General features: G+C 45.1%; 5 protein-coding genes and 1 long non-coding RNA gene across 12 annotated transcripts; 4 read left to right on the forward strand and 2 right to left on the reverse strand.

Moving 5' to 3' along the window:
* Positions 1 to 15050: 15050 nt before the first annotated feature.
* Positions 15051 to 164221, reverse strand: RHOBTB2 (Rho related BTB domain containing 2). 6 transcript variants are annotated; one of them, XM_068272299.1, is made up of 13 exons: positions 164189 to 164221; positions 159638 to 159703; positions 146087 to 146180; positions 139190 to 139253; positions 50987 to 51188; positions 49077 to 49180; positions 44257 to 44442; positions 38183 to 39087; positions 35045 to 35163; positions 26553 to 26703; positions 23575 to 23663; positions 23386 to 23491; positions 15051 to 15707 (listed from the first exon to the last, which is right to left on the reverse strand). In XM_068272299.1, the coding sequence occupies exons 4-13, from the start codon at positions 139240 to 139242 to the stop codon at positions 15502 to 15504; spliced, it is 2121 nt and encodes a 706-aa protein (XP_068128400.1). In that variant the 5' UTR covers positions 139243 to 139253; positions 146087 to 146180; positions 159638 to 159703; positions 164189 to 164221; the 3' UTR covers positions 15051 to 15501. The 6 variants fall into 6 exon arrangements, with proteins under 6 accessions (XP_068128400.1, XP_068128401.1, XP_068128403.1 ...); XM_068272300.1 differs by lacking the exons at positions 159638 to 159703; positions 164189 to 164221 and adding an exon at positions 157586 to 157647; XM_068272302.1 differs by lacking the exons at positions 146087 to 146180; positions 159638 to 159703; positions 164189 to 164221 and adding an exon at positions 140030 to 140091.
* Positions 164222 to 164685: 464 nt separating this feature from the next.
* On the forward strand, positions 164686 to 266611 carry PEBP4 (phosphatidylethanolamine binding protein 4). Its single transcript, XM_068274669.1, has 7 exons — positions 164686 to 164792; positions 171112 to 171221; positions 176624 to 176750; positions 232449 to 232547; positions 254614 to 254659; positions 260277 to 260393; positions 266294 to 266611. Exons 2-7 carry the CDS (start codon positions 171115 to 171117, stop codon positions 266380 to 266382), a joined length of 585 nt encoding a protein of 194 aa, XP_068130770.1. The 5' UTR covers positions 164686 to 164792; positions 171112 to 171114; the 3' UTR covers positions 266383 to 266611.
* Positions 186169 to 193202, forward strand: LOC137562878 (uncharacterized). The gene is made up of 3 exons (XR_011030206.1): positions 186169 to 186249; positions 188061 to 188150; positions 192940 to 193202. It is a non-coding gene; the product is annotated as an uncharacterized lncRNA (long non-coding RNA).
* A 31778-nt stretch (positions 266612 to 298389) lies between the features above and the next one.
* On the forward strand, positions 298390 to 314663 carry EGR3 (early growth response 3). The gene is made up of 2 exons (XM_068274666.1): positions 298390 to 298540; positions 313669 to 314663. The coding sequence occupies exons 1-2, from the start codon at positions 298390 to 298392 to the stop codon at positions 314661 to 314663; spliced, it is 1146 nt and encodes a 381-aa protein (XP_068130767.1).
* Positions 314664 to 378263: 63600 nt separating this feature from the next.
* Positions 378264 to 475942, forward strand: BIN3 (bridging integrator 3). Its single transcript, XM_068274667.1, has 9 exons — positions 378264 to 378368; positions 417390 to 417435; positions 445080 to 445120; positions 445533 to 445594; positions 446605 to 446741; positions 450635 to 450675; positions 453377 to 453518; positions 468141 to 468275; positions 475037 to 475942. Exons 1-9 carry the CDS (start codon positions 378361 to 378363, stop codon positions 475181 to 475183), a joined length of 759 nt encoding a protein of 252 aa, XP_068130768.1. The 5' UTR covers positions 378264 to 378360; the 3' UTR covers positions 475184 to 475942.
* Positions 475943 to 516966: 41024 nt separating this feature from the next.
* On the reverse strand, positions 516967 to 548856 carry C3H8orf58 (chromosome 3 C8orf58 homolog). 2 transcript variants are annotated; one of them, XM_068274672.1, is made up of 7 exons: positions 548775 to 548856; positions 529616 to 530286; positions 526656 to 526802; positions 526157 to 526325; positions 521498 to 521595; positions 518853 to 518953; positions 516967 to 518767 (listed from the first exon to the last, which is right to left on the reverse strand). In XM_068274672.1, exons 1-7 carry the CDS (start codon positions 548821 to 548823, stop codon positions 518668 to 518670), a joined length of 1335 nt encoding a protein of 444 aa, XP_068130773.1. In that variant the 5' UTR covers positions 548824 to 548856; the 3' UTR covers positions 516967 to 518667. The 2 variants fall into 2 exon arrangements, with proteins under 2 accessions (XP_068130773.1, XP_068130772.1); XM_068274671.1 differs by lacking the exon at positions 548775 to 548856 and adding an exon at positions 535796 to 535914.
* Positions 548857 to 576716: the final 27860 nt, after the last annotated feature.

Consider the following 576716-nt stretch of genomic DNA (forward strand, 5'->3'; position numbering starts at 1 on the left):
CGTTCTGCTGTTTTGGTGCAATTTTCTTTTTTTAAATTTTGAATTTGAGATTTGAAGCCTAGCGCACAGCTGGGAGGGGTGATCAGGACACAGGATAGTTGGAACTGTGTCTCATGCTCCCTGTCACCTCCTTTTAACCAAAAAGATGGCTGCCCCCCATGAAAAAGATGGCTGCCCCCATGAAAACACAAACATTTGCCTGTTAAAACCGGGTGGGTAAGAGATCATATTATCTATCTATTTTAATTAACATAACCAATGTAACTTAATTACAGTATGTTGGTTTAGGCTGAAGTTCCCCTTTAACCGCTATTCAAAATGGTGCCTCAGGCTGTGCACATACATTATTGTAATTGCAGTAGATTGGCATCAGGGGTCAGTTAAGGTTAGGTGTGGAGGGGGATGTTTTTAAGAGTTAGGCATGGGGTGGTGGTTTAAGGGTTAGGTGTGGAGGATGGTTAAAGAGAACCTGAGGTGGCATATTGTAATCCTAATAGGACCCAGAGGCATGTCATGTGCACAATGACATGCCTCTGGGTCATTCTATCGCCTCTGCCAATGTTAGGTTGTAGTAAAATATTAGTATTATTTACAGATATTTTACTACAGTAATTTATACTTTTAAAAACTTAGAATACCGGTAAATTTTACCATTGTTCTACCAGACGGAATCGGGCACCAACATTTTCTTGTGCCCCTTTTTCATGCACGCAAAGTAAGAATATATGAGTTTCTGGTCAGGGGAATGTTTTTGAGCGACATATCAATACATTTGTATTTCTGTTTATTTGGTTACCTTCAGTAAGCCTTTTTGCACTACTGTCTCTACTGCTGGTATCCGCTCTTGTCTTAGCTGTGTGGCCTGTGTGGATGGGCTGTAATGCTGGGCATACACGGCTCAATTCTGAGCTATTAAGATGGCTCGATAGATAATTTCCGACATGTCTTATCACTGTTCGATCGTTTTGCCGCTCATTTTCTCATTAAAATGAATTGAAAAAAGATAAGAAAAACGAGTGGAAGATAAGAGAATCAAGCAGGCAAAACGATTGGGCTTTGAATTGAGCGGGTCAAGTTTCTGCCTGCACGCTCCTTTTTGTTGTTCTTTACATTAATTAGTATATCAATGTGTGGTACAGAATGAAAGAAATTGTCAGAATCAAGCACCACTCACAAGAGTACATTAACACATTCCAGTGGGCCAGTCATTTCCAACAATGACTATTATTGGGCAGCACGGTGGCGTAGTAGTTAGCGCTCTTGCCCTCAGGGGTGCCGCGAGGCACTAAGCAGACCACGCGGCCGCTTGGGGCCTCAAGGTCTTAGGGGCCTCGGCGGCTCCGTGACGTCGGCGTGACGTCACTGTTTTCCCGCAGCCCCGCAGGGCTGGCAGAGCAGAGCAGGGCTACGGGAAGATGGCCGCCGCCGAAGCCCTGCTCTGGAGACTATTTATGTCTCCAGTACATAGCTTCTGGTGGCCATCTTCCCATAGCCCTGCATTCAATCAGCGCGGGAGATTGGAGGAGGGAGGTAGCTCCGTGGGAACTGCGCGCCTGAGGAGACGGCCAGGAGAGGAGACGGGAGAGAAGACTTCTGCCAGTGCCAGGTGAGTAAATACTTTTCTTTTTGCAGCCCTAATTGCGTTTATCTGCTGAAAATGTGCCCTAATTGCGTTTATCTGCTGAAAATGTGCCCTAATTGCATTTGATATCTGCTGAAAATGTGCCCTAATTGCATTTGATTTCTGCTGAACTGTGCCCTAATTGCATTTGATTTCTGCTGAAAATGTGCCCTAATTGCATTTGATTTCTGCTGAAAATGTGCCCTAATTGTGCTTGATTTCTGCTGAAAATGTGCCCTAATTGCATTTGATTGTTGCTGAAAATGTGCCCTAATTGAGTTTGATTTCTGCTGAAAATGTGCCCAAATTGCGTTTGAATTCTGCTGAAAATGTGCCCAAATTGGGTTTGATCTCTGTTGAAATGTGGCCCAAATTGCGTTTGATTTCTGCTGAAAATGTGCCCAAATTGCGTTTGATTTCTGCTGAAAATGTGCCCACATTGCGTTTGATTTCTGCTGAAATGTGGCCCAAATTGCGTTTGATTTCTGCTGAAATGTGGCCCAAATTGCGTTTGATTTCTGCTAAAATGTGGCCCAAATTCTGTTTGTTTTCTGTTGAAATGTTGCACAAATTGCGTTTGATTTCTGCTGAAAATGTGCCCAAATAGCGTTTGATTTCTGCTGAAAATGTGCCCAAATTGCGTTTGATTTCTGCTGAAATGTGGCCCAAATTCTGTTTGTTTTCTGTTGAAATGTTGCACAAATTGCGTTTGATTTCTGCTGAAAATGTGCCCAAATTGTGTTTGATTTCTGCTGAAATGTGGCCCAAATTGCGTTTGATTTCTGCTGAAATGTGGCCCAAATTGCGTTTGATTTCTGCTGAAATGTGGCCCAAATTCTGTTTGTTTTCTGTTGAAATGTTGCACAAATTGCGTTTGATTTCTGCTGAAAATGTGCCCAAATAGCGTTTGATTTCTGCTGAAAATGTGCCCAAATTGCGTTTGATTTCTGCTGAAATGTGGCCAAATTGCGTTTGATTTCTGCTGAAATGTGGCCCAAATTGCGTTTGATTTCTGCTGAAATGTGGCCCAAATTCTGTTTGTTTTCTGTTGAAATGTTGCACAAATTGCGTTTGTTTTCTGCTGAAATGTTGCACAAATTGCGTTTTTTTTTCTGGTGTCTGGGGTAACTGTTGCTGCATTTATTATTTAATGGTCATAGTTGGCTATATTTGCTGTGCTTCGGTTAAGCTCCGTCCATACAATGTCATGGCCTCGCCCATCTTTTGGCGCGGCGCGCGCCTCAATCTCCCCCGCATCCATTTTTCCCCGCAAACAGCCCCACCCCAATCCGCCCTCCCGCTCCACCCACATGTCATGGCCACGTCCACTTATGCGGGATAGCCACACCCATTTTTCACCGCGGCGCACTTCGCACGCCGCAGGATAGGGCCACTTACTACAGGCCACAAAAACCTTAGCTGCACCCCTGCTTGCCCTGCAAGCGCTGGGTCCCCGGTTCGTATACCAGCCAGGTCAACATCTGCCAGGAGTTTGTATGTTCTCCCTGTGTCTGCATGGGTTTCCTCTGGGTAATCAGGTTTCCTCCCACATCCCCAAAAACATACAGATATGTAAATGGGCCCTACACTAAGATACATATACTACACTAGACATATGACTGTGGTAGGGACTATATTGTGAGCCCCTCTGAGGGACAGGGTTTCTTCAGGTTTTCAAAGGCCGTGGGGGAAGAGTAAGGTGATTGTCTGTCTAAAAGGGGAGGAAGGTTAGGGTGAATTTGTGGCATACACGGGTAGCTAAGATAAAAAAAAAAAAAAGCCATGTTTTTCATGCATTTTCGTACTATTATTTTTTGTGTTTTGTTTTTCTGATTATTTCAGCTCGCCAGGCTTGTATCTGCTGGCTACTGGAACACTCCTTTATGTACTGGGCAAAGGAGAGGGCCTCGATTCGACGTAGCGGCACATAACTAGGATTCGCAAGGGAGAATGTATCGTTGAGATGGGAAGGGGTGAGAGGTTTGCAGAGGTAAGAGATGCTTGCTTTGTTCTATAGGAAGTTGCAAAGGGAGGTGGCCCCGAACATGATGGTGATACACGCGGGAGGCAATGACCTCGGGCTTGTCCCGATGAGGTTGCTGATAAAGGACATGATGTCTGATATCAACGCCATGAGGGAGGCCATTCCAGGCCTTCAAGCGGTATGGTCAGAGATCCTGCCAAGATTTAAGCGGCGATTGACAAAGTGAGAATTAAAGTGAATCGGATGGTGGGCAAATTTGTGTTAAAAAACGGGGGGTTGGTAGCGCAACACGTGACCCTTGAAAGGAATGTAATGTATTTTCATCGGGACGAGGTGCATTTGAACAGTGTTGGAACCGACATGTTCTCATTGCTGTTGCAGGAAAAAATGTAGCTGGCGGTGGAGTTGTGGCGGTCAGGCCCAAAGTAAGGTGTCACTTTGGGCCTGTTGTGCCGGTCCCTTTGCTAGGAGTGGTGGAGTCAGTTGGATAGAGGGGATACGCTGGCTTGGACAAGACATGGTTGGCTGGCTGCTTATCAATTGTGGCGTATCTAAGCTCAGAAAATCCCCGAGTCCAGGTTTGCGGCTGGGTGTTGTTGGCTGCATACTAATGGTGATGGCGAGCCCCTCTTTTCCTTTACTAGCAAAGGGATGAAGAGGTTTTGCACTTTATTGTTATTGATATGTTGTTCATTGGAGGTTTTTTACTATGTTTGTAATAATTAATATGTACTTGTTATTGATTAATATATTTTGGTTGCTAAATAAAATGTTATTGCAGCTGTGGCCGGTTACAATAAAAGTTCCAACGTCAGTAGTAGTAGCGTCGTTATTAGTTAGAATATGTTAGGGGTGGTTGGAACGATCTGGGTACGGCCCACAGCTGGGTCAGGGGTGGGTTAGGATAGTGTGAGTGTGAGTTTGAACGCTGCAATGTCATGTATAATACTATATAGTTGTAACTATATTACCGGTATATTTAAATTATTATATGGTAATGCATGTATATACTATGTATTATATAGTAGATATATTTATACGCTATATTATTATATAGTGTATTTGTATTTTTATATAGTAATCCATATACAGACAGCCCCCTACTTACAAACGACTTGAGTTACAACATTTCAAAAGATACAAACAATGCAGTCTTCATGTACAAATAACACAGTGCTGTTTTTGAATGACATATTTTTGTTGTTAAATGTTACCACATTGTATAAATTGTTATAGTTTTAGGCCACGTTCACAGTATTGCGGTGTAGCATAACGCCCACTTTGTAACACAGCTTACCGCACTGCAATACACCACCTATGTGACGTTCACAGTGTGGCCAGTGTGTTGCAGTATAGCGGGTTGCGGCACTGTAACTCACTGCATGCAGTGCGTTGCTGCCAAACGCGCGTGTTAACAATAAAAGTGAAGCATACTTTTCATTGACTGTATGCTTCACTGTACCCAGTGTGACTCCAGCATTATGCGTGGTGCCACTGTCCCAATCTGTTGCAGTCCTGCTATCACAGGGAATGCAACGGCCAATGTCAAAATCACATTGAAAACAACCAAAAAACTATTATACTATATGTCCAAATCCAGAGTTGTCTAAAAGTAAATGATTGAACCACTTTTCACTATGCATAACACAGGACTCAACTTACAAACAAATTCAACTTACAAACGAACTCTCGGAACAAAACCTATTTGTAAGAAGGACTGTCTGTAGATTAGAACTGTATTATGGAAATACGGCAAAGTATTTTTGCATGATATATCTCCCTCTCCTCAGACAGACACAAGGTTGCCTGATGTGGCCACAGACATGAGATCGTGTCTAGCTGAGAATCATCCATGCTAGCTTTATTGGATGGCAATTGCAACATGTTTGTTATCAGATGTCTCAGATGTGTTTATAAGCTTACTAGACTACGCAAGCTACCCCGGGAACACAAAATGTGCACCGCAAATTTCCCTCTGCTTTGTTCACCAGACCAGGGGCATTACAATAGACCTTGCAAAGGGATGCAGCCGCAGGGGGGCCCTGAATCTATAGGGGGCCCTGTGGGGGGAGAAGTTTATTTTCCCTGTCCCGAGAGAATGACAACTAAGGCACAGAGAGAAAAAAACGTTCTGCTCTCTGCACAGTTGTTCTTATGACTGCGTTTGCTCAGCCACTGATAAGGAATCGTACAAAGTTTTGCAGACAGTCCCTATTCAGTGTGCAGCAGGGTCTTGTGTTCAGCACTGCTCTACCCCCAGCCTCTCTAACTCTCCCCAAGTGCAGTGTACTGTAGTGATGCTTGAGGAGTCTGAGTATAGAGAGAAAAAGCTTTCTGCTCTGTGCACAATTGTTCTATTGACTGCATCTGCTCAGCCACTGATAAGGAATCATTCAAAGGGGGCACCATCCAAAGTTTTGCAGGGGGGCCCAGTGATTTCTAGTTATGCCCCTGCATCAGACCCATGGTTACACTAACATGGCCCACACACTGAACAACAGCTCTTGCAGTGGTGTCACTTGGGTTCTTCAGTCAGCAGGAAAGGTTGTTTTATTATGACTATCTTCAGAAGGGCCGAACAGATAATGCAAGAGATCATTGTAGTTGTTGTGGCAGTTTAAAGCCGAAATCTAGAGTAATTAAAGAGGAACTCCAGTGAACATTTTACTGTTGGCAGGTGATGTAGCTGCTGCGTGGTTTTTGGCAGTTGGAAACAGCTGTAAACAGCTATTTTCCACAATGCAACAAGGTTCACACAGACAGGAAACTGCCACAAGTTTGAATTTTTCTTGTGGGAGGAGTTTATTGTGGCAGGGGTTTCACCACAATATCAGTCATACAGCATCCCCTGATGGTCTGTTTGTGAAAAGGAATAGATTTCTCATGTAAAGGGGGTATCAGCTACTGATTAAGTTCAATTTTTAGTCGGAGTTTCTCTTTAAAGCCAGGGACACTGACTCTATGTTATAATGAATTACCATAGCCACAAATTCCATTTACTCACCCACTCCGCCCACGCTACGCTATATAAGGTAAAGGCCTCGCCCCCATTATGTAATAATGCCATGGTGTTTTTTTCTAGAGGCTGCCTTACCTCCTCCACAGCCCAGCCTCTGTAGCTAGCCCCCCAAAATATATCTGCACCCCTCATACATCACAACCCCTGCATGTGTCATCACCTCCTCATATATCAAGACCCCCAGCATTCCCCTCATATATCAGCAGCCCCTCATAGATCAGTGCCCCCTCATATATTAGGACTCCCTCATATCAGCACCCCCTCACATATCAGCACCCTCTCACATATCACCACCCCCTCACATATCACCACCCCTCATATATCACCACCCCCTCATATATCAGCATCCCCTCACATCTGCACTCGATCACATAACAGCATTGTTTCATATATCAGCACTTCCTCATATGCTCCTCCCACCCGACTGACTCCACACAGAGATGTAGATGTTAAGTAGACACACACAGTATTTATTTGTAGATTTTTATTATAAAAAAGGAAACATTTCTTTTCTGTAAACAGAAATATTAATCTGAATAACCCAAAATATACAGTAAGCTTTATATGTATATAGAAGCAGACTCTTCCCCCCCCTCCCCCCCCAAAAAAAATAAAATATATGTAGCAGCCAGAGACTGGGAGAGGCACAAAATCTTTAGCAAGCGCACATATAGAGCTGAACTGATACAGATAAATATACTTTGTATAATTCATACAGACCTGCACATGTGGACAGAATATAAGGTATGAGACAACATTGTAAAACCAAAGCTTGCAGCAGAAGAGAAGTTACCTAGAGCCTACAGATGTGGTGATATGGCTGAAACTGGCCTCGAGGAGGAGGTAACCATAGCAGCTATCAAAAAGACAACCTCAAGTAAATCAGTGTCCTCGATTTATTAATAAGAAAAATAAAATAGAAGTGGATGAATTCAACTAATGAGCTAAGAGGGTTGCACAGAAATGGTTTAGTTGGGACCCTGTTAGACCCCCTTATTGGCAGGGCTGTAAAGCCTGGTTGCTCAGGAAATATGGATTTTGTGAAGATAGCGAGTGTGGCATCTGGGGGGAATATGCGGATCAAGCCAAGCCAAATAGTATCACTAGTCAGGTCCGGATGCCATAAGGCATTGTAGGCACGTGCCTAGAGGCATCGGGGGGGGGGGGGGGGGGGGGGGGGGGCACCACTAGCTACTTAATGCTGAGGGTACCTCTGATTACCTAATGCTAAGGGACACTGGTAGCTACCTATGACCAACAGGGAAAGTAAGGGAGAAGTGTCAGCTCTCAACTTTCCACTGATGAGATCTACCTTCAGTTGGGGGCACCACTAGCTACTTAATACATAGGGTATCTCTGGTTACCTAAGGGACACCTGTAGTTATGATGGGAATGGGAAGTAGGGGAGAGGTGACAGCTGGGACAGCCAGCACACTTGCGGATCGGCAGGGGTTTGTAGGTTCATGGAGGGCAGTCTAGGATGCCAGGACATCTGTGTCTATAGGCTCCTGTGATATAAATCTGGGCCTGTCATCAGTACTTTGCTCATTAATGGCCACAACATTCAGTTAAGCCTAAATCATTACTGTACAACTCTCGTATCTCAAGGTTACCAAGCTACCAATAGGCTTGATATAGCAATGATTATCCCATGTATAAGGGTGGCCTAAGGATACACAGATAAGCACTGTGTTGTCTGCAATTACAAACGTATTTAGAAAGCTGCACAAAAGACTGAAATATTTCAAGTCTTTGTACACAGTGATTATTTTCTATTAAAATTATATATCAACAAATCTTGCAGCACTTTATGGAGTACACAGAAACACTTTTATGAGTCCCTGTCCTTAGAGGAGATCTAAGTCTCATACTCTAGGCACATTCATACACTCACACATACAGTACTCTATCCATAGGGCCTGTGTTTTGGCATAAAACTAGCAAACCTACGTGTATGTTTCTGGTGAAAACAAACATGCAAAAAGCGTTCAAAATCTCACAAAACATCTAATTGCTATTGGAGACACGTTCCATGCAACTAATGTCAAGTATGTAAGCCACACCCACTTCATTGATAAAGAAGCTGCATGATGATGCGCAAATGTAAGGAAGCTGCGTGACATGCAAATATTCCTGTGATTGGGCATTTATAAGGATGCTGCTTGATGTGCAAATATTCCAGTGATTGGCCTATTTTTATAGAAGTAGCAGTATGTGCAAATATTCCTGTGATTGGCCTATTTTTACAGAAGTAGCATGATGTGCAAATATCCCGGGGATTGGCCTATTTTTATAAAGCTGCATGTTATGCAAACATTCCTGTGATTGACCATTTATAAAGAAGCTGCATAATGTGCAAATATTCCTGTGATTGGCCTTTTTATGGAAGCTGCATGATGCGCAAATATTCCTGTGATTGGCCTTTTTTATGGAAGCTGCATAATGTGCAAATATTCCTGTGATTGGCTTTTTTATGGAAGCTGCATAATGTGCAAATATTCCTGTGATTGGCTTTTTTATGGAAGCTGCATAATGTGCAAATATTCCTGTGATTGGCTTTTTTATGGAAGCTGCATGATGTGCAAATATTCCAGTGATTGGCCTTTTTATGGAAGCTGCACGATGTGCAAATATTCCAGTGATTGGCCTTTTTATGGAAGCTGCATGATGTGCAAATATTCCTGTGATTGGCCTTTTTATGGAAGCTGCATGATGTGCAAATATTCCTGTGATTGGCCTTTTTTTATGGAAGCTGCATGATGTGCAAATATTCCAGTGATTGGCCTTTTTATGGAAGCTGCATGATGTGCAAATATTCCAGTGATTGGACTTTTTATGGAAGCTGCATGATGTGCAAATATTCCTGTGATTGGCCTTTTTTATGGAACCTGCATGATGTGCAAATATTCCTGTGATTGGCCTTTTTATGGAAGCTGCATGATGTGCAAATATTGCTGTGATTGGCCCTTTTTAATGGAAGCTGCATGATGTGCAAATATTCCAGTGATTGGCCTTTTTTATGGAAGCTGCATGATGTGCAAATATTGCGGTGATTGGCCTTTTTTAATGGAAGCTGCATGATGTGCAAATCTTCCTGTCATTGGCCTTTTTTATGGAAGCTGCATGACGTGCAAATATTCTAGTGATTGGTCTTTTTTATGGAAGCTGCATGATGTGCAAATATTCCTGTGATTGGCCTTTTTTATGGAAGCTGCATGATGTGCAAATATTCCAGTGATTGGCCTTTTTTATGGAAGCTGCATGATGTGCAAATATTCCTGTGATTGGCCTTTGTATGGAAGCTGCATGATGTGCAAATATTCCAGTGATTGGCCTTTTTTATGGAAGCTGCATGATGTGCAAATATTCCTGTGATTGGCCTTTTTATGGAAGCTGCATGATGTGCAAATATTCCAGTGATTGGCCTTTTTTATGGAAGCTGCATGATGTGCAAATATTCCTGTGATTGGCCATTTTTTATGTAAGCGGCATGATGTGCAAATATTCCTGTGATTGGCCTTTTTTATGGAAGCTGCATGATGTGCAAATATTCCTGTGATTGGCCTTTTTATGGAAGCTGCATGATGTGCAAATATTCCAGTGATTGGCCTTTTTTTATGGAAGCTGCATGATGTGCAAATATTCCAGTGATTGGCCTTTTTTATGGAAGCTGCATGATGTGCAAATATTCCTGTGATTGGCCTTTTTTATGGAAGCTGCATGATGTGCAAATATTCCAGTGATTGGCCTTTTTTTATGGAAGCTGCATGATGTGCAAATATTCCAGTGATTGGCCTTTTTATGGAAGCTGCATGATGTGCAAATATTCCAGTGATTGGCCTTTTTATGGAAGCTGCATGATGTGCAAATATTCCAGTGATTGGCCTTTTTATGGAAGCTGCATGATGTGCAAATATTCCAGTGATTGGCCTTTTTATGGAAGCTGCATGATGTGCAAATATTCCAGTGATTGGCCTTTTTATGGAAGCTGCATGATGTGCAAATATTCCAGTGATTGGCCTTTTTTTATGTAAGCGGCATGATGTGCAAATATTCCTGTGATTGGCCATTTATACTATACACTGTACTTTGGAATCTCTGCCTCTGGTGCTGGGAAACCTTGTCACGGCTTTGTCAACAAGTTAAGCTGGAGTTGGACCATTCATAGCACAGTGACTCCCCCGCTGTGATTGTTCATGAATGGACAGACTGCAAGAAAGTCTCATGAAAACAGGCTTACACGGTCACCCTAGCGGCTAAGTGGTTTGCAATCATATCTTGCCAACACCGAGGTCTTTGATTCAGTTCCAGCAGGGCTGCTATCTGCATGTTCTCCTGGGTTTACATATGTTTTACTAGGTGCTTTGTCATTCTCTAATGTTCTGCAAAACATAGTGATATATTAAAGCTCAAATAAACTCAAATCTGAACAAGACATATCTTACCAGCAATCAGAATGAAAAGCAACTGTAAGCACTGCAAAGAAGCAAAGTTTCAAATGTGTTTGCCAAAGTGCTACAGCTCCCTTCCTCTCCGTATGAAAGTGGGATGGAACTCGCTCTTGTACCTATTTTTAGGTACAATAGTTGTTTAACATAAATCTCCCCCCTTTTTATGCATATACATCCATATAAATGAGTAATTACCCTGTTGATCCCCTTGATTATAGCAGAGAGTGCCGAGCAGAAGGTAGTTATGACGCCACACTCCCCCGCTCCTCCCCATCTCCTCTTTAAAAAACAAAACAAAACATATAGGGACTTATTTGAGGAATAAAGGGTTTTGCAGTGCATACCTTTTTGGGGAAAACTATTTTTGGATGCTAAAACCCTATTTAAGCCGTATAGACATATGCACAGCTGCAAGCAAGCTGCTACTGTGGGTTTTCAAAGTGTAATTTTAATTTCCAAAGGAAGTTCTTATAATTTAAATGAATCAACATGATTGAACTGAGAATTTGTCAGGTTCACTTTTGGGTTTGGTTAAAGGAAACATCAGAACCCCCCAGCCCCAAAAAAACAGATCTACTTACCTGGGGCTTCCTCCTGCCCCAGCAGCCTATGTGTTTCTTGCCACAGCTCCATTCCCAGCTGTTGTCCCGGGGTCCCCTACATAGCAGCTGGCGGCGTCGGCCGCTTCTGCGCCTGCATGAAGTCGCACCGCTTGCAGTTGTGCTCCCGTAGTCGGGAGTGTTCTATGCAGGGCCAGTACTCACTAAGTCACCGGCTGCTATGGAGGGGACCCCGGGACAATGGCTGGGAGAAGAGCTGCAGTAAGGGACACATAGGCTGCCAGGGGCAGGAGGAAGCCCAGGTAAGTAGATCTGTTTTTTTTTTTTTAAAGCCTAATGTTTCCTATAAGGTTTAACTAGTCCTCACACTAAACACCACCGGTGTACATGTAGGCAAATATGTTATTGTGTGACTGTGGCCTGACTTACACTAGAAAATAGCCAAACATAAAGGTGATGCAGTCATTATCAGGGCAATCTGCTGACAGGTTGCCTTGTAAACATGAATACTTGGCTTAGATAAGCATTCATGTTTAAAGCGGACCTGAACTCAGAACGTCCTCTCTGCTCTAAAAGATACACAACAGCATAATAACCTTTAAACAAAACATCTCTTTGTTAGAGCTGATACAATAAATATCCAGTGTTTCTACTTCCTGATTCATGGAAGCAGACATATTGTTAACAGCCTGTGCTTTCAAATGAGCTTATCTGCCGCGGCGGTCATGTGACACGGGGAGAGATCAACAAACAAATTGTAATTAGTCAAAATTAAGGGGGCATTAGACAGGTTAAACTCTCTAAATACATACAGGGTGCATTTCCCTATGTCTTCATTCTGTACTGTGCAAGAGAATAGGGGGTGGGGGGAATAAACATTGAATGGGCAGTGGAGGTTACCATAGGTTTTATAATCGTCCTATTCAATTCCTCTTTTGACAGGAGTCAGTCAAGCATATACAGTACAAGTGATTGCCGCAATCCAGTTATCATCTGTCTATGTTAAGTGTTCTGTAGTTACGGTAGCTTAGTGCAGCAGAAATAAACAGCTGGTAATGTTTGCCTATGAACAGAAGCGTTGTATATGAAGATTGGGAGTGGGCACACCATCTCACCAAAACTCGGGTGCTTGTCACGAAGCAATATCACCACACACCTTGATAAACGGGGGCCCTGCGAGGCCCCACGAAACAATTGTCGGCTACTTCTGTGGATATAATGGCTCAATAAAAGAGCGTGATTCCTGCAAATACGGTGTGCTGATATACTTGATTGCTATGAACGGAAGCAGTCTAGGTATTCTTTACAGATCACGAATGTCTGCCAGTATATACAGATTACTTCCACACTCATCATACAGTATATTGAGTTACACAGGTTGTTCTGTACATGTATATACATTTACACAGATATGCAGCTACAGCAATAGCAGTGCAGAAAACCCTGTAGTGTTAGGTTAGGAACCCAGTGTCTGGCCGATATGAAAACCCCAGGATGTCCTGTGAGGCTACAACAGGGTTACCATGGTAACACAAGCCACAGGCCCGGATCCTAGTACAACTGTACAAGTTACTATGGACCTCCATCCAGAATCCAGGTAACATATTCCCATTACAGCTTCTTATTGGTTCCCTGTCTTGACATATCATACATGACACCTCTTTTGGATTTGTTATGTAGCTGTAACATTTACACAGCAGTGATGGAGGCGAATATCAGCTTTATATTTGGATTAAATACACTATTTAAACATGCATTATTTTAAGAAGGACACAATCAAGAAAAGCTATATCTGTACATATATGGATGACAGTGAACCTGGATGACATCGCTGAGTATTGGAAGGCAGTCTGTGAGACTGTCTGGTTTTCTGTCATTTTCCTGTGTTGACAGTTATAGCACCAACCCATCTGGAGGATAATGTCAGCATGTTGCTATGGAAACAGCTCACGTAATTAAGGGAAGGCATGCTCCTTACATGGCAGCGAGCGCTGCTTAGTAAGACATGCATAGCATGTGCTACTGCACATTAAGCTGTACTGCCTTAGCAGCGCGGCTTAATGATTCAAGCCCATCGTGAGGGAAAGAAGTTTAATTTTACTTATCTGGGATTTCTTCCATCCCCTGCAGACTACCAGGTCCCTCAGTGTCACACCATGTGCTGTTCCAGCCCCGCCTGCCTCCTCCCATAGTCAGCAGCTTTCTGCGCATGCATAGTCTGTAAAACTAGCAGCTGCACAGAATGTTCCCAGCCGTGGGAGCACGATTGAGGAGATGGGCAGCCAAGCATGCGCAGTAATTGACTTTAGTTTGGGGAACAGCGGCACAACTGAGTGGACTGGGAGGACACAGTGGGACCTGATAGACTGCGGGGGGCTGGAAGAAGCCCAGGTAAGTAAACGTATACTCCTCCCACTTAAAGGATACCTTAGTCTTCAGGAAAATTTAAAAACGGGGCTCTCCTGATGCCCACTGCTTCCCCCTTTCTCCTCCATCTCCCTCTGTTATGATGCACCGACCCTCCAAAGCAACATCCAAGTTGGCGAGGACTGCGCAGGCGCTGCACGGCAATATTCGTCCTTTGATTGCGCGCCCGTGGCCAAGAGCCCTCTGCACAGGCACACTGTCAGTAATTCGTAGTGAGCATTCGCAGAGCACTCCTGGATGCGGGTACGCGATCAAAGGATGTGAGTTGCCAGGCAGCACCTGCGCAGTCCTCACCCACCCTCCGGACCAGGAAGTAGCTTTGGAGGGTCAGTGCATCATGACGGAGGAGAACAGAGGGAGCGGTGGGCCTCAGGAGAGCCAACTACATATGCCTACACCGTTTTAAATTTTCCTGAAGACTAAGGTATCCTTTAACAGTCACTGTAAAACCCAATCAACCCCCACCCCCTGAAAAAAAAATGATGGGCTTCAGAGGGTCCCAGCACTGGAGGAGGAGGGGGACAAGGGAAGCCTCAGGTACACTTAAAACTTACCAGCTATAGTATAAATATATAAATGTCCTCATATTTTTAATTCATGTCTAGAATTAATACAGATTTAATTTAATGATGGTGAACCTTTCCTATCGTCCGTTTATGCACAGTCAACGTTGGAGCTGCAGTGGAACCCCCATAGCTGACTTGCAACAAAGGCTGCCTGATATTTGATTGAAATGTATATTTAATCTATATTTTGCACACTGCACTGGCACCCTAGCACTTTCCCCTGACGAAGCCCCCCTTTGAGGGGGTGAAACATGTTGAGTTTGGTGTGGGGTTTAAGTATCTTTAGTAGTATATTTAGCAAGTGAGAGAGGGCGGATATCCCAGACAGTTAGTCTGACTGAGGATTGATCAGAATGTATTCCTCTCTTTCCCTCCCCCCTCCCCCCCCCCCCCCCCACACACACACTCCTTGATTGAGCCTTCAATATAGGTCAAGCTATCAGCAACTTACAGATCTTAAATAATTTAATAAAAGTTATGTTTTAGTGATTATTAATCTCCCCCTAATAGGGTTACAATTGGGAATTGATATTAAGAAAGTAGTAAGATTCTGTTGAAGAGGGTGAAGAGAACATAGAACGCTGTATGGTGAGGAGGACCATGCCTGGTAGACTTGCTGATGCGGTGGCCCCACAATAGGTATGCGGCTGGGGTTGCATTGCTCAGGCATTCTATTTACAGATACGGATACGGCCTTATAATCCAGAGCTAGATTGTATTTTGTATTGTTACAATGCCCTCATGTAATCAGTAGGAGAAACAGCTGAACAATCACTCAGCATTGCACAGACAAAAGGCAGAACATACACACACACACTATCATCCGAGCACGTACTCATAGCTGCCAGAGGGATATGATTGAGCTGCAATGGCTTAACCCACTGCGGAGGAGGAAGTGTTGGAGGATGCTGGGGATCCGGTACTGGAGCTGTTCCAGAACAGCCAGCGTCTCTTGGGCTGCCTCTTCTGGTGGAGGGCCGTCTCTTTCTCTCGCTCTCTCTGAGCTCTCTGGAAGTGGTCTTCTTCCTTCAGGTACCAGACGGGGGGCCATCGCTGAGCCTCCAGGGTCTGCTGATTCTCTGAGAATGAAATACGGAGTGTGAGGACTACAGTATCAAGAAAAACATCAAATATGTAACTGTGAATACAGATTTTCACTCTTAGTTATTCAGAAATTGTGCCCACTAATGGTACGATTTCCCAAACCATCGACCGTCCGATTTGATCTTTGCAATTGGAAAACGATCGTTTGGGACCACTAGCGGAGAGAAAATGATAAGCAATCCGATCAGACCAAAAAGATTTGTTCAGAAATCTGTGAAGTCGATCAGCACCGTTAACAGTACCTGATTCGATTGCTTGTCGACCATTTGGGGGATTGTACCGATAATGGGCACCTTAACAACATTAATATCACTGGCTGTAGTAGAAATAGAAGTATAACGCCACTTATTTTTCATATTTATTAATTTTGACATTTTAAGGCACAATACAGAATAAGGTAACTTGACAGTAGCTCAATAAATGTTCAAGACACCACATCACAACATACTTAAATTTACAATGTGTCAACATGTTAGAATGGAGCAATAGGAAACCTCAACATATCTTGCAACAACCTTGCATATCTGCTATATTCCTTAATGAGGTCATTTCATCATATACCTTTTATCTTAACAGGTCTGTAATTTATCCGGCTGTGTGCCAAAGAACAAAAAACATTAGGGTAAATGTGAAGCAACCAAAAAAGGTCCGATACTCACCTATGTAGGGGGGGGGGGGGAGGTTCTGGATCCCACAGAGCCTTCCCTCTGGTCTCCTTTGTACCCCTTGTTCCAGCGCCGTCACCCCCATTTAAATTTGCCACCTCGGGAGGAAGCATTGGTGCCTTCGAACACTTCTGAAGATGGGCGGCTCCATACTGCCTATGGGCGAGTGCTTGCTCAGGCATGCACAGTACGGAGCAGACCGTCGTTGAAGCACTCAGGAACACGAAAGCTTCCAAAGCCTCCCAAGGGCTTACGGACATGTATTGGACCAGTTGGTCAAATACACACAATGGGGGTGATGGTGCTGGTACAAGGGGAGCAAGAGAGAACAGGGCAGGCTCTATGATATCCAGAGCCTTCACCATCCATCTGACTTTTATTTTTTATAACTCACTTCACATTTACTTGATCAAAAACAACAGAAAACCTTGGGTCCAGGGAGATTGCAGGTCTTACATTCCATCAGTTAAATGTTGATCAGGATAGTAGAAAAGCATGCAGCCGGCACCATCTATATGTACTTGATGCTCCATGAGCTATCAATAAAAGAGCATTAAGTATGGATGGTGCCGGCTGCATGCTTTTCTCCTAAAGATCCGCCTGGTGACCGGATAGCCTTGGCACATCCCACTTACATTGTTGGACGGTGTGCTGCCTCCTCTCTTGCTACTTGATCAGGATAGTATTAATGTCATTGCAAATTCCAATATCATTGATCAGGAAAACTCTTAAAATAATCTGACTCTCTATACCTGACCCAAATTGTCCATATTTTCATAAACTTTTCTGAGCATGTATCTCATGCACCATACCTTCTAACACTTCTATGTGGTCTAATCCACACATCAGCTCTCTCAAAGTTGGAAAATGGTGCGTTACCCAATTTCGCATCACTACTGTCTTGGCTACATTGAGGACATGTCTCATTACCAACCCCTTATACGTAACAACACTTCTAAATCAAATCATAAACGCTGAGGCCTAGTTCATATGGAAGACCGTGCAGGTTGAGATTCTCAACTCTCGCAGCCAGCCACATAGCATTTGTGCAAAGTGGTTGTGCAACACACGTGTTTTGTTAGACGTTCATCAAGTTTTGGAGAAGCCCTATTAGATATGGTACAGTGATCGCCAGATAGCTATACAGTAAGGGGCGCTGCCAGGATACAGGCGAGGCACGTCCCCTCTTGGGGCCTCACTGTAATGGGGGCCTCACTCTGCTGCTGGCGGGTCCCCCCTCTCCGCAGTGGCGCTTTACTAACGTCCGATTAGTGGCATAGCAGCAGAAACAGACGCACGCGCTACACACGCTCGACGTATGTAATCCAAATGTGGAAGTGACCAATGACGTCACTTCCGCATTTGTATTACAGAAGGCGGGAGCGGGTAGCATGTGTGTCCTGTTTCTGCTGCTATGCCACTGATCGGAGGTCTGTTATGGAGAGAGGATCAGCTCAGGCAGGACAGGAGGAGACAGAAAATTTTCAGGACCAGTCGCCGCTGATCTGAGGTCTGTAAACGTATCCTGCCTCTGCCTGCACTACACCCATCACCCTGCTTCACCCCACCCGGCAACCTGCCCCTGCCTGCACACAGGACCCTGCACTAGCCTGCACCCATCACCCTGCCCCTGCCTGCACCCAGCTATTGGCTGCACCCATCACCCTGCCTGCACCCAGGACCCTGCACCAGCCTGCACCCAGGACCCTGCACCAGCCTGCACCCAGGACCCTGCACCAGCCTGCACCCAGGACCCTGTGTCAGCCTACACCCATCACCCTGCCACTGCCTGCACCCAGGACCCTGCGCCAGCCTGCACTCATCACCCTGCCTCAGCCTGCACCCAGGACCCTGCACCAGCCTGCACCCAGGACCCTGCACTAGCCTGCACTCATCACCCTGCCTCAGCCTGCACCCAGGACCCTGCACTAGCCTGCACCCATCACCCTGGCCCTGCCTCAGCCTGCACCCAGCTCTTGGCTGCAACCATCACCCTTCCCGCAACCATCACCCTGCCCGCACCCATCACCCTGCCCGTACCCAGGACCCTGCGCCAGCCTGCACCCAGGACCCTGCACCAGCCTGCACCCAGGACTCTGCACCAGCCTACACCCATCACCCTGCCGCTGCCTGCACCTAGCCCCTGGCTGCACCCAGGACCCTGCGCCAGCCTGCACCCATCACCCTGCCTCAGCCTGCACCCAGGACCCTGAGCCAGCCTGCACCCAGGACCCTGAGCCAGCCTGCACCCATCACCCTGCTCCTGCCTCAGCCTGCCCCGGCTGCACCCATCACCCTGCTCCTGCCTGCACCCAGGACCCTATGCCAGCCTGCACCCAGGACCCTACCCCTGCCTACACCCAGGACCCTTCGCCAGCCTGCACCCATCACCCTGTACCCAGGACCATGCATCAGCCTGCACCCAGGACACTATACTAGCCTGCACCCATCACCCTGCCCCAGCCTGCACCCAGCCCCTGGCTACACCCATCACCCTGTGCCAGTCTGCACCCAGGACCCTGCACCAGCCTGCACCCATCACCCTGCCTCAGCATGCAATCAGCCCCTGCCTGCACCCAGGATACTGCGCCAGCCTGCACCAAGGACCCTGCGCCGGCCTGCACCCTGTCCCTGGCTGTACTCATCACCCTGCCCCTGCCTGCACCCAGGACCCTGCACCAGCCTGCACCCATCACCCTGCCTCAGCCTGCACCTAGCCTCTGGCTGCACCCATCAGCTTTGCGCACCGCTTTCTTTGGTGTTGGGGCCTCACCAATTTTTGTGCCACTCCATTCGTGGAAGGGGGAAAGGGCCTCAAGTTATAGGCTGCTTGGGGCCACCAAAACCCTAGCTGCACCCCTGTATACAGTAAATACATTTCATCACTTCCTGTTTAACCATTCTCTGTAAACATCTGTCCACCCAAATATGCATCATCAGCTCCACAACTACAGTCGCTGACCCTCACAAAGTGCTCCTATTTGTGTCTATAGTGGCAGCTGAGCTGCAAAACTAGCTACTAGCTACTAGTCAGATGCTGCATGTGATGGTTTTTAACTGCTTGATTACCATCTCACAGCTAATGAACGCACCTGCCTGTTTGTATGCTATAATTCAATTCCATTTATAGGATGGGGAGTGGCAGATAATTAGAGGTTGTTTTGCACTCAGTGAATTGGTAACTGCACAGTTTATCTGCTTTAAAACTATCCATGTGAACTAAGCCTTAAGAGCGTGGTAAGAGCGCGGTTGGACCTAGATATACAGTCCAATTATGGTTCTAATGAAGGATCCTTCTATAGTCATGAACGTTGGATTAGTTACTGGGGTATGTCATATGGTGTCATTACTGGGGGGATATCATGGGGTGCTGCCTGCTACTGGGGGCTGTCATAAGGTGCTTTTAATTATTTATTTATTTATTTATTTATTTTTTCTTATTTCTGACTCCGCTCCTATTTTCTACCCAACTTAGATCAAGCTGGCTTCATAGATGCCCTCGTGTTGGGAAATATTTGCATCATAGTCAGAAGAAGAAAAAGTATATAAGAAAGCTCTTTAATACCTTACAAAATTAGCCTTAACAAGATATAATAATAACTATCCTACCCTTACTCATTCAGACTCTCATTCTCTCGTCCATCCATCCATATTCCCATAGCAGCCTTTCTAAAGTTCCTCCACCTTTCGTGTAGCTATAAATGGCTCTTTATCTAAACCCGTCGTTCTTTAGTAGTAACAAAATCCTTAGCGTCTATTCCTTTACTCCGAAGCCCGTTAACGCAACTAACGCCGCATTTAACATAATTGCAGCAAAAACAATTTATTGATTTCTACCTTATATTTATTATCAACGAGCTCCGCTCCCGCGTCTAAGCGCCATAAGTCTGCCACATTGTGAAGGAACCTCAGGTATCATCCTTCCTCCTCCCTTCTTTTATCAATAATAGTAGCCCATCTTTCCTTAATTTGCTGTATCTCCTGCTCTCGATTATGCATGCTCTCTTCAATTTCCAAACAATTATACACCTCCCATATCCATTCTGAAATTGATGGTAGGTTAGGTTTTTTCCAGTTTTTTACTATCATCATTTTTGCTGCCAATATGCCATATTTAATTAACTTATAATCACTTTTTTAATACCGTTAGAAGTCCCAAGCAATGCAGCGAAAGGATCTATCCTGTAATTGCTATCAACTTCTTTTATATAGAAAAATTCAATCTTTTTCCAAAAGGTCTCCACCACTTTACACTTCCACCACATGTGGATGTAAGTGCCTTCCTCCTTCTGGCATTTCCAACAAGTTCTGGAGCGCTCACTGAGGGCTCCTCTTGATTTTAGCAGGATAAAAGTACCATCTTAAAACTACTTTATATTGCATAACTTGGTACTGCCTACTTTGAATGCTCCATATATTGTCAAAAACCTGTTGCCATGGATTTAGACCCGGTAAAGAACCTAGGTCAGTTTCCCATTTCCTGCAGCAACTTAAATTACTTGTAGGTAACATCTCGTCCATAAAACAATACATTTTTGAAAGCAGCTTTGGCACCCAGCTACATTGTACAATAAACTTTTCCAGTAAATTCGGTTTCCACCTGATTTTCCCTTTTTTAGACTTTAATGTTGTAGTTGAATCCTGCCCCAATCTGTAAAGCCAGTTTATCTGCTTTAAAACTATCCATGTGAACTAAGCCTTAAGAGCGCGGTAAGAGCGCGGTTGGACCTAGATATACAGTCCAATTATGGTTCTAATGAAGGATCCTTCTATAGTCATGAACGTTGGATTAGTTACTGGGGTATGTCATATGGTGCCATTACTGGGGGGATATCATGGGGTGCTGCCTGCTACTGGGGGCTGTCATAAGGTGCTTTTAATTATTTTTTTTTATTTTATGTTTAAATCTACTTTTTAAGTTTTAACTGTTTTACTGTTTTTGCTCAAAGACACATTAATTGAAGTATGACAGAGCTAAAATCTAAGAACCATTGACCCTTTTTATCTCTTTCCTGCTCTCAGATGCCTTTTTCTGCTAGGAAAGTGTTTTATAGTTGTAATTTCTTATCAGAGAGGGTCACACTGTAGTCACTTCCTGTATGAGTCAGGACTGAGTCAGCCACTTACATACCTGATATTTAACTCTTTCAGGCAGAGAAAGAAAAAAGGAACACAGCATAGTTATTAGTGTACTTGGCACTGTACATACCCATGTCTATCTCATCATGTCACACGTCACTTCGGGTATCCTTTAATTGAATTATTTGTGATTGTGCTGCCGAGTTATTTGTGGGATGTGTTTTTGCTTAAAGAGGAGCCGTAACAACATCTAGTAGAATACAGTAACTTATTTAGGATACTTTTACATTAAATGAATATCCTGGCTTTAGAATCAGAAACACTTCCTATAGCTTTATATTCCTGTATATTGGTATGTAGCCCCACCCCATTGATATTTATCCTAGGCTGCTGTTTATTATGTGGATTTCTCTCTCCGTGTCCTCCAGGGCTCTCGATCTTTCGGGTGAAATCTCCGTCTGACACATGGCAGCAGATGGTAATCTGACCATAGATACAGAGGAAGAAATACAGCGCTGATCTGGATCCTGGGGAGGTGAGTTCTGTGGGGGGCTGTCTGAACTACTTCTAAATGTCAGGGTCTAAAAGCTGAAAAAATGGCACCGCTTTTAGACCCTTAAATCCAAAACTAATCAGAACACCAAAGAAGTTATCCAATTGAACATTTTGGTTTAAGCATGACTCACTGCAATCAAACTAAACTGACAATAACTCATTACTCTTTCAGCCTGGGCTATCTTGGAGTTGGAAGCACATACATTGGATAGCTTCAAATATAAACTATTCATGTATAAATTAACCTATTTTTTTCCCTAACAGAATGTTTTCTTAAAGAGACTAACAAAAAAACAAACCACTCCGGGGGATACCAGTACTTACAGTACCTTGAGGGGGGAAGCCTCAGGGTCCCAATGAGCCTTCCCCAACATTTGTAGCTTGGGAGAATCCAGCACTGGCTCCCCCGAAAACTCCTCGACAAGCGGCGCAATATTTACCTGCCGCAATCCTGCGCAGGCACAGTAGCGGCTCTTCGTTCGGGCTAAGGTGGAAATAGCCGAGCCTGATCGTATCCGCTGTACTGCGCAATCGCGAGTCCTTTGTGCCTGCGCAGCAGAGGGGATAGGATCATGCTCGGCTATTTTCACCTTAAACCCGAACGAAGAGCCGCTACTACGCCTGCGCTGGATCACAGCAGGTAAATATTTAACTCGCCGCTGTTCGGGGGTCGCAGCGCTGGATTGCTGGGACAGCGGAGGACTCTCAATCCTAATGAGGCTTCCCCCTCTCGAGGTAAGTTTCCCCCCAAAGGGGTTTTTTTTGTTACAGGTTTACTTTAAAACATTTTGTCTACTCTTTAGGGCCTGAACACACTTTCATGTTGCAAAGCCAATTGCGTGCGATTTGCAGAGACATCAGAGAGTGCAAGGACAGCACTTCCTCATGTACCAGGTGGGCAGACATGTGCGCTGGCAAGCAGTCCGTTCTGACAAGACACTGCTGCAGGGATTTCTGTTCACAGTGCAGTGCTGTTCCAGTCAGTGTAGTTGAATTGGATCATCATTGCAGCGGAGAGTCACACAGCAATGCGAGAACCTGCCTGGGCCCTGGAAGTGTGAGGTAACTGAATGTTTGTAGTCTGTAATAAATAAAAGGCTACAATGACAACTACAGCCCTGACAGCCAAACTTTAACAGGTTATGGTTCTAAAATGTAACCTGGCGATTCACATGACATTCCCTGTATGTTATGTGACACTAACATTATATAATTAGTATTATTTATAGCATATTTACCTAATTAATATACAATTAAAGAGTTGGATGTACCATAAATGCTTCTGAATAGAGTACAGTCTACAGGTTGCATACACGTGACATGTTTGCCAATGTAGATATTCCAAAACACTCACCTGTGGAGACCAGCTTAATTTCCCGGGGGAATTTCCTGCAGACGCGGTTGTAATTTGTAGAGATGTGATGTAAACACCAGGCTGCCAGCTGCTGAGCACCGTGGAACTGAAAGTGACCAGAGGCAGTGTCATGGCATGAGGGCAGTGCAGAATGCTTACAGATAAAAGGATAAATATGCAATGCTTTACCTGGGCAGCCTCTAATAACATGAGAGCTTCGCCGTCTATATCCTTGTTATTCAGAGAGGCGTCTGTCATTACCGACACTGTATGCTTCTCTGCAACAGAACAATAGTATGAAGTCACAGGAGAGTAACATGGACAGGATGAAATCCCTTATTGACAATGCTGAATTTCTCACAGCAATTATTTCACAGCATTTGTAGGTGTCCTATTCAAATTTCATGGTGTACGAAGTTCCCTATATGTGAGTTTATTGTTGCAGACCAAGCCAACGTTTCAGGACACACAGGTCCCTTCATCAGGGTTCACCAAGTCTGTCAATCAGAGTGATACGGACCAATGTGCAGGTAGTCAGTCTCTGAACACTCGCTAGCAAGCGATGTGTGTTTGGCGGAGGCTGCTGCTGCATTGGTCACACAGCACTTGCTAGAGAGTGTTTAGAGACTGACTACCTGGAAATTGGTTCCAGTGATTCCCCTGTGTGCCCCGAAACGTTGGCTTGGTCTGCAACAATAAACTCATTTATTTGGGAAGTGCCAACTTATGTTTTGATGGTCTTGAAGATAGAATAGGGTGTTGAGAAGCACCCCCACTGATTGGCTTGAGCACCCATACATAATATTGGCCTATATCAAGGGTGTGCGGGAATACCTTACCACAAACTGTCCCATATATGTGAGAATATTGATTGACGATTATTATTATTTATTGTATTTATAAAGCGCCAACATATTACGCAGCGCTGGACAATAAATATATACAATGATACAAGGATGACATACATAGGGTTATACACATAGAACAAAGTTATACATACAAATTGTACAAAATACATGATCATGCAATATGGGCTGGTTAGGTAGGCCCAGTAATACAAGTACAGGCTGTCATAGGACAGGAGCACATGATCCTGTAGATTACACTAGGGAGTGGAGGACCCTGCCAGAGGCTTACAATCTAAAGGGTGGGGTGGAAACACTAGGGGGGGCTGTTAAATATTCCTTAGAGAGTTACTGTGTGGTAGGAGGTGGGTAGGCCATCATAAAGAGGTGGGTTTTGAGGGCTTGCTTGAATGTGTTGAAAGAGGGAGCAAGTCTGATGGGTGGTGGAAGGGCATTCCAGAGGGTGGGGGCAGCTCTTGAGAAATCCTGCAGGCGGGCATGGGAGTGTGAAATGCGCGGGGTGGTGAGGCGAAGGTCGTTGGAGGATTGGAGGGGGCGACCTGGTGTATACCTGTGAACAAGCTCCGAGATGTAGGTAGGGCATGTTTTGTGCACAGATTTATACGCCAGGCATAGAATCTTGAAACTTATCCTGAGACGGATAGGGAGCCAGTGCAGGGATTCACAAAGGGGAGATGTGGATGCAGAGCGGTGCGAAGAATGGATGAGTCTTGCAGCCGCGTTCATCACTGATTGAAGGGGGGCAGTGCGTTTCAGGGGGAGGCCAGAAAGGAGTGAGTTACAGTAATCAAGGCGGGAGATGATGAGGGCATGGATGAGCAGTTTGGTCGTGTCCGGGGTTAAGAATGGGCGGATCTTGGAGATATTACGGAGGTGGAAATTGCAGGCTCTTGTGATGTTTTGGATGTGTGGGATGAAGGAGAGGTCAGAGTCCAAGGTGACACCCAGGCAGCGGGCCTGGGAGGTAGGGAGAATGGTTGTGTTGTCGATTGTGAGGTGTGTTGTCGATTGTGAGGTGGAAACCTGGGATGGGTGCAGCAGCATGGGGTGGAAAGATCAGGAGACGATTATAGCTTCTGATTGTCAGTACACTAAAGCCTGGTACACACCAAGCAATTTTCATTTCAGATCCTGCTTCCAATTGAAAAAATGATTGTATGGGGCAAAAAAAAATAGAAATAAGTAAATCAAAACAACTTGCTATTGTTCCGTGTGTATGTCATTTCGATGCATTTTTGATCGATATTCAATCAGAAAAATTATTGGAAATGGAAAAAGAAGATGAAAAAAAAAATATGTGCGCATTCGAACTCTCGTCTGTATCTGATGGATGTCAGATCTAAATATCAATTTGTTCACGAGCTCAGATCTGAAGTGAAAACTGTATGGTGGGTACCATGCTTAGCCACTTCCAGACCTTGCTAAATGAAATCTACGCCCTGTTTGGGTGCTGCTATCCCATCCAGGGCATAGATCAGCCACTCTGTGTGGTCTCATCACTCTAGCACTGTTCCGTTGCTGCACCTGCTTGCTCGGCTGTCACAGTGACAGCAGAGCTTCCGTATCTTAGTCAGATTACTGATACTCAAATGACTGTGAGCCAATCACAGCTACCACAATGCAAAATAGGGAAAGGGCGGCTCTGGTCCTTAATGCTGGGTACACATGATGCAGTTTCCTGTCCGATCGATGGGTAATCTAATAGGAAGTTGCATCCTATGTACATGTCCAATCTGCTACTGAATGTTAACAGGAGTGATTTTCTCGTGACAACTTTGAAAAATCGATCCCGTATATACATAACCATATATACATATATTGTTTATGTATATGGTTATGTATATGTCTATGTGTTGAAGCGATGTGTATGTCTCTATGTATATGCCCTGTATTCATGTGCCAAGCCCAATTCCTGGGCACGACCCAGTCGTGCATGGCGAAATAAAAGCGATTCTGATTCTGAAACAGAAGCAGATCAAACATGATGGAGATAATGGTCCGATTCCCGTAGATTGAACGGCAAATGGCATTGTGCATCCTAGTGGCTGCAGCTCTGGCACTTTCAGTCCGCCAGGAGAAAAGAGCAATATAAATGTCCTGTGTCTTGTCTTGTCTTTCAGGTCTCAGAATATATACTCCACAAATAAGAATGTGCTAGGAATGTTCTTATTAGCAACCAAGCAAACTGTTAATCTGGTGGCGATCTCCACCTGGATCGATTCCTCTCACAAGCAGTGGAGGAAATGTGGTTAGCTCAGCCATATTTGTTCCCTATGTGTATCCTAGCAATGCAATATATACCTGTTAGAGCCACTAAGTGAGGAAGGCAAAGTCTGTTTGCCAGTATAATGAGATCCAGCGGGTCAAGGTCAGGTCCTGCAGAGAACTGCCCGGTATAGAGGTACTCCAGCACCGCACGCATGCTGGCCTTCGAGGTGTACGGGAGAACCACCTGTGTATACAGAGCAGAGAGGTCAATGAAAAACCTGTTGTTGGAATGTGAATTTGACAACAGTTGATTATGTGTATATCTATGCATTACCAGCTATAACCACAGGGTGGCAGTGTGTTCTAGGGACAAATGTCTTATTACATCCAATGTCTACAATGTGAGCCATGAATAAACTTGTTTGTTATTCCTGGTGTGTTAGAGTCGATTCACACTTGAGCGGATACCGAACGGAAATGGTAAGCATCCGCAAGGCATTGTCCGTTCTGAGTCCGCATGCAACAACTACACCTGACCATTCCACCTCCACACCTGCACGTCAGCCTGTCCACTCCTGCATAGATCACGTCTGCATCGGCGCTCACCTGTCCCGCCGCCGGTTGCCGACACTCAGTCCCGCTCTTAAAGAGACTGTAACAAAAATTGCATCCTGTTTTTTATCATCCTACAAGTTCAAAAAGCTATTCTAATGTGTTCTGGCTTACTGCAGCACTTTATACTATCACTGTCTCTGTAATAAATCAATGTATCTTTCCCCTGTCAGACTTGTCGGCCTGTGTCTGGAAGGCTGCCAAGTTCTTCAGTGTTGTGGTTCTGCTATGAACTCCCCCTTCCAGGCCCCTCTATGCACACTGCCTGTGTGTTATTTAGGATTAGAGCAGCTTCTCTCTTCTCTCTTATCTTTTACAAGCTGGATAAATCGTCCTGTGAGCTGGCTGGGCTTTCACATACTGAAGAATTACAGACAAGGGCAAAGCTGTTTGCAGGAAGAAACAAGCAGCCTGAAACTTCAGTGCATGAGAACTGCAGGGGGAAAGAAACACACAAATGATCTCTTGAGATTCAAAAGGAAGGCTGTATACAGCCTGATTGTGTATGGATGTATTTTCTATGTGTGGACATACTGTACATCAACCTACTTCCTGTTTTGGTGGCCATTTTGTTTGTTTATAAACAAACTTTTTAAAACTGTTTTTAACCACTTTTAATGCGGCGAGGAGCGGCGAAATTGTGTCAGAGGGTAATAGGAGATGTCCCCTAACGCACTGGTATGTTTACTTTTGTGCGATTTTAACAATACAGATTCTCTTTAATACAGCCAGGAGGCCAGCAGAAGCTTGGGGCTCTCCATAGGCTACAGCAGGCCTATTCTCCCTAGCAACAGGGAGAATTTTCTTTGGTCCAACATGAACCAATGAGAATTTTTACTGTTGCCGAGGATTCCCATTGGTCTTTTGCAGCCCAATGGAGATTCCCCAGCCACTGGGCTGTTTAGAAGTAACCGTTCGGCGGCGACAGGCAGTGGGACACACGAGTATGATGTCGTGGCAGCGACGTGGATGGAGGTGAAACGGGCAACGCAGATGCGGTGATTAGCCTAGTGAGAATGGACAGTATACCTTCTAGGCTATCATTGGACACATTTTACCATCCGGTTCGGGAAGATGTGCCACGTGTCAAATGTGTTTCGTCTCACGTTCCGCGGCACACGGATTGGTGTAGGTCATGAGGCTAATTAATTTCTGTTTCTCCTGCATTCTACATTGGTGCGCACTAAGAAGCTAGATTATGATAGTATTTCCAGCACCTGTAACTTAAGCACCACTATAATTGTACACTGGATATACTGTGTAATATAACACTGGCCTTTCCATACACCTTGGCAAATTGTTGCTTATCTACATGTCCAAAAGTCATCAAAAAACTACTAAGAAATGAACTTCACAGAAGTCATGATGCCAATCAGCTAAAACCAAACCCTGAACCATGCATGGCCTGAAGGGTAGTGCATTTGCTTTGCAGTCCTACAGTCCATGCCAGGACACTACCTGCATGGAGTTTTCCAGTATTCTGTGAATGTGCATGGGTGTCCTATGAGTGCTCCAGGTTTCCTCCCACAAACATAATGGCATGCCCACTGGCTTTGTCAACACCCACCCATTAGATGGTGAGCCCTACTGAGGGACAGTACCAGTAAAGCAAATTCTCTGAGCAAATGTGTAGAGCACTGTGGAATATGCACCAATGTATAGCTTTGATCTGGCTAAACAAACACAGAAACACAGAGCAGTGGATTTCTTCAGCAACTATCTGTGAAATAAAGACTTTTTATTGTGTACGAGTGCCGTTCTGCTTTTTTTTAACCAGAAGGCAAAAAGGTCAGTTGGCATTACACATTTCCCTCACATTCTGAGATCTTTAAAAAAAAAGAAACTTCTTCAGTGAGGGCTTGTTCACACTGCAGGCATTTTTGTTATTTTTTTAAAAGCGGGCAATTTTTCAAAATCGCCCTGAAAGCACTTACATAATGATTTTCTATGAAGATAGTTCATATTTAAGCGGTTCGTTTCCGATCCATTTAAATAAGCGGTGCTTGAGCCATTTTTTAGGCAATTCCACCTTAATAGAAGGTATAGGAAAAAGGTTTTTAAGAATAAATACATTTTATTTATTATTTTCCGGATCAAAGAGTCCACTTCCTGACTTGCGTCAGGGAGTGAATTACCAAAACGCCCTGGAAAAACGCGTCGGACACCGCTAACAACAACAACAAAAAAAATCGCCCACCTGAGCGCCGAGAATCGGAAAAAAACGCCTTAAAATAAGCCCACCGCGGACGGACACGCAAGCCGAACGCAATGTGAACAAGGCCTAATTGTCAAACAGCAAAAGCTAAATTACATGGGGTGATTTACTAAAGAGAGGTTAACTTTCAGCTCTTCAGATTTCTGGTTTGTTTTACACTCTATGTAACAGTTCTGGTTATTGCGCATGCGGGCTTATTTAATAACCATGCAGGCACAAAGTACATAAACCATGGTGATCATGGATCATCCTACACTCACTTCACTTTAGCAAATGAATCAGTTACTTTATGTGAAGACAGTTTTCACATTACTTTGTTGTCTGTGGTGCTTAACTAAACAGGCCCACAAGTGGCATACCCATTTTCCTCCTGTGTTAAAGAGAAACCGTAAAAAAGGATTGAACTTCATCCCAATCAGTAGCTGATACTCCCTCTCCCATGAGGAATCTTTACCTTTTCTCAAACAGATCATCTGGGGGCTCTGTATGGCTGATATTGTGGTGAAACCCCTCCCAGTGTGTGATGTCAGGACCATGGTACTGACATCACACTGTGGGAGCCTTGTTGCATTGTGGGAAATAACAGCTGTTTCCAACTGCCAAAAAAGCAAGCAGCATCTCCTTCCACTGACATCACTTGCCATCAGTAAAAATGTCGCCATGTGATAAATGTCAGAATGTAAATCCGGGAGTTTTTAGATTGGGCAAACACTGACTAAATCATTTATACATAATTATTGTACAGATTAAGCACTTTTGTTCATTACGTTATTTTCACTGGAGTTCCTCTTTAAGGTGCCCATTCACTCGAATCTGCTGAAGACTGGTGACCCAACATGGCAATTTAGATCAATTTCCAGTCGAAATCGAAATTTACAGATTGGACTGGAAAGTAAGTATGTGGGCAAAAGTGGGCGGGTGGGTGTGCGACGTATCTATGCCCAGACCTACCCACTGAGAGGATCCCCGAACAACAAGACCTCCACACCATGCACAATCTAGATTTTTGTTGTTTGGGGATCCTCTCAGGGCCGGCCTTTGACCTGAGCGACCAGAGCGATCGCTCAGGGCGCCGGCTTCCAGGGGGCGCTCCTGCCGCCCTGACCGCATATCTGCCCGGCTCCTGGCTGCGGGCTCCGGCTGGGTCCGTCTCGCTCTCGCTGCGTTACGCCCCGCCCCATGGTGCTGCGGGGGGGTGATGGGGGCGAAGACCAACAAACTGTTGTGAGCTGCGGCTGCCTCTAGAAGACCCATCATGCCGGCTGCTAGCTCCACCTCCTAAGCCCCGCCCTGCCGCGTGATTGGGTAACACGGCAGGCTTGGAGGGGGGCTAAGGAATAACAGGCTCTGCCTCCCTCATGTCTGCCTGCATTCGGGGAGCTGTCACTCTAACAGTAAAGCCCCCCCAGCTTCCAGCCTGGGGAAAGAGGGTCAGCCCCCTGCACATGGAGAAGAGCTGGACTGCGAGGCTGGAGGGGAGAAGAGGTTCTGACTGTGTAACTGCTGCCTGGCACACTGGCAGTCCGAATGCTGCTTACCACCAGAGAGAGGTAGGACCAGGTCACCTATGCTCTGATGTTTCCCACTCTGCCAGCCACTTCCTAGCACTGTCACCAAGTGTCCCCCCACTGCCACCCATACTGCCTGCACTGTCAGTCACCCAGCCTCCCCTCACTACCTGCGCTATTTGTCACCCAGCCACCCCCACTTCCTGCACTGTCATCCAGGCACCCCCACTGCCTGCACTTTCACCCAGCCACCCTTACTTCCTGCACTGTCACCCAGCCACCCCCACTGCCTGCACTGTCACCCAGCCACCCCCACTGCCTGTCGCTACCCGCACTGTCACCCCCAGAACCTGTCGCAACCCCACTATCACACAGCCCCCTGCACGCACTACCTGTCGCTTCCTGCACTGTCATCCAGCCACCCCCCAGTACCTGTCACTACCTGCACTACCACGCAGCCCCCCCCCCCACACTACCTGTCGCTTCCTGCAATGTCATCCATTCACCCCTCAGGTACCCGTCACTACCTGCACTGTCATAAGTCACCCCCACTCCCTGTCGCCACCTGCACCGTCACCCAGTCACCACCCACTATCTGCACTACCCGCACTGTCACCCAGCCACCCCTAATATCTGGTACCTGGCAGCCACCCTCCACTACTCTTCGCTTCCCGCACTGTCACCCAGCCACCACCCACTACCTGCACTTATCTGTCACCCAGCTACCACCCACTACCTGCGCTGTCACCTAGCCACCACCCACTACCTGCACTTATCTGTCACCTAGCCACCACCCACTACCTGCACTTATCTGTCACCAAGCTACCACCCACTACCTGCGCTGTCACCCAGACACCATCCACTACCTGCACTTATCTGTCACCAAGCCACCAGCCACTATCAGTCACTATTCACGCTGTCACCCAGCCACCATCCACTACCTGCACTGTCACCCAGCCACCATCCACTACCTGCACTTATCTGTCACCAAGCCACCAGCCACTATCAGTCACTATTCACGCCGTCACCCAGCCACCATCCACTACCTGCGCTGTCACCTAGCCACCACCCACTACCTGCACTTATCTGTCACCAAGCTACCACCCACTACCTGCGCTGTCACCCAGACACCATCCACTACCTGCACTTATCTGTCACCAAGCCACCAGCCACTATCAGTCACTATTCACGCCGTCACCCAGCCACCATCCACTACCTGCGCTGTCACCTAGCCACCACCCACTACCTGCACTTATCTGTCACCGAGCCACCAGCCACTACCCACACATCTGTCACCCAGCCACCACCCATTACCCGTCTCTACTTGCACTGTCTGCCACCGTCGCTACCTGCACTGTTACTCAGCCACCATCCACTTACTATCACTATTATAGGCAGATCCCCCCCCCTAAGAGTATATAGGCTGCTAGTCTTGTATATGTAGGCAGATCCCCCCTTTAGTATATATAGGCTGCCTATATATACTAAAGAGGGGATCTGCCTACATATACAAGACTAGTAGCCTATATACACTAAGGGGGGGGGGGGATCTGCCTATATATACTAAAGGGGGGATCTGCCTACATACACAAAAGTGGGGAGAGGGAATCTGTTTTGGCTGTCTGCCTGTCTATATATTACTAAAGGGCGTATCTGCTGCCTATATACAGTTAGGCCTCGTTCACATTGCATTCCAGTTGCATTTGCATTGGGCGTTTTTTGATGATTTCTTTCCCCTGCTGTGAATTGTGCGATTTCTCAGGATAAAACGAGACTTGCATATGGGCCTGTGTGCGTGTGTGTGTGCTTGTGAGTGTGCACGCACATGTGAGGAGGATGAATGGGGGGCACCAAAATCTGGTTACGCTCAGGGCGCTGTGAAACCTAAGGCCGGCCCTCTCAGTGGGTAAGTGCATGGCCGACTATACATGTGTATTACATATTAAATTACAGGTGTGGGCAGCATGGTTATTGTGTATATGTGTTATCAACTGTCACACAGTGCGGCTAGGTGATTGATTGCATTTCTGCTACCCACATTGTTGCAGTTCGGCCGCTTACCTTATGATGTACTATTGTGATACAGTTTTGTATTTATTTATTGTGAATACCCCTTACGTATAGACCTACCACTGATCTATTTTAATTGATTTTATAGATTTTTTTGTTACCCTTAATAAAGTATTTTAAATGATTACTATGGAGTTGGTTATCTAATGAATTGTAGTGTCATGGACGCTTTCTCTTGTTGTTGATTATGTGCGTTTTTGTCCAGAGACATGGATATAGATATGTTTAGTATTTTATTTGTACTCTGTATTGCTTTGGTTAATCTATGTAATACAGCACACATGGGGTAATGCAGCAAAATGGACGGATCTTTGCAAAAGAGACCATACTCACCTTCCAGTTTGATCATATCCTGCAGCCTCCCCTGCCTGCTGCAGCAATCCTCTCACGTGCTGCGCCTGAACTAGAATGACTGTGTTGTATAGCGGCACCCATCTAATACACCTCTACCTCACGCAGAGAGTTATTTTAGACCAGGCTTACAGAGGATTGCTGCTGCCTCCTGAACTGCACCCACACAGGCTTTCTTGGCACAGGCCCCAAATAAAATAGTGTAACAAAACCTCTGCCTCAGTCTTTCCGGTACTTCATACACTTATTTCATACCTCAAAACTTTTTGAGATAAGAAAGAGGGACACTTTAAGACACACCCCTAACCACACACCCTTCACAACTCTAATAATGCCCCTGACACACCCCTAATCACTGATAGCAGAAAGAATTCAGAAGCGGAAGACGCAGTTTTATCATTTAGACCGCACTAGTCTTCTCTATGGTCATTAGTTCTCCTTCATTTTAACATTTGAAAAAAAAGAAATGTATCAACTTATTAAATGACAGAAATAATGTTAAGAGTCTATTAAACACATTTTTCACAAAAAAAAACAAAAAACACATATATTTACACAGATCTGTACATGAGTCCTGAAAGAGGGACAAATGAGGAAGAAAGAGGGATTTGGCTCCCAAAGAGGGACTGAAAAAGGGACATTGGGGTGCTATGCTTATTTCCTCATCTGACTAAGCATGTCTTCCCTCACTTGTCTGTGCCCCCTGTGCCCACTTGTACTGTCCCCTCTGTGCCTACTTGTACTGTGCCCACTTGTACTGTGCCCTTCTGTGCCCACTTGTACTGTGCCCACTTGTACTGTGCCCTTCTGTGCCCACTTGTACTGTGCCCTTCTGTGCTCACTTGTACTGTGCCCACTTGTACTGTGCCCTTCTGTGCCCACTTTTGTACTGTGCCCTTCTGTGCCCACCTGTTCTGTGCCCACTTGTACTGTGCCCTTCTGTGCCCACTTGTACTGTCTCCCTCTGTGCCCACTTGTACTGTCGCCCTTCTGTGCCCACTTGTACTGTCCCCCTCTGTGCCTACTTGTACTGTCGCCCTTTTGTACCCACTTGTACTTTCCCCCTCTGTGCCCACTTGTACTGTCTCCCTCTGTGCCCACTTGTACTGTGCCCCTCTGTGCCCACTTGTACTGTGCCCCTCTGTGCCCACTTGTACTGTGCTCCTCTGTGCCCACTTGAACTGTGTCCTGCTGTGTCCACTTGTACTGTGTCCCTCTGTGCCCACTTGTACTGTGCCCCTCTGTCCTCACTTGTACTTTGCCCTCCCACGGTGATGTATAACGTGACATACAAACATGGGCACATAACAGAGATAATGAAAACATAAATGTAACAATAATTGATATAGCTAATGAAAGCGTGCAGAAATAATAACAAGAAACAATAGAGGACATAAGCTGCTTGGCTGTGGAGGTGTCACATTTTGTTCCGGGCAGCCTGTGGAAAATACCGCATAGCTGATCTAACACAACAAATACAAGTAAATCAGCCTCATCACTTTAATACGAGTCTACACAGTACATTACTGCGAGTACCGTATCTGAAGCTACATCTATAAAATGCGAAAGGTGTTCTGCAAGGTTTTCTCCATGCCCGGGGCCTGTTACTGTACATGACAATGTTTGTAGACAGGATGTAACACATAAGTCACATGCCTAACCTGTGTTAACCCCTAGCTCCACCCTCATCCCTTTCTCCAGCTCTGACTCACCCTGTTCTCCACCCTCTACCAGGAATAGATTTCACACTTACGTTAATCAATCAACTTCATAAAACTGCTCTATTATCATTACTCCATATTATCATCCACAACTCTCCAGCTCGTCACCTCAGTGGTGCTGCTCTCCAGGAAAGGGCCTCCAAACATGGCTGCCATCCAGTCACAGCCAGAGATCAGCAGAGGCTTATGGGCCTTTATACTGCCGTCATCCAGAACAAAAGTCACATCTGTGAGGAAATTAAACAAAAGATCAAAAGGAAGGTAGATGTACAAGAAAAACTATTTTACTTTCTTAAAGGGAAACCAAGAACTTGCATTTGTAGTCACCACTCACACATCTTACTTTGCATTTTGTAAGAACAGCATTTATTACCATGCTTCATTGAAGGCGTTTTGATGTGTGTGTCTTCATGTGCTGACACAGCTCAAAACCTCCTTCTGCCCTTAGGCTATTCTGAGCACTGAAAATATCAGGAGTAGTAGAGACCAGTAACATGCTGCTGTTAGGGCAATGTGACTATGCAGCAGAGTTCTGGTAGGGTAAAACAAGACAGGTAACTGGTGCCGCCATAGGCCATAATTTGAATGAAGGCTATAGCGGCGCTCGCTTAAGGTGAATGCTCACCTAAGAACGCAAGAAGATGGATCACAACTACATCCTCCAACGAGAAGCATTCCCAGATCCATCTTCCTGCTGGCGGGTACACGCGACGGCACACGACGGGCGCAAACAACAGTTCAAAAGATCGTAGCACTTTGCGCCGGAGTTGTCGAGGAACAAAGATCCGATCCGCCATGGCAGTCGTTATCACTGCATGTCGCCAAATGTGGTTCATGTAATTGCATGGGCGTACTGACATCACTGAAATGATCACTCGTCGCTCCAAAAATTGCCAGTTATTGAAAAAATTGTTGTAAAAGTCGCATAATGGGCATAGGTGTTTAGGCCACTTGCACACGTCACGCCGCGGTAATCTCCCCCACCGCAGCGGCTATTAGTCTCTAGGAGACCACAGTACCTGAGCTGTGACGCAACGGCAGTTCTTCAATCGGCGCAGGCTCTGCAGTGAGTTGCCAAGCAGTACAAACTGCACTGCATGGCAAACGATTGCAGTGGAGTCAATGGCATTGCAAAAATCTTTATAGATTGTTGTGGCAGTGGTGTGGCTCACATGCGCATAGCAGTGGAGTCGTATGACGCACTTCCAGTCGTGAGGTGTGCACGTGACAGAGGTTAGTTGCAAGTTAAGTCCAACGTGCATATGTTCTGGGGGCGGGGGCATGCAACGCTGTGGTGTGATGCGCTATTTTAGGCTCTTCTGCCACTCACAAAGTAATTCTGTCAATAGCTGGAGCCCAAATTATGAAATAAACAGTGTGAAATAGTATTGAAAATAGCCAGGAATTTTGCAAGAGAAGGGTGAGTCGTCTTTCAGCTTCACCCTGCACCCAAATTTCCCAGCGCCTTAAAGAGAGCCCAAGGTGGGCTCATAGATTTAAAAAAAAAACATAGGCTACCCGATCCGGGGGGCTGAGCGGATCAGGTAGCCGCAAAAAATTCCTGTAGGCCGCACTGGCCCACTTTCCCTTTTGTGACCTCTGGGTCACGACGCTGGAAGGAGAGAATGATTCTCCTATCCAGTGTGCAGGGAGGTGGGAGAGCGGCAGGGGGTGTGGCCAGAGAGAGAGAGTTGCCAAATGTCTGCCAAACATCAGTCTACTCTAGAAATGCAAGAAGGGTATCTGGCATTAAAAGTGCTGTTTATTGCAATATTCTACGCTGGATAAGACACATGTGCAGCAGACTGTACATCTTATAAGTCCAAAATGAAACAATGTGCAAAGTTGCAATACTAAAGTTACAGTACTATGTTGTTTAAAATAAAAAGTTGCCTTACTGTAGTGCTGACTCTATCAGAGCTGTGTCTGATCATGCTGCCCTAAGGATTGCGCTGCTTGCATGTACCATCCTGTGCTGCCACATTTTCTATCAGCTTATGCTGCTGATATCTGAGGCCCAATATCTCTGAAGCCTCTTTCATGCACCAAATTTTGAGGATAGGGACCTATCTTGTGAACCAGCCGAGCTGGGGGAGCTGCAATTTGGCACAGAAGTAGCTAGTTTGCTTTAACCAAGTCATCATATCACATGTCAGCTCAGGTTTATTTTCAAAGCGGATTCGAGATGAAAAACTAACTATAAAAAGTAACTTGTCTATAAATCTTATCTAAAGTTTAGATAGTTTACACAGAAAATCTAGCTGCAAACACCTTCAACAGTATATGATTATTTCTTGTGATACAATGACAGCCATATTCTGTTTGTCACATTACACACAGGCAAGCTGATCTGTATCTCCAGCCATCAGCCTGTGAAAACCCCCCTCCCCTCTCCTCCTCCCCTCTGCCTCTGAAATCTCTGGCTAGTAACCTCCTCCTGCCCAGACTGAGCTCCCATAAGCCCTTGCTACTAAGGCTAAGAGTGCTAAGGCACTGGTGGAGCTGTGGGCGAGGCTTGTTTAGTTTATAGGGAATTAGAATATGAAAACAAAACAAAAAAAGTATTTGGCTTGAGGAATGCCCTATAAACTATATGAAAAGAACACAATTATGCAATGAGTAAAAGTTTATCTCGGATCCACTTTAAGTGAACCCTAGGTGAGAGTGATATGGAGGCTATCATATTTATTTCCTTTTAAGCAATACCAGTTGCCTGGCTATCCTACTGATCCTTTGCCAATACGTTTAGCCATAGCCCCTGAACAAGCATGCAGCAGATAAGATGTTTCTGACAGTATTGTCAAATCTGAAAAGATTAGCTGCATGCTTGTTTCTAGTGTAATTCAGACACTACTGTAGCCAATTAGATCAGCAAGGCTGCCAGGCAACTGGTATTGCTTAAAAGGAAATAAATATGACAGCCTCCATATCACTCTCACATGGAGTTTACTTTAAGAATGGCCCATACAAAGAAAATTTCAGCAGCTGACAGAAGTACATGTAACTGCTTGTCATTTGCTCCTGTTTATTTGCTAGGTGCTGGCAGCAGGCTGCAAGCGTCCAGAACTGGAAGTGGTCTAATGCATGCACATCTGAGTGATGGGCAGTCGCACTCAGAAATGACATACAACAAGCTTTTACCAATTACTATACCATACCGTACCTGCACCATTTTGACATTTTTGTGAGGGCTAAATGTTGTGCAGTAGTCACAGCTATAGAGCTAATCTACGTCCATTCACTCACCAGAGAAGATTCCCTTTGCCAGGCATTCCTTGATGCGATTGCTCCTCCTGACGTGGAAGGCCCTGGTGATCTCTTGGTTCATGAAGGCCTCTCTATTCAGGATGTTTGCAACCATCATACGCAAGTCAAACACCTCCAATAGTTCTGCAATGTGAGCAACTTCCATCAATTCAGGCTCTCGTTCATCCAGTCGCCCAGTGTACAAATATTTCAGCACAGCTCTGAATGGTCCAGATCTCACTGAGCTGTCCATCTTTACAACAGTTACCTTTCTCGCTCTGTAGCCTGGTGGCTCTTCAAGAACTCCACTGCGTATGCTCTCAAAGGCCCTGCTCCATCCTGATAAGTCTCGGTCACCCTCCCTGCCGAGTGTACCGTCACTGGCTGAGGTTCTCAGGCCACCTCCCTCAGTCTCCCCCGAACCCTCACAAGCATCAAAACTGGAGGCACGCAACAAGGGGTCCTTAACCTGAGCAGGGGGATCCCCATCTTCCATGAGGAAAAGGTCACAGAATTTGGAGGAAGCAGTGGAGAGGTAGATCCGGTGGGCATAAATTCGAATCCTTTCTTGGACCACCAGCACCACATCAGCGCAGGATGCTTCCTCCAGAAGGTGTCCAGGATGGTCCTCACTTTGTGCTGGAGGATCAGGCACAATAATTACAGGAGGAGGAGGCCGCGGGGGAAGAAAAGGGGCTTGTGGTAGGGGCTTGCGCACACTACGCAAATGTGACTTCCAGAACTGTAAGTGGCGGCGAGAAATGAGGGCTGAACGGATGGCATTGTCAAAGACCTCCTTGATGCCGCATTGTGCCACCACGCTAGTTTCGTAGTACGGAATTCCAAGCTCTTTAGCTACTTCACGACCTCTTTCAGGTGGCAGAATCTCCTGAGGGCGGATGGGCCTGTGATGTAGAAGAAAATGGCTGTTAGAACTGGTGGTATAGCAAAGGAATTTCATTGAGTTCTATCTAGGTTATGAAATCTGAGTTTACTATAGTATCACACAAAGGGGTAAAGCGGCGCTGAGGTATAAATAAAACTAGGTTAAAAACACTAAAAATATAAAGAGTGACGTGGCTTACCCCTGAGAGGCTCTCAATCCAGTTCTACCTTTGGCATGTTTATTGGCCTGAGGAAGCGGGCTGTGACTCACAAAATGTGTTGCCCGTGCTAAATAAACCTTTTTGTCTTATGAGAGGTAAGCCACCTCATTCTTTATGTTTTTGACCAAGTTTTATTTACACCTGGGTGCCTTTTTACCCCTTTGTGCTGTATATAACCCCCACCCCACAGAGTTTGGAGGGGTCCTCTCTGGCGTCACTTGGTTGACACCAGTGTGAGAGCCAGTCCTTGTTCACCAGAGAGAGCAACCACATCCAGTTTTGGCTGGACACTCCGGGTGGAGCTGGGATGATTGTCTGCACCTGCTTCCAGTGGTTGGTTGCCCCCTTTGTAACCCAACGCTTGTGAGTAGCCATTCTGTCATTCACAATTGTACTGTTTCAACTAATACATACTACGCTATCTGGGCTCCCATTGTCTGTGTCTTTTCTCCTACAGGGAAGTCCAGGCACCCCATCTCTTCCACTATAGGATAGTATCACTTTATTTGAAATAATGCCTTTAACATTAATTAAAAGCAAAATAAGAGAGGAGTGATAAACCTACCAAATAGCAGTTCTGATTACAGAGGGAATCATGGGTTGACATATGATCACTCCATGTGCCTTAGCTACACCCCTGCAGCACTAAATGACTACAAGAACAACAAGTTCCCTTGTTCAAGCTTAAAGAGACACTGAAGCGAAAAAAAAATATGATATAATGAATTGGTTGTGTACTATGAATAATTACTAGAAGATTAGCAGCAAAGAAATTATTCTCATACTTTTATTTTCAGGTATATAGTGTTTTTTCTAACATTGCATCATTCTATAATATGTGCACATTACACAACACTCAGCATTCAAAATGATTCTTTCAGAGCAGTCTGTGAACTAATGACCTCTCCTCTGCCAGAGGAAAAGTAAATAGTTAACTAACAGTTGAGATAATAAAAGTCAGAAAACAGCCCTCTCCACGACTTTGAAAGTCGTAGAGATAATGACTTTTTTGTATAGAGATAACAACTGGAGTTTCTTAACTCTTCCTGTACTGGAAACAATTAGACTGATGTATCTGATCTTAATGTTTTATTTCTTAGCTGTACTACACATACAAATCATAATATCATAGTTTTTTTTTCGCTTCAGTGTCTCTTTAACCAAGTCACCTGGGTGCATTCTACAGAGCAATGTGGCCAACTGACAGGCTCACTCACTGTGATGTGGGAGATCAGAGCACACACAACAAAGGAGAATTGCTGGGCACGGTACATCAAAACACTGACCTTTATTAAAACCATGCAGATGGCAGTGGTGGCATGAATAGAACTGGTGGGTGCCAGGGATAGAACTGCTTGTGATCCTCCTTTGTTGTATACACATTTGAGCTGAAAGCACGCCTACTGTCACTGCCTGCAATCTCTGTAAGCTATGTGCATCTGTTGGTTTCATAAGCACACCAAGAACCAGTATGAGAAGCAGTACCTGCACTGCTTTTTCTCCAATAGGAGGTGAGGCCATATCCCGTGACACAACTGACACACACTGTTAGAAGTAGAAGTGAACTCTTGCACAGGACAGAAGGAAAACAGAGAGGAATGCACCCTGCATGTATTTAGAGCATCTAGCCTGTCTAATTCCCACTCATCTGTTACTAATAGCAAGTGTAATTTGATCTCTCAGCTGTGTCCGCTCAGGAATCTTGGCAGCTAATTTGTAAACACAGGATGTTAAACCTATATCTGCTTCCATGAAAGCAGGAAGTAGACACACTGCAGATGTATTTGCAGGATTTGCATCAGCTGTAACAAAGAATTATTTTCTTCAAAGCTTATTATGCTGTTACTTATCTTTTACAGTAGAGAGGAAGTTCTGAGTTCAGGTCCGTGCAGGTGAAAATGGTATGGTATGACCTGGCATGGTATCTTGCATTATTGCCTGAGCTACAATGGGGCATATTCACTATATCACAGTAAAATGAGTGTTACCTAGGTAATGTGGATAACTAGTGTTACCTAGGTAATTTGGATAACTAGTGTTACCTAGGTAATGTGGATAACTAGTGTTACCTAGGTAATGTGGATAACTATCTGGATTTCGGCCTGCCCACTCAACCGAAACGGCTCTCACCAAAGTGGTCAATGACCTTGCCTTAGCTAAAGCTGAATGTAAATACACCATTCTCCTCCTCCTTGACCTTTCAGCAGCTTTTGATACAGTAGATCATCCCCTACTCCTCCAGTCCCTCCAATCCATGGGCATTCACGATCTCGCCCTGACCTGGCTTTCATCCTACCTCTCCAACCGCTCCTTCACGACCTCCTTTAATGAGTCCTCGTCCACCCCCAACCACCTCTCAGTGGGAGTCCCCCAAGGCTCGGTCCTTGGCCCCCTACTGTTCTCCCTATACACATCCTCCATTGGCAAGGTTATCTCCTCCATGGGTTTTAACGATCATCTGTATGCAGATGACACCCAAATCTATCTCCACACCCCTGACATATCCACCACTACTATGGACAAGGTCTCCTCCTGCCTATCTGCCATCTCCTCCTGGATGTCCGCTAGGTTCCTAAAACTAAATCTAGACAAAACGGAATTTATGATCTTCCCACCCCGGTCATCCCTGGACCTCCCAGATGTGCAGGTCACTGTTAACCACAATACTATTCACCCTACCTCTCAAGCCCGCTGTCTGGGTGTCACCCTGGACTCCGCACTCTCCACATCCAAAACCTCACAAAGTCCTGCAACTTCCACCTTCGTAACATCTGTAAGATTCGCCCTTTCCTGACCCCTGCCACCACCAAACTCCTCATCCATGCCCTCATAATTTCCTGCCTCGACTACTGCAATGCCCTTCTGTCTGGACTCCCTAAGACCCGAATAGCCCCACTGCAGTCCATCATGAATGCGGCTGCCAGAATTATCCACTCCTCCCATCGCTCCACCAGGGCGGCTACCCTCCGTGAATCCCTTCACTGGCTTCCTATCCAGTCCAGAATCAGATTCAAGATATTGTGTCTGACCTACAAATCCATCCACAAAACCTGTCCAACCTACATTTCTGATCTTACTCAGAGATACACACCAAGCCGCTCACTCCGCTCCTCCAATGAACTTCGCCTGACCGTCCCCTGCATCACCCAGTCCCATGCACGCCTCCAAGACTTCTCAAGAGCCGCTCCGACACTATGGAACTCCCTACCTCCACCCATTAGGGCAGCCCCCTCCTTCAACACCTTCAAGAAGGCCCTCAAAACTCACCTTTTCACTCTTGCCTACCACCCCTCACAATTGCTCTAAACCCACAGCCGAACTCTGGTCCCCTACATCTCGTGTCCCTACCTCTCCCTCTAGATTGTAAGCCTTTGGGCAGGGTCCTCACTCCTTTTGTGTCCTACCTGATCATGCACCTCTATTACTGTGCACCCATGCTATGCATTTAAGTGAACCTAACTTGCCTAACTCCATGCTCCATCCAGTGACTGACTAAGCATTACCTGGTACTCATACTGTGCTGTGTGATCTGGTTTTCTTGTATTCCTGTATTGTCATATTGCTGTTTGTCACCCCTAAATATTGTCTGTAACCTAAATTAATGTCCAGCGCTGCGTAATATGTTGGCGCTTTATAAATACAACAAATAAATAAATAAATAAACTAGTGTTATCTAGGTAATGTGGATTGCACAAAACTGATGTAAATAATGGTAAAACTACCATGTGCTGTCTGCGTGAATATGCCCCCAATCTAACCTGGGCCATTTTTTCCTTCTTCAACCCCTGACTACACTGTGAAACTTTTTGAATATAATCTAAAAAATACTTCTCTCCTAGATAAAAAACCTTGGCCCATATGCAATTCACTTTTTCTCCTGAGTTTTCTCCTAGGAGATAATTTTTCATCTTCGATTTATAACAACTTTTTAGCACTTTGCAATGGAAAAAGTACCAAAAAGTAGTTGAAAAAGTACTATAAAAAATATTTGGAGTATTTGTTTGCTTGTTGGTGGTTTAAAAGGCATTTTATTGACAAGTTTGAAAATTTCAAGTAGGAGAAAACTCAAGTGAAAAAGAGAATTGCATATGGGCCCTAATCTTTAAAATAACTTTTCAGCACTCAGCAATTGAATGTGTGGGGATGTATGGATGTCATGAGCGCTCCATGTTCTCAAGTCGGCAGAGGTTTTAATAGGGAGGGAGTTGTCAAGGGGAAACTAATGTAGATGTGTTTTAATACAAAATAAAATGGTTATGCATTATGAGAGCTTGGAATGCTGAATTATTGGCACTATAGTGGTTATACATTTTACAAGCACCTGGGTGTTCTCTTGCTTGCTGGTGGCAGCCCTCCCCCAATGCAGTACACTTTACCTGTCGGCACCCGCTGTCTCCATCCTCAGTCCACCTACACTCGCCACACATGTTGCATGTGGCGTCACACTGCGCCCACGTTACGCTGGCAATCACATGGGCGAGTGTATGTGGTTGGAGGACGGAGTCAATGGCGGACACAACAGGTAAAGTACACTGCACGGGGCACCCAGGGGTACATTTTACATTGGAGGGGACAGCGCAGGGGTGGCAGATGTGGCATGAAAAGGCGGATTCTCAAGAGATTTTATGCTGAAATCGATCGGGTCTCGGCCTGCGGTGTATGGGCAGGCAAAGGATCTCTCTCCAATCAGATTCGATCAGAGTGAATCTGATTGGTCGATCTGCCCATACATTCTATGATGCATGGGCACCTCTACTCTGAAGGATTCAATCGTATCAACTGCAATTATTAGTGACCAAAGAACAACAGTGGAAGCTGCTGGAGACTAGTGCATGTAAGCTTCTCAGCCAAGGGAACCGTTTTGTCATTAGTTCAGGGCTTAACCATAAGTCTGGACCAATCAGGAAATACAATTTCAGATATCCGTGAGATAAATGAACAATCCCATAGTTGGTTCATGTATACAACCTTGCTAAGGGGCGTCGAGCACGATTCACAGCCTCCAAATCAGCATAGCGCAGATCCAGCTGACATCCAACCAAAATGACAGGGGCACGAGGGCAGAAGTGTTTTATTTCCGGGTACCACATGGTTTGTACATGCTGGAGGGAGTTGGGGTTAGCGATTGAGAAACACAAAACAACCACATCGGATCTAAAACAAAAGACATTTGGAAGAGTATTAAAGGAATACTATCGATACCCAAGTGTTCTAAAATGACAATGTTCAAATAATGTCTAAGTAGTTGTGTAAACATTTTCCTACTTTTTATGATAAATATCAGAGGCAAAAGCTTTAATTAATTGTCTGTAGATTTTAGCTATATTTCAAATGTGTCATTTGCACAGGTGAATTTCTGCAGTCTGACATGCTAAGAACAGTGTGATATATTGAAGCAGAGTTATATACAATAACTCTGGTATCAGGTTTCACACACTACAGTATTACAAATGTTTATGTTGCACATAAGATACATTTCTCTGCTTTCTGCAGACAGCTCAGTCAGCTTTCTCACACACATCAGTCAGCTTTCTCACACACACAGTATTAATTGATGCAGTGTGAGGGAATACCCCCTCCCTTTATGATGTAGTCGATCAGATTTTGGCACTGAAGTGTGAAAGGAATTTGATAACAATAAACAAAGAGATAAGAAATGAAATGTATACACCCGTACTTAGCAGCACTTCTCAAACAATTCATATGTCAATTGAAAAAAACATGTTAATCGATAGTGTGTTCCTTTAATCGGGAACATATTACCTATATAGAAAGCATAGAAGTTCATCAAATTTTAAGTAACCGCTGACTTTCAGGTGACCACTGGTGGTGCTTAAAGTGGGATTAAACTCCCTAAACTAAAATTGAAGTACCTACTCTTAAAGGGCAACTTAAATCTTAAAATTTAAAATATATGTAAACCTATACAAATAAGAAGTACATTTCTTCCAGAGTAAAATGAGCCATAAATTACTATTCTTCTATGTTGTTGTCACTTACAGTAGATAGTAGAAATCTGACATTAGCGACAGGTTTTGGGCTAGTCCATCTCTCCATAGGAGATTCTTAGTATGGCTTTTATTCTTTATAAAGACACTCCCTAAAAAGGATTTATACAAAGATGCTGGCCAGCCTCCCTGCTCACCGTACACTTTTTTTGGCAGTTGGACATTGCAACTGCCATTCACTAACTGCTTTTGAAAATAAAGAACACCCTGAGAACACCCCATGAGGAGATGGGGTACTGTCAGATTTTTACTACTTACTGTAAGTGACATAGGAGAAAAGTAATTTATGGCTCATTTTACTCTGGAAGAAACATACTTCTTATTTATATACGTTTACATATATTTAAAATTTTAAGATTTTCATGACAGTGGGTGCTTCAAGTACATAAAAGCACATTTGAAAGCATTCACTGTGTGTAAAAACATAACTGTACTTTCAATGCAGACAGAAAGGTTTACTGCTCTCCATATCTCTGCTAATCATCAAATGTAATCATTGCCGCCTAGAGGCTCTCTTTACTCTCCTCCTCCCTCACCTGCTAAAGTGACTCAGCCTTTTTCAGTAACTTCAATCTTAATTTAGGAAGCGAGACTCTGTAACAAAATTTTGAGCCTTATTTCTTCTGTCCTATAAGTTCCTATTACTGTTCTAATGTGGTCTGTCTTACTGCAGCCTTTCCTACTTGCACTGTCTCTTTAATAAATCTTATCTCCTTTCCTCTGTCGTGCTGAGGCTGGAATGTGTGGAATGTGCAGCACTGCTTGTCATTGGCAGAAGCTTTACACACCCCCTCCAAGCTCTGCATGAGTCACACAGTAAGCTAGTTCTCAGCCTATGATACTCTGGTTAGAAGCCAGTCTTTTGTTTGTAAACACTGCCTAAAACTGTTGATTACAAACCAGGATTGCAGCAGGAAGTGGCAGAAACAGCACAGAGGGGCCCAGGATAACATAAGGAATAGAATGGTATGCCTTTTATTGTAAGAATTTTAGAGTACAGATTCTCTAAAATCTGAACAAGGAAAACAGAGACATTCACTGTGTAAGTATTTAAATAGTTTAGTCTAATTCTCCCTCAAGTATGACTAATCACAACTGTAATTTGATCTGAGCTGTGTCAGAGGGCCGCCTCAGCAGAGCAGCTAATTTGTAAACACAGGATGTTAACTCTATGGCTGATTCCATGAAAGCAGGAAGTAGACACACTGCAGATTTATTGCAGGATTTGTATAAGCTGTAACAGACATGTTTTTCTTTAAATGTTTTTATGTTGTTGCTTATCTTTTAGAGCAGAGAGAAAGTTCTGAGTTCAGGTCACTTTAATCACACTTTAATTCCACGCTAGGTTCTTTTATCTCATGAAGACTTTGTGGAGTTGGCAGAAGGTTCCAATCTCCACCTGCAAATCCATAATGGAGAAGACCACATTCTGCAGCAAGATTCAGTCATGTATTTTTTTTTACGTACAAATGTAAATCCATCAGGAGAGCTTCAGATGGCTCTGCAATGGCTGCAGGCTTCCAATAAAAAAAAAAAACAGAGAAGTCTAGAGATCCCTGAGGCCGAGGGATACATTGAGCCCTGCATGTGATTTCCACTTGACAGTAAGCATGTAGTGTATAGTATAGCACAGAGTTAAAGGCTAACTGGAGTCCCAAAGAGATATCTTAACCCAGCATGTAATTCCACTTGCCAGTAACCACACAAAATTGATGAACTGAGTTAAAGGGATACTTACCGTAAGTGAAGGAGGAAAAATGAGTTTAACTCACCTGGGGCTTTCCTCAGCCCCCTGCAGGTGGCCGCAATAGCAGCATAGGGGGCGATATACAGGCTGGGAACGCTGAGAATCACTCGCGTTCCCATGCCTGTCCGCCGGTGATGGAGAAACCGGAAGTCGCCGCCGGCGGGTCCAGGAGCATCAGAGCGGGGCTGCGAGGGCACCGATCGGCTGCAGGGGGCTGAGGAAAGCCCCAGGTGAGTTAAACAAATTTTTCCTCTTTCACTTAAGTATCCCTTTAAAGGCTAACTGGACTGCTCAAAGGATAGATTAAACAAACATGGGATTTCACTTGCCAATTACAGTGGTGTGCAATACTAAAGTATTGGTTTTATGCTAGGTACACACCACACAATTTTCTGGCAGATTTACCTGCCAGATCGATTTTTTTCCAACATGTCTGATCTGAATTTTGATCACTTTCAATTTTCCGATCGTTTATTTATTCTTTTTTTCAGCAATTTTCATAGAACTGAACAAAAATCATCCAAAAAAAAAAAATCGAAAAAGCAAAGAAAACGATTGTAAAACGATCGAAATTCAGATCGGACATGTTGGAAATAATCGATCTGGCACGTAAATCTGCTAGAAAATTGTATGGGATCACTTCCCCTTATGTGACATCACTTCCGTCCCTTCGACACTCGGCTGTAGTACCCAGTGTCCCGATTGCGCTACACGACTGTCACAAAGGGTATCTTCAGTAGGCTGGCAGGAGGCAAGTGAGAGAGGGCACACCTATAGACCTAAGGAAGCGGCTGTGGCCATGAAACGCGTTGTCAAATTGTGCCTTAACCATTTCACAACTGAGGGGTTTTACCCCTGAAACACCAGCGCGATTTTTCCCTTTCAGCGCTGCTTCCATTACTGTACTGATGTACTATGATTGGTTATTGGGGACTGGAGAGTCCCCATAACCAATCATTGTACTGCAGAGCCGGGGTGTGTGCGCGCGCGCGGGTCGCGCGATCGCGGGCTGCAAGTTTGTTTACCTTGCATTGTTTTGAATGAAGACGGCATTTGTTTGAAGCCGTCTTCATTCTACTCGCAATCGGCGAGGCTAATTGGATTTAGGAACGCTTGTTCCTAACATCCAATTAGTAACCTGCTGTGCGGGCTGGCTGGAGTGTGCGCGAGAGTTCCCCGCCCACTCCCAGCCAGTAAACAAACAAGTGCGCCTTTCTCCGTCCCTGGGGGTGAAGCGGTGCGCAGAGGGACGGAGAAATTTAGCACTGGGGGGGTGAAGTGGTTAATAATACAAATTTGAGAAGTTTTTACCGCTACCTTACGTGTGAGTCTAACTCCTTCAAGGTAAGAATATCAGTATCTTATCTTAATCTAATCATATAACATAAGAAATATAGATATACATCTACGGGCGCTTCCTACCCTCTTCCGGTTATCTGGAGGATGGATTACTGCATTGAAGGAAGGGACAGCAAATAGTTCCCTCCTTCCCCCGGACATCACTAAACAGAAGTACGGTACGTCACTAGGATTCCCGTGGTTTTACGTCATATTTCCGTCATTCCGTGCATGCGCACCGCCAACATTTTTTAAATATACGTGTCAACCGACCATTGACTTCAATTTCTTCCGCCACCGCGGAAGTCTGATGGTAACGCTGTTCCGTGTGTCGGCCAAGCGGTGAATCAGGCACTTTCAGCACAACACAACAAACCGCATTAAGTATGGAATGTCCCACTGGCTTTCATTTCTTACCCGGCATCTTGCGTCAACAGAGAGGAACGCAACGCAAGAATCCTAGGTAAGTTTGAAAGGGGCCTCAAATTAAACACAATGGAATGTCAGATGCATGGTGTCTGAGTACCGAGAAACATGTGTTACTTACATGCTAAAACTGTGAAAAGGGTGATGAGAGAAACACAGAAATTCAAAGTAGCCAACCGTGATTGCTAAAAAACTAACCCTATTGGTTGTTATGATTTAATCCACAATTTCCACAATTATTTTTGAACGAACATCAACTGCAAGCCTACCTTCCATACGCAAACCTCCTGTCTTTGTGGTGGTCTCCAAATGTGTCCCAAAGCCTAAGTGACACACTGACATCGTCAACCACATCCCGGGACCGCTCTAATACCTGTGCAAAAAGAATTCATAGCATTATACTGTAAATGAGTACATATGTCCGCACACCAGCAGTAGTATAAGGCGTGCAAACCTCAGGATCGGGGGTATGATGGATTACTCACTGTGCCTCCAGATTAAAAGCACTTGAAACCCTTTAAAAAGGAAAGAGGAGATCCGGACACCAAAAGAATATGCAAATCCTCAACCGCTTTATTTCATCCCCGTCATAGACAAGATACACATATACAAGCAATGAGCTGACAGCTGTTTCGCAAGCTCCTGCTTGCTTTCTCAGATGAAGAAGCAAGCAGGAGCTTGCGAAACAGCTGTCAGATCGTTGCTTGTATATGTGTATCTTGTCTATGATAGGGATGAAATAAAGCGGTGGAGGATTTGCATATTCATTTGGTGCCCGGATCTCCTTTTCAAAGTCTCCCTAGCTGCTGCAGGAAGAGCCCCATAGAGTTCTGTTAACAAGGCAGGTCATTTCGGCACGCGCTCTTCTCCATGCGGTGTTTGATCTGGACGACGCCAAAGGCATAATCATGTTATTATGTCTATGGCCACACAGCAGCGTAATTCAGGTGTCAGCGATCGCCAGACCCCCAAATACTTCTCCCACCTAGCTGCTACAACTCAGAGGGGTAATAGTAATTAACAACGCCCTGAATTTCACCGTCAGCAGGGTAAGCCATCATTCGGCTTACTCTGCGCCAAAGTGACCGCTCGGCAAAATGTCATATACACTCTGTTGGAGTCCTAATGGGGTGCCAAGTGTAATGCCTGGTAAACACCATGCAATTTCCCGCCAAAATTTGCATTAAATCAACAATTTCTGACAGGTCTGATCTGATTTCTGCTAGTTTTTCTGATCGATTTTTCGATCACTTCTATTTTTCTATCACGTCTATAAAAAATTGATCAGAAAACGATCCGGAAATCAGATCGGACCTGTCGGAAATAATCGATTTGGACCTTCTGTTTGACAGAAAATAACATGGAGTGTACCAGGCATTAGACCCAGGTCTGTGATGCTATATAACAATGGACCAAAGTGCAAGGTGCAATGAAAAAATCCTCATATAAAGATGCATAAGTGATAAGTTTGAGGCCCCTTTTACACTTGCTCTGCAAGTGCGCGTTGCGTTACCCCGTTTTACCCCAGGGTAGTGCAACGACAACACAAGGCAATGGGGCCTAGCACACTTACCGAGTCACGTTGTGCCGAAAGTGCCTGACCGGCCGCCGACCTTCCACATAGTCCACAGCACGTTACTGCCGGACTTCCGTGGCAACGCAGCGACAGCAAAATGCGTGTAAGTCAACAGGTGATGCAAAAAATGTAAATACGTTGGTGGTGGTGCTGCGGCGTGCATGTGCGCTACGACATGATTATAACGGGGAAACCCAGGAATCCCAGCGACATACTTCCTGTCAATCAGGGAGTATGTCACTGGGCGAGAAAGCGCATACGGGGGGCATGCAAGTGCACGGCGCTATGCATATGACTCTGTCGACACATGCTGCTGCAGGGTCATATGAATGTAGTTTTTTGTGCTGCCATAAGAACGGAGCATCGGACCGCAACACTATGGCCAAGTGTAGAACCGGCCTAAAGTACAATTATATGCTTATGATTTTATCATGTAAACTTGATTTCTTGCTCAATAAAGGTATTGCATGGTTATCAATGGTGTTTCAGCCCTTTTTCCAGGATTTCTTGTTCTTTGTTTGGTAGCATTATACTGTAAATAATTATACACAAAATATAAAACATGAGCATGAAGTTGGCTATGTGTATGTAGAGATTGCTCACCTCTTGGCACACACGATATTGGTCTATGGCCCATACAGTTGGCACATGTGTAGCCAGAAGCTGGTATTGCGTCAGAGTGGCGTTACACGCTCTGGCACAGATCAGACGAGTCTTCCCAACTGCGTTGTCTCCAACCACAACACATTTTATAGTCTCAACATTGGGACGCTCATAATCCATATCAGTGTCCAGCAGCTGGGATCTGTGAGCAAGGAAATAAAATAAAAGTCTAAGTGGGATGGGTGGATACAAAAATAAAAGTATAAATGAAACAAATGATACACTCTCTCTCCATCTGGTATTACAACTCATCCAGTTCTGGCTCTTGTACCATGCATGTCCACTCTACTCTGTCCAGTGTAGTCCACTTCATCTAGTCTTTGGTCCTCCACTCTTCCTTCTGTCTCTAGTTATCCTTAAAGTGTATTCAAAGCTAAAATCCTGCAAAGTGCCCCAGCTCTCCCTGGAACAATCAGGTGTTGTCTGTGACAAAAACGTACCCTCCCTACACCTAATGCTGGGAATAAACGTTACGTTTTTTGCTAAGAATCGTTCCGATAGATGCCTTCGATGATAAAATTCTGACATGTCCGATGTTCCGCTCGATTCTTTTCCGCTCGATTTCTCATAGAAGTGAATGGAAAAAAGATAAGAAAAATGAGTGGAAGATAAGAGAATTGAGCAGAACATCGAATGGCTAATAGATTGCACGTTGAATCGAATGCGCAAAACGTAACGTGTATTCCCAGCATTAAAACCCATATTTCCCAAAGCATCCATCTAGTCAGAAGACACTATAGACTGACAACTCTATAGTGAATAGGTAGGACAAGGCTTTATAATCACTAGATCCACCCCCAAATCACTTCCCAAAACAGAGGACAGCAGACCAATGGACATGCAGAATGGGTTCATGCTTTACCAAGACAAATCTGTTCTCAGATGTCCATCTTAACCGTGTCTGGGCTTGTCTGTTGTGTTATTGCAACACACAAACCTAACCTGCATGATTTTGATTGGCACGCAGCCGCTCTTAAAGAGACTCTGTAACAAATTTTTCAGCCTTAGTTCTTCTATCCTATAAGTTCCTATGCCTGTTCTAATGTGCTCTTGCTTACTGCAGCCTTTCCTAATTGCACTGTCTCTGTAATAAATCTTATCTCCTTTCCTCTGTCGTGTCTGTCGGGCTAAGGCTTAAATGTGTGGAATGTGCAGGGCTGCTTGTGATTGGATAGAAGGGATACACACCCTCTGCAGGTCCCCTGCACACTCTGTATGACTCACACACTCTGTTTATGTGAGCCTATCACAAGCTGGTTAGTTTGTTTGTAAACATTGCCTAAAACTGTTAATTACAAGCCCGGATTGCAGCAGAGAGTGGCAGAAACAGCACAGAGGGGCACAGAAGAAAATAAGGAATAGAATGGTATGCTTTTTAGTGTAAGAATATTAGAGTACAGATTCTCTTTAAATGCAATTGACACTGCTATGGGCCTTGGGGGTGGTACAGATTATCAGTACTATTTCATTCTGGCTAGTGTGAAGCAAGCCTCAAGATTAAACAAGAACTTCACAAACAACAGGTTAGGTCGGTTCTATTTTGAAGAAGCTGCTTAAAATGGCAAACTCAGCTATATGGGGCAGAGGATCAACATAAGAGATCTGCACACTTCTGTTTTGCATAGCATTTTAGTAATGGAGGCTTTTTGGTCCTTTTTAGCCCCTTACACACTCCTAGGAGATCTGCTTCACCACGAGCTTGCTGGGTAATCTGTAAACTTGAGAAAGAGGATACCGGTATTCAGTCTGACAACATTGGCTCAGGTTTCCCGCTCACTTTGGGCCATCACCACAGTTATACCGCATCTCCTCTGTTTATTTTGGGGAAATATAATCTTCAACTTATGTAAAATATCTTAAACATGGATGTTTGTATTGTACATATTGTGACCTTGTAAATGTATGCAATACACCATTAGTGGCTTGCACATGCCACGCTCTTATGCACCCTGTACACCAGGCCATATTTATAATATTTCTTTCATGCTCAATACCCATGTGGACAACTAGGGCTTGATTCACTATGCGGTGCTAACCTACTTAGCACGTCTAAAGTTTTTAGGCGCGCGAACCAGGGTGCTAAGTAGGTTAGCACCGGTTTTCTCAATTAGATTGCGTGCTAAGTACCGCGCGCAAAGTTTTGCGCGCGCAAAGTCCTATGCGCGCGCTAAGTCCCATAGGCTTTAATGGGCACTTCGCGCGGAGCGCCCTGCGCTCTGTGCAGTGCGTAAGGTTTTACGCACATAAAGTTTTGCGCACGAAAAGCTCATTTAGACGTGCTAAGGGGGTTTTCACAGGCGTGCTAACAGTTAGCACCGCTTTGTGAATCAAGCCCCAGGTGTTTTTGTACCATTCTATTTTGCAGAATATAAAATTGACTTGTGTTTTATATAGGTGTGACTAAGTGGGTCTCCCTTGAGTATAAGCACGTCTGTAGATATCACCAGCACACCACAGTTTATAGCACACCTTTTATTGTGCCACGCAGGGTCCCCCTTTAACAATTGTTGGAATATTGTGGAGACTGGCAAAATAAAAGGTGTGCTATAAGCTGTGGTGTGCTGGTGATATCTACAGACGTACTTTGAGTGTGGTACTGCCTATACCACTTCACCAAGCACCCCTTGACTTAATGTCAGATGGTGTGCCTGCTTCATCCTGGAATACTCGAGTATATGTAGTCCTTTTATTTTGGACCATTTTAAAGGACAACTGCAGCGATAGTTATATGGAGTCTGCCATATTTATTTCCTTTTAAACAATACCCATTGCCTGGCTATCCTGCTGATCCTCTGCCTCTAATACTTTTTTGCAATAGGCCCTGAACAAACACACAGCTGATCAGGTGTTTCTGACATTATTGTCAGATCTGACAAGATTAGCTGCATGCTTGTTTCTGGTGTGAAACAGACACTACTGAAAGAGACTCTGTAACAAATTTTTCAGCCTTAGTTCTTCTATCCTATAAGTTCCTATGCCTGTTCTAATCTGCTCTGGCTTACTGCAGTCTTTCCTAACTGCACTGTCTCTGTAATAAATCAATGTATCTTTCCTCTGTCCTGTTTGTCAGGCTAAAGCTTGATTGTGTGGAATGTGCAGGGCTGCTTGTGATTGGTAGAAGCGATACACACCCTCTGCAGGCCCCCTGCATACTCTGAATGACTCACACACTATGCTTAGCTGAGCCTATTAGAAGCTGGTTAGTTTGTTTGTAAACACTGCCTAAAACTGTTAATTACAAGCCAGGATTGCAGCAGAGAGTGGCAGAAACAGCACAGAGGGGCACAGGAGAAAATAATGAATAGAATGGTATGCTTTTTATTGTAAGAATATTAGAGTACAGATTCTCTTGAAGCCAAATAGACCGGCAGGGCTGCCAGGCAACTGGTATTGTTTAAAAGGAAATAAATATGGCAGCCTCCACATTCTTCTCACTTCAGTTGTCTTTTAAGTTGGAAAATATGTATTGAATTAAATACAGTATATGTCAATACATGAACGGAGAATGCCTCCCCATGACTAATACCAGGTCCCTCAAAAATAAGAATTGCCATGTCTCCTAACAACAAGTGTTGCCATGTATAGCCATGCCCTTCTGACAAGCATAGTCATACGCCCTCAGTGGTACTGACAGGTTCATCCACCAAGCACTGCCATGTCTTTCCACAGGTATTGTTCCTTGCACGAGAACAACCTGGTGGAGAGTGAGGCAAATGGCAGAAGAGGAACCCACACTAGTTCACTTCCCTGCATAGTTCTGCATGGGGAAATAAGTACAGTGTTTTATACTCAAATGTATAAGTTGACTGTTACCAACTATTTTGTTGTTTAATATGTTGTATACAAGATATCACTTGATTTGGAGCACATACAGTAAATCCAATACAGCCTAAACTCACTAAAAAATATCATTCAGGGAAGGCACACATGTCATCAATCTGATACATACTAAAGTTGCAATGCAACTTTTCCCCACCCCATGGATTTTATGGCAATCCGTATAGTGTTATATGACTCTAAGGGCTCAGACACACTATAAGTGCTTTTCTGAGTGCTCTTTGGCCATCAGAGCTTTCTGAGAGCTTTTTAAAAAACGCTCTCATTGACTTACGTACATTAAAATCACCGTAAAATCACAATCACGATAAAACCATGCTCAGAAAAGCTCTTATAGTGTATCTGAGCCTTGGCAGTTTGTTTCATTCAGTCACATGGGCCCCAGAAGAGTTTTTGATCCAATTGTTTGGTCTGAACACCAGAATAAGGCCCAGTCAAGAAATCATAGTTTAGAATAGATTGTACAGACCCATTTCCAATAAGCAGAAGTGCTGTGTAAAATGCAAAACGATACTCATTTTAAATTTGGTGCCAGCTAAGAAAGTTGACACAAGAGTGTGTTAACTATTGTTTCATCTAGTTTTACAACACTACGTAAATGTTTGGGAATGGAAAAGATCAATTGCTGCAGCTTTGAAAGTAAACTAGTCGCATTCTATCCAGATATAATACTACAACAGACCCTGGTCTCCTTTGTCACATTTATCTTCTTATATTGTGTCAAATATTTTTAAAGTGGACCAGAACTCTAGCACATCACACAATGAAAAGTCTATTTCACATATGGCCTCTGAATACATTCTCTGGATGTGCTCTGTGCTTGTTTAGCTAGATTGCAGTTTCAATTAGCTGTTATCAGGTGTCAATCATAGCTGTGAGCTGTGTGTAAGTTGTGCGGCAGCATTTCTCTGCACACAAGTAAATACAGAGGCTTAACCCTTTCAGTTTTTCTACTTAAATGAATCCAAGTAAAACTTCTTTTTACCTTAAAGGTCATCATTCTGTGGCTAATCGTTTAGCGCAGAGAGAGAAAGCTCTGAGTTTAGTTCCACTTTAAAGAGTGACAGGTCTGTACTGCAGACATGCCAGTTTAGAACCCAGACTCTTGTACTACAGTGCTATGCTGTTGTCACCCAAACTCTTTGTATTACAGTGCTATGCTGTTGTAATACATGCAGTACACAATTTGGCATGTTCTTGCTGACATTAAATGGAACCAAGCACCACTTTTTCCTCCTGTTTCTAAAAGCTATAGGAGCTGCCATGTTGCCCCCTCCCCTTCTATCTGCCCATTATTTATCCAGGAGAAGGTGTAAAGAGAGCATCTGTGGCTTCAGCAAACTATTTGAAGCACAATGTCCAATCTACTCCCCTCCCCTTGCTGATGAAAGCTTTTGCTCCTTGCTAATGTGTGCAATAAAAGAATTACATCAGTCCTTATCTGCCTAAAACTTCTGGGGGCGGGCAGGACACAGAAGTAAGAGGAAATTAGATCATAAAGGCCTCTGACAAACTTTTAAATGTAAAAAGCATTGAAGTTTTTTTTTAATGAGCCATATTGTTGGCATGCATATTAAATGTGCTATTGAGATGCCCTGGGTGCAAAAAAATTGTGCTTGGTTCACTTTAAGGGAACCTGAAGTGAAAGCAATACAATGGCTACCATCTTCATTCCCTTACAAACATTGCCAGTTGCCTGTTTTTAATTACACACCTGCAAAAAGAATGCAATCAGTGGAATCAGACTAGAGTCAGAGGAACATAGTACGGTCCAATACTCTGTCAAGATGCAGCAGTAGCTGATTGGAACAGGAAGTGCATGAGAAAATCATTGGAGAGAACGCAGCAGCAGTGTACATTGGAGCCTCGTCTCTTACCTTGCCACCAAGAATGTGTCATGATGCATTTAGCAAGTGACATTTAATAATACTTAATGATAGAGTGTACTGTCAATAGCCAATTGAAAGCTTCCACTTTTATAATGGTAATCTCGTTTTTGGCTGTGGCAGCTAAAGACAACTTGACAAATGAGTTTAGTGAAAACAACAGCATTGGTAAATCTGCCAGTGGAACAAACAACTAAAAGGCAGCGCAATTAATGAAACAACATTTCTCCATGAAAAATGTACCATGATTTAAAAGTGAAAAAAGTCTTAATTGAGTCAGACCATACATTAACATATTTAACACAGAGCTATGACAAAGGACATTTTATTAAAGGGCCACTACAACAAAACAAAAAAAGTAAGTAGTTAAAATCTGGCAGAACCGACAGGTTTAAGACTAATGCATCTCCTCATGGGGATTCTAAGGGATTTCTTTGTTTTGAAAAGCCTTTCCTGAATGGCAGTTGCTTGGTCTAACTTCCAAAATAGTAAGATACCAGCCAGCCTCCCTACTCATTTGCACACTATTTTGACAGTTAGACTTAGCAACTGCTGATGAGATGGACTAGTCCAAAACCTGACATTTATGTCAGATTTTTAACTGCTTACTTTTTCCCTGTAGTGGTCCTTTAAAGGTTCTGCCTAAATTTCAGTGGCTATGTAGATAACTACATACGTTGGCAAGGTATTCCCTTTCTTATTGACTAAAGGCTCATACACACATCAGACTATAGTCTTTGGAAACTGAAAGATCACAGACCAATCTTACCACCCTTCATGTAGTATGAGAGCCACACCTGCACAGTCTTTTCTATGGAGTGGAACTCCCCATCAGACAAAAATCTTTGCAAGATGCTGCACACACAGATGCTGTACAGACACCAAAGATCAGTATCTGCAAAAGATCTGTTCCTGCAAAAAATCCATTCCTGCAAATTGCAATGATAGTCTATGAGATCTGCAGATCATCATACACACATGATTTAACTGACATTCATCTGCAGATTAGATCCACCAGGATGGAATTTCAGATCTGCGGATGATTGCTTGATCTGCAGATGAATGGCAGTTAAATCATGTGTGTATGATGATCTGCAGATCTCATAGACTATCATTGCAATTTGCAGGAACGGATTTTTGGCAGGAACAGATCTTTTGCAGATACTGATCTTTTGTGTCTGTACAGCATCTGTGTGTGCAGCATCTTGCAAAGTTTTTTTTCTGATGTTGAGTTCAGCTCCATAGAAAAGACTGCGTAGAGTATGGCTCTCATACTACATGAAGGGTGGTAAGATTGATCTGTGATCTTTCAGTTTCCAAAGACTATAGTCTGATGTGTGTATGCACCTTAACACAGAACAAAAGCTAGCATGAAAATTACTTTGAGGGAGAGGGTTTGTGATCAGATATACCCATATATACTTGCATATAAGCCGACACCTGTATCAGCTGAGGTATCCACTTTTCCCTCAGAAACCTGTAAAAAGTGATTGACTAGCACAGTGTTTCTCAAACCTGTCCTCGTGACACCCCAATGGTGCATGTTTTGCAGGCAACCTCACCTATGCACAGGTGGGGTAATTAGTGTCTCAGTTGCATGGAATCCACCTAGCTGAGACACTAATTACCCCACCTGTGCATAGGTGAGGCTGCCTGCAAAACATGCATCGTTGGGGAGTCACGAGGACAGGTTTGAGAAACACTGGACTAGCATATAAGCCCCCTCCCCGTATAGCTCACTCCACAATAGCTTGATTTGCCCCCAGTACAAGTCAGCACCCCCCTCCTTAGCCAGATGTGCCGCAAGGATGATAGTTGTGTCTCAAGATGCCACTAGATGGGGTCATAGATTTGAGACAGCGATTACCACACAGGAAGAATCCCTGATGACATGTTGCTTGCATGCTCTTCTCCACAAGCCAGGAGACACAGGTAGTGTTGAGCAGTGCACTCTGAACATCATGTTGCAGGGGATGGGGGGCACGGACGCAGCAGGAAGCCAGCTGGCAAGAGCAGGATCACTAGAGCACGATCCTTACACTCCTCTGACAGTAACAAAACCTGCTTCACCATCCATTCTGCTCAACTGACTTGCATATAAGCCGACGGGGTAACTTTTCAGCACAATTTTTGTGCTGAAAAATTAGGCTTATACGCGAGTATATACAGTATACAAATAATAATGCAATCAGTTAGCTCAGGTGATTGACTTGCAAAGCTCTGGTTTGCTCGTCATGATCATGTGACACGACTGTTTCCTGTGTCAGAGCAGGAAGTGATCATGGCAAATCAGAGCCTTAAAATTTTGTCCCTGGACCTGACAGAAGTGACCGCATGGTTCACCAGGAGTTTTGCTTCACACACGCTTTACTATCTCTAACATGGAACATGCAGTGGCTACAGCCAGGATATGCATGTGACATAGATATACAGAAGTTATACTCTCTGCTGGTTAGAACGGTGCTTCAGTGTATAACCACAGTACAAGTATAAATCGATTCAGGTTCCTACGAGACATTCAAGGCTGATTTATTTATAATATTTTGTGCGTCGTATTGCAGTACACTAAGTGGAACACTAATTAAAATACTGCAGCATCTGGAAAAATGAGGAGTAGTGCCAAAGCCCAATTATAAGAATTCAGGTCACAATACACTTTGGAATATCTTATCTCCAGGCTAAGAAATCGTGTTAAAAATTAATCGTTGGCTTTTCCTGATTAACATAGGAACATCTCTGGAAAAACAAACAAACGCTACAGTCATATGACTGGCGATCAAAGTTCAGATGCACATCAAGCAAATCGACAGTTCAGAGTAATGTAAAGTAACAAAAGCAGGTATACAGTCTGATCATAAAGACTTATATAGACAGGTAGGGGTATATCATTAAATCCCCCCCCCCTCTTTCCCCAGTCAAAATTAGGCCCCAACACACAAAAGATACATTTTCCCACCCCAACAAAATTATACAACCACCAACACAGCACTGAGCCCAATCACACACATAGTATACTACACCCAGGGCCAGTAAGGCCTTGTCCCGTACATCGCCGCCATGATGTCATCACTGAAGCATCCTCTTCGCAAATCTGAAATCGACAGGCTGAGGCTACGTGTCAATGTGCCTAGCTACACATAGAAATAGTAAGCCTGATCTATCTGGGTATTTTTCCTCCATCTATGCCGGTATTTGTGTGCATGTCCTCATCTGCGTGGGTTAGTCATGTCCTCAGGGTAGGTGCCTGCCTTGCTCTATGCACACAGATCTATGTGCATCCTAGTGTGTGTGTGATTGGACTAAAATAAGCTTCTAATCATCAATCCTGTAGATGGATGTGTATTAATGTGTGAATGTAAGAGTCTCTCTGCCTATGCAGTGTGTATGTGCATGGCTGTGCCAGTGTGTGTCTCTGTATCACATCTCCAGTGTGACCCTGTAGCAGAGAGACTGAGTCACGTTGCCTGTGTGTGTGTTGCCTGGATATAGATCAGTGTGCGTGTGTGGCTGTGTCTCCCTGCGCACCATAGCATGTAGCTGCCTGTGTCATTCTGAGAGTGAAGCTGTAGCAGTGATGGTTGCAGGTTGCGACTCCTGATTTCCAGCAAGAAGGTGTGAGTGTTGCTAGTGAAAGGGAGGAATTATTTTTAGCTGGGAGTGACAGACTTGAGCACCACCTGCAGGCCCCATCGTATAACACACAGAGAGGAGAATGCAGCTGCGGCAGCTGCTGCTGAATATAGGCTAATGGCAAGCAGGAGACCTTTGCTGAGAGTGAATAGGACATTCGGTATGCATGAAAAGACATGTCTTATTTGTAGTTATATTCTAATTCTGCATGCTGATGAAGAACCAACTGTAACCCTTTATGAACGGTGTCAGTTTACATTCATTTTGTTGTAAAATTGCCATAAAATAAATCAGTGCTTTACAATTGCTTTTTTACATGTAATATTATCAAGAATGATTTTACAATTTTCAAAAATTGTAAAGCTGGAGCTGCCACTGCTGATCTGTATACTTACTGGGTTAACGATTCTGAGAGACACTGAAGCGAAAAAAAAATACGATATAATGAATTGGTTGTGTACTATGAATAATTACTAGAAGATTAGCAGCAAAGAAAATATTCTCATATTTTTATTTTCAGGTTTATGGTGTTTTTTCTAACATTGCATTATTCTCTAATATGTGCAGATTACACAACACTCTGCATTCAAAATGATTCTTTCAGAGCAGTCTGTGAACTAATGACCTCTCCTCTGGCAGAGAAAAAGAAAATTGTTCACTAACAGTTGAGATAATAAAAGTCAGAAGACAGCCCTCTCCACAACTTTGAAAGTCGTAGAGCTTAATGGCTTTTTTGCATAGAGATACAGTAACAACTGGAGTTTCTTAACTCTTCCTGTACTAGAAACAATTAGACTGATGTATCTGATCTTAATGTTTTATTTCTTAGCTGTACTACACATACAAATCATAATATCATAATTTTTTTTTTCACTTCAGTGTCTCTTTAAAAACAGAAATTACCAATGCCTCCCAACAATTTCCCGCTTATATTGAGTAATGTTAGATTGAGTAATGTTAGAGAGTGATGGTAATGGTGCTTTTTACTCCACAAAATACTGTATAAAACATTATGTTGACAATATATAAATACAGGAAATAAATAATTAACAAATAAGAGATGCAGCCAGCCAGCAGAATGTTGTTGGTTTTAAAAATCCCAGCATTGATTTATCCATTTTTACTTCCACAGCTAAAACCACAATGACAATACAAAATAACTCTTAGCTGTACTGATGATTAAACTGTACTTTGTCTAAAATACTACTGAAGAGACTTTTTTTATTCCAACAGGACAGTAGCGTCCTTGGGATAAAAAGTCAGTTTATCAGAACCAAAATCAAATGTAATGCAATTAGGGCCAGCAGAAACGCCTGGAAAAGTCCTAAAAAAAAGTAAACCCCCCCCCCCCCCAAAACCTAAAAATTGAAAGAAAAAAAATGAATTTAAAAAAGGGGAAAAAAAGATCTACAGAAGAGAGCACAGCCACAGCAGTAATCATATCCATTCTTTTTATAGAAAAATAATCAAAGTGTAAAAGAGTGTTATGTTCAGGGACATAACTGGCCAGCAAAAAACTTTGATGGGATGCCCTCCACATTCACACCTGCTTCCCCTTCCCCATGGTGCCCTCCACAATCTGGAGGCCCGTCTTCTAGGATTAATGTAACAAGTGCAGCCACCACAACTTCAAAAGAGACATTGAAGTGAAAAAAAAATGATGATAATAATTTGTATGTGTAGTACAGCTAAGAAATAAAACATTAGGAGCAGAGACATAAGTCTAATATTGTTTCCAGCACAGGAAGAGTTAAGAAACCCCAGTTGTTATCTATGCAAAAGAGCCATTGAGCACCAGTCACAGAGAGCTCTGTCTTCTGAAGCTTGTTATCTCAACTGTCAATCACTGTATCTTCTTTTTCCTGCAGAGGACAGGTCAATAGTTCACTGTCCTGCTCTTTAAAATCATTTAGAATGCGGAGTAGTGTGTAAACTGCAAATACTAGAGAATGATGCAGTGTTATAAAAAAAACACTATATAACTGAAAATAAAAATATGAGAATATTTTAATTGCTACTAATGTTCTTGTAATTATCCGTACTACACAACCATTTCATTATATCAGATTTTTTTTTCGCTTTAGTGTGTCTTTAAACTCTTCACAAGTGTGGCCTCTACAACGCCTGCTCCGGAGGGGGGTCCTCTGTAGGAAGGAGGGAAGATATAAGAGGGGGGACCCCCACAGCCCCGGACCCCACTGCACCCCCACAGCCCCGGACCCCACTGCAGTTGCAGGGGATGTTCACATGTCACAGGCTGTATACAGTATTTAAAGGAAAGGCCCTGATGGGCCTCTCTGGTCCAGAGGTCTTAGTGCAGCAGCAGCTTCTGCATCCTGTATTACTACATCACTGGTAGCCAATAAAACAGAGACACAGTAGGAAGAGAACAAAAAAGCTGCAACACACTATTGGGATCACTGGACTTTGAAGCAGATGGTCGCTTCCATTTTGCCCCCCTTGTTATACCTGAGGCCAGATTGTTGTGTCTTCCCACCAAGACAAATATTGGTACACGATTCAGTAATGGGTTATTCTTGGCCAAACACCCAATCCAAGGGGATGGTTTCACTTGTGCAAGCATCAGATTAGCATCGTATATCTATGGTAACATCGGCTGACACTGAATGGACTCACTCTATTCACCATTGCATTGCTGAATGCTCAGCTCTAATTGGCCTGCTGATATAGACAACATGACCTGGGTTAGCCTTGAAATGTTTAGTTGCAAATATTGCAGCTCATGGTGGACACCCAAGTTGATGAAAGGACATTGTGCACATCATTTATTTTCCTCAATAAATAAATAAAAACACATTCTGTTGGGACATTTGAGTTTATTTGAGTTCTTGTTATCTAGTTTTAAGGCTTTGGTGGACAAAAGTTCATGAATAATCCAGAATAAAGCAGGATCATCAGCCGTAAAATCAAATTCCAGTTTCTCACTGCTCTGTGTTTATTATGCAGTGTACAACCAGACCCTGCATTGAAAGCATTCAAATGTAATAATCAAGGTTTCTGCTGTAATAAATCTTATCTCAGTCAGCCTGGCTCTATTCTGGTACATTGCCGGGGAGATGGAAGCTTGTTATCTCCCCTCCCACATTCATGCTCCTCACTGATTGGCTGAGGGCTGTTCAGTGTGACATGAGGCTGAGAAGGGAAATACACCTCACCCTTCTGTAGAAGCTGTTGAAATATGATCTATGCTTTGCTCACATGTGTTTACAAAGCAAGCTAGATAGGACAGTGCAGTTTCTAGGAGGAAAAAGGAATATGGCTTCAGTCAGAAGCAGAAAAAAAATGTAAAAAGCCCGAAACTGTTTTTCTCTTTATTTACTATATAAAATTGACTGAAATTAAAATGTGGACAGTACAATATACAGTATATGTTATGTAAGTAGAACAAATATTTATCTACTTTTATATGTGTTTTTTTCCTGGTATAGTATGGCAGACAGCTCCTGCTTTTAAAATGTACCCCCCACTCATACAAAACACCCTACAAATTGTTAAAGTGAACCTAAATTGGGGGGCAAAAAAGTGAAATACTTATGTAGAGGGAATGCTCTGGGTAGGATAGAGGCTACCCAATTCTTCCTCCTTCCTATCGTTCTCACACTGGCCCTGGTGAAGTTATTTGACTTGCTAGGTCAAATACCTCTTCGGTCATCCTAAGGCCACCTTCAGAAGTACTCGTGACCCCAAGTAACTCTGGAGACATCGTTATTGGAAGCACTTAGGGACGCAAGTACTTCCAAAGGCTGCCCGAGAAGGGCTGGAGAGGTACTCACTCTATCACAGAACTTCACATGGGTGGTGCTGGAATGATAAGATGGAGAAAGGACTCAGAAGTCTCTATGGTATCCAGAGCCCTCCCTCCACATAGGTAAGTATCTAACCTGAAGTGAGAGTTTCCTCGCTTCAGGCTTGCTTTCACTGTTGTTCTGTAATTCGTTTGATTGTGATACTGCTGGCTCTTGCGCAACTGCCAAGTCCAATTCCTCGTAAGTGTGAACTTATCTGAGCAATAAAACCAATTCTGATCCTTAAGAAAGTAGGTCAGCCAATGGTGTTTGCCTACCTGCCACCTGCAAGCCATAGCTTAGAGTCTATCGCCAACTTTTTCAGGGACAGACCAATTTTAAGAGAGAACAGTACAGTATGTCCTCACTTCCACACCCATCATTTCAGTTTTATTTGAAATCTGAGTTGTGTTATCAGCTTTCTGTCTTTGTATTGTATTTACTTACATGACATAATAAAGGAAAAACTGCAAAACTAACCTAGCAGCTAAAGAAAACACAGACACAAAAAGTTATAACATTTACGAGAGCCCAATTTACAAAAGGACAAACAGGGTGTTCTCTAAAAAATGTTCTGAAATAACAACAGATCTCAAATTGCCACATTTATAATAGTGGCCATAAGCTGTAAAGATCACATAAATTCTTAATCAATTACTAGTTGTACAACTCATAGGTTTGTGCGGTAGTTGTCACATTTATAGATTGGCAGTCAGAGCAGTTTGTCCCTTTGCAAAGGTCCTTGGCAAACACCAATGGAACAACAGTTTGTTTTATACACCCTCACTAAACTCTCAATAACACTCACTACACTCCCACCTACACCATCTACACTCCCAGCTACACCCTCTACACTCCCAGCTACACCCACTACACTCCCAGCTACACCCACTACACTCCCAGCTACACTCACTACACTCCCAGCTACACTCACTACACTCCCAGCTACACTCACTACACTCCCAGCTACACTCACTACACTCCCAGCTACACCCTCTACACTCCCAGCTACACCCACTACACTCCCAGCTACACCCACTACACTCCCAGCTACACCCACTACACTCCCAGCTACACCCACTACACTCCCAGCTACACCCACTACACTCCCAGCTACACTCACTACACTCCCAGCTACACTCACTACATTCCCAGCTACACTCACTACACTCCCAGCTACACCCTCTACACTCCCAGCTACACCCACTACACTCCCAGCTACACCCACTACAATCCCAGCTACACCCACTACACTCCCAGCTACACCCACTACACCCCCAGCTACACCCACTACACCCCAGCTACACCCACTACACTCCCAGCTACACCCACTACACTCCCAGCTACACCCACTGCACTCCCAGCTACACCCACTGCACTCCCAGCTACACCCACTACACTCCCAGCTACACTCACTATACTCCCAGCTACAAGCACTACACTCCCAGCTACACCCACTACACTCCCAGCTACACTCACTACACTCCCAGCTACACCCACTACACTCCCAGCTACACCCACTACACCCCCAGCTACACCCACTACACTCCCAGCTACACCCACTGCACTCCCAGCTACACCCACTACACTTCCAGCTACACCCACTACACTCCCAACTACACTCCCAGCTACACAAACTACAATCCCAACTACACAAACTACACTCCCAGCTACACAAACTACACTCCCAGCTACACAAACTACACTCCCAACAACACAAACTACACTCCCAGCTACACTCACTACACTCCCAGCTACACCCACTACACTCCCAGCTACACCCACTACACTCCCAGCTACACCCACTACACTCCCAGCTACACCCACTACACTCCCAGTTACACCCACTACACTTCCAGCTACACCCACTATACTCCCAGCTACAAGCACTACACTCCCAGCTACAAGCACTACACTCCCAGCTACACCGACTACACTCCCAGCTACACCGACTACACTCCCAGCTACACCGACTACACTCCCAGCTACACCGACTACACTCCCAGCTACACTGACTACACTCCCAGCTACACGAACTACGGACATTCATCTGCAAATCTGAAGATCCATCCTGGTGGATCTGATCTGCAGATGAATGTCCGTTAAACAAAGTGTGTATGAGATCTCCAAATATTATAGATTGTGAAAGCATTTTGCAGGAACTGATCTTTTGCACGTTTACAGCATCTTTAGAAAGATCAGTCTTTCAAACCTTCCTGACAAACCTATGTGACAGATAAATCCCTCAGTTTACAAAGTGGTTTATCTGATGGGTGTACTCTGCCCAAAAACCTCTTCTGAGCCCTTTCCATATTCAATTGAAGCATCAGTAAAGTATTCTAAATGTGTTGGCCCTTGTACTACATGGAGGTGGTAACATTGGCCAGTGATTGAACAATCGAAATTGGATGTGTGTACTTGGCTTTATACTATAGGCTATTTCAGCCTAACAAACATACAGTATATGGCTTGCACAGCTTTTTGGAACATACCATAAGAGAGTGCTCCATGGGTGTACCTAGGAAGCATAACATACCATTCAGTACATCTACCAGTATCACTAGGGGCCTCAAAACTAAAATCACCCTAAAAAAAAAAAAGATACATCAGTTTACATCTAATTATGTTAGATGCATAATTAGATCTATTTTAACTTTATCCAGATGGACAAAGAAATTCACAGGATTTTCCAACCTGATGTGCAAAGTATTCACAACACCAGCAAGATGGCAGCTTCCATTCTAATGAAAGAAAAAGGCAGCAGAAATCAGCTGTGGAAGAGAAGTAACCATGGTAACAGACCGGTAAACATGGTTACTTACTGAAGAGGACCAGTGAGTGATTATTATTACAGATTTATATGAAGTGAGCATACATTGCGGAGCTGCAATTATAGCAGCACAGATAAAGGTATATCGTAGAAAAGTCAAGGCAACACTCAGCCATGGGCGTAACTATTAGGGAGCAGCCCATGCGAATTGCACGGGAGGGGGGCTTAGAGAAGTGAGGGACCCCAAACTACCAGCCTTCACTCCCTCGGATACAGTTGCTCTATCCTCCAGGCCAGGTGTTTTTGTGGCTACACTTATTATGGGTGTGAAGATCATGATGGCTAAACTTGTTTTATGAGGCATGTAAGATAAGCTCCCAAGCTGTGAGGGTCACCAATAGTTGGCAAGGGAAGGAGTGTAAACATTAGAGGGCCCCATGATTTGTAGGTAGGACACTACCCTCAGCACTGCCAGGCAGGGGCATAACTAGACTTAATAGGGCCCCACGAGAGACACATTATCGGGAGCCAGCGAATGGCAGCAGAGAGTGTTCTGCTGTGAAGCAGCGCATGGAAGCAGGAAAAATGACAAATGCTCACTACTTTGCATGGCAGGAGGAGGTGGTGAAAGGGAAGGGGTTTTTGCTAATTGGCTGCTATTATGGTTGGGGGGAGGAAGGAGGAGAGCCCCCATAGTCCCTGGTCCCCCCTGCAATGGCAGGGGTCGCAAGGGTGATTGTTACGCCCATGTTGCCAAGACACATTCTAATGGGCGGCCCATAGAGCTTATATTCTAAATGGATACAGAGTAAAACACAAGGTGAAGGGAGTTGGTAAGATTTGGTGCTCTGACTAAGCAGAAGAGAATGAGACCAAGCTGGATTAGTAACAGATAATCTGTCAGACTGTAGAATGGCCTGAAGAGGTGAGCTGTACGGTTGTGTTTGAAGATCTCATGGGATAGTAAGTGCTAAGTGAGATGTGGGCGGAGGCTTCACAGGCGATGAGAAGCTTGTGCTTAGTTTTATGCCAGGTGTGGTTTAAAGAGGAATTACAGTGAAAATAATGTAATAAAAAGTGCTTCATTTTTACAATAATTATGTATAAAAGATTTAGTTAGTGTTCGCCCATTGTAAAATATTTTCCTCTTCCTGATTTACATTCTGACATTTATCACATGTTGACATTTTTATTGCTGGTAGCTGATGTCAGTGGAAGGAGACGCTGCTTTCTTTTTTGGCAGTTGGAAACAGCTGTAAATCGCTATTTCCCACAATGCAATGGTGTTCACAGACAGGAAACTGTCAGGACCATGGTCCTGACATCACACTGTGGGAGGGGTTTCACCACAATATTAGCCATACAGAGCCCTCTGATGGTCCGTTTGAGAAAAGGAAACAATTTCTCATGGGAAAGGGGGTATCAGCTACTGATTGGCATGAAGTTCAATTCTTGGTTCAGTTTCTCTTTAAGACAAACCTAAACTCTACATCATGCTTTTAAGTGGTCCAAGCAGGAATTATTTTTATTATTATTATTATTTAGTATTTATATAGCGCCGACATATTACGCAGCGCTGTACAATGTATATATATATATATATATCTTGTCACTAACTGTCCCTCAAAGGAGCTCACAATCTAATCCCTACCATTGCCATATGTCTATATTATGTAGTGTAAGTACTATAATCTAGGGCCAATTTTTTAGGGGGAGCCAATTAACTTATCCGTATGTTTTTTGAATGTGGGAGGAAACCGGAGTGCCCGGAGGAAACCCACGCAGACACGGACAGAACATACAAACTCTTTGCAGATAGTGCTGCAAGGCGAGAGAGCTAACCACTACGCCACCGTGCTGCCCGGTGTGTTCTGTCAATATCCACTCTATTCTGCCGGGAAACACCACAGTCAGCAATAGTGATGGTTATGTCTAGAAGAACTCACGGAAAAGCATGTAATCAGTGTGGTCAGGTGATAGATATGCAAGTCTCTGATTGGCTAGTCATGATCATGTGCTAAACCAGGATGTGATCGCAGCAACTCAAAGCTTTGCAAATCTATCAGCTGATCAAACAAATCACAAGCTTCTCCATGAGTTCTAGACATGACCATCACTAGTCTGCAATGGATGCAGTGGCGTAGCATTGGGGATAGCAGCCATAGCATTGCTACGGGGCCCCGCGGCAGCGCTACGTCACAGGGGGCTCGCAGCTGCCTGAGAGGACTTTTTTTTTTTTGTTTTCGCCGGCTGTCCGGTCGGGCGGGCCCCCCCCCCTCACCTTGGTGCCCCCCCGCCCGCATGCCTCACTTGGGGTCCCCCCTCCTTTAATCAGTGGCGAGAGTGCGGCATATACAGAAAGCTCCATCGGGGGTAATCAGCCGCTAGAGGTTCAGCTGCCACCGGGCTACGCTGTCTCCTCTGTATTGCTGCTCGCACCACTTCCTGGTTTATTGCGAGCAGCAATACAGAGAAGACACCGTAGCCCGGGAAGCAGCTGAACCTCTAGCGGCTGATTACCCCGCCGGCGCCGGAGCTTCCTGTATATACCGCTCTCTCGCCGCTAATGGAAGGAGGGGGGACCCCAGGTGAGGCAGGGGGGATAGAAGTTGGGCTCCTACCCCACTTACTACACGGCTACCTCCCCTCCCACCCGGCTACCTAACTGGCCACCCTCCCACCCGGCTACCTAACTGGCCACCCTCCCACCCGGCTACCTGACTGCCCACTACCTAACTGGCCACCCTCCCACCCGGCTACCTAACTGGCCACTACCTAACTGGCCACCCTCCCACCCGGCTACCTAACTGGCCACCCTCCCACCCGGCTACCTAACTGCCCACTCTCCCACCCGGCTACCTAACTGTCCACCCTCCCACCCGGCTACCTAACTGCCCACTACCTAACTGCCCACCCTCCCACCCGGCTACCTAACTGCCAACTACCTAACTGCCCACCCTCCCACCCGGCTACCTAACTGCCCACTACCTAACTGGCCACTCTCCCACCAGGCTACCTAACTGCCCACTACTTAATTGCCCACCCTCCCACCCGTTTACCTAACTGCCCACCCGGCTACCTAACTGCCCACCCTCCCACCCGTTTACCTAACTGCCCACCCGGCTACCTAACTGCCCACCCTCCCACCCGGCTACCTAACTGCCCACTACCTAACTGCCCACCCTCCCACCCGGCTACCTAACTGCCCATCCTCCCACCCGGCTACCTAACTGCCCACTACCTAACTGCCTACCCTCCCACCCGGCTATCTAACTGCCCACTACCTAACTGGCCAGCCTCCCACCCGGCTACCTAACTGGCCACCCTCCCACCCGGCTACCTAACTGCCCACTACCTAACTGGCCACCCTCCCACCCGGCTACCTAACTGGCCACCCTCCCACCCGGCTACCTAACTACCTACCCTCCCGCCCGGCTACCTAACTGCCCACTATCTAACTGCCCACCCGGCTACCTAACTGCCCACCCTCCCACCGGGCTACCTAACTGCTCTCTACCTAACTGGCCACCCTCCCACCTGGTTACCTAACTGGCCACCCTCCCACCCGGCTACCTAACTGCCCACTCTCCCACCCGGCTACCTAACTGCCCACTACCTAACTGGCCACCCTACCACCCGGCTACCTAATTGGCCACCCTCCCACCCGTTTACCTAATTGCCCACCTTTGCCCACCCTACCACCTGGCTACCTTACTGCCCACTCTCCCACCCGGCTACCTAGCTGCCCACTACCTAACTGCCCACCCTCCCACCTGGCTACCTAACTGCCCACCCAGCTACCTACCTGACCACCCTGCCACCCAGCTACCTAACTTCTCACCCTGCCACCCGGCTACCTAACTCCCCACCCGGCTACCTAACTGCCCACCCTTCTACCTAACTTCCCACCCGGCTACCTAACTGCCACCCGTCTACTTATCTGCCTACCCTCCCACCCAGCTACCTAACTGCCTACCCAGTGCAGTGCCGCCTGCACCGCAAATAGTGTACCAGCCTGCCCAACCACCCTCCCTCCAGGTAATTAATGTTAGCCCACTATAGACCTAACTACATATGTATTTTGTGGGGAAATTTGGCGACAATCTGATTGCATTTTGTGGGGAAATTTGGTGACAATCTGATTTCTATTTGTGGGGAAATCTGCCAACAATCTGGTTGCATTTTGTAGGGAAATCTGCCGCCAATCTGACTGCATTTTGTGGGGAAATCTGTCGACAATCTGGTTGCATATTGTGTGGAAATCTGCCGACAATCTGGTTGCATATTGTGTCGAAATCTGCCGACAATCTGGTTGCATATTGTAGGGAAATCTGCCGCCAATCTGGTTGCATTTTGTGGGGAAATCAGCCAAAAATCTGATTGCATATTGTGTGGAAATCTGCCGACAATCTGGTTGCATATTGTAGGGAAATCTGCCGACAATCTGGTTGCATTTTGTGGGGAAATCTGCCGACAATCTGGTTGCATATTGTGTGGAAATCTGCCGACAATCTGGTTGCATATTGTGTCGAAATCTGCCGACAATCTGGTTGCATTTTGTTGGGAAATCTGCCGACAATCTGGTTGCATTTTGTTGGGAAATCTGCCGACAATCTGGTTGCATATTGTAGGGAAATCTGCCGACAATCTGGTTGCATTTTGTGGGGAAATCAGATCCTACCCCACTTACTACACGGCTACCTCCCCTCCCACCCGGCTACCTAACTGGCCACCCTCCCACCCGGCTACCTGACTGCCCACTACCTAACTGGCCACCCTCCCACCCGGCTACCTAACTGGCCACTACCTAACTGGCCACCCTCCCACCCGGCTACCTAACTGGCCACCCTCCCACCCGGCTACCTAACTGCCCACTCTCCCACCCGGCTACCTAACTGCCCACTCTCCCACCCGGCTACCTAACTGCCCACCCTCCCACCCGGCTACCTAACTGGCCACCCTCCCACCCGGGTACCTGACTGCCCACTACCTAACTGGCCACCCTCCCACCCGGCTACCTAACTGGCCACTACCTAACTGGCCACCCTCCCACCCGGCTACCTAACTGGCCACCCTCCCACCCGGCTACCTAACTGCACACTACCTAACTGCCCACCCACCCACCCGGCTACCTAACTGCCCACTACCTAACTGCCCACCCTCCCACCCGGCTACCTAACTGCCCACTACCTAACTGGCCACCCTCCCACCAGGCTACCTAACTGCCCACTACTTAATTGCCCACCCTCCCACCCGTTTACCTAACTGCCCACCCGGCTACCTAACTGCCCACCCTCCCACCCGGCTACCTAACTGCCCACTACCTAACTGCCCACCCTCCCCCCCGGCTACCTAACTGCCCATCCTCCCACCCGGCTACCTAGCTGCCCACTACCTAACTGCCTACCCTCCCACCCGGCTATATCTAACTGCCCACTACCTAACTGGCCAGCCTCCCACCCGGCTACCTAACTGGCCACCCTCCCACCCGGCTACCTAACTGCCCACTACCTAACTGGCCACCCTCCCACCCGGCTACCTAACTACCTATCCTCCCACCCGGCTACCTAACTGCCCACTATCTAACTGCCCACCCGGCTACCTAACTGCCCACCCTCCCACCCGGCTACCTAACTGCTCTCTACCTAACTGGCCACCCTCCCACCCGGCTACCTAACTGGCCACCCTCCCACACGGCTACCTAACTGCCCACTCTCCCACCCGGCTACCTAACTGCCCACTACCTAACTGGCCACCCTACCACCCGGCTACCTAATTGGCCACCCTCCCACCCGTTTACCTAATTGCCCACCCTTGCCCACCCTCCCACCTGGCTACCTAACTGCCCACTCTCCCACCCGGCTACCTAGCTGCCCACTACCTAACTGCCCACCCTCCCACCTGGCTACCTAACTGCCCACCCAGCTACCTACCTGACCACCCTGCCACCCAGCTACCTAACTTCTCACCCTGCCACCCGGCTACCTAACTCCCCACCCGGCTACCTAACTGCCCACCCTTCTACCTAACTTCCCACCCGGCTACCTAACTGCCACCCGTCTACTTATCTGCCTACCCTCCCACCCAGCTACCTAACTGCCTACCCAGTGCAGTGCCGCCTGCACCGCAAATAGTGTACCAGCCTGCCCAACCACCCTCCCACCAGGTAATTAATGTTAGCCCACTATAGACCTAACTACATATGTATTTTGTGGGGAAATTTGGCGACAATCTGATTGCATTTTGTGGGGAAATTTGGTGACAATCTGATTCCTATTTGTGGGGAAATCTGCCAACAATCTGGTTGCATTTTGTAGGGAAATCTGCCGCCAATCTGATTGCATTTTGTGGGGAAATCTGTCGACAATCTGGTTGCATATTGTGTGGAAATCTGCCGACAATCTGGTTGCATTTTGTTGGGAAATCTGCCGACAATCTGGTTGCATTTTGTTGGGAAATCTGCCGACAATCTGGTTGCATTTTGTGTGGAAATCTGCCGACAATCTGGTTGCATATTGTAGGGAAATCTGCTGACAATCTGGTTGCATTTTGTGGGAAATCAGATTTCCCCACAAAATGTTTGGGTGGGAGGTCCGAGGTCCGTGGGGTTGGAAGGTCGTTGGGGGGGGGGGGGCATAATTTTTTTTTTTGCTATGGGGCCCAGTCATTTCTAGCTACGCCCCTGAATGGATGTCTTTCATCACTAGCCGAGTGTGGAAATATATGCGTTATTTATCACAGTGCCACTGATAGCTTATACCAAAACTGCAGTGCTATGATGCAAATCCACTAATAAGGTTGCTGAATGTAAAGGATGGACAGAAGGACAGGAAGTGCTGTTGACATCACTGTTCAGGGTCTTGACATTTGCATGACAGACTTCTAGCTAAATGCAGTTCTAAGGCCATTTTGATAGAATTCAGGCTACCACTATGTTCAAAAATGCAAAACCACATGCTAGGCCCTCCTTTCTGCATTGGTTTTGGGAATGCCAATATAGAATAAACTTTTGGTCAGCGACTTAGCAATTCAAGACTTTATTAAGACCTATTTAGACCCCCATCTCGAACTCAGTCCTTGCATAGCTCCTTTTGGCCTAGACAGTGCATATAGCTGTTACAAGGACAAATGCAGGGCCGGTTTTCTCATGAAGCAAGGTGAAACATTTGAGGTGCAGAGATTACAGGGGCAGCATTTGTGTACTTTGTGTAGACTAACAACATGCGGTCAGAGTAGGGGGGAAAGCGAGCTGAAGAGGTCATGATTGGGGAAAAGAAGCTTGTTGTACTGTGAGAGGAGTCTGACAGTGGGGGAGAAGGAGGGAGGCAGGAGAGCAGCAGTGTCTCATTTGCCTTGCACAGTAGAAGGGAGGAGGTGGTGCTGCTGTCCTGACTGAGGAGGGATGGAGTGGCTGAGGGTGAGCAGTTTGTTTGTCACAGACTCACAGCCAGCCAGTGTGCTATTGTGTAGAGCTGCATGGGGGGGGGGGGGAGAAGCCTCAGGAAGTTTGCCTCAGGCAGCAAACAGTCCAGAACCGGTCCTGGACAAATGTGTCTATATTCTCTCTCTGACAGCTAGGAAAGTGCCCATCTTTAAGAGAGTGGATCAGCTACACTACATCTTTCTTCAATATAGAAGTCGCTGATAATCGACAGTCAGGTTCAGGGTTATTTATAACTAAGGCTCAACACACACCATACAATCTTGGTTGTACAGATTTACCAAATCTATGTAGTATAAGGGCCAACAGATTGAAAATACCTTGAATGATTAATTGGATAATCTCTTATACTACATGAAAGTGGTAAGATTGAACAACCAAGATTGTATGGTGTGTGTTGAGCTTTAGGCAAAGGGAGATTGGGATTCCGTGAGACGGAGGACAGCAAAGAACCAGTAATTCTAATCTCCAGTGATCACCTACCTATGTGAACCCCTAATATGGCATGTCTTGAATAGTCTTACTTTTCCTCTTTTATCTCAACTTATGCTACTTTTACATTTTCTGAAGATGTCAAGTATATATGCAAAAAATATAAAAAGTGCAAACAACGATGCAAATTATTGCCATGGGAGGTAGGAGCATAACTGTAAAGTCTGTTTAATCATGTCCCGGCAACACAAAATGAGCTGATGTTTGCAAAAAATTCAAAGCGCAAATGCATGAAAAACGCAAACGTATGTGATATTTCTGCCATTATGTTTGCATCTGCGATCCCTGGAGCCTATGTAGTTGTCCCAGCATGCAACATGATCCCCAAGGCGTGGGGGGAGGGTGATAAGAGGCTTTGGTCTATAATTAAACAAATATTTATACTTTTATACTATACAAAAAAATCAGGATTTTATATTAAAATGTAATGTTAATTGTGTTGCAAGGCAACAATTTTGGGAATTTTTTGGTCTGCTTTGATGCAGCAATCCACATGGGTGGTTGGCAGGGGATGAGTCTGACCATTCATGGAGTTACTGGTTTCTAAATGGTTAAAAACGGTTGCGTGTCACATCTTATTCCAGCGATGACCAGCAAATGTTAGGCTGTCACACTGAAGTGGCTGACGGGCAGTGAATGAGTCCAGTGTTGTCAACGGTCTGTGTGAACTGTGACTGAAATGCTAAGAAAAGGTGCTGCTGAGTAATCATCAATGCAAGGAGTACTAGCTACAGCCGTCGTTAGCAAAACTGCATGAGTTCAGGTTAAACCATATTACCAGTGCACTCTTCCAGGATGCAAGCCAGATTCAGGACCACAGCCAGGGGTAAAAAAGCAAAAACAAAAAAGGACTATTGAATAGAGTGAAAATCAAGTAAGAAATCCATGTGAGATCAATACAGTCTTTGTTACTTCAGACCACCTTCCCCCAATGGGCTAACGCAACCAGCCAATCCTTTCCAACAATGTTGTTATCACGGTTTTCTGAAAGGACCACAAAAAAACAACAACAAAAATGATAAAAATAAACGTGAACACATGCAATTAAGACATACAGTGGTGTAGCAATAGGGGGTGCAGAGGTTGTGACCACACGGGGGCCCCTGGACCAAAGGGGCCCACTGGGGCCCCTCCATCCATCTTGGTGCTATGCTGGTAATGAACGCATCTATATGTGCATTGCATAGTGGTAACTCTTAACTGTTCCCTTACTCTAATTACACCTCTCTGATACTGCAGCTGTCCTTGATTGATTTTGGGGCTCCATATCAATGGAATGCTTGGGGCCCCATGTAAAACTCGCATAGAGTCTCCAAGCTCCTTAGTTAGGCCACTGAAGATGTACAATTGTCTCACAGTAGAATGCACTATAAGTTACTTTCATCACTGTGTAAATGTAACTTACAGTAGGTAGTATTAATCTGACAGCCCAGAGTCTGTTACCAACTAGTCTCATCTCCCTCATCGGGGATTATCAGGATTTCCTTTATTTTAAAAGCATGTATCAGAGTGGAACAGTCCAGCTGCCAAAATAAAGTATGAGGGAGCAGGCATGCTGGCGGGCAGGGCCGAATTTACCAAAAGGCATTGTAGGCACATACCTACAGGCGCCTGATGGTGGAAAGGTGGCTCACTCCTCTCCCCTAGTGCCTCCCTCCCTCCTTCCCTATGCAGAGTCCCAAGCAGAGCATAAATGAGAGGTTACGCACCCAGCTCTTGGAATTCCACTGATGAGATCTCCCTTCAGTCTTAATAGTGAGGGTACCTCTGGCTACCTTATGCTGAGGGACACCTAGAGCAACCTATGACAGGCAGGGGACATAAGGGAGAAGTGACAGCTGGGACAGCCAGCACACTTGTGGTGCGTTTCGGTGGGGGTATGTAGATTCATGGAGGACGAAGTCTAGGGTGCCAGGATATTTGTGCCTACAGGCTCCATTGATGTAAATCCGGGCCTGCTGGCCAGCATCTTTTTATAGGTCCTCTCTTGAAAGAGGTTCAAACATGCCTTCCAACCAATTTATGTGGGTAAATCAGTATGCCAGGCTTGTGGATTGGGGACTTGTATTAATTATCCATTCACTACATGTTGGTGTGATCAGCTAGTCCAGATCCTAGATTCAGTTCAGTTCCTAGTTCAGATGTACAAGGCATCATGAAATATACATACATGACAGTTACTTCCCTGGAGGCCATGCAATAAACCATAACTATCAAATGTACACTTCAGGGCTTCATATAAAGAATGCTGTATGCTGTACCCTTCCCCACTAGCATAAAGAGCTTTTTATTTTGCCTCCATGGTCACATTTAGCCTTGTGATGTTTCTACAACACAGAATGTGCTATAGTAGATCATGATATATCGCTGTGACAGGTTTGTCCCAGATGTGTCACAATATGCTAGCCAGATAAGGTTCTAGATTAGTTTACACGTGACCTTTGGCAATTTGAATTCTACCCCTAGCCCATTCAGAAGGGTAACATTGAATTAAATATTAATGCATCTTATTCATGTGTCAAATCCCATCAGACATGCCACATGCAGCAGGCAATGTCCGACAGAGCTGTGCTGCAATGTACATGGACAATGTGCCTGCATTTGTGTGCGTATGTAAATATTGCAATCATACTGCATTTTCTAAGCGATACCTAAATCCTATTCTAATTAAAACTGAGATAATCGTCTTCTTCACTTCACTCTGTAACATTTCTTAGTCTCTAAGGGCCCATTCACACTAGAGCGATTAGCGGGTGATTCCCTCTAATCGCCGAAGCGCTAGCGCGTTTTAAAGCGCCAGCGCAATAGTAAGTATATAGCAGTGATCTCACTACCGCGACTGCCACCGATCACGGGCGATTAGTGGCTATCACCACACGCATTACTTGCAACATATTTTGGCGATTCAGGAGTGATCGAGATTAGCATGCTATAGAAGTGCTAATCGTGATCACTCCAAGAACGCGTATTTATCCAATGATTTTTCCCTTTTAAATCACGGAAATATTACCCGTGCAAAACAGTAGAGCTAAGCTAATTTTACTGGCGTTCTACTTATCCTCTTCTTCATTGTTCATGACCACATCATCTCCATGCCCTTTCTAACTTGAGAAACCTACAAAGATTTGGTGCATGCCCCATTGCAAGGCTCCCCTACCCAATTCTGACAGGCAAACTGGTGTGTAATGATCCAGGAAGGGAGTACATATCTAATTGCACTGTTATCAGAGCAACAGATTGCAATACCAAACCTTGCTTCCTACCTTTAAGGCCTTGCCACCCACTACTGACAGACATTGTGCTTCTGGTAGTTGTGGGGACCCCCATGCTTACACAGTCTCTAGCTTTTCATTATCAGCAACTGTGGCCAGGGCATAGATTGTACTGCTCACTGGAGAAAAATCAAATTTTGTGTGTGTACAAGTTGTTCAAATTACATTGTTTCAGAGCATGCGCACATGTCCTGTGAAATGTCTCTTTCACTTGCACGTGCAGTGCTTGATCAACATAATCGTTTGGAATATCGGTGTGTGTGTGAACAATGCAGTTTAAACTACTTGTTTTTGCTGGGTAATGTTGTTTCAGTGACGTCACTAGGTTATGTTTTCTGACTTTTATCTAGCCTGTGTGCAGACCTTTAGGCTACTTTCACACCAGGACGTTGTGTTTTAGGGGACTTTATGGTCGCATAACGTGCCCCTAACGTGGTTGTTAAGTAGGTAAGCCTGGTGGTGTTAAAGCAGGACGCCAGAGTGAGCTGCGTTATGCAGCTCTTTGTGCGCTCCGTGTGTCTCTTTGTGTCTCTGTGGCGCTGATTGGCTGGCGGGACCACGTGATGCGGAGGGTGGTCCCGCCAGTCAATCAGCGCACAAAGCGGCCGCTCCAGGAAGAAAACGCTGCACGTCAGCAGTGCAGTGAATATTAGCCATGTGGCTAATTACTGCACATGGGCAACCTGTCTAACACGGCTAAAGCCACGTAGAACGCACAGTATGCTGCACTTTCTCATAACGTGCAGCATTACAATGTAACGCAACGTGGGCACTGTGAACAGCCCATTTAGTTTTCATTGCTGTGAGTTGGGCTGCGTTACAGGCTGCTCTAACATGCGCCTGTAACGTCTTACTGTGAAAGCAGCCTTAAGCTATGTACACACTTTCCACCAATATCGCCCAAAGAGATTGGGGCTCAATGCCTCTAGCTACAGTTCAGGGCTGACCTCTGTACAGATACGTTGCTAGACAGAGATGCATCTGTTACCATAGAGTGGGGAGGAGGGACAACATGTGCAGCATGACAGAGTGACATCCAGCAGGTGGGATGAGAGGGAATGCGCATGTGGGTTGCTCTGGCGTTGGACATCAATAAAGATCCAGCATGTCAGATCTTTAGGCATTGTTGAAGGGTCTCATACACACGCTAGACTCTCGCCCAAGTCGTTCTTTACTGCCCCCACCACCACCTTTAATCCAGCTTTTGCATGTAGCTTAAAGCAGGATTGTCAGCCATAAAATCACATTTTATTTACTCACTGCTCTGTGTTTATTAAGTAGTCTACATGCAAGCTGCATTACAAGCATTCCAATATAATCATAAATAATTCTGATGTAATGAATCTTATCTCGGGCAGCCTGGCTCTATTCTGGTAATGGGTTAAGGAGGAAACAGCCGAACCCGATCGTATCTGCGCCTGCGCAGTAGAGCTAATACGATCGGGTTCGGCCATTTCCACCTTAACCCGAACGGAGAGCCACTAGTGTGCCTGCGCAAGATCGTAATAGGCAAATGTTTACATCGCCGTTCTTCAAGCGTCCCAGGGAAGGATCCAGAGGTAAGTATCTACTAGAGGGTTTTTGTTTTCATTACAGATATTCTTTCAGATAAGGAGCCAGAGCATATGGACAGGACTGCAAACAGCTCTGCAATAAATGATTCCAATAAGGTAGCTTTAGGCAGCTTAAAACAAAAGCATAGCAAGGCCTGGTAACAGTAACACGAATGTTACTACAAACAATTCCCTTATGTGTCATTTATAATCATTTTCTATCTCTGGATAAACCGAACAATAGAAAGTCATAAATTAAGATATTAAAGTCATAAACTAATAAATATTACATCATTATATGTGAACTGCAGCACCTGCATGTGGCTAAGGCCCCGTTCACACTTCCGTTTTGGCAAGTAAACGGACCGGATCCTGATCGGATCCTGACCTGATCCTGATCAGAACCGTACGGTTTGTATCAGGCATGCATCAGGCTGCCATCCGGATCCGTGGGCAAAAAATAGCGAAATTAAAAAATAAAATGTTAGGGTCAGCAGAAGGTGCACCTGGTGCACCTGTAGAATCAGGTTCCTCCGCTGTAGGCCTCACCTCCACCTCCGACATTCTGCCAAACAGCTCCAGCACGTCTGTCACTGCTGCTCCACTCCAGACATGCTTGGCCCATGTGTCCCCATCCGAAATGGCGGCTTGGATACGCATAGGAAGTGGGGTAGAACGTCAGGTTTTTGTAGGCAGTGTGTTCTGTGCCTTCCGTTCCCCATTGGTTTCTGTGTTTCTGATGGTGCGGTCAGGCTCAGGTCCGACTCCGGTCCGGGTGCGTGGGCCGGAGATCCGGACCCAAAAAATAGCGCATGTTGGAAAAGAGTCCGGAGTCCGGATCCGATCCGGCTCCGTACTGTACGGAACGGACACGTGTGAACGTCCGCATAGCCTTTACATTGCTATGCGGAACGTACGTTCCGTTTGTACAGTATGCGGTCCGGATCAGATCCGGAAAATCCGGATAGCGAACGCTAATGTGAACCGGGCCTAAATTCATTTGTGTACATTGTGTAGTCAAAATACTGTAGATGCAAGTGTCATCCCAAAAACATACAAATAAGTTAATTCTGCCTGAATAATAAAAAACAAAACAAATTGACTACAATGGGCATATAGGACTATGAAAGGGATTAGATTGTGAGCTCCTCTGAGGGACATTTAGTGACAAGATAATTTACGGTACTCTGCAAAGCACTATGGAAGATGTCAGCGTTATATAAATACTAAATAACAGATGAATATACGCCAGTTATTTGCAGCTGTGCACAAATAACACCCACAATGTTGGTTCAGCAGCGTTGGATATCTATTACAATAATTCTGCATGGCCACTGTGTGTGACCGTGATCACACTAGAGATGACCCGAACCTCCGATTTTAGGTTGGCGAACTTTTGCAAAAGGTTCGGTTCGCATGAACTTTTGCGAACCGCAATAGACTTCAATGGAGATGCGAACTTTGAAAACTAGAAACATTTATGCTGGCCACAAAAGTGATGGAAAAGGGGTCTAACACCTGGAGGGGGACATGGCGGAGTGGGATAGACACCAAAAGTCCCGGGGAAAAAATCTGGATTTGATGCAAAGCAACGTTTTAAGGGCAGAAATCACATTGAATGCTAAATTGTAGGCCTAAAGTGCTTTAAAACATCTTGTATGTGTATACATCAATCAGGGAGTGTAATTAGAGTACTGCTTCACACTGACACACCAAACTCACTGTGTAACGCACCGCAAACAGCTGTTTGCGTAGTGATGGCCGTGCTGGACTGGTGCGCACTGTGGCAATAGCGTTTTTCAAGCCCATATGGTTGCCTGGCTGCGGTGGCTCAATGATAGAACAACAGTGTCTGTCCAGCTGATCAAATTTAGTCTGTCCACAATGAAGCAACAACTTCATTATCTTCTTGTATGTAGGTAGGCATAAGTAGGTGCCCCAGTTTAGGTAGGTAGGCATAGGTAGGTGCCCCAGCAGTTAGCTAGGCATAGGTAGGAGTCCCAGTATAGGTAGGTAGGCATAGGTAGGAGTCCCAGTATAGGTAGATAGGCGTAGGTAGGTGCCCCAGTAGTTAGCTAGGCATAGGTAGGAGACCCAGTATAGGTAGGTAGGCATAGGTAGGTGCCCTATTATAGGTAGGTAGGCATAGGTAGGTGTCCCCGTATAGGTAAGTAGGTGCCCCAGTAGTTAGGTAGGCATAGGTAGGTGTCCCAGTATAGATAGTTAGGCAGGGCCTGGCTTGCTCAGTAATAACAATTACCAAGGTACAGCTGCAACAGATAGGGCTGTATAATGCAGTGTCAGTGGGCAACACAAAAAAACACATCAGGAGAACATTAGCTCTGAAAAGAGCTGTTGAGGGGTGCTATTTTAGCAATAACAATCAGCCAGGAGCAAGCTAACTAATCTTTCCCTATGAGAGTCTGCCAGCAGCTGTCCCTTCACTAAGTAATGCAGGCACACGAGTGAGTGTAAAGCCCGGGGCTGCCTGCCCTTTATAAGGGGGGGGGGGGGGAGTGGCTCCAGGAGAGAGTGTAGCCTGATTGGCTACAATGTGCCTGCTGACTGATGTAGAGGGTCAAAGTTGACCCTAATGGCGCACTATGGGGGCGAATCGAACTTCCGCAAGTTTGCGATCGCTGGCGAACGTGAACCACCGAAAACCTGTTTGAATGCGAACCGTTCGGGCCATCTCTAGATCCCACCACTGCTGTTCACTAATGTGCTGTCAGTATGGTGTGATGACACTGGTGGTGTTTCTAATCTTCTGCTACAAAATATTGTTAGTCGCTTAATCAGGCTGATAACTATCATATGAGGAGCTCACAAGGCTGGGCAAATACACAGAGCAAAATTTAAAGGAACCTGGGCTCAAAACTCACAGATAGTCAGTGGCTAACACAACATCCCAAAATAAATGAGATTGCTGGTGCAGCATATCCAACACTATATTGATAGAAAGGACTTCAACATAAGTATAAAACACGGAATCTTACAAGTCTTAAGGTACAAAATTATCAAAAATCTTTATTGACACAAAAAATCCTTTAAAAAGGGAGGTCTCTGCAAGATGCTCCTCACTTGCATGAATAATCACAGGGATTTCAAAAAAGATCAATTGTAGCAAAGGCTTAATGCTTTCAGCATAACATTGATTGGCAACGACACGCTCGTTTCGGGCACATAATACCCTTCATCAGGCCACTGTATAAGCACTTTCTACAAGAAAGGATCAGACAGAAGAAAAATACAATTAAACACATTAATATAATGTAATAGAGAATGAAGAACCCACATCCTACAGAGTATTCCAAAAGGAAGTGAGAACGCAGTGTGCTCCACACAAGGCCTAAAATCCAGGGCCTTCACACTTCGTCCAGAAATGAATAGTGTTTAGTCACAGAAAAGATGTAACATAGAGAGAAATATGGCAAAACCAACATGAGTCAAAGGGTGTCAGCTCATTAGTTGTATTTACCAAAAAATCAAGAGCAGTAGAAGGCGCAAGAGGATCAAGAACCTAATACAACCTACACCGTATGGAATGGCAACAGCCAAATGGGGCCTATAAATATCGGTCCCAGTTGTTGTACAAAGAAAAGATAAACACCTATGAGTGCACAAGAAGCTTTCTAAATAATATATATATATACACACCCATGAATCCCGTTAGCAGTACATGGTAGGAGCAAGTAATAGATAGTAGAGATTACGTCTGACCGACCAGACGCATATTGCACCTAAAACATCAAAAAGAAAAGCATACAGGTAACATGCATTCCAAAACATGGCGTGACTCAACATAGCAAACTGAGGGTCCCAAAAGACCCAGACAGGCTAAATATATTGCAGGGACATGTTACAAAATTGCCGACAGTACAGGCCACAAACAGACCCACTTGCAGGCACAGAAAAAAATCGATAGAGCATGAAGGGCCAGTTCAAAACTGGACGTGGGGGCACCAAAGCATATAGCCAGCGGGAGCACTACAAGTACCTAATGTCAATATCAACCAAGGAGTAGGCGCCATTGCAAATTACACTCCTGCTTCTAGCTGCTGGGTGACTCGTTCATCTGCCGTCAGGATTGTAAGTAGCTTAATACTTGGTTAGTCGAGTTCAGCAATTGTTTTTAGGATATCTGTTCTTATATTGGTGGCCATAATAACAGTGTATGTTTACCAAGGTGATTTATTTATGCACTTATATGTCCCTAGGACTCCATATGGGGCTCTTGTATATATTATGATCAAACAATCTGGGGTTATGTCCATTAGCTATACTCCTTGGTTGATATTGACATTAGGTACTTGTAGTGCTCCCGCTGGCTATATGCTTTGGTGCCCCCACGTCCAGTTTTGAACTGGCCCTTCATGCTCTATCGATTTTTTTCTGTGCCTGCAAGTGGGTCTGTTTGTGGCCTGTACTGTCGGCAATTTTGTAACATGTCCCTGCAATATATTTAGCCTGTCTGGGTCTTTTGGGACCCTCAGTTTGCTATGTTGAGTCACGCCATGTTTTGGAATGCATGTTACCTGTATGCTTTTCTTTTTGATGTTTTAGGTGCAATATGCGTCTGGTCGGTCAGACGTAATCTCTACTATCTATTACTTGCTCCTACCATGTACTGCTAACGGGATTCATGGGTGTGTATATATATATATTATTTAGAAAGCTTCTTGTGCACTCATAGGTGTTTATCTTTTCTTTGTACAACAACTGGGACCGATATTTATAGGCCCCATTTGGCTGTTGCCATTCCATACGGTGTAGGTTGTATTAGGTTCTTGATCCTCTTGCGCCTTCTACTGCTCTTGATTTTTTGGTAAATACAACTAATGAGCTGACACCCTTTGACTCATGTTGGTTTTGCCATATTTCTCTCTATGTTACATCTTTTCTGTGACTAAACACTATTCATTTCTGGACGAAGTGTGAAGGCCCTGGATTTTAGGCCTTGTGTGGAGCACACTGCGTTCTCACTTCCTTTTGGAATACTCTGTAGGATGTGGGTTCTTCATTCTCTATTACATTATATTAATGTGTTTAATTGTATTTTTCTTCTGTCTGATCCTTTCTTGTAGAAAGTGCTTATACAGTGGCCTGATGAAGGGTATTATGTGCCCGAAACGAGCGTGTCGTTGCCAATCAATGTTATGCTGAAAGCATTAAGCCTTTGCTACAATTGATCTTTTTTGAAATCCCTGTGATTATTCATGCAAGTGAGGAGCATCTTGCAGAGACCTCCCTTTTTAAAGGATTTTTTGTGTCAATAAAGATTTTTGATAATTTTGTACCTTAAGACTTGTAAGATTCCGTGTTTTATACTTATGTTGAAGTCCTTTCTATCAATATAGTGAATGATTTGAGGTGAAGTGGATCACACTAAAAAGGACTGGAAGTTTTTTGGTCTTTCTTCCATGTATAGAAAAAGACATATTCCCAATTAAAACATCACTGGCTATTCCACTGGGGAAAATTATAGAAACCTCACAACCCTTTGTAGGTTGGCTATAACCTTTTTTTCTCATGTCATCTAATGATCTAACTCCTCTCACGGAGGAATCAGCACAGTCAGCTGGTACAGCCATTTTTTCCTACGTAGATGAGGACATTAAAAGAATTCTGAGTAATGTGGAAGGCTGTAGTAGGATCTTGGGCGACTATGATCACTCTACAGTAGATCTAAAGGAGCTGGAAAAGATTGAAAAATACATCATAGATCTTGAACTACATGGCCAAACTTTGGCAGAATACTATAAGAACTTGAAAATTCCGAGAGGCGTGAGATCACACATACGTCCCAATATCTTCACAGATGATGGTGAGTTCCTTTGTCGCTTTGAGGGCATTTTGAACAAGTCATCATTTGACATCTTGTTGCTTTATGTGGAGTGGATATATAAGAAATTGCCGGGCTTCAAGGCTGATGCAATAGAGTTACGTAAAAAATTGTCTGGACAAATTCCAAAAGATTCTCTTGACGCCCAGATAGCATCCTTGGAGGAAAATCTTCTGAAATATAGGAAAGAAGTGTTACAAACCAAGAGGGAAAAGTTTCAAAGGGACTGTCGAGACTACACGTCAGGCTACGTATATAAATGGCAACAAAAAAACCACCCCCATACACCAGGAGGTGGAAGACGTCATCCAAAGCCCAGAAAGAGACATCCAAAGCAAGCACCAAATGTTCCAAACTCACCTACGCCATCATCTGGATCATCTGCCTCGGACTCCTCTTTTTTAGGGGTACCAGGACAGGTGCCTCCCAAGGTGCCCAAGAAAAAGCCATTACCCAAACAAACCCCGAGGAGGGACTACTATTTCAGGGACCGTATGTAGCAAATGGAGCGTCGGGATCAGAGTTACAGTTATCCCCTGTGATTAATATTTCTGACTATACCCTCTCTGCTGACGAGATCTCTGTGTTGTCTAAGGGCCTCTCATTCAGTCCTACTGCTTCACCTAATTTTTTTAATTTAGATATTGAGCTAGAGAAATTTTTTGACCAGTTGAGATGGAAGGTGTTCTTTTCTAAACCTATTGTCTTCCCGAAGGTAGAGTCAAATCAGACGTTCTATAATGCTAAGAATCTAAATCTTTTTTTACCAACAGGTAATAAACCACCTCAAAATGACGAACGAGTGGAAGCTTACATTAAGTTAGTGAAGCAAGATATGGTACAAGTAGAGAAAGATTTTAAGAGAGGTCGCTTTCCATTTATGCAACACAATTTGAGTAAGGCTGAAAAAAATGCTCTATATGATCTGAAGGGAAATCAGTCTATTTTGATTAAGCCAGCAGATAAGGGGGGAGCTGTCGTCATTATGAACAGGTGTGACTACGTTGCGGGAAATCTTGAGGCAATTATCTGATGAGAGGATCTATAGGAAATTGGATGGTAATCCCACTTTTAAATTTCTCAATGAGATCAAGGTGGTTTTAGATGATGCCTTGGAGGGCAACATAATTGATCAAAAATTGTATAACTATCTTTATAATGACAAACCAATCACCCCGGTCATTTATTGCCTTCCAAAGATCCATAAAAGGCTAAATAAACCGCCGGGCCGCCCCATTGTAGCGGGTTGTGACTCGATTTTAAGTCATACAGCCATTTTCCTTGATAAAGTCTTGAGGAAGTATATGCTAAACCAAAAATCGTATCTTAGGGATACATCTGATTTTATTAGACAGCTCAGTGAGCTGGTTTTGCCTCATGATGCCTGCTTGTTGGTCACATTAGACATAGAGTCATTGTACACTTGTATCCCGCATGTGGAGGGGAAGGAAGCTGTTCGACAGTCTTTGTTGAGAGATGACACTATTGCTAATGTACAGATTACCTTTATCATGACTTTACTTGAACTAGTCCTTGAGAGGAATTTCTTCCTCTTCCAGGACACCTTCTATTTACAACTTAGAGGTTCCTCGATGGGGTCTAATGTCGCACCCGTCTACGCTAATCTTTTCGTTGAGAAATTCGAGGAGGACTGGGTCTACCAGAATGATTTATTTAAACTCCACGCCTGTATATGGCGTCGTTACATTGATGACATCTTTCTGATCTGGTCTGGACCCAGGTCCTCCTTTGAGCTTTTCTATAACGAATTGCAGGGGGCATCATCATCACTGAAGTTTACATGTAATGTCGAGACGGAAAAAATTGCATTCTTGGATGTTGACGTGTGCAAATCGGGACGTATGTTATCATTTGATCTCTTTAGTAAACCTACAGATCGAAACACACTATTGGACTTTAGGAGTTTCCATCCGAAAAGTCTACGCGAATCGCTACCCAAGTCTCAGTTTATGCGTGTCCGTCGCATTGTAAGCGACCAGACACAGAGCGCACGACGTATGTCAGGTATGGCATCTAAATTTATCGAAAGGAATTATCCGAAGAATCTGGTGGAGCGTACTAAGAGACAAATTCTGGACCGTGAACGGTCGGAGCTGTTGCGAGTACGTGAAACCAGATCTGACAAAGAGTTAGATCGGATGATCCTGGCCACATCCTTCAATATCCTATCTCCTCAAATAACTTCAGTGATTAAGCGACATTGGCCCATATTGAGATCCATGGCAATAGAGGTGCCACTATTCAAGACTCCACCTATGGTTGCCTATAAGAGGGCACAATCCATCAGAGATCATCTCATTAAAGCTGACATTGGCACAGGTCGAGTCAATCCTCAGACGGTTTTAGCTCCCACCCGGAAGGGTACATTCCCTTGCCTCAATTGCTCATGTTGTCAGCTAGTGATGAAGGGCAAAACCTTCAATCACCCAATGAAGGGTTATCAGATTAAGTTTTCACACTATGCTACATGTGGTACGCCATATGTTGTATATGGGATTAAATGTCCTTGTGGCAAGCTATACGTGGGTGAAACCACACGGCCAGTTAAAGAAAGAATAATAGAACATAGGTCCAACATCAATGTGGCCCTACGTCGTAATTTAACTGTCTCAGAAATTGACTCGCCTGTGGCAAAACACTTTGTGGACAGGGGGCATGCGGCAAATCAGCTGCGTTTCTTTGTCTTGGAAGTTATGGCCCCATTAAGACGAGGGGGCGACAGAGAAGCTTTCCTGTTACACAAAGAGGCCCAATGGATTAGGTCTCTACAGACCCTTACCCCTTTTGGTATGAATGTAGAATATAGGCCACAATAGATTTTCCATCTACATATTGTGAAATGTCATGTGATTAAAAGTCATCTCTGTGATAATTGATTTTTCTTCTCTGTTTGCCTACAGTCCTTGATCTACTTACAAGTAACAATTATTATATGTGCAACACTCAATCCTGTATTGGCTTACATGGTTTGGAGATAAGGTAACTTTAAGGCTGGTGACCTGCGTTCTGTGATATGGCTTGTTTTTATTGCTGGCTCCCATTTTGGATCTTGACAGGCTTTTGATCGGCTTTTGCCCTCCACTGCCTAAATGGGATGGCTTCCTTTAAGAGGCAGGCACCTTGTTTGCATTTTTTTGCTGAGTGTACAGACCTCAAAACTTGGCCTATATCTTCAATTTTCTCTGAATTTGAATTTTTTCTGTAGATTAAAAAATTCCTTTTGTTATACAGTGTGTATCTACATGGGGATACTGAAGCATGTTGCCAGCTATGGTTCTGAATTTGTATAAACTTTTTGGTCTTCCATTTCCCATTTTTATTTTTGTTTATTACAGATGCATGTTGTGAGTGGGGCTATTAATATTTGATAGGTACCTTTGCCCTATAATAGGTTCATATCAGGTGACAAGTTTATGCTACCTTTGTGCGCTCCGGGTTTGGCTATATACAAACCGAGCGCTTCTTCCCCCGTGGCTTCCTCTTTTTGATTAGTCCGCCTTGGGCGGAAGTTCGCATCCGTCACTTCCGGCTTGCGCTCCAGCGTGGTTACGAACACACGCTGGATGCTGTAGGCCGGGCCGGATGCGCTCTATGTACTGCCACACCATTGGTCGCATGACTCACTTCTGGTCATGCGCCCTGAGACACTCAAGACGCTGAGTATAGGTATTTAAATGGCGTAGGCGCCATTGCAAATTACACTCCTGCTTCTAGCTGCTGGGTGACTCGTTCATCTGCCGTCAGGATTGTAAGTAGCTTAATACTTGGTTAGTCGAGTTCAGCAATTGTTTTTAGGATATCTGTTCTTATATTGGTGGCCATAATAACAGTGTATGTTTACCAAGGTGATTTATTTATGCACTTATATGTCCCTAGGACTCCATATGGGGCTCTTGTATATATTATGATCAAACAATCTGGGGTTATGTCCATTAGCTATACTCCTTGGTTGATATTGACATTAGGTACTTGTAGTGCTCCCGCTGGCTATATGCTTTGGTGCCCCCACGTCCAGTTTTGAACTGGCCCTTCATGCTCTATCGATTTTTTTCTGTGCCTGCAAGTGGGTCTGTTTGTGGCCTGTACTGTCGGCAATTTTGTAACATGTCCCTGCAATATATTTAGCCTGTCTGGGTCTTTTGGGACCCTCAGTTTGCTATGTTGAGTCACGCCATGTTTTGGAATGCATGTTACCTGTATGCTTTTCTTTTTGATGTTTTAGGTGCAATATGCGTCTGGTCGGTCAGACGTAATCTCTACTATCTATTACTTGCTCCTACCATGTACTGCTAACGGGATTCATGGGTGTGTATATATATATATTATTTAGAAAGCTTCTTGTGCACTCATAGGTGTTTATCTTTTCTTTGTACAACAACTGGGACCGATATTTATAGGCCCCATTTGGCTGTTGCCATTCCATACGGTGTAGGTTGTATTAGGTTCTTGATCCTCTTGCGCCTTCTACTGCTCTTGATTTTTTGGTAAATACAACTAATGAGCTGACACCCTTTGACTCATGTTGGTTTTGCCATATTTCTCTCTATGTTACATCTTTTCTGTGACTAAACACTATTCATTTCTGGACGAAGTGTGAAGGCCCTGGATTTTAGGCCTTGTGTGGAGCACACTGCGTTCTCACTTCCTTTTGGAATACTCTGTAGGATGTGGGTTCTTCATTCTCTATTACATTATATTAATGTGTTTAATTGTATTTTTCTTCTGTCTGATCCTTTCTTGTAGAAAGTGCTTATACAGTGGCCTGATGAAGGGTATTATGTGCCCGAAACGAGCGTGTCGTTGCCAATCAATGTTATGCTGAAAGCATTAAGCCTTTGCTACAATTGATCTTTTTTGAAATCCCTGTGATTATTCATGCAAGTGAGGAGCATCTTGCAGAGACCTCCCTTTTTAAAGGATTTTTTGTGTCAATAAAGATTTTTGATAATTTTGTACCTTAAGACTTGTAAGATTCCGTGTTTTATACTTATGTTGAAGTCCTTTCTATCAATATAGTGAATGATTTGAGGTGAAGTGGATCACACTAAAAAGGACTGGAAGTTTTTTGGTCTTTCTTCCATGTATAGAAAAAGACATATTCCCAATTAAAACATCACGCAGCATATCCAACAGGCATGTGGGTTAAAGCGGACCCAAACCAAACATTTTTTTAATTCAAAATATTTAGTTGCACCACTCTGACACATACAAAGATAAATAAACACTCCTTCAAGCCTATGAGCATTTCAGTGCATGCTTTTTACCCTCCTCTTTGCATAACTAGGGTTATACAGGTGGCAGCCATTAGCAATTCCTCCATTGCTGGACACCATCTACTTCACCAGTTTGCCGGATTATTTGCCGGCAATATGAAAAGAAGGGAGGGGTTTCTCCAGGGCCGGCCTTAGGTTTCACAGCGCCCTGAGCATAACCAGATTTTGGCGCCCTCCCCCCCCCAATTCATCCTCTTTGCGTGTGAGCGCACCACACACATACACTAATGGGGGGGGGGGGAATCTGCTGCCTAAATACACTAAAAGGGGATCTGCGACTGCAAGACCAGTAGCCTACATACACTAAAGGGGTAATCTGCCTACATCTACAAGACTAGTAGCCTATATACACTAAGGGGGGGGGGGATCTACCATAGGTAGGTGCCCCCAGTATAGGTTAGATAGGTAGCTGCCCCCAGTATAGATTAGATAGGTAGCTGCCCCCAGTATAGGTTAGATAGGTAGCTGCCCCCAGTATAGATTAGATGGGTTGCTGCCCCCAGTATAGATTAGATGGGTTGCTGCCCCCAGTATAGATTAGATAAGTAGCTGCCCCCAGTATAGATTAGATAGGTAGCTGCCCCCAGTATAGGTTAGATAGGTTGCTGCCCCCAGTATAGATTAGATAGGTAGCTGCCCCCAGTATAGATTAGATAGGTAGCTGCCCCCCCAGTATAGGTTAGATAGGTAGCTGCCCCCAGTATAGATTAGATAGGTAGCTGCCCCCAGTATAGATTAGATAGGTAGCTGCCCCCAGTATAGGTTAGATAGGTAGCTGCCCCCAGTATAGATTAGATGGGTTGCTGCCCCCAGTATAGATTAGATAGGTAGCTGCCCCCAGTATAGATTAGATAGGTAGCTGCCCCCAGTATAGATTAGATAGGTGGCTGCCCCCAGTATAGATTAGATAGGTTGCTGCCCCCAGTATAGATTAGATAGGTTGCTGCCCCCAGTATAGATTAGATAAGTAGCTGCCCCCAGTATAGATTAGATAGGTTGCTGCCCCCAGTATAGATTAGATAGGTTGCTTCCCCCAGTATAGATTAGATAAGTAGCTGCCCCCAGTATAGATTAGATAGGTTGCTGCCCCCAGTATACATTAGATAGGGAGCTGCCACCAGTATAGATTAGATAGGTAGCTGCCCCCCCAGTATAGGTTAGATAGGTAGGTGCCCCCAGTATAGGTTAGATAGGTAGCTGCCCCCCAGTATAGGTTAGATAGGTAGGTGCCCCCAGTATTGGCTAGATAGGTAGCTGCCCCCAGTATAGATTAGATAGGTAGGTGCCCCCTGTATTGGCTAGATAGGTAGGTGCCCCCAGTATAGATTAGATAGGTAGGTGCCCCCCAGTATAGATTAGATAGGTAGGTGCCCCCCAGTATAGGTTAGATAGGTAGGTGCCCCCAGTATTGGCTAGATAGTTAGCTGCCCCACAGTATAGGTTAGATAGGTAGGTGCCCCCCAGTATAGGTTAGATAGGTAGGTCCCCCCAGTATTGGCAAGATAAGTAGCTGCCACCAGTATAGATTATATAGGTAGCTGCCCCCCCTCATAGTGGAGGGGGAGCCGCGGGGAGGGCAGCCCGACCTCTCCCTCCCTTCCTCTCCGGGCCACCCTCCGTGCTCCCCCCTCTGATGCTGCTGCAGACTGCAGAGAGAACAACTCACCTCCCTGGTTCCGATCGCCGGCGCCTCTCACGTCACTTGCCGCTGGTCTCCTCTTCTACATTGTCACTGATGCACACTAAACTTCCTGTTAAGCAGGAAGTTTAGTGTGCATCAGTGACAATGTAGAAGAGGAGACCAGCGGCAAGTGACGTGAGAGGATCAGGAAGTTTAGTGTGCATCAGTGACAATGTAGAAGAGGAGACCAGCGGCAAGTGACGTGAGAGGCGCCGGCGATCGGAACCAGGGAGGTGAGTTGTTCTCTCTGCAGTCTGCAGCAGCATTGGAGGGGGGAGCACGGAGGGTGGCCCGGAGAGGAAGGGAGGGAGAGGTCGGGCTGCCCTCCCCGAGGCTTCCCCTCTATTACGGGCATGTTTGCGGCACCAGGGGGCGGAGCGAGACGGACCCAGCCGGGGCCGCAGCTTCCGCATTAAATCACAGGCGGCAGGAGCGCCCCCTGGAGGCCGGCGCCCTGAGCGATCGCACCGGTCGCTCAGGTCAAAGGCCGGCCCTGGGTTTCTCCAATAAATGTAAAATATTTTATATTTGTCATCATGCAGCTGAAAAAGGCTGCTATTTATTATTATAATTTAGAAAATATATTTTATTTCTGAAATCTTGTATTTTTAGTTTGGGTCCACTTTAAACCCCTCCACCGGTGTCAAGGCCATTCTCCTAGAGGGGTCCCTACGCTATCCTATATCAGACGTGTGTCCAACTGTGGATATGCTCATTTTATGTGTAGGATGCAGATGCATCCACCATTAGCGTAGGGACCCCTCTAGTAGATTGGCCTTGAGGCCAGGAGAGGGGCTTAACCCACATGCCTGTTGGATATGTGGCACCAACAATCTCGTTTCTTTTGGGATATTAGCCGCTGGTGATCTTTGAGTTTTTAGCCCAGGTCCCGTTAAAGAGAACCCGAGGTGGCATATTATAATCCTAATAGGACCCAGAGGCATGTTGTGTGCACAATGACATGCTTCTGGGTCATTGTACTGCCGCTGCCAGCCCCCCCATGCGCCGTGCTGCACCCCCTTAATAGATCACTATGCTTTGTCGCTAGCTGGCTTTATTTATGTGAGGCTGACAGTCAGCCTCATAGCATCGCAGAGCAAGCAAGCAGATTGTCCCTAGCCTGGCGATCTCTTAGGGGGGGTGCAGCACGGCGCATGGGGGGGCTGGCAGCGGCGGTACAATGACCCAGAAGCATGTTATTGTGCACACAACATGCCTCTGGGTCCTATTAGCTCTGAAGACTCACCCTTTCATGCTCGCATACCCCCCTACACCAGCACCATAATATGTTCTGTTAGACATCCTCTCAACAGATGCACCTATTGTCTCCACCCCCACCCTTTAGATTGTAAGCCTCTGGCAGAGCCATCTCCCTTAGTGTTTCCAGCTTGATTATGCAATCTTACTGACAATCACCCCTCTTGTGGACTAGAACAGTCTCTATTTTGACCTATGACACTGTATTATCAAATCATTCGCATGATCTTGTTTTGTTGTGAGTTTCCTGTATGTCCTACCTTGTATGTTAACCCTTTTATCTATTGTGCAGCGCTGCGTAATATGTTGGCGCTATATAAATACAATAAATAATAATATTATAATAATATTAGGATTATAATATGCCACCCCGGGTTCTCTTTAAAAAATTTTTATAAACCAGTAGATTTGTTTAAATGTTATAGGCACCTTTCACACAAAACAGAATCAGTGTGCTTTTTCCGTTTTTGCAGATTCAAGTTCTCCGCACATCTAATGTAAGTCAATGGCTTTGTGTTTGACATATTTGACATGCGTTGTGTGAATTTTTGCATCTTAATTTTCTACAGGAAAGAAAAAAATATGCCTATGGGCCCGTCTCCACTTGTGTCCAGCCTGCATCTTGGCCTTTGTTTCAATACAAGTATGCATGCCATGGCACGGCTATGGGGAACTGCTTGTGTGATTTGAAATTATGCTGCCGACCATCCGTTTTTTCCCCTGCATGTAAATTTGGAGGTAACCGATTGGTTTCAATAGGCTACGAGTTCCCATCCGAATGGGTGCGCATGGAAGCGCGGAGAAATTGTTCAAGTGGAAAAGGGCTGTACATGTGTGCTTTTAACCGCACCGGGCAAACAAACCACATACAATGTAAGCCGATGGAAATGCTAATTGTTGCATTCCAAATGTGAAAATTAGCATGCAAATGTGAAGTTAAAGAGGAACTCCGGACTAAAAATCTACTCAGAAGAACTGAAAAGGCTTGGTGTTTCTTTAACAGTTTCACAGCATCAGAACTTTGTGTTTCTTACCAAAGCATCATTTTTAGCTGCATTTTTAGCTAAGCTCCACCCATCAAAGAGACCTGCCCGGGCGGTTTTTCCCTGATGCTGTGCAAAGCATGATGGGATTTCCTATGTTATTCACGTTGCCTAGCAACTGAGAGGGGTGATCAGCACAGAGGACAGTTGGAACTGTGTCTCATGCTCCCTGTCACCTCCTTTCAACCAAAAAGATGGCTGCCCTTATGAAATCAAACATTTGCCTGTTCTTTTAAAACAGGGTGGGTAAGAGATTATATTACCTATCTATTTTAATTAACATAACTAATGTAATTTAATAACAGAATGTTTGTTTAGGCTGGAGTTCCTCTTTAATAACATAAAATTTAATGTAAATTAACTTCATTGGTATGCTTGTAAAAATAGAATGAGAAAATTTGCATAAAATACAAAACACAGATAAAAGAAAATATGAAAAACAAGAAAAAATGCATTCGGACATGGCGGAGATTGCAATGTAAAGGGAGCCTACTTAGGAAGTCTGAAAAACGCACTTTTTCTAGACACTATTCACGTTATGCATTTTTCGCACATGTATTTTTTACCTAACTTATGAAAGTCAATAAGAATTCACATGTAATGCTGCAAGATGTATGTTTTTTTTCATGCATGCAAAAACGTGAACACAATTTTGCGATTTCTAAACACAAGTACAACTACTCTGTTGAAATTCACCTTATAAGCGGCAAACGTTTTTTAATAAGTGTGAACCCTGCCTAAGAGTATAATAGACACAAATCCCACTGCAAACACATAACAGTTTTTCAATAATAACTTTGTTTATACAGTATAAGGAGCAAAGTTATCCAACACCCATTTACCTACGTGCCAAAATATTTGTTTTGTTTCTAAATTATTGACTAACTTTAATGGATAATTACAGCTATTTCAACACAGCCAAACTTTATTGTAACAAGCTTTATTGAATATAAACCTCATTATGTATTGAACTTGACTACGAGAGTGAAGTAGTCATCACAAAGTTGCTACAAGAATGCTATGTCACACTGAAAGTACATTCCAGAAGAGATTAGGAACAAAGTTGTTAGAGTAGATCGGTTTAAAACAGGTTACAAAAGCCATTTCTAAAGCGCCGACGCTCCATTCAACCGAAACGAGAGTCATTTCTGACCAACGATATACACAGTCTCTGGAACAGTTGTGAATGTTCCCATGAATGATAGGCCTATCAAACACACTCCAAGTGGGTAACCGAAACCCATTGGAGAAGTCACAAACCATTTCACAAGGGCAATGAAAAACACAGTCTAGTCTCAGTGTTTACATTTCTGTATTTGAAGAGACTATGCAAAAATGGGAAGGGGCAAGGAGGAGACTACTGTTATTCAAGAACATCATCAATGCACATCTCACCTGTTGGGTGACCCCTGAACCTTTTAGGATTATGTTCTATGTACAGATACAAAAAAGGAAATTTGTAGATAATACAGACAAGGCTGGATTTATAGTTTTTATGCCCCTAGGCTAACTTTCTTGTTGTACCCAATACATAAGCAACAGTGCCCCTCCCATTCCATGCAAAACTCCCTCTGCTGTGAGTAGCATCCATGTACAGCAGCCACCATCTTTCATGTAAAGCTTCCTTGAGCTGCATCTCTCCTCTTCCATAAGTTGTACAGTGGCCCACCCAAGGCTCAAGCCTTTGTTGCCTTTTCCAGAATTATGCCCCAATGCATAGACCCTATTGTGTCTGGTGGAAACCTGCACCCCACAGTAAGAACCACATACCAAACAACAAATATGGTGGCAGTAATACGAGGATGCAGTATGATTTTCTGTCTTAGAACGTGGAAGACTTCCTATTATCACAAAATACCGGAATTTAGCCTTAAAAATTTAAAAAAATCCTAAAGTGAACCTTACATATTCTCTTGCATGATGAGCAGGGCTGGATTTAAGCCAAGGCCACATAGGCCATGGCCTAGGGCACTACAAGATCAAGGGCGTGTGGGCGGCAGGCTATACTGGGGAGGGTCACCTGGCTACCTGTATTGGAGGGTGGGGTCATCAGGCTAGCTATACTGAAGGGGGGTGGCTGCTGACAGTGGCCTTGGGCGGTAAAGAGTACAAATCCGGCCATGAATCATGTGTATTCAGATTTTTGCAACAATCTATTTCATATTTTCTGTCCATCTGTCTGATGCAGTAAATGAAAGGGTCTCTAATGCTGGGAATACACGGCTCGATTCTGAGCCATTTAGATGGCTCGATAGATAATTTCCGACATCTCCAATCTCTCGCCCGATCGTTTCGCTGCTCGATTCCGCACTGAACACAATGGAAAAAGATAAGAAAAACGAGCAGAAGATAAGAGAATCGCCTGCGGAATCGAGCGGGGGAATCGATCGAGCGTGAAAATCGAGCAGCAAAATCGATCCGTGTATGCCCAGCATTAGCCAAGGAGATTGTCTAGTCATTCGTCCAAAAGCAAAAGTTGAAGCATAATTAACTGGATCTGGACGCACACTAAAGAACGTTACGCCCTACAGTGTTCTCCCCAGAATTTTTTTCCAGCCTGGTGGCATGAAATAGTAGCCGGATGGGGCGCGACGGCGATATGCAGGGGCGGTGCAACTCTGCTTACAGCATAGGAGGAGGATAAGGAGGTGAGCCAATGATAGCCGGGCGGAGCCTGGAGAGAACACTGCCTTGTTTCCAGCCTCTTATCTCTACCAAGGCATTGATTTCAATATTTCAGCTCCATGTGCTCCCGCCATGATCACGCTTCTGCTTCTCCTACACTCAGCAAATTTCATTGGTTCCTGACCCTGTGATTAATCACAGTGATTACAAAGAAAAAAATAAGAAAACAATTGGATCTAGTGCTTAAAGGGAACCTTAACTAAGAGGGATATGGATGTTTCCTTTTAAACAATACCAGTTGCTTGTCAGTTCTGCTGATCTCTTTGGCTGCAGTAATGGCTGAATCGCACACCTGAAACAAGCGTGCAGCTAATCCAGTCTGACTTCAGTCAGAGCACCCGATCTGCATGCTAGTTGAGGGGCTAAAAGTATCAAAGACACAGGATCAGCAGGAGAGTCAGGCAACTGGTATTATTTTCAAAGGAAAAATCCATATCCTTCTCAGTTTAGGTTCCCTTTAAAGGGAACCTGAAGTGAGAGGCATATAGTGGCTGCCATATTTACTTACTTTTTTTTTTTTAAGAGTTTTTTATTGATTTTGTAAAAATGTTACACATTAACAAACATTAACAACACAAAACAACAAGAACAAAACGGTGTTCTCCAGCAACCAGATAACAGTACTTTTCTTATGTTAGGCAATCAGATAAAAAGCACATCGGTAAAGATATATATTATATCACAGATTAGAAGTTATGCATTATTCCATTCCAAAGGTAACCTGCTGAGATATACATTGGCCTCGATTCATAAAGCATTTCCGCATGAGGAAATGCAGAAAGCCGCTCGCTTTACCGACCACACAGCAAAATATGTATTCATAAAGGCTTTTTCCGCATGAAAAGTTGACATCCACGAGCAGAGTGATCAATCACCGCCTTGCGCGGTGATTATCACAGCAAAAGTAACAAATGTCAATTCATAAAGATTAGAGGTAGCGGTATGCGGACGGGTATTACCGCTACCTCTGATGTGGCGAGAAGCGTGCGGAATCCGTTGCAGTGAATGGGACAGACCTCCCAAGCAGCTGCAGAGAGAACACCGCACGGAGGGATTCCGCCTGCTTCTCCGGCTTCCGCATGTCTCCCGACAGCCTAACGCCTGCCTACAGCGGAGTATCTCCGCACGCCTGTCACAACAGGAAACATTTTTATGAATTACCACCCTGAAGGCGGAAATACCGACAGCGGTGTTTCCCCGCTCCACTTTCCCCGCTCGCAGGCTCTTTTATGAATCGAGGCCATTGTGTTCTACAGCATAAAATAATAAGTTCATCAATGAAGATCCTGCAGCATAACGGAAATGTCAAGATGAGGGATTACTGTGTCCAACGCATCAACCCAGGTGCCCCACACTTTATCAAATTTAGAAGATTGGAATCTGGACTAGTGAGTTTAAATAGCGGTAACGTGTTATTTACCATTTCTATCCAGAGTTGTACCGTGGGTAATATACTTTGCCTCCACTTAGAAGTGAGGGATTTCCTGGCGTAGTATAATAATATACGTATCAAGGTTTTCTTATGTGTACCACAAACCTATATGGCACAAGATTCCAAGCAGGGCCGGTTCAAGTAACAATTGGGCCCTAGGGCAAAATTAGCCTGGGGGCCCCTCAACAGACACCCCTGACCAAAAAGCGTCATTAGAGGCCCTTTGTTGCAGCCACATTTTCCTCCTTGGCCTAAGAGCTGGCTGCTGACCCTCCCCCAATCACCTCCCAACTTAACAGACTCTGCAGAGTTCCTGGGGAGCAACAGTTAAGATGGGGGAGGGACAACTTGGGGGCCCCTACAGGCTCTGGGGCCCTGGGGCAATTGCCCATTTTTTCCTATGGTAGCTCCGGCCCTGATTCCAAGCATGCAAGTCTGAAATGACACAGCAACAGGAAGCTTGAGTTTATTTGATAGAAAATGTATAACCGACTTCCAGACCTCTTGTACCTGGGGACAATACCACGCACAGTGCAGAAAATTGGCATTGGGTGCTTTAAATTTAAAATATAAATCAGTGGCATCCCTTCGCATTTTTGCCAACCTGGCTGGTGATAAATAAGACTGATGCAGCCATTTGAGCTGGATTACTTTATCCTTTGAGGCTATGACGGTTTTATGGTATCATGAAAGTCTAACCACTCTGAGTCAGTGATATCCACCTCCCCATCCTTCCACTTGGTCTTATAGCTATTGGCATTCTGGTTCAGGTTTGCAAATAGTAAGAATTCATAGTATTTGGATATTTGTTTAGTAGTATCTTTCAGTAGTAGTAAAGATTCTAGAGGCATTGGGGCCAAGATAACTCCATGTAAGCCAAGTTGGATTTTAAGGGCATGTCTGATTTGAAAGTATCTGAAAAGGGAATGTGGTGGAAGCCGATATTCCTGCCTCAGAGTGGCAAAGTATTTAAAGGAGCCTTCATAGTATAGTTGATTGACATATTTAATACCTGCTCTACACCAAAAATGAATATCTGGTAATTTTTGTAACTCCGGCAGGTGGTCATTATGCCAGAGAGGCATGCTAGGAGAGATGGTTTTGGGGGAAGGGTCACATAGCCTTTGGGCCGTCTTAAAGATCTTAATGGTATATTGGATCAATGAGGTGCCCTCCTCCCCTGTTGGAACTTTACCTCTGTAAATGGCCGAACAAAGTGCTTCATAAGAGGAGGCAATATCTGCCTCAGTGTTCACATCTGAGTTTGTTCTTGTTGAGCTCAGCCAACGCTGTATGGGTACCAGCTGGGACGCATATTTACTTACTTTTAAACAATACTAGTTGCCTGGCTTTCCTTCAGATTACCTGCCTCTAATACTTTTAGCCATAGACCCTGAATAAGCATGCAGATCAGATGTTTCTGACAAAAATCTGTCAAGATTAGCTGCATGCTAGTTTCACATGCTACTGAGGCCAGAATGGTGAGCAGGTCTGCCAGGCAACTGGTATTGCTTAAAAAGAAATAAATATGGCAGCCTCCATATACCTTTCACTTCAGGTTCCCTTAAAGAGGCCAGAGTGTTCAGATCCAGAATCAATAAAGTTAGACAGCATAACAAGGGTCTAGCACATAAAAAGCAAGTCTACATTTGAGTAGATAAGTGGAACCAAAATTTTAATCCTGCACTTCCCATATCAAACGCACTAAGTGGTTTAAAGAGGCGCCCTGGTGGTATATAAAAGTGTTTAAAAGCAGTTTAAAACCGAGAAAGGTTTGAGGTTGCTTACCTCAAGGACGACAAATCTTTGTAGGGACAAAAGATTTTATTGGTAGCACAGGCAACGCGTTTCACGGGTCTGAGCCTGCTTCTTCAGGCCAATAGCAGTGCCAGGCCAATTGAAATAGCAAGCTAAGGGAGCCTCGAGGCTTTATATACCACCAGGGCGCCTCTTTAAATCACTTGGTGCATCCCTAACCCCCATACGATACCCGTGTGAGGGGTGGAGGCAGAACATATGTGGTTTACACCACGGTGGACATCTGCCTCCCTTCTTTTTTCCAAGGAGAGCGACCGCATCCAGGTCCTTAGTGACCTCCCCGAGTGGAGTCGGGTTAATTGTCTCCACCTGCTTCCTGTGGTCGGTTGCCCCCTTGCAACCCACTCTTGTGAGTAGATTCTTATCTTCTACATTGACAATTTTGACTAAACATATTACACTATTGGGCTCCCGTGTTTTTTGTTTCCTGTGTCTTTTACCCAGAAGGTGTCCTGACACCAATCATCCACTACTTCCCATATCAAAGTTAAACCCCTGTCTTGAATGAAATAGTAGATGTTTGTTCATTGGACTCAGCAATAGACAGTCTATGAAATAAAACTCATTATTTGCTTCTGAGCTAAAGTAGTTCTGAAAAGTAGTTTGGGCTACAACAATGTTAAAGGACAACTGTAATGAGAGGGATATGGAGGCTTCCATAGTTATTTTCTTTTAAACAGTACCAGTTCCCTGGCAGCCCTGCTAGTCTATTTGGCTGCAGTACTGTCTGAATCACACCAGAAACAAGCATGCAGCCAATCTTGTCAGATCGGACAATAATGTCAGAAACAACTGATCTGCTGCATGCTTGTTCAGGGGCTATGGATAAATGTATTAGAGGCAGAGGATCAGCAGGATAGCCAGGCAACTGGTAAGTCCGATAAATCTGGCCTTGTGCACTGGATTAATGTATTGCCTAAATCAGCGCTGTCCAACTGGCGGCCCGCCAGGCCTCCTCTTGCGGCCTGCTCTTCTCTCTGAGGTGCAGGCATGGCTTGCGCTATGGACGCCATGCCTGCTCCCTCCTATAGTGGCCTTGTTCCCGCTGCCTGTGTCCCCGCTGCCTGTGTCCCCGCTGCTTCACACTCACAGCTCAGACCTCACAGATCGCGGCGACTCACTGAAGCAAGTAGAGTGCGCATGGTACCCGCATACATACGGAATACGTCACATGCGGAAGTGACTTCATTAGTCACTTCCGCATGTGAAGTTCAGCCGCGTGGGTGCTATGCGCACTCTCCTTGCTTCAGTCGCCGCGATCTGTGTGAGGTCTGAGCTGTGAGTGTGAAGCAGCGGGGACACAGGAGAAGGCAGCACACGGCAGAGGTAACGCGGCTAGGAGGCGCTGGACACCTCTCGCTATTTAACGGGGGGGGGGGGGCAGGGGTTCACACCTCTCACTATCTAACTAGGCTGGGGGGCACCTGTCACTATCTAACTAGGCTGGGGGGCACCTGTCACTATCTAACTAGGCTGGGGGGCACCTGTCACTATCTAACTAGGCTGGGGGGCACCTGTCACTATCTAACTATGCTGGGGGGCACCTGTCACTATCTAGGCTGGGGGGCACCTGTCACTATCTAACTAGGCTGGGGGGCACCTGTCACTATCTAACTAGGCTGGGGGGCACCTGTCACTATCTAGGTTGGGGGGCACCTGTCACTATCTAGGCTGGAGGGCACCTGTCACTATCTAACTAGGCTGGGGGGCACCTGTCACTATCTAACTAGGCTGGGGGGCACCTGTCACTATCTAACTAGGCTGGGGGTCACCTGTCACTAACTAGGCTGGGGGTCACCTGTCACTAACTAGGCTGGGGGTCACCTGTCACTAACTAGGCTGGGGGGCACCTGTCACTATCTAACTAGGCTGGGGGGCACCTGTCACTATCTAACTAGGCTGGGGGGCACCTGTCACTATCTAACTAGGCTGGGGGGCACCTGTCACTATCTAACTAGGCTGAGGGCACCTGTCACTATCTAACTGGGGGGGTACCTGTCACTATCTAACTGGGGGGGCACCTGTCACTATCTAACTGGGGGGGGGACCTGTCACTATCTAACTAGGGGGGCACCTGTCACTATCTAACTAGGGGGGCACCTGTCACTATCTAACTAGGGGGGCACCTGTCACTATCTAACTAGGGGGGCATCTGTCACTATCTAACTAGGCTGGGGGTCACCTGTCACTATCTAACTGGGGGGTCACCTGTCACTATCTAGCTAGGGGGGCACCTGTCACTATCTAACTAGGGGGGGCACCTGTCACTATCTAACTAGGGGGGGGGCACCTGTCACTATCTAACTGGGGGGCACCTGTCACTACCTCAGCTGAGGGGGCACCTGTCACTATCTAACTGGGGGGGGGGGGCACCTGTCACTACCTCATCTGGGGGGGCACCTGTCACTACCTCATCTGGGGGGACACCTGTCACTAGCTCATCTGGCCACACCACAGCATCAACGCCAGCCCGGCCACAGCATCACCGCAAGGCCTTTCAGCCCACACATCATCCCCAATCCGGCCAAAAACAGTATTGCCAGGCCAGCCAGGCACAGCAGCCCGTAGAGGAGAATTTAGAAGCCAGGTGAGAGGTGTCTACCATATTAAAGGTGCATTCTGCCTATTTATGTGAAATGCTGTCTATTTATGTGCCTCATGACTGCTGAATTTGTCGTGTTGGGGGGCCTCATGATTTGTTGGGGGCATCATGATGGCTGAATTTGGCTTGTAGGGGGCCTCAAGATTGCTGAATATGTCTTGTTGAGAGCCTCATGATTTGTTGGGGGCCTCATGATTGCTAAATTTGTCTTGTTGGGGGCATCATGATTGCTGAATGTGTCTTGTTGGGGGCCTCATGATTGCTGAATTTGTCTTGTTGGGGGTCACATGATTGCTAACTGCGAGACTATGGGAAAAGCTGAATCATCATCATCATATGAGACAACAGCATTAAACCTACTTTTTTAGCTTTTTAAAATGAAAATTAAACTGGGAGGTTCTAAAAAAAAAATACATTTTTCAGGAGTAGGATGGATGAAATTGTTTATCTTCACAGTTTATTTTCAACTTGGCTTTTCCATAATGTTCATGTATGAGTTAAAACGTTTGTATGTAGTTTAAATTGCTGTTGCCACCTTGCGATAAATATCGGATAGATAGATAAGGTGACTTTTGGGTTGCAGTTTGGGCACTCGGCCTCCAAAAGGTTCGCCACCATTGTCCTAATCTAATGTCCCACAGTGCTAAGTTCATGTAAATTTGTCTCCACCCGTGGCCACACCCACATTCTGGTCCATGGCCACACCCATTTTTCGGCGTGCACGCAACGGAACACTCATGTTTTTCGGCCACACAACTTCACCGAAATCTTGAATTGCATTTTGTGGAAAGTGCTGCCAATCTAATTGTTCTTTAATTGCATTTTTTTCCCGGGGGGGGGGGGGGGGGAGGGGGAGGGGGGAGAGGGGGTGTCTGCGGCTCTAGCAAGAACCTTCAGCCCTCCACCATGGGGTCTGAAAAAAAAATGTCCCTCCATGCCCATGAAGTTGGACAGCACTGGCCTAAATAATTGATTTACAAATTGTTACCATTTTATTCAGTTTGCCTAATGTACTACATCCTTCTGTTCTTGTGCTTATCCCACAGGCCAGAACCAACTCACTCTTGTGCAGACCCACTGTCTCTACTCCCCTCTGTTAACAAGTACACACTTTGTGGCTATGGCTGAGAAGCCGCTGAACAGTGCTTGTATGCTTCAGTGTTGCCTGGGTGATCAAGCAGTGGTCAGAGGGTACAACACACAGGACTTCTAGTAGAGCTGGTATCGCAAAGAAGTTCTAGGTAAGTAAATGCGAAAATGATCAAGAGCATTGCAGGCTCACCTGCAAAACAGCAGCAGGTGTGTGGCATCCGTACTCTGTGCATACGACGGCCGCGTATGTACAGAAGGGGGGATGTGGAGAGAGCTTGCAATAAGGTGAGAGCCTCCAAAGGTGAAGTCCGCGGGAGCATATTTTAAACAGGTAAGTACTTAGGATAGTACTTAGGTAGGGGAGAAAAGTTTAACTCCAATCTACCAAAAAGAGTAAACAGAGCTCATGAGAACCATAAAGCAACGAGATCAATTACGGTATATATATTGATCAATTTAAAGTGTACAGAGCACAAGCCGCAGGGCGAAACCCAAATCATTAATAAGAATTGATTTGTTTGTATTTCGATTTCAGGAGTTTGGCAATATGGAAGCAAGAGAGCTGAGGTGCTGGCAGCCGAGACAGAGATGTCAGTCGGATAAGCGAAAGGTTCCAGATGCCAATCCGAGTTTGGAGAACAGCGAGATTCCTGAGATCGGAAAGAGACTAAAAAAAACTGACTGAGCAAAGCATAATGCAAATTGCTAATGTTTTCTTTCCCATGCTTCAGTGTTGCCCGGGTGATCAAGCAGTGATCGTCAAGGGCAGCACTGCTCTAGTGTGAGTACACAGATTTACTTTTGTTTTGTGAGTCCTTCCAGGAGAATTAGCAACCTGGTACTTATCACTACCCTGGCTCTGCCAACACACTGCCCATGATATACAATCTCATATTGTGGTTGGCCTCTCTCCTTGCCATCCATTCTTCTCCCTTCTCATTCCTCAAATTGCCATGCAGCACAACTGCACCCAGTCCACGCCCATTAAGCACCCACATGACCTGAGCCTTGGCAATGAGTCATCAAAAATTGATGGAGGTGGACAAAACTTTTTAAAAATGTATTACTTGGTAAAAGCAAACAATAAACAAAATTAATGAAAAAAAAAAGAAAAATATGCTAAACAATTAAAAAATCTGAAACAAATAAGAGTTAAGAATAGGGAAATCAGAAAGAAGTAAGCAATTTTACACAATACTTACTCTATAAACTCTTCAAAGATTTCACCGCACTGAAACTGAAGCTTTGCATTGATCCAGAAAAAGTTATGGGTCAGATCAGTAACACAGCTTGCACAAGGTTTTAATCACGTTACGGATTAGGTGGTATATGGCTTTCATCCAACCACAAAGCTGTGCCAAAATCTTATACAAAGTAATACGAATCTCTGCTCTAAATAGAACGTCCACTAGTCTCTGCAGCACTAGTCCCCAGGGATTAAATCAGTAACATGAGTGTCTCAGGTCTCTATGTGGAGCATGTAATCGCTTCCTACAGAGGAGGAATGGACACACCAATCTACAGGGAGGAATGGTCCCACTAATCTACACAGGAGGAATGGCTACACTAATCTATAGGGAGGAATGGTCACACTAATCTACAGGGAGGAATGGCCACACTAATCTACACAGGAGGAATGGTCACACTAATCTACACAGGAGGAATGGCCACACTAATCTACAGGGAGGAATGGCCACACTAATCTACACAGGAGGAATGGCCACACTAATCTACACAGGAGGAATGGCCACACTAATCTACAAAGGAGGAATGGCCACACTAATCTACAAAGGAGGAATGGCCACACTAATCTACAGGGAGGAATGGCCACACTAATCTACAGGGAGGAATGGTCACACTAATCTACAGGGAGCAATGGCCATACAAATCTACTGGGAGGAATGGCTTCACTAATCTATAGGGAGGAATGGTCACACTAATCTACACAGGAGGATTGGCCACACTAATCTACTGGGAGGAATGGCTACACTAATCTATAGGGAGGAATGGTCACACTAAAGGTGCGTACACACATGCGACTATAGTCGTTTGAAACGATCGTTCCCCGATCCTTTCAAACAACGATCGTTTGAAAAAAGCAGCCAACGACCATGAAGTCTAACGACGGACGAGCTAGATCGTTCAAAACGAATGATCTAGCTTGGCGGACTTTTCCCAACGACGATCGTTTGCAAAAGTAGTACATCGTTGGAAACGATCGTTCGTACTAGGCTTGACATGCGCATTTCACTATTTCTCCATGGAACTTTTCATTTTTATGCGCAGGCGCAATAGTTACTTTTACGTGATGTAACGTTCGTTCTAGCAATCTGATCGTTACACACCTTTTAAAACTAACTTTACTTAGGTCGTTCTTTCATCAATTAAAAGTTTGTTCGTCGTTGACAACGAACGATCGTTGTCGCATGTGTGTACGTAGCTTAATCTACACAGGAGGAATGGTCACACTAATCTACAGGGAGGAATGGCCACACTAATCTACAGGGAGGAATGGTCACCCTAATCTACAGGGAGGAATGGTCACCCTAATCTACAGGGAGGAATGGCCACACTAATCTACAGGGAGGAATGGTCACACTAATCTACAGGGAGGAATGGTCACACTAATCTACAAAGGAGGAATGGCCACACTAATCTACAGGGAGGAATGGTCACACTAATCTACACAGGAGGAATGGCCACACTAATCTACACCGGAGGAATAGCCACACTAATCTACACAGGAGGAATGGTCACACTAATCTATAGGGAGGAATGACCACACTAATCTACAGGGAGGAATGGTCACACTAATCTACACAGGAGGAATGGCCACACTAATCTACACAGGAGGAATGGCCACATTAATCTACACAGGAGGAATGATCACACTAATCTACAGGGAGGAATGGTCACACTAATCTACACAGGAGGAATGGCCACACTAATCTATAGGGAGGAATGATCACACTAATCTACAGGGAGGAATGGTCACACTAATCTACAGGGAGGAATGGTCACACTAATCTACAGGGAGGAATGGCCACACTAATCTACAGGGAGGAATGGCCACACTAATCTACACAGGAGGAATGGCCACACTAATCTACACAGGAGGAATGGCCACATTAATCTACACAGGAGGAATGATCACACTAATCTACAGGGAGGAATGGCCACACTAATCTACAGGGAGGAATGGTCACACTAATCTACACAGGAGGAATGGCCACACTAATCTACAGGGAGGAATGGCCACACTAATCTACAGGGAGGAATGGTCACATTAATCTACAGGGAGGAATGGCCACACTAATCTACAGGGAGGGATGGCCACACTAATCTACAGGGAGGAATGGCCACACTAATCTACACAGGAGGAATGGCCACACTAATCTACACAGGAGGAATGGCCACACTAATCTACAGGGAGGAATGGTCACATTAATCTACAGGGAGGAATGGCCACACTAATATACAGGGAGGGATGGCCACACTAATCTACAGGGAGGAATGGCCACACTAATCTACACAGGAGGAATGGCCACACTAATCTACACAGGAGGAATGGCCACATTAATCTACACAGGAGGAATGATCACACTAATCTACAGGGAGGAATGGTCACACTAATCTACAGGGAGGAATGGCCACACTAATCTACAGGGAGGAATGGCCACACTAATCTACAGGGAGGAATGGTCACACTAATCTACACAGGAGGAATGGCCACACTAATCTACAGGGAGGAATGGCCACACTAATCTACAGGGAGGAATGGTCACACTAATCTACACAGGAAGAATAGCCACACTAATCTACACAGGAGGAATGGTCACACTAATCTACAGGGAGGAATGGCCACACTAATCTACACCAAATAATCATCAGTGAAGATTTTTGAGAAAACTAGAACAAAATTTCACTCCAAAATTATGTGGAATGTGAACAAAGCAAAGATGGCTTCAAAGGCTTAAGTTGCCCATATACTGTATCTAGCGATGTATGTGCAGATTGACCAAGAGAGAGATCTCTCTCTGATTGAATCTGACTGAAGAGTGATCTATTGGCTGCCCAAGTGCCCATACTCCACAGACCAATTCCCGATTCGGCTCGCCTGGCTGCCCCCGAAATGTTAAGGTCCCCCTGGTGCCCGTTAAGTGTAAATCTTACCTGTCTAGCTGCCAAAGGCACTGGGGGGGTAATTATACTTGGGGACGGCCAGGCAAGCGGCAACCATCACAATATTGAACCCCGTTACTGCCGGCCATGTGATCCATCATGTCGGCCGAGATCTTGCGATCTGCCCAATTATCAATCAGGCATGCATATTGTGGAAATTATTTTCATCTTATTCGATAAAGTTGTAAAATCGTATGGTCGATTGGGCCACAAAATTGGTAGATGTATGGCCACCTTTACTGGACATAAATATAATTAGGTTTATAATATACACAGTAACAGCCGAAAAAGTAAAAACACTGACAGGTGGAGACCAACATTGATTATCATGTGGCTACCTCCTCCACGGTCTACCATTGCCGGGCCTATTGACAACCCTGGCTTAACGAGGAGATCAAACTACTGAAACGCCACTACCGCATAGCTGAACCGCACTGTCAAAAAATGAGTTACAAAGAGGCTTTACGTACAGGCCCTCTCAGCAGCCAAACATTCATACCTCACTAATCTCCTCACAGTCCCACAACCCAAATCTCTTTGCTACATTTGACTCCCTTCCCCGGCCCCCACCTCCACCTTCCACTCCCACTATCTCAGCATCTCCTTCTTTAGTGAAAAACCATCACCAGCTTCAGAAAAACTTCACCCAGCAGCCTCCTCTCTCCATACAATCCCCAACCTTATATCCTCCCTAACAATATGCCTCCTGGACCCCATATCCTCTTACCTTATTACTCACATACTGTATCCTTTACCATCTCGCCTGCCTTAACCTCCCTCTTCATCCTTTCTCTCACCAAACGCCATCTTTCCATCCACATTCAAACAAGCCCTCAAAAAAACACTTATACTCAAAAAAACCTTCTCTTGAGCCCTCTTCCCTGCCAAACTACTGCCTATTTCTCTCCTACCCTTCTCTTCCAAACTACTTGAGCACCATGTCTACACTGACTTAGTCCGTCAATCACCACTAATTCACTATTCAATTCTTCAATCTGCATTCCGCCCAACCCACTTAACTAAAACTACCCTAATCAAAGTAACCAAGGACCTGGCAACTGCTAAATCTAAATAAAGGCTTCTACTCTATTCTCATACTAGATCACTTTTCCACTTTCGGCACAGTGGACCACCCTCTCTTTCTCAAATCCTCTCATCTGTGGGCATTCAGGGTCTTGCTCTATCCTCTTATCTCACATATCGGACCTTGAGAGTCGCTCACTCCAGCACCACCTCCTCTCCACGACCCCTCACTGCTTGAGTTCCCCAAGGCTCAGTCTGTGGACATCTCATTTTCTCTATCTACACTTATGGTCTTGGTCAGCTCATCAGTTCCTTTAGCTTCCAATATCACCTATACGCTGATGATACCCAAATCTACCTTTCAGCCCCTGACTTGGATACTTTAACAGCTCATTTCCCTGACAGTTTCAATGCAATGTCTTCCTTCATGTCCTCCTGTTTTCTAAAACTCAATGTGGACAAGACTGAAATGGCAGTCTTCCCACCTAACAATTTAACCACTTGAGGACCTAGGGCTTTCTACCCCTTAAGGACCGGCCACTTTTTTTCCATTCAGACCACTGCAGCTTTCACGGTTTATTGCTCGCTCATACAACCTACCACCTAAATGAATTTTGGCTCCTTTTCTTGTCACTAATAAAGCTTTCTTTTGGTGCTATTTGATTGCTCCTGCGATTTTTACTTTTTATTATATTCATCAAAAAAGACATGAATTTTGGCAAAAAAAATGATTTTTTTAACTTTCTGTGCTGACATTTTTCAAATAAAGTAAAATTTCTGTATACATGCAGCGAGAAAAATGTGGACAAACATGTTTTTGATTAAAAAAACCCCATTCAGTGTATATTTATTGGTTTGGGTAAAAGTTATAGCGTTTACAAACTATGGTGCAAAAAGTGAATTTTCCCATTTTCAAGCATCTCTGACTTTTCTGACCCCCTGTCATGTTTCATGAGGGGCTAGAATTCCAGGATAGTATAAATACCCCCCAAATGACCCCATTTTGGAAAGAAGACATTCCAAAGTATTCACTGAGAGGCATAGTGAGTTCATAGAAGATATTATTTTTTGTCACAAGTAAGCGGAAAATGACACTTTGTGAGGAAAAAAAAAAAAAAAAAGTTTCCATTTCTTCTAACTTGCGACAAAAAAAATGAAATCTGCCACGGACTCACCATGCCCCTCTCTGAATACCTTGAAGGGTCTACTTTCCAAAATGGGGTCATTTGTGGGGTGTGTTTACTGTCCTGACATTTTGGGGGGTGCTAAATTGTAAGCACCCCTGTAAAGCCTAAAGGTGCTCATTGGACTTTGGACCCCTTAGCGCAGTTAGGCTGCAAAAAAGTGCCACACATGTGGTATTGCCGTACTCAGGAGAAGTAGTATAATGTGTTTTGGGGTGTACTTTTACACATACCCATGCTGGGTGGGAGAAATATCTCTGTAAATGACAATTTGTTAATTTTTTTTACACACAATTGTCCATTTACAGAGATCTTTCTACCACTCAGCATGGGTATGTGTAAAAATACACCACAAAACACATTATACTACTTCTCCTGAGTACGGCGATACCATATGTGTGGCACTTTTTTGCACCCTAACTGCGCTAAAGGGCCCAAAGTCCAATGAGTACCTTTAGGATTTCACAGGTCATTTTGAGAAATTTCGTTTCAAGACTACTCCTCACGGTTTAGGGCCCCTAAAATGCCAGGGCAGTATAGGAACCCCACAAATGACCCCATTTTAGAAAGAAGACACCCCAAGGTATTCCGTTAGGAGTATGGTGAGTTCATAGAAGATTTTATTTTTTGTCAAAAGTTAGCGGAAAATGACACTTTGTGAAAAAACACAATTAAAATCAATTTCCGCTAACTTGTGACAAAAAATAAAATCTTCTATGAACTCGCCATACTACTAACGGAATACCTTGGGGTGTCTTCTTTCTAAAATGGGGTCATTTGTGGGGTTCCTATACTGCCCTGGCATTTAAGGGGCCCTAAACCGTGAGGAGTAGTCTTGAAACGAAATTTCTCAAAATGACCTGTGAAATCCTAAAGGTACTCATTGGACTTTGGGCCCTTTAGCGCAGTTAGGGTGCAAAAAAGTGCCACACATGTGGTATCGCCGTACTCGGGAGAAGTAGTACAATGTGTTTTGGGGTGTATTTTTACACATACCCATGCTGGGTGGGAGAAATAACTCTGTAAATGGACAATTGTGTGTAAAAAAATCAAAAGATTGTCATTTACAGAGGTATTTCTCCCACCCAGCATGGGTATGTGTAAAAATACACCCCAAAACACATTATACTACTTCTCCCGAGTACGGCAATACCACATGTGTGGCACTTTTTTGCACCCTAACTGCGCTAAAGGGCCCAAAGTCCAATGAGTACCTTTAGGATTTCACAGGTCATACTACTTCTCCTGAGTACGGCGATACCACATGTGTGACACTTTTTTTGCAGCCTAGGGGCTTGATTCACAAAGCGGTGCTAACCTACTTAGCACGTCTAAAGTCTTTAGACGCGCTAACCAGGGTGCTAAGTAGGTTAGCACCGGATTTCTCAATCAGATCGTGCGCTAACTTTGCACGCGTAAAGTTTTACGCGCGCAAAGTTTTACGCGCGCTAAGTCCCATAGGCTTTAATGGGCACTTCGCGCGGTGCGCCCTGTGCTCTGTGCAGTACGCGCATAAAGTTTTACGCGCATAAAGTTTTGCGCGCGTAAAGTTTTATGCGCGAAAAGCTTGTTTAGACGTGCTAAGGGGGTTTTCACAGGCGTGCTAACAGTTAGCACCGCTTTGTGAATCAAGCCCTAGGTGCGCTAAGGGGCCCAACGTCCTATTCACAGGTCATTTTGAGGCATTTGTTTTCTAGACTACTCCTCACGGTTTAGGGCCCCTAAAATGCCAGGGCAGTATAGGAACCCCACAAGTGACCCCATTTTAGAAAGAAGACACCCCAAGGTATTCCATTAGGTGTATGGCGAGGTCATCGAAGATTTTATTTTTAGTCACAAGTTAGTGAAAAATGACACTTTGTGAAAAAAAACCAATAAAAATCAATTTCCGCTAACTTTTGACAAAAAATAAAATCTTCTATGAACTCGTCATACACCTAACAGAATACCTTGGGGTGTCTTTTTTCTAAAATGGGGTCACTTGTGGGGTTCCTATACCGCCCTGGCATTTTACGGGCCCAAAACCGTGAGTAGTCTGGAAACCAAATGTCTCAAAATGACTGTTCAGGGGTATAAACATCTGCAAATTTTGATGACAGGTGGTCTATGAGGGGCCGAATTTTGCGGAACCGGTCATAAGCAGGGTGGCCTTTTAGATGACAGGTTGTATTGGGCCTGATCTGATGGATAGGAGTGCTAGGGGGGTGACAGGAGGTGATTGATGGGTGTCTCAGGGGGCGATTAGAGGGGAAAATAGATGCACTCAATGCACTGGGGAGGTGATCAGAAGGGGGTCTGAGGGGGATCTGAGGGTTTGGCCGAGTGATCAGGAGCCCACATGGGGCAAATTAGGGCCTGATCTGATGGGTAGGTGTGCTAGGGGGTGACAGGTAGTGACAGGAGGTGATTGATGGGTGTCTCAAGGTGTGATTAGTGGGGGGAATAGATGCAAGTAATGCAATGGCGAGGTGATCAGGGCTGGGGTCTGAGGGTGTGGGCGGGTGATTGGGTGCCCTAGGGGCAGATGGGGGTCTAATCTGATGGGTAGCAGTGACAGGGGGTGATTGATGGGTAATTAGTGGGTGTTTAGAGGAGAGAACAGATGCAATGCACTTGGGAGGTGATCTGACTGCGGGTCTGCAGGCGATCGGATGGTGTGGGTGGGTGATCAGATTGCCCGCAAGGGGCAGGTTAGGGGCTGATTGATGGGTGGCAGTGACAGGGGGTGACAGGGGGTGATTGATGGGTGATAGGTGATTGGCAGGTGATTGACAGGTGATCAGTGGGTTATTACAGGGAAGAACAGATGTAATTAATGCACTGGCGAATTGATAAGGGGGGGTCAGAGGGCAATCTGAGCGTGTTGGCGGGTGATTGGGTGCCCGCAAGGGGCAGATTAGGGTCTGATCTGATAGGTAAAAGTGACAGGTGGTGATAGGGGGTGATTGATGGGTAATTAGTGGGTGTTTAGAGGAGAGAATAGATGTAAACAATGGATTTGGGAGGTGATCTGATGTCGGATCTGCCGGCGATCTATTGGTGTGGGTGGGTGATCAAATTGCCCGCAAGGGGCAGGTTAGGGGCTGATTGATGGGTGGCAGTGACAGGGGGTGATTGATGGGTGATAGGTGATTGGCAGGTGATTGACAGGTGATCAGTGGGTTATTACAGGGAAGAACAGATGTAATTAATGCACTGACAAATTGATAAGGGGGGGTCAGAGGGCAATCTGAGCGTGTTGGCGGGTGATTGGGTGCCCGCAAGGGGCAGATTAGGGTCTGATCTGATAGGTAACAGTGACAGGTGGTGATAGGGGGTGATTGATGGATAATTAGTGGGTGTTTAGAGGAGAGAATAGATGTAAACAATGGATTTGGGAGGTGATCTGATGTCAGATCTGCGGGCGATCTATTGGTGTGGGTGGGTGATCAGATTGCCCGCAAGGGGCAGGTTAGGGGCTGATTGATGGGTGGCAGTGACAGGGGGTGACGGGGTGATTGATGGGTGATAAGTGATTAGCAGGTGATTGACAGGTGATCAGTGGGTTATTACAGGGAAGAACAGATGTAATTAATGCACTGGCGAATTGATAAGGGGGGGTCAGAGGGCAATCTGAGCGTGTTGGCGGGTGATTGGGTGCCCGCAAGGGGCAGATTAGGGTCTGATCTGATAGGTAAAAGTGACAGGTGGTGATAGGGGGTGATTGATGGGTGATTGATGGGTAATTAGTGGGTGTTTAGAGGAGAGAATAGATGTAAACAATGGATTTGGGAGGTGATCTGATGTCGGATCTGCGGGCGATCTATTGGTGTGGGTGGGTGATCAGATTGCCCGCAAGGGGCAGGTTAGGGGCTGATTGTTGGGTGGCAGTGACAGGGGGTAATTGATGGGTGATTGATGGGTGATTGACAGGTGATTGACAGGTTATCAGGGGGGATAGATGCATACAGTACACAGGGGGGGGGGGGGGTCCTGGGGAGAATCTGAGGGGTGGGGGGGTGATCAGGAGGGGGCAGGGGGCAGGGGGGGAGATAAAAAAAAAATAGCGTTGATAGATAGTGACAGGGAGTGATTGATGGGTTATTAGGGGGGTGATTGGGTGCAAACAGGGGTCTGAGGGGTGCTGTGGGCGATCAGTGGGCGGGGGGGGCAGATCAGTGTGTTTGGGTGCAGACTAGGGTGGCTGCAGCCTGCCCTGGTGGTCCCTCCGACACTGGGACCACCAGGGCAGGAGGCAGCCTGTATAATACACTTTGTATACATTACAAAGTGTATTATACACTTTGTAGCGGCGATCGCGGGGTTAACATCCCGCCGGCGCTTCCGTATGGCCGGCGGGATGTTACGGCGGGTGGGCGGAGCCAGTTGCCGGGGGAAGCGCGCGTCATCAATGACGCGATCGCTCCCCCGGCATAGGAAAAGGACGCAACGCCCTAAGGCGTATTGCGGTCCTTAAGGCATCCACTTTGCCGCCGCCCGTGGGCTGTGGGCGGTCGGCAAGTGGTTAATTCCCCTGCCTGACATCACTATTTCTGTTGATGGCACTTTAATAACGTCTGTTCCCCAGGCTTGCTGCCAAGGTGTAATTCTGGACTCAAGTTTCTCATTCAAACCACACATTGACAATCTATCCTCTTGTCGCTTCCAACAAAAAAACATCTCCCACATCCGCCCTTTTCTCACACAGGACACTACTAAATTTGGATTTTTTGCAATTTTGTGATAAGGGAATAACTGGTAATTTGCTTAATCAGACCACTAACACTTCATGAGCAAGTTTTACATTCAATATTACAATCAAAAATATAGTAGCAGTAGGGTATTGTACCGTGTCGGACACAGAATGGATGATCTTCGTGTCACTGCCCTGAAGGGTGGCTTCAAAACGTCAAATGATCGATTAATAGCAGAAACAAAATGTATAAATTGGATTGGTTCAAAGCTGTGCAGAACGGTTTGAATAAGGACAACAACTTCTTATATTGGTATGAGGCGGATGATATTTAAACTTTCTCAGCCATTCTAGCTGAACTTGTGAACTAAGAATTTACGATACCTCTGGGTCAATCCTAAACCAGGTCTGTGAGCAGGGAGTAAACAAGGATGCTTATCTTAGCTAACAACCTTTAATCCCATTTAGATGGTCTGTTTGAATTAAGGCATCTTAATGACATGTATTTATGCTTGAAAAGAATATCTGTTTTCCCTTTTGATGTTGCATGTATATAAGCTGTCTGTACCACCAGCCTGCAAACTAACAGGATATAAGCCCGACGAAGGCTGAAAGGCCGAAAGCTTGCTTATTTTTATTCATTTTTAGTTAGCCAATAAATGGTATCATCCTGATTTAAATCAAAAATATAAAACCTATCCACAAGTAATCATTAAAGAGTACCAGAGATGAATTAATCTAAAAGTTTTATACATACCTGGGGCCCTGTCCGCACGGATTGATCCCACCCCGTCTTCCGTCGCCCCCTCCTTCTCCTGGGAGAAGCCCCGTACGTTTGGCTAGTCGGCGCATGCGCAGAGTGCCCCGACTGGCCAAACTTACAGGGCTTCTACCGGGAGAAAGAGGAGGCAGAGGAAGACGGCGTGAGATCAATCCATGCGGAGGGGGCTGGAGGGTATGTATAAAACATTTAAGTTAATTTGTCTCAGGTTTCCTTTAAAGAGGTTCTTTCGCGAAAAAAGTAGGCAGTTAAAAAATGTGACAGATGACAGGTTTTGGGCCAGTCCATCTTTTTAAGGGGGATTCTCAGGGCTTTCTTTGTTTTCAACAACATTTCCTGAACAGCAGTTTAACTGCTAAAATAGCAAGATACCAGCCGGCCTCCCTAATCACTTGCACACTATTATGTCAGTTAGATTTTGCAACTGTTGTTCAGGAAATGCTGTTGAAAACAAAGAAAGCCATGAGAATCCCCCTTAAAAAGATGGACTGGCCCAAAACCTGTCATCTGTCACATTTTTTAACTGTCTACTTTTTTCGCGAAAGAACTCCTTTAAAGAGGAACTCCAGTGAAAATAATGTAATAAAAAAGTGCTTCATTTTTTTTAAATAATTATGTATAAATGATTTAGTCAGTGTTTGCCCATTGCAAAATCTTTTAAATCCCTGATTTACATTCTGACATTTATTACATGGTGACATTTTTACTGCTGGCAGGGTATGTAGCTGCAGCTTGCTGTTTTGGCACAATGCAATTGCCCACAATGCAACAAGGTTCACAGACAGGAAACTGCCAGAAGTACCACGGTCCTCAGCAGGGGCGTAGCAATAGGGGGTGCAGCGGTAGCGACCGCATCGGGGCCCTTGGGCCAGAGGGGCCCCGAAGAGCCCTCCCTCAACTACAGTATTCACTCTCTATTGGTCCTGTGCTCATAATAATCACTTCTATATATACATTGAGTAGTGGTAATTATTAACAAGCTCTTCCCCATCCCCTTCTTGCACCTCTGACACTGTAGTTGCCATTGTCAGGTTTTGGTGCGCCGTATCAATTGTTATGTATAGAGTGCCTGGGGGGCCCCATTGTAAAACTTGCATCGGGGCCCACAGCTCCTTAGCTACGCCACTGGTCCTCAGAGTTTCTTGTGGGAGGGTTTTCACCACAATATCAGACATTTAAAATCCAGGAACTGGAGACTGGGCAATTTATATGAGATCGTTTTTTGGATTTTAAATGTGTACTGGGTTACACTATATGCTTTTAACTACTAAGGGTCCCTGTCAAAAGGACCCTGGAAGTAAGTCATTGTATATGTGATGTAGATTCAGCTTCTAATAAATGTTTATGTGATTCTTGGATGGAGAAGTGACCTTTCTTGATTTATTTCTGGTGATGGTCACTGTGGAAATATGCTTTTGAGCACTGAGGGGTTACTGCAGATGCCGATTTGAGTACCAAGCGCTGTGAATTTGTATGCATTTTTCTTGGAACCGATTGTGGATGTGGTTTATCCTGAGCAGCTGGTGGAACATCCACGAGATAAAGTTTGGATCAGCGCCTGTATATACTACAAAATACGTAATAAATGGGAGTGACAGTTCCTAAGAATTTAGATGACATAAAATTGCCTGAGGCTGAGGCAACACGTCGTCTTGGTTATTGCTCTAGCAGTCTGTGGCATTGAATTAAACTGGATTCTGTTTACAGCCAGATTCTCACACCCTCGAGTTAGTACTATTTGTTTCTTCTCCTGTTACATGTCTAATTGTGCGAGAGAGTGTACCACACAACTCTCTCCAGTTCTGTCCAGTATGTACCAGTCTGCTCCTGTGTCTGAAAGAAGCATGCAGCAATGTACAGTAAGAACTGTGAGAACTCTTTATAACCATGACTGCATTGTGTGACCACTGTTAAACATTACTTGGGATCTATGTTAGAGTTGAGAAGTTTTCAAAACCAACTCTCTCCCATCTCTCCCATCACCCCATTTTTTACTGCTATAACAGAGGATTACTGCTTTAGTGTTTATTGTACACATCGGTGCACTGTTCCCTTATTCATAAAGACAAATTTATCTGATAAAAAGAAGAGTGAAGGTCCATACCCACAGCAAGATTTCAAAATGACAGATGAACGATGGGTCCAAACAACATACTTTAACTATCATCTAAAGCTAATGAGAAGTGCAAAAAATATATACAAAAAAAAAAAATCGAACAGATACTTACCTAAAGAGAGGGAAGGCTCTAGGTCCTATAGAAGCTTCCCTCTGCTCACGTTCCAGCGCTGCCTCCCCGGTAGCAGTATTCCACCGATCGGCTTCGGAAGTGTTTGGGAAGACAGGTGGCTCCGTACTGCGCACGCATGAGCGCCCTCTCTCCCACACTTGCACGTGCGCTGTACGGAGCCGCCTGTCTTCAGGAGCACTTGGGCTCCTGAAAACTTCCAAAGCGTCCCGGGGCAGGGGGTTCAGATGGGGATGACATCGCTGTAATGCGGGGACTGTGAGAGTAATGGGAAGGCTCTATACTCTACAGCCTAGGTGTTCAATGTGTGGTACGCTTACCCTGGGTGGTACTTCTGATGGTTCCAGGGGGTACTCAGGCTTGATATACTTAAGAATAACAAATTTAGAGTTTTAGAAAATGATAAATCTTATGTAAACAACACCAAATTAGTATTTTAGCTAATTAAAAGCAATAGTAAATTCTTGGAAATGGTTTAGAACAAATTATCATCTGCTACAATTAAATATATTTGTCAAGGTGTACTTGTGATAAGGTTTACTATGCTAGAGGGTACTTGGTGAGTACAGGGTTTAATAAGGGGTACATACCAATAAAATGTTGAGAAACACTGGTCTACAGGACCCAGAGCCTTCCCTGTCCTTAGGTAAGTATCAGTTTGTTTGGGGTTTTTTTTTCTGCCCATTCAGTGGTAAATGGTGGTTACAGACGGCCAATGTACAACGATGCTCATGCATATTAAAAGACGTCATGAAGGATCAATTTGAATACATTTGTGCAACGCTCCGGTCTGTATGGATCTTTAAATGATCTTTCCGCTAAAGTCTACGGAACTTTCCCCTGCATCCTTCTTCGTTTCACGATCCTATCGTCAATAATCATAAGAATAACTACAAATCATGGGGCCCCCAGCAAAACTTTGTTGGGGCCTGCCACCCTTTCCCTTGCCTAACCCTGGAGACCCTCACAGCCTGGGGGCCCCTCCTGCAAGTGTCATAAAACAAGTGTGGACAACATAATGTTCACACCCATAACAAGTGTAGCCACAAAAACAACTGATCTGAAGGATGGACCCCTTTATCGGAGAAAGCAGACCCTAGACTCCGCCCTCCATGAACCAACAAACTCCCTTCAAACTACACCGAAAGTGTGCTGGCTGTCCCAGCTGTCACTTCTCTCTTACTTCCCTTGCCCATCATAGGTAGCTGCAGGTGCCCCCAGTATTAGGTAGCCAGAGGTACCTCAATACTAAGTTGCCCCTGACTGAAGGGAGATCACATCAGTGGAATGCTGAGAGCTGGGTGAGTAACATCATTTACATACCACTCAGGATTCTACATAGGGAAGGAGGGAGGGAGGCGCTCTGGGAGAGGAGCCTTTCCATCACCAGGCGCCTGGAGGCACGAGCCTACAGTGCCTTATGGTAAATCCGGCCCTGGGAGGGAGTGACGTAGTAGTTGGGCCCACCTTACAGCTCTTGGCCCTCATGCGCTTGCAGGGACATCTCCCCTGTAGTTATGCCCCCCTGGTATTCTTTGTGCGGTCTATTGCTGTTGTCCACACCCTATCAGTAAAGATCTTGGAAACATTTGTTTATCTGCAGTTTCCAGCGATTCAGTCTTGCAGTGGATACTTGGCTTGAGACAGCAGGAGAGAGACAGGTAACCAGAACAGGAGACGGAGGCGGTTATCAAACACAGATAGATGGATAGAGGAAGCAGGACATGTTTTCCTCCTCCAGTGGTCTAATCTTATCAGGGATCAGAAGCAGCTTGGTGACATTCTGTAGCATGCCAAACTCACAACCTGTTTCAGCTGCCAGCTATTTTACAGAGTTTTCCCTGGGAGGCGCTGCAAGGTCACTGTGTGGTATGTGAACTCATACAAGAGCTAAATCCCCAACAGCACACAGCAGCACTGCTCACATAAGTCACACTCAACAAAAATAAAAAAAAATACTACAAACAAGCTTGTACTCTAATCACATGTGCTGCTGTCCACATACTGTACATGTAACACTCAGCTGTTCTATCAGCAGTAGTAAATATTACGTTTGACTGCTACATTTTGCCGCCAATTAAGGCTCATTCACAATGGGGCACTTTCCAGCAGCATTTCAGCGCTTTGCTGATCACCGGCAATCAGCACTCACTTCAGCGCTTGCCATTTGCGAAAATAGAAAACGCGCTGCATTTTTAGAGCAAACACAATGCGATTGTCATTCACTAGAATGAGAATGAAAAAAAAGCGAAGAAATATTGCACAAAATTGCAATACATAATCACAATTTGCAATATCTAGAGTGCTTTTAACTGCGATTTGGAATTCGAAAGCACTAGGCTAATTAAAGTCAATGGAGCGGAGCCCTCAGAGCGACTGCGATTTGCCAAAATCACAAAGGTGGAACCTGCAGCATTTTCAGAGCAATTCAATAGAGGAAAAATAGCTTTCCTCTAAATCACTCCGGAATCGTTCTGAGCGTGATTGAGAGTGAGATTTTCTATCCCAAGTGGGCGTCCAGCCTTAAGCGACATACCTGTCTAATGGTAGCAACCAATATCTGACTCCCAGACTGCAGGCCGGATCAGGCGGCTCATAGACGCCAATGTAAAGTATTGATAATCAGGCACCCAGGTTGCTTGTTGTGTCCTATAAAGATTGCAGCCAATTGGCTACTAGGTAGGAATTGTTACAACTGATTGTCTATTTGCAGACTATCAGCTACAAATAGCAGTTACTTGCACACCGGGCTTAGAGCAGAGCCCGTACTGGGGGCCGCAGGACCTGGGGAGGGCGGACATGATGGGGCTAAGCTAGGCTCCATCCAAGAAAGGGTTAAAATCCTGGTCGGCTGTGTCCTGTTTGGCTGGCCAATCAGGACCAGGAAGGGGCTGGACGGGCGGGAATAAGGAGTTTAAATAGGGTGGGCGGAGCAAGGCCCACAGGGATTTCCTCCAGGAAAAGCTTGAGCTGGCTGAGTGTTGTGCAGCGGAGATCCCTTACCTTGCGATGGACGTGGAGGCCTTAATTCAGCGCATCCGGCAGGAGGCTGCCACCCGGGGAGCGGACTGGGTCTCAGGCCAGTTCAGCGCGCTTGATGCGCCTTCACCTCCGGCCACAGCAGGGGCATCCACGAGGGCTCGGCGTCCGCCCGAGCGCCTCAGCCCTGATGCCTCCCCCAGAGCCCAGCGCCAAGTCGGGAGCCCCTCCGGGGACCCTCCAGCCCCACCGGCCAAGCGCTCCAAGTCTGGCAGCGGGCAGGCGGCTGGGAGGAATCCGCAACATAGGCGGGGTTCTTCCGGCGGTGCGCGCAAGAAAAGTTCCCCTAACGCACCGCCGGCGTCCTCCAGTTCCTCCACAGCGGCAGTTCCCCCTGCGGGGACCAGGCCTGCTCAGCGCAGGAAGAAGACCGGGGCGGGTGTCTCCACCCGTGGCAAGACGGCGGCCACATCCGGGGGGCCGGCCCAGCATTCTAGCGCAGCATCCCCAGGCCAGGCCGGGCCGTCCACGGCTGTCCCATCCGGACAGGCCTCAACTTCTGGGCAAGCCACGCAGCCTGCTGCGTCGGGCATGACGGCTGCTCCCTCCGGGCAGGCCTCCCCCCTTATCACCCCCTTCACTGGCAGGAAGGCAAGCCAAAAGTCGCAGAGGCCCCAGCCCGGGGAAGAAAGTTCTGGAACCCCTCCTCGAGGAGTCGCCGGGGTTTCCCCCAGGCAGAGCTCTAGCTCCTCCTCGGAGGGTGAAGCCTCTGATGGTGATCGTCCTGGTGGATCCGGAGCGTCGGCTGACCTGGGCTCATGCTCGGTGCAGCCAGGTGAGATGCCTCTGTTACAGCATAGTTATGGGGCGGGGGTGGGTGTTGCGGGGGGTTTAACTGTTAATAATGCTGTGCCTGTTACCGCTGTTTCCCCTGCTATCAGCACCCTCCCCCCTGCATCTGCCTTGTCTTTAGTTACTGTTTTGCTGTCTGGATTGCGAGAAGCCTTACAGGCCTCGCCACTCACTGCCGTCCCGACAAATAGCCCGTCGGCGGCATGGGTGGGCCCTCCGGGTCACACACCATCAATAGTTCAAGAGGGTCTGGGGGCTTTTTTGACGCAGTCCCCGCCCGCCTCTTCTCCCGGGCTACAGTCTGGTAACATGGGTGGGGGTAGGGGTACTGTTTTGTCGCAAGTGTTGCCCCCTCCTCCCACTTTGCAGCCGGCAAGCGCAGGGGCTCAAGTTGCCGACGCGGTTCCGGCTCTTGCACCCAGCTTAGGGGTGGGTCCAGCACTGGCAGTCGCCTCTCCCTCCCCGTCCTTAGCAGTGGATCAGGTTAGGTTAGCAGATTCTGCAAAAGGGGAAGTTTATGTTTGCTTTGAGGGTCCATTAGGTACCCATTTAAAACCAGAAGTGAAGGAACGCATTTGGAGGGGCGAGTATGTTGAGATCTTTTCTTTACTCCAGTTAGAGAAATTTAATCTCGATCGGGCGAAACCGGACGAGAGTAAGAAAGAGGAGGAGGAACGCAGGCGGTATCGGCTGATTCCGCGTACGTTCCAGAATTGGCAACAGGCCTTTAATATACTGGCGAGCGTGCTGGGCGAGCGTTATCCTGAACTTTGCTCGTCCTTATTTTGCTATTCGGACGGTATTGCTAAAGCTCATCGGGCTTACGGCGGCATTGCTTGGTTGCGCTACGACAAGCAATTCCGCCAGCGCAAGGCAGTTCGTCCTTCGGTCCAGTGGGACCATAAGGACATCATGCTTTGGATGGAGTTGACGATGCCGTCGGGTCGCAGCAGCCAGTCCTTTCAGGGCGGGGCCAGTGGCCCAGGAACAACTGGGCAGCTGGCCGCAAAAAAGAAAGGACTGTGTTGGCAGTTCAACGAGGGTTCGTGCCGTTTCGGGGGATCGTGCCGGTTCAAGCATGAGTGTTCCTCCTGCGGTGGCAGCCATGCCTTATCAAGATGTTACAAGGCAGGCAAGGGTCGTTCATCCGAGTCTTCAGGGAAGAGGGAAGACTCCGGTGAAAGTTCAAGAGATGGAACGGCACCTAAGTAGGTATCCCGATTTGGCCGCCGCAAAGTTGTTACTGCACGGCTTCAGGGATGGCTTCGTTATCCCTAGCGCGTGCACGCCGTCAACTTCCCCTCCTTATCGTAATTTAAAATCGGTTGCATTGCGCCCGGATGTTATTTCCCAGAAATTGTCAAAAGAGGTCGCACTGGGGCGCATGGCGGGTCCGTTCTGTTCACCTCCAATTGAGGATTTAGTGATTTCCCCGCTGGGTTTGGTTCCTAAGAAGGAACCAAACACTTTCCGACTCATTCAGCATCTATCATATCCCAGAGGTGCGTCTGTCAATGATGGCATAGACCCGGGGCAATCATCAGTGGTATACACATCCTTTGATGCGGCTATCAAATGGGTCAGGCGTTTGGGACAGGGGGCACTCATGGCAAAAACGGATGTGGAATCTGCGTTCCGTTTGTTGCCAGTTCATCCTGACAGCTTTCGCCTGCTAGGCTGTTTTTGGGATGACAGCTTCTATGTTGATTTATGCCTTCCCATGGGTTGTTCCATCTCCTGTCAGTACTTTGAGTCATTCAGCACTTTCATTGAATGGGTAGTGAAGGATGTGTCAGGTCTAGGGTCGGTCATCCATTATTTGGATGACTTCCTTTTCCTGGGTCCAAAAGACTCGCCGCATTGTAGTTACCTTCTGGCAACCATGCAACAGGTTTGCCATTCGTTTGGAATTCCGCTGGCCGAAGATAAGACTGAGGGCCCTCAGTCTGTCATCAAGTTTTTGGGCATCACTATCGACTCGGTCGCCATGGAGTGTCGCCTGCCGGGCGACAAGGTGGCGGACCTGTGTGCTACAATAACAGAGGCACTTAAGGGGCGGAAGATTACATTGCGGGCGCTGCAATCTCTCTTGGGCAAGTTAAATTTCGCATGCAGAATTATGCCCATGGGGCGCATTTTCTGCAGGCGTTTGGCATCAGCAACAGCCGGGGTTTCGGTCCCACACCATCGCATTAGGCTGCGCAAGGAGCTGCGGGACGACTTGGTTATGTGGCTGTCCTTTTTAGCCGAGTTTAACGGTCGCTCAGTATGGATGGACAAAGGGATTACCACTTACGACCTGGAACTGTTTACAGACGCTTCAGGGTCTTGTGGTTACGGGGCCTACTTCGCTGGACAGTGGAGTGCGGCCCCCTGGCCAGATGTGTGGGTACGGGCAGGTTTTACAAAAAATCTGCTTCTGTTAGAGCTTTTTCCAATTGTGGCGGCAGTTGAGTTATGGGGTAGCCAATTAAAAAACAAACGGATTAAATTCAACTGCGACAATTTGGGGGTGGTATTGGCTATCAATCAAGTGTCTGCTTCATCCCCACCGGCTGTATGTCTGCTTCGGCATTTGGTGCTGGCTTGTCTTCGTAACAACATGCATGTGTATGCTGTTCATTTGCCTGGAACGGCTAACGACGTGGCTGATGCCCTCTCTCGTTTCCAGTGGGATCGTTTCCGAAGAGAAGCTCCGGGAGCCGAGCAACAGGGCCTGCCCTGCCCGGAGGCCTTATGGACGATTCCTTTCGGACGATAGAGGAGTGGATGCAACGATCGGTGTCGCACTCCACTTGGAGCGGTTATTCGGCGGTTTGGTCCCAATGGAACGCCTTACTGCAATGCGACGGTGCGATGGTGTCCTCTGAAGATCGTCTCTGTCAATTATTCCATTTTATGGCGCGCTGCGGAGCCGAAGGTGTTTCACCCTCGGCACTGGCTAAAAAATTGGCGGCTCTTGCATTTTTGTTCAAAATGCAAGGAGTCCAGGATGTTACAAAAGACTCTCGGGTTCGTCTGGCTTTGAGAGGCTATCGCTACGGTATTGTAACCCGGGATACACGTCGACCAGTATCTTTTTCAATTCTGTCTGCCATGTGCTTGCGTATGTCTGATGTTTGTGTTTCGCCATATGAGTCTCGTTTGTTTGCTGCTGCCTTTTCCCTTGCCTTTTTTGGTGCCTTTCGGATTGGGGAATTGGTTAGCGCCAATAAAAAAAGCCCTGGGGGTTTATTACAAGGGGATGTTTCAGTTTCTGATGCTTCTGTGGTAATCTATTTGCGAAGATCAAAAACTGATCAGTTGGGTCAAGGTAGGATGGTCACTCTATTTCCTATTCAGGGGTCCCCTGCTTGTCCAGTTATGTCAGTAAAAGGTTTTTTGGAGGTTAGGTCGGTTAAGGGGATCTCTCTCTTGTGTCATGAAGATGGGACTTCTTTATCCCGTTTTCAGTTTGTGGCAGTTTTTCGGAAACTGCTTAGCCTCCTAGGCCATGATCCTTGTAGTTTTGCATCCCATTCTTTCCGGATCGGGGCGGCAACTGAAGCCGCTAGGTGGGGTTTAAGTAACTCCTTGATTAAGAAAATCGGCCGGTGGGAATCGGCCCGCTTTCTTTTTTATGTTAGGCCTCACCTGTTATGATGTGTTTTTTAATCAGGTTGTTGTTGCAGTTTTCTAAATAAGCGTTATGCTGGTTATGTGTTTCAGACGTCTCACCTTGCCTGGTGTGGATTCTTGGCCACTCCTACGTGGCCTGGGGAGCTCAACGCGCTGGAGCCAGGCCCGAGGGCCGTCAGCTGGGCATATCCCGAGCCCAGGCTCGCGTGCGCTGGATTGGTTTTCCGGGTATGATATGGGCACGAGTCGTGCCAGAGGTTCACCGCTTTGCCAGACTGGATCGCCCTCCGGATGTTTTGGTGATCCATGCAGGCGGTAACGACCTGGCTTCATGCCCTACCAGGCGCATCATGCGGGACATAAAATTTGACTTTTTAAGATTGCGCTCCAGCTTCCCGAACACGATAGTTGTCTGGTCAGAGATGGTGGGCCGGCTTAGGTGGAGACAGGCTAGGTCAGTTGACAGGGTAAACCGGGCAAGAAAGAAGTTAAATAGAGATATATCCAGGTTCGTGTTTCGTAACGGGGGGGTGGCAATACGTCACGTGGATTTAGAAGGGGATAACTCCAGGTTCTTGAGGATGGATGGGGTCCACCTGAATGCGGTGGGCACAGATCTATGGACCCTAGCGCTTAGCGAAGGGATTCAGAGAGCCCTTAGGTTATGGTGGGCCGCGCAGGCATGAGGGGTCCTGCCAGCTCGGGGTGGAGGGGGTATGGTATCCGGAGGTGGTCAAGAGCTGGGAGGTGAGGTGTTCGCCTTTGGTGCGTTCACCTCCAAAGAAGTTCAACGCCTTCAAAGACTGCTGTGATGGGCGGAATGCAGCCGTCCCCGAGCCGGTGCCTGCGGCGGGGGGCCGGTGTTAAGAGCTGCTTCCCTTTACGTTCTAAATGTTTTAATGTTGTACCTCCGGATCCCTCCCCTTAATGTTCTATTGATGTTTTATTAATGTTCTAAGTTTTACATTATTGTTAAATTATACAATAAAGATTAAGGGCTGCTCTGGCCTTTATTTTCCCCACGTCATATGGTAGTCATGTGTCTCTGTGTTATGGTTGGCTGGGGAGTAAAGGGGGTTGGTTAAGTGTACGAAGGTTGGAGGTAATTAGATTATGCCCTCATCAAGCAGAGCCCGTACTGGGGGCCGCAGGACCTGGGGAGGGCGGACATGATGGGGCTAAGCTAGGCTCCATCCAAGAAAGGGTTAAAATCCTGGTCGGCTGTGTCCTGTTTGGCTGGCCAATCAGGACCAGGAAGGGGCTGGACGGGCGGGAATAAGGAGTTTAAATAGGGTGGGCGGAGCAAGGCCCACAGGGATTTCCTCCAGGAAAAGCTCCCTCCCTCCCTCCCTTTGTATTCTACATGTTGTTTTCTCTGTGTTTGTGTGTTTTTTCTTTTCTTTGTCATTGCAGCTGGAGGGGGTATGGTATCCGGAGGTGGTCAAGAGCTGGGAGGTGAGGTGTTCGCCTTTGGTGCGTTCACCTCCAAAGAAGTTCAACGCCTTCAAAGACTGCTGTGATGGGCGGAATGCAGCCGTCCCCGAGCCGGTGCCTGCGGCGGGGGGCCGGTGTTAAGAGCTGCTTCCCTTTACGTTCTAAATGTTTTAATGTTGTACCTCCGGATCCCTCCCCTTAATGTTCTATTGATGTTTTATTAATGTTCTAAGTTTTACATTATTGTTAAATTATACAATAAAGATTAAGGGCTGCTCTGGCCTTTATTTTCCCCACGTCATATGGTAGTCATGTGTCTCTGTGTTATGGTTGGCTGGGGAGTAAAGGGGGTTGGTTAAGTGTACGAAGGTTGGAGGTAATTAGATTATGCCCTCATCATGTAAGGTATTATGAGGAGGAGGTTAGGATAAGGCAATAGGAGGAGGATTTAATGTTAGGCACTAGGAGATGGGTTATTGTTAGGCACTAGGAGGAGGGTTAGTGTTAGGCACTAGAAGGAGGATTTAATGTTAGGCACTAGGAGGAGGGTTAGTGTTAGGCACTTGGAGGAGGGTTAGTGTTAGGCACTAGGAGGAGGGTTGTTGTCAGGCACTTGGAGGGTTAGTGTTAGGCACTAGGAGGAGGGTTAGTGTTAGGCACTAGGAGGAGGGTTAGTGTTAGGCACTAGGAGGAGGGTTAGTGTTAGGCACTAGGAAGAGGGTTATTGTTAGGAACTAGGAGGAGGATTAATGTTAGGCACTAGGAGGAGGGTTAGTGTTAGGCACTAAGAGGAGGGTTATTTTTTAGGCACTTGGAGGAGGGTTAGTGTTAGGAACTAGGAGGAGGATTAGTGTTAGGCACTAGGAGGAGGATTAGTGTTAGGCACTAGGAAGAGGGTTATTGTTAGGAACTAGGAGGAGGATTAATGTTAGGCACTAGGAGGAGGGTTAGTGTTAGGCACTAAGAGGAGGGTTATTTTTTAGGCACTTGGAGGAGGGTTAGTGTTAGGAACTAGGAGGAGGATTAGTGTTAGGCACTAGGAGGAGGGTGTTAGGCACTAGGAAGAGGGTTATTGTTAGGAACTAGGAGGAGGATTAATGTTAGGCACTAGGAGGAGGGTTAGTGTTAGGCACTAAGAGGAGGGTTATTTTTTAGGCACTTGGAGGAGGGTTAGTGTTAGGAACTAGGAGGAGGATTAGTGTTAGGCACTAGGAGGAGGATTAGTGTTAGGCACTAGGAGGAGGGTTAGTGTTAGACACTAGGAGGAGGGTTAGTGTTAGGCACTAGAAGGAGGGTTAGTGTTAGGCACTAGAAGGAGGGTTAGTGTTAGGCACTAGGAGGAGGGAGGAGGGTTAGTGTTAGGCACTAGGAGGAGGGTTATTGTCAGGCACTTGGAGGAGGGTTAGTGTTAGGCACTAGGAGGAGGGTTAGTGTTAGGCACTAGGAGGGGGGTTATTCTTAGGCACTTGGAGGAGAGTTATTGTTAGGCGCTAGGAGGGGGGTTATTGTTAGGCACTAGGAGGAGGATTAGTGTTAGGCACTAGGAGGAGGATTAGTGTTTGGCACTAGGAAGAGGGTAATTGTTAGGAACTAGGAGGAGGATTAGTGTTAGGCACTAGGAGGAGGATTAGTGTTAGGCACTAGGAGGAGGATTAGTGTTAGGCACTAGGAGGAGGATTAGTGTTAGGCACTAGGAGGAGAGTTAGTGTTAGGCACTAGGAGGAGGGTTAGCGTTAGCCACTAGGAAGAGGGTTATTGTTAGGAACTAGGAGGGGGATTATTTTTAGGCATTTCGAGGAGGATTAGTGTTAGGCACTAGGAGGAGGGTTAGTGTTAGGAACTAGGAGGAGGATTAGTGTTAGGCACTAGGAGGGTTAGTGTTAGGCGCTAGGAGGGGGGTTATTGTTAGGCACTAGGAGGAGGATTAGTGTTAGGCACTAAGAGGAGGATAAGTGTTAGGCACTAGGAGGAGGATTAGTGTTAGGAACTAAGAGGAGGGTTAGTGTTAGGCACTAGGAGGGGGGTTATTTTTAGGCACTTGGAGGAGGGTTAGTGTTAGGCACTAGGAAGAGGGTTAGTGTTAGGCACTAGGAGGAGGATTAGTGTTAGGCATTAGGAGGGGGGCTAGTGTTAGGCACTAGGAGGGGTTAGTGATAGGCATTAGGAGGGGGGCTAGTGTTAGCCACTAGGAGGAGGGTTAGTGTTAGGCACTAGGAAGAGGGTTATGGTTAGGAACTAGGAGGAGGGTTAGTGTTAGGAACTAGGAGGAGGGTTAGTGTTAGGCACTAGGAAGAGGGTTATTGTTAGGAACTAGGAGGAGGGTTAGTGTTAGGAACTAGGAGGAGGGTTAGTGTTAGGCATTAGGAGGGGGGTTATTCTTAGGCACTTGGAGGAGGGTTAGTGTTAGGCACTAGGAAGAGGGTTAGTGTTAGGCGCTAGGAGGGGGGGATCGTGTTCAAGCGGAAATGCGCGCGCAACAGCGCATGCGATCTACTGCAAAACCCCGCCCCAGGACTTTGCGCCAACTGACGTTGAGCGGTCCTGGGGCTGCCGCTGCGTCCACGCCGAGTAGTCGTAAAGTAGGAATTTCATGAAAGAAAACAGCCATTATTTGCCTCTCCAACATTGGTGCTAGCTCTGGTGCAGAGCATCTGTCTGCCTTTAATACTAAGTGATACGGTTGCTTATAACCAGCACTTCCCCTTTAGCTGGGCAATGGTGGTCTGCATCACGCTGCAGACTGCAGAGTCTGATCTGTGACAGGTGACACCCATCCAGACTCATTGCCTTCAAGCAGGAAAGGTGTTGCATAATGTATCACCGTGCCTGTGACGCTGTGCTTTGAATAGGAAAATTCAATGCAAATCTCAAGGCAGTTTGACACAGATGAAAACTGTCCCTAATACCCAGACATGCCATAGTTCCGGGGCTAGAAGACAAAAAGTAAAGAGCACATTGTAATCTGCACAAACCTTTCACTGATATGCAGAATTGAACAAACTTACAATAGTTTCCTTTTTCCCCATGTTAGGTTAAAGAGGCACTGTAGATTGCAGTGAATTACTCAGGATATCAAGTTTTACAGTCATTTTCCTGGTTTCAGCATCAGAAACACTTCCTATAGCTATATATTGGTGTATATTGGTATGTAGTCCCCCCTTCCATCAATGCTTAGGCTAGGCTGTTCAGCTATGCAGAATTCTCGCCCCAGAGCAGTCTGGGAAACCAGGTATCATTTGTACTGGCTTTGGAACTATCAGTAAACAAACATTCTGTAGAGATCACCTGACAGAACTCAAGATCACACCACCAGTGATAAATATCAGAATGTAAATCAGGGAGAGGAAAGATTTTACAATGGGCAAACACTGACTAAATCATTTATAAAAGAATATTTAATAAAAAAAAAAAAAAAATTCCTCTTTAAGTTAGTAGCATGTCCTACACATCCTTCAGGGCCCTTTTCCACTATAGCATTTGCGATTGTTGAATCGCAAACCGCAAGTGATTTTCAAATCGCTACGGTTTGCTTTTTAACATAGGAATCGCGGTAGGTCATTTCCACTATCGCGATTAGTTTTTTACTTGATCGCGAACATGCGGCGGAGCGATTATTGCCGCGATTTTGCTATGCAGCGCATAGCATAGCAAAATCGCGATCACAAATGTCGGGAAATCGATGCGAAATGTTGTACTTTTGCTGAATCGCAATCGCTAGCGTTCAGCGCGAACGCTAGCGATTGCTAGTGGAAAAGGGGCCATAATGTTTGTAACCATGACATGTTTTCTCAAAACCTTTAAATGTGAAAAAAATAAATAAGTTAGTAGCATGTTCTCTACTATGTTATGTTTTATCGTAACTCCAGCCACAATGTTCAGTTTTAATTTTGTGTAGACTGAGGAACGGTTTGAACATCTGCCAGATGTCTGCTGCTGTGTGTGAGATTTCTCTCACGTCCTGGTCACAGGGTCACTTGGAAGAGGAAGTGCAGTCTTTACAGAGGTGACAAACAACAACAGGTTTACGACATCTACGTGGTTTCTTTTGTTGTCTGTGTTCCTCTCCACCACTGAGGACAGGAATTGGGAAATTGTTAAAGGGGAAATTCTCTTAAAGGGGACTTGGGAAAAATAATTTGACATTTTGTCAGAAATGTAAACAAGAAGCGTTGGCTGGCATGGAGCTGCGTACAGGTGATCGACTTTCATTGTTTGTGATTTTCTCAGGTGAAAATCTTGCATAGACGTTCTCCATCGTTACTCAGCAGTCTGGATGATTAGACAAATCTCAGGAACAGCAGCTATCGCTCAATGGACCATGTGCAATTCAGTTCTCTCTTAGGTGATATTTTCAAACTTGTCAACAAAGTGCCTTTTAAGCCATCAGCAAACAAAAAAAATAGTCAAAATAATTTTGATAGTACTTTTTCACCTACTTTTTGGCACTTTTTCCATTGCGAAGTCCTGAAAAGTTATTCTAAATCGAAGATGAAAAATGATCTCTCAGGAGTAAACTCTGGAGAAAAAGTGTATTGCATATGGCCCAATGTATTTCTTGTCCTCGGACTGTTGTCTTCCCTCCTTACCGTTTCCATAGAACAGGTTGTTTGACTGATCTTTAATAATACTCCCTATGTTTACTGTAGAAAATATAATTATATCCTCACTTTGTTATCTTGCTACGATATGTTAAAGCGGATCCGAGATGAAAAAGTAACTATAACAAATAACTTGTCTATATATCTTATCTAAAGTTTAGATAGTTTACACAGGAAATCTAGCTGCAAACAGCTTTAAACGTTTATGATTATTTATTGCTGTGATACAATGAGGGCAGCCATGTTCTGTTTGTCACATTGTCACAGGCCTGAGGGCTGGAGATGCTATCAGCTTGCCTATGTGTAAATTCAGTCCCCTCTCCTCCTCCCCTCTGCCTCTGAAATCAGTGGCTAGTAACCTCCTACTCCTCCTGCCCAGACTGAGCTCCCATAAGCCCCTGCTACCTGGGACCGAGTGCCAAGGCTCTCTGAAAAGCTGTGGGCGAGGATTGTTTAGTTTATAGGTAATTAGAGTATTAAAGACAAAACAAAAAAAGTATTTGGCTTGAGGAATGTCCTACAAACTATATGAAAGGAACACAATTATTCAATGAGTAAAAGTTTATCTCGGATCCACTTTAAAGAGTGAGGTATTTTATGGGCCTAACGAAGTAGCCATGAGAGCATAGATAGCACAGTAGACAGCAGAGTGTTGTGTACACACACACACACACACACACACACACACACACACACACACACACACACACACACACACACACACACACACACACACACACACACACACACACACCTGTCCTTGCTTGAATGCTAGGGTGACAGTTCCAGGCATAAGGGCCCATTCACACTTAACCTCTGCGCAACCGCTCCATGCCAATTGGCGTGAACGCGGTGGCAGCCCCAGGACTACTCCACGCCAATCGGCGTGAAGTGCTAGGTACAGGGACTGCATGATCGTGCCAATGTGCACGCATCATCGCTGGAATGACGGAGCTCTGCTCCACCATCAGTCACCCAGCGGCAATCGCTGCTTGGAGACTGTTAGACGGCGAAACCGCCATCGAACAAGACTGTACAGCGCTGAGATCTAAGGCAGCGCTGTACTAGGGACAGCCGTGTCACTCGGCTGTCCCCTCCATAGACACAAAGGCGATAAGCTGTCATAGGCTAATGCCTATGACAACCGATCGCTGTCATTGGCTAGCGGGGGGAGGGAGGGCGGGGGTATCATAAAATAAATTTAAAAAATAGAGTAATTTATTGAAAAAAAAAAAAGCACACATAAATAAAAAAAAAAAATAAACACGCTGGCAGGGATCAGGCCCCACCAACAGCCCCACCAACAGAAATCTCTGTTGGTGGGGAGAAAAGGGAGGGGGAATCACTTGTGTGCTGAGTTGTGCGGCCCTGCAGCGAGGCCTTAAAGCTGCAGTGGCCTATTTAGTAAAAAAAATGGGCTGGTCACTAGAGGGGGGTTTTAACACCGCGGTCCTTAAGTGGTTAAAAGCGCAAAATGGTAGTGCTTAACGCTACCGTTTCGCGCGGGTGATTTCACCGCGATTAACGGGTAAAATCACTGTACACTCGCAATTAGCGCTTTTATAAGCACTGTATCACGATCGCTCCAGAATCGTGGCAAAATGCTGCAGGGAACATGTTTTGTGATTGCCGCTAATTGCGAAACACCCACGATTGGTGGCAATCATGGCAGTAAGGTCACTGCCATAAGTTAATATTGCGCAAGCGCTTACAAAAACACTAGCACTTTGGCGATTAGTGGGAATCACCTGCTAATCGCGCAAATGAGAACGGGCCCTAAAAGTTAGGCACGGTTCCCATTTGTGATGGAACTAGACGGATCCGCAAAGGATCGCTAAAGCCAACTCATCCAGATATGAGACATAGCATAGCTCCCAACTGTCCCTCTTTCGGAGGGACAGTCCCTTTTTGGGAGCCCTGTCCCTTTGTCCCTCTTTCCCCCTCATTTGTCCCCCTTTCAGGACTTTGTCCCTCTTTCTATATAAATATATACATTTCTATACTAAAAATGTGTTTGATTGACTCTAAACTTTATTCACATCCTTTAAATTGATATATTACTAATTTTAAAATGTTAATATGAAGGAAAATTAACCAGGATAGAAAGGACCAGTGTGGTTTGAATTATAAAACAACATATTTTTCTTATGAAATCTTTATAGTATGCATGACTAGGGGGCATGGTGAAGGTGTGGTCATTAGTGTTGGGCCGAACAGTTCGCCTGGCGAACCTCTCTGGGCCTCTTACTACTTCCGGGTCGCAATGACCCGGAGTAGTACACCTGCGCTGCCCGGCGGAGCGCGTCCTAGATCGCGCTCCCGTTGCCGGGCACTCTATGCGCATGAGCGTGACGTCACTCATGACGTCACGCACATGCGCAGAGAGTGCCCGGCAACGGGAGCGCGATCTAGGACGCGCTCCGCCGGGCAGCGCAGGCGTACTACTCCGGGTCATTGCGACCCGGAAGTAGTAAGAGGCCCATGGATTTAGAGATGTTCGCCGGCGAACGGTTCGGGAACCGTTCGCCACATCTCTAGTGGTCATGGGGGTGTGGCAGGGGCATGGCTTAAATGTCCCTTTTTCTCATCTCAAAAAGTTGGGAGGTATGCTCATAGTCCGTTTCATCTTTTTTGTGTTCCATTGAGAATCCATCATCCACGCCACTAGGTTTTTGCCCCCACTGATTTGTTCGCCACTGCTTGGGCTGCTATTGCCAACAAGCACTGCAGGATGAACGGGCCCTGCTAAAAGCCTGTTAAACTGCTGGAGCTCCCTACTGGAAATGAAATAGACTGAGGACTCTAATTGGTCTGTTCATGTTCAGTAGCGAGCCCCAGCAGTTTAGTAGATTTTTGCCAGGGCTCCTATTCATACTGCTGGCGTGTTGGTGAAGTTGACCCAAAGCGGCGGCGCCGACCACAGATGAAGGCAGAAGGTGACAGATGAAGGCAGATGATGACAGAAAAGACAAGAACATGACAGAAAAATGGATGCAATGAAGTCTAGTGAGTACGGACACCACACGTTCTCATAGGCTTGAATTGTTTCTGTTGGCATCTGCAGGGAATGCCTTGTCCGGAAAAATGCAGCAGGTCGTGACTTTTCATTGTGTCAATGCAACGATCACAGTAGATCTCTTAAAAAAACAAGTGGAAGCACAAGCTATTTTAACACTGGATGTGTTGACATGGTGCAAGTGGTAACAGAGCTTTATACAGAGAGGTCATTTAACTACAGCCAATCGATGATCAGTACAGAGGGGAGAAGGAGTGACAGTGCTGTGCACGATAGCCCAGCTTCTGGCAGGCGGTGTAAGGTGGGGATGAGGAACTACATTATATAGTCAGGGGCCACTGCGGTGTAAAGATGTGGCATACCGGATCTTTAATGATGTGTCGAGGTAGCTGTACAGGCTAAGTAGGCAGTGTTAGGGAGTCTAGCCCAATGACTCCTTACTGAATAGGTGCTGGCTTACTGAACGGGAAGAGCAAAAATTCAAACCCAGAATTTGTGTCAGAGGAAGAGCCCTTAACAAGTACACTATCCCACCACTCAACACATCCTCAAACATTTAGTTTGTCTATGAGGCTTTACTCTAAAGCCTTGTCTGTTGTTTGCCCAATAAGAACTTGAATAAGACAACATCTAATCAATTGTAAATTGAAGTGGATTTAATGATGTGCAATTGATATCTAGGCTAAAATCCATCTAAAGGCTGATCAATTTAAAGATTGATTAGTTGATCATAAAATAATTGATCATTATATCGATTGAAAACAAAATGGGATGGTAACTGAACAGTGTTTGGCCAATTTACCATGGCTGTAAGTGATGTCTACTTTTGCAAAGGATTTCTGTTATCTGCTTGCCCCAAAGCTGTGCAGATCAGGCTGTATGGAAAGGGGGTGGGACAGACCGCAGGTTGCATTGTACAGTATATCACAATAGCAGCTTCCAGGAATTTACTACTTTGGAGAAGTTTTGCCAGTAACAGAATTAGTGACCATAAGGATAAGTTCTGCTACCCCATGTGATCCTGTGTACGACTCAGGACTTGGCAATACAACATACAGTTGCCCCATTATACCATTATTCTGTGGTCCTCTGATCACAAATCCATACTTCATACTAATGAATTATTGCTAGTTCATTGCATAAAAAATCCTGTTAAAATGCTCGACCAAGGAAATGGGTAACGTTATACAGTATATCATTTTATTACATTGTACCTCCCCCTAGCAGACAAAAAAAAAAAAAAAAAAAAAAGTACTGTAAATCACCATGGATAAGTCGGCTTTTTTGCATCCAAATTTTAGGGGGAGTAAAGTTGGGAGGATCGGCATATCTGTTGGTGATATATGATGTGCACGGCCCTCCTATGCAGAGTACACGTTTGAAGCATGCCAGGAAGTATAGCTGCCGCTACTCCTGTCTCCCCAGAAGTTGCTGAACTTGCGGCTAGAGATCCAGGCTCACTGCAGTCACATGACCAACACTTGTTCTCTTGTTCTCACCGCCACTTGTTCTCCATCCACCCTCCTACATAGAAACAGATGCATTGCTAACCTGGCGGCTAGTGGCGCATCTATACAGCCCAAGGGATCGTTGCCCAAGGGATCGTGTACCAATCTCTGCCAGGCAACAAAAATCCCCTGGTGTGTAGAAGGCTTAATAGTGTGTACACACATACAAGTACTGCCCCTGCAGGGATCTGTACTTTACCAGCGCAGGATCATCCACTAGGCAACCTACGCAGGTGCTTGGGGCCCAGTGGGTGTCCAGTGGCCCACCTGCCACCTTCTTCAACCTCTCTCCACTTCAGCTTACCAAAAGGACCACAAGGGAGCCCCAAATCTACTACCTTGCCAAGGGACCCATCACATCTTAATCCATATCTGGACTTGACTACATGCTAGCAACATGTTTTGTTGCTATGGGGAGGAGGGACGACACAGGGTGAATGATGGAGTGGGAGGGTAAGGTAGAGAACAATGGCCTCGGCCCACTCGCAGCCAAGATGTTCCAGCACTCCGAATATTTCAGTGAGTGATTGCGACTGATGTATACATGCTAGATCAGGCATGGGCAAACTTGGCCCTCCAGCTGTTAAGGAACCACAAGTCCCACAATGCATTGCAGGAGTCTTACAGCCACAGTCATGACTCATAAAGGCAAATGCATTGTGGGACTTGTAGTTCCTTAACAGCTGGAGGGCCAAGTTTGCCCATGCCTGTGCTAGATTCTTGGCAAAGACATCCTCGACTGGCCACCCCGGTCCAGAATAACCTAATTAGTGATCAGTTGGCAACATCAACAAAACATACCCTCATATGAATGGCTCCTCGATCTGTCTGCTGAAGAACAGGTTAGTCCCAAAAGTTGCAATATTATGTTACACTATGTTGCAATACTGTAAGCCAGAACTCTTTGTTTTGCATGGAGCATGGACATGGTATAATCTCTGCCATGCTTTACTGCTCTTCATTCCTATTGGAAATATTTTCCTTTGCTTCTAGTTTCTGTAATTGTCCACATCCTCTGTTGGCAAATTCCTTCCCACTTCCTCTTCTCTGCCATCCCGAGTAAACATAGACAGTAACAAAAGCCTAGTAGAGGAAAAGCCCCTTTCCAACTCTTCCCCAAAAAGTTTTGATTGTGGAAAATTCCAAGTACAGTATTATCCAAAAATGACGTGAGTACAAGGCAATAGAATAATTCTTCTCCCATAATAAAGATTACACAGAGTTACACACACAGAGCAGAGCTCCGTCACTCAAGCGGGGATGCGCGCACATCAGTGCTCACGAACCACGCTAATCTCCGCCCACCACTCTTGACGTCTTCTGGCGTTAGGCAGTCCTGGGGCTGCCACTTTTCCGACACCTATCGGCATTAGGCAGTTGGGAATGGGTTAAATACTGCGCGAGCAAGAGGAAGCAATCATGCATGCATTCTGTAGAACAAAGTCATCTAAACGACATTGCACAAACATGGCCGACTACACAATACCTATCCAACAGTTGCTGTTACTGGTATGCCTGATATTGGTCACTCATTGTTGTTTAGTTACATTTTTTCACACTATTCTTGTCCGATATGCCAAAATCTGTCGTTTGTCAGACATTTCAAATGACTTTTGTTGTGTATGATGCTTAAAGCGGATCCTAGATGAAAAACTAACTATAACAAGTAACTTGTTTATATATCTTATCTAAAGTTTAGATGGTTTTAATAGAATATAATCATTAATTCCTGTGATACAATGACAGCAGCCATGTTGTTTGTAAACATTACACAGAGGCAGGCTTATCTGTATCTTGGAGCCATCAGCCTAATCCCCTCTCCTCCTCCCTCCTCCTCCCCTCTGCCTCTGAAATCAATGGCTAGTAACACCTCACCCTCCTCCTGCCCAGACTGAGCTCCCATGAGCCCTTGCTACTGTCAAGGCTCTCTGAAAACCTGTGGGCGTGGCTTTTTTAGTTTATAGGGAATGAGAGTATTAAAACGAAAACAAAAAAGTATTTGGCTTGAGGAATGCCCTATAAACAATAGGAAAGGAACACAATTATGCAATGTGTTAAAGTTCACCTCGGATCCACTTTAAAGGATATGCGAGGAGAGCAATAAAATCTTTCTTTACTTACCTGGATCTTCTACCAGCCCCAAAAAGTCACGTGTCCCTCGCCACAGCTCCGGTCTCCTCCGGGTCCCACTGGCCGCCTCTGCAGGATCACCAACCGTCGATGTGTCGGCTTCTTATGCGCATGTGCGTTCACGTCATCTGGAACGTACTGTGCCTGCTCAGAACCACTGTGCAGTCACAGTACGCTCCTGGTGACGTGGGAACGTTCTCGCATAGGGTGGGAACATGCCTGAGCCTGCGCAGCAGACGCCTACCCATCAGGGGTTGGCGATCTTTAGAGGCTGCCAGCCTGACCCCGGAGAAGCCCGGAGCTGCGGCGAGGGACACAAATGACTTCTGGGGGCTGGAAGAAGCCCCAGGTAAGTAAAGATAGATTTTATGGCTCACCTCGGATATCCTTTAACAGGGCAGCACAATGCACCACCGCTACTCGGGGGAAGGGTGCTGGGTTGTCAGAGAGTTATTATTAATGTCATCATTTAGGTTGCAGTACTCACTCATCATACTGGAAGTCTGCCAGCTCCATCACTTGTCTTACCCCTTCCTCCATTTTCTAGGAGTCTATAGAGAAAAAAAGTTAATGTAAAAACATAATAAGCACACAAAATGATTAGCCATAAGCTTTTCCTAACAGGTAAAACTTTGCAGTGCAGCCAGACTGCCAGGCATCATCGCACACTGTACCTGGGGGTTCTGATCCGTCCAAGGTTACAGCTCAGGCTGCTCTGCCAGTCCCGTAGTAAAATCTGTGCAGACTGCTGCTGCGTTATCAGTGCTCTACAGATGCATACAGGTGAGTGGCAGCAGACAGATACAGGTGCATTAGGACTAGTGAACAGAAGACCTCCCCCCACCAGACGTCATTCAGGTAGAAATAACTTGCACTGACCAATAGATGCGGAGGGTGTGCACAGCCCATATTCCCAGTCACAGACACAGGCATGAGCATGCTACAGATCTGGTTTTGTCCCCAACTCCCTCATTGCTCTGCTGCTCGTGCTAAGCAAGAAATTACAACACAGTCAAATGCTGCTGGGGGAATCAGTGAATCATTAAGGACAAAGACTAATTAATGGGAAAGCCAGAGCAGACTTTCAGTGTCCTTGTCCTACAGAGTCACTTATGATCAATACCACAGCGTTTATATCTGTAACAATACACAGGTTATCCTGCTTGCATTGACATTGCCTGTATGTGTGACACACAGTGATTGTACACAGGGGTGTGGAGCAGCTCCTGCAATCATAGGGGGGCCCAGAGCTGTGATGCTGAAAATCTGCATCTGCACACCACAAACACACCAAAATGTCAAAATGTGCACGCTACCATTGACTTACATTGCTGCTGGTGCCGCGCGTGGTGCGCGATAATAACGCTCTGCAGCTTCCGCGTCAGCTAGAGAAATTCTGAAATACAAGTAGAAAAGATCTCACAATGCACCAATCATATGTAAATGTAGATATTCCACCTTTAGCAAACATAGTTCGGATAACACAAAAGACAAAAGGACTCACAACAGGGAAACTACAAAAAAAGGGGAAAGGGCAAAATACTTATTAAAACCCACTATTGGGGACCGGATGGCTGCACAGTGTATACGGTTGGAGCAAAATATCATGGGAATATGAAATCATATAAAAAATACAGTACAGGTGATAGGATGCAAAAATATAACACCTACATCACTGCAGTGTAACAATTACCAATACTATGGTGCCAACTTACACGGTGGCTGCGGCGTTTTTGAGTGGGGATCTGCCTCTGACACAGGCAACCTGGGTTCAAATCTCAGGTCTGCCTGTTCAGTAAGCCAGAACCTATTCAGTAGGAGACCTTGGGCAAGACTCCCTAACGCTGCTACTGCCTATAGAGCAGGGGTCAGGAACCTTTTTGGCTGAGAGAGCCATAAACGCCACACATTTTCAAATGTAATTCCGTGAGAGCCATACAATATGTTTCAAACTGGGACAGAGCGCATGCGCAGCAAAGTGCTTATGTTCCTGTTGCCATGGTGATGTGTATACAGTTGATCCGACGGGCAGCAGAAGTGTCAGACACGTCTTCAGCTTCTCTTGGGTTTCAGCAACATCAGCAATTTCCCCCTGAGAGCCAGAGAGGATAAATACCGACTAACAGCTTGTACAATTAGCTAGCTGACTTGGGGGTTGATTTACTTTGTATGACGAGATCCCCACACTTTGATTGGCCCAATAGGCTGCCTGTCAAGTGACAGGCAGCCTATTGGGCCAAAGTGCTGGGATCTCATCCTAAAAAGTCACTGGACCTGACAGCTGTTCGTTTTGGGGTAGTGCGAGTAAGTTAGTAGTGCCTGCAGTAGTGTAGTAGTACTTTGAAAATGTTACTTGCGCTGCCACACTAAGCTGCGCTGCTAGAGCAGTGTAGCTTAGTGAATCGACCCCTACTGATCTGTATGTGAGCCAGATGCACCCATCAAAGGAGCCACATCTGGCTCCCGAGACATAGGTTCCCTACCCCTGCTATAGAGCGTGCCCTCTGGCGCCTTGAGTCTGCCAGGAGAAAAGCATGATATAAATGTTCTGTGTCTTGTAATATGGCAGATTAATTTGTTATGCCTAACAGTGTTCGGATTCTTATAGGACTTTGACGGCACTAGATTACGGTTTCTTATGGCATGTTGGAGTGATCTATGCTGGATATATTCAGTTACCAGCAATACTAACCGGTTTGCACTGTATATATACTGCACTATGCAAATGCACTTTGTGGATTTTTTTTTATTTTTTTTGTATCAGCACCTAAGTTACACTGCAGTGATGTAGGTGTTATATTTTTGAATCTTATCACCTGTACTCTATTTATATACGATTGCGTATCTCCATGATATTTTGCTCCAACCACATATACCGTGCAGCCACTGGTCCCCATTAGTGGGTTTTAATGAGTATTTTGTCCTTCCCTCATTTTTTGTAGTTTCGCTATTGTGGGTCCTTTTGTGTAATCCGAAATATGATTGCTTACTAAAAGTGAAACATCTATATTTACATATGACTGGTGCGTTGTGAAATTCTTTTATTCTAGTATTTCATTTCATTCTTTCTCTCTAGATAAGCACATTTGTATTCATATTATATAAATCATATAATTTTGATTGTGTTCTCTGGATATCTTTACTGGTTGTTTGTAGCTATAGAAATTCTGGCGCATCGCAGGAAGTGTAACATATTCTATTGCCTTTAACGGCCATTGCCATGAAGTGCAACAGGTGGAGCGACGCGGTAAGTGTCAGGCCTGGGACCCACTAACAGCGCCTTTCTAAGCGCTAGTGATTTGTAAAGCACTTAGTAATGCAATGCTATGGGGGGATTATTAGAAAATCACATCCCTCAGGTGGTATCACACCTATAGAATTACATTAGCAAGAGCTTTTCAAATCACAAGCGCTCAGAAAAGTGCTGCTAGTGGGTTCCAGGTAGAGAGATTTCAGTGATCAGTACTATAGCAATTGTTTTTGTCATTTATTTACTGTATATACTCAAGTACAAGTCTAGAAATTTAGGTCTGATTTACTTCATAAAAGTCTAGGGGTCGACTTGTACACGAGTTACAGGTAACACTGAGCACACTGAGTAATGTGTGTACTAATAGTGACATTCCCATTTGCAGAAAGTGATACTTTGAGAAAAGGAAATGCCAAGATAACACAGATCTAAAAGTCCTGAGCCCAAAATCTAAAACCTTCCTGAGCCCCAAGTGCAGCCATTAACTTTGCTGGGTAGACTTAAACTTGAATCAATGAACATTTGAGTTGACTTATACACGAGGTCGACTTGTACTCGAGTATATACAGTAAACTAAAACACAAAAAAATGAAGGTACACCAATTTAGCTTCTATGAGGCCACGTCGCCACTGCAATTGATTCGATAAGCCTTACACATTGGTTGCGAATTGCAATGATCTGGCCCTTCTATGCTTTGTGCGCTTCAATCTGGTTTTCAATGGGCATGCATTTTCAAGATGGCAAGGGCACTGTAAATAACACAGAAGTCGCGGTGCCCTGTGCAGAGTGGTACGATCCGTTTTTGGCCCAATTGCTTTGACTCAGGGTTGAAGTTCATCCCAATCGGTAGCTGATAGTCCCTTTCTCATGAGAAATCTTTATCTTTTCTTGAATAGATCACCAGGGGGGTTTGCATGGCTGATATTGTGGTGAAACCCCTCCCACAGTGTGATGTCATGATTAAGGTACTGAAAGTTTGCTGTCTGTGAACCACATTACATTGTGGGAAATAACAGCTTTTTCCAAAAGCCAAGCAAGCAGCATCTCCCTATGTAACTCAGTAAGGAACATTCCGCACAGATCACCTGGCAGGACTAAAGATGTCACACATTTCAGAATGTGAATCAGGAGGAAAGATTTTACAATGGGCAAACACTGACTTAATCTATAAATTAATATTATAAACAATAAGCAATTTTATTTATGTCACTAGCTGATGGCCCGGTGTTACCCGGGTGTGTATTTGGCTGGTTTTGGCTCCGCCCACTTTTTCTAACCCTAACACACAATTACTCAATGACCTAGATTGTGAGCTTTGCAATCTTTGTCATCAATAATTTGCTTTAAAATGAAACAAATCTGATTGGCTGTTTGTGGCTCCACCCCCTTTCCTGAATTTGAACCCCAGTCACCCAATGACCAACTGTAACAGGTTTGAGGCTTGTGCCATTAACAGTGCAAGAATGGCAGCAATTAAATATTCCCCTTAAAAATCAATAGGTGAATTTTGATTAGCTTTTGTAGGCTCCACCCACTTTTCTTAATATTGATCCCAGTCACCCAGTGACCAACTGTGCAAAGTTTGAGAACTCTGCCATTAACAGCGTAAGAATGGCTGCAGTTTACATTTTCCCAGTGAAATTTGTATTTGTCTCTGCCCAGTTTTTGGTTATGGGGATAAAAAGTATCCTCTATGTTGTTCCAGGTAATGTACTATGTGTGTGCCAAATCGATTCAGCCATTGTTGTGTGATTGAGTAACAAACAGCCAAACTTTTGCATTTATAGTATAACATTATTGAGATTTTCACTACAGTTCCTCTTTAAGTTATGCAGAGAACCTTCTAGTAATGAACAGAGCAAGCGTATGCATGAATCCTTATTCTCCTAAATTCAGCCAATCACAGCTTCCGGTGTGCACAGAACCATGGTAGTCTGAGCCTTTGTACAGCACAGGATGCAGTCACCATTGTTTTTTCAGTCCTTCCGTTTAGTAAATTGGACCCTTTGCCTAGTGACTGAGTTTCTACTTTAAAAATATTAACAAAGCATCTCTGTAATGCAAAACACAGTTACGTAACACAGACAGTAATATAAATAAAGCATTCCTTTTGTGTCTTGTATGAGGGATTCCCTCCAAACCCGTACATGGTTTTGTATGGAGGCGACTGATACCGATCAGCAGATCTTAGAGCAGAACGTACTGTGACAGCAGATGGCTGAGATCCAGCGGTAGTACAGGGTTTACAGGACTTTTCATGAGGTTTTTATACGTACAAATGGAATTTCCTGTGCGCACGTGGAGTTGATCTATCACATGATTCTTGTGGATCACAGTTCACGTGAATCAGCTGCTATTTCAATCAAAATACTGCAAAAGTGATTTGCCGCTTGTGCAGTTTAGTGGGAATACAAAAATAAATGCCAGCTAAACTTCAGATTCATCCAGGGGTATAACTATGGTGTGGTACGCAGGTGCAACCGCTAGCGACAAGTACAAACTCCAAGAGCTATTAACGCTGTGGAGAGGATCATTGGGTCACCCCTGCCACCGTTAGACCTCCACTACAGTTCTAGAATGAAGACTAGGGCAACTAGGGTTTTGCATGACCCCTCCCTCCCTGGCAGCCGTTACCTTGAGCTTCTCCCATTGGCCCACTGTTACAGAACCATACCCTCCAAAACCACCAGGCGCAGCAGCACCTTCTTCCCCCAAACAGTCCTCCTGCGGAACTCTAGTCCCTTCCCCATCAAAATTCCCCAAACGCCCGCTCCAACCTTCCCGGCACCCCTGTGCAGTACAGCACCTACACCATAATGTTTTTAACTCTGGGTACGACAAAACTATCATACTTGGCAAATAAAGCTAAGGACTGGAACCCAGTACAAAACGCTATCGCTAATCGCAATCGCTAGAGTTTTGTATGAGCGGTTTGTAAGGGATTTCATAAGCGATTTTGGTAGCGTTTTTAAAAAGTGTCAGCTTTTTGCCAGCGATTTGTAGCGATTAGCGTTTTTAATTCTGATTGGTCTTTTCAATTAATTTAAATTTTTTTTACAGTGTGCAGTAATGTAAAAAAACGCTAGCAAAATCGCTCTGTGTAGGTTTTGACGAGCGATTATGCCAGTATTTATATACTTTACATTGCAGAAATGCAAACGCTAACGCTCATCGCTAAAAATGCTGCATGTCCTGCATTTGCGATTTTGGTAATCGCAATCGCTCCAGTGGAATTTGGCCCATCCATTAACATTAGCTGAGCGTTTAGGGAAATCGCTCCCTAAACGCTCATAAAATCGCTCTAGTAGGTTCCCGCCCTGATTCTGCTATTTCTGGAGCCCCACAGCAAAACTTCAATGCTATCCAACCCCTATCTCCTTCCCCACTTGGTGACCTCCACAGTCTGTGTACCCCTCTATCAGGGGTCATGTAAAAAGTGTGGCCATTATGATTTCCACAACACCCCATCTGAAGGATGGGCAACTGCATTGGAGGAACGGAGTGTAAGAAGTTGGGGCTCTTCATAATTCTTGGCTCCCCTGCTCCCCCCTATAATTCCGTCTCTGCAACATCACAGTCAATGAATGAACATTTCAGGTGATGGAGCCATCAGGAAATGTCTCCAGTTTCTTTTATGGCTGCAATGCTAACCTGATCCTGCAGAAGACATGCCAGCAATGTATGTATTGGCATAGCATACATAAGGGATAATGTCATATGAGGTGGGAGGGGGAGGGGAATGGTGTGCCACGAGCAGCTCCTGAACTGAGCTTCAGGCAGAATCCCCTTTATCTGCTTCTTTAGTCTGATCAACCAACCACAGGTATTGCCATGACCAGCACAAGGAACCCCTGCAGCACCAGAACCCAAGGACTGATTTCTAAAGGACCATCCCTGCCGTCTTCTGCCTGAAATCCTCTTCCAACGCAGCACCTAAGGAATCCAACGTGGTGGCAGCGGCACCAGTAGCAAGTAATCACAGAGTAGTTAACCCCCAGAATGCTCCAACTCTAGCCCCCATAGAGCTGTACATATGGGATCACCCTGAACACACAGATGACCTTACTGTGATCCCTACTGCAACATACACACTCATATCCTAATACCAGCAATGCTGGAAGCTTACAGCTTACCTCTGGTTCTGCTCTCTTGATAGTGTCACCACCAGAACAGAGATGGTAGATTAGCATTGTGAGGGGCTCCCGTGGTCTGCTGATCTTAAGGTACCTGGGAGACCAAAATACAATGTCAGCAGCAACCATGTAACTTCAGTTATACAAACATCCGATCTACTTGTGTGTTCAGGGTCTATGGCTAAAGGTATTAGAGGCAGAGGATCAGCAGGACAACAAGTCAACTGGTATTGTTTAAAATGAAATAAATATGAAAGCCTCCATACCCCTCTCACTTCTGGTGCCCTTTAAGAGCATTAACAAAGCATCTCTGTAAAGCAAAACATCGCCATGACCTGTACAACAGTAGATGAAACTAAAAGGGAGACCCAGGAACTTAAAAGCAGAAATTGCACATATTGGTGGCAGCCTGGCAGAGTTTATAAGAGAATCTTCTGTTGACAACTACATCAATAGATATCTAGAAGAAGCAACTGTTCAACAACTAACTTCAGGAATACACACTTTGACTCAATGATAAGAATCAGAACAGAGAAAATATCAAGTGTTCAAACCAGTGATGGGCAAAAATTTAGCATAATCGTAATTTCGCATAGTAATCCGCAATTACCATGCAACATTTCGGGAACATTTTTAATTCATTTCACATGTAAAGGAATCCATCTGTAATTTTGTATAATTACCAGTATGTGAAATTTCCTGCCGAATTTGGCGAATAAATACAAAGTCCCCATACATGCTATCATCACCAAACTTGCGAGGTATGTTAATGGGAATACTGGGAATAAGTAAAAAAAAAAAAAAAAGAATGTGATGCGAAGGAAAAATGGTTTTTAAACTGCAATTTCTCTGAGTTTAAAAAAACATTTTTCTTTGCATTTTTAAAATCTATTTTCTCAAAAACTAAAAGGTTTTTTTGAAAAATTATTTTTCTGACTTGTACCCACTATTCTCCTTAACATATGTACATTTTGGTGTCAATAGCATGTAGGGGGGGCTTTACTCTTCACTGCTAAAGTTGGCACAAAATTATGCAAAAATGTACGCGAAATTACCAATGATTATACGAAATCAATTGAATTTATAAATCGTAATTATGTATAGGCCATTAATTTCACATTGTCGTAATTAGCCAATTATGATCATCACTAGTTCAAACCCATGTTTAACCACTTGAGGACTGTAGTGTTAACCCCCCCTAAAGACCAGGCCATTTTTGGTTAAAGAGAACCCGAGGTGTGTTTAAAGAATGTTATCTGCATACAGAGGCTGGATCTGCCTATACAGCCCAGCCTCTGTTGCTATCCCAAACCCCACTAAGGTCCCCCTGCACTCTGCAATCCCTCATAAATCATAGCCGTGCTGTGAGGCTGTGTTTACATCTGTAGTGTCAGTCTCAGCTGCTCCCCCGCCTCCTGCATAGCTCCGGTCCCTGCCCCCGTCCCTTCCCTCCAATCAGCAGGGAGGGAAGGGATGCAGGCGGGGACTGGAGTTCTGCAGTAGGCGGGGAGAGCAGCAGACTGACACTATAGAGATAAACACAGCCAGCTCTGACAAGCTGTTTGTCAGCAGCGTGGCTGTGATTTATGAGGGAATGCAGAGTGCAGGGGGACCTTAGGGGGGTTTGGGATAGCAATAGAGGCTGGGCTGTATAGGGAGCATAATATTCTTCAAACCCACCTCGGGTTCTCTTTAAATAGGCCACTGCAGCTTTAAGGCCAAGCTGCAGGGCCGTAAAACTCAGCACACAGGTCATCCCCACCCCCTTTTCTCCCCACCAACAGAGCTCTCTGTTGGTGGGGTCTGATCGCTCCCCCAATGTTTGTGTTTTTTTTTATGAATATTTATTTGTATTACTTTTAAATAAAATGTGGCTTTTTTATTTTTGTTTTGTTTTACTAGCCGTGGTCCCTCCCTCCCCTGGCCAGCCTATCAGCTTGATCGGCTGTGATAAGCTTCTAACGGTCTCCCGAGCTGCGATCGCCGCTCGGAGACTGAAGGCGGAGCAGAGCTCCACCTTCCAAGCAGGAGATACATGCGCAGCCTGCGTGCGATCTCCTGCTAGCTCCATAAACAGCCGATCACGCCAATCGGCGTGGAGCGGTCCTGGGGCTGCCGCACTGCTCACGCCAATTGGCGTGGAGGAGTCTGCAAGTAGTTAAGCTGCTGCTCCAGAAAGACTCGAAGATCGACCTTACACCAAACAAATTCTGTTCCCTCAAAACCGAGAGACATTATCATGAGGATGCATTTTTACAAAATCAGTGAGGTGATACTAGCCACTACAAGGTCACAGGATGCGGTTACCTTCATATGTAGGTAGTTACTCCCACCTTTCCTAGTACAATGTGGAAATGAGCTCCTTGTCTTTAACTTTGGACAAGGGCAACCAGCAAATATGGCTCACAATCTTAACCTCCTTAGCGGTAACCCAGAGTCAGGCTTGGGCCAGAAATCAGCAGCTCAGAGTGGTAACCCCGACTTTATGTAGCCGCCAGGAGGCATATGCACTGCCTGTGTGCAGTAGGTATTTGTAACTCGCCTCCCCTGGGATCCAGATGCTGGCAGCCATTCTTCTTCCAGTCCTCGGCAGCTCTTGATCCCTTTGGTGAGATCACCGTCTGACGGCATGACGACAAGCACTATATGGATAGAGCGCCACCCGGTGGATGGAGGGAAAATTGCAGCGCTGGATCCAGGGGAGGTGAATATGTCTGCACATTACTCACCTAACCTGTATCCAAGCCTGCCGCAGATCTAGCTAGTGTTATGATTTTTTTCCCCTGGTTTTAGGGTCTAAAAGGTTCTTGCTTAAAAACTGCTATACCATCTATGGAAAAATATATTCTTGCTAACTCCTACTTGTCTTCAATAACCCTTCTTCACACTTGAAGGTAATTGAACACCTGAAACAACACATTCTTCTAATGAAGTCTGTTTACGTGGTGAACTTTACACCACATACCAAATACCTTTGCACATGAGCATCTAAATGAATTCTATATTTAAGTGACTTCTTTGCACTCTGCTCTGGATGACTGAAGTCCATTTAAACAATGGTGATGAGGGTACACTGAACAGAGGTCCCAGAGGCACTATGAATAAGGTCATGCCAGAGTCAAGCATGTCTTTAAAGGATACCCGAAGTGATATGTGACATGATGAGATAGACATGTGTATGTACAGTGCCTAGCACACAAATAACTATGCTGTGTTCCTTTTTTTCTTTCTCTGCCTGAAAGAGTTAAATATTAGGTGGGTATGTGGCTGACTCAGTCCTGACTTAGACAGGAAGTGACTAAAGTGTGACCCTTACTGATAAGAAATTCCAACTATAAAACACTTTCCTAGCAGAAAATGGCTTCTGAGAGCAAGAAAGACATACAAAGGGGGAATTTCTTATCAGTGAGGGACACACTGTAGTCACTTCCTGTCTGAGTCAGGACTGAGTCAGTCACTTACATACCTGATATTTAACTCTTTCAGGCAGAGAAAGAAAAAAAGGAACACAGCATAGTTATTTGTGTGCTAGGCACTGTACATACACATGTCTATCTCATCATGTCAAATGTCACTTTGGGTATCCTTTAATTGGCCATTTGTAGGATAAGCTAGTTATAAGATCTGCTCTTCTTAGCTGACTGTGACTGTTTCAACACAATTTCCAACCCTCGCCTTCAAAAGGACCTTCTGAAATTTCTCTAACTGTAAATGTCGTAGTCGCATTCCCCACTCCCTCGCTACTTTGGAGTCAAAAGACCTATGCCGCTCATTAAGGCAGGTTTCACACTGCAAACTGGCAGTGCGGCAGTGGCAATGCCAGAAAACAGGCCTTAAAGGAATTTTGAGGAACACCATGTTACTACGTGGTATTCCTCATCTGGCACTGGGCCAAGCAGGAAATGACGCGCTGTTAGGAATATTGTTACCTTTGCAGCGGGGAGCAGCGCGTCTGACGTCACGGCGGATCCCGCCGCGTCCTCTCACTCATCTCTTTCCGGCAGAACAGGTCTCTCCAGGGTGCATCAGGACAGAATAGCGCACGCGCGTACCCGGAGACAGGACCTTTATGCATTAAGGAGGCGGGTTAGCTGACCGGCCGGTCAGCTGACAGCAGTGGTCTGACTCTCGCCACTGATTGGCTGAGATCAGCTGGGCGGAACCATTGGTATGATCATCTGTATTTAAGTCCTGGGCTGTCAGTGGCTCGTTGTCTGCAGTTGCTGAAACTTTGCAGTGAAAGCTCTCAGACCTTAGTCAGATCCGTGTGTGCTTGATCCAGCAGGACCCCGGGGATTCACACTTAGACTAGGAAAAACATATCATTGTATATTTATTTATGTGTATGACTCTTTGCTTGAACCTCTGATTACTCTTTCTGCCTCTCGACTCTGTACCTTGCCAATCTGATCTGCTGCCGACCTCGGCCCGACCTCCACTCTGATTCTGTACCGTTACTCATCTGATCTGTTACCGACCTCGGCCTGTTTACTGACTACGTATTTGCCTGACAATATTGTACCTCTGCCTGACAGACCTGTTACCGACATTGCCTGTACGACCACTCTATCCAGTGATAGTCGCTACAGCCAAGGGCTATCAGATAGGAGTACTCCTGTGTTGTATGCTGTGCACAAAAGTCACGTGTGATCACACTCTGAATAACATACTGACTACTCAGCTGATAGAGCCTGTTCTGATCATCCTATACGTCACTGATCGTTACACACGTGCTTGCCGTCACTTCCTGCTTCGGGGTATGCGGAAGTGCACGGAAGCATATTGTAAAAATACACACACACTGTATGTTTGTTTGTGATTCTCTCTATAAAACATTTTATTAAAATAAAAAAGGGAACTGCAGCCTCCTCTTCGCCTGATGAGTGATCTTCTGGATCACTCACCGAGTTTAATGTACTTTAATCTACTTTAATGTTCAATTGCCAAACTAAAATTTATGTATGGGGAGAGCTGGGCATAGTAACTGTGCATCACACTTCAAATGCAGAAAATGTGCAATGATCTCGCTTCTGCATCTGAAGTGTACCTTGTGATCACTGCGCAGCTCTCCCCTCTGTTCACATTGTTGCAGCCCTTAGGTCTGTGTGTGACTGACGGGGAAGCAGGGATGGTTGTACAAGTCACAGACAGTGCAGCCTGGCTGTACGGGAGGCCCCTGCTGTGGGTGATGCCCAAAGCGGCCATTTGGTTCGCCTGGCCCAAGCTGCACCCCTGCTTTTTGCAAATAATGATGGAAATTAAATTACATCCGTACATTTATCGGAAGTTTTCTGACAGACACATTCACAGTAAATATAGATACTTTTGTGCTTTGTAATTTTATGTTTGTTATTGCCTTATTTATTCTTCCATTTTTGTAACCTTTATATAATCCTGATACTTTATCTTAATTTTGGAAAAGCTTACCTCACTACAACCACAAGAGGGCAGTTGTGTGCTAAAACATAAATACTGTATTCTGAACAGCACTAGCAATACAGTATTTTTATTTAATATTTTACATTAGCAATAATGGCGGGAGCTATGCTGCATGGGTCATAAGGGCAATTGTAAGCACTTCCTGTGTAAATACAGCTGTCAGTCAAACTGGAATGGTCGGTGAAGACTGCGCAGGCGCTGCACGTCCTTGCTCACACGCCCGCGGCCCAGGAGCGCCACCAAGGATGTGCGTCCCTGGGCTGCACCTGAGCAGTCTTCACCGACCCCAACCTCGATCAGGAAGCAACTTCAGAGGGTCGTTACACAGTAGTGGGTGGTGGGGAGCGGTGGGCATGAGGACAGCCCACTACACATGCCCCCATTTTAAAATTTCCGTTTGGGCTAAAGTATCCTTTAATCATGTAAGGGGCCTAAATCTAATACATAGCCGGCTGTCCGGGCCTCTACTTTTTAGGTCTACCAATGGGATTTATTTATTGTATACGTGCCCATTTCTGTTCTTTGTTAGATGTACCTTCTTGAACAATTTTCTTCTGTATAAATAATCTTAAAAACAAACTGATACATAGCCTAAGTCAAAGTGTTGGGGCCAAATTGTTGGTTAAGATTCAACATTTAACTAAGTAGCATAACTATAGTGACTGGGGGGCTGATCCCACCCCTTCTGCAGAGTAGCACAGTGGAGCAGTTTTATATATGCCTACTCCAGTGCTGCTTCTGGTCTCCTCTAATCTTCCTGACAGCCACAAGCTCTATGCTGGATATCTCTGGCTCCTACGGCATGTCATGTGATCAGAGAAGAAGAAGGTATGGAAGCACAGAGTGTGCAACTGGCAGGAAGAACAGAAGAGACACAGCACATCACATCCGTGGGAGCCGGTAAATATTGCACTCTTCTGTGCTACTCTGCTATGTTGAGAGATGGTTGGGGAGGGGGTGTATGTTTGTGTTACCAGGAGGGGTTGGATGCAAGGAGCGGCCCATGCTAATTGTATTGGGAGTGTCCCGTGGGTTATTGCTGCACCCCATCCTAACCTGACAATGTATCAATCTGAAACAAATAAAAATGTATGTAGATGTAGTTTTACTATTTGGCCACAAAATGGCCACAGTCAATTTTTTTTCCGGCTTTCTGTAAGCGTACTTACAGGAAGTGAAGAGGGGATGTGTAACAGAACAATCATGGCTTCTCCGGAGAAGCCAGAGATCGTTCTAAGGGACTTAGATCAATGAATGGGAACTGCTTTCCCATTCATTGATCTCCGGGCTAACGGGCAGCCCGCGCACCCTGGCGGTTCCGGTCCTGCGAACCCCCGGCGGTTCCATTTTGTCATGGACATAGCTCCTATGTCCAGCATGCATATATGGACGTAGGAGCTACGTCATGGAGGATAAAGTGGTTAAGTACGTTTTTTCCAGAGTAAAATGAGCCATACATTATGTTTCTCCTATGTTGCTGTCACGTACAGTAAGTAGTAGAAATTTAACAGATTTGGGACTAGCCCATCTACTCATGGGGGGCGCTCAGGGTTTTCTTTATTTTTAAAATCACTTAGTGAATGGCAATTGCTCTGCCCAACTGCCAAAAAAGTGTGCAGCGAGCAGTGAGGCTGGCCAGCATCACTGTATAAATCTTTTTCAGGGAATGTCTTTATAAAGAATAAAGGCCATGTTGATAATCCCCCATGAAGAGATGGACTAACCCAAAACCTGTCAGTAATGTCAGATTTCTACTACCTACTGTGACAGCAACATAGGAGAGAAGTAATTTATGGCTCATTTTACTCTGTAAGAATGTACTTCTTCTTTGTATGTGTTTTACATTTTAAGATTTTTGCGACAGTTCCTCCTTAAGTATTTACTTTTTAAGGTAGTATGGCGTCTCAGTTTCTCTTTAAAGGACCCCTGTCTGACCTTAACTTACTTAATTGATAGTCTAGTTAATTGTGTTAGTCTTGCTGATCTTTAATATTGACTACTTCTACTTACAATGCCTTTATACCAATCATTATTAATAGTTTATAAGCAACAATTGCAATGTCATATTGGCGTTTGTTAGGGTTGTCGTAGTATTTTTACGTTTTATATAAAATCCTTCTCCTATCAGGTTGGATGTAATTCCACATCATACACATTATCAGCTGTAGGCAGATGGCAATTAGCCCCTACAGTACAATTCACAGTAAGCAATCTTCAAATCCATTCTTACATCTTCTGGCAGTCTGGCCAGTTTCTAAACTCACTGCGAAATCCTCCCACCATACCCCCATCATTAACCACTTCACCACTGAGGGGTTTTACCCCCTGACCACCAGAGCAATTTTCACCTTTCAGCGCTCCTTCCATTCATTCGTCTATAACTTTATTATTACTTATCCCAATGAAATGAACTATATCTTGTTTTTTTGCCACTAATTAGGCTTTCTTTAGGTGGGACATTATGCCAAGAATTATTTTATTCTAAATGTGTTTTAATAGGGAAATACGAAAAAATGTGGGAAAAAATTATTATTTTTCAGTTTTCGGCCATTATAGTTTTTAAATAAAGCATGCTACTGTAATTAAAACCCATGAAATGTATTAACCCATTTGTCCCGGTTATAAAACCATTTAAATTATGTCCCTATCACAATGTTTGGCGACAATATTTTATTTGGAAATAAAGGTGCATTTTTTTCAGTTTTGCATCCATCCCTAATTACAAGCCCGCAGTTTATAAAGTAACAGTGTTATACCCTCTTGACATAAATATTTAAAAAGTTCAGTCCCTAAGGTAACTATTTATGTTTTTTTTTTATTGTATTTTTTTTTTTTTTTTAATTACAAAAAAAATAAAAAATTGGGGAGTGTGGGAGGTAATGAGTTAATTTATTGTGTAAATGTAATGTTTGTATATGTAAAATGCTTTTAGGGTGTAGTTTACTATTTGGCCACAAGATGGCCACAGAGTGTTTGTTTACATGCGACCTGTAAGCGTCCGGAAGGACGCTTACAGGAAGCAGTAGGAGGCTGGGAGACGCACAATGATCTCGCTGTTTCTGAAAGAAGCAGCAGATCATTGCGGGGGCTAGATCAACGAACGGGAATGGATTTTCCCGTTCATTGATCTCCGGGCGAGCGGGCTACGGCGTGCACGAGCGGCGGGTGCGCGCGCACGAGCGCGGACAGCGGCGGTAGCGCGGAAGGTACGGATTTCTCCGTCCCTGGTTTTTTAGGAGGGAAAAAAGGGGCGGAGAAATTCGTACCGCTGGGGGTAAAGTGGTATAGTCCCACTATTGCAATATTCTGCGACCACCCTGGATAAACAACTCCAAATTCCTCCCCTCATTTGTGTACTTGTTTCTAAAACTGCACAGTTTATAATCATTGCAAACTTCTTCCAAACTAAACAAGCTTTAGGCTGCTTTCACAGTGGGACTTTACAGGCGCACGTTAGAGCAGCCTGTAACGCACCCCAACGCACAGCAATAAAAAATCAATGGGCTGTTCACAGTTACGTTGTAACCCAGCATGTCTACATAACGTACTGCATGCAGTACTTTACACGCGGCTAAGCCGCGTTAGACGGTTTGCACATGCTCAGTAGGTTTTTTTTTTTCATTTTATGGGCGGAGAGGAGGTGGGGAGAGACCGCTACGTAGCCAGGCATATGGCTACTTATTATTCACTGCACTTGCAGTGTTTACATCCTGGAGCGGCCGCGGATTGGCTGGCGGGACCACGTGATGTGGAGAGCTCCGCTCACGTGGTCTCCGCAGCGCCTCCGACAGAGCAGGCGCACCAAGAGCTGCTTGTAATGCGGCTCCTGGTAGCGTCCTGCTCCAACACCACCAGGCGGTGCGTTAGGGGCACATTATGCGACCATAACGTCCCCTAAAACGCAACGTCCCACTGTGAAACCAGCCTTATTGTTACTTCATATTCAGTTTGTATCTGTTCTAACAAAATTAAATAAAAATTTCAAAAAAAAATAAAGGACCCCTGCCATATTTATTTCCTTTTAAACAATGCAAGTTGCCTGGCTGTCCTGTTGATCATTTGCCTCTAATACTTTAAGCCATAGACCCTGAACAAGCGTGCAGATCAGATGTTGACTGGATTTTCTGCATGCATGTTTTAGGTGGGTGATTCAGACACTAATGATGTATGAAAGATCAGCAGGATGGCAGGCAACTGGTATTGTTTAAAAGGAAATATACCTCTCACTTCTGGTTGCCTGGTTCTCACTGCCTAGGTTGCCTACGTATAAAAGCAGTACTGGGCATTTTTAGACAAGATGAAATGATCATCCATAATAACCTCACGGTTTAAAAAAAAAAAGTTCAATACTCGAGTTGAAAAATCTTCAGCTCATGTAGCCAACCCTGTAACTGACATATAGCCAGCTAAGTGACTTCACACCACTGCAGGCCAGTCACACTCCTAACTTGCTGATTAGACAGTGGAGCATTACCATATTACCTAGAACTCTGTTCTTTCCTTCAATTAGCAAGGTTGCTATGCTGAGAGCACAGAGCAAATAAATAAAGCCAAACTGGCTCACCAAGGTAGGTCTCCCTCTCCCACTGCGCCCTGCTGCACAAAGTATCACAGAAAGCTCAGGCAATCACACATTCAGGTCATTATACTGGAAGTATGTGAAATGCTGTTAATGATTATTCAAAGAGGGTATAGCAGTTTGTTTTTTCCCTGCTGTTCAGGAAAATGGTCCTACAGTGCTCTAGTTACTACTGTTCTCCCTCATTACCTTCATAACTGGAAGTAAAGATGAGGATTGGCGGCGTTAAAGAGTAACTCCACTACTGCTGAGCAAAAGACAATCACTTAACCTCCTTAGCGGTAACCTTGAGTCAGACTCGGGGCTGGAAATATGCAGCTCCCAGCGGTAACTCCAAGTCTGACTTGTGGTACTGCAGAGCATAGCGCGCGTTACAATTCACCTTCCCTGGGATCCAGACGCCAGCAGCTATTCTTCTTACTGTCCTCGGAGGCTCTGGATTCCTCTGGTCCTCTGTCATCATGATGACAGCTGGCGATCTCACTATAGGGGTAAAGCACCAGCCGGAGGACAGAGGGAGAACTGCAGCGCTGGATCCCAGGGAGGTAAGTGCAAGGGCTGCTGCAGGCTGTCGGCATGATTGTTTTTTTGGTTATAGGGTCTAAAAGCATGCAAAAAAATTGCAGCACTTTTAGACCCTAACATTTGGAAATCATACCGCCAGAGAGGTTAAAGGACAACTGAAATGCGAGGGATACAGAGGCTGCCACATTTATTTCCTTATAGGCAATACCATTTGCCTGGTTATCCTGCAGATCCTTTGCCTCTAATACTTTCAGCCATAGACCCCGAACAAGCATGCAGCAGATCAGATGTTTCTGACACTATTGTCAGATCTGACAAGATTAGCTGCACCCTTGTTTCTGGTGTGATTCAGACACTACTGCAGCCAAATAGATCAACAGGGCTGCCAGGCAACTGGTATAGTTTAAGGCTGCTTACACACCAAGACGTTACAGGCGCACGTTAGTGCGCCTGTAACGCTCCCCCAACGCACAGCCCACGTTGCGTTACATGTAACGCTGCACGTTCTGTGCAAAGTGCAGCATGCTACGGCGTTGGAGCGGCTATAGCCGCGTTAGACTGTTTGCACATGCGCAGTGGGGGGCGGAGAGGAGGCGGGGAGAGCCAGCTACAGTAGCCGCGCACATGGCTACTTAATATTCACTGCACTGGCGGGCGCTGATTGGCCGGCGGGACCACGTGATGCGGAGTGTCTCGCTCCGCATCACGTGGTCCCGCTGGCCAATCAGCGCCACTCTGGGAGACATTATAGGACTCGAGCCGCCTAACGCGGCTCACTCTACCGTCGGCTCTTGCAGCACCATACGTTGTGTTAGGTGCACGTTATGCGACCTTAACGTGCCACCTAATGCAACGTCTTGGTGTGCAAGAAGCCTAAAAGGAGATACATATGGCAGCCTCCATATTCTTCTTACTTCAGAAATCCTGAAGTAGGGAGGGAAATTAAAGATACTCACCTATGTAGAGGGAGGAAGCCCATATATAGCCTTCTCGGACCTCTGTCTGAGCAATCTTCCACCCGTCCACCAATTGAATTTATTCAACCAGGTTGAATATATTTTTACTCTTCTCAGGGAGCCTTCAGAAGTACTTTCAAAGACTAGCGGATACATACTCTGCAAGCACTCCGGCTCGTACATGAGCAGTGCAGATTTGCCCATCTTCATAAGCGCTCGGAGATGCAAGTACTTCCGTAGAGTCCCAAAGGCATGTCATTTGAATGGGGGACAGCGGTAGAACAAAGGGATGGAGACGGGACCAGAAATACTGCATATTGGAAGCAGAGAATTTCCTGTACATAGGTGAGTATATAACCTGGAGCAAGTTTTATCACTTCAGTTTTGCTTTAAAGAGGAACTCCAGTGAAGATTTTACTGTTGGCAGGTAATGTAGATGCTGCATGGTTTTTGGCAGTTGAAAACAGCTGTAAACTGCTATTTCCCACAAAAGTTCGAACTTTTCCTGTGGGAGAGGTTACTTGTGGCAGGGGTTTCACCACAATATCAGTCATACAGCGCCCCCTGATGGTCTGTTTGTGAAAAGGAATAGATTTCTCATGTAAAAGGGGGTATCAGCTACTGATTGGGATAAAGTTCAATTTTTGGTAGGAGTTTCTCTTTAAACTCAGCTCTATACATTCCATGGATTAATGACAAACCTTATTTCACCATGTGTGTATAAAACACATTTTACAGAATACGGAGTGTGCCAAGGCATGATCAATGAGATGCAAAAATCTCCTTGCATTCAAATTTCATGTAAATTATATGCAACTTCAAATTGAACCAATCAGAATAACTTCCTGTCAATTTTTATTGATCCAAGTTCATTGGTCATCCCTGAAGCCTGGAACATTCTTTCTATTATGATTGGCCAATTACTGACCAATGTTACCACCTCCTTGTAGTACGGTATGAGGGTTTACCTAAACAATTGGCTCATAGTTTTCAATATCGGTTGACTCTCATACTACATAGAGGTGGTAAAATTGGCCAATCATAATTGAAAGTGTGCACCCGGCTTAAAGGGTTATTTAAGCGAAAAATTAAAATCAGGACATGCTGGAAGGACGGTGCCGGTACAGGATGGCATCAGAGGACTGTAAGAAGCCCCAGGTGAGTTAAACTGATTTTTTTCCCCCTCTTTAGATTTCCTTTAACGTGAACCTAAACTGAGAAGGATACAGATTTTTCCTTTTAAAATAATACCAGTTGCCTGACTCTCTTGCTGATCCTGTGTCTCTAATACTTTCAGCCACAGCCCCTGAACAAGCATGCATGCAGATCAGGTGATCTGATTGAAGTCAGACTGGATTAGCTGCATGCTTGTTTCAGGTGTGTGATTCAGCCACTACTGCAGCCAAAGATCAGCAGGATGCAGGGCAACTGGTATTGCTTAAAAGGAAACATTCATATCCTTCTCAGTTTAGGTGCACTTTAAGAGTCGCTCCTTAATAAAAGTCCTGGTTAGTAAATATGAATATGTAAAACAAGCTATAAAACACTTGAGTGATTTCACTAGCGGTAATGGCCTTCCAAGCGATCATCCTAGCTCATCTGCCGCATAACAAGGAAACGGCCTCATTACATTAGCGTTATCGACGTTAGGTTTCCCAACTGATGTGTCCTTTGTATTCCCTGAGCAATCTTCCTTTACTGTATTTGTACAGTGCACCCTTACGCAAAAGCAACTCTGTACATCTAATGTAGAACATAATTCAGGACATGTTTATTTCTGGGGCCTGTTAAACTTTGCGTGTCGGGAAGCAGATGGTCAGAGAGGATTTGTAAGATGCACACATCGATACTCTACTACATCAGCTTTGCAACGCTAATTCATTAGCCATTTTGGCATTTTTCTGCGACTATGCAAACGACATTTACCGATACACAGCAACAACAACCATCACAGCGGATCAGATCTTTAAGACCCCCGATAACGCCCACACAAAGTACCACGATCAGTTTAACATTTGTTCGAGCCCTTCACGTGCTGCTGCGTATACCCACCGGCAGGAGGATGGATCGGGGAATGCTCGTTGTCGGGGGATGTCGCTGTTATCCTTCTTCCTGCGTCTTTAGGCAAAAAATAAATAAATTGTATTTATTTTAGAGGAAAATTCCGCCTAAAAAAATGAAATTCATAAGGAAAAAAAGAGTGCATTGTTTAATTGTTAATTACCAATTTTTTTAATCACCTGTAAGTACCTGGTGATAGTCTAAAGTCGTTTAAGCTGCGTTTGCTGGACTGGATTTTCCAAAGAAAATGACATATTCCACACTTATTCAGCATTTTTAAAGAACGTTTTACAGCTTTTTTCACTATTACCGACATGTTACAGCACTATTTTACCGACTTTTACTTGCACCCCAAAACATTTTTTGTGAATGTTGGAAAAAAAGAACGGTAATTACCGCTGTTGGTTATTTTTTGTTACAAAAAATTCTTTACTGCACATGTATTGTGAGTGGAGGCCAATAAGCTAGAAGAATAGATTCTTATATGCACGCAGCAATGACGCCGGGAAATTTGGGCACAGGGTGAAGCCGAAAAACAGCTCACCGTGCGCCTGCAAAAGTCCCGGGGGCAGGCATTAATTACTATTCCCCCTCCAGGCCTCCCTGGACTCACAGGGTAAGATGTAATTTGGGTGCCAGCTTTTGCTGGGGGCTGAATGAGACCAGAAACCCACTAGGAGCAATTTTCTGAGCGCTTTGCGATTAGAAATTTCTCCTAGTGGGTTTCTATCTTAATTAATCGTAATTCACATTATGACCTATGGCAGCGCATGGTGCACCCAAATCTCCTGCGCTGTTTTCCGCTGTCACATAGATTCTTGCTTAAGTTATCAGTTTGCTTTTAGATTCCATGTTTGGCAGAAAAAAATACAGCAACTCTGCCATTCTCTATCTTCAAATGGAGCTCGTGGCCCCAGAATATAAGAGTTCCAAACAGTACTAGCTTCAATTAGGGATGCTCGCTGGATTCCGCAGAATTGTTAATTCCGCGATTCCGGACGGAATTAAGTCACTTCCAATTTTGGCAGTCGGAACGGAATTGCTAAACCTCTGAAACGGAATTCCGCGGAAATCTTGTTATTTCTGCAAAATATCTCGCTCGCTCTCTCTCTCGCTCTCTCTCTCGCGCTAACGCTCGCTCTCTCTCACTCGCTCGCTCTCGTAGGGAATTGCAGTTTTTCAAAAGCCAGCTTACATACCTTGGCCAGGAATTGAACCCAGGTCTCAGTGTGTAGTAGGTATCTGACTTACCCCCTAGACCACCAACCACACTACATGCTAAAGCCAGCCTAGCATGTACCATTATGATCAATCCAATAAAAAAGGTAGCATGCTTAAGGATTTGTACTTTTTCAAAAGCCAGCTTACATACCTTGGCCAGGAATTGAACCCAGGTTTCAGTGTGTAGTAGGTATCTGACTTATCCCCTAGACCACCAACCACACTACATGCTAAAGTCAGCCTAGCATGTACCATTATGATCAATCCAATAGAAAAAGTAGCATGCTTAAGGATTTGTACTTTTTCAAAAGCCAGCTTACATACCTTGGCCAGGAATTGAACCCAGGTCTCAGTGTGTAGTAGGTATCTGACTTACCCCCTAGACCACCAACCACACTACATGCTAAAGCCAGCCTAGCATGTACCATTATGACCAATCCAATAGAAAAAGTAGCGTGCTTAAAGGGGAATTTTCATAGCGACGGAATTTAACACTGACGGAATCCGTGAATTCCGGCGGAACGGAATTTGCTGGTTCCGATCATCCCTAGCTTCAATGGACATGATTCACAAAGCTTTTTCACCTGATCTATGTTACTTATTTATAGAAGTATACCAGAGCTGACTTAATCTAAATGTTTTATACATACCTGGGGCTTCCTCCAGCCCCATTAACCACCCTGGCATTTGTTTTTTTGCGGCACTCGGCCGCGGGTGGGTTTTTTTCACCTATCAAATAAAACACGCAGCTAGCAAAGTGCTAGCTGCATGTTTTTAAATTTTTTTTTAAAAAAACGACCCACCTGGGGCTGAGATATCCAGCCTGGCGGTACTGGACGAGCTGAGCTCGTCCATAACGCTAGGATGGTTAAAAGAAGTTAATCGGGAACAACTTGCTTTGAGTGATTATTTTGCTTGTAAATGTGCTGAAAGGTTTTTTTTTATCAATCAGGTGATTAGTCATTTATGAGAAATTTTGTGAATAGAGCCCATTGTGTAATTCTGTCCAGTAGTGCCTAGTTCCCCCTTTCCTCAAGCACCACCAACAGTACATGTTTTGCAGAAAACAACACACAATCACAGGTGAGGTAATTAGTGTCTCAGCAGAGCTGAATAATTCCCTCTGTGGATCTCCACAAAACGTGCACCGTTGGTGCAGAGCAGTGCTTTTCAGAGCTGCTAGATTTGGGCGCAGCCGGCGCCACCATAGACTATAATGGGAATCACATCTACAGCGGCACTCAGTGAGTAACGTCGGCGCCGTTAGAAGATGGAGTCGAAGTTGCTTAAAAAAAAAACACAATCATTTGGCCTCCAGCAATCGCTGGAAGCCCAATTATATCATCCCCCCACTATCCATGGCGGCCTGGAGGGGGAATAGTAATTAACACGGCCCGGACTTGTGCAGAAGCAGGATCAGCCATATTCTGGCTGAATCCTGCGCCCAAGTCTACCGGCGCCGATTCCAAATGCATGCTGTTGGTGGGCCTTGAGGACAGGGTTGGGGAATACTGCAGTAGTGGACATATCCTGAAGCAACAAAGCAAGCCAATGCAAGTTAGGGATACAGGATCAGCCAAAACAAAGCAACACTAATTGCATAGAAAGTAATGTGAGAGGATGTCAGTTTGTTCATGTATTCACCTTCTCTGTTCGTGGAGATAGCCGAATGTTTGCTATTGGCTTGCGCATATTTGTTCTACATTGGTAAATATAGCAATTGTTGACAAGGGAATTTCTAGGGCACCATTCCACATCCTCGTATAATGTTCTGACTCACTAATCCAGTATACAGCACCGGCCACATATTTTCCAGGAACACGTTGCTCCTGAAATGATGCTGGCAAGTCTACTTACACACAAATGAGAGTTGTGTGGGCATTGCACAATCCAGCTATCTCTGAATCTGTACGAGAATGCCACAAAGACAAGCTCACTGCTGAGTATCTATGATCTTTCCTATGGAGATGGGAGGGACAGAAGGCATTTCACAACACTTGCTCCTATAATGGACTGTTCATTTAATTAATTTAATAATCAATTGTTTGGTTAGAGAAAATATAATCAGTTTTCAGACTGGGACCCACTAGTGCGTTTTTGGCTGCGTTTTCAGATCGACGATTCCCAAAAATGCTTTGCCTAAGAAAGTAAGTGGTGGGGAACTTACTAATGCCATTGCGATTAGGGGTAATGGCAATCGCAGAACATGCAGCATTTTGAGCTCAATGCTATGTATAGAAGCACTGCAAAATTGCTTTGGAAAGCATTTTGTAGTGATTTGAGGGGGGGGGGGGGGGGGGGGATTTATACTTAACAGGTATTTGGACACCTAGAAAGTATATTAAAGTTTATTCAAAAAATATATGTAAATCGTTAATTGGAAGCGATGTACAGTAAACTGTACAGTGCTTCCAATCGCCAGGAAATGCAAGCACAATCGCCCTAGGAATCACTGCACAAAGCGCTGCAGCAATTTTAAAGCACTGCAGCAATTCCTAGTTGGGGCCCACTAGTTATTAAAAGGCTTTCCAGATTCGCCGTAAGCTTGCTGCATACTGTTGGTTAGGGTCTATGGCTACTCCTCCTGTTTTTCACACAGGGGTGGGGTCTAGCCCCAGTATTCGGGACCCTTCGTCCTTAATACTGGGGCAAGCAGTGGCTTAGCTAAGGAGCTCTGGGCCCCAGTGCAAGTTTTACAATGCCCCCCCCTCCCAAGTACTCTATGCATAACAATTGGTTTGGCGCACCAAAAACTGCCAAGGACTACCACAGTATCAGGGGTGCAAGAAGGGGATGGGGAGCAGTTTGCTAATGATCACTTCTAGTCAAAGCATTTATAAAAGTGATTATTACAAGCACAGGACTAATAGAGAGATAATACTGCAGTTGACGAAGGGCCCAAGGACCCGGTGTGTTTGCAACCTCAGCACCCCCATTGCTATACCACTGGCCGCAAGGGTGGTTTGCAATTTGTGTGGTGTCATTGTGGTCCCTCATTTAACAGGGTATCATTTAACGTTAATATCCACATGACCTTGTATCGCCTGCATACAGTGAATTAGAATAACGCAATCTGTTACCGTGAACAGGCCCATAGAATTGTATGCGAGTTGACATGCAGAATTATTTTGCACAGCAACTGAGCCCTGTGAGGCCTGGCATTGTCCCCCTATTAACAAATAATGAAGCATTCAAGAGTGAACGACTATTTTCCCACAACAAAATGTATGTATGAAATTGTGCACACTACACGATCATAATGGGGGAAAAAAGCAAAACCAGAAGTAGCAACTGAGAAAAGTTGAAAGATGCCTGCTGTACCAGATTGCTGCACACTGGCAGCCAGAAGCAGGATCAGTCCCCCTAATCGGTGACTATGAAAGCCATTATCCATAAACAGCAACAAAAGTAGTAATGCTAAACCACGCTGAAGATGTGGAAGTTTTCAGCTCTGCTTCTTCATCTCGGATCCACCAGAACTCATGCTTCTCCAAGCCCCGCCCTCCTCCAGAGTGACAGCAGCGCAGACCATAGCTAGATCAGCTCTGGCACTCCCCATCCTACTCCCAGCCCCGCCCTCCTCCAGAGTGACAGCAGCACTGATCCCAGTTAGATCAGCTCTGGCACGCCCATGCTTCTCCCAGCCCCGCCCTCCTCCAGAGTGACAGCAGCGCAGACCACAGCTACGGTAGATCAGCTCTGGCACTCCCCATCCTTCTCCCAGCCCCGCCCTCCTCCAGAGTGACAGCCGCACTGACCACAGCTAGCGCAGTTCTGCACAACCAATCGCCTCTCGGCCACGTGGAGGGGTGTGGTCTACGGATGCCAAAATAACAGTCTTATGTCATGTCAGTGAGGTGAGCAGAGCGACTGCGGGCAGAGGCAGTGGATCCACATACTGGGCTCAGTGGGCTGCACACAGAAGGTGATATTAGGGGGAAAGGGGGCTGTATGCTGCTTGGCATAGCAGCAGGTGATGGGGGACTGCATACAAGGGGTTAATCAGGTCTGCAGATCAGCATTCACTGTAATGCTATTATATACACATGTACAGCTAAATGTTAACATTAGTGTGCTGTCATGTTTTTTTTAAACCAATGATTCTGTCTTTGATATATGTAGGTGGAAATAAGGATAATCATGCAGAATACATAAATGGTAGCTTTGATATTATCTTTAACTTAACAGTTTTTAGCATTTTATTTCACCATGACTTTTGTTTGCAGAGCTATATTTATGTATTGTATTTATAAAGCGCCAACATATTACGCAGCGCTGGACATTAGTTTAGGTTACAGACAATATTTAGGGTGACATACAGCAATATGACAATACAGGAATACAAGAAAGACCAGATCATGCAGCACAGTATGAGTACAAGGTAATGCTTAGTCAGTCACTGGAGGGGAGCATGGAGATTAGGCAAGTTAGGTTCACTCAGATGCATAGCATGGGTTCACAGTAATGGAGGTGCATGATCAGGTAGGACACAAAAGGAGGAGGACCCTGCCCAAAGGCTTACATTCTAGAGCTATAAAGGTCTTTTAGGCTAGGTTCACAGTGGCCATTGCTTTGTGTTCCCTGTAACAGCAGAAATGCAACGCTACAGAAAAGCAGTGCCTCTACGCTAAATCCGCGCATTGCGTTGGATACAGTGAAATACAGTGAAGCGTAGAGTAAATGAAAAGTATGCTTCATGTAACTTTAATGCATGCATTTTGTGCATTACAATGCTGCATGCCATCATATGCACCCGCCACACTGTGACCGCCATAGGTGGTGCACTGCAGTGCGCAAGTCGTGTTACAAAGTTACCGTTATACCGCAACACACCACAGAGAATGTAGCCTGAGGATCCCTTCACACAACGTCCGCTGCATTACGGCACAATGGACAATCTAAATGAATCACAATGCAATTATATTTCAATGGTGCTTTCACATTGTCACGGTGGTTCTGGCAGAATAATGCACAATATGCTGTGTGTTACCAGTCAATAAAATACAAGCATATAGACTATGGCAGTATTTCTCAACCAGGGTTCCTTGAGTACTCTGCAGGGGTTCCTTGGCATTTTCCCCCCCATCTTGGGGGAAGTATAATAAAGCACACTATAAGGGCCCATTCACACTAGAAGCGCTTTTCTGGGTGCCTTGTGATTGATTAGCACTTTTTAAAAATCGCTCCAATTCACTTTCATAAAAATCGCTGTGATTTTTTTTGCGTACGCCATCGCAAAATCGCGAATGGGAGCGATTTTTAAAAAGCGCCAATCACAAAGCGCTTCTAGTGTGAATGGGCCCTAATGGGGTACTGTAAAAAGAAACACTAAATTTGGGATCAGAATAATAATGAGCACATTCATAAAAAGCACTAGGATAAGGAGACAGTATAATGAGAGGCGCTATAATAGGGGATAGTGATATAAGCAGAATCACCTACTTTTAAAGACCACGCCTCCTGCAAAATAAATGCAGAAGTTCCTTGAGATCAAAACATTGTTTGCAGGGGTTCCTTAATATCCAAAAGCTATTTGCAGGATTCCCCCAGGGTAAAAAGGTTGAGAAAGGCCGGTTTATGGACCGTATGTGAAATCGCCCTTAGGCCACGTTCAGAGTTGTGCTTTGGTGAAACGGCTGTGCTGAAGCATACTTCACATTAACTATATGCTTCACTGTACCCGATGGCGCCACTTTCCCGATCTGTTGCGTTCTTGCTGTCACAGGGGACGCAGCAGCCACTGAGAACATGGCCTAACACTTTTAGTAGTGCACAGACTTGTACTTTGATAGCAGGGTCTAGAGTTGGCATATTTCAATATAACCACTGCTGTATATTGGAACCAGGTGTACTAATTGCTAAGGGCTCTTTCACACTAGAGACCTTTATTTGACCTTTCACACATAACGCTGTGATTTTGAAGCTCCCTGGCGCTTTATCAGGGCTGACCGCGGCGTTTCTCATTTCAATTGATAGTCATGTATTGGCATTAAAACGCCTTCAAAAAGCACCAAAACGCTGACAGCAAAAGGCAGCGTTTTAGCCTTTTCTACCACTGCCTCTAGTGTGAAAGAGCCCTAAGAGTATAAAAGGCATTGTACACACGCTGGATGGGTCATGGTCGGGGCTGCCTCTGCCAAGAATCTAGCAGGTGTATGCATTAGTGAGAGATCTGGACTGCTGGGTCTGTCATGCCCCAAGCTGTCATACCTCGGTCCTCCTGCTTAGCAACAGACCATATTGCTAGCCTGCAGGCTGTACAGCAGTCTGCCTCCAAGTGTCACCCGAGGGATCGAGGTGAAATGCTGGGTCCCGGTTCAAATGCCAACCAAGGAACTAACTGCATAGAGTTGCATACGTATTGGTACACCACCGGTGAGCTGGGTGATTGATGGCTCACCCTACTGTCGCTTATATTTCTGATGGCTTTAAATACTATTCCCCCTCCGAGTTGCCGGATCCCTGAATTACCCTTGCGCGGGGGGCGCATACTACAGAACTAGTGCTATAGTGCTGCCCAGTTTTGGCGCTCAGCTCTGTGTGCCAAAACGACCTTCAACAGAGTTTGTATGTTCTCTGCGTGGGTTTCCTCCAGGCATTCTGGTATTCTCCCACTTCCCAAAAACATACGGATTCATTAATTGGCTTCCCCCTAAATTGCCCCTAGACCAGGGGTGCCCAATAGGTCGATCGCGATCTACCGGTAGATCGCGACCGCCTAATCGGTAGATCGCGGCCTCTTGGCCGCGTCCCATTGAATTTAGCAGCCAGCAGCTGTATATCGCAGTTTCTGCTGCTGGCCGCTGGAGGAGAGAGCCTGGCCAATCAGGGGAGGGGAGGAGAGAGCCTGGCCAATCAGGGGAGGGGAGAAGAGAGCCTGGCCAATCAGGGGAGGAGAGGCGCGCAGCCATTCAGGAGAGGAGAGGCGCGCAGCCATTCAGGAGAGGAGAGGCGCGCAGCCATTCAGGAGAGGAGAGGCGCGCAGCCATTCAGGAGAGGAGAGGCGCGCAGCCATTCAGGAGAGGAGAGTCGCGCAGCCATTCAGGAGAGGAGAGTCGCGCAGCCATTCAGGAGAGGAGAGGCGCGCAGCCATTCAGGAGAGGAGAGGCGCGCAGCCATTCAGGAGAGGAGAGGCGCGCAGCCATTCAGGAGAGGAGAGGCGCGCAGCCATTCAGGAGAGGAGAGGCGCGCAGCCATTCAGGAGAGGAGAGGCGCGCAGCCATTCAGGAGAGGAGAGGCGCGCAGCCATCCAGGAGAGGAGAGGCGCGCAGCCAATCGGGTGGAGAGGCGGAAAACGTCCGAGTTCCGACTCCACTCACGCTGCCCACCGGAGCCAGGCCTGAAGACCTGGACGCCACCGGCCCTGTATCCAGGTAACCTATACTGAAGGGACCTGTACCCGGCTAACCTATACTGAAGGGACCTGTACCCGGCTAACCTATACTGAAGGGACCTGTACCCGGCTAACCTATACTGAAGGGACCTATACCCGGCTAACCTATACTGAAGGGACCTATACCCGGCTAACCTATACTGAAGGGACCTATACCCTGCTAACCTATACTGAAGGGACCTATACCCTGCTAACCTATACTGAAGGGACCTATACCCGGCTAGCCTATACTGAAGGGACCTATACCTAACTACATTCCCGGGGGGGGGGGGGGGGGTAGGTGCATTTGAAACACCGGTAGATCTCCTGGCCTCGGCGAATTTTAAAGTAGCTCGCGAGCCGAAAAAGTGTGGGCACCCCTGCCCTAGACTATGATGGACATACTGTATGTGAGCCCCTCTGAGTGACAGTTAGTGACAAGACTGTACATACTCTGTAAAATAGCAGCGGAAGATGTTGTCACTTTATAAATTCTAAATAATAATACATTCTGTCACCCACACATGGCCAGTTCGATTCATCGATTCGATTCAATCTGACATGTCCGATCGGACATGTCGGATTGTATCGAATCGATGAATCGAATTGCACAAAAAATTGTATAGTGTAGATGGGGCTTTAGACCCTAAAGCCTTGAAAAAATTACACCCGCAGAGAGATCTGCAGCAGCCCCAGCACTCACTCACCTCCCTGGGATCCAGTGCTGCAGCTCTCCCTCCATCCTCCAGGTGGTGCTGTAGCCCTATAATGAGATTGCCGGCTGTCGTTATGATGACAGACGGCGATCTCACCAGGTGGAAGCAGAGATTTGGAGGAGAGGAAGAAGAATGTCAGGATCCCTGAGAGGTGAGTGAAACCACCCGCTGCGCGCATTGCTCTGCATAGACCTCCCGGCGACTACCACAAGTTCAGCTCGGGGATACCACTCCTAGCTTGTTTTTTCCAAACCGAGATGGACTCGTGATAACTGCTAAGGAAGTTAAAAATGTCTGAACAAAGGCAAAAAAAAAGTATGCTTTTTTCCAGGGAGTTTATAAAAGTTTTGTGCAAGGTCTGGTACACACCACGCAATTTTCACTTCTGATCTTATTTCCAATCGAGTAAATGATCAGATTGGACACATTTTTTTCCTCAAAAGGCCCATACTCACGCTTGATTTGTAGGAACGACAGGTCCGTCAGACCCTCCCGCTGGGCGGGCGTTCCAGCGACAGTCCGGCGTGTGTACTGTCTGTCTGCAGACTGAAAAGGCTGTTTCTGAGCGATCTGCTGCGTGGATCGTTCAAAAACAGCCTTATCAGTCTGCAGACAGACTGTATACACGCCGGACTGTCGCTGGAACGCCCGCCCAGCGGGAGGGTCTGACGGACCTGTCGTTCCTACAAATCAAGTGTGAGTATGGGCCTTAAGAAATCCTAGCCAGGGCTGAAAAGGGCTGGACCCAGACAGCCACTGATCACAGCTGCACAAGTACTGGCACTAAATCATGAGATATCTAGAGAATACAGCATCCAAAGTAAACATTAAGTGTGTCACACCTGTTTACCTCACTTGTCTGCCTGCTGGGAAGATAAGGTTCACATACAGCAAGTACAGTATTTTTCTTCTTGGGATTACAGCAGGCAGCTGTATGACACTTCAACTCACAAAGCCTTACTGCATTCGGGAAAGCAGAAAACAGCTGATTTTGCCAAACAATTTGTGAAATGTCCATTCACTAAGGCTGTTACTGCAGGGAAAACTAAAATTACCATCCTTCTCCGCCTCCTGGATCGTCTGCCACGTCCCACTATCGTCGGGCCCAGTCGGCGTAAGCGCAGTGAAGCTGCATGCGATCCCCTATCTCACGGCCGGGAGCATTCTACTGTGCAGGCGCAGAATGCTCCCGGTGATGGGAGGGCGGCCAGGCCAAGCCTTGGCTCCCAAAGTTACTCCCAAGGTATGTATACAACTTTTGCATTCATTCATCTCTGGTTTACTTTAATAACCTTCGCTTTGATAATGACTGGTACAGGTAGTCCCCGGTTAACGAACAAGATGGGGACTGTAGGTTTGTTCTTAACCTGAATCTGTCCATAAGTCGAAACACTGTACCATCTCTGTCCCCTGTACCTCCTCTATGCCCCCCTGTGCCTCCAGTGTCACCTCTGCCCCCTGTGTGCCCTCAGTATACCACAGAAAAAACGTCATTTTACCAGTTTAAAATAGCAACTGCAAGGTTTGTTTGAGAACATTTTTATTGATTTGTTTCCCACAGAGTCAGACTACCTATCTATCTATCTATCTATCTATCTATCTATCTATCTATCTATCTATCTATCTATCTATCTATCTATCTATATCCCTAATATGTTCTAGTAATTTAAAAAATAAAAATGGAGTTGTACTTTAACCCTTTAAGGAGCCCATACACTGGTAGATTTCAGCTTTCGATCGATTCTATAGAATCGATCAATAGGAAATTGATTCTTTCAAATCGATCAAACGATTTGTGGCCGATTTCGATCGTTTTGATCTATCTGACAGGATGGAAAATCTAGGTCGATCTGCTGCTGGCATGATGGCCCATAGGGTTGCATTGGATCTAATGGTCCAATAATGCATTTAGATCGAGTTCCTTCATTCTGAAATCTATTGGAAATCTGTTCTTAGTGTGTGGCACACATCAGATAGATTCCTGACAGATTCGAGTTAACAGGCATCTGCCAGGAATCTATCTGATGGTCAAATCTGCTGCAAATCTATAAGTGTATGGCCACCTTTGAACTATTTATAAACCATACCACCCCTGTCCCTAGTGTAGAAGGAGTTCTCTGGTGTCACTGAGATGACTGTCTCCTCCTTTCCTCCAGGCGATGATGAGAGTGTGGTTCCTTCATGCCTGCCTGTTGGCACTGGCACCTCTGCTGTCCGGTTCTTCTGTCGCTGATCCTATCATTGGGGAAGATGCTGAATTCTGCAGGTGTGTACAAGGGGGTCACATGCTGTATTTTCTGCCATACTGTATTTGTTTTAGTCATCATTGGGTGGGTTTATGACATAGATACAGTTACATGTTCTGTCCATAACCATGCTCTTGGCTTGTGCTTAAGGCCTGGAAATAAAGTTTGATGGTACCCCATCAGTTCTTGTATTAATGTAAAAATAGAGTTCCTTTTTTTTTTTTTTAATCCTGTCATGCCTTTCCTTAATATGGAGAACAATTCCTAAAATATATGAAGAAGTGAATCCGCTGTCTTAGCTGGATGCTGATGAGTTGAATTGCCCTGAAGCCTCATCTGTTTCTTGTACAGTGTGACAGAGATCTCATTGCTGTACTCAGATGAACCCATCTCTCACTTTATCCAGAAGGGGAAGCCTTCTTTTTATATCTTCCTCTTATTTGGAGCTCAGTAGAGCTTCACGTGTTGTTAATCCTTCCTATAGGTGTGTGTATGAATATATAGGTGTATAGACAGTAAAAAGATGTTCCTTTCCTGTGGGTTAATCTACCGTATTCCAGACCATAAGACGCACCAAGGGTGAGAGTGAGTGAAGCTCGCACATGCGCAGTACGGATCCACCTGTGTTTGGGAGCACTCGGGCTCCCGAAGCCTCCCTTGGCGGCACAGAGTGGTGAATACTGGTAATAGGGGTGACTGTGTTGGAACGAGGGGACCATAAGAGGAACAGAAAGGCTCTATAGAACTCTGTGTTTCTATAGGTGAGTATCTGTTCTTTGTTTTTACACTTCAGACTTTCTGGCGGTATGATTATTTTGAGACTTTAGGGTATTTTCTGAACGTTTCAGATCCTAAAACTAGGAAAAAATCATGCTGCTAGAAAGCCAACAGCAGCCCCTGCACTTACTCATCTCCATGGAATCCAGCGCTGCAATTTTCCCTCAGTCCTCCAGGTGGCGCTCTAACTGTAGTGAGATCACTGACAGCCATATCACCAGAGTGATTCAGGGCCTCCATGGTGAGGAAGTAGAATAGCTGCCTACATGTGGATGCCTTGGAAGGTGAGTAAAAATTGCTTTGCATTGAGCTCTCGGCAGCTAGCCCGAGCGTAACTTTATGAAGTGAGTATCAGGCTTGTATTAGTAAAGACTAGCTGATCAGGTCTTTCCTGACTAGTTTATGTAGGTGATGATGGGATAGGGGTAGAGGTGTGTTCAAAGCAGACTGCAATTTATTCTAAAGTAGGGATGATCAATGACATGCAAATATTTCAGATGCAAATTTATGTACATTTTTATGCAAATATATGTAGCTTGAAATGGACCAATCAAGTCAAACCCAGGTTTAAATGGATTGGCCCATTTTCAAGCTGCATATATTTGCATAAAAATGTATGTACATTTGCATAAACTCAGAAATATTTGCATTTTATTGATCATTCCTAGTCTAAAGTTGGATACACGCCATGCAATCTTCCCTTCAGATCCTATTTCCATTTGAAAAAAATGATTGGATTGGGCTAAAAAAATAAATACATCATACTGATTGCTATCCCAAGCTCAAATTCGATCTTTCTCTTTCGGACATGCTGAAAAATCTCAATCAAAGCCGGGGATAGGTGTAGCCAGTAATAGGTGGCTGCAGCATAAGTAGCCAGGAATAGGTGTAGCCAGTAGTAGGTGGCCGCAGCATAAGTAGCCAGGAATAGGTGTAGCCAGTAGTAGGTGGCCGCAGCATAGGTAGCCAGGAATAGGTGTAGCCAGTAGTAGGTGGCCGCAGCATAGGTAGCCAGGAATAGGTGTAGCCAGTAGTAGGTGGCCGCAGCATAGGTAAACAAGGAATAGGTGTAGCCAGTAGTAGGTAGCCGCAGCATAGGTAGCCAGGGATAAGTGTAGAAGGTGGCCACAGCATAGGTAGTCAGGGATAGGTGTAGCAAGTAGTATGTGGCCGCAGCATAGGTAGCCAGGGATAGGTGTAGCCAGGATAGGTGCCTGCAGCATAGGTAGCCAGGGATAGGTGTAGTAAGTGGCCACAGTATAGGTAGCCAGGGATAGGTGTAGCCAGTAGTAGGTGGCTGCAGCATAGGTAGCCAGGGATAGATGTAGCCAGGATAGGTGCCTGCAGCATAGGTAGCCAGGGATAAGCGTAGTAGGTGGCCACAGCATAGGTAGCCAGGGATAGGTGTAGCCAGTAGTAGGTGGCCACAGCATAGGTAGCCAGGGATAGGTGTAGCCAGTAGTAGGTGGCCACAGCATAGGTAGCCAGGGATAGGTGTAGCAAGTAGTATGTGGCCGCAGCATAGGTAGCCAGGGATAGGTGTAGCCAGTAGTAGGTGGCCGCAGCATAGGTAGCCAGGGATAGGTGTAGTAAGTGGCCACAGTATAGGTAGCCAGGGATAGGTGTAGCCAGTAGTAGGTGGCTGCAGTATAGGTAGCCAGGGATAGGTGTAGCCAGTAGTAGGTGGCTGCAGCATAGGTAGCCAGGGATAGGTGTAGCCAGTAGTAGGTGGCTGCAGCATAGGTAACCAGGGATAGGTGTAGCCAGGATAGGTGCCTGCAGTATAGAGTGCCGGGGAAGGAGGGGGTAAGCAGCGGCGAGGGGTACAAATACTCACTTGCCGGCGGGTCCTGCACTTGTGTACTGGCTTCATTATTCTTCCTGTCCTTGCGTTCCATCTCCTTGTAACAGTGCCCAGGGTGCACTGCTTCAGGGAAATGCAAGAACAGGATGGAGCAAGAAGTAAGTAATTCACGCGTCCAGGAATTACTGCTGCTGATACGTCGGCCTGCCCCCCTCCGAAAACCAGTAAACCGTGATTGTGCATGGTATGATTACCATGCACAATCAAACCACCGTACACTGCGGCAACCCTACTTGCATTGCATAAAGTGTGCAAGTGTCCATAGTTTTGCATGGCTCTTGCGGCGGGGACGAGTAACGCGGTACGACGCAGCGTGCAAGGGGCCTTAACAAGGAATTATATGACTCAATCTGACAGTAGATTGCAGTGTTTGTGTAAGGCATGCCTTACTGTTATCCCTAGTGGTAAAAAAAATCAAACAGCGTTATCACCAATTTAACTCCCCCTTCCAGGGTATACCTGATATTTACCTGAAAGGCTTTTTAACATATTTATAACCTTTTTTCAGACACTGTGATTGCATTCATGTCATGGGAAAAAACAAAGTTGTGTTTTGGCTTGATGCGCAAACTCATGTTTATTGACACCATTTCTTCATATACTGTATGTATGTATTGTATGAAGGGAACGCTATTATAGAGTCCCCTTAGGGGCTGCCTAGTGCTTGAATGGAAGGAATGGGATGAGATTTTCTTTTTGATACAAAGTAGTATTAATTGAGCCCTCAGGAGTTTTAGTGATGGATCTGAAAAGTCAGGCATCCTGACTCAAAACTATCGGTAAATTGCAGTCATTAACATTGTGACTACAAATACAGTTAAGGAAATAGGGCTTATCCAAATACAAAATGTTATTGTGCGATCATGTTATGAGCATTTGATGCACCTGTAAGGGCCTGTTTCCACTACACGCAGATTGGATGCAGAAAAACTGACTCCTATGAATGCTTATGGGAAAATCTGCATCAGAAAAATTACATTTAGTGGAAACATGCCCATAGACATTCATTGGAGTCAGTGTTTCTGCATCCAATCTGCGTGTAGTGGAAACAGGCCCTAACACTTTTTTTTTGCCTTTTTGAGATTGGCACTTGTACATCGATGATCCTTTATTTGACCCTCATTTTATTAGCCTGTGCTGATGACCTCTATGACTTACAATGTCGCGCCATATGGGCCCGTTCACACCAACAGTGTTTTCATATATGTAAAAGAAAGGAAAAACACAATCGAGAGCCCCAATAGTGTATTATTGATGATAAAGGAATGCCAAGGTAGCAGCAATAAGAAATATACTCACAAGTATAGGTTGCCGGGTTCAGGCAACAACTTAAAGCACTTATGGGGATATTAGGCCTGTCCCCACTCAGGCTAAAAAGTCGCTCTCTGTAGAAGGAAAGAAGGGGTGTTCACCCCTCCACCAGGTGGATAACAATAATTGCAATGGAAACAGAGGAGCCAGCAGAGTAAAAATTGATCATAGGTAAAAACAGATAAAAGTTGGGGGGCAAGGGGGGACTTACGCCTCCCCAAAACCAAACACAACCACTATGTATGGTTTAAACAAGATTTAATTCGTACTCCAGAACAAATGCAACGTGTTTTGCGAGTCTCTAGCTAAGTACAACACCTCTTCTGAGTTACGCCTATCTCTATTATTGCCTGAGGGAGCGGGCTAGAGACCCGCAAAACACGTTGCATTTATTCTGGAATACAAATTGAGGGCTGGTGCACACCGAGCGGCTTTTTCAGCGTTTCTGCAGCCGCTTGAAAAACGCAAACCGCTCTGAAAAACGCCTGTTCAGAGCGGTTTTGCCGGCGTTTTTGTTACAGAAGCTGTTCAGTAACAGCTTTACTGTAACAATATATGAAATGTACTATACTGAAATCCGCTGCAGCAATCCGCAAAACGCTAGCAAAACGCCATAGAAAAATAAGAAAAAGCGTTTCAAAATCTGCTAGCATTTTGCGGATCTGCTAGCGGTTTTTGGTGTGCACCAGGCCTAAATCTTGTTAAAACCATACATAGTGGTTGTGTTTGGTTTTAGGGAGGTATGTCCATCCTTGCCCCCCAACTTTTATCTGCTTTTACCTATGATCAATTTTTTACTCTGCCGGCGCCTCTGTTTCCATTGCAATTAGTGTTTTCATATAGTTTTTGGAACGCTTGCATTTTGTCAATCACAAGGTCAGCAGCTTTATAATGGGAATTGTGGGGATGCGTTCACACTGAATGCATTTCGATGTTTTTTAAAAGTCAATTGCTGATCTTGCTGCATTGTTTTTTCCTTTGTTTGCAATTGTGGCCAATGTGGGCAAAAAAAAAAGTAAAAATGCTAACCCTGCAATCGCTTTTGCAGTGTGGTTGTGTTTTGAGTGAAAAGAGCCTTAATGTTCTCATTTTATTATATTATTTTGTTTTACATATAACTAAAAGTTTAATTTGCTTTTAAAGTGACCTGAGCACCATTTTTATTCTTAAATGAACCTTCCCATAAGGGAGGTTGGTCGGGGTTTGTGGTAACCGTGTGCCATTGGGGGTTGATGGGAGCATCATAACTTGCGTACTGTACAGGATGTTGCCCGTTTTGGTCCCTGGCCTGTACGGCATTCACCATCTCTGGAGGATTTTGAAGTTTCTGTCACTCTTGCCCGTGGCGCAATGCATGCTGAGAGATGTAGTCCGTGAATTCGAGTACAGCTGGAAGTTATTATGTTATTAGTTTCTGTATATTACACATATATTCCCTCTGCACTGTCTGCTGTCTTTCTATTATCACAGCGAGGATCTGAAGGTTGAATATCCAGACATTGGCGATGTCTCCTGCTGCCATATTCCTGCCCGCTACCACAAAGCCCTGGTGAGCGACTGGGGTTTACCAAGAATTACATATGCCAATGCTAAGAAGGTAGGACACTACATTTGCTGAATATAAGAAAGTGTATTCTTCTTTTCAAGCTTGAAAAAGTCCCATTAGAGTTCTTTTCTAAATAACATATGGTTTCCACACAAAAATGGCCTGGTGGTCCTGGATGCTGGCTAGCTTCGCTTGGAAGACTGGTGTACTGCAGATCTGTGATAGCATACATGTTATGTGAGTATTTTCTCATACGGAACACCATCTGTCATTTTCAACAAGAAATCTTTGAGCTTAAGGACTATTTTTACTTGTATGATTTTGAACTGGTTTGCCAAAATCATTGAGCAGCTGGAGGGTTTTGATGTTTTTTTTTTAGCATTGTTCCTGTTGCTGTATTAAAGGGCACTTGTAGTGAGAAGGATAAGGAGGCTGCTATATTTATTCCCTATTAAACAATGCACGTTTCCTGGCTGGGCTGCTGATCTTTTGCCTCTAATACTTTCAGCCATAGACCCTGAACAAGCATGCAGATCAGGTGTTTTTGACTGAAGTCTGACTAGATTTGCTGCATGCTTGTTTTAGGTGAGTGATTTAGACACTGCTGATGCATGAAAGATCAGCAGGATGCCAGGCAACTGGTATTGTATAAAAGGAAATAAATATGGCAGCCTCCATATGACTCTCATCTTGGATTGCTTTTAAAAGGGGCGCCCAGTGAGTCCCCTTCTTGGCACTCCCTGAGTGCCCCTCCCCTCATCTCTCCAGTTCAGCTGAATGGCCACACTGGAGCAGCTGACCAGCAGTGCTGTGTCACATGGCAGTCAGGGACCTCCCCCAAATGCTGCAGGTGACACTTAGTGGTGGGCAGACTGCAGCTACTATTTCCTCTGCAGTGTGCTGTTTTCGCACTCACACCCTTACTGACTTCCCACTGGGTACAGCAGTCCCAGATCAAATCAAGACTGGTGCACGATAAGCCTCCGAAGAAGCAAGGCTCATCCCATTGCGAAACGGCTGTAAGGCCGTGCACCTACTGGCGCCCACAGTTGCCTCCCCACCTTCAGCAGAGCACGATAAGTACCATCTGTTTATGAACTTGGTTCCTGTATTGTATGTCATTCACGTTTGTACACCTGCTGTGATGCATTAAAGGGAAGGTTCAGGGTAACGTGGAAAAAAATAAAAATCCATATCCACTTACCCGGGGCTTCCTCCAGCCCGTGGCAGGCAGGAGGTGCCCTCGCCGCCGCTCCAGAGGCTTCCAGTCGTCTTCGGTGGCCGACCCGACCTGGCCAGGCCGGCTGCCAGGTCGGGCTCTTCTGCGCTCCACGGACGGGCTCTTCTGCGTCCCATGCGGGCGCGCTGACGTCATCGGACGTCCTCCGGGCTGTACTGCTCAGTACAGCCTGGAGGACGTCCGATGACGTCAGCGCGCCCGCGTGGGACGCAGAAGAGCCCGTCCGTGGAGCGCAGAAGAGCCCGACCTGGCAGCCGGCCTGGCCAGGTCGGGTCGGCCACCGAAGACGACTGGAAGCCTCTGGAGCGGCGGCGAGGGCACCTCCTGCCTGCCACGGGCTGGAGGAAGCCCCGGGTAAGTGGATATGGATTTTTATTTTTTCCCACGTTACCCTGAACCTTTCCTTTAAAGCTACAGTGCCAGACATTCTTTGCTCTTTTGTGCATGGTTGCCACAAATGTTAAAAAACCTTTTTTGTCTTGAGCACGTAGCTCCTGCTGAAGTTGTTCCACCACCATACAGCTTTTACATTCATACATCTGCAGCTTACTGAGTGCCAGCCCTTTCTTCTTGAAGTTTGCCTACCAGATCAAATCAACATAGAATGATGAAGGAAATCAATATGGCAGCCTCCATATCCCTCTCACTTCAGGTGTTCTTTAAAGACCAACTTACTGACTTGAGCAAAGCTACCTAAGGTAGGTAAGGACAGAAGTATGTTCATGCTGAATCCCCATACATCTGTGCGTTGTCTGTTCCTCTCCTGCCCCCCCCCCCCCAGTCTTTGTAATAATTCCTCCCATTTCCTGTTCTATCCCACCTTACTTACTGCCCTAAGGTGGTGGGGAAGATGAGGGAATGAACGGGTGATAGGAGGAAACATCACTGCAGGCCTGCCTCTTCCTGTCTGACAATTTGACTTTAGCTAAAAGTCGCATTTTTAAAGGAGCAATGGCAGGGACCAGAGGAACGAGGAGAGGAACAGACTATGCACAGAGGTATGTGGATCCAGCATCGGACGTCCTCCAGGCTTTACTGCGCAGGCTCAGAACTACTGAGCCTGCGCAGTAAAGCCCGGAGGACGTCCGATGACGTCAGCGCGCCGCCGTGAGGCGCATTTTGGAACGCGAAAGGAGCCCGACCTGGCCGCCGGCCTGGCCAGGTCGGGTCGGCCACCGGCAGCCTGCGGAGCGGCGCCGGGGGCACCTCCTGCCTGCCACGGGCTGGAGGAAGCCCCAGGTAAGTGGATGCGGATTTTTATTTTTTGTTAACAGTCCCTGAACCTTCCCTTTAACGCAAAGTCAGTACTTTGCGTTAACCAAGGCAAAATGAAAGTCCATAGACTGATTTTACCTTTCACACCCGACGCTGCGTTTCGGTGCGTTGCGGTTCGTCGCACCTGGGAGCTTTTAATCGTCAGGAACCAGCGTTTTTCCTGTCGGGTGAACTAATAGCTACCGCTGCTGATTGCGTCACACCGCAACATCCCCCAACGACACGCCGCAGGCTGTATAACGCGTGCAGGAGAACGGCTGTTAGAGGTGACAGAGCCCTTATCTCTTTGCGGTTCCACTCTGGTATTAGGGGTCAGGTTGAGGGAATTCTTTGTGTTAATGGGATTGGGTTATAAGATTTAAGTTTCTACAATATTGATACTTGAACGGCTTTCATTCTAATATAAATAGTCCAGCAAATACAATTGCAGTCCCAGCACACCTGAAGTGAGAGGGATGTGGAGGCTGCCATATTTATTTCATTTTAAACAATGCAGATTGCCTGGTTAGCCTGCTGATCCTCTGCCTCTAATACCTTTAGCCATAGACCCTGAACAAGCATGTAAATCAGAGGTTTCTGACAAGATTAGCTGCATGCTTGTTACAGGAGTGTGATTCAGACACTACTGGCTACAAGGATCAGCAGGACTGCCAGGCAACTAGGTGGAAATAAGTATGGCAGCCTCCATAGTTCACTAGCTTCAGGTTCACTTTAAAGAACAATTGAAGTGAGAAGTCTATGGAGGCTGCCATATCCTTTTGAGCAATACCAGTTGCCTGGCAGCCCTGCTGATCCTCTGCCTCTAATACTTTCAACCATAGCCCCTGAACAAGCATGCAGCAGATGAGGTGTTTCTGACATTATTGTCACATCTGGCAAGATTAGCTGCATGCTTGTTTCTGGTGTTATTCAGACACTATTGCAGGCAAATCGATCAGCAGGGCTGCCAGGCAACTGGTATTGGTTAAAAGGAAATGCATATGGCAGGCTCCGTATAACTCTTACTTCAGTTGTCCTTTAAATAAACCTGCTCATGCTTCAAATAAATCAGAGATATGAAAACTTCTTACTTTTGGCCACTAGATGGCAGAAGTGTAGTGTGACAGTATGTGGTTTCGTATGCAGATAAGACTGCTTCATGTGCTCCAACATATTTGGTAGTGTTGCGCAGCAAATGGACATATCATAAACTCAGAAATGCTGCTATACGTAACACTGGCAATATGTGTTCATTTGCCGTGCTATAGGTATGCCCAGACTGGGTGCAGAGTTGCTAGCTCAGTATAAGTGCTCCCATATGTGTTGACAGATTGTTGCGCAGTACTAGTGTGCTGCAGCAATTAGGCACCAGTCTTGCAGTGTAGGGGGGGGTTTAAATGATCAGATGGTGTAGCCATTTTCCCCTTGTCCTCGCCTGAGAATGAAAGATAAGCTGTAGCTCATATTTCAACATGTTTTAACTAGGGCCTTGGCTTCTCCCTACTTGCCTAAAGCTTGCATCCAATTTTGGCCAATCTTACCACTTACTGTAGTATGAGAACCTACCAACCAAATCTGTTCATAGTGTTCAAAGTATCTTGGCCCTCATGCTACATGGAAGTGACAAAATTGTCCAAACCTCTTTGGCGGTATTCCCGAGAGTAGCTCGGGGTTACTTTTAACAGCAATTAGCGGTAACCCTGAGCTACACTCGTTGATACCACTGGGAGGGCAGTGTGCAGCAATCACAGCATAGATCTCAATCCCTCACCTCCCCGCTAATCAGCGGAAGCAGCCCACATTCTCCGCATCCGCCTGGGGGCCCCATCACTAAGCAGAAATCTCCATCTGTGGCCAAAATATTTGTGGGACTTCTTTGGGACACACAGAAGGGAAAGAGTATTCTTACCAGAACACAAGATAGAAAAATGAATTGAAAAGATTCATACTTGTGTAACAAGGTGTCCTTACGTGAGACAATGTCCCTGCTGGGTCAAATGTCCTCCACCTTTGCGGCAGTGGCGTGAGTACAGGCACACTCCAGGGAATTGGAAACTTGGTTTCTGTCAATATAGGACAGAAGACAGTCTTCCAGTCCAGGTCTTACATTCTCTCCACAGGTGGACAGATCTCCATCGACTATCCCTGGGATGTCCATGGACACAGACCTCTCCTGGAAAAGTTTATACAGACACCAGTGCTTGGGGTTGGGGGCTCATTATTTGACCTTTCAGGTTCAGGACAGATTGGGTCCAGAGATGATGCAGAAATCATTAAATTTCAGAGAAAGCTAGGACTCGTGGGTCTCCAGGACCACATTGTAGGAAAGGAAGTATCAGTCTATGTAGGACACCATGACCACATTGTCAGAGTCAGGGGGCACCAGGGTGCAGGACCTTGAGAATCTAACATCAGATATAATCCTTTGGGGACAAAAGAAATCGAACATCCCTGATGGCTGTCCACATAGAGGGGATCAGAAACAGGGGACCTATGGTAGAAGCAGAGAGGCAGCTCAACCAAAGAGTATTCCAACCCATGATAGACAGTTGGGGTTGTCCAATATTAGACCAACACCTGACAATGCGAAAGTGCAGGACTTCTACTCCCTTCATCTGACTTCTCCCATAGACGGGCTGATTGCCTTCACAGTAAATTGGCACCAGGGTCTACTTTATGCGTTCCCACCTTTCAACATGGTCCCAAAGGTCCTGAGGAAAAGAGTGCTCACAAGCAGAGGTCATTTTTATAGGGCCCTGGTGGCCAAGGAGGGCCTGGTTTCCTCACCACCAAGCTTTTGTACTGGAGGGGCCCTTACATCTAGACAACAGACCTAATTTGTTGATACAGGGATCTGCCATTCACCGAACGTTAAAATACTGAACTTAACTGCCTGGATCCTGAAGAGGAAATCCTAATAAAGCAGGGATTTTCACGTAAAGTACCGGTAGCTACTACCTTAATTAATTGTAGGAAAATTACTACTAGAAGGAAATATGCTAACATTTGGAGGGCTTTTTCTTCTTTGAAGGAAAAGAAGAATATCCGGTCAAATGACCTGAAACCTATTTTAGAATTTCTGCAAAGTGGAGTCGATATGGGGTTGGCTGTTAGCACCCTTAGGGTACATGTCTCCGCATTATCAGTTTATTTAGACAGACAATTGTCAAGAGAACTTTTTCTTTAAAGAGACTCCGTAACAAAAATTGCATCCTGTTTTTTATCATCCTACAAGTTCCAAAAGCTATTCTAATGTGTTCTGGCTCACTGCAGCACTTTGTACTATCACAGTCTCTGTAATAAATCAACTTATCTCTCTCTTGACAGACTTGTCAGCCTGTGTCTGGAAGGCTGCCAAGTTCTTCAGTGTTGTGGTTCTGCTATGAACACCCCCTTCCAGGCCCCTCTATGCACACTGCCTGTGTGTTATTTAGATTAGAGCAGCTTCTCTCTTCTCTCTTATCTTTTACAAGCTAGATAAATCGTCCTCTGAGCTGGCTGGGCTTTCACATACTGAGGAATTACAGACAAGGGCAAAGCTGTTTGCAGGAAGAAAAGAGCAGACTGAAACTTCAGTGCATGAGAATAGGGGGAAAGAAACACACAAATGATCTCTTGAGATTCAAAAGGAAGGCTGTATACAGCCTGCTTGTGTATGGATGTATTTTCTATGTGTGGACATACTGTACATCAATCTACTTCCTGTTTTGGTGGCCATTTTGTTTGTTTATAAACAAACTTTTTAAAACTGTTTTTAACCACTTTTAATGCGGCGGGGAGCGGCGAAATTGTGACAGAGGGTAATAGGAGATGTCCCCTAACGCACTGGTATGTTTACTTTTGTGTGATTTTAACAATACAGATTATCTTTAAAAATGTTCTTATTTTAGTTGCCAGGTCCCCAGTCAGTATATATGAAGTTGGTACCCCCCTGGGACCTGTCTCTTGTATTAGATTTTTTTTTTTTTTATCTAAGAATTTATAGGCCATAGCAGACACCCCAATAAGGAACTTGAGCCTAAAAGTAGCCTTCTTGATGGCTATAACTTTGGCCAGAAGGATAGGTGACATCCAGGATCCATAGATGGTCATTCATTCTGACAGGGTGGATTTTTTTATGAAAGTATATTTTTATTTGTTTTTCATAGGAACAATTGCCGCAAGAAGAACAGTTCTGGTAACCGTTTTACAGACATAATGCCATGACCCTAAGGGCCCTTTCACACCGAGGCGGTGCAGTATTTTTACCATACCCCACTGCAGGGCAATGAAAGTCTATGGAGATTTTCATACTTCTGAGGGAAGGCACAATGCAACGGAATTGACATTTTCGCTGCATCGCCGATGCAGGTCAAGAACTACACCTCCAAAGGGTTTTTAAAAATAATGAAAATGTATTTCATTTTTCTTTGGGAAGGTGTATAATAGGATATTTGGATGTGGTTTTACTTTTTGGCCACAAGATGGAGATACAGAGTTAGTGTGTTCTAAAAATAGAAACAGAACCAAGTGTTTGTATTTGTTTATATTTGTGTAAATACAGGGAGATACTTGTGCTGGGGGAGGTGAAAAGGTTAACACTGCGTTGAGTTGCGGCGATCTGCATCGGCCTGACAGTCATGTTAGTCTATGGCGATGTGTGGATTTGTAAAAAATCACAGATGCGACCTTCGCAGAGCGCATGTACGTAGGCTTATTTTAACAATACGCTTCCGTGCTTTTACACATACCCGAAGCAGGAAGTGATGGCAACCATGCGTCACTTCCTGCTTGACCGGTGGCCAGACAAGGAACACAGCGTAATAGCGGGGTGTTCCCTGAAGGCCTGTTTTTGACAATGCGATGTGTAGTGCGTTGGGCGCAACTAGTGTGAAACCAGCCTAAGGATTATGGAAGTCATGGTCTAGTTGCACTTACCTCCTTGAGACAGTAACATCATTAGTACACCAATATCTAAATACAGTTTTAATCGTCCAATTTCAACTCGTAGAAGGACAGCCATTTAGACCAAATACTCTTAAACTTTTTGTGACATTTGCGTTTGGTATATACTCGTATTATTAAGGCTAGTTCCCTGTGAATGTAAGCCACCCAGTTCTTTTTATGGGGCGTGGCCTCATGGTTCCATCACAATACTATCATTCTGTGTGCGTAAGCTATAAGGGCTCTAAATGCTTGCATTTTGTGTGTAGATAGGGCGTCATCAGCAATGTTACCAAATAGTGTTTCTGGGGAACATTAACGATGCACAAGGTCCTCCAATGGTGCAATAAAATAAAAGTATATTACTTTTTTTTTTTTTTTTTTAGTAAAAACCAATGCTGCAACATGAGTTTTTACTAATAAAGTGATATTTCTATTGTATTGCACTCTTTGAGGGCCTTGCCCTGTAGGACCGATTGCATTGTTCATTTTCCATGGTACGCTATCTAAGAACATTTTGCATTTCTGGGAAAATGGCCAGGCTAATATCAAATATTTGTTGTATTTCTGTGTGGCCTTGTTGCCAGTATTGGCCAATGTTTGGTTGCTGCCAGAATACATGGAAGAAGCCTGTTCCCACATGTCAGCTTCTATTACAGAGTCCAGTGGAGGAGGGATAGATTTTTTGTAATCTGGCTTTGGAGAAATGTAAGCGTGATCAGTCTATCATGGGATGCTACGTTCACTGTAAATGAGAGGACTATGGGAGCAAGTCCCAGCTACTTACCTGCAGCCATGATTCAGCGAGTCCTCCAGGATGGCTGCCTGAGTTCCCAACCCTATTTTATGTATTTATATGCAATGCTATTATTATGGGGTGAAAGTTAGGTATAGTCTCTCTTTAAAGTAAATAGGAATCTATAGAAAAAAAAACAACCAGCCTGATACTTACTTAAGGAGAGGGAAGGCTCTGGGTCCTATAGAGTCTTTGCGCTCCTCTCTCGCTCCCCTTGTTGCAGCCGCAGCTTTTCCACTTGAATCCCCTCCACAACTTCGGAAGTCTTCGGGAGCCAAGTCCTCTCAAAGACAGGCGGCTCCATACTGCTCACGTGCGCGCAGTATGGAGCGGCCCATGATCAGGAGCACTCGGGCTCCCGGAGACTTACCAAGCCTCCCTTTGATGGCAGAGAGAACAGTATTTGACCAAATTGGTCGAATACTGCTTCCGTGGAGCCAGGGTTGGAACGGGGACCGAGAGAAGAGCGGGAAGGCTCTATAAGACCCAGAGCCACCCCTCTCCTCCTTAAGTAAGTATTTAGTTGATTCCAATCCCCCCCCCCAATGACTTTAAAACTTAGGAAAGGAGGGAGTATTGATCTATTCTGTTATAGGTATGATGTCACTAAAATTATACTCTTACAAGTGTTTCCATTAAGGGAGGGACCAATCAATATCTCAGCAGGAGCGGCCCTACAGGTACGCAGCTGGGACTTTCTGAACCACGCATGCTCAGAACCCTACCAGCGACAGGTTACATAGTTATTTTGGTTGAAAAAAGACATACGTCCATTGAGTTCAACCAGTATAAAGTACAACACCAGCCTGCTCCCTCACATATCCCTGTTGATCCAGAGGAAGGCGAAAAAACCCTTACAAGGCATGGTCCAATTAGCCCCTAAAGGGAAAAATTCCTTCCCGACTCCAGATGGCAATCAGATAAAATCCCTGGATCAACATCATTAGGCATTACCTAGTAATTGTAGCCATGGATGTCTTTCAACGCAAGGAAAGCATCTAAGCCCCCTTTAAATGCAGGTATAGAGTTTGCCATAACGACTTCCTGTGGCAATGCATTCCACATCTTAATCACTCTAACTGTAAAGAACCCTTTCCTAAATAAATGGCTAAAACGTTTTTCCTCCATGCGCAGATCATGTCCTCTAGTCCTTTGAGAAGGCCTAGGGACAAAAAGCTCATCCGCCAAGCTAGGTGTGCGATCGAAATAAGCACATGGTAGGGAACACCGTATATGCAGTAGACACGGGTCTATTTCCATTCGCAGATCTTATGGAGTCACCAGCATGAGAACGGAGGGAACCCTGACGGACTACTGGGGACTATAAGAAGCCCCAGGTAAGTTAATATCCACAGTTTTGAATATAGTTCAGATGTACGTTAATTCTCCATTTCACTCCTGATAAGATTATAGACCACAAAGCGGAGGACAGATCAGACTTGGCATGTGTTCCAGTGACACAAGCCCTCACAGTCAAGCAGTCAGTTAGCATCTCCGTGGGACTGTCATTAGTAAGAACCATGATTCAGGGAGGTTATCTGCAGACAATTTTTCCCTTTTTTAAATGCGTTTTTCATGCATGTCAGCAAAGGGAATCGCGTGCACTGTGTGATATTACACAGTATGCAACAAGTTTGTGGGAACTGCACTTAAAGAGTCTCTGTAACATAAAAAAGTGCCCCTGGGGGGTACTTGCCTCAGGAGGGGGAAGCCTCAATAGGATCCAAAGGCTTCCCCTTACCAAGGTAAGTACCCCCACAGGAGCACTTGCTTATGTTACACCATCCCAGGTTGGCAGCGCTGGACACCCCCGAAACCACAGCTGACAATTTGTCAAGCTGTAGTGCAGGCGCAGTAGCTGCTGCAATATTTACCTTCCCGGCTCCAGTGCAGGCGCAGTAGCCTTACAGTAGCCTTACCGGCATCCCTCTACAAGGAGACTTGTGCCTGCGCAGTAGAGGGAACCCATTTGGGATCGGCTATTTCCACCCGACCTGAGAGCCGCTACTGCGCCTGCGCTGGAGCCGGGAAGGTAAATATTTACCTGCCCACCATTCGGGGACCTCTAGCGCTGCCACCGTGGGGATGAAGCCACCGACGAGTTAAGCCTCGATCGGATCAAGAGGCTTCCCTTCCCGAGGCAAGTACCCCGCAGGGGCATTTTTGAAGTTACAAGTTCTCTTTAAATGTGAACCAGTCAAGCTTATAAGTTGCTACAGGTAGCATAGGAAGTTCACTGCCTCATCCACTAACCCCTGTGTCTCCTTCCCTATTGTTTCCACCCCACTACCCTCTAGATTGTAAGCTGGCAAAGGCAGGGACCTCCCCCTAGTGTTTCTCATACTGCTGTAATTTACCATATGAACGTGTACCAACTTTAGTGTTATCTCAATACACACATTAAAGAGAGACTGAAGCGAGAATAAATCTTGCTTCAGACCTCGTGTGTGTGCCCCTGCTAAAACGTCGCTATAGCGCGGCTTAACGGGGGTCCCTTCACCCCCAAATCCCCCTCCGTAATGCGGGGGAGCGCTTCCTGGTTGGGGCAGGGCCAACCGCCGCAGCCCTGCCCCACGCGCGTCTGTCAGCGCGTATCTCCGCCTCTCCCCCGCCCCTCTCAGTCTTCCTTCACTGAGAGGGGCGGGGGAAAGGCGGCGATGCGCGGCTGACAGACGACTGGAGGCAGGGCTGCAGCCGTTAGCCCTGCTTCCAGGAGCGACCAAGTCTGCGACCAAGTGTCGCAGTGGGGGGTTTGGGGGTCAAGGGACCCCCGTTTAGCGGCGCTATTGCGGCGGTTTAGCAGGGGCACATGTGCCCCTGCTAACTATGAGCTCTGAAGCGAGATTTATTCTCGCTTCAGAGTCTCTTTAACTATGTATGTATTTGTACTTGTATTACTGGATGTCATGACTGTACAGTGCCTTGAACATCTCATGTATCCATGTTCCCCAATATTTGATTTGTACTATGTAGATGTGGCAGATGTTGGCGCTATGTAAACAAAAAATAACCAACCCATGGATTGGTTGTCACATCTGCTGCAATCCTGCATTTTCTTTTACAATATTCATTCAGAAATTATTTAGTCAGCGTTTGCCCATTATAAAGGCTTTCCTCACCACGATTTACGTTCTGTAACTTCTCACAGGTGGTGATGTCTCTAGGTGATCTCTGCGGAATGTTTGTTTAATGAAAGTTCTGAAGCCAGTACAAATACAAGGTCTCCCAGAATGCACTGGTAGGAGAATTATGCATATCTAAATAGCTTAGGCTAAGCATCAGTGGGAGTGTGGGGGCTACATAACCATTTACAGCAGTATATAGCTATAGGAAGCATTGCTGATGCTGAAACCAGGGAAATTACTATAAAAGTGGGTATCCTGAATAATTTACTGCATTCTACTACATGTCACTACAGTGCCTCTTTAAGGCAATCCGAGCATTTAGCTGGAAACAAGCTTCAGCATTACTCTGTCAGTAACCTGTAGCTATATTGCCACATAAAATGATGCAGGCGTAAAAAAACAAAAAACTGTTTGCATATGAAGAGGAAAAGGAATACAAGGGAGATCAGTCATTTGACTCTCTGCCCATAGCACCTCCCACGTAAAAAGTAGGAAGCCAGTGGGTTGATGGGCATTGTAGTCCAGATCATTGCACGGCCCCTGGAACCTTGGTTTGTGAATGCTGCGTGAAGCTTGTTCTTTGGCGGTGATCCACAATTGAGTGAATAAGATAATCTGTGGATTCATGAAAGTGAATGGCTGTGAGTGAGCGAGCAGGAGCGAGTTAGGCAAAAACGGTACTGAAAATTTGGACAACGCCGTTGCCGCCATAGGACACGTTGTGAAATACAGCTATAGTGGTGCTTGGTCTGTAATTTGGGCACCTTCAAATAGCCGAATTACATCTTACCCTCGAGTCAGTGGTGTCCTGGAGGGGGAATAGTAATTAACATCGCTGGGACTTTTGTAAGAGCAGGGGGAGACGGTTTTCAGCTTTACCCTACGCCTTCATGAGAATCTGTTACAAAAAAGAGCCCCTGGGGGGTATTTGCCTCGGGAGGGGGAAGGCTCTGGTACCTAATCAGGCTTCCCTTATCTTGCTCAGCCATATTTAGAATTGCTGCTGCATACATGCGCAGTAGCGGCTCTCTCCACTTGCGCTCAGGTGGAAACAGCCAAGCCCGATCGGGTCCGCTCTACTGCGCAGGCGCATACAGTTCGTGCCTAGTGGACCGATCAAGCTTGGCTATTTCCGGTGGAGCATGAGCGGAGAGCCTCTACCGCGCATGTTCGCAACCCTACATGCGGCTGACAAGGAGAACCTTGGGGGGGGGAACCCCTCTTTAGGATCCAGAGGCTTCCCCCCTCCCGAGGTTAGTACCCCAGGGGCTCGTTTTTTGGTTACAGATTTTCTTTAAGTAGATGAACAGGAGCAGGAGTCCCATACTAAATCCACAATGAGAATCCCGTCCCTCGGTCCATACTGGGACCCCAAAATCCCTTGAGGCTCATCAGAAACTGAGACATCTACTCAGCTCTGTATCCTGTCTGCCTGGAGTAGCAGTAATCTAGGAAAAAGCAGGTATTCTGAACAGCAGAGATGTTCTGCGTAAAGCTTGCCAATTACTGAATTAGATGTGCCAGCAGCGTGATTGCGAGGAATGTTTAGAACTAACACCATGTAACAAAGTTGCCTACTTAAAATTCCCCCACCTCTCATGTTCTGAATTTTCTCTGAAAAACATAAGACGTTTCCCTAAAACCAGCACAAGCTCACATGATTGGAAGCTTCTGGAGAAACAGACTTCTGGTTGCCGTCTGTCATGCATCAACAAGTAAAGGAAGGGGAAGGGAAGCGTTCCTGACAGGGCCAGGGGGTAGTGCTGCCTACAGTCTCCTAGCCGCAGTCATTCCTCGACTACCACCTGCCCACATCTGCAGCTTACCAGGAATCCTGGAAATCCCCATTGGTTTTATAAAGGCTCCAATGGCTGCACGGTGCAGAACCACTAGATCTCTGTCTCGAACCAGCTAAATTCTGAACACACAGGATTATTTGTGTAAATTATAAGCGTTACTTCAGGCACCGTACTTTGTCTACAAAAAATTAAAATTCCAGGGTGGTGGTGGAGAGATGTTAGTCACAGAGACTTAGAGAATCTGTAAGAAAAAGAACCCCCCTGAGGGATAAGGGATATGTACCTCAGGAGAGGGAAGCTTCTGGATCCTAATGAGGCTTCCCCCATCCTCCTAAACCTCAGGGATCCAGCGCTGGCTCCCCCGAAACGACAGCCAACAAGGCTGTCGGCTGTGACGCAGTAGCACCTGCAATGTTTACCTTCTCCGGCTCCAGCGCAGGTGCAGTAGTGGCTTTCCTATCAAGCTCAGGCGGAGATAGTTGAGCCTGATCGGGTCCGCTCTACTGATTGGCTCTGCTATTTCCCCCTGAGCTCGATAGGAAAGCCACCACTGCACCTGCGCAGGATCGCATTAGGTAAATATTTACCTTTCTGGTGTTCAGGGGCTTTCAGCGCTGGATCTCCGAGGCTTAACGCCCATACACATGGCATACATTTGTCTGTAGTTGTGAGGCAGCGACAAACAGACAAGAGACAACAGCATATTTATGGCAGCGGCAATTAGAGTTTGTGACAGTTGTACACACGTGACAACAGAAAGAGTGAAGACAAGATGGAAGCTGTCTGCCGCAGACTACGTATAGTAGTAGTAGTAGTACTATGGTAGCGACTCTGCTGCCTGTAGAAGACATACACACGACAGGACACCAACAGACTAAGAGGCAGTTCATAAGACAAAAGTCACAAGATATTCACCAGCTGAATCGCTCAAACATGGCTGTGTCTGCAGACAGTCTTTGCCTCTTGCCGTGTCCACGCGAACGAACCGTCGCACAAACCGTCACTCAACACGTGTCTGTACAGACATTTGTACGCTGTGTGTATGGCCCTTTAATGGGACGGGAAAGCCTCATTGGATCCAGAGGCTTCCCCCTCCCGAGATCAGTATCCCAGGGTGTGTGTGTGTGTGGGGTCTTACAGATTACTTTTTTTTTAATTAGGAGAAACCAAACCAAAATGGCGCTGCCAAATTTGGATGCAGAGTGAAGCTGAAAGACTGCTCACCCTGCTGCAGCCACTATTCCCACTCCGAGTTGTAACAACTTAGTGGGGACACGTAATTGGGGCCCCAACTATTGCCAGCAGCTGAATTACCTTGTATTTTTGCTAATTTAAGCTCCGGCAAATTGATCACTAAGCACCACTGTAGCGGTAATTATCATTATGGCCTGTGATGGCGCCCAAATCATCGGTTCAGCACTGCCGAAATTAGAAACCAGACAAAAGGGACGTAAGCTGTCAGCCCCTGAAATCATCCCCACTCTATCAAACAAAATAGGGAATCCTACGTGTTTGAAGATGCCAGTATATAACGTTTTCTTCTGAAGTCCTCTCCTGAGTGTCATGGGAGTCCTTGGAACTTGGGTGTCTGAGGCTTGTGTCATATAGTTAATTTCCTACTCGCCAATAAGGTCATCAGGTAGTAGGGTTATGGGTTGGTGGCAGAGATCAAACTATGATCTGAGAATCCACTAGAGCGCTTTTAGCGGTGTTTCTGGATGGCTGTCCATTGCCTGTGGTTCTGAAAAGTGCTATGCCAAGGGAAGTGTATGGAGTGGGACCCACAGAAGCGATTGCGATTAGGGCAAATTGCAATCAAAGGTCCTGCGGCATTTTGGGAACGATTGCACTCCAATACAAAGTATACCAGCCCTGCAAAATTGCTTTTGAATCGCTATTCAAAAGTGATTTTGCAGCAATTTGGGTGCCGATTTATGTTCTTTTTAACCTCTTGAGGACTGCAGTGCTAAACCCCCCTAGTGACCAGGCCATTTTTAGTGAAATGTGCCACTGCAGCTTTAAGACTAAGCTGCAGATCCGCACACCAGTGATTTCCCCCCCCCCCCCTTTTCTCCCCACCAACAGAGCTCTCTATTGGTGGGGTCTGATGGCTCCCCCCATGTTTATTTTTTTTAATCAATGTTATTGTTGTTTTTTTTGAAAAATCCCGTTACTTTAAATTCCCTCCCTCCCCACAGCCGGCCAATTATGGCGATCGGCTGTCATAGGCTTCTGCCTATGAGAGCCGATCGCTCTCTTGTCCCCCAGGGGGACAGCAGTGTCACACGGCTGTCCCCAGTGCAGCGCTGCTGCTAATCGCAGCGCTGCACTATGTAAGTCTCCCAAGCGGCAATAGCCACTCGGAGACTGAAGGCGGGGCGAAGCTCCGCCCCCCCCAAGCAGGAGATGTGCATCCTGCGCGCGATCTCCTGCAAAACAGAGCCCCGGGACTTTACGCCAATTGGCGTTAGGCGGTCCTGGGGCTGCCGCCGTGGCCACGCCCATCGGCGTGACGCGGTCGGCAAGAGGTTAAATGAGCTTTAATATACTTACCAGGTGTCTCGATGTCTGGCTTCCACCCGTAGCCCCCCACCTAGCAGAAGAGGTCACATGCGCTTCTCTGGTTGGAGCTAGCAGAAGACCTATGAGCTATGACCTCTTTTGCTAGACTACAGGCAGAAGCTGGACATCGCAAAACATGGTAAATATATTAACTTTATTCACACAGGAAACCCCCACCTTCCCCTGGCAAATTGTAAGCGTTGTGGAGTTGTGGTCGCAATCACTCTGGGAATGGCTGCACAATTGCTTGCGCGATTTCAAAATGCAGCAGCGAATCCTAGTGGGTCCCATCCCAGGCATACGAGACTGGCAGCCTCCTTTTGCATACTGACTGTACACTGAGATTACTGAGGACTAATGGAGGCATTAGACCTCTGAACAAAATCTGGGATATAACAATCCAGTTAGGACCTTTGTAATCATTTACATCCCAGTATTCAGGAATACTAAATCACTGCAGAGCTTTTACAGCTATGATTTCCGATGTTCATAATTCTTCTGTAATTGATATATTGCCGTCTCCCTGTTTTGCCCCATGCAGTAAATATCCAGTGAGATTGGTCTGGAATGAGGAGCTCACACTGCCGGCCTTGCCAAGCTCAGCATTCAGCAATCAGAGCTGATAAATGGTTGCGATTCCCAGCGTCCGCTGCCTGATGTATGGGACACATTAACACAGCTGCTGAGCTCACTTTATTCCTCTCCAGACGCTGACACCATCAATCTCCACCAGGGGAGCCATAGAGAAGTGCAGAAGGAGGGCTGCTCTAGGGTGATGCAGTCATTGTTAGCCAATAAATCCAGGTGTGCAGAGTATGTCATTGGTGGAACTTATTTCTCTATTTGGGATTATACCTGCTGTTTGATGGCCAGGTATAGATATCAAAAGATATATTGCTTGGTGACAGGCTTTCACTACAGAGTGTAACTGAGAGATGCAATACGTGTATGGACACAGCAGCATGTGGAATAATACAACTACATATAGACACACACACATATACTGACGTGTGTTGCCCTCTATGAGTAGCTACCAGTATTTAGCTACTTGTAATCAAAATGTAAGTAGTACTGCGCAGGCGCAGAATGCTCCCGGCCACAGGAGCGAGACAGGGGAGCTCGTGCAGCCCAACTGTGCCGACTGGCCCCAACTAGACAACTTACCGGAACCAGTTCCGGAGGATGCAGGCAGAGGAGCACGGCAGCGTGGGAATAATCAAACTGGAGGGGTGGCTGGAGGAAGTCCCGGGTATGTATGCCTTTGTTTTGTTTTATTATATCCGCCGTCTCAGGTACACTTTAACCACTTGAGGACCGTAAGGCTTACACCCCTTCCTAGTGGCCAGGCTATTTTTTTTTTTACAATTTAGGCCACTGCAGCTTTACGGCCTCGCTGCAGGGCCATACAACTCAGCACACAAGTGATTCTCTTCCCCCCCCCCCCTTTTCTGCCCACCAACAGAGATTTCTGTTGGTGGGCTCTGATCTCTGCAGGGATGTTTGTTTAATTGTCTTTATTTTTTTTAAATAAAATGTTACTATATTGTTTATATTTTTTTATCCGTCCCTCCCTCCTCCCCCCGCCAGCCAATCGCAGCAATTGGCTGTCAAAGGCATCAACCTATGACAGCCAATCGCTCTAGTGCCTCTCAGGGGAACAGCCATGTCACACGGCTGTCCCCAGTACACCGCTGCCTTAGATTGCAGCGCTGTACAGTGTAAATAGACGGTGGTTTCGCCTTCTAACAGTCTCCTATCAGGGAGACTGACGACGGCGTGAAGCTCTGTCATCAAGCGGAGCTGTGTGCCTATCGGAATGCGCAATCTCCTGCAAAACCCCGCACCCAGGACTTGACACTAATTGGCGTTAGGTGGTCTTGGGGCTGCCGCCACGGTCACGCCCATTGGCGTGACGTGGTCGTTAGGTAGTTAAGACACCTGAAGTGAGGGGATAGGAAGACTGACAATACCAGTTTCCTGGCAGTCCTGCTGATCATCTTCCTGTAATACTGTAGACCCTGAATAAGCATGCAGGCCTGGTGCACACCAGAGGAGTTTTTCTGAGCGTTTTGAGTTTTTAAATCTGCTGCTAATGTTATCCTATGTGTCTGTGCACACTGGAGCAATGAGGTTTTGTATAAAAAACCCCATAGCATTACATTGGGAAGAGCTTTTAGAGGTTTCAAAAGCTCTTCCCAATGTAATGCTATGGTTTTTTTTTACAAAACCTCATTGCTCCAGTGTGCACAGACACATAGGATAACATTAGCAGCAGATTTAAAAACTCAAAACGCTCAGAAAAACTCCTCTGGTGTGCACCAGGCCGCAGATCAGATGTTTCTGACAAGATTAGCTGCATGCATGTTTCAGGTCAGTGATTCTGACATTTCTGACCAGAAAAATCAGGACTGCCAGGCAACTGGTATTGTTTAATGGTATGGCAGCCTCCATATACCTCTAGCTTCAGGTTCCCTTGAAATTGTATCCCATATTCAATCTTGGGAGCTTGTCGCTAGCAGCGTTCGATTCAGCGATGACTGATGCAACGTACTCTCACCTGTCCTTTGACACATCATACACACCCGAGCTCTAGTGTTTGAACTTGTGTCACATGATATGGAAGAGAAGAGGGACACAGGAGGAGGAGGCCCACAGTATGAAGTTAAACCACCGGACCCAGGAGGACGTGCACCAATCTCCTAGAGGTGTCCCTAGGCTAATGGTGGATGCTTCTGCATTCTACACATACTAGGATTGCATCCATGATCGGACACGTGTCTGATATAGAATAAAGTCTAAAGCAGCCCATACACTCAGCCGATTTTCTGGCCGACCGATCGATCGATCGATTGCAAATCGGTTGGCCAATCGACCGATCGATGGCCGATTTCGATCGATTTCGATGGATTTCCATCGAACTTGCAGGGTGGAAAATTTAGGTCGATCTGAAGAGATTGCTTATCAGTTTGCATTGGCCTTAATGGAAATCTGATGGCAAAAAAATGCCATCAGATCGAATTTCAATAGATTTCAAACTGAAATCTGTTGGAATTCTATCCTGGTAAAAAATGTTCTAAAAACGCATCAGATAGACCATCAGATGCATTTCTTATCTATCTGCTGCCAATCTGACGAGTGTATGGGCACCTTAAGAGCAAACTTACCTGAGGTATTCTGCAGGTTCATTAGCCCCTAACCTCGTCTGGTGCAATCTGACATCGGGGGAGGGGGGTGTAAGCAATTGTAGAATCACCAGCAGATTACCCGTGCCGCTGCACACTCCAAACTCCTTGGCTCAAAACAGATGGCCAGCGACACAACATCCCAAAATTAAAAAAAGATTATTGCTGCCACATATCCAAAAGGCATGTGGGTTAAACCCCTTTGACATGAGAGACCAGGGTTCGAATCTTGGCTATTCCTGTTCAGTAAACCAGTACCTATTCAGTAAAGAGTCCTTGGGCAAGACTCCCTAAAGGGGCCCATACACTGGTCGATTTCAGCCATCGATCGATCGATTCTATGGAATCAATCAGAAATCAATTCTATCAAATCTATTGATCAATTTGCGGCTGATTTGATCTATCTGACAGGATGGAAAATCTAGATTGATCTGCTGCTGGCAGCAGATCGATGGCCCATAGAATTGCATTGGATCTAATGGTCGATTTCCAATAGATTTCATTCTGAAATCTACTGGAAATTTGTTCCTAGTATGTGGCACACATCCGATAGATTTCTGTCAGATTCAACCTGACAGGCATCTGACAGAAATCTGATGGTCGAATCTGCTGCAAATCTATAAGTGTATGGCCACCTTTACACTGCTGAAACCTACAGAGCGTGCCCCTAGTCTGACAGGAGAAAGGGGTTATACAAATCGTATTATGATAGATTGATTGATGCAGTGATGTTTAGCACAACCCTTGTAGTGCCTGTAGTTTTCCTGGAAAGACATTTGTTTTGTTTTTATTTTTCCTCCACCAAAGTTTAGATACTCCATGCTTAGTTTTGAGGAGAAATAACAGCATTTCTTTCTAACAAATAATTTATGCTTCAGTGCAAAGTTTAGAGTTTTACGCTGATAAATTGTCTGTTTTAGGAAAGGAACACGGTTTTGTTTTTTTCCTTCATGTCCAACGTTATGAAGCTACTTGTAGAATGTAGATGCAGATCCACAGATCTGTCCCAGGTTGTTGACTTCACCACCACTGTCTGTCGTGTTCCTGATTTTGTCTTTCTGCCATTTCTTCATTCATTTTCTCACTTCCTAAAACTTCATGCGAGCAAAACAGAACTCTCATTATTTTTCCACCATCTCAGTCTATTTCCGTTCCTGAAATAACAGTAAATGTTGACAACGTACTACATTAACTCCGCCCCTGTGAGCACATTGCTCAAGTGTAATATTTGATTCCACTGTGTCATTTAAACCACATACATTCACTTACTACCCACTTCCTGCTGTGTTCAGCTAAAAATAAATAAATAACTTCTTTCATTTCCTAATATGATGCAATCTCAGTGGGTGCCATTATATCCCACCTCTTGTAACATAGTCTCATGTGGCAGACCACTGAACAAGAAGCAGTCTACCCTGAACCCTGCTGTTTGACTTTTAGCATTAGCTGCAGGCTTTCTCCTCTAAGCCACAGGCACGTGTTCAATTCATCTTGCTGAAACATTACTCAGCACCCAGATCAGTGTGTTCTGCTTTGTGGTGGGGGGAGGATGAGCAACCTGTATCCCTAGTAAAGGACTACTGAAGTGAGAGGGATATGAAGGCTGCCATATGTATTTTGTTTTAAACAATACCAGTTGCCTGGCAGTTCTGCTGATCTTTCAAACATACCTGAAGCAAGTAAAATGATTTCTAATAAATACATGATGTAGCTGCAAATGAATATTACATACTTACCTCACTGTCAGTTCCTCTCAGAAGCTCACCATTTTCCTCTTACAGTGATCCCTTCCAGTTCTGACAATACAGTGTATTTTGTCAGAACTGAAATATACCAGTTGCTGTCAGTTATATATCAGCAGCTGTCAGTTACAACTGAATGTGCAAGGTAATGTCCATGTTTCCCTGTGGCTCAAGTGGGTGATATTACAGTTTAACAGTGTGCTGACCAGGAAGCTATTATGGGGTAATGGCCATTTTTAAAATGGAGGACAGAGAATTCCATTGATCACAGTGGACAAATGGGACGCAGGAGAGGAGAAAGAGATTGAGGAGTAGACTCCACAGGAGGTAAGTATGACCTGTGTATGGTTATTTTGACTTTTTATTTTCAGTTCAGGTTTTCTTTAAGCCAGGAATAAAAAAAAAAAAAATCAGTTTTACTCACCTGTGGCTTCTACCAGCCCCCTGCAGCCGTCCCGTGCCCTCGCAGTCACTCGTGGAGCCCCCGGTCCCCCACCTCCAGCTTGTTTCGTTTTCGCTGATAGGCCCTGACAGTGAGACCTGTGTATGGTTATTTTGATTTTTTTATTTTCAGTTCAGGTTCTCTTTAAAGAGGAACTTTAACCAAGGATTGAACTTCATCCCAATCAGTAGCTGATACCCCTTTCCCATGAGAAATCTTTTCCTTTTCTTAAAATAGATCATCAGTGGGGATCTGTATGGCTGATATTTAGGTGAAACCCCTTCCACAGTGTGATGTCACGACCATGATCCTGACAGTTAGCTTGTTGCATTGAGGATAAATAACGTTTTTTTTCCCAACTGCCAAGCAAGCAATATCTACCATTGTGCAAAGAATGCGTGGGGGGGGGGGGGGGGGGGCAGAGGGCCGTCGAGGGCCGTCGAGGGCCGTGTGATGTCACGGATCGCCGGCTGCCATACACACGCATGATTATCAACTGGGACAGCCGTTATCAGTCGCCTCAATTCATGTACATGGAACCTTAACTGAGAGAGATATGGATGTTTCCTTTCAAACTAGACCAGTTGCTTGTCAGTCCTGCTGATCTCTTTGGCTGCAGTAATGGCTGAATCGCACACCTGAAACAAGCATGCAGCTAATCCAGTCTGACTTCAGTCAGAGCACCTGATTTGCATGCTTGTTAAAAGTATTAGAGAACCAGGATCAGCAGAAGAGTATTATTTTTAAAAGGAAAAATCCATTTCCTTCTCAGTTTAGGTTCCCTTTAAGTCAAGCATGTGTATGGATGGGCCTTTTAGGGCTGGAACCCACAGGAGCGCTTTTGGCAGCGTTTTGGCAGCACTGCGATACGCTAGCAGTTTGCCAAAACGCTGGGCTAATGTTAATGGATGGGGCAACTTCCACAGGAGCGTTTGCGTTTCTCAGAAACGCAAACGCAGGACATGCAGCATTTTGGGAGCGTTAGCGCTTCAATGCAAAGTATTGAAACGCTAGCAGAAACGCTCAGCAAAACCTAAACTGAGCGGTTCTGCTAGCGTTTTGCGGTTCAGCACACTGTAACAAAATTAAAAATTATTCACAGGACCAATCAGGATAAAAACGCGAAACGCAAAACGCTACACAACCGCTGAGGAAAAAAATACACTGTTGCAAAACGCGACCGAAAACTCGCATGAATCAGCTTGCAAACCGCTCAGGCAAAACGCTAGCGGTTGCGTTTAGCGTTTGCGGTTTGCAGTGGGTTCCAGGCCTTAGTGTTTTTGGCGCATTTGGTTAGCTCAACTCTGGCTCCTGCTTATCTAATTTGCAAGTGTTTGCAGAGTGGCTCATTGTTGTCAGCTCCCATGGAAGAAACTTCAAGTCTCTCATCAGGCTCGGAGAGGGAAGGGGAGAGTAATAATGCAAATGGGAAGGTAGGAAACTTAGTGGTTTTATTGTTTTTTTGTAAAGTGCTGAAAGTAATAGAACACACAAGCTTCCAGATACGCTGCCCTGTTTTCTGTACCTACACAATTCGAACAGTGTAGGCTTTTAAGATGTTCTCCACGTAGCTGCGAGTCTTAGGCTGCATTTCCACTTGTGCGGTGCGAATCGCCGCGGTAAAAATTCGCATGCGGATGCTAATTTCGCATGCGGGTCTATGCGAATTTTCACGCAAATTTTCACGCAAATTCGCATGGATGGTGATGTATGCGAATTTAACTGGTGTGTTTTTTTTCCATTGTTTCTATGCGAATTCGCATGAAAATTAGCATGAAAATTCGCATACCCAAACCTCATGCGAATTTCCTATTAAATACATTGTATGCGATTCGCATAGCGGTATGGGAATTCTGATGGCTCTGCCATGCGAACTTTTTCTGCACAGAAAAACGCAAAGGAATCCTGACAAGTGGAAACAGTCCCATTCACTTGTATTGCTATGCGAATTTGCATGCGAAAAATGCATGCGAATTTGCGATAGTGGAAATGGGCCTTTAGGTCTCTTTTACACGGACTGTTGATAGGCAGTGAAATGCCTCTCAGACTCTCACAACTGCTCACTACTGCCTGGTAACTGCTTGTTGCTGCCTGGTAACTGCTTGCTGAGCACACAGCTCAACAGTCCGTGGAAAAGAAGCCTTATGTCTTTTTCCTCCTAGTGCTCTGCCTAAGATGTCACTAGGGATTAAACTACCACAGAATCCTGTGATATTTGAATGTAGAAACATTTGTCATTGTATTCATGTAATTGTATTGTCGTGGTTGGAGTACAGCTTTAAAGGGATACTGTAGGGGGGTCAGGGGAAAATGAGTTGAACTTACCCGGGGCTTCTAACGGTCCCCCACAGACATCCTGTGCCCGCGCAGCCACTCACCGATGCTCCGGCCCCACCTCCGGTTCACTTCTGGAATTTCAGAATTTAAAGTCGGAAAACCACTGCGCCTGCGTTGCCGTGTCCTCGATCCCGCTGATGTCATCAAGAGCGCACAGCGCAGGCCCAGTATGGTCTGTGTCTGCGCAGTACACTCCTGGTGACATCAGCGGGAGCGAGGACACGGGCATGCAGGCGCAGTGGTTTTCTGACTTTAAAGTCAGAAATTCCAGAAGTGAACTGGAGGCGGGGCCGGAGCATCGGTGAGTGGCTGCGCCAACACAGGATGTCTGTGGGGGACCATTAGAAGCCCCGGGTAAGTTCAGCTCATTTTCCCCCGACCCCCGTACAGTATCCCTTTAAGTTTACTTTTCAAAACCTAGGAGGTCATAGTGGCAGAGAGTACCCCGCCCTCATGGCTGTGGTAATACTGGCACACTGGAATTTGAATACAACATGGTAATAGCTGGGATTACCTTTTCATGCAAGCCTGAATATGTACAGGTGAGAGGGAGTCCCAGGCTGTCATGTGGAGGTGCATGCTGGGTGCCTAGCGGAGAAGAAACCTACCATGATGACTATTACAGCATTACTTCCTGTTTCACACCTGTGCTTTTTTTGAACAGACTATGAATATCTTTCTGTGCATAACGAAGCAATTGTTAACCAAGCTTCCCTTTTTCCCATCCACACTTGTTCTCTGGTATCTTCCTTACGGCCCCCGCAGGCAGGGGAAGCCTGAGTGGTTTTCTCCAGAGCGGAGGAGGATGCAGAGCAGGAGCTGACAGGGAGGGGGCAGTGGGAGAATTCCAAGCCCCTCCGCCTCCACTCGGACAGATACCTGAAAGAAATCAATAGAAGTCTAATGAGCTGTGTGTTTACCTCTGCTGCTTGCAGCATGACAGGGACACCGATACATCCGGCTGATGCTTCTAGTGCAGCTATAAGGTGGCATCTGTGGGCATTATTAATGAAAGCACTCCACAGAGCTATAACTCATAGCAACCAGTGACAACCTTTATCATTTTCATCATTTATAGAAACCTTAATCCTCATTCCTGCTGTGAGTCGCTGCACTTTGCTTTACCTCATCAAAGCATGTTTATATTTCAGTCATAGTAATCTGGCCTTCTTACAGCCACCTGTGTCAAGAGACCACAAAACCTAAATCTAGAAATGGCTGAGCCCGATTGAGTCCAGTCTACTGTGCAGGTGCTGACGGTTCGCACCAGCGCAGAATGGCAGACCTGATCAGGCTAGGCTATTTCCACCGGAGCCCGAGTGGAAAGCTGCTGGTTGTATTGTTATTGGAAAGCTGCTACTGCGCATGCACGGAGCGCCAACAAGGGGACTTTCAGTGTTGGGTCACCTCTGCTGAGAAGGATGGGGGAAGCCTTGTTAGGATCCAGAGGCTCCCCCCCCCCCCTCTGAGGTAAGTACCCCCCTGGGGGCACTTTTATCACAACCGGTAAACTTTAACATTCTTCAGGTAAATGTATGAATGTATCAGTGATGCTAGCATCTTTACTGCTGGCACAGTGCATTACTGTGCAATTTTTTTTTTCTTATTTTCCTTCCCCATATGTGTAGTGTGCAGTGTTCTTCCAGAGTGCTCTGGGGCAGAAGGCTGTGGGACATCAAGCCTAGGCAAAATATCATGGGGTGGGGGTGGTGGTTACATAGCAATAGACATGATCAGTTCTAATACATTTTATAGACATGATCAGTTCTAATACATTTTATAGTTCTAAGGGTAAATAATACAATTCTGAATAATCTTTCATGTTGTGCTATGACTCATTACAGGCACTTTAAGCAGGCAAATCTATTAAATGGGAATGCTACATGGAGTCCACAAAAAAAAAATAAAACTACGATAGAAATGAGCCCATTAACCACTTAAGGACTGCAGTCATAAAACCCCTTAAGGACCAGAGCCTTTTTTTCCATTCGGACCACTGCAGCTTTCACGGTTTATTGCTCAGTCATACAACCTACCACCTAAATGAATTCTACCTCCTTTTCTTGTCACTAATACAGCTTTCTTTCGGTGCTATTTGATTGCTGCTGCGAGTTTTAGTTTTTATTATATTCATCAAAAAAGACATGAATTTTGTCAAAAAAATGACTTTTTTAACTTTCTGTGCTGACAGTTTTCAAATAAAGTAAAATTTCCTATACATTTGAGCGCGAAAGTTATTCTGCTACATGTCTTTGATAAAAAAAAACCCATTCAGTGTATATTTATTGGATTGGGTAAAAGTTATAGCGTTTACAAACTATGGTGCAAAAAGTGAATTTTCCCATTTTCAAGCATCTCTGACTTTTCTGCGCACCTGTCAGGTTTCATGAGGGGCTAAAATTCCAGGATAGTACAAATACCCCCCAAATGACCCCATTTTGGAAAGAAGACATCCCAAAGTATTCAGTGAGAGGCATGGTGAGTTCATAGAAGATTTTATTTTTTGTCACAAGTTAGCGGAAAATGACACTTTGTAACAAAAAAAAAAAAAAAAAAAGTTTCCATTTCTTCTAACTTGCGACAAAAAAAAATGAAATCTGCCACGGACTCACTATGTTCCTCTCTGAATACCTTGAAGTGTCTACTTTCCAAAATGGGGTCATTTGTGGGGTGTGTTCACTGTCCTGGCATTTTGGGGGGTGCCTAATTGTAAGCACCCCTGTAAAGCCTAAAGATGCTCATTGGACTTTGGGCCCCTTAGCGCAGTTAGGCTGCAAAAAAGTGCCACACATGTGGTATTGCCGTACTCAGGAGAAGTAGTATAATGTGTTTTGGGGTGTATTTTTACACATACCCATGCTGGGTGGGAGAAATATCTCCGTAAATGACAATTGTTTTCTTTTTTTAACACACAATTGTCAATTTATAGAGATATTTCTCCCACTCAGCATGGGTATGTGGAAAAATACACCCCAAAACACATTATACTACTTCTCCTGAGTACGGCGATACCACATGTGTGGCACTTTTTTGCACCCTAACTGCGCTAAGGGGCCCAAAGTCCAATGAGTACCTTTAGGATTTCACAGGTCATTTTGAGAAATTTCGTTTCAAGACTGCTCCTCACGGTTTAGGGCCCCTAAAATGCCAGGACAGTATAGGAATCCCACAAATTACCCCATTTTAGAAGGAAGACACCCCAAGGTATTCCATTAGGAGGATGGTGAGTTCATAGAAGATTTTTTTTTTTTTGTCACAAGTTAGCGGAAATTGATTTTAATTGTTTTTTTTCACAAAGTGTCATTTTCTGCTAACTTGTGACAAAAATAAAATCTTCTATGAACTCACCATACTCCTAACGGAATACCTTGGGGTGTCTTCTTTCTAAAATGGGGTCATTTGTGGGGTTCCTATACTGCCCTGGCATTTTAGGGGCCCTAAACCGTGAGGAGTAGTCTTGAAACCAAATGTCGCAAAATGACCTGTGAAATCCTAAAGGTACTCATTGGACTTTGGGCCCCTTAGCGCACTTAGGGTGCAAGAAAGTGCCACACATGTGGTACCGCCGTACTCAGGAGAAGTAGTATAATGTGTTTTGGGGTGTATTTTTACACATACAGATGCTAGGTGGGAGAAATATCTCTGTAAATGACAATTATTTGATTTTTTTTTACACACAATTGTCCATTTACAGAGAGATTTCTCCCACCCAGCATGGGTATGTATAAAAATACACCTCAAAACACATTATACTACTTCTTCTGAGTACGGCGATACCACATGTGTGACACTTTTTTGCAACCTAGGTGCGCTAAGGGGCCTAACGTCCTATTCACAGGTCATTTTGAGGCATTTGGATTCTAGACTACTCCTCACGGTTTAGGGCCCCTAAAATGCCAGGGCAGTATAGGAACCCCACAAGTGACCCCATTTTAGAATGAAGACACCCCAAGGTATTCCGTTAGGGGTATGGTGAGTTCATAGAAGATTTTTTTTTTGTCACAAGTTAGCGGAAAATGACACTTTGTGAAAAAAAAAACAATACATATCAATTTCCGCTAACTTGTGACAAAAAATAAAATCTTCTATGAACTCACCATACTCCTAACGGAATACCTTGGGGTGTCTTCTTTCTAGAATGGGGTCATTTGTGGGGTTCCAATACTGCCCTGGCATTTTAGGGGCCCTAAACCGTGAGTAGTCGTCTTGAACCCAAATGTCTCAAAATGACCTGTGAAATCCTAAAGGTACTCATTGGACTTTGGGCCCCTTAGCACAGTTAGGCTGCAAAAAAGTGTCACACATGTGGTATCGCCGTACTCAGAAGAAGTAGTATAATGTGTTTTGTGGTGTATTTTTACATATAACCATGCTGGGTGGGAGAAATATCTCTGTAAATGACACATTTTTGATTTTTTTTACACACAATTGTCCATTTACAGAGAGATTTCTCCCACCCAGCATGGGTATGTGTAAAAATACACCACAAAACACATTATACTACTTCTCCTGAGTATGGCGATACTACATGTGTGACACTTTTTTGCAGCCTAGGTGCGCTAAGGGGCCCAACGTCCTATTCACAGGTCATTTTGAGGCATTTGTTTTCTAGACTACTCCCCACGGTTTAGGGCCCCTAAAATGCCAGGGCAGTATAGGAACCCCACAAGTGACCCCATTTTAGAAAGACGACACCCCAAGGTATTCCGTTAGGGGTATGGTGAGTTCATAGAAGATTTTATTTTTTGTCACAAGTTAGTGAAAAATGACACTTTGTGAAAAAAAACAATAAAAATCCAATTTCCGCTAACTTTTGACAAAAAATAAAATCTTCTATGAACTCATCATACACCTAACAGAATACCTTGGGGTGTCTTCTTTCTAAAATGGGGTCACTTGTGGGGTTCCTATACTGCCCTGGCATTTTACGGGCCCAAAACTGTGAGTAGTCTGGAAACCAAATTTCTCAAAATGACTGTTCAGGGGTATAAGCATCTGCAAATTTTGATGACAGGTGGTCTATGAGAGGGCAAATTTTGTGGAAACGGTCATAAGCAGGGTGGCCTCTTAGATGACAGGATGTATTGGGCCTGATCTGATGGATAGGAGTGCTAGGGGGGTGACAGGAGGTGATTGATGGGTGTCTCAGGGGGCGGTTAGAGGGGAAAATAGATGCAATCAATGCACTGGGGAGGTGATCGGAAGGGGGTCTGAGGGGGATCTGAGGGTTTGGCCGAGTGATCAGGAGCCCACACGGGGCAAATTAGGGCCTGATCTGATGGGTAGGTGTGCTAGGGGGTGACAGGAGGTGATTTATGGGTGTCTCAAGGTGTGATTAGAGGGGGGAAATAGATGCAAGCAATGCACTAGCGAGGTGATCAGGGCTGGGGTCTGAGGGCGTTCTGAGGTGTGGGCGGGTGATTGGGTGCCCGCAAGGGGCAGATTAGGGTCTAATCTGATGGGTAACAGTGACAGGTGGTGATAGGGGGTGATTGATGGGTAATTAGTGGATGTTTAGAGGAGAGAAGAGATGTAAACACTGCACTTGGGAGGTGATCTGATGTCGGATCTGCGGGCGATCTATTGGTGTGGGTGGGTGATCAGATTGCCCGCAAGGGGCAGGTTAGGGGCTGATTGATGGGTGGCAGTGACAGGGGGTGATTGATGGGTGGCAGTGACAGGGGGTGATTGATGGGTGATTGACAGGTGATCAGTGGGTTATTACAGGGAATAACAGATGTAAATATTGCACTGGCGAATTGATAAGGGGGGGGTCTGAGGGCAATCTGAGCGTGTGGGCGGGTGATTGGGTGCCCGCAAGGGGCAGATTAGGGTCTAATCTGATGGGTAACAGTGACAGGTGGTGATAGGGGGTGATTGATGGGTAATTAGTGGGTGTTTAGAGGAGAGAATAGATGTAAACGATGGATTTGGGAGGTGATCTGATGTCGGATCTGCGGGCGATCTATTGGTGTGGGTGGGTGATCAGATTGCCCGCAAGGGGCAGGTTAGGGGCTGATTGATGGGTGGCAGTGACAGGGGGTGATTGATGGGTGGCAGTGACAGGGGGTGATTGACAGGTGATCAGTGGGTTATTACAGGGAAGAACGGATGTAAATAATGCACTGGCGAATCGATAAGGGGGGGGGGGGGGTTGAGGGCAATCTGAGTGTGTGGGCGGGCGATTGGGTGCCCGCAAGGGTCTAATCTGATGGGTAACAGTGACAGGTGGTGATAGGGGGTGATTGATGGGTGATTGATGGGTAATTAGTGGGTGTTTAGAGGAGAGAATAGATGTAAACGATGGATTTGGGAGGTGATCTGATGTCGGATCTGCGGGCGATCTATTGGTGTGGGTGGGTGATCAGATTGCCCGCAAGGGGCAGGTTAGGGGCTGATTGATGGGTGGCAGTGACAGGGGGTGATTGACGGGTGATTGACAGGTGATTGACAGGTGATTGACAGGTGATTGACAGTTGATCAGGGGGGATAGATGCATACAGTACGCAGGGGGGGGAGGGTCTGGGGGGGTCTGGGGAGAATCTGAGGGGTGGGGGGTGATCAGGAGGGAGCAGGGGGCAGTTTAGGGACTAAAAAAAAAAATAGCGTTGACAGATAGTGACAGGGAGTGATTGATGGGTGATTAGGGGGGTGATTGTGTGCAAATGGTGGTCTGGGGGGTGGGCAGGGGGGGGTCTGAGGGGTACTGTGGGCGATCAGGGGGCAGGGGGGGGCAGATCAGTGTGTTTGGGTGCAGACTAGGGTGGCTGCAGCCTGCCCTGGTGGTCCCTCGGACACTGGGACCACCAGGGCAGGAGGCAGCCTGTATAATACACTTTGTATACATTACAAAGTGTATTATACACTTTGTAGCGGCGATCGCGGGGTTAACAACCCGCCGGCGCTTCCGATTGGCCGGCGGGTTGACGTCGCGGGTGGGCGGAGCCTATTGCCGGCGGATGCGCGCGCATCCCAGCGCGCGATCCCCGGCCAGAGAGTGCCCCAGGACCTGACGCCAATCTGCGTTACGTGGTCCTGGGGCTGCCACTTTGCCGCCGCCAATATGAAGTAGGCGGTCGGCAAGTGGTTAAGCACAACATGGACCCTGTGTTCCCATATGGACTGTGTATGCGCAAAGAAGGTGCAGTTTCTTATTTATACTATGTACTATGAACAAAGCATTTCTGTCACAGGAATAATTTTTCTTTATTCCTAGCAAGGAGCTGGTTAATAGATTTCTACTCTAGGCGAGTTAGTGGGTGAGACTGAGGATACCATGCTCCAGAGTTTCCCAGAATCCTTTGCAGTGTTGCCATGCACTGCCTGTGAGCTGCACACTCTGCATGTGTCAAGTTGAGTAGTTGTCACAGAAACAGAGCTTTAAATAATGCAATTACTGTGAAACACGGAATTAGAGGTAGAGACGGACTGCCTCGCCCTCCCAGCTCCAACCAGCTTTTGTTTTGCTCCCTAAACATTCTTTTCTCTTGATTTAGAGACCAGCTGAATATATTTCTGAATGATTCCTGCTTTCCTGTATGGCTGGTTAACCAGTTCTTGTCTGGTATCACGTTCACGTTATTTTCACTTCTTTATTCAAAGACACAATACAATCTAGATTTACCACATAGGCTAGCGAGAGTCCCCTGTGCAGACACCAGCGAGATTTTGAGATTTCCTGTAAATGACAGATCTGTCATGGAACATCGTCTTTGTCATATGCTATTCATATCTGTTAGGATAATCACACAGGTGGCAATCTGAGCAATCTTTGCTCTGTCTTACTGACAACTGTAGTGGGAACAGCAACTAGACTGAATCTAATCTGTATACTTTTGTATAGATGAGCTTGAAATCCGGCTTACATGCACATGGTTATGCGTTTTAACTACTTAAAGGGATACTGTAGGGGGGTCGGGGAAAAATGAGCTGAACTTACCCGGGGCTTCTAATGGTCCCCCGCAGACATCCTGTGTTGGCACAGCCACTCACCGATGCTCCGGCCCCGCCTCCAGTTTACTTCTGGAATTTCTGACTTTACAGTCAGAAAACCACTGCGCCTGCACGCCCGTGTCCTCGCTCCCGCTGATGTCACCAGGAGACACAGACCATACTGGGCCTGCGCTGTGCGCTCTTGATGACATCAGCGGGATCGAGGACACGGCAACGCAGGCGCAGTGGTTTTCAGACTTTAAAGTCTGAAATTTCAGAAGTGAACCGGAGGCGGGGCCGGAGCATCGGTGAGTGGCTGCGCCAACACAGGATGTCTGCGGGGGACCGTTAGAAGCCCCGGGTAAGTTCAACTCATTTTCCCCTGACCCCCCTACAGTATCCCTTTAAGGAGAAGCAGGCGTATTAAAACGTCCTGGTGGAGCCTCTTGACGGCTCCAGGTCGTTTATATAAGTTAAACAACGATGTTGCCACTGTGCGCGCTCCCGCGCACGTGAGATCAGTATAACAAAAAACACAAATGGGCAGATAAAATGTGTGGGTTTTATGTACAGTAGCAGTGTTTATATTAGAATTATAGGGGATGAAATTGGAGAAAGTTTTTTATTTTTTTTTTTTTTCATTTTTTTCCCTTGTTTTTCCCTTTTAAAATGCATAAAAAATAAAGTAATTACTGAAAATATCAACCCCAAAAAGCATAATTGGTGGTGAAAAAAACAAGATCTAGATGATTTCATTGTGATTAGTAGTGTACTTTTCCGTTAGCCGGGCGCATCCACTAGGTGGCGATAAAACTCCACCAGAATTACATCTTTCCCTACTATCCATGGCGGGCTGGAGGGGGAATGGTAATTATCGCCACCTAGTGGATGCGCCCGGCTAACGGAAAAGTACCATTAGTAGTGATTAAGCTATTGGCAAATGAAAGGGATGAGCACTGAAAGGTGAAAATCACTCTTGTCTGGGGTAAAAACACCTTTGGGGTGAAGTGGTTAAAGTAGGTTTATACACCCAAAACTAAAATTTCAATAACTACTAAAATAACATTTTGAAAGCATTCCCACACAATCCCTGTGTGTATGTAATATAATTTGTAATAATTTCCGGCTAAAGCTCTGAGGCATGTGTCTTCACTCTGCCCCCTCCCTTTCTGCTAAAGTGACTAAAGGTTCGTATACACGTCCGATAAAGATCGTTCGTTACGAACGATTCGTGACGTTTACACGATATTCAAATTAGACTGAAAAGATCGTTCGTAATGAACGATTGTGTACACACGTGAACGATATAAGTATAAAGTACTGAACGACGAACGATAAAAAAATGCGTGCGCAAACGGAAGTGACGTTATGACAGGCAATAAGAACATGTGTTATCGGACGATCTTTGTACACACTGCAACGATTGAACGATTATCTTTCGAAAAAATCCGCCGGGTTGGATCGGTCCGATTGAACGATAACGATCGTTATCGTTCACAAAAACGATCGTTCACACTTTTTGAACGCACGATTATCGTTCCGATTGTCGTTATCGTTCGTTTTTGAACGATCGTTATCGTACGTGTGTACTCAGCTTTAGTTGCTGCCAGGGCGATGAGTCTGTTTAGCAGAAGGAAGACTTCCTTGAGATGGCAATGATTACATTTGCCTTTGCCGATGACAAGAGATAAGCAAGCTTCTCCTGCACTCTGCAGTGAAAAAAGGCCTTATACATTTAGCCATAGACCCTGAACAAGCATGCAAGCTCAGGTGCTGATTAAAGTGTGACTGAATCACACACCTGAAACAATCATTCAGCTTTTCCAGACACTACTGCATCCAAACAGATATTAGCAGGACTGCCAGGTAACTTGCATTGTTTAAAGAGGAACTGTAACGTGAAAACGTCCCCTGGGGGGTACTCACCTCGGGTGGGGGAAGCCTCAGGATCCTAATGAGGCTTTCCACGCCGTCCTCCGTCCCTCGGGGGTCTCGCTGCAGCCCTCCGTACAGCGGTGACGTCATTATTTACCTTCCCGGCTCCAGCGCAGGCGCTCTGATGGCTGTCGGCTCCGAAGTAGGTGGAAATACCCGATCGCCGTCGGGTCCGCTCTACTGCGCAGGCGCAAGTCTCCGGCGCCTGCGCAGTAGAGCGGACCCGACTGAGATCGGGTATTTCCGTCTACTTCGGAGCCGACAGCAGCCACAGCGCCCCCGCTGGAGCCTGCAAAGGTAAATATTGAAGTCACAGTCGGGTCTGTTGCCGGCTGTTCAGGGGGCTGCAGCGAGACCCCCGTGGGACAGAGGACGGCGTGGGAAGCCTCATTAGGATCCCGAGGCTTCCCCCACCCGAGGTGAGTACCCCCCAGGGGCGTTTTTTAATGTTACAGAGTCTCTTTAAATATATCCCTCTTACTTCAGGTGTCCTTTCAGCATACTAGAACATATCACTGCATTAAAGTATATTCCCTCCATGAAGATTCTTAACCTGGGCCATTGGAATGTTTAATCCCCTCTTCTGGCCATACACACATTAATTGGTAACAATATCAAGCACACATTACAGATCCCCATGTTTTCCCTGTGTGTAAAAACCTTTATTTCAGACGGGCAGCTGACATCAAAATGAACTTCCGCACACTCATGCAAATCCTCATGTGAATCCATTTACAAAAATCATGCAGCAATCAATAATGTCCCTACAGCTAGGTTAAAAGCTGGGATCTTCGTTACAAGAATAAAGTCTCTTGCGTAGTCACATACACCGCGTATTTAATGGGGAGGTGCTGGAAGGGGTGTGGCAAGCAAAACGGCAAAACATCAAAATGAACTTCTGTACACTCATGCAAATACTATGCATGTTACAGGGCCAGAGTTAGGACACATACCACACTAGACTACCTCTACGCGGTGTATGTGACTACGCAAGAGATTTTATTCTTGTAACGAAGATCCCAGCTTTTAACTTAGCTGTAGGGACATTATTGATTGCTGCATGATTTTTGTAAATGGATTTGCATGAGGATTTGCATGAGTGTGCGGAAGTTCATTTTGATGTTTTGCTGTTTGCTTGCCACACCCCTTCCAGCACCTCCCCATTAAATCTAAAATTGTTTAAAGTGAACCTTAAGTCAGGAGAAAAAAATGAGTTTAACTCACCTGGGGCTTCCCTCAGCCCCCTGCAGCTGATCGGTGCCCTCGCAGCCCCGCTCCGATGCTCTTGGATCCGCCGGTGGCTACTTCCGGTTTCGCCGTCACGGGCCGACAGGCTTGGAACGCGAGTGATTCTTCGCGTTCCCAGCCACAATAGCACCCCCTATACTGCTATTGTGGCCTTCCTTGCCGCAATAGCAGCATAGGGGGTGCTATTGTGGCTGGGAACGCGAATAATCACTTGCGTTCCAAGCCTGTCGGCCGGTGACGGCGAAACCGGAAGTAGCCGCCGGCGGATCCAAGAGCATCGGAGCGGGGCTGCAAGGGCACCGATCAGCTGCAGGGGGCTGAGGGAAGCCCCAGGTGAGTTAAACTCATTTTTTCCCCCTGACTTAAGGTTCACTTTAAATGTCCTAGCTCAAGGTGAGGAGCCTGGATTTTGTGTTTTTTAAATTTGTATTTGATCCTTTGTGGCTGGGATTTTATCTAGTGCTCTCTCTCTTCCACTATTAGTGATCTTAACACACAGCTTGCTGGTGTGTTCACATGGTACATATGCAGGTAGTAGCAGCTCCCTTGCAGGATTAGTTAGATGCACTATCTGTCCCAGGGAGGACGTTAAAGGACTTACGAGGCCAAAATGTCTTAAAAAGCAAAGTACCTGTAAGCTGTTTAAATGCACGGAGGACGCCGTCCGCGCCCTCCGTGCAGTTCCGCCGGGTCCCCTTCCTGAGATCGCCCCCCGCGCCGACCCCCCAGGCCGGGTCGGGCTCTCGTGCCGCTCTCAATATGGCCGCTTCCATTGGCCGCGGCTGCGCAGTCCGCCTGGCCGCGAGTGCGGCTGCGCAGCTCTACGGCCAACCCCTCCGATCCACGCTACAGTGCGTGGTTCGGGGGGTTGGCCGTAGGGGGGGTTGGCCGTAGAGCTGCGCAGCCGCACTCGCGGCCAGGCGGACTGCGCAGCCGCGGCCAATGGAAGTGGCCATATTGAGAGCGGCACGAGAGCCCGACCCGGCCTGGGGGGTCGGGGTCGGCGCGGGGGGCGATCTCAGGAAGGGGACCCGGCGGAACTGCACGGAGGGCGCGGACGGCGTCCTCCGTGCATTTAAACAGCTTACAGGTACTTTGCTTTTTTTAGACATTTTGGCCTTGTAAGTCCTTTAAGGATATGTACTCCTATTCCTTAGATAGGTGTTGATGCGCTGAATGCGTGCATGTTTGTGCTATGCATGTTACAGGGCCAGATTTAGGACACATACGACACTGGGCTACCTCTACGCGGTGTATGTGACTACGCAAGAAACTTTATTCTTTTAACGAAGATATCAGCTTTTAATTTAGCTGTAGGGACAGCATTGATTGCTGCATGATTTTTATAAATGGATTTGCATGAGTGTGCGGAAGTTCATTTTGATGTTTTGCTTGCCACACCCCTTCCAGCACCTCCCCATTAAATCTACAAGTGTTCAATAGTCCTAGCTCAAGGTGAGAAGCCTGGATTTTGTGTTTTTGAAAAGGCAGCTGACATCACCTGTCAGTGTGTACATACAATTAAGCTGCCAGGAGATGTGGGCGTAGGGTAAAGCTGATAAACACCTCACCCTGCTCCTGCACAAGTCCCGGCAGCGCTTTTTACTATTCCCCCTCCTGGTCGCATTGGATAGTGGGGAAATATGTAATTTGGCTTCCAGCTATTGCTAGCAGCCGAATTACAGTGTTTTTATAGTAATTTGGGCTCAGTCTTTTGACGGCACCCAAATTACTCATTGAGCGCCACTATATTGGTAACTCCTATTACGGCCTATGGCAGCGCCGGCTGTGCTAAAATCTCCGGTGCTGTTTTTACAGCGCTCCCCTGTCAGCTGCACCGGCCAGGGGTTTGTTAGCGCTCAGTACTGGCGTTCGACAGGCAGGCACCCCATGGAGTCACATCTCAGCGTAGCTGCAGCCGGCAGCACCACTGTGGGTCAAACACTGACATGCGTGGTGTTACAACCAATGCCATTCGGCTGCATTTAAATTGCTCCCAAAGGGTGCTTGTGAGTGGCAGAAAGGATGCTAAACTGGCAGATGGCCCGGGAGCTGAAGCTGATCTTGGTTCTACATTGATCTGTGTTCTAAAATCCGGAACAACACCACATTTCAAGAACCCCTGCATTGCTAACAGTAAGATGGCCAGGCAACTTGCATTGTTTAAAAGGAAATACATATGGCAGGCTCCATACCCTCTTAGTTCAGGTGTGCTTTAAAGTACACACATGTGATAATTGTTGCCCTTCGGGGGACCAATTTACGATGCATCACACGACAATTCGGGGATAAATGATGTACAGACACATTGCTAGCCTTCAGGGTAGCGGTGCATTCTGTTGCTATAGAGGGGGGGGTGGGGGACAAAGATCAGCACACGATGGAGTGGATTCCTGCTGATGAGGGGAGCAGAAAATACATTGTGATCTGTCCTGCTCAGGGGTCATTAACTCCTTGCATACCAGCAGTCTCTGGCCCCCATAAAGAGACTCCGAAGTCAGAGCGCGTATCTCTGCCTCTCCCAGTGAAAGAAGACTGAGAGGGGCGGGCGGAGGCTGCAATCCGCGCTGATAGACGCATGTAGAGGCAGAGCTGCAGCCGAAAGCTCTGCCTCTCACGGAAGCGCTCCCCGCAGTGTGCCCCAGGGGAGTTTGGGGGGATTTAGTTAGTGTTCAGCCGCGGGGATGCAGTGTTTTAGGTAGGGCAATGATGTTAAAGTGATTTTTAAAATAAAAATGTGAATTTAATGAGACTTTAGTCTCTCTTTAAGGACCAGAGACTGCTCGTACCACAAAATGGCACAGATGAATCGCCGCATATATCCGCCGGTCATGACGATCTCCCATTGCTGCAGCCCCTCTCTCTGCTGTCACTATGACGGCAGAGCTCTGTGTCGCTATTCAGGAGATGATTCCATTGGCTCCTGACCCTGTCCATCAATGTAAGCCAATGGGATTGTGAGCAATCAGAAGCCAATGAAATCAATGGCAGAGCAAGTGAACTGCAGTGTGGAGAGAGCAACACAATGAGCGGTGGCGGCAAGGAAATTGAAATCTATGTCCTGTCAAAGCCGCGCAGATATCAACCAACGAGGTCCAGAAGCAGTTAAAGGATACCACAACCGAACGGTTGTGGTAAAATTGACTGCAGCGCTGTGTAGGGTAAAAGGAGTACATACCTTCCGTGCCTCCAGCCCCCCTCCGTCTGCCGCTGTTCTTAGTTTATAGATGCCGTTGTCCGGCGACTTTCGTGACCCTTACCCCGGGCGCAGTATGTCCTTCCCCCTTGCTTCTGGCCGGCGCATAGTGCGAGGCTCAGAAGCACGCTGTCCCCTTTCTGCTGCGTGTGCGCTCCATTACACAGAGCGTCACACGAGGCTCAGAAGCACGCTGTCCCCTTTCTGCTGCGTGTGCGCTCCATTACACCGAGCGTCACACGAGGCTCAGAAGCACGCTGTTCCCTTTCTGCTGCGCGTGCGCTCCATTACATCGAGCGTCACATGATTAGCATGTGACGCTCTGTATAATGGAGCGCACACGCAGCAGAAAGGGGACAGCGTGCTTCTGAGCCTCGCACTATGCGCCGGCCAGGAGCAAGGGGGAAGGACATACTGCGCACACAGGGCGCAGTATGTCTGGGGTAAGGGTCAGGAAAGTCGCCGGACACCGGCATCTATAAACTAAGAACAGCGGCAGACGGAGGGGGGCTGGAGGCACGGAAGGTATGTACTCCTTTTACCCTACACAGTGCTGCAGTCAATTTTACCACAACCGTTCGGTTGTGGTATCCTTTAAGGATTTGGCACAACCTTCTAGTACAACCATTAAATAAACTGTTTTTCTGTAAACCCCACATACCTATAGAGCTTTTAGCCAGCAACACTATAAAGCATTTCAGAAGTCTCTCAGCACAGCCTGTGTGGAAAGAAAATGCTTTTGATTATCAGCTGTTTGTAACAATTTTGTGTTGGGGTAGGGGGCAGTGATGCATTGTAACCTGGCTGTAAGCTGTTTACACTGTGAGGCAGAGAAAGAGACATGGGATCAGGCACACAGAGCTGCTGCAGCTGATGATTATTTACACACATTTGGAGCTATATTTCTGCTTTCTATCAGTCTGAACAGATTACAGTCACGGGATTAGAGCCAGTGAAGATTGTTTCTGTAAGTTGGATGTGCTGGACACAGTCCTCCATAGTAATTCCCACAGTGAAAACTGTTCTCTGTAAATGTTATTTTCTTCATATAAAACATGAAAAGATGAAAAAAAAAGCCTTTCTATTGCTATTTGCTAGTAATTACTGGAAATGTATATGGCATTTAGAATTTTTTTAGTTAATTTTGATATATTGTCCTTTAACGGCGCACAAGGAGGATCATTCAGGCGGCGTGTGTGTACACACACATGATCATCAGATCGTTATCGGCCCCTCAGCTGACAATTATTAAATGTGTGTATGTATCTTTAGCTGTGGATGCAGCACCGTCCCCTTGTACTGCAGATGGGTCAGAAGAAAGTGCATTCTGGTGATTACGTCACATTCAGGCAAGTGGTAATGTGACTTTTACCCCAATCAACACATGATACTTGTCACATCAGGGTCAATCAAAAAAAAGGCTATGCGGTAAAAAAAAATCTGGTTGGGAAAATTACCGCATTTGGTATTTTAGACTTTTGTGTGCTAACTCATACAAATTTTCACAGCTGCGATAGAAGTGCGGGGATATTCCGAAGTGAACTGGCGGTAACATGAGAAGAGTACCTGCCTGTGTTACATGTATTGTTACATTCCTGTTCTCTGTGCAGAGACAGCATTACATAAGAGGCATCCCCAACTTCCCTTTAGATGTACATGTTTTGTTATACTGTTTCTGCTTGCCATGAATCTGCTCTGAGGCCCAGTGCACACAAAAGATCTGCAAAACGCTAGAGGTTTTCGAAGCAGATTTCAGATCGATTCTAGGCATGTTTTCTAAACATACCTAGCGTTTTTTGGAGCGTTTTTGTGTAGCAGATTACAAATATTGTTACAGTAAGGCTGTTACTGAACAGCTTCTGTAACAAAAATGCCTGGAATACCGCTCTGATCTAGCGTTTTTCAGAGCTGGTTTCCACTTTCCTATACTTTAACATTGAAGCAGAAACGCCTCAGAAATCTAAAAAATGCTGCAGCCTGAGTTTGTGTTTGTGGAAAAAACGAACCGCTCTAGTGTGCACTATCCCATTCACTTTCATTAGCCAAGCGCTCCAGAACCGCTCTGGTGTGCACCAGCCCTGAATCTGTCTATTTTATTTCTCAACAATCTATTTAATTGCCACAGCGTAGAAGAACGTCAAGAAACTTTACACATGGCAAGCTTTTTGATGTGAAATACACATCTTAGAAGCAGGAAGGTTAAACTCACATCCTAAGGTATTCAGGGGAAGCCTTGTTTGTTCCGCTCTCGCTGCCTGGGGGGAGATCTCACTGCTTCTGCTTGTGAGTCTCCATTAACTTTGCTCTTATCGCTCTCTTATCACCTCTTCAAAGCAGGCGGTATTCTTCTGTGCCATTACCGCCTGCTCTAATCTTTATGAATTGACATTTACTGACATGTGTTGAGGTAATTACTGCACTAGTCGGTAATTTACCTCACTGCTCGGGAATTTCAGCTTTTCATGCGGTAACAGCTTTTATGAATTGACATTTTCCTAAGTGCTCAGTAAAGTCAGCTGTTTTCTGCATAACCGAATGCGGTAATGTTTTATGAATCTTCCCCACTGTATCAATATTATTGGCTGTTTCTACAAGAGGTTGATATCCTGTTCCTGTAACAACTGCCTTGGCTGGAGTTGTAATTCAAACTACAAAATGACCTGTGTAGCTGTTACATATATGTTGTATCTTTATTACATAAAGGTGCTGGTGTTATTTATCACTGTGAATGGGCAGGGACTGTTTGTTTCTCCACACAGACCACATCATATGTATGTCTGCTTCACATATGTTATGTGTCACAGAATAGTGCAATAAATATATATATTTTGAACTGAGTGTTCCTTTCTGTGGCTCTGGGTGTCTCATCGCTGCCTATGACTGTCTCTCCCTTTTTATATCTCTCAGCCGGTGACAGCTCAGTACGAGTAGCTGTGCTTCCCAGCTCTCAGCACACTCAGATAGGGGGGTGGAAACAGATGGGGCCCTTTAATAGCCATTTTCAAACAATATGGTGTTTAAAATGATTTATGCCAACTGTAAATTAAATTGGGCCGTGCATAAAAACTAGATGGAAACTGAGATGCGTTGCTTATAGCAACTGGCACTTTCACTGCTGCATTGGAAATGTCAGTTGGAATTTGATTGCTAATCTGTTGTGTATTTAAAGCAAACCTGTCATATGCTTAACTACTTAATAAGCTAGTGACAAGGCTGAATACAGTAAAAGGAGTGGCTACAGTGGCCACTGTAATTGGTGTACAGACAGAGGTGCTGTACTGTGAATTGGTAGTATATCAGTACCACGTGTCCACTGAGTGCAACCACTCCATTGACGATGGCAGCATGCACTGCATTTAGGCTGAAATGCGTTTAATCTACTGACACAGTACTTCAAAGGAGTCATCAGGCGAATTTAACAAAAAAAAAAAAACTTTACTCACCTGGGGCTTTCTCCAGCCCCTAGCAGCAGACTGTCCCACGCTGTCACCTCCGCTCCCCGCCGCTGTCCCAGTCTCCGTTCTCGGTCCGGAAGCCGACCCCGAGGTCATCCGCACTGCACATGTCAATCTGCTGTCAATCAAACCCACGTTGTACGGTGCTTACTTACAGTTCCATGCAGCCCACATGCCATAGCTGCAGTGCCGCATGCAGGGGCCAGCAGCAGTAACAGCCACTGATTAGCAGCTGCTACTGTGCCAGCAGCAGTAACAGCCACTGATTAGCATCCGCCACTATGACAGCAGCAGAAACAGCCACTGATTATCAGCGGCCACTGTGCTAGTAGCATGTCTGCATGCTGAAAGGGCTATACTAACTGCACACAGTATATGGGTTATTACCGTGGAAATGTTTTAGCCAAATGTCACAGGCATAGTGTACCTAACGGCAATCAGCAGAAATTGTGTTTAACTTCGCTAGTTCGGCCCCCAGCACTCTCAAGAACAATTATATGGACCTTGGCCTCAAGTTTGGCTACCCCGACCTAGAGCTTCACATCCAACATACAAAACACCTCTTTACTGATCCACTTGATTACAACATAGCAAACTTTGAAAAGTAGTTGACTTATCTGAAGCAGGTACTTGGGGGGAGGGGGCTAGAGGTAAGGCCGGACAATATTTCACCCAGCTAGGGCTTTCTCAAGACCATCACCTGTCTCACCAAACCTCAAACTATTTATTTATAGCCTACACACCGGCTAACCCACACTCCCCTGGCCATGCTCACATACTAGCAACCCCCGGCTAACCCACTTTCCCCTGGCCATGCTCACATACTAGCAACCCCCGGCTAACCCACACTCCCCTGGCCATGCTCACATACTAGCAACCCCCGGCTAACCCACACTCCCCTGGCCATGCTCACATACTAGCAACCCCCGGCTGACCCACACTCCCCTGGCTACGCCCACATACTATCAACACACCGGCTGACCCACACTCCCCTGGCCACACCCACATACTAACGTCTCCATGCTGGCGTGGCCTAATGTAACGGGCTGTAGTTGACTCACGCCAGGGTTAACTGCTATGGGGGATTTTACCAGGGCTGTGGAGCAATTTTGGGTACCTGGAGTCCAAGTCGGTGGTTTCATAAACTGAGGCGTTGGATGATTTTGTACCGACTCCACAGCTCTGGCGTTTACCATAAACGGGATTGTAGATAAACCATAATCTTGTATGAACGTGGATAATGGTAAATACGCAGGCATCAGTACAGTTCCTGCAAACTGTATTTGCCCATATATGAACACAATAATCCTCAGTGAAGGCAGTGATAGATAGCAGCGCCAGTGTGTCCTTGTAGTAAAATGTTCAGTATCTGATCAGCGGGAATAAAAAGACTAAAAAGCAAGTGACAATTCTGAGGTCAATAAACTGTAGTAAAATGATAGCTGCAAATGCATGGAATGTTCATAGTAGTGTAAGCAGCAAAGCACACAGGACATTGCATTTTGCAGGCTGCAAAGTATAGAAACTCCCAGCATCCCCAGTGCTGTTGTCATACCAGAATAAAACTAGACTGTATTTTTATATCTAATTAGAGAATTATCTAATAGCCTAATTGGACATGAAGTTTCAGATCTTACCATTTCTAAGGTTGGATACGCACATAACAACAAAATCGCTTGGGAATGAACAAGGAACAGATTGTTCCGTTATCGGCGGTGGTTAGTCACCGCACGACGACTGCTTAAGATCCATCATGTCGGATTTTTAGCTACGCCCGATACCATTGTTCTCGCCGCTCCCTGTCTGCCAAAAACCGCTCAGTTGCATGCGCTTCTCGCCCCCCCCCCCCCCCCCCTCCTTCCTGCATAGCAATATGTTGGTCAGCCTGGGGCTGATGATGTGTATGCACTGCGTCGTAGCTGCTCTGTTGCCCGGTAGTGATGTATACGATCTCTTGGGTGCCAGAGCTCAGCAAGAAGTTTTCGGGGGAATATGTATCTTAAAGTGAGATAAAACTCTGACATAAATTTCATTAAAAATGTGTTTTCCTACTTTTTATTACCCTACAGTTATATTTGCTTTTGTGCACAAGTAATATTGTCTGTTTACAAATCCCCAAAGTACAGTTTATCTGCTCTGAAAGCTGCCATTGCATTTTATTGCATAGCTGCTGTATTTATATATTAAAATCTATCTAGCGATCACTTCACAGCTCTTTCTGCTCCTCAGATCAGTACAAGTTCAGTTTCTGCAGTTTGCTAATGCTTACTAAATGTATCTGACAAAGGAATGGAAATAAAAGATGTTATCACCTCTGATGCGGCCAGAAGCTTTCAACTGAAGCAAGGAGCTTTCCACTGAAGAACAAAGTGCTGGGTTTAACTGTTTGAATGCTGTTCTGCTACATTTCTTTTTATGATAGTAGATTTTATGCTGCAAATAACCTTTTAGAACAAAGAGGAAATGCTGAATTTCATACCACTTACCGCCATATACGTCTCACTACAGTTCTCTTTTAAGCAAATTTTCTAAATGCTGTGAGTAGAAAAGTATGGAATCTTGCTTCTGAGAACACTAATGTACCATACTAGGTATGCAACTCTGAAACATCCCATTACAGAAGACAAGATTAGGTTTCATATTACTTAAAGAGAACCCGAGGTGGGATTTACTTATGCTAGTGGGGCACAGAGGCTGGTTGTGCACACTAACACCAGCCTCTGTTGCCCCATGGTGTGCCTCCAAGACCCCCTGCGCGCCGCTATACCCCCCGCAGTGCTGGCGACACGCAGCATGTCGCCAGCACAATGTTTACCTCTCACCTGTCTGTTAGCGCCGCTCCCCCGCCTCCTCCCTATTAGCGCTACCCGCCCGCGTCCCTCCCTCCCGCTGATTGGAGGGAAGTGACGTGGGCGGGTAGCGCCAATACGGAGGAGGCGGGGGAGCGGTGCTAACAGATAGGCGAAAGGTAAACGTGCTGGCGACACACTGCGTGTCGCCAGCACTGCGGGGGGTATAGCGGCACGCAGGGGGGTCTTGGAGGCACACCATGGGGCAACAGAGGCTGGTGTTAGTGTGCACAACCAGCCTCTGTGCCCCACTAGCATAAGTAAATCCCACCTCGGGTTCTCTTTAAGTAATATGAAACCTAATCTTGTCTTCTGTAATAGGATGTTTCAGAGTTGCATACCTAGTATGGTACATTAGTGTTCTCAGAAGCAAGATTCCATACTTTTCTACTCACAGCATTTAGAAAATTTGCTTAAAAGAGAACTGTAGTGAGAGGTATATGGCGGTTGCCATATTTATTGCCTTTTAAGCAATACCAGTTGCCTCGCTGTCCTGCTTGATTCTCTGTCTCTAATACTTTTAGCCATAGACCCTGAACAAGCATGCAGCATATTAGGTGTTTCTGACATTGGCCTCAATTCACTAAACTTATCTCCTGTCTTTAATAACTCTTCTAGAGTTGTTACCATGGTGATAAGGCATGTAGTATTCAGGAAACATTTTACCTCAGGCAAGCCTAAAGTTAACTCTTCTGTCTTTAAATTAACTCTCCAATCCTTAAAATAACTCCAGAGTTAAAGACAGGCTGTTAATTAGCTGCATGTGAAAATAACTACAGAGGAGGTAAATTAACTACAGAGGAGGTAAATTAACTACAGAGGAGGTAAATTAACTACAGGAGAGGTAATGAAGAGGTAAGATAACTCTCTCACGTGTGGAGGTAAGTTTTCTCTTGCCTTATTATCTCTAGCATGGTCTTAGTGAATTGAGGCCATTGTCAGATCTGACAAGATTAGCTGAATGCGTGTTTCTGGTGTTATTCAGACACTACTGCAGCCAAGTGGATCAGCAAAGCTGCCAGGCAACTGGTATTGCTTAAAAGGAAATAAATATGGCAGACTCAATATACGGTAACTCTCACTACAGTTGTCCTTTAACGCAAACCTGGCTGTGACGAGGAGTGAGAGAAAATCGTGATACTCACCTCAGTAATGGGAAGACTCTTCACAAAATGCAGCTGCGCGTCTCTTGTTGATCCTTGTTAGTCAAAATAGTTTTTTGTTAGAGCAAATTCAAGCAATTGTAACAGGAACTCTACTTGATGTGCATCTAACTGACCGTCTTCATCAAAGTAGTATTTGACCACATCAATCCCACCCTGATGCAGTATGTTTGTATAGAGGGAACTTACATCCGCTGTCCCCATTATCATTCCTTCTTCGACTACAACTGTGTTTAGAACCTGTATTGTATGTCCCGGATCCTTTTACACCTTTGGAAGTTTTTTTTTACAAGCGGTTGTAAAAAGTGATCGAGATATATTCCCAACCTATGGGTGACCGATCCGATGCCACTAATTATCGGTCGACCCGGTGGGTTAATGGGGTCCTTGTGTACTTTTGGGGTCTGGTAAATGACTGGCACCCGGGGTGCAGAGGGAACCAGGTAACTGTATTCCTGGTCCGTTATTAGGCCTTCATCCAACCCTCCCCTCAACAATTGTATAAGTTGTTTTTTATATTCTTTAGTTGGATCTCCTGATAATTTCTTATACGTGTTGGGAGAATGAGCAAGGAATTAAAGGGGGGAGTTGTCCCTGTCCCGCATGTGGTGGTAGTAACCTGAGCACAGTGTGTGGAGTTTGCACAAGGGTGTACTGTGCCTAGAAGTTAACGGACCAGGAATACAGTTACCTGGTTCCCTCTGCACCCCGGGTGCCAGTCATTTACCAGGCCCCAAAAGTACACAAGGACCCCATTAACCCACCGGGTCGACCGATAATTAGTGGCATCGGATCGGTCACCCATAGGTTGGGAATATATCTCAATCACTTTTTACAACCGCTTGTAAAAAAACTTCCAAAGGTGTTAAAGGATACGGGACATACAATACAGGTTCTAAATACAGTCGAAGAAGGAATGATAATGGGGACAGCGGATGTAAGTTCCCTCTATACAAACATACTGCATCAGGGTGGGATTGATGCGGTCAAATACTACTTTGATGAAGACGGTCAGTTAGATGCACATCAAGTAGAGTTCCTGTTACAATTGCTTGAATTTGCTCTAACAAAAAACTATTTTTGGTATAAAGGCGATTACTACGCACAGAGGTATGGCTGTGCTATGGGGGCGTCCTTCGCACCTTCCCTCGCAAACCTATATATGGGTAGATGGGAAGAGCTGGCCATCTCGAGGGGCGCCCCCAACATCATTATGTGGGGTTGTTACATAGACGACCTCCTGTTTATGTGGAGAGGAACCAGGGAGGAATTGCAAGTGTTTATTGAACAGGCCAATAACATCTGGCCAAACATTCAGTTAACTTTGGAATGTGATACTATGAATATTCACTTTTTGGATTTAAATATCTTTTTGGAGAATGGGGAGATCAAAACTAAATGTTTCTTTAAGCACACTGACAGAAATGGGTTTATACCAGTGGATAGCCGCCATCATCCGCAATGGATAAGGGGTGTCCCTAATGGCCCATACTCACGGGCTACAAATGTCGCCGCAACACGCGGCGCGCGCGTTGCGGCGACAGGTCGCCCGTGAGTATGAGCCGTTGCACGGGCGCGCACCCCGAACCGTCGCCAGGCGAGTGGCGCGGTCAATCGCCCGGCGACAGTTGCCACTGCATCTCCGCCGCAAATGTCGCTAGTCCGCGTGAGTATGCGGACTAGCGACAGCAACACCCAGGGAATACCATCAACTTCCGGCGGGGGGAGGAACAACAGCGACAGCTTCTGCCGCATTAGTTGCCAGGTCCCTCCGCCGTGTGTATGCAAAGGGACCTAACGATGAGCTGTCGCCGGCCTGTCGCGCACACGCTCACGTGTGCTGGCGACAGGCCACTTTTGCAGCCCGTGAGTATGGGCCATTAGGGTCAGATGATGAGAGTGTGGAGAAACTGTGCTAAGATACAGGACTATGAAGATCAGGCAGGAATACTCAGGGACCGCTTTTTAAAAAAGGGTTACTCTGAGGCTTCCTTGAATACAACTATGGCGCAAGTAAAAAATATGGATAGAACTAATCTGGTAAATGGCAACCGAAGAGAACAAATGACAGGTAGGGATGTATCCTTTATTAGTAATTACAGTCTGCAGTACAGAAAAGTTGAAAAAATATTTAGGAAACACTGGCCAATTCTTACAAGTGACCCAGTACTGGGTAGAGCATTACCAAAAAAAACCTCCTTCATTTACCGTAGGGCACCTAACCTGCGAGATAGTCTGGTCCCTAGTTGTGTAGATCCACCAGCCAGGAGGGTACCCCATGTTTGGCAACAACCGGGGTTCTACCCATGCGGGAACTGCCAGGGATGTAAGTTATCTCAGAGGAGGGATCTGTTACCTCTTTTTCAAACCATAAGAGTTTCGATATTAAAACTTTTTTGACCTATTCATCTAAATATGTGGTGTACATGTTATGGTGCACATGCGGCCACCAATATGTTGGCCGGACCACCAGGGATTTAAAAACCCGCATAGGGGAACATATTTATAAAATTAAAAAGGGTCATGAGGACCATAGTGTCTCGGCCCATTTTAAAAAGTTCCATGCATCTAATCCTAACCACTTGAAATTTTGTGTTTTAGAGAAACTTGTCCCAAAGTGGAGGGGTTGCAACTGGTTGCGGGAACTATCTAAACTGGAAACCTTATGGATTCATAAGTTGGGGAGCCTAACCCCCCATGGCTTGAATATTGAGATTGATGTCAATTGTTTTTTGGCCAATGATTAAGTACCGAGGGGGAGGGGGGGTCGGAGTTCTTTTCTAATGTTAGAAATTATTGACATATAATACTAAGGAGTGGACTGGGAATAATGTACCTGGATGGCGCAGAAAAAGTGGGATCAGCGCATCACCAGGCCGCCTCTGGATGGCCTCAGCTCAGAGATGCGCTGAGCCCCCCCAGGAACTACAAAACGCACCTTGAACCCAAACAGAGGCTCTGCATATACACCAAAGAAAAACTATCAAGTGGGAGCAGCTGACCAGAATTAAATCAAACATAGCAAAGAAATGAACAGCGCTACTTAAAAACAGATGAGTGCTTACCTGCAAAAAAGTGCACACCCCACTCATGGGATTCAAATACACAATGAGCACACACATGACCTGTCTACCACTTGGAGGATGTTAGTTTCACTAACAATTTGCAATTTGTTAGGTACTTGTCCCTCCCACTGTCGTAGAAGTCTTTCCTCCATGGGAGGGGACCTAACACTAACTAAAACCTACCTATGCATATGCATAGCCTGGGCGCGCTACCAGTAAATTTAAATTTAAGAATTGCGCAGAAAAAGTGGGATCAGCGCATCACCAGGCCGCCTCTGGATGGCCTCAGCTCAGAGATGCGCTGAGCCCCCCCAGGAACTACAAAACGCACCTTGAACCCAAACAGAGGCTCTGCATATACACCAAAGAAAAACTATCAAGTGGGAGCAGCTGACCAGAATTAAATCAAACATAGCAAAGAAATGAACAGCGCTACTTAAAAACAGATGAGTGCTTACCTGCAAAAAAGTGCACACCCCACTCATGGGATTCAAATACACAATGAGCACACACATGACCTGTCTACCACTTGGAGGATGTTAGTTTCACTAACAATTTGCAATTTGTTAGGTACTTGTCCCTCCCACTGTCGTAAAAGTCTTTCCTCCATGGGAGGGGACCTAACACTAACTAAAACCTACCTATGCATATGCATAGCCTGGGCGCGCTACCAGTAAATTTAAATTTAAGAATTGCGCAGAAAAAGTGGGATCAGCGCATCACCAGGCCGCCTCTGGATGGCCTCAGCTCAGAGATGCGCTGAGCCCCCCCAGGAACTACAAAACGCACCTTGAACCCAAACAGAGGCTCTGCATATACACCAAAGAAAAACTATCAAGTGGGAGCAGCTGACCAGAATTAAATCAAACATAGCAAAGAAATGAACAGCGCTACTTAAAAACAGATGAGTGCTTACCTGCAAAAAAGTGCACACCCCACTCATGGGATTCAAATACACAATGAGCACACACATGACCTGTCTACCACTTGGAGGATGTTAGTTTCACTAACAATTTGCAATTTGTTAGGTACTTGTCCCTCCCACTGTCGTAGAAGTCTTTCCTCCATGGGAGGGGACCTAACACTAACTAAAACCTACCTATGCATATGCATAGCCTGGGCGCGCTACCAGTAAATTTAAATTTAAGAATTGCGCAGAAAAAGTGGGATCAGCGCATCACCAGGCCGCCTCTGGATGGCCTCAGCTCAGAGATGCGCTGAGCCCCCCCAGGAACTACAAAACGCACCTTGAACCCAAACAGAGGCTCTGCATATACACCAAAGAAAAACTATCAAGTGGGAGCAGCTGACCAGAATTAAATCAAACATAGCAAAGAAATGAACAGCGCTACTTAAAAACAGATGAGTGCTTACCTGCAAAAAAGTGCACACCCCACTCATGGGATTCAAATACACAATGAGCACACACATGACCTGTCTACCACTTGGAGGATGTTAGTTTCACTAACAATTTGCAATTTGTTAGGTACTTGTCCCTCCCACTGTCGTAGAAGTCTTTCCTCCATGGGAGGGGACCTAACACTAACTAAAACCTACCTATGCATATGCATAGCCTGGGCGCGCTACCAGTAAATTTAAATTTAAGAATTGCGCAGAAAAAGTGGGATCAGCGCATCACCAGGCCGCCTCTGGATGGCCTCAGCTCAGAGATGCGCTGAGCCCCCCCAGGAACTACAAAACGCACCTTGAACCCAAACAGAGGCTCTGCATATACACCAAAGAAAAACTATCAAGTGGGAGCAGCTGACCAGAATTAAATCAAACATAGCAAAGAAATGAACAGCGCTACTTAAAAACAGATGAGTGCTTACCTGCAAAAAAGTGCACACCCCACTCATGGGATTCAAATACACAATGAGCATACACATGACCTGTCTACCACTTGGAGGATGTTAGTTTCACTAACAATTTGCAATTTGTTAGGTACTCGTCCCTCCCACTGTCGAAGAAGTCTTTCCTCCATGGGAGGGGACCTAACACTAACTAAATTCTACCTATGCATATGCATAGCCTGGGCGCGCTACCAGTAAAATTGAGAATTGCGCAAAAAAAGTGGGATCAGCGCATCACCAGAATTTAGGTAGAATTTAGTTAGTGTTAGGTCCCCTCCCATGGAGGAAAGACTTCTTCGACAGTGGGAGGGACGAGTACCTAACAAATTGCAAATTGTTAGTGGAAACTAACATCCTCCAAGTGGTAGACAGGTCATGTGTATGCTCATTGTGTATTTGAATCCCATGAGTGGGGTGTGCACTTTTTTGCAGGTAAGCACTCATCTGTTTTTAAGTAGCGCTGTTCATTTCTTTGCAATGTACCTGGATGGGAGGGGTTAATATGATAGTTCTGATCTTTAATGCAAAATGAGATGGGGTGTAGAAACTATATTATGGTCATGTATATATGTATGCATGAAGGGCATAATATTGATTATCTCTTGTTTTATAAGTATGTATTTAGAATGGCTTCATTGCCATCCTGTGTTGAGCCCTATGCAGTTATCATTATGTTTGGTGTTTTGCATGAGGACTAGATGGGCCATGACAAGGTTTCAGCCCGGAGGAATTAGAGGAGACAAGCATAGGGAGGAAGTCCGCTGTCAGGAAGGGAGTTCAATCTATTGTGCAGGTCTGGACTTTGCCCCCACCACTCTCTGTGATCCAGCGATAGACACCCTAGTCGGGAGGAGCAAAGAGGTGGGTGGCGACCAAGGCAGGCACTCGGATACTAAAGTTGGTAGCGAAGCGTGCGTGTCAAAGCCCCTGATGAGTCGCGCCCATTGTGACGAAACGCGTAGGGCGGAGCCGAGACACACGCTACCAGGCAGACTACACACACACAAACGGAACACAGGCGTGGAGGCGGAAAGGTCTGATCGCCGACTATGGATATGTGAGACATGCTGATTTTAACCTTTTATATGGTACGCTGATTTTATTTGGGGCCGTTGAGCCATATTAAAAAACAGTATTACGCTATGAGGAGTACCTCTGTGTTTTGTCTTTAGACTCTGGATGGTGATACGCTATCTGGTGAGCAGAGAATTAAAGGGGGGAGTTGTCCCCGTCCCGCATGTGGTGGTAGTAACCTGAGCACAGTGTGTGGAGTTTGCACAAGGGTGTACTGTGCCTAGAAGTTACCCGCTATGGTCTTTTGTACTACCTTTCCAGGGTCTATTACTAACAAGGATCAACAAGAGACGCCCAGCTGCATTTTGTGAATTTTTTTGGAGAAAGGACTTTTAAAGTGACTTTTTACCCATTAGCAGCACGCAGCGAATCTGAACTTGATAATCTTAAGGGTGGTGAGCGCTGTATCATTTTTTAATAATGGGAAGACTCTGCCTGGTACTCTGAAAGGTCCAGAGGCTTTCCAGATCCTCTTCAAGCATAATTCTCTCCTTTTTGTGGCAACACTGCAGTCTGTGTACGAGGCAATTGTACTGGGCATGTGCGAGTAAGGTCAATGGAATGAAGGGCTCATGCATGCAGAAAAAGAGCTGTGCATGAGAGGCTTTGATCTACTCGGCATGCCCAGTCTGGATGCGCTCGTACACCCAGAGAGAGGTCACAAGAAATATATTAAACAAGCTCAAGTACAATATTATCAGAGCTGGGGTGTCCACACTTTTTAGGCTAAGGGTTATACTGACGTTCTTGAGTATTAGGGGGCTGGATTAGCAAAATAAAACACAATTTTTGTTGACTGTTGTTAGGTCCACTATGCCTGTGACATTTTGTCAAATGAAACATTACCACAGTAAAATAACACATATATTGTGTGCAGTTATCACAGTGACAGCTGCTAATCGGTGGCTGTTACTGCTGCTGGCAGTGGCGGCTGCTAATCAGTGCATGTTACTGCTGCTGGCATAGTGTCGGCTGCTAATCAGTGGCAACTGCTAATCAGTGCATGTTACTGCTGGTGGCACAGTGGCAGCTGCTAATCGGTGGCTGTTACTGCTGCTGGCAGTGGCGGCTGCTAATCAGTGCATGTTACTGCTGCTGGCAGTGTCGGATGCTAATCAGTGCATGTTACTGCTGCTGGCAGTGTCGGATGCTAATTAGTGCATGTTACTGCTGCTGGCAGTGTCGGATGCTAATCAGTGCATGTTACTGCTGCTGGCATAGTGTCGGATGCTAATCAGTGCATGTTACTGCTGCTGGCATAGTGTCGGCTGCTAATCAGTGGCAACTGCTAATCAGTGTCTGTTACCGCTGCTAGCACAGTGGCGGCTGCTAATCAGTGGCTGTTACTGCTGCTAATCAGTGGCTGTTACTGCTGCTGGCATAGTGGCGGCTGCTAATCAGTGGCTGTTACTGCTGCTGGCATAGTGGCGGCTGCTAATCAGTGGCTGTTACTGCTGCTAATCAGTGGCTGTTACTGCTGCTGGCATAGTGGCGGCTGCTAATCAGTGGCTGTTACTGCTGCTGGCATAGTGGCGGCTGCTAATCAGTGGCTGTTACTGCTGCTAATCAGTGGCTGTTACTGCTGCTGGCATAGTGGCGGCTGCTAATCAGTGGCTATTACTGCTGCTAATCAGTGGCTGTTACTGCTGCTGGCATAGTGGCGGCTGCTAATCAGTGGCTATTACTGCTGCTAATCAGTGGCTGTTACTGCTACTGACATAGTGGCAGCTGCTAATCAGTGGCTGCTACTGCTGCTGGCCCCTGCATGTGGCATTACAGCTATGGCCTACGGGTCGCATGGAATTATCAACCATAGAAAGCTTTGGGGGCCACCAGAAATGGCTTGATGGGCCACCCAGTCATTAGGCCTGGGACATACATCCAATTTTGATTGTCCAATTTTACCACTTCCGTGTAGTGTGAGAGCATACCTACACTGACTGTTCATTGTATTCAAAATCTGTAGTCCCTCATACTAAATGCAGGTGGTAAAATCAAAATTGACTGCAACCTTAAGTATCTATTTTTTGTTCAATGTTCACTTTAAGCATACTATAATCTCTTTAAATATTTCTGTATTCTGGAGTTCTTTGCTCCATGGCTATCCGTAGCTGCTGGTGACAAGCTAACATGTGGCGAGCTGGAGATACAGACCATGTTTACCATCTTTGTAGGGTCTGTATAACAGACAAGACACAGACCACTTATATCTCGCTTTTCTCCTGGCGGACTCACAGCACCAGAGCTGCAGTCACTAGGACGCGCTCTGTAGGCAGTAGCAGTGTTAGGGAGTCTCGCCCGAGGTCTCCTCACTGAATAGGTGCTGGCTTACTGAACAGGAAGAGCTGAGATTCCAACCCTGGTCTCCAGGAAACCACTAAGGAGACCAGTTTGGCCATCCAGCTGGCACAAAGTGATGGTGAGCTGGCGTGTGAGCACGCATGTTCTAAGGCTCTATGCACACATTGCTTCTCCTAGTTTTATTAGATTCATTTTTCAGCAAAAAAGAAAATGGAAAGCCGAATATTATTATTTATCTTGAAATGACAAATCCACATACAAGGGCATATTCTGAGACTTGTGGGTCCAATGAATGGTCCAAAATACACATATTCTTTAAAGGACAAGTTACCTGATAGAGATATGGAGGCTGCCATATTTATTTCCTTTTAATTAATACCAGTTGCCTGGCTGCCCTGCTGATCTTTCGCGCATTGGTAGTGTCTGAATCACACACACCTGAAAAATGCATGCGGCAAATGCAATCACACTTCTTTCAAACATCTGATCTGCATGCTTGTTCAGGGTCCAGGGGAGCCTCTAGGCATAGGCAGTACAGGCCATTGCCTAGAGTGCCATTTGTTCTGGGGGCACCATGCTGCTGGATTAAGTCATGCCCACTGTATGAAGCCTCGCCCCCTGACTAAGCCCCACCCCCATGGGTGTTCTATTACTTGCTTATGCTGCATCTGCTTAGCGTAAGTTGCAGGGAGCTGTCACTGTGTCCTTCTGTGCCTTGTACATCTTCCCCCCCCCCCCCCTTTGTGCCTCCTTCTGTCCCTTTTGTGTCATGTCTGAGCCAGTTTGTCCTTCTGTCTCCCTTTTTGCCTCCTGTCTCCCTTTGTGTCTCCTTCTGTCTTCATGTGCCTCCTTTAGTCCCCTTGTGCCACCTCTGCCACTTCCCGTCCCTCCTTATGTCTCCTTGTACCTTTCTTTGTCCCCCTGTGCTACCTCTGCCCCCTGTTCCTCCTTCAGTCCCACTCTGCCTCCTTCTGTCCTTATGTGCCTCCTTCTGTCTCCATGTGCCTCTTCAGTCCCCATGTGCTACCGCTGCCCACTGCGCCTTCCTCTGTCCCCCTGTGCCTTCTTCTGCCCCCCCCCCCTGTGGCTTTGTCTGGCCCCCTCTGCCTCCCTGTGTCTCCTTACATCCCCCTCTGCCTTTTTCTGTCACACTTTTGTGCCTCATTCTGTTCCCCTTTGTGCCTCCTACTGTCTCCCTGTGCCTCCCTTTGTGCTTTTTTCTGTCCCCCATCTTGCCTCTTTCTGCCTCCTTATTTCCTCCTGTGCCTCCTTTTGTGCCTCAATCTGTCCCCCATTGTGCCTCCTTCTCCCCCCCCTTTGTGCCTCCTTCTGCCCCACTTTGTGCCTCCTTCAGTCCCCTGTGCCTCCTTCTGTCCTTTTTTGTGCCTCCTTCTGGCCCTCATGCCTTCTTCTGTCCCCCTGTACCACCCGCTGCCCCTCTGTGTACCCCCTTCTGTCCTCCAGTGCCTCCTTCTGTCCTCCTTTGTGTCTCATTCTGCCCCCATTGTGCCTCCTTTTATTGCCAATTGTGCCTCCTTGTGTTCCCCTGTGTGCCTCCTTCTGTTCTCTTGTGCCTCCTTCTGTCCTCCTTTGTGACTTCTTCTAACCCTTGGGCCTCCTTCTGTCCCCCTGTGCCTCCCTATGTTACCCTGTGTGCTTTATTCAGTGCCCCTGAGCCTCCTTCTGTCCCCCTTTGTGCCTCATGAAAGTGGAGCCCTGCCTATGTGTATTTTCTGGTGAAACACTGCCCGCATTGTGTATTTTCTGGTGAAACGCTGCAGCCTTTATGTGTATTTTCTGGTGAAACACTGCCCGCATTGTGTATTTTCTGGTAAAACGCTGCAACCTTTGTGTATTTTTCTGGTGAAACGCTGCCACAATAAGTATAATTGCTGGTGAAACACTGCCGCATTATGATGATTTTCTGGTGAAACATTGCCGCATTAGGTTTATTTTCTGGTGAAACGCCCCTGCAATACGAATATTTTCTGGTGAAACGTTGCCGCATTAGGATTATTTTCTGCTGAAACGCAGCATTACGATTATTTTCGGGGGGGGGGGGGGGGGCACAGATTTTCTCACCTGGAGTGACAAAATGGCTAGAGGCACCCCTGTCAGGGTCTATTTGTGAAAGTATCAGAGGCAAAGGATTAGTAGGGCAGCCAGGCAATTGGCATCATCCATATCCCTTCTACCTGAGTTGTCCTAAGAAACTGGCTGTCTTACTGCTCTGTTAAATGCATACCGCTGAAACGTGCTGTTTTCTTGCTTTACAGGACCAGCTCTATGTGGTGATGATAGTGGATCCGGATGCCCCACGCAGAAACAATCCTAAGAGCAGCTGCTGGAGACACTTTCTAGCTACTAACGTGTGGGTAAGCCAGAGCAGCAAATGTGGCTACTTTTAAACTGGGGAGTTGTTTTGTTGCCTGGAAAACCGCTACACAAAATTGTCACATCCCGGTGTGATGCATACTTTACATAAAAAGTATGCTTCACTGCCAGCTGTTAAAGAGAAACCATAACCAAGAATTGAACTTAATCTTAAACAGTAGCTGATATCACCGTTCCCACTAGAAATCTATTCCTTTTCTCAAACAGGGGCTCTGTATGGCCGATTTTGTGGTGAAACCCCTCCCACAGTGTGATGTCAGTGCCTCACAGCACTAGGGTCCAGACTTCTTGCTGTGGGAGCCTTGTTGCATTGTGGGAAATAACAGCGGTTTCCACCTGCCAAACATGTAAGCAGCATCTCCTTCCAGTGACATCACCTGCCAGCAGTAAAGATGTCACCATGTGATAAATGTCTGACTGTAAATCAGGGAGGGGAAAGATTTTACAATGAGCAAACACTGACTAAATCATTTATACATAATTGTAAAAATAAAGCACTTTTTTATTACATTATTTTCACTTGAGTACCTCTTTAACGTGTGCATTACATGGTACTGCACTTCCTGTGTTGCATTAATGCCAACTGATCCGTTGCACCACACTGTTGATGCTCCAAAGAGAACAGTACCCTGACAATAACGCAATGCAATTATGTAGTCCAAAGCAAGGCACTAGTGTGAAAGCAGCCTTGCGCATTCGTTATTTTTGTGGGTGTCCAGTTAGCCTGGTGGTGACTGGATATACAATTACTCTTCAAGCTGAGTCTTCAGCTACTGCATGTTGTTCAGTAAGTAAAGCTAAGCAGAGCCACAAGTCATGGTTAATTAGAAGTCTGCAGCATAGCGCATGTCCCCTCTGCTGCAGGGCCGGCGCTACCATTAAGGCAAAGGAGGCAGCTGCCCCAGGGCCCCAGGGCTTGTAGGGGCCCCCAGTGGTTACAAGAGGAAAAAAAAATTCAAATCGGCCTTATAGTTTTTGAGAAAATCGATTTTAAAGTTTCAAAGGAAAAAAAAAACACATTTAAAAACCTGCCGACTTTAATGGTTAATAACAAATCCACCTTAAATGCTAGAAACCCTAAATTTGCAGGATATGTTAAGGAGATCATTAGGAATAAGAGGAAAAAACTATTTTTCAAAAAGACCTTATAGTTTTTGAGAACATCGATTTTAAAGTTTAGAAGGAAAAAAGTATCGTTTTAAATGCGGTAAATGTCACTTTTAGTAGCAAACCTAACGGTAGTTTAATTTTACATGCATCAAACGAAAGCGCAATAAATTTCCTGACGGGGTTTCCAGGGGGTCTATACGCAGCCGCAGCGCTCTGGCCAGGGATCGCTATACAGCCGCAATATGGCTGTATGAAGATCCCTGGCATTTTTTCCTATTTTCCCAAATTTTTTTTATGTTTAGAGTGTGGGAATTTTTTTTTTTTTTTAAATTATGTGGGGTCCCCCCTCCTGAAACTTTTTAACCCCTTGTCACCCATGCAGGCTGGAATAGCCAGAATGTGGAGCTCTGACCGATTGGGACTTCACACCCTGACTATACCAGCTGCAAAAAAGGTCCCCTAATGCCGATTTCGGTTCCGGGGTATATGTTGGGGGGGGCCCCCCAGGTTTATTTTGCCCTGGGGCCCCATTGTTGCTTAAACCGGCCCTGCTCTGCTGGATATAGTCACTTCGCCATTTCTACTTGGTAAGTAAAGAGCACTTCAAGTGCTGCAGTGTAAATACTTTACAAACTTTTACTGGATGATTGCTGCTGTCGGCAATAGCAGCAATCCTTCATTCCAAAAGTGATCTGATTGGCTCTGTGACCTCATAAGTTCACATGCACCAAGCGGGTACTGGCGGCAGTGTGCAGGATCACCTCTGCGGTTGTTTTTAATAAAGGATGAGGATACTATGTCCAAGAACTTACAGGAGCACTTTTTAGAATGTAGCATTTACGGCTTAGAACCTCAACAGGTTAGGGTTCCCCTGCTCGGTGGATGTTGTAGTGTTCAATAATTCAGCCAAAGAGACTTCAAACGAATCAATCGACTGAACAGCACACCGCAGTCCATCAACAGAAATTGTGTGAGGAGTGATGTATCCAGAGGTCTGCGTGATCTCGTGCATGCGCCAGAAGTGTGCTTCACGATTTAATGCACGACTGAACATTTTACCATGAACCTAGTGGGAAAGCACAGTGTTGTGGTGGATAGCACTCTTACCTTGCAGTGCTGGGTTCCTATTTGGAATCCCAGCAAGGAGTTTGTATGTTTTCCCTGTGTCTGTGTGGGTTTCCTCCGGGTGCTTCCCACATTCCAAAAACATATAGAGAAGTTAATTGGCTTCCCCCTAAAAATTGGCTTTAGGCTACATTACACACACTGCACTATACATACACAGACATATGACTATGCTAGGGATTAGATTGTGAGCCCCTCTGAGGTAGAGTTAAAAGACAATACACTCTGCACAGCGCTGCGGAAGATGTCAGCGCTTAATCAATTCTAAATAATATTAAATACTGTAGTATCTGATCGGCGACTCCTCTGCTAGTAATGCATCAGGTGCCCAACTCACTGCCTGGGAGCCGGATTACCAATACTTTCTACAGTCATTTGTTAGACCCCAGCTGATCCCCGTGCCCTAATCACCTGCTTCGTGACTGGCCCATTCTGCCCCCACAGCCCCTTCTCCAGTAATTGCATCACTACAAGAAGGGTTAGCTATGCTTTACTAGCCAAGGGCAATTCTATACAACACAACACATATATATGAGGGTCTCTGGCCTGCATGATGCGTTGTGTATCACTTTAATAAAGGTGTAATGTGGTGCTGCGTAGCACAAGTGCTGCTGACAAGACCCTAGCCAAGGGCAATGCCATACAACACATATATGAGGGTCTCTGGCCTTTATGATGCGTTGTGTATCACTTAATAAAGGTGTAATATGACGCTGTGTAGCACAAGTGCAGCTGACAAGACCCGATACTTCCATACATACGCGGCTCTCTGCCAGATATAGCTGCTTTTATCACAGCATGTATGTCTAGGATAAAATAAAAGCTGAAATGCTCTGAAACGGTTTCCAGACACAAAGAGAGAGCGTAGCAATGTTATGGAAAATAACTGTATAATTTATTTTTGTAGAGTTCACATGTAGTATATGGAGGCTTAGAAGTGTGTGTGTGTGTGGGGGGGGGGGGGGGGGGAGGAGAGTGTCAATGCGAGGGAAACGAGATCTGCTCAGTTATTCATACATTGCTCTATTACAAGCTGCTAATTACAATGGCTCTTAATTGAGCAGACCTGGTAACGGCCTGTTGTTGCTTCCCAGAGTAATTAGCAGCACTGCAGCTCATCCTAGCCCAGGTTAACGAGCTATTATACAGGCTGGACTCAGAGGCCACACCGTGATACAATATCACAACAAGCGGCATTAAGGAGGAACTCTTCCTCAAATATACTACATAACATTTTGTATAGAGCTGGGAAAGTTGAATCATCTTTTTTTTTTTTTTTTTTTTGCCTACTGTTTAATTGTTCAGTCAGAAGGACTGGTTAGCACACCGGCTTCTCAAAGAGCAAAAAAGCGTATTTTAATTCTTCAGTTCAATACACCATAAGTTGACAATTTTTTCGGGGCCACGCATGGTTCCCTTCCTCACTCTGACACCAAAGCTGTTACAGGGTCATTGCCATTTTCAAAATGTCATCTCACTGAGAATTCCACTGATCACAGTGGACAAACGGGACACGGGAGACATGAAGGAGATGGAGTAGACTACATGGGAGGTAAGTATGACCTGTGTGTGAGTTTCCTGGACATGGACCAAAAATGTTGGTTTGTTCCCCAGGCCACCTAGTTATCTCTTTGGCCTAAAGGCACGGTGCTCCATCATGCTGGAAAGGGCATTGTTCTTCACCAAACTGTTGTTGGATGGATGGAAGATGGTTCTGTCAGAGGATGTTTTGGTACCATTCTTTATTCATGGCTATGAGTGAGCCCACTCCCTTGGATAAGCAGCCCCATACACGAATGATCTCAGTATGGAATATAACCCTGCATTTCAACTTTGCTCTAAAACATTATTTACAGCATATTATATGCAACCAGCATTTTATTTTTTTTACTAGAAAAGCATTGGAAGGGTTACACACAGAGCTTTAAAGTTCCGTGGATAGAAATGCAGACGCATCCGAAGTTTAGATAGATACATTTAAGTAAACACAATGTAACAAGTGTGGAATGTGACACATACACTCTGACTGTGCAGGAGCTGGAGGACAGCCAGAGAGTGAGTAACATTCACCACTTGTTACATTGTGTTTACTTAAATGTATCTATCTAAACTTCGGATGCGTCTGCATTTCTCTCCATGGAACTTTAAAGCTCTGTGTGTAACCCTTCCAATGCTGGTCTAGTAAAAAAAAAAAATGCTGGTTGCATATAATATGCTGTAAATAATGTTTTAGAGCAAAGTTGAAATGCAGGGTTATATTCCGCTTTATCTGTTGGCATGAGACAGGACTGATGGTAGTGCTCGCCTTTTCTTCTCTGGACAGTCATTTTGCTAGATGTCGCAGACATTCGGAAAGGAGCTTTTTGCATAATATTAGCCTGTTCCTGATGTTTCTTGGAGAGAAGTGGCTTTTTTGCTGCCCTTCTTGACACCAGGCCATCCTTCAAAAGTCTTTGCCTCACTGTGTGCAGATGCAATCACACCTGCCTGCTGCCATTCCTGAGCAAGCTCTGCACTGGTGGCACCTTGATTCCCCACCTGAATCCTCTCTAGGAGATGGTCCTGGTCCTTGCTTGGATGTTCTTCGGCACACTGAAGCCTTCTTCACAACAATTGAACCTCTGTCCTTGAAGTTCTTGATGATCCGATAAATGGTTGATTTAGGTGCAGTCTTAGGCCACATACAGACATCAGACCATAGTCTTTGGAAAATGAAAGATCACAGACCAATCTTACCACCCTTCCTGTAGTATAAGAGCCATACTCTACACAGTCTTTTCTATGGAGCTGAACTCCACATCAGGAAAAAATCTTGGCAAGATGCTGCACACACAGATGCTGTACAGACACAAAAGATCAGTATCTGCAAAAGATCTGTTCCTGCCAAAAATCCATTCCTGCAAATTGCAATGATAGTCTATGAGATCTGCAGATCATCATACACACATGATTTAACTGACATTCATCTGCAGATCAGATCCACCAGGATGGATTTGCAGATCTGCAGATCTGCAGATGAATGTCAGTTAAATCATGTGTGTATGATGATCTGCAGATCTCATAGACTATCATTGCAATTTGCAGGAATGGATTTTTGGCAGGAACAGATCTTTTGCAGATACTGATCTTTTGTGTCTGTACAGCATCTGTGTGTGCAGCATCTTGCAAAGATTTTTTTCTGATGTGGAGTTCAGCTCCATAGAAAAGACTGTGTAGAGTATGGCTCTTATACTACAGGAAGGGTGGTAAGATTGGTCTGTGATCTTTCAGTTTCCAAAGACTATGGTCTGATGTCTGTATGTGGCCTTAGTAGCAGCAATATCCTTGCCTGTTAAGCCCTTTACACAATGATGACTGCCCATTTTCCAGAAAAATGAATTAAATCATCCAGTTTGGAATTTTAAAGGTGGCCACTAACAATACAATTTACTGAACTATCGTTTACGAAATTTTTTTTGTATGAACGATCGTAAATTATTATTTGGGACCACAAATGGACAAAAATCTAACCAATCTGATTAAATTGATTCAATTTTCAGATTGATTTCATTAATTTGATCAGATTGGTTAGGAGTGTTTTGTCCATTAGTGGTCCCAAACAATTTCCGATCGTTCATACAAAGAATAAACGATCATTTAGTAAATTGTATTGTTAGTGGCCACCTTAACTCAACCAACATGACAGAATGATCTCCAGCCTTGTGCTCGTCAACATTCTCACCTGTGGTAACGAGAAGACAACCAAAATGATCTCAGCGGGTCTTTTTGTGGCAGGGCTGAAATGCAGTGGACATTTTTTAATTTAAAGTAAATTTTCATGGCAATTTTTTTTTCATGGCAAAGACGGATTTTGCAATTCATCCGATCACTTTTTATAACATTCTGGAGTATATGAAAAGAGGCATCATAAAAACTGAAGCAACAAACTGGAACCAGAGCCTGGACAGTATTTGTGCAATTCTCCAAACTCTTGGTCAGGACTGTACATAAATTACCATACAGCAGGTCACTAGCAGAACCCAACCTCATGTAGGAAATGCTGAGAGATATGCATATGCCAGATCAGATAAGATCCTACTGGAAATAAAGCCACAATACACATCTTTAGCATGTTGCCTAAAATGATTTTTTTTTTGTGTGGTTGTTTTGGGCAGCGGATAGTAGTATTTGTTGTACAGTATTTCTATAGCGCCGACATCTTACACATCTGTACAGAGTATATTGTCTTGTCACTTAACTGTCCCTCAGAGGGGCTCCCAATCTAATCCCTTTCATAGTCATATCTCTGAAGTGCAGGCCAATGATGTCAGGGGACACCACTATAGATCTTACATTTTTGCCCTATAAGAACAATTGCATTGACTAGAGCAGGGGTCAGGAACCTTTTTGGCAGAGACGGCCATAAACGCCACATATTTTAAAATGTAATTCTTTGAGAGCCATATGTTTTAAACTGGGACAGTGCACATGCGCAGCAGAGGGCTCACATCCCTGTTGCCATGGTGATGTGTATACAGTTGATCCGCCGGGCAGCGGAAGTGTCAGACACGTCTTCAGCTTCTCTTGGGTTTCAGCAACAACAGCAATTTCCCGAGAGCCAAACAGGAAAAATACCGACTAACAGCTTGTACAATTAGCTAGCTGACTTGCGGGTTGATTCAATTTGTAGGACGAGATCCCTGCACTGCCTGTCAAGTTGGGCCAATTGGGCCAATCAAAGTGCGGGGATCTTATCCTCCAAAGTCACTGGACTTGACAGGGCCCAGAGTGGGACAATAGGAGCAGCTGTTCATTTTGGGGGAGCACGAGTAAGTTAAAGAGACACTGAAGCGAAAAAAAAATATATGATATAGTGAATTGGTTGTGTACTATGAATAATTACTAGAAGATTAGCAGCAAAGAAAATATTCTCATACTTTTATTTTCAGGTATATAGTGTTTTTTCTAGCATTGCATCATTCTATAATATGTGCAGATTACACAACACTCAGCATTCAAAATGAGTCTTTCAGAGCAGTCTGTGAAGTAATGACCTCTCCTCTAGCAGAGGAAAAGTAAACAGTTTACTTACAGTTGAGATAATAAAAGTCAGATAACAGCCCTCTCCACGACTAACTTAAGGTGGCCATACACTGGCCCGATTCGCGGCCGTTTCGACAGCAGATTCGATCCTGGGATCGAATCTGCTGCCAATCGTTTCCGCTAAACACACCCGCCAATCCGATTTCCTCCCGAAATCTGATCGGTCCGTCGATCGCGCCGTGCGGGAAATTACCCTCAATCGCCCGCAGGTAGGGAGTACGTCGCTAGCGGTGGCCGATCCGATCAGGTATACATTACCTGACGATGGCTCCCGGGCGTCTTCTCCGCATCTTCTCCGCGCTGCACCCGCTCCATCCCGGCGCTTCCTGTCACTGGAGTGACCAGGAAGTTCAAATAGAGGGCGCTCTATTTGAACTTCCTGGTCACGGAGTGACACAGGAAGCGCCGGGATGGAGCGGGTGCAGCGTGGAGAAGATGCGGAGAAGACGCCCGGGAGCCATCGTCAGGTAATGTATGCGCGCGGGGGGGGGGGGGGACAGGCGGCAGCGGCGGCTCCACAGATTGTGATCGGTTTCAGGCTGAAATCGATTCACAATCTGTTTGCAGTAAAGGCAGCCATACGATCCCTCTCTGATCAGATTCGACCAGATAGGGATCTGTCAGCTGGTCGATCTAATGGCAAATCGACCAGTGTATGGCTACCTTTAGTTGGGGAGCTTAATGGCTTGTTTGCATAGAGATAACAACTGGAGTTTCTCAACTCTTCCTGTACTGGAAACAATTAGACTGATGTATCTGATCTTAATGTTTTATTTCTTAGCTGTGCTACACATACAAATCATAATATCATCATTTTTTTTTTCGCTTCAGTGTCTCTTTAATAGTGCATGCTACAGCAGTAGTGTGCCTAGCCTACTTTGAAAACTTTACTTTCGCTGCCACACTAAGCTGCGCTTCTTGAGCAGTGTAGCTTTGTGAATCAACCCCTAACTGTGAGCCAGATGTAGCCATAAAGAGTCACATCTGGCTCCTGAGCCATAGGTTCCCTACCCATGGACTAGGGGAATCTAAAGTGTGTACTCAGCTTTACTCCTGCAACCTTTTTGTTCCAGGAACAAACACATTCTGAACAGAGTAACAGATGCACAGATTGCTGCGATAGAACATACTTCAGGCTCGGCCATGTGCTGCTATCCTATACAAATGTGAACACAAATAAGTGATTTGTACGCGTAGTGACCCTGGTGTCACAGGCCAGCGTCTGGGCTCACGGCCCTCCGTGCTGCAGCAGAGCTGTGATGTTCTGATAGGAGAGCAGCTATCTCAGAATTATTTTGTCCCATATGCAGCAACAAATCTCTCATCATTAACCTGACTCATCCCAAAAGCCGAAGTCTTGCTGCAGTTACCAAGGGAACCATCAGGAAAAGCGATGTGGGGAGTGTGTGAGGGTAATGGAGGGCTGGGAAACAGTCTAAACAGTGCTACAGTGCGATTCTACAATCCATCAACACAGGCACAGTGACTCGCCATCACCCCCCCACTGCTGTCACACAAACCGCTAGAAATCTGACCCGCTGTACAGTAAACAGAGCCCTGCAGTGGTTACCGCTGGTAAGACAGCTGTGAAAGTGTCCCGGGTCCCTGCGACGTACACAGTAAAGCTTGCCATACACTTACAGATTTCCACCAATCCAATCTATAGCAAAGTCCCCAGTATTCAGGTAACTGGAAGTCTCAACTAACTGGCATGCCTGAGAGATAACCGAAACCTCTTTTGTAGGGCTGTGGCAAGCTTTTAAATACTTACCGAGCCTCCAGCGTGGGCTAGCAGTCTCCCTCTATCTCCACGCGGCTTCCTGCATCTGTGTATGGAAGCCGGAGTGTCATATGACCTGATGCGGGTCAGCTGACACTCCAGCTTCCATGCACAGGGGAAGCTGCTCCCAGCCCACGGGGAGATAGAGGGAGACTGCCAGACATCGCTTGAGCCTGGGTAAGTATTTCAGGGGGGAGGTCTGTGCTATTCCGGCCAATTGCTCAAGCAACCGGTGCCGGATACCTGCAGGGACTTTGCTGTATTCCCTTTCTAAAAAACAATCGATTCCTACCACACACTGCACATCAATTTCCAATAGATTTCAGAATCCAATGAAAAATCGAGCGATCAAACCACAGTATACTCAATTTACCAGTGCCTTAGTCCCGCCCCAGATAGAAATACATTTTTCATCCTGTCCAATCAATACTTTTAATCGATTTTTGGTCAAAAACGATTGATTTGATGTTTTGAGGAATCAATTCCCAGCAGATAAATCAAATGAGAAAATTGATGAGTGTATGGGCACCTTAAGTCAGATTTACTGCCAGGGGCAATTCTAGATCACATAATACAGTATGATCTCGTTATAGTAAACTCTGATATAGTCAGATTTCGGGTACAGTAAGCTAAATGTCCAGGTCTTGGCCAAGCCCCATTATAAGTGTATGGGAATAACGCCTGGTATAGTAAACCCAGACATAATAGTACTTCTGTTTATAGTAAACCTGTTTTTGGCCCCTGCAGCATTCTGTATCCGGCTATAGTGGAAAGTGGGTGGGAGCATGTGTCTTACATCACTTGGAGACCCATAATCCTGGGTGGGCTGGCAGCCACTTGTAGCCTGCTTGCTATCTGCACACTACTCTGGGCCTGCGTGGATTACCCTTAAAAGCACCAACCAAAGAGACTTAAGGTGGCCATACACTGGTCGATTTGCCATCAGATTCGACCAACAGATAAATCCCTCACTGATCAAATCTGATCAGAGAGGGATCGTATGGCCACCTTTACTGCAAACAGATTGTGAATCGATCTCAGCTTGAAACCAATCACAATCTGTGGAGCTGCAGCTGCTGTCGCCCCCCCCCCCCCCCCCCATACATTACCTGTTCCGGCCGGCGCAAGTCCCTGCTGTCTTCTTCTCCGCTCCGGCTACTGAACTTCCTGTCCAGGGGCGCTCTACTGTTTAAACTTCTTGCCGGGACAGGAAGTTCTGTGTAGCTCTGGAGCCCGAAGCGGAGAAGAAACTGTCTGGAGCCCGAAGTGGAGAAGAAGACCAGGGGACTGGCGCCGGCCGGAGCAGGTAATGTATACCGGCTGTATTGCGTCGGTCGTCGGGCATTTGAACACCGCTAACGACGCACTCCCGACCCGCCGGCGACAGAGAAAAATCTACCGCACGGATGGGTCGACGGGAATCGACAGGAACGATAGATTTCGGACGGAAATCGATCGTTCTGTCAGCGGTGTGTGCGTCGATTTCACAGCCGTTTTGATCACTGTGATCGAAACGGCTGTATATCGGCGGGAAAATCGTTAGGTGTATGGGCCCCTTTATGCTTCCTGTGTAAGCTGCTTCCTGATTACTGAGGGAACTGCCTGTCATCTGTGACTTGCTTGTGCATGGCTGCAACACTACAGTATAATCCAGGCTGCACAGAAATGTGGACAGAGGAGCACACTTTAATGTACCAGCATGAACTGGTGAGACCTATGCTTTCTGTGCAAGTTGCTGTATGATTATTGCATGCAAATCACTGCATATTGAGCACTCTGCATTGTGATCTATAGATTAGACTGGGCTCGCTTTCCGAAGCATTGAAAAGAGAAAGTGACTCCCAATTTCTGACTGAATTAAAATACAGTACTATGGTATATCATGTGCTTGAGTATGACCATTTCTGATACAGTATACTACTTTGCCCTATCCTCTGGAGTTTACTATTCAGGGATTGTACTGTAGCATGATCAGAGCGTGTCTAGCAGGAAGCTTCTGTTTTCCTTTGCTAAGTAGAATGGAATAATCCTACAGTCAGAAGTGATCTTCTGAATACGCTATACCCCATCACTATACAAGCATCATTGTGCAGTGTGAGGATGAAGTTGGGGAAAGGTTGGCCAGATGGCAAGCTTGTCAGACTAGCTCCAGGGCATCACCTGGCTGTAATGAGAGCGGGCATACTTAGCTTGGTATTCTTGGTCCTGCTATGGGCACAGGTTGGCGTGCTTTTCTAACTGCACTGTCACAACACCCAATAAAGGCTGGATGGCAGCATCTGCAGGGGAATACACACTTGTGTCACCTGATTTGCAGAACACTGGTTATATTTGGAACAGACAGCTGCCTTATTTAGATGCCACAAGCTCACAGCTCTGCCCTGTACAAACAACACCTCTTGTCTCCTGATCTCTCCCTTTGTGATAGGATTGTCGCTACTACCCTCCTGGCTGCCAGGCGAGACCATAAATAAGATACTGATGATTCTAGCTTTCATGCAAAATTGTATGCAGCTTGGTAACTGGCCTGATGGTTATGATTGGTCCATTTCTAAGCTGCATAGAATTTGCATGTAAGCCATAATTATTAACCTGTCACTGGCCAGGGGTATGTAGATGAGTCTGTGGCGGGTCTGCACTTCCTGCATGCTTGAAGGTTGCTGTGTGAAGCATGTATTAATTTACCAGTCAGGAGGAGGAGGATTGTTTATGCCAGGGATTTGACTTGTATCCCAGCAACCGCAGTGAAGGAAAGCTGCTGGCTCTTTCAGGATGTCTGTGGAGAGATCTGCCTGTGTGTGGCAGTCCCGGGGCTCAGCTCTTCCCTCTGTGCAGATCGTGTTCCCTCCTCACACATCTCACTTCTGTCCTTCCTCTGCCTCTCCTCTCCCTCCCTGTGTCTGCTTTCCCCTTTCTCTGTCTCCCACGCCTGGTCTTCCTCCTGTTTCTCTTACGTGTCTGAGTGGGAGATTCCTTGTCACACGTGGCCTAGGAGTGGGAGCTGCTGAGAGTTTCCCCAACATTCAGCTCATCATCATTATTACACTGCCCTGTACAGCTTACACTGTGCTAACCCTGCACTGATATTGTCACAGGACAGTCCAGCACTGTGATAACCCTGCACTGATATTGTCACAGGACAGTCCAGCACTGTGATATCCCTGCACTGATATTGTCACAGGACAGTCCAGCAATGTGCTAACCCTGCACTGATATTGTCACAGGACAGTCCAGCACTGTGATAACCCTGCACTGATCTTGTCACAGGACAGTCCAGCACTGCGATAACCCTGCAGTGATATTGTCACAGGACCGTCCTGCACTGCGATAACCCTGCACTGATATTGTCACAGGACCGTCCAGCACTGCGATAGCCCCGCACTGATATTGTCACAGGACCGTCCAGCACTGCGATAGCCCCGCACTGATATTGTCACAGGACAGTCCAGCACTGCGATAGCCCCGCACTGATATTGTCACAGGACAGTCCAGCACTGCGATAGCCCCGCACTGATATTGTCACAGGACAGTCCAGCACTGCGATAGCCCCGCACTGATATTGTCACAGGACAGTCCAGCACTGCGATAGCCCCGCACTGATATTGTCACAGGACAGTCCAGCACTGCGATAGCCCCGCACTGATATTGTCACAGGACAGTCCAGCACTGTGATAGCCCCGCACTGATATTGTCACAGGACAGTCCAGCACTGTGATAACCCTGCACTGATCTTGTGACAGGACAGTCCAGCACTGTGATAACCCTGCACTGATATTATCACAGGACAGTCCAGCACTGTGATAACCTTGCCAGGCAGGCCTCAGTTTTAGGATTTCATCAGACTGTCACAGCTGCTGTTTTGAATCCAAACTCTGCCTTGTTGAACTGAAAAAGAAGCAGAAGCTATGACCCTGTGAACTTTCTTGCACTAAAACCTTATCAGAAATTATTTCTCCCACAGATAATAGCCTTTGACTTCTATTTACTTTTCAGGAAACTAAATTTGACAACCTGTTGACAAGCTCATTTGCGTACATAGCTCAAGTTTTTAAACTCTTTCTGTTATGGAATACAGAAAGGGACTTCAGACCATTTCTTATTAGGACTAGTAGTACTATATGTACCTATGTTTACCTCATCATGTCACATGTCCCTTCAGGTATGCTTTAAAGCAATGTTCCCCAACCCTGTCCTCAAGGCCCACCAACAGTGCATGTTTTGTGGAAATCCACAGAGGGAGTTAATCAGCTCTGCTGAGACACTAATTACCTCACCTGTGCATGTTTGTGGTTTTCTGCAAAAAGTACTGTTGGTGGGCCTTGAGGACAGGGATGGGGAACTCTGCTTTAAAGGACATCCGAGGTGAAAAAAAAAAATCATAAATTTTTTTTTTTATTTTTTTTTTTAGATATCCTGCAGTTTTATTTTATAGTTAAATCAAGTTTTTACTGTTTCATTGTCTCTGCTCAATGACACATTCCTTGAAGTATGCCAGAGCTAAAATCTATGAACTATTGATTGTTTTTATCTCTTTACTGCTCTAAGAAGCCATTTACTGCCAGGAAAGTGTTTAATGGTTGTAATGCCTTTTCAGTTTAGGGTAACGCTAGTCCGATCCAGACAGAAACTGTCACTTGCATACCTGATGTTTAACTCTTTTAGGCAGAGAAAGAAAAAAAGGAACACAGCATAGTCCTTTATGTACATCCACGTGTCTATCTCATCATGTTGGTTGTACTTTAAGCAACCTCTGGGAACAAGCATGCGGCAAATCCAGTCAAACTTTAGAAAAACACATGATCTGCATATGCTTATTCAGGGACTATGGCTAAAAGTATTAGAGGCAGAGGATCAACAGGACAGCCAAGACGATTTGCATTGTTTTCAAAGGAAATGAATATAGCAGCCTCCATATCCCTCTCAGGTCAGTTTTCCTTTAACCATGGTCACTCAATTATTCTTTAGGGTTTATATAGCGCTGACATCTTCTGCAGCACTGTACAGAATATATTGTCTTGTCACTAACTGTCCCTCAGAGGGGCTCACAATCTAATCCCTACCAGTCACATGATCTGCAAACTTGGCTCTCCAGCTGGTAAGGAATTACAAGTCCCACGATGCATTTGCCTTTATGCAGACTCCTGCAATGCATTGTGGGACTTGTAGTTCCTTAACAGCTGGAGAGCCAAGTTTGCATATCACTGGTGTAGTGCATGTATCATAGTCTAGAGTAATTTTTAGGGGGAAGCCAAACAACTTTTTGGGATGTGTGAGGAAACTGGAGTACCCGAAGGAAACCCATGCAAACATGGGGAGAACATACCATCTCCTTGCAGATGTTGACCTGGCTGGGATTCGAACCGGTGACCAAGGCAGGAGCGCTAACCACTATGCCACCGTGCTGCCCACATACTCAATCACCTGTAGTAGTATTTTAATGTAGGAAGGTTTCAGTGCCGAGACTTGGGCATAGCGCGGGACGGTCAAAGTTTACCTATTTCTGTGTTGGAAATGTTGGAGGATATATATTTAGCGTCTTCTCTAAGCACTAATTACATTTAATTAGAGGAGACGCTGGACTCTTTTAGCCCTCACTGGTAAATCTACATGTCTTGCTGAATGCAGGTTACAAACTTCCTGAGAACGGTTTGTGTTGCCGGCCTCAGCCCCATCAGAATAAAATCTAATCGCTGTCAGTGCTTCAGATCTGAAATTCTAGACTGTAATTGGTGCCCGAGGGCTCCACTGGCTGCTTTTATTTGAGAAACTTTTTGGAGTAAGGCGTCTGTAACCCGTCTGTACAGTGCAGAGATGAGCAGAGTAGGTTGGGACAGCGTAGTAATGTGTTTCACCATCACGGGGCTTTCCTACATAGCCACCCACACAGCCAGTGTCAGGGATCCCCGTGTTCACTGCCCCCGTCATCACACTTTCTCCCACACTTCTGCTTTCCTGTGACTCTTCATGTGCTCGCCTCTGGAAAGATTGTCAGTATGCATTCCATAGGCTTGTCTCTTCTGCTTATGCTACACACACACACACACACACACACACACACACACACACACACACACACACACACACACACACACACACACACACACACACACACACTTATCAATATTGCCACTTCAGCATATGCTGCGTGCACACACACACACACACACACACACACACACACACACACACACACACACACACACACACACACACACACACACACACACACACACACACCAGTATGTAATTCATAGGCTTGTCACTGCTGCATATGCTATAAACACACACTATTATCAGTATTGCCACACACACACACACACACACACACACACACACACACACACACACACTTATCAGTATTGCCGCTTCAGCATATGCTGCACACACTTACCAGTATTGACACACACACACACACACACACACACACACACACACACACACACACACACACACACACACACACACACTTATCAGTATTGCCGCTTCAGCATATGCTGCACACACTTATCAGTATTGACACACACACACACACACACACACACACACACACACACACACACACACACACACACACACACACACGGCTCTTCTGTGGTGTTTCAGTGTAAAAGAGAGAATGCATCAGTATTAGGCTCAACACACACCATACAATCTTGGTTGTTCAATCTTACCACTTTCATGTAGTATAAGAGATTATCCAATCAATCATTCAAGGTATTTTTTAATCTGTTGGCCCTTATACTACATAGATTTGGTAAATGTGTACAACCAAGATTGTATGGTGTGTGTTGAGCTTTACACATTTCAATATCTAATGTAAACCTGCCATAGAAAGTGAGCATATGATGAGAAGAAATGCAGAATCAGTGGAAGCTGCATGTCCAAATGATCAGTTGCTCCAGAGATGCAGGTTACTGAAGTCAAAGCTTAAAGTAAATTGATATACAGATGGACTGCCTAGATATATAACATGCTTCTTGTAATGCACGTGTTCAGCCCCACGTATTACTGTATTTCATACATATCCAATAATGCAGTTAAAAATCAATCTACTTGTCACATCAATCACTAGAGAAGCATGACTAAAGGGCGGATCAAATTTGGACCTATCCCTATGTGGTTGCCATGTGGCTAAATGGAATCTGAGGGGGCAGGGGTGGAGAATTGAAGGAGGGGGTGGGAGGGCTGAGAAGGGAGGGTTAGGAAAGGCTTGGGGGGGGGGGGGGGGGTTATGATGAGGGTGGGAAAAGCTGGGGAGGGTGGGTTATGATGAGGGTGGGAGAAGCTGGGGAGGGGGGGCATGAGGCAAGCATGGGGTGCAAGGGGGCTGATGAGGGCATGAGTTGAGCAAGTGGTACAGGAGTGGAGTGAAGAGATCAGGGAAGCTGATGAGGACAGGGGGGCATAAAAAGAAGGAGAGGCATGAGGAGGGTTTGGGGTTGAGGAAGGCAGGAGGAACATGAGAGCAGGGGGCTAAGGAGGGCAGGAGGTGAGCAGGGGGAACAAGAGGGGCATGAGGAGAGAAGGGGGGGCTGAGAATAGTGAGGGGCCTGAGGAGGGCGGGGGGGGGGGTGAGAATGGTTGAGAGGCTGAGAATGGTGGGTGAGGCTGAGGTGAGCTGAGAATGGTGGGTAGGGCTGAGAATGGTGGGTGGGGCTGAGAATAGTGGAGGAACTGAGGAGGGCTGAGAATGGTGGGTGGGGCTGAGAATAAGGGAGGAACTGAGGAGGGCTGAAAATGGTGGGTGGGGCTGAGAATGGTTGGGGGCTGAAGAGGGCTGAGAATGGTGGGTGGGGCTGAGAATGGTGGGTGGGGCTGAGAATGGTTGGGGGGCTGAAGAGGGCTGAGAATGGTTGGGGGGCTGAGAATGGTTTGGGGGCTGAGAATAGTGCAGGAACTGAGGAGGGCTGAGAATGGTGGGTGGGGCTGAGAATAGTGAGGGGCCTGAAGAAGGCGGGGGCAGAGAATGGTTGGAGGGCTGAGGAGGAGGGTGGGGGGACTGAGGAGAGCAGAAGAAGCTCAGGAGGTCATGAGAGGTTGGAAGCTCAGGAGGTCGTGAGAGGTCGGAAGGCAGCTCAGAAGAGCAGAGAATATCATGCAACAAGCAAAACAGAATCCTGCAATCATGTCTGAAGACTGGCAGATGCCATGTACTCATGCACTTCTTGCTGCCAACACCCATTCATCAATTCACATGAAGAGATGGTGAATCATTTTGAGTTGATGCAATTGTTGCATTTGATTGGCCCAATTCCAAGCTGCGCACATTTGCATAAAATTAACATAAAGCTTACATCAATTCAAAACCATTTTACTCCCACTAACCATCTCTACACACAAAAACACCAACATGTTCATGTGCGTCTCAGCATGGTCATAAGGCCTGGTCATGTGCAGCTTTGTGCATGGGGGTACTTTCCGTCACCGGTAAAATGGTAACATTGCAGCCATTGGATGCCACTTGGAATGATTTTTCTTGCAATTGATGAGATGCACTTACCAGGGTGGGAGCGTGAGCATCAGTGGCAAGTCCTTGGAGTTCTCTTTTGGGCTGCAGCCCCTCCATTTGATGAGATTCCAGGACTGACCGGCACTTAGCATGGAGACCAGGAGGATTCAATTCTTCACTGCCATCAACCAAAACAGGAGGAGAATATTCTGGCCTGAAAAGAGAATCAACATGAAACGTAGTGTCAGGAAGTTGAGTTGACTCTCCTTTCAATAGGAAAAGGACTAATGAACCCTGGCCTCAACTTTTTGGATGGGCAGCTGCTTTTGTGATTAGCAGTAGATAACCGGACAATGGCTTCAATTCATCAAGCATTACCGCATTCGGTAATGCTAAAAACAGCTGACTTAAGGGAGCACTTTAGAAAATGTTAATTCATCAAAGCTGTTACCGAATGAGAAGCTGAAATGACACAGCAATGAGATAAATTACCGACATGTGCTCAACAAATGTTAATTCATCAAGGTTCCCACATTCGCTAACACATTCGGTGTTTATCTCAAGCTCTCCCCTGTCCTTACAGGCTTCGAAAGCCTTCTGTGTGAATGTTTTCATGATTAGCAGGAGCAGGCAGCCAATAGAAACAGCCCCTGTTCTCCTGCAAGTGCCGCTGATAGGTCACACAGGCTTCTCCACACAAGCTTTCAGACCCCAGGCAGTGAGCAGAGAGAACGGGTCAAAATATATCCCCAGATTCCCTTCGGTGGTGTAACCCTTTCAGGCCCTGTTTGATAATGCAAAGATGCTGGTGGTGAAATCACCAAGCATGGCATTTGTAATGTCTCCAGGAAGTTCATCTACGTTGTGGCAAATAAATAAAATGTTAAGAAAGACTGATGGACAGATTCAGAGCTGCAGAGGCAGTACAAGTAACAGTAACTATAACACCTTTACATGTAAAGGGATGTCTGGATGCCTTCTATTGTTATCAGCTTGTAACAACACAGGGACATTCCAAGCTGCTCTGCACCACTCTGCTGTTATCTAACAGCCTTTGATGAATTGAAGCCTAGTAGTTCGGTAACTTAACGAACCTCTACCGCACATGGGAAAATATTGATGAATTAGCACAGTGAAGTGTAAAATACCGAATGCGGTATTTTAAGGACTGGGGTTTTGTTATCGAACACCCTTTGATGAATTGAAGCCAATGGCTTCAATTCATCAAGCATTACCGCATTCGGTAATGCTGAAAACAGCTGAGTTAACGGAGCACTTAAGAAAATGTTAATTCATCAAAGCTGTTACCGAATGAGAAGCTGAAATGACAGAGCAATGAGATAAATTACCGACTTGTGCTCAACACGTCAGCAAATGTCAGTAAATGTTAATTCATCAAGGTTACCACATTCGCTAGCACGTTCGGTGTTTATCTCCAGCTCTCCCCTGTCGTTACAGGCTTCGAAAGCCTTCTGTGTGAATGTTTTCATGATTAACAGGAGCAGGCAGCCAATAGAAACAGCCCCTGTTCTCCTGCAAGTGCTGCTGATAGGTGCTGATAGGTCACAGGCTTCTTCACACAAGCTTCCAGACCTCCCAGGCAGTGAGCAGAGAGAACGGGACAAAAGATATCCCCAGATGTCCTTCGGTCGTTTAACCCTTTGAGTCCCTGTTTGAATATGCAAAGATGCAAGTGGTGAAATCACCAAGCATGGCATTTGTAATGTCTCCAGGAAGTTTATCTACGTTGTGGCAAATAAGTCAAATGTTAAAGAGGATCTGTAACATAAAAAGATCCCCTGGGGGGTACTCACCTCGGGTGGGGGAAGCCTCCGGATCCTAATGAGGCTTCCCACGCCGTCCTCCATCCGTCAGGGGTCTCGCTGCAGCCCTCCGTGGAGTCCGGGCAGCGGTGACGTCATTATTTACCTTCCTGGCTCCAGCGCAGGCGCTCTGACGGCTGTCGGCTCCGAACTACACGGAAATACCCGATCGCCGTCGGGTCTGCTCTACTGCGCAGGCGCAAGTTTCCGGCGCCTGCGCAGTAGAGCGGACCCGACTGAGATCGGGTATTTCCGTGTAGTTCGGAACGGAAAGCCTCCACAGCGCCCCCCGCTGGAGCCAGCAAAGGTAAATATTAAACTAACAGTCGGCACAGTCGCCGGCTGTTCGGAGGGCTGCGGAGAGACCCCCGTGGGACAGAGGACGGCGTGGGAAGCCTCATTAGGATCCGGAGGCTTCCCCCACCCGAGGTGAGTACCCCCCAGGGGATCTTTTTAATGTTACAGAGTCTCTTTAAGAAACACTGATGGACAGATTCAGAGCAGCAGAGGCAGTATAAGCAGGGCCGGTTTAAGCAACAATGGGGCCCCAGGGCAAAATAAACCTGGGGGCCCCCCCCAACATATACCCCGGAACAAAAATCGGCATTAAGAGACCTTTTTTGCAGCTGGTATAGTCAGGGTGTGAAGCCCCAATCGGTCAGAGCTCCACATTCTGGCTATTCCAGCCTGCATGGGGAACAAGGGGTTGAAAAGTTTCAGGAGGGGGGACCCCACAATTTTTTTTTTAAATTCCTGCACTCTAAACGTAAAAAAAAAAATAAAAATGGGAAAATAGGAAAAAATGCCAGGGATCTTCATACAGCCATATTGCGGCTGTATAGCGATCCCTGGCCAAAGCGCTGCGGCTGCGTATAGACCCCCTGGAAACCCCGTCAGGAAATTTATTGCGCTTTCGTTTGATGCATGTAAAATTACACTACCGTTAGGTTTGCTACTAAAAGTGACATTTACCGCATTTAAAAGTATACTTTTTTTCTTTCGAAACTTTAAAATCGATTTTCTCAAAAACTATAAGGTCTTTTTGAAAAATTGTTTTTTCCTCTTATTCCTAATGATCTCCTGAACATACCCTGCAAATTTAGGGTTTCTAGCATTTAAGGTGGATTTGCTATTAACCATTAAAGTCGGTAGGTTTTTAAATGTTTTTTTTTCCTTTGAAACTTTAAAATCGATTTTCTCAAAAACTATAAGGCCGATTTTGAAAATTTTTTTTTCCTCTTGTAGCCACTGGGGGCCCCTACAAGCTCTGGGGCCCTGGGGCAGCTGCCTCCTTTGCCTTAATGGTAGCGCCGGCCCTGAGTATAAGTAACAGTAAATTTAACACGTTTACATAAAGGGATGTCTGGATGCCTTCTATTGTTATCAGCTTGTAACAACACAGAGACATTCCAAGCTGCTCTGCACCACTCTGCTGTTATCTAACAGCCTTTGATGAACTGAAGCCGTAGTACTTCGGTAACTTAACGAACCTCTACCTCACATGTGAAAATATTGATGAATTAGCACAGTGAAGTGTAAAATACCGAATGCCGTATTTTAAGGACTGGGATTTTGTTATCGAACACCCTTTGATGAATTGAAGCCAATGTTCCCAGGCTTAAAGTGTACCTGAGATGAACTGGATAAAAGGATTTTGTATTTACTTGGGGCTTCTCTTAGCCCCCTGTACTCCATCAGCACCCTTGATGTTCTCCCAGTCCCATCTGCTATGCCGCTGTCAGCTGCGTCGGCTCAGTCGTGGACTACTATACATGCGTAATCCCGGCCATATGCACTCCCCAATTGCGCAGTTTAAGACTAAACCCAGAATAGCGCATACGCAGTGTTTGCAACCCAGCTGGACCGCGGACTGCACAGCAGATCATACCGGGAGGACATGGAGGGAGCTGACGGACTGCAGGGGGCTGGAGGAAGCCCCAATATGTTTATGGATGTGGGATTTGCACACAAGTGGATCAACGGACTACACAATATGGCTGCATTCAAAACAAGTCGTTCAAACGACTTGTATACACGTGTCCAACTGCACGATATCAGCCGTGTAAGTTGATCCACCAGTTGGATCGGGCAAACCGCCGTCATCAGTCGCTCATCTAGTAGTTTGTCACACATACACACACACCCAACTATCGTCCAACAGACTAAATTTGGACAACAGTTGGGTGGAAAAGTTGCACGTGTGTTTGAGCCTAAACTTGTATATCAAATTATCACACACTTTAAGAGAAATGTAATTCTGTATCCCTGGCAATAATAGGATTCCCCGTCTCTCAGCATTCCATTCAGCAGATCTCCCTTCAGTCGGGGCACCTCTAGCTACCTAATACTTGGGGGCACCTCTAGCTACTCAATACTGAGGATAGCTTTGGCTACCTAAAACTAAGGGGCACCTGTAGCTACCCATGATGGGCAAGGGAACTATAGAAAAAGCGACAGCTGGGCCAGCCAGCACACTTGCAGTGTGGTTTGGAAGGGGTTTGTAGGTTCATGGAGGGCAAAGTCTAGGGTGCCAGAACATCTGTGCCTATAAGCTCCTGTGAGGTAAATCCAGGCCAGGGTACATAAGTTCTGCTCTGGTGTGTGAGGGGCCCATACAATGGCTGCTCTGTGAAGATTGCATTTCTCTGTTCTTTTAAACAATATCCATTTTTATTTAGGGCGAAGATCTTCTGACTGGCAAAATTATAAAAACAATTTTATCAGGTAAGACTGTATGTTACTAATCTGCTAATCAAGCTCTAGTATATAGTCAATGATAATTTCATATATTTCACATGGAACGCAGAAAACTACAATATATACAATAATACAAAATATATTAAACAAGCTGACACATCATTGCATTCCAGCGGATCTGGGGGTGTGCTTAGCTTTCAGGGAAAACAAAGGGATGATTTGTATATTTCAGCAGTGTTGCACTGGGAGACATCTCGGAACTCACTCCAACCTGAATTATTGCAAATGCCTTCTGTTTTAAGAAGGCAAACATTTGTTTTCCATAACATTTTAGTAAGCGGGCTTTTTGGTCCATTGTAGCCCCTTACACACTCCTAGGAGTTCGGGTTCATCATGAGCTTGCTGGGTACTCTATAACCGAAAAATACAAAGAATGTTAGATGGCCCATATAAGGGGTAAAATGTATACATATACTAGGGGTTGCTGATAAGTTCCTGGCATTGCCCAGAAAGAAGAAAGCAAGAGTTATGAAATGACATTTTTTTCAACATATTCTCCTCAGACTGGTGCACTTGGTACTTCAATGTTGTAGCTTTCTAGAACATTCAAATAAGTCATTTTGGTCAAACCAACTCTCAGGAGCAGGTTGAACGTCAGAAATGTTTTCAAAACATTTCCTTTTCAGGTATTTCTCCACTACAGCTGCACGCTGTGCTGCAGCACACCTCTATACATTGTGTCCAGTCTCCCTTCCTGTAGTGGAGAGGAAATGAGGGGACCAACCCAGCTATGGACCAGATACATGCTGACTGGCCCACTGCGCTTCTCTGTGTTTGCAGAGGAGGTGTTATCATGGCCACACTTGCTAAGGGAATTGGGATGGGAGTTGAAGTGGGCACCCTTGTTGGGGACGGGGGTTACCCAGTCCACAATTTTTGGGGAGAGGGTGTCATACTGTTATGGGGAAAAGGGCATTGTGCTGCCCACAGGGACGACGGCACAGAATGAGAGAATGTTATCCTACAACACAGAGATGAAATAATACAAATAACTTGTACATAATTTAGTGGTCTGCTGCACACATGCTAGAGTCTCGACTGAGATGGCCTAAACAATCGGCTTAGCTGAGGATTATCAAGCATGTGTAAGAGGCTTTACTTATAGTAGGCAGCATAGATAGATTAGCAGATACCTACACCTATGCTTCATGGCATACCTAGAAAGTAGCTGATTAAGGCTGAATTTACCCAGATTTGTTTTGAATCGCTTGGAAAACCACATATAGGGGTTATCTAGATATTATAAGTTGGCTGTCAGCAGTTATGAGGTGGCTAAACCAGGCATTCTAAGCAGCCCATCATCAAGACAAGACAAATAACATGTAGATGGCGCTTTCTCCTGGCAGACTCAAAGTGCCAGAACTGCAGCCATTACGACACACTCTATAGGCGGTAGCCCAAGGTCTCTTTACTGAGATTTGAACCCTGGTCTACTGTGTCAGATGCAGAGCCCTTAACCAGTACACTATCCAGCCACTAGCCATATATCAGATGTGGCTCAGGGCAGCTTCTAAACACCGGTAATGCAGTTGGTTTTTGCCTCCCCATAACCATGCCACCGTCCAACCACTCTTATTATCAGCAATGGCAAACACTGGCATTTTCATACGAGTGGTTGGTAAACCATACAGTTTACAGCAGGGAAACAATCTGGGCCAACAAGGTCTGCCTAAGTTTGCCAAACATTTGTCAAATGTGGGGACATTAATTTCCTAACAAAATAACTGCCAAAGGTTAGTAAAAATCAGACTATATACACTATGTATACTGTGTCTGAATTGAGTACCCAGCAATTTTTGTTGTGTAGTTAAAATGTCTTACTTTTATTTTCCCTGGACTCATGATTATGCCTACATCTGTGGCCACATGATTATGCCTACATCTGTGGTCACATGATTATGCCTACATCTGGGGTCACATGATTATGCCTACATCTACACTCCAATACATGCTGGCCCTCTTCACGTGTAGGCATTAAAAATGGCATCATTAATCATTTCAGAGCTGTGGAATGGTCCATATGAGTAAATAGAAGCTTCAAAATAGCTTGCCAAAGCTGTGCTAGGCATTTCCTGGCATTGATAATACCCTTGTGTGACAAATAAACAACAGTGTATCTCAGCGCATAGAGGTAGCATACAATCCTATTGGACAGTTATGTGGTATATGGATAACACAGCATCCGCTAGTAAGTCACATAAGTTTCCTGCTTCAAAGTTTGAAAAGAGCAATACAGTACCTCCTTGCGCACTGGTTGATACTTAGCTTCTTTCAAGGGTACATATGATCTTGAAGTAATCCCGATATCCCGGGCGAGTAATGGCTCAGCCCAAACGAACAGGGAGACAAACCACCGCACTTTCCGATCAGCTGACGTCGCGCCAGGGATCAGCTGACACCTGACTTCCTGCTTCCGGTTTCTCCTTGCGTGCCACCGCAGTTCCTCACCCAACCGACCTGTAGAGGCGCAATCGATGCTTCCAGGCTTTCGATCGGGGAGTCCAAAAAGCAGGTGGTCAGGAGGGTCCAGTTCCTGTTGAGAACTCATCTCAGCTATCTACCTCCCACTGTGTCGGTGTAGTGGGCAGCTGTGCATGGTGTGATCCTGGGTCGCTCCACATCATCTGGACCTGCTTCACCTTCATGTTTCTGTTGAACGGAGTCCTCAACAGGAACTGGACCCTCCTGACCACCTGCTTTTTGGACTCCCCATTCGAAAGCCTGGAAGCATCGATTGCGCCTCTACAGGTCGGTTTGGTGAGGAACTGCGGTGGCACGCAAGGAGAAACCGGAAGCAGGAAGTCGGTGGTCAGCTGATACACAGCGTAACGTCAGCTGACCGGAAAGTGCGGTGGTTTGTCTCCCTGTTCGTTTGGGCTGAGCCATTACTCGCCCGGGATATCGGGATTACTTCAAGATCATATGTACCCTTGAAAGAAGCTAAGTATCAACCAGCGCGGAAGGAGGTACTGTATTGCTCTTTTCAAACTTTGAAGCAGGAAACTTATGTGACTTACTAGCGGTTGCTGTGTTATCCATATACCACATAACTGTCCAATAGGATTGTATGCTACCTGTATGCGCTGAGATACACTGTTTATTTCTTCATCCATTGAGGCTTGGAACCTGCCCCCATCTTCCAGCAGCAACCATATTCATACATTGCGCTGTTCTTATTGTATCAACTTGTGTGTCAAAGATGTGACCATACCCTTTAGGCCTCATACCTACAAGGTGGGTTTCTGTCTGCTTTTTGAAATGCATGCATTTTGTGATTAATAAATGCATGCGCTCCCCAGAGCAATCTCATTATAGCATTCCCCAATGCATTGCAAGAAAAAGAACTTTATAACTCAGACTGCTGCCCACATTTCTGTGTGCCAAACACGTACATTCAATGCTATCGTTACAGCATTCAGGCCGGTTCTACACTTAATTTTGGCATTGCGGTGTGATGCCCCCTTTGCATCGCACCGCTAAAAGGGCTGGTGCACACCAGAGCGTTTCTGAAGCATTTTTTAAAACGCTTGCAGGGGGAAAACCGCTTGGCTAATGAAAGTGAAAGGGATGGTGCACACCAGAGTGGTTCGTTTTTTCCACAGACGCAAACTCAGGGGCTGCAGCATTTTTTAGATTTCTGAGCCGTTTCTGCCTCAATGTTAAAGTATAGGAAAGTGGAAAACCGCTCTGAAAAATGCTAGATCAGAGCGGTTTTGTTACAGAAGCTGTTCAGTAACAGCTTTTACTGTAACAATATATGAAATCTGCTACACAAAAACGCTCCAGAAATCGCTAGGCATGTTTAGAAAACCTCTCTAAACATGCCTAGAATCGCTCTGAATATCTGCTTCATAAACCTTGAGCGTTTTGCAGATCTGCTAGAGATTTTTGGTGTGCACTTGGCAAAATTGACAAACGTAAGAATCTGCAGCGAAGTGCTTTTCCAGGGTCATATGCATAGCCCTCCCCCAATGCCAGCTGGACATGAGGTACATCACTGGATTTCCCGCCATCCACACCACACCGTGCCCGTCGACTAAATTCCTGCATCGCCCATCAACTCCAATGACTCCCATTGCTGCGGAAGTCATACGGTAACGCGCTGCAGACTTTGCGTTGGCTTGGCGGCGTTTCAAAAGCTTCTGGGGCAACGCAGTAAGTGTTAAGGACCCATACGCTTGCATTCCTGTTGCGTTACCCTGCGGTAAAACAGGGTAACGCAACGCACACTTGCAATGCAAATGGGGCTTAAAACACAAACCAATACGAAGAAAAATGTAACCGCAAATACAGCACGTTCTATTAGGGGTTTTTATTTTTAATTCACATACATTAAAAATATGCTTGGCATCTTAGACTTAAAGGACATCGGAGGTGAAAATAAACTGATGAGAAAAACAATTGTATCTATCCTCCTTCTCCTAAAAAATACTTTTTTTTTTTTTTAGATATCCCAGTTTTATTTTATATTTGAACCTAGTTTTTAAGTTTTTACTGTTTCGTTGTCTCTACTTAATGACACCTTCATTGAAGTATGCCAGAGCTAAAATCTATGAATCAGGCCTAGTGCACACCAAAAACCGCTAGCAGATCCGCAAAACGCTAGTGGTTTTTGAAGCGTTTTTCCTTATTATGAAGCGTTTTGCGTTTTTTACTTAAAGTGAAGCGTTTTTGGTAGCAGATTACAGATATTGTTACAGTAAATCTGTTACTGAACAGCTACTGTAACAAAAACGCCTGGAAAACCGCTCTGATCTGGCGTTTTTTCAAGCGTTTTGCGTTTTTCCTATACTTAACATTGGAGGCAGAAACGCCTCCGAAATCCAAAAAATGCTGCAGCCCGGGAGTTTGCGTTTCAGCTAAAACCGACCTGCTCTGGTGTGCACCAGCCCATCGAAATAGATTACCCAAGCGTTTCCTCAGCTGCAAGCGTTCCTAAAAACACAACTGAACCGCTCTGGTGTGCACTAGGCCTTATTGACCCTTTTTACCTCTTTCCTGCTCTCAGAAGCCATTTACTGACAGGAAAGTATTTTATGGCTGTAATTCCTTATCAGTGAGGTTTATGCTGTAATCTGACCAAGTTCGACCCGAACCTGACCTGGACAGAAACTGTCACTTGCATACCTGATGTTTAACTCTTTCAGGCAGAGAAAGAAAAAAAAGGAACACAGCATGGTTATTTGTGTGCTTGGCTCTGTACATACACGTCTGTTTCATCATGTCACGTCATGTCGGTTTTCCTTTAATCACATCTTGGCATATCAAATTGCTTCATGCATCTTTGGCAGTCTTTTTAAGGTATTTTGAAGCAATTTTTATTGCCTCCCCCTGTGCACTTTTCAACTGCTCTGAAATGATTTGCAACCTTATAATTCTTTAATATCTGTGTGAACAGACCCTACCCAATAACTTTCTCACCCAGCATCCACCAGCAACTTCTTGTAAGCATTATGAGTCCGGGGTAAAGGAGAGGAAGTGCCTCCCCTCCCCAGCGTCAAAACTACTTTTGCAAAGCTATATGTTTGCTGCAGGGAGTGGAAAACATTAATCGTAGATACTCATATTTGTCCTTTCTTGTCAGAGTACTCTCGTCCCTCTCCACCTGAAGGCACTGGAGATCACAGATACCAGATACTGGTTTATGAGCAGCTTTCTGGAACGCATCCGCAGCTATCCCCTGAAGCACAGAAATCTTTAGGTAAGTTAACGCAGCAGATGAGAGGTGTAATAAGCCACTGACCGTAATTCATAAAGCAAATATTATGAGTTAATGGGTATTACAAAAGAACTGAAGTGAGAGGTATATGGTGGTTACAGTTGTTAATTTTGAGTAGTAAAATATCAGTAAATAGTACCAATATTTTACTACAACTAAACTTAAAGGGAACCAGAAAGGATTAAAAAAAGCTTTTATACATACCTGGGGCTTCCTCCAGCCCCATACGCACAGATTGCTCCCACGCCGCCACCGGGTCCCGTCATTGCCGCGAGTCGGCCAATCGGCCGGCGGACGTGGCCGATTTTTCGCATCACACGGAGCTCCCTCTTTACAAGTACGCATGAGGCTGCCTACCGCGCAGCCGCATGCGTACGGGTATGGAGGGAGCCCCTGTGATGCGGCGTACGCCGGAAGTGACGGGCCCGGTAACGGCGGTTCCAGGAAGCGGAGGATGGCGGCGTGGGAGCGATCCAGGCTTATGGGGCTGGAAGAAGCCCCAGGTATGTATAAAAGCTTGTTTCATTTTCCAGGCTCCATTCCTCTCTGGTTCCCTTTAACCCTACTCTCACACAGAACCCTCAGAACCTTCCCCTCTCCAATACCTAACCCAAACCACCCCCCAACACTTATCCACCTCCCACAAGCCCCCATCCTGATGCCTAACCTTGACCATACCGAACGCGCCTCCCCCCCCCCCCCCCCCCTGAAAATGCAAAATACCATAGGCCTCCATACAAGTATTGTTCACGGGCAACATTTGGGGGCTTCCCACTATGTTAATTGCGGCATCTGATCTGCATGCTTGTTCAGGGTCTATGGCTGAAAGCATTAGGGGCAGAGGATCAGCAGGCTAGCCAGGCAACTGATATTGCTGAAAAGGAATGTCAATATGTCCATATCAGAAGGGTTTTCTATTACATACCAACACAGATTAACGTTGCAAAATGTATATAGGACAGGGAGAGATCTGCTGCTGACACGTCATTTTTACAGAGCAGCATTAGAGCCATCCTAAAAAAAATTCACGACACAATAAAGAAAACATAACACAAATCATTTTGTTGGACATTGTCTGCAAGCGCAATAACCGCTCCTCCAGTACCACAAGCTGGTCATGTACGAGAGGTTTCGTGCTGCTGCATAGGTGTTGCCTGTACTCGCTCATGCATAGTACATCAGCGCAGTGTTCTCCTCAGGCTCTTTTAGCCGGGTGCTCCACCCAGCTAGTTTTGGTGAGCACCCGGCTGTCATCGGCTCACCTCCTCCTATGCTGTAAGCAGAGTTGCTCACAGAAGCACAGGCCCTGCATTCTCATCTCGCCCCACCCGGCTACTATTTCATGCCACCCGGCTAGAAAATATTTCTGGGGAGAACACTGCCCGCTTGCACACTGAAAGGAGTACAGCCACAAAAACAAATATGACAAGCGTTTGCCGGATATTTTTAGAGGGCCCTTGTGCAGGAACGGTGGGCTCGAGAATTATCCTGGAAGCCTCAGGACTTTCCTGAGGCTTTCCTCTACTGAGGCAAGTAACTTTTACCTTTATTTATCCTTACAAGTTCACTTTTATGCATTGTAGCCCCCAAACCCAAAATATAATGACACAGAAGCTCTCCAATTTAGTTAAGCAGTGTGAGCCCACCATCATCGATGTAAGTATGCTGTCCCTAAACATTTAAGTGAGGTGCACAAAAGAAGAGACAGGAAGTCAGAGTGGCCCCTTAACCCCCCCAGGGAAATTTTTTTTTGTCTGGGACGAGGGACCCTAACTCTGGGACAAATCGTTGAAAGATTGCACACCACTGGGTTGAGGTGCAAGGACCCATCTAAGTAATATAGCAATCAAATCCAAGAGGTCCGCACACTCACAGGATAAACTTCCAAGTTTTTATTCAGACAATGTGACAATGTTCCATTCCAACGACCAACGATTCGTTTCGGGGCCCCGTGGGGTCCCCTTTGTCAAGGCAACACAAACAGAATGGTGACGTTTCTCCACCATTGGTCACCATTCTGTTTGTGTTGCCTTGACAAAGGGGACCCCACGGGGCCCCGAAACGAATCGTTGGTCGTTGGAATGGAACATTGTCACATTGTCTGAATAAAAACTTGGAAGTTTATCCTGTGAGTGTGCGGACCTCTTGGATTTGATTCCTAATTCTGGGACAAGTCCAAGGTAAACTGGGAAGTCTGGTAATTGTAATTTACACTACATGCCGAGTAGCAAGTCTACAGTCTCTGCATTTTGCCGTATGACTCTCTGTGAGCTTATTTGTAGTTCGTGGCGAGGTCTGAATAGTGCGCTCTGTGACACTATCTCACCCTGGCCTGAAATTTTCCAGCTTGATGGATAACCGTGTAAGTACCAGCAGGCTGAGGATGGCTGTCAGTGACACAGGTCAACTAAGCAGTAACGTATGCATGCGCTCTCTCATACACACACACTCATGTATACACACGCATACATCTCCACTGAATGTGGTGACATCTTTTGGCCTGAATTTAGTTCTAAATATTGCAGGGATCTGTCATTGGTGGATAGTCTGAAATGACATAGCAGTTTGCATACAGTGAAAAATTCAGGATCCCTTCAAATCTTGGATTCGGGCAATGGGGAGCGAGGCGCGATCTTCTCCCAGTGATCTGGACAATCGGATGATGTGAGGTGATGGAGCAATTATATTGGGGATGATTAGAGAGAGTATGAAGGACAGGAGAATTGTGGCCTTAATAGCTCCCACCTACTCCTGTGCGGCCCCATTAATCTCTGGTGGGCCTGCCATGAAATTAATTGAACTTGCTGAGAAGTGCAGGGATGGCAGAAAGTGTGAGGCCCCAGCACCCGCCTCATTCCCCAATCTGAGGTGGCATTAATGTTATTAACCCACACGGCAGCAACTGCAGCTCAGGGACCTCTCGCTGTGTTCTGCAGTCTTAAAGAGACACTGAAGCGAAAAAAAAAATGATGATTTGTATGTGTAGTACAGCTAAGAAATAAAACATTAGGAGCAGAGACATAAGTCTAATATTGTTTCCAGTACAGGAAGAGTTAAACTCCAGTTATCTATGCAAAAGAGCCATTGTGTTCCACAACTTTCAAAGTCGCAGAGAGCTCTGTCTTCTGAGGCTTGTTATCTTAACTGTCAGTCACTGTATTTTTTTTTTCTCTGCAGAGGACAGGTCAATAGTTCACTAGCCTGCTCTATAAAATCATTTAAAATGCTGAGTAGTGTGTAAACTGCAAATATTAAGAGAATGAGGCAATGTTATAAAAAACACTATATAACTGAAAATAAAAATGAGGATATTTTATTTGCCCCTAATGTTCTAGTAATTATCCGTACTATACAACCAATTATATCATAATTTTTTTTTTCGCTTCATTGTCTCTTTAAACCCTGTACTTCAGTTTTTATCAGTCATAGAAAATTCCAGAGCCCAAGTAATTCTGGAGATTTGCGGGTCTGGTGATAATAATAATAATCTGAACATCTGTATAGCGCTTTTCTCCTGTCGGACTCAAAGCGCTCAAGAGCTGCAGCCACTGGGACGCGCTCGAGAGGCCACCCTGCAGTGTTAGGGAGTCTTGCCTTGAACTCCTTACTGAATAAGTACTTGACCTAGCCAGGATTCGAACCCTGGTCTCCCATGTCAAAGGCAGAGCCCTTAACCAGTGCACTATCCAGCCACTCCAAATGGAATTTGAATGAAATTGTTCATACAAGTCTAGTGTATTAACCCTTAGGGGGCCCATACATAGTACAATTCTTTATTTTTTTTCAATTAAATAATTTCGTTCGATTATTCCACTAGGTCCAATATAAAGATTTTTCCAACATGTTAGATTGGATTTTTATCGAAAAAAACCCTAGATAATCGTTTTTCTTAATCGAAAAAAAAAAAAAATTATTTTCAACCTTTCATTCAATTTGATAGTTTTGGTCGAATAAATGAGAAAATAGAACATTCTATTGTACCGTGTATGGGCACTATTAGACTATTAAAACTTTTTCCACCGGCAGTTTTGTGTGCCTATATTCCTGTGCTTTGGACGTCTACAAGGCGTTTAGTACAAAGTTTTGGTTCAGAGCCAACTACTACTTTACTTGAAATATGCAAACTAAGTTGATGCAGAAATAGGCAAATGTTGCTGCAGATCTATGCAGCTTGAATATGGACCAGTTGCTTTCACTGCAAGATTTGATTGGTTGATTTTACAATAGATTTTCATAATAATTAGTATAATTCGGTGTCATCCTATTTAATAATTTCGTCCTCCTGTGTCTGTCGTGTCTGGTATGCTTGCGCAGCACGTGGAGGGACTGCAGCCAACACAGTAGGATGGGTGCAGGAGGTCGTGGTGTGCGAGCATGTCATAGGTGGCCATGTGCGAGTGCGACAGTGCGCGCGTTGCGGGGAGGAAAACCGAGGACTATCGTCTGTTTTTGAGGGGTCGGGCCTTTACACTAGTAATAGTATAATTCTGTATCATGATAATTTGTCATAACTCTCAATCATCTCAAGTTTATTTGTATCTAAATAACAATCCTGGCTAGTTTAGACTTTGGTACATGTAGATTTGGGCCAGACAACAAATAAACACATAACAGGCACTTGAATGTAACTTTTGTAACCCCCCCCCCCCTCAAAAAAAAAACAACTGGCAGTCTAAGAGTTAAATGTTTTGTTTTTTGTTTGCCTTTACAATCTGAAATACTGAGTTTATAGCTATTTCTTGCAGGGGCATAACAAAAAATTATATCCTCCCTTCCCCCAGCAGGGGGCAGGACACTGCAGTTCATGCCAAGACAGGTAGCTATAGCACCTGTGTCCCTCAGCATATAAGGCTAATTTTGGAACTCTGGTGGTGGAGGGTATTCTATATTGGAGGGGAGGGCTGAGCCCATGGAATCAGGAAATGTGGGCGGCGGAAGTTTGGCCGCTGCCATACGGACCCAGTGAATTATTGGTAAGCAGCAGAAATTTGGGGGCCCGCTGAGTACTTGGAGATGGGGCTGCTTACCAGTAATTCAGTGGGTACCTTTGGCGGTGCCTGAATGTTATCGTGTTTGCAGGTGTTTTCTTTTTGCGGCGGGGATGGTTAAGATTAGCAATGTGGGGGCCAGGTTAAGGTCAGCCTTGGGGGGAGGGGGGGAGGAAGATTAAAGGAATACTATCGATTCACATATTTTTTTTCAATTGACACAGGAATTGTTTGGGAAGTGCTGCTAAGTACTGGTGTATACATTTTAGTAGCAACCTCTTTGTTTACTGTTATCAAAATACTTTCAAACTTTACTGACCACCAAAACTGAGGCAGACTGAGCCATGAGAAGAGGGGAAATACTTGATCAGTTAACCCTATGTGTAACTCTGCGTGTGACAGAGAGAGAGCTCCCAACAGCTGAAGCTTCTGTGTCCTGTGTTTCTGACTGACCTGTCTGAAGAGAGCAGAGGAAATGTAACTAATTGCCACAGCTTTTTCATACTGTTTTTGCTTTCAGAGTTTGATATGTTTGATATTTGCTTTCTGTAGTCTGCTTCAATGCACAGCCAGAGTTGCATATCAGACACCCCTTCTGCAATTGATTTGTCCCAATATAGTTAAATCCTACCCTTAATAAATTACAGTTTTTACCTCTGATATTTAACATGAAAAGTAGGAAAATGTTTACACAGCTACTTAGACATTATTTGCACACTGTCATTTTAGAACACTTGGGTATCGATAGTATTCCTTTAAAGTTAGTTGCCGGGTGGTCAAGGTTACACTGCTGACCTGGTGTGTGGGTCAGGTTCTGCTGAAATAAAAATGTGGAGGCACGTATCTATGTGGTTAATGTCAGTTATTAACATTTAAAATATCTATTTGTTACAGGGAAATGGGATCCCAAGGCATTTGCAGCAGACAATGGATTAGTTGGTCCTGTCGCCACCACTCAGTTCATAGCTCAGAATCCAAAGTAGGGTGAAGAGGACCTCTATGCAACAGCTGGCTGGATCCTCACACTGGCTTTGTGCAACTTCCCCTCCCATGCTTACTGAACCCTGCTTATTTCTTGCTGGATGTACTGTGCAGGGATCTTTCACATGTTGATAAAATGGGGAGATTAAGAACCTCTCATCAGGTTGTTACTGCCACCTGTGCCACCATTGTTAAAGGACACCTGAGGCGAAAATAAACGAATGAAATAAACGATTGTATCCATCTTCCTTCTCCTAAAATAACTTAAGATATTCCACAGTTTTATTTTATATTTAAATCTACTTAAGTTTTATTGTTTTTGCTCAATGACACATTCATTGAAGTATGCCGGAGCTAAAATGTATGAACTATTGACCCTTTTTTATCTCTTTCCTGCTCTCAGAAGCCATTTTCTGCTAGGAAAATGTTTTATAGTTGGATTTTTTTTTTATCAGTGAGGGTCACTCTGTAGTCACTTCCTGTCTGAGTCAGGACTGAGTCAGCCATTTACATACCTGATATTTAACTCTTTCAGGCAGAGAAAGAAAAAAAGGAACAACAGCATAGTGATTTGTGTGCTTGGCGCTGTACATACCCATGTCTATCTCATCATGTCACTGCGTATGAGAAGAATCGGCGCCGGGAGACTTGGGCGCGGGATAAAGCCAGTATATGGCTGATCCTGCTGCCGCACAAGTCCCGGCCGTGGTAATTACTATTCCCCCTCCAGGCCACCATGGATAGTGGGGAATGATGTAATTTGGCTTCCAGCTATTGCTGGAAGCCGAATTACAGGTGTTTTAAATGTAACTTCAGGTCCGTATTCTGACGGCGCCGAAGTCACACTCTGTGCGCTGCTATAGCCGTAATACCTATTACGGTCAATGGTGGCGCCGGCTGCGCCCAAGTCTCCTGCACTGGCTTCTTAGTGTTCGCATGTCACATCGGGTATCCTTTACAAAATGGAAGAAAAGAAAACCCTGTATAATAGCACCACTCAGGACAATTATGGATAGTATCAAAACATATATATCTATTATTAAATAATTGTGTTTGTAAAACACGGCACTTCACATATTATCCATGATTTAAAAACAATTAAAATTGGGAAACAGACCCATCAAATACTCTGCCCAATTACAATATATCCGCAATGCATAGTATATACCTACTAAATGTAATGAAAAGTGAATCAACTCCTCAAAGGGCTCAGTGCATGAGCCCTAATCGGAATGAACCCGGGTTCAGTATTGAAAGACAGTGTTTAGATGAGAATACCTCACCTCAATATACCAATTGTGTTAATATATCAATAAATTATATCACATAATTTGCACAAAACCTACAGTTCCAAAAATATAAATAAGTCTCCCTCCCACCTTGAAAAAGCGGGGTAACTCCCGCGAAACTAGTGGGTCCGTTTGAGGGGATCCTTTACCGCACTCTGCCTACCTCCTTTATGATTGACCTGGCTAATAGCTTTGATCTTTATTTTTATGTATTTATATTTTTGGAACTGTATATTGGAATTGGTATATTGAGGTATTCTCATCTAAACACTGTCTTTCAATACTGAACCCGGGTTCATTCCGATTAGGGCTCATGCCCTTTTGTTTTTAAATCATTGATAATTTGTGAAGTGCCGTGTTTTACTAACACAATTATTTAATAATAAAGATATATATGTTTTGATACTATCCATAATTGTCCTGAGTGGTGCTATTATACAGGGTTTTCTTTTCTTCCATTGTGCATTGTTGTCTAAACCCTAGCACACTGCAGACTTATGTGGGAGTAGCGTACGCACTCTTTTGAATCTGGTATCCTTTAAGTAACAATCCCCTCTTGACCTTTAAGATTCAGGTAAACCCTGGTCTTGGTGTTACAATATTTCTCCTCCATTCAAAACTTTTCAAAAAGAAAAACATTGGCCTCAATTCACTAAGCAGTTTAGACTAGTCTACTAATGGTTTTTAGTCTACTGATGGTTTTGTGTAAATCAGTTGCATCAAGAGGGAATTCACTAATATTTACCAAATGTTTTAGACCTGGTCTAAAACATTCAGTAATTAAATCGGTAAAGCAAGGAAAATGATTAAAAGATGCAGTTCACAAACGAGTAGCTATGACTGACATCATTCTTCTCTGATGAGCTCTCCTCTGGATACAATTAAACTCCTGCACAATTAATTCATAACATTCCAGCCTCAAGTCTAAAATACCTCACAGAATTACTTTACTGACAGAAATCAGCTGGTCTAATCTCTTTCAGAAAAAGTGGTTACTGCTTGTTTGCCTATGTGAATTGTATCTTTTGATCATTTCCCCTGCTCTACCGACCTAATTACTGAATGTTTTAGACCAAGTCTAAAACATTACACCAAACCATCAGTAGACGAAAAACCATCAGTACACTAGTCTAAACTGCTTAGTGAATTGAGGCCATTGTCTAGAGTTCCACCTAAAAGCTGGGTGCAAGCTAATGTCTGCCTGCTGTAGGGCGAGGATGCCTGGCTGTACGTGATATACAGACAGCAACAAGGCATCTTCCAGTGGTTGATGGAAATAGACGAAGAAAACCAAAGCCTCCTCTCCCCCTTGAAAAGACTCAAATGATCTAACCATGTTGAAGAGTATTTTAAAGTGAACCCGAGGCAAATCTCGAGACAAGAAACATACACCTAAGAAGAGGGAAGCCTCAGGATCCCCCAGAGCCTCCCCACAACCTCCTCCTGACTACTGCAGCTGCTTGGGACCCTCCTAAAGAACGCGATTCGCACTGCTCTTCATGCAGGAGCATGGCCGTACTGTGTGTGTGCAAGTATGGCTGGGCATGGGCAGTAGCACAGAGCCATTTGTGTATGAGCACCTCCGGCATACCGCGCAGGCATGGACATACTTGCACAGGCGCAGTATGGCATCTCTTGTGCATGCAAAGGAGCACAGTCATGATCACAAATCCAACAAGCTCTTGTTGGTTTTTTTTTCGGGGGTCCATGAGCGGCAATGGCAACCTGGAGGATGGCATGGGAAGCCTCTACAGGATCCAAAGGCTTCCTTCTTCTTAGGGAAGTACCGGTATCCGGTTTTTGACCTGAGTATAGGCTTTACTGCGTTTTGTGGAATATTTGTGATGCACAAAACGGTAAGGACAACACCAGCAGAGTGCAGAAACTGCTGTGTTTTTTTGAGCATCTGTGCTTGTGTTAGTCAATGGGGTTGGAGGAGAAGAACCTGCCCATCCATCTGAAAGCAAACTTGTGGCAAAATAAGGGGTTAACTAGATACTTACCTCAGTAGTGGGTCCAGAGACTTCCTAGATCTCCTCCTAAGCCTCAGTTGCTGCCTTGTACCCTCTTCTCGTGGTTCCACTCCTATCCACTTACAAGCTTATCTGTACTGGGCATGTGCAAGTTAGGTCCACACATGCCCAGTAGAAGGAAGCGCTACTGCACATAGGAACAAAGGAGTAAAACTATTGCATGACCAGCATAGATAAGCTTGTAAACTGCGGGAGAACAGCCATAAGAAGCATATATAACAAGCTGTTGTTGAATATGTTAAGCGGGATCCAGTGCTGGAATGGTGGAGTGTAAGAAGTCCGGGACAGCATCTGGATTTTCCTGAGTCTTTCCACTACAATGGTAACGATTTGAATCAATATGGGGTGGTCATATTTGGGGCTTTTTTTTAGTGGCTTCACCAGCCTCCCCTCCAGGTTGGAACTATACCCTAATTCACGGCTTAATGATGGAGGTTCTGTCCAATCTGTGAGCCTTTTCAGGTGTGCTCCCCCATGGCCGTGTGCAGGAGCCTGAGCCGAGAGCATCCTGGGCATACGTGTTACAAATGCTTCTGTTGCTCTGACTGAACAGAGATTACAGCTTTAACATAGAGAGGAAGCCAGCAAAGCTATGGGGCCACTGAAGAAACTCCAGGAATGGCTCCCTCATAAATGTTTACTTTGTTCACATACTCCTTTAAAGACTTCCTAGAGGTACCATTGACAGAAAGTGAATTAAAATATCCCCAGTGAGGACGCAGTCCACTGTAGAAACTCTTAAGTGGTTAAAATATTTTACACTATCCAAAAAATGTATTTATTTTTCTATCCTGGAGCTGGGCCATACAGAATTGATGTGGGAAGTGATATAAAAATTGTGAAGCCAGTTTATTTCTCCTATTGAGTAATAAACTAAAGAAACTGTGCAGATCCATGTAAAAATTGTTGTGTTGTGTTAGCCTAGTTTAGGGGACTCAGCAGGAATCCTCATAGGGAACAGATCTCCAATCACAGCACCCTCTACAGCACGAAGCGTTGTGATTGGCCAAATAATGTGGGCGTAGTTTACTACAACCTATCTGAAACCTAAACGTTTGAAAGGGTGCTGCCCACGCAATCACGTTAGTGGAATTTCCCTATGAGGTTTCCTGCTAGGCTCCCTAAACTAGTCTAATGCCCAAACTGCCACCACAACCCAAACAAATGGCAACTTATGAAGGGCGTGTAGACCTGGACACAGAAAGGTCTAAAGATGGGTATGCACATTCATTCTTCACTGGCCAATTCTACCACTTTCATGTAGTACTGAGAGCTTACCTGCACAATCTGTGGATCATGCTATCTGGAAATGGTAAAACTGGCCAATCAAGATTGAATGTGTGTATACTAAGTTCACAGTGAGGTGTTACAGTGCGATATAATGACGGAATTTTAACACACAAAACTGCACTTCAATTGTAATCTATGTGACATTCAGAGTGCATCTGTTTCAATACGATTTACTGGCCTACAGTACCCCATCACCAATGCATTACAGATTAAAGCGTGCATTAACAGTGGCAGTGAAGCAGACTCTTCATTCACTGCATCCTTATCCTCCATCGCTATATGTGATGCAACGCGGATAACATGTGATGTGACCTTTCTGCTCAGTTGTGTTCCTGTTTTTGCAGGGAACGCAGCTTCTTACGGTGATCCTAGCCTTAGGGTGCTTAGTGGTGTCCTGACTAGAGGGACGGTAAATGGTACAGATGGTTAATGGTAAGCTAATAATTCTGGCTTACATGCAAGTTGGACCAAACAAATGCATGTCCTGCTGATTTTGTTAGGCCAAATTCCAAGATGCATATACTGTATAAATCAGGAAATAGCCAAGCCTGATCAGGTCCGCTCGACTGCGCAGGCAGGAGCCATCTGAATGTTCAGTAGAGCGGATCCAACTGGCTCAGCTATTCCCTCTGGAGCCCAAGCGGAGAGCCTCTAGAGCACATTCCTGCATCGGCTGATGATGATAGTATCGTTTACCTTTGGGGATCCCAGCCCTGAAATGGAGGAATCAAGAGGGTCAGGAAGCCTCATTAGGATCCAGAGGCTTCCCCCTCTCAAGGTATCTGTTTTTTAAATTAAATTAGACTTAGGTTTACGTTAAGCACTATTCAGCACCAAACCTGCGGACAATGTCAGGGGGAGTTTTCCTTCCTTGAGCTTAATGATGCTTTTTATGTGACTCTGATACTTCCTCCTTCAGCTTTGGAAGGAGGAAGTGCTGGAGTCACATGAAACATGCTCGAAAGTGTAAGTAAGTGAACTCCCCGAGCCTGTCCGCAGGTTCAGTGCTGGAGTGTCGTGCTCGGGTGAATTCCAAACCATGTTCTGAATTCAAACACTAGCACGACTCTGGAGTCCAGTGAGCCTTCCTGGCTCTCTCTCTATCACCTCATTCCAGAGCTGGCCCCGGTGAAGTTCTCCGCACCAGCTTGGCCAAATGCATCTTTGGGCAGTCTTCAGAAATACTAGCATCCCCGAGTACTTCTAAGATGCATGGATCCATACTCCGCACGCATGAGTTCAGACTCACGTATGCACAGTAAAGATGCGAGTGCTTCTGAACACTGCCGAGGAATCCCTAAAGGTGGCCACTAACAGTCCAATTTCTATGGAAAAATCGTTCGAGTGATCAGAAATTCTGATCGGACGAAAAATCGTTCACTACACCATCAACGAACCAATCTTTGCTTCCTATCAATCACAACTAACAAGAAAATTCAAATTTTGGTTTGACAAAAATCCAATCGGACGACTATTTTTATAATCGTTTGTAATCAATTGTGCCCATCAACTGAGATTATTTACAACCAATCCGATCAGAATTTCGTATCGCTCGAATGATTTTTCGCTAGAACTTCAAAGGAGGACAGCGGTGAATGAGGGGGCGGTGCAAAAACCAGAAAGTATCAATGGGATCAAACCTAAAGCGAGTTCCCTTGCCTAAAGGGGACCTGAACTCAGAACTTCCTCTCTGGTCTAAAAGATAAGCAACAACATAAAAACCTTTAAAGAAAAACATTTCTTTGTTACAGCTCATACAAACCCTGCAATAAATCTACAGTGTGCCTACTTCCTGCTTTCATGGAAGCAAACATTTTGTGTTTACCAATTAGCTGCTCTGTCATGGCAGTTGGCTCAGCTATGAGATCAAATTACAACTTGTGATTAGTCACAGAAAAGGGGGAATTATAGAGTCTAAACTCTAACTACATACAGGGTGCATTTCACGATGTTGTCCGTCTGTCCTGTGCAAGAGTTCAGGGCTACTTAAAAAAAACCAAAAAAAATGGAGTTTCACTTTAGGAAAGTTATTACAATCTGCGCTGCCAGCAGCACTGTTAGTAGTAAGTTGTGGTGTGTCGCTAAATCATTCTGGCTTCTCTTAACACTAGAAGGATTCGTATTTATTACGTGTAGACATATACACGTGTCACAAATGCAGTACTTCAGAAGTTTTGCGGCCAATAAGCTATATTCCAATAAACAAGCACTGTCTGGAAGTCGCCATGTTTACCGCCTGGCGCCTGTCATGCCCACGCCACGTGCAGCGGTTCGCCGGGACTCCGCCAGTTCTGGGCGGTCTCAGGCTTCTGTGTCAGTCACTAGTCCTTATCGGCCCTACAAACCAGCCCATATCCTCTCTCTGCCGCCCACGTTCCGGTGACGTCACGGGTAAAGCAAAGGTCGCGGAATTCTCCCTTTCCACGCGTGCCCCATGCAAATAAGCCGGATCCTGCTGCCTGAATAGGAGAGGGCGGGGCATGATGTCAACAATCGCCGCCCACCGCCACTCCCCCGTCAGGCAGCCCACGTGTTGGCTGTCACCCACACTGCTAGCCCGGGGCAGGAAGGAGAGAATTCAGCATTAAATTACTTTCCCACGCAGCAAAGCTAGACAGGAGAAAGTTTCAGCTGCTACAGCTATGGAGATATTTTACATCTACTAACCCAGCCTTACTCAGCAACCTGAAACCCTGCTATACAGCTGGAGAAACTACACTAACTACTACAGAAACCATGGCTTATATAAATATACACATTCTTTACTCATCCTACCATGACCACCCCACTGACACACATAAGTCATCTGATGCAAGTGGCTCTCATAGTTAAATGATGATGTAACTACTCAAAACGAAATGTGGACAGAAGTGCAAAAACTAAAGATGACAAACTTTAAAGTGTACCAGAGCTGAGATAAATTAAAAGTTTTATACATATCTGGCGCTTCCTCCAGCCCCATGTGCAGGGATCGCTCCCACGCCGCTGCCCTCAGCCTTCTCCAGCTCCAGTCCGTAACTTCCTCCAGTCGCGGTCAGTCTGCACAAAAGAAGTGCGCCCTCAGCCGCTGGAGACATACGTAGAGAGCGCACTTCTCTTGCGTCAGACTGGCTGCGACTGGCCGAAGTTACGGGACCCGGTACCGTAGAGGGAGAAGACTGAGGACAGCGGCGTGGGAGCAATCCGTGCGCATCGGGCTGGAGGAAGCTCCAGGTATGTATAAAACTTTAAATTTATCTCAGCCCTGGTTTCCTTTAACATAAACCTTTAATAAAAAAAAAAAAAGTGCTGGGGGGGGGGGGGGGAGGAAGGGGAACACTTACTTTGGATCCTAAACTGGCTTCCCCGTCTTGCTCACCCAACTGGATCCAAGGCTGGCTTCCCTGGACACAGAGCAACAATGATATTTACAATTGCCACTGCGCACAAGCACAGTAGCAGCTCTTCACTCGGGCTCCGACAAAAATAGCCGAGCACGATTGGGTCCGCTCTACTGCGCAGGCACATACGGCTTGCGCCTGTGCAGTAGAGCGGACCGAAAAGAGCTGTTTCTTCACATGAGCTCATGCTGACAAGTAGATCCTCGAGGGTCCCAGCACTAGATCCCCTCTACTGAGGAGGTCTCTTTAAGATCCTGTGGCTTCCCCCTCCTGAGGTAAGTACCCCGAGGGGCTCTTTTTTTGTTACAGATTCTCTATAGTCCGTGTTGAGGCAAGGTCAAATTTTTACAGAATACCCAAGCAGTTCGGGGTGACCCAAAACCACAAGGAGAGTATAGGGGACTAAAAGAGGCCGTAAAGCCCTCCTACTAAAAAGCAATGTTTGGTGTGATTTACCTTCTTAAAAAATAATTTAACATTTTTAGTGAACGATTGTATTTTCAATCAGATCAATCTAAAGTGTTAAAGAGAACCCCCTGTTCTTGCCCCCCACCATTGTTGTGTACGGACGCTCTGAACATATCTACACTGACCACAGAGGGGCACAAGAACAACCAGTCGGATATGTTCTCATGGCCGCAGTACAAGCATGGCCACACTGTGCAAGTATAGCTACAACTGCGCAGTAAGCTGAAGACACTCGTCCATGAGCAGCTATATGCTACTGTGCAGGTGCTGTATGGCTATACTAGTTCATGAAGGGAAGCGTGGTCGCGAACTTTCAGAGGTTCCTGAGCAGCTGCGGTGGACTTGAGTAAGATGTGGGAAACCTCTGAAGGATCCAGAGGCGTTCCTCCTCTTGGGTAATTTTTAAACGTTTTTATTTTTAGCCGGCTCAGGTTCACTTTAAAGGGCTCAAACTATCCCCCGATATTGAAACCAGACGATCACCCAGTTATTTAAATACATATTTATATTGTAAAATAGCTGTTTGAAAGTGAACAATTTTATAGGCTAGTGTTTGTTTCAAACCAGTTTGTGGAAGAACTCCACTTTATACAGTAGTGGCAAACAGCCACAATGAAAGAAATTGGGCCACAAACTGCTTTTCCTCAGCTACTGTCAGTCCAAGTCTTGCACCCACCAGGCAGATCTGGGAACATGGAAGCAAGTCTTTTCCACAAGGAGGCTGAGGTAGAGGTGTGTTCCTCTGACCTGCTAATTCTGGAGCAATACAAACTGTAGTTAGAGAAAGTACAGCATAGGGATAACAATTACTAATGATAGTGTAATTACGAGCAATGGGATTTCACCCTGACAACAAGGAAAACTGTAGTGTTCTGTTCCATTTATGTGACAAGTGTTACACTACAAAGCTTCTGCTCAGTTTCACACAGATAGGAAAGGGAGAGAACCACTGTCAGCCTGCTGTTACTATTTGGGTCCCAAGTGGATAGATTTTCTTTTATTTTCTGTCTTTTATACCACCTGTTTAGTGGTAAAGCGAGGGCCATTTTTTTAAAGTGAACCCAAGGTGAGAGTGATATGGAGGCTGCTATATTTATTTTCTTTTAAATAATATAAGTTACCTGGCAGCCCTGTTGATCCATTTGGCTGCAGTAGTGTCTGAATAACACTAGAAACAAGCATGCAGCTAATCCAGTCAGATCTGACAATATAGTCAGAAACATCTGATCTACAGACGCTTGCTCAGGGGCTATGGCTAAAAATATTAGAGACAGAGAATCAGCAGGACAGCCAGGCAACTGGTATAAATATGGCAGCCTCCATACCACTCTCACCTTGGGTTCACTTTAATCTTTTCATGCAACAATACTGAAGATATGACACTTTGATGCAATGTAAAGCAGTCAATGTACAGCTTGTATATGAGTGTAAATTTACTTTCCCGACAAAATAATGAAACGCACAGCTAATAATGTCTAAATTAGTCAAGCTATGACTAAGGAGCGATTGTAGCGTGTCTGTGACAGTTTTCTAATAAAGATTGAACCCTTTTAACTATCCGGTAGAGCGGATTTTTCCTTCAAGTATATGTTCCTAGCTTGGCTGAGCAGTTATCCTGCTCCTGGATTGTTGACGTGTGGTGAATGGTGTTATCTTTCTTACATATACAGTGGAGGAAATAATTATTTGACCCATCACTGATTTTGTAAGTTTGTCCAATGACAAAGAAATGAAAAGTCTCAGAACAGTATCATTTCAATGGTAGGTTTATTTTAACAGTGGCAGATAGCACATCAAAAGGAAAATCGAAAAAATAACCTTAAATAAAAGATAGCAACTGATTTGCATTTCATTGAGTGAAATAAGTTTTTGAACCCCTACCAACCATTAAGAGTTCTGGCTCCCACAGAGTGGTTAGACACTTCTACTCAATTAGTCACCCTCATTAAGGACACCTGTCTTAACTAGTCACCTGTATAAAAGACACCTGTCCACAGAATCAATCAATCAAGCAGACTCCAAACTCTCCAACGTGGGAAAGACCAAAGAGCTGTCCAAGGATGTCAGAGACAAAATTGTAGACCTACACAAGGCTGGAATGGGCTACAAAACCATTAGCAAGAAGCTGGGAGAGAAGGTGACAACTGTTGGTGCGATTGTTTGAAATGGAAGGAGCACAAAATGACCATCAATCGACCTCGCTCTGGGGCTCCACGCAAGATCTCACCTCGTGGCGTGTCAATGGTTCTGAGAAAGGTGAAAAAGCATCTTAGAACTACACGGGAGGAGTTAGTGAATGACCTCAAATTAGCAGGGACCACAGTCACCAAGAAAACCATTGGAAACACATTACACCGCAATGGATTAAAATCCTGCCGGGCTCGCAAGGTCCCCCTGCTCAAGAAGGCACATGTGCAGGCCCGTCTGAAGTTTGCCAATGAACACCTGAATGATTCTGCGAGTGACTGGGAGAAGGTGCTGTGGTCTGATGAGACCAAAATAGTGCTCTTTGGCATTAACTCAACTCGCTGTGTTTGGAGGAAGAAAAATGCTGCCTATGACCCCCAAAACACCGTCCCCACCGTCAAGCATGGGGGTGGAAACATTTTGCTTTGGGGGTGTTTTTCTGCTAAGGGCACAGGACAACTTAATCGCATTAACGGGAAAATGGACGGAGCCATGTATCGTGAAATCCTGAACGACAACCTCCTTCCCTCTGCCAGGAAACTGAAAATGGGTCGTGGATGGGTGTTCCAGCACGACAATGACCCAAAACATACAGCAAAGGCAACAAAGGAGCGGCTCAAGAAGAAGCACATTAAGGTCATGGAGTGGCCTAGTCAGTCTCCGGACCTTAATCCAATGGAAAACCTATGGAGGGAGCTCAAGCTCAGAGTTGCACAGAGACAGCTTTGAAACCTTAGGGATGTAGAGATGATCTGCAAAGAGGAGTGGACCAACATTCCTCCTAAAATGTGTGCAAACTTGGTCATCAATTACAAGAAACGTTTGACCTCTGTGCTTGCAAACAAGGGTTTTTCCACTAAGTATTAAGTCTTTTACTGTTAGAGGGTTCAAAAACTTATTTCACTCAATGAAATGCAAATCAGTTGCTATCTTTTATTTAAGGTTATTTTTTCGATTTTCCTTTTGATGTTCTGCCACTGTTAAAATAAACCTACCATTGAAATGATACTGTTCTGAGACTTTTCATTTCTTTGTCATTGGACAAACTTACAAAATCAGTGAGGGGTCAAATAATTATTTCCTCCACTGTATGTGCATAAAGGCCTCCAAGTAAAGTTCAGGATAGGTGGAGAGAATGCTGACCCTTATCATATGACGCTTAGTCATAATTTAGTTGGTCACCAAATGTCCTCAGGCACATAACATTTATATTGTATTTATATTTTTCATCTGCATACTCTGTTAATATGTGCCACATCACAATGCTTCCAATTGTTTTTCTAATATATCCATGCTTTACAAGCAGACGCACATATGTCGTATTTTATATTAACCACCTTATGACCGCCTAATGCCGATCGGCAGCCGCAAGGTGGCTCCCTCAGGACTGCGTAACGCCGATTGGTGTCAAGTCCTGGGGAGGAGATTGCAGGGGATAGTGCACACCGATGCGCGCTCATCCCCGCTTGAGTGACAGAGCTCTGCTCCATCAACAGTCTCCCAACAGACTGTTTGACGGCGAAACCGCCCTTTATTTACATTGTACAGTGCTGTGATCAACGGCAGCGCTGTACTGGGGATAGATGTGACAGCCTGGAGAGGCTCCAAACGCGATCCCCTCTCATAGGGATTCATTTAGCACTGAATCGTAAAAAATAGCCTGGTCACTAGGGGGGTGTAAGCCCGTGGTCCTTAAGAGGTTAATGATTGTATGATGCACTTCTCCATGTCAATGTCTGATATGCACTAATCTTTGTACAAATATGAGCATTGTGCATGATCGTTGTTTCAATAAAACTTTTATTGTTAAAAGAAGAAAGAAAGCAAGCCTGGATGGATCATAGCATTTTGGTAAGTGCACAAATGAAATGTAGTATAGCATATTAGAGCCCTCTAACCCTCTTGGATAATACAGTGCTGAGACATCCAGGAAAATGGAGTAAGAAATCAAAAATTATCAGAAGGAGTACAGAGTCCCCGTTATCCTGAATTCAGGCAACCGGAAGTCTCAACTAACTGGTATGCCTGAAGAATAATATGGACTATACTTCTGGGTCCTTTGGGGGGATTTTGGAGGCATTATAAATACTTACTAAACCTTCAGTGATGTCTGGCAGCCTCCCCGAATCTCCTTGCGGCTTTCCGGCATGGTGCACGGAGCCCGGTGTGTCACGTGACAGGATGCGGATCATGTGACACACTGACTTGTGTGCATGGAGGATGCCAGAAAGCCATTAGGAGCCAGCGAGGAGGTATCGGGAGGCTGCCAGACATCGCTGGAGGCTCGGTAAGTATTGCAGGGGGAAGGTCTGTGCTTTTTGCAAGCACATGTAACCGGCATCAGGTAATCCCTGCTTGATACCGGGGACTGTGCAGTCTGTTAAAACCAGTGGCGGCGTTACACTGGGGCTTACCCAGGCTTAAGCCCCAGCAAAAGCCCCCCCCCCCCCTCCACAGGGTTGCCAAGCAGCAGGAGGGGTGGAAGCGGAGAGAAGAGGAAGCCGTGTGGACAGCGGCGGAGAAGGGGGCCGTCTCCCCCCCTTCCCTCACCTTGGGGCTCCCACTCTCTGCCTCGCTCCCCCCTCAGATACCAGCGGCTGGCGTCAGAAGACTCACTCTCTTCCCAGCGCGGCTGATCTGTGCGCCGCTTTGGTTTTGTCTAGACCAGAGTAGCGGCGCACAGATCGATCTCTCCCGCGCTGGGAAGAGAGGAAGTCTTCTGACGCCAGCCGCTGATATCTGAGGCGGGAACGAGGCCGCTGTCCACACGGCTTCCTCTTCTCTCCGCTTCCACCCCTCCTGGGGACACCTATACAAATGGTAAGTCCTACCTATCTATACTGGGGACAACTATACACCTGGCTACATATACTGGGCATATTCAGCCCTGGCTACATATACTGGGCACATATACCCCTGGCTACATATACTGGGCACATATACCCCTGGCTACATATACTGGGCACATATACCCCTGGCTACATATAATGGGCACATATACCCCTGCCTATATATACTGGGCACATATCCCCCTGGCTACATATACTGGGCACATATCCCCCTGCCTACATATACTGGGACATATACCCCTGCCTACATATACTGGGCACATATACCCCTAACTACATATACTGGGCACATATACCCCTAACTACATATACTGGGCACATATACCCCTAACTACATATACTGGGCACATATACCCCTGGCTACATATACTGGGCACATATACCCCTGGCTACATATACTGGGCACATATACCCCTGGCTACGTATACTGGGCACATATACCCCTGGCTACATATACTGGGAACATATACCCCTGGCTACATATACTGGGCACATATACCCCTGGCTACATATACTGGGCACATATACCCCTGGCTACATATACTGGGCACATATACCCCTGGCTACATATACTGGGCACATATACTGGGCACATATACCCCTGGCTACATATACTGGGCACATATACCCCTGGCTACATACACTGGGCACATATACCCCTGGCTACATACACTGGGCACATATACCCCTGGCTACATACACTGGGCACATATACCCCTGGCTACATACACTGGGCACATATACCACTGGCTACATACACTGGGCACATATACCCCTGACTACATACACTGGGCACATATACCCCTGCCTACATACACTGGGACATATACCCCTAACTACATATACTGGGCACATATACCCCTAACTACATATACTGGGCACATATACCCCTAACTACATATACTGGGCACATATACCCCTAACTACATATACTGGGCACATATGCCCCTGGCTACATATACTGGGCACATATACCCCTGGCTACATATACTGGGCACATATACCCCTGGCTACATATACTGGGAACATATACCCCTGGCTACATATACTGGGCACATATACCCCTGGCTACATATACTGGGCACATATACCCCTGGCTACATATACTGGGCACATATACCCCTGGCTACATATACTGGGCACATATACTGGGCACATATACCCCTGGCTACATATACTGGGCACATATACCCCTGGCTACATACACTGGGCACATATACCCCTGGCTACATACACTGGGCACATATACCCCTGGCTACATACACTGGGCACATATACCACTGGCTACATACACTGGGCACATATACCCCTGCCTACATACACTGGGGACATATACCCCTGGCTACATATACTGGGGACATCTATATCATTACATGCATTTACTGGTGAAAGGCTGTCTGTCATTATGTGCATTAACTGGTGAAACACTGTCTCTCATTACATGCATTTTGTGGTGAAACGCGGTCTTTCATTACGTGCATTTACTGGTGAAAGGCTGTCTCTTATGTGCATTTAGTGGTGAAAGGCTGCCTCTCATTACGTGCATATACTGGTTAAAGGCTGTCTCTCATTACATGCATTTACTGGGGAAAGGCTGTCTCTCATTACATGCTTTTACTGGGGAAACGCTGTCTGTCATTATGTGCATTAACTGGTGAAACACTGTCTCTCATTACGTGCATTTACTGGTGAAAGGCTGTCTCTTATGTGCATTTAGTGGTGAAAGGCTGTCTCTCATTACGTGCATTTACTGGTTAAAGGCTGTCTCTCATTACATGTATTTACTACGGAAAGGCTGTCTCTCATTACATGCATTTACTAGGGAAAGGCTGTCTCTCATTACGTGCATTTACTGGTGAAAGGCTGTCTCTCATTACATGCATTTACTGGTGAAAGGCTGTCTCTTATGTGCATTTAGTGGGGAAACACTGTCTCTCATTATGTGCATTTACTGGTGAAACACTGTCTCTCATTACATGCATTTATTATTGAAAGGCTGTCTCTCATTACATGCATTTACTGGTGAAAGGCTGTCTGTCATTACGTGCATTTACTTCATTTTTATTAATGTAACTACATTAGCTAGTCCAACTACATTACAGTTAGCCCCGCCCACATCATGCCATGACCACGCCCACTCCTGTCACCGCAAGTTCCCCCCTTGAGCCCCGCCAGCCATTGTGCCCCTTTTGAGCCCCCCCAAAATTCTGAAGCTGGAGCCGCCGCTGGTTAAAACATTCCAGTTCTATATTAATGGTGCAGCCATTATACAGTGCACACAATGAGAACGTTCCCTGACTAAAAGTGGATACACAGAATACCATAAAATGATCCAATTTTACAGCAATTTGATAAAAACGATTTGTTGTACAGATCGAATATTCCATGTTTCCCATATACAGTTAGGTCTATAAATGTTTGTACAAAGACAACTTTTTTTCTAATTTTGTTTCTGTATATTACCACTATACATTTTAAATGAAACAACCCAAAAGCAGTAGAAGTGCAGACTTTCAGCTGTAATTCAGCGGGGTGAACAAGACGATTGCATAAAAGTGTGAGGCAACTAAAGCATTTTTTTAACAATCTCTTTCAAGGATTTAAAAGTAATTTGACAAGTTAAAGAACTGGAAATAAAATGTTCATTTCTAATACTTGGTTGAAAACCCTTTGCTGGCAATGACGGCCTGAAGTCTTGAACTCATCGACATCACCAGATGCTGGGTTTCCTCCTTTTTGATGCTCCGCCAGGCCTTTACTGCAACAGCTTTCAGTTGCTAATGGTCGTGGGTCTTTCTGTCCGAAGTTTAGTCTTCAATAACTGAAATACATGCTCAAGTGGGTTAAGATCAGGTGACTGACTTCGCCATTCAAGACTATTCCACTTACTTGCTTTAATAAACTCCTAGGTTGCTTTGGCTGTATGTTTTGGGTCATTGTCCATCTGTATTATGAAACACCGTCCAATCAATTTGACTGCATTTAGCAGGATTTGAGCAGACAGTATGTCTCTGATCATCTCAAAAAGAATTTGGCTGCTTCTGTTCTGTGTCATATCATCAATTAACACTAGTGTGCCAGTGCCACGGGCAGCCATGCATGCCCAAGCCATCACACTGCCTCCACCATGTTTTACAGACGATGTGGTATGCTTTGGATAATGAGCTGTTCCACACCTTCTCCATAGTTTTATCTTGCCATCTTAAAGGTTGGCTTCTTCTATCTGCATGGAGAGCCCCTTTGACTGCATGTTGTCTGTTCACAGCAAAATTTTCCACATACAAGTACCACAGCTCAAATCAATCAGGCCTTTGATCTGCTTAACCAGTTAATGACAATTTAACTTATTAAAACGTCCAGTTTGAGCCTATTAATGGCAACAGGACGTTTTAAAAAGTTGCTCGTTCCCGCCGCCGCTCCGCACATGTGCGCGCCACTCCTGACGCCGTTTCCGTCTGCACTCTTGAGTTCTGTGATTGGGAAAGCAATGCCTGGAATGAATGAACATGTCCGCGATCAGCGGCCTCGTCCATTCATAAAACAGGAAATGGTCACAGCTTAGTTAAGTGTAAAAAAGCTAAGTAAAAAATAAGTGAGCACTTCCTATAAAACGGGAGAGTGTTCACTAAAAAAAGTAAAATTACCCATGCGGGCACATACATACATACACACGCAATATTAAAAAAATTAATAACTTACACTTCCAAAGCCCCCCCCCCACCCCACCCGCCCAAAAAAACCCTAAAAAAAAATCAGTTTAAAAAAAACCAAATAGTTGCCTTAGGGACTCAGCTTTTATAATCTATATTTTATGAGGGAAAATTACTTTTACTTTACTACATAGGGGCTTGTAATTATGGACCGGAGAAAAAAAAAGAAAAATAACACCTATATTTCCAAATAATATATTGTCGCCATACATTGTGATAGGGACATCATTTAAATGGTTTAATAATCGGGACAACTGGGCAAATAAAATGTGTCAGTTTTAAGCACAGGAGAACGTTTAATTTTAAAACTATAATGGCCGAAAACTAAGAAATAATGAATTTTTTCCATTATTTCCTTATTTTTCCCGTTAAAACGCATTTAGAATAAAAAAATTCTTAGCAAAATGTACTACAGACAAAAAGCCTAATTGGTGGAGAAAAAAACAAGGTATAGAGCATTTTGTTGTGATAAGTAGTAATAAAGTTATTAGGGAATAAAAGGGAGCAGCACTGACAGGTGAAAATTTCTCTGGTCCATTAGGGTAAAAACCCTTGGGGGTGAACTGGTTAATTGATAATGACATAAAGACGGACTTCCCCACACCTGCTCATGAAGTAGCCTTTGAGTCAATTGTCCAACTACATTTGAGCCCCTAATATGAAGATTGTGTTTTATGCTCACCATGAGATTTTTTTGGCAGATAGATGGTTTGATAGATAATTTCCGACAGGTCTGATCTGATTTTCTATCGTTTTTCTGATCTCATAGAAATGATTGGAAATTTTAATCAGGTATTCCCAGAATTAGAAAAATGCTTTAGTTGCCTCACATGTTTATGCAATGTTTTGTTCACCCCACTGAATTAAAGCTAAAAGTTTGCATCATTTCATTTAAAATTCACTGTGGTAATGTACAGAACCAAAATTAGTGGTGGATTTTTCTGATCAATTTGTATAATATTGGTCACACCTGAAAAAAGCATGCGGCTAGCGTGGTGAGACTTTAGTCTGAGTACCTGATCTGCATGCTTTTTCTGAATCTGTTGCCAAATCATCCCTTTAATTACTGACAAGTATAAGGTATGGGGGTTCTGGTGCTACTTACATATAATCAGTGCCTAAACTGCATCAAACTAGCCACAAAACTTGTATTCTTACAAGGTGTCAGTATTTAACCTCCCTGCGACTGCCTAACGCCAATTGGCGGGCACAAGGTGGCTCCCCCAGGACCGCCTAATGCTGATTGGCGTCAAGTCCTGGGGTAGGAGATTAGTGGGAATCGTGCGAGTGGAGGCGTACGCATCCCCGCTTGAGTGATGGAGTGGAGCTCCTTCAACAGTCTGCCAGCGGCCGTTTCTTTCACTTGTACAGAGCTGCAATCTATTGCAGCGCTGTACTGGGGGCAGCCTTGTCAATTGACTGTACCCTGGAGCGGCTCCAAATGCGATTCCCTCTCATATGGCCCGTACTCACGGGCTGCAAAAGTGGCCTGTCGCCAGCACACGTGAGCGTGTGCGCGACAGGCCGGCGACAGCTCGTCGCCAGGTCCCTCCGCGTACACACGTGGAAGAGGGACCAGCTCTGCGACGGAAGTTGTCGCCGACGTTCCTCCCCCGCCGCCGGAAGCGCCGTATTGGAGTAAGAGATTGCTATCGCTAGTCCGCATACTCACGCGGACTAGCGACAGCTGCGGCGGAGTTGCAGCGGCAACTGTCGCCAGGCGATTGACCGCGCCAATCGCCCGGCGACAGCAGCGACGAGCGACGGTCCGGGGTGCGCGCGCGCGCGTGCAACGGCCCATACTCACGGGCGACAATTGTAGCCCGTGAGTATGGGCCATAAGTCTATGAGAGAGGATCACCCTGATTGGCCATCGGAGGGAGGGAGGGGAGAGAAAAAAAAAATAGACACATTTATTTAAAATTAAATAAGAAATAAATTAAAAATAATAATAATAATAATAAAACAGCCTGTAGCAGCAATCAGAGCCCACTAACAGAAATCTCTGTTGGTGGGCAGAAAAGGAGCCAAGATTTATTTGGTTGCTAAGTTGTATGGCTGTGCAATGAGCTGTTAATGCTGCAGAGCACTGAATTGTACAACTAGGTCACTAGGGGGGTGTAAGCATGTGGTCCATAAGTGGTTAAAGGGATGAGCTGGCAACACTGTCTGTGGCTAAAGTATTAGGCAGAAGGATCAGCAAGACAGCCAGGGAATATGTGTTATTTATTATAAAATACATATGGCAGCCTCCATTTTCTCACTACAAGGATTTGGAGAGCATGGAGGGAGGTGGCTGCTTACCGTATAGCCCACAGAACTAAGAATGAGGCCAAAACCCATGGAGGGCTAAAGTGCCAGAAGTGTGGGAGCAAAACGTAAGGGCTAGGCTGCACTGTGTATGTAGGATAACTTATTTCTCCATAGAGGTAAAGGGCAGCAGCTGCAATACACACACCAGTACATATGAATCCGCCAGATATTGAAGTGAACCTGAAGTGAATATAAACTGATGAGATAAACAACTGTTTTTATCCTCCTACTCCTAAAAATTACTTTTTTAGATATACCATGGTATTATTTTATATTTATACATTTACAAACTTTATAAAACGTATAAAGGTTTTGTTGCCTCTGCTTAGTGCCAGCCTAATAAGTGTCCCAGAGTTAGAAAAAGGTCAATAGTTCATGTAGTTTATCTGCCTCTGCTCTCGGAAGTTGCATTCTGCCAGGAAAACTTTTATGGCTGTAATCTGCTTATCAGTGATGTTTACTATATTCCCGACAAGACTGAAGCTGTCACTTCTGTGCCTAAAAATTACCACATTTTTTGGACTATAAGACGTTCCTGACCATAAGACATTTGTAAAAACAAAACAGAGGACACCAAGAGCCCAATAGTGCAATATTGTCTGGTAAGCTCAATATATAATGTAAAGTCAAAGGTTCTTATACTCACAAAGGTGGGTTACCATCAGGTAACCACTTAACAGGCAGGTGGGGAGTATTAGTACCTGACCCCACTCAGGTATAAAAGTCGCTCTCTGTAGATAGGAAAATGGGGAAAGAACCCCTCCACCAGGGGTGGACTTAATCGTGCTGTAATATGTACGAACAGAGGCGCCAAGCAGAGTAAACAATGTTCTAAAAATGATAAAAAGAGGGAAGTCGAGGTGGACTTACCTACCTCTGGTAGTGGACATATACTCAAATGCAGAGTAAAAAATATACAATTTATTCACAGCTCCATAAAATCGCAACGCGTTTCGCGGTCAACAATCCCGCTTCATCAGGCAGTACAGGAGCATATAAAACTGGTTCAGGTCCAGAGGCGCTCACACGCTTTATGGACCTGAACCAGTTTTATATGCTCCTGTACTGCCTGATGAAGCGGGATTGTTGACCGCGAAATGCGTTGCGATTTTATGGAGCTGTGAATAAATTGTATATTTTTTACTCTGCATTTGAGTATATGTCCACTACCAGAGGGAGGTAAGTCCACCTCGACTTCCCTCTTTTTATCATTTTTAGAACATTGTTTTACTCTGCTTGGCGCCTCTGTTCGTACATATTACAGCACTGACCATAAGACAGGTGCGTCTTATGGTCAGGAGCGTCTTATAGTCCAAAAAATGTGGTAATTTTTTGGGACAAAAATCAGGAGAAAAAAATGTATACACTAAACCTGGTGCATCCATGGTGAAGGGGCATCTTGTGGATTATGCCCCCTTTGTACCTCATGCACCCTTGTACCTCATGCCCCTCTCGTGTCTCCCTGTATCCTCCTCTGTCCCCCTTGTGTACCCTATGAGTCTGCGTCTGTCCTCCTTGTGTCCTCCTCTATGCCTTTTTGTGTCCCCCTTGTGCCCTGCTCTTTGCTCCTTTGTGTCCCAGTCCCCTCCGCTTGTCCCCTTGTGTCCTCCTCTGCACGGGCACAGTACAGGGAGTCCCCGACATTGCGGCAGTTTGGAGGTTTGTATTGGCAGGTATTCAGTCAGTCAGGAACTCCCTGCATTTGGACTATAAAACGCAGTGACCTTTTTTCCTCACTTTTGGGTGAGCAAAAGGTGAGTCTTATAGTCCAAAAAAATACAGTAACTCTTTCAGGCAGCAAAGTACAAAACAGCCTGGTTGTGAATGTATTGCACTGTACATACCCATGTTTATCTCATCATATCACATGTCGCCTCGGGTACACCTGAAGTGTAATCTGTGATCTGTATAGTCACTCTCAGTGGTGCAACTTTTGCAAAACGACGGCCAATACCAAAACCTAAGCATAGAGTAGTAATAGTTGGGGTATCGGTATCGCTTTCATGTTTCAGTGCAAGTCCCTTACATAATTAACACTGGCTGTGGCTGGGTGAAAGTATCCTTTTGCTGACAGTGAAAAGTTGCCGTAGGCCAGGAAGTGGGCAGAATACAAAGCAGATACCATCCCACGCATTACTAGCATACCTGAGAAGGTTTCACAGCCTACATGTATTGTACTGTACCATAAGCATAACTCACAGCCATATAACACCTTATCAGCCACTTTTACTGCATTCACTAGCCAAGTTCTGAGATTAAACAGGAACTCTAGTGAAAATGACATAATGAATAAAATTGCTTATTTTTTTTTTTTACAATATTCATTTCTATGTGATTTAGTCAGGGTTTGCCCATTGTAAAACCTTTCCTCTCCCTGATTTACATTCTGAAATGCATCACTGGTGGTGACATCTTTAATCCTGCCAGGTGATCTCTAAAGAATGTTAACTTACTGAGAGTTCTATGCACAGAGGGAGATATTGCTTGCTTGGTATTTGGAAAAAGCTGTTACTTACCACAGTGCAATGAGGTTCACAAACAGCAAACTGTCAGGACCATGGTTATGACATCCCACTGTGGGAGGGGTTTCACCACAATATCAGTCACATTAACCCCCCTGATAATCTATTTGAGAAAAGGTAAAGATTTTTCGTGGGAAAGGCGGTATCAGCTACTGAATGGAATGAAGTTCAATCCTTGGTTACAGTTCTTGGGGTAGATTAATCCACACAGTGACCAAATAGGTAGGACACAACCGTTGTCTCTATGAAAAGCCTTGGCATTGACCCGATCTACAAGAACGTCCTGCCTGGCAAAGCTGAATCAGCAAACGTACTAATCTCTGCTCTGCCTGCCATCCCAGCAAACCATGTGTGCCCTACATGCATTAGACTTATCAACCATAGCTGGACACATTGTACCCAGTTAGTCTCCATATGATGTTCTTGTTTATCGCTGACAGCAACAGACGAACGTAGATAGATACCAAACCGTACCAAACAAACACAGACAGACAAACACAGAACACTTATATCGCGCTGGCGGACTCAAAGCGCCAGAGCTGCAGCCACTAGGATGCTCTCTATAGGCAGTAGCAGTGTTAGGGAGTCTTGCCCAAGGACTCCTACTGAATAGGTGCTGGCTTACTGAACAGGCAGAGCCAAGATTCGAACCCTGGTCTCCTGTGTCAGAGGCAGAGCCCTTAACCATTACTCCATTCAGCCAGACATACAATCATAGTTTACCACCAGTCCGCTTGGACGCTACCACCATTCAGTTGCTGTACAATTAGAATCTAACTGAATAGTGACATCTATGGCAAAATCTAACTGCAGTTTGTGTGAGTGTTTGACCATGGTGTAGTTCATGGGTAGTACATGGACGCTGTACGCAGCTTCTGATGAGCAGTCAGATACACTTGCATGGCTCCCACTGCCTGTACCAAACACTACAGCTTCTGGCAAGCAGCCGGTGAATCCACAGAGCAGAGCGGTGAGTGCATTGCCTCCCAAATGCCCATTTCCCCTTAGCTTTGCTGTACTACAACCAGCCCACAACCACAGATTTGTACTAATAGTCACATTAGCCAATACTTCTGAAGCACTTCCTCAGCCCTACCAGTGTGCAGACAAGCTGATTCATTAGACTCTGACACCAGTAAATGAATCACCACGATCTGGGCAACACATTTTCTATACAAAGCAAAAAGAAGCCCATATGAAAGGTTCACCATATAAATTAGCTTCGAACCTCAGCCTAGGCAGCCTTTCTCAACCATTTAACCCTGGTGGAAGCCTTCAAATAATTTTCGGATCTCAAGGAACCCCGGAATTAGCAGGCGGAGTGGGGATTTATTTAAAAGGGTCTTTAAAAGTGGCTCCCATTCCATGTTTCCTCCTTACAGTGCTCACGGTAGTGTCTCTTATTATAGCTCCCACAATTATAGTGCTCCCCATGATGGTACTCTTTATTATACTTCACCCTACTATAACAGTACACTTTATTATACTACCCCCTATTGTAATGCCCCTCATAATACTGTCTCCCTATTCTAGTGCTTTTTACAAATTTATATTTCTTTTACAGTACCCCCGTTATAATGTGCTCTATTATACTCCCACCCCTCCCTCCCCACCACCATTCAGGACAAGCATACGCGTTTAAAGAGGACACAGAGGAGCCAAAGAGGTGCTTCTGGAACTTTGTCTGCCACCCTCTGTCATTGGAGGTAAAAATGCCAGGGAAGCCCTGAAAAGTCTGCAAGGAACCCTGGTTGAGAAAGCCTGGCCTAGAGACTACAGCATAATAGAGATACAGTGGTTTGCAAAAGTGCAAAACTATTCGGCGCCCTTGACGTTTTCCACATTTTGTCACATTACTGCCACAAACATGAATCAATTTTTTGGGAATTCCACATGAAAGACCAATACAAAGTGGTGTACACGTGAGAAGTGGAAGGAAAATCATACAGGATTCCAAACATTTTTAAAAAATAAATAACTGCAAAGTGGGGTTTGCATAATTATTCAGCCCGCTTTGGTCTGAGTGCAGTCAGTTGCTCATAGACATTGCCTGATGAGTGCTAATGACTAAATAGAGTGTGTCTGTGTGTAATCTAATGTTAGTACAAATACAGCTGCTCTGTGACGGCGTCAGGGGTTGTCTAAGAGAATATTGGGAGCAACAACACCATGAAGTCCAAAGAACACACCAGACAGGTCAGGGATAAAGTTATTGAGAAATTTAAAGCAGGCTTAGGCTACAAAAAGATTTCCAAAGCCTTGAACGTCCCACAGAGCGCTGTTCAAGTGATCATTCAGAAATGGAAGGAGTATGGCACAACTGTAAACCTACCAAGACAAGGCCGTCCACCTAAACTCACAGGCCGAACAAGGAGAACGCTGATCAGAAATGCAGTCAAGAGGCCCATGGTAACTCTGGACGAGATGCAGAGATCTACAGTTCAGGTGGGGGAATCTATCCATAGGACAACTATTAGTCGTGCACTGCACAAAGTTGGCCTTTATGGAAGAGTGGCAAGAAGAAAGCCATTGTTGACAGAAAAGCATAAGAAGTCCCGTTTGAAGTTTGACACAAGCCATGTGGAGGACACAGCAAACATGTGGAAGAAGGTGCTCTGGTCAGATGAGACCAAAATGCAGAACGCTGCGTGTGGCGGAAAACTAACAATGCACATCACTCTGAACACACCATCCCCACTGTCAAATATGGTGGTGGCAACATCATGCTCTGGGGGTGCGTCTCTTCAGCAGGGACAGGGAAGCTGGTCAGAGTTGATAGGAAGATGGATGGAGCCACATACAGAGCAATCTTGGAAGAAAACCTCTTGGAGTCTGCAAAAGACTTGAGACTGGGGTGGAGGTTCACCTTCCAGCAGGACAAAGACCCTAAACAAAAAACCAGGGCAACAATGGAATAGTTTAAAACAAAACATATCCATGTGTTAGAATGTCCCAGTCAAAGTTCAGATCTAAATCCAATCGAGAATGTGTGGCAAGATCTGAAAACTGCTGTTCACAAATGCTGTCAATCTAATCTGTCTGAGCTGGAACTGTTTTGCTAAGAAGAATGGGCAAGGATTTCAGTCTCTAGATGTGCAAAGCTGGTAGAGACATACCCTAAAAGACTGGCAGCTGTAATTGCAGCAAAAGGTGCTTCTACAAAATATTGACTCAGGGGGCTGAATAATTACGCACACCCCACTTTGCAGTTATTTTATTTTTTTAAATGTTTGGAATCATGTATGATTTTCGTTCCTCTTCTCACCTGTACACCACTTTATATTGGTCTTTCACATGGAATTCCAATCAAATTGATTCATGTTTGTGGCAGTAATATGACAAAATGTGGAAAACTTCAAGGGGGCCGAATACTTTTGCAAACCACTGTATGTACTTCTGTAAATCTAAGACGTATTTTGCTAAGCAGTCGCTGCTCCTGTATTCTAATTCAGCTGCTATAACTATGGAACATTAAAATATTTATTTGCTGTAACCATGCATTACTCTCCTCATTAGTAAAGTCGACTCAGACTCTTCTTGACTATATGTACTTTTGCACACTAGATGAATCAGTCAACCGTGCACTACAGCAAGCTACAAATCAATTCTATCTCACAGTCAGGACACTAAACTAAATCCTGCACCCCTACTGTATGCCAATTATTATTATTCTTTATATAGCCCCCACATCTTACGCAGCGCTGTACAGACTATATAGTCTTGTCACTAACTTTCCCTCAGAAAAGCTCACAAGCTAGTCCCTACCATAGTCATATGTCTATGTGTGTATTGTGTAGTGTATATATTGTAGTCTAGGGCCAATTTAGGGGGAAGCCAATAAACTTATATGTATGTTTTAGGGATGTGGCAGGAAACCACAGTGCTCGGAGGAAACCCACGCAGACACGGGGAGAACTGCTTACAGATGTTGACCTGGCTGGGATACGAACCGTGGATCCAGCGCTGCAAGGTGAGAGCGCTAACCACTACGCGACCATGCTGCCCCTATGCCACTGTGCTGCCACCATATGCCATACACTAATCTTGATCCCCACTGTATACCTAGCACTAATCTTCATAACCACTGTATGCCTAACACTGATCTTCAGCCCTAGTGTATGCCTAACACTAATTTTGACATCTACTATATGCCTAAGACTAATCTTCACTCTACTGTATGCCTAACACTGATCTTCACTCTACTGTATGCCTAAGGCCTCTTGCACACTGCAAGCGATTCCGATTCAGATTCCGCTTTTTAATCAGTTTTTACATCCGATTCAGATTCCAATTTGCAGTTTGCTCCCTGCACACTGCAAATCGGAATCTGAATCAGATGTAAAAACTGATTAAAAAGCGGAATCTGAATCGGAATCACTTGCAGTGTGCAAGAGGCCTAATGCTGGATACACACGGTGCGTTCGTGCACTCGATTTTCCCGTCGATTCATTTATTTCCAACATGTCCGATTTGGATTTCGATGGATCGTTAGGTCGATTCGGCATACTTTGCATGCGAATCGACCTAACGATCCATCGAAATCCAAATCGGACATGTTGGAAATAAACGAATCGACGGAAATCGACGGGAAAATCGAGTGCACGAACGCACCGTGTGTATCCAGCATTAGACTGATATTCACTCTGCTGTATGCCTAACACTGATCTTCACTCCTACTGTATGCCTAACACTGATCTTCACTCTACTGTATACAAACACTTATCTTCACTCTGCTGTATACCTAACATTGATCTTCACCCCTACTGGATGCCTAACACCGATCTTCACTCTACTGTATGCCTAACACTGATCTTCACTCTACTGTATGCCTAACACTGATCTTCACTCTACTGTATGCCTAAGACTGATCCTCACTCTACTGTATGCCTAAGGCCTCTTGCACACTGCAACCGATTCAGATTCAGATTCCGCTTTTTAATCAGTTTTTACATCCGATTCAGATTCCGATTTGCAGTGTGCAGGGAGCAAACTGCAAATCAGAATCTGAATCGGATGTAAAAACTGATTAAAAAGCGGAATCTGAATCTGAATTGGTTGCAGTGTGCAAGAGGCCTTACACTGATCTTCACTCTACTGTATGCCTAACACTGATCTTCACTCTACTGTATGCCTAACACTGATCTTCACTCTACTGTATACCAACACTGATCTTCACTCTACTGTATACCTAACATTGATCTTCACCCCTACTGGATGCCTAACACCGATCTTCACTCTACTGTATGCCTAACACTGATCTTCCCTCTACTGTATGCCTAAGACTGATCTTCATTCTACTATATGCCTAACACTGATCTTCACTCTACTGTATGCCTAACACTGATCTTCACTATACTGTATGCCTAAAACTGATATTCACTCTACTATATGCCTAACACTGATTTTCACTTTACTATATGCCTAAGGCTGATCTTCACTCTACTGTATGCCTAACACTGATCTTCACTATACTGTATGCCTAACACTGCTCTTCACTCTACTGTATGCCTAAGACTGATCTTCATTCTACTGTATGCCTAACACTGATCTTCACTCTACTGTATGCCTAAGACTGATCTTCACTCTACTGTATACCTAACACTGATCTTCAACCCTACTGTATGCCTAACACTGATCTTCACCCTACTGTATGCCTAAGACTGATCTTCACTCTACTGTATGCCTAACACTGATCTTCACTCTACTGTATGCCTAAGACTGATCTTCACTCTACTGTATGCCTAAGACTGATCTTCACTGCTACTGTAAGCCTAACACTAATCTTCAAATCTTCTGCATTCCTAAGACTTACCGTATCTTCATCCCAATTCTATGCTTAAATCTAGTATTCACCCTTACTTTATGCCTACACTAATCGTCATCCCTACTGTATCCCTAACACTAACCTTTAAAGTGTACCAGAGTTGAATGAAACAAAAAGATTTATGCATACCTGGGGCTTCCTCCAGCCCCATCCACACGGATCACTGCCACGCCACCATCCTCCGCTGCCCGCAGCTTTGGGAACCTAGTCCAGTCACTTTCGTCAGTCGGGGCCAGTCTATGCAGAAGTGTGCCCTCTACGTATCTCTCCAGCAGCCGCTGGAGAGATACGCATACAGCGCACTTCTCTTATGTCAGACTGGAGTCAACTGAGGAAATGACGGGACCCGGTTCTCGAAGCTGCGTGCAGCGTAGGACGGTGGCGTGGGAGCTATCTGAACAGATGGGGCTGGAGGAAGCCCCAGGTATGCATAAATCTTTTTGTTTAATTCAGCTCTGAGTCCCTTTAAGTCAATGGCACTAATAGAACTCATTAATTATGATATGACTGTACATTGTAAGTTTTGTCTTTTTTTCCATCTTAATTTTTGCCATAAATAAATTATGCTCGGTCATTTTTCTTCTTTTTGTAAATTATCTAAAATCATAAATTATCTAAAATCATAAATTCAGAGGAGTTGTGCCCTCTCATATCGATACAGTTTACCACTAGCGATATACAGTGTAATAACTGAGATGAATGGGAGCGTTCATTGCACGTCATCTACCGTTGATTGCTGAAGCAACACAGTTGATTGAGTTTTCCTGGACGCTACGTGCAGCTTCTGCAGTCGGCGGCATTTGCAGCTACATTCTATCCCCCTAGGGCTCTAAACGCCACACAACGACAAATTGTGTCAAAGCTTTTCTGGGTGTGGCAGAAAAGGATTTGGCTGCAACAGAACGAGGTGTCAGGAGCTGTGTGAACCAGCATTTAGAATATATGGTTCTGTTGTTATTTTGTTTAATGAATCAATCAATTAAATCAATATTAATTTGTGTTGTTAACTTGCAACTTAATCACTTTCTTTTCCACAGGAAAAAAAACAAGATTAGACAACACTATGTATAAACTTCTTAATGAAGAAGTGAATATTTAATGGGGTTACGTAATTTTTACACAAGATTGTGTATACAAAGTGAGGACAAGAGGACAGCCATCAAACTCACAGTTAGCATTTTAAAACACTGATATGGGCACCAGAGTTAAAATGAACACGAGCTGAAAATAAACTGATGAGTTTCCAATTGTATATAGTCTCCTAATCCTAAAAATGACTTCTTAGATATCCCATGGTAACTGCTCAATGGCAGTCTATTAAGAAGCCCAGAGTTAAAGCACATGAACTATTGACCTTTTTCTATCTCTCCCCTGCCCTTAGAAGTTGTATTCTGCCAGGAAAACCTTTATGGCTGTAATTTGCTTATAAGTGAGGTTTACTAGCGCTCTTCAATTTATTAATGACCTAGTAGATGTAGTAGAAAGCAATGTTGCTATTTTTGCAGATGATACAAAATTGTGCAGAATCACCAACTCTCAGAAGGATAGTGACACATTGCAACAGGATCTGGGTAGGATGGCTATATGGGCACACTGGACGTGTTTAAATCCAGACTGAAAACCCACCTGTTCAGTTTGGCATTTGCAGAAATATAACTTTTGTTGTGTGAATACTTCATCCTACTAATTACTGAATCTGAGAGAGCCTAAGCGCTTTGAGTCCTATGGGAGAAAAGCGCTATAGAAATGTTATTGTATTGTATTAAATGAAATTCAATGTTGAAAAACGTAAATTCATGCAGTTTAGTCGTACCAATGGTCTAGCACAATACAAAATAAACGCGTTAAATAAATGCGTTTAAAGGGGGCTTAGATGATTTCCTTGCGTTGAAAGACATCCATGGCTGTAATTACTAGGTAATGCCCAGTGCTGTTGATCCAGGGATTTTATCTGATTGCGATCTGCAGTCGGGAATGATTTTTTTTCCCTTTTGGGGCTAATTGGACCATGCCTTGTAAGGGTTTTTCACCCTCCTCTGAATAACCAGGGATATGTGAGGGTGCAGGCCAGTGTTGTACATTACTTCCTGGTCAAACTTGATGGATGGATGTCTTTTTTCAGCCCAAATAACTATGTAACTATATTCCCGGGAAGACAGAAGCTGTCACTTGCATGTCTGAAAATTAACTCTTTCAGGCAGCAAAATAAAAAAAGATAAACCGCCTGGTTATTAATGTGTTTTGCACTGTACAGACACATTTACCTCATCATATCACATGTCGCCTCAGGTACACTTTAATCACTGACACAATAGCATTAAAAGTGTCAGTGTTAACCTCTGTGCCAGTCTACCCAAAAAATCATTAAATTCACTAATAAACAAACTCTGAAGGTAATGGTCATTTGACTTGTAGAGGACTCCCTTCCAATCCATGGAGCTGTATTACACCGCACACACTGTGCAGGTCTGTGCTTTGTCCACTACCAACCAAACTTTGGAGGAAAGCACAACTACAAAGTAGTACAGCCACCGTGTTACACAATGACAATAAAGTGCTCGAGGGAGTTGGAATTATGTTCAGAGGAGAGCTTTAAAATCTAGCAGACTGGTCGTGAAGGGGTTATACTGACAAGCTAGCAATGAACTGGTTAATTATACTAACTAAGTGGGTTAAAGTGATATTCTGCAGCACTGACAGGTTAATGGAGGAGGCTGATGTGCTGCTGCTTGGGGGAAGAGGGGGAGACCCATAACAATACACCCGCCAATCTATCTGCTCTCGTCATTAACCCTTTTGTAACTGGGCTGATGTGACTTTGTGCCAAACTGACAAAATATTGACATTTATAACACCTGGTTATCCACCTTATCACAAGGCTTGCTGGCAGATATCCTGGGCATACCTTGGGAGGAGGAAGAGGGTCAACCTACTCCTTTTTTTGTGGGAAGATACATAGCTTTATTAGCTTGCAGATGAAGGGGTTAATATCACTTTACCATTTCTCGCCTTGCCAGGATGCCGTAGAAGATGCAAATCTGCCTGAAAATACTTCTGACTACAAAGCTGTATCTAGCCAAGCATCTAAAAAAAGCAGTTTTTATTACTTCTGGGATTAATACATGAATGAATGGTCATTAGGGACTACTGGTGGCAGTATTGCAGTAACGAGCAGGGCATGAGTGCTGGACTGCTCATTCTTCAGTTTCGTATCTCTTTCTTTTTACAGACAGAATGACGTTTTGTGTATATTGCAGCTGCCCCGTGTGAGAAAGCTATCCAGTGTGGTGTATGTATACAGTCAGATTGGTCAACAGTTCCCCAGCAGCTTCCTGCTTTCTCTCTAATGTTCCATTGTAAGGAGGTTCCATTGTGACATCACGCCTGTGTGTGTCCATATATGGACAGTTACGTCACTGGAGCTTCCCCGGGCGGAGATAAAAGCAGCTGGAGTCCCCTGACAAGAGCAGCGAGATTGAGAGAGAAGAGAGATAATTCATATGCCTTCTCCCTGGAGGGATCTGACACTCTGTCCTCCCACTTCTATTCTTCATCCCTGGGGCACACACAATAACCACACCCATCCACACCCCCACCCCCCATAAATTTCACACCTGCCCCTTTCTGGGGTAAATCTGACAGCAGCACTCCAGCCTTATCCAGAAGAGCTGCCTTGGCACCTGTTACACATCTCATGCACCATCTCAGCATCTAACAACCTCCAGACACAAGAAAACACTGTTCTTCACTTGCCCTCTCTTTCATCATTTTACCTACATTGCACATTCCACCATCTTATGGGGTAGGATTCCAGTTCTCCTCATTCCATTAGCTTCATCCCTCACTTCAGCACCTCAGTGCTACCTGCACTTGTCTATGCCTCACCTGGGACGTAAGGTGGAGGGACTACCTGCTTTTTTACCTGAGGGACAAATGTGACATTCGTATGCACTGCAGATCGCAATTAGAACCCCCGTTTGATCTTTTTATACGGGGGTAGATAACACAAGTGACTAATCCAGCAGCCAGAGCTGCCGTCAAGAGGCAAATACTGGGACGTCTCCTGCAGAACTTGCCGCCCTTCTTTGGAAGGTGAGACAACCCCACCGGACATCTTCCACCCTGCCCTGCTGTGGCCGATGCTATGACCGGGAAGCTGCTGGATAAACTCCCGGTGAACATGACATCGCTTCTGCCGGACACTCTCTATGCCGAGGAAGGGCAAGACCTACCAGGTGCTCTGTCCATCTACCCCAGTGGGAGCAATGAGCAGCACTACTCTGCCATGTCTGCAGGTAAGTGACACTCAAGATCCATTGAAAGAATAAGCAATACGAGCAGGCACTTCATGTGTAGGCTAATTGTGGTCAGGCAGTAAACATGTGGCTTCTGTTTTAACCTGTAACTCATCTGTCATGCCAGATGTTGCATGCAGCATTGGTAAAGATGTAAGGACTGAGTGTGTACCATACGGTCATATGTAAACAATGCAGGCTATAATCCCTTGTGCATGGCAAATCGCATCCAGTGGTCCCTAAATACTGTGGCCATAGCTACGAGGCTTAGCAACGAGATACGTGTTGCATTGTATCACTGTCAAGTTTTCCTGTCTATCGGAATGTCACATTAGTGCTCGCTGCAAGTCACATTGACGGTGCTGCTGCAGCCCCTCCTAGAGACTGGAGAATGTGCAAGCATTGTCAGAGACAAAGAAAGCCGAAACTATTGATTTATCTGATGTCTGATATAGAAGTGCCGATTGTTCCCCCGGTCTCTGCCCACAGCCTAGGAGCTATTATAGAGTTCACAGCGCTTCCAGCTCACCACTGTACAGCGTAAGCCAAAGACTCCTGTGCGCTGCGATGTTCTAAATGCCGAGATTAACTCTTATGTTGAGTTCCTACACTGTCCTGTCAGTGAGATCCTGAACAGCCAGGTAACACATTCACTAGAGGTAACCCAACTACAGGGAGAAGCCCATCACTACTGTGACAGCTGCACAAGTCCCCTCTTCAGATAAAACGTCACTTTGTGGGGGCAGGAAGTCTTTAAATATGGTTGCGGAGGTGGGGGAGCTCCCAGCCCGGTGTGTGGGGGTGGCAGGCGACTGAATTGGGAGGTGACACATGGGGGCAGTGGGTGACAGCTCACAGGAGAGAGGTGAGTGGGTGTATGGAGGGTGGGGGGAATTTCCATGACCTGCAGTGCTTTTTACCCAGTGGGTCATTATTGGACAAATTACAGTTTCCCTACAAGTTTGCTGTGAACACATGCTCAGATAACACAGTGAAATAAACGCGGAGACCATTTGTACACTCTTTAGGGTACGACTACACTTTTGACTGGAAATATTGAAAAATGTTAGCACAACATATTATTATTATTATTTATCTACCGCCAACATCTTCCACAGCGCTGTACAGAGTATATAGCCTTGTCACTTAACTGTCACTCAGAGGGGCTCACAATCCAATCCCTACCAAAGTCATATGTCTATGTATGTATTGTAGTCTGGGGCCAATTTAAGGTGAAGCCAATTAACTTATCTGTATGTTTTTGGGATGTGGGAGGAAACAGACAGGAGAACATACAAACTTTCTGCAGATCATGCCCTGGCTGGGATTTGAACTGGGGACCCAGCGCTGCAAGGCGAGAGTGCTACTGCTACGCCACCATGTTGCCCACGTATCAGAGATGGGATCAATTAACCCCTGTAGCAATGCTGCACGGATTGGGATTATACAATGAAAGCAATTGCAACATGAAACCCTTTTTTAGCATATATTTTCTAACAGGGAGATTATTTAGCGAGCTAGTTTTAATTTGTCGGTAAATCTAAGGATTTTGTCATCCTTACTTAATGGGTCAAAATGTAAAGTGAATCAGCAACCTATAGCTGTCAGAATTCATACACTGACTTGACTAGCAAACTGCGATCTGATTGGTTGCCATGAACGAATGCAGTCTGCACATTGGTGTTCTCTGCCATGCTTTCCTTTATAAACCTATATAAGCATTACCACCTCTGAGCTATTGGCTAGTACTGGGCTGTAGCTTAGTATTAGACATAATAGGTAGGTAGGAGGGCAAATAAATAAGTGATCATTCAATGCACACCTATCAGTTATTAATTTGTCTCATTATTATCACCTATCAACAAATGGCTGCCAGTTAACTTTATTCCTCTGAACTTTTCAAATGATGGCTTTTGAAGAATTAGCAATGCGTTCTTAAAGTGACACTAAAGCAAAAAAAAAAAAAAAACGTATTATATAATGATTTGTATGTGTAGTACAGATAATTAATAAAACATTAGTAGTAAAGAAAATAATCTCATATTTTTATTTTCAGTTATATAGCTTTTTTTTTATAACATTGCATCATTTTCTAATATTTGCAGTTTACAAACTACATTCTGCATTATAAACTTTTAAACAGAGCAGAGCTAATGAACCTTTGAACTTTCCTGCAGTAAAATCGTATCTAAAGTTGTCTTTCACTGTTTCTTTGATGTATATGAGCTTCATAAAATAGCATTGCTCTCTGACTAAATTAGTCAGAGAGCTCAGAGAAGTTCTTTTGCATAGATAACAAGTGACGTTTCTTAACTCTTCCTGTACTGGAAACAATATGAGACTCATATCTGTGCTGCCAATGTTCTATTTATTAGCTGTACTACACATATAATTCATTATATCATAAGTTTATTTTCACTTCAGATTCCCTTTAAGGAATATAACTATTGTTTTGTTAGGTTTTATAACTAAATTAGAACTCAATATACCTTTTCATTTCATTTCTGGACACAGTGGGAACAGTTAGCACCAACTCAGATATAAGCATTGTGCTCATGATTGCATTCAGCACAATGCAAACATGTGTCCAGTCCCTTGCGTTCCGCTGTGTAGGCGTGTCATTTATTTAATAATTGCTAACCTATTCAGCTGTCTGAAAAGATGTGTGCTGTTGTACTGTAACATTGCACTGCAAGAGATGTATGTGAAAGGGTCCATGGATGAATTGCAACTGTCCATCACTGAGTAAAAAGAGCACCTGTCAGATTATGGTTGTCTGTGAAGGGGATACTTTATTTCAGTTCTCATCCCTACTTATAGCTGTCTTTGGAACAGGAAGTGAACAGAAATCGTCCAGACTGTGACAACATTAAAAGCATGATTAATCATCAGTATATACACCTTGCCATGTTTTATTTCTGTCTGCGCCCACAATCCCCCCACACATACGCCATTTGGATGTTTCCCTTGCTTCCTGTTGTTATGTAGTCATGTAAGTGACACTGAAACTCCAAGACTTCAATGACTATGGAGAATATTTCAGTTATATCTGTTATTATTAAATATATTTGTTTAACATTGTGTTTTACAGTTGACTTTTTACCTTCTTTAATACTATGCCCATTGCGTCGCATTGGACAATAAAATCTCATTGAAACTTAATGAAGATATATTTCAATGGGGCCTTTCACATTGGTCCCTTTGCGGTGTGGTGTGACAAGTCCCACCGGAACAACACACAGCCTACAATGCGTTACCAGGTGACGGACGCGTCTCCATCATTTACACTACGCGCGTCACTCAGACTTACATTACCCAAAGCACCGTGCTTGCGGTAACGCGCTGCTGCCATTGCCTTCCGGTGCACCACAAGGGACTGCAGATAAGTGTAACAGTCTCCATAGACTTTCATTGCTTTTGCAGCCCCTTGCGGCAAAATAGGATAACGCAACGCCAGTTTAACCTGCATGTGTAAAAGGAGCCTTAATCAAGGATTGAACTTCATCCCAGTCAGTAGCTGAAACTTACTTTCCCACAAGAAATCATTACCTTTTCTCAAACGGATCATCAGGGGGCTCTGTACAGCTGATATTGTGGTGAAACCCCTCCCACAGTGTGATTTCAGCACCTAGGTACTGACATCACACTGTGGGAGCCTTTGTGGGAAATAACAGCTGTTTCCAACTTCCAAAAAAGCAGCATCTCCTTCCACAGACATCACCTGCCAGCAGTAAAGATGTCGCCTGTGATACATTTCAGAATGTAAATCAGGGAGAGGAAAGATTTTACAATGGGCAACCACTGACTAAATCATTTATAAATGAATACTGTAAAAATTAAGCACTTTTTTTAATTACTTTATTTTCATTGTAGTTCCTCTTTAACCTCCCCAGCGTTCAATTTCCCCAGGATTTCTGTGCAAACAGTGATAAAACTTATTTTTAAAACTTTTTTTTTCCTGTAACTTGCCAAAATGTGTCAAGCAAGGGTCTAGTATACAGTGCAGGAGAGCATTGATGTGTATGCATGTTTATACTGTTCACAGCATGTTTTTTTGAACTGACATTTCTGTCCATACCGCTAGGGAGGTTAAAGGACACCCGAGGTGAAAATAAACTAATGAAATAAACAATTGTATCTATCTTCCTTCTAAAAATGACTTTTAAAGATATTCCACAGTTTTATTTTATATTTAAATCTACTTTTTAAGCTTTATTGTTTTTGCTCAATGACACATTCATCGAAGTATGCCAGAGCTACAATCTATGAACTATTGATCCTTTTTATCTTTTCCTGCTCTCAGAAGCCATTTTCTGTTAGGAAAGTGTTTTATAGTTGTAATGTCTACTGTAAATTCTCAACATGTGGTATAAGCACCCCAGGGAGTACTTCTATTGGGGCCAGTTACAGTCTATCCAGTATAGTAAGTTCTAAGACTTGAAGATAAGTGATGAACCATACATAAACAACCCGGAATACATATTCTACATAACTGAAAAGCTTAAAAAAACATTCATCCATAACTATGGAGTACCCCATACAAGTGCATAAGTGTCAGGGAATATGTGGTATGATGTTACTTATCACAAGGGGGCCTTTGTAAACACCATCTTTTATAGAAGAGTACATTCTATAGACTAACATTGAGAAAAGTGCCTCTAGAGAATTTTCGATATTTCATTGGGGTCTAAACACTTGTTTTATTTTTCACCTGTTGTTCTCGAAAAAGCCTGTAACACATTATGTCCAATCTGATGCCTACAGCATTCCTAACAGCAGAGAGTATTTGGGAAGAAGAGTATGCTGGTAGTATTCTCACATGTGACAGGAGGTTGCAGCTGTCTGTGGAGGAGGAATCATAACGCGTTGTGAGGAAAATGCGAATCCAATGACGGAGAGATAATTCCTCCAACTGCACAAAGTACTCATGAGACTTCTAACAGTGCAGGAGGTCTGTGGGGCAAACACAATGCTATCCGGGAAGCTAGGTTTACTGAAGCTAGGTTCTGAAAACGCACCAAATTTCCTTTCTTGCTATGAGCACTAACATCTGTGTTACTTTCACTGAAGTGGTCCTATATTCGGTATATACTGTAATACTTGTCATTTCTGTTACTTCAGCACAGCTTACATATTTTTAAGGCAGTAGTCTCACTTGTCTTTCAGTTTTCTACACTTATCAGAAAACTGAAATACTAGTGTGACCCCTGCCTTACAGCGGCTAACGTAATTTATAGAGAAAACTGACAAATTGCGCAAGATGTCAGGTTTTTTTCTGCATGCAAAATCTGCATTCAAGTGAGACCTAGCCCATTGATTAACATGAGGTCTCAGTTGCTATCAGTTTTTCTGTAGAGAGAACGCACACGAAAGCCGACAAGTGTGACCCCTGCCTTAAAGGGTCTCTACACAAAAATACTTCAGTTAAAGGACCACTATCGTGAAAAATTGTATATACGTACATATAAGATGTACATTTTGTCGCAGAGTAAAATGCACTATAGATTATTTTTTTCCCATGTTGCTCTTGCTTATGGTAGGCATTAAAAATCTAACACATCTGAAAGGTTTTGGACTAGTTTATCTCCTCATGGGAGGTCCTCAAGTTTTTTTTTTTTTTTTACAAAAACACTCTCTGGAAAGGATCTATATAAAGATAGTCTATAGTCCAGTTTCTTTATTTGCTTGCACACTATTTTGGCAGCTAGACTAAGCAACTGCCATTCAGTAAGTGGTTTTGAAAACAAAGAGAAACTCTGAGCATCCCTGTGAGGAGATGGACTGGTCCAAAACCTGTCGGATCTGTCAGAGTTTTACAATCTATTCTAAGTGACATAGCAAAGAAATGAACAGCGCTACTTAAAAACAGATGAGTGCTTACCTGCAAAAAAGTGCACACCCCACTCATGGGATTCAAATACACAATGAGCATACACATGACCTGTCTACCACTTGGAGGATGTTAGTTTCACTAACAATTTGCAATTTGTTAGGTACTCGTCCCACCCACTGTCGAAGAAGTCTTTCCTCCATGGGAGGGGACCTAACACTAACTAAATTCTACCTATGCATATGCATAGCCTGGGCGCGCTACCAGTAAAATTGAGAATTGCGCAAAAAAAGTGGGATCAGCGCATCACCAGGCCGCCTCTGAATGGCCTCAGCTCAGAGATGCGCTGAGCCCCCCCAGAAACTGCAAACGCACCTTGAACCCAAACAGAGGCTCTGCATATACACCAAAGGAAAACTATTAAGTGGGAGCAGCTGACCAGAAATAAATCAATCAAACATAGCAAAGAAATGAACAGCGCTACTTAAAAACAGATGAGTGCTTACCTGCAAAAAAGTGCACACCTCACTCATGGGATTCAAATACACAATGAGCATACACATGACCTGTCTACCACTTGGAGGATGTTAGTTTCACTAACAATTTGCAATTTGTTAGGTACTCGTCCCTCCCACTGTCGAAGAAGTCTTTCCTCCATGGGAGGGGACCTAACACTAACTAAATTTTACCTATTTCACTAACAATTTGCAATTTGTTAGGTACTCGTCCCTCCCACTGTCGAAGAAGTCTTTCCTCCATGGGAGGGGACCTAACACTAACTAAATTCTACCTAAATTCTGGTGATGCGCTGATCCCACTTTTTTTGCGCAATTCTCAATTTTACTGGTAGCGCGCCCAGGCTATGCATATGCATAGGTAGAATTTAGTTAGTGTTAGGTCCCCTCCCATGGAGGAAAGACTTCTTCGACAGTGGGAGGGACGAGTACCTAACAAATTGCAAATTGTTAGTGAAACTAACATCCTCCAAGTGGTAGACAGGTCATGTGTATGCTCATTGTGTATTTGAATCCCATGAGTGGGGTGTGCACTTTTTTGCAGGTAAGCACTCATCTGTTTTTAAGTAGCGCTGTTCATTTCTTTGCTATGTTTGATTGATTTATTTCTGGTCAGCTGCTCCCACTTAATAGTTTTCCTTTGGTGTATATGCAGAGCCTCTGTTTGGGTTCAAGGTGCGTTTGCAGTTTCTGGGGGGGCTCAGCGCATCTCTGAGCTGAGGCCATTCAGAGGCGGCCTGGTGATGCGCTGATCCCACTTTTTTTGCGCTATTCTAAGTGACAGAAGCATAGGAGAAAGGAAATTTTTAGTGCATTTCACTAATACAAATGTGCATTTTAGACATATGCAAACACATGCATTTAAAATTGTCAAAATGTTTGTTATAGTGGTCCTTTAAAGGAAAGTCTGGGAGGGGGTGGTTAAGCCCCATGATATCTGATAGAAACTCCCAAGGTGAGATCTCCCCTCTGTGGTTTACTGTGTTTTCCCCTACCTTGAAGTCTCGCTCTTCATGCTGCCAGAAAGATGCTTCTGGTTCTTTTGATGCATGTTCTACATTAGAAAACAGATAAAAATCAAGTAAGAAGGTGTGATCATCTAGCAGCCGCGGAATCTCATCACTGTTATGGATATGTTTAATTCACCACCATTTGCCCCAAGAAACATTAGGGTTAAGCTGATACCAATTATTAGCTAAATAAACAGACTGAAACTGCAGCTTTTATAGCATCAACACAAGATGGGTGTGTTTACTCACATCACCAACAGACCTATATTATGCGCACTGCGCAAATGTGCACCAGTGTGCGACTACGCATCACACAGAAGTGCAGAGTGCACGTGTGATCAATAAGTCTGTTACCACTGACAGCACCACACATTTGGGTGAATTTTCTAAATTATGGTAATATTTGCGTGCACAAACAGCACATACATATTACCGTTATTTAGTAAATAGATCCTGTAGTGTGTATAAGCCCTAAGAGGTCAATTCTGTATAGTGAGGGAAACGATTTTTCTATTTAAACTAATCTGGGTATCAGTACATCAACACAAGATTATAAACTATAATTTATAGATATGTTAGGTTAGGAGGGAGTAAGCTAAAGTACTTGTTTTCAGTTGGGTCATATTGTGGATATGAGACAACATGTGCTCTTGAAAAAAAACACAAAAAAAGAGGCATGAAATAACGGATTCAAGCAAAACTGGCACAATTGATTTTAGCGCCTCTTGGTCACTCAGCTAGGAGTAACCAATCTTCTTTAATGAACCTGCCCTCCTCAACACCTAACCATAACCATTTAAGCCTTCCTTAAAGGGAACCAGAGAGGAATGGAGCCTAGAAATAGAAAGAGCTTTTATACATACCTGGGGCTTCTTCCATCCCCATAAGCCTGGATCGCTCCCACGCCGCCATCCTCCGCTTCCTGGAACCGCCGGTACCGGGCCCGTCATTTCCGGCGGACGCGGCCAATTGTCCGCATCACAGGGGCTCCCTCCATACCCGTACGCATGCGGCTGCGCAGTGGGCAGCCTCATGCGCACTTGTATAGAGGGAGCTCCGTGTGATGCGGAGAATCGGCCACGTCCGCCGGCCGACTCGCGGCAATGAGGGGACCCGGTACTGGCGGATCCAGGCAGCAGAGGACGGCGGCGTGGGAGCGATCCAGGCGTATGGGGCTGGAGGAAGCCCCAGGTATGTATAATAGCTTTTTTTGAACCTCTCTGGTTCCCTTTAAGGTTAATTCCTTCCTGATGCCTTAACTTAAAGAGAACCTGTACTGAGTAAAAATATTTAAAATAAACACACGAGGTAACTTCAAATGAACATTACATAGTTACCTTGCCATCAGTTCCTTTCAGAAGCTCACCATTTTCTTCTGACAATAATCGCTTCCAGTTCTGACAATATTTTGTCAGATCTGAAATATATCAGTTGCTGTCAATAAAATATCAGTTGCTGTCAGTTATAGCTGAGAGCAAAACTGATGCACCAGGTAATGTCCATGTTTCCCTATGGCTCAAGTGGGCGATGTTACAGTTTAACTGTGTGCTGACCAGAAAGCTGTTATGGGTAATGGACATTTTCAAAATGGAGGACGGAAAATTCCCTTGATAACAGTGAACAAACAGGACGCAAGAGAGGAGAAAGACACCGAGGAGTAGACTACATGGAAGGTAAGTATGACTTGTGTATGCTTATTTTGACTTTTAATTTTCAGTTCAGGTTTTCTTTAAACATGGCAGTCTCCATACCCCTCTTACTTCAGTTGTCCCTTTACCCCATACTGATGCCTAACTTTAACCTACCCCTTAATGATAGCACCTTTCTGACTCCTACCTTATTCATAAAACTAATCTCTCTCTAACCAATCACCTAACCCTTCTAATCTATACTCAACAATAACTGTCAAACCCAACCCATAGTACTAACTCCACTCTACTCTACCCCCCAATTCTCCCAATCTACAACTACCCATCACCAATAACACTAACTAGCACTCACCTTTCGTCACCTACATGCTGGTACTGAATCTGACACCCATGTAGTCAAAATCTTCAGTGCTGGGCTTTCAACATCATAATAGTCAGAAGCCAAGTGTCAAAGCGCTGCGGAATATGTTGGCGCTATATAAATAAAAATAATAAAAAAAAATAATAATAAAGTTAACCGCAGAAACAATGTTGTACGCTTTGTTTGTGTGATAGCCAAAAGCCCAGCACTGCCAGGCCTGGTTCACATTGGCCTATAAAACTGAAGGTTTAGTGGACCATAGCTGAACAGATGAGAACGGATGCAAACAGATGTTATTCAATAAATCCATGCATATTGTCCATGCGCTAGCGGAACGAAGGGTCACGGATGGAAAACTCAGCCTTTTAAAAATGGATCTATGTCACGGATCAGTTTTCAATCTGTGCCAGTGTGAACAGGGCCGGCCCGCCCATGAGGCGGGGTGAAACTTTTGCCTCAGGCGGCACTTCTGGGGGGGCGACACCCGCCCGTCCGTGGGTGTGGAGGGCCGCCCGAGCTGGAGGGGGTAGCGGGCAGGAAGGGGGTATTGGGCCTAGCGGCGGGGAAGGGGGTCGGACCCCCCCCTCACTCACCTGGGTCCCACGTCCTCCGCTCCCCTCCAGCTTTAAACAGTTACGTCGCTGGCTGCAGCTATAAGAGGCAGCGGGCGGGCGGGGATCACTCACCTCTTCCTCGTTCCAGCGTGCGCTCCACTGACATCACTTCCTGCGGCGTAGCAGGAAGTGACGTCAGTGGAGCGCAGGCTGGAATGAGGAAGGGGTGAGTGATCCCCGCCCGCCCGTTGCCTCTTAAAGCTGCAGCCAGCGACGTAACTGTTTAAAGCTGGAGGGGAGCGGAGGACGTGGGACCCAGGCGAGGGAGAGGGGGGGTCAGACCCCCCTCCCCGCCGCTAGGCCCAATACCCCCTTCCTGCCCGCTACCCCCTCCAGCTCGGGCGGCCCCCCACACCCACGGCTTGGGGGGGGGGGGGGGGATGGCGGCGATTTCTTGAAAGCTTGCCTCAGGCGGCAAAAAGTCTAGGGCCGGGCCCGAGTGTGAACCAGGTCTAAATGTAACTCCCAGCAGGTAAAACCTTCATTCAGCTATGAAATACTGTAGTTGAATACCATTACCAGCACTGGCATCAAAATCCATAGTGTTGATTTTATCTGATCCGGTAAATGATACCAGTCGCAGAAGAAAATGTACCACAATAAATTCTGGGTACGACAACTGTCATACTTGGCAATTAAAGCTGATTCTGGGGTATGCCCTCTGTATTTACCTGTTAAAATGACTAGAGTACTTACAATGTTCTAAACATTAAAGCAATAGCTCAATTTTAGAAATCATTCAATCTGTGAAATATGCACAGACACTCTTGAGATCTAATCATAAAAACTATCTAGACAAGCAGGCTTGATGACAGACCTGTGAGGTTTTTTGTTTGTGCTTCCACTTCTGCTGGATTTTTTAGTTTTTTTTGTTTTGTTTTGTTTGTTTGTTTTTTTAAAGAATTATTGTAATTGTTTTAAAACTCATGTTTAAAAGATTTTTTAAAATCTGCAGGATGTGACCAAATCAGAAGGGTATGAAAAGTTCACAGAGGTATAGCATAATATTATGTGTGCCAGATGACCTGTTAGTCCCTAGGCTTGTACAAAGGACGATGTTCTTTGTACAAGCCTAGGGACAAACAGGTCAAAGGACATGATCTGCACATGAAGGAAATGTTTTTTTGCCATCTATTTTAAAATTGTTTCTTTACAGTAAGGGTTGGAACCCACTAGAGTGGTTTTTTTAGCGTTTAGGGAGGTTTTCATTTCCATAAACGCTCAGCTGTTAATGGATGGGCCAAATTCCACTGGAGTGATTGCGATTACCAAAATCGCAAACGCAGGACATGCAGCATTTTTTGAGCGTTAGCATTTTGGGTTAGCGTTTCTGCAATGTAAAGTATATAAACACTAGCTTATTCGCATGTCAAAACCTACACAGAGCGATTTGCTAGCCTTTTTAAATTATTGCACTGTAAAAAAGAAAATGAAAATCAATTGAAAGGACCAATCAGAATTAAAATCGCTAATCGCAAATCGCTACACAATCGCTGGCAAAAAGCTTACACTTTTTAAAATCTCTCACAAAATTGCTCATGAAATCGCTTACAAATTGCTCATGAAAAACGCTAGCGATTGTGATTTGTAGTGGGTTCCAGGCCTAAGAGTTGTTAAAATGTGGAATATTTTGCCACAGAAAGTAGTTATAGCAAATTTTATATCTGTGCTTAAAAGGGACTTGGATGCTTTCCTCACATTGAAGGACATCCACGGCTATAATTACTTGGTAATTTCCGGTGTTGTTGATCCAGGGATTTTATCTGATTGCCATCTGGAGTCAGGAAGGCATTTTTCCCCTTTTAGGGCTAATTGGTCCATGGCTTGTAAGGTTTTTTTTTTTGCCTTCCTCTGGATCAACATGGATATGTGAGGGTGCAGGACAGTGTTGTACCATATTTTCTGGGTGAACTCAATGGACAGATGTCTTTTTTCAACCAAACTATGTAACTATCATTTACAACAGTGGTGTTCAATGCCAAATATCACCTTGAGATGTTCCTTACACTGTACGGTTTTATTTTGGGGAGCATAGTAGAAATTCCTCTAGAACCTAAAAAAAAAAAAATGCTGTCTAGCATGTCTGCAATTTCACACAGTAATGTCTGGGAAATCTTCCTTACAGAGTGAGGGCCTATCCAAACAACCTGTTTAAATCATATTTGATCAAGCTGACCACGCTACTACGTAACAATTTGTACAACTGCCCAAAGTTTAAATAATCAGACGGAATCCACTAAGGACCTCAACTCTTGTGTAGTTGGTTTATAAATTCAATGTATGCTGATTTATTATTTTTTAGTACTTATATAGTGTCAACATCTTCCACAGCGATGTACAGAGTATATTGTCTTGTCAATTAAAGGACAACTGAAGTGAGAAGACTATGGTGGCTGCCATATTTATTTCCTTTGAAATATTTACCAGTTGCCTGTCAGCCCTGCTGATCTATTTGGCTGCAGTAGTGTATGAATCACACCAGAAACCAGCATGCAGCTAATCTTGTCAGATCTGACAATGTCAGAAACACTTGATCTGCTGCATGCTTGTTCAGGGTTTATGGCTGAAAGTATTAGAGGCAGAGGATCAGCAGGGCAGACAGGCAACTGGTATTATTTAAATGGAAATAAATATGGCAGTCTCCATATTCTTCTCACTTCAGTTGTCCTTTAACTGTGCCTCAGAGGGACAGTTAATCCTTACCATAGTCATATGTCTATGCATGTATCTTGTAGTGTATGTACTGATTTAGAGGTGGTGCTCTTTATGATGTAAGCTAATCTAATTATTTATGTGTTATACATATCCAGCATAACAGGGTCATTTTCTTCCTGCTGAAGATAAATCCCACCTTTAACGTTCCCTATGTAAGAACGACTGGTGAACGGTTCAGGAAAGTAGCAATTTCATCCTGTGTCAATCATCTAGGGAGGCCACTTAAAACACTTCAGTTACTAAAGTCTGCCTGGAACTCAGGAGGGCACTTTGCTAATGTGACAGAGATCAACATAGCAAGCATTTTGTTTCTCGAATGCTTTGGCTGCTTCTTTGTGCTGTTGCTGAATTACCCATAACTGCAGATTTTCTCTGACATGTGGTGCTATGGAGATACATTAAAGCTCTGTAACTCTCTCGATGCTGGGATACATTTTCAGAGCTCGCACTAGAGTCAGTAGAGTACATACACTGGAAGCTATAATTGCCTTACTTTTACCAACGCTTAGCATAACTACATCCCAGCAGTATGCATTCTATGCGTCGTATTGGCAGCACACAAAGCCCTACATGTAATATCTCCCTGAACAGGCAACAACATACATAGTGTGGTGTGACATGGCTTAACCGACACATCATCTACATTCTGCTCATGAGCTATTAAGGTGGCCATATATGAAGCGATTTTCTGACCCGATCGACCATCATATTCGATAATTCTATTGAATGAGATGAAAATCTGTGTTGCAACATGCCCGCCCGATTGATTATTCGATCAATATCGGGCCAAAATCGATTGAATACAGCGATTGAGCATGCTGGAAAATCTCGATCAAAAGTGCTCAATCGGGTGCACGGCAATAACAGCGTTCGATATCGGAAAGGCTGACATACACAACAGACCTAGGCTGCGGTCCCCAAGTGTAAAATGTCCCCCCACCCGTGCAAATTCTCACCTGTCCCGCTGGTACGACTCCCGGCGTCATCCGCTACCCATTACCAACCTGTACCATGTGGCGTGATGTCACATGGGCCACGTAATACACGGTGCACGTGGTACAGCACTTGCTGTAACCAATGGAACAAATGAGAATCTACAACTCACGAGCACCGGGGGAAGAAGACATTTTACACAAGCAGGGGGGTGTCCAGGCAGGGGGCAGAGGCGTCGTCACTAGGGCCATTTCGGATAGACTTTATTCTGAGATCTATCGGCAATTGGCCTGCAGTATATTGAAGGGCAACAAATCTCCCTCTTATAAGATCTGTCTCATGGTTGATCTGCCTATAAATCCCTAGATGTATGGGCACCTTTATAGGGCAGAAATAGATATATACGGTTAACATCTACAGCAAATTAAATGTGGGTATTATGCTCAATCTCTTCACCCACCACGCATGTGGCAAGAACTTGTACTTCTGAAGAGTAGACTGGTAGACTCAGCTTTCTGTGGGACGGGGGAAACCACATTCATTTTTTTCTGCTTTTAGCATTCTCTTTCATCCCAGCCCACGTTGTTTCTCACTGAAAACGTACTACCAGTTTCATATCATACGGGTAGCCATACAGTTACATACAGTAATTAATTTACTTGAAAAAAAGGCATCTGTCCATCAAGTTCAACAAGAAAATATGGTGCAACATCGTCCTGCGGCCTCACATATCCCCAACTGACACAGTATAAGGTGAAACCCCTTACAAGATTTGGGCCAATTAACTTTAAAAGGGAAAAAAATCCATCTTAACTCGAGATAGCAGATTAAATCCTTGGATCAACACCACCCGGAGTTACCAAATAATTATAGCCATGGATGCCCTTAATGCAAGAAAGGCATCTAAGCCCCCTTTAAATCCATGTGCATCTATACTATACTATGCCTCAACATTTGTCACTTAACTTTATACTTTCCTGCTTCCATTAGTTTCATGTGTCTGCCAGTGAATCTGCAGCTACGGTTAACTGTGTGTGCTCTGAAAAATATGGAGTACAAAAGTGAACTTGATACATCATAGAAACTGCAGAAATATACTGTAAATCTTTGTTGCGCTCTCCACAGGTGGTAGTTCCTGTAAATGACAGAACTCACATAGCGTAATACTGCATTAACCTACCTACGCGTTTCATCCAATAGGACTCATTGGGGCTTAAGTGTGGGAATTTGATGCAGTATTATGCTATGTGAGTTCTGCCCTTTACAGGAACTACCACCATGAAGAGCGCAACAAGGATTAATATTTCTGTGGCATTCATCTAGGACACTTGTGCGTGCGAACCCACGTTTAGTACATCATTGGCGCTGTGACTGTTATATCTCTCTCTCAATTTTAGTGGCTGGTGCGCACGAGCAGTATATGCATATGTTGCATATTATAAAAACTGTTGTACTGTCTTACCAAGTGTCTTACATCTTCTCGCTTATTCTGTCTCTGCAGATAATGTGATGGATTTGGGCATGGCCAACGACAAGTCATCCCAGGATCTCTCATATACAGGTACATTCCAGCCAGGCAATAAGACTGTTACCTATTTAGGAAAGTTCTCTTTTGATTCACCATCCAACTGGTGCCAAGAAAACATCATAAGCTTGATGAGTGCCGGCATCCTTAGTGTGCCAACATCACAAGCCACTGGAGCCAGTGGAGGAGGAAACAGTGGAGGAAATGGAAGCCTCATGGGCCAGACACAAAGTGATGTTGAGTCGATGTTCCACAGTCTTCCCCCTTATTCCAGTTGTGGGGACTTGTACCATGACCAGATGAGCTTTCAAGGGGGCAGTATGACTCCCTATACCACCCAGGATTACTCATCCACCAAGCAGAGTTTAGACTCTAGTGTGTTTCCTATGATACCAGACTACAACTTATTCCACCACAATACTGAGATACCCACAGTAGATCAAAAGCCCTTCCAGAACATGGAGGCCATGCGGGTCAACCCACCACCTATAACTCCACTGGAAACCATCAAAGCTTTCAAGGAGAAGCAGGTCTTGCCAAGCTTTGGAGGTATGAGCCATCAACCCCCACTCACCCTTAAACCAATTCGTCCAAGGAAATACCCCAACCGCCCAAGCAAGACCCCGGTCCATGAAAGGCCCCATGCCTGCCCAGCTGAAGGTTGCGATAGGCGCTTTTCACGCTCAGATGAGCTAACTCGCCACTTGCGTATTCACACAGGACACAAGCCTTTCCAATGTCGTATATGCATGAGAAGCTTCAGCCGATCTGACCACCTAACTACCCACATCCGCACACACACAGGAGAGAAGCCCTTCGCTTGTGACTTCTGTGGGCGCAAGTTTGCACGAAGCGATGAGAGAAAACGGCATGCAAAGATCCACCTCAAACAGAAGGACAAGAAAGCAGGAGAAAAGGCGGGCTGTTCACCCTCTGTTTCTGGAGCACCAGCAGTGACCACGTGTGCCTGAGAGCCCATCTAGACAGACTTTATCGGACAGCCTGGTGGAAACATGCATTACGCATGTCTCCTTCCACCTTTGTGAAAAGCTGCTCTGCAGATCATTACTCTACATACTGCTTATCACTCACCTAAAGGAGACCTGCAGGGTATGTCTCCCCTTTCACGTTTACTGACCATTATCTGCAGAGCACAACCCAACTGATGGCTAAGCTGCAAACAACACGCTATAGCTGCTGCTGCTTCAGGTTCCATTTTTGGAGCATTGATTCATCACATTCCTCATTAAGACCTTCAAATCCACCCCTGACATTGCACATATCACAACCAATGGGCTCTAAAGGCTGGCCACACATCTTACAGTCCGACTGTATGATCCAACCCCATTTCGCACATTGCATCCAAAGGGGGGGGGGGCGCAATTTTTGATGACATGAAAACACTAGGAAGAGTGGCAAAATATGGTCCTTTGAAACATCAGATTGAAATGAGTGTGGTACTATCGAATCATGTCCAAAGATGTTGGCGTACTCGTATGTTTACTTTAACTAATCCAATGATTGTTTTTTAAGATGGTGGTAGCTATGCTGAATTCTACATGCGTTGAAGATCTGATCTCATCAAAGGGAAATATTTCTGCCATGTGTATGTGTGTTTGGGGGGGACACGCATTGGGAGAAAGGATCTTTTGAACGCATTCAGGGAAATGATCGCCTATGTGTGGCCAAGCTTTACTGCCTTGCAGCACCTCTTCGGGAGATCGCCCACTGCTTCCGTCCACCTAAACCACATGACTTGTACAGCCTCAGTCTACACTGCTAATTGTAATTTATGTGCTGGGAAGACGAGAAACCGGGAGCACATGGGTCTCAGGGTATACTTAGGATTCGGACAAGCTGAATCCTTAAAGTTTGAGGCAGGGTCACAATTTGCTGCTATGGCAAAATATTCTTCTGCTGCTATGTCCAAATGTTGCACCCTCATGTGCCTGCTGTGCACTGTGTCCCCTTTTCCCTCCTCCATCATATCACATCTATCTTCATGTTCCTTTCTTTGTGAGGTTCTTTCTTCATATAATTCTCCTGCTTTTCCATCCCCCCTCCTCTCCGTCTCTTTCTCTCCCATACACGCTCCCCCCTGATTTCTCTTTTCAACGTCTGTCACACAGTTTTATTAGGGGGAAAAAAAACAACTACAGCTTGAGTCAGTGTGTGTGTGTGTGTGTGTGAAAATGTGTGCGCATGATTACATACGGCCAGGTTTCATTGTCCTTAGCGAAGGCTGCATAATGAGTGAAAGAATACCAGGATGATCATTTTCCTTTTTTTGTAAACCAAAGAACTATCCGATCCTGCTGTAATTGGGCTGTGATCCGTGGAAACACGCTTAGCCCATTGAGTGCGGAGTGTAACTGAGGGTCCAATCAGTTAAAAGATTCCTATTCCCAGGACACAGCATTCTGAGCCAACTTTCTCAGAGCATGTGTTCTAGTCCTATTTTTTTCTTCCCTTATGTCAGTTTATTTTATTTTTCCCTTCCTTTCTGATTTTTCTTCCAAAGGAAGCAAAGAGCACTTGTACTGAAATATGGAAGCGTAAAACGAGTGGCACGCTGGTTGCTGCGCACTTACACAGGGATATACTGCAGCAGGTGGTTAAAAAGGGGGTCCAAAGCACAGGTACTCTTCTAAAGTAGGACTCTGCTTGATAAACAGATGGACAAGCATCACCTCAAAAAAAAAGGGCTGCCTCTTTCTAAAACCTGCAGAATTGCATTACTTAAAAAAGTGGTTATGTAACTTGCTTAGCAAGTGGCAGAAGGTGAATTTGCACCCAAAAAAATGTGTTCAGTCTTAAAGTGAACCCGAGCTGAAAATAAATGGATGAGATAAACAATTAGATTTATCCTCACTTCTAAAAATGACTTTTTTAAATTTTCCCAGGGTTTTCTTTTATATTTATACTTTTACAAAGTAGGTTCAATGTTTTATAGTCTCTAATCAGTGGCAGCCTATTAAATATCCCAGAGTTAGAAAAATAGTTCATGTATTTTATCTCACCCTCTGAAGTTGTATTCTGCCAGGAAAACATTTATGGCTGTAATTAGCTTACTAGTGATGATTACTATATTCCCAGACAAAGTCCCGACAAGACAGAAGCTGTCACTTCCATGCTTAGAAATTAACTCTTTTAGGCAAGTAAAACAGCCTGGTTATTAATATGTTTGGACTATACATACACATGTTTATCTCATCATGTCACATGTTACCTCGAGTATGCTTTAAAAAAGCAATCATGTAACTTGCTTAGCAAGTGGCAATAAGGTGCAAAGAAGGTGCATTTGCACCAAAAACTTGTGCTCATCCTTAAAGGGCGTCTTCTCCTAAACGTGCTTCTTTCATGGTTGCTAGTAAGCTATGTGCTGGCATCTCGTAGGTGGAATTACTCTGGTCAAAAGCATTCTCCATGATGATGACATTAAAGATTGGAAGAGGTTGAAGATTGCTTGATAAACATGTATGAGTGAGTTGCCTGAGATGGCATGTTTATGTTATATGGAGAAACAAAGACACACCTTTCTTTCCAGGCTGTTTCAATGATTTTTAGCCAAAGATCGGATGGTCAGAGATGACTTCTGGCGCTACAGCCCAAAAAAAAGAGCCCACTTTACTCACTGATCCACATCTTCTATCAGGAATGATCCTTGCTGGTCACAGTTGTATTCGATAAGGATGACAGACAGAAAGGACAGAAGTGAAACAGGCTGTATGGGTGTCATATCCTTGTTTGTCCTCAATGTAATCTCTAACCTTAAACAGCTAGATTTTTAAGTTTTAGGTGAATACAGTATCTAGGAGTAAAGATACAAAGATACAAAGCTTGGAACATGGAAACATTACTGTACTGTAAAAAAGAATAAGCACAAGCTTTGTAACTTATACTTAATACAGAAGCCATTACTAACCCTTACACTGTTACAGGGGACCATTATTACTAAAGCCTTGGACACACGGGGAGAAAAAAAAATCCTTAAAAACGAATGATGAACAACTCACCTTAAAGATGTCGTTTGAAAATACAAAGCACAATTGATAGCTTCAGGGAACGATAAACGAATGATTGACGATGGTGCTTGGGCATTTTTAACGACTTGACGCAACGGATCACTTTGGCAGAAAATTGTTCATTGTCAGCAATGTGTACAGAGCTACGAACGATTTTTAAACAATTTGTCCACAAAGTCTACGGCACTTTCCCCTACATCCTGCATCATTTAACGATCCTTTTGATTAACAATCATTTGGCATTTTGGTTGTGTTTTTTTGCTGTCGTTCACATCAGATCACTTGACAGGTTCTGAATTTGATCGTGAAACGGTCGTTCATCTGCCGTTTTACCTAATTTTATCTTTCGGCGTAACTTAATGGTGAAACTTCACTAAAAACGCCCACGTGGACATTGAAAGTGTGCCAAGATCTCTACCTGGGTGTCTCACGCGGTCCACAAGTCCAAAACACAAGAATGGGTTGGCACTGACAAAAATAATACAAAGCTATTTTAGTGCATAAAATTGTCAGCAGTGACAGACTGCTGTTTCGGGCAAAGTAGCGAAATGCAGTTTGAGAAAGGGCTACTTTGCCCAAAACAGCAGTCTGTCACTACCGCCAATCTTATGCAATAAAAGAGCTTTGTAACACTTTTGGTAGTGCCATCCCATTCTTTTGTTTTGTAGCTTAAAGAGACTCTGTAACAAAATCTTGAGCCTTATTTCTTCTATCCTATAAGTTCCTATAGCTGTTCTAATGTGCTCTGTCTTACTGCAGCCTTCCCTAGTTGCACAGTGGCTGTTATCTCTGTTATATGATTTAATCTTCTCTCCTCTGTCGGGTCTGTTGGGCTCAGGCAGTCAGGTTGGAATGTGCTGTGCTGCTTGTGATTGGATAGAAGCTATACACACCCTCTCCAGGCCCCCTGCACACTCTGTATGACTCACACACTATGTCTTTTGTTTGTAAACACTGCATAAAATGGCAATTACAAACCAGGATTGCAGCAGGGAGTGGCAGAAACAACATAGAGGGGCCCATGAGAACATAATGAATAGAGTGGTATGCTTTTTATTGTAAGAATTTTACAGTACAGATTCTCTTTAAGGGTGCACTGTGAGCCTAAATTCAAACAGTGTTAGTTTAAAGCTCCTATCTGGTTTATCTTAAATAGTGAAAATCATAACTGTATGGACAACAGTCTCACAACTTCTCTATATTGCACAGCAGTTGTCTGTACAGTAAAACTGTGCAGTTTGCACAGCAACCATCTGTAACTTGATTTTAAAGCTAGGTACCCACTGCAAGACTGAATCGCTTGGAACTGCCAATGAACAAAGTTTCCACGACCTTTAGGGCCCATTCACACTAGAAATCGCTAAACGCTAACGCAAAACGCTGAGCGTTTTTCTGGCGTTTTTTTCCTAGCGATTTTTCACTGTATATAGAGCGTTTTTCCAGCGATTAGCGTTTTGCGATTTCTAGTTCAATTCAAATACTTTTATTGAAACGCTAATCGCTCCAGAATCGCTCAGAAAACGCTGCATGCAGCGCGTTTGCGTTTCAGCAAATCGCTAAACGCTTAGATGAGAACACTTCCATACACTTTCATTGTGCACACGTTTTTCAAATCGCTAGCGATTTTCAGCAAAGCTGAAATCGCTCTGAAAACGCACAAGTGTAAATGGGCCCTTATACTAAAGATCTTTTGAGAGGAGATGTGGACAACAGCAATAAACCGCAAGAAGATCACCAACGATAGGATTGTTAGACGAAGAAGGATACTGGGGAAAGTTTTATAGACTTTAGCGGAAAATATCAGTTAAAGTGAACCCGAGGTGAAAATTAACTGATGAAATAAACAATTATATTTATCCTCCTACTTCTAAAAATGATTTTTTTAAGTATCTTATGGTTTTATTTTATATTTAAACATTTACAAGCTACAATGAATGTTTAGTTGCCTCTGCTCAGTGCCAGTCTAATAAGTGTCCCAGAGTTAAAATACAAGAACTATTGACCTTTTTTTTCTATCTCTCCCTGCCCTCGGAAAAATTCTGCCAGGAAAACTTTTATGGCTGTAATCTGCTTATCAGTGATGTTTACTATATTCCCAACAAGGTACTGACAAGACAGCAGCTGTTACTTCCATATCTAGAAAAGAACTCTTTCAGGCAGCAAAATAAAACAAGTAAAACAGCCTGGTTATTAGTATGTTTTGCACTGTACATACACATGTTTATCTCATCAAGTCACATATCGCCTCGGGAATGCTTTAAAGATCTGTACAGACGAGGCAGTGGACGAAGTGATCCGTTTTGAGCATCGTCGTACATCGGCCATCCGTAACCGTCGTTTACCGCTTTTTTAAGAAAGATAGTCACACAGTGTCGTTTGGAACGATCATTCATCTGTCATTTTGACAGATGAAATCTTGCCGTGGGTATGGACCACAAGGCAAACCCATGCAGTTGCCTAGGGCCTGAAGAGAGACCAGGGGCCTGGTGGATGCTAGCGCCCACTTACTCTTATTAAAAAAAAGTCAGATGACCATCATCGGGGGGGGGGGGGGGGGGGCGCAAAACTGCTATCTTGCCCAGAGCCCCATTTCATTATCTGACCTTGAAGTTCACCATTGATAGACTAGGAGCACAACAATGCATTTCACAACAACGTATATTAAAAAACGTTGTTTTTAATACCTAGCACTTGATTGGAATGGAAAATAACATCCTAGCCTGGCTGTAGATTCCAGGTGAAGATCTAGCTGGCAATGAGATGGGTTAGATTTTACTTTCTATGTGATGAACTGAAATCCTCATAAAATTACAGGTACATCTAATAGCTTTATGCATTCTTCTCCTTCCCCACATCAGTTTCTGTCATTGTCTCTTCTGGATTCTCATTCTCCTGCTTTCTCTTCTCACTCTATAGACCTTCTCCCTGTCACTAATACGCTCTCCTGTCGCTGTCATTCTCCCTCCTCCCCTGATCTTCCTGCTTCAACCCTTTCTATGAAATGACATGTGTTTGTCACTTTGAGATGAGTGGGGTGGGGGCAGGTTTGGGGGTGAGCCACCCCACCTCTTCTCTTGCATGTCTCTGCATGACAGGACTAAAAATGAAAATCCTGTTTCTAATGACTTTTTGCTGCTATGTTAAAACTGCAAGAAAAAAAATAATGATTTCACCCCTTTACTGCCAGTGCACAGGTACATATCCGCACAAAAGATTGCATTGCCTTTGTATTTAAAGCAAGATATCTATCCATATTGGCCGGCGGAGAGTACTGCAAGTCCAACGCAAATCTTATAGTACAGCACAGTGATCAAGGCATGTACACAACCGCTGATGTAGTGTGTAGCAGGACTCATGGTGAGAGCTTAGGAGCAGTGGGATCAGCTGATAGATTTGTAAGGCCGTGATGTGCTGGGCATAATCACGTGTCCCTTCTGTTTGCTACGTAGGCTAAACACAGGAAGTGATGACAACAAATCAAAGCTTTGCAAATCTTTCAGTAGATCACATGTGTTTCCCTGAGTTCTGCTTCACTCGAGCATCTCTTCTGGTTACTAGAGAGTCAGCCTTTCGCTCCAGTGGTTGGATAGCGTAGCGATTGAGGGCTCTGCCTCTAACACAGGCGACTTGGGTTAGAATCTCAGCTCTGCCTATTTAGTAAGCCACACCTATTCAGTAAGGAGACCTTGGGCAAGACTCTCTAACACCGCTACTGTTTACTGAGCGCGGCCTAGTGTCTGCAGCTCTGGCGATTTGAGTCCGCCAGGAGAAAATGTTAATAACTAAATAAATGTTCTGTGTTTTGTCTCTAGAAATAATGGCAAGGTGACCATGGCAAAAAAAAGGAAAAACTGCTAAGAACGTTAGCTGAATAGTAATCTGCAGCTTCTATATAGAAGTTTTCTCTCTTTATCTACCTCTTACATGCTTAAAGGTGCCCCTTAACAAAACAATTTCCTGAACGATGGACCGGCCAATCCAATAATTTCGATTGGTTGAAAACTTTCGTTCTGGCCCACAAATGGGAAAAGGCAACCAATCTGATAATAATCAGTGGCATCAATGAAAAAACAACTTTCATTATAGATTGGCACCACCAAAACTGCCTGATTGGATCGATCAGATGGTTGAAAATTGTATTGTGAATGGGCACCTTAAGTGATATAGCAGCACACCAGTGCCAATCCAGTCCAGCTTGGAAAAGTATATTGTTAGTCTGGGCCTTCACTTCCTCTCAGCATCCTGAGACACACATACACACTGCAGATCACCCTTTGAGCTTCCTCTTTATTGCAGCCTGCAGCATTCCATGAGAACCGAATGCTCTTCCACTAGCTATCTGCACCTATTGCAGGCAATGGCAACACTGTTTACAAGCAACTAGAGAGCAGTTTGTAAGGCTATTCTCCTATCTGCACATTTCTCAGAAGACAGGCGGACTTTTCAAACTGATTTCCCTAAATTACTAATGGTAAATAGCTCTTATCAAATGCTTCCAAACTGCTGCATGCACTTCTTAGATAGTTGCCACTATTGCTGGGGAAAGCCAAGACTACAGAGGAACTCTGATTCAGGGTAAATAAGCCAAGGTGAGCCCATACGGGTGAACTCTGAATCAAGTCAAGGTCCAAACCCAACCCCCCCCCCCCCCCACACACACACACACACACTTAAAATGATTCCAAACTGTTGTATTTCATACACGCACAGGCACACACACATTAAATGCTTCCCAATCCACCACCACACAAGCACATTCTCCCCATTGCTGACCCGAGATAGAATTAAAATGTTCCTCATTTTCAACACAGCATTTGCAGTTATGTGACTGCGTCAGGTCCTGCCCCCTGTGGGAGGTTCTTCGTCACAGAGTAATAACAGAAGGGTACTTATAATCATGATACTCTGGTTCATACAAATGGTTGAGATTAGCTAGTTTAGCTGTCTGCTGTTAGAATGACTCTCTGCTACATCCACTGAACAATCATTCCTAAATGCAAGATCTATCTCTTCGGTCAAGCATTAAGCCTCATCTACACGCGTAGATGAGGCGGCGATCCGGCGACTCGATTAGCCGCCGGATCGCCTCTTCCGCGTCCCCGCGTGCGCCGGAATCAATACCCGCTTGATTCCCGCTCGTCCCCGCGCCGCTTATCCTCCGCTCTCTTCCTTGCCATTGTCTCCTCGCGGGGAACAAGCAGGGAATCGGCGGTAGCAAGATCCGACCTGTCGGATCTTATCAATCGAGCCGCTGATAAGAAACATCGCCGCCGCATCTACGCGTGTAGATGCGGCTTTAAGAAATCATTGCGTACCTATGGCAAGGTGAACTGAGAATCTCCAATTTACTGCTGCATCCCCAAACATTGAATGCTATCTGTCTGCAGCATCACTAAGCTCTGGAGACATTAATCTGAAAAGTAAATGTTCTTCTCTGTAGATAGTTGGCTTGAAGTTGGTAGTTTCTGGCCTACCATGTGACCATCAATGTACCATGTCCATTGGTACCTTTATAGGCCACAAAGGCCTCATTTCCACGAGTGCGCTTCTGTCCGCTTTTCAGCAGCATGTATCAATCTGTAACATTGATGTGTAGATAAAAAGGAGACAGAAGTGCACTAAGTGGAAATAAGGCCTTAGGCTGGGTTCCCACTTGAGCCGAACTCTGAACAGCCAGCGGGAGTAGACAGTGTAATGACACATGACACATTCACCGCTGTGGTCTGGTTGGTGTCCGGGGTAGATGTGTCTCAACCATATGCTGTATGGAAAACCTGGTGGCGGTGGTGGTGTGGAGGGAGGCTGCTGGCTGTGGAGTCGTACAAAAATCATCTGACTCCAACTCCTCAGTTTATGAAACCACCGACTCCAGGTACCCAAAATTGCTCCGACTCCAACTCATTGACACCGACTCCAAAGCCCTGCATGTTAGTGAGGTTTTCTTACTCTACCCTGAGATGAGTAAGGAGACTGATAAACCTCTAAAGATACCAAAAAGCTATGGAGATCATGACACTCTAATTAATAGAACAAATCAAATTCTCTGCATCTGACCAAATGTTTTGTACATAGATTCCCACTTCATGTTTAGCAGATTGTCCCCAGTGGGTGCATACTATCACAGCTTGCAGCGACTGCACATCCATCCTCGGTTCTACATATATACATAACAGCTACAATCATTTCACTTTTCATTGCCTCACCTACCAACATTACACTGATATAGACACATTTATACACGGACTCATTTACTTTCCCCATAATTTCATATCGCTGCGTGTTGAGTCATCTTGCCTAAGGTCATCAAATAATAATCACAGGCAGTCCTTCTGCTGCGGTGTACACCACTTATACTGAAGCATGCTATCAACTGGAGGAAATAAAAGGCAGCCCATTGCAAATAATCATCTATCAGCTTTCATTTTCCAATCTTCCCCCGCATCAGCCAAAGCTAAACTCTCTGGCGCTGGATATCAGGGTTACTATGTCAACCCCAACACTCTAAAAACTAACACCCTAAGCTTTCCCCTTGCCCTTTCCCTAACACTAATCTTCCCCTCACTTACACCTAATGCTGGCCTTAGCCCCTTAGTAATAAAAGGGGCTCATAGGCTAGATTCACAGTGGGTGTTGTATTGCGTTTCCTGTAAAAGCAGGAAAGCAACGATAAGGAGCAGAGAAGTCGCACCGCGCGTTATCCATGTCTCATGTGACATACAGTCAATGAAAAGTATACTTCAGCGTCGCTGTTAATACGTTTTTCAGTAATGCACTGGGATGTAGCACGCCATTAGACTGCACTGAGAAAATCACAAAGGTGTTGCATTGTGTCATACTACAACACACCACTGTGAATGCAGCCCAACACAAACTTTAGGCCTCGTTCACATAAGGCAAACCAGATGGACGCAGCTCTGATCCCATTTATTACAGTGAATGGGATCAGCGCTGCGCTTTACTGAAAATGCATCACGGCAGTGTGATAGCGCATCATACTGCTGAGCAGCGCATACAGTCTGAGCGTCAGAAGTGCTGTCTATGTGACGTTCTTGCGTGCCGCACAGCATACATGTTGCCAAAATGCGCACAGAAGCACGTATAGTGTGAATGAGGCCAAATTCCTGGTAAAAAAGAAATTAACCCTAACGTTAACCTCACTGACACTGGCCTATTGCCCAAATTGTTGCGGATACTAAATTATTTCACTGCTATCACCCAACCATAACCAGTAACCTAACCATACACTGATCTGTTCTTAACACTAACCAACAGTGTAACACTAACATTCCCTAATCTGCTCAGATGCCAGTAACGCTATTTACCTGATGAAATGAGGAGTTCCTGAAGCTGCACCTGCACACACCATGTTCTGATTTGGCTTCATGGCCTCAGCATATGTTAGAGAAGCTGTACCTGAGTCATAACACAAGCAGAAGGGACAGGAGAGAGAACTTAGGAGTGTATGCACCAAAAATTCACCAAGACACAATAATAATATTCATAACGGAGGCATCTGTGGGCACTGTGTATGTTTCTTCTATATGTGTATGTATGGCAGGCTGCTCCAGTGTGTCATCAGTGCAGATGCTGTCTGATTCAGACTATGGAGTAGCTGCAGGTAATAGCAGTACCCCTTAGTTCCATAGTGACAGGATGGATGTTAGTGGTAGTGCACTGCGCAAAGAATAAAGATGACAGGTGGAATGTGATTGGTTACCATGAGCAATTTCTTCTTTCTACTGCTCTAAATTGCAACTACACTTAAAACTGAGCAAGGCAAATTCTCAAAGCGAATGTGTTAATTAGTGCAAACTATTATTTCCTTTGCAACAGTTTTTCAATTTAAAAAAAATGTAATTGTGCACCTATGCAGCAATCCATCGAGTACTACAGCCTGAATAGTTTCCTGTTAAACTGAAATCTGACAATAGCTCACGACCTACTTCCTATGAACTACAAGCGCTGTCTCATCATGTAGACATACAGCTTCTACAGGCATGCTGGGAAATGTAGTCTGGAATCCGCTGTTCTTCCAACATTACGTGTCACATGGTCACGTGGGGTTGATCCACCCATTGGCTGAATCCAGAGCGATCAGGAAGTAAACTGTACTGCAGTCATCAGCACATTCACCTCATGAAAAAAGGCATTCTGTACACCACTTTGCTTTATTGCACTGTTTATATCCACTTAACGTCCTGATTACTATTAGTATTTCCTTTGTTCCAGTTTGGATTTTCTTGGGGGTCTAACGCCTGTGGAAATTGCACTTTCCTGCTAGTACTATAAGGTACAACCTATCAGTATGCACATGTATATTGCTGGTAAAAACGTTACTTGCACAAGTCTCATATAAGGAGGCTCTCCGCGGAAGATATCTGTTCTTGGCAGTAAAGGGGTTAAAGGAAAATGTACAGTGTCTTTATTTTTAATGTACGCATGTTACAGTCTACAGGAGGTGGAGTTATACAGCGTGGTACCAGCATTTCCACTCCCATCTCTTTATTTACGATGACACCCGTCATGCTAATGATGCTGGTGCCTTCAGGCTGGTTTTGAACGCGTTGCACTTTACAGCGGTGTCAAGTTTCTGTACATAGCGATGATAAACATGCTGCACTCGTGTAATGATACTGAGTACCACAACAATACACTGACAGGGCTGCACTGTAAACCAGTGCCGTGTCCGATTGTGCTGCCCTAAAATTTACGCTGCTCCGAATGCGCAGTACAATCCTGTGCTGCCAGATTTCATATTCTCTTATGCAGCGGGTGATATCTCTGCAGCCTTGCCTCTGGTTGTGGAGATATTTGGGGACATTTATCTCAAGATTCCACTGAGCAGGCGTGGTACACAGACCGGAAGGCAGCTCTAGGGCAGCATGACCGGGCACTGTACAGGTGTTGTGTCTGATCGTGCTGCACTATGATTTGCGCTGCCCCGCTTGCGCAGTAGGAGCCCGTGCTGCCACATTTCCTATTCAATTATGCTGCCAGTGCTAAACACCCCAAATATCTCTGCAGCCACGCCTCCTACACTCCCCAAATTTTAATGGTAGGGAGGGGCCCCCCCGAACTACCTCTGTGCTAATTTGCAGCCCCTGAGCCCGCTAGTTCACAAGATAGGTTTCTGTACTCTATCTCGGGAACCAACGGGGCTCGGGACTGCAATTTGGCACAGAGGTATTTCAGGGGGCCCCCTCTCCACCCTAAAAAGTTGAGTATAGAAGGTGTGGCTGCGTAGATATTTTGGGGGGATTATATTAAAGTTCCCACTGAGCATGTGTGTTACTCAGTGCGGAAGGCAGCTTCCGGGCAGCACGATCGGACATTACACCAGCATCGAGTATCTCTATACTTCCTACAGGATTACAAGATCAAGGTCACACTTGGCACTGCTTTCTGTGCTTTCTAATTGTTGATATTTATGGGAGGGGGAATCGCTGCTTTTGTTGGGGACATTTTCCAAAATGGCGGATGTTTTAATACAAGCTTAATTTTTTTTTGTACAAAGTTGTATAAAAAAGTGAAAGCAGATGTCTTCTATATTTTGTGGCTGTTTATATTCCCAGAGAGATTTCTATGTACCTTATAATAAGGTGAATATATAGATATATAATCTTTATTTCCAGGTACAAGTGGCTTGTCTTGATCTCAGGCTGAGGGCCTTGCAAAGCACACCCTCCGCTCGGGACATGGAGTCTGTCTGATCCCACGTTTTTTTTATCCCTCTGTAACGTGGATGTGTCAGGCTGATCTATAAAAGCGTTTGAAATAAGAACTGGAAAATGGTTCATTTGTGTCCCTGTCATTGCTCTCTGGTCTGATGCAGTGGTTGTGTGCTGCTTGGGTGCATGGTGGAAACAAAGGTGAAGTACCATATATACTTGACTGCAAATCTAGAAAATTAGTCCTGACTTACTAAATCAAAGAATAGGAGTCGACTTATACTTGAGTCAGACCTAATTTCTGACTCGTAGCCATTCCCATTTGCAGCTACTTACCCAGTGGTAAGGAAAAGGCAAGAAAGCACAGGTGCGAATGTCCTGGCCACAACAATCAACAAGGAAAGGGCAGGGGGGAAAGATACTGGGCTGCAGTGCTCACCACAGAGGGGGAGTGGATACTTGCAACACTTGTGGATCTGGAGGAGTTATTGGCTGCACTTTAGGGCCAGGAGAAGCTAATGGCTGCAATACTGTATGCAGTGCAGTCATTAACCCCTCCTGGTCCCCAAGTGCAGCTGTCAATTCCTCCTGGTCCCCAAATGCAGCCATTAACTTTGCTGGGTAGACTTATACTTAAGTCAATAAAAAATTCTAGCTTAAGAGTGTAAAATATTGGATTTGACTTATACATGAGGTCGACTAGTATTCGAGGATACGGATATACGGGTATATTGGCCGTGCCAGGCCAACAATCGGAAAGGAAAGACAGATGGACATCTCAAAAACAAACGTTTCAAAATAATTCAGCCTTTAGTAAATCCTACATTTACAAAGCACAGCACAAATATCAATGTCGGTGCATAAGAATTCCAACAATTCAACCTCGGCGCTGCCAATAATAGAAAACCTTAAATCTGACAATGCCTGCAGCCACTTAGTGCTCAACAGTACAAGGTGACCATCACCTCATGAAGCAGAGAACGTGGTCAGTACTTCAAAAAATGCAGTAAAACTTTATTCAACAAATTAGAAAGCAAAAATTCAATAGATACTCGCATTGTGGGTCCTAGGCAACAGGGACCCAACAAATAACATCATGAATAAAATGCCCATAAAGGGCTCAGTGCAATAGAATTCAGCAGTAGGAGTGCCCACTCTTCAGTTTCCGACCGGTTTCGCCTTGCGCAGTCACCAGGCGTCTCTCAACCTGATGATGGTGTAAGACCAAAACCAATCGGAAACTGGAGAGTGGGCACTACTACAGCTTCATGTGGTGATGGTCACCTTGTTATACTGTTGAGTAATTGGAGGCTGCAGGAGCTGTCAGATTGGAGGTTTTCCATTGTTGGCAGTGCTATAGTTGAATTGTTGGGAGTTTTTGTGCACCTGTGCCTCTGTGGAGTGAAAGCCTCTGCCAGCAGCACAAACACATTATCAGATACAAATTTAAAGGAGCGGCTGTACTAAACACAACAGCAGCAAAGTGCTCCGTGGAATCCGACTGCATGGCTATGTTACCTCCACGCTTCTCATGTAGGTAATTTGTAAGGTGATAAGTGAGCCTGCATAACATGCGAATCCAATGGCTCAATTCTGGCCAATATCCAGATAGATAGAAAGTCACCACAATATGCAGCATACAACATCCTTCCTTCCTATTAGAAGGGGCACAATAGTAGCCAGTTTAGAGGAACTGTAACGAAAATAAAGTAATGAATAAAATTGCTTACCGTATATTTTACAATATTTATTTATAAATTATTTAGTCAGTGTTTGCCTATTGTACAATCTTTCCTGTCCCTGATTTACAGTCTGACATTTATCACAGGTGGTGACATCTTTAGTTCTGCCAGGTGATCACTGAGGAATGTTTGTATTCTGTGAGTTCTAAGCACAGAGGGAGATACTGCTTGCTTGGAAGTTGGAAACAGCCTTTATTTCCCACAATGCAATGAGGTTCACAGACAGAAAACTGTCAGAGCCATGATCCTGACATCACACTGTGGGAGGGGTTTAACCACAATATCAGCCATAGAGACGTCCCTGGTGATCTATTTAAAGAGACACTGAAGCGAAAAAAAAATGATGATATTATGATTTGTATGTGTAGTACAGCTAAGAAAAAAAACATTAAGATCAGATACATCAGTCTAATTGTTTCCAGTACAGGAAGAGTTGAGAAACTCTCTATGCAAAAAAGCTATTAAGCTCTCCGACTAACTTAGTCGTGGAGAGGGCTGTTATCTGACTTTTATTATCTCCACTGTAATTGAACTGTTTACTTTTCCTCTGCTAGAGGAGAGGTCATTACTTCACAGACTGCTCTGAAAGACTCATTTTGAATGCTGAGTGTTGTGTAATCTGCACATATTATAGAGTGATGCAATGTTAGAAAAAAACACTATATACCTGAAAATAAAAATATAAGAATATTTTCTTTGCTGCTAATCTTCTAGTAATTATTCATAGTACACAACCAATTCATTATATCATATATTTTTTTTCGCTTCAGTGTCTCTTTAAGCAAAGGCAGAGATTTCCCGTGGGAAAGGAGGTAGCAGCTACTGATTAGAATGAAGTTCAATCTCGGGTTACAGTTCCTCTTTTGGTTGGTAATGCCACAGGTATAGCCCAGTTGTGTATATTATAACGGTTCCCACAAAAATCCGAAAACTCTGGATAAATAAAATTCCAGACAACTCAAGAGTTCATGCCTCTGCTGCCTGTGGCCATCTTGCCACAATGTGGGAAGCCATCCAGCATCTCTCTACAGAGAACTTCAATTCTTTGTTAAAATACATCTCCTAGGGAACCCTTCTACTGACAAGGTAGCTCCACTCATCGTTTCAAGCCAATCATGGCAAACACTGTAAGGTGCCGTAAAATAACAGAAGCAAATGCTATGCACCGTACAATGCAGTATGATCATAAAAGAAATCACAGATGCAGAACAATGGGCATAATTACTGGAAATGAGGAGACTGTAGAGCAGGGGTGTCAAACTCAAATACAAAGTGGGCCAAAATTGTACACTGGGACCTTGTCATGGGCCGAAATTGTACACTGCGACCTAGTGGTGGGCCGAAATTGTACACTGCGACCTAGTCGTAGGCCAACCTCAATGTCTACTGGCCACCTTCTTCCCTATACAGTTCCCTGGTGTTTAGTGGTTCTCCCTCCCCTATACAGTTCCCTGGTGTCTAGTGGCTCCCACCCTTGCCTATACAGTTCCCTAGTGTTTTTATGCTTCCCCCCCTACCTACCCATATGGCTTCCCTGGTTATCTAGGGCTTCACCTCCAATATAGCTTCCCTGGTGGCCTAGAGTGGGCCATACATAACGTAAAGTGGGGAAACCACTTGAGGGTCAAATTTGGCCCGTGGGCCAGAGTTTGACATGTATTGTATGGAGCCTGCACTTGTCAGTCAGTAGTTTCTCTAATCCCTTTGTGGCAGTTTATTATTAAACTAGTAAAAAGGGCGCTAGGTCACAGCCGCTACCCCCTGCAATGCGCGCACATACGCGTCCCTCTTGCTCGGTCCCCACCACTGTCTGCAGTATATGCACACAGGGAGCTGCTTGCTTGGCAGTTGGAAAAAGTTGTTATTCCCCACAATGCAATGAGAACCTCTGTGAATCACACACAGCAAACTGTCAGATCCGGCCCTGTGTCCTAACTGCCCTGGCTGCGCACATGCTCAGTACAAAAAAAGCCAGGGACACACAACCATTCAGTTGATGACGCAGGGACACTTGCATTTTATTTTATAGGATTACCACCCTGTACTGTTTATTTGGCCCCTGATATCGGTACCTGACTAGTACTGTACCATGCACTAACACAACCGGTTAGATACCACACATAATCAGTGTTGGAGGGATTCGAAACCGTTGCACCTTTTGAAGTAAAACACCATATTAAGTAAAGCTTTGGTATTAATGTAGATTTCTGGGGGGGGGGGGATATGAAATAAAATGGTATGTTCCATTTGAAGCTGGCTATGAATTTCCTACACTGCCCATAGGCACAAATTGCAATTCCTTTCAGGCATGGAATCTGTACTTTGCTTGCAGTCCATGTTTTTCCCTCTTCCAGCATGAGTAACTAGTTGCACAGCGTTGGAACAATTGTTGCTTTTTTCCCCATACCTGCACTAACTGAGTGCCTGGCAACATGGAACACTGTGGAGTGCGCTTATTTGCACTTAAAGAAAACCTGAACTGAAAATTAAAAGTGAAAATCCACATACACAGGTCATATGTACCTCCCATGTAGTCTACTCCTCAATCTCTTTCTCCTCTCCTGCGTCCTGTTTGTCCACTGTGATCAAGGGAGTTCTCCATTTTGAAAATGTCCGTTACCACATAACAGCTTCCTGGTCAGCACACAGTTAAACTGTAACATTGCCCAATTGAGCCATAGGGAAACATGCTCTCCTCTCAGCTGTAACTGACAGCAACTGATATATTTCAGTTCTGACAAAATGTTGTCAGAACTGGAAGGGATCATTGTCAGAAGAAAATGGTGAGCTTCTGAGAGGAACTGATGGCAAGATAACTATGTAATGTTCAATTGAAGTTACCTCATGTGTTTATTTTAAATAATTTTACTCAGTACAGGTTCTCTTTAAGGTAAGTTGAAATAATGATTGCTATTCAGGGCTGAACTGAATTAGCTTTACCCTAAAAAGGAACGGGAAAAGCCTCATATTGATGCCTCCTATTAAGCTCATCTTCTCCACCCAAAAGCATAACAGAGAAAGCTGAATAAAATGTAATGCACACATAAAACTGATTGCAAAGAATAAAAAACAGAAAGCATTGACTAAAAGTAGATCAACTCACATTGGCAAGGCTACTCCATAAACAGACACAGTTCATTTACTGCTCACCAAGGTCAAGGTTATAATGGGTCCTATTCATGTTTACATATTATTCAGGGCTGAGCTGTAGTAGTTTCATTTAATTATTTTAGTGAAATCTTAAAGGACAATTATTGTGTAAAATTGTAAATACATATATAAAAATGTACATTTCTCCCAGAGCAAAACATACTATAAATTACTTTTCTCTATGTCTCTGCTACCTACTATGGGTAGTAAAAGTCTGGCATGTTTTGGACTAGTCCATCTCCTCATGGGGATTCTTAGATATTTATTTAGTTATAAAAGCTACCAGTAAACGGCAGTTGCTCAGACCAACTGCCAAAATAGCGTTCAAGCAAGTAAGGTAAGCTGGCCGGCATCAATGTGTAGATCTTTTCCGGGGAGTGCTTTTGTATAGAATAAAGGTAATCCTGTACTGAGAATCTCCCATAAAGATATGAACTATTTCAAAATTTGTCAGATCTGTCAGCTTTTTACTACCTACTGTATAGGTAGAAAAAACAATGTTTTGTAAAAAAAAATACCTTATTTACTACCTACTGTAAGTGACATCAACATAGGAAATAAGTCATTTATGATGCATTTTATTTGGGAAGCAATGTACATTTTATATGAATGCATTTAAACTTAAAATGTTACAATTTTTTGAGATAGTGGTCTTTTAAACTGTGTTATACCAGTTTTATTAATGTACATCCATACATTTAAGGAGTATTTTGAGAGTAGGAAATCACAAAATTACATACACTAAATATTTATTTTTAAATATAACCTCCTAAATTGCTGTACAAATATTGGGCAATTATATTTTTGGGTATAGTTTTCTCAAACGTATTACATGAATATTTTTTTCAATATATAGCACTTTTTTTGCACATAGACCAGGGAAAGAAAAACAAATAACATATTTTTTTAAATTGATAAAGCCCTAAAAGAGAAAACCTTCCACTCATTGTGAAGGAGTTAAAGTCAGAACAGTTACCATGGACACTTCTTCCCTTTTTATAAAGCTGATCTCTAGGCAGATGGCTAAATACACAGCTGAGATACGGTGTATGTGAAATGTGATTCTGTTAGACCAGTCCTGTTAGATAACTCTACACAGCCAAGCCAGACAACGTGGCCAGTGCACTCACCTCACTCTTCTGCACCTCAGCAATGGCTCAGCAGTGTGGATTGTGCAGAGCAGCAGGACTACAACGAGCTATCGCTGTGATCTCTGCTCCTGTTACCAACTGCAAATAAACATGCATTTCATGTTTTTCTGTCTTTACAGTTAATTCATAACTGGATTGATTAGCGTTTTTATGTTTGCAAACATTACAGCTTTAAAGCAAACCTGTAAAATACAAAAAAGGGAAAAATCTTCAGAAGGGGCTTCCCACGGCCTCCTTCTGACCACCGCTCCTCGCCGGGACCATCTGAAAGTTCTCAGCCACGTAGTGCCTGCGCAGTAGCACGGAGAAGCTCATGTTCAGTGGACAAAAGCAGAGCCCAAGCGGCTCGGTACTACTGCGCAGGTCTGAGCCATCCTGCGCCTGGGCATTGCTACCACACTTCGGGGGGTTCCAGCGCCAGAGTGGAGGGGGATGAGAGAAGCTTCTGGATCTACTGAGGTAAGTTTCTATTTGAGGATCTTTTTTCACTACATAGAAGTATGCTTTAAGGCCTGGGGGCCTGGGACCCACTTGCAGTGTTTTTGCCAGTGATTTGCAGTATTTGCATTTTTAAAAACACAATTTTGCAGCAAATCCCATTCCAGTGAATGACAGAGCAAACCTGTTAATTAAAACAACTGAAAAATCAGATACTCACCTCAGTAGAGGGAAGTCTCTGAGTCCTCCAGAGCCCTCTCGCCTTTTTTTCCAAATGCAAGCGCTGTGCAAAGCGTTGGCCAAAAAGCTGCAAGTGGGTCCCAGGCCTTAAAGGAACCAGAGACGCGGCACCCTCATGTATTTTACCATATATATCAATGGGAACATTAGCGAAAACACCTACCCTGCTCTCTGTTTCATTCTTTACTGTTCAGCTTGCTTCTTATCAGCCCTGATAAAATTCCCGACTGAGCATTCAGTCTGGCTTTGCTCAGGAATATTTATAACTGAATCTGTTTTCTCTTATGTCTTTTCAAGCCCAAGCCTGCCCCCTTCTGGCTCTGCTGTCATGACACAGCTATAACGATTCCTGAGCAAAGCCAGACTGCATGCTCAGTTGGGGATTTTATCAGGGCTGGTAACAAGCAGGCTGAGCAGTGAAGAATGAAACAGAAAGCAGGGTAGGTGTTTTCTCTAATGTTCCCACTGATATATATGGTAAAATACATGAGGGTGCTTCGTCTCCCTGCCCAGCTAAATGTATTATTTTTCCTGACGGGCTCCGCTCCATCCCTCTACATTATTATAGTGTAATCTTATAAAAATGTCAGAAAATACCTGGGATTGGTAACGATAGGGTAGCTCTCCTGGGCAGATTTGGAAAGCTCCCCCATCCAAACTCTGCCGCTGGCCACACCCTTTCCTCCATAAGCCCCGACATGAGAGGGCTTGATTCCATGTCCTGACTGAAAGGAGTGGTACACAGCAGCTCACCTGTGGCCATGCCTCCCTCAGCAGACAGACTTGTTGGAAGCTCAGTGACAGTCACATGACCACTGCTGTTTGCTGCTTAAAGGATACCCGAAGTGACATGTGACATGATGAGATAGATATGTGTATGTACAGTGCCTAGCACACAAATAACTATGCTGTGTTCCTTTTTTTCTTTCTCTGCCTGAAAGAGTTAAATATCAGGTATGTAAGTGGCTGACTCAGTCCTGACTCAGACAGGAAGTGACCTTCACTGATAAGAAATTCCAACTATAAAACACTTTCCTAGCAGAAAATGGCTTCTGAGAGCAAGAGATAAAAAGGGGAATTTCTTATCAGTGAGGTTTACACTGTAGTCACTTCCTGTCTGAGTCAGGACTGATCAGCCACTTACGTACCTGATATTTAAGCCTTTCCGGCAGAGAAATAAAAAAGGAACACAGCATAGTTATTTGTGCGAAGGGCACTGAACATACCCATGTCTATCACATCATGTTACATGTCACTTCGGGTACCCTTTAACTACTTTACTACATTCTAAATGTCACTGGCAGACTGTTTTAGGGGATATGGGTACATAATTTTAAACAGAGGTAATATACTAATTTCAAGGGGGGGGGGGGGGGGAGGGGATATTTTTTAGCATTGGATGGGGGGAAATTCAGCAAGGTTTTGGGGCTGCGAACGCCAACAATTCAGCTGCAGTGACAGCTCATGCTGAAAATCCATCCGTGCCAAGCTGTCAAAGACTCATTTACCAGAGGGGAACTTATATAGCAGCAGAATCCCAGAGAAAAATATTATTTTACTTTTTAAATAGCCCAGGTTCAGGCAGGGCTGTGGAGTCGGAGTCGTGGAGTCGGAGTCTTGGAGTCGGGCAATTTTGGGTGCCTGGAGTCGGAGTCGGGAAAAAATGCACAGACTCCGACTCCGACTCCTAATGAATTTGTAACTGTAATTAAAATAGAAAATATGATAAAATGTTCTATTTCTCAGATAATAGTCATTAAAAATAATGTATATATACATGTATATATACAGCATATATACAGTAATAGCTGTGCTTAGTCCACAAAAATGAAATAAACCAATCAAAATTAGTTACTTGTGCTGCTTCAATAAAGCAGTCCCCGTATTTTTAAGGTCAGATATACATATCTGATTGTGACTGTATATATGATGTGTACATAGGAATCTCTTATATATACTAAATAACATCTATGCTGTAAGAATAAAGCCTGATGTGTAGCCGTGTCACTAATAGAGATGGTCAACGAGATGGAAATAATTCTGCATTGATGCTGATTTATGCAAATGTATGCACTCCCTTTGCTGATAAAATCAAATAATTTGATATGTTGTTAAAATTTGGTTTGGTGACTACAAATTAAAGGGTAACTGAGACGGATGAAAAGCAAAGTTTTATACATACCTGGGGCTTCCTCCAGCCCCCTTCAGGCTAATCAGTCCCTCGCTGTCCTCCACCACCCGGATCTTCTGCTATGAGTCCTGGTAATTCAGCCAGTCAGCGCTGTCCGGCCGCATGCCGCTCCCACAGCCAGGAACATTCTGCACCTGCGCAATAGTGCTGCACAGGTGTAGTATGCTCCTGGCGGCGGAGTGTGTGCATGCGCACTACGCCCGACTGGCTCAAGTACCTGGACTCATAGCAGAAGATCCAGGTGGTGGAGGAGGACAACGAGGGACTGATTATCCTGAAGGCGGCTGGAGGAAGCCCCAGGTATGTATAAAACTTTAATTTCATCAGTCTCAGGTTTACTTTGTTACACAGTAGTACTATACTCTACATATGCACTCCCCACAGAGCTGCAGGGAATCCACTGAGAATGCTGTGCACATTGAACACAAAGGTGTTGTCTGTTTACAATCTCCTCATTCCCCTGCAGAGTACCTGCACATCACTCTTACATGTACCCACGCTTACATTGCCTAGGGCCTGATAGATGTTCTTTGTTCCGGTTTGTACCTTTTACAAGTACTCTTACCAAGGACTAGTTTTAGTCTAAAGGGAATAAATATAGTAGTCTACATATCTTTCTCACTTCAGTTAATTCCTAAGCGTTGGCAGTTAAGAGACGAATTTCATGTTACATACTTTTAATCAACAAAATTGTAATATGCAAATTAGAGGAGTCGGAGTCGGTGGAATCCTAAACTGAGGAGTCGGAGTCGGTGGATTTTTGGACCGACTCCACAGCCCTGGGTTCAGGCACAGCTTCCATGTGTATAAGACAGAACATTGGTCTTAATTATAGAATGAAAACAAAACAAAAATTGTTAGAAAAAATAAATAAATAAAGCTGTTCTTGGAAAATACAAAAGAAATAACCTGCTGCAGAGGTCCATAGATCCTCAGCTTCCCCTCAGCATTGTCCAGCTGACTGCTCACTCCTGATCAGTCTAAGGGCTGGTTCACACTGCAAGACATTTTTTCATTATGCTGTTACTTATCGTTTAGAGCAGAGAGGAAGTTCTAAGTTCAGGTCCACTTTAAAGAGGAACTGTAGTGAAAATAACATAGTGAATACGATTATTTTTTTTACAATATTCATATACAAATGATTTAGTCAATGTTTGCCCTTTGTAATATCTCCCTGATATGTATTACTTGTGGTGACTTCTTTAGTACTGGCAGGTGCATCACTACAGAATGTACACTTACAGAGAGTTCTATGCACAGAGGGAGATCCTCTGTTATTGGCAGTTAGAAACAGATGTTATTTCCCACAATGTAACAAGGTTCACAGGCTGAAAACTGTCAGAACCATGGTCATGACATCACACTGTGGGAGGGGTTTCACCACAATATCAGCCTACTGATGTCCCTGATGATCTATTCAAGAAAAAATATTTCTCCTGGGAAAGGGGGTATCAGCTACTGACTGGAATGATGTTCAGTCCTGGGTTCCTCTTTAACCATTTGACCACTACAGGTCGTGTTCCTCTTATGGACCAGAGAAATTTTCACTTTTCAGCGCTCCTCCCATTCATTTGCCAATAACTTTATCACTACTACACAATACAGTGGGGGGTTGCAAAAGTATTCGGCCCCCTTGAAGTTTTCCACATTTTGTCACATTACTGCCACAAATATGCATCAATTTTATTGGAATTCCACGTGAAAGACCAATACAAAGTGGTGTACATGTGAGAAGTGGATCGAAAATCATACATGATTCCAAACATTTTTTACAAATAAATAACTGCAAAGTGGGGTGTGCGTAATTATTCGGCCCCCTGAGTCAATACTGTGTAGAACCACCTTTTGCTGCAATTACAGCTGCCAGTTTTTTAGGGTATGTCTCTACCAGCTTTGCACATCTAGAGACTGAAATCCTTGCCCATTCTTCTTTGCAAAACAGCTCCAGCTCAGTCAGATTAGATGGACAGTGTTTGTGAACAGCAGTTTTCAGATCTTGCCACAGATTCCCGATTGGATTTAGAGCTGGACTGTGACTGGGCCATTCTAACACATAGATATGTTTTGTTCTAAACCATTCCATTGTTGCCCTGGCTTTATGTTTAGGGTCGTTGTCCTGCTGGAAGGTAAACCTCCACCCCAGTCTCAAATCTTTTGCAGTCTCCAAGAGGTTTTCTTCCAAGTTTGCCCTGTATTTGGCTCCATCCATCTTCCTATCAACTCTGTCCAGCTTCCCTGTCCCTGCTGAAGAGAAGCACCCCCCGAGCATGATGCTGCCACCACCATATTTGACAGTGGGGATGGTGTGTTCAGAGTGATGTGCAGTGTTAGTTTTCTGCCACACATAGCGTTTTGCATTTTGGCCAAAAAGTTCCATTTTGGTCACATCTGACCAGAGCACCTTCTTCCACATGGTTGCGGTGTCCCCCACATGGCTTGTGGCAAACTGCAAACAGGACTTCTTATGCTTTCTGTTAACAATGCCTTTCTTCTTGCCACTCTTCCATAAAGACCAACTTTGTACAGTGCATGACTAATAGTTGTCCTATAGACAGAGTCTCCCACCCGAGCTGTAGATCTCTGCAGCTCGTCCAGAGTCACCATGGGCCTCTTGACCGCATTTCTGATCAGCACTCTCCTTGTTCGGCCTGTGAGTTTAGGTGGATGGCCTTGTCTTGGTAGGTTTACAGTTGTGCCATACTCCTTCCATTTCTGAATGATCACTTGAACAGTGCTCCGTGGGATGTTCAAGGCTTTGGAAATCTTTTTGTAGCCTAAGCCTGCTTTACATTTCTCAATAACTTGATCCCTGACCTGTCTGGTGTGTTCTTTGGACTTCACGGTGTTGTTGCTCCCAATATTCTCTTAGACAACCTCTGAGGCCCTCACAGAGCAGCTGTATTTGTACTGACATTAGATTACACACAGGTGCACTCTATTTAGTCATTAGCACTCATCAGGCAATGTCTATAGGCAACTGACTGCACTCAGATCAAAGGGGGCCAAATAATTATGCACACACCACCTTTCAGTTATTTATTTGTAAAAAATGTTTGGAATCATGTATGATTTTCGTTCCACTTCTCATGTGTACACCACTTTGTGTTGGTCTTTCATGTGGAATTCCAATAAAATTGATTCATGTTTGTGGCAGTAATGTGACAAAATGTGGAAAACTTCAAGGGGGCCGAATACTTTTGCAACCCACTGTAACACCAAAATGATATATATCTTATTTTTTTACCATCAATTAGGCTTTCTTTGGGTGGTACTTTTTGCTAAGAATTATTTTATTCTAAATGCACTTTAACAGAAATAAGAAAAAAATGGAAAATTCATTATTTTTCAGTTTTCAGTTTTCAGCCATCATAAAATCCGCACATTGTATTTGCCCATTTGTCCCGGTTATTACAAAATTTAAATTATGTCCATAGTACAATTCATTGCGACAATATTTTATTTCAAAATAAAGATGCACTTTTTCAGTTTTATATCTATTTAAACTATATCACTAATTACAAGCCCTTATTTGCAAAAATAACAGTAATATACCCTCATGACATACATATTGACCACTCTGCGACCGTCTAACACAGGATGGTGGCCGCAGAGAGGTATCCTTATTCCACACGCACCGGCACTTGATCTCGCGATGCGCGAGATTTGACGGAAGCTCACGCTAGTTTTAGCGTGAGCTTCTGTAAATAAACACATCGGAGTTCCGTGATCAGCCGACCAGCAGGCTGTTATGTACAGAAGAAATGGTATTTTGATTTGTACAGCACTGCGATCTTGATCGCAGCGCTGTACAGGGGACAGCTCTGTCACTGAGCATACATTTAAGTCCCTCTCATGGGCTCATGCCTATGAGAGGTGTTTGACATGGTGGGATCTCGGTGGGAGGGAGAAAATAAGAAAAAAATAGCTTATTTTATAATAAAAAAAAATATATTTTTAAACTAATAAAAAAAAACAGATCTCAACAGCAATCAGATCCCACCAACAGAAAGCTCTGGTTGGAAGAAAAGAAACTAAGGTTCATTTGGGTGCTAAGTTGTATGACTGTGCAATAATTTGTTAAAGCTGCGCAGTGTGGAATTATACAAAAATCACCTGGTCACTAGGGGGGTGTAAGCCTGTGGTCCTTGCGGCCAGCCTAAGCAAGCACAGTGCGCTCTCTCCATCAGAGAATAGTACTGCACCTACACAGTACTATTCTCCGCCGGAGAGAGAGAGGGAGGGAGAGAGAGCACTGCGCATGCGTGAAACTGGCCGTGAATGCCGAAGTTAGGGGACCCAGTACCGGAGCTGGAGAAGAGGACTGAGGACGGTGGCGTAGGATCGATCCGTGCAGATGGGGCTAGAGCATGTTTTCTCAACCAGGGTTCCCTGGAACCCAGGGTTCCTTGGCATTTTCCCCCATCGTGGGGATGTATAATGGAGCTCACTATAATAGGTGGTACTGTAACAAGAAGCACTAAATTAGGGGCTTAGGAGGCAGTATAATGAGTGGCAGTGTAATAGGGGTAGTGAAATAAACAGCCACACCTACTTTTAAAGACCATGCCTCCTGCAAAATAAATGCAGGGGTTCCTCGAGATCAAAAAATTGTTTGCAGGGGTTCCTCGAGATGCAAAAGTTATTTGCAGGGTTCCTCCAGGGTAGAAAAGTTGAGAAAGGCTGGGCTAGAGGAAGCCCCAGATATGTATAAAACTTTGAGGAATCTTTATCTCTAGTTACCTTTATGTACTATTTAGGCAGTAATTGTTTTATGTTTAGTCTGTATTGATTTTATTCATTTCTGACCTATAAAGACCCAGTACATAAACAGTATAATGTATTTTATAAAGTGTCTACACACCCCTCATAACAATTAGAGATGGCCCCCAGTGAACTGCCGGGGGTAGGCGATCGCAGGGAACCGCAAACTTTTCCGGAAGTTCGGTTCGCCCCCATAATGCACCATTAGGGTCAACTTTGACCCTTTACATCACAGTCAGCAGGCACATTGTAGCCAATCAGGCTACACTACCTCCTGGAGCCACTCCCCCCCCCCCCCTTATAAAAGGCAGGCATCGCCGGCCATTTTACTCACTCGTGTGCTTGCATTAAATAGAGAAGGGACAGCTGCTGCAGACTCTCATAGGGAAAGATTAGTTAGGCTCTTGTAGGCTTCTTAGCTTGCTCCTTGCTGATTCTTATGCTGCATACACACTTGAGATAAAAGTCTCTGGAAAAGGCAAGATCACAGACCAATTTTACTCCATTCCATGTAGTATGAGAGCCATACTCTAGTCTATTCTATTGAGCTGAACTCCCCATCAGATAAAATCTTTGCAAGATGCTGCACACAAAGATGCCCGTACACACTCAAAAGATCAGTATCTGCAAAAGATCTCTTCCTGCAATAGATCCATTCCTGCAAAATGCATTCATAGTCTATGAGATCTGCAGATCATCATACACACCTTGTTTAACAGGCAATCATCTGCAGATCAGATCCACCAGGATGGATTTTCAGATCTGCAGATGATTGCCAGATATGCAGATGAAGTCTGTTAAACAAGGTGTGTATGATGATCTGCAGATCTCATAGACTATGAATGCATTTTGCAGGAATGGATCTATTGCAGGAAGAGATCTTTTGCAGATACTGATCTTTTGAATGTGTACGGGCATCTTTGTGTGCAGCATCTTGCAAAGATTTTATCTGATGGGGAGTGCAGCTCCATAGAATAGGCTGTGTAGAGTATGGCTCTCATACTACATGGAATGGGGTAAAATTGGTCTGTGATCTTGCCTTTTCCAGAGACTTTTATCTCAAGTGTGTATGCAGCATTAGTGCTAAAATAGCACCCCACAACAGCTCTTTTAAGAGCTAATCTTGTTCTTGTGATCTATTTTTTTTCTGTGTGTCCCATTGACATTTGTGTTGCATAGACAGCCTTGATAATTCATACTGTGTGTGTGCCACTGCCAGGCCCAGCACATTCAGTGACTACCTGTGTGTGTGACAGGTGCACATTGTAATACCCATTACTGCATATATCTACCTACCTGTTGTTCACAGTGGACCCACCTACCTACGTGAGTTGAGTGCACGCAGTGTCACTGTGCCTGTCCGCTACCTGTCTGTGTGTGACAGGTGCACATTGTAATACCCATTACTGCATATACCTACCTGTTGTTCACAGTGCTCCCACCTACCTACGTGAGCTGAGCGCACGCAGTGTCAATGTGCCTGTCCACTACCTGTCTGTGTGTGACAGGTGCACGTTGTAATACCCATCACTGCATATACCTACCTGTTGTGTTCAGTGCACCCACCTACCTACATGAGTGCACGCAGTGTGATATACCACTCCATGCATACCTGTTAACTGCACCTGTGTGACTGCACATTGTATTAGTCAAGTCAGTGCATACCTTTCAGTTCATCCCCCCCCCCCCGATATGGACACAACGGACAAAAGAGGTAGAGGCAGACCCAGAGGAAGGCCACCCGGCAGGTCTGTGCGAGGTCGTGTTGATGTGATTTCGTGCAGCCCTGGCCCAAAGTACAGTGCTCAGAAGAAGGCACGTCCCATCAACCACCAAGATTGTCCGGACGTGGTTGACTAACACAGAACACCTCATCTTCCGCAGCCACCAGCGCTACTACAAGCACCACATCCGCTGCATTTGACACTTCGCAGGAGTTGATTGGTGGGGAATTAACTGATTCACAGCCATTATTGTTACAACCAGATGAAGGCGCTAAGCAAGTTACACCACCTCATATGTGTGAGTTAGGCGGCGACACTATGGACGTAACGTGTGAGGAGGATGAAGTACCTGCTGTTGGTGCATTTTTGGAGGTGTCTGAGGCAAGCAAAGCTGGGCAGGATGATTATGATGATACGCATCCCACATGGGTTCCTAAGAGACAAGATGACCAAGGGGACAGTTCAGAGGGGGAGTCAGAGAGGAGTAGACGAGTTCCTGAAAGAAGCAGGGGGAGCTCGTCGTCAGAAACAGCTGGTGGCAGTGTCCGGCGCCATGTATCGCCACCTATGTACAGCCAGCCAACATGCCCTTCAACGTCAGCTGCTGATGCCACCATAGTGCCATCAACCCAGGGGGGTCAACACTCACGTAGGGACAAGTGCCTTACGAAGGCACATCGAGAAAAGGCACAAACTGCAATGGGAAGAGGACCTGAGCAAAACCAGCACACAAAAGAAAAGCCACCCTCCTTCTCCTCTTCCTCCTTCAGGTACAGCGTCTTCAGCTGCTTTCTCCCTTGCACCTTCACAGCCACCCTCCTCTACTCCGCCTCTGCCCTTGAGCGGTTCCTGCTCCTCTGATTTCCGTGAAGGAAATCTTTGAGCGGAAGAAGCCAATTTCTGCCAGTCACCCCCTTGCCCGGCGTCTGACAGCTGGTGTGGCGGAACTGTTAGCTCGCCAGCTGTTACCATACCAGCTGGTGGACCCTGAGGCCTTCCGTAAATTGTGGCCATTGGGACACCGCAATGGAAGATGCCAGGCCGCAATTATTTCTCTAAAAAGGCGATACAGGCATGTGGTGTCATCTCTGGCACACAGCGTTGGGTCAAGGGTCCACCTGACCACGGATGCCTGGTCTGCCAAGCACGGTCAGGGCAGGTACATAACTTATACTGCCCATTGGGTCAACCTGGTGACCGATGGCAAGCAGGGAGTACGTAGCTGTTCAGCGGACCAACTTGTGACACCTCCACGGCTTGCAGGCAGGCCTCTTGCCACTTCCTCTCCTCCTGCTACATCCTTTTCACTGTCATCCTCCTCCTCCTCCTTGGCTGAGTGGCAGTTCAACTCTACTGGTGCTGCGATCTCCTCTCCAGCTACACAGCCCCAGCTCCCCAGGGCCTATGCTGCATGTCAGGTACAACGGTGTCAGGAAATCTTAGACATGTCTTGCCTCAAAGCGGAGAGTCACACTGGACCAGCTCTCCTGGCTGTTCTTAATAAACAGGTGGATCAGTGGCTGACCCCGCACCAGCTGGAGATTGGCAACGTGGTGTGTGACAACGGCAGCAATCTCCTTTCCGCATTGAATTTGGGAAAGCTGACACATGTACCCTGCATGGCACGCTTTGCGGACATTCAGTGGAGAAACAACTTGCCGGTGAGACGCTTGATATGGGATAGCCCGAGTCGCTGCAACTCGATCGTGGTCATGTTCTCTCGCCTGCTAGAACAAGAGAAAGCCGTCACCCAGTACCTCTTCAATTTCAGTAGAAGGACACAATCTGGGGAGATGGGGATGTTCTGGCCCCCGAACTGGACACTGATGCGAAATGCATCCAGGCTCATGCGGCCGTTTGAGGAGGTGACCAACCTGGTGAGTCGCAGTGAAGGCACCATCAGCGACTTGATCCCGTTCGCTTACTTCCTGGAGCGTGCCGTGCGTAGAGTGGTGGACCAAGCTGTGGAGGAGAGTGAACAGGAACTGTTACGGCAGGAACAGTTGTGGAAGCTATTTTCATCAGAATCAGAGGTTTCCTCAACACCTGCGGCAGCACAGAGGGGGGAGGAGGAGGAAGAGTCGTGTGGGGAAGAGTCAGACTCGGATGATGAGGAAGGTGTTTCTTTGGAGGAGGATGAGGAGACGGCGGCAGAAGAACAACCGCAGCAGGCGTCGCAGGGGGCTTGTGCTGCTCAACGTTCCCGTGGTATTGTTCGTGGCTGGGGGGAGGAGGACGACTTACCTGACGTCACTGAGGAAGAGCAAGAGGAGATGGATAGTACGTCTGGATCCAACTTTGTGCAGATGGTGTCTTTCATGTTGTCCAGCCTGTTGAGCGACCCCCGTTTTAAAAAAACTCAAGGGGAATGAGCTGTACTGGGTGGCCACGCTACTACCGTCTTTCCCCGAAAATAAGACACTGTCTTATATTCTTTTTTCCTTCAAAATTTGTCCTAGGTCTTATTCTCGGGGAGGTCTTAAATATATTTCCCTCTTGTGCTTCCTGATTCCCCCACCTCCACTTTACCTTCTGCCGACCCCCTCCTCCACAAAGTCGCATTGCCCACCGACATACCTCTACTGCAGATCAGCGTAGGTAAACGGCTGTTTCCCGCACTGCCGCTCGTGGTCCCGTTCTGCCCTTTCTGCCGGCATAACTTTCAAACCGCAGATCAGCGGTAAAGTGTGGTGAAGAAAGCTAGTTACTCTGTAACAGGCACTTCCGTGTACAGGAAGTAAACAGAGATGCCACTTCCTGTACATGGAAGCGCTGTTACAGTGCTTTCATCACCACACTTTACCGCTGATCTGGGGTTTGAACGTTATGCCGGCAGAAAGGGCAGAACGGGGCAACAAGCGGCGGTGCGGGAATCAGCGTTTACCCACGCTGATCTGCAGTAGAGATAGCGGTATGTCGGCGGGCAGTGTGACTTTCTGGAGGAGCCGGGAGGGGTCGGCAGGAGGTACAGTGGGAGCGGGGTAAGGAGGGGGGGGGGGGGGGTTGCAGACGGATGGGACGTCCTCAGCCACTAGGGCTTATTTTAACGGTAGGCCTTATATTTCGAGCTAGCTCGAAATGTTTACTAGGCCTTACTTTAGGAGGATGTCCTACTTTCGGGGAAACACGGTAGATCCTTGGTAGAGGCACAAAGTGGCGGACATGTTACCAACTGACCAGAAGGCAGAAAGGATGCAGCACATGCAGAACAAGCTGGCAACTATGCTTTACGATGCGTTTAAGGGTGATGTCACAGCACAACACAATAAAGGTACCACTGCCAGTAATCCTTCTCCCATGTCCATGCAGGCAAGGACAGGACGCTCCAGTGACCTCATGGTGATGTCGGACATGCGGACATTCTTTAGTCAAAAGCCTCGCCTTAGCACTTCCGGATCCACCCTCCACCAACGCCTGGACCGGTAGGTAGCCGACAGAGATGAACCCTTGGACTTCTGGGTGCACAGGCTTGACCTGTGACCAGAGCAGTCCCAATTTGCCATCCAACTTCTGTCTTGCCCTGCCTCAAGCGTCCTGTCAGAAAGGACCTTCAGCACAGCTGGAGGAATTGTCACTGAGAAGAAAAGTCGCCTAAGTCACAAAAGTGTTCAGTACCTCACCTTTATCAAAATGAATGAGGAATGGATCCCGGAGGGCTACTGCCCACCCGAAGACTAAGTCAGTCCCCACACACAGTATCTCTGCCTGCACGTCGCTTGACTGCCTTCTCCGCCACCACCAACAGGGTCCAGGACTCCAGGCGGATTCCTGAATTTTTAAGGCCACTGTTAGCAGCGGCCATTATAATAATTTTTCTGGTGCGTGTACATGCCTGCCTAATTTTTCTGCCTGGCTGCAACAACAACACAAAAGGCATGTACATGTGTCCATTTCCCCTTTGTTATCATTACCTTGCCGCGGTGAAGGGGCTAGCGTATCACAATGAAGCAATGACCGACGGCTATAAGAATGTCTCGGGGGGGGGGGGGTGGCACACCCAAGATAATAAGTTAGTTGCTTCATTGTGGACAGACCAAATTTGATCAGCTGGATCGTCACTGCTGTTCTATCATTGAGCTACCACAGCCCGGCGACCATATGGGCTTGAAAACCTTCAAGGCCTGCACTCTGGCCATGGTGCGCACCAGTCCAGCATGGCCGTCACTACACAAACAGCTGTTTGCGGTGCATAACACAGTGAGTTGGGTGTGTCAGTGTGAAGCAGTACTCTAATTATACTCCCTGATTGATGTATACACATGCAAGATGTTTTAAAGCACTTTAGGCCTCCAATTTAGCATGCAATGTGATTTCTGCCCTTAAAACGCTGCTTTGCGTCCTATCCAGATTTTTCCCCGGGACTTTTGGCATGTATCCCACTCCGCCATGCCCCTCTCCAGGTGTTAGACCCCTTGAAACATCTTTTCCATCACTTTTGTGGCCAGCATAAATTTTTCTAGTTTTCTAAGTTCGCCTCCCCATTGAAGTCTATTGCGGTTTGCGAAAATTTGCGCGAACCGAACTTTCGTGGAAGTTCGCAAACTGAGAATCGGAGGTTCGGGCCATCTCTAATAACAATTGTAGGAAGGGTTTGTATGTTAGTTTGGGCAGGTGGTGGGGTGTATCTAGCTTGGTAATAATTTATGTATACTTTGTTTACCTATTTGAGAAACGACATTTCTGTGTATAATTTATCAATTTGTTAATGGTACCAGCAAAACGAATTAATTTTAATTGGGAGGGGAAGGCTGAAACCAAAGAAGACTTGCCTGGGGCTCCAAAATGGCCAGAAACAAACCTGATACTATACACAGGTTTGGGTGACTCTTTAGTGTTGTTGAATCAATAGTTATGCGTGCGTGGTGGGGGATGACATGGGGATGGTTGCCAGAAAAAGGCCCTGCTTGTCACGTGTATTAGTAAGGTACAGTGTGCAGGAAAGGTCATGCAATACTCTGGACAGCTTCCCTGTAGGCCCCGCATCTGCAAGAGGACCCACAGTTGTCCTTGAGGTGGCCACACACGATACAACCAAATGGTCCGATTTTACGGCAATTCGATAAAAACGCTCGGATCTCCCTAAAAAATTGAAAGCTTTTTTACATTCGAATGAAAAATCCGATCGGATTTCCCGTTTTCTTAGATTTTTATCGATCCGGAGTGCCAGATATTTTACTTCAATCTTTCTAAACATTGTATGGTGTGTGTTAGATTGTCAATTTATTAATATACACACCCTAGCAATGTTGTCAGAGTTTCCAATCATTTTTATCATAATTGGGGAAAAATTGAACATAGGTGTGTGGTGCATTGGTCATATTTTGAAATGTTACAATCAGTCAGAAAAATTGATTGCAATTCTTAAATTGAACAGATATTTTAAAAATTGCATGGTGTGTGGCCACCTTTAGTCCCCACACTGTACACATAATTCACTGCCTTTCTGAGCTCAACGCAGCTTCCCTGTAGGCACAGCATCTTATACTAAACACACAGCAAGCAATTCACACCCTCTATGGCTAGCACACATTTCTTGTAGGCTCTGCATCTGCGATGGTACCCCTATCTACTCTTTGGTCTAATAACAGCTGCTATGGCTATTGTTACACCCCCACACCAGACACAAAGAAGTTCAATATTACCTGAGCTACTCATTAAAAAGAGTAAAAAAACAACAGTGTCTTGGGACCAAAATATACTCTTAATGGCTTTTAAATTGTACCTCTAGTCACCGTCAAAAGAACACTAAAAATAGGAACAGCGCTTGCCAACATGAATAATAAGGTGATCATATTAATCAAAACAGAAACAGCAAGGGGCTGAAGCTAAACACGGCACTACCTCCAAACCTAATGGCAAATACAGAAAAACACTCAGCACAGCCTAAATGTCACCATGAAATTAACAAAGTCATGATCGTATCACAGTTTCACACCTAAATCATCCACTACCACAAGAATCAAAAGACCATTAGCCGGGATTGAATGCATTATCTCACAACAGTATAGTGTAACAGTCATATTTTTCAGTGAGATCATTTTAATTCTTGGACCTGTCCTTGTATATCAGGAGCTGAAGAACAAAGTGCTGTGTTTAACTGTTTGAATGCTGTTCTGCTACAATTTTTGTTTGTGGTAGTAGATTTTATGCTGTATTATCTTTTTTGTTACATTCCTTTGGCTGCTACAATTAGTATACAGCCAGCAGGTGCTGAAAAGGCATTTTCTCTGCTGTAGAAGCAGAAAGCTGAGAAGTGATCACTAGATAGATTTTAATAAATAAACACAGCAGCTGTGCAATAAAATGTAATTAATTGCAACAATGCTGAGTGGTGTACAGGGAAATAAACCTTGCAACACATAAGTCATGGACTTACTCGATAAACCCTATTTGTACAGATTATTAGGTAGATATATCACTACCCCTTATTGCACAAATTTGCATCAAAAATCACATAAGAATAATTGAAAAGTTAAAAATGGCTTCAGAATATGAAATAAGCTGTGTTAGGCGGGTGTCTTTGCTTATCCCCCCCCCCCCCCCCCCCCCCCACACACACACACTTTGTGTAATTTATTAGTGGGCAGCAAGTGGGGTGTAGCTGGCCCTAATAACCTATACACAGCATTAAGTTAATACAACATTAAAGCACAAGAATATAAGGAGGAGTGTTTGCTCGTCAGCCACTGGTGCCAAAGTTAGTTTTTTAGGGCAGCAACCCACTATGCAAGGCAGCTAGCAGTAATAGCAGGATGCACTCATACACCAAGTTAGCAAGCAACTGCTCCAACCATCAAAGTGCTACGTGTTTGTATATTGTGACATGAGGGAATCAAACATTTTTAGAGAGGAGTGCATACATATATACAGTGTCAACAAAGTGCTCGACACGTTTCATCTAAATAAGATTTTGTCAGGTGATATACTTTTTTTTAATGCTTCATGTTTTTTTTCTGATAAAAGAAGATTGGGAGTGGTGGATTTTTCTGATCGGTTTCTATAAAAGTTTAATGATGTAGGGTAGGCTGTCCATTTCTTGAATTATAGAGCCAAGCAGTTTTCTCTCTGTTTTCAATCTTTTTTTTTTTTCCAGAATTGGGGAAAAATTGAACATTTGTGATACTTTCCCCAATCTTGATTTGAGTGGCTGCACTACACTGCAGGGGCACAAGCCACTAAAAAGGGCAGACAGCATTGGGCAGCACGGTGGCATAGTAGATAGCACTCTCGTCTTGCAGTGCTGGGTCCCCGGCTCAAATCTCAGCCAGGGCACTATCTGCACGGAGTTTGTATGTTCTTCCCGTGTCTGCATGGGTTTCCTCCAGGCACTCTGGTTTCCTCCCATGCCCCCAAAAACATACAGATATATTAACTGGCTTCTCCCTAAATTGGCCCTAGACAATGATACATACAATACACAATACATACATAGACATATGCCTATGGTAGGGATTGGATTGTGAGCCCCTCTGAGGGACAGTTAGGTGACAAGACAATGGCCTCAATTCACTAAGATCATGCTGGAGATAATAAGGCAAGAGAAAACTTACCACCACACATTGATCAATACTTCCAGTGTTAATTCACTAAAGAAGCTTGCCTTATAAAGGTGTGTAGAGGTAAGTTTTCACAGTGAGAGAGTTATCTTATCATTTCTGTCCTTAAGTTACCTCCTCTGTAGTAATTTCCATGCAGTATATAGGGCCTGTCTATAACTTCAGAATTCTGGAGTTACAGTGGCTTGCAAAAGTATTCAGCCCCCTTCAAGTTTTCCACATTTTATCACATTACTGCTACAAACATGATTCAATTTTATTGGAATTCCACGTGAAAGACCAATACAAAATGGTGTACACATGAGCAGTGGAACGAAAATCATACATTATTCCAAACATTTTTTACAAATCAATAACTGCAAAGTGGGGTGTGCGTAATTATTCAGCCCCCTGAGTCAATACTTTGTAGAACCACCTTTTGCTGCAATTACAGCTGCCAGTCTTTTAGGGTATGTCTCTACCAGCTTTGCACATCTAGAGACTGAAATCCTTGCCCATTCTGCTTTGCAAAACAGCTCCAGCTCAGTCAGATTAGATGGACAGCGTTTTTGAACAGCAGTTTTCAGATCTTGCCACAGATTCTCGATTGGATTTAGATTTGGACTTTGACTGAGCCATTCTAAAACATGGATATGTTTTGTTTTAAACCATTCCATTGTTGCCCTGGCTTTATATTTAGAGTTGTTCTCCTGCTGGAAGGTGAACCTCTGCCCCAGTCTCAAGTCTTTTGCAGACTCCAAGAGGTTTTCTTCTCCCCGTTCACACTTGCGTTTTGGCAAGTAAACGGACCGGATCCTGACCTGATCCTGATCAGAACCGTACGGTTCCGATCCGGATCCGGTCCGTTTGTATCAGGCATGCATCAGGCTGCCATCCGGATCCGTGGGCAAAAAATAGTTAAATATAAATAAAAAAAATGTTGGGGTCAGCAGAAGGTGCACCTGGTGCACATGTACAATCAGGTTCCTCCGCTGTAGGCATCAGCTCCACCTCCGATATTCTGCCAAACAGCTCCAGCACGTCTGTCACTGCTGCTCCACTCCAGACATGCTTGGCCCATGTGTCCCCATCCGAAATGGCCGCTTGGATACGCATAGGAAGTGGGGTAGAACGTCAGGTTTTTGTAGGCAGTGTGTTCTGTGCCTTCCGTTTCCCATTGGTTTCTGTGTTCCTGATGGTGCTGTCAGGCTCAGGTCAGGCTCCGGTCAGGATGCGTGGGCCGGAGATCCGGACACAAAAAATAGCGCATGTTGGAAAAGAGTCCGGAGTCCGGATCCCGGATCCGGCTCCGTACTGTACGGAACGTACGTATGTGAACGTCCGCATAGACTTTACATTGCTATGCGGAACGTACGTTCCGTTTGTACAGTATGCGGTCCGGATCAGATCCGGAAAATCCGGATAGCGAACGCTAATGTGAACCGGGCATAAGATTGCCCTGTATTTGGCTCCATCCATCTTCCTATCAACTTTGACCAGCTTCCCTGTCCCTGCTGAAGAGATGCACCCCCCGAGCATGATGCTGCCACCACCATATTTGACAGTTGGGATGGTGTGTTCTGAGTGATGTGCAGTGTTAGTTTTCTGCCACACATAGCGTTTTGCATTTTGGCCAAAAAGTTCTATTTTGGTCTCATCTGACCAGAGCACCTTCTTCCACATTTTTGCAGTGTCCCCCACACGGCTTGTGGCAAACTGCAAATGGGACTTCTTATGTTTTTCTGTTAACAATGGCTTTCTTCTTGTCACTCCATAAGAAGTGAACTAATAGTTGTCCTATGGTGAGATTCCCCCACCTGAGCTATAGATCTCTGCAGCTCGTCCAGAGTCACCATGGGCCTCTTGACTGCATTTCTGATTAGCACTCTCCTTGTTCGGCCTGTGAGTTTAGGTGGATGGCCTTGTCTTGGTAGGTGTACAGTTGTGCCATAATCCTTCCCTTTCTTAATAATCGCTTGAACAGTGCTCCGTGGGATGTTCAAGGCTTTGGATATCTTTTCCTAGCCTAAGTCTGCTTTAAATTTCTCAATAACTTTATCCTTGACCTGTCTGGTGTGTTATTTGGACTTCATGGTGTTGTTGCTCCCAAGATTCTCTTAGACAACCTCTGAGGCAGTCACAGAGCAGCTGTATTTGTACTGACATTAGATTACACATAGGTGCACTCTATTTAGTCATTAGCACTCATCAGGCAATGTCTATGGGCAACTGACTGTGTATAGCCACATGCTTTTAATCTTTCAATAAAAGAGCTTATTTTTGGAAGTGCCAGCCTCCATCTACCTTCTTATGTGCAACTGACTGAACACCCCACTTTGCAGTTATTGATTTGTAAAAAAAATGTTTGGAATCATGTATGATTTTTGCTTCACTTTGTACACCACTTTGCATTGGTCTTTCACGTGAAATTCCTATAAAATTGTTTTATTTTTGTGGCAGTAATGTGACAAAATGTGGAAAACTTCAAGGGGGCCGAATACTTTTGCAAGCCCCTGTATTTTAAAGAGGAGCTGTTAGGTATAAGGTCTCAGAGAAAATAAACACATATATCAGTAGCTAAAGAATGGCTGTACTTACATTACATATGCATTTCACTGTCCACGTTTGGATTTCACAGAATCTTTATATAGTATATGCAGAGATAGATGCTCCTGACAGCTCATGGCAGGCTCCATGTTTTTCTGCCAAATGTGTCGTCATGTCCTGCCTGCTTCCTGATCACAGAGGAGCTCGTACAGAATAACACAGTGTGCAGTGAATATTAATGAGCCATGTGGCTAGGAACAATAGCTGACTCCTGCAGTGTACTCTGCCCCGAGATTTATCAGTGCTTCGCGCTGGACTGATTAGAAAGCTGCTGTAACGTCTCATTAGCAGCCGAGGGGAGGGCCCCAGAATGCTTTGCAGTTTACTATGCGGCTTGCGTCCTTATGGGTCTATAACAGCCTTTAAGATAAGCACACATCAAAGGTAACTGAGATTTTTATCTTCACTAATGGCTTTCTGGCTTCCTTCTAAACTGTTTAACACAGGAGAATAGAGGTTTAAATTAGCTTCTGCAGCCTGACAGTTACTCTTTAAGGATTGAAGAGTTAACTTTAGAGATCTCTCCTTAACTTAAAGAGAGTCTGAAGCGAGAATAAATCTCGCTTCAGACCTCATAGATAGCAGGGGCATGTGTGCCCCTGCTAAACCGCCGCTATCCCGCGGCTTAACGGGGGTCCCTGATCCCCCAAATCTCCTCCATACAGCGGGGGAGCACTTCCTGGTTGGGGCAGGGCTAACCGCCGCAGCCCTGCCCCACGCGCGTCTGTCAGCGCGTATCTCCGCCTCTCCCCCGCCCCTCTCAGTCTTCCTTCACTGAGAGGGGCGGGGGAGAGGCGGCGATGCGCCGCTGATAGACGCGACTGGAGGCAGGGCTGCAGCCGTTAGCCCTGCCTCCAGAAGCGACCAAGTGTTGCAGTGGGGGGTTCGGGGGTGAAGGGACCCCCGTTAAGCCGCGGGATAGCGGCGGTTTAGCAGGGGCACACATGCCACTGCTAACTCTGAGCTCTGAAGCAAGATTTATTCTCGCTTCAGAGTCTCTTTAAAGACAGAAGAGTTAACTTTAGGTTTGCCTGAGGTAAAATATTTCCTGAATAGTACATGCCTTATCACCAGGGTGATAACTCTAGAAACGTTTTTAAAGACAGAAGATAAGCTTAGTAAATTGAGGCCAACATACTCTGTAAAGCGCGCTGTGGAAGATGTCGGTCGGCGCTATAAAAATACTAAATAATAGAGCCTTAGCAACCTGAGGAGGTGTGAAAACACGTGAAACAGCTGTCGACACAGGTGGTCTTTTAATCCTAATGTAATTTTTTTTTTGACGTGTTGAATAAAATAACCTTAAATCGTGTGCTGCTCATCTTTTTTTGAGACTAAATAATAATAATAATAATAATCAGCATACCCCAACTATTAGGATTAGTTTGCACCGCAAAAAACATTTTTTCACTTTCATTCAAGATGAATTGCTCCAAATGTTACATGCAGCATGTTTGCGTTTTTTAAGAAAAATCACAACACTGCTGTGGGAACAACCTTACAGGGTGATACTGCAAGCGCATCACAATCGCTTCTGATAAGAACCAGCCCTCGGAAAAGTGTATAATGCTTGCACATGGTCCAACTTTAACTCCAGGCAACTAGGTACTTATCCCTATGGGGAACAGTCATTGTGCATGCATACACCTACCTTTAACATCATGACTGCAGCAACTTAAACAGGAACCTCAGCCTAAACAACCATAAAACAAACATACTGTCATTAGGTTACATTAGTTATGTTAATGAAAGTAGATGGGTAATATAATCTCTTACCCACCCTGCTTTAAAAGAACAAGCAAATGTTTGTGATTTCATGGGGGCAGCCATCTTTTTGGTTGAAAAGAGGTGTCAGGGAGCATGAGACACAGTTCCAACTGCCCTGTGTCCTGATCACAATTCCTAGCTGTGCGTGCTAGGCTTCAGATCTTAAATTCAAAATTTAAAAAACAAATTTGCGCCAAAACATCAGAAATCCCATCATGCTTTGCACAGCATCAGGAGAAAGATGCCCGGGCAGTTTTCTTCTGGGCAGCTAAAAATTAGGCTTGGGTAAAAATAAGTTCTGATGCTGTGAAACTGTTAATGAAACACCAAGGCCCATATGCAATTCACTTTTTCACCTGAGTTTTCTCCTAGGTGATAATTTTTAAATTGTCAATAAAATGCCTTTTAAGCCACTAGAAAGCAAGAAAATACTCAAAATAATTTAGATGGTACTTTTTCACCTACGTTTTAGTACTTTTTTAGTTAAAAAGGTGCTGGAAAGTTATTTTAAATCCAAAATGAAAAATCATCTCCTAGGAGAAAACTCAGGTGAAAAACTGAATTGCATATGGCTCCAAGTCTTTTCAGTGCTGCTGAATAGATTTTTAGTCTGGAAGTTCGCTTTAAAGTTACCTTTATAATTCACAGCCCACTTGTCCATGTCTTATTAGAGTATCAAATAAAAGAATGTATCTATTTACTGTATTTTAACCTGAAAGGGGGCTTTTACCTGGCCAGTGTGGCTGCTGGCTCAGGCTCCAGAGCTCCTTGTTACTCAGCCCCTCTTTATTGGTGCAAAGCATTCAGAAGTGTGCAAACTCAGCTGACCCATGCAGGATACATCATCAGAATATTCTCTTACAATGCTTCTCAAACAACTTGACTTTTTTAGGAAAACGCCTCACTTGTAATCTAAAAAACAGAACATCAGAAAGAAAAATAAATATTAATGTAAAAATGTGCACAACTGAAATAATTATTAGTGAAAAATTTAAATCAACACTCATTTAAAAAATGCAAGAAATTGTGATATTACAGAATCACAATTTACATACGAAAGAATGAACTACTATGTCCCAAATGCAGTAGAAGTAAGAAGGACATGACCTAGTTGCACCGTCTCTGTAATATATCTAATTTTCATTTCTTTGTCAAGCTTTGTGGAGCCAGGGAGGAATGTGCTGCATCTGCTGTAATAGGGAGAAGTTATACACGCCCCCTCCAGGCTCTGTGTGCTTTGTTTACTACTCACAAACACAGCTCTCTGAGGGGGAAGGGAGCTGCCTGTCACATGCTGCTGAGAACTGTGAGAATCCCAGACTGAAGTGCAGATAATTCTCTATGTAATAAAACTTGTAGTATACTGTAACATGAGATATATACAAACATCACTTCCTGGTTAACTGCAATGTTTTTTGTTTGTAAACACTGCCTAAAACTGGCGATTAAAAGCCAGGATCGCAGCGGGGAGCTGCAGAAAAGGCAAAGAGGGGCCCAGGAGAACATAATGAATAGAACGGTATGTTTTTTTATTGTAAGAATTTGAGAGTACAGATTCTCTTTAACTGAAGAAAACCATGCAGCGATATATCATACACCACCATCAGGTAATGCGGCTTACTTACAACAGAGAAGATCACAGAGAGAATACAGGAAATCACAATACCATAGAGATCATTGCAGCACTCTACACGCACAGTGATATCATGTGGTTGCTTTACTATACTGCAGATTAGGTAATTCTGTTGATGCTGCCAACAATTCTGATATAGTGCCTGTGTTTTGGCATGTTCATGGAAAAATAAAATGTTCTCAGAGCTTGGAAAATCCCAGAACATTTGCTCCTTTTATGTACCAAAGCCTGATAGAAAATGGAATTTCAGAACCAGGAAAGAATATTTGTTTTGTAAGGCACACAAATGTTGCTCAGCATATCTGAGGTGTCTGTGAATAAGAGGGGTCCTATACACCTGCTGCAGCTTCAATATTCTAAATGGACTTGAAGCAAAGCTAATTTCAGAGACTTCCCAGGGCACCATACTCCATGTATGGGCAGCAGCACAGTGTTTCTCATCAGGGCTGTGGAGTGGGAGTTGGAGTCGAGGTCGGAGCAATTTTGGGTACCCGGAGTCAGAAATTTCATCAACTGAGGAGTCGGATGATTTTGTAAAAAAGCCACAGCCCTGGTAAGAATCAAACTAAAGAGTCAGAGTCGTCAGAGGCATTTTAGGTACCTGGAGTCGGAGTTGGAGATTTCATAAACTGAGGAGTCGGAGATGGGAGTCGGATGATTTTGTACAAAATCCACAGCCCTGGTAAGCATTAAACTAAAGAGTCCGAGTCGAGGAGTCTGAGACATTTTGGGTACCTGGAGTCGGAGTTGGTGGTTTCATAAACTGAGGAGTCGGAGTTGGAGTTGTAAGATTTTTGTACCGACTCCACAGCCCTGTTTCTCATGCATGTGCAGTACAGTTGCGCTTATACTTGAAGATGCACATGGTCATGAGCTTCAATCCAACAATAGCTTGTTGGATTCCTTCTGGGGGTCCGCACTTGGCAACAGTGGACCGGAGGACGGCATTGGAAGTCTCTACAGCAGGCATGTGCAAACACCGGCCCGGGGGCCAAATGCGGCCCACCAAGACTTTTGTGGTGGCCCCCCGAAGCTCTCTACAGCCATTAGTTCCATGCAGCCCATAGGCTATAGCTGTGGTGCCGCATGCAGGGGCCACCTTGTTTCATCACTCTGCCTCCGCCTTTGTCGCCTGTAGGTTATCAGTCACCACTGTAGCAGTAGTAGCCACTGATTAGCAGCTGCCACTATGCCAGCAGCAGTAACACAGACACTAATTAGAAGCTTCCACTGTGTCAGTAGCACTATGCCTGCATGTTGAAAGGGATATTCTAATTGCACACGGTATACAGTTTTATTTGACAGAATGTCACAGGCATAGAGTACTTAACGGCAATCAGCAAAAATATTGTTTGATTTAGCTAGTTCGGCCCCCTAGCACTCTTAAGAACGGCAATATGAAAGTTTGAACACCCCTGCTCTACAGGATCCAGGGGTTTCCCTGTCTTAGGTAAGTATTTGACTTTTGACCCAAGGTTTGCCTCGGGTACACGTTAAAACACTAAAGCTCTGAGCAAAGTTCTGAATTTACATGAAGAGTTACATATACCATAGACATTTGTTTCAAGAAATTGTATTTTGTGATAGCTTCAGGTAATACGTTACTACAGATAATATAGACATGCTTTTTCAGCTCTCTAAAGCAGGGGTCCCTAACCCCCGGTCCGCAGGCCCACTGCTGGTCCGTGGGCCGTTTGAGGGTGGTTCGCGGGTCTAGCCTCTTGCCCCCACCTCCCCCTCGCGGCCGCAGCTTCCTCTCTTATATTCCCCTTCCCTCCATGCGTATTATTGTGTTTCACAGCAGCGCGCCTCGAGGCTGCTGTGATGAGGCAGAGGGAGAGCGGCGTTCTGTAGCGGCGATGTGTATCGCCGTTACCAGGGGAACCGCTCTCCTGCTTCATCACAGCAGCCGCGGGGCGTGCTGCTGTGAAGCACAATAATACGCATGGAGGTAAGGGGAATATAAGAGAGGAAGCGGCCGCCAGCTAAGGTAACAGCAGCGGCAGCCGCGGAGGGCGGAAGCGTATGCTGGGGCAACTATACTACCTATACTGGGCACTATACTACCCATACTGGGGCACTATACTGGGGCACTATACTAGCTATACTGGGGCACTATACTACCCATACTGGGGCACTATACTAGCTATACTGGGGCACTATTCTGGGGCACTATACTACCCATACTGGGGCATTATACTACCCATACTGGGGCACTATACTAGCTATACTGGGGCACTATACTAGCTTTACTGGGTCACTATACTAGCTATACTGTGGCACTATACTCGCTATACTGGGGCACTATATCAGCTATACTGGGGCACTACACTGGGGCACTATACTACCCCTACTGGGGCACTATACTACCAATACTGGGGCACTATACTGGGGTAACTAAACTCCCTATACTGGGGCAAGTATACTTGCTATGCCGCTGCAACCCCCAACCCCCCCCCCCCGTAACCCGCTGCGCACGACACTGCTCAACCCGGACGCCAACGCCAACCCAAACCATACCATTCCCTGGCCTTCTAGGGGACCCCCTCCCATGCTCCCATGGGCCTCCCATTGAGCCACCACAACCCCCAGCATGCCCCATAAAAGAACCACAACTTCCTGCATGCCCCCATTAAAGCACAGCGCCCAGCATGGCACCACAGCACAGCGCCCAGCATGGCACCACAGCACCCAGTATGCCCCTATAGAGGCACCACAGCATCCAGCATAATTCCAATTGATGCATCACAGCTCACAGCATGCCTGCCATTGAGGCACCCTAGCTGACTCTGCCTGAGGGACCTCTGTGGCACCCCAGACTAGATACGGGGCATGTGCCACTGATCTTTGGGGCTAGCAACGCCTCTGTCTCTACTGACTAAACGTGTGTACATACATACACTCCTGACTGGCCAATTTTACCACTTCCAGGTAGTATGAGAGCTTACCTACACAATCCGTTCAAAGTTCTTAAAGGACAAATGTAGTGAGAGGGATATGGCGGCAGCCATATTTTCTTCCTTTTAAGCAATACCAGTTGCCTGGCTATCCTGCTGATCTTCAGCCTCTAATACTCTTAGCTATAGACCCTAAACAAGCATGCAGCAGATCAGGCGTTTCTGACATTAGTGTCAGTTCTGACAGGATTAGCTGCATGCTCGTTTCTGGTTTTTTTCGAACACTACTGCAGCCAAATAAATCAGCAGGGCTGCCAGGCAACTGGTATTGTTTAAAAGGAAATAAATATGTCAGCCTCCATATTCTGCTCACTACAGTTGTCTTTTAAAATCTGTTGTCCCTTATACTACATGGAGGTGGTAAAATTGTCTAATAAAGATTGTATGAGTGTACCAGTTTTAACAGGTAGTATCCTATGGATGAGTGTACCAGTCATAAAGAGACACTGAAGCGAAAAAAATTATGATATAATGATTTGTATGTGTAGTACAGCTAAGAAATAAAACATTAAGAGCAGAGACATAAGTCTAATATTGTTTCCAGTACAGGAAGAGTTACAAAACTCCAGTTTTTTATCTATGCAAAAAAAAGCCATTGAGCTCCACAACTTTCAAAGTGGCAGAGAGCTCTGTCTTCTGAAGCTTGCTATCTCAACTGTCAGTCATTGGCCTCAATTCACTAAGCTTATCTCCTGTCTTTAATAACGTTTCTAGAGTCATCACCATGGTGATAAGGCAGGTAGTATTCAGGAAACCTAAAGTTAACTCTTCAATCCTTAAAATAACTCCAGACTTCTAAAGTTAAAGAGACACTGAAGCGAAAAGAAAATGATGATATTATGATTTGTATGTGTAGCACAGCTAAGAAATAAAACATTAAGATCAGATACATCAGTGTAATTGTTTCCAGTACAGGAAGAGTTGAGAAACTCCAGTTGTTATCTCTATGCAAACAAGCCATTAAGCTCTCCGACTAAGTTAGTGGTGGAGAGGGCTGTTATCTGACTTTTATTATCTCAACTGTTCCTGGACTATTTACTTTTCCTCTGCTAGAGGAGAGGTCATTACTTCACAGACTGCTCTGAAAGACTCATTTTGAATGCTGAGTGTTGTGTAATCTGCACATATTATAGAATGATGCAATGTTAGAAAAAACACTATATACCTGAAAATAAAAGTATGAGAATATTTTCTTTGCTGCTAATCTTCTAGTAATTATTCATAGTACACAACCAATTCACTATATCATATTTTTTTTCGCTTCAGTGTCTTAACTGCGTGTGAAAATAACTACAGAGGAGGTAACTTAACTATAGAGGAGGTAACTTAAAGTGGACCCAAATTAAAAATACATGATTTCAAAAATAAAATATAATTTCTAACTTATAATAATAAATAGCAGCCTTTTTTCAGCAGCATGATGACAAATATAAAATATTTTACATTTATTGGAGGAACCCCTCCCTTCTTTCATATTGCCGGGACCGGCGCACAGCGCTCTGCCGTCATAGCGACGGCAGAGAGAGCAGCCTGCGGCGTGGACAGAGCGGCGTGTCCGGCGGGAGCGACAAATTATTGCGGCGATTCGTCGGGAAGCGGAGGTTTGCTGGACCAGCACCCTCTGGTACTTAACCTGCTGAGCGGTCTGGACGAGCTCAGCTCGTCCAACACCGCCAGAGGCTGCCGCTCAGGCCCTGCTGGGCCGATTTCCACCAAATAAAAAGCAGCACACGCAGCCGGCACTTTGCCAGCCGCGTGTGCTGCCTGATTGCCGCTGCAGCGCGGCGATCCGCCGCGTGCAGCGGCGAAAGAGGGTCCCCCCAGCCGCCCGAGCCCAGCGTAGCCGGAACAAACAGTTCCGGCCAGCGCTAAGGGCTGGATCGGAGGCGGCTGACGTCAGGACGTCGGCTGACGTCACTCCGCTCGTCGCCATGGCGACGAGGGAAGCGAAACACGGAGGGCCGCTCATTGCGGCCTTCCGTGTTATTCCTTGCCGCCGGAGGCGATCGGAAGATCGCCTCCGGAGCGCCCTCTAGTGGGCTTTCATGCAGCCAACTTTCAGTTGGCTGCATGAAATAGTTTTTTTTTAATTTAAAAAAAACCCTCCCGCAGCCACCCTGGCGATTTAATCAGAACGCCAGGGTGGTTAAGGGGGCAGAGGGTGCTGGTCCCGAAGGGGTTAAGCAATGCCAGGTGCCTGTCTGTCCTGCTGATCATCTGTCTCTAATACTTTTAGCCATAGACCCTGAACAAGCATGCAGCAGATAAGGTGTTTCAGACATTATTGTCCGATCGCACAAGATTAGCTGCATGCTTGTTTCTGGTGTGATTCAGACACTGCATCTCCTATATAATAATAGGCAACAAAAACAAAAAAACGGACAGCGTGCTGTCAAGTGGGCGGCTGGTGCATGTGAGTAGCAGACAGGCCGTGAATTCACTGCCTTTAACCTCTCATGAAAGAGCCCTTATAGAGGCTGCAAGAACCCAGTGCTGGAGAATATGGATCTCTTAAATATGCTATTATACTTAAAGAAATATCAATACCTCTCCAGCACGATCTCGTGACCAGTGATGTCACTTCCTGCAGGGGAGGAACGCCACATTTTTCAACTACAGTTTTCAGGCGAAACTTCAAAATAATCAGCACAGCTTGGGATAATCAACACAACCGGGATAATTCATCAGAGGGTCTCCAGCTACTAGCATGACCGTGTCTCCTTAGCCCTGGTAAAGTTCTGGCAGCAGATTCTTAGAGAAAAACAAACCTGTGCAATGTCCAGACAGCTTTGAGAGCTTTACACTGTATGTGACCTCCACTGGAACGAAGCACAGAAGACAGTGAATCAGAGAATTAACATAATCCTTATTTTATTAGAAGCATTTCAAACAAATATAATTAATGGCAATAGTAAGATTTAAAATGCTCTTAATTAAAAGAGACTTCTGCTACTGCAATATATATATATATATATATATATATATATATATATATATATATATATATATATATATATTTAAATATCAAGACCAAACAAATATTTCCGCAGATTGACTGTGCTCCGTAAGTAGTTTACATGATCGGAGGACCAGACGCAGAACCCAGGTTTATGATTGGTTGGCCTCATGCAGCGAATGTGAGGTAAATAGATCTGAGTTTCCATAGCAACTGAAGAAAACCTCACAAGAAGAGAGAGCTCAAATAATTAACATCTGTGTCTTGAGTGTGTATAAGGAAGGATATGTGTATGTGTCTCGGCGTATGGGAATGTATGCAGATGCAGAGCTATCTGTAAGGCTATTTATAAGCTGAAGGGTAAAGTGTGTGGAACTAATAGCGTGACCAATAATAATTATATCAGTGTGAAGTCACAAGCAGTACAGCTTGGGTCATGTGACAGATGAACATGCCAGGAAGGTTTGCAGCAACATCACTGGACATTAGATGGAATATACAGCAAAGAAACATAGGACTGTAACAGAAAAGAGCGCACATGTAATATACGACCAAAAAAGGAGCTATTTCTAATAATGTTTTTAAGAAAGCAGCAGAACAGTAATTATAACAGTAAGAGCATTGCAGAATACCTATAGAGAGGGGAATATGGAGCTGCCGCCACTGAACATTGTATAAGGAAAATGCTAGTCTTGCATAGCCTCTAGTTTTAAAGGGTAACTCTACTATCATTAAAGAGGAGCTGTCAGCCATTATATCTCAGAAAAAAAGCACATATAAGTAGATAAATACTTGCTCTACTTACATAACATATGTATTGCACTGTCCACTTTTTGATTTTAGTGATTTTTCTACTGTAAAAAAAAAAAAAAAAAAAAAAAAAGAAGAGAGAAAATCCTTCTTAGCATTTCCCATTTTAACTGTGACTATTTTAAAGCAAATTCTGATGTCATTTCCTCCCTTACTCTCCTCTGCCTGATTTGCGCGCCCTTCACTATAGAACGTGCATTGTCTCAGCATGAGAAATATTGGCCGATCAGAGAGGAACAGAGTTGTGGGAGGGGAAAACAGGAGGGAAAGAGGCTTCAGCCAATCAGGCTGCATTAGTTAAGTCCGAGGGGGAAATATAGAAGCAAAAAAGGACAACCCAGCATGCCCTGCAACTTCCTAGAAAAGTACCGTAATAGTGATTTTAACTTTTGGATTGCCTGGTTAGCATCCTTATTACTTGTTTACCAGATAAAAATAAAGAATTGATTTTTGATTTTATGCCCGACAGTTACACTTTAAAAAATAATTATTCATATCTCAGTGCTCACAAATTATTTTGTAATTTAATGTCTTCAGTGGACATACATTCCTAAACCAGGAAAAAAAAATTCAGACAGCACTTGCTGAAAAACAATATTTTACATTGGCAAATCAAAATTGGGTGAGTGTATGGACCCTTAAAGTGACACTGAAGCGAAAATAAACGTATGATATAATTAACCACTTCACCACTGAGGGGTTTTACCCCCTGAGCACCAGAGCAATTTTCACCTTTCAGCGCTCCTTCCATTCATTCGTCTATAACTTTATCATTACTTATCGCAATGAAATGAACTATATCTTGTTTTTACGGCCACCAATTAGGCTTTCTTTAGGTGGGACATTATGCCAAGAATTATTTTTTTCTAAAAGTGTTTTAATGGGAAAATAGGAAAAATGTGGGGAAAAAAATAATTATTTTTCAGTTTTCGGCCATTATAGTTTTTAAATAATGCATGCTACTGTAATTAAAACCCATGAAATTTATTTGCCCTTTTGTCCCGGTTATAAAACCATTTAAATTATGTCCCTATCACAATGTTTGGCGCCAATATTTTATTTGGAAATAAAGGTGCATTTTTTTCAGTTTTGCGTCCATCCCTAATTACAAGCCCATAGTTTATAAAGTAACAGTGTTATACCCTCTTGACATAAATATTTAAAAAGTTCAGTCCCTAAGGTAACTATTTATGTATTTTTTTTAATTGTAAATTTTTTAATTTTTTTTTAATTACAAAAAAAAAAAAAAAAAAATGGGGAGTGTGGGAGGTAAATGAGTTAATTTTTTGTGTAAAAATCATTTATTTGTATGTGAAAAATGTGTAGGGTGTAGTTTACTATTTGGCCACAAGATGGCCACAGTAACTTTTTGTTTTAATGCGACCTCCAAGTGTCCTTCCGGAAGCTTGGAGGAAGTATAAGGAGGCTGGACACGTGAGTTTTTTCTCACTATGATCGCGCTGCCCATAGGAGAGCAGCGGATCATTGTGGGGCTTAGATCAACGAACGGGAATGGATTTTCCCGTTCATTGATCTCCGGGCGAGCGGGCGGCGGCGTGTTTATTAGCGGCGGGCGGCGTGTTTACGAGCGGGAGCGCGGACAGCGTCGGGTACGCGGAAAGTACGGATTTCTCCGTCCCTGGGGGTTAAAGGATGGAAAAAGGGACGGAGAAATTCGTACGGGTGGGGTAAAGTGGTTAATGGTGTGTTTAGTACAGATAATAAATAGTACATTAGTATCAAAGAAGAGTCTTATATTGTTTTCCAGTACAGGAAGAGTTAAAACACTTGAGTTATCTATGCAAAAGAGCCTCTCTGAGGTACTTGACCAACTTTTCCGAAGCACTTAAAGAGAGTCTGAAGCCATAATTAAAATTGCTTTTTTCCTTATATATAGCAGGGGCATGTGTGCCCGTGCTAAAACGCTGCTATCCCGCGGCTAAACGAGGGTCCTTTCCCCTCCAAATCCCCCCTGTGCTGCCCGGGGAGCGCTTCCGTGTGAGGCGGGGCTATGAGCTGCAGCCCTGCCTCACACGCGTCAATCAGCGGCGGATCTCCGCCTCTCCCCCGCCCCTCTCAGTCTTCCTTCACTGAGAGGGGCGGGGGAGAGGCGGAGATCAGCCGCTGATAGACGCGTGTGAGGCAGGGCTGCAGCTCATGGCCCCGCCTCACACGGAAGTGCTCCCCGGGCAGTAAAATCTACGACCAAGTTGGTCGTGATTTTGCAGGGGGGATTTGGAGGGGAAAGGACCCCCGTTCAGCCGTGGGATAGCGGCGTTTTAGCAGGGGCACACATGCCCCTACTATATATAAGCAAAAAAGCCAATTTTATTATGGCTTCAGACTCTTTTTAAAGTGCGTATGTCACCATAAAAATCAAATTTCAACAGCAACAGGTCTGAGTGTATTAAGATGCTAATCCTGCATTCAAAACTTTTTCTGCTGCTATGATTTGGAGTTATCACATACCTTAAGAGCACTGGCCCTTTAACTGCCATTGCCAAACAGTTGCATGTGGAGGTGGGGGGGGGGTATTTTTATCTATAATATCAGGGCTGTGGAGTCGGAGTCGTGGAGTCGGGCAATTTTGGGTGCCTGGAGTCGGAGTCGGGAAAAAATGCACCGACTCCGACTCCTAATGAATTTGTAACTGTAATTAAAATAGAAAATATGATAAAATGTTCTATTTCTCAGATAATAGTCATTAAAAATAATGTATATATACAGTAATAGCTGTGATTTGTCCACAAAAATGAAATAAACCAATCAAAAGTAGTTACTTGTGCTGCTTCAATAAAGCAGTCCCCGTATTTTTAAGGTCAGATATACATATCTGATTGTGACTGTATATATGATGTGTACACAGGAATCTCTTATATATACTAAATAACATCTATGCTGTAAGAATAAAGCCTGATGTGTAGCCATGTCACTAATAGAGATGGTCAACGAGATGGAAATAATTCCGCATTGATGCTGATTTATGCAAATGTATGCACTCCCTTTGCTGATAAAATCAAATCATTTGATATGTTATTAAAATTTGGTTTGGTGACTACAAATTAAAGGGTAACTGAGACGGATGAAAAGTAAAGTTTTATACATACCTGGGGCTTCCTCCAGCCCCCTTCAGGCTAATCAGTCCCTCGCTGTCCTCCACCACCCGGATCTTCTGCTATGAGTCCTGGTAATTCAGCCAGTCAGCGCAGTCCGGCCGCATGCCGCTCCCACAGCCAGGAACATTCTGCACCTGCTCAATAGTGCTGCACAGGTGTAGTATGCTCCTGGCGGCGGAGTGTGTGCATGCGCACTACGCCTGACTGGCTCAAGTACCTGGACTCATAGCAGAAGATCCAGGTGGTGGAGGAGGACAACGAGGGACTGATTATCCTGAAGGCGGCTGGAGGAAGCCCCAGGTATGTACTTTAATTTCATCAGTCTCAGGTTTACTTTGTTACACAGTAGTACTATACTCTACATATGCACTCCCCACAGAGCTGCAGGGAATCCACTGAGAATGCTGTGCACATTGAACACAGAGGTGTTGTCTGTTTACAATCTCCTCATTCCCCTGCAGAGTACCTGCACATCATTCTTACATGTACCCACAGTTACATTGCCTAGGGCCTGATAGATGTTCTTTGTTCCGGTTTGTACCTTTTACAAGTACTCTTACCAAGGACTAGTTTTAGTCTAAAAGGGAATAAATATAGTAGTCTACATATCCTTCTCACTTCAGTTGTCTTGTAAAATTCCTAAGCGTTGGCAGTTAAGAGACGAATTTCATGTTACATACTTTTAATCAACAAAATTGTAATATGCAAATTAGAGGAGTCGGAGTCGGTGGAATCCTAAACTGAGGAGTCGGAGTCGGTGGATTTTCGGACCGACTCCACAGCCCTGTATAATATATTCCTCCTCTTCCCTTTAGTTCCCCCTCCTTTTAATGACATAAGACAGGGCACTTCCTAGTATAGACCTCAGTGGGAGTGTCTGAAGACTCTGGGAGGAGGGCGAGTAACCAATTCACTATTAGCAAGAGGAGGAAAAAAGAGTGAGGGAGGAAATTATGTCAGGAGGAGGTCAAATTTAACCAAGATGGAAACTGTCTAGAATAGGATTCTCTGCTAAAATTCACAGTGCAATGCATCTGTTATGTAAGTAGAACTAGTATTTATCCACTTATATGTGTTTTTTTATTTCTAGGTTAGCATGGGTGTCACTTGTTCTTTAAACATCCAAGAGACAGTGAGACAGCTTGAGATTAGGTTTTATTATGAGAAAGTTCAAAGGGTCATTTGTTCTGCTTGTTTTACAGCTTAAAATACAAAGTGTGGTTTCTAAACTGCAAATACTGTATGACAGTATTCATCGCAGGAGCTTACAGGCACAGATGGCATGGCACCCTAGACTTCACCTTCTATGAACCTACAAACCCCCACCGAACTGTACCGTAAGTGTGCTGGCTGCCCAACTGTCACTTCTCCCTTACTTCCCCTGCCCGTCATTGCTAGCTACAGGCGTCCCTTAGTATTAGGTAGCCAGAGCTATTCTCAGTGTTAAGTAGCTAGAGTTGCTCCAAAGTATCAGGTAGCTAGAGGTGCCAGAGACTGAAGGGAGTTTTGGTCAGTGAGATGGCTTGCTCTGGGTGAGTAACCTCTCATTTCCAGTCCGCTCGGGAATCTGCATAGGTAAGGTGGGAGGGAGGCGCTCGTGGAGGGGAGTGAGCCGCCTTTCCATCATCAGGCGCCTATAGGCACATGCCTAATGGTAAATCCAGCCCTGACAGTACGATGAAATATTATAAATAAAGCTATATAACTTGAAAATAAAAATATGACTCTTTTCTTTGCTACTAATGTACTATTAATGATCCGTACTACACATACAACACATACAACACATTATATCATAAGTTTATTATTGTTTCAGTGTCACGGTTCTCAGCCTGGTGGGTCAAGTGCTGGCCAAGGCCATTGTTCTCTTCACTCACCCCGCCTGTTCTGTGTGCTTCATCAAAGACTGCTAGTTCTGTCCTCCCCCCCCCCCCCCCCCTTGCATAGCAACAGAACACGCTGCTAGCCTTGAGGCATGGTTGTAACATCATGTGAGTGGGTAGAGCAATGCTCTAGGGCATTGCCCCCCCCCCCCCCACCTCGAGTGTCCCCCAGCACAAGCATAGTGCTATGTGGTTCCTTTGCTCACCAATCCACGCTGCTTTGAAATACCTCTGCACCTGTCAGTTTCAGCCTCTCATCGTTATGATCCCTGTAACAGCGCACATGGTGACAGCCGCCACTAGGGGGCGTCATGGGTCTCCAGCATGTCCGATCTGCTTCCGATCAGAATCAAACTTTATTTGCCAAGTGCGACAGACGCCGCACCTGGAATTATTTGTGGACACATGGCAACTGGCATAGTGCAGGTAGTGTAAATCAATAACATCAACATGGTACAGATGATAGCTACAAAACATCAATAACAAACAGTTTAACTAGCAGCAACACCTTGTAGTGCGGATATGCTAGTCCATTGTACAAACATAATATGACAACATATGGTGCAGTGCGTCCGGCAGGGGACAGCCTACAGGCATACTCTCATCTGCTGGGGGAGCTGAGGAAGATTAGGGGGTGTCCTTTGGGAGAGTGTTAGAGTTGAGTAGGAGGACTGCTTGGGGATCGAAGAAGGAATCAGTTTTGTGCAGTACCGATCTCAAAATTGGCCCCTTTCTCAATCGGAGGCCAATCAGACATGCTGGACTCGAACAAACGACTGGAAATGGGAAAATTGCATGGCGTGTACCAGGCATAAGTTTTCACTCCTTTTATGCCTGGTACACACCATGCAATTTACTTTCAGATTGATGGGTTGAATAGATAATTTCTGACAGGTCTAATCGATTTTGTACAGAAATTATTGGAAAAACAATCGTAAAGCTGATCGGACCTGTCGGAAATTATCAATTCAGTCTATCAATATGACAGGAAATTGCATGGTGTGTAGGAGGCATTAGGAAGCTTTACTTACTGGAGTTTTTTTGTAGACAAAGTGAGTGAAGATCAGCCCTAAAAGTCACAAATACTAGTAACATTGTCACAGATTGATGCTACCCCTGCCCACTCTACCCAAGACAGAAAAAACAATGGTTAGAGTTCCACATTCACCTGCCAGCATGTTTAGGGCATTTTATTAACATATTAGCAGCTTCAATAGAGTTATCTCTTTTGAGATAAGTGCACTGCTTTTAAACTCAGTCGGCAGAAGTCCTTGTGCTGTAAATTCTTGGAATGCTTTGATCTCTCTCTACCAGCAACAAATATAGAAACTGAAAGCAGAAGTCCTCTGTTATTGTCTCACACTGTCCCCTAGTGACAAATGTCAATAAACACACATTACAGACGTAATCATTAAAAAGCAAGAAAATGTAACAAGTAAAAAAAAAAAGAAAAAATTTGCCTGGAGCACTTGCAAGCCTCTATAAAAACTGGCTGCTAAAGGGTTAAAAACCAGGTACCCAGACTAGACCACCAAAAACCTGTGATGGACCTATCAACTTCTCGCAATGTATTGTAATTCCTTAGTGATTGTTTCAGATCAGCAGCTTCACACCTGCCAAATTCAATGTTTTAAATGCCAGACATTATCTCACGTGCCAAGGTAACACACAGCAACTACTTCAGCATGCCAATAATTGCTTTCCGCATTAGTCACCTTTTACTTCACACCTACAAGTAAGAACAGATAGCGGCCATTTTTTTTCTTTGTTCCAGAGATCAGATGACCAACATAATTGTTTATGACAATTTTGGCCATCAATTGCATGTCTGGACTGACATTCCCTATCCTTTGTGCTCATCAAAATAAAAGTGACACACAATCAACCACTGTGGATATTTCTGCCTCCTGTCTCTCCTTCCATTCTTTTCTCCATAGACCAGTACATACAGCTCAGCCAAGCAGAATGAGCATGAACAGTCACTGCCTTGTGGAGGTGTGTCAACCAAAACAATCATGAACAGCCATATCAGCCTGCAATAAAAGAATGTCTGTACAGGTCTTTACTCCAATCAAGGCTTATATATGAAGTCTGCATTGAGCAAGCAAGGTAAAGAACAACTGCCAGGCGTTAATTACAAGACAAATTATATCTATATTATACTTTTCTCCTGGCAGACTCAAAATGCCAGAGCTGCAGCCACTAGAGTGCGCTCTATAGGCAGTTGCAGTGTTAGGGAGTCTAGCCCAAGGACTCCTTATTGAATAGGTGCAGGCTTACTGAAATGGAAGAGCCAAGATTCAAACCCAGATCTCCCGTGTCAGAGCCCTTAACCATTACACTACCCATTTGGGCAGCACAGTGGCATAGCGGACTACGATACATACATACATGTTACATATATAGACATATGATTATGGAAGGGATTAGAGTGTGAGCCTTTCTGAGGGAGTTAAGTAACAAGACAATATACTCCGTACAGTGCTGTGGAAGATATTGGCGCTATATAAATGCTAAATAATAATAATATCCAGCCACCAAAGAATACGTTGCTGGGTGGGGCTTTTTGAAAGAATTTCACCAGGCCCAAAATGTCACCTTGTAGGGACCAAAAGGAACCCTGAAGTATATTTTGGATGGAGCCTACAAATGTTATTATGAATTATGATGGCCCTGTTGTATACTACAAAAGGGGATGGTGCAAGGAAAACTGAAGCCCAAACTGAGCTAAAAGAAGCCAATCATATTTCAACTTTTATGGGCAGCACGGTGGCGTAGTGGTTAGCTCTCTCGCCTTGCAGCGCTGGGTCCCTGGTTCGAATCCCAGCCAGGGCACTATCTGCAAAGAGTTTGTATGTTCTCTCCGTGTCTGCGTGGGTTTCCTCCGGGCACTCCGGTTTCCTCCCACATTCCAAAAACATACGGATAAGTTAATTGGCTCCCCCTAAAAAAAAAAAAAAAAAAAAAAAAAAAAAAAATTGTCCCTAGACTACAGTACTTACACTACATAATATAGACATATGGCAATGGTAGGGATTAGATTGTGAGCTCCTTTGAGGGACAGTTAGTGACAATATATATATACACTGTACAGCGCTGCGTAATATGTCGGCGCTATATAAATACTAAATAATAATAATAATAATAATAATAACTTTTACATGAAAAAAAGTATTGTTATTGTTTTCTCTGCTTTTGCCTCAGTTTTCTTAGCACCTATCTTGCTAATATGTCACACTTCTCCTAATACGCAGAAATGCAATATGTGTTAAACATGTGTTTGTTACAAGGTATGTATATTGCTCTAGGAAAAGAAAGCAGAATGTTGAAAAGTAGGCAGAACAATAAAAAAAAATTAAAAAAAAACCCTGCACCTACGCATGATATCCTAGGCCCACATTATTATGGGTTATATTTATGAAAGCTCGGATTTCTTCCCTGAGACCCTTCAAAAATATTTATAAAGATCAACATGCCAAGTAGTAAAAGTGACAAGCACAAACATGCAGTAAACAATGCATTAAAGGGAACCTTAACTGAACGGGGGGTAAAGAGTTTCACTTACCTGGGGCTATTACCAGCCCCCTGCAGCAGTCCTGTACCCTCGGAGCCGCTCTGGAATCCTCCGGTCCCTCGCTGTCACTTAGTTTTGTTTTTGACGACTCACCAGTCGGCTGGCCGCCATGCGTATTATTGGACGCATTTCCTACTGCAATTAGCGATGTTGTAGACCGCAACGCGTACAAAAATACACGTTGCTGCATCTCTACGCGTGCGGAATGCGGCAACGCGTATTTTTGAACGCTTTGCGCTCCTCAACAGCGCTAATTGCAGTAGGGAATGCGTCAAATAATACGCATGGCGGCCGGCCGACTGGTGAGTCGTCAAAAACAAAACTAAGTGACAGCGAGGGACCGGAGGATTCCAGAGCGGCTCAGAGGGTACAGAACTGCTGCAGGGGGCTGGTAATAGCCCCAGGTAATTAAAACTCTTTACCCCTCGTTCAGTTAAAGGGGTTCTTTCGCGGAAAAAGTAGGCAGTTAAAAAATGTGACAGATGACAGGTTTTGGGCCAGTCCATCTTTTTAAGGGGGATTCGCAGGGCTTTCTTTGTTTTCAACAGCATTTCCTGAACATCAGTTGCAAAATCTAACTGACATAATAGTGTGCAAGTGATTAGGGAGGCCGGCTGGTATCTTGCTATTTTGGCAGTTAAACTGCTGTTCAGGAAATGCTGTTGAAAACAAAGAAAGCCCTGAGAATACCCCTTAAAAAGATGGACTGGCCCAAAACCTGTCATCTGTCACATTTTTTAACTGCCTACTTTTTTCGCGAAAGAACCCCTTCAGTTAAGGTTCCCTTTAGGCTACTTGCACACCAAGACGTTGTGTTAGGTGCTACGTTAAGGTCGCATAACGTGCACCTAATGCAACGCATGGTGGTGCGGGAGAGGACGGATAGTGAGCCGCGTTAGGCGGCTCTATCCGTATAAGGTCTCCCAGAGTGGCGCCGATTGGCCGGCGGGACCACGTGATGCAGAGCGAGACACTCCGCATCACGTGGTCCCGCCGGCCAATCAGCGGCCGCCAGTGCAGTGAATATTAAGTAGCCATGCGCGCGGCTCCTGTAGCAGCATCTCCCCGCCTCCTCTCACCCCCCACTGCGCATGTGCAAACAGTCTAACGCGGCTATAGCCGCTCTAACGCCGTAGCATGCTGCACTTTCGGCAGAACGTGCAGCGTTACATGTAACGCAACGTGGGCTGTGTGAACAGCCCACTTGTGTTACATTGCTGTGCGTTGGGGGAGCGTTACAGGCGCACTAACGTGCGCCTGTAGCGTCTTAGTGTGTAAGCAGCCTCAAAGGGACTCTGAGCACCTCTCATGGGTATGCCTTTAAAGCGGAATGAAAACCAGCATTTCTTCTTGGCTCTAAAAAATTATTTACAGCATATTATATACAACCAGCATTTTTTTACTAGAACATCATTCAGGCCTCTTGCACACTGCACGCGATTCCGATTCAGATTCCGCTTTTTAATCAGTTTTTACATCCGATTCAGATTCCGATTTGCAGTGTTCAGGGAGCAAACTGAAAATTGGAATCTGAACCGGATGTAAAAACTGATTAAAAAGCGGAATCTGAATCTGAATTGCTTGCAGTGTGCAAGAGGCCTCAAAGGGTTACACACAGGACTTAAAAGTTCAGTGCAGAGAAATCTGGACTCATCCTAAGTGGAGATAATGTTATCTTGTGTTTACTTAATTGTATCAAGTGATGAATGTGACACATTCTCTGACAGACACTCAAAGCATTTCTGCCTTCAATGCATAATTAAGAAAACCACTTATGAATAAAATGAAGTCAGCTTTCAAAGCAAAAAACTGTACTTTTGGGAACTTGTAATTTCTAAATGAATAATAATACTTATGCACAAATGCAAATATGATAACCGTATGGCATATAAAAAGTAGGAAAACATGTTTTTATTGAATATTATGTCAGGGTTTTATACCGCTTTAAGCCAGATGACTTCCAACAAAGTCGTGCTATGACCCCTCTGGAGGAGCCTCTTGCAGTGGCCATGCATGTCACTTCCTCTTCTTGCTTCATTCAGTGATGCATATCTCTAACAGAGAACACAGGGGTGACCCGGAAGTTATAACATAGCTAAGATGGTAGCCACGATTTGTAAATTGAACGAAAACTATTTGGTGTAGAACGGCCATTTAGGCATCAAATGAAAAAGGAGAGCACAAGCTACAGAAAGGTATGCATCTTTAAGTACTTTGCAGTACTGGTTGAAGACTATTTAACCAGCCTGGCGGTATGGACGAGCTCAGCTCGTCCATTACCGCCGGAGGCTGCCGCTCAGGTCGCCAGCCTGGCGATCCGGCCGCCAGCCTGGCGATCTTAATAGAACGCCAGGCTGGTTAAAGGCATACCCATGAGAGGTAAGGTTGGAGTCCCTTCAACCTTCCTGGCGGTAAGCCCGAGCTCAGGCCCTGCTGGGCCGATTTGCATAATTTTTTTTTGCTACACGCAGCTAGCACTTTGCTAGCTGCGTGTGCACAACGATCGCCACCACTCCACGCCAATTCGCCGCTACTCGCCGCCCCCCCCCCCCCATGCACTGCCTGGCCAATTAGTGCCAGGCAGCGCTGAGGGGTGGATCGGGACTCCCTTTGATGTCACGACGCCGATGACATCATCCCGCCCGTCGCCATGGCGAAGCCCTAATGGAAATCCCGTTCAGAACGGGATTTCCGGACGAGCTTGATTGCTGGAGGCGATTGAAGAGGGTAGGGGGATGCCGCTGCACAGCGGCTGTCATGTAGCTAGCGCTAGGCTAGCTACATGACTTAAAAAAATTTTTTTAAAATAGTGCTGCGCTGCCCCCTGGCAGTTTTAATTAACCGCCAGGAGGGTTAATATGAAGTTTGACCGGTATGCAATTAACTTTTTCTACTGAGTTTTCTCCTAGGTGATGTGTTCACACCTTGTCAATAAAATGCTTTTTAAACCACCAGCAAGCAAGAAAATAGGTACTCAAAATAATTTTGATAGTACTTTTTCACCTACTTTTTCAATTGTAACGTGCTAAAAAGTTATTTAAAAGAGAAGATGAAATTTCTAGTTCAGGTGGTGGATCCCCTTTGCCAAACTCACTGAACAGTACCCTAGACTATCGCCTCACTGCTTCAGGTATATGCAATTGGTACATCCTTTCCACAGGCAGTTTTAAAATACAGAAATTATTGACCTTTTTATAGCTCTCCCTCAGAAGTTGTATTCTGCCAGGAAAACTTTTATGGCTCTAATCTGCTTCTCAGTGAGGTTTACTAAATTCCCAGGTACCCACAAGACAGCTGCCACTTGCATGCCTGAAAACTCTTTTACCTAGCAAAATAAAAAAAATCTAAACAGATTGGTTATTAATAAGTGAGAATCGCTACTGCGCAGAGCGCTCCCGGATGCAGGATCAGGGTGCATGTGGCTCTGGGCCACGCATGCGCAGTAGCTGGCGATCCCTGGAGCTTTGCGGGGGTCACCAATGCTGGCTGGAGGGACTCAAAAGCACATCGTGGGCACAGGATGACTCCAGGGGACTGCAAGAAGCCCCAGGTAAGCTAAACTTATTTTTTTACATAAATCTCCCTTAAAGAGAGTCTGAAGCGAGAATAGATCTCGCTTCAGACCTCATAGTTAGCAGGGGCATGTGTGCCCCTGCTAAAACGCTGCTATCCCGCGGCTTAACGGGGGTCCCTGTCCCCCCAAATCCCCTCCGTAATGCGGGGGAGCGCTTCCGCATTGGGGCAGGGCTAACCGTCGCAGCCCTGCCCCACGCGCGTCTGTCAGCGCGTATCTCCGCCTCTCCCCCGCCCCTCTCAGTCTTCCTTCACTGAGAGGGGCGGGGGAGAGGCGGCGATGCGCGTCTGATAGACGCGCTGGGGGGCAGGGCTGCAGCCGTTAGCCCTTGCCTCCAGGAAGAAAAAAGTGCGACCAAGTCTGCGACCAAGGTTTGCGGGGGGTGGGTTGGGGGGGTCAGGGACCCTCGTGCAGCCGCAGGATAGCGGCATTTTAGCAGGGGCACACATGCCCCTGCTATATATGAGAGCTGAAGCGAGATTTAGTCTCGCTTCAGTGTCTCTTTAAAGTTAGGCTTGTGTATGGGCCTCAAGGTAAGTACAGCGCTATGTTCATTCTGAATCCATATACTTCTGTGTATTGTCTGTTCCTCTCCTTTTTTCACGACTCCTGTAATCACTCAAGTCAAATTTTAAAACAGGAGGCAGGTTTCCGGCAATGTTCCCTCCTCATTAGGGGAGTAAATGTGGTGGAGACGTGGAAAAATGTGAGGGTGATAGAAGAGAACATCACAGTAAGCCTGCCTCTTCCTGATGGAAAATTATAACTTTAGCCAAAACACGATTTTTTTTAAGTAGTGATCACAGGGATGGGAGGGAACGATAAGAGGAACAGACAACAAACAGAGGTATGTGGATCCAGCGAGAACATACCTCTGTGCTAACCTTAGGTAGCTTTGTCTTGTGTGCATTACAGGAAGGTTGTTAGGATTATTTTTTGGAGAGAGGATTATTGATGTTTCCCCGTTTGCAAGATATTATTATTTAGTAATTTATATAGCGCTCTTCTGCGGTGCTTTTACAGAAAATATCGACTTGTCACTAACCGTACCTCAGAGGAGCTCAACCTAATCCCTACCATAGTCATATGTCCACTAGTCTAGGGCCAATTTTAGGGGCAAGCCAATTAACTGATCTGTATGTTTTGGGGGAATTCCCTCACTTCTTGTCCTTGGAACCTTCACAGGGCCTCTTATAAGACAGTAATAAAAACTAGTCAGGGTTATTCTTTCCTACACTGTAAAAGTGCTTCATTTTAGTGCTATGTCACTCTTGGAGATAAATCTCCACTTAAAGAGACTTTGAAGTCTCCTAAAATTGCACTTTTATTTATCAGTTGTCTTCAGCATTATACCACAAGCTAAAACGCAGCATCCCCGCGGCAGATCACTACATTTAAACCCCCAAATACCGGGGCAAAAATCCACGACTTTCAGATCTGCAGCTCCGCCTCCATTGGCGTCAATCCACGCGCATCTCCACCTCTCCCCCGCCCCTCTCAGTGAAAGAAGACGGAGAGGGGCGGGAAGAGGCGGCGATCAGCTGGGAGTGATGCGAGTAGAGGCAGAGCTACAGTGGTAAGCTCTGCCTTTACTCACCAAATCCCCTGGGCTAAATATGGGGAGCGCTTCCTTATATTTACCCCAGGGGATTTGGGGAGTTTAAATGGAGCGATCTGCCACGGGGATGCGGCGTTTTAGCTTGTGTTATAATGCTGAAGACAACTGTTAAATAAAAAGTTCAATTTTAGGAGACTTCAGTCTCATTAAAGGATACCGTAGCGCTAAATATTTTTCAAAAAGGACATCTACTGTGTGGAGTTGTGCAGATGCTTAACTCACCGCCCATGCCCCGATGTCTCCCTCTGTTCTTAGGTAACTGATTGAGTTCTTTACTTCCTGGTCAGCGCCTTCCGACCCAGACATACTATGCTGCGCATGTGCAGTATATCCGCTTGGGCGCCTTGCAACTGCATATACATCATATGGGGGTCACCGGGGAACAGATTACAAGGCACCCCAAGTGGACATACTGAGCATGCACAGTGTAGAATGTCTGGGTTGGAGGGCACCAACCAGATAGTAAACAACTTGGTCTATGACCAGAGAACGGAGGGAGATGCCGGGGCACGGGAGGTGTGGCAAGCATCTGCACAACTCCTCTCATACTGTATGAAAAATATGTAGCGCTAAGGTATCCTTTAGGGCCTGAGCCCACTAAGGCAGTTGTGTTCACTTTTAAGCAACAAATCAATGTTACAGATCCTGAAAAGCGGACACAACTGCGCACATGGGCTCAGGCCCTTAATGATTGGACATAAAGCGATGGATTTTCTCACAAATGGTGACTGCAGTACATACTCAGAGCTTCTAACTCCATATCACACTACCCAAAACCAGGGAAGGATCTAGGGGGGGGGGGGGGGGCAGACATGTCTCTTACCCCAGGCGCAGTTTGTTGAATTCTTAAAAAGGCGGCAAAATTTGGATGGGAAATGGCAGTTTAGGCACCAAAACCTGACCTTGCCCCAGGCGCAACTTGATCTAGATCCGTCCCTGTCCAAAACTACAAAATAACATATCCTGGAATTAGGCCATAAACTACAAACAGAGCTTTGTAAAGAATAACAGTGCAGCATCACAAAGCGCTCTTGTTCACTCCGAGATGAGATGACGAAATAGCAACTCTTGTGCACTTCAGTACCATCCACAAGGCACCTAGGCAGGTTATTTGGGCCTAGAGGGTATCAAGGTGCCCAGCAGCCGCCTTCTCTGGACCCTCAACCACTTTTAAACTATAGGGGAAACCAAATCTATCTTCCCTTGGGCCTCATTTCCTCTTAATCCTTCTCTGCTTCTGTGACAGAACCTCTCCTTGACTGCTTCCCCCTCCCTTTAGCTGCTCACTTGCTCGCCATTCTCCACTCCGCTTGCGCTGACAAGTTTGCCGCCAATTTCTCTGCGCACGCGTACTGACCCGCACAGCCGTTACTATGACAACACCTCCGCTACGTTCTGGGAATCAAAGACTGTCGTGTAGTCACTCCCCATCATTCGTCACGTCCGATCGCGCGACGTTAGCCATGTAAACTTCCTGCTTGGAGATAGAAACCCGGAAGCTGAAGGAGGAAAACACTGAGAGCCGAGAGAAAAGCTGCTCCGGGGAAAATGAGTTGGTGAGTGGCTGGGGTGCCCGGATACTGTGTGTGGGGAGGTACATGGGGGATGCCACCGCCGCCTGCTGCTGTCACTTCTGGGGGTTGAGGCTGTGTCCTTAGAAGCGTCAAAAGTTTTGAAGGCTTCCAAAATGCGCATTAAACTCTCGCTGCGTGCGTGTGCTGTCTATACAAGCTTTTATTCAGGAAAAGGGTTACGTTCTTGAGTAAATTATATAGTTAGCTCATTAAATAAAAGTTGTGACTGGGTTCTGACGAGCTGTGCTACCTTGTGAACGTATACTACCAGATAGGACATGTATGTGTCAAAATAGGCTACTGTATCCATGTGTCCTACTGGGGAGGGGGTATCTTGTTGGTCTTGGGTTCCCCCAGCTCACTAGTGGGTCTTGGGTTCCCCCAGCACACTAGTGGGTCTTGGGTTCCCCCAGCACACTAGTGGGTCTTGGGTTCCCCCAGCACACTAGTGGGTCTTGGGTTCCCCCAGCACACTAGTGGGTCTTGGGTTCCCCCAGCACACTAGTGGGTCTTGGGTTCCCCCAGCACACTAGTGGGTCTTGGGTTCCCCCAGCACACTAGTGGGTCTTGGGTTCCCCCAGCACACTAGTGGGTCTTGGGTTCCCCCAGCACACTAGTGGGTCTTGGGTTCCCCCAGCACACTAGTGGGTCTTGGGTTCCCCCAGCACACTAGTGGGTCTTGGGTTCCCCCAGCACACTAGTGGGTCTTGGGTTCCCCCAGCACACTAGTGGGTCTTGGGTTCCCCCAGCACACTAGTGGGTCTTGGGTTCCCCCAGCACACTAGTGGGTCTTGGGTTCCCCCAGCACACTAGTGGGTCTTGGGTTCCCCCAGCACACTAGTGGGTCTTGGGTTCCCCCAGCACACTAGTGGGTCTTGGGTTCCCCCAGCACACTAGTGGGTCTTGGGTTCCCCCAGCACACTAGTGGGTCTTGGGTTCCCCCAGCACACTAGTGGGTCTTGGGTTCCCCCAGCACACTAGTGGGTCTTGGGTTCCCCCAGCACACTAGTGGGTCTTGGGTTCCCCCAGCACACTAGTGGGTCTTGGGTTCCCCCAGCACACCAGTGGGTCTTGGGTTCCCCCAGCACACCAGTGGGTCTTGGGTTCCCCCAGCACACCAGTGGGTCTTGGGTTCCCCCAGCACACCAGTGGGTCTTGGGTTCCCCCAGCACACCAGTGGGTCTTGGGTTCCCCCAGCACACCAGTGGGTCTTGGGTTCCCCCAGCACACCAGTGGGTCTTGGGTTCCCCCAGCACACCAGTGGGTCTTGGGTTCCCCCAGCACACCAGTGGGTCTTGGGTTCCCCCAGCACACCAGTGGGTCTTGGGTTCCCCCAGCACACCAGTGGGTCTTGGGTTCCCCCAGCACACCAGTGGGTCTTGGGTTCCCCCAGCACACCAGTGGGTCTTGGGTTCCCCCAGCACACCAGTGGGTCTTGGGTTCCCCCAGCACACCAGTGGGTCTTGGGTTCCCCCAGCACACCAGTGGGACTTGGGTTCCCCCAGCACACCAGTGGGACTTGGGTTCCCCCAGCACACCAGTGGGACTTGGGTTCCCCCAGCACACCAGTGGGACTTGGGTTCCCCCAGCACACCAGTGGGACTTGGGTTCCCCAGCACACCAGTGGGACTTGGGTTCCCCCAGCACACCAGTGGGACCTGGGTTCCCCCAGCACACCAGTGGGACCTGGGTTCCCCCAGCACACCAGTGGGACCTGGGTTCCCCCAGCACACCAGTGGGACCTGGGTTCCCCCAGCACACCAGTGGGACCTGGGTTCCCCCAGCACACCAGTGGGACCTGGGTTCCCCCAGCACACCAGTGGGACCTGGGTTCCCCCAGCACACCAGTGGGACCTGGGTTCCCCCAGCACACCAGTGGGACCTGGGTTCCCCCAGCACACCAGTGGGACCTGGGTTCCCCCAGCACACCAGTGGGACCTGGGTTCCCCCAGCACACCAGTGGGACCTGGGTTCCCCCAGCACACCAGTGGGACCTGGGTTCCCCCAGCACACCAGTGGGACCTGGGTTCCCCCAGCACACCAGTGGGACCTGGGTTCCCCCAGCACACCAGTGGGACCTGGGTTCCCCCAGCACACCAGTGGGACCTGGGTTCCCCCAGCACACCAGTGGGACCTGGGTTCCCCCAGCACACCAGTGGGACCTGGGTTCCCCCAGCACACCAGTGGGACCTGGGTTCCCCCAGCACACCAGTGGGACCTGGGTTCCCCCAGCACACCAGTGGGACCTGGGTTCCCCCAGCACACCAGTGGGACCTGGGTTCCCCCAGCACACCAGTGGGACCTGGGTTCCCCCAGCACACCAGTGGGACCTGGGTTCCCCCAGCACACCAGTGGGACCTGGGTTCCCCCAGCACACCAGTGGGACCTGGGTTCCCCCAGCACACCAGTGGACTCACGCGAGCCTGTTCCCCAGTAGTCAACTACTATCCTTAGAGCCTCTCTGGCTTTTTTATTTAACAAAATATTTTTGTTTTGTATATGACAAACAAAAAGAACAGGACAAGAGGATTTGGCATTTGATACATTATACATACAGAGGTTGGATAGTACAAGGCAGTCATACAGTAAAAAATCATCATGTTGCAATGATATATTTAAATCAATGCTAAGTGATACAAGTTATGCTGGGTATACACTATGATTTTCTGGCAGATTTACTGTCAGATCGATTATTTCCAACATGTCCAATCTGCTTTCCGATCGATTTATGTTCTGAGCATTTTCAGATTGTTTTCCTATTGAAGTGAACGGAAATCAATCGGAAAATGCTCGGAAATCGATCGGAAAGCAGATTGGACATGTTGGAAATAATCGATTTGACAGTAAATCGGCCGAAAAATCTCATAGTGTGTACCTAGCATTAGTGAATCAATTCAAGTATCATGAGACCCACTAATGGTGGCCACTAACAATCCAATTTCTAATGAAAAATCGTTAGAGCAATCAGAAATTCTGATCGGAAATGAAATCGTTCACTACACCATTAATGAACCAATCTTTGCTTCCTATCTATCACAACCAACAAGAAAATCCAAATTTTTGTTAGACGAAAATTCAGTCGATGATTGTTTTTATAATCGTTCGTAATCGATTGTGCCCATCAACAGAGATTATTTACAACCAATCCGATCAGAATTTCTGATCGCTCGAATGCGGCTACCTTTATGCACGTTTATGTAGATTGGAGGCATGAGCCTCAGTAGTGGCCAGTAGCCTTTAGTAACCAGGGCATAGTAGAGGTTACCTCTTCTAGAAATAAAATGAGAGAAGAGTACAAGACGCATAGATAAGGAAAGTTTTTTTAAAATCTAGAAATTCAGTGGTTGTGTTTCAAGGCTTTTCATCCAGTGTGACCAAATTTTGGGGCAATTATGTTCTTTGTATGTTAACCCTATATAGGGGTAGTGCATCATTAACAGATGTAATCCATTTGTTAAAATCAGGTTCCCTCATTGACTGTTTGGCTCTCTTTGATGGTCTCCTGAACTCCCCCAAGATGGATTGAGGATCTTGCAGCAAACATTTGTGCTGGGCAATACTACCGTATATACTCGCATACAAGCCGAATTTTTGACCCCCAAAAAGGGGGCCAAAAGTTGGGGGGTCGGCTTGTATGCTAGTCGTGGGTGGTGGTCTGCGCCCGCCTGCTCGCCCGCCCGCTCGCTCGCCCCCTCCCTCCGCGGCCGCTGCTGCTAAATTACCTGCTTCAGCGGCCGCTTCCTAATCCGGGTTCCCCTCTTTATCCTGCGGACTCCGTAAGTGTATCACAGCAGCGCGCCCGGCGCTGCTGCTGTGACGATGCAGGGGCCAGGAAAGAGCGGTTCCCCTGGTAACGGCGCATCGCCGTTACCAGGGGAACCGCTCTTTCCTGGCCCCTGCATCGTCACAGCAGCAGCGCCGGGCGCGCTGCTGTGATACACTTACGGAGTCCGCAGGATAAAGAGGGGAACCCGGATTAGGAAGCGGCCGCTGAAGCAGGTAATAGCAGCGGCCGCGGAGGGAGCGAGCATGTGGGGCAGGGCACTACACTACACTGAGCACTATACTAGCTAAACTGGGGCACTATACTGGCTAAACTGGGGCACTATACTAGCTATACTGAGCACTATACTAGCTAAACTGGGGCACTATACTAGCTATACTGAGCACTATACTAGCTAAACTGGGGCACTATACTAGCTATACTGAGCACTATACTAGCTAAACTGGGGCACTATACTAGCTATACTGAGCACTATACTAGCTATACTGAGCACTATACTAGCTATACTGAGCACTATACTAGCTAAACTGGGGCACTATACTAGCTAAACTGGGGCACTATACTAGCTAAACTGGGGCACTATACTAGCTAAACTGGGGCACTATACTAGCTAAACTGGGGCACTATACTAGCTAAACTGGGGCACTATACTAGCTATACTGAGCACTATACTAGCTATACTGAGCACTATGCTAGCTAAACTGGGGCACTATGCTAGCTATACTGAGCACTATACTAGCTAAACTGGGGCACTATACTAGCTATACTGAGCACTATACTAGCTAAACTGGGGCACTATACTAGCTATACTGAGCACTATACTAGCTATACTGAGCACTATACTAGCTAAACTGGGGCACTATACTAGCTATACTGAGCACTATACTAGCTATACTGAGCACTATACTAGCTAAACTGGGGCACTATACTAGCTATACTGAGCACTATACTAGCTATACTGGGCACTATACTAGCTATACTGAGCACTATACTAGCTAAACTGGGGCACTATACTAGCTATACTGAGCACTATACTAGCTAAACTGGGGCACTATACTAGCTATACTGAGCACTATACTAGCTATACTGAGCACTATACTAGCTATACTGGGGCACTATACTAGCTAAACTGGGGCACTATACTAGCTAAACTGGGGCACTATACTAGCTATACTGAGCACTATACTAGCTAAACTGGGGCACTATACTAGCTAAACTGGGGCACTATACTAGCTATACTGAGCACTATACTAGCCATACTGAGCACTATACTAGCTAAACTGGGGCACTATACTAGCTATACTGAGCACTATACTAGCTATACTGAGCACTATACTAGCTATACTGAGCACTATACTAGCTATACTGAGCACTATACTAGCTATACTGAGCACTATACTAGCTAAACTGGGGCACTATACTAGCTATACTGAGCACTATACTAGCTAAACTGGGGCACTATACTAGCTATACTGAGCACTATACTAGCTATACTGAGCACTATACTAGCTATACTGAGCACTATACTAGCTAAACTGAGCACTATACTAGCTAAACTGAGCACTATACTAGCTAAACTGAGCACTATACTAGCTAAACTGAGCACTATACTAGCTAAACTGAGCACTATACTAGCTAAACTGAGCACTATACTAGCTATACTGGGCACTATACTAGCTATACTGGGGCACTACCTACCCATACTGGGCACTTTACTAGCTATACTGGGACACACTAGGGGAATAAAGCGGCCAGCATTTCCTACCCCCGGCTTATATGGGGGCCAATCATTTTCCCCTGTTTTTTCAGGTAAAAGTTGGGGGGTCGGCTTATATGCGAGTATATACGGTAACTGAGAAGCTTCCTGATTGATTTTGCACATTTTGTCAATTAAAAGCCTAATCAGGAGTGACAGTAGACCAGGTGGTAGATTGCTTGCATTTTGCTGTATCAGGTCTTTTATCAATGAATCTGGCTTATGCTGGATACACACCATGCGTTTCCGCGTTCGATGCGTCCGACGATACGCATCGATTCGATTATTTCCGACATGTCCGATTCAAGCTTCGATGGATCGTTAGGTCGATTTGCCATACTTTACATGGCAATCGACCTAAAAATCATCAAAATTCGTTCGAAAATGCTCGGAAATGATCGAATCGACGCGTATCGATGGACGCAATCGACGCGGAAACTCATGGTGTGTATCCAGCATTATGCTGGGAATACACAGTAGGCTCTATTCAATCATTTTCTGCATGCGTAAATGCATTTGCGATAAATTCCCGACTGAAATAAGACCATTCACAAAATGTTACGCATGGTTATTTACCGCATGCGTAAAAAATTGTAAAAAGTCTGCAAATTCCTACAAAAAAATTGAAATTCACAAAGAAAAAGGGGTGCATTATTTCTGACTTAATTTCCGATTGTATATCACTTACACATACTTGGTGATATATTTCGCTTCCCATTGACTTAAATGGAGTCTGGAGCCTTGATCGCTGTGTTTGATAGACTTAAAAAAAAAAATTTCTGCTCAATTTTTTATTCCACTTTTTTCAGTATGGTTTCCGCATGTTTCTCCAATTTATTTTACGAATTGTTCTTGCATGTGGAAAAATTTTAGTGAATGTGGAAAAAAAATGATCATCTAGAGCAGTGGTGCTCAACCTTTTTTGGCCCGAGGGCCGAACTTCAAATCAAGAAAAATCTCGAGGGCCGGAACACATGCATACAAAATTTAAATGTAAAACGTTTAACGTTTTTCTAGTAACAGTTAACATGGTGTTGGAAATGGAAAGAAAACAACAATATAAGAATTGCTGTACTCAGAGATTAATGCAGCAATGGTATCAGAGTCCAGTACAGTACCTGGGTGTATGCACAGGGCAGATTAATGCAGCAATGGTATCAGAGTGGCCTTTAGTGTGCTGGCTGAGGAGGCTGTCAGCTCTGTGTGGGGCTGAGGAGGCTGTCAGCTCTGTGTGGGGCTGAGGAGGCTGTCAGCTCTGTGTGGGGCTGAGGAGGCTGTCAGCTCTGTGTGGGGCTGAGGAGGCTGTCAGCTCTGTGTGGGGCTGAGGAGGCTGTCAGCTCTGTGTGGGGCTGAGGAGGCTGTCACAGCGTGTGTCCCGTTGTCTGCCCGCGGTGTCTGCCTGCGGAGGAGGAGAGGATCGGGTGGTATTGCGTAGTATGGCACTCGGCGGGACGCGCATACACCAGCGTGCACTCGTATTTAGCCCCGGGTAGCGCTGGGATAGTTAGAAAGCCTCGCTCATTGGTTACTGCAGGAACCTTCCTTCAATAGGAATTAGGCTGGTGTATGCGCGTCCCACCGAGTGCCGATGCTACGCAATACCACCCGATCCTCTCCCCCTCCGCAGGCAGACACCGCGCGGGCCACAGAAACTGGCTTCGCGGGCCGCATATGGCCCGCGGGCCGTAGGTTGGGCACGGCTGATCTAGAGGTTTACCATATCTTTCTCAACACTGCCACCTCTGGCCGAGACCCTGTAACATTTGGCGGTCGGTCTCCCCAACGAGCGCAGTAGCATGGAGCCGCTCGTTGATTATTATTATTATTTTTTTCCTCAATTGTGTAAGCACTTAGAAGTCATTGACACTACACACATTGCCTAACATGTTATAGTGTGCAGGTAAAGCAACATTACACTATGAGTGTTAAAACTTACTCGTGTTTTCATGGCCTGGTAAATTGCTATGGCACATGTATGTTTATACTCGCGTTACTCAGAAATGCACTGTAGACAGCGTGTTAGGATAACACGATCACAACACAGAGATGTGAACATGCCCTTAGGGCTGGTTCACACTTAGGCGCTTTTTAGTACTTTGCTGATCGTCGGCGATCAGCAAAGCACTGCTGCTAATGTATCCCTGTGGTATCATTATCTGCATGCAGCGCTTTGGGGGCAATTAAGATGTGGTTCTCGTTCTATTGAACGCGAATCGCATGAAAATCGTGGTTGCGATTCGTGATGTGCTTTCCGAGTGTGGACGGGCCCATATAATTATAGAACGCGTTGTTATCATTCAATGTTCATTGTGTGAATGAGGCTTGGAACACACTAGGCAGAACTACTAGCATTGTAGAAAAAACTAGTGCTTTTGCCGCTAATGAAAGTCTATGGGGCGCATAAAACAAGTCATATGTGCCTTTTACATTGTGCGTTTTTGAAAAGGATAACTTGCATAGTTTTCAAAAATTCACCTAAACGCACATAATGTACCTCAATGGAGACGCAGATGAATGTGTTTTTTACACGCGTTTTTTTTTTTCTTTAGTTTTTAAAAATGTTACTGTATTTTGCTCCATTGATTAGGGAAATTATTAAAAAAAATGCAAAACGCATAAAAAATGCATTAAATAGCAAACACGAAATGCAATCACAATTGCGTACAAAAATGCAGCAACCAAATAGACGCACAGTGCAGAAAACTCATGGTTTTCCACACTGCCTAGTGTGCTCCCAGCCTGAGGGCCTACAAACTTTTATATGGGGCATTTTAGGGAAAGGTAATTAAGTAATGTGATTTGATGTACCCTTTTTAGCATTTAAAGGGAACCAGAGACGAAGCACCCTCATGTATTTTGCCATATATATCAGTGGGAACATTCGAGAAAACACCTACTGTGCTCTCTGCTTCATCCTTCACTGCTCAGTCTGCCTGTTACCAGCCCTGATAAAATTCCAGACTGAGCATTCAGTCTGGCTTTGCTCAGGAATCATTATAGCTGAGTCCTTAGAGCAGAGCCAGAAGGGGCCAGGCTTGTGCTTGAAAAGACGTCAGAGAAGACAGACTCACCTATAATGATTTCTGACCAAAGTCAGACAGAATGCTCAGTCGGGGATTTTATCAGGACTGATAACAAGCAGGCTGAGCAGTGAAGAAAGAAACAGAGAGCAGGGTAGGTGTTTTCTCTAATGTTCCCACTGATATATATGGTGAAATACATGAGGGTGCTTCGTCTCTGGTTCACTTTAATAATAATAATAATAATAATAACCATCCGAACATTTGTATAGCGCTTTTCTCCTTACGGAATCAAAGCGCTCAAGAGCTGCAGCCACTGGGACGCGCTCAAGAGGCCACCCTACAGTGTTAGGGAGTATTGCTTTGGACTCATTACTGAATAGGTACTGACCCTAGCCAGGATTCGACCCTGCTCTCCCATGTCAAAGACGGTGCCCTTAACCAGTACTCCATCTATTTCGTGAGTCCGTTGTGTAACTGTCAGGCATAAAATCAAAAATCAATTCTCTATTTTTAACTGGTAATCATTTACTATTCCTTTTCTTGTTGATAAATGATCATTTCCCAGTTTACCTGACTCTCTTATTTGGTGCACACAATGTTGCAGAGCATGCTGTGTTGTCCTTTTTTGCTTCTTTACTTCCCCTCAGACTTAAGCGGCCTGATTGGCTGAAGCCTCTTTACCTCCTGGTTTCCCCTCCCACACCTCTGTTCCTCTCTGGCCAATATTTCTCATGCTGAGACAATGCACTTTCTATAGTGTAGGCGGGCATATCATGCAGAGGGAGGAAATGACACCAGGATTGGCTTTAAAATAGCCACAGTTAAAATGGGAAAAGGTAAGAAGGATTTTTTTTTTTTTTACTGTAGAAAAATCACTAACATCAAAAATGTGTACAGTGCAATATATATATGTGTGTGTGTGTGTGTGTGTGTGTGTGTGTGTGTTATGTAAGTAGAGCAAGTATTTATCTTCCTATGTGGTTTTTTTTTTTTTTTTCTGAAATAGTATGGCGGACAGCTCCTCTTTAATAACCACAGGCATGATCGGATTGTAAGATTCTCCAATTTTACTTCCGTTATTAAAACATTTTATGGACAATATCCACACGTTCTTTGGCATTCCTCATCACAGACTCAGTCAATTCCCTATCAGAAACCAATCAAACACTATTGTCTTGGGGAGAAGCATGAGATTTCATGCAGCTTTCATCAAAATAATTACTTCTTACTATAATTGGTTAAGACAGCGCTTACCAAACTTATCCTGTAATGTCACCAATGGAGCATCTTTTGCACAAACAGGTTTGGGAGACGCATGTTTTAGGATGGACTGATGCCTTGTGAGTGTAGTATGTACAGTTTCCTAAAGTTTTTCCACCCCTCCTCCCTCAGACTTGCAAAATGTCAGGTTTTTTTTTTTTTTTTTTTTTCACCCAAAATGACTGTTATGTGATCACAACACTGCTTTTGTTTGGCAGAGTCTTTAGAGCTTAAAAAAGGGGCGCGCAAAAGATAGATAAGTCCCATAAGCGGCTCAAAAGTTAAAAGTCCTCAGATAGACTCCATACAAATCCAGTAAAACAACTTCAGCGCTGTATGGTACTTCAATATATCAATCCCTACAAAGTGCTGGCTTACCGGCTTCCAGGGAGAGCCAAGTTATAAGGTCTAAGCGTTTGTCTGGTCACCACAACGATCACAACTTCCCAAGGTTAACATCAGGCTTCCAAGTGCCTGCTGTCCTTCATACAACACAGATGCTTCCAGCATATAGATTATGATGCCAAATAAACAGATCTAATTGTTCTCCATTTAAAAACAACACTATTTATTGAACATAAAAACGTTTCCAGATTCTCACATAAGAGCCCTTGGGACAAGGACGCTCAGCAAAATAGCGCATTATAATTATGTCAGTGTGGTGCCGCTCTCCCATCTGCCATCCGTCCGCCCGACCAGGTTTCGCTATTGCGTCATCAGGGGCTTCCAACAACTTGGAAGCATCTGATGACGCAATAGGGAAACCTGTGTTGTATGAAGGAGGACAGCGGGCACTTGGAAGTCTGATGTTAACCTTGGGAAGTTGTGATCATTGTGGTGACCAGACAAACGCTTAGACCTTATAACTTGGTTCTCTCTGGGAGCTGGTAAGCCAGCACTTTGAAGGGTGTTGGTGATTGATTGATATCTTGAAGTACCATACAGCGCTGACGTTGTTTTTACTAGTCTTTAAAACTTACCTGAAGTGACATGAGATATACATATGTATGGTACATAGTATTAGTACTGCTAATAAATTGGCCTCAATTCACTAAGATCATGCTGGAGATAATAAGGCAAGAGAAAACTTACCTCCACACAGTGAGAGAGTTATCTCCTCCTCTGTAGTTAATTTACCTCCTCTGTAGTTAATTTACCTCCTCTGTAGTTATATTCACACACAGTTAATAAACAGCCTGTCTTTAACTGTGGAGTTATTTTAAGGATTGAAGAGTTAACTTAAAGACAGAAGAGTTAACTTTAGGTTTGCCTGAGGTAAAATGTTTCCTGAATACGACATGCCTCATCACAATGGTGATAACTATAGAAACGTTATTAAAGATGGGAAATAAGCTTAGTGAATTGAGGCCATAGTCTGAAGTCTTTCTTTTTTCCAGTCCAGCAAGAGTTAAAACAATTGAGTTATTCATGCAAAAGACCTTGGCCTCAATTCACTAAGCTTATCTCCTGTCTTTAATAACTTTTCTAGAGTGATCACCATGGTGATGAGGCATGTCGTATTCAGGAAACATTTTACCTCAGGCAAACCTAAAGTTAACTCTTCTGTCTTTAAGTTAACTCTTCAATCCTTAAAGGGAAGGTTCAAGCAAAATATAAAAATGAGTTTCACTTACCTGGGGCTTCTACCAGCCCCATGCAGCCATCCTGTGCCCTTGTAGTCACTCACTGCTGCTCCAGTCCCCCGCTGGCAGCTTGCCGACCTCGGAGGTCGGCAGGACGCATTGCGTACATTTTTACGCATTCCCGCTAGTGCAGGAACATTAACACATACATTTTTACGCATTACTGGTTCAATGCGTAAATTTTTACGCATTGAAACAGTAATGCGTAAAAATGTATGTGTTAATGTTCCTGCACTAGCGGGAATGCGTAAAAATGTACGCAATGCGTCCTGCCGACCTCCGAGGTCGGCAAGCTGCCAGCGGGGGACTGGAGCAGCAGTGACTGACTACAAGGGCACAGGATGGCTGCATGGGGCTGGTAGAAGCCCCAGGTAAGTGAAACTCATTTTTTTTATTTTGCTTGGACATTCCCTTTAAAATAACTCCAGAGTTAAAGACAGGCTGTTTATTAACTGCGTGTGAAAATAACTACAGAGGAGGTAACTTAAGGACTGAAGAGATAAGATAACTCTCACTGTGCCGTGGTACGTTTTCTCTTGCCTTATTATCTCCAGCATGATCTTAGTGAATTGAGGCCCTTGTCAAACAGCTTGTAAATTCCGTCTGATTTTCTGAAAAGTTTATAGAAGCTAAAAGGCTGATGATATCTGTCAGAGAGAAGGCAGATCATAAGGTTTTGGTACAGGAAAGTTCAAAGAATGATTACTTATGTTTCTTTTTCTAGCCAAACAAGACAGATTGTGGGTTCCAAATAGTAGCTGTGACAGTCTGATGCAATCTTAAAAATGAACCCATAAAACTGTAAAGAAAAAAAACTCTGTTACTAATATTTCATTTATTAATTTATTATTGATACTACACATACAAAACTAATGTATTTCGTAGCCTTAGGCATGCTTTTTTTCACGTTTCCATTATAATACACTTTTTATATGCATTTTTTTTTTCGATTTTGTTATAAGCTGAGACGTGTTCTTTAATAGACTTTGTTGTTGATGTAATGTTTTAATGGCCAGATTGTCATCCAAAGTATGGGTGCTTTATAGTGAGAATTGCATTGATGATGGCTTTTAGCCTTGCGTTGCACAGCGATCACCTGTTCCTATGAGTCAGTCGTGTACCTCAGATTCCTGAATGAGGAACACATTGCTATCTGCACATTCTTGAGATGTGCATTTCTTGGCAGCGTATGGGTTACAGAGATTTGGAAGCACATAACTTGCTGCAGAGCCCATTCTTGGGTATTTCTGGCTGAACTCCAGATTACTGAGAAAAATATCAAATGCAGCCAAATATGCTCCGCAAACAATTTCTGTGTGAAGTTCCCCCTCCCTCCTCTTTCTCTGTCTTCTTCCAAGCCTTGACTCACCTTGTGCTACATTCAGCAGGGACAATCGCCCTGACTTATTCTATTAAGTCTCATTCAGCATCACCTGTTTCCTCTTCTCACAGGTCTAGTTTTTGTTACCAATACCCGAGGTGACATGGGACATGATGATATAGACATGGGTATGTATATTGCCACGCACACAAATAACTAGGGTGTGTTCCTTTTTTTTCTTTCTCTGCCTAAAAGAGTTAAATATCAGGTATGTAAGTGGCTGACTCAGTCCTGACTCAGACAGGAAGTGACTATAGTGTGACCCTCACTGATAAGAAAATTCCATCTATAAAACACTTTCTTAGCAGAAAATGGCTTCTGAGACCAAGAAAGAGATAAAAAGGTCAATCGTTCATAGACTTTAGCTCTGGCATACTTCAGTGAATTTGTCCTCGAGCAAAAACAATAAAAAAAAAAGTGAATACTTAAAAAGTAGATTTAAACCTAAAATAATACTGTGGAATATCTTAAAGGAATACGATCGATACCAAAGTGTTCTAAAATGACAGTGTGCAAATAATGTCTAAGTAGCTGTGTAAACATTTTCCTACTTTTCATGTTAAATATCAGAGGCAAAAGCTGTAATTTATTGAGGGTAGGATTTAGCTATATTGGGACAAATCAATTGCAGAAGGGGTGTCTGCTTCAATGCACAGCTAGAGTTGCATATCAGACTACAGAAAGCAAATATAAAACATCAAACTCTGAAAGCAAAAACAGTATGAAAAGCTGTGACAATTAGTTATATTTCCTCTGCTCTCTTCAGACACCTCAGTCAGAAACACAGGACACAGGAGCTGCAGCTGTTGGGAGCTCTCTCTCTGTCACACACAGAGCTACACATAAAGTTAACTGATCAAGTGTGAGGGGAATTTCCCCTCTCCTCATGGCTCAGTCAGCCGTCAGTTTTGGCGTCAGTAAGGGCCTGTTCAGACTGTCAGCGTATGAAGAACGCGTATAAAATCAAAGAAACGCAAGTTGAAAAACGCATGCGTTTTTCTTGCGTTCTAATACATTTTTTATTGCGTTTTGCACACACATGTGATCCAGGGGAAAAAAAGAATTATGGGAACCGCAGAGGAAAACATACGCTAAAAACGTAATAGTACGTGTTTTTGATACGCGTCCATAGACTTTCATTGCGTCCGTTTCTATGCGTGACGCACAGAACTGCATGCAGCAATGCGGATAAGAAACGTATGCGTCTCATACGCATACATGTGAACTAGCCCATTCAAAAGCATTAGGAGCCGTTTCTATGCGTTTTTGGTACCCGTACGCGTTCCCTGAAAACGTCTAGGAACGCGCATAGTCTGAACAGGCCCTAAAGTTTGAAAGTATTTTGATAACAGTAAACAAAGAAGTTGCTACTAAAATGTATACACTAGTACTTAGGGCTCTTTCACATTAGGGCAGATTTTCTGCGTTTCAACACAAAGGGTAAAGTTTGCGTTACCCAAGGTGAAATGAAAGTCCATAGACTTTCATTTTAGCTTTCACATATAACGCAGCCTTTTTGTGCGTTGCGTTACACTGCACCCAGGCGCAGTTTTTCAGCCGACGCTAGCTTTATGCGTTACAATGTTAGTCAATGAAAAACGCACACTATACGCGTTTTTAATCCGTTAATGCAGGCAATCAGTCCCAGAATGCAACAGAGGAACAATGTAGAAAGTTGAAAACTAAAAGAAAAAAAAATTACCTGCGTTTTTCTATGTGCTGTAACGCATTGAAAACTGATTAAAAACACACACTCACTGCAGTGCAACGCATATCAAAACGCATACAACAAAACGTATGCTTTGAGCATTCTCCAACGCAAGCTCTGATGTGAAAGAGCCCTTAGCAGCACTTTCCAAACAATTCCTGTGTCAATTGAAAAAAATATGTGAATCGATAGTATTCCTTTAAGTCATTTTTAGGATAAGGAATATAGATACAATTGTTTATTTCATTACTTTATTTTCGCCTCGGGTGTCCTTTTAAAGAGAAACTCCAACCAAGAATTGAACTTTATCCCAATCAGTAGCTGATACCCCCTTTTACATGAGAAATATATTGCTTTTCACAAACAGACCATCAGGGGGCGCTGTATGACTGATTTTGTGCTGAAACCCCTCCCACAAGAAGCTCTGAGTACCGCGGTACTTTTGGCAGTTTGTTACAATGTAACAAGGTTCACAGACAGGAATTGGCTGTTTCCAGCTGTCTCTAACAGCCAAAACAGCTAGGAGCAGCTACATAACCTGCCCGCAGTAAAAATGTCACCGTGTAATAAATGTCAGAATGTAAATCGGGGAGAGGAAAGATTTTACAATGAGCAAACACTGACTAAATCATTTATACATTATTATTTTAAAAATAAAGCACTTTTTTTATTACATTATTTTCACTGGAGTTCCTCTTTAACCTCCTTGCCGGTTATCCCGAGCTCAGCTCGGGGGTAACCTGCACAGGAGGATTTCTCAGGCCCCGCTGGGCCGATTTTCACAATTTTTTTTTTTTTTTTTTTATTGCACGCAGCTAGCACTTATTGCACGCAGCTAGCATATCTCGATTGCCGCCGCTACGCACCCCCCTATTTGCCAATCAATGCCAGGCAGCGCTGAGGGGTGGGTCGGGATTCTCTCTGAAGTCCCGACGTCATCCTGCCCTGTCGCCATGGCGATGGGGAAGCCGAGCAGGAAATCCTGTTCTGAACGGGATTTCCTGCTTGCAAAGATCGCCGGCGGCGATCGAAGTAGGTAGTGGGATGCCGCTTGTCAGCGGCTATCATGTAGCTAGCGCTAGGCTAGCTACATGAAATTTTTTTTTTTTAAAGTGCTGCACCGCCCCCTTGCCGACATAATTGGAACGGCAAGGGGATTAAAAAGAGGAACTGTAACCAAGAATTGAACTTCATCCATCCCAATCAGTAGCTGATATCTCCTTTCCCATGAGAAAACTTTACCTTTTCTCGAAATAGATCGAGGGGGTCTGTATGGCTGATATTGTGGTGTCAGGACCTAGGTCCTCGACAGTTTCCTGTCTCTGAACCTTGTTGCATTGTGGGAAATAACAGCTGTTTCCAACTGCCAAGCAACCAGTATCTCCCTCTGTGCATATGTATATCTATAAAAAAAAAATAACGCTTAGACTGTGGCATGGTTAGGGGGGGTGGTTATAGTTAATGGCAGGCTCACTGTAGATCAAATGACATGAACAAATTACATGGCGAATATCAATGATTTCTTGATCTCTCTTCTATTTTTTAAAGAACACCTGAACTGAGAGGGATATTTATTTCCTTTTTGAACAATCCTAGTTGCCTGGCAGCCCTTCTGATCTATTTGGCTGCATTGGTGTCTGAATCACACCAGAAACAAGCATGGAGCTAATCTTGTCAGATCTGACAATAATGTCAGAAACACCTGATCTGCTGCATGCTTGTTCAGGGTCTGTGACAAGAAGTATTATTCTGGGGCATATACTGCTAGATTTTGCCGCTCGATTCCGTGCCCAAATTGTATGGTATAGATGGGGCTAAAGATTGTGGGGGGTGAGATGCAGTTGCAACAAGTTTTTCAGGTAGCCAGGACACAGATGGTGCAAGGATCTGAATGTCAATAAGCCAATCTTAAACTGAATTCTCCATTTTATGGGTAGCTAGTGGAGTGAACGAAGGGTTGGTGTTGTGTGGCAATGGTGGCTGGATAGAGTACTGGTAAAGGGCACCTTTGGCTGTGGTCAGTACCTATTCAGTAAGGAGTTCAAGGCAAGACTCCCTAACACTGCAGGGTGGCCTCTTGAGTGTGCCCTTAGTGGCTGCAGCTCTTGAGCAGTTTGAGTCCGTCGGAGAAAAGTGCTATACAAATCATAGGATTATTATGGTGGGGTTGGCTTGTTACCAGCCTTGCAGCAGCATTCTGTACTAATTGCAGGCGCTGTAGGTCTTTGTTTAGAAGGCCTGTATAGAGGACATAGCAGTAGTCCAGCCTTGATGTGATGAATGAGCCTGCCTACCATACTAGAGTGACTGATTTCTGGTTCACTACTTGGTGTAACTGAACCCTCAGGGCTGTCTCACACTGGTGCGGTGCGGCAAATTGCTGCACTGCTTCCACAGCCCTAATGAATCCCTATGGGGAAGTCCATACTCGCCACATTGCGGTGCGCTGCGCCGGAAGTCCCTAATCTGACGCTAGAGCAGAACTAAGTTACCTAGTGTGATCCGTGACGACCTGTGGCAAAGTCATGTTAGTCCTATGGCAACTCCGGGTTTTTTAAAAAAAAGTTGAGGTCGTGGTGCGCATGCTTGGAAGAGTATTTTTAGAATTAGCTTCCGTGCACTTCCGCATACCCGAAGCAACCACAACTGCGCGTCACTTCCTGCTTGGCTGGTAGCCAGACAGGGAACACCGCGTACTAATGCAGTGTTCCCGTAGGCCTGTTTTGTGCGGTGAGCGCAATGCACCGCCGACGCCAGTTTGTAGTGTGAAACTGGCATCACTGTGAGGCTTACTTTCTCTATTAGAAAGTACTTCAAGGAGCTGCCATCTATTCCAAGTATTGCCATGGAGAAAATTATGATCAGCATAACATGCTTTGTTGGCTTGGCATTTTATCGCCCTTGGATTTTAACTCTCACTGTTGTCCATCACAAAACCCTTTCTTTCCCTGTTTGTACATAGAGCAGCCAGTCAGAACCTGGCTTATGCTCACATGGCTTTAGCTCTAACCCATGTGGCCGTAGCATTAAAGCAAATGTCTGCTGGTTTCTTGGCCAGCACTGCCGCTGAGCAGGTCCACAAGCTAGGTTTGAAGTACTGTGTGGGAACCCAGCTATGTACTTAACTCTTTGAGCCCTTGTGTGATTTACAGAGCCAAAATCTGTGACTGGCTGGAGAGAATGCAGGGGTTAACGGCTTTGCCTCCTGAGATGTTAAAAAGCAGTAATATATCTGTATATTTTCGCTGCAGTAGATTGTGCTTTCCACGAGTCCATCTGGAGATCTGTACTGTAAACAAGCTGTGAGTCAGGCCTTCTAAATATACCAGTGCATAGCCAGCCTCTAAAAACCGGTCCAGCCACTGCTGTCATCCCATTGGTTGTTGGAGAGCTGGTTGCCATGTGCATAGCTAGCTTTTTTTTTTTTTAATATAATTATTTTTTCTTTTTAATTATCCTCTGCTGCAGAAGATCCCCGGTGCCAGAACTTTGGCACATCCTGTTGGTGGGGGGGGGGGGGGGGGGGGTGGGGGGGGGGAGAGATAAAACTTGGGTAAGGGAGGATGGGAGTCGCTCCTGCGGGTGCATATGGGGAGACGGGCGATCCTGGGAATAACGGGTAACCTGGGTTTTGCCTGGTCTATGAAGGGTGCCATGGATCTGTATGCTAAAGATAATGTAATTACTTGGTTAGAAGTCACAGTGCAAGCAGTTTACTGAGTGATTTTTCTAAACTATGTTCTAATGCTGACAACCCTCCTATATAATTGCCTGTGGTCGTATAATAGCTAATACTGATAAGGAAACCATACAGTCTGTGGATGCTTATCTTATTATATATTTGCATGCTGATGATAAATAGTGTGAGCTGTATAATGATGCCAAATATCTCTATACACAGATAATGATCACACTGCACTGTATAATGATGCTGAGTATCTCTATACACTGATAATGGTCACTGCATTGTATAATGATGCTGAGTATCTCTATACACTGATAATGGTCACACTGCACTGTATAATGATGCCAAATATCTCTATACACAGATAATGATCACACTGCACTGTGTAATGATGCTGGGTATCTCTATACACTGATAATGGTCACTGCACTGTGTAATGATGCTGAGTATCTCTATACACTGATAATGGTCACTCTGCGCTGTATAATGATGCTGAGTATCTCTGTACACTGATAATGGTCACTCTGCACTGTATAATGATGCTGGGTATCTCTATACACTGATAATGGTCACTCTGCACTGTATAATGATGCTGAGTATCTCTATACACTGATAATGGTCACACTGCACTGTATAATGATGCTGAGTATCTCTATACACTGATAATGGTCAATGCTGAGTATCTCTATACACTGATAATGGTCACTCTGCACTGTATAATTATGCTGGGTATCTCTATACACTGATAATGGTCACTCTGCACTGTATAATGATGCTGAGTATCTCTATACACTGATAATGGTCACACTGCACTGTATAATGATGCTGAGTATCTCTATACACTGATAATGGTCAATGCTGAGTATCTCTATACACTGATAATGGTCACTCTGCACTGTATAATTATGCTGGGTATCTCTATACACTGATAATGGTCACTCTGCACTGTATAATGATGCTGAGTATCTCTGTACACTGATAATGGTCACTGCATTGTATAATGCTGCTGAGTATCTCTATACACTGATAATGGTCACTGCATTGTATAATGATGCCGGGTATCTCTATACACTGATAATGGTCACTCTGCATTGTATAATGATGCTGGGTATCTCTATACACTGATAATGGTCACTCTGCATTGTATAATGATGCTGGGTATCTCTATACACTGATAATGGTCACTCTGCACTGTATAATGATGCCGGGTATCTCTATACTCTGATAATGGTCAGTCTGCGCTGTATAATGATGCTGAGTATCTCTATACACTGATAATGGTCACACTGCACTGTATAATGATGCTGAGTATCTCTGTACACTGATAATGGTCACTCTGCACTGTATAATGATGCCGAGTATCTCTATACACTGATAATGGTCACACTGCACTGTATAATGATGCTGGGTATCTCTATACACTGGTAATGGTCACTCTGCACTGTATAATGATGCCGAGTATCTCTATACACTGATAATGGTCACTCTGCACTGTATAATGATGCTGAGTATCTCTATACACTGATAATGGTCACTGCATTGTATAATGATGCCCGGTATCTCTATACACTGATAATGGTCACTCTGCATTGTATAATGCTGCTGAGTATCTCTATACACTGATAATGGTCACTGCATTGTATAATGATGCTGGGTATCTCTATACACTGATAATGGTCACACTGCGCTGTGTAATGATGCTGAGTATCTCTATACACTGATAATGGTCACTCTGCACTGTATAATGATGCTGAGTATCTCTATACACTGATAATGGTCACTGCATTGTATAATGATGCTGAGTATCTCTATACACTGATAATGGTCACTCTGCACTGTATAATGATGCCAAATATCTCTATACACAGATAATGATCACACTGCACTGTGTAATGATGCCGAGTATCTCTATACACTGATAATGGTCACTGCATTGTATAATGATGCTGAGTATCTCTATACACTGATAATGGTCACTCTGCGCTGTATAATGATGCTGAGTATCTCTGTACACTGATAATGGTCACTCTGCACTGTATAATGATGCTGGGTATCTCTATACACTGATAATGGTCACTCTGCACTGTATAATGATGCTGAGTATCTCTATACACTGATAATGGTCACACTGCACTGTATAATGATGCTGAGTATCTCTATACACTGATAATGGTCATACTGCACTGTATAATGATGGGAGTATCTCTATACACTGATAATGGTCACTCTGCACTGTATAATGATGCTGGGTATCTCTATACACTGGTAATGGTCACTCTGCACTGTATAATGATGCCGAGTATCTCTATACACTGATAATGGTCACTCTGCACTGTATAATGATGCTGAGTATCTCTATACACTGATAATGGTCACTCTGCACTGTATAATGATGCCGGGTATCTCTATACACTGATAATGGTCACTCTGCACTGTATAATGATGCTGAGTATCTATACACTGATAATGGTCACTCTGCGCTGTATAATGATGCTGGGTATCTCTATACACTGATAATGGTCACTCTGCATTGTATAATGATGCTGGGTATCTCCATACACTGATAATGGTCACTGCACTGTATGATGCCAAGTGTATCTATACACAGATAATGGTCACTCTGCGCTGTATAATGATGCTGAGTATCTCTATACACTGATAATGGTCACACTGCACTGTATAATGATGCTGGGTATCTATACACTGATAATGGTCACTCTGCGCTGTATAATGATGCCGAGTATCTCTGTACACTGATAATGGTCATTTTGCACTGTATAATGATGCTGAGTATCTCTATACACTGATAATGGTCACTCTGCACTGTATAATGATGCTGAGTATCTCTGTACACTGATAATGGTCACTCTGCACTGTATAATGATGCTGAGTATCTCTGTACACTGATAATGGTCACTCTGCATTGTATAATGATGCTGAGTATCTCTGTACACTGATAATGGTCACTCTGCACTGTATAATGATGCTGGGTATCTCTGTACACTGATAATGGTCACCTGCACTGTATAATGGTGCTGAGTATCTCTATACACTGATAATGGTCACTCTGCACTGTATAATGATGCTGGGTATCTATACACTGATAATGGTCACTCTGCGCTGTATAATGATGGGGAGTATCTCTATACACTGATAATGGTCACTCTGCGCTGTATAATGATGGGGAGTATCTCTATACACTGATAATGGACACTCTGCACTGTATAATGATGCTGAGTATCTCTCTGGTAGCAAATATGATTTTCTTGTCGTGAGTGGAGAAATGCTTTTCAGTTTATACATTTATGATTTACAGTTTATACATTTAGCATCCAGTAATTTGCTAGGATGGTCTTCCATGCAGTGATATGGAAGGTGCTAGTGTATGTTGCCTCCCCTCTGTGATATGGAGAGTTATACAGTGCCCTTGCTAGAATAGTCTCCCATGCAGTGATATGGAAGGCGCCAGTTTCTATTGCCTCCCCTCTGTGGTATGGAGAGTTGTACGGTGCCTTTGGTAGGATTGTCTCCTATGCAGTAATATGGAAGGTGCTAGTGTATGTTGCCTCCCCTCTGTGGTATGGAGAGTTATACGGTGCCCTTGCTAGGGTTGTCTCCCATGCAGTAATATGGAAGCTGCTAATGTCTGTTGCCTCCCCTCTGTGATATGGAGAGTTGTACGGTGCTCTTGTGTCAGACTTGGAAGAAGCGAACACTTCATTAGTGGTTAGACCTCAGTCTGTCTCTGGCAGCCTCACTTCTTCCTGTTCTTCTCCTGAATCTCTCTCTCCCCTTCCCGTCTGCTATAACGGTATACTTTCTACCCAAGGTTAGCAGCTCAAATGTTTTTGTATGATCTATTTCCAGGTATAAATGACACACATGAGGATAGGACCCATTGTGCCCATGTGCTTTCTGAGAAGTGTCCTCATAGATTTATCTGCATAATGTAGTATTAAATGAAACATTTTCAATTGTGTAAACTGCTATATAGGTTAGCTGCACAATATCAGTAAAGTGCAAGAGGTAACAGGTCCCAGCATAGCAGCACTGTATCTGCCATATAGGAAACATTGCGTTGTCCTTTATTTGATACCACTTTTCTATAGTGTCATAATCAGAGGTTGCCGTTTATGAGATATACAGTCGGCTGCAAAAGTATTTGGCCCCCTTGAAGTTTTCCACATTTTGTCATATTACTGCCACAAACATGAACCAATTTTATTGGAATTCCACATGAAAGATCAACACAAAGTGGTGTACACATGAGAAGTGGAACAAAAATCATACATGATTCCAAACATTTTTTACAAATAAATAACTGCAAAGTGGTGTGTGCATAATTATTCGGCCCCCTTTGATCTGAGTGCAGTCAGTTGCCTATAGACATTGCCTGATCAGTGCTAATGACTAAATAGAGTGCACCTGTGTGTAATCTAATGTCAGTACAAATACAGCTGCTCTGTGAGGGCCTCAAAGGTTGTCTAAGAGAATATTGGGAGCAACAACACCGTGAAGTCCAAAGAACACACAAGACAGGTCAGGGATCAAGTTTATGCTACAAAAAGATGCATGTTTAGGCTACAAAAAGATTTCCAAAGCCTTGAACATCCCACGGAGCACTGTTCAAGCGATCATTCAGAAATGGAAGGAGTATGGCACAACTGTAAACCTACCAAGACAAGGCCATCCATCTAAACTCACAGGCCGAACAAGGAGAGCGCTGATCAGAAATGCAGTCAAGAGGCCCATGGTGACTCTAAACGAGCTGCAGAGATCTACAGCTCAGGTGGGAGACTCTGTCCATAGGACAACTATTAGTCATGCACTGCACAAAGTTGGCTTTATGGAAGAGTGGCAAGAAGAAAGGCATTGTTAACAGAAAGCATAAGAAGTCCCATTTGCAGTTTGCCACAAACCATGTGGGGGACACAGCAACCATGTGGAAGAAGGTGCTCTGGTCAGATGAGACCAAAATGGAACTTTTTGGCCAAAATGCAAAACGCTATGTGTGGCGGAAAACTAACACTGCACATCACTCTGAACACACCATCCCCACTGTCAAATATGGTGGTGGCAGCATCATGCTTGGAGGGTGCATCTCTTCAGCAGGGACAGGGAAGCTGGTCAGAGTTGATGGGAAGATGGATGGAGCCAAATACAGGGCAAACTTGGAGGAAAACCTCTTGGAGACTGCAAAAGACTTGAGACTGGGGCGGAGGTTCACCTTCCAGCAGGACAACGACCCTAAACATAAAGCCAGGGCAACAATGGAATGGTTTAAAACAAAACATATCTGTGTTAGAATGGCCCAGTCAAAGTCCGGATCTAAATCCAATCGAGAATCTGTGGCAAGATCTGAAAACTGCTGTTCACAAACGCTGTCCATCTAATCTGACTGAGCTGGAGCTGTTTTTCAAAGAAGAATGGGCAAGGATTTCAGTCTGTAGATGTGCAAAGCTGGTAGATACATACCCTAAAAGACTGGCAGCTGTAATTGCAGCAAAAGGTGGTTCTACAAAGTATTGACTCAGGGGGCTGAATAATTACGCACACCCCACTTTGCAGTTATTTATTTGTAAAAAATGTTTGGACTGATGTATGATTTTTCAATCCACTTCTCACATGTACACCACTTTGTTTTTGTCTTTCACGTGGAAATCCAATAAAATTGATACATGTTTGTGGTAGTAATGTGACAAAATGTGGAAACTTCAAGGGGGCTGAATACTTTTGCAAGCCACTGTAAAACTTGAAACCATAGGGTGCATTCCACATCCTGTATCCAAAATGATTGCGGCATAAAATACTCAACGAGCCTCCAGTGCTGCCTTCTAGCCTTACTGTAGCTCCTGGCAGTTTTCCAGCATCCTCAGTGTATGACTCCCGGAGAGTCACCTGACCGTCATCTAGTCACGTGACAAGCCGGGAGCTGTGCGCGGGAGCTGTAAAGCCACTAGGGGTTACAGGAAGGTTAGAAGACGGTGCTGGAGCCTCGGTGAGTATTTAGTGAAATGCAACCCCCCCCCCCCCCCCCCCCCCCGCCCCAAAAAAACTCCCAAAGCACAGTCCCCGTTATCCCCTCAGGCATGCCGGTTAGTTGAGGCTTCCAATTGCCTGAGTTCTGGATTATGGGGACTTGGCTGTAGCTTAAAAAGGAGCTGTTAGGTATAAGGTCTCAGAGGAAATAAACACATATATCAGTAGCTAAAGATTGGCTGTACTTACATTACATATGCATTTCACTGTCCACGTTTGTACTTCACAGAATTTTTATATAGTATATGCAGAGATTGATGCTCCTGACAGCTCATGGCAGGTTCCATATTTTTCTGTCAAATGTGTCGTCATGTCCTGCCTGCTTCCTGATCACAGAAAAGCTCGTACTGAATAACACAGTGTGCAGTGAATATTAATGAGCCATGTGGCTAGGAACAATAGCTGACTCCTGCAGTGTACTCGGCCCGGAGATTTATCAGTGCTACGCGCTGGACTGATTACAAGCTGCTGTAACGTCTCATTAGCAGCCGAGGGGAGGGCCCCAGAATGCTTTGCAGTATAGTATGCGGCTTGCGTCCTCTTAGGTCTAACAGCTTTTCTGATAAGCACACATCAAAGGTAACTGAGATTTTTATCTTCACTAATGGCTTTTTGGCTTCCTTCTAAACTGTTTAACACAGGAGAATAGAGGTTTAATAGCTTCTGCAGCCTGACAGTTACTCTTTAAGCAGCCAAGAAACAGTAAGAGATAGCTTGTGAGAAGGTTTTACTGCAGGAAAGTTCAAAGGGTCTCCATTAGCTCTGCTTTGTTTTACAGCTTAAAATACAGAGTGTGGTTTCTAAACCTGCAAATATGACAGAATGCAATGTTGTAAATAAAACTATATAACTGAAAATAAAAATGACCTCGGTAGGGGAAGCCTCTGGATCCTATCGAGGCTTCTCCCATTCTCCTCCATCCCACAGCGGTCTCTCTGCAGCCCACAGAATGCTCAGCCGACAATTTGTCAGTCTGTGCAATACTTGCCTTTCCCTGTTCCAGTGGGGGCGCTGTTGGCGGGTCTTCCCTCGGAAATACTGTAGGTGGAAATGGCTGATCTCAGTCGGGTCCGCTCTACTGCACAGGCGACTTGCGCCTGCGCAGTAGATCGGACCCGACTGGGATCTGCTATTTCCGAGCCGAGTGCCGCTACTGTGCCTGCGCTGGAGCCGGGAAGGTAAATATTTACATCCCTGCCATTCAGGGAGCTCTATCGCTGCCTCCGTGGGATGGAGGAGGATGGGGGAAGCCTCGATAGGATCCTGAGGTGAGTACTCCCCAAAGGCATTTTCTTTTTTTAATACAAATCCTCTTTAATTATCCGTACTATAATTCTACAGTAATTATCTCATAAGTTTATTATCGTGTCACTTTAAAACTGATTTATCGCAAATACACAGTACCTTCTGTTTTAAGAAGGCTGATTACACTCAGCCTTGGTTAATTTGCATATATTCAGCAGTGTTGCTTTGGGAGACATCTCGAGCTCACTCCAACCTGAATTATCGCAAATTCTTTCTGTTTTAGGAAAGCAAAACTTTTGCTTGTTAGTAGGAGGTCTTTTCTGCCTTTTTTTTTTTTTTTCTTCTTCTTTTTTTTTTTTAGCCCCCTATACTTTCCTAGTGAGTCTAGGTCACCATGTGGTTACCCTGGGTACTCTGCAAAACTAAACATGCAGAGACTATACAGTGATGCAATTGTGTGACCTCAATTGTGAATCGTCTCATTTCAGGACTGGAGTTCATTATTTGGGGTTGGTGGGGAGGGGGGAGAGACGGGCAGGTAGGTTGTAAAGAGAAGAGATGTAGTGAGAGAAGAAGAGATCGGCTTTAATTATAACTCGTGTTTCTTTGCTGAGGCAATCCCTAAAGTCTTATGTAATAGTGACTAATGAGTCAGTAACAGCTTAAACACTGATGAAATGCACACATGAAGGTCTGTCCAGATGTTTGCCTTCCGGAGGTGTGACGTCTCCCTTTCCCCTGCATTGAGCCATGCAGCAGAGTTCTCTATGGCAGGGGAAGGGTTACTGCAGTGACATTCCAGTTTCTCGTGGGCAGCTAAAGGGTGAATGACTGGATCTTCTATGCAGGAGCATGAGAAGTTTATTTCTGACTTAGTATTTTGAAATTCCCCTGAGTGACGTGGTGCTGCGTCCCCCTGGGCTGCAACAATAAACAGGAAGCCGTCCAGGCCACAGCCTGCTATTACCTGCCCATAATTGTGAGCTGTGGGCACAGACGGAAAGAAGGGGGGAGGAAACCAGGAATATAAAGTGATCGGAAGTTTGCGCTTCCTTCGAGCTCCATCTATAGATGGCTGGACACATTATCAGCAGTGCAGCTAATGTAGAACTAGAAATTCCAGCATGTTGTGCCAACAGCCACCTGCCAAGAGAAGTCCAAGTTACACACAAGATATGCAGCAAAGTATTGTATTGGCATCATTATTGGCATGCATCAGACAATGTATTGGCAGATCGTCGAAGAGACTGTTTTTTTTGTTTTTTGTTTTTTTTTTTCGCTCGCTTGCTCTCTCTTTCTCTCTGTCGCTCTTTCACTCGCTCCTCTTCTTCCTCGCTCGCTCTTTTCGCTCGCTCGCTCTTTCGCTCACTCGCTCTTTCTTTCTTCTCTCGTCTCTCTCTCTCTCTCTCTCTCTCTCGCTTGCGCTCTCTCTCTCTCTCTCTCTTTCTTTCTTTTTCTTTTTTTCTCTTCTTTCTTTCTCGCTCACTCTCTCTCTCTCGCTTTATCTTTCTCACTCACTCTCTCGCTCTTTCTTTCACTCGCTCTCTCTCTCTCGCTCTCTCTTGCTCGCTCTCACTCACTCACACATCGGAGAGATATCTGTCCGCTGCCCAAACACCACAGACCAATTCCTGATCAATTTCACCATAAAATCTCCTGGTGCTGTTTTGCCCAGCTGCAATGTAGATGCACTCACTTCCATGTGTACCCTACAGCGCTGTGAGCATCTGAGTGCTTTATACATTATGAGAGCTATACTTACACCTGATTCCAACATGGGTGACGGCTATGTATTTACTATCTCTGTGCATAAACTGTGTATTCCAGATCTTCATTGCTGGTCGACTTGCTTCATTGGAATTCGAGTCTGTTAGCCATACAGACTGGACCATGCAGTAAGGATCTGTAGCAAGTGAGCTGTGCTGTTCAGAAGATAAACCTAGCATAAAATCTCCTGGACATCAACCTGGTTACAGCACATTCGCCGCACCCCCCCCCCCCCCCCAAGTAAAATGTGCCCCATACTTTACCTGTCGGTGTCTGCCGCTGTCTCTGCATTACATCCTCCATCCATACATGCATCCAACATGGTTGTCAATGTAACGTACACACGTGTGATGACAAACATACGCGCATATATACTCCGGCAACCACATGGGGCGCATGTATGGACGGAGGGCAGAGCCTGGAGCCAGCGGCGGACACCTACAGGTAAAGTATACTACACGGGGTACATTTTACAATAGGGGGATTGTGCTGGGGGTTCTGTTGTGTTCATCACTTGTCACAATATCGCACGCCGTTACTGCCACACACCAGTCCAGCATGTCGGCCCTACATCTTGCAGCATGTCTGTTACATGTGACCAATTGCGTCCTGATGTTGGCCGCATTGTCAATCGGGCATCACATTATTTTGAGAAAGCCTTGCCACTATTACCGTAGACTTTCGTTATTTTAAAGGACACCTGAGGTGAGAGGGATATGGAGGGTGTCAGATTTGTTTCCTTTAAACAATACCAGTTGCCTGACTGCCCTGCTGATCCTCTGCCTCGAATACATTTAGCCATAGAATAATAATCACAATTGCGGCAGTGTAAAACTTATGATTTAGGAGTACATGCCCCACCATGTAACATGAAAAAACATCCTTTTGAATAGTAGAAAGCGTATCAAATTTTATTGTTGCATAGAAGACAGAGTGTTAAAATATTAAAATTACATGGGATGGCCACCCCCTCACAACTCAACCGCCTCACACATCTCATTGCACCACAATCACACGCCGGTATCTAATGATAGCAATTTAATGGACTCTAGCCACTAGAGGAGTCCTTGAAGGTGTTAGCAACAGTCCAGGTTTGCAGAGAGTAGCAGGATAAGGACTACATGCCAAGGGCATGCAATAAGCTCAGCAGACACAGACAAGCAATGATTTCATGAAAAGCACCTTGTTAGTAGAGCAGTGTTAAGGTAGCCATACACTGATCAATTTGCCATCAGATTCGACCAACAGATAGATCCCTCTCTGATCGAATCTGATCAGAGAGGGATCGTATGGCTGCCTTTACTGCAAACAGATTGTGAATCGATTTCAGCATGAAGCCGATCACAATCTGTGGAGCTGCTGCCGCCTGCCCGCCAGCTATACATTACCTGATCTGGCCGGCGCAACTCCCCCAGTCTGGCTGGCTTGCTTCACTGAACTTCCTGTCCAGGGGAAGTTTATACAGTAAGAGGGCGCTCTATTTTTTAAACTTCCTGCCGGGACAGGAAGTTCAGTGAAGCTGGAGCCCGGAGCGGAGAAGACAGCGAAGACCGGGGGAGTCGCGCCGGCCGAAACAGGTAATGTATCTTTGCTGTATTGCGATCGGTCGTTGCGCATTCGTACGCCGCCATCGACGCAATCCCGACCCGACGCGCGATCGAGAAAAATCTTCTGCACGGACAGATCGACGGGAACGATTGATTTCGGATGGAAATCGATTGTTCTGTCAGCGTTTGCGCGACGATTTCACAGCAGGTTCGATCACAGTGATCGAATCTACTGTATATCGGCGGTAAAATCGTTAGGTGTATGGGCCCCTTTAGTGAGGTAGTGTTCAAACACAGAAGCAATGCTGTTTGTCCATGCGGCATAGACTTAGCACAACCGTCTGTAAACTAGTGACCACCATCAGTCATCAAATGCACAAAGTAGACAGCCTTCATGGTAAATCAACACTGCAGAAGGTTAATGCTTCAGGTATATACAGAGTGCATAGCTCGTCTCCCCATGTCCTGCAGAACGTTCTCACTGGCAGTGTTGGTTACCCACGCTGAGTCCCCTCAGCGGGCGCTGAACAGCAGAGGTGTCTGTCAGACCAGAACTAGCTAGTGAGGCATTAGTTGGAGGTCTCCAAGTTCGCCATTATGGATGGTCGGCGTGGACAGTGGAGCCGCGGGCCGTTGGAATGGGTCCCAGGTGGTGAGAGCAGTGGTCAGGACGGCGTGGCGTCCCATGCACCAGGCAGGCAGCTACCCCGACGTTTCGCCGGCTTCCGGCTTTCTCCAGGGGCATTTAGCCATAGACCCTGAACCAGCATGCAGCAGATCAGGAGTTTGACATTGTCAGGTCTGACAAGATTAGCTGCATGCTTGCTTGTTTTCTGGTGGGATTTAGACGCTGCTGCAACCAAATAAATCAACAGGGCTGCCAGGTAACTGGTATTGGTTAAAAGGAAATCAATATGGCAACCTCCATATACCTCTCACTACAGTTGTCCTTTAAGCACCTAAAGCCTGATGCACGCAACCAATTTTGGCCAATGACTGACCAATTTTACCAAAGATTTTGAATACTATGAACAGATTGTGTCGATGAGCTCTAATACTAGATGGAAGCGGTAAAATTGGCCATACATTACTCGACCTGGCGGGCAATCAACCATCTCATTGGATAGTTATGGCATTCTGCAAGATGTCGAGGCGGTCATGGTTGAACGGGTGTGTGGCTGTGATGGCAAACAATCTCGGGATGAGAGACAAAGGCAACAAAAACCTCAGCGGAGACAACAAAACATTCATTCTACTTTGTACTTTTGCTGCATGGAATATGTAAAGTATGCCTTTTAATTTGTTATAATCAGAATAAAAGTGACGTTTTATCAAGGGATGTGCAAAGCCCTCTTCTTCTAATTGTTCATTCTACTTTGTAAATGTTCAAAATATAAAATATAACCATGGGATAACTAAAAAAAAAAGGGGGTCCTTTTTAGAAGTAGGAGGATAAATCAATTGTTTATCTCATCAATTTATTTTCAACTGTGGTTCACAAGGGCCCGTTTCCACTAGTGCGGTGCGGAAACGAATTTCCATGCGAATACAAATTCGTATGTTTGTTTGCTTGCAAATTTAACGCTAAAACGTGTTAAAATTCGCATTTGTTTGTAAGTATGCGAATTTAACCATGTCATTGCCTGTGTGCTTTTACATTCATTTTAAGCGAAGATGTGCGATAATTCACATGAAAAATTTGCATAACGAAACCGCATGCGTTTTCCTATTAATTACATTACAGGCGAATCGCACACTAGCCTTGCACTGTGCGAACTCTGATGGCACTGCTGTGCAGACTTTTTTCTGCACAGTCCACCGCACAGGATTTCTGACAAGTGGAAACAGGCCTATTGATTTATATTGGTTATGCGAATCTGCATGCAGAAAAACGCACGCAGATTTGCTCCAGTGGAAACGGGCCCCTAAAAGTTTTCATTGCTGTCTGTGTCCCAGTGTAAAGGGTCCTCCTCTCTCTTCCTTCCTAGCCACAAGATTGCTGTGGAATCGCTCCAAAGAGAATAAAATGCTGACCGATGTTTTAACCCTTCCCTGCTCTAGAGAAGTTTTGGCTGCCCTTCGCTATTGGGGAACACAATAAATCAAGGTTGATATGTGCCTGCGTTCCTGGCCAGTAATCTGTGCAGGCTCTTGTAGTGGGTTTGTTCATTCCTGGTCGCTCAGCGATACATAAACATGCATTGTCAGATATTCTCATCCTTCTGTGGGAGAGAACAGAAGTGCATCAGCCTTTGCTTCTTGTTTGTTATTATGCTTATTACTGTCTGACCTACATAAAATGACTAATAAAAGACATACAAGAATCAGAGGGAGAAATGTTTACTCTTTTTTTTTTTTTATTATTAGGCTTTATCTCTTGTTTGTGTTAAATGCCTTAGAAAACTTGTGTGCCTGCCCGGTCTGGTAACGGTACCTGCAGCTTCTTTGTACGTATCTTATTTTACTTTATTTCTTCTTCCTTAATGCTGGGAATACACAATGCGTTTTTTTCAGTCGATTTACCGTTCAATCGATTTTCGATTCGTTTTTTCCGCTCTATCTCCCGCTCAATTTTCTTATCAATTTTCTATTCACGTCTATGAGAAATCAAGCGGGAAAACTATCTAAATTATCTGTCACCATCTATCTGCCGAAAAAACGCATGATGTGGTCCCAGCATTATGGATCAGCCTTTCTGAAGCCAAGCGCCTGAAAGTAGAGTTATACTCCCAAAACTAACATTTCTCTTAGTTGCATAAAAGAATATCTGAAAGTGTTCCCATTAGATCCCTGTGTGTAAAAACAGCACATTTTTTTGGGGGGGGGGGGGGGGGCGGGGTTATAATTGCCGTAATTATTTTAGTACTAAACACAATTTTAAAACAAAGGTAAAAAAAAAAAAGCAGACAAACCCTTGCAATGCATTTCCTCAAAGGTCGTTGTAATACTCAAAAAAATAGTCTCTCACAAATATATGTAAACCCATTTATTTCTACAATAGAACACAATACAGTACAGTTATTTCTCATATTTTTCCTGGCCTGGGTGCCTTTGCCTAACTAAAACAACTATGCAGTGCCCGTGGAATTGTGGAAGGTTTTTTTCTTTGGGGGGGGGGGGGGGGGGGGGTTTAGCCACAGTAACAAGCTTATCTTATGCAAATAACAAAAATCTTCCTATTTCAGATAAGATAAGCACTGTGACCAGAAGGTAATTGAATCACCCCTACCTAGCCTGTTGTGTAGGGGGCGATTGCTGTGGGAGGGACTGTATGCTGTTGCAGTAGGGAGGGGAAATTAACACTGAGCTGGGTTGAAAAGACAAAAGAAAAAGGCAGCAATGATGTCACTTTTGGCATCACAGAGCAAAAGCAAAGATGGAAACAGTATAGCACATTTCTCCTAAATCTGACAATGAACACTAAAAACAACAGGATGTGTAAGCTAAACAAGTAATTTCTTATTGGATGATTATTTTTTTCAGTTAATATGGAGTTTCATCCCACTTTAAAAAGGAACTTTAACCCATGATTGAACGTCATCCATGGTCATGACAGTTTCCTTTCTGTGAACCTTGTTGCAGTGTGGGAAATAATAGCTGCTTCCAACTGCCAATCAATTAATATGTTTCTGTGTATATGTACTGTATATGGTGTATATGTAGATCTATAAAAAACCAACCTTTTAGCCTATCGCATTGTTAGTGGGTGTGGTTATAGATAATGGCAGTTGGTGCTGTGTAGTTTGTTTTTTTTTCTTGTCTGCTAGTAGTAAAGATGATTAGGTGCAGGCTCATTGTGGATCTAACAACATGAACAATATAAATGGCAAACATCGATCATTTCTTGATCTCTCTATTTTTTAACTTCTCACTTTGCAATGTATTGATTTATTTTTTTCTCTCTACTACTATTTTTCAGTGAAGTTCCTCTTTAAATCAATCATATCTCTACTTGTCCGACAAACACATTCTTATAAAAGCATGAGGTAAATTATCAAACGTTTGATAAAGTGTTTGATAAAGCTCTGTGAATTGAGGCCTTAGACTCCAACTCGTCGACTTTGACTCCTTAGTCTAATTCTTACCAGGATTGTGGATTTGGTACAAAAATCGCACAACTCAGACTCCTCAGTTGTTTATGAAACCTCCAACTCTGACTCCAGGTACCTAAATTGATCTGACTCCGACTCCACATCCCTGAAACAAAATAAGAGAGGATTGTGACGTATTTGCCATTTGCCTGAAAGTAAGCACTCAATGACTTTCTCCGAGTTTTCCTTAAAGGAGAACTGTAGTGAGAGGGATATGGAGGCTGCCATATTTATTTCCTTTTAAGCAATACCAGTTGCCTGGCAGCCCTGATGGTCTATTTGCCTAAAGAAGTGTCTGAATCACACCAGAAACAAGCATGCAGCTAATCTTGTCATATCTGTCTAAATTTGGAAGGTAGGATAGAAAGGTGCTGGCACTGCAGCTAGGGGTTCAGGGAGGGTTGCAGGGGTGCAGACCAGGTATCCGGTGAGATGCAGATAGACCAGCGTGCTCAGGCTCAGATAGACATCATATGCAGGCAGAGAAAAGGATGAGAAATGCCGGCACTGCTGTAAACTGCTTGTTTATTCATAACACATGGTGCAACATCGTGGATTCAATTGTATGCATATTGAGACGTAACATACCGGTTTGCTGGTAAAGCTGTGCGGTGGGTGCTGGGGGATGAGAGCCTTACGGCCGTTTCGCGCAGATGCGCTTCTACGGAGGCTGCCCAAATTTGTCTAAATTTGTCAGAAACACCTGATCTGCTGCATGCTTGTTCAGGGCCTATGGCTGAAAGTATTAGAGGCAGAGGATTAGCTGAATAGCCAGGCAACTGGTATTGCTTAAAAGGAAATAAATATGGCAGCCTCCATATACCTCTCACTACAGTTCTCCTTTAAATGTGGTAAGTGTTAAGAAGAGTTTCCCTTTAAGGCAGTCTGTTAAGAAAAAAAAACCCTCTCAGAAATTCATGTCTACTTCCAGTGATGGTTAAGGGGAAGCGGTATCGTTTCTTTCTCTTCTTGGCAGGCCTGGCAAATAGACGTGTTTCGTATTCCAAGATCCGATTTTCACAGAAATGCTGGTAAGGGTTTTGCAAAACAGACTCTCTCCCTCTGGCAGCATCTGTAGTGCGCATGCGCAGCCTGCTCCTGGCCGCGTGACCTCCTTACCCGGATGTAGGTTCATGGGGACAATAGGCCTTAACAGAGGGGCACGGAGCAGAACTGGGGGAGTGATGGGCATAAGGAGACCTCCTATGCATGCCGTTTTTTTGAATTTTTAAAAGGGCTAAGGTATAATTTTACCATACAGTCTTGATTGCACAGACTTACTACTGTATAGCATGGCAGCTTACCTCATTGACCTGTTGAATGAGTATTCTCACTCTGTCGGTCCTTATACCACATAAATGGGGTAAGGTTGTTTGGTGATTGGCCAGTGTTAGGGCTGTAACACACAAGACTTTGCACTTGGCTGCAATACACATCTATGCAGTTGGCTGTTACCATAATATGGGAAATGGTTTAAATTCATAGCTCACGTTGTACACTAAATAACGTGCCCTGGTGAGAAGACTTTTTTATTGTTGTGAGTGTCGGAAATGTTTTGCACAGAAATCCCATATTGCAGAACACCAGAGATCTCACAACAGAGGGATGCTATATACAATTCATATCCAGAGCGTGGCATGCATTTTCTACAAAGATCATACCTTGCCAAACATCAGAAGTCTTGCAAGTGAGCGAGCCATATCCTGTGCAGAGTATGGGAAATACATTAGAGATCTCATATCATGTGCCGAGTGTGGGAAATACATCAGAGATCTCATAGTGGCAAGAAGACTTTAACCGCTTCTCATGGTGTTCAACTGTGTAGCAATAAACAAATGACTTGAGTCACAGCCGGTCTAATTATGTCATCCTCTTTCTAACATGGTGGTGTCTGTCTCATTTTTATATTATGTCTCATTTAGTTTCACTTTTGAGAGCGACATAAAAAAAGTTCCCAGATGTTCCTGTGAGTCTAATCTTTTGTTTGTGTGTACACATTGTCCCAACTTCCTTTGTAAATCGTTTAATACGTAAATGTGAGATACAAAAAAACCCAGACTCATCTGTTCCACTCCAAATGTAAAGTCCAAACGAAACATTAAAAAAAGAGAAGCGTGGTTTAATTATAGCTTATCTGTCTGCTCTTACGTGTGCTCAGCTTCCTCTTTCTACTCTTTGCTACTTGTCTTTTCCACTCTCCAGTTTTATAGTTTTCGTGAGCCTGAAAAGTTACAGCTGTGGCCGCGGATGATTTCTGTGCTTGACACACCCTCCCCGGAAATGTAATCAGGGGGTGGGAAGGATTCCCAGTGTTCAGAATACGTCCCTGCGGGGCTGGACCTCTCTATGATGCCTCCTGCTCAGGGATCTTTCTGACCATGTTGAGTAAGGTTCCAATGGCATCATCTGACTCAACAGTTTTCTGCTTTTGTGTTCTTCCGTAACAAATATATTCATAACATCCTTCTTATGTGCCGCCATTATACCCCGCCAATATCAAGTGCCATCATGTTTTCCCTGTATCAGGAGCAGCCATACCAGGTGCAGCTCCCATGATGTCCCCGCATAATAAGTGCAGCCATCGTGTCCTCCATATGCATGCACAGCCCCTATAATGTCCCCCTTTAAAGTGGATCTGAACACATACGCGGATCACAAGGAAAACACAGGTTAATCCACCCTGTTTGTGTTTAGGCTGACGAGCCTGTCGAATTCCCCCACAGCTGCAAGTAATGACATTGTAATTTGACATCTCAGCTGTGTCAGCACAGACATTCGTCAAGCCTCGGCAGCCTCAGCTAAGTTGTAAATGCAGAATGTTAACCCTGTGTGGGGGAGTTGCAGGATAGGATGTACTGATTTCCTGTTAATCATCAGGCAAAAAAAAGAGTTTCACTTAACACAGACATTTTTACGCGTTAATTTACACATTGCACCACTAACGCGTAAAAAATGTATGCGTTAATTCATGCACCAGCGGGAATGCATGCAAATGTACGCATGGCAGCCTGCTGACCCTGAGGTCGGCAAAAACGAAACTAGCTGGCGGCGGGGGACCAGAGCAGCAGTGAGTGACTACGAGGGCACAGGATGGCTGCATGGGGTTGGTAGAAGCCCCAGGTAAGTGAAACTCATTTTTTTTTTTTGCCTGACTATTCCTTTAGGCTGGTTTCACACCAGGACGTTACGTTTTAGGGGACGTTAAGGTCGCATAACGTGCCCCTAACGCAACGCCTGGTGCTCTCTGATGTGGACGTCAGAGTGAGCCGCGTTGTGCAGCTCACTCTGGCGTCCGTGATGCCGTGATGTGTACTCTTGGGGCGCATGCGGCATCACGTGGTCCCGCCCGGCCAATCGCCGCACAGAGCGTCCACTCCAAGAAGTAAACACTGCACATCACTGAGTGCAGTGAATATTAATTAGCCATGTGCCTGGCCGCTCTCCGCTCCTCCCCAACATTACTGAGCATGTGCAAGCAGTCTAACGCAGCTTTGCCGCTTATAAAGTACTGCATGCAGTACGTTGTATTATGGCGCAGTGTTACTAAGTAATGCAACGTGGGCACTGTGAAGAGCCCATTGATTTTTCATTGCTGTGCGGTGGTGCGTTACAGGCTGCACTAACGTGCGCCTGTAACGTCCCACTGTGAAACCAGCCTTAAGGACTGAAGAGAGATCCTGCAGTGGTCTCATCTTGAGGTGGAGCAAAACACAATAACAAAAAAATAACAGCCAAGAAACTCACCTTTGCGGTTGATAACCCATATGTATCTCTTTCAGAAGAATGTGTTTGTGTTCGATATTTCCTTTATGGTGAAACTGTTGTTAAAAACTTTAGTCTCGGTCCGGGAGAGTATTTACAACATGCATAGCTTGCCTGACTGTCCGTCTGTACTGTATGTAGCTTTGTTCTAATTGTGTGTGTGTGTGTGTGTGTGTGTGTGTGTGTGTGTGTGTGTTTTTGTTTTTTACGTTTATTGATACAGTCATAGAGGCACATCAAATGCAGGCTACCAGGAAGATACATTTACAAAAACACAGTGAACAGCAGTTTGTCAAATACAAATATAGGTAAATGCTTATTTACATGGGTACCGCTTCACATTTTAAACATGGTGTTAAGATCCTTCCAAGGTCCTTCAGAACACATGCTCAAAGCAAAATGCCAATGGTTGCCATTTTCCTACATGTCTGGATTATCATTTTCATGATAATCTGGTAGAAAGCAAGAGACTAGACAAGTATAACACAATGTTAGTCTTCAGGGTAACCGTTCCATAAGAGGTAAATTGATCAATCCTTCTGTATACAGGGAATGCAGAATTATTAGGCAAGTTGTATTTTTGAGGGATAATACAAAAACAAATCAGTGACCAATATAGCCACATTTCTTTGCAAGGACACTCAAAAGCCTGCCACCCATGGATTCTGTCAGTGTTTTGATCTGTTCACCATCAACATTGCGTGCAGCAGCAACCACAGCCTCCCAGACACTGTTCAGAGAGGTGTACTGTTTTCCCTCCTTGTAAATCTCACATTTTATGATGGACCACAGGTTCTCAATGGGGTTCAGATCAGGTGAACAAGGAGGCCATGTCATTTGTTTTTCTTCTTTTATACCCTTTCTTGCCAGCCACGCTGTGGAGTACTTGGACGCGTGTGATGGAGCATTGTCCTGCATGAAAATCATGTTTTTCTTGAAGGATGCAGACTTCTTCCTATACCACTGCTTGAAGAAGGTGTCTTCCAGAAACTGGCAGTAGGACTGGGAGTTGAGCTTGACCCCATCCTCAACCCGAAAAGGCCCCACAAGCTCATCTTTGAGGATACCAGCCCAAACCAGTACTCCACCTCCACCTTGCTGGCGTCTGAGTCGGACTGGAGCTCTCTGCCCTTTACCAATCCAGCCACGGGCCCATCCATCTGGCCCATCAAGACTCACTCTCATTTCATCAGTCCATAAAACCTTAGAAAAATCAGTCTTGAGATATTTCTTGGCCCAGTCTTGACGTTTCAGCTTGTGTGTCTTGTTCAGTGGTGGTCATCTTTCAGCTTTTCTTACCTTGGCTATGTCTCTGAGTATTACACACCTTGTGCTTTTGGGCACTCCAGTGATGTTGCAGCTCTGAAATATGGCCAAACTGGTGGCAAGTGGCATTTTGGCAGCTGCACGCTTGACTTTTCTCAGTTCATGGGCAGTTATTTTGCGCCTTGGTTTTTCCACACGCTTCTTGCGACCCTGATGACTATTTTGAATGAAACGCTTCATTGTTCGATGATCACGCTTCAGAAGCTTTGCAATTTTAAGAGTGCTGCATCCCTCTGCAAGATATCTCACTATTTTGACTTTTCTGAGCCTGGCAAGTTTTTCTTTTGACCCATTTTGCCAAAGGAAAGGAAGTTGCCTAATTATGCACACCTGATATAGGGTGTTGATGTCATTAGACCACACCCCTTCTCATTACAGAGATGGACATTACCTAATATGCTTAATTGGTAGTAGGCTTTCGAGACTATACAGCTTGGAGTAAAGCCGCATCTACACACGTAGATGCGGCCGCGATGCTCCTTATCAATCGAGCCGCTGATGCGGCTCGATTGATAAGATCCAACAGGACGGATCTTGCTTCCGCCGATTCCCTGCTCGCTCGCTCGCCGCGAGGGGACAATGACAGGGAATCGAGCGGAAGATGATCGGCGCCGGCGGGGACGAGCGGGGAATCGAATGCGGCATGAGCGGGGACGCGGCGGGCACGCGGAAGAGGTGATCCGGCGGCTAATCGAGCCGCCGGATCGCAGCCTCATCTACGCGTGTAGATGAGGCTTTAGACAACATGCATAAAGAGGATGATGTGGTCAAAATACTCATTTGCCTAATAATTCTGCACTCCCTGTAGGTCTACATGATTAAGTATAGGAAATAGTATATAGAACAGTCGTATGGCAAAGCACTCACTATGCAGAATACAGAAAGTGTTATTTTTAGGAAATGGCCTCTAGTGCCTGGATTTTGTTTATATTGTGTATGTAGATATGAAAATGTAAGACTTTTTTTTTTATTTTTTTTTCTTCTAGGAACCCTTTTAAAGCTGGACCAAAAAAACAGATCGTCCCAAAGACAGTAAGTTTATAAAGCCACTGATGTACAGTAACATGTTTCTGTGGTGCGCTGAGACACTTAAAGGGAACCTAACTGAGGGGGATATGGATGTTTTCTTTTAACCACTTGCCGACCGCCTACTTCATATTGGCGGCGGCAAAGTGGCAGCCCCAGGACCACGTAACGCAGAATGGCGTCAGGTCCTGGGGCACTGTTTTGCCGGGGATCGCGCGCTGGGATGCGCGCGCATCCACCGGCAATAGGCTCCGCCCACCCGCGACGTCAACCCGCCGGCCAATCGGAAGCGCCGGCGGGTTGTTAACCCGACGATCGCCGGGTAGGAAGCGTATAATACGCTTTGTAATGTTTACAAAGTGTATTATACAGGCTGCCTCCTGCCCTGGTGGTCCCAGTGTCCGAGGGACCACCAGGGCAGGCTGCAGCCACCCTAGTCTGCACCCAAACACGCTGATCTGCCCCCTCCTGCCCCCTGATCGCCCGCCCACAGCACCCCTCAGACCCCCCCTGCCCACCCCCCAGACAACTGTTTGCACACAATCACCCCCCTAATCACCCATCAATCACTCCCTGACACTATCTATCAACGCTATTTTTTTTTTTTAGTCCCTAAACTGCCCCCTGGGTACTCCTGATCAACCCCCCACCCCTCAGATTCTCCCCAGACCCCCCCCCCCCCCCCGTGTACTGTATGCATCTATCCTCCCTGATCACCTGTCAATCACCTGTCAATCACCCATCAATCACCCCCTGTCACTGCCACCCATCAATCAGCCCCTAATCTGCCCCTTGCGGGCAATCTAATCACCCACCCACACCAATAGATCGCCCGCAGATCCAACATCAGATCACCTCCCAAGTGCAGTGTTTACATCTGTTCTCTACTCTAAACACCCACTAATTACCCATCAATCACCCATCAATCCCCCCTATCACCACCCATCAGATTAGACCCTAATCTGACCCTTGCGGGCACCCAATCACCCGCCCACACGCTCAGATTGCCCTCAGACCCCCCCTTATCAATTCGCCAGTGCATTCGTTCTTCCAACATCCGTTCTTCCCTGTAATAACCCACTGATCACCTGTCAATCACCCCCTGTCACTGCCACCCATCAATCACCCCCTGTCACTGCCACCCATCAATCAGCTCCTAACCTGCCCCTTGCGGGCGATCTGATCACCCACCCACACCAATAGATCACCCGCAGATCCGACGTCAGATCACCTCCCAAGTGCAGTGTTTACATCTATTCTCTCCTGTAAACACCCACTAATTATCCATCAATCACCCCCTATCACCACCTGTCACTGTTACCCATCAGAATAGACCCTAATCTGCCCCTTGCGGGCACCAAATCACCCGCCCCACACGCTCAGATTGCCCTCAGACCCCCCCCCCCCCTTATCAATTCGCCAGTGCAATATTTACATCTGTTCTTCCCTGTAATAACCCACTGATCACCTGTCAATCACCTATCAATCACCCATCAATCAACCCCTGTCACTGCCACCCATCAATCACCCCCTGTCACTGCCACCCATCAATCAGCCCCTAACCTGCCCCTTGCAGGCAATCTGATCACCCACCCACACCAATAGATTGCCCGCAGATCCGACATCAGATCACCTCCAAAGTGCATTGTTTACATCTGTTCTGCCATCTAATCACCCACTGATCACCCATCAATCAGCCCCTGTCACTGCTACCCATCAGATTAGACCCCTATCTGCCCCTAGGGCACCCAATCACCCGCCCACACCCTCAGAACGCCCTCAGACCCCAGCCCTGATCACCTCGCCAGTGCATTGCTTGCATCTATTCCCCCCACTAATCACACCTTGAGACACCCATCAATCACCTCCTGTCACCACCTGTCACCCCTTAACACACCTACCCATCAAATCAGGCCCTAATTTGCCCCGTGTGGGCTCCTGATCACTCGGCCAAACCCTCAGATCCCCCTCAGACCCCCTTCCGATCACCTCCCCAGTGCATTGATTGCATCTATTTTCCCCTCTAACCACCCCCTGAGACACCCATCAATCACCTCCTGTCACCCCCCTAGCACTCCTATCCATCAGATCAGGCCCGATACAACCTGTCATGTAAGAGGCCACCCTGCTTATGACCGGTTCCACATAATTCGCCCCCTCATAGACCACCTGCCATCAAAATTTGCAGATGCTTATACCCCTGAACAGTCATTTTGAGACATTTGGTTTCCAGACTACTCACGGTTTTGGGCCCGTAAAATGCCAGGGCAGTATAGGAACTCCACAAGTGACCCCTTTTTAGAAAAAAGACACCCCAAGGTATTCTGTTAGGTGTATGAAGCGTTCATAGAAGATTTTTATTTTTTGTCAAAAGTTCGCGGAAATTGATTTTTATTGTTTTTTCACAAAGTTTCATTTTTCACTAACTTGTGACAAAAGATAAGATCTTCTATGAACTCACCATACACCTATCGGAATACCTTAGGGTGTCTTCTTTCTAAAATGGGGTCACTTGTGGCGTTCCTATACTGCCCTGGCATTTTAGGGTCCCTAAACCGTGAGGAGTAGTCTAGAAAACAAATGCCTCAAAATGACCTGTGAATAGGACGTTGGGCCCCTTAGAGCACCTAGGCTGCAAAAAGTGTCACACATGTCGTATCGCCGTACTCAGGAGAAGTAGTATAATGTGTTTTGGGGTGTATTTTTACACATACCCATGCTGGGTGGGAGAAATCTCTCTGTAAATGGACAATTGTGTGTAAAAAAAATCTAATATATGTCATTTACAGAGATATTTCTCCCACCCAGCATGGGTATATGTAAAAATACACCACAAAACACATTATACTACTTCTTCTGAGCACGGCAGTACCACATGTGTGGCACTTTTTTGCAGCCTAACTGCGCTAAAGGGCCCAAAGTCCAATGAGTACCTTTAGGATTTCACAGGTCATTTTGCGACATTTGGGTTCAAGACTACTCCTCACGGTTTAGGGCCCCTAAAATGCCAGGGCAGTATAGGAACCCCACAAGTGACCCCATTTTAGAAAGAAGACACCCCAAGGTATTCCGTTAGGAGTATGGTGAGTTCATAGAAGATTTTATTTTTTGTCACAAGTTAGCGGAAAATGACACTTTGTGAAAAAAAACTTGTGACAAAAAATAAAATCTTCTATGAACTCACCATACTCCTAACGGAATACCTTGGGGTGTCTTCTTTCTAAAATGGGGTCATTGTAGGGTTCCTATACTGCCCTGGCATTTTAGGGGCCCTAAACCATGAGGAGTAGTCTTGAAACCAAATGTCGCAAAATGACCTGTGAAATCCTAAAGGTACTCATTGGACTTTGGGCCCCTTAGCGCAGTTAGGGTGCAAAAAAGTGCCACACATGTGGTATCGCCATACTCAGGAGAAGTAGTATAATGTGTTTTGGGGTGTATTTTTACACATACCCATGCTGAGTGGGAGAAATATCTCTGTAAATGGACAATTGTGTGTAAAACAAATAAAAAAATTGTCATTTACAGAGATATTTCTCCCACCCAGCATGGGTATGTGTAAAAATACACCACAAAACACATTATACTACTTCTCCTGAGTACGGCAATACCACGTGTGGCACTTTTTTGCAGCCTAACTGCGCTAAGGGGCCCTAAGTCCAATGAGCACCTTTAGGCTTTACAGGGGTGCTTACAATTTAGCACCCCCCAAAATGCCAGGACAGTAAACACACCCCACAAATGACCCCATTTTGGAAAGTAGACACTTCAAGGTATTCAGAGAGGGGCATGGTGAGTCCGTGGCAGATTTAATTTTTTTTTGTCGCAAGTTAGAAGAAATGGAAACTTTTTTTTTTTCCTTTTTTTTTTTTTGTCACAAAGTGTCATTTTCCGCTAACTTGTGCCAAAAAATAAAATCTTCTATGAACTTACCATGCCTCTCAGTGAATACTTTGGGATGTCTTCTTTCCAAAATGGGGTCATTTGGGGGGTATTTATACTATCCTGGAATTTTAGCACCTCATGAAACATGACAGGGGGTCAGAAAATTCGGAGATGCTTCAAAATGGGAAAATTCACTTTTTGCACCATAGTTTTTAAACGCTATAACTTTTACCCAAACCAATAAATATACACTTAATGTTTTTTTTTTTATCAAAGACATGTAGCAGAATAACTTTCGCGCTCAAATGTATAGGAAATTTTACTTTATTTGAAAAATGTCAGCACAGAAAGTAAAAAAAGTCATTTTTTTGACAAAATTCATGTCTTTTTTGATGAATATAATAAAAAGTAAAACTCACAGCAGCAATCAAATCGCACCAAAAGAAAGCTGTATTAGTGACAAGAAAAGGAGGTAAAATTCATTTAGGTGGTAGGTTGTATGACCGAGCAATAAACAGTTAAAGCTGCAGTGGTCTGAATGGAAAAAAAGGCTCTGGTCCTTAAGGGGTTTTATGACTGCAGTCCTTAAGTGGTTAAACAATACCAGTTGCTTGTCAGTCCTTCTGATCTCTTTGGCTGCAGTGGTGGTGAAATCATCCACCCGAAACAAGCATGCAGCTAATCCAGTCTGACTTTAGTCAGAGCACCTGATCTGCATGCTTGTTGAGGGGCTGTGGCTAAAAGACACAGGTTTAGCAGGAGAGTCAGGCAACTGGTATTATTTTAAAAGGAAAAATCCATATGCTTCTCTGATTAGGTTCCTTTTTAAAGTGTTCGATGTTACATTGTAAAGCAAAATGTTAAATTAATTTTTTTGTTCATCATATGATTGTTAATATCCTATAAAGACAAAGTGGATATAGTTTTTTGGCATTTTTTTTTACGTAAACACTAAAATAACATTAAAATAATGACTGGAGTCCTTTACTTGGTCTAGGTAGAGACAAGATGAAAGCCTGGCACGCTTTTATGGCGTTTCTGTTACAGGGACTTGGGGTAGACAAGAATGTACGAATATACCACTGCCTTGTAATAAGTCTAATGCACTTACCGCGTCTTCTTACTGTTCCAAGGTGCAGAACACAATGTTCACAAAGTGACGCAAGCAAAAACGGATTAATACATAGTGTTGTCTGTGACCTCCACCAGATAGAAAGCATAGCAGTGACGCAATACAGAGAAGTGAGGGATTGGGGGTCTGGAGCTGTGACCCCACTTATGGCTATTTCATGTGACCAGTGACCAGTCCTACTCACAGGCCTGGTCAGTGGTGAAAACACCTCACTACCAGCATGCAGATGTGACCAGGCAGCCTCATGGCAACACCAGTATTTGCCTAAAATATTTAAGGCTTTTCCCTAATCCATCAGCTAAATGCAATAGAATTAACAAAAGTATATATTTCAATTTCCTGTTATGTCAATTCAGTATTGAAATGTCTTTGAAAACATGATTGCTTGATCTAGCATGACCCTGTTCATCTATAAGGAATTCCCTGTCATGTCTGCATCATTTCGCATAGTAAGCCTGGTACACACTTTCAGTTTTGATTGGCCAATTTTTAGCATGGGCATCAATAGATTTTGAATACTGTGAGCAGATTGCATAGGCAAACCCTCATACAATATGGAGGTGGTAAAATTGGTCATCGACTGGCCAATGAAAATTGAGGTGTGTACCCAAGGCGTAAATACGTTTTAAAAGTCAATACTTGCCTAAGAAGAGGGAAGCCTCTGGATCCTATAGAGCAGTAGCTCCCAACCTTTTTGACGTGACGCATCACACCAAATGCTCAGTTCTCCGTGACACATCACACAAGCCCCCCCCCCCCCCCTTCCCCCTAAATAATAGCAAGGTGTAGGTGCCCTCAGGATTTATAGCTAGGAGTAGGTGCCCCCAAGATAGATAGCGAGATGTAGGTGCCCTCAGGATATATAGCTAGGAGTAGGTGCCCTCAGGATATATAGCTAGTAGTAGGTGCCCCCAGGATAAGGTAGTGAGGGATAGGTGTCCTCAGGATATATAGCTAGGAGTAGGTGCCCCCAGGATAAGGTAGTGAGGGATAGGTGTCCTCAGGATATATAGCTAGGCGTAGGTGCCCCCAGGATAAGGTAGTGAGGGATAGGTGCCTTCAGGATAGATAGCTAGGAGTAGGTGCCCCCAGGATAGGTAGTGAGATGTAGGTGCCCTCAGAATATATAGCTAGGAGTAGGTGCCCCCAGGATAAGGTAGTGAGGGATAGGTGTCCTCAGGATAGATACAGTGCGGTGCGAACGTTTGGGCAACCTTGGTAATCATCATGATTTTCCTGTATAAATCGTTGGTTGTTATGATAAAAAATGTAAGTTATATATATCATATAGGAGACACACACAGTGATATTTAAGAAGTGAAATTAAGTTTATTGGATTTACAGAAAGTGTACAATAATTGTTTAAACAAAATTAGGCAGGTGCATAAATTTGGACACCACAAAAACGAAATGAAATAAAGATTTAGTAGATGCTCCTTTTGCAGAAATTACGGTTTCTAAACACTTCCTGTAAGTTCCAATGAGAGTCTGGATTCTGGTTGAAGGTATTTTGGACCATTCCCCTTTACAAAACATCTCTAGTTCATTCAGGTTTGATGGCTTCCGAGCATGGACAGCTCTCTTTAACTCACACCACAGATTTTCAATTATATTCAGGTCTGGGGACTGAGATGGCCATTCCAGAACATTGTACTTGTTCCTCTGCACAAATGCCTTAGTGGATTTTGAGCAGTGTTTAGGGTCATTGTCTTGTTGAAAGATCCAGCTCCGGCGCAGCTTCAGCTTTGTCACTGATCCCTGGACATTGGTCTCCAGAATCTGCTGATACTGAGTGGAATCCATGCATCCATCAACTTTGACAACATTCCCAGTCCCCGCACTGGCCACACAGCCCCACAGCATGATGGAACCACTACCATATTTTAGCACGTGTTTTTCTTGGAATGCTGTGTTCTTTTTCCTCCATGCATAACACCCCTTGTTATGCCCAAATAACTCAGCACCTTATTCTCAAATGAAGCTGGCTAGACCAAAGGGGCTTTAGCATGCCTCAAGCGGCTCTGTTTGTGCTGTGGGCGGAGAAAAGACTTCCTCTGCATCGCTCTCGCATACAACATCTCCTTGTGTAAATGGTTGAACGATGCACAGTGACTCAATCTGCAGCAAGATGATGTTGTAGGTCTTTGATGTGGGTCTGTGGGTTGACTCTGACTGCTCTCACAATTTGTCGCTTGTGTCTAACCGAGATTTTCTTGGTCTACCACTTCGATGCCTTAACTTGAACTGAGCCTGTGGTCTTCTATTTCCTCAATATGTTCCTAACTGTGGAAACAGACAGCTGAAATCTCTGAGACTGCTTTCTGTAGCCTTCCCCTAAACCATGATGTTGAACAATCTTTGTCTTCAGGTCATTTGAGAGTTTTGAGACCCCCATGTTGCTACTCTTCAGAGAAAATTTAAAGAGGAGGGATACTTACAGTTGACCCCCTTAAATACTCTTTCCCACAATTAGATTCACCTGTGTATGTAGGTCAGGGGTCACTGAGCTTACCAAGCCAATTTGAGTTCCAATAATTCTAAAGGTTTTGGAATCGATAAAATGACAACAGTGCCCAAATTTGTGCACCTGCCTAATTTTATTTAAACAATTATTGCACACTTTCTGTAAATCTAATAAACTTCATTTCCCTTCTCAAATATTACTGTGTGTGTCTCCTATATGATATATTTAACTGACATTTTTTATTGTAACAACCAACGATTTATACAGGAAAATCTGTGCCCCAGGATAGGTGGTGAGGGATAGGTGCCCTCAGGATAGATAGCTAGGAGTAGGTGCCCCCAAGATAGGTAGCGAGATGTAGGTGCCCTCAAGATGTATAGGTAGGAGTAGGTTCCCCCAGGATAAGGTAGTGAGGGATAGGTGCCCTCAGGATAGATAGCTATGAGTAGATGCCCCCAGTATAGGCAGTGAGGTGTATGTGCCTTCAGGATAGATAGCTAGGAGTAGGTGCCCCTAGGATAGGTAGTGAGGTGTAGGTGCCCTCAAGATATATAGGTAGGAGTAGGTTCCCCCAGGATAAGGTAGTGAGGGATAGGTGCCCTCAGGATAGATAGCTAGGAGTAGATGCCCCCAGTATAGGCAGTGAGGTGTATGTGCCTTCAGGATAGATAGCTAGGAGTAGGTGCCCCTAGGATAGGTAGTGAGGTGTAGGTGCCCTCAGGATAGATAGCTAGGAGTAGATTCCCCTAGTATAGGCAGCGAGGTGTATGTGCCTTCAGGATAGATAGCTAGGAGTAGGTACCCCCAGTATAGGCAACGAGGTGTTTTAATATATCAGTTCATAGGCAGGTTAAAGGAATTAGGCTTGAAAGCCATTATACTTTGTCTTCAGTGTAACTGATAAAAGAAGCTCTAGTTTCCTTTTTGATGTATGCCAGGCTGAAGGTGATGGCCCGGTAGGAGAATACAACAGTTAGTGGCATTACAAGATCTCCATACGTATAATTCCCCCTCCGATATCACATCTTGCAGAACTTTTCCATCCTCCTGTGCTGTGTGCATGTCCTGAGCGGCCCTCTCATTACTCAGAGCAGCGGTTCTATCCTCAGCCCGCATGTTGCTGAGTGAGCTGTGTGGCTGCCTCTGCAGGGCAGTGTGGGAAGCCGATGATGTGTGTGTTTTGGGATCCAGCTTCCATATTCCACAAAGCCTCCATTGTATGCGACTGTGTACACCTCTGCACCCACAAGATTAGCATAAATTCCACCTTGTCTTGTAAAGAGTGGGCGGGCACAGCTGTGACATCATGGACTCACAGATTAGGCCTGAAAACACTGCCTAGCTTTACTCTGTTCTTTTCACAGCACAAGTGTCGGGGGAGTAGGAGATGGGGTGCGCTGTCATGGAAAAAGGATGATCACAAAGTTCCCTACATAAGATCTCTTACTATGAAATAGGTGCTGGTCTATGTTAGAAAACCATTGTCAGTAAAGTCGTCATTGTGTGTGAGTACTGTGCCGACTGAATCTAATCTCATCAGCATTCAAAGTACCTGGCGGCTACCTAGGGATTAGAAACCTCCTCTATACAGCAGAGTCCTGGTTATCTGGAACTCGACTAACCAGCAGCCTCAACCAACCAACTCAAATCTCCCCCCCCCCCCCCCCCCCAAATAAAAAAAAATATATATATTATGATTGATATATAAAGCTCCAACATATTCCGTGGCGCTGTACAAAGTAAGAAACACACCTGGGGTACATAATACAGACAATGGTGTACACTAATATACAAGATACATAATTAGTGACAAAATACAAAAAATGATACAGCATACAGAATACAAAATACAGAAGTGGTAATGACAGTGATAAAAGTAACATGATGAATAAAATGTATAATGATTTCCAAGACACAAAACGGGGAGAGAGCCCTGCCCTTGCGAGCTTACAATCTAAAGGGAATGGGGGAAAACAAGAGGAGGGGTAATATACGATAAAATATATAAAGGCAATGTGTTTTAGAATACCTAGTAGGAGTGCAATTTTGTCTTAGGGCAAAGGGAAGTGGCTTAAAGGGACGGTCCAAGTAAAATAAAAAAGAGTTTCACTTACCTGGGGCTTCTACCAACCCCATGCAGCCATCCTGTGCCCTCGTAGTCACTCATTGCTGCTCCAGTCCCTCGCTGGCGGCTTGCCGACCTCGGAGGTCGGCGGGCCGCATTGCTTACATTTTTACGCATTCCCGCTAGTGCAGGTACATTAACACATAAGTTTTTACGCGTTACTGGTTCAATGCGTAAATTTTTACGCATTAAACCAGTAATGCGTAAAAACGTATGTGTTAATGTACCTGCACTAGCGGGAATGCGTAAAAATGTAAGCAATGCGGCCCGCCGACCTCCGAGGTCGGCAAGCCGCCAGCGGAGAACTGGAGCAGCAGTGAGTGACTACGAGGGCACAGGATGGCTGCATGGGGCTGGTAGAAGCCCCAGATAAGTAAAACTCATTTTTTTTATTTTGCTTGGACCTTCCCTTTAAGGTAGCGCATATGCTTGTCGGAACAAATGAGTTTTTAGAGAGCGTTTAAAAGTAACAAAGGTTGGCGAGTGACGGATGTGTTGTGGGAGGGGATTCCAGAGAAAGGGGGAAGCGCGTGCAAAATCTTGTAAGCGTGAATGTGAGGAGGTGATTCTAGAGGAGGACAACAGAAGATCGTGTGCAGATCTGAGACTGCGATTGGGTTTGTATCTGGAAATTAGTGAGGATATGTACAGGGGAGAGAGATTGTGGAGAGCTTTGTAGATTAGGGTTAGGAATTGGAACTGGATCCTCTGGTTAATTGGCAGCCAGTGAAGAGCTTGACAGAGAGGGTCAGCAGAGGAAGATCGAGAAGAAAGATAAATGAGAAGAGCAGCTGAGTTCAATACCGACTTGAGCGGGGCCAGTTTGTTAGAAGGTAGTCCACAAAGTAGTACGTTGCAGTAGTCCAGACGAGAAATTATAAGAGCATGTATTAACATTTTGGTTGTGTCTTGAGTGAGAAAGGGACGGATGCGAGATATATTTTTGAGTTGGAGATGGCAGGAGCTGGTTATGGAGTTAATATGAGGAATAAAAGAGAGAGAAGAGTTGAATATTACCCCCAAGCACCGTGCTTTGGGAACTGAAGTTATGGGAATGTTGTTAACATTTATAGTTCCTTCAGGCAGAGAGGTGGCCAGAGACGGTGGAAAAGTTATTAGTTCCGTTTTACTCATATTAAGTTTTAGGAAGCGAGAGGACATGAAGGAGGATATAGCAGACAAGCAGTCAGGAACACGTTTGAGGAGGGAATTAAGGTCTGCGTCCGAGAGGTACAGTTGCGTATCGTCAGCATACAGGTGGTATTGAAACCTGAATGAGTTGATTAAGTCACCAAGACCGTGCATGTAGATGGAAAAGAGGAGTGGACCAAGGACAGAGCCTTGAGGAACCCCGACAGACAAAGCATGAGGAGAAGAGATCTGATCTGAGTAGGAGACTGTGAAAGACCTTCCAGAGAGGTAGGAAGATAACCATGTGAGAGCAAGGCCCTTTATTCCTACATTTGAAAGTATTTGTAAGAGTAAGGTGTGGTCGACCGGATCGAATGCTGATGACAGATCAAGAAGGATGAGTATGGAAAATATACCTTTGGCTTTAGCTGTGAGAAGGTCATTGGCCACTTTGGTAAGAGCTGTTTCCGTGGGGTGGTTGGAGCGAAAGCCAGACTGGAACTGATCAAGTAGAGAGTTAGCTGATAAATAATGGCTTAATTCTGCATGTATGTGGCGTTCAATTAGTTTGGATGCAAATGGGAGAAGTGAGACTGGGCGGTAGTTGGCGAGTGTGGTAGGATCTAGAGATGGTTTTTTAAGTAGTGGTGTCACAGCAGCCTTTTTGAGTGGCGACAGAAAGATGCCAGTGGAGAGGGATAGGTTAAATAGCGATGTTAGTGCAGGCATGAGAGATGAGGATAGCTGTGTAATGAAATGGGAGGGAATAGGATCCAAAGAACAAGTGGTTAGATTAGCTTTGGATATTATAGAGGAGAGAGAATGTTCAGAGAGTGGAGAGAAGGCAGTTAGAGAGCAGTTAATGAGAGGTGTGGAGGTGGGATTTGAGGGCTGCTTGGAGAATTCACTTCTGATTTTGTCAATTTTATCAGTGAAGTATGTTGCAAATTCTACCGCTGATAAGCAAGATGGAGGAGGAGGAGGGGGATGGTGCTGAACAAGCGTTTTGGATTGTGTACTTGGGCGGATATTGGGGAGGAAAAATAGGACTTTTTTTGCCACAGAGAGTGTGTTTCTAAAGTTGTTCAAGGCTATTTTATACGAGATGAAGTCCTCATTTGTGTTACTTTTCCTCCAACGCCTTTCCGCTGCTCTAGAGCATCTTTTTAACTGTTTAGTGTCTTTGGTCATCCAGGGTTGGCGAACATTGATGATGGGGGCGAAGTCATCCATGACTTTTGTAATGGAGCTGTTGTAGTGTATAGCAGCTGTGTCAGTGAAGGATTGTGTGAGGAGAGGTGCCAGGGCATCAGAGACGGATTGCATGTCTAGATTGCGATAGTTTCTGCGAATATGTGAGCGTGCTTGTGCCAGGGTGGTAGGAAAAGAGGAGGAGAGAGAGAAACGAAGTAGGATATAGATATATATGTAAAATGTGCCCCGTGAAGTATAATTTACTTGTTAGTGTCCGCGGCTGACTCCGTGCTTCGTCCACATGCGTGCGCCCCACATAGTTGCCGTCACCAAACAACTAAACCACCAACTCATTTAAATACTGCATGTGCAAGCAAAATGACGAGCTACACGACATGGCCGTATTCAAAACAAGTACGTTGTTCAGATGACATTGTACACGTGGCCAACTGCACGATATCGGCCCAACAGTCATGTGAGTTGATCAGCCGGATGGATTGGGCGAAACACATCAAACACTGCCATAATAATGAAGGGTCCTAGAATAATGGGCTGCCATTGTGGAACGTGTTTTTAAAGTGGACCTAAGCTCTTGAACAGGAAAGAAGGAAAATATATAGAAAATGCACCCTGTATATATTTAGATAGTTTAGCCTGTCTAATTCCCCCTCATCTGTGACTAATCGCAAGTGTAATTTCATCTCTCAGCTGTGTCAGCTGGCTGCCTCGGCAGAGCAGCTAATTTGTAAACGCATGATGTTAACCTTATGTCTGCTTCCATGAAAGCAGGAAGTAGACACACTGCAGATTTATTGCAGGATTTGTATCAGCTGTAAGAAAGAAAAGTTTTTTTCTTTGAAGGTTATGATGCTGTTGCTTATTTAGAGCAGAGAGGAAATGTGTGTTCAGGTCCACTTTATAGGCCAGTTACCTTGTTACCATGCCGACCTGTAGACTGTAGTGTTTTGAGTCACCTGTCAGGTCCAAGCATGAGTCTGTGAAGTCCTGATTTCCGGCTTCATTTTGGACCAGTAATTTGGAAATAATTAAATGCTGAGGATCAGCCAGCAGCTGGACAATTGGCACGCTATAAAAGAACCCCTGCAATGGCTGGACCCCTTAAAGCTCATACACACGCTCAACAAAAGTCTTTTAAATGCACGATTATTAAAGAACTTGAAGAAGTTAGACAACTTGGAGTTGTATTGAGTTGAGTTGCGTCTTATCAGTCGTTGGATGCCTCTTATCAGTGATAGCGCCTTGTCGTTTGCATGTCTTTTACTTGACAAAAGTTGTCCAACTTCTTCAAGTTGTTTATTATTCGTGCATTTAAAAGACTTTTGTTGAGCGTGTGTATAAGCCTTTATACCCCCAATTTCTGATTTTCTATAATGAGCCCTAATCTGTAATAATAGGTCTGCTTTATGAGATTAGTCTGGGGGAGAGGGAAAGGCACTCTTGTGTATTTTCTTCTGAATTGGCCTTTATCAGCATCTTTGCTCACAGTTGCTGACAATGTAGTGGAAGTCATCCCTGGAGCTGCGGATGTACTGTGAAATGTAGCCCCACTGGATTGGGCGTGTGAAGGTAAGAGTTTAGATAAGTTGTTTGACACCTTCTGACACCCACAGAGTAACTGGCTTAGGTCTGTCTTAACCAGTTTATAATTTGAAACGGAAGTGTATGTGGGAGGACTGGTCATTTTACACGCAGTAGCCATACATTATGTAGTGTTCTCTTCTGCTAAAGTGGACCTGTAAATCTCCGTGTCTCCATATAACCGTATCATGCAAATCGCATGCCTAATGCTTACAGGTTTGGAATGCCAAAAGACAGTATATTGCATTGGGGAATAGCTTCTCTACATTTTCCATCGGGTGAATTTTCTTTGACCATAAAACTTTTAGGACCAGTATCACAAAGAACTGTAAAATGCATGTTTTTTTATACATATCAGACGTACGTTTGAGTCGGAATAAAATGCACCTTTTCCAATGCTGCCATCTAAGGTAAAAACAGAAAAAGCCTGCAAAGAGAACCTGACATGGAAAGAAACCTTCCCTTTCTGGGTAAGCTAATTGAAAAAGCTGTATACCTCCAGCTAGAAGCCAAAATCCCACAAAACAGTTATGACCCATTCCAGTCTGGCTTCAGGAAACACCACAGCACCGAAACTGCCCTCATCCAAATCTGCAACCACCTGCTCATGGCAAGAGACAGAGGAGAGTGCTCGATCCTCATACTGCTAGACCTTTCTGCAGCCTTTGATACAGTTGACCATGACATCTTGATAAACGGGCTACAGGAATGCTGCGGCATTGATGGCATAGTTCTTCAGTGGTTCCAATCCTTCTTGAGTGGCAGAACCGAAAAAGTGTCTATGGGGCCCTTCCTGTCCACCCCTGTACCACTTAACTATGGGGTGCCCCAGGGCTCAATCCTCTCTCCCCTGCTTATCACGATTTACATGTTACCGCTTGGAAAACTAATCCAAAAACATGGCCTGACATACCACTGCTATGCGGACGACACCCAACTATATCTTTCCTTCAAGCCTGGTGTGACAGACCCAACTCTAACTATAAACGCCTGCTTACGTGAACTACAGCAATGGATGAATGACAACTGGCTGAAACTGAATGCAGACAAAACTGAAGTCCTTCTGATCGGAGGGCAGCACATGACAACAAAACAACTTAACTTGCAGTCTTCACCACTGGGAGTAGGAGGCACGGATCTACGCAGCTCTGATCATGTGCGTAGCCTGGGAGTTCTAATTGATGGGGATTTAAACTTCAGAACTCGCATCTCTGCTGTGGTGAAATCATCCTATTTTCACCTTAAGAACATCGCAAAAATCAAGCACCTCATCCCCCCCCCCCCAGAAGATCTACCAACTTTAGTTCATACCTTCATTACCTCCCAACTGGACTACTGCAATGCTCTCTACACTGGCCTTCCAAAAAAGGTCTTATACCGCCTACAGCTGATACAGACTACTTCTGCCAGACTGCTAACCAACCAACCCCGTCACTGCCACATAACGCCAGTCCTGCACTCCCTTCACTGGCTACCTATAGAATGGAGGGTCCTATTTAAGATCGGCCTACTGACCTTTAAATCCCTGAATAATCTAGGCCCTGGATACATGAAAGATATGTTGCAGCTGCGTAGCAATCCCCGCATTCTCAGATCCACAGGTTCTAATAATCTAGTCATACCCAGAGTCCACTTGGAATCTTTTGGTCCCAGAGCCTTCTGTCATACTGCCCCTACATTTTGGAACTCCTTACCTCAACAGATCAGGACAGCTCCATCCCTGGACGTGTTTAAATCCAGACTGAAAACCCACCTGTTCAGTTTGGCGTTTGTTGTGTGAATACTTCATCCTACTACCAATGAAAGCACAGGATGTTAAAAATATGTCGGCTTCCATGAAAGCAGGAAGTAGAAACACTGCAAATTTATTGCATCAGCTGTATCAAATAAAGGTTTTTCTTTAAAAGGTTATTATGCTGTGGCATATCTTTTAGAGCAGAGAGGAAGTTCTGAGTTCAGGTCCACTTTAAAAAGGAAATTACAGTGACTATTGCACATTGTATGGATCCTCTTATTGTATCACAATCTGCTTATCTGCTGTGGCAGGTGCGGGGAAATTAGACAGGCTAAACTCTCTAAATACATACAGGGTGCATTTCTATGTTTTCCTTCTGTCCTGTGCAAGTGTTCAGGTCCAGGTTTAAAGCAAATCATGTATCACTCCCTAGTAGATAAAGGTTTGAAGTGAATACCCCAACAACATCTATACATTTTTTTTTATTTTTTTTTAGAGTAGATGATGCCATTGATTTTCAAAAAAAAAATCATTTTTTTTTTCCCCCCTCCCGGTGCTCCACTGCGCACTACGATTTTGTACAAAGCGCTTTTGCAGAGCTATTCAGATTTTTTTACTTCCTGACGTCAGGAAGTGAACTCTTTCACCTGGAAATGAATAAATACAATGGGCTTGATTCACAAAGCCGTGCTAACAGTTAGCACGCTGGTGAAAAGCCCATTATCACGCCCAAACTCAGTTTAGCCGTGATAAAATAAACTTGCGCAAAGTTTTTTTTGTGCGTGAAATTTTACGCGCGCAACGCCATCAAACTCTATGCGACGTTTCACGCGCACCGGACTTTGTGCGCAAGTTTTTCCCCCAAAGCGGTGCTAACCTACTTAGTGTAATGCTTATCACGCCCAAAAGCCTTTAGATGTGCTAACTTGGTTAGCACCGCTTTGTGAATCAAGCCCAATGTATTCATAAAAGTGCAAACGCAATCGCTGGATAAAGCGATTTGTGAGCGTTTTGCGTTTTTCCTATACCTTCCATTGTAGAAAAGTCGCCCCAAAAATGGTACAGGCAGTGCTTTGCTGAGCGGATCGGAAAGGAACCACTCAGATGTGAACTCTCATAGGACAGTGTTTCACAACATTTTATTGGTATGTACCCCTTTTTAAAGCTCTATTCACCAAGCATCCACTATCATAGTAAACATTATCACAAGTGCCCCTTGACAAATATATTCAGTATTTAATCGTAAGACATGATAATTGGTTCTAAGAAATGTACAAGCATTACTATTGCTTTTAATTCGCTAAAACCAAAGATTTATCATTTTCTAAAACTCTAAGTTCGTTATTCTTGGTAAAGTATATCAAGCCCGAATACCCCCTGGAGCCATCAGAAGTACCCCTTTGGGTACACGTACCACACGTTGAGAACCTAGGTCATAGGTATTATTAATAATAATAATCACACAAGCGCTTTTAGGGCGAATTTAAAAATCGCCGGCGCTTAAAAAAACTGCAAAATGCTCTAGGTGTGAACAAGCCCTCAGTGGTGTCATTCATGATGTTTGCCCTTAAAGAGAACCTGAACTGAAAATTAAAAGTCAAAATAAAAATACCCATGTCATACTTGCCTCCCATGTAGTAAACACACCCCACAAATGACCCCATTTTGGAAAGTAGACACTTCAAGGTATTCAGAGAGGAGCATAGTGAGTCCGTGGCAGATTTCATTTTTTTTTGTCGCAAGTTAGAAGAGATGGAAACTTTTTCCATTTATTTTATTTTTTTTTGTCACAGTGTCATTTTCCGCTAACTTGTGACAAAAAATAAAATCATCTATGAACTCACCATGCGTCTCAGTGAATACTTTGGGATGTCTTCTTTCCAAAATGGGGTAATTTGGGGGGTATTTATACTATCCTGGAATTCTAGCCCCTCATGAAACATGACAGGGGGTCAGAAAAGTCATAGGTGCTACAAAATGGGAAAATTCACTTTTTGCACCATAGTTTGTAAACGCTATAACTTTTACCCAAAACAATAAATATAGGCTGAATGGGGTTTTTTTTAATCAAAAACATGTTTGTCCACATTTTTCGTGCTGCATGTATACAGAAATTTTACTTTATTTGAAAAATGTCAGCACAGAAAGTTAAAAAAATCATTTTTTTTTTACAAAATTCATGTCGTTTTTGATGAATATAATAAAAACTAAAACTCGCAGCAGCAATCAAATAGCACCAAAAGAAAGCTGTATTAGTGACAAGAAAAGGAGGTAAAATTCATTTAGGTGGTAGGTTGTATGACTGAGCAATATACCGTGAAAGCTGCACTGGTCTGAATGGAGAAAAAGGCTCTGGTCCTTAAGGGGTAGAAAGACTGTGGTCCTCAAGTGGTTAAAAAGAAAATGGTGATCTGAGAGGAAATGACGGTGAGGTAAGTATGTAATATTAATTTGCATCTAAATCATGTGTTTATTTTAAATAATTTTACTCAGTTCAGGTTCCCTTTTAAATGTCCTCATCTTGTTTTCATTTAGCTCTTACTATTTCAAGATTCAAGCACTTTGTCATTGTGATCATGAAATAGTAAAGGACCTGAATAAAAACAAGATGAGAACCTTCTTGGAGCAAAAGTCAATATGGCATCACTTAATACACACAATAATTACATTTTTATTCATCATAATCATAAAAGGCATGGGCAATGGCATTTAAAATTAAATAAGCTTATAAAAGTGTAAAGGGTTCTAGATCAAAACTTACCAAATTATATATACAGTGCTAGAGAAAGAAATACCGAAAGACAGAGGCACTAATACAGAGGTGTGTAAGTACTTTGTGTATATTGGGAGATAGTAACATTTTGGGGGTGGAGCATTTGTTGGTTCTTTCTTAAGCCGCATCTACACGAGTAGATGCGGCCGCGATGCTCCTTATCAATCGAGCCGCTGATGCGGCTCGATTGATAAGATCCGACAGGATGGATCTCCGCACCGCCGATTCCCTGCTCGCTCCCCGCGAGGGGACAATGGCAGGGAATCGAGCGGAAGGTAAGCGGCGCCGGCGGGGACGAGCGGGCACGAGCGGGGAATCGAATGCGGTGCACACGCGTCGAGTGGGGACGCGGCGGGCACGCGGAAGAGGCGATCCGGCGGCTAATCGAGCCGCCGGATCGCTGCAACATCTTATAGTGTAGACGGGGCTTTAGAGATTGACACCACCTGTTTGCTTTGTGTCAAATCCCTGCCTGTCTGGTAAGAACCAATTATTTGTTTAGCTGTATGTAAAGCCTGTTTCTCAAACTTTAGGTCAAAATTTAAAGGGGAGCTGTCAGCCATTAGAGATGTCTGTGAATGGTTCCCAAACCGTTCGCCGGCGAACCCCTCACCCTGTACTACTTCCGGGTCGCTATGACCCGTAGTAGTACGGCTGCGCTGGGCTGGTGGTGCGCGTCCTTGATTGCGCTCCTGTTGCTGGGCACATTCTGCGCATGTGCGTGACATCATGAGTGATGTCACGTTCATGTGCAGAGAGTGCCTGGCAACAGGCGCGCGATCAAAGACGCACACTGTCGGCCCAGCGCAGCCGTACTACTACGGGTCATAGCGACCCGGAAGTAGTACGGCCACATAGAGATTTGCGGGCGAACTCTTCGCTCACATCTCTATCAGCCATCCTATCTCAGAAATAAAACATATATAAGTAGATAAATACTTGCTCTCCTTACATAACCTATGTATTGCACTGTCCACGTTTTGATTTTAGTGATTGTTCTACAGTAAAAATAGAGAAAATCCTTCTTGGCATTTCCCATTTTAACTGTGGCCATTTTGAAGCCAATCCTGATGTAATTTCCTCCCTTACTCACCTGCCTGATTGTGTATGCATTGCCCGTCCTTCACTATAGAAAGTGCACTGTCTCAGCATGAGAAATATTGGCTAATCATAGATGAATAGAGGTGTGGGAGGGGAAAATAGGAGGGAAAAATGTTTCAGCCAATTAGTTAAGTCTGAGGGGGAAAGTAAAGAAGCAGAAAGGGACAACCCAGCATGCCCTGCAACTTCCTTTGTATGTACCAAATAAGAGTCAGGTAAACTGGGGAATGATCATTTATCAACAAGAAAAGTACCGGTAATGGTGATTTTTAACTTTTGGATTGCCTGGTTAGCATCCTTATTACTTGTTTACCAGATAAAAATAAAGAATTGACTTTTGATTTAATGCCCGACATTTATACTTTAATAGCAAGACTAGGCAGTATATTTGACTACGAAGTAAGATCGCAAGTTGGTTTAGGGCTGGGACCCACTAGAGATGAAAAATCAAAAACTCTTAACTTTTATTATTATTTTTCAGTAAACACAGAGTGATTTCAGGGAATGTGATTTTGAATCCTACATTCCCTGATTTAAATCACTCAGAAAATTCTACTGGCACCGCAATTGTGATTTTAGCAAATCGCAATCGCACCCGTGGAATCCCCAAAATAGGCTTGCATTAGTCTAGTGCTTTGGTAATGGCCAGCGATTCCTCCAAAAGCAGAAACCACGACTGAAACAATTTTAGTGGGCCATAAGTAACATGGTGATTTTACTTATTAAAAATTCTTAGCTGAAGTTTTTTTATTATAAATTATTCTATGAAATGTTCTTATCATCTGAGGGACCATTTTTTCTTAATTTTTTTTAGTAAGATACCTGGAATTTATCTACTCCTGTTGTTTTGTTTTTTGTTTTGTTTTTGTTGTGTTTTTTTACATTGAGGTTTGTAATCGTGATTCTTCAGACTGTGTTTAAAGAGACTCTGTAACAATTTTTTCAGCCTTAGTTCTTCTATCCTATAAGTTCCTATGCCTGTTCTAATCTGCTCTGGCTTACTGCAGTCTTTCCTAACTGCACTGTCTCTGTAATAAATCAATGTATCTTTCCTCTGTCCTGTTTGTCGGTCTAAAGCTTGATTGTGTGGAATGTGCAGGGCTGCTTGTGATTGGTAGAAGCGATACACACCCTCTGCAGGCCCCCTGCATACTCTGAATGACTCACACACTATGCTTAGCTGAGCCTATTAGAAGCTGGTTAGTTTGTTTGTAAACACTGCCTAAAACTTAATTACAAGCCAGGATTGCAGCAGAGAGTGGCAGAAACAGCACAGAGGGGCACAGGAGAAAATAAGGAATAGAATGGTATGCTTTTTATTGTAAGAATATTAGAGTACAGATTCTCTTTAATGTAATTTATTTTTCCAATAGTTGGTTTAGTTTTTCTGGGATGACTGGCATGGCCTTACCAGCTAAGGCGGCATCTAATGTGTCTGGAAAGTTTTCCAGTTTGTCCGGAGTCCTGCTAAACTCTGCTATATTGGTTGGATTGGCTGGAAATCTGGTCAGCCCAATTTTCAGTGTAGTAGGCTTGTGACGCAGGTCTGTTTACATTAGCCTGTTGGCTAGTGGTGGATTTATGTTGTTGCTCTTGACATAGAGCCTGTACTTTGTCCACCAGAGTTGTTTTTCAGCTTTAAGAGCAAAACACAGGTTTAATGCTTCTCCTGTTTTCTTTAGAACAGATTTATTTTCAGGGCTAAGGTTGTTTTCAAAAGAGTTTTCTGCTTCAAGCAGCTTTTTTTCTAGTGTGGTCAGCTCTTGAAAAAAAAAGCTTATTTTTCTTTTCTTTTTAGCAAAGATTTGTATTAGGAGACCTCTAATGGCTGCCTTGTAAGCGTCTCAGAGTGTCAGGCCTTAGACCTTACAGTTATTATTCAGTAAAAAAAAAGCTATATCAGGGGTGTCAAACTTAAGTACACAGTGGGCCAAAATTAAAAACTGGGACCATTTCATGGGCCAACCTTGATATCTAGTGATCACCCTCCTCCCTTATACATTTCCCTGGAGTCTAATCCCCCCCCTCCCCTATACAGTTCATTGGTGTCTAATAGGCACCCACCCCCTCCCTCTTCTATATAGTTCCTTAGTGTCTCGTGTCCCCATCCCCTATAAAGTTTCCTGGGGTCCCCCTTCCCTCCTCTATACAGTTCCCTGGTATTCTATTGGTCCTCCCTACCCTACAGAGTTTCCTGGTGTCTAGAGGCACCTTCTCCCTTCACCATGTGGCTTCATAGGTTGAGTGCTTAGAGATATAGGGTTAGCACTCAGGTGCTAGTGAGCCAAATATAATGCAAAGTGGGAAAACCAAATTTGAGTGAACTGCAGGCCAGATTTGGCCTGTGGTCCAGAGTTTGACATGCATGAGTTATATGGTCTTGTATGTTCTGTCGTGAGATGATTTGATCCAATAGTAATACTTGATTCCGAGGCCATCTAAAGTTTGGAGGGAGTGTGATGAATAAGCCTAAAGTGATATAGAGCAAGCTGTGGTCAGACCCCAGTATTGGTAGGATTTGTGCCGTTTGGGGACAATGTAACAGCCAATAGACAATGACCAGTTCTAGAATGTGTTCCATGAAGATTGAATAGTATGTATAGTCCTTCTTTGGATACATTTCCTCTGTCCATCTGTTTGGTTGTATGAGTCTTTAGAATTTAACCATTTGGCCTCGTTTACACGATCGAAATGCAGCGCCCGCGATTGCATGCTATCTATGCTGCCATGTACTGCACTGCTGCTCTCATTCACGCACTGCGCTTTGCCAAAAGTGTGTGCAGCAGTGTGATGGCGCAATGCACTGCTGTGCAGCGGATGTAGTCTGATCATCAGACAGTTCAGTCTATGCACTTCTGATCTTGTTGCAGGTTACACACCTTACACATTGCCGAAATGTGCACGGCAGCGTAGGGCTGCACGATGTATCGTTTTAAAATCAATATCGCGATTTGCGGCAAGAAGGTTTCCTAATCATCAAAGTGGCGATTTTTTTTTTCTTGCGTACAATTTTATGCATACGGACTTTTTACGTGTACTATTTTAAGCGTTCCAGTGTAAAATTGTTTGTGTTGGCCTTGCGGAGCGCTTCCTCCTTCTGGCCGGAAGGAGCCAGAGCGGTAGTAAGTAGTGTAATGCGGCCAGCACATTGTGAAGGAGAAGGATCTGCACATCAGGCACTCCTGTTCTGCACTCCTGTTCTGCACTCCTGTCTCCTGTGGTTACACAGTGTACTGTACATCTGCTCACTGTAAAAAAACACACGATTGGTTTGCACGATGGCCAGGGGCCCGGACCTCTCTCACTGGCCGGGGCCCCAAGGCCAATGCGCGATACCTGGAGGGGAGTGCAGGTGGGCCTGGACCTCTCACACCCAGGCTCTGGACCTCTCACATCCAGAAAACCCACCAACACTGCCTCCATACTGAATGCTAAATTCGACACACACAAGCAATAGAACACAGCAATACATGCATGCAGCTACATTTGAGTCGTCAGCAGGTGCTCGTCAGCCAATCAGGATGCACTGTCATACACCCTTTACCTGACATACCACATCTAGCAGCCATTAGCATTCAGGTGGGAGGCTTCAGTTGGACGCAAATCGCAAGATTGCGTCGCTAGCAGGACCGCCCCGTGCAGGCATCCCTCCCACAGGGGTCCCTCCCTAACCGCTCACCTGTCCGCCATGTCCTAGAGCTGAAAAAAAAGTTTAAAAACACACGATTGGTTCGCACGATGGCCAGGGGCCCCGGACCTCTCTCACTGGCCGGGGCCCCAAGGCCAATGCGCGATACCTGGAGGGGAGTGCAGGTGGGCCCGGACCTCTCACACCCAGGCTCTGGACCTCTCACATCCAGAAAACCCACCAACACTGCCTCCATACTGAATGCTAAATTCGACGCACACAAGCAATAGAACACAGCAATACGTGCATGCAGCTACATTTGAGTCGTCAGCAGGTGCTCGTCAGCCAATCAGGATGCACTGTCATACACCCTTTACCTGCCATACCACATCTAGCAGCCATTAGCATTCAGGTGGGAGGCTTCAGTTGGACGCAAATCGTAAGATTGCGTCGCTAGCAGGACCGCCCCGTGCCGGCATCCCTCCCACAGGGGTCCCTCCCTAACCGATCACCTGTCCGCCATGTCCTAGAGCTGAAAAAAAAGTTTAAAAACACACGATTGGTTCGCACGATGGTCCAGAGCCTGGGTGTGAGAGGTCCGTGCCCACCTGCACTCCCCTCCAGGTATCGCGCATTGGCCTTGGGGCCCCGGCCAGTGAGAGAGGTCCGGGGCCCCTGGCCATCGTGCGAACCAATCGTGTGTTTTTAAACGTTTTTTTTCAGCTCTAGGACATGGCGGACAGGTGAGCGGTTAGGGAGGGACCCCTGTGGGAGGGATGCCTGCACGGGGCGGTCCTGCTAGCGACGCAATCTTGCGATTTGCGTCCAACTGAAGCCTCCCACCTGAATGCTAATGGCTGCTAGATGTGGCATGCCAGGTAAAGGGTGTATGACAGTGCATCCTGATTGGCTGACGAGCACCTGCTGACGACTCAAATGTAGCTGCATGCATGTATTGCTGTGTTCTATTGCTTGTGTGTGTCGAACATCTGCTCACTGCCCAGGATCTGTTCTCTTTCCTCTAGCCTGTTGAGCAAACAACTTGGATCACCACCACTGCCCAGGATCTGCTGTGGAACTCAGCTATGCGTTTATTAATAGCAGCTATTTGTTTGGATAAATTCACAATGCAGTAAAATTTTATAAACATGTTAATAAATGTTACTGTACATTGTGAATTTAATGCTAAAGCTAGATTTAAAGAAAATTGTGAAAAAATAGAAATTGCATTTTTTGACACAAAAAATTGTGATTCAGTTTTTTCCTAAAATCATGCAGGCCTATGGCAGAGCGTATAATGTGAATGAGGCCTTAGAGTGCCACGGACATCTATAAGCATTTTTGTTTCCTCATATTCCTTTGAAATGGACGTCTTAAAGCATTTTGTACACTTTGGGCAGGGCCGTGCAGAAGGTCCTTAATTGGGGAGGGGGGGGGGTGCTCAAATTTAAAATGGGGGACTTGCAATGCCCCCCCCCCCCCCTCTTCCCCATCACACCCCCTCCTCGTTTCTGGCTCTGGAGTGTCATGTGGGTCCTGGCTATGGGTGGGTATCGAGTGTCATGCGGGTGTTGATTGCAAGTACTTAGTGCCATGTGAGATCTTGTTGCATGTACTGGATGTCATGTGGGTGCTGGGTGCAGGTACTGGGAGTGACATGGGTGTGAATACTTGGCGCAATGCCTGTACTGTGTCCGGGCTATGGGTGGGCTTTGGGCGTAACATACTTTGGGTTCGGGTACTGGTTAAGTGGGTGCTTGGTGCAGATAGTGGGGGCCATGTGGAGGCTGTGTGCAGGTGTTAGAGTACTTAGTGCAATGTCAGGCCCGGGTGCAGGTACTTTAGGTCATGTGAGCGTGAGTACTGGGTGAAAGCTATGTGGGGAAAGGCTGGATGTTGGAAGAAGTAGAGGTCAGTGTGGGTCCTGCAGGAAGGGAAGTCATTGGGTTTGCTGGGGAAGGGAGAGGTCAGCTGGGGAAGTGGAGGAGGTCAATATGGATGCTACTGGGGACAGGAAGAGTACTGCTGGGGACAGGAAGGATGCTGCTGGGTAAGGGACAAGTCAATGTAGGTGCTGGGGGAGGGAGGGGTCAGTGTGGGTGCTGGGGTATACGGGATCACTGCAGTGCTAATGCTGGGGAGGAAGAGGTCAGTATGGGTCCTAGGTGGAGGGAGAGGTCACTGTAGATGCTGGGGGAGGGAGAGGTCAGTATGGGTCCTAGGTGGAGGGAGAGGTCACTGTGGATGTTGGGGGAGAGAAAGGTCACTGCTGTCAGAGAGACACTCTCTTACCTGCTCCCACACAGCTGTGGGGCTGGTTACAGTAGAATTCCTGTATGGTACCTCTTTACTAGTGATGTCGCGAACCTCCCGATTTTCGGTTTGCGAACCTTCGCGGAAGGTTCGGTTCGCGGAAAAGTTTGCGAACCGCAATAGACTTCAATGGGGAGGCGAACTTTGAAAAATAGAAAAAATTATGCTAGCCACAAAAGTGATGGAAGACGTGTTTCAAGGGGTCTAACACCTGGAGGGGGGCATGGCGGAGTGGGATACATGCCCAAAGTCCCGGGGAAGAATCTGGATTTGACGCAAAGCAGCGTTTTAAGGGCAGAAATCACGTTGAATGCTAAATTGCAGGCCTAAAGTGCTTTCAAACCTCTTGCATGTGTATACATCAATCAGGGAGTGTAATTAGAGTTCTGCTTCACACTGACACACCAAACTCACTGTGTAACGCACCGCAAACAGCTGTTTGCATAGTGACGGCCGTGCTGGACTGATGCGCAACATGGCCAGAGTGCAGGCCGTGGCAGTTTTCCAGCCCATATGGTCGCCGGGCTGTGGTAGCTCAATAATTGAACAACAGTGACTGTCCAGCTGATCAAATTTGGTCTGTCCACAATGAAGCAACAACCTTATTATCTTCTTGTATGTAGGTAGGCATAGGTAGGAGTCCCAGTATAGGTAAGTAGGCATAGGTAGGTGCCTCAGTAGTTAGCTAGGCATAGGTAGGAGACCCAGTATAGGTAGGTAGGCATAGGTAGGTGTCCCAGTAGTTAGCTAGGCATAGGTAGGAGTCCCAATATAGGTAGGTAGGAGTCCCAGTATAGGTAGGTAGGCATAGGTAGGTGCCTCAGTAGTTAGCTAGACATAGGTAGGAGACCCAGTATAGGTAGGTAGGCATAGGTAGGTGTCCCAGTAGTTAGGTAGGCATAGGTAGGAGTCCCAGTATAGGTAGGTAGGCATAGGTAGGAGTCCCAGTATAGGTAGGTAGGCATAGGTAGGTGCCTCAGTAGTTAGCTAGACATGGGTAGGAGACCCAGTATAGGTAGGTAGGCATAGGTAGGTGCCTCAGTAGTTAGCTAGGCATAGGTAGGAGTCCCAGTATAGGTAGGTAGGCATAGGTAGGTGCCTCAGTAGTTAGCTAGGCATAGATAGGAGACCCAGTATAGGTAGGTAGGTGTCCCAGTAGTTAAGCATAGGTAGGAGTCCCAGTATAGGTAGGTAGGCATATGTAGGAGTCCCAGTATAGGTAGGTAGGCATAGGTAGGTGCCCTAGTATAGGTAGGTAGGTAGGTGTCCCCGTATAGGTAAGTAGGTGCCCCAGTAGTTAGGTAGGCATAGGTAGGTGTCCCAGTATAGATAGGCAGGGCCTGGCTGGCACAGTAATAACAATTATCAAGGTCCAGCTGCAACAGATAGGGCTGTATAATGTCAGTGTCAGTGAGCAAAACACACAAAAAAACACATCAGGGAAACATTAGCTCTCAAAAGAGCTGTTGAGGGGTGCTATTTTAGCAATAACAATCAGTCAGGAGCAAGTCAATAGCCTAACTAATCTTTCCCTAGGAGAAAAAATCTGCAGCAGCTCTCCCTAGTCTGTCTATTTGCAGCAGGCACACGAGTGACTGTAATGGCCGCCGGAGGCTGCCTTATATAAGGGGGGTGGGGCTCCAGGGCTTAGTGTAGCCTGAATGGCTACAATGTGCCTGCTGACTGTGATGTAGAGGGTCAAAGTTTACCCTCATAGTGCATTATGGGGCGAATCGAACTTCCGCAAAAGTTTGCCTGGTTCAGGCGAACGCGAACCACCAAAGTTTGCTACATCTCTACTCTTTACTCCAAAGTGTCCCAGATGGGGAGTAGCTTCCTGTGGATGTGGGTGGGGCTTCCTATGGGATGGGGCAGAGCTTATCGCGGCCAGAGGTGGAGCTTTGTTTTTACAGTCAAAGGGGCCTTTTGGGGGGAATTGGGTGTACTTGGGCACCCAGAGCCCCACTTATGCACGTGCCTGATTTTGGGTCAGTGCCAACTTTCTACTCTACTCAAATTGCTTTCACTACAAGGTACACATTTTAGATTTTCATAATTGGCATAATCCTGTATCTTAATTAGCGTAATTCTCAATAATCTCAAATGTATTTGCAATTCAATGACAATCCTTCTGATTAATGTGGACTTTGGTACATAGAGTTTTGGGCAAGACATTTAATAAACACAATTCGGACATAGCTGGCACTGGCACAGTGCTGTACAGATGCATTGCTAGCCTGCAGACTAGTAACGTGTTTTGTTGCTATGGAAGGGGAGGAGGGATGACAGGGCTGTGTGCAATGGAGCAGTCTCCAATGAAAGTGTTAGGGAGTAGAACAATGCGCTCAGCTGATATGATCCGCCGCTCTGCATCTCTTGGCAATGCATCAGGGCTGCTGTACACTCACTAGATTCTTTGCAGAAGTGCCCCCGACCACGATGCTTAATTGTCCATCAATATCTTTGACTTGCTTTCTTGCGACTGTGTGGCAATAGCGAGTACTGCCATGTACTGGCCGGGGCTGTATCTCTGTATAATGGGACTATTCACACATCTTCTCTGTTTTCAGGTAGAGAGAGACTTTGAACGAGAATATGGCAAGCTGCAGCAGTAAGTAACTCCTCCCCAAAGCTATACACTAGTCTGTACTTTCATTGTTGCTCATTTTATTGTTTACCTCCTTTTGTTGCAGTATTTGCCCAAAACATTTATGATTAGCCCCGCCCATGGGACAGGATTTGCGGGTGGCAAATCACAGCTTCTAGCAGCCAATACAGTTACCAGGCAGCCATGTTGATTGTTCAGTCATAGCCCCAACTTTCTCTTACGCTGTAAAGCTAATTTGCTTGGCTCTTCCCTAGTTGCTGCTCTGAATCATTATTACCAGATTTGCATACTTCACCCACCAGCAGTCTTCTGCATTCTCCACCTTGCATATAATGTTTTTTGCTCTCTTGTAGGGACCCTCTAATACCCTTGATGTTGCATTTTTAACATGATTTTTCCCTTCTGCCTCTCACAGGCTTGAAGACCAGACCAAAAAACTTCAGAAGGATATGAAGAAAAGTATAGAGGCTGATTTAGGTATCTTTTCTACAATATCTCAGCTTTTTCTCTCTCTGGTCATTCTCGCTTTTCAACTAGAGCAGGCAGAGCTGGGACAAGGTCCTCCAGCACCCAAGGCTGAGACACCAAAGTGCGCCCCTCCATCCCTCCCACCCCAGCTGTCACACACTGATTGCTATTAGACTAAGAGGTGCCCCAGGACCCACAACCTCCCCAACACCTTAATCTCTAGTTACCTGGCTTGCAGTCACTGCCATGTATCCCCTTTTCTTATTTCTTTCTGCTTCAAACACAATTAGGAATGACAGCTGAATGAATTCTGCACCCCCTCCTACACTGCTCCCTGAGGCTGGAGCCTCTCCAGCCTATGCCTCGGCCCGGCCCTGAGAGCAGGAATGTCCAACTCCAGTCCTCAAGGGCTGTATTTTTGGCACAGCTTAAGTTAATTGATGGGACTGTATCAGGAAAGGTGTGTGGTTCATCCAGTAAAACATACTCCATTTCTCTGTCCATATACTTGTGCTGTCTCCAGAACTTTGGGATTTTGGAAATGACCTATGAAAGTTGAGGCCCAGAGCTGCAAAACAGCAGATTCCAAAGGATCACCCTTGCAGCAAATGTATCCAAACATCCCAAGTAGGGTCCGCTCACAAGAAGATAACAAAGGCATATGACCGTCACTTCGACCATCGTTTTGGGGCCACAGAGGTGTCCCCTTTGTCAAGGCTTTGTCATAACTGCCTGTCATATTGCTTTAACAAAGGGGACCCGTCTAAGGCCCCAAAACAATTGTCATAGTGACTGTCATATCCTTTTATCTTTTCTGATGGAACAATCAGTTCTTTTGTCACTGCAAACCTGCTTGTGTGCGGACCCTACTTTAAATGTTTAGCTGCAAAACAAGTAATTGAAACCATTTGATGGTCAGGCGCCTTTTAAATGGCCACTTTGCATTTGTGTGTATATAATTGAATGTCACTTTAAATCTTCAGTATGGTTTTACATGACTGTGTTTTTGTCCCCAACAGCAATGTCAAAGTCCGCAGTCAGGATATCTTCAGACCTGTTAACAAACCCCCTGTGTGAACCAGACCCTGATTTCTTAGCAATGGTCACTGCATTGGACACCGCAATGAAACGCATGGATGCTTTCAATCAGGAAAAGGTACTTGTGCTGCTATCCAGTATACCTCAGGAGAGAATACATTTCTGCTGATCTGGCCTATTTATGTGGGGAGCTGCAGCTGCTCTGCATTCAGTTGTTCTTGTCATCAGGTGATTGCAGTGCATTTATGAAGCTCTGACTGCTTTAATAGGAGTAGATTATCATTTCCATTCCAGCATGCGATCATGAGAAAGGCGCAATGCATGAATATATCAGATGTTAAAGGTGCAGTTTATATTCTGTGCAAGCATGTTATTGAAAAAGAAAATGGGTATTAAATATTGGCTTCACCTTCAGATATATGCATACTGTAACTGAAACAGGCCGGTCAGCCTACTTGTATCACAATCGCAAGCAAATCAAGCCTTGTTGCTCCTTCAGAAACCTCCTCAAGGCAATGGTGGGTTCTGGGAAGGGGGCATGGCCAAATCAAACACCAATGTTCCGGAAAAATAAAAAAATAAAGTTGTTAATGACCTGACCCGAGAAAAAGCTACCTATGGTAAGCACAGTGATATGTTTATGGTCAGTTGCCTCTCATTGTCCCCCATTCCCTGTAGTCCCTCCTTGAAAAAAGTTGACTATCAGCTAAAGTCATATTTTCAGACAGAGAGGCCGTCTGGCAGCTATCCTCCCACTCCCTCCTCCTCTCCGCCCCATTTACTCACTGTAAGAGGTGAGAATGGGAGGGTTAAAGAGGGAACATCGTGGCAAGCCTGTCCCTTCCTGTCTGGAAATTTGACTTTTTCCATTTTTAAGAATGGAGTGTTTCAGTGATGTCCAAAGTCCAGCCCGCAGGCCATTTGCAGCCCGCCAAGCTATTCCTATTGGCCCTTGATGTTCATATTTATATTTATGCATGCGGTCCCTCAGCCACCTTAAAAAGCTCTACCCCTCCCACAATTTAGCTCTTCCCCTTCCCACAGTAGCTCCGCTTCCACTCTTTGTAGCAGCAGGGTGCCGCTGGGGTTGATGGGGCAGAGGATCATCAGGTCCCCAGCATGCTGCAAGCATGTGAAGCAGCAGGGTGCCGCTGGGGTTGATGGGGCAGAGGATCATCAGGTCCCCAGCATGCTGCAAGCATGTGATGCCAGTAGAGTGCCAGCCCAGAAGGTAAAAGAGGAAGTAGTAAGTGATTGAAGGAGAAGAGAGTGACTGCACTGGAGCAGCACGCACATATGTATTGTCCATTGGCTTTTATGTTAGCATTTACAGTAGATAAAGGTTTCCTGCGCCTTGCAATATAACCCGGCCGTGAACACTTTATTGGACAACACAAGCAATTTTCCATTGAGTTAAAGAATGCTAGTGCCACTGATTCACGCTAAAACGCAACCCCCGCCACTCATGCCATGTGTCGTAACGTGCATGAAATCCTGCTCCTGCACGCTTCGGTCAGTGTTTAATTTTGCTAGTTCGGCCCCCTAGCAATCTCCAGACAGTCCAATGGCCCTTGGTCTAAAGAGTTTGGACACCCCTGGAGAGGAGGGAACAGAAAGAGGAACAAATAACACACATCGGTATGTGGATCCAGCAACATACCTCTATACTTACCTTAGGTCGTTTTTGCCACAGGTCAAGTTAAAAGGAGATTTACAAAAAAAACCTGCAGTATTTTGCTTTCCACTTTTGTGCTGGTTTGTACATCAACTCACACCGGTCGGCACACAAGCTGACACTTCATGCATCAGAACCTTAAAGAGACTCTGTAACAAAATTTTCAGCCTTATTTCTCCTATCCTATAAGTTCCTATACCTGTTCTAATGTGGTCTGTCTTACTGCAGCCTTTCCTAGTTGCACAGTGGCTGTATTATCTCTGTTATATAATCTAATCTTCTTTCCATTGACAGCTTTGTCGGCTGAGGCAGGAATGTGCTGCTCTATTGTGATAGGATAGAAGTTATACACACCCTCTCCAAGCCCCCTCCAGGCTCTGTGTGAGTCACAGACTGAGCTCTTCTCAGCCTATCACAAGCTGGTTAGCAGCCATGTCTTTTGTTTGTAAACACTGCCTAAAACTGGCAATTACAAGCCAGGATTGCAGCAGGGAGTGGCAGAAACAGCACAGAGGGGCCCAGGAGAACATAATGAATAGAATGGTATGCTTTTTAGTGTAAGAATTTTAGAGTACAGATTCTCTTTATGTACAGTACACATTGGGGTCCTGTGCCTTTAAATAAATGGAACGCGTCCACAACATGCATCAAACCACGTTTACCAGGGAGTAATAGGATCTCTCACACCCGCACCATTTATAATAAATGGGCTGTGATGGCTTAGGGACAAGAGAGAATCGCTCCCAGCCAAGCCACAGTGGCTTGAAGACAAATCACTCACAAGCTCTGTTTGCCTTAAAGCCACTGTGGCCTGGCTGCCAGCTCACTGTCTGTTTTGGAAATTCTTAACTGGCTGCAAACAGCAGTGGAAAAATAGTTGTAAATAACCGTAAACTGCAAAATGGCTTGTACAGCTCCAATCTAGGCTTACAGAAATTCTTATGAGTGAAATGTCCCTTTAAAGGGACTCCGAGCAGTGCAGAAACTATGGAAAGATGCATATCATTTTAAAGCTCTCTTTCTCCTCTTTCCAATGATATATAAACCACCACCCTACGTCTTTTAGTTTTCGCTATTTTCGCGATTGAAATTGCCGCGGCCGCAATTTCGATCGCGAAAATAGAGAAAACTAAAAGGTGTAGGGCAACGATTTAGGTGTCGTCAGAAAGAGGAGAAAGAGAGCTTTAAAATGATATCCATCAAGCCATAGTTATATTGTATTACACAGGACGACACTTTCCCCAGTGTCAGCAGCTCCATTCTGCTGAATGCAGCTGCTGACTTTGACAAAAAGTCGCCCTGTGTAATACAATATAACTATGGAAAGATGGATATCATTTTAAAGCTCTCTTTCTCCTCTTTCTGACGACACCTAAATCGTTGCCCTACGCCTTTTAGTTTTCTCTATTTTCGCGATCGAAATTGCGGCCACGGCAATTTCAATTGCGAAAATAGCGAAAACTAAAAGGCGTAGGGTGGCGGTTTATATATCATTGGAAAGAGGAGAAAGAGAGCTTTAAAATGATGGGCATCTTTCCATAGTTTCTGCACTGCTCGGAGTCCCTTTAAAGTGGACCTGAACTCAGAACTTCCTCTCTGCTCTGAAAGTTAAGCAACAGCATAATAACCTTTAAAAAAAAGAAAAACATGTTTGTTATAGCTGATTCAAATCCTGCAATAAACCTGCACTGTTTTTACTTCCTGCTTTCATGGAAGCAGACATACTGTTAAGCTCATTTGTAAGCACATGGTGTTATCTGCTATCTCTGCCAGGCCAGTCATGTGACACGGGGAGAGATCCAATTACAACTTGTGATTAGTCACAGATGAGGGGGAATTACACAGGCTAAACTCTCTAAATACATACAGGTTGCATTTCTCTCTGTTTTCCTTCTGTCCTGTGCAAGAGTTCAGATCCATTGTATCTGTGCTTTATCCACCAGAAGTAATATTCTGTGGTTTGCTTTAATCAGAGCAGGTGTTCTCAGGCTCTTGTACAGGGCCGGTGCTCTGCTGTGATCAGCACAGCCCGAGGAGGTAGAAATGATCTAGCTTCCCCAGCTGCTGCTTATACTATTCATGGGGTGTGGGTAAGCAGCACTGAAGTGGTTTAGAGTAGCATTTGGGAGCGCTGTACAGTACAGGTGAATAGAACATGGCTCAGCCATCGGCTCTGTGCCGTGCTCTGAAGCACCAGTCTTCATCACTTCACTGAAGCTTACCGGTGATTCAATAACCACTAGAAATTGTCCTCTCCTATTCCCCTCACTCAGGCTGTTCAGTTCAGGGGGTGATGTACTCCTGCACTTAACATAAACTCTGTGTTGTCATTGCAGGTCAACCAAATTCAGAAGACTGTGATGGATCCTTTGAAAAGGTTAGTAAAGCATATGTGAGCACTCGTGCGTCCTGTGGTGTGTGTACAAATGTTTTGTTTGCAGTTTGTGTTAATGCTGTATGACTTATTCTGCATGTTACAGGGTTTTTGCAGGAGTGCAAATCAGAAAAGCTGTAATGCAATGTGTATGTGATGTGCTGAGGAAAGGGGCGCAGGGGGTTGGACTGGTTTTCAGTGACAAGCTTTCTAGACAAATACTATAGATATGAACGTACCGAATATGGATGAGCATATATTGAGAAGGGCATATAGTGTAGATCCCTGGTTCTCAATGTGTGGTACGTGTACCGCAGGGGGTCCCCCCCTCAATAATGCGGCCATGTTTCTGAAGTCTACTGAAGCTCTTAGAAAATCTTCACCTGCAGTACTTTTGCTTGCCCCCAGCTTGGCAGCCACCAATTAGGCCGCAGCTGCTGGGGCCAGGCTGCGGCAACGCAGATGGGAGTGGCCAGACCCTCACCAGAACTTTGAAAAAATATGCCGGGGGGGGTGGTCACATGACTAAATGAATTACACTCAATCGGGTAAGTAATTAACCCTGAGACGAAATCCCCATCTACCCCTCTCACCCAATCCTATGACATGACAGGCTTTGTCCTTTATACTGGAGGTCCTGTAAAGCTGTTAGGTGGGACTTCCATGGCTTGGAATTGTTTTTCCAGTACACCCCGAAAATGCTCATTCTGATGTAGACCTTAGGAATTTGGAGTCCAAAAAACCTGATTCATCTGACCAGGCCACCTTCTCCCATTGTCCATGGTCCAGGTGTGACACATTCCCATGGAAGGACGGGTGAAGTGGGGTGGACAGTCTGATTGTTCTGTGGCTACGCCGTCTCGTATGCAGCTAGGCGTGATGCAATGCGTGTCAGGACACCTTTCTCTCCTGTCCAGCATCATGTCCTCAGATTCTGCAGATGTTCTGACACAGCCGTCTAGCCATCACAGCTCGGAAAACATAGCTCAGATTCTTATTCCTGCCCATTTTCCCTGCGTCAAACATCTCATCTACAAGAACTGGCTGTTCACTTGCTGATTAATATCTCCCAGCCTTTGGCAGATACCATTCTAACAAGATAATCCATGCTATTCACTTCTCTCAGAAGTTTGAGGGTTGTGGCTGATTGGTGTATATTCACAGCAGTATACTCTGTATTACAGTAGTATATATTGGAATAACTGCTGCATCAGTAATAGTTTATGGTGTATACAGGAACACCACCTGACACACTAATGGTTTGTGTAATACTTTATAGAGAGCCTTGCAAGCTTACAATCTAAAGGAAAGGATGGGGGGGGGGGGGGCAAGAGGTTTGCACCACTATTGTTTTCAAGGAAAACTGAAGTGTAAGGTATATGGAAGCTGAGACATGTATTTCCTTTTAAAGACTGCAGATTGCCTGGCTGTCCTGCTGATCCTCTCTCTCTAGCACTTTTTAGCTATGGCCCATGAACAAGCAGTCAGAGCACCCTAACCTGCAAATACTCTGACTGAAGTCTGGCATGCTTTTTTTCAGGTGTGTGATATAGACACTACTGCAGCCATAGAGATCAGTAGGATGCCAGGCAACTGGTATTGCTTAAATTAGGACATAAATATGGTGCCTCCATGTTCCTCTCACGTCAAGTCTACTTTAAGCCATATATTATATACATGTACAGCAACAAGCCCTATGTTAAACACAGATATAGCTGAAGTGTATACTTATTTTTTTAGAAAGTGTTATAGCAGCATGCTTCATAGTGGTATATATGTTCGGTGTGTGTATAGTAACAGGTTCTCTAAGGCAATGGATGTCTGATAGTTGTAGCAGTGATCAATTATTGACCTCTATAAAGAGATGTATGGAAACAGATAAATGTAGCAACAGTGGTATATATGAGACATATATGTGTAGTATCTGGCCATGTATGGGAGTATACAAGTGTAGTAGCAGTGATTTATATGTAGTATATGGCCTTGTACAGGAGTATACTATATATGCATGTGTAGCAGCAGTGGTGTATATGTGACATATGTAGTACAGTACATGACCTTGTATGGATGTATCGTATATATGCGCATGTGTAGTTGCATTGATTTATATGACATATATGTAGTAGTACATGGCCTTGTATGGGAGTATACTATATATGCATGTGTAGCAGCAGTAATGTATACTGTATAAGACCCATATGTAGTATATTGGTCGTGAATGGGAGTATACTAGTGCAGTAGCAGTGATGTTTGAGACATATATGTAGTATATGGCCTTGTACAGGTGTATACTATATATGCATGTGTAGTAGCAGTGGTGTATATGAGACAAATATGTAGTATATAGCCTTGTGTGGGAGTATACTATATATGTATTATATGGCCTTGTATGGGAGTATACTATGTAGTAGCAGAGGTGTATATGAGACCTATATGATGTATACGGCCTTGTATGGGAGCATACTATGTACTAGCAGTGGTGTATATGTGATCCTATATGATGTTTACGGCCTTGTATGGGAGCATACTATGTAGTAGCAGTGGTGTATATAAGACCTATATGAAGTATACGGACTTGTATGAGAGCATACTATGTACTAGCAGTGGTGTATATGAGACCTATATGATGTTTGCGACCTTGTATGGGAGCATACTATGTAGTAGCAGTGGTGTATATGTAGTAAAGTCCTGTTATGTCACACAGGTACAGCAGCGTCTTCCCCTCGTTGAACATGGCTGTGAAGCGCAGGGAACAGGCACTGCAGGAATACAAGAGACTCCAGATTAAGGTGGAGAAGTATGAAGAGAAGGAGCGGACTGGGGCGATCATTGCCAAGTTACACCAGGTGAGTGTGGCGGCTGCTGTGGCCAGTGGTAACCAGGCTGCGCAGTGTGTGGTTTCTGCTCTGCTGCTGGTTTCGGTATATGAAGAGGAACCGCTGTGTGACATTTCTAGATTTACAGGTGATTTTTATTTAGTATTTTTAAAAGTGACCAAAGAGCTGCCCCACACTGCTGTATTGCCCTATCTAAGCTTGCTAATAGAATCTATTTCTGACATTTCCGTCCTCTGCCTATTTCTAGAAACCACTTCCCCTTCTGTCTGTCAGAATATTTTCTGCAGAGTATCAGCTCGCTTGTCATGGGCTGAGCGTGCGACGTCACCGACACTCGGCCATTTCCTGTCACACCCGCTGTGTATGCCATGTCACTTTCTGTAACCGCTGGCTTCAGGCACATTATGTGCATAATAAATCTGCAGCAGTGCTGCACCTGACAACTCGAGGAATCTGGAGTTGTAGAAGGTCAATACCTGGCCACTTCCTCCACTCTCCTCCACCCACTGCTACCCTAGAGCCAGAGGCAGTGCATGCACTCCTTGATCTCTCATTTCATTCTTATCTCCACCTAGAGATTCTTGCCCTCATTTTTATTTATTTTATTTTTTTTGCACTAAAATATAGGTCACATGGCATGACCTACTTTCCAAGACGAGACATTTCCTTTGATTTTATGGACAGTTGTATGGCTTGTTATTATTATTTAAGCATTTTTGCATCACTGACAATTGCTGTAATGCTTTATATCATTGGGTAGATCTTGATCTACCGATAGATCAAGAATAGATGAGCAGGTTTTGTTACTGTCAGAGGAGTGGAAGGATTGTGCACTAGTGATCCTGCTCTTGCCAGCTGGCTCCCTGCTGTATCCGTGCCCCACATCCCCTGCAACATGGTGTACAGAGTGCGCTGCTCAACACTACCTGTGTCCCCTTGCTTGTGGAGCAGAGCATGCAAGTGGCATTGTTAGCTGTTCAATGATTGGAGATTCTTCCTGTGTAGCAATTGCTCTCTCCTATCTATGACGCCATCTAGTGGCAGCTTAAAAGACTGTATCATCTTTAGGGCACATTTGGCTATGGGGAGGGGGGCTGACTTGTACTAGGGGCACATCTGGCTACTGTGGAGAGAGCTATACTGGGGAGGGGGCTTATACATGAGTCAATCACTTTTTCCTGGTCTCTGATGGAAAAATCATAACATTTAAAGTACATGTAAACATATACAAATAAGAAGTACATTTTTCCCGAGTAAAATGAGACATAAATTACTTTTCTCCTTTGTTGCTGTCACTTACAGTTAAAGAGTAACTGTTAGGCATAAAATCCAAAGCAAGTTCTGTATTAGTAGATGTTAAATATGGAAAATTGATGCTATCCAGGCAATTCAAAAACTTAAAATCAATCTCACTTTTTTTCCCCCAGTAAATTATCTCTCCCCAAGCCCCCAGGCTCTTATATCATACACACGGCCGCAGAAGGGAAGTTGCAGTGCATACTAACTCAGCCTCTATCCCTCCTGTTCTCCCCGCCCACACCTCTCTTCTCTCTCATTGGCCGCCTAGTCTTCTTCGGTGGTTGCAGGCAGCCAGCTGCTAGGATGCAGGGGGGGGGGGGGCAGCACCTGTCCTCGTCCCCCCTTTTTTAGTGTGCCATGTCTGTGCCTTCTCCGCACTCCAGCCGCGTTTCCGCCTCCCCCGCATCCCCCATTAATATCTCCTCCCCGCACTATTACAGAGCACAGCGGGGAGGAATATAGGCAGTACGCACAGACTCGCCTACTAATGGTTCCAGGTGCTGGAGTTCCCATCTATATTCTCTGCACTACCGCCGGCAGTGGTGAAGAGATTATAGACGGGAACTCCATTGCTTGGAACCATTAGTAGTTAAGTCTGTGTGCCTGTGTACCTTTATTCCTCCCTGCTGTGCTCAGTAAGGGCTGGTTCACACGGACGCTCGGCAGCGTTTAACGCCAGCGATTACTGTCGATTGCACAAACGCGGCGTTCAGATCCCGATCCTAGAAGTCCAGGGCCGGCTAGCCGCCGTGGCTTTATGTCCCCCTGCGGGGACGAGTAATGACGGGAAGCCGACGATCACCGTATCGCCGTCTCTGAATGAGATGTTACAGGACGACGCGGCTTCCCGGCCGCTCCAACGCCACCTGTCGTTCATGTGAACCAGCCCTAATAGTGCGGGGAGGAGAGGAGATGCGGAGGGGGGAAAGTTTCAGCCTGTGGGACCAAGATGGTACCTGCCACAAACAGAATTCTCTTCATTTATTATTTTGAATTCTCTGAAATCAAGACGGGGAAAGTACAATACATCGGCTATGTAAGTAGAGCAAGTAATTATCTTCCTGCATATGTGTTTTTTTTTCCAGGCATTCCAGGGTAATAGTTGTACTTTAAATAATAGAAATCTGACAGAACCGGCAGGTTTTAGACCAGCTCATCAAAAGCACTTAGTAAATGGCAGCTGCTCCATCCAACTGCCCAAAAAACTGTGCAGTGAGCAGAGAGGCTGGCCAGCATATTCGTGTACATCCTTTTCAGGGAGTGTCTTTATAAAGAATAAAGGCCATGCTGAGAATCCCTCATGAGGAAATGTGCTGGTCCAAAACCTGTCGGTTCTGTCAGATTTCTACTACCTACTGTAAGTGACAGCATTATAGGAGAAAAGTAATTTATGGCTCATTACTCTGCAAGAAACTTATTTCTTATTTGTACGTATTTACATGTATTTTAAATTTTACACTTTTTCCCGATAGTGGTCCTTTAACCACTTAACGACCGCCCCCAGCCGATGGGCGGCGGCAAAGACCGGTCCCAAACGACCGCAATACGCCCATCGGCGGGGGCGGCATCAGCGGCGGCTGTGCGGCGATCGCGTCATCAATGACGCGATCGCCGCCGGCAATAGGCTCCGCCCACCCTACTCGGAAACCCGCCGGCCAATCAGCAGCGCCGGCGGGTTTCAAACCTCCGCGATCCGGCCAATCAGAGTGTATAATACACTTTGTTATGGTAACAAAGTGTATTATACTGGCTGCCTCCTCCGCTGATGGTCACTCGTCGTGCGACCATCAGAGAGGACGGCAGCCATTAGCTAAGTGCTAAAAAATCACACTTTGCCCCACACAGACCCCCCGATCGCCCACCCCAGCCCTCAGAACCCCCCCTGACCACCCCAGCACACCAGTATCTGCACCCCACCACCCACCTAAAAACCCATCAATCACTCCCTGTCACTATCTAGGGACGCTATCCTCTAGGTTAGGTCCCTAACTGCCCCCTAGGGTCCCCTGATCACCCCCCCTACCCTCAGATCCCCCCCAGACCCCCCTCCCAGACCACCCCCCTGTATGCTGTATACAGCTATATAGCTGCCTTACCCACTGATCACCTGTCTATCACCCATCTATCACCTGTCTATCACCCCTTGTCACCACCACCCATCAGCGCAGACCCTAAACTGTCCCTTGGGGGCACCTGATCACCCACCCAGACCCTCAGATTGCCCTCAGCCCCCCCCCCCTGCTGATAACCTCCCCAGTGCATTGTTTACATCTATTCTCCCCTGTAATCCCTCACTGATCTCCTATCGTCACCCCCTGTGTCTGCCACCCACCAGATCAGGACCCAGTCTGCCCCGTGCGGACACCTAGTCAACCCCCCACACCCTCTGATCGCCCTCAGACCCCCCCCCCCCTCCCCCCCCCCCCAATCACCTTCCCAGTGCATTGTATTTGATTGTGCTGTAATTGCATTTGATTGTGCTGACATTCAATTTCATTGTGCTGACATTCAATTTGATTGTGCTGTAATTGTATTTGATTGTCCCGTGATTGTCCCGTGATTGTCCCGTGATTGGCCTGTGATTGGCTTTGATTGGCCTGTGATTGGCTTTGATTGGCCTGTGATTGGCTTTGATTGTCCCGTGATCGGCTTTGTCCCGTGATCGGCCTGTGATTGGCCTGTGATTGGCTTTGATTGTCCCGTGATTGGCTTTGATTGTGCCGTGATTGGTTTGATTGGCCTGTGATTGGCTTTGATTGTCCCGTGATTGCCTTTGATTGTCCCGTGAATTGAGTGCCCTGTGATTGGCCTGCGATTGCCTTTGATTGTCCTGTGATTGTTTCTGATTGCCTCTGATTCCCCACTCACCACCACCCCCCTGTCACTATCCTAGTGATCTAAAAACAGTGATCAGTGAAAACTGTCACTTTTTTAGTATCACTAGTGTTAGCAGTTAGGCCAGTTAGCTAGGCCCCTTTGTAAGTGTCAGTTAGTGCTCAGCCCACTGCACCACAGTCACTAATTAGCGTCATCACTGTCGCTAATCAACATTGGTACTATATAGTATCTGTAAGTGATCATTACTGATCGCAGTCAGATCTATTAGGGTCACTAGGATCCACAAAAAAAACGCAGTGTTTGCCCGATCAGGCCTGATCGTTCGCCTGCACTTGCGTTCAGCCCGCCCCACCGCAGTGACAGAATTTTTTTTCTGATCACTGCAAAAAACACTGTACAATAGCTGTGGCACTGTAAACCTCAGTTTTGATTTATTTTTTTATCAAAACTCAGTGACCACAGCTTTCTACCTCTCAAATACTCCCTTTTGCTAGGTAGGTGCTCTTTTTTTCTGGGTAGTCTCAGAGGAATACCCCCTAAATTTAGCAGCCCACCATGGCAAGAAAGGGGTATTCCGATGATGAGGTTCTCAGGTACATGGCCCAGTCGGATGAGGACGATTGGGACGCCTCATTTGATGAATCTTCCGGGTCAGAGTTTGAACCTGAATTGAGCAGTGGCTCACTGACCGATAGTGATGATGAGGTTGAGGTCCCGGCTAAAGCCAGGCGTACCACACCCCATGTTGTTGGACCGCAGGTGGCGCAGGATCAGCCTCAAGGGCAGCAGAGTGGTGTTCGTGCTGGTCTGAGATTTCATGGTGGGGCAGGCACCAGCAGCACAACATCTCCTGGACCTAGAACCAGTACTTCCGTAGACCCTGGTGAAGTGGCGAGCACCAGCATGGAAGTTGAAACTGGTTCGGTGGCACGTGCAGTAAGATCCCAGTCGCAGCCACCAAGAAGACGGGCCCGTACTACCCCTAATTTACCAGAGGTGCTGGCAAACCCAAATTGGCAATCCCCTGATTCCGCCGCACCCGTACTTCCCCCTTTCACCGCCCAGTCTGGAGTCCAGGTGGAGACAGATAATCTAGGATCGGCCCTAGACTTTTTCTATCTGTTCTTCACCCAGGATCTCTTGGACTTAATTGTGGCAGAGACCAACCGTAAGGCCACACAATATATAACCGCCAATCCGGAAAAGTTCCTTGCCCAGCCTTTTCGGTGGAAACCAGTCCAAGTTTCCGAAATGAAAATTTTTTTGGGCCTTCTCCTTCACACGGGACTAGTAAAGCAGAATGTGTTGCGGTCTTATTGGTCTACGGACCCAGCACATCATGTTCCCCTGTACTCTGCTGCCATGTCCAGGACACGATTTGAGAACATCCTGCGCTTCCTGCACTTCAATGACAACGAAACCTGTCATCGAAGTGACCACCCTGATTTTGACCGGCTCCACAAAATTCGACCCCTCATAGACCACCTGTCATCCAGATTTGCAGATGCTTATACCCCTGACCAGGACATCTGCGTAGACGAGTCCCTCATACGCTTTACCGGGCGCCTTCGCATCAAACAGTACATCCCAAACAAGCGCGCCCGGTATGGGGTGAAACTGTATAAGCTCTGTGAAAGGGCCACAGGCTATACATCTTATTTTAGGGTCTATGAGGGAAAAGACTCCAAATTGGAGCCGGTCGGATGCCCTGACTACCTGGGGAGCAGTGGAAAGGTTGTGTGGGACTTGGTGTCACCCTTGTTCCAGAAGGGGTACCATCTTTTTGTGGACAATTATTACACAAGTGTGGCCCTCTTTCAGCACTTAAAAATAGAAAAAATCCGATGCTGTGGCACCGTGCGGCCTAGTCGCCGGGGCTTCCCCCAACGGCTCATTACCACCAGACTTAAGCGGGGGCAGAGGGCCGCCTTGTGTGCTGACGACCTGCTCGCGGTGAAATGGAAGGACAAGAGGGAGGTTTACTTCCTGTCCACCATTCACGCAGACACGACAGTTGAAATTCAACGGCGAACTGAGGTCATTGAAAAACCCCTTGTCGCCCACGAGTATAATACTAACATGGGAGGGGTGGACTTCAATGACCAGAGGTTAGCGCCCTATTTAGTTTCCCGAAAAACAAGACGCTGGTATAAAAAAGTGTCTTTTTACCTCATTCAATTGGCAATTTACAACAGCTTTGTTCTCTACAGTAAGGCTGGGAGAACTGGATCGTTTATTCAATTTAATAAACAGATCATGATGGAACTCCTGTATCCAGGAGGTGCCGTGGCCCAACCCCAAGATGCAACTAGCCGGCTGCATGGAAGGCATTACGCCTATCCAATTCCGACTACCCCAGGTCAACGAATCCGAAGAAAACGCTGTCGTGTCTGCAGCAGGGCTGGAATAAGGCGTGACACCACCGTTTATTGTCCCACCTGTCCTGACCAGCCTGGCCTATGCCTAGGGGAGTGTTTTGAGAGGTACCACGAGCAGGTACACTATTAGAGAGTAGGGAACTCCACACACAGCGGTAGGCACACAAGGGTCTCTCAGTGCTATTTCACACTGCTGCGATGCGTTGGGGCAAAATGCCTAGCAAAAGTCACACTTTGCGGTCCCCCCCTACGCCGGAAGTGCTTGACTTAACGCTAGTGCATGCCTACGTTACTGCGTGGCTTCTGTGGCAATATCGATCGGCCCGGAAGTCATGTTAGTCTATGGCGACGCAGTCCATTACTAGGCCGAATGCTACTCTTGTGGTATTGTCTGAAGGTCTGTTTTGGACGATACGGTGCGGCGGGCTCGACCCACCGGATATGTCAATATGCAGTGTGAAACCAAACATCGGGTTTCCAGGGACCCTAATACACAGGGCTGCCAGAAACCTCTCCTTTCACTTGGGACAAATTGCGTAATGTATTTCGCCACAACTCTGTGCGATTTGCACTTCGCACATTGTTCCATGGGGGAGGAGAGGTTTGTCCTCGGGAGGTAAGTTAAAAAAAACAAAAAAAAACAAAAAACAGGTAAGCAAAGAAGTTAATGTTTGGTTTGCAATGTTAAGTTTTTAAGTAAAAAAGTTCAAAGGTTATTAATGTTAATGAAGTAATTGCTTTGCTGCTTGCTTGTTTTTTGGGTTTTTTTGTATTTTTTTTTTCTCTTTTTCCATCCAATAACCTTCCAGGTGGACCGAGCGAACGACTAACCAGCTGCAGTACTGATGGTGCATCCTGACAGAACATTGCGCGTCTGTCAGCTTACACACAAGTCGGTGCATGCAGCGCTGCAGGACGAGATTTCTCCTCCGCAGTCAAAAAGATACGTTTGCCGAGGCATATGGGCCGAGGAGTGGTGTTGGGGATTCATATGCTTTGGCAAACACTTTGTATCAAAAAAGAACTCTGGCAATGATTTGTTCATCCACATCGGTCGGTGTGAATGGATAAATCAGGTTTGCCAGGGCATACGAGCTGGTGGGTTTGGATTTTTGGGGCGGCAGCTCCTATGTCCTGGCAGACGCCTTCCCCTCCTTTTTGTATTGTTTTGTCTTTTTTTCTTCTCTCTTTTTTTCTATCCAGACTGACCAATCAGCTGCAGCACTGATGGTGCATCCTGACAGAACATTGCGCGTCTGTCAGCTTACACACAAGTCGGTGCATGCAGCGCTGCAGGACGAGATTTCTCCTCCGCAGTCAAAAAGATACGTTTGCCGAGGCATATGGGCCGAGGAGTGGTGTTGGGGATTCATATGCTTTGGCAAACACTTTGTATCAAAAAAGAACTCTGGCAATGATTTGTTCATCCACATCGGTCGGTGTGAATGGATAAATCAGGTTTGCCAGGGCATACGAGCTGGTGGGTTTGGATTTTTGGGGCGGCAGCTCCTATGTCCTGGCAGACGCCTTCCCCTCCTTTTTGTATTGTTTTGTCTTTTTTTCTTCTCTCTTTTTTTCTATCCAGACTGACCAATCAGCTGCAGCACTGATGGTGCATCCTGACAGAACATTGCGCGTCTGTCAGCTTACACACAAGTCGGTGCATGCAGCGCTGCAGGACGAGATTTCTCCTCCGCAGTCAAAAAGATACGTTTGCCGAGGCATATGGGCCGAGGAGTGGTGTTGGGGATTCATATGCTTTGGCAAACACTTTGTATCAAAAAAGAACTCTGGCAATGATTTGTTCATCCACATCGATCGGTGTGAATGGATAAATCAGGTTTGCCAGGGCATACGAGCTGGTGGGTTTGGATTTTTGGGGCGGCAGCTCCTATGTCTTGGCAGACGCCTTCCTCCTCTCTTTTTTTTTTTTCAAATTTTTTGGCAGATATTTTTTCATCCACATTGATTGATTGTTTGACGTTCATTTTTCCTTTCAGCCCACAGTGCATTACCCTTATGCCCAATATAAGGAGTATAGCAGAAACTCCTAATACTGGCCATACATGTAATGATTGCAGAGACCCTAAAATGCCAGGACAGACCCCACGAATGATGCCATTTTGGAAAGAGGACACCCCAAAGTATTCCGTGAGGTGCATGGTGAGTTCATAGAATGTTTTATTTTTTGTCACAAGTTAGCAGAAATTGTGGTTTTTTGTTTTTTTTCACAAAATGTCATTTTCCGCTAACTTGTGACAAAAAATAAAATTTTCTATGAACTCACCATGGCCCTCATGGAATACCTTAGCGTGTATTCTTTCCAAAATGGGGTCATTTGTGGGGTTTGTTAACTGTCCTGGCAAGTGGGCGGGGTGCTAAATTTTGAGCACCCCTGTAAAGCCTAAAGGTACTCATTGGACTCTGGGCCCCTTAGCGCAGTTAGGGTGCAAAAAAGTGCCACACATGTGGTATTGCCGAACTCGGGAGAAGTAGTATAATGTGGTTTGGGGTGTATTTTTACACATACCCATGCTGGGTGGGAGAAATACCTCTGTAAATGACAATCTTTTGATTTTTTTACACACAATTGTCCATTTACAGAGTTATTTCTCCCACCCAGCATGGGTATGTGTAAAAATACACCCCAAAACACATTGTACTACTTCTCCCGAGTACGGCGATACCACATGTGTGGCACTTTTTTGCACCCTAACTGCGCTAAAGGGCCCAAAGTCCAATGAGTATCTTTAGGATTTCACAGGTCATTTTGCGGAATTTGATTTCCAGACTACTCCTTACGGTTTAGGGCCCCTAAAATGCCAGGGCAGTATAGGAACCCCACAAATGACCCCATTTTAGAAAGAAGACACCCCAAGGTATTCCGTTAGGAGTATGGTAAGTTCACAGAAGATTTTATTTTTTGTCAAAAGTTAGCGGAAAATTGATTTTTATTGTTTTTTTCACAAAGTGTCATTTTCCACTAACTTGTGACAAAAAATAAAATCTTCTATGAACTCACCATACTCCTAACGGAATACCTTGGGGTGTCTTCTTTCTAAAATGGGGTCATTTGTGGGGTTCCTATACTGCCCTGGCATTTTAGGGGCCCTAAACCGTGAGGAGTAGTCTGGAAATCAAATTCCGCAAAATGACCTGTGAAATCCTAAAGGTACTCATTGGACTTTGGGCCCTTTAGCGCAGTTAGGGTGCAAAAAAGTGCCACACATGTGGTATTGCCGAACTCGGGAGAAGTAGTATAATGTGTTTTGGGGTGTATTTTTACACATACCCATGCTGGGTGGGAGAAATACCTCTGTAAATGACAATCTTTTGATTTTTTTTACACACAATTGTCCATTTACAGAGTTATTTCTCCCACCCAGCATGGGTATGTGTAAAAATACACCCCAAAACACATTGTACTACTTCTCCCGAGTACGGCGATACCACATGTGTGGCACTTTTTTGCACCCTAACTGCGCTAAAGGGCCCAAAGTCCAATGAGTATCTTTAGGATTTCACAGGTCATTTTGCGGAATTTGATTTCCAGACTACTCCTTACGGTTTAGGGCCCCTAAAATGCCAGGGCAGTATAGGAACCCCACAAATGACCCCATTTTAGAAAGAAGACACCCCAAGGTATTCCGTTAGGAGTATGGTAAGTTCACAGAAGATTTTATTTTTTGTCAAAAGTTAGCGGAAAATTGTTTTTTATTGTTTTTTTCACAAAGTGTCATTTTCCACTAACTTGTGACAAAAAATAAAATCTTCTATGAACTCACCATACTCCTAACGGAATACCTTGGGGTGTCTTCTTTCTAAAATGGGGTCATTTGTGGGGTTCCTATACTGCCCTGGCATTTTAGGGGCCCTAAACCGTGAGGAGTAGTCTGGAAATCAAATTCCGCAAAATGACCTGTGAAATCCTAAAGGTACTCATTGGACTTTGGGCCCTTTAGCGCAGTTAGGGTGCAAAAAAGTGCCACACATGTGGTATTGCCGAACTCGGGAGAAGTAGTATAATGTGTTTTGGGGTGTATTTTTACACATACCCATGCTGGGTGGGAGAAATACCTCTGTAAATGACAATCTTTTGATTTTTTTACACACAATTGTCCATTTACAGAGTTATTTCTCCCACCCAGCATGGGTATGTGTAAAAATACACCCCAAAACACATTGTACTACTTCTCCCGAGTACGGCGATACCACATGTGTGGCACTTTTTTGCACCCTAACTGCGCTAAAGGGCCCAAAGTCCAATGAGTATCTTTAGGATTTCACAGGTCATTTTGCGGAATTTGATTTCCAGACTACTCCTTACGGTTTAGGGCCCCTAAAATGCCAGGGCAGTATAGGAACCCCACAAATGACCCCATTTTAGAAAGAAGACACCCCAAGGTATTCCGTTAGGAGTATGGTAAGTTCATAGAAGATTTTATTTTTTGTCAAAAGTTAGCGGAAAATTGATTTTTATTGTTTTTTTCCACAAAGTGTCATTTTCCACTAACTTGTGCCAAAAAATAAAATCTTCTATGAACTCACCATACTCCTAACGGAATACCTTGGGGTGTCTTCTTTCTAAAATGGGGTCATTTGTGGGGTTCCTATACTGCCCTGGCATTTTAGGGGCCCTAAACCGTGAGGAGTAGTCTGGAAATCAAATTCCGCAAAATGACCTGTGAAATCCTAAAGGTACTCATTGGACTTTGGGCCCTTTAGCGCAGTTAGGGTGCAAAAAAGTGCCACACATGTGGTATTGCCGTACTCGGGAGAAGTAGTATAATGTGTTTTGGGTTGTATTTTTACACATACCCATGCTGGGTGGGAGAAATACCTCTGTAAATGACAATCTTTAGATTTTTTTACACACAATTGTCCATTTACAGAGTTATTTCTCCCACCCAGCATGGGTATGTGTAAAAATACACCCCAAAACACATTGTACTACTTCTCCCGAGTACGGCGATACCACATGTGTGGCACTTTTTTGCACCCTAACTGCGCTAAAGGGCCCAAAGTCCAATGAGTATCTTTAGGATTTCACAGGTCATTTTGCGGAATTTGATTTCCAGACTACTCCTCACGGTTTAGGGCCCCTAAAATGCCAGGGCAGTATAGGAACCCCACAAATGACCCCATTTTAGAAAGAAGACACCCCAAGGTATTCCGTTAGGAGTATGGTAAGTTCATAGAAGATTTTATTTTTTGGCACAAGTTAGTGGAAAATGACACTTTGTGAAAAAAACAATAAAAATCAATTTTCCGCTAACTTTTGACAAAAAATAAAATCTTCTATGAACTCACCATACTCCTAACGGAATACCTTGGGGTGTCTTCTTTCTAAAATGGGGTCATTTGTGGGGTTCCTATACTGCCCTGGCATTTTAGGGGCCCTAAACCGTGAGGAGTAGTCTGGAAATCAAATTCCGCAAAATGACCTGTGAAATCCTAAAGGTACTCATTGGACTTTGGGCCCTTTAGCGCAGTTAGGGTGCAAAAAAGTGCCACACATGTGGTATCGCCGTACTCGGGAGAAGTAGTATAATGTGTTTTGGGGTGTATTTTTACACATACCCATGCTGGGTGGGAGAAATAACTCTGTAAATGGACAATTGTGTGTAAAAAAAGTGAAAACATTGTCATTTACAGAGATATTTCTCCCACCCAGCATGGGTATGTGTAAAAATACACCCCAAAACACATTATAGTACTTCTACTGAGTATGGCAATACCACATGTGTGGCACTTTTTTGCAGCCTAACTGCGCTAAGGGGTCCAAAGTCCAATGAGCACCTTTAGGCTTTACAGGGGTGCTTACAATTTAGCACCCCCCAAAATGTCAGGACAGTAAACACACCCCACAAATGACCCCATTTTGGAAAGTAGACACTTCAAGGTATTCAGAGAGGAGCATAGTGAGTCCGTGGCAGATTTCATTTTTTTTTGTCGCAAGTTAGCAGAAATGGAAACTTTTTTTTTTTTTTTTTTTTGTCACAAAGTGTCATTTTCCGCTTACTTGTGACAAAAAATAATATCTTCTATGAACTCACTATGCCTCTCAGTGAATACTTTGGGATGTCTTCTTTCCAAAATGGGGTCATTTGGGGGGTATTTATACTATCCTGGAATTCTAGCCCCTCATGAAACATGACAGGGGGTCAGAAAAGTCATAGATGCTTGAAAATGGGAAAATTCACTTTTTGCACCATAGTTTGTAAACGCTATAACTTTTACCCAAACCAATAAATATACACTGAATGTTTTTTTTTTTATCAAAAACATGTTTGTCCACATTTTTCGCGCTGCATGTATACAGAAATTTTACTTTATTTGAAAAATGTCAGCACAGAAAGTTAAAAAAATCATTTTTTTGCCAAAATTCATGTCTTTTTTGCTGAATATAATAAAAAGTAAAAATCGCAGGAGCAATCAAATCGCACCAAAAGAAAGCTTTATTAGTGACAAGAAAAGGAGCCAAAATTCATTTAGGTGGTAGGTTGTATGAGCGAGCAATAAACCGTGAAAGCTGCAGTGGTCTGAATGGAAAAAAAGTGGCCGGTCCTTAAGGGGCGAAAAGACTGTGGTCCCGAAGTGGTTAAAGGAGGTTCCCGCTGTGACATAGCGCTCACTCATTCTTCCTGCACCAGTCTCTATTGAGCAGGAAATGCTGCTTGGCTGGGAGCTGAGCAGCATGTCTGTAAAATTATCCCTAAGGCTGGTTTCACAGTGGGACGTTACAGGCGCACGTTAGAGCAGCCTGTAACGCACCCCACAGCAATGAAAAATCAATGGGCTGTTCACAGTGCCCACGTCGCGTTACATAGTAACGCTGCGCCACCAGACAACGTACTGCATGCAGTACTTTCTAAGTGGCAGAGCCGCGTTAGACTGCTTGCACATGCTCAGTAACGTTGGGGAGGAGCGGAGAGCGGCCAGGCACATGGCTAATTAATATTCACTGCACTCAGTGACGTGCAGTGTTTACTTCCTGGAGCGGCCGCTCTGTGCAGCGATTGGCCGGCGGGACCACGTGATGCCACATGCGCACAAGAGTACGCATCACGGCATCACGGACGCCAGAGTGAGCTGCACAACGCGGCTCACTCCGACATCCAAAGCACGGAGCACCAGGCGTTGCGTTAGGGGCACGTTATGCGACCATAACGTCCCCTAAAACGCAACGTCCTGGTGTGAAACCAGCCTTAACTGTAACATGAAGTCATCCCAAAGCTAGGGCTGTGGAGTCAGGAGTTGGAGCAATTTTGGGTGGCTGGAGTCTGAGTTGGTGGTCTCATAAACTGAGGAGTCAGGGCCCTTTTACACTTAATCAGTTGCTCTCAGTTAAAACGGAAAGAAAACAAAACTGATTTTCAAGTAATGCAAAGCAATGCCCATGTTTTCCTATGGCACCTTTCACACTTAATGCATTTTAACTAAAATCTTTGTCACAATGCACTGCTATGGAAAAACCGCGTACTAACGCACACCAACTGATTAAGTGTAAATGGACCCTCAGGCGATTGTTGCACCAACTCCACAGCCCTGGTAAATACTAGACTAAGGAATCGGAGCGATTTTGGGTACTCTGAGTCGGTAGTTTCATAAAATGAGGAGTTGGAGCCCTACCCAAAACACCCATTTGGGTGACAACTGGAGGCGTTTTATCTTGCTTTGAACTCTCAGCTGCATTACCACACACAGCCACTAGATGGCTCTTTCTATTCACAGCTTTTTCACTTTGTACATGCATTCAGCTTGCCAGCCAGAAGATTTCAAATTACCGTACTGTACAATGCTAATTTGTATGCAAATGTATGCTGCGTGCTAAGGGACTAATCAAATTCCATTGGTATGTTTTTTTGAAGCTGTGTAAATTTGCATAAAAATAAGCATAAACTCAGAATAGGATACGATATGCATCTCATTAACCATGCTGGTAAATACAATCCCATTCATTTGTCATGCATTAGGAATTATTCTAAATGGAATAAGCACTTCTATAAATAGGGTTTACTTTAACTATACAGAATTTGCTCTTCCTCTGAATTGTGATCTTTATAAATGGGCTCCTATGTGCTTGGCCAATCACATCATGTCTTTTCTACTCCAGGCCAGAGAGGAATTGCGTCCAATTCGGGAGGACTTTGAAGTAAAGAATCGGCAACTCTTAGAAGAAATGCCAAAGTTTTACAACAGTCGTATAGATTTCTTCCAGCCCAGCTTTCAGTCTTTGATACGAGCCCAGGTAGGTAGCACTGTGTGCGCCCGGCATTTGGATGGGGAATGGCAGACAAAACGTATTTACAGTAAAACCCCCGTTATCCAGCCAATTCCCGCACGCAAAGTAACTGTTCTTGCTGGTTGCTTGAGAGCACATCCTTACCAGCTGTGCAGAGCAGCTGGATGTGCTGTTGCATTCTCCATAGGCTCCGGATGCATGTCACCTGACATGTATTGGGTGGTCAGGTGACACGCATCAGGAGCCTACAGAGGATGCAGCAGCACAGCCAGCAGCTGTAAGAAGAAGAGAGGAGAACAGTGCCAGGGGTTGTGAAAAGCAGCTTGTTGCATAACTGGGAAGGAGACAGAGGCACAAGCCACCATAGCACCAAGGGAATCCTGTTGCTTGAGTGTTCGATATCAGGTGTTTTACTGTATTTACTGTATCTACTGTAACAGAGGTGATCAGTGACATCCTAATGTTCAATGTTTGTTGCTAATACATTATAAATGGCATGCAACTTGAAACTAACCCAGTCATAATCTGCAAGATCGGTAGCTGCTGATTTAGATTGGCTCAGTTTCTGGTTGCATGCAATTGCAACAAACTCAGAAGATTAGCACATCATTGATCATTTTTGAGTTTGGATATACTGTAGTTGCAAAGAATCAAAACCGTATTCTCCCCAGAAATGTTTTCCAGCTGCGTGGTAGGAAAATGTAGATGGGTGGAGTGAGCCAGGGAAATAGAGGGCTGGCACTTTCATAATGGCAGCCTGGGCAATTGTCAAGTGGCCCAGAGTCATCTGACAGGGGACACTAGGAGGAAACCACACAGAGAAAGAACACACGCAAAGTAAAAACACAGTAACACACACGCACACACACACACACACACACATGCACACAGAGATGCACACGCAGAAACATACACTACACACATTGCACAGTAGGCTTTTCTCAGACAGTGGAAAAACTTACCCCAGCAATGCAGCACGTGGGGTCAGCTAGGACTGCAGTGACTATTGAGAGGCAGAACACACATGCTGACAGCGCTCCCAGTGCGTGTCAGCGGCAAAAAGTGTTGTCTGCTGTACCAGTGTACAGCACTCCTGCCTCCTAGAGGAGGCTGCCTGAATTACATGATTAACCACTTCAGGACCACAGTCTTTTCGCCCCTTAAGGACCAGAGCCTTTTTCTCCATTCAGACCACTGCAGCTTTCACGGTTTATTGCTCGGTCATACAACCTACCACCTAAATGAATTTTACCTCCTTTTCTTGTCACTAATACAGCTTTCTTTTGCTGCTATTTGATTGCTGCTGCGAGTTTCAGTTTTTATTATATTCATCAAAAAAGACATGAATTTTGGCAAAAAAATGACTTTTTTAACTTGCTGTGCTGACATTTTTCAAATAAAGTAAAATTTCCTATACATTTGAGCGCGAAAGTTATTCTGCTACATGTCTTTGATAAAAAAAAAACCATTCAGTGTATATTTATTGGATTGGGTAAAAGTTATAGCGTTTACAAACTATGGTGCCAAAAGTGAATTTTCCCATTTTCAAGCATCTCTGACTTTTCTGCGCACCTGTCAGGTTTCATGAGGGGCTAAAATTCCAGGATAGTACAAATACCCCCCAAATGACCCCATTTTGGAAATAAGACATCCCAAAGTATTCAGTGAGAGGCATGGTGAGTTCATAGAAGATTTTATTTTTTGTCACAAGTTAGCGGAAAATGACACTTTCTGACAAAAAAAAGAAAAAAAAAGTTTCCATTTCTTCTAACTTGCGACAAAAAAAAATGAAATCTGCCACAGACTCACTATGCTCCTCTCTGAATACCTTGAAGTGTCTACTTTCCAAAATGGGGTCATTTGTGGGGTGTGTTCACTGTCCTGGCATTTTGGGGGGTGCCTAATTGTAAGCACCCCTGTAAAGCCTAAAGATGCTCATTGGACTTTTGGCCCCTTAGCGCAGTTAGGCTGCAAAAAAGTGCCACACATGTGGTATTGCCGTACTCAGGAGAAGTAGTATAATGTGTTTTGGGGTGTATTTTTACACATACCCATGCTGGGTGGGAGAAATATCTCCGTAAATGACAATTGTTTAATTTTTTTTACACACAATTGTCTATTTATAGAGATATTTCTCCCACTCAGCATGGGTATGTGTAAAAATACACCCCAAAACACATTATACTACTTCTCCTGAGTACGGCGATACCACATGTGTGGCACTTTTTTGCACCCTAACTGCGCTAAGGGGCCCAAAGTTCAATGAGTACCTTTAGGATTTCACAGGTCATTTTGAGAAATTTCGTTTCAAGACTACTCCTCACGGTTTAGGGCCCCTAAAATGCCAGGACAGTATAGGAACCCCACAAATTACCCCATTTTAGAAAGAAGACACCCCAAGGTATTCCGTTAGGAGGATGGTGAGTTCATAGAAGATTTTTTTTTTTTTGTCACAAGTTAGCGGAAATTGATTTTAATTGTTTTTTTTCACAAAGTGTCATTTTCCGCTAACTTGTGACAAAAAATAAAATCTTCTATGAACTCACCATACTCCTAACGGAATACCTTGGGGTGTCTTCTTTCTAAAATGGGGTCATTTGTGGGGTTCCTATACTGCCCTGGCATTTTAGGGGCCCTAAACCGTGAGGAGTAGTCTTGAAATCCTAAAGGTACTCATTGGACTTTGGGCCTCTTAGCGCACTTAGGGTGCAAAAAAGTGCCACACATGTGGTACCGCCGTACTCAGGAGAAGTAGTATAATGTGTTTTGGGGTGTATTTTTACACATACCCATGCTGGGTGGGAGAAATATCTCTGTAAATGACAATTGTTTGATTTTTTTTTACACACAATTGTCCATTTACAGAGAGATTTCTCCCACCCAGCATGGGTATGTGTAAAAATACACCCCAAAACACAATATACTACTTCTTCTGAGTACGGCGATACCACATGTGTGACACTTTTTTGCAACCTAGGTGCGCTAAGGGGCCTAACGTCCTATTCACAGGTCATTTTGAGGCATTTGGATTCTAGACTACTGCTCACGGTTTAGGGCCCCTAAAATGCCAGGGCAGTATAGGAACCCCACAAGTGACCCCATTTTAGAAAGAAGACACCCCAAGGTATTCTGTTAGGAGTATGGTGAGTTCATAGAAGATTTTTTTTTTGTCACAAGTTAGCGGAAAATGACACTTTGTGAAAAAAAAAACAATACATATCAATTTCCGCTAACTTGTGACAAAAAATAAAATCTTCTATGAACTCATCATACACCTAACAGAATACCTTGGGTGTCTTCTTTCTAAAATGGGGTCACTTGTGGGGTTCCTATACTGCCCTGGCATTTTAGGGTCCCTAAACCGTGAGGAGTAGTCTTGAACCCAAATGTCTCAAAATGACCTGTGAAATCCTAAAGGTACTCATTGGACTTTAGGCCCCTTAGCACAGTTAGGCTGCAAAAAAGTGTCACACATGTGGTATCGCCGTACTCAGAAGAAGTAGTATAATGTGTTTTGTGGTGTATTTTTACATATAACCATGCTGGGTGGGAGAAATATCTCTGTAAATGACACATTTTTGATTTTTTTTACACACAATTGTCCATTTACAGAGAGATTTCTCCCACCCAGCATGGGTATGTGTAAAAATACACCACAAAACACATTATACTACTTCTCCTGAGTATGGCGATACCACATGTGTGACACTTTTTTGCAGCCTAGGTGCGCTAAGGGGCCCAACGTCCTATTCACAGGTCATTTTGAGGCATTTGTTTTCTAGACTACTCCTCACGGTTTAGGGCCCCTAAAATGCCAGGGCAGTATAGGAACCCCACAAGTGACCCAATTTTAGAAAGAAGACACCCCAAGGTATTCCGTTAGGGGTATGGTGAGTTCATAGAAGATTTTATTTTTTGTCACAAGTTAGTGAAAAATGACACTTTGTGAAAAAAACAATAAAAATCCAATTTCCGCTAACTTTTGACAAAAAATAAAATCTTCTATGAACTCATCATACACCTAACAGAATACCTTGGGGTGTCTTCTTTCTAAAATGGGGTCACTTGTGGGGTTCCTATACTGCCCTGGCATTTTACGGGCCCAAAACTGTGAGTAGTCTGGAAACCAAATTTCTCAAAATGACTGTTCAGGGGTATAAGCATCTGCAAATTTTGATGACAGGTGGTCTATGAGGGGGCAAATTTTGTGGAACCGGTCATAAGCAGGGTGGCCTCTTAGATGACAGGATGTTTTGGGCCTGATCTGATGGATAGGAGTGCTAGGGGGGTGACAGGAGGTGATTGATGGGTGTCTCAGGGGGCGGTTAGAGGGGAAAATAGATGCAATCAATGCACTGGGGAGGTGATCGGAAGGGGGTCTGAGGGGGATCTGAGGGTTTGGCCGAGTGATCAGGAGCCCACACAGGGCAAATTAGGGCCTGATCTGATGGGTAGGTGTGCTAGGGGGTGACAGGAGGTGATTGATGGGTGTCTCAAGGTGTGATTAGAGGGGGGAAATAGATGCAAGCAATGCACTAGCGAGGTGATCAGGGCTGGGGTCTGAGGACGTTCTGAGGTGTGGGCGGGTGATTGGGTGCCCGCAAGGGGCAGATTAGGGTCTAATCTGATGGGTAACCGTGACAGGTGGTGATAGGGGGTGATTGATGGGTAATTAGTGGGTGTTTAGAGGAGAGAAGAGATGTAAACACTGCACTTGGGAGGTGATCTGATGTCGGATCTGCGGGCGATCTATTGGTGTGGGTGAGTGATCAGATTGCCCGCAAGGGGCAGGTTAGGGGCTGATTGATGGGTGGCAGTGACAGGGGGTGATTGATGGGTGGCAGTGACAGGGGGTGATTGATGGGTGGCTGATGGGTGGCAGTGACAGGGGGTGATTGATGGGTGGCAGTGACAGGGGGTGATTGATGGGTGGCAGTGACAGGGGGTGATTGATGGGTGGCAGTGACAGGGGGTGATTGATGGGTGGCAGTGACAGGGGGTGATTGATGGGTGGCAGTGACAGGGGGTGATTGATAGGTGATTGACAGGTGATAAGTGGGTTATTACAGGGAATAACAGATGTAAATATTGCACTGGCGAATTGATAAGGGGGGTCTGAGGGCAATCTGAGCGTGTGGGCGGGTGATTGGGTGCCCGCAAGGGGCAGATTAGGGTCTAATCTGATGGGTAACAGTGACAGGTGGTGATAGGGGGTGATTGATGGGTAATTAGTGGGTGTTTAGAGGAGAGAAGATAGGTAAACACTGCACTTGGGAGGTGATCTGATGTCGGATCTGCGGGCGATCTATTGGTGTGGGTGGGTGATCAGATTGCCCGCAAGGGGCAGGTTAGGGGCTGATTGATGGGTGGCAGTGACAGGGGGTGATTGATGGGTGGCAGTGACAGGGGGTGATTGATAGGTGATTGACAGGTGATCAGTGGGTTATTACAGGGAATAACAGATGTAAATATTGCACTGGTGAATTGATAAGGGGGGGTCTGAGGGCAATCTGAGCGTGTGGGAGGGTGATTGGGTGCCCGCAAGGGGTAGATTAGGGTCTAATCTGATGGGTAACAGTGACAGGTGGTGATAGGGGGTGATTGATGGGTGATTGATGGGTAATTAGTGGGTGTTTAGAGGAGAGAATAGATGTAAACAATGGATTTGGGAGGTGATCTGATGTCGGATCTGCGGGCGATCTATTGGTGTGGGGGGGTGATCAGATTGCCCCGCAAGGGGCAGGTTAGGGGCTGATTGATGGGTGGCAGTGACAGGGGGTGATTGACGGGTGATTGACGGGTGATTGACAGGTGATTAGGGGGGATAGATGCATATAGTACACGGGGGGGGGGGTCTGTAGAGAATCTGAGGGGTGGGGGTGATCAGGAGGGGGCAGTGGGCAGGGGGGGGGGATAAAAAAAAAATAGCGTTGACAGATAGTGACAGGGAGTGATTGATGGGTGATTAGGGGGGTGACTGGGTGCAAACAGTGGTCTGGGGGGTGGGCAGGGGGGGGTCTGAGGGGTGCTGTGGGCGATCAGGGGGCAGGGGGGGGGGAAATCAGTGTGCTTGGGTGCAGACTAGGGTGGCTGCAGCCTGCCCTGGTGGTCCCTCGGACACTGGGACCACCAGGGCAGGAGGCAGCCAGTATAATAGGCTTTGTATACATTAAAAAGCCTATTATACATTGTTTCAGCGGCGATCCGGGTGCTAGTAACCCGCCGGCGCTTCCGAACGGCCGGCGGGTTACTACGAGCGGTGGGCGGAGCCAGTCCCCGGCGGCTGATCGCGTCACGAATGACGCGATCGCCGCATAGCCACTCCCGCAGCCGCCCCCGCCGATGGGCGTATTGCGGTCGTTTGGGCCCGGTCTTTGCCGCCGCCCATCGGCTGGGGGCGGTCGTTAAGTGGTTAAGTTTTGTGGTATTGCCTGGACGTTCTGATAGGAGAGGAGTGAGAAGGAAAGCCAAGACCGCTGGGCGCTCTCCAGAATTAGTTGGGTGGAGCTCCCAGCTGATAGGCCATGGGGAGAACACCCATCAGAACCTCTTTTGGGTTCTTATTACTGTCTGATCGCCAGCTGTGAAGTAGTAAGGAGTCCTTGGGCAAGACTCCCTAACTGCTAGTGCCTACTGAGCGCACCCTAGTGACTGCAGCTCTGGAGCTTTGAGTCAGCCTAGAGAAAAGCACAATATAAATGTTATTGGTCTAGGTCTGTTTCTTGTGCTGGTCCTACAGGGAGTGATTGTAACCTGCTCTTCTCTAGGTGGTTTATTACACAGAGATGTCCAGGGTGTTTGGAGAGCTGGCCCAGCAGGTGGATGAAGGGCATCTATCAGACGCTGAGCGAGAGAGGGAGAATGAAGCCAAGCTATCAGAGCTCCGGGCCTTGTCCATTGTGGCCGATGATTGACACCTGATGGCAATAAGCGGACTGAGGAAATTGGAAAATGGGGTTGGTTACTTCTGGTAACCTCCATTTGAGCACTAACTGGATCCATGCTAGGTCAATAAGGTACTTACATGATGCGCTCCTCTGGGCCTGTGCTGGCATTGAATGTATCTGCCACTGACATTCCATGATGCCGGGAAATAGCTAACACACTACTGATACAGCACAGTGTCCTGGGCCCCCTCCTTGTATTCTGCTTAACTGGCTCTCAAACTGGACATTACAAATATGTGAAGTAAGGGAGAATGGACTCTTTCTAAAAGTGCCTTTGTGACACCTTTACAAAATGTACATGTGGCTAATGCAGATTAGCATGTTTAGAAACCATGAATTCATTTATCAGTGGGGCTATAACAGGCAGCACTTTTGTTGCCTTTGCAAAGTTTCTCTGTTCACTTTAAACGAACCTAAACTGAGAGGGATATGGCTTTTTCCTTTTAAACAATACCAGTTGCCTGGCAGTCCTGCTGATCTCTTTGGCTGCAATAGTGGGTGAATCACACACCTGAAACAAGCATGCAGCTAATCCAGTCTGACTTCAGTCAGAGCACCTGATCTGCATGCTTGTTGAGGGACTGTGGCTAAAAGTATTAGAGACACAGGATCAGCAGGAGAGTGAGGCAACTGGGATTATTTTAAAAGGAAAAATCCATATCCATCTCAGTTAGGGCCCTTTTCCACTTGCAGTCGCGATTGCTGAATCGCAAAACCGGCGATTCCCCGACGTTTTGCGGCCGCGATTTTGCTATGCACTGCATAGCAAAATCGCGGCAAATATCGATCCACCGCGCGTTCGGGTAAAAAACGAATCGCGGTAGTGGAAATGACCTACCGCGATTCCTATGTTAAAAAGCAAACCGTAGCGATTGTAAAATCGCTAGCGGTTTGCGACTTTGCGATTCAGCCAGCGCTGGTTTGCGCTGGTGGAAAAGGGCCCTTAAGGTTCCCTTTAAAGAGGAACTGGCTGAAAAAGCACAACCTCCCCCCATAAACATTCCTCCCCTTCCCCCATGTAGCATAAAATACTTACTGAGCCTATGGGTGGCGGCCTCTAGCCTTCCTGTAGCTCTTAGTGGCTTTCCGACATTCTCTGTGTATGGATCCTGGCATGTCACCTGACCCGCGTCAGGTCATGTGACACGCCAGAAAGCCGCTAGGAGAGACGGGAAGGCTAGAAGATGCCACTTGGAGGCTTGGTAAGTATTTTATGCCCTGCAAACCCCTCAGTACCCCCCAAAGCACTGTCTCTGTTGTTTCCTTATGCATGTCGGTTAGTTGAGACTTCCGTTTGCCTGAGTTCCAGATAGCGGAGACTTTTCTATATAGATATGGGAAGTGTTTTTAATGCTGAAACCACAAAAATGAATGTAAAAGTGGATATCCTGAATAATTTACTGCATTCTACTATATGTCACTACAGTGCCTCTTTAATTATCGGATGAATTGGTTGCTATGGGCAATGTAGTGTTCTTCTGTCAGCCCCTCTGATAAATGACTGTGATTAAACAGAGTTTATTACAGCCTTGAGCATATCATCTGTGATTGTTTTAGAATGTTTGTTTGTTTTTTCTGCACAGTATTTGGGAAGCAGTTATGATGAGCGAGGTCCATGCTGGACTATGCTGGATGGCACAGACCTGTATAATGAGATCTGAGTAGAGAACATGAGCAGTGCTCCTCTGTCTTCCTCTATTGTGAGAAAGAGGAAGCCAAAAAACCTGTCAAAGCAGCAATCCAGCACACAGGGACGGTGTGATATGAGCTCTGATTGGTGAGCTCTTAACTGTGCTCCATACATCTTTTATTTTGTGAATCCCTGCAACAAATAAGACAGTGCCAGGCCATGCACAGGACGCCGCCATAGGCCATTGCTTCTTGCAGGAGCATGACACACGCTCACATGCTATATATTTATATGGTGCCTTTACTCTCTGATGACTACATTGTTAGGACCACTATAGCGAAAGATTGTAAAATGCATGTGTATAAGATATGCATTTGTTCCAGAATACAATGCACTATAAAGTACTTTTTTCCTATGTTGCTGTCACTTACACTAGGCAGTAAAGATCTAACAGGTTTTGGGTTAGGTCATCTCCTCACAGGGGATTCTCAGGGTTTTCTTTATTTTCAAAAACACTATCTGAACTGCAGTTGCTCAGTCCAACTGCCAAAATAGCGTGCAGGCAAGTATGGAGCCTGGCCGGCATCCTTCTATAGATCCTTTCCATAGACTGCTTTTCTAAAGAATAAAGGAAATACTGAGAATCCCCTGTGAGGAGATGGACTAGTCCAAAATCTGTCAGATTTTTATTGCCTATCTGTAAGCGACAGAGACATCAGAGAAAAAAAAATGATGGTGCATTTTACTCTGGGAGAAATGTACTTCTTACGAAGATGTATTTAAAATGTTACAATTTTTTGTGGTAGTGGTCCTTTAACCTCCTTAGCAGTAATTCCAAGTCAGGCTCGGTACAGAAAGCCGCAGAACAGGGTGGTAATCCCGTGCCTGAGTGAGTTTCATGCAGTTGCTGCTGCAGACCTCTCTGAGGTATGTTTTTCTTTTTGTTTTTAGGGTCTAAAAGCTTGTGAAAAATGTTATGGCTTTTAGACCTTAAATCTGGAAATAATCATAACGCCAGGGAGGTTAATGAACGCCGTTATACATGGAAATGAAAAAATACTAAATTCCTTCAAGTTTGCTTAAAGTGAACCTCCGGACTAAAAATCGACTCAGCAGCACTGAAAAGGCTTGGTGTTTCTTTAACAGTTTCACAGCATCAGAACTTTGTTTCTCTTATACAAGCCTCATTTTTAGCTGCACAGAAGAAAACTGCCCGGGCTTTTTTCTCCTGATGCTGTGCAAAGCATTATGGGATTTCTGATATTGTTGTTCTCGTTCTGCTGTTTTGGTACAATTTTTTTTTTTTTACATTTTGAATTTGACATTTGAAGCCTAGTGTGTGTAGCTGGGAGGGGTAATCAGGACACAGAACAGGTGGAACTGTGTCTCCTGCTACCTGTCACCTCCTTTCAACCAAAAAGATGGCTGCCCCATGACAAAGATGGCAGCCCCCATGAATCACAAACATTTGCCTGTTATTTTAAAACAGGGTGGGTAAGAGATTATATTACCTATCTATTCTAATTAACATAACTAATGTAACTTGGTGACAGTATGCTTGTTTAGGCTGAAGTTCCCCTTTAAATCTGTTATTAATGGGCACCTGTCATGGGAGGGGGGATAGCATTACCATGATACAAACAAGCTGATTTCCTGGCTCCAATGCTACTCATGTGTGCATTGTACTTACCTGGAACAGGCATGCTGAGCAGGTGTTCTGACTTTCCTGGTCTGCTGTTCGCAGCGAGTGACTCCTAATGTAGCGGAGCCATGGGATGAGTATTACAGCCATGCAGGATTTTGCGTTTCAGGCAGGTCAGCCACAGCAATCTACATGAGGCTCTCTTGGCAGGTGTACTTTAAATAGGCCCAAGCATGTGACTAGGGATGAAGTCAGAATTTAGCACAGCGTTATGACAGGTGCACTCTGAGCTCAGCTGAAATGAGCATTGGAGCCATGCTTTCATCTGAAGTGAATCTGTGTGCCGCTGTGTATGGAGTGTGACTCACTCCTGAGTCATGAATTATGCCCGCCCCTTCCTCCTTCGCTAGGCTGTTCCCATCAGCCAATTCTCACTAGACTAATGGCCACTAGTGAATGCTGATCCAGTCACCAGTATCACATGACTAAAGGTGTCCATACATCTATCAGTTTTTGCAGCTCGACCATCCGATTTGATAATTTTATCTAATTGGATGGGAATCAGTGCCGCAACAAGCATGATTGGACTACTTTTGGGAAGATTTTGTAGCTTGTGTGAATTCATACGCTTCACGTGCTATAGACAATAACCACATGGGGTGCTCATGGGGAAGCAGTGGGTTACGACTGGAGCAGCTGGACAGCTGAAGCAGCTGGAACAGGTGAGTTTTGAATGTATAGGGACCTGGGGGGGGCACATTAGGATTTGAGGAGACATCAACATAGGTGGCTTCACAAGGCCGATTCCAGAGAGGTTTGGAATTGGCCTGTGGTGTATGGACAGCCAACAGATCTCTCTGGGATCAGATTCCATCAGAGAGATCTGTCTCCTGGTTGATCGGCACATCATCGCTAGATGTATCGGCACTAAAAAGATAGAGCCAGTGGGAACAGAAAGGGAACCATATATGACTCGGGCTTTAGTTCCACTCCAAAAGCAGTTGGGACAAAAGTTCAATTTGTGTTGATGTGGCCATTGGTGCTCTTTCATTTCCACCCTATTCCTGGTTCTGGAGGAGGACTGGTGGCAGTAGTAAGACCATGTACTGTAATATAGCGCTTTGCTACATTTTTCTGAGCCAGGAAGTCTGTGACCTTACGAGACATCATATCATGATCTGGAAAACAGTTCAGTCCTGCATCCGCCAACTCCCAGCTTCATTCATTTCTTTTATTTTTCAATATATAATCCGCAGTAGATGAAAAGGGGCATCTAAGCTTCTGTCCCAGATGAGGAAGGTGCTTATTTATATTTTATTTACAGAAAAACTGTGGGCTAGATTTACAAAAAGTTATCCCGAGGTAGAAGACCCTGGGGGACAGGAAGTGATTCTGCAAACCTGGCTATTAGTAGGTGACAAAAGTTTACAGTCTCTGGCTTATACAGCGGAATCCCTTTATATTGGTTTACTATATCAGAAGTTTACTATATAAGAAATGGTCATACTCTAGCACGTAAAGTATACTATAGTACTGGATTTTAAAGAGACACTGAAGCGGAAAAAAAAATGTAGTAGGGATTTTTACTAGAACATTAGTAGCAAAGAAAATATTCACATTTTTATTTTCAAATATATAGTGTTTTTTTTATAACATTGCATCATTCTCTAATATTTGCAGTTTACACACTACTCAGCATTCTAAATGATTTTACAGAGCAGGCCAGTGAACTATTGACCTCTGCAGAGAAAAATAAAATACAGTGACTGACAGTTGAGATAACAAGCTTCAGAAGACAGAGCTCTCTGCGACTTTGAAAGTGATGGAGCTCAATGACTATTTTGCATAGATAACTGGAGGTTTTGAAAGCGTATCCGAGGCAACATATGACATGATGAGATAAAAGTGTATGTACAGTACAAAGTATATTAAAGTGTACCTTAAGTGTCCCAAAAAAAATGAGTTTTACTCACCTGGGGCTTACCTCAGCCCCCTGCAGCTGATCGGTGCCCACGACGAGTCGCTCTGATGCTCCGGGTCCCGCTGGCGGCCACTTCCGGTTTCGCCGTCAGGACCCGTCAGGCTGGGGAACGCGGCTGATACTACGCGTTCCCAGCCAAAATAGCACCCCTATGCGGCCATATGTCCGCATAGGCACCCGTATGCGGACATATGGCCGCATAGGGGTGCTATTTTGGCTGGGAACGCGTAGTATCAGCCGCGTTCCCCAGCCTGACGGGGTCCTGACGGCGAAACCGGAAGTGGCCGCCAGCGGGACCCGGAGCGTCAGAGCGACTCGTCGTGGGCACCGATCAGCTGCAGGGGGCTGAGGTAAGCCCCAGGTGAGTAAAACTCATTTTTTGGGGACACTTAAGGTTCACTTTAATAACCAGGCTGTTTTACTTGCTATATTTTTCTGCCTGAAAGAGTTAATTGTTTAGGCATGGAAGTGACAGCTTCTGTCTTGTCAGTAGCTTGTCAGCAATATAGTAAACATCACTGATAAGCAAATTAGTCGTAAAAGTTTTTTTTTTCTGGCAGAATACAACTTCTGAGCTAAGGAGAGAGAAATAAAAAGGTCAATAGTTCATGTATTTCATGTCTGAGGCACTTAATAGACTGTCACTGATGAGACATTAAAATCTTCAGCCTACTTTATAATTGTTTAAATATAAAAGAAAACCCTGGGATACCTAAAAAGTAATTTTTAGAAGTAGGAGGATAAATATAATTGTTTAGTTCATCAGTTTATTTTCACCTCGGGTTCACTTTAACTCTTCCTGTACTGGAAACAATATTAGACTTATGTCTCTGCTCCTAATGTTTTATTTCTTAGCTGTACTACACATACAAATCATTATATCATATTTTTTTCCGCTTCAGTGTCTCTTTAATTCAGTCAATAATTGTTCTTTTTAGTTCAACAGCAAACCAGCACAGACAATGTATAAGCTAGATCACAATGCACAGTGCTCAATATGCAGTGATTTTCATGCAATAATCACACAACAGCTTGCACAGGAAGAATAGGTCTCACCTGGTAATTCAAGTAGGGTACTTACAGTGTGTCCACATGTCTGTGCAGCCTGGATGATACTGTAGCATTGCTGCCATGCACAAGCAAGTCACATGACAGGCAAATCCTTCACTGATCAGGTAGCAGCTCATACAGGAAGCATAGGTCTCTCCGGTTAGTGCTTTAGAGGTAATACATGCAGGCCCATAGTGTGCAGATAGCGAGTAGGCTACAAGTGGTTCCAGCACGCCCACTGACCACGGCTTATGGGTCTCCGACTGACCTATGCGCCCACCCACTTTCCACTGTAGCTGGATATAGGATACCAAATGGGCCAAAAACAAGTTTACGATAACAGAAGTTCTATTATATCAGGGTTTACTATACCAGGCATTACTCCCATATACTATAACAGGGCTTGGCCGGAATCTGGACACATAGTTTACTATACCAGAATCTTTACTATATCAGAGTTTATTATAATGACAATATACTGTTTCAGGCCATAGAAAGGATTGCTGTAACCTGTATTAGCAGATACACCTGCAATTCAGTTATAAATAATATCTGGTTGTGGGTGTGAGCACAGGGCTGCTATCTCACTAGCTTTTCAGCAGCACTCACGGTGAGCTGATATGACCCAGGAAAAGGTTGGACCTTTATTATGAAAACCAAGTCAGGCTTGCAGGCTCAATTGTGTTGTCGATTACTCTCCACTGCTTTCCAGCTCAGGATAATTAGTGAATCAATCCCGATGTCTTTCTTTTTTATTATTATTGGTCCAATACTTAAACTTTAATTTTCTATATGTTCTCCATGTTAAAGTTCCAGTTAACAAATATTAAAACTAAATCTTAATTTGTACTACCTCAGAATGTCATTCCTCTGCCAAAGAGCTTGACAAGCAGCCCATCCGTCCAGCACCATTCTAAATTCTTCTTGTCCTGTGCGACCAAACGGACATTTGTAGCCTTATGTCGCCCTCATGTGGACAGTTTGCAAAATACAACCGTGTATCACTGCTGGTCTCTATGTGACCGAATATTGCAGGCATTTCAGACTTCCATGTAGAAAGTGATTTAAAGGGAACCTTAACTGAGAAGGATATGGATGTTTCCTTATAAATAATACCAGTTGCTTATCAGTCCTGCTGAACTCTTTGACTGCAGTAGTGGCTGAATCCAACACCTGAACCAAGCATGCCGCTAATCCAGTCTGACTACATACATACATACATGCATACATACATACATACATATATACACTCACACGCACAGAGGGAGATACTGTTTCCTTGACAGATGGAAACAGCATTTATTTCCCACAATGCAACAAGGCTCACAGGCAGGAAACTGTCAGGATCATGTCATCACACTGTGGGAGGGGTTTTACTGCAATATCAGCCATACAGATTTCTCATGAGAAAGGGGCTTATCAGCTACTGATTGTGATAAAGTTCAATCCTGTTAAAGCTCCTCTTGAATATTGGTGCAGATTTATAAATTAAAAGCGGTACGATGAAAAATGGAACAAAACTTGTACAAAAGTGGAGCAAATGCTCAGGGCTAATCAGAATCTTTCATCTGAGCACCTGCTTTATTTTTGCACTAATTTTGCTCCAAATATCCCTGCAATTGTTTTGATGTTTTTTCCCGATTGTTTTGTGGCCTAATTATAGAGCTACAGTATGACGACGCTTGTCTTATTTGTTCCTGGTTTACACTTATGTTCCTCACAGCTATCTCCTTCACCTCCATGTCTGTCCAAATGAGGTGACAGCCTGGCAGCTGCTACCAAGCCAGGACTGTTCATAAATACACTCCTATACTTGCAATGGTGACTGTTATTTATCTCGGTGTAGTAAAACTCATCTATAAATGTTTCTTGTCTTTTCTTTTGGCCTGAGCTGTGTTCTCCTAACCTATGTTGTATCTATTTCATCTCTTGCCATCAATCAACGCTTCCCTCATGAGGTCTTTGTACAGCGGGATGTCACTCAGGATGCGTTGTTCAGGGAGTGTGTTCATCGGACTCGGCCTTCCTGGGCTCAGTGCAGATTGTGGGGGATAATGTGCTGGAACTGAATGGTTTACATGTTCTACAGTTCCAGCAGATAATTCTGCTCTTCAAACCTGTGTACTTTGAAAAGTGATAACTATGTTCTAGCAAAATGTCTTAATTTTATGTACCAATAACTGTTGGTAATATAGGTCTCTATTTTAATAAAAATCAAATCTATACGTTGTCTTCCAGTGTGATGGTTTGTCCTGTTTTCTTCCATTGTGCTCTTACAATCGGCTCCGTTGAGGGTTTGGGAGTGTAGATAGGTTAGATCTGACCTTGTATGTAGTTTAAGGGGGGATCACACAGGCGGCTGGTGGCAGCTCGATTGGCTGATGCTAAACGCTTTTGCTGCTACCGAGCACAAAAACATTCAGCATCGGTTCCCGTCATTTTGTCGTCCGCATCTCGTTTTGAGCCCCTAGAGCAGTAGTCCTCAAACTACGGCCCGCGGGCCGAATGTGGCCCCCAAGGCTTTTTTCAGTGGCCCCCAAACACAAAATGTATAACTTATAGATGTGGCTCATTGCACCTTTAAATATCGTCGGCAAGCATATAGAATAGCAGTGCTGGCTCCACCCAACCACACACTGTAGAAGCGATTGAGCAGTAGTCATTCGCTGGCTTTCTAGCCAATTCTGCATCAGGTAACACTGCTGTCCAACTGGATGGCAGGTTGTCACCTGGTTATGCTTCACTGTCTGGTGCACAAAGACGCCACTTGACTGAATGGCTGCTGCTGGGAGTTCTCCTTCGGGCATGATTGGGGATCAGCAACTAGATTCAATGTAATGTTTTTCAACATAATTTTATGTATGTTCCGGCCCCCCAGCAGTCTGAAGTATGTTGACCCGGCCCTTGAACGAAAAAGTTTGGGGACCCCTGCCCTAGAGGGACACAGAGCCTCGCATGAGCGCAGGTGACATTACACATACAAACAAGGAGGCAACTACTGTAACATTAACACGAACAGCGCTAACTGCTGTCACCGTCATATAAAAACCGATTCCATTCAATTGAATGGAGTGGCGGTAGATCACTCTTAAAGGATACCCGAGGTGACCTGATGAGATAGACATGGGTATGTGCGGTGCCTAGCACACAAATAACTAGGCTGTGTTCCATTTTTTCTTTCTCTGCCTGAAAGAGTTAAATATCAGGTATGTAAGTGTCATTTCCTGTCAGGACTGGGTCAGACTACAGTGTGACCCTTACTGATGAGAAATAACAACTATAGCAGAAAATGGCTTCTGAGTGCTATAAAGAGATAAAGAGTCAATAGTTAATAGATTTTTAGGTCTTGCATACTTCAATAAATGTGTCATGGAGCAAAAACAATAAACCAGTAAAAACGTAAAGTGACACTTAAGTCAGGAAAAAAAAACATTTTACTCACCTGGGGCTTTTACCAGCCCCCTGCAGCCATCCTGTGCCCTCGCAGTCTCGATTGGATCCTCCTGTCCCCCGCAGCCAGCTACTTTTGTTTTCGGCAACAGGCCTGGCCACGTGTTTGCTTCTACGTGTCCCTGTCTGCAATAACACCCTCTATCCTGCTATTGCAGACAGGAAGGCGAAGAAGCAGATGTGTTGTCGGACCTGTCAGCGAAAAAGGAAAGTAGCTGGCGGGGGACAGGAGGATCTGATCGAGACTGCGAGGGCACAGGATTTCTGCAGGGGGCTGGTAAAAGCCCCAGGTGAGTAAAACTTTTTTTTTTTCAGACTTAAGCATCCCTTTAAAAAGTAATTTAAATATAAAATAAAACTAGAATACCTTAAAGGTACATACACACATCTGATTTTTCCAAACGACTGGTCGCTTGGATGTCAAATCGGGCGTGTGTACAAACTATCGTTCGTCTGATCAGGCTGAACGACCGTTTGTACACACGCCCGATTTGACTTCCAAACAACCGGTCGTTTGGAAAAATCAGACGTGTGTATGTACCTTAAAGAGAACCTTTAACAAAAAAAAAGTTCCCCTGGGGGGTACTCACCTCTGGAGGGGGAAGCCTCAGGGTCCCAATGAGGCTTCCCCCCTCCCCTGTAGCTGCAGGCAATCCGGCGCTGGCTCCCCCGAAGTGTCCCGGAATCCTCCCTCGACAAGCCTGACAAGCGCTGATTTATTTAGATTTCCTGGCTCCAGCGGGGGCGCTGTTGCGGCTCTCCGCATGGAGATAGGCGAAAATAGCCGATCTCTGTCGGTTCCCCTCTACTGCGCAGGCGCAGGAGACTTGCGCCTGCCCAGTAGAGAGGCCCGACAGCGATCTGCTATTTCCACCTATCTCCGAGTGGAGAGCCGATACTGCGCTGGAGCCGGGAAGGAAAAAATTTACATCCCCTCTGTTCGGGGAGCTTTATCGCCACCGCCGTGGGACCGAGGAGGACGGGGGAAGCCTCGATAGGATCCGGAGGCTTCCCCCACCCGAGGTGAGTACCCCCTAGGGGAGGTTTTTTTTCGTTACAGGTTTTTAGGAAGAGGATAGATACAATTGTTTGTTTTCACCTTTGGTGTCCTTTAAACCAGGGCTTTTCGACCTGTGGTACGCGTACCACCAGTGGTACTTTGCTGTTGGCCAGGTGGTACACTCCAAGTTTGACTGTCACTTAATTGCCTGCCTGATGCTTGTCCTGGTCCCGTCCTGTCTCCACAAAGTTTGACTACCCCTTGCTCTCGCCTCATAATTCAAACCTCAGATCAGCAGTGAGGAGACAGGTGAATGGTGCACAGTGATGGCGGGTATACTTCAAATACAGGAAGTGACATCACTGCTTACTTCCTGTAATTGAAGTATACATACCATTACTGCACCATTCGCCTGGTTATCTCTTCACTGCGGCCGGGTTTCTACTGATCTGAGGTCTGAACTATTCCGCAGGGCAGCACCGCAAGGAGTAAGTAAGGGGGAACTGAACTTTGTGGTGAGTCACTGCCCAGCTATCTGGTGGTGGGGGGAGACTACCTATACTGAAGCAGGGAAGGTATTGAGGAACTGGAAAGGCTACCTATATTGGCCATCTGTAGGCTAGCAATCTAATTTTAGTCCTTTTTTCCCCACCAATGCCTCCTGCAATTCCCCTGCCATATGCCTCCTCCCTCCCTTTCTTAAAGTGTACTTGTAAGAAAAAAAGTGCCCTTGGGTGGTACTTCCCTCTAGATCTTAAATAGGCTTCGCCCTTCTTCCTCAGTGAAGGCGATCCAGCGCTTGGGCCCCCGAAGATCTCCTTGTTGACGTTAGCGGATGCACAGTAGCGGCTCTCCGCTTGGGCTCCGGCAGAAACAGTCGAACCTGATCGGGTCAGATCTACTGCACAGGCACAGTGGTGGTGGTACCTGACATTTTCAGGCGATAAAAGTGGTACAATTAGGGAAAATGTTGAAAAGCCCTGCTTTAAACAATGCTTTCCCCAGCTGCCAAAAACAATGCATTTACCGCCCATGTGAACTAGTCATAAGAGTATTCATTGATTGGGAAGTCAATACATGCAATTCTCAGAAATCAAATCTCTGCTGCTGGGAAATTGTCCTGCTTTCAACAGAGGTACTTTGCAAAAATTAAGCACCTCATTCCCGCACTGGAGCTTCCAACCCTGGATCACACTAATCACACCACGGCTGGACTATTGCAAGTGCTCTACATGCAAGCCTTCTAGATGACAACTTTTGATGCACACCCATAGTACAGAGAACACTACAGCTAGGCTATGGCACCCGACCCCTTGCAAGCCCCTCCCACTAGGACCCACATGCAATTCATCTTTTCTCCTGAGCTTTCTCCTTGGTGATATTTTCACACCTTGTCAATACAATGCTTTTTAAACCACCAACTAGTGGGAAACTACTCAAAATTAATTTGCTAGTACATTTTCACCTTCTTTATTGTACTTTTTCAACTGCAAAGTCCTAAAAGGTTATTTGAAAAATGATCTCCTATGAGAAAACTCAGGAGAAAAGGTTAATTGCATATGGGCCTGGGTGTCAGGCAGCAGCAATTCTGAAGATGTTTAAAGGACTCTACTATCGCAAAAAAAATTGTAAAATACATTTCTACACATAATTATAAGAAATACTTTTCTCCCAGATTAAAATCCTCTAGAAATTATCCTTCTCCTATGTTGCTGCCACAGGTTTTGGTCCAGTCGATCTCCTCCTGGAGGTTTCTCAGTATTTCCTTTATTTATTTTTCTTACAAAAGCACTCCCTGGAAAGGAAAGGATCTATACAAAGATGTTGGTCAGCCTCCCTACTTGCTTGCACAATGATTTGCAATTGTGACTGAGCAGTAAATGCTTTTGAAAATAAGGAAAACCCATAGAATCCCCTATGAGCTAGATAGACTAGTGCACAACTTGTCCAATCTGAAAGATTTTTGCTACTTACTGTTATGCTGGGTTTACACCATACAATTTTCTGTTAGATTCTTCTGTAAAGCCCCATACGATCCGATTAAATCCGACATCTCCAAACGGGATTCGATTCAATTCGATTTGCCATTGTTTTGCAATGGCAAATCGAATCGAAACAAATCCTGATCGGACATGTCGGATTTAATCGGATCGTAAATAGAATCGTAATCGAATCGCACAAAGAATCGCATCGTGTAGATGGGGCTTTAGATTTTTCTGTTAGAATGCATAATTATAATATTTTCTGTAGAGAATGGTCATTATCTCTGGTGCATTGTTTTCTGTTTATCTCCTGCTGAGTAAAAAAATGCCTAATTGCTCGGCAGATAGATGGTTAGGTAGATAAATTTCCAACATGTTGAACTTTATCTATTTGGCAGGTAAATCTAAAGCCCAATCTACACGATACGATTCTTTATACGATTCGATTACGATTCTATTTACGATACGATTAAATCCAACATGTCCGATCAGGATTCGATTCGATTCAATTCGATTTGCCATTGCAAATCGAATTGAATCGAATCCTGATCGGACATGACGGATTTAATCGGATCATAAATAGAATCGTAATCGAATCGTATAAAGAATCGTATCGTGTAGATTGGGCTTAAAGGTAGCCATACACTGGTCGATTTGCCATCAGATCCGACCAACAGATAGATCCCTCTCTGATCGAATATGATCAGAGAGGGATTGTATGGCTGCCTTTACTGCAAACAGATTGTGAGTCGTTTTCAGCATGAAACCGATCACTATCTGTGAAGCTGCCACCCGCATACATTACCTGCTCCGGCCGGCACGTGTCCCCTGGTCTCCGCTGTCTTCTCCGTGCTCGGCTCCTCCAGCTTCACTGAACTTCCTCCCGGGGAAGTTTAAACAGTAGAGGGCGCTCTACTGTTTAAACTTCCTGCCGGGACAGGAAGTTCAGTGAAGCTGGAGGAGCCGAGCACGGAGAAGTGACAACAGAGATCAGGGGACTCGCGCCCACTGGATCAGGTAATGTATTGCTCCGCGTTCGCGATAGTGCTGCTGATTTATGTGAACAAGGCCTAAGTGATAGTAACATAGGAGAAAATGAATTTATATCGGATTTTAATCTGGCAGAAACATGCTTCATATAAGTATGCCTACACATGTATTTTAAATTTAATGCTTTTTTTGCGATAGTGGTCCTTTAAATCAAAATTAAAACGCCACCTGTTTAGACTATTTACAGACATGCAGCTGTCAAAACTCCGAATGAAGAGTCATATTTATAGAGACAGTCTAATTTACCACAAAATTCAAAGTATTGGATACTCAGAGACTATTCAGCAGTTATAGAGCTAGGGAAAAAAAATCAGTGCTGGTTTCTGTAGAGACAATTAAGTCTAAAGTTTGTCTGCTGTATTATCACGGTGCCCATACATGATACAATAAAAACGTTTGATTTTCCCGTTTATTCAATCTAAATGATTGAATCGAATGAAAGTTGAAAATATTTTTTTTCCGATCAAGAAATTCGAACGATTATCCCGTTTTTTTCGAGAAAAATCGGATCGGACATGCTGAAAAAAATCTTTATATTCGACCTAACTGAATAATCGAAGTAAATTATCTAATCGAAAAAAAATGAAAAATTGTACCATGTATGGCCACCTTTACACATTTACCGTATGTGGCACTGACTTTATTCTGCAGGAATTTACAGAGTGCATCAAACAATTCATATCACTCACTGTCCCTCAAAAGGTTTCAAAATGTAATCTTGTTACCAATCTGTAGGGACAGGTTTTTCAGAGGGAGCCAAGTAACCTGCCTGCATGGTTTTGGTAGGAAGTTGTATACACACATCCAATTTTACTACATTGATGTAGGATGAGAGCTTACCTACACAATCTGTTGGCCCTCCTGCTACATGGAAGTGGTAAAATTGGTCAGTGATGGTTGATTGGCCATGTGCAGGTAATCGCTAATACAACATGGAAATGGTAATATTGGTCAATCAAGGTTGGATGTGTGTACCAGGCTTTAAACTACTTCACCTAAGTAAGTAATTTATGAATACAATTGTATAGCACTACTATACTCGACAGAGAAAAGAGAACCAAGATACATACACTACACAATACATACATAGACATCACTATGGAAGGAATTAGATTTTGAGCCACTCTGGGGGACAGTAAACCACTTTGCATGCAGACCTTGTTTCCCCCTTATGGACCAGAGCAGTTTTGATATTTGCGCTATGTCCCTATTTAACCCCCCTGGCGGTATAATTCCCGAGGGTTTCTTTCACTTTTTTTTTTAGCATGTAGCTAGCCTAGCGCTAGCTACATGCTTGCCCCCTCTCCGCGGAGTCCGCCCGTCCCCTCCGATCGCCGCCGGCGCCGCTTGCCCATAAGGAAATCCCGTTCTGAACGGGATGTCCTTGAGGGCTTCCCCCGTCGCCATGGCGACGAACGGAGTGACGTCATGGACGTCGTGACGTCACAGGGAGTCCCGATCCACCCCATAGCGCAGCCTGGCGGCGATTGGCCAGGCTCAAGGGGTATGCGGGGGGGGGGGCCTGTATCCGCGGCGGGCGGTGGCGATCAGACCAAACACGCAGCTAGCAAAGTGCTAGCTACGTGTTTGAAAAAAAAAAATTATGTAAAACGGCCCAGCAGGGCCTGAGCGGCACCCTCCGGCGGCTTACCCCGTATCACACACGGGGTTACCGCCAAGGAGGTTAATCAGCAATAACTATCTCTACTTATAACACCTAAATGAAATCTATATCATTTTTTCAAGACAAACTAGGCTTTCAGGGCTTGTTCACATTAGGGGCGTTTTTGCCCTTTTTTTTTTAGCGCAAAAGATTTTTAAAATCGCTCCCAAAACGCTTGTGCAATGAATCTCTATGAGGTTTACATCAGCGCGGTTTGTGCGCTGTGCGTTTAGCAAAGCGGTGCATGGACCATTTTTCGGGCTATCTTGCAATAATGGAAGATATAGGAAGAGCGCTAAACGCTCACAAAATCGCTTTATGCGGTGATTGCATTTGCGTTTTTTTAATAAATACATTGTATTTATTTTTTTCCGGGTCAAAGAGTTCACTTCCTGACTTGTGTTAGGGAGCGAATTACAAAATCCTTTGGCTTTTCACAAAAACGGAACGCCCACCCAAGCTCCAGGAATCAAAAAGAAAATCGCTACAAAAAAAACGCTAACGCAGGCTAGACGCAATGTGAACAAGCCCTCATTGTATGATATTTTTTTCCTTGAACAATTCTGATTTCTATGCATTTTAATGGGAAAATTAGTAAAAAAAAAAATTGAAATGATGTATTTCTCGGTTTTACTAATTCCAAATTAGAAATAAAAAGTGCTACTGTAGATAAAAAGAAAAAAACACAAACTTTGTTCGGCTGTTTCAACCGTTTATCGCAAAACTTAAATTACGATCCTGTCACAATTTACAGTGAGGATATATGATTCTGAAATTAAGCTACAGTGTCTATTTTTCACCATCAAGGGAGAAAATAGAAGTATTTTTAATGGTAACAATCAATCTTATTGGCTCAGGGAACATATATTACAATTCACCAATTAGTGCTGCAGCAGATAGTGCCATAGGTTTTGCACAGGAGCAAGCCCAATGGGGCACAACTGGTCTTCAGCGACATATATCTACGTCCTCATGGCTTAGATAAAGTGACAGAGGACGTAGCTACACTGTGGTGGTGGATACAGTGAAGTGGTTCAGTAACAAGACAATCTACTCTGTACAGCACTGCGGAAGATGTCTGTGCTATATAAATAAAAAAAAAATAATAAGATGCAGGGGCGAAACTACAGGGGCAGCCCGAGCAGAAAGGGGCCCAAACTACTACTTCACTCCCCCTGATAAAAGGGTCCACCTTTCAGATTAGATGGTTTTGCATTTGTTAAAATTATGATAGCCACACTTGTTTTATGACCCTTGCAGAATGGGCCCCCCAGTTTATCTGGGGGGAGGAGGGATTAGTAGTAACACTCCTTTAAAGATGAATTATTACTATCACCCTATAGATGCCCTGCCACTGATTAGCCAGGAAGAAGATGTACGGTATTTGGATTTGAACAATATGGTAGCTTTGATCCGTAGTAGCCATACAGTTCACAGGTGTCTTTCTGCCTCATCTACATGTCTCCAGGCTTCAGATGCTCCTGTTTCCTGTCTATAGAAATGCACAGACATTGGCTTGAGTGACTGACTTCCTGACTGTCCTCTCCCCAACACTCTGGAGCGTCTCTGCATTCTAAAACAATGGAGAAGACACTCATCGTGTGTTCCAGGGACAATGGATTATATACAGAGATGCAGTTTCAGGATGTGGGGAAAGCTATACATTGAAAATTTGGAGCCAGAGCTTTCTGTCATGTTGCCCCTACCCTGTGGAATGCCTTGCCAAACTTAACTACTTTAGACCAAGCTAATTGAAATCTACGCCCTATTTTGGTGGTTACCTGGCTGGCAGGACGTAGAATTTCAATTAGCCGCCGCTGGTTTTGACGCTGCTGCTGAATCCCGACGTCTCTCGCCGCTGCTCACTTGCTCTGCCTATCTCTATGACGGCAGAGCCCTGTGAGTGGGTCAGGAGCCGATTTTATTGGCTCCTGGCCGTGTCTATCAATGTAAGCCGCTCCCATTGGCTTACATTGAAAGACGGTCAGGAGCCAATGAAAGCAGCTCCTGGCCGGCTCACAGGAACTCTGCCGTCATAGAGACAGCAGAGTGTGTGGCCCAGGGTCCCGATGTGTGATGGCGATTGGGGCGGGTATGTGCGTCATTTCGTCGCTATCTGTCGGTGTTCCGCCGTTTCTGGTACCAGCGGTCTCTGGTCCTTAAGGGGGCAGAGACCGCTGGTACTTAAGTGGTTAAAGGACAACTGTATTGAGAGTAATATGGAGGCTGCCATATTTATTTCCTGTTAATCAATACCATTTGCCTGGCTGCTCTGCTGGTCTATTTAGCTGCAGTACTGTCTGAATAGCACTAAAAACAAGCATGCAGCTAATCTTGACAGATCTGACAATGATGTCAGAAACACCTGATCTGCTGCATGCTTGTTCAGGGTCTATGGCTAAATGTATTAGAGGGAGAGGAGCAGCAGGAAAGCCAGACAACTGGTACTGCTTAAAAAGAAATAAATATGGCAGCCTCCATATCAATCTCACGTAAAGGGAAGGTTCAAGCAAAATAAAAAAAATGAGTTTCACTTACCTGGGGCTTCTACCAGCCCCATGCAGCCATCCTGTGCCCTCGTAGTCTCTCACTGCTGCTCCAGTCCCCCGCTGGCAGCTTGCCGACCTCGGAGGTCGGCGGGCTGCATTGCGTACATTTTTACACATTCCCGCTAGTGCAGGAACATTAACACATACATTTTTACGCATTACTGGTTCAATGCGTAAAAATTTAACGTGCGCCTGTAACGTCCCACTGTGAAACCAGCCTTAAAGAGAACCTGTACTGAGTAAAAATATTTAAAATAAACACATTAGGTAACTTCAAATGAACATTACATAGTTACCTTGACATCAGTTCCTCTCAGAAAATCACCATTTTCTTCTGACCATAATACCTTCCAGTTCTGACAATATTTTGTCAGATCTGAAATATATCAGTTGCTGTCAATAAAGAATCAGTTGCTGTCAGTTATAGCTGAGAGAAAAACTGATGTACCAGGTAATGTCCATGTTTCCCTATGGCTCAAGTGGGCGATGTTACAGTTTAACTGTGTGCTGACCAGAAAGCTGTTATGGGTAATGGCCATTTTCAAAATGGAGGATGGAAAATTCCCTTGATCACAGTGATCAAACAGGACGCGGGACAGGAAAAAGACACTGAGGAGTAGACTACATGGAAGGTAAGTATGACTTTTGTATGCTTATTTTGACTTTTAATTTTTCAGTTCAGGTTTTCTTTAAGTTGTCCTTTAATCAAGACAGCTCCAACCCTGGACACGTTTAAATCAAAACTGAAAAGCCACCTGTTTAGTCTGGCATTGATGATCACTTTTCCCCCGTACACATCTCTATGTACTGATCTGAGACAAGCTTATGCGCTTTGGGTCCTACAGGAGAAAAGCGCTTTACAAATGTTTTGTTGTTGATATAGATGTGCTTCAATGTCTACAGTGTGGATTTTTGTATGCCAGTTCAAGAAACGGTAGCTTATAGTCAGTGATTCGGCTTAATTTTTATGAGACGGCAAACCACTGAAAGATGATTGGTTTTTGTAACCACTTACCGACCAGCCAGGCAGCTGGTCGCAGGGTATTTACATGGAAACTAACGAGCGGCCGTATCCTATCAGTTCACGGAGGGAGTCTCCGTGAACAGCCTGCGAGCCTCCGATCGCGTCTCGCAGGAGAAATGTAAACACCCGGGGAAGAAATTCCCGGTGTTTATGTCGCACGGCACTGGAGAGGGAGGGGGGAATATCGCTGCGGAGGGGGGCTTTCAGGAGCCCCCCCCCCCTTCCCCGCTAAACACAAACAGCCGGCGGCGATCAGACCCCCCCAGCAGGACATCCCCTAGTGGGGAAAAAAGGGGGGAAGTCTGATCGCCCTGCCTGCCACACGATCTGTGCTGGGGGCTGAAGAGCCCACGCAGCACAGATCATTAAGAAATAAGCCGGTCCTTAAGTGGTTAAGCCCACATTGGTTGCTAGATGCGGCGCAGACACCCTATATCAGCAAAAAACCATTGCCAATACTTGGGTACGTTTGTTATATGGTGCAGATTTCAGTAATGCTAGCATTGCCTGTCCTCCACCGATCACTCACCTATTACTAGTTATTACTATTATTACTATTAAGTTAAACCTAGTACACACTTTCAATTATGATTGGTCTATCACTGACCAATTTTACCACCTCCATGTAGTATGGTTTACCTACACTATCTACCCATAGTATTCTTGTTGATCTTCATACTTCATGGAGGGGTATTTTTCGCGTACGCGATTGTGCCGATTTTAATAAAAGTGAATGGCAGAAATTTTTAAAAAGCGCTGAGAAGCGCTAATCATTCACAAAGTGCTCAGAAAAGCACTTCTAGTGTGGATCCGGCCTGTAAGCACTTTTATGAGCGCTTTTTGGCCTCCAGAGCTTTCTAAAAGAGCGTTTTAAAAAACACTCCCATTGACCTACATTAAAATTGCACGATTTTACCGTAATTTAAATAGACCCTGAGAGCTTACATACACAATCTGTTCATAGTATCCAAAATCTGTTGGCCCTCATGCTACTTTGAGGTGGGCAATCGTTAGCGAATCAAAACTGAATGTGGGTGCACACTCTTAGAATGCTTACACACTATCAATTTTGATTGGCCAATTTTACCACTTTCATACATAGTATTCAAAATGTATTAAAACATCCAATTTCACCTTTTCAATATAGCTTTGGCCCAACAGGTTTTAAATACTATGCACAGTGGCGATCAGTGCTTCCATCTCTTATGCTAGGTACACACCATACAGCTTTCTGGCAGATTTACCTGCCAGATGGATTTTTTTCCAACATGTCCGATCTGAATTTCGATCGATTTACCGATCGATTTCTGTTCACTTCTATGGAAATTGATCAGAAAATCGATCCAAAATTTAGATCAGATATGTTGGAAAAAATCAATCTGGCAGGTAAATCTGGCAGAAAATTGTATGGTGTGTACCTAGGATTATACTATACTATAATTAATGTAACACAAAACCGTATTGAAAAGCGCTTAAGGAAGCACAACTCGCCCAGAAAGCACTGGGGAAAGAATTACAAAAGTGCACAGAAAAGCACTCATCGCGTGTGATTGCGCTGTCGGTTTCTAATGTGAACAAGGCCTTAAAGCGGAACTGTAAATTAAAATTAAACACATTGTTTCACTTACCTGGGGCTTCCCCCAGCAGCCATCCTGTCCCGCGCTGCTCCTCGACAAGCCTCCGTTCTCCCGCCGCCAGCTACTTTCGGTTTCGCCGCCGGGCCACTGCTCCTGCTCAGCTCTGGCCACGCGTATCTTTTCTTTGCGTTTCCCGCTATTGCAGAGGGGAACGCGAAGAAAGGATACGCTTGGCAGGGCTGCGCTGGCATTGACTTACAAGTCGAGGTACAGAACGGAGCGGCGGCGGGAAACGGAGACTCGTGGAGACTCGGCGCTGGACAGAACAGCTGCTGGGGGCTTGCAGAAGCCCCAGGTATGTGAAACAATGTGTTTAATTTGAATCTACAGTTCCGCTTTAAAGCGGATACCCAGCATATGACACATATGATGTTCAACAGATCCTCTTCTGTAAAGTTATAATTACTTGCTGGGTCTTTCTCTTGTGAATCAGTCCTGGGCTCCGTGTCTGCTGACTTCTGGCACATAGTCCCGCCCCCTGCTGAAAAACACCACTGGGTTTTCTCTATCTGGAGTAGGGCTATGCGCTAGAAGTCAGCGGGCATGGAATGTGGGTTCACAAGAGGAAGACCCAGCAGGTAATTATAACTTTACAGAAGAAGAGGATCTGTTGAATATTTTATTCTGGATATCCGCTTTCAGGCACTAGTCATAGGAGAGCCACACACTTTGCACTCCCTCCCTATAGAACATGACTGCTTAGCCAAAATACGCGAGGTAGCTGATTGCAGCGCAGCGCTGCGTAGCTACTTTGGGCGCCCGGAAGTGCAGCTGGGCACCGGACAAACTAGCTAAAAGAAAAGGTAATTTGGCTACCAGCAGAGGGGAAATAGTAATTATTGGGCAGTAAGTAATTTGGGCAACACGGTGGTGTAGTGGTTAGCACTCTTGCCTTGAGGTGCTGGGTCCCTGGCTTGAATCCCAGCCAGGGCACTATCTGCATGTAGTTTGTATGTTCTCCCTGTGTCTGTGTGGGTTTCCTCTGGGCACTCCGGTGTCCTCCCACATCCAGAAAACATACAGACAAGTTAATTGTCTTCCCCTAAGTTGTCCCTAGACTACAATACATACATAGGCATACAGTGTGACTATGGTAGGGACTAGGTTGGGAGCCCCTCTGAGGGACAGTTAAATGACAAGTGCTTATTGGCCTGAGGAAGTGGGCTTAGACCCGTGAAACGCGTTGCCTCTGCAACAATAAAATTCTCTTTTTTTCCTATGAGAATGTCCTTATTGAGGTAAGCCACCTCATTTACCGTTTTTACTGTTGTTTTTAACTCCGTTTTATAAATCTGGGCGGTTCTTTACCCTCATTGAGTTAAATGACAAGGCTATTTACTCTGTACAGCGCTGTGGAAGATGTCAGCGCTTTGTAAATAATAAAATAATAATTACCATCCGGCAAGAGTTTGTGCAGGCACAGCACAGGGTGTACCCCAACATACATGTTGTACTAGGGACAGAGATGGGCTAAAGCAGGGGTCTCAAACTCTATTTACCTGGGGGCCGCAGGAGGCAAAGTCAGGATGAGGCTGGGCCGCATAAGGGATTTCACAATCAGCAGCTCCCGCCCCCCCCTTCGTCCCTTGTATTTATTTTTATTTCAAAATCAAATTCACACTGAAGCGAACTATTTTGCCTATTTTACCTTATAGTTCGCTTCAGTGCTCCCATTACAAGTAATCGGCCGTGTCCCCGCCGCAAAACGAGGGCTGCAGAGCCCCCAAATCGCCCAAGGGGCAATCCACCAGCATTTCCTGGAAGGGGCAGAGCTTTCAGCTTCAGCTCTGCACCTCCTGACGTCAATCGTGGCGCATCGCCGCCTCTGCCCGCCCCTCTCACTCTTCCTTCACAGAGAGGGGCGGCGATTTACGTCAGGAGGGGCAGAGCTGAAGCTGAAAGCTCTGCCCCTTCCAGGAAATGCCTGCGCATTGCCCCCCGGGCGATTTGGGGGCTCTGCAGCCCTTGTTTAGCGGCGGGGATGCGGCAGATTACTTGGGAGCATTAAATACAACTATAAGGAAGCTTTTGCCGGCGAGGGCCACAAAATATTGTATCGAGGGCCGCGAGTTTGAGACCCCTGGGCTAAAGCAACCTTTTTGTCTTTTTATAGAAACGGCTCAGCTCCTTTATATTTGTATGCCTGAGGTTGGATACTCAGAGGTCAGGAGAGTGTTAGGAGGGGTAATCTGCATAACACAATAGTTGACAGAGTATGCTCTCCACACAAAGCCCAGGTCTCTTTCTTTGTAGGGGGGAGTGTGAAATTGACATCAACTGTGAACCCAAACAAGGTATAAAGAAGCAATTGTCCTGTGGAGAGCAGCAGTGTATCTAGGTTCCTGTGTCACAGGGGCGTTTACATACAATTCGGCCCACTGTACTGTAATGTCAGTACAGTGGACCACATAAACAGTGACCAAGGGGAGCCAATCTGAGTCTTCTTTGCTCTCAGCTGTTCACACAATGGAATCAGCTGTTTTAATCCATTATGATCTCTGTGTTTTTTTCCAAATCTCAAATAAGCATAGAAAATTGCTGAGATTATGTTTAAAACCTGAAATAGGGGTCAGAGGTATAGCTAGGGTTTTCAGCACCTGGGGACAGCTTTTTCATCCCCTCTAGACAAAATGGATGTGGTCATGCATCACAATGTGGGTGTGGTCATGGGTGGAGCCAAATATACAAATGCTGTTTAGATAGCCAGATAAACCCCATTTTCCCAATCAGCCAAAAACTTCCACCGTTCAGAGAGTTATATGTGGCCCCGTTTTCTGCTGTAAATGCTTCTACACCCCTCTGCTGAGAGCATGAGAGAGGCAGGGGTACTTCGGTCGGCCAGAGAGCCACCTCTCACATTGCTGCACCCAGGGATATATGTTCCCCCTTGCTCCCCCATAGCTACGCCTCTGATAGGGGTAAAAGAGTGGAAAAAAGGGGGTAAAGGAGTAGTGAAAGTGCTCTTCTATAAATGGGATATACTCTAGAAGTTTCATGATGTATAAAGTATGGATTATGTGGCGGGTACTTGTAAAGCGAGTCCACAGTTATACAATGGATCTTCTCGTTTTACTAGTCATCAGTTTTACTTTTCAGCCACAAGTGATGAAATTGAACCAATACCAAGACCAGGCTGGATCAGGTCATTTGTGCACCGAGATTGGCAGCCGTCTAATAGCGCCTGTGTTAACTATCTGTAATTTGGCGCCCGAGCAGTGAGTTGGGCGCCCAATGATCCTATACGATCAGCTACAACTTGCGGACGCATGGGCGCCAGGGTTAGGAAGTTAGTATTGGTTTTGCTTAGGGTTGGCATTATTTGAGGGTTTTTTTTTAAGAACTTACAGGGGAAAGTTCAAGTAAGAATGGGCACTGGTTAGTGCATAGGAAAATACCGATATTTTGTAGGTTGCATGGCACCACTCATGTCAACGCTACAGTACATACTCAGCCAGGCAGCTGTCGGGTCAGGAGGGTGTCAATAGCAGAATTTCATCTGATGATAGAAACCTGTAGGAGCTCAGCAGAGCCACGTCTGTGAGAGCAGCCAGTTCTACTGAGGTAGTCTGGTGTTGGTATGCAGTTTTACTACCTGACAGGAACATAGTGCCTACCACAGGGTCACTTTGAAGCATACTTGAAGTGAAGAATATAGAGGCTGATATTTGGCTGTATGATACGCTGAAGTCTTAGCTTCTGTTACCTCACTTGCACTTGAGATAAGTCCACAGGTAGTGGAGTCAGCCTGGGGTCAAACTAAATAAGGAATGGAAAGAAAACAGGAGCGCACCGCTGGTGCAATAAATCTTTTTACTTAGATAGACACGGAATAAAAAGTTACACTCACGGTGTATAGATGTACAAATGCGCCTGTCAGGCCTGCCGGCAATCGTCTCCTATCACCCGCGCTTGGCCAGAGCGGCGGGGAGCGTTGTTGTTGGCGTGGGAGTCGGGAGCGGTGACCTGACGAAGGCGTGGTTAATGCCGAAACGCGTCGTGACGTCAAACGGCATTCCTGCGACCTGGTTCCGCCCACCGTGATAGGAGACGATTGCCGGCAGGCCTGACAGGCACATTTGTACATCTATACACCATGAGTGTAACTTTTTTATTGCGTGTCTAAGTAAAAAGATTTATTGCACCAGCGGTGCTCTCCTGTTTTTTTCCCATTCCTTGCACAGATACGCTGGCACCACCCAACATTTGGAGCAGCACCCTTGCATGCAATCCATCCATCGGTTGAAGATAGCGCAGGGATTGTTCTTCTGTCTGGGGTCAAACTAAAGCCTGGTACACACTTTCAATTATGATTGGCCAATCAATGACCAATTTTACTACCTCTGCGTAGTATGAGAGTTTACCTACTCATAATATTTTTATTATTATTTAGTATTTATATAGCGCCAATATCATTCCCAATCGCTGTACAGAGTATATTGTCTTGTCACTTAACTGTCCCTCAGAGGGGCTCACAATCTAATCCCTGCCATAGTCACGTGTCTATGTATGTATCGTGTAGTGCATGTATCATAGTCTAGGGCCCATTAACATGAAGTTCAAGTGTAACTCCACTCAAAACTTTTCTAGCATTGAGAAGGGCTAGTGCTCCCATAGCGACTAACTGGCAAATTGCCTAGGGCCCCAAACTGTTTAGAGCAGGGGTCGGGAACCTTTTTGGCTGAGGGAGCCATAAACGCCACATATTTTCAAATGTAATTCCGTGACAGCCATACAATATGTTTCAAACTGGGACAGAGCGCATGTGCAGCAGAGGGCTCATGTCCCTGTTGCCATGGTGATGTGTATACAGTTGATCTGCCGGGCAGCGGAAGTATCAGACACGTCTTCAGCTTCTCTTGGGTTTCAGCAACATCAGCAATTTCCCCCGAGAGCCAGAGAGGATAAATACCGACTAACAGCTTGTACAATTAGCTAGCTGACTTGGGGGTTGATTTACTTTGTAGGACGAGATCCCCGCACTTTGATTGGCCCAATAGGCTGCCTGTCAAGTGACAGGCAGCCTATTGGGCCAAAGTGCTGGGATCTCGTCCTAGGTTAGTTTTGGTGTAGCGCGAGTAAGTTAGTAGTGCATGCAGTAGTGTAGTAGTACTTTGAAAATGTTACTTGCGCTGCCACACTAAGCTGCGCTGCTTGAGCAGTGTAGCTTAGTGAATCATCCCCTACTGATTTGTATGTGAGCCAGATGCAGCCATCAAAGGAGCCACATCTGGCTCCCGAGCCATAGGTTCCCTACCCCTGGTATAGAGAAATACCCAGACAGAACCACCTGGAAGAGATAAAGGGCTTAACTAGTTCCTAACCGCGCATAGGCGGCGCCCCCCAATAGTGTCTCCTTAAAAACAGAAACGTTTAATTAGTGATGCTCAAATACCCCTTTTTCAAATTCGAGTTTGGTCGAATTCGAATAGTAAATTATTCGAGGTCAGTCGAATATTCGAGTCGAATAATTTTTACTATTCGATTCGACCTCGGACTTCGAGCTCACTATTCGAGTCGGTATTCGAGCTCACTATTCGAGCTGACTATTCGAATTGGCCTTAAATAGCTTCCAACACTTGTTTTGAGGGTGAATGATGCAAGAAACATCTTTTTTTCCAAGTAACAACAGCAAGTGATTATGTGGGGATGTTCCTTTAAAAAAAAATGTGGAAAGAGAAGTTGTGTCCTTAATTTTGTTCAGTAGTGTTACTGTATATACTTGTTCTTCTTCTTCTTTATCTTTCTTCTTCTTCTTCTAGATCTTCTTCTTCTATATCTTCTTCTTCTTCTTCTTCTATATTGTCTTCTTCTTCTTCTTCATCTTCTTCATCTTCTTCTTCTTCTTCTTCATCATCTTCTTCTTCTTCATCATCATCTTCTTCTTCTTCATCATCTTCTTCTTCTTCTTCTTCTTCTTCATCATCTTCTTCTTCTTCTTCTTCATCTTCTTCTTCTTCTTCTTCTTCATCATCTTCTTCTTCTTCTTCATCATCTTCTTCTTCATCTTCTTCATCTTCTTCTTCTTCTTCATCTTCATCTTCTTCTTCATCTTCTTCTTCTTCTTCTTCATCTTCATCTTCATCTTCTTCATCTTCTTCTTCTTCATCTTCTTCTTCATCTTCTTCATCTTCTTCTTCATCTTCTTCATCTTCTTCTTCTTCTTCTTCTTCATCTTCATCTTCTTCTTCATCTTCATCTTCATCTTCTTCATCTTCTTCTTCTTCATCTTCTTTTTCTTCTTCATCTTCTTTTTCTTCTTCTTCATCTTCTTCTTCTTCTTCTTCTTCTTCTTCTTCTTCTTCTTCTTCTTCTTCTTCTTCTTCTTCTTCTTCTTCTTCTTCTTCTTCTTCATCTTCTTCATCTTCTTCTTCTTCATCTTCTTCTTCTTCATCTTCTTCTTCTTCATCTTCATCTTCTTCATCTTCATCTTCTTCATCTTCTTCTTCTTCATCTTCTTCTTCTTCATCTTCTTCTTCTTCATCTTCTTCTTCTTCATCTTCTTCTTCTTCATCTTCTTCTTCTTCATCTTCTTCTTCTTCATCTTCTTCTTCTTCATCTTCTTCTTCTTCATCTTCTTCTTCTTCATCTTCTTCTTCTTCATCTTCTTCTTCTTCATCTTCTTCTTCTTCATCTTCTTCTTCTTCATCTTCTTTTTCATCTTCTTCTTCATCTTCATCTTCTCCTTCTTTTTCAATATCGTCTTCTTCTTCTTCACGTATTTCTCTTTTCAATTTTTTTTTTACAGAAATGCAGCTATTATTGAGCGTAACAAATAGCTGGTGGGCGCACGCATGTTGGAAGCGCCATTGTATGTGCTCCCTGGCAGTGGAAACACAAAGACAGCAGGAGGTAAATTCAGCAGCAGGAGGAGGAGGATGAGTGTGTGGCAGCAGGCAGTCAATGAGGCAGGCAGCTCGCCGTGACATAATAGCCCTGGTACCTAGCGGTGATACCAGGGCTGTAAATAAACACAACAGGAGGTCCCAGACAGCGGTCGTGCAGCCCACATTGTGTCCAATACACAACTGGGACAACACAGTTTTCAACCCGGGCACCTCAGAAAAATTAAACCTTTTTTTTTTTTTTTTAATGGTTTGTTTGGTTTTGGTTTTGCAACCAATATAGCTATTGTTTGACGTAATAGCTGGTGGCAGAGTGGCAGCAGAAGGTAATTCTGTGTACCCTGGCAGTGGGAAACACAGACAGACAGCAACAGCAGCAGGAGGAATGGAGGAGTAATGTGAGCAGCTATTGTTTGACGTAATAGCTGGTGGCAGAGTGGCAGCAGAAGGTAAATCATCTGTGTAGTGTACCCTGGCAGTGGGAAACACAGACAGACAGCAGCAGCAGCAGCAGGAGGAGGTGTGGAGGAGTAGTGTGAGTGTGGCAGCAGGTAGGCAGCGTGACATAATAGCCCTGGTACCTAGCGGTGATACCAGGGCTGTAAATAAACACAACAGGAGGTCCCAGACAGCGGTCGTGCAGCCCACATTGTGTCCAATACACAACTGGGACAACACAGTTTTCAACCCGGGCACCTCAGAAAAATTAAACCTTTTTTTTTTTTTTTTTAATGGTTTGTTTGGTTTTGGTTTTGCAACCAATATAGCTATTGTTTGACGTAATAGCTGGTGGCAGAGTGGCAGCAGAAGGTAAATCATCTGTGTAGTGTACCCTGGCAGTGGGAAACACAGACAGACAGCAGCAGCAGCAGCAGGAGGAGGTATGGAGGAGTAGTGTGAGTGTGGCAGCAGGTAGGCAGCGTGACATAATAGCCCTGGTACCTAGCGGTGATACCAGGGCTGTAAATAAACACAACAGGAGGTCCCAGACAGCGGTCGTGCAGCCCACATTGTGTCCAATACACAACTGGGACAACACAGTTTTCAACCCGGGCACCTCAGAAAAATTAAACCTTTTTTTTTTTTAATGGTTTGTTTGGTTTTGGTTTTGCAACCAATATAGCTATTGTTTGACGTAATAGCTGGTGGCAGAGTGGCAGCAGAAGAAGGTAATTCTGTGTACCCTGGCAGTGGGAAACACAGACAGACAGCAGCAGCAGGAGGAGGAATGGAGGAGTAGGCGAGCAGCTATTGTTTGACGTAATAGCTGGTGGCAGAGTGGCAGCAGAAGGTAAATCATCTGTGTACCCTGGCAGTGGGAAACACAGACAGACAGCAGCAGCAGCAGCAGGAGGAGGTATGGAGGAGCAGTGTGAGTGTGGCAGCAGGTAGGCAGCGTGACATAATAGCCCTGGTACCTAGCGGTGATACCAGGGCTGTAAATAAACACAACAGGAGGTCCCAGACAGCGGTCGTGCAGCCCACATTGTGTCCAATACACAACTGGGACAACACAGTTTTCAACCCGGGCACCTCAGAAAAATTAAACCTTTTTTTTTTTTAATGGTTTTTTGGTTTTTGGTTTTACAACCAATATAGCTATTGTTTGACGTAATAGCTGGTGGCAGAGTGGCAGCAGAAGAAGGTAATTCTGTGTACCCTGGCAGTGGGAAACACAGACAGACAGCAGAAGGGCAGTACACAGCAGCCCACTGTAGGTGTAAAATGTGTGGCTGCAGGCGACGTAATAGTCAAAGTGAACCAGGCTGGCTTAGTGAGCAGGAGCCAGGAGGTGGTAAAGGGTGGTAAGGCACATTAACGATGGTTTCGGCAGCCAGTTCATGTCCCCCTCTCGCCGACAACAGGGGCCAGGAACTCGCCTTCCACCCATGCCTGGTTCATCTTGAGAAACGTCAGTCTGTCCACAGACTTGTGAGACAGACGTGAGCGTTTCTCGGTGACCACGCCACCAGCTGCACTGAAGCAGCGCTCGGACAGCACGCTGGAAGGGGGGCAGGACAGCACTTCCAGGGCGTACTGCGCCAGCTCGCTCCAGATCTCCATGCGCTTGACCCAATACTCCATGGGATCAACAGGGGCATCGCTGTCAAGCCCGCTGTACGACCCCATGTAGTCAGCCACCATGCGGGTCAGGCGCTGGCTGTGACCGGAGGAGGATGCTGCTGCATGCATCTCCTCTCTAGTCACTGCTGCCGGAGCCTCTACAGTCCTGTAGAGCTCGTGGCTGAGAGACAGCAGGTCTGTGGGGCGCTTGCTGCTGCTGGATGCAGGCACCTGCTGCTGCCTCTGTGCTGGCTGCTGGACAGTGGGGGTGGAAGGCTGGGGGAAGGCTTCCTCCAAGCGCTCAACAAGGGCCTGCTGCAAGCTCCTTATTTGTTGCGCTGGGTCTCCTCCTGCAGGCGGCAGGAACTGGCTCAACTTCCCCTTGAGGCGTGGGTCCAACATCATGCTGATCCAGATGTCCTCCCTCTGCTTCATCTGGATCACCCTGGGGTCCCTGCGCAGGCACGTCAGCATGTGCGCTGCCATTGGGAAGAGGCGGGCCACGTCTGCTGGCACATCGACGTCAGTGCTGTCCTCATCCTCCTCCTCTGCCGCCTCATCCTCTCTCCACCCCCGCACCAACTCAGCTGCGCTGTGCTGATCCCCCTCATCAGCAGCCAGGTCAGGGACCTCCACCAAGTCCTCCTCCTCCTCCCCCTCAGAGGTGGACTGCGCAGCTGGTTGCCGCTCCTGCTGGTCCAAGGCTGCCGCTCCCTGTTCCAGCAAAGCATCGAGGGCCCTGTTCAGCAGAGAAACCAGGGGCACCCACTCGCAGACCATAGCATGGTCCCTGCTCACCATGTTTGTGGCCTGCAGGAAGGGAGCCAGCACAAAGCACACCTGCTGCATGTGCCTCCAGTCATCATCGGGGACGATGGACGGGATGTTGCTGGTCTTGTCCCTTCTCTGAGCTGCGGAAACAGTGGCCAGGGCAAGGTACTGTTTGACAGCGTGCCTCTGTTCAACCAGACGCTCCAACATCGCCAGGGTGGAGTTCCAGCGAGTCGGAACGTCAAGGATCAGCCGATGGCGTGGCAGATCCAGCTCCTTTTGCACGTCTTCCAGGCTCGCACAGGCTGCAGCCGAGCGCCGGAAGTGACGCACAACATTCCTTGCCATTTCCAGCAGTTCGCCCATCCCCTGGTAGGTGCGCAGGAACTTCTGCACCACCAGGTTCAGCACGTGGGCAAGACAGGGGATGTGGGTCAGGTTTCCCCTGTCTATTGCGGCAACCAGATTGGCCCCATTGTCGGCCACCACCTCTCCGACTCTGAGGCCTCTGGGGGTCAGCCAAATCCTCTCCTGCTCCTGGAGTTTGGCCAACACATGGGTTGCCGTCAGCTTGGTCTTCCCAAGGCTGACCAAGTGCAGCAGCGCTTGGCAGTGGCGGGCCTTCACGCTGCTGCTGAGGCGGGGGGTTTGGCCAGGTGTGCCGGAGGATGGCAGAGGATCGGAGGAACCTGCTGCAGTTCCCCTGACCCTGCGGGGTGGCACCACCCACTGTGTTGCTGCTGCTGCTGTGCCCGCTGCTGCTCTCCCATCCTCACCCCCTTCCACCAAGCTGACCCAGTGGACAGTGAAGGACAGGTAGCGGCCTGTCCCGAAGCGGCTGCTCCAGGAGTCCATGGTGACGTGGACCCTTTCACCAACCGCGTGCTCCAGCCCTCGCTCCACATTGGCCATCACAAAGCGGTGCAGTGCAGGAATGGCCTTGCGGGAGAAAAAGTGTCTGCTGGGGAGCTGCCAGTCTGGGGCTGCGCAAGCAAGCAGCGCACGAATGTCGCTCCCCTCCTGCACGAGCGTGTACGGCAGGAGTTGGGAGCACATGGCCCGTGCCAGCAAGCCGTTCAGCTGCCGCACGCGACGGCTGCTGGGAGGCAGAGCCCTAACCACCCCCTGGAAGGACTCGCTCAAAAGGCTCTGGCGTGGCCTTTTGCTGGCACGGGAATCAGCAGACACAGCGGAGGAGGCCACTGAGGACTGGCTGCCAGAACAGGCCTCAGTGTCGGCGGCAGGAGTTGAAGAGGGGGGAGGAGCAGTGCGTTTCCGCACTCCTGCTGGTGCTGCTGGAGGAGCAGGAGGGCGGGTGGCTGCTGTTGCTGCTGCTGCTGAAGGCTGTGCAGTGATGGGTGTGGTGCCACTGCCAGCACCAGATGCCTTCAGCCTCTGGAACTCCTGATGCTGGTGGAAATGTTTCGCAGCAAGGTGGTTGATGAGCGAGCTGGTGCAGAACTTTAAGGGGTCTGCACCTCTGCTCAACTTCCGCTGACAGTGGTTGCAAGTGGCGTACTTGCTGTACACTGTGGGCATGGTGAAAAAGCGCCAGATTGGAGACAGAAACATCCCCCTACGGCATGGAAGCGCTGCTGCCTGTCTCCCTGTGGTGGTTGGGGGTGGGGCTTGGGGGGCTTGGGTGCGGCTGGTGGTGGTACTGGCAGATGCTGCTGCTGCTGCTGCTGAGCCTGAGACACCAGCAGGCTGTGGGACCTGCCTACTGCTGCTGCCAATGCTTGCAATGATGCGCCTCCTTGCAAGGCCCACAAGAGCATCCTCCTCCTCCTCCTCAGAGCTGCTGAGGACGACATCCCCTGGAGGTGGTGGCACCCAGTCTCTGTCTGTCACCGGGTCATCAACATCCTCCCCCTCCTGAAACATGTCCTGCTGGGATGAGGACCCCCCAAACTCCTCTCCTGATGCATGGATGGGCTGCTTGACTGTCGCCACAGTCTTGCTGTCTAATCCCTCATCCCCCAAAGTGCCCATCAGCATCTCCTCCTCAAGATCGCCAACAACAGCAGACAATTTACTCATGATGCCTGGGGTCAAAAGACTGCTGAATGACAGGTCGGCGAGTGACGGTGAACTGGCCTCCTCCCCAGACCCTGCTGGGCGGCTGCTGCGAACAGGGGTGGTGGTGGTGGTGGTGGTGAGGGTGGAGGCCTCAGATGCAGAGCTGATGGCGGGCTGCTCATCCTCCGTCATGAGTTGCACCACAGTGTCTGCATGCTTTTCCTCAATGGGACGTTTCCGACCTGGCTGGAGGAAAATGGGAGCAGGTGCTACACGCTGCTGCTGCTGTGTCTCTGCAGCGTGAGTTGCAGATGCTCCTGCTGGGCGGCACCCAAGGCGTCCACGGCCAGTGGCTATGGGAGGAATGTTAGCCACTGACGCTGCTGCTGCTGCTGCGGAACTGTGCATGGTGGCGCGCCCTCGGCCGCGGCTTGCCACAATGCTGCTCCCTCTCCTCCTGATTCCCTTGCTGCCCTTCCCCTTGCCCAAACCGCGCTGGCTGCCACTTCCAGACATCTTCAATGTTTTGGGCGTATAGACAAAAGTTTTTTAAAAGGGCGGGTGAAAAGTGGGGTACTTTAATGGAGTGGGTTGGTTGGTGAGGTGACTGAGTGAGTGTCCCCTAGTACAGTAAGTAAGTAGTAACAGTCAGGAAGTACAACTAGCAGTTACAATAATCAGTAGTAATCACAAGTAAATTTAGTGTGTGTACACTCAGACAGTGAGTGCACGCACGCAGGAGCTAGTAGCCTATGAACACAGTGACTGAGTGTCCTAGACTCCTAGTACAGTAAGAGTAAGTAGTAACAGTAAGTAGAACTAACTAATTACAATAATCAATCAGCGATCAGAAGGAAATGGAGTGTGGGTGTGTGTACACTCAGACAGTGAGTGCACGCACGCAGGAGCTAGTAGCCTATGAACACAGTGACTGAGTGTCCTAGACTCCTAGTACAGTAAGAGTAAGTAGTAACAGTAAGTAGAACTAACTAATTACAATAATCAATCAGCGATCAGAAGGAAATGGAGTGTGGGTGTGTGTACACTCAGACAGTGAGTGCACGCACGCAGGAGCTAGAAGCCTATGAACACAGTGACTGAGTGTCCTAGACTCCTAGTACAGTAAGAGTAAGTAGTAACAGTAAGTAGAACTAACTAATTACAATAATCAATCAGCGATCAGAAGGAAATAGAGTGTGGGTGGTGTGTGTACACTCAGACAGTGAGTGACCGCACGCAGGAGCTAGTAGCCTATGGACAGTGACTGAGTGTCCTAGACTCCTAGTACAGTAAGAGTAAGTATTAACAGTAAGTACAACTAACTAATTACGATAATCAATCAGCGATCAGAAGGAAATGGAGTGTGGGTGTGTGTACACTCAGACAGTGAGTGCACGCACGCAGGAGCTAGTAGCCTATGAACACAGTGACTGAGTGTCCTAGACTCCTAGTACAGTAAGAGTAAGTAGTAACAGTAAGTAGAACTAACTAATTACGATAATCAATCAGCGATCAGAAGGAAATGGAGTGTGGGTGTGTGTACACTCAGACAGTGAGTGCACGCACGCAGGAGCTAGTAGCCTATGGACAGTGACTGAGTGTCCTAGACTCCTAGTACAGTAAGAGTAAGTAGTAACAGTAAGTACAACTAACTAATTACGATAATCAATCAGCGATCAGAAGGAAATAGAGTGTGTGTTGTGTGTGTACACTCAGACAGTGAGTGCAGTGCGCACACGCAGGAGCTAGTAGCCTATATGAACAGTGACAGTGAGTGTCCCTACGGGTACAGTAAGAGTAAGTAGTAAGTAAGTACAACTAACTAACAATAATCTATCAGTAATCAGAAGGAAATAGAGTGTGTGTACACACAGACAGTGAGTGAGTGCACACACGCAGGAGCTAGCTAGTAGCCTATAAACAGTGACAGTCAGTGAGTGTCCTACTCCTAGTACAGTATAACTACAATACTATTAGTAAAGGACAGCAGAAATACTGGTATAGATGAGAGAAATAAACAGAGGACAGCTGCCCACAGAGGCAAGGCCCCCCTGAGGCCTAAACCTGTAAGCTTGCAGCAGCTGCCTGTCTCTAATGTAACACACAAGCTACTAACTAAAATACAATGTCTATCTAACTAACAACAATATAGGTGTATATGGCAGGTGTAGGTGAGCAAAAACGCTAGGTAAATGATCACAATAGAGCACTTGCTAAGCCAAAGCACAAAGGAGCAACTCTCTCTCTGTACAAGTCTCAGGCAAGCATGGAGAAACGGAACATGGCGGCCGCTATTTATAGGGTAGGGGCTGGCCAGGGTCCCCCTCTGTGATTGGCTGCCGTCAGAGGGCCTGGGAGCCCTCTGATTGGCTCTAAGGACATCAATCTGGGCTATGACGCTATTCGAGCTCGGTACCGAGCTCGAATAGCGCCGGGTTGCTCGAATAGCTCGAATAGTGAATGGGCTATTCGAGTGTACTCGGATAGCCCATTCGAATAGCTCCAGCTATTCGGAGCTCGAATACCGAGCTCGAATAGCTGAAAAAGAGCTCGAATATTCGAGCTACTCGAATATTCGAGCTCTGCTGAGCACCACTGCGTTTAATCATGTAAGTTCGTAACACATGAGCAGCTACAAGTGCACAGAGCTCTTACATTGGTACAGTTACATTTTTTTTCCTAGAGGTCTCATATATTGTATATTAAGCTTCTTCCTCTGCAGCTGTAGTTGTTAAGAAGTCCTTTATACTGTATAAGAGGCATTTCAGAAGAATGAATGTAGTATTATTACAATTCAAACTGAATACAAATGTACAGTGGAAACATATTGTGCACAAACTGCAATAACAGAAATCCTTTTCATCTACCCATTGGGCATTTACATTATCAGACTGTTCATTGGGTGTCCTGATTTTCTAAGATTAAATTTCACTTCCTGCCCCTGTGCTGGAAAATTAGGCTGGATAAATTAAACTGGATCTAAAAAGGTTTAAGTTGTCAAGAAACATGAATTCAGAATCAGGTTAAAGGGCAACTGAAATGAGAGGGCTATAAAGGCTGCTATATTCATTTCCTTATAAGCAATACCAATTACATGGCTATCCTGCTGATCCTCTGTCTCCTATTAGCCATAGACCCTGAACAAGCATGCAGCAGATCAGGCGCTTGATTCACAAAGCCGTGCTAACCTACTTAGCACCTTTGGGCGTGATAAGCAGAGTGCTAAGTAGGTTAGCACAGGGACGGATCTAAGGGGGGGGGGGGGGGGCAAGCGGGTATCTTGCCCCAGGCGCAGTTTGTTGAATTATTAAAAAGGCGGCAAAATGAATGGCAGTTTAGGCGCCAAAACCTGACCTTGCCCCAGGCGCAACTTGGTCTTGCACCGTCCCTTGGTTAGCACCGTTTTGTAAATCACATTGTGCGCAAAGTTGCGCGCGCACAGCGTGGTGCGCACGAAACGTCACATAGAGCTGAATGGGCACTTCGCGCGCACCGTGCTGCGGAGTTTAGGCGTGATAAGGGGCTTATCACAAGCGTGCTAACAGTTAGCACGGCTTTGTGAATCAAGCCCCAGGTGTTTCTGACATGATTATCAAATCAGACAGATTAGCTGCATGCTTGTTTCTGGTGTTATTCAGACACTACTGCAGCCAAATAGACCAGCACGACTGCCAGACAACTGGTATTGTTTAAAAGGAAATAAATATGGCAATCTCCATATCCCATTCACTTTAGTTGTCCTTTAAATCCTTAGTGGTGACACCTGTTCTAGTGACAACTCTCAGGTTTGACTTCCGCTTCCTCGGGGAAGAGTTCCTGTTTATGAGGGAGACAGGAAGTGAGGGGCAGTAAAAAATAAAAAAACAGAGATACACTTTAAAAACAGGAGATAACAATAAGATGGCAATAGCCAGATCAGTAGCATCTTAAAAAAGAAGTTAACAATAGCAGCCTACAAAAGAGATCAAATTACTTTAAAGACAGCAATAGCTGGCAGCCGAATGACATCTTTCCCCTGAGTCCATGTCAGCCTGGAGGGGGAATAGGAATTTAAGATGCCGGGACTTCTGCAGGAGCGAGGTGAGCATTTTTTCAGCTTCACCCGGTACCCAAATTTCCCGGCTCCATTTTTGGATGTACATGGCTTCACATAGGATGTAATCATCATCCCATATCTAATTTTTTCCTTGTCAAGATAACATTTTTTAAACTATCTTAGTGCAGACACAACAAAAAGAAAATCACAAACATCTACCTTTGAATGTTCTATTCGGTTATTAAACACACACACTGTTCTAAGGATTCCAAGTCCAAAAACACAATAGATGACAGAAGCTGCGAGTCGTAAAACTTTTCATTTTACTTTAGCAATTTCTGCTCTTGGTGATGTTGACCATTATAGCTGTCAGTAAACGCACAAGATAATGATTGTACGTCGTCTTTCTTTCCTTTATGTGAAAGTGATGGAAAGCGTGACAGCCTGATAATAAGCGGAAAAACTGTTCTGCAATAAATTTGTCTCTACATAATAAATAGAAAAACCTCAGCTTCAAAACTAGTTTGATGTCTACATATTAGGAAAAGCACCGTACAACGAAAATTTGTATTCAATTAACATCCCCCCCCCCCCCCCCACACACACACACACTTACACTTCCCCTCCAGCTACAAGCAGAGCTGAGACAAGGACCTCCAGCACCCAAGGCTGCGACACCAAAGTGCGCCCCCCCCACACACACACACACACTGATTGCTATTACACTAAGAGGCTCCCCAGGACCCCCAACCTCCCCAACACCTTAATCTCTAGTTATCTGGCTTGCAGTCACTGCCATGTATCCCCTTTTCTTATTTCTCTGTGCTTCAAACACAATAGAGGAATGATAGCTGAGTGAGTTGTGCTCCTCCTCCTACTCTGCACCCTGAGGCTGGAGCCTCTCCAGCCTATGCCTCAGCCCTGCCCTGGCTACAAGTGCCCTTAAAAGGAACACTGCCGTGTAAAATGTAAAATACATTAAAAAAAGTAAATTTCTCCCACAGTAAAATTAGTTATAAATTACTTTTCTCCTATGTTGCTGTCACTTACAATAGGTAGTAGAAATCTGACAGAACCGGCAGGTTTTGGACTAGCCCTTCTCCTCATGGGGGACTCTCAGGGTTTTTTTTTATTGTCAAAAGTACTTAGTGTCTGGTAGTAACTCAGTCCAACTGCCAGAATAGTGTGTAAATAGGTGGTTGGCAGTGGTGGTGGGGGATGGGGGTGGTCCAGCATCTTTATATAGATCCTTTCAAAGGAGTGCTTTTGTAAAGAATAAATGAAAGACTGAAAATCCCTCATGAAAAGATGGACTAGTCAAAAACCTGTCAGATTTCTACTAACTACTGTAAGTGTCAGCAACATAGTAGAAAAGCAATGTATAGCTCATTTTACTCTGAAAGAAACACTTCTTATTTGTATTAGTTTATATTTATTTTACATCTTACAATTTTTCATGATAGTGGTCCTTTAACTGTACAGTTTTTAATGAATGATCGTATTTTCGATCAGATTTATTAGTTTCGTATTGTCTGAAAATAGAGAAGCTGGTTGGCCCAATCGATCCTGAACGATTGCTTTATCGATAAATTCCTTAAAGAAATGATACATAGGTATGGTAGCAACTAGTTTACATACGGTTGCCAGTTGGATTCTTTAATGCTGTGGATCAATTAAATACGATCTTTCCTTGTGATGTGAATGATTTTATCAAAAATATAACTGTTAAAATTTGCAGTTACATGGGCACAATAATGTACAGCATGTGCAATATTAGGCTATAAACAGAATGGGCATATGTGATTTCACGTTTTGCTCCTGGATGTACTTACAATGCATATCATATATGGTTGTGTATGTACAAATTAGTACTTTTCAATGCAAAACTGCATGGGGGGGGGGGGGAGCAGCAGCAGGTGGTGATTTTGTTTGCCAAATGCAGGAAAAAAAAACAAGTCCATTTATTTAGAGGGGTTGTTGATTAAAATTGCTTATTTCATACAGAGAAACGCACAAGACAAAGACAATGTAAATGGGGCCTAACTACTTAAAAATGCACACTCTCTAACCTCTTCCCCCTCCATCAATCCCCCCCTCCCCCCAACCCCCCCCCCCCCTCCCCTCAGAGCTGCCACTGGGCTGCTCTCTGTCCCTGGCTGTGCCCCCTGCCGCTCCCCCGCCCCCCTGCACTCTGCAAGAGACACACTGTCTCTTGTTGCAGCGTCGTTACCCAGAGGTCATGAGAGTGAAAGTGGGCCAGTGTGGCCCACGGGAGCAGCAGGTAACAGAGGTTTTTGTGGCTACCTGATCCGCTCAGCCCCCCAGATCAGGTAGCTTACTTTTTTTTTTTTAGCCCACCTTGGGCTCAAGGATTACATTAATGTCTGAACCGCTGACAACAAAAGGTAGTACACTCCTTAGGCCCCTTTCAGTGGCGTAACTACAATTGATGGGGCCCCCCTACAAAACTTTGATAGGGCCCGCTGATGTTCACACCCCTTCCCTTGGTGCCCTCCATGGCCTTGGGGCCCATCTCACAAGGGTCATAAAACAAGTGTGGCCATCATAATCTTCACACCCATAACAAGTGTAGCCACAAAAACACCTGATCTGGAGTATAGTCCCCTGTATCAGAGGAAGGGAGGGTTAGTAGTTGGGGCCCCCTTCAGCTATGAGCTGCTCCCCGCTAGTTACGCCCCTGGCCCCTTTCAGACGAATACTGACTGTTAGCAAGCGTCTGGCCAGTGCAGGAGAGCAGCTGACAGGCAGTGAATTCACCGCCTGACCGCTGTCCATCTAAAAGAGGCCTAAGTGAAGAATGTACAGTGCCGAATCTATAGAGCAGGCCCATCATGGGACTGTGACAACCATGAGGGTTAATGGTTTTCAAATGTTAGATGTGACAGTTTACATTGGCATTGCTGTGAGGTATTTATTATAGCCTCTATGGCTGAGGTAACTAACCCCCTGATTGGCTGTCCATTCTCTCTCAGGTATTGAGGGAGATAAATGTAGGCCTAGCTGTGATTGGTCGCTATAGGTAGAAGGTAGACTCTGCCAGGTGTTGCTAGGCCTTAAACTATGTTGCATCAGCCAATCAGGAGGGTTTTAAGGGTATATAAGAAGGGCTGTGCAGTCGTTTTTTACCTTGTGTTCCAGCGTGGATGGGACAAGCTCCCCACCCACCCTCCCATGAAGAAGAGATTCGTCGTGGTCAAGCATTATCGTCGTGGTCAAAACTTTATTGGTTAAGTGAAGGGGTCCTGCGGTTTAATAAGATGTACTAAGTGGGTCTGAACTGTAATGGTGGACCTATCCTGGAGTGTTTGGTTATTTATTAATTATTTATGAAGTTTTAATAAAGTTATTTTGGACCCTTTAAAACTATTATTTGAAACCAATAAAGATGGCCACGGCCTTTTTATGCACCAATAAACATGGTTTGTTTATTTGTTTATAGTAATAGTTAACGAATTGTGTTGTCTACATTCCCATGTCAATATTGTGTCCAATTAGACATTTTCCCTCCTCCGGGTTCATGTTACTTATTAGTGTTCTCAGGTGTAAATGGAAAGCAGGTGTTGTAAGGCTAGACTAAAGTCGGCTGAGGCAGCCGATAACGGACTACCACAGCAGATTATCCGGTGTGTGTACAGCATCCCCCAACTCAGTGCCCAGCCAGAGATCTGCCAGGTGGATCAACTCAGCCAAGGGACAGCCTAGAGCTTTGCTCTCCCTACTCACCTCACTCACCACATGACATCACACCTGCTCCGCTCTGTCAGCCCTCTGCCCTCCCACCTTGCAACAGTACATGTCGCTAGCCTGCAGGCTAACTAAACGTGTACAATGTTGCCCAAGGGATCAGGTCCTAATGCCCGTCAAGTGACATCCATCTAGCGTGTGGACCTGCCTTTAAATTTGGTGTTCTGCTCTCACACCCACTCATACAGGTGCCTGGAAGTCCAACATGGCACTTCATGTCAGATCTCTCTGAGGATCTTAAAAGATGCATGAAGCGAATTATATATCAGATTTTCTTCCCTGGTGGGCTTCCTCCAGCCCCTGAAAGCCTATGTGTCCCTCGCCGCAGATACACTCTGCCAGTCTCGCAGGGTCCCCTCCACAGCAGCCTCCAACCTGGCCAGGTCGGTGGCTGCTATGGAGAGGACCCCGGGAGACTGAGCTCTAGTGAACGTCATCCACAAGAGTTAGTGCTGGAAAATAATGGTGGGCAGAATTTTGACATTTAGTTAGGGGTCGACTAGTCAAAAGGCTGCCAGTTCTACTACCTACAATAAGTTACAGCAACATAGGAGAAAAGTAATTTATAGTTCATTTTACTCAGGAGAAAACATGCTTCTTATTTGCATGAGTTTACATACTGTATATTTTAGATTTTATGATTTTTCACAATAGTGGTCCTTTAATAAAAACCTCATTTTAAACACACATATGAACAAGTACACTACCAATATATAGGTAGGTCCACTGTAAAGCACAGATCTAAGTAAAATACGTCTCACTTTACAAAACATGTTAGAGTCAGAGATGATCTCCAGATGATTTCCGAATTCCTCCAGATAATTAGTGGAGCTGAGCGGGCAGGTGAGCAGGGGTTAACTCACCCAGTAGCCTTCTTCTTTAATCCGACCCACGCTGCGTTCCAAGAAGCGTCATGTGACTACCACACTTCCTCCCCGGAAGAAGGAAGAAGTGGTAGTCACGTGACCACGAAGTGGAATGCAGCGTGGGATGGATTAAAGACTGCAGCCTGGGTAAGTTAACCCCCGCTCACCCGCCCGCTCAGCTGCACTAATTATCTGGATGGATTTTCGAATGAAACCCATTCGGAATTCATCCGTAGCTCCTCTCTGATTATAGTGTTGGTGTTCGAATTCGGGATATTGAATTTGAAAACCCGAACACCGCACTTCAGCACCCAAGTCAGTAAACAGGGTCACGGGGAGTTCATTTACTCGCGCATCACATGACTCTGATGCTTCCTCCTTCCAAGAATCCGAGAAGCTCAAGTGAATGACCTGCCCATGGCCCTGTCCACTTGCTTGGGTGCTGAAATGTGGTATTCAGGCTAATTCAGGTTTCGGAATTATATATCCGGAATACGAACGCCAAGAGTTAATTATTGCTTGACGCGTTTTGCAATGGAGTTATTTTAGCCAAGGCTCCCAATTGTTCCTTATTCGGAGGGACAGTCCCTTTTTGGGACCCAAATCCCTCTGTCCTCTTTACCACCTTATTTGTCCCTGTTTCAGGACTGATGTAAATATATGTATTTATTTTACTGAAAATATGTTTGATACCAAATTTTATCCCAATCCTTTAAAAAAATGTATACATTTCTTCTTTTCAAACTTTATTATGATGGAAAACTGAAAACAATGACAAAGAACCAGAGTGGTTTAAATGTATAAATCTATGTATTTTGCTCAGGGGCGTAGAAATAGGGGGTGCAGAGGTAGCAACTGCATCGAGGCCCTTAGGCCAGAGGGGCCCCGAAGGGCCCTCCCTCAACTACAGTATTAGCTCTCTATTGGTCCTGTGCTCATAATAGTCACTTCTATAGATATTTTGAATAGTGGTAATCATTAACAAACTGTTCCCCATTCCCTACTTGCACCTCTGACACTGTAGTTGCCATTGGCAGATTTTGGTGCACCGTATCAATTGTTATGTATAGGGTGCTTGGGGGGCCCCATTGTAAAACTTGCATTGGGGCCCGCAGCTCCTTAGCTATGCTACTGATTTTGCTTATGGCCTCTTTGTGATACATGTAACTAGGAGTGTGTCCAAAGTGTGATTAGAGGTGAGGCAGGGGGCGTGGTTAGAGGTAGGGTGGGTGAGTGGCTAGGGGTAAGATGGGGGCATGGTTAGAGGTGTGGCCAGGGTGTGATTAGCAGTGTGGAGAGGTGTGCCTAGGGGTGTGGCCAGGGCATGATTACATGTGTTGCAGGGCTGTAAAGTAGGGGTATGACAGGAGCGTGATTAGAGGTGTGGCAGGATGCGATTAGAGGTGTGGCCAGGTTGTGAATAGGGTGGCAGGGGGCAGGATTAGAGGTGTGGCATGGGTAAAGCAGGGACATGTCTTATAGGTGAACCTCTTTCTTATGTCAAAAAGTTAGAAAGGTTTTATCTAATGTGCCTGGATAACAGGGTTTAGCTTAGTATACACCATTATTAGACATTCTCCAAGTCCCTTTTATAAGGTTTTTTAATTGCCTTCCAGTACTTTGTATACAAATAAATTATATCAGCACAAATAATATCAAATAATATGAATATGTTAATTACAATATGATAGGCAGCATAATTTAAGTATATACACTATGTACAGATAGCAAAATGCCTATAAATATAAAAAATACACATTCAACACTTGGCAGTCTTGGCGCCCCACATATTGTGATGTAAAACCTCACAGTCCTGGCTAAAGTCCTCTGGCCAGACAACACAAACAACCACCAACCCATAGGGTGACAGCAAAGTAATGCCCTTGTGTGTGGCTGCAAAATGTCTTTCCATGCTGCAGAATGTTCCATGTCCCAGATACATGAAAAGAAGGGTAGGAAACACAAAGAAACCGGGAGCCCAGTGTGGTGTAATATATCGTAATGCGTGGGAAAATAAAAGGCAACTACTCAAGCATGAAGGGAAATACCGTCCCCTCCCGGCCTTTTTAGGTGCCCGAGACCCTGAACTACTCCGAAACACACTGATATTGACCTGAGGAAGCCGCTGTGGGCAGTGAAACGTGTTGCCCAGTGCTTTAATGTAGTCACCTTGAATCTTACAGTGAGTCCTCCTTTTGTGAAGGTAGGGATAGAGATAGATATAGATATATAGATCTCCCACGCATACTCTATTGGGCGTCTCCTACTCCTTCAAGTGCATGTCCCAAATAATACTGCAGCGTATGTACTGATTCCACACGGACAATATTTGTCCTTCCAGATACAGGTGCCCTTTCTCTCTGAGAGTTTGTACCCCACAGCCAGTCCTTTTTTCACAGTGCACAAGTCTTTATCTTCAGAAAAGCATCGTCAGTGAAGTTGGCGGCCATGATTGGGTGGCCTAATCACAAATCCGGGCAGGAACAGCCTTTTAGGGTGTTGAGGTGTTTCCTCCAGAATGGTCTGATTCCTGCAGGGCAGAAAGCCACATGTCAGATTCACTTACACTCGCACTGAATATACTGTGTGTCAGTCTATCTTCCTGTCTACATTACCTGTAGTTGCTGCGGGTCGCTTGAGAAGGTGAAGATCGGGAATTCTTCCTTGTAAGTTTGGAGAGTAAATCCTTCACTTTAAACCACTGTGATGCTTCTGGCTGTAAAGCAAGAGAAATCACTATTAGAATTACTATGACAACATAACAACCAGGATACAAGGTTTGATATTTCAAAGTAAACCTGTCACTTCCTTCAGCAAAATAAGGAATGCTTTGCACACATGGAATATACTTCATCTCATAGACCTGGATCACATTTAAATGACAAATGAAATGAGAAGAATATGGAGCCTGCCATACTTCTTTCGTTTTTAAACGATGCCAGTTGCCTGGCAGCCCTGCTGATCTATTTGGCTGCAGTAGTAACTGTATCACACCAGAAACAAGCATGCAGCTAATCAGACAATAATGTCAGAAACACCTGACCTGCTGCATGCTTGTTCTGGGTCTATGGCTGAAAGTATTAGAGGCTGAGGATCAGCATGGCTGCCAGGCAACTGGAATTAAATGGAAATAAATATGGCAGCCTCCATATCCCTCTTGCTTCAGTTATCTTTTAAAGGACATCTGAAGTGAAAGGGATATTGGGACTGCCATATTTATTTTGTTTCAAACCATAACAGTTGCCTGGCTATCCTGTTTATCTCATGCATCAGTTGTGTCTAATTCACACCCCTGAAACAAGCATGAGCCAATCCAGTCAGAGACATCTGATATGCATGCTTGTTCTTGAGGAAGGGTCAGGTGACCCGTAACATGTAGTGTGTAACGCTCAATAAACTACAAACGCAAGATTGAAGCCTGTGGAGTACCTTTTTCTACAATTCTGGAATAATTTGCATTGGTTAACGGGAAATAAATATGAATTGTTTTATATCTGTGACACAGGAACTACCGATGAAAAAAATCAGAATAATGACTAGATCATCAGCATGGATTTAAAGGGTAAGCAATGGGAGCCATATTTCTTAAGCTGGCCACTAACGGTCCAATTTCTAGCGAAAAATCGTTCGAGCGATCAGAAATTCGGATCGGATTGGTTGTAAATAATCTCCATTGGTGGACACAATCGATTATGAACGAGTGAAAAAAAATGTCGCCCGAATGAATTTGTCGAACCAAAATTTGGATTTTCTTGTTGGTTGTGATAAATAGGAAGCAAAGATTGGTTCGTTGATGGCGTAGTCAATGATGTATTACAATATTTCACTTCCGATCAGAATTTCTGATTGCTCGAACGATTTTTCGCTAGAAATTGAACCGTTAGTAGCCACCTTTACAATACAGGCTTCCTTAAACTATAATTGAGTTTTTGTGCTTGAGCTGCAATATCAGACTTCACCAGCAGATGGCAGACAATCACTATCTGTAAAGTAACTGGGATTCAAACCGGGGAACCAGTTCTGCAAGGCAAGTGCGCTAACCACTAGGCCACTGTGCTGGCACAAACATTTCTCTACTATAAATCCAAACATACTGCCATGTGCAGCAAACCCCATACAGATCTCCCAGCACCTGATTGGTTGTGGGGAATCAGTCAGGCTGGAGAGACCCGTTTAGTCCTTTTGCCCAGAGCAGCTGCTTAATTCCTTGGCTCCAGTTTCAATGATTAACTCCCAATTGTTCATGAATAAAGTACAGAACATGTATTTTACAGATTGATGATGGGCTTCAGGCAATTTCCATGCACTGAGCTTTTAGGGGGCAGCAGGTTTCTCCACATGACTATTAGGATTTACAAGTCAACAAGTATCACTTATTTGCATCTCTATAGTAACCTCTGGGAGTCTTTGTTTCCTGTTTCTGGCACCAGAACAATACACATCACCAGCTCTGTACTGAACAGACTCTATTTACATTGTTGAAACCAAGACAATCCACATAAAGTGATATTTCAGTCACCCACTGTCCTTGTATATGTATTGGGGACACCAGGATGACACCTCTGCGCTGGAGTTCCAGACTCCCATCACCCTCCACCACTTCCTTATCTTATTTCCATTATCTTAAAATAAAGATGCAAACAGGTTGAGGGGCCCCTGAGAAACAATGCAGAACTTCCTATCTGCTCTAAAAGATAAGCAACAGCATAATAACCTTCACAGAAAAACATTTATTTGTTACAGCTGATACAAATCCTGCAATTTATCTGCAGTGTGTCTACTTCCTGCTTTCATGGAAGCTGACACAGGGTTAACATCCTGTGTTTACAAATTAGCTGCTTTGCTGTGACAGGGGGGATTCCTGAGCTGACACAGGTGAAGAGATCAAATTACAGTGGTGATTAGTCACAGATGAGGGGGGATTAGACAGGCTAAACTCTCTAAATACATACAGGGTGCATTTCTCGGTTTTCCTTCTGTCCTGTGCAAGAGTTCAGGTCTACTTTAAACCATACCAGTTGCCTGGCTGTCCTGCTGATCCCTTGCCTCTAATACTTTGGGCCATGGACCCTGAACACACAAGTAGATCGGATGTTTCACTGACATCTGACTGGATTTGCTGCATGCTTGTTTCAGGTGTGTGATCCGGATTATTCTCTGTCTGATCCATCCAGTTGATAACTCTGCTTATCGGAGGTAAAATGATCCCTGAAATACTGATAATATTTGTGAGTGTCAATTAGCAGCCGCTTGTACTCACTTTGTAGTTCTGGTTGGTCCTCTGGGTTTCGGCTTGCTGGAGGTTTGGTACGCTCACATACTGGGGGTTCATCTTCTCTTTCTCTCTCAGAGTATTCTCTGTAAATGAAAAAAAGAGGTCTAATTTCAGAAACACTCCAGTGACATATAGTAGAATGCAGTAAATTATCCAGAATATAATATATATATATATATATATATATATATATATATATATATATATATATATATATATATATATATATATATATATATATATATATATATATATATATAGTTCTCATTCTTAGAACACTGACAATTTTCTACTGGCTTTAGAACTCAGTAAACAAACATTCTACAGCGTTGCACCCGACAGGACTAGTGATGTTGTCACCTGTGATAAATGTAAGAATGTAAATGGGTTGGGGGTGACTAATTTATAAATGAATAAGTTATTGTATTATGTTATTTTTACTACAGTTCCTCTTTAAAATGTTCAGTGACCACAGAGTGCTCCCTGCCTGCTCAGTAGTTAGGTTTTCATGGGATGCTCCCAGCAGCCTCCTGCAGGGGGCCCCATACTATATAGTTTGGCCACTGAGTATGCAGCATCACTAAGGTATGCAGAGGCAGATCCACCTGCTGCGTGAGATTATTAGCGTATAAGTCAGTGACAGCAGCCTTCAGGTGTGAGTAACAATTGAGCAGCATTGCAGGTAAATTTACATATGACACAATCCTGAAATAGCATTTGGAGAGAGAATCAAGGAAGCCAAGCACTGTAAGAACACTTTCAGAAAACTACAGAAGCAGCATTGCTATCCTGGGCAGTAGAAAGATCGGTAATGGTGAAGACTTTATTAAAGCTAATGTACGCCATATAGAAAAAAACAAAAACAAACAGATACTTCCCTAAGGAGAGGGAAGGCTCTGGGTCCTATATAGCCTACCCGCTCCAGTCACAGTCCCCTTGTTCCGGCCCCGTCACTGCCGTTCCAATCTGCCGCCGCGGGAGGCTGCGGAAGTCTTCGGGAGCCTGAGTGCTCCTGAAGACAGGCGGCTGTGTACTGTACATGCGCGAGCATGCAAGAGAGCACGCTTGTGCATGCGCAGTACGAAGACTTCTGAAGCCATAGAGCAGTATTCGACCGATCAGTAAGCCATGTCACTGAGGTGACATGGCTGGAATGAGGGGACCGGGAGAGAAGTGGGGGGCCCTATGCATAGTACCCAGGGCCCTACCCTCTCCATAGCTAAGTATCAGTTTTGTTTTCTATTTAGGTTTACATTCACTTCAAAATCACTTTTTTCACCTATTGATATGCGAAAAGATCACCTAGGAGAAAAAGTGACTTGAGTAATGCTTTACATTTCTTATGAATGGACAGACTGGTTTCTGAGAAACTAATTCAGCTTGCAGATAGTTTGTATTAGCTGCTATGGTTAAAGTGCACCTGAACTCTAGCAGAGGATAGAAGGAAAACAGAGAGAACTGCACCCTGTATGTATTTAGAGAGTTTAGCCTGTCAAATTCCCTCGCATGTGTGTCTAATCACAAATTGTAATTTGATCTCTCTCCTGCGTCACATGACTGCCTATGGCAGAGATGGCAAATAAGCTCAAAAAGCGCAAGGTGTTAACCATATGTCTGCTTCCTTGAAGCAGGAAATAGAGACAGTGCAGTTTATTTTAGGGATTTGTATCAGCTGTAACAAAAATGTTTTTTTTGTTTTTGTTTTTGTTTTAAGGTTATTATGCTGTTGTGTATCTTTTAGAGCAGAGAGGACATTCTGAGTTCAGGTCCACTTTAAAACTAATACAAGAGTGTGTGTGTGTCAGACCTCAGCAGCTTTGGTAAAGCATGCTGTTCCTGACAGCACAAGAAGGTTGGATTTACGTACATGTGCGAATTGCGAATGTGCAAAAACGAGTTCAACGCACATCCAATTAAAATCAATGGGGGGGGGGGGGGGGAATCACATTTCAGCTAAAATTAGCAAAATTGCATTTACGTTTTAACGAGCCTGAAAAAAAACCCGTACATTTTGCAGCATAAATTTGCACATCGCATGCAAATTCCCATTGACTTTCATTAGCTGGAGAAAAAAAAAGTGCGCACAAATTCACATATGAGCGTGAATTTAAAACCACCGGTAAAAAATTTTTTTTTTTAGTTTTTCGCAATGATAAGTGTGAACCCTGCCTAACGCCCTTATCAGCATGCTTGATCCGGGTGAGAGAGTGAGAAGGAATTTTAGCCAGAGGATTAAAATCAAAATGACAGCCAAATGACTAGCATTTTCAGAGTGAGGTCAGAAAGGTCTGCTCCCATCCTTCTCTCTCAAGAATTATTGTACCTTAATTATACCTCTAAGCCATACATGTCAGACTCCGGCCCGTGGGCCAAATCTGGCCCTTGGAGCCATCAAATTTGGCCCTCAGGTGGTTTCCCCGCTTTGCATTATGTTTGGCCCACTCTAGACCACCAGGAAAGCTATATTGGAGGGTAAGCCCTAGACCACCAGAGAAGCCATTAAGGAGAGGGAGGGGGACAGCACTAGATACCAGGGAACTGTATACGAGAGGGAAGGGGTGGAGGGCACTAGACATCAGTGAACTATATAGGGAAAGGAGGGGGCCACTAGACACTAGGAAACTGTATAGGGGAGAAGGACCAATAAACATCAGGGAACTGTATAGGGGAGCGAGGGGGGCCACTAGACACCAGGGAACTTTATAAGGGAGAGAGGTGGCCACTAGACATTGAGGTCAGCCCGGGACTTGAACCCAGAGCTCAGTTTCGGCCCATTTTGTATTTGAGTTTGACACCCCTGCTCTAAGCAAACAAGTCAAAAACAAGATGGCTGCTGCCGTTATAGTTACACCAACACCTTTGTTCATCTTTACCTATCCAACATAAGAAAGCTTCTGTAATGTTCACAGTTTGGGCTTCATTCATTTAGCTGATTATTTTTCTGTCATGGTCATAGTATAAGCATCATTCATCTAGTTGAGGCATGGGCAAACTTGGCCCTCCAGCTGTTAAGGAACTACAAGTCCCACAATGCATTGCAGAAGTCTTACAGCTACAGTCATGACTCATAAAGGCAAATGCATTGTGGGACTTGTAGTTCCTTAACAGCTGGTGGGCCAAGATTGCCCATGCCTGATCTAGCTCATACATGTCAAACTTTGGCCCGCAGAGCCAGCAAATTTGGCCTGCAAGCGATTTACCCACACATTATGCTTGAACCACTCTAGACCACCAGGGAAGTTTTACCTTAGATCACGATAGAAGCCATATGGGGGAGGAAGGATGAAAGCACAAAACACCAAGGAACTGTATAGGAGAGGGACCAGGAAACTGTATAGGGGAGGGAGGGGGGAACCAGACACCAGGTAACTGTGTAGGAGAGAAAGGAGGCATTAGACACCAGGGAAGTGTATAGGGGAGGGAGGAGGGGCTATTACACACCAGGAAACTTTATAAATGAAGAGATGTGGCCATGAGACAGAGGCTGGCCCACAGATGGAATGATTCTCCTGTCATGGTTATAGTATGAGCATCGTTCATCTAGATGAAGAAAATTATTCTCCTTTCATGGTTATAGTATGAGCATTGTTCATCTAGCTGATGGTATGAATCTCCTGTCATAGTTTCAGTATGAGTATTGTTCATCTAGCTGATGGAATAATTCTCCTGTCATAATTATAGTAGGAGCATTGTTCATCTAGCTAAGGAAATCAAAAAGTCCTGTGATGGTTCTAGTATGATCAATGTTCACCTAGCTGACAAAAGGAGGCTCCTATGATGGTTACAGTATCAGCATTGCTCACCAAGCTCATAAAAAATAAATAGCGGTGAATTAAATAAGCATTGTTCATCTAGCTGACAAAGCAAGCTCCTATCATGGTTCCTATATGAGCAATGCTCACCTGGTAGCTCAGACTTAACCGTCATGTATTGTAAGAAGCCAATATCACTAATGAGTATTTTGGAAAGTGCAGGAAAAGGTTTCTTACTGCAACCAGATTCCAAGTTCTTTCAGAGTAGCTTTAAAAATATACTATAATATACTAATATGATTGGTTGTCTACAGAATATTTTTTTTAATCAAACATATCTTTATCACAGCTTTGAAAACCTTTTACAACGGTGAAAGAAGAAGAAGGTTTGTAGACATACAGCCCATAATGGGCCTCATGTAAACTTTAGGGCTGGAGTCCAATGAGGACATAAGTGATTCTGCAAAGATGGTCTGGATTCATTGAACATCATGGCATAACAGCCAAGGCAAATAGGTAAAGAACTTAGTAGTGGTGCACACAAACCTACACAGCAAATGTTGTTTTCCTGATAAATCCAGTCAAGGATTGCCTAATCACTTATGTTCTCCAACAGAATACCCAAGCAGCTCGGGGTGACCCAAAACTACTAGGATAGTATAGGGGACTAAAAGAGACCGAAAAGGCCTCCTACTAAAAAGCAATGCTCAGTGTAGTTTGCACTAGTTTGTAGTATGAACTTGAGCTCTAGAGAACCTTAAAAAAAAAAAAAACACAAGCCCATTACTTCCACAATCAAGCAGTGAAGGACAAGTGACAAGTCTACTGGAAAGGATGGAAAACCATTTCCAGGAACAGCATGAGCGGTTTTAGCATGAGCTTCTTCTCTAACCTGTTTGTCGAGCCAACGTGAAGAGCACCCCTGCATGGGAGCTGGACCTCTTCCTGTAGTGCTGTGGTCGCCAAGGCGTTGTGCCAGGGTGGTGACCATCTGCCATGTCTTGTTCCAAGTCACAAGAGTCACGAGAGCTGCCACACACACAGGAATCCAGAAACAGAACCTGTAGAAAACAGCAAGCCATAAACCATCAACTCTGGCTGCTCACCAACATAAATCAAAAACAGAGCATTTGGAAGTTTATTTTTCGTGTCATTATCAGTAATAGAGGACATTTTTAGGACACTAAATTGCTACAGCAGTGACCGTTCTAAAGCCAGACAGCCCCGAGTTACAGGGCTAAGTGATGGTCCAGTTGTCTGCACACATAGCATTATACAATTACTTTAGGCTCCTGCAGGCCACTGCATGACAGGCTGATGAATATAACCAAGGGTGAAGGATCGCGACCTTCCTGTGAAATGACCCGCCACCTGTTATTATACACACTTACTTGGTTGCAAAGTTTCTTCTCCATCTCTTTCTTCTCGTGATGAAGCATTTGATTCCTTCTCTGTAGATCTGCAATTTGCTCCAGCATTTGGCAGAGGTTTTCTAGATAGTTGAGACCATCACCAGGGAGAACAAGGGGGTCCTGATCCTGCCAGAGATAAGAAAGACTCTGAATACCTGTCATGAAGCATGCTGATACTTAAAGGACCTCTGTCGCAAAAACCTTAGAATTTAAAATACATGTAAACATATACAAATAAGAAGTACGTTTCTTCCAGAGTAAAATGAGGCATAAATTACTTTTCTACCATGTTGCTGTCACTTACAGTAAGTAGTAGAAATCTGACATTACCGACCGATATAAATCTTTTTCAGGGAATGTCTTTATAAAGAATAAAAGCCTTGCTGAGAATCCCCTGTGAAGAGATGGACTAACCGAAAACCTGTCCGTAATGTCAGATATCTACTACTGAGGGCCCGTTTCCACTGTCCACCGCGCACGACTGTGAGACGCGCGGTGGCACTTCCTGGTCAGCAGAAACGCTGACGAATCCCAGAAGCCGTGCCATGCACGGCTATGAGATTTGCAGCCTCCCGCACGGAAACTGACGGCAATGTCGGCCGAATCGCTAAGTTTAGCGATTTGGCTGGCTGCGCCATAGTTTACTATGGCAGAGTTTCCCAGCGCGGTTCGCCTGTGGGGAAACTCTCCGAATTCGGCCCGGTTTACACAGTAGTGGAAACGGCCCTTACTGTAAGTGACAGCAACATAGGTGAAAAGTAATGCATGACACATTTTACTCTGGAAGAAATGTACTAATTATTTGTATGCGTTTTAAATTTTAAGATTTTCTTGACAGTTCCTCTTTAAGCCACTGACCTAGAAAAAGCATGCAGACAACGCTCTAGTCTAGAGCATAGGTCCTCAAACTACGGCCCGCGGGCCACATCCGGCCCGCCTTCCCTTGCTTACCGGCCCGCCACCTCTCTTGTGCTTACCGGCCTGCCACCTCCACATCAAACCGCCGCTGGCCCGAGTTCTACCGCCCGCCAGATCACCGCTACATCAAACCGCCGCTGGCCCGAGTTCTACCGCCCGCCAGATCACCGCTACATCAGACCGCCGCTGGCCGGAGTTCTAAGATCCAATCCCGGCCTCTGCATCCAGCGTCTGGTCGGGTAACCATGGTGACCAAGCGGGCGATACGCAATGACGTGAGCCGTTCAGCATCCTCTGCGCTGGGCTTTGGTTACCATGGTAGCCAAAGGGTGGTGACGTGCGCAGGATTGTGACGTGCTGGCGCTATTCAGAATGTTTGTTTCAGGTGTGTCTGAAGGAAGAGCAATACAAAGATATTCCATGGAGACAGTGACCCAGGGTGGATCTTCTGGGTGTTTGCCGGTACACAACTGGCAATGGGCTTAGCATAACCAGAAATCAGAGGAATACTGAGACTGCCATTTTCAGTTTATTAAAAACAACGCCAGTTGCCTGGCTGTCCTGCTGATCTTTAGCTGTGTGAGTCACACACCTGCAACAAGCATGCAGCCATATCACATATTCTAATTAGGGTGATTTTTACCTGACTTTTTCAAAGATTTTGTTAAAAGTTCCAATTAATTTTAGCTCATGTCCCGTACAGAACTAACGTGCAAATTTTTGTGACCACGCCAGTTCATGCTTACATTAAAGTGGACCTGAACTCAGAACTTCCTCTCTGCTCTAAAAGATAAGCAACAGCATAATAATCCTTAAAGAAAAACATGTTACAGCCGATACAAATCCTGCCATAAATCTGCAAGGTTTCTACTTACCGCTTGCATGGAAGCAGACATATTGTTAACATCCTGTGCTTTCAAATGAGTTTATCTGCCATGGCAGTCAAATGACACAGGGGAGACATCAAATTACAACTTGTGATTAGACACAAATGAGGGGGAATTAGACAGGCTAAACTCTCTAAGTACATACAGGGTGCATTTCTCTCTGTTTTCCTTCTGTCCTTTGCAAGAGTTCAGGTCCACTTTAAATGTGTACAGAGGAAATCCAAGCCAGCTAACATTAAATGCATAAAAATTTCAGCTGAGATAACAAATGCTGTGAATTCTCTCTTTTCTATGGTTAGTACTGACACCACCACCAAGTTGGCAGCTACCATGTAGGAAAGACAGTAAAATCATAGTGTGGCAAGTATGTGTGTAACTTTCAGATGCAGATAAAGTCAGGGCCGGAGCTACCATAGGAAAAAATGGGCAATTGCCCCAGAGTCTGTAGGGGCCCCCAAGGTGTCCCTCCCCATCTTAACTGTTGCTCCACAGGGACTCTGCAGAGTCTGTTAAGTTGGGAGGTGATTGGGGGAGGGTCAGCAGCCAGCTCAGGGGCCCAGAAGGGAAATTTGGCTGCAACAAAGGGCCTCTAATGACGCTTTTTGGTCGGGGGTGTCTGTTGGGGGGCCCCCAGGCTAATTTTGCCCTAGGGCCCAATTGTTACTTGAACCGGCCCTGGATAAAGTAAAATGTATTTGGCGTATTCATTCAATATTTTTGCTTTACCTACAGATGGAAGTTGTATCACAACCTGCTGGTGGAGTCAGATACTGCATAGAACAGGCATGGGCAAACACGGCCCTCCACCTGTTACCGAACTACAAGTCCCACAATGCATTTGCCTTTATGAGTCATGACTGTGGCTGTCAGACTCCAGCAATGCATTTTGGGACTTGTAGTTCCTTAACAGCTGGAGGGCCAAGTTTGCCCATGCCTGGCATAGAAGCTACACAGGTTTTTCTTGAGCACATTAGCTATATTGTGCGCCCCACTGATAAACAGGGTGGGGTCACACTACGTGCATTGCATAGGGATTTTAACTGTTTGATGTGTCCTGTAAAGTACTGTGATAAAAAGGTTGCTGATATCCATATGTGTAATTCTTGTACACCTTAATGCCACTATGTCACATACCTCTTTTTCCATACTCCGGAAAGCTTGGCTCTTTGCTGGATGACTGAAGGGTTTCCCTCTGCGCTGTTCTTTCAGGGATCCTGGGTATTGCCTGTTACATCTTGCTGCCCTGTTCTGAATGGCTTCCCTGCTGCTGCTCCGCTGCCTCCTGCTTCGGATAATCGCCTGCTCTAACTTGTGAGGCACATCTGTAGTGTCCTTTTCCAGCTGCTTGTTCACAAAATAATCCATCCTGTTCAAATCACCATGCGAATGCATATTAATGCTCCCAGAGGCTTGTGAAGTGCGGCGTCGCACTGTGACAGCTTCCTGAGATTGTTGAGTGTTATTGGTTTTCCCATAGGCGGGGCTTTTATGGTTCAGAGACTCCTCATGGGTGGGGCTTTCCAGACTTTCCTGATCCTCGGGGTTAGAGCTCTCTGCACTCTCAGATTCCTCTGGGTTATAACTGCTTTCAGATCCAAATGGGGATGGCGGAGGTAACTCCACCCCTGAGTCTTCAGACTCAGATTTTTCAAAGCGTTTTCGACTCATGCTATGTTCTTCATTCCCACTGTGCTCCGCTGATGGTTTGGTAAAGTGATACACAGAACTACTATAGCTGGAAGAAGGATCCATGAGTCGACGATATACAGCGGTACTGCCCAGCAGGACACAACTCTCCGATTGCTCTGTAATTGTACAAAAAAATTATCAATATAAATCAAGCAGATAATATAAGTAGGAACATTTACCCAAGTTCAAGTGTTAGTTAACAAAGCAGTAAAGTATATTTAAGAAACCAACAGGCAGGGCTCTCACCTGTAACCGCATAAAACTGCGATTTTCCATGGACAGGTTTTTTTTGCATTTTTGGCATACTTGACTGTCGGCAACAGGAGTCGCACTCAGTGTGCGGAAAAAAGCAACTGGCCTAGTATTTTTTTGCCCACAGCAGAAAAACACCCATTACCCCACTCCACTGGGAGTTCCCATAGGGACAAAATTATGTGCGGTTTTGCATCACAGAAAAAAGTGTGAGAATCTTGTGTGTGACCGCTGTCTTATGCCTGGTACAGACAATGCAATTTTCTTGTCAGATCGATGGGTCAATTGATCAATTCCTGGCATGTCCGATCTGCTCCTGATGGAGAATGGGATAGATTTTGTGCAATACTTATCTGAAAGTCGACTCCTTTCTTGATCAGGAGCAGATCGGACATGCCAGAAATTTTTGATGGACCCTTTCGATCTAACGGGAAGATTGCACTGTGTGGATCAGTCTTTACTGCTTTGTGATTCTCAGTGCAAGAATTTAGCAATAGTAATATGGAGAATATAGTAAAAGTAATAATAAAAAAAAAATATTTTTCACAGTACATCATACTGCTATTATAGCCGACAATCTTCCAGTGCCTCCTGCTTACTCAACAGGGATATCAATGGCACAATGCGCCAAAGCAAGAATGCCAAGTATTACAGGCATTGCATTCATGTTTATGCAATCGGAAAGGAATTACATATTCATTCCACATAACAATGTTATTACTGATAAGAAATACTCAGCACAGATAGCAGCTGATTATAGATATTTGGCTGACACAGTATCCAGCTTCCGGTAGTTTCTTGTTTTGCTTTACTGAGCTAAACTGTCCAACTGCAGCTAAATCTGAGTTTTACCATTCAGAGGGGCTGAATATATTTGGATACCACAATGGGCACAGTGTCCCTTAAGCTTTAAACACTCTAGACCAGAGTTTCTCAAAAACCTGTCCTTGTGACAGAGCATGTGACGTTGCATGTTTTGCAGGCAACCTCACCTATGCACAGCTAGGTGGATTCCATGTAGCTGCGACACTGACTACCCCACCTGTGTACAGATGAGCTTGCATGCAAAACCCTTGGGGGGGGGGGGGGGGGGGGGGCGGATTTACCTCACAAAAGCCTATAGGCACAGATGTCCTGGCACCTTAGACTTCGTCCTCACTGAACCTACAAACTGCACCGCTAGTGTGTTTGCTGGTCCAGCTGTCACTTCTCCCTTACTTCCCTTGCCTATCATAAGTGGCTTAAGGTGCTCCTTAAGTACCCTCAATTAAGTAGCTAGAGGTGCCCCCAAATAAGCTAGAGGAACCTCAGTAATAAGTAGCTAGAGGTGCCCCCAAGTATTAGGTAGCCAGAGGAACCTCAGTAATAAGTAGCTAGAGGTGCCCCTGAGTATCAGGTAGCTAGAGGAACCTCAGTAATAAGTAGCTAGAGGTGCCCCCAAATAAGCTAGAGGAACCTCAGTAATAAGTAGCTAGAGGTGCCCCCAAGTATTAGGTAGCTAGAGGAACCTCAGTAATAAGTAGCTAGAGGTGCCCCCGAGTATCAGGTAGCTAGAGGAACCTCAGTAATAAGTAGCTAGAGGTACCCCCGAGTATCAGGTAGCTAGAGGAACCTCAGTAATAAGTAGCTAGAGGTGCCCCAAGTATTAGGTAGCTAGAGGAACCTCAATATTAAAGTGAACCTAAAATCACCCCCAAAAAATGAGATAAACTCACCTGGGGCTTCCCTCAGCCACCTGCAGACGATCGGTGCCCTCGCAGCTCCGCTCTGATGTCCCAGGACCCGCCGGCGAGCACTTCCGGTTTCGCCGTCACCGGCCGACAGGCATGGGAACGCGAGTGATTGTTCGCTTTCCCGGCCTGTATATCGCCCCCTATGCTGCCAGGAGGCCGCAATAGCAGCATAGGGGGCGATATACAGGCTGGGAACGCGAACAATCACTCGCGTTCCCATGCCTGTCGGCCGGTGACGGCGAAACCGGAAGTGCTCGCCGGCGGGTCCTGGGACATCGGAGCGGAGCTGCAAGGGCACCGATCATCTGCAGGGGGCTGAGGGAAGCCCCAGGTGAGTTCATCTCATTTTTTGGGGGTGACTTTAGGTTCACTTTAAGTAGCTAGAGGTGTCCCTGACTGAAGGGAGATCTTATCAGTGGAATGCCAAGAGCAGGATGAGTAACCCCTCATTTACACTTTCATCAGTACTCTGCATAGGAAAGGAGTGAGGGAGGCGCTCAGCGAGGGGAGTGAGCCACCTTTCAATCATCAGGCGCCTGTAGGCATGTGCCTACAGTGCCTTGTTGTAAATCCGGCCCTGGGTCACGCCGACAGGTTTGAGAAACACTTCTCTAGACAGACCAAAAAATGAACCAAAGCTCAAATCCCAAAAGTAGCACCAGAACATAAATGTGCCCCATTGACGATCCAATTTCCCGACCAACTGTCCAATCAGATCCATTGGAACAGATCGTTCGAACCCACCAACAGAGGGGAAAATCATAAGCAATCCAATCAGTCCTAACGAATCGCTCTGAAATTTGGATTGACGGAACGATCAACACGATGATCATTTGTTGTCATTCAGCACCATTAAGGCTCCTGATCTGATTGATCCTATGCTCGATCGTTCGGGAAATTGTACTGATTATGGGTCCCTTTAGACATATAATCTACAGAACTCTGTATAATATGTCAGTGCTATATAAATACGGGAACTATAGAGTGATCAGCCAAAACAATAAAACCACCCAATTTTGTGGAGGACCCCTTGTGCCTCCAAAACAGCTCAGACCCACAGAGGCATGGGCAAGACTTCAGAGACGGTGCCAATGTGAGCGTCATACTTTAAATCCAGTCAATTGAGAGGAGCGGCTCCATTAAACTAGACTTGTGTTTTTAGTAAATCCCATAGATGCTCTATCTCACTGAGATCTTTGTAATTTTGAGGTCAAAGAAAACATTGCTCTATGGTCCAATCCTGATGTTCACCTGTCTGCTGGAGGCATTATTGGCAGAGGAGAGGGGTCAGCCTGGGCACTCTAACTTGTCCATGCTGTCCCATCTGCAGTAAGATGCAATGTACCGTGCGTTCTAGAGCCTTTCACATGGCCAGCATTGGGTTTTCAGTAAATTGTGGGATAGTATCTAACAGACTAGCCCGAGATCCCGTCTCTACCTCACCGGCTGTCCTTCCTCGGACCACTCTGGCAGCTACTAACCCCTGCATACCAGGAATACCACACAACCTGTAATTTTGGAGATCTCCTGACCCAGTCATCCCACCGTCACAATCTGGCTTTGGTAAAAGTTGCACAGAACATTACTCTTGACAATCTTTCTTACTTCCAGCAAAAACTAATAGTTAATCTGCTGCCTTAAGGTACCCACTAATAATACAATTTTTATTGTACAATCTGGAAGCAGGAGATTTGGGCGCATGAGACAAGTGGACAAAAAGGGCACCCCATTCACTCCCATTATAAATATCGTTTAATGGGCGCCGAACAGGGAAAAAAAGGCGCCGGAGATTATTAACATTTTACAAACGGCGCCCGGAGATTTTTAACGTTTTATAACTGTGCTTGTGATGATTTAACTTTACAAAATGAGCCCGTGATGAATAACGTTTATAAAGATACTAAATCACTATTTGTAAAACATTTCTAAAACATTATTATCCACCCAAAAAAATTATGTACATTTTTTTATTTAAATTTTGTATGTATTAAGGTTTGTAAAAACATTATTATCCATAGGGGGTCTTAGGTTTAGGCACCACCAGGGGGGGTCTTAAGTTTAGGCGCCACCAGGGGGGTCTTAAGTTTAGGCGCCACCAGGGGGGTCTTAAGTTTAGGCGCCACCAGGGGGGTCTTAGGTTTAGGCAACACCAGGGGGGTCTTAGGTTTAGGCACCACCAGGGGGGTCTAGGGGTTAGGCACCACCAGGGGGGTCTAGGGGTTAGGCACCACCAGGGGGGTCTAGGGGTTAGGGATAGGTACAGGGAGGGCTTTGGGGTGGTTAGTTTTAGGCACCACCAGGGGGGGTCTTAGGTTTAGGCTCCACCAGGGGGGTCTTAGGTTTAGGCACCACCTTAGGTTTAGGCACCACCAGGGGGGTCTAGGGGTTAGGGATAGGTACAGGGAGGGCTTTGGGGTGGTTAGTTTTAGGCACCACCAGTGGGGTCTTAGGTTTAGGCACCACCAGGGGGGTCTAGGGGTTAGGGATAGGTACAGGGAGGGTTTTTAACAAACGTAATTATAAGTTTCAGTTTAGAAACAGGGAAGATTAACGTTTTAAGAATTGCCGATTTCATACACATTATTTAATGATTTATAAATTCTTAAAACACTTGTAAACGAAATCCTACACAATATTTTTATAAACGATAATACTGCTTATCGTTTACACCACGCGCCCTTTTTTCCCGACACCCTTTGCCAAATTTATGTATGTAGTAGAAGGGTTAACTAAGTGCATATATTTTAAATGGATACTTTAGGTGGTCCCTTATATTACAAAGAAGTGGTAAGTTTGTACAGTGAAGATTATGTCATTAGTGGGCACATTTATACATTCCAGTACTTTGATAGATGCCACTGTAGCAAGGTACATTGGGAGTTACGCAATAAACTTCGCTAAGCAGAATTACATGCATAAACAATGCGTATTACATGTAAAGTACTGCATTTTACTCTACCTATCTTGCAGTAAAACTTTAAGCATGTTATTATGCTTAAAGGAAATCTAAAAGCAAAAAAATAAATAAATAAAATATCAGTTTAACTTACTTGGCGCTTCTTGTAGCCCCCTGGAGTTATTCCGTTCTCACTCTGTCCTTCCGAGACCCTCCAGCCAGCCGAGGCAACCCCCAAAAAGCTGGTCGGCCACACGCCTGCTCACCACATCCCTGCTGGGAGCGTTCTGCGCATGCATAGTACGCAAGAATCGCTACTGAGCATAGCGCTTCCGACAATGGGAGCGCGATCTGGGTGTACGCAGCTCAGTGCCACGCATGCGCAGTAGCCTCTGACTGGCTTTCAGGGGGTCACCGCTGCTAGCGGGAGAATTGTGGAAGGACGGCGCAGGAATAGGATGACTCCAGGGGGCTGCAAGTTTACAATGTCTTGTTTAGTTTTTTTTGCCTTTAGTAACCCTTTAGCGCAGCTTTATGCATACACCCTATTGTTACTTATATTACATGCCAGTGGCTGACTGGTGTTTAATGGGTTGATGGAAAATCACAAAGTGTCACTGTGACAGCAAAAAAGAAACAGCCTTGATCTATAAGCACTTTGCAAATACAAATAAGTAGTAGCTACCTGTGATTATACCAGTAACGTTCAATACAATTACAGACAAATCTGATAGGGCTACATACCTTGGCTTGCACCGTGTACTGAGGACCCCTTTGCACAGCACTGCGAGGGTGACATACGCCTTTCTCCAATCTGAGCTCCTGAATGTACTAAACTAAACTGCACCCGACTAATCCATGCTCTACCTGCTGAGTCTCCCTGCACAAGCCCCGCCCTCCATGCCTTATATGGCCTCCAATTAGTCTATAATACCCGTTGAGTCTCGGAGCACAAGCCCCGCCTTCCATGCCTTATATGGCAGCTCATTAAACGCCTTATTATTATCGCAGTACTGGCCCCGCCCCCCGTGCCTTATACGGCAGAGCTTTGGACGGCCGATACCTGCCGCCTGTCTCGGTGATAACTGACATGGAGCAGCCGATGTTGGAACACCGGTAGAGGTCGAGGAATGCTGCAGAACGAGAGCAGCCGCATTCCAGGTGTTCCGACGTGATAGGCCTCAGCTGATAACAGTACAGCGGGTCATGCATTCAGTATACTAGCATGATGGGTACCTAGAAATACTACATGCACAGGGGATACATTAGCGGTGTGGCCACAGCAGGCAGCGTGCAGCTTGTGTCATTCCTCCAGGCCCGCAGCCGCTGGAGAACTACAATGTCCAGCCAGGATCTCAGTCGCATCTGCATCTAGCAGCAGTGGCGCTCTATGGCTGTCCTGGTACCTGTCCAGGTACCGCATGCGCTGCTAAAGTTATCCCTCAGTTATTGGTAGGGATAACAGACTCCATAAGACCTTGCTTGGTTTTTGGGTGCTGCTCAAAAAGAACAGGCCCATATCAAATTAGCTTTCTACTAGGTGATATTTTCCTATCTTGTAAAATGCCTTATTAACCACCACCAGCAAGCAAGAAATTATTTACTATAATTTTGATTGCAGTTTTTCACCTACTTTTTGGAACTTTCAATTGCCAAGAAGTTATTTTAGGGTTATTTCACAACTTGTGCGGGTCAATTTGCACGTGGCATAAGAGTTTACTGACACGCATCGCACGCCATTACATTTAAGGTGGCCACTAATGGACCAATTTCTAGCGAAAAATCGTTTGAGCGATTAGAAATTCTAATCAGATTGGTTGTAAATCTCAGTTGATGGGCACAATCAATTATGTCCAATTGGATTTTCGTTGAAACCAAAATTTGGATTTTCTTGGGTTCTTCTTTGGTTGTGATAGATAGGAAGAAAAGATTGGTTCGTTGATGATGTAGTAAACTATTTAACTTCCGATCAGAATTTCCGATCGCTCGACCGTTTTTTTGCTAGAAATTGGCCACTTTTAGTAACATGCGGCAGTCTGCTCTGACAATTTTACAATTTGCTGAAAGCATTTAAGAACCATTCTTTGTATGAACGATCGGAAATCATCGTTTGGGACCACTAATAGAAAAAAAAATCTGATAACCAATACGATCAGATTAATGAAATTAATTATTATTATTTAGTATTTATATAGCGCCGACATATTATGCAGCGCTGTACAGTGTATATATATATATATATATAAATATAGTCACTAACTGTCCCTCAAAGGAGCTCACAATCTAATCCCTACCATTGCCATATGTCTATATTATGTAGTGTAAGTACTGTAGTCTAGGGCCAATTTTAGGGGGAGCCATTAACTTATCTGTATGTTTTTGGAATGTGGGAGGAAACCCACACAGACACGGAGAGAACATACAAACTCTTTGCAGATAGTGCCCTGGCTGGGATTCGAACCAGGGACCCAGCGCTGCAAGGCAAGAGAGCTAACCACTACGCCACCGTGCTGCCCAAATTAATATCAATTAATCAGTTATACATTAATATTGTATTGATCCTGCCGATTATTGGTCCCCAATGATCATTTACGATCGTTCATACAAGGAAGCCTTCATAAATGATCGCTCAGCAAATTGTATTGTTAGTGGCCACCTTGAGGGAAGCAGTATGGTTGATTCCTGATCAGGCTTCTGGTGAAATATGAACATGCTTACATCAGGTGGGACGGGGTACTTTGATCACTACTACCCTATGACTTTCTGATCCGGAAATGATTTATCAGTTGCCTAATCAGGTGTAATTGACATGTTTTTGGCTAGCTTAATAAGACATATGGAGAAATATTTTTATTTGAATTTATTTAATTCCAAAAAAGAGCTACTGCGCATGCGCTGTCCCACAGGCGAGTGGCCCAGGCAGGGATTTGCAGTAGCCCATGACGGGCAATCTTTTGGAGGGTCACAGCTGATCAATGGAACGCAAGGAGGAAACACAGGGGACATGTAAGGCTTGGGGGGGATGCCTGGAACAAGCCCCAGATAGGTAAATTAGAACTTTTTCTCCCATGACAGGTTTACTTTAATATAAACCTCTTTGAGGGCTTGTTCACACTGCATGTGTTTTTGGCTGTTTTCGCAGGTGTCAGGGTTAGTAACTCGCTCGCTTGTAAATCATTATACATCATAATGGATTGGAAAAGGTTAAAGTGGACCAAAAACTCAGAAATTCCCCTCTGCTCTAAATCCTAAGCCACAGCATAATAACCTTTACATAAAAACATTTCTTTGTTACAGCTGGTACAAATCCTGCAATAAATCTGCAGTGTGTCTGCTTCCTGCTCTCTTGGAAGCAGACACAGGGTTAACGTCCTGCTTTAACAAATTAGCTGCTTGGCCGAGGCAGCCAGCTGACACAGATGAGAGATCAAATTACAACTTTTGATTGGTCATAGATGAGGGGGAATTAGGCCCCGTTCACATGGAAAATCGCGAAACCCTAGCGATTACCGTTTTGCCGGAGTGATTTTTCTGCAATTAACGCGGAAAAAAATCACTGGGCAAAGTAGCGTTTTGGGAGGGACCGCGATTATTGGTTCTATACATGGTAATCGCGATTGCTCCAGAATCGCTACCAAAATGCTGCAGGTAACGCGTTTGCTATTATCGCGAAACGCAAATCACCCGCATTCACGGCAGTGAGAAGACTGCCTTAGAGTATATTAGGACTAACGTTTTAAAAAAGCACTAGCGGTTTGCAGTTAGCGGGAATCCCGCGATTCCCCCTTAGATGTGAACGGTCCTTAGACAGGCTGCAATCTATTAATACATACAGGGTGCATTTCCCTATGTTTTCCTTCTGTCCAGTGCAAGAGTTCAGGTCCACTTTAAACGTTACTTCCAAAAAAATAATAATACTAATTATAACTTGGGCTACACTTCTTCTGAAGCTATCCAGTAATTCTGCAAAGCATTAGTATTCGCACTGACTATGCACCTAAAACTATCCTCATTCTTCTTGTTCCGCACACATGAACAACACTCACACAATACGGCTATGTGTCATACACACTACATAAAGGACTGAATGTGCTGTATTCTGCCCTCTATACAGACACCCACACCATGCTACGCTTCAGCTACTGAGATGCTCTTTGTGGAATTCATCAGATTACAGAGTCACATTCCAGTGACATGAGTAGACAGCATGATGTGGCTGAGGTGAGGTATTTGTAGAAATGGGGACAAGCACAGATGCAGCAATTTTCAGTGGGAGCTAACCTACTGAATCTACAACCCCCTGAATCTACGATGGCCATCTACAATGATCCTGATATCACATCAAGAAAAGATCCAATGTCCCAAAAATCTATACCGCAATAAGCCTTATTGAGCCGTATACACAGATTGTCACCCAATCAGCACAGTAACCAATTGTATGTAGTCAATTTTTCCCAACCAACTATCGTCCAAACTTGGACTGTTGGACGATAGTTGGGCTTGTGAACGTGTAACAAACGACTAGACAAGCGACTGATAACTGGCGGTTTTCCCGATCCAACAGGCAGTTCGACTCTCACGACTGTTACGACTGATATCGTGCAGTTGGCCACCCGTGTAGTTTGAATGACTTGTACTTGTTTTGAATGTGGCCATGTTGTGCAGTCGGTCGTTCGCTTGTGTGCGCAGTATGCAAATTAGATGGTCACACAGTTGGTTGGTGTGTGGAAAATACAATTCATCCAATCGCTTGGTCGTGTGGTGGGTCATGTCGTCAAGTTGGTCATGCGGTGGGTCATGTCGTTGGGAGGGTCGTGTGGAGACGTTGCAGGGGATCGGCGGTTGTTACAATATCACATGCCGTTGCTGTTGCGCACCTGTTCAGCCTGAAATTTCCCAGCATGCTTGATTGAAACATTTGACCGAAAGGAATGGAAGGTGATGCCTGATTATGATTAATTCAAGCGTAAAGGATTAGACTTCGCACATCTGAGGTAACATTGTCATCATAGATATGAGTTCCTTGTCAGGCCTGGAAGTAGAAGCCAGGACATCTGCTTATGATTTGAGGCACACTGTGATGGAGTTGCAGTTATCCTTTGATAGCTTGCCTGGCTGGCTCTGTCATCATCATGTCATTCTTGTCTGGAATGTATCACATAGCTGGAGCATCTGATAGAGACAGATATGTGGCCTGATCTAGATTCCTCCAGTCTGATTGTAAATATATTTCCCAATGGCTTGTTTTGCCTCAGGCATTACGGGGACAGAACTGGCACAAGTCACATAGACTAAAGACTATGGCTTGGGAAGCAGCCCTACTCTACACATTACTGATCACTTATGCATGCATCAAATGACCAAATCGGTCGTATGGCCAATACCTGTCTCTCAGAGGAGCGCACAATCTTACGCTTATCATAGTCATACTCTAATGCCCTTACCATAGTCTATAGCCTTGTGCATAAACATACTAACTGATCTTCAGCCAATACTGTCATTTGGAAGTGAATGAGTCTTGAATGGGAGCCTAGTGTGTGCACAACATCGTTCAGCAATCTGTGAAATGAGTAATGAATGAGCCCACTGTGCTCATTTTTACTCTCGCTGCCAGACGGCGCTTGCTCATGAGCCACCCTCATTTCTCCTCCCTCTCCAGGCATAGACAGTGTTTACTGCTTGGCTATAGCTGAACAGTGCGTCTATACAGCAGTCATCCCAAGCAATGTCAATATATATGTATATATATGCCTTTAAATAAAAAACATTATTTTCTTACAGCTTACAGAATTCCTGCAATAAATCTGCAGTGTGTCTACTTCCTGCTTTCATGGAAGCAGACAAAAGGTTTAACACCCAGTGTTTACATATTAGCTATTAGCCAAATTTCTATGCCGACACAGCTCAAATTACACTTGTGATTACTTGCAGATGAGGGCGAATTGGACAGGCTGCTCTCTCTAAAAACACACAGGATGTATTTCTCTGTGTTTTCCTTGTGTCCTGCGCAAGAGTTCAGGTCCACTTTAACAAAGAGGGGGGTTCCAGAGCTAGATCAGTGGAGGCGAAGGGGATAGGGAAAGCCTCTAGATTATACAGATACTTCCCTTTATTGAGGTAAGTACCAATTTTGGGCACATTTTTCACCTTCAGGCTGCTTTCACAGTGGGACGTTACAGGCGCATGTTAGTGCAGCCTGTAACGCAGCCCAACTCACAGTAATGAAAAATCAATGGGCTGTTCACAGTGCCCACGTTGCGTTACAGCATAACGCTGCACGTTCTATGCATTGTATGCGGTTTTAGCCACGTTAGACTGTGTGCAAATGCGCAGTGATTGTGGCTAATTAATATTCACTGCACTGCTGACGTAATGGATTTCTTCCTGGATCGGCCGCTTTGTGCACTGATTGGCTGGCGGGACCATGTGATGCGGAGTGTTCCGATCACGTGGTCTCTGCAGTCTTTTGAGCTGCATAACGCGGCTCATTCTGACGTCGTCCTCTATCACCACCAGGCGTTGCATTAGGGGCACGTTATGCGACCTTAACGTCCCCTAATACGCAACGTCCTGATGTGAAAGAGGCCTTAGGTACACTTACAGCCACTTTGCTAATGGTCCAGTCCAGGATCCTCAGATGTAGATCAAGTAAACCCTACTTTTATTCGGCCCTCAGCCCCATTATCACAATGCGTGCTGCCGGGAAGGAAGTCTGCAGAAAAAAACTGGTTTAGGTGTGTTTTTATTTTTTATTAGCAAAACAATAGGTGGGATTGAAACAGGTGGGCTGTGCACAAGGTCTCGGGGGCTAGAAGGTGTAAATGTGCACAGGATGTCTCAGCATTTCTCTGCAAGACTGCAGTCTACTCTCACCAGCCGACTGCCGCCTCTCTATTATACTTGAATAACTCGTCTGCCATTCCTGTAATTTGTGACATCAAAGATGCACCAAGCCCATTGCCATCCATAAATGGAGATCTGGAGAGCCTTGCTTGATGACAGCTAATAGAGTCACTGAACACAGATATCCCAGCGAGATAGTCACACGGTGCTATTCAGGTGTATGGCTGTGCTTCGTTGGTTGGTGACCTAAATCCTAGGTTCTCAACATGCGGTACGCGTACCCCAGGGGGTACTTCTGATGGTTCCAGGGGGTACTCGGGCTTGATACACTTAACCATGAATAACCAATTTAGGGCTTGATTCACAAAAGAGTGCTAACTGTTAGCACGGCAGTTTTCGTGCAAATTTTCGCATTTGCGCGTGATTGCGAATCTTCACGCGCAATTAAACGGTTTCACACAAAATCGTTATTGTTTTTGAGCAAAAAATCACGTTTGCGTGCGAAACGATAACGATTTCGCGCGAAAATTCATGTTTGTGCACGAAAACATTTAATTGCGCGCGAAAATTCGCAATCTTATTTAAACAACACCAAGTTAGTAGTTTAGCTAATTAAAAGCAATAGTAAATACTTGGAAGTCGTTTAGAACCATTATCATGCACTACGATTCAATATATACAGTATTTGTTAAGGGGTACTTGTCATAATGGTTACTATGCTTGGGGGTACTTGGTGAGTACACAGTTTTTAAAGGTGGTACATACCAATAAAATGTTGAGAAACACTGACCTAAATGAACCACAGCGTCTAGCAGAAACTATATGAATAGGATCTAAGGCAGGGGTGTCAGACTCAAATTCAAATACAAAGTGGGCAAAAATTGAACACTGGGACCAAGGCATGGGCCAACCTAATGGTTAATGGCCAGTTGGCCACCTCCATCCCATATAATGTTCCTGGGTGTGTAATGGCCCCCCATCCAACCCTTATACAGTTCCCTGGTGTCTAGTAGCCCCCTCCATCCCCTATACTGTTCCCTGGTGTCAAATGCTTCCCCCTCTCCTCTATACTGTTACCTGGTGTCTAGTGCTTCCCACTCCTCCCCTATACTGTTCCCTGGTGTCTAGTGCTTTCCCCCTCCCTCCCCCATATGACTCCCCTGGTGATCTAGGGCTTCACCCCCAGTATAGCTTCCCTGGTGGTCTAGAATGGGCCAAAGATAATGTAAAGTGGGGAAACCACTTGAAGGCCAAATTTGATGGCTCTGCGGACCAGAGTTTGACATGTATTTGATCTAAGGACTTGCTTACACTGTAAGGCCTGGAACCCTCTAGAGCGTTTTTTTTTTTTTAGCGTTTAGGGAGCGCTTTAAATCGGTAGTGATTTCCCTAAACGCTCTGCCAATGTAAATGGATGGGACAGATTCCACTACAGCGTTTGCGATTAAGGAAATCGCAATCGCAGGACATGCAGCATTTTGGGAGCGTTTCAATTCAAATGAATTGTATAGGAGCAGGGAAATCGTTCCCAAAATCGCTTGCAAAATGCTATCACAAATCGCTAGAGATTGCGCTATCGCTTTGCGCTTTCTAGTGGGTTTCAGGCCTAAGGGTAGCTGCACACTGCACTGCATACAGTATGCGATGCGCAAAGACATCAGGATTGCATAGACTGCACTGTGTGACATTCCCACTTATGCGCTTATGTTGTCTGAACGCACTGCAGTCCCTTTCATTGTCAGTGAATGGGCTCAACGCCAATGCGGGAAGCAAAGTTCTGTGTGTCGCAATGTAAATGCACAGCCACCTGCGTTGCATAGTGTGAGCGAGGCCCAACACAGCAAAACAATCACGAATTATTCTTTTCGGACTGATCCTTTTGGCTGACATAATTCTGATCTGTGTACATAGCTTACGTGTCTTTATGTACACTGCTACAGTCCAAGATAGACCTTCCACTCTGAGAACAAAAGATTTGCCATGCAGGAAATGGTCAACCAAAACTGCTGATACTGTCGATACTGCCGATACTGGCTGCTTCACCCCACCAAAGTATCACGTCTAGAAGTACCTAAAACAGAGATGGGGGAACATTGTCCTGTATGAAACTCCACCATTCTCACCTGCTTACATTAAAATGGAAACTGCAGATCCCAGTTCACACCTTTCCTGAAACACCTCTACACAAATGTAAGTGAAACCCGTAGAACTGTGCATTCTTCACAATGACACTCGTAACAAAAGATCACATCGCACCAGGTATACGCTGCTAAACCCCCTGAATTTCACTATAAACATAGGGAGACTGGCTAGAAAACAATTATACCTGCTATCTTTCACATAAAGCATAATCACCCATAATCATCCTCTAAACCAGTGGTCCTCAAACTACGTATGTTAATCGGGCCCTTGAGCAAAAAGGTTTGGGGACCCCCTGCTCTAAACTGCAGGTTTTCTTAAGCTATGCACACACGCTCGACAAAAGTCATTTGAAACATCTGACAGATTTCAGATGACAATTGTGTTAAAAATATGACAGTGACTAGTGACCGATAGTGGAGATTTTGCACGATTTATCCCGCAGATAAACTCAGAGGACTGTTGGGCAGATATCGTCCAGTTGGCCATGTGTGCCAACAATGCCATTTAAATTGTTCTACAGAATGAGCGCATGTCGTGCTTGATTTCATTTCCGTTTGCAGGCGCAGTACTTAAATGAGTTGGTCATTTGTAATAGCAGAGTGCGGACAACTTCGTAGGAAAGACTTGTCGTTTGTTGCCAGTAAAGTTGTTACTGCAATGTTGGTTATTTGTAGAGCTGCTCAAATCTGGAACCGGGAGACATCCGGATAGTTGCTATCTGGATATCTCCAAGTAAACCTGTGCGGGGTGAATGGGGGGTCAATCTTACCTGTCTGATGTCTTCTTCGTCCGTCCCTCGGTGCCTCCGATGATGCGCTCCACGCGCGTCACGTGATTACGAACACTTCCTCCTTCAACCCAGAAGGAGGAAGTGTTTGTAATCACGTGACCGTCGCTTGGACCACATCGTGGGAGGTGCCGAGGGACGGACCGAAGAAGACGTCAGACAGGTAAGATTGAAACCCCCGCCCACCCTGCACAGGTAACTGGGAGATGTCCGGATAGAACTATCCGGATGTCTCCCGGTTCCGGATTTGAGCAGCTCTGGTTATTTGTTTCCAGCAACTTTTGTAGAGCATGTGTACAGACTTTACTGTAGCACTAGCTTATGGATCCTTCCATATTCTCAAGCTCAATGAATGTCACCCAAAATGATTGTTACCATAAGGCACTGTAGGCACGTGCCTACAAGCGCCGAATGATGGAAAGGCGGCTCACTCCCCTCCCCAACTGCCTCCCTCCCTCCTTCCCTATACAGAGTTCCAAGCAGAGTGTAAATTAGAGGTTACTCACCCAGCTCTCAGCATTCCAGTAATGAGTTCTCCCTTTAGTTTGGGGCACCACTAGCCACTTAATACTGAGGGTACCTCTGGCTACTTAATACTAAAGGGCACCTGTAGCTACCTATGATGGGCAAGGGAAATAAGGGAGAAGTGACAGCTGGACCAGCCAGAACACTTGCATTGCAATTTGGTGGGGGGTGTTAGGTTCATGGAAGGCAAAGTCTAGGGTCCCAGAAAACCAGTGCCTACAGGCTCCTGTGGTGTAAATCCGGGCCTGTGGGTGAAAGTTTAGGAATGATCACTGTTCTGTAACCTTCGAGCACCTTTGCTGGGCCGAGACTGTACAGATGTGCAGTTAACCTGCAGGCTAACAACACGTTCTGCTGCAATGAGTGGGAAGGCTGATGGAGCAGTACAGGTGTGATGTCACGCAAAGCTATGGGCCATTGCTCGGCCAAAGTAATCTGCCTGGCGGATGGCTGGCCGGGCAGCTATCGGGGCTGCTGTACCCACACCAGATTATTTGCAGAGGTGGTCATTATCACCCGCCTCAGCCGACTTTAATCTATCATGTGAACAGGCCTTTTAGTCTATGGCCCAGAAAAAGCATGCTGATCAGAACGTCTGTGCTGTTCAGCAGTATGTTATCTGAATGTGTACATACCAAAGAGGCGCCAGGAAAAAATGGCATGGGGTGATGCCGATAATGGCATCTTGCTACTAAGGTTATTTAATGTGTTATAAATGTCCTAAAACGTTAAATAACCTTTGCAATAAGATGTATTACCGACATCTGTGATGCATTACCTGGTCCCGGCGATCCCGTCTCCTCTCCACTTTCTGTTTAGTTTGAAAGAGTCTTACAGCCAACCAATCACCATGTGGGGACTAAAGCCGCATGATGATTGGCTGACCCCCGGGCTCATTCAAACTAAATGTAGAGGAAAAACGATCGTCCAACAGCAGGTAATGTATCATTTAACTCCTGCCACCTGTCACACTGAACCATCTGCTCACACCCTAACAGCTCCACGCACGCTGCCTAACACGGACTACACCCACCCGCTGCCCAACCCTAACTCTCCCGACTCTACGCCCTTCCCTGGTGCAGGAAAAATGGCGCATACTGCAATGGAAACTTTTTGGCGCACCATTGTAAAGCACTGTAACCGTAATTTACCGTTTTGAAGTTCAACATTCTGGCGCAGTGGTAAATAATTACCGGCAGTGTGCCCTGCACCATAATTTACCCCCTGCGCCAGAATGTTGCACTTCAAAGGGGTAAATTACATTTACCATGCTTTTCAATGGTGCGCCAGAAAGTTTCTATTGAGATATTCACCATTTTTCCTGCTCCGATCTGAACTTCCCATGCCTTACAGGAAACATGTATGAATATATTATCTAACTGTAATGACAATAATATTTAACCAGCTGACAGAAGCCACACAACCATACACTGCAAGTAATAACAGTGATGTTATAGTAATCACTTACATCAGCTCTATATAGCCCTGTTCTCTGTGTTGGTCACACAAGGCAATGGGCAAGGACCTGCATACGTTTATAGATAACATAAAACCCATTACAAGAGATTACAAGCACATTATGCATTAAGTTTGACTTGCTGATGACAAAGAAACAATGACATACAGAATAAACCTTTGATTTATATGGGAGATAATTTTACTATACTAAAACCTCCCTGTCAGCATACAATGCCATGTGTTTCTGCTTAACCAGTTATTAAACAACAATCCTTATTCTGTGCTCAGGTCTGATCGCTCATTAGATTGCATAGATTTTCCACTAATAATGGGTTTACAAAAGCTCAACACTTTCAGCCAAAACTTCCAGAGCTAAAAAGAAGCAGCAAAATCCAGAAGATTACAGCAGTTTTCAGCGCAACCAACTAGAGTCCTTTGATGCCTCGGATGCCCTAGGTAGCTGGTCCAATGTGCGTTATGCCTAGTAGACACAATGCAATTTGTAGACACAATGCAACGTCACATTGATGGTCGAATCCATTATTTCTGACAGATCTGAGTTCCAATCCTTTTAATGATTTATTTTCCAATCACTTCTATACAAAATTGATCAGAAAAATGATTGTAAATCAGATCGGACCTGTTGGAAATAGTTCAATTTGATGGAATATTGCATCGTGTGTACCAGGCATTATGTGTACACACCATTCAATTTCCTGGCAGATCAACTTGCAAAAATGCACAACACATATGAATTCTAGTAAGTGTGAATGGGGCCTTCTTCTCTCCCAATGTGTAGTCAAAAAGAACTTGTCCTAGCCAATTGTACTTTCTCGCAAGAAACATCTTCGATCCAAAACAGCCAAAATATCATGTCTCTAAAGCTTGCTTGAACTGGAAAAGGTTTTTTTTTTTTAAATTAAATAATTTTCTGAGTTTCCTGTGTCTTCTACCATCTCCCCAGTTGTCAGGACTTTTATTATTTGACTTTGGGGCAGTAAAATCCTTACATTTGGAAGATGCTGTGACCAGTACATGAGTGTATATGCACTGGGCAAGTGGGAGTTCATAAACAGAGCATGCCCAGTGCATGGGAATAAGCTCATTTCGGCAGCAGGCTACTTGAGGGAACCCAGCATTAAAAGGGAACAGTTCTGCAATCACATCACCCTCTACCACGTAAAGCCTTGTAATTGGTCGAATAGGGTTGGTGTAGTTTACTACAACCTATCCGAAACCTTAAAGTTTGAGAGGGTGCCGTCCACCCAATCATGTTAGCAGAATTTCCCTATGACTTTTCCTGCTGGGCGCCCTAAAGTAGGCTAGCGCCCTCATTTCTACTGTGCATGCACAAATTCACAAACTACAAATGCCAAGTAAAAGATCTCATTCATGCATGCATTTTTCCTTCGTGCGCACGAGCAGTGTGTTTTACTGGGCATGTGCAATTCGTGAACACACGCATGCGCACCGAAGAAGCACTCACAGAAAAAAAAAAATCCAGAGACTTGCTTAGTTTAAAGAAGAATAAAAACACAGTTTAGGTTTGTGTAAAAAGTTTGTTTGCCAACTACCCTTTTGTCAACCATGAGGACATGTTGGGGGCAACAGATCCATGTAAAGGTGGGCACTAACTGTCCAATTTCTAGCGAAAAATCGTTCAAACGATCAGAAATTCTGATCGGAACGGTTGTAAATAATCTCCATTGATGGGCACAATCAATTGCGAACGATTATAAAAAAAACAGTCGTCCGATTGGATTTTCAGCGAACCAAAATTTGGATTTTTTTGTTGTTGGTTGTAATAGATGGGAATCAAAGATTGGTTTGTGGATGGCGTAGTGAACGATTTTATTTCCGTTAGAAATTGGATCGTTAGTGGCCACCTTTAGATTAAAGCTATAAAAACATAGATACTTATATGGCCAAAGAACTACGGTTGTAGCTGTAATATGTCCTGTTGCTCACCTTCATTACCTGTGGCTCCGAAGTTGAGCTTCCTGTGTCGGCCCAGCATCTTGCTGAGGTAGATGAGAAGACTGATAGCTCAGCTGGCGAGAGCTGCTCTGTGGATCTGTCTGTGAGCAGAGACTGTTCAGCAATGTGGAAAAGAGTGTGGGATAGTCAGATAAAAGCCCCTCTGTATGTGTGTCTGGGAGGGGTCAGTCATGTCAGCTGGCTGGAGATGGGAGGTATTGAGGGGGGGTGTAAGGCTGTTAATGAGCTTTTATTTCATTGGGAAAACTCTATTGTCCTGCTGACACTCTCAGGAACAGGAGAATAAAGCATCTCAGGCCTGTCTGAGGTGCCACATCAGAGCCTGCTACTGTTTTCTCACAGGCCAGACCCACAGAGCTCACACTTTACTTTAGAGACAATGCAGTGAGGTGTTAGGCCATAAAGTGAATGTGTGGGGACATTAGAATGAGGTGTCAGTTTGGTGTGTGGTGGTTTTTGTAGCTGCTATCATAGGCCATATAACCTACTAAGTCACACATTATTAAAGAAAGCTGTTAAGTTAATGTTATAGTTCTGCAACTGTTCTCATACACCTGACTGACATATTCTAGAGGTGACACTTCGTATTCAGAAAGGTGTTGCGGATGTTCAGTGTCACAAGCAGAGCATGAGGTTAGCCATAGACATTAGACAGCTGCCAGCCATTCAGGTGTGGTCCTACTGCAGGGTGTCCAAACTTTTCAGGCCAAGGGCCATATTGCGGTTCTAGAGAGTGCTAGGGGGCCAAACTAGCAAAATTAAGCAACATTTTTGCTGATTCCCATTAGGTACAATAGGCTTGTGACATTTTGCCAAAATATATCCACGTGAAATAACCCATATACCGCGTGCAGTTATTAGTCCTAATAAGTGGCTGTTACCACCAGGGCCGGATTAGAAACCAGGCAACAAAAGCAGTCGCTTGGGGCCCCATTCAGAGTCAAAGAGGCCCCATCAGCACATAAACCAGCCCTCGCCATCCTGTCAGCGGTGGCTGGATGGTATAATGGTTAAAGGGACTCTGAGCAGTGCAGTAACTATGGAAAGATGCATATCGTATATAAAGAGCTTTATTATATAATAAGGCAAATATAACAACAAGCTGGAGAAGCTAAAATAGCAAAACATATACAGAAGGAAGATAAAAACAAACGTGAATAAACATCCTACACGTATATATGTTGAAGAGCAAAATTCCGATGTCCATACCGTTCAACCTAGGAAATGGGGCACAAAAGTGCCTCCTACTGAGATCCTAGGAAAGATGCATATCATGTTAAAGCTCTCTTTCTCCTCTTTCCAATGATATATAAACCGCCGCCCTATGCCTTTTAGTTTTCGCTATTTTCGCGATTGAAATCGCAGCCATTTAGATCGCGAAAATAGCGAAAACTAAAAGGCGTAGGGTGGCAGTTTATCTATGATTAGAAAGAAGAGAAAGAGAGCTTCAAAATGATATGCATCTCTCCATAGTTACATTGTATTACACAGGATGACTGTTCTCCAAAGTCGGCAGCTCGATTCAGCACAATGCAATGAAATATAAGGAACTCAGGGGGATATAAGTACAAACATCATGCTGGTAGCTGTGAGGATGTAATTAATTAGTTGTGGGTATGCTTAAAGGCATACCCACAGGCACTGCTCGGAGTCCCTTTAAGGGGTCTGACACAGTAGACCAGGGTTCGAATCTCGGCTCTGCCTGTTCAGTAAGCCAGCACCTATTCAGTAGGAGACCTTAAGCAAGTCTCTCTAACACTGCTACTGCCTATAGGGCGCGTCCTAGTGGCTGCAGCTCTGGCGCTTTGAGTCCGCCAGGAGAAAAGTGCGATATAAATGTTATTTGTCTTGTCAAATGATGCCGAGCGCTGCTGATTGTTTTCAGAGCCAGGCTCTCCTCCTAGGTCCCCCTCCTGCTACTTTGCGCTCTGCTGCTGCCCACTCCTCCCTTCCTTCCCACAGAGAACCACAGCTGCAGCAAGAATGATAGCAGCAGATGGAAAACACTCACTCACTTACCTATCCATGATCCAAGCGATAAACTACAGGTGAACAAAGGGGGAGGCAGAGTGGTGGCACAAGGTGGCCCCTGCATGCGGCACCAGAGCTAAGGTCTGCGGGACGCATGGCATTAACAACTGTAGAGAGCTTTGGGGGCCATCAGAATAGGCTTGATGGGCCACATTTGGTCCCCCAGGCCGGACTTTGGAAAGCCTGTCCTACTGTCTTTAGGGAAATCTCCTTGCAGAGTCCTCCTTGAACTTGTGTGCTTGCTTGGAAAAGCATCAGGTTTGTGTCAACGTAAAGAGAGAACGCTGCCGGTACTGCGTATGGCAGGGGGCAAATAATAGCATGAGCAATAGGTTTTATATTGATCAACCAGGCCAGGAAATGATAGCGTCGGCATGCTATGACCAAACAACAATGCCTTGTTGCTAATCTTCCGGGGGGGCCGTGCTCAGCAACGGGGCAGGTCAGAGCATCAATAGGATCCTGAGGCTTCCCTCTCTTCAGGCAAGTATCTCATTTTGTACCCGAGCTTCAGCTCAGGTACACTTTCAAGAGAACTATGCCTGAGCTGGGGCTTTAGGCCTTGTTTCCAGAGATGGTTTTCTAAATGCCTTGAAAAAACTACATTTGGCGGTTTTCCAGGCGTTTGTTAGCTGTCTGTTAGGAGTCATGAGATGGCTAAGCTAAACCAGGCATTTAGCAGCTATCATAACACACCTGTTAGCCGAATGCTACAGTTTAGTGCAGGCAAAGCGTCGCGGCTCAACCACACAGCGATTATCTGGAAGCTGCATGCCGCAATCTTTTAACCACAATAAACCACGTTGCCGTCTTACCACATCCACGTGAGCGGCCCATAAGCTATCACAGCGCCAGTTTTACAGGACAGTAAAATGTTGTGTTTTCCCTCCCTCAGAAACCACCTGGGAAAACAAGGCCCTGATATGCTGTGTTACCCAACCGGGGCAGCACGCCAGCATGAGGTTTTCTTCCTTCCTCACCCGTGTCAGTGTTTCAGTTTGTGTCAATTGTGTCAGCTTTCATCAAGATAACTGCGAGTTTCCATAAGTAAATGTACTACTAATGTAATACGACTAAAAGTGTCCAGTAACGGCACAATATTTTCCTCAGGCGTGATCATTCGCAATGTTATCTCCATTTCCCTACACCTGCGGCAATTCACATCGAAGTGCACCGATCATCGCCCCCCTCCCCCCCACAGTAACAGAATGCAAAGTGCACCGATCATTACCCACCCTCCCCCATAGTAACAGAATGCATCGTTAGCCTGAAGGCTAGCAATGTGTGTGTATAGCATCAGTCTCCAAACTGCTTGCCTGAGGGATTGTGTGTACTTAGCTTTAGGCATTGTGCCAAACCCTACCAAATTTTTAATTTTTTTTAATATTAGTGTTATTTGATTCAGTCCGAGCCAAATGGCTATTAGGCTGTGTTCCCACTTGAGCTGAGAACGCTCATTGCAAAACTGACGGTAAAGAGATACTATTTTATAAATAGGAGCTGTTCACACTTGTCAGTCTGCAGTGGATCCATCAGATCCATTGCGGTAAGCAGGCTGCACTTCTGTGTGATAATCCCGGGCAGGCGGATGCGTTCACCGTATAGTCTATGGGGGTAATGCATCTGCCCCGGGCTCCAGCTGGACCACAGCGGACCATCAGAGCGGACATTACACTGTCCCCTTCCAGGGCCGCTTGTGGTCTGACAGCAGATGGGAACAGAGCAAGCTGAATTCCATTTGGGCCTTAACATTTCAGAAATTGAAGTTGTGAAATAAAGAGTTACAAATGATAATGAGGGTACGTTACTTGAGCGGCGCGATTTGCTCGCGGAAGCCGCGTCAACGAATCCGCATGCGGCTGCGGATTCATTGACGTTTCCATGCGAATTTTCACGCGGAATCGCCCGCGGTTTTAACGACGCGATTTTAACCATGTCAATGCCGGCGAGCATTGACATGGATTTTTAGACGAAATCGCACGCAGAAACACCGGGGAAACCACAAGACTAAAGAGCTTGCGGTTTTCCTATTTAGTTACATTACCGACGATTCGCGTGCGGGTGTGCGGCGTGCGAATTCTGACGGCTCTGCTGTGCAGATTTTTTCTGCATAGCGAGCCGCACAGAATTCCTGACAAGTGGAAACGGCGCCATCCACTTGTATTGGTTGAGCGAATCTGCATGCAGGAAACGCATGCAGATTCGCTCGAGTGGAGACGAGCCCTGAAGCTGGCCATACAGCATTCATGTAACCAGTGTTTGTGGTCTTAAATTGTTTTTTTTGCAGTGGCTGTGACAGTAGGCAGCACAAAGGTCAACAGTCTGCTAGGTGCATGTCGCTAGCAGAGCCCGGGAAGGGGGGGGGGGGGGGGGGTCTGGGGTACACAGTACAGACACAGAGGCTGGTGATAGTATGCAGAATAGCATACTTCAAACCCACTTCGGGTTCTCTTTAACTGAATACATACACCACACAATACATACATAAACTTATGACTATGGTAGGGATTAGATTGGGAGCCCCTCAGAGGGACAGTTAAGTGACAAGACAATTACTCTGTACAGCGCTGCGGAAGATGTCGGCGCTATAGAAATTCTTAATAGTAATAATAACCTTTAAAGAAAAGCATTTCCTTGTTACAGCTGATAAAAAAACTGCAATAAATCTGCAATGTGTCAACTTCCTGCTTTAATGGAAGCAGACATAAGGTTAACATCCAGTGTTTACAAACTAGCAGCTCTGCTGTGGCAGAGGAGATTTCTGAGCAGACACAGCTGAAGAGATCAAATTACAATTTGTGATTACTCACACAAGAGAGGGAATTAGACAGGCTAAACTCTCTAAATACATACAAGGTGCATTTCTCTGTTTTCCTTCTGTCCTGTGGAAGAGTTCAGGTCCACTTTAAATGGAAACATTTTAATACAGGTGCATAAACACAAGCAGTTACCACCTGCAAGCTTAGGGACAATGGCACGTTAGGAGGGGACATGTGCCCTGGGGAGGCACACATTTTACAAGACAATGTAAATCTAATCACAGAGAGAATGGGACACACAGGGCAGAGAATTAAGACAGCACCATCACCTTTCTATACGCCAAGCAATATGTAAATCACTACATGACCCGCTGTACCCAGTAAAATGATGTGTAGTACATAATCCAGTGAGAAGTACAAAGCACGCTTCCAAAAGTCTATAAAAAAAAACTTAAGTTGAGAAAAACTCAGTGTTTTTCATTTGGTTCTCTATATTATATGGTTTAATGGCAAACATTATCTCACCCTGATTACTTTGTTACTTTATGTGCAAACACAACAGCAACTTCACAGAAACTGAGAGATAGGAGCTTCAAAAGTTGTCAGAGTGTTTGCTGCTAATCAACAGATTAGCCGAGGTGTTGAAAGTGAGGAACAAAGATTGTCCCCAGTGCTGCTAAATTACAAGTGTCATAGTTTAGCTTAAAGCAGACCTAAACTCAGACTGTCCTCTCTGCTGTATAAGATCTGCAACAGCATAATAACCTTTAAAGAAAATGTCAGCCACTTTAACTTATACAAGTTTTACATACCCGGGGCTTCCTCCAGCCCCTTGCAGGCGACACGTCCTGAGCTGCAGCTCTGCTCCCAGCCGCTGGCCCGGGGTCCCCGCCGGTGCCGAGGCTAACCTTGCCAGGCCGTCCTCTACCGCGCCTGCATGAGCGCCGCTGTCAATCACTTGCACATGGACTGGAGTGTTCTGCACAGGCGTAGAACTACTGCGCCTGCACAGAACACTCCATCCCACATGTGAGTGATTGACAGCAGCGCTCATGCAGGCGCAGTGGAGGACGACCTCGCAAGGTTGGCCTATGCACCGGTGGGGTCCCCGGACCGGTGGCTGGGAGCAGAGCTACAGCGCAGGACATGTTGCCTGCAAGGGGCTGGAGGAAGCCCCTGGTATGTAAAACTTGCATAGGTTAAAGTGGACCTGAACCCTTGCACAGGTCAGAAGGAAAAAAATTCCTCATCATCTGTGACTAAGCACAAGTTGTAGTTTGATCCCTTAGCTGTGTCAGCTGACTGCCATGGCAGAGAGCTCATTTGTAAACCCAATATGTCTGCTTCCATGAAAGCAGGAAGTAGACACACTATTGCAGGATTTGTATCAGCTGTAACGAAGAAATGTTTTTCTGTGAAGGTTATTATGCTGTTGCTTATCTTTTAGAGCTGAGATGAAGAACTTTTGAGTTTAGGTCCACTTTAAGGCGTGCATGTATGTTTGGCAAGTTCCCTAATTCTTGGCATGTAGAGTGATAACCAGCCCATTTATCAGCAGTCTCAGGAGATCACACTGATGGGATTTGTTGTAAGCCAGTAGTATCACCTGCAGGGGAAAGCCAGGAGAAAATGACACAATGAAACAGAGAGAGCAGCACAGAGACGCTTTAGATCAGGAGTTCTGAAGACGCCGATACATTAGGCGATTTCGCGGCCGATTGACCATGGAGAGCCCCATGATTTGTAGTTACGCACTCAATAGAGTTTAGACCCAGTAGTGACTATATGGTTAGTATTCAGAACCACTTTCTGCATACAGTAGAGTCCCCATTATCCGGAACTCAGGCAACTGGAATTCTCAACTAACCAGCATGCCTGATGGATAACGGGGGGAGGGGGGGGGGGGGGGCGATGTCTTGTAGTCTCCTTGCAGCTCCTAGCAGCTTTCTGGCACTGTGCACGGAAGCTGGCGTTTTGCCTGACCCGATGCAGGTCAGGTGACATGTCGCTTCACGTGCACGGCAGACGTTAGGGGCTGCAGGGAGGCTACAAGACATCGCTGGAGGCTCGGTGAGTATTTATGGGGGGAGGTTTCTGATTTTTTAGCCAGTTGCTCAAGCAACATGTTGTATATGGTGTATACAGAGCGGGCGCTTCATAGAGGCAAAGGGGGCAGTTGCCCCAGGGCCCAAGAGCCAGTGGTCCCCCCCCCCCCCCCCCCCAAGGTACCCCTCCTCCCCTCAAGCTATGGTGACCCATGACAGCGGGGATGCTGTGTGTTTACTCTGTATAGGAAAAGGAGGTGAAAAATGGAAACCCCAAAAGTGTTTTTTACGTGACGTATGATGGACACCTAATGACATTGTGTGATTAGAAGAGGGATTGGATCGGGCCTGGCAGTCGGCTCAGGGGCCTTGGGGGTGATTTGGTTGGAAGGGGGGCTTCAAGGGGGCCTCCAAAGTTACTTTTGCCCCAGGGCCCCATGGTAGCTAGAACCGGCCCTGGGTGTACATTGCAGTGTGGTTCAGCATGCACTAATTACACACAGCCAGGTCCTCATATTCCACCTTGTCCTCTCCACAGCATGTCACTGTGTATGTCTTTGTCATGCAGTGGGGTTCTTTATTGTTCACCTTTTGTGTCTGTAGGTCACCATTTAGTTTTCATCCACTGAAACCTACTCTCTCTCTATTTTTCCTTTCCCCGGGGGTCCCAGTATCCCTTCCTCTGCCATAATGGCATATTGCGGCCACCACCCCAGGAGAGGTTAGGAAGAGAATCATTATCATGAGGCAGAATCACTACAATGACCAGGAGGCTCTATGTTCAGTCAGGAGAAGCTGAGGATGTGCAGTCAGTCACATACTCCTCTTCTACCCCCCTGATAGACCTCCTCTAATCCTGCCCTAAGCACAAATGTCCACACTCAGCCCAGCGCAGGTGCAGAGAGAAGAGGCAAGCCCTTTCTTCTTCACAATGACCCTCTATTGTCTTCTGAAGCTAAACCTGTTGTGGTTGTCTTGCTTTACAAAATTGTCTTCAATTATGGTGCTACTAACAAATTAAATGCTGACTTCAAGCACATCCACAAGCATAGCAGTACTCCAGTACAAGTAATCATTACAGTTAGGTTTAGTTTATACGGATGGTTTCACAGCATTTAAAGAAATCCTGAAGCCTTAAAGCCGCATCTACACGCGTAGATGCGGCTGCGATGCTCCTTATCAATCGAGCCGCTGATGCGGCTCGATTGATAAGATCCGACAGGACGGATCTTGCTTCCGCCGATTCCCTGCTCGCTCCCCGCAAGGGGACAATGGCAGGGAATCGAGCGGAAGATAAGCTGCGCCAGCGGGGACGAGTGGGGAATCGAATGCGGCGCACGCGCGGCGAGCGGGGACGCGGAAGAGGCGATCCGGCGGCTAATCGAGCCGCCGGATCGCAGTCTCATCTACACATGTAGATGAGGCTTAAAGGACAACTGAAGCGAGAGGGACATGGAGGCTGCCATAATTATTTCCTTTTAAGCAATACCAGTTGCCTGGCTGTCTTGCTGATAATCTGCCTCTAATACTTGTAGCCATAGACCCTGAACAAGCATGCAACAGATCATGTGTTTCTGCCAGGCAACTGGTATTGTTTAACAGGAAATAAATATGGCAGCCCCCATATCCTCTCACTTGTTGTCCTTTAAAAAAAAAAGTTAGCCTTGCAGATCTCCTCTAGATCCCCGTTTCAGCTAAGAAGAGCACGGCTCTGAAGCACACCCTCACTGGACATGCAGTACAATATGTACATGCCCAGTAGAAGGAAATGCACAGGTGTTTTTCCTCCGTGCACAGCGCTTCCTTCTACTGGGCATGTGGGAACAGTACTCACACATGCTCAGTGCGAATGTGCTCATTCTTGACCAGAAGAAACATAGGTATAGAGGGACCCAGCACTGAAATAGTGGGCTAGGGTAGGTCTGTGGACTGTAGAAGCTTCTCACTACAACAGCAGTATGTCCAGATAGCACCTGGCGCCTCAGTCTGCTGTTGTGTGCTCCTTCCTGTAATTGCCTGATGAAGCGGGTTTGACCTGCGAAACGCGTTGCGATCTTTTTTGGAGTATACCAATAAATATCCCTTTTGTGAATACACAGTTGTTGTGTCTGCTTGTGGGAGGTGAGTCCACCACTGCCTCCTAAGCAATAATTGTAAAACTTTTAAATATTGTTTTTATCCTTTTGGCGCCTCTGTTCTCTATCATAATATCATTTTTACATTTTTTTCTCACTTAAGGATTTCTTAATATGCTGCGCTTTAGGGGCCGGTACACACAGGCTTCCGGGCAGGGCCGAAGCTACCATAGGAAAAAATGGGCAATTGCCCCAGAGCCTGTAGGGGCCCCCAAGGTGTCCCTCCCCCATCTTAACTGTTGCTCCCCAGGGACTCTGCAGAGTCTTTGGCAGAGTAGCGTCTCATCTGTGCTGGTGGGCAGGTGAGACACTACACTGACATAGACACTACAGAGGTCCCAGGGAGCACAGTTAAGTTGGGAGGTGATTGGGGGAGGGTCAGCAGCCAGCTCAGGGGCCCAGGAGGCAAATTTGGCTGCAACAAAGGGCCCCTAATGACGCTTTTTGGTTGGGGGTTGTCTGTTGGGGGGCCCCCAGGCTGCTTTTGCCCTATGGCCCAATTGTTACTTGAACCAGCCCTGCTTCCGGGTGCATCTAATTTAGCCAATGCTAAACCCTTTTCTGCAACCAAGTTTCACAGTAAGCAAATGACCAGCACCAACACATTTTAGAGGCGATTTATTCACATATACATAAAAAAATAGTGAATGACATCAGCCAACATCTGTCTCAAAAAGTACTGGATATAATTATAGCTTAAAGTGTAAGTAAAACATAGCTCATGCTGCTAGCAACAGGCACAGTCTCTAGCTCAAATGAACAGTGTCAGCATTGACATGGAGGTTGGAGGCTATATAACAGCTGATGTTCACTCTCACTTGACAAAGGTCCGAAACAGCAACTGTCCATTGCGGATACCCCTGCTGCCATGCTGACACTGTCCATTTGAAGTCACTGACTCATAATAAGCATGAGGATCATGCTAATCTGTAAAGGCTGGTACATATGCTTGAGTGAAGCGGCCCAATAACAAACGCCTGAGCCGATAATCAAATGTTTGTAAGGCAGCCCCCAACCTGCAAGCGATCTGCCCAGCGGATCAACTCACCCGACCGATGGCAAACTTCATTGCGTACTCCACTCCCCCACCCACTGCGTGACGTCACACAAGTGCTGCTCTGTCATCCCTCCGCACCCATCCCTCCGCACCCATCCCCCCGCCCCCATCCCCCCGCATAGGTACAGAACACTTAAGCTACTGTACATAGCTGACACATGTCCGACGCCGATCCCAGATGGGAAGCATAAGTCAAAGATGTGTACACACCGGAACTCGAGCACTTTAGGAGGTGCTGGAAGTCTGAAGTGCTCAGGTTGCAGACACTATATTTTTACCTGAAGAAGCAGTTAAGACCGTAAAACGCATCATCCTTTGGTGTCCAATACATTAGTTAATTCGTACTCTCCTTCTTCTACCGTGGTACGATTGCTTATTTCCTTACTGCTTCCAAGCTGTTCACAAAATCGGGAGGGGGGGCAGTTTGTTCCCCCTAGCTATGGACCTCTCTTGTGATATTAGATCCAGTGGGTTTGAGTGCGACCTGCCGTACTACAAAGAAGATTCCTATATATCTGCATGTAGACGGAATTCTCTAAAAGACTGTTCCTGTGGTTGCCTTTCACATACATCATAACTTTTTAAAGTGGATCCGAGATGAACTTTTACTCGTTGCATAATTGTGTTCCTTTCCTATTGTTTATAGGCATTCCTCAAGCCAAATACTTTTTTGTTTTTGTTTTAATACTCAAATTCCCTATAAACTAAACAAGCCTCGCCCACAGATTTTCAGAGAGCCTTGGCATTTTCAGACAGTAGCAAGGGCTCATGGGAGCTCAGTCTGGGCAGGAAGAGGGTGAGGTATTACTAGAGGAGGGGGAGGTATTACCAGAGATTTCAGAGGCAGGAGGGAGGAGGAGGGGGAATTAGATTTTTTTTTCACAACCTGAGTGCTGGAGATGCAGATCAGCTTTGCCTGTGTGTAATGTTTACAAACAACATGGCCACTCTTATTGTATCACAGGAAGAAATAATCATATTCTATTGAAGCTGTTTGCTGCTAGATTTGCTATGTAAACTATGTAAACTTTAGATAATATATATATCCAAGTTACTTTTTATAGTTATTTTTTATCTAGTTATAGTTAGTTTTTCATCTCGGATCCGCTTTAAGATAAGAAAGAGGGACACGAAGACACGCCCCTGCCACACCTCTAACCATACCCTCACCACACCCCTCTTCATGCATATGACAAAAAATTCAGAATCAAAAGATGTAGTTTTATGTAGTTTTATTATTCAAACCACACTGGTCCTCTCTATAATAAGTAGTTTTTCCTCTTTTAACATTTGAAAATAAAAAATATATCAATTTAAATGATGGGAATAAAGTTTAGAGTCCTTTAATGTTTTTCAGTAGAAAAATACATATACTGTATTTCCATAGATCTGTACAGGAGTCCTGAAAGAGGGACAAATGAGGAAGAAAGAGGGACACAGGGATTTGGTTCACAAAGTGGGACTGTCCCTCCGAAAGAGGGACAGTTGGGAGCTATGCTTTCAGCAACCCTGATTTGTAAGTAGCTTTCTTTTACCAGCTATCCCAGTATCTGGAATACTGCACTATATTGGAGCTGCTGGTTTCTCAGTATTTCTTTCTGTTTTGCTTCCTGGAGTTCATCCTTTGCGTTTCATTCTCAGGATACGCCCATTATGCTGATCAGGTCTTCTGACAGTAATCCTCTGGCCATACTACTTTCTGAACTTGTTTCACAAATCCTTCCCAGCTGACAGCAGTGAATTGCTAATGACAATTTATGTTTTTTTGAGATTGCAATAGTACAGAAATGAGGGCTGATCATCACTGAGCGGTGATGCCTTTACCTTTTCCTTCTGCACAGAGGCATTTTTACTGCTTGCATACAACACGTAATGTTCAGGCTGGTATTACATATTGAGCGGTGGGATTGAGAGAGCTCTGCCCTTGCAAGCTTACAATCTAAATGAATAGGGGATGGGGGGGGGGGGGGGGGGAGATAAGAGGTGGGGAAGTATGCAGTATACATACAGGCAGGCAGTGCATGTTCAGGTTATCTAGTATGGAGTACAACTTGGCGAGAGTTTGAAGGGGGAATGTCACTTTTTTTGACAGAAAAAGTGAGTTTTGAGTGAGCATTTAAAGATTTCAAAGGTTGGAGGGTGACGGATGTGCTGTGGAAGGGCATTTCAGTGGAGGGGTGAAGCACGTGAGAAGTGTTGTCCATGCAGTAGGCACCGATGATGCGGCAACACACTGCAGAGTTTGCAGGGGCCTTGTGTTGTTTATGCTACTTACTAGAGTTGGGCCGAACGGTTCGCCTGCGAACGGTTCCATGCGAACTTCAGTGGTTCGCGTTCGCGTCCCGCAGGCGAAGTTTTGCGGAATTTCGGTTCGCCCCATAATGCACCATGAGGGTCAACTTTGACCCTCTACATCACAGTCAGCAGGCCCAGTGTAGCCAATTAGGCTACACTAGCCCCTGGAGCCACTCCCCCCCTAATAAAAGGCAGGCAGCGGCGGCCATTAAGCTCACTCGTGTGCCTGCGTTAGTGAGAGTAGGGTGAGCTGCTGCAGACTGTCTCTCATAGGGAAAGATTAGTTAGGCTTAGCTTGTTCCTGGCTGCATACCTGTTCTGTGAACCCACCACTGCATACCTGTTCAGTGAACCCACCACTCCATACCTGTTCTGTGAACCCACCACTGCATATCTGTACTGTGAACCCACCACTGCATACCTGTTCAGTGAACCCACCACTGCATACCTGTTCAGTGAACCCACCACTGCATACCTGTTCAGTGAACCTGCCACTGCATACCTGTTCTGTGAACCCACCACTGCATACCTGTTCAGTGAACCCACCACTGCATACCTGTTCAGTGAACCCACCACTGCATACCTGTTCAGTGAACCCACCACTGCATACCTGTTCAGTGAACCTGCCACTGCATACCTGTTCTGTTCAGTGAACCCGCCACTGTATAACTGTTCTGTTCAGTGAACCTGCCACTGTATACCTGTTCTGTTCAGTGAACCCGCCACTGTATACCTGTTCAGTGAACCTGCCACTGTATACCTGTTCTGTTCAGTGAACCCGCCACTGCATACCTGTTCTGTTCAGTGAACCTGCCACTGTATACCTGTTCTGTTCAGTGAACCCGCCACTGTATACCTATTCAGTTAACCCGCCACTGCATACCTGTTGTGTTCAGTGAACCCGCCACTGTATACCTGTTCTGTTCAGTGAACCTGCCACTGTATACCTGTTCTGTTCAGTGAACCCGCCACTGCATACCTGTTGTGTTCAGTGAACCCGCCACTGTATACCTGTTCTGTTCAGTGAACCTGCCACTGTATACCTGTTCTGTTCAGTGAACCCGCCACTGTATACCTGTTCAGTTAACCCGCCACTGCATACCTGTTGTGTTCAGTGAACCCGCCACTGTATACCTGTTCTGTTCAGTGAACCTGCCACTGTATGCCTGTTCTGTTCAGTGAACCCGCCACTGTATACCTGTTCTGTTCAGTGAACCTGCCACTGTATACCTGTTCTGTTCAGTGAACCCGCCACTGTATACCTGTTCAGTTAACCCGCCACTGCATACCTGTTGTGTTCAGTGAACCCGCCACTGTATACCTGTTCTGTTCAGTGAACCTGCCACTGTATACCTGTTCTGTTCAGTAAACCCGCCACTGCATACCTGTTCTGTTCAGTGAACCTGCCACTGTATACCTGTTCTGTTCAGTGAACCCGCCACTGTATACCTGTTCAGTTAACCCGCCACTGCATACCTGTTGTGTTCAGTGAACCCACCACTGCATACCTGTTCTGTTCAGTGAACCCGCCACTGCATACCTGTTCTGTTCAGTGAACCCGCCACTGCATACCTGTTCTGTTCAGTGAACCCGCCACTGCATACCTGTTCTGTTCAGTGAGCCCGCCACTGTATACCTGTTCAGTTAACCCGCCACTGCATACCTGTTGTGTTCAGTGAACCCGCCACTGTATACCTGTTCTGTTCAGTAAACCCGCCACTGCATACCTGTACTGTTCAGTGAACCTGCCACTGTATACCTGTTCTGTTCAGTGAACCCGCCACTGTATACCTGTTCAGTTAACCCACCACTGCATACCTGTTTTGTTCAGTGAACCCACCACTGCATACCTGTTCTGTTCAGTGAACCCGCCACTGCATACCTGTTCTGTTCAGTGAACCCGCCACTGCATACCTGTTCTGTTCAGTGAGCCCGCCACTGTATACCTGTTCAGTTAACCCGCCACTGCATACCTGTTGTGTTCAGTGAACCCGCCACTGTATACCTGTTCTGTTCAGTGAACCCGCCACTGCATACCTGTACTGTTCAGTGAATCTAAAGCGCTGCGGAATATGTTGGCGCTATATAAATAAATAATAATAATAATAATAATAATCTGCCACTGTATACCTGTTCTGTTCAGTGAACCCGCCACTGTATACCTGTTCAGTTAACCCACCACTGCATACCTGTTGTGTTCAGTGAACCCACCACTGCATACCTGTTCTGTTCAGTGAACCCGCCACTGCATACCTGTTCTGTTCAGTGAACCCGCCACTGCATACCTGTTCTGTTCAGTGAACCCGCCACTGTATACCTGTTCAATTAACCCACCACTGCATACCTGTTGTGTTCAGTGAACCCGCCACTGTATACCTGTTCTGTTCAGTGAACCCTCCACTGCATACCTGTTCTGTTCAGTGAACCCGCCACTGCATACCTGTTCTGTTCAGTGAACCCGCCACTGTATACCTGTTCAGTTAACCCGCCACTGCATACCTGTTGTGTTCAGTGAACCCGCCACTGTATACCTGTTCTGTTCAGTGAACCCGCCACTGCATACCTGTTCTGTTCAGTGAACCTGCCACTGTATACCTGTTCTGTTCAGTGAACCCACCACTGTATACCTGTTCAGTTAACCCGCCACTGCATACCTGTTGTGTTCAGTGAACCCACCACTGCATACCTGTTCTGTTCAGTGAACCCGCAACAACAAAAGAAAAGGCATGTACATGCGCCCATTCCCCTTCGTGATCATTACCTTGCCGTGGTGAAGGGGCTTGCGTATCACAATGAAGCAATGACCGGCGCCTAGATGAGTGTCTCGGGGGCCACACCCACGATAATAAGGTCGTTGCCTCATTGTGGTCAGACCAAATTTGATCAGCTGGACAGTCACTGTTCTGTCATTCACCTACATCAGCCAGGCGACCATATGGGCTGTAAAGCCACCTAAACCTGCACTCTCGCCATGGTGCGCACCAGTCCAGCACGGCCGTCACTACACAAACAGCTGTTTGCGGTGGATTACACGGTGAGTTTGGTGTGTCAGTGTGAAGCAGTACCTTAATTACACTACCTGATTGATGTATACCCATGCAAGATGTTTTAAAGCACTTTAGGCCTGTCATTTAGCATTCAATGTGATTTCTGCCCTTAAAACGCTGCTTTGCGTCAAATCCAGATTTTTCCCGGGGACTTTTGGCATGTATCCCACTCCTCCACCTGGGGGTCCAGGTGTTAGACCCCTTGAAACATCTTTTCCATCACTTTTGTGGCCAGCATAATTTTTTTTTTTCAAAGTTCGCATCCCCATTGAAGTCTATTGCGGTTCGCGAACTTTTACGCGAACCGAACCTTCCGCGGAAGTTCGCGAACCGAAAATCGGAGGTTCGGCCCCACTCTACTACTTACATCGCATTGCAAAACATCGACATAGTGTGTAAGACTCCATAGACTTACATTGCCCTTGCAACGAGCTGTGGCGGGGGAGATTAGCGCGAAGCAATGCATCGCAGGAAGTGTGAAAGAAGCCGCAATAAGCTTCATTTTTATATACCTTCCACAATCGTTTCCATGTTCTCTTCTCTCCAATGTTTCATTAGTATAGAAATCCTGAGTGTAACGTGATCGGGGGGGAGATGGATTTAAGCAGGTGTAATGTGAGGCCACAGCAAGGATACTTCTCACTGCTCTGAATTCCAGTGTTTTTAAGGCAAGTTTGTAGAGATGATCTAAGTCTGCATAATTGCTCTAGTTGAGTGATTGTAGAAACTCGCTGCATTGTACCCACATTTCTGGCATTTTTAGAAGTTCAGCAATACCAGCTTCCATATTCCTCTAATGACAGGCTTCCTTTATTGATGAGTCAACAGAGCGGCCCCAGTGTTTCTCGGAGAGTTGTAGGGACCTTATATTGTAAATTCTTTCAGGGCAAATGAATGGTGGGAATGGCCTTTTTCGCTCCATGCAGTGCCTTGTAAAATAAGCCTGATAAACCTGAAGGAGAATCAAAAAGTATGGGCAAGGATGGCATAACTACTGAGGCAGTATTACTGGGGTACCCTGGAGCCAGCGGCATAAGCCTACCCATTGCAGAGCAGCACAGCAGGGCAGCTCCAGCGCTGGACCTACTGCCCTTCACTCCTGCCAACAGCAGTCAATCGCCTCTGTAATTTCCCACATCACGATGTTGGAATCTCAGGTGACTTAAAGAGGAACTTCAGCCTAAACAAACATACTGTCATTAAGTTACATTAGTTATGTTAATTAAAATAGATAGGTAATATAATCTCTTACCCACACTGTTTTAAAAGAACAGGCAAAGGTTTGTGATTTCATGGAGGCAGCCATCTTTTTGGTTGAAAGGAGGCGACAGGGAGCATGAGACACAGTTCCAACTGTCCTGTGTGCTGATCACCACTCCCAGTTGCTAGGCAATGTGAATAACATCATAGGAAATCCCATCATGCTTTGCACAGCATCAAGGAAAAAAGCCAGGGCAGTTTTCTTTGATGGGTGGAGCTTAGCTAAAAATGCAGCTAAAAATGATGCTTTGGTAAGAAAAACAAAGTTCTGATGCTGTGAAACTGTTAAAGAAACATCAAGCCTTTTCACTTCTGCTGAGTAGATTTTTAGTCCGGAGGTTCACTTTAAAGAGGAACTCCAGTAAAAATAATGTAATAAAAAAAGTGCATTATTTTTACAATAATTATGTACAAATCATTTAGTCAGTGATTGCCCATTGTAAAATATTTCCTCTCCCTGATTTACATTCTGACATTTATCACATGGTGACATTTTTACTGCTGGCAGGTGATCTCTGTGGAAAGAGATGCTGCTTGCTTTTTTGGCAGTTGGAAACAGCTGTAAACAGCTATTTCCCACAATGCAATGAGGTTCACAGACAGGAAACTGCCAGGAGTACCATGGTCCTCACAGTTTCCTGTGGGAGGGATTTCACCACATATCAGCCATACAGCGCCCCCTGATGATCTGTTTGTGAAAAGGAATAGATTTCACATGTAAAAACGGGTATCAGCTACTGATTGGGATGAAGTTCAATTCTTGGTTACGGTTTCTCTTTAAGCCTGGTACACACATTCAATTTTGATTGGCCAAACACTGGCCAATTTTAAAACCTCAATGTAGTAAGAGTGCCAATAGATCTTTTACTACATGGATGTGGTAAAATTGGACAATTGTTGGCCAATCAAAATTGGATGTGTGTACCAGGCTTCACAGAGGTGACTGAGGGGAAAGAGGGAACTGCAACAAGTAGACCTGGAGCAGGTGGGGGAAGCAAAGTATTTTGATATCAGCACTGATATCAGCACCGTCAAGACAGCGCCCAAATTACTGTCTGCTGCTATAGTCTGCTATAGCCTTAATTCCTATTACGGCCTATGGTGGCGCTGGCTGCGCCGAAATCTGCGGCGCTGTTTTTCTCTGCTTCACCCTACTTGGCCTCTTTGGTCCAAGGGCCCTGGTGCGTCGCTACCCCTGCACACACTATTGCTACATCACTGGGTATATGTTACAAATGTGTCAATACTCTTTGTAGGTTCCTGCCAAGAATTACCCATTGCATAAACCATGGCCCTTTCACTCTGCAGAAATGTGGGTGAGCTGGGAAGATTACAAAGCTATAAATAAATATGTGCATTTAATAAGTGAAACATTCTGTATTCTGGAGATGATGAGTGCATGAAAGCACCAGAGTTATTTTCTGGTCCGGTTGGAACACATTTATTTCTTATCTGTCAGCTGACAGCTGTATAGGTAGCCAGTGTGAGTACATGTCAGGCAGAGAAGCCGCAGAGTCTTCCACTCCTCTGAAAGTAGCATTGACAACTAGGTATTCGGGGAAAGGTGATCTCATGTGTAGAATATGTACCTGTTGTTGCCACAATGTATGTCAATAAGAGCACTTCCTCTGTGGTCAGTACAGTATGTAGGAATGTGTGCTGATAAAATGCGTTTCCTAGAAAAAAACTACTACTTGGTGCCTGGGGAGAATGATCTCTGAGCACCTCACATTCTTTCTGTAGGGGGTTGGTGACAACCTATATATTTAAACGTGAACTATTGGTTAAACTTACATGAGCCCTGTTTACCCTCTCCATTGCTTAAAGGAAACACAAGGTAAAAATCAACTGATAAACAAGTGTATCCATCCCCCTGCTCCTAAAAATGACTTTTGTAGATAACCCACAGTTTCTATTTTATATTTAAAACGACTTTTTAAGTTTTTACTGTTTCATTGTCTCGGCTCAATGACACATTCATTGAAGTTTGCCAGAGCTAAAATCTATGAACTATTAACCCCTTTTTATCTTTTTCCAGCTCTCATAAGCCATTTCTTGCTAGGAAAGTGTTTTATGGTTGTTGTAATTCCTTATCAGTGAGGGTTACACTATAATCTGGTCTGGTGGAAGCAGGAAATTTGGGCGCATGAGGCAGGTGGACAAAAAGTTTGACCGCCGCCGAACAGGAAAAAAGGGCGCCCGGAGATTATCCGGAGAGTCCTATGCACAGAGGCAGATACTGCCTGCTTGGCAGTTGAAAACAGATGTTATTTCCCACAATGCAACGAGGTTCACAGACAGGAAACTGTCATGGCCATTCCATAAGATCTTTGAAGGAGTCCTAAGGTATCTTGCACCAAAACATAGAAATGGATTAAAGGGAACCTGAAGTGAGAGGGATATGGAGGCTGCCATATTAATTTTCTTTTAAACAATACCAGTTGCCTGGCAGCCCTGCTGATCTCTTCAACTGCAGTAGTGTCTGAATCACACACTTGAAATATACATGTAGCTAATCTTGAAGGATTTGGGTCAGAAACATCTGATCTGCTGGCTTGTCTTGGGTCTATGGCAGGGCCGGATTTGTACTTTCCAGTGCCCTAGGCCGGCTGTCACCAACCGCCCTCCCCCCATTCTGTCCAACTCTGACTAGTTTGAACGGGCCCCCCCTCTGTTTTGCTGCTTTGCCCCGTTCAACAAAGAAGCAGTGCGTGCTGTCCACTCAATGTAATTTTGCGCTCCTGTCTGCATGCACAGCAGGCGATAGTGTTCTGGGCACGCATACTTCAGAAATGATGCTCATGTATGAGCACTCAGCAGCACTTGTCCAGTACACATACCCATAACACTCCCTCAGCTCCTGTGCACATGCATACAGGAGTGCAAAATCACAAGGAGCCCCAGTGGACAGCGCTGCTTCTTTGTCCTCTGTGCTACTTGTTGCCGTCAGAGCCACAAATAGGGGCAGTGTAGCACAATGCAGAGAAGCCCATCCAAAACAGAGAACAGGTAAGTAGAAGGATCCGACACTACACACACTGGCATACATGTAGTGTAATGCTAGGTACACATGATGCAATTTTCTGACAGATTTACTGTCAGGTCGATTATTTTCATCATGTCTGATCTATTTTAAATTTTTCGATTAATTTTCTGTTCACTTCTATGAAAAATCATTCAGAAAATTGATAGGAAAGCAGATCGGACTTGTTGGAAATAGTCGATCTGACAGTAAATCTGTCAGAAAATTGCATTGTGTGTACCCAGCATAAGCTCAGGTGTACTTTGCACAGTGACAATTTAGCACTTAAGGGCTCGTTTCCACTATCGCGAATCTGCATGCGTCCAACGCATGCAGATTCGCACATGTAATGCAAGTGGATGGGCCTGTTTCCACTGTAGCGTTGTTGAGGTGCGTTTTTTTCAGCGTGAAAAAAACGCACAAAAGAGCCAACGAATTCGCCTGCGAGTGGAATGCATGCGAATCGCCGCTAATGTATTTAATAGGAAATTCGCATGCGGCTATGGTATGCGAATTTTTATGCGAATTCGCATGCGAATTCGCATAGGTACCAATGTAATTCAAACAGGCAGTGACATGGTTAATTTCGCATATACCCTCACCTATGCGAATTCGCATGCGAATTCGCGGCAAAAAATGCGCAAAAATTCGCATCCGCATGCTAATTCATGGAATTTCAACAGCGGTGGAATCCAGGCGATTCTGCACCGCAATAGTGGAAACGAGCCCTCAGACAGATCTTAAAATCAGTCAGTAGGAAGTTTTGTAACAGAATAACACTTTTTATTGGCTAATCAAAAGAAAAACAGTGAACCATTGGTTAATGAGCCTTCAGACTTTGTTACTGTATACAAGATGTTAGGCACACAGCTATATACTGTATACAGTCAGCAGGAGATGCATTGATTGTTTTGTAAATATAAATAAATGTAACACAGTTGTCATTCTGTTTCAAAACATCCTGCTTTCACTGATGGCTAACACACTACTTTGCTGGCAAAAAAAGCCAGGAAAGAGTTAAAAAAGCCATAAATTTTACAGATCTGAGGTCTTTAACAGCACTGACCTACTAGTAATAAACTAACATCAGTCAGGGAGGGGGAGAGCTGCTAATTCCTGCCCGTGAATGCGTGCTGCGTGAGAAAAACTAATCGGAACTCAAGAGTTTTGCTACTTGAGCCCATATATTTTTCTTCTCACAGCAGATTGTTTGTCCCCTCTCATCATACAGGTGACAGCAGATGCTGACTGCCATAACACACACTTTGTACAAGGAAGAGAGATGCAGGGATCTCTGGAATTCAGGAAGACCAGAGCAAAGCAGGAGAGGTGATTTACTTTGACATGTGAGCTCTTATCTCTCCAAGTCCTGCGCCCTGCTGATTTTTATCGCCCTAGGCCGTGGCCTCTGTGAACTTCCCAGAAATCCGGGCCTGGTCTATGGATAAACGTATTTGAGGCAGATTATCAGCAAAACTGTCAGGCAATTTGTATTGTTTCAGGCAAATACAGTGCTGTCCATTATTATTCATATCCCTTGCAAATTTTGACTTAAAGGGACACTTAAAGGGAAGGTTCAGGGAGGGTGGAGAAAAAATAAAAATCAATTTCCACTTACCTGGGGCTTACTCCAGCCCGTGGCAGGCAGGAGGTGCCCTCGCCGCCGCTCCGCAGGCTCCCGGTGGTCTCCGGTAGCCGACCCGACCTGGCCAGGCCGGCTGCCAGGTCGGGCTCTTCTGCGCTTCAAGTCCTGGCACGTCTGCGTCCCACGCCGGCGCTCTGACGTCATCGGACGTCCGCCGGGCTGTACTGCGCATGCGCAGAACTACTGCGCATGCGCAGTACAGCCCGGCGGACGTCCGATGACGTCAGAGCGCCGGCGTGGGACGCAGAAGTGCCAGGACTTGGAGTGCAGAAGAGCCCGACCTGGCAGCCGGCCTGGCCAGGTCGGGTCGGCCACCAGAGACCATCGGGAGCCTGCGGAGCGGCGGCGAGGGCACCTCCTGCCTGCCACGGGCTGGAGGAAGCCCCAGGTAAGTGGAAATTGATTTTTATTTTTTCTCCACCCTCCCTGAACCTTCCCTTTAAGTCAAACAAAAAAAAAAATGAGTTTTACTCGCCTAGGGCTTCCAATAGCCCCCTGCAGCTGTCCAGTGCCCTCGCCGTCTCCCTCCGATCCTCCTGGCCCCGCCGGCAGCCACTTCCTGTTTCGGTGACAGGACCTGACAGGCTGGGGACGCGAGTGATTCTTCGTGTTCCCCGACACATTAGCATCCTCTATGCTACTATATGGTATATGATATATGCTATAGCAGCATAGATAGTGCTATTGGGGCCAGGAACGCGAAGAATCACTTGCGTCCCCAGCCTGTCAGCTCCTGTCACCGAAACAGGAAGTGGCTGCCGGCGGGGCCAGGAGGATCGGTGGGAGATGGCGAGGGCACCGGACAGCTGCAGCGGGCTATTGGAAGCCCCAGGTGAGTAAAACTCATTTTTTTGGTTTGACTTAAGTGTTCCTTTAACCACTTGAGGACCCACCCTTTACCCCCCCTTAAGGACCAGCGCTGGTTTGATTGATCTGTGCTGGGTGGGCTCTGCAGCCCCCAGCACAGATCAGGTTGCAGGCAGGGAGATCAGATTGCCCCCCTTTTTTCCCCCCTATGGGGATGATGTGCTGGGGGGGTCTGATCTCTCCTGCCTGCTGTGGGTGGCGGGGGGGGGCACCTCAAAGCCCCCCTCCGCGGCGAAATTCCCCCCTCCCTCTCCTACCTGCTGCCTTGCCTGGAAATCCGGGCTGCACAGGACGCTATCCGTCCTGTGCAGCCAGTGACAGGACGTCCCCTGTCACATGGCGGCGATCCCCGGCCGCTGATTGGCCGGGGATCGCCGATCTGCCTTACGGCGCTGCTGCGCAGCAGCGCCGTACAAATGTAAACAAAGCGGATTATTTCCGCTTGTGTTTACATCTAGCCTGCGAGCCGCCATCGGCGGCCCGCAGGCTATTCACGGAGCCCCCCGCCGTGAATTGACAGGAAGCAGCCGCTCGTACGAGCGGCTGCTTCCTGATTAATTAGGCTGCAGCTGGCGACGCAGTACTGCGTCGCTGGTCCTGCAGCTGCCACTTTGCCGACGCACGTTATGAGTGTGCGGTCGGCAAGTGGTTAAAGTTACTTTTATTCAACCAGCAAGTAATTTTTTTGACGGGAAATGACAAAGGTGTCTCCCAAAAGATAATAAGACGATGTACAAGAGGCATTATTGTGGAAAAAAAAAATTCTCGACTTTTATTTACATTGAGCAAAAAGTGTCCAATCTAAAATTATTCATACCCTTCTCAATAATCAATAGAAAAGCGTTTATTGGCTATTACAGCAATCAAACACTTCCTATAATCCCAGACCAGCTTTTTGCATGTCTCCACAGATATTTTTGCCCATTCATCTTTAGCAATGAGCTCCAAATCTTTCAGGTTGGAGGGTCTTCTTGCCATCACCCTGATTTTTAGCTCCATCCACGGATTCTCAATTGGATTCAAGTCAGGACTCTGGCTGGGCCACTCCAAACTGTTAATGTTGATGTCTGCTAACCATTTCTTCACCACATTTGCTGTGTGTTTTGGGTCATTGCTGTGCTGAAATGGCCCAAGGCCAAGTTTCTCTGCAGACTGCCTGATGTTGACATTGAGAATCCTCATGTATTGCCCTTTTTTTTCATGGTGCCGTTTACTGTGATTAGGTTCCCTGGTCCATTGGCTGAACCCTCCTCCCCTGCAAGCATTAGGTTCCCACCACCATGTTTGACAGTGAGGATGGTGTTCTCCTTTTTTATGCCGAATGAAGGAAACATCATTCTGGCCAAACAATTCATTTTTTGTTTCATCTGACCGTAACACAGAAGACCAGAAGTCTTCTTCTTTGTCCAGATGAGCATTTGCAAAGGCCAAGCAAGCTTTTGTGTTCCTTATCTGGAGAAGTGGCGTCCTCTTTGCTCTGCAACCGTGGAACCCAGCAATGTGCAGTGCTCGTTGAATTGTCTGCCTTGAGACATTGCCACCAGCAGAGCCCAGATTCACCAGTATGGCCTTGGTGCTGGATCCTTGGATTATTTTTCACCTCTCTTACTATCCTCCTGGCCAGCACAGGTGTCACTTTTGGCTTTCAACCACGTCCTCTGAGATTTTCAACAGTGTGGAACATCTTATATTTTTTAATAATACTTGGCACTGTAGCCACTGGAACTTGAAAACATTTAGAAATGGCCTTGTAGCACTTCCCTGACTTGTGAGCAGCCACAATGCTCAGCTGCAGGTCCTCACTGAGCTCCTTTGTCTTAGCCATGACTGTCCATAAACCAACTGCGGTGAGCTGCTGTTTTTCACCTGCTGAGTTGATTAAAACAGCTGTTCCCAATTAATCAGGGTAATTAGGATACTTTAGAACAGCTTGGACTATTTGAAATGGTATAGAACTTTGGATTTTCCCACAGAGTATGGCGGATTGAGAAGGGTATGAATAATTTTGGACTGGATCCTTTTTGCTCAAATGTAAATAAAAGCTGATCATTTTTTCCCGCAATAATGCCTCTTGCATATTGTCTTATTATCTTTTGGGAGACACATATGTCATTTCCCATCAAAAAATTACTTGTTGGTTGAATAAATGTAACTTTAAGTCAAAATTTGCCAGTGGTATGAATAATGGGCAGCACTGTATATGTCAGTCTCCTTATTCATCACACTTCAGGTTCCCTTTAACCTCCTTGCCGGTTTAAAAAATCCGGCAAGGAGGCAGCGCCGCACTTTTTTTTTATTTTTTTATTTTTTTAAATCATGTAGCGAGCTCGCTACATGATAGCCGCTAAGCGGCGGCATCCCCCCACCCACTCCGATCGCCTTCGGCGATCAGAGTATGCAGGGAATCCCGTTGAGAACGGGATTTATTGCAGGGCTTCCCCGGTCGCCATGGCGACCGGGCGGGATGACGTCACCGACGTCATGACGTCAGAGGGAACCCCGATCCGCCCCTTAGCGCTGCCTGGCACTGATTGGCCAGGCTGCGTAGGGGTCTGGGGCGGGGGGGGGGGCGGCTCGGCGCGGCGGGTAGCGGCGAATTGGCGGCGAGCGGCGGCGATCGCGTACTACACGCAACTAGCAAAGTGCTAGCTGCGTGTAGGGAAAAAAAATTATGCAAATCGGCCCAGCGGGGCCTGAGAAATCCTCCTGCGCAGGTTACCCCGAGCTGAGCTCGGGATAACCGGCAAGGAGGTTAAGATACAATTGGGCTCTAGGCAAGGTAATAGCTATCCTAAAGCTTTTCCTTTATGGTCCTTTTAGTAATCTGAGATGGGAGACTGATCAGAGAAAATGGCAGTTGGGACCCCTTACACCCACAAGGCACACTAGGCAGGCAGGTGCCTGGGGCCCAGTGGGTGTCAGGGGCACAACTGCCACTTTCTTTGACTCTCCTCTCCCATTTCAGATTACCAAAAGGACCACAATGGGGGCTGCCTTATGTAGCATCCTCCTCTGCCAAGACAGTAGCAGCAGATCCACAACTGAACTGACCCCAAATATCCCAAAATAAACATGACAATGTCATAGCTCCCAACTGTCCCTCTTTTGGAGGGACAGTCCCTCTTTGGGAGCCCTGTCCCTCTTTCTTCATCATGTGTCCCTCTAGACTTTGTCCCTCCTTTCTATGTAAATATATATATTTATGTAAATATATATATTTATCTACTAACAAATGTGTTTGATTGACTCTAAACTTTATTCCTATCCTTTAAATTGATGCACATATCTGTCAGTCCTTTAATACTGTAGTCCCAGCTTCTTTTCATTTGTGCTGCCGGCCAGACAGGTCCCCCTGCCAGCCTCGAGCCACACCTACTCTGTACCCAACATGATCACATGACCTGACAGACATGTGATCATCATGCAGACATGAAACACGGCACGCTGTGTCTGCTTGCACTGTAATGAGATACTGTTGTGTAAGGACTTGACATAATAGCTGCTTATGATCCATCTCTTATCTTCAATCTGTAATCTCCATAAATAAATGTCGGCTCTGTATACTTTACTATAGGCAGTGAGAGCAAGCGAGAGGAGGCTTTCACTCACAGGAAAACCAGTAGCAATCAGTAGAATAACGTGCATTTAAAGAGGGCTTAGATGCTCCTCTTGCATTAAAAGGCATCCACGGCTATAATTACTATGTACGGTAATTCCCAGGAGGGTTGATCCATGGATTTATCTGACTGCCATCGGGAGCCGGGAAGGAATTTTTTTCCCTTCTAAGGCTGATTGGCCCAGGCCTTAAAGTGAGTGTCCAAGTTAAAAAAAAAAAAAAAAAAAAAAAAATCCACTTACCTGGGGCTTCCTCCAGCCCGTGCCCTCGATGCAGCTCCGGAGGCTCCTGGTCTTCTCCCCTGGCGCAGCCAACCTCGCCAGGTCTCCACGGAGCGGGTCATGTGCTCCGACCGACGTCATCAGGACGGTACTGCACAGGCACAGTAGTTCTGTTCCGGAACCCGACCTGGCGGAGGAGAGAAGACCGGTAGCCCCCGGAGCTGCGGTGACGTCCCTCCACGACGAGTGCTCCCTGATCCCTCTTCCTACCTTCCTGTATGCAGGACGTCACAACGATGTTACACGACGAGTGTGAACAAGACTTCAAGCGATCACGGTACTTTGAGCGGGAGCCATCGGGGATCTTAAAGATCTGCCTTGACGGTCGTTTTCGCCGAGCGACACTAAACTACGGTTGCGGTGAATGCACACCTGTACCCATGTAGCGAGATCACGCAAACAACCGCTCATCGCTCAGAAACTCGAGGGTCGTCCGGAAATTCTTCTGAAAAATCGAGAGCTGGGTACTGGCCTTTATAAGGTTTTCCGCCTTCCCCTGGATCATCTGGGATATGTGCAGGCACTGCAGCTACATTCCTTCCGTGTGCTCCAGCGTGGACGCTTCTCCCTCTAGTGTCTGACGCGACTTCCGAAGTGCAGCATGGCTTTCCCCTCATGCTGCGACCCCTCCAGCCCCTCAAAACGGCCCCCGAATTTCTGCAGGGGGGCCCAGGGGGACCTAGTTACGCCCCTGTGTGCAGGCTCAGGATGGTGTTGTTTTTCTAGTTGAACTTGATGTCCTCAGTTTGTATCGGCAGGCATTCGTAAGTCAGGGATTTCCTGCATTCACTGTATAAGATGCAGGGACTTTTTCTCCCCATTTTTGGGGGAGAAAAAGTGCGTCTTATACAGCGGAAAATATGATACTTCTTATCAGTTTGTGTACATACCGGTATGTATTTAACATTTTTAATTCTTCCACGATAGTGGTCCTTTAAAATGATTTTATTCCCCTTATTAGGAGATCGAGGGCTGGATAAGGTGGAATCATCTGACTGATATCTCACTTCCTCCTCTATCTGGGAAACGAGTGTTTTCCCACGCCCTCGTTAAAAGGTTCAACACCCATCTATATCTTGTAAAAACATCTTTACCCAACACTCCATTTCATACAGCATCCTTCTTTATTTAACCTAACTAGATTAACTGGTACATGCCAAGTGTAATCCCTGGCCGTCGTGTTTTCTTTAGGTAGGGCCGCGTGTTATTATTTTATGCCACAGGAATTGACTTAGAGGTTGAGCAGTGTTGTTATTGGGCATTAATAGCACCGCATGATGTGTAGGGAACTATTATCTGATCCCATTGTCATCTTGAGGCCTTCAGAGCTATTTCTCCCTCTGTGTGCCATTCACAGACTGCTAAATCTTCAGCTTGTTGAGACAGGAAGCTCTTATTTTCTTTAGCTAGTGATTCTAAGAACTTTGGTATAGAATGACTGACACTTATAGGTTGCATAGGAGGCGTCACGGCCTGTAGTGCCTTGTTTAATATTTTTACAGGCCTAGAGAAAAGAAGAGTGCAAACGGATGACTGAGCGTCTTCCAGGCTGGGAAATGTTTTAATGCAAGTGTCTCAGGTTAATGGAATTGTGTGTATGAGAGGAATTTGCTCAGGTCACTAAAGTGGCTCTTATACATGAAGGGTTTACATTATCTGCAATAGACAGGCTAACAAACTGCTTCATCGACTCCATTCCTTGAGGGCCGAGGTCCTCACACATTTTCGGCACCACTCACATTAATTAATGGGACTGAATTCAGGAAAGGCGTGGCTCATAAAGTAGAACTCATGTCTCTGCCCATCCTAAATACTGGAAGGGGTGTATCGATAGCCCTTGTAAACCCCACCT

Source organism: Hyperolius riggenbachi, chromosome 3 (genome assembly GCF_040937935.1).
Source record: "Hyperolius riggenbachi isolate aHypRig1 chromosome 3, aHypRig1.pri, whole genome shotgun sequence".
Taxonomy (NCBI): Eukaryota; Metazoa; Chordata; class Amphibia; order Anura; family Hyperoliidae; genus Hyperolius; species Hyperolius riggenbachi.

What these genes read in the sequence shown, in the direction of transcription:
- RHOBTB2 (XM_068272299.1), bottom strand. Translation starts at nt 139,242, where the DNA reads ATGGAGGAAGGGGTAAGACAAGTGATGGAGCTGGCAGACTTCCAGTAT. An exon ending in AATATCGTGTGTGCCAAGAG is followed by an intron (nt 49,181 to 50,986) that starts GTGAGCAATCTC and finishes CTTTTTGCACAG; the next exon opens with GTATTAGAGCGGTCCCGGGA. An exon ending in TGTTATTAGAGGCTGCCCAG is followed by an intron (nt 23,492 to 23,574) that starts GTAAAGCATTGC and finishes GGTCACTTTCAG; the next exon opens with TTCCACGGTGCTCAGCAGCT.
- PEBP4 (XM_068274669.1), top strand. Translation starts at nt 171,115, where the DNA reads ATGATGAGAGTGTGGTTCCTTCATGCCTGCCTGTTGGCACTGGCACCT. An exon ending in CATATGCCAATGCTAAGAAG is followed by an intron (nt 176,751 to 232,448) that starts GTAGGACACTAC and finishes CTTGCTTTACAG; the next exon opens with GACCAGCTCTATGTGGTGAT. An exon ending in TTCTAGCTACTAACGTGTGG is followed by an intron (nt 232,548 to 254,613) that starts GTAAGCCAGAGC and finishes ATTTTTATTTAG; the next exon opens with GGCGAAGATCTTCTGACTGG.
- EGR3 (XM_068274666.1), top strand. Translation starts at nt 298,390, where the DNA reads ATGACCGGGAAGCTGCTGGATAAACTCCCGGTGAACATGACATCGCTT. An exon ending in CTACTCTGCCATGTCTGCAG is followed by an intron (nt 298,541 to 313,668) that starts GTAAGTGACACT and finishes CTGTCTCTGCAG; the next exon opens with ATAATGTGATGGATTTGGGC.
- BIN3 (XM_068274667.1), top strand. An exon ending in GAATATGGCAAGCTGCAGCA is followed by an intron (nt 445,121 to 445,532) that starts GTAAGTAACTCC and finishes TGCCTCTCACAG; the next exon opens with GCTTGAAGACCAGACCAAAA. An exon ending in ATGCTTTCAATCAGGAAAAG is followed by an intron (nt 446,742 to 450,634) that starts GTACTTGTGCTG and finishes TTGTCATTGCAG; the next exon opens with GTCAACCAAATTCAGAAGAC.
- C3H8orf58 (XM_068274671.1), bottom strand. Translation starts at nt 535,850, where the DNA reads ATGTCACCCTCGCAGTGCTGTGCAAAGGGGTCCTCAGTACACGGTGCA. An exon ending in TCCGGAGTATGGAAAAAGAG is followed by an intron (nt 526,803 to 529,615) that starts GTATGTGACATA and finishes TATCTCTGGCAG; the next exon opens with GATCAGGACCCCCTTGTTCT. An exon ending in AGAAGAAACTTTGCAACCAA is followed by an intron (nt 526,326 to 526,655) that starts GTAAGTGTGTAT and finishes TGTTTTCTACAG; the next exon opens with GTTCTGTTTCTGGATTCCTG.